The 576,716-nt window shown below is 36.9% G+C and overlaps 3 long non-coding RNA genes and 2 pseudogenes across 4 annotated transcripts, besides 3 other annotated features; 4 read left to right on the top strand and 1 right to left on the bottom strand.

Moving 5' to 3' along the window:
• Positions 4,197–4,758: an enhancer, noted in NCBI's record as "NANOG hESC enhancer chr2:209948524-209949085 (GRCh37/hg19 assembly coordinates)". NCBI's record gives its function as "activates a minimal SCP1, AML or CMV promoter by ChIP-STARR-seq in primed H9 embryonic stem cells {active_cell/tissue: H9 hESC(primed)}" and the evidence as "EXISTENCE:reporter gene assay evidence [ECO:0000049][PMID:30033119]".
• HSPA8P6 (heat shock protein family A (Hsp70) member 8 pseudogene 6) lies at positions 14,407–15,958 on the top strand (annotated as a pseudogene).
• Positions 99,174–99,675: an enhancer, noted in NCBI's record as "NANOG hESC enhancer chr2:209853607-209854108 (GRCh37/hg19 assembly coordinates)". NCBI's record gives its function as "activates a minimal SCP1, AML or CMV promoter by ChIP-STARR-seq in naive H9 embryonic stem cells {active_cell/tissue: H9 hESC(naive)}" and the evidence as "EXISTENCE:reporter gene assay evidence [ECO:0000049][PMID:30033119]".
• Positions 167,894–168,011, top strand: RNA5SP117 (RNA, 5S ribosomal pseudogene 117; annotated as a pseudogene).
• Positions 215,160–216,359: an enhancer, noted in NCBI's record as "CDK7 strongly-dependent group 2 enhancer chr2:209736923-209738122 (GRCh37/hg19 assembly coordinates)". NCBI's record gives its function as "activates an origin of replication core promoter dependent on BRD2, BRD4, P300/CBP, MED14 and CDK7 cofactors, with strong dependence on CDK7, by STARR-seq in HCT116 cells {active_cell/tissue: HCT116}" and the evidence as "EXISTENCE:reporter gene assay evidence [ECO:0000049][PMID:35650434]".
• LOC101927960 (uncharacterized) lies at positions 262,971–545,916 on the bottom strand. The gene is made up of 6 exons (NR_136588.1): positions 545,567–545,916; positions 516,391–516,545; positions 431,569–431,732; positions 268,903–269,006; positions 264,208–264,363; positions 262,971–263,159 (listed from the first exon to the last, which is right to left on the bottom strand). It is a non-coding gene; the product is annotated as an uncharacterized LOC101927960 (long non-coding RNA).
• LOC105373856 (uncharacterized) lies at positions 294,778–309,453 on the top strand. Of its 2 annotated transcripts, XR_007088062.1 has the most exons (4): positions 294,778–294,994; positions 297,695–297,748; positions 308,837–308,971; positions 309,057–309,453. It is a non-coding gene; the product is annotated as an uncharacterized LOC105373856 (long non-coding RNA). The 2 variants fall into 2 exon arrangements; XR_001739863.2 differs by lacking the exon at positions 294,778–294,994 and having other exon boundaries at positions 297,609–297,748.
• Positions 314,862–331,284, top strand: LOC105373857 (uncharacterized). The gene is made up of 4 exons (XR_007088063.1): positions 314,862–314,895; positions 319,660–319,719; positions 330,641–330,720; positions 331,066–331,284. It is a non-coding gene; the product is annotated as an uncharacterized LOC105373857 (long non-coding RNA).
• Positions 545,917–576,716: the final 30,800 nt, after the last annotated feature.

Genomic DNA, 576,716 nt, shown 5'->3' with positions numbered 1-576,716 from the left:
ATTTTTAACTTTAATCTGTAAATGAAAAAAATTAATCCTAGTGATTTGAAGTAAGTTTCCTATGGTTACACCACTAATAAGTGATGAAGCAGCATTGGGAATCAGAGAGTCTAATTCTAGAGCCAACACTTTTAAATACCAAACTCCATTGTCTCACCAAATACGATACATAAAAAGAGTCAAGAAGAGTTAGAGTTGCATTCTTCTCTATGATGATGAAGATTCACATGCTATGACATACTGACTTAAAGTAATCACGAAGAAATAACTTGGTACATTTTTTGACAAGCTATTAGGAAGTCACATGTCAATAAAATAAAAAGAAAAAAGCAGCCTAGCCAACATGGTGAAACCCCGTCTCTGCTAAAAATAACAACAAGAACAACAAAAATTAGCCAAGCTTGATGGCACACACCTGTAATCCCAGCTACTCAGGATGCTGAGGCAGGAGAATCACTTGAACCCAGGAGGTGGAGGTTGCAGTGAGCCAGGATCACGCCACTGCACTCCAGCCTGGGCAACAGATTGAGACTCTGTCTCAAAAAAAAAAAAAAAAAAAAAATTATGTCAATATTTACTTATAAAAATCAGATCAGAGATAGAGTGTTAACATTTTTGTTGATTCTTTTCTAGCTATCTTTGGATGTAGCAATCATATTGCTACTGAACATTTCTAATATAAAAGGTCTCATATATTAATATGTGCTGCAGTTTATGTCTAACCATATGTTCAATAGACATGTTAGTGTATGAAAAATTTCCACTATATACTAATGACCATGTGTCCAGAAAATATTATATATACATCTCTCTCTCTCTCTCTATTTATCCAACCCCATTTTTACATGACCTAGTTTGAATGGGTAGTTTTACACTCCATCACACACACAAGTTGGCCTGAAACAGTAAGCATCAAGGATTACCTGCTGCTGAATCCCTGTATATAACCCCAACTCTCTGCAGAATTGTCAAGTAGGAGAAATGTGTCTTTTGAAGTTCTAGTCTCTATTTACACTATCATTGCTTCTCCAATGGACATGACTGCTCCCTGACCCTCCACATCCTAGTAATTTTACCTTATTTTTGTTAATGCAGTATTTGTTTTGAGAAATAATTTAATAAATTATATATTTCTCAGAATATACTGAATTTTATTAGTGCTAAGTCATTTTGCCATTTGTGGGCTTCGCTAATATGTAACTTCCACTTCTGTGTCAGGAAATTCCCAATTATGTGTTTTGACAGTTTGAAAGTGTGCCACATTGCCATTTGCACTCAAGTATACCTTCTTCCTCTTCTAGGGTCCCCCATTTATCACAAGGGCTGGAAATTTGGGAACTATATTTTCCAGAATCCTTTCCTAAATGATTTTTCCCTATAGTCAAACAATGAGACATTACACAAAATTGGGAAAGTTGAAAGCAATCAGAAGCTCTTTTCCTCTTCCAGCAATGGCAGGTCAATAACGGGCTTCAGCAGAGATTGCTTTAGGAACATCATGTAAGAATTCCGCCGCAAATTACCTATCCCAATACTACAGGCAACTGTAACTCCTGACTAATGTCAGGTACATCCTGAGAGCCTCAGGGATGGAAGTAAATCTGAAAGCTGGAGGCAGTTCCCCCATGACTTTGTCATTTCATGCTGTTCTGTGGTTTTCTAAGTGCCTAAATTCCTGTCTTAAATAGTATTTTATCTGAAATGTCTAGAGTCAATCCTCTTTTGCTCACTATTCACTGACTGATAAAAAGGAATTTCTACTTTTTGCTATCAGTGTAGACAAATCCCACTTCTCTCTTAGGTCTTAGAGATAGGAGCTTAAGTACATGAATTAGCCTTGTCTAATGCTTCTTTCTGGGAGGCCACGATAAAGACTAGTTAGAATCCACTGGTGGAGTCTCAATGGTAGTGTTCAGAAGCAGAAGCTACAACCATTGATGTGATATCCAGGCTAAAAAATTACTGATTTTTTTCCTAAATAAAAAGTTTTGTGCTCCTTAAACATTTTAAAACTACCTTAATGTTGGCCAATTTTCCATGTCTGGTTATCTCCTATATTATCAACTGTACATATTTCCAATAGATATTATCTTTCCTTTCTTAAGAAAATCAGAGACAGTTCTGTTGCTTGCACACAAGTTTTGTTGCTGATACGAAGGGAGACAGATAAGTCATGTCATCGGATCTATTGCTAATTATGGAATTTCATATAGCAATCTTTAATGTGGAAGTATTATGTTCGAGAAAACTGAAATATGAAGGTGAGTGGGCTCTAAAAATGACCTCCTGAAATTACACCATATGCATGTGGGCTTACTACCTATCCTGTTTTATATAAGAAGTGGTCTCTGTTTTAAGATATTAAGGTCATAGCATCAGTGTCACTTTTTCCCCTAGAGAGGTAGAAACTGCAGGTCCTTAGAATTTGGCCTGGGGGTATTCTTGAGGAATAATTGATAAGTGTATTTTGGACAGCAATAATAAAACTTGCGCGATTGACTTATTTTAAAGGAAGTTTTCAAAGCGCTAGAAGATAGACAATGAACTATGTCATTTAAAAATTTCTCTAATTTCAACTCTGTGATATGTTTGCCTTTGTCTTAATTCAAAACCCATCTACTATTTAATAATAAAATAATTGTCAAAATGATTTTTTAAAATTTTGTAATTTATTGGCTATATTTTCACTTGTTACTAAAACATGCTATTTATTTTTTCTGATGCTCCTTTAAAGAAAATAAATCGAATCAATTTATTTTCCATACTTATTTTAAACTACACAGTTGGAAAAAAATGTTGCATTTCTTTCAAAAGTTTCAAACTCTTGTTCCCAAACTGAATTCTCTGTAACTCTAATATAATGCCTTAGAAAATTTTGTCCTACTTCAGAGCAGGACAGTAGAATCCTTAATAAAGCCTACATTGTGCTAACATGTATTTTCCTTTAACTTTGTTAGACTTTTATTTTTCCAATTATCAATGTAATCATTTATTTTATTTTTATTGAGTTTCTTCTCAGGTTTTAACATTTTTTAGTTGTATTTTATCTTAATATCAGATTCATTTAGTATGCAACCTCAAAATCAGACATTTTTAATATTTGGCTACATACACACCATTAAGAATCTAGTAAATTTCCAGGATATTCTGCTCATCACAAAATGCTCATTAGTTGAAGCATTCAAATAGACATTTAAATATCATTAAAGTAGATCAACCTAGTAAAACAAATATAGCTGGCTCTATAGACTCCAGCTTAAAACTCTTGCTCTAAAATAATATCCTAATTGCAGATGTTATGCCAAGTGAAATAAGCCAGTTACATAAGGACAAATATTCTATGATTCTTCTTACGTAAGATTCCCTGAATGGTCAAAATCTCAGAGATGAAAAGCAGAATGGTGGTTGTCAGGAACTGGGCAGGGAGTGGGGAAGGTGGGATAGAGAGTTAGTATTTAAGGGGTAACAGAGTTTCAGTTAGGGAAGATGATAAATTTCTGGAGATGGATGGTAATAATGATTGTACAATAATGTAAATGCATACAGTCTTAGAACTGTGTACTTAAAAACTAATAAAATGGTAAAATTTTTAAAAATTGCTGGCTCTTTCACTATATATTTTATATCTATTAGGAAAGTTTCCTCTAAATTTAACAGTTCCAAAGTAGTTCTGAAAAATAATTTTTAAATGTCATACATATTTAATTTTGTTAGGTTTCCAATTAGTAGAAAATCTATAGTATGTGGATTTATTAAAACTCATTAATTCAGTCATATTTAACCAACTTGTTCCAATGACGACCTGTATTTTTTTCACTTTTATGCTTTGTTAGTCAATTTATTTCACTTAGTTGCCTGTCAATTTGGATACCAGAATTTCTCATAAATACTTAATTGCCACCTGGAAGATAAACATTTTCTTTTCATCCTTTTAACTACATTGACATAATGTGAAAGTGCTCTAGATTTATTAATATCTTTAAACTTATTTCTCTCCCTGACCACGTGATTATTATTCACAGCTTTCATTTGCATATTCAAGCAGTGACAATACTTGATATTTTATAGGTTTGCTCCTTATAGACAATCAGTAGGCCATGCATTTCACCTTATTTGTATTAATTCAGGTTAAAATGAATCTAGTGTTACTTCACTTATTTATCTTTAGTAATTAATAAGTTTCATGCACGTCCGTGTGAAGAGACCAAACAGGCTTTGTGTGAGCAACATGGCTGTTTATTTCACCTGGGTGCAAGCGGGCTGAGTCCGAAAAGAGAGTCAGAGAAGGGAGATAGGGGTGGGGCCGTTTTATAAGATTTGGGCAGGTAAAGGAAAATTACAGTCAAAGGGGGTTTGTTCTCTGGTGGGCAGGAGTGGGGGTCGCAAGGTGCTCAGTGGGGGAGCTTTTTGAGCCAGGATGAGCCAGGAAAAAGACTTTCACAAGGTAATGTCATCACTTAAGGCAAGGACCGGCCATTTACACTTCTTTTTTGGTGGAATGTCATCAGTTAAGGCGGGGCAGGGCATTTTCACTTCTTTTGTGATTCTTCAGTTACTTCAGGCCATCTGGGCATATACGTGCAAGTCACAGGGGATGCGATGGCTTGGCTTGGGCTCAGAGGCCTGACATTCCTGCCTTCTTATATTAATAAGAAAAATAAACAAAATAGTGTTGAAGTGTGGGGGCGGCGAAAATTTTCGGGGGGTGGTATGGAGAGAGAGAATGGGTGATGTTTCTCAGGGCTGCTTTGAGCGGGATTAGGGGCGGCGTGGGAACCTAGAGTGGGAGAGATTAAGCTGAAGGAAGATTTTGTGGTAAGGGGTGATATTGTGGGGTTGTTAGAAGAAACATTTGTCGTGTAGAATTATTGGTGATGGCCTGGATACGGTTTTGTATAAATTGAAAAACTAAATGGAATAAGAGAAGCAGAAAAACAGGTATAAAAGGTCTAAGAATTGGGAGGACCCAGGACATCTGATTAGAGAGTGCCTAAGGAGATTCAGCATAGTCCTGCCAGCAAAGATTATTTATTTACTTCAAGAGTTAAGAGTGGCGGTTTGGGGATAGCACCAGGAGATATCAGCTGTGATGGCTTGTAGAAACAGTGTAAACTGGCAGTGTAAACAAGAGTAGGGCATGTTTGAGTAGTTGAGAACGGTGAATAGGAGTATGACTAGACAGAAGATACTAGGGTTGACAAGTTTTTTGGGGCACAGTCTAAGTCGGTCTGGTGTCTGGAATGAGACTGGGGCCTAATAAAAAGGAGCGTCTATACAGGAGCTTAAATGGGCTGTACCTTGTAGCATTCTGAGGACAGGCCTGAATTCTGAGAAGCGAAAGTGGTAAAAGTATTGTCCAGTCCTTTTTAAGTTGGTGGCTGAGCTTGGTGAGGTGTGTTTTTAAAAGACCATTAGTCTGTTTTACTTTTCCTGAAGACTGAGGACTGTAAGGTATATAAAGGTTTCCCTGAATACTAAGAGCCTGAAAAAATGCTTGGCTGATTTGACTAATAAAGGCTGGTCTGTTATCAGACTGTATAGAGGTGGGAAGGCTAAACTGAGGAATTATGTCTGACAGAAGGGAAGAAATGACTGTGGTGGCCTTCTCAGACCCTGTAGGAAAGGCCTCTACCCATCCATTGAAAGTGTCTACCCAGACTAAGAGATATTTTAGTTTTCTGACTCGAGGCATGTGAGTAAAGTCAATTTGCCAGTCCTGGGCAGGGACAAATCCTCGAGCTTGATGTGTAGAAAGGGAGGAGGCCTGAACAATCCATGAGGGGTAGTAGAATAGCAGATGGAACACTGAGAAATGATCTCCTCGAGGATAGATTTCCATGATGGAAAGGAAATGAGAGGTTCTAAGAGACGGGCTAGCAGCTTGTAACCTACATGGAAGAGGTTATGAAATGACGACAGAATAGAATGGGCCTGTGAGGCTGGAAGGAGATATTTTCCTTGGTCTAAGAACCATTTGCCTTGTGTGGGAAGAGATTGATAGGTGGAAGTTTCAGCAGGGGAGTAGGTGGGAGTGACTGATGTGAAGGAGAAAAAACTGGATGTGAGGGACAGAAGTTGGAGAGCTAGCTGCTTGTCTTGCCACCTTATCAGCATAAGCGTTGCCTAGAGCAATGGGATCTGACGCCTTTTGATGCCCCTTGCAGTGAATGACCCCAGCTTCCTTTGGAAGTAAAGCGGCCTTGAGTAGAGTTTTTATTAAAGAGGCATTAATGATGGAGGACCCTTGTGCAGTGAGAAAACCTCTTTCAGCCCATATGACCGCATGGTGGTGCAGAATATGAAAGGCCTATTTAGAATCAGTATAGATATTGATGTGTAGTCCTTTTGCAAGAGTGAGGGCTTGAGTTAAGGCAACTAGTTCGGCTTGCTGAGAGGTAGTGGAGGGGGGCAGAGTGGTAGCCTCAATGATAGATGTGGAAGATACTATAGCATAGCCTGCCTTTGCTGGTGAGTGGCAATTAGGCCTGGTGGAACTGCCATCAATAAACCAAGTGTGATCAGGGTGAGAAACAGAGAAGAAGGAAATGTGGGGAAATGGGGTGAACGTCAGGTGGTTCACAGAGATGCAGTCATGAGGGTCAGGTGTGGTATCCGGAATAATGTGGGAGGCCGGATTGAAGTCCGGGCCAGGAAAAATGGTAATTGTGGGAGACTCAACAAAGAGTGAGTATAGCTGAAGGAGCCGGGAAGCAGAAAGCATATGCGTCAGGTATGAGGAAGAAAATAGATTTTGGAAGTTATGAGAACTATAGAGAGTGAGTTGAGTACAGTTTGTGATTTTGAGGGCCTCTAAAAGTATTAAAGCAGTGGCAGCTGCTGCACGCAGACATGAGGGCTAGGCTAAAACAGTAAGGTTAAGTTGTTTGGACAGAAAGGCTACAGGGTGTGGTCCTGGCTCTTGTGTAAGAATTCTGACCATGCTAACCATGCCTAGGAAGGAAAGGAGTTGTTTTGTAGAAGGTGCTGGGGTTTGAGAGATCGGTCGGACATGATTGGCAGGGAAAGCACGTGTGTTTTTATGAGAATTATGCCGAGATAGGTAACAGATGAGGAAGAAATTTGGGCTTGACTGAAGTAATGGGGGCTGTCTGTGAAGCTTTGCGGCAGTACAGCCTAGGTAATTTGCTGAGCTTGATGGGTGTCAGGGTCAGTCCAAGTGAAAGCGAAGAGAGGCTGGGATTAAGGGTGCAAAGGAATAGTAAAGAAAGCATGTTTGAGATCCAGAACAGAATAATGGGTTGTAGAGGCAGGTATTGAGGATAGGAGAGTATATGGGTTTGGCACCACAGGGTGGATAGGCAAAACAATTTGGTTGATAAGGCGCAGATCCTGAACTAACTTGTAAGGCTTGTCTGGTTTTAGGACAGGTAAAACGGGGGAATTGTAAGGAGAGTTGATAGGCTTTAAAAGGCCATGCTGTAGCAGGCAAGTGATAACAGGCTTTAATCTTTTTAAAGCGTGCTGCGGGATGGGATATTGACGTTGAGTGGGGTAAGGGTGATTAGGTTTTAATGAGATGGTAAGGGGTGCATGATCAGTGGCCAAGGAGGGAGTAGAGGTGTCCTATACTTGTGGGTTAAGGTGGGGGGGATACAAGAGGAGTATGTGAAGGAGGCTTTGAACTGGGGGAAAAGGTGGCAATGAGGTGTGGCTGTAGCCCAGGAATAGTCAGGGAAGCAGATAATTTAGTTAAAGTGTCTCAGCCTAATAAGGGAACTGGGCAGGTGGGGATAACTAAAAAGGAGTGCTTAAAAGAGTATTGTCTAAGTTGGCGCCAGAGTTGGGGAGTTTTAAGAGGTTTAGAAGCCTGGCTGTCAATACCTACAACAGTTATGGAGGCAAGGGAAACAGGCCCTTGAAAATAAGGTAATGTGGAGTGGGTGGCCTCCGCATTGATTAAGAAGGGGATGGACTTACCCTCCACTGTGAGAGTTACCCAGAGCATCTGTGATGGTCCTATAGGCTTCCGAGGCGATTGGGCAGTGTCAGTCTTCAGCTGCTAAGCAGAGAAGATTTGGGAAGGAGTCAGTCAGAGAGCCTTGGGCCAGAGTCCCTGGGGCTCTGGGAGTGCCTGCCAGGTGAGCTGAACAGTCCAATTTTCAATGGGGTCCCACACAGATGGGACGCGGCTTAGGAGGAATCCCGGGCTGCGGGCATTCCTTGGCCTGGTGACCAGATTTCTGGCACTTGTAGCAAGCTTCTGGGGGTGGCAGGCCTGGAGGAACACCTGGCTGCTGCAGTTCAGGTGTTTGGAAGTTCTTGTGTGCTGGAGATATGGCTAGGGTTTGTCTCACAGTGGAGGCAAGGAATTGCAACTTTTTTCTATTATTGTACACCTTGAAGGCGAGGTTAATGAAGTCCTGTTGTGGAGTTTGAGGGCCGGAATTTAATTTTTGGAGTTTTATTTAATGTCAGGAGCAGATTGGGTAATAAAATCTATATTGAGAATAAGATGGCCTTTTGACTTTTTAGGGTCTAGGGCTGTAAAGCCTCTCAGGGTTGCTGCCAAACTAGCCATGAACTCGGCTGGGTTTTTTATATTTGATGAAAAAGAGTCTAAATGCTAACTGATTTGGGAGAGGTCAGATAAAGAAAAAGGAGTATTAACCTTGACTATGCCTTTAGCTCCAGCCACCTTTTTAAGAGGAAATTGCTGGGCAGGTGGGGGAGGGCTAGTCACAGAATGAAACTGTAAGCTGGACCAGGTGTGAGGAGGGGAGGTGATAAAAGGATTATAGGGTGGAGGAGCGGAGGCTGAAGAAGAATTGGGACCTAGCTCGACCTGGTGAGGAGGGGAGAGGTCAGATGGGTCTGTAGAAAAGGAAGATTAGAAAGACTCAGCGACGCTTGGGGTTGGTACTGAGGGGACAGGCGGGAGGGAAAGGAGGAAGATTTGGGATTAGTTGCATTGGGCACAGAGACTAGGAAGGGACTGATGTGTAAAAGGATGCCTAGACGTCAGGCACCTCAGACCGTTTGCCTATTTTACGACAAGAATTATTTGGATCTTGCAGGATGGAAAAATTGAAAGTGCCATTTTCTGGCTATTTGGAACTACTGTCGAGTTTGTATTGGGGTCAAGCAGCATTGCAGAAGAAAATAAGACATTTAGGTTTTAGGTCAGGTGTGAGTTGAAGAGGTTTTAAGTTTTTGAGAACACAGGCTAAGGGAGAAGAAGGAGGAATGGAGGGTGGAAGGTTGCCTATAGCAAAGGAGGCAAGTTTAAAGAAAAGGGAGAGTAGAGACACAGAGGGAAGGGGTTCGGGGGTTCTTACCCTCCAGAAAAGCAGGAAAGGGGTCAGGGTGCAGAGATACAAGGTCGGGGTGTGGAAATAAGGGATTGGGGTACAGGGATATAAGAGGTTGGGGCACGGAAATAAGGGATCGGGGCACAGAGATATAAGAGGTCAGGGCATGGAAATAAGGGATTGGGGCACAGAGATATAAGGGGTTGGGGTACTTGCCCTTCCCCCAGAAAAGCGGGATTTGCCACTAAGGGTGAAGGAGAAGGGGTTGGGGGTTTCTTTCCCCCCAGAAAGGCAGAGAAGGGGTAGAGACATGGAGAGAAGGGGTTGGGGTACTTGCTCCTTCCCCAGAAAAGCGGGACTTGCTGCTAAGGGTGAAGGACCAAGGCAGGCGTCCCTGCGTGGTCTGACACCTCTGAAACGTAGATGAATAATCAGAGAGGTGTCCCTGCAATGATTAAACACCAAGGGAAGGCTGCCTTCCCTAGTCCATGACCGGCGCCGGAGTTTTGGGTCCACTGATAAAACGTGTCTCCTTTGTCTCTACCAGAAAATGAAAGGAATTGAAATTAAGAGAAGGGAGAGATTGAAATGTGGCGCCAAGATTGAAAGGAGAAAGTGGTTGAGGGATAGTGAGGGAGGTTGGAGAAGAGAGTAAAAATTAGGCCGCTTACTGGATTTGACATTGGTGAGATGTTTCTTGGGCTGGCTGGTCTGAGGACCTGAGGTTGTAGGTGGATCTTTCTCACGGAGCAAAGAGAAGGAGGACAGGGGATTAATCTCCCAAGGGAGGTCCCCTGATCTGAGTCACGGCACCAAATTTCATGCACATCCGTGTGAAGAGACCACCAAACAGGCTTTGTGTGAGCAACATGGCTGTTTATTTCACCTGGGTGCAGGCGGGCTGAGTCCGAAAAGAGAGTCAGAGAAGGGAGATAGGGGTGGGGCCGTTTTATAAGATTTGGGCAGGTAAAGCAAAATTACAGTCAAAGGGGGTTTGTTCTCTGGTGGGCAGGAGTGGGGGTCGCAAGGTGCTCAGTGGGGGAGTTTTTGAGCCAGGATGAGCCAGGAAAAAGACTTTCACAAGGTAATGTCATCACTTAAGGCAAGGACCGGCCATTTACACTTCTTTTTTGGTGGAATGTCATCAGTTAAGGCGGGGCAGGGCATTTTCACTTCTTTTGTGATTCTTCAGTTACTTCAGGCCATCTGGGCATATACCTGCAAGTCAGAGGGGATGCGATGGCTTGGCTTGGGCTCAGAGACCTGACAATAAGTATAGTTTATATCTTTAAAATTAATTATTTTATTATTATTACAATCAACTAACATATGTAGATGGTTAGTACATCATGGCTAATATCACAATACTCTGCTATGTGAGCTCTTTCACCTATAACTTCACAATGATATCACCATTAAAAACAAGGTGGACTGAATGTGCAATTGTGTGTGTATGTGTGTGTGTGTCTTGTGTAGTGTGTATATGTATTTGACCCGAGATCACTATTGCTTTATGGATTTCATAAAACAAGTGCAAATGTTGTAATTTTTTGTTCTTAACAGTGACAATGTAAGGTACATACATTTTTTCCCCCAGGAATATTCCATTCTTGGCATATTTTTATGAATTTTTTTTTGTAATTTGCCTCTAAGCTTAGATAATAAATGACACAGAAATTTAGCCTCTTTATTTTGAATCCACATCTCATTCTTTACCTACACCTATAATACCAGTGAGCTCACCTAGTTATTCCATAATCAACATCAGTAAAATTTCAGTCTTTTACAGAATCACACTCACCTTCAAGTGAATACACCTTGCCCTTTATGAAGTTACTTATGATGCTTTGAAGAATATTTTGGGAATGTGAAACTTTATGCAACTTTTGATTAGAAAGGAAGCCTCTCATAGAAGCTAAGAATACAAACCAGGGAGTCAGACAGACTTGAGTACTAGTCCCAGCTGCACCCTCAGACAAGTCAATAACTTCTGTGGCCCTCGGTTTCCTCATTTAAGATATGGAGATATTCCCAAGTTATAATGTTCTTATGAGAATTAAATGACCTCATCCCTTTACATAGGTCCCACTGAACTTAGGATGCAATAAGCCTTGAATACATTGCAGCACCTCTTTCTCATGCATATGCTTGATGGCATGAAAACACTGGCACAGGCATTACCTGAATGCCTTCCTCTCTCAGACACCACATAAGAATTTTGTACTTGATAGATCCATTCCTGTGCTTTTGTGATTGAACAAGAGGAGAAAAAGAAAACAGAAGCTCATAAAGAAGGAGATGGAGTGAAGAGGGCTGATAAGATTCTGGGGGTGAGGGTGGTGTTGAGAGAAACCCAAGACAAACAGCTGTGAAGGGCAATAGGTTTGAAAGAAGGAAAAGGGGAGAGTACAACAGTACTAATGAGGACATGTGTACATTGTGTGGAGTTTATGAGATGTATTTATATATTATTTAAAAAAATACTTTGTTGCTCCAAGTCTTTGCTATTGTGAGTAGTGCCTCAATAAACATACGTGTGCATGTGTCTTTATAGCAGCATGATTTATATTCCTTTGGGTACATACCCAGTAGTGGGATGGCTGGGTCAAATGGTATTTCTAGTTCTAGATCCCTGAGGAATTGCCACACTGTCTTCCACAATGGTTGAAGTAGTTTACAGTCCCACCAACAGTGTAAAAGTGTTCCTATTTCTCCACATCCTCTCCAGCACCATATGTAACAAATGTGCACATTATGCACCTGTACCCTAGAACTTAAAGTATAATAAAAAAAATTGAAAAATACTTTTGTTGTATCCTTTGATCAACATCTCCCTATCTACTGCCCCCAACCCCCCACACAGCCAGAACCACCATTCTACTCCTTGCTTCTATGTATTCAACATTTTTTAGATTCCACATAAGTGATATCATGTGGTATTTGTATTTCTGTGCCTGGCTTGTTTCACTTAACACAGTGTCCTGTAGGTTCATCTGTGTTGTCACAAAGGAACAGATTTCCTTCTTTTGTTAAAGCTGAAAAGTACTCCATTGTGTATAGACACTATATTTTTCTTTCTCCATTCGTTCTTTGATGGACATGTAGACTGATTCCATATCTTGTCTGCTGGGAATAATGCTGCAAGAACATGGGACTGCAGATGAGATTTTTCTTGTTTGAAAAGCAGTATTATGATGCTCATATAATATTTTAAGAACACCAGAGCATAAAATTGAGAGAACTCTGAAAAAACAAAAAGGCTTTTTGAAAATGTTTCTCTTCCGAAAAGGATAAAATACAAAAATGGAGTGAGCAGTGAGCACATAAATTATTTTTGGACTAGGTTTCAGAGGCAAATGGAAAGTATAAGCCAAGATGCAGAAAGAAAAAAGGAAAATAAAATTATTTGAAATAGGTTAAAGAAATGTTTCACTTACATCATGGCTAGAGGTAGACAGGTGTTTTTCAGGCCTCAATTTTACATGATTTAAAGTACCATCTTTAAGAAAAAAGAATCAAAGTTAGGAAAAACAAACAAAACAGAATATTTACTGTGAATGAGAAAAAAGTCACAATAAACTAAAACATGAGAAATGTCATAATTATAAAATATCTTTATGGCCGGGTATGATGGCTCATGCCTGTAATCCCAGTACTTTGGGAGACAGAGGTGGGCAGATTGCATGAACTCAGGAGTTTAAGACCAACACAGGCAACATGGTGAAACCCCACCTCTACAAAAATTACAAATATTAGCCAAGCCTGGTGGTGCACCTGTAGTCCCAGCTCCTTGGGGGGCTGAGGCAGAAGGATCGTGCCACTGCACTCCAACCTGGGTGACAAAGTCTCAAAAAAATAAAATAAAGTTACAATATATTTTCCCATATATTTTGGCTTGATACTATTGATCACTGTTTTAAATGAAAGAAAATTGTATCATAATTTTTAAAGATAGAAGAAAAAGGTCTAGCATGGTAGATTAAATTTGTTTAATTGATATCTGTGATTCATAAAACCTGCAACTTCAGATATATAGATATTTGCTGTTCTAATTTTGCAAGTTTATGTTCTACAAATGAATGAGTTATGTTAAATTTTGTTTTGGGAAATTCCCATTAACAATGGGAAAAAGAGGAGATTTTATATATAATTATGTAGGCTTCATTATCAAGTATATTGCTAACAGGAAATGTCATTGTGCATGGGTATTGACCAAAACGAAAAAAATCCTACACTTAAATTATTTTCATATTTGATTAGAAGAACTGTCCACAGACAGCTTTGTGACTTCATTCATGTCAAATTGTGTTTCTCCTCTAGTGCTAACTTCTCCTTAGCTAGATACTATATATATGCGCCCATGGACACTCTAACACTACCAAACCGCAAAGTGTCTTGGGAGGAAGGAGAAGTGGTTCTCTTAAACAATTGTTGTTGTATGCTCAATTTTGTTTCTCCCTGATCAGGACCATGGAAGAGACTCCTACAAGTAAGAGGCCTTGAAATTTAGAGTTTTGATACCTTAGGGACATGTCCACTCCAGAATGTAAATCTTGAATTATAGAAGGCAATGAAAAACAACTATTATTTTTAGAAATGCAGTTCCTAAACTAGCTCTAAGGCACCCTGGACACCGCAGTAAACTCACAAGGGTGCTGCCAAATAGTTTAAATTTTCTTTGGCCCTAGAAATACAATGAAAAAATTCCCAAGATATTAAAATCATTATGAACTGAGGAAGTTAGAGATATTTCTTTTTCTGAGACAGTGTACAGGGGCTTGATTGGTAGCTGAAGACCCTGGTGTTGTTAGATGTGTTTTGGGTGAGCTTTGCAGTTTGCTGTTGCCATTTTGGAGGTTCATGCCTGTCCACACTTTCCACTTCAACTGGATGCTGTGTTACAGTGGATTAAAGTACATTAAAGGTGATCTCATCTGAAATGAATCATCTTCAGCTGGGCCAGTTGCTCATGACCAGATAACTGAGAAAAATAGGAAGATCATTGAGGATGTCAAGCACCTGTCCAGAGTTTGCAAAAATGTTCATTAGCATTGCTCATGGCTGTAATGGCTTATCTAGATTTTCATCTATATAAGTGCTGAGTAGGTGATCTCTTAGAATAATGAAATTATTATTTCACCTTGGGAAGACTATTTCCAATGTTATGGTCATAGGGCCTAATGACTCTAATGTCAGGTTACCAAAGATCCTGGAACCATTGCTGGTCTCAATGTAGTTAGAATTATCAATGAGCCAACTGCTGCTTCTATTGCTTATGGCACAGACAAAAAGTTTGGAGCTGAAAGACATGTGCTCATCTATGACTTAAGAGATGAAATTTTTGATGTGTCTGTCCTTACTCTTGAGGATGAAATCTTTGAGATCAAATCTACAGCTGGAGACACCCACTTAGGTGAAGAAGATTTTGACAACCAAATGATCAACCATTTTATTGCTGAGTTCAAATACAAGCATAAGGACAGTAGTGAGAACAACAGGGCTGTCTGACGCTTCTGTACTGCTTGTGATGGGCTAATTGCACTCTCCCTTCCAGCACCCAGGCCAGTAGTGAGATTAATTCTCTCTGTGAAGGAGCAGATATTTATACCTCCATTACCCATGCCCAATTTGAAGAACTGAATGCTGTCCTGTTCCGTGGCACCCAGGACCCCATAGAGATAGCCCTTCAGGACACCAAACTAGACAAGTTGCAGATCCATGTTATTGTCCTGGTAGGTGGTTCTATCTCTATCTCCTAGATCCAAAAGCTCCCTCAATAATTATTTAGTGGAAAATAACTGAGCAAGAGCATTGACCCTGATAAAGCTGTTGCTTATGGTGCAGCAGTCCAGGCAGCCATCCTATCTTAAGACAGATCTTAAACTGTTCAAGATTTGCTACTTTTGGATTCACTTCTCTTCTCTTTGGTAATGATGCTGCTGTGGAGTCATGACTGTTCCCATGAAATGCAACACACTTTTCTTACCAAGCAGACCCAGACCTTCACTACCTACCCTGACAACCAACCTGATGTCCTCATTCAAGTTTATGAAGGTGAGAGTGCCATAACCAAGGATAACAATTTGCTTGTTATCCAGGGCAAGTTTGAGCTCACAGGCATACTTCCTGCTCCCTTTGCTGTTCCTCAAATTAAAGTCACTTGTGATATTGATGTCAATAGCAGCCTCAATATCTCTGCTGTAGGTAAGAGTACAGAAAAAGAGAACAAAATTATCATCACTAATGACCAGGGGCATTTGAGCAAGGAAGACATTGAGAATATGGTCCAGGAAGCTGAGTACAAAGCTGAAGATGAGAAGCAGAAGAACAAGGTGGCATCAAAGAATTCACTTGACTCTTATGCATTCAACATGAAAGCAACTGAGAAACTTCAAGGCAAGATCAACAATAAGGATAAACAGAAGATACTTGACAAGTGTAATAAAATCATCAACTGACTTGACAAGAATCAGACTATAATGAAGGAAGAATTTGAACATCAGCAGAAAGAGCTAGTTTGCAGTCCATCATTATCAAGCTGTACCAGGGTGCAGGGACATACTAGGAGGAATTATCAAGCTATACTAGGGTACAGGGACATGCTGGGAGGAATGCCTGAGGGCTTCCCTGGTGGAAGAGCTCCTTTCTCTGGTAGTGCTTCCTTAAGGCCCATCATTGAAGAGGTTGATTAAGCCAACTCAAATATAGATGTAACATTGTTCCACACAGTAAAATGTTGAGGGACCCAAATTTGTAGCAAACTATGTGGCAGTTTTAAAGTTGAGCTGCTGGAGAAAATTAATGGGCATTCTGTATACTTGAACATGTGTGCAGGGAAAGGAGTAGAATACAGTGCACTTCATGACTAATGTATTACAAGTGGAAAATGCATTATCTAAAATAAAACTGTATTTGGCAATCTCCCCAAAAGACTTAGAAATTCGTATGCAATCAAGATATAAAATTACACATACCTTTGTAGCTGTACATAAAAGAAAGGCTAGAATAAGGATATCAGTAAGTAATTAGCAGTTGTGTTTGAATGGTGAGAATATGGGTAACATATAGCCACTTCTTTTTCATTTCTTATTTTTCCAAATTGTTAATCTGTTTTACCTTATAAAGAAACCAGAAAAAGAGGAAGAAAGGCAAGAAAAAATGCATAATTTTCAGAATTCTGGTGGTGGAGATAGTATTATTGTTGAACCCAAGCAAAGTTTGCAGAAACAGACAAGTATAAGAGGTCAGATTATAAATAAGAAAGCAGGAATTAAAGGAAGAAAGATTTGGAGAAGTTGGAAATCTTTCCAAATTGACTATTGAATTAAGGCCACTAAATCAGGGCTATTTGCCCCAAAGTATAATTCCTGTCTATTTAGAAACTGTATCAGGACCCGAATGGGCCAGTGCCTAAGCTGGAGTGTGGCTGCACTGTTTTGCAGAAGGATAAAATTATGTTAAGAAAGTGAGTATTTTGAGTATTGTGACAGAGGATACATGATTGAACCTTAAAGTCTGAACTACAGAGGACAAAGGTGACCAAAATGCAGGAATAAGTCAGTACAAAGAGATCTTGTCTTCTGGAAAATTATATATAAGCATATACTGGGATCTCTGACAAAATGCCAAAAAGACTTAATTTGGGGTCATAGACTGTAATTTTACAAATGACATCTAAAACTTGTTTCCTTCAGGATTTTGCTCTGATAATACCTTTAAAAAATCTTTTTAACTCATCAGTTAATTCCTTATCTTTCTTTTACATTGCATATGCTGTTTGATTTTTCTCTTAATTTATTGTTATCTGAATCCTCCATATAACTGTCCAAACCTTGCTTCCCCATCCCCACTTGAGCAGGAACTCCTGCCTAACACCTCTGTTACCCTATATTTGCAGCCCTGTCTTTCTTCAGTCCAGTCTTTCCAGAAATTAGGGTCTGCCTTTGAATGCGTATCTAGTGGCTGGACAATGACCACCTCCCAGCAGATGTCCCTGATCTTGCCTGCCTGCTTGAATTTGGTTCTGGCCTTCTCCTCAATCCCCACCTACTGCCCACCTGTTTACCTAACCTATTATTGTTCCTGTTGTGGCCCTTCTCAGTCATCCATCCTTCCCTGTAAAGACTTTCATGCTGACTGGTCCCAAATTGTCCCAAACCAAGTTCTGTCACACCCCTTAGCATGTGAGGGCTGCAGAGAAGCTACATTACAAATCCCAACTATAGCCTGAAATTTAAATAATGCAGCAGGCAGCATGATATAGTGAGTATAGCATGAAAAATCTCTACTTCATTTCAGGTCCCAACCTAGACATCTCCCCTTCCAAAGGGCCCCTATAACTTTCTCCATTGAGTTAGGTGCCTCACCTAAATATTCTTATGCTAGTTAGTGCTGATGTTGATCCTAGTTCCTTATCATATAATTGTGTAATCTATTTGTCTGTTTCTCCACTATAATCTAAAATCCCTGAGGGAGGAAATTATGTCTGCTCACTGTTTTATTCCTAGTATCTAGCAACATGCCTGACACATGTTAGACAGAATAAACAGACTCTCTCTCTTTCTCTCTCTTCCTTTATTTCTTTCTTCCTTTCTTCTTTTTCTTTGCATATTAATTGTGGGAATCAGGGGAAATTGTTCTATCTTCCTAAGCCTTAGTTATCTTAGTTATAACATCCACCGCATGATGTTTTTGCCATTATTAAGTGAGATCAACAATAAAAGTGGCATACCTAGAGTGTCACAGTAGGCATTTAATAATATTTAATACATTTAATTAATACTAAATACATTTAATAAATACTAAACAATACATTTAATCATATTAAATAATACTAAATAATACAGTTAATGCTGATAATACTAAATACTAATAATACCAAATAATAATACATTTAACAATAACAAATACATTATTTAATACTAAATGTATTCTTTATAAAAGAAATAAATACTAGTTTATTTTATTTCTTTCAAATACTAGTTTATTTCTCTCATTAAGAATGGTGATGACCCTCCTTGGTAGGAGGGGCAATAATGCCACATTAACTACAAACTTCAGATATATTATTTAATTTATACCTTAGGAAATTTTGAGGTTAGGCATTAGAATAATCCCATTTAAAAAACAAGTAAATCAAGGCTCTTAGGTTAGGCAAACTCTATGGCCTCAGAGTCAGCCATAGGATCTAGGACTCATACAAAGGAGGTTTCAATCTAGTGCCTACACTAACCATCCCTCCTCCTGCCCATTTCCATTCTCTCTTCTGTTGGACCTTTTCCACTGTTTGAAGTGCCCAAATACTGCCACATCCGGAAAGCAACTTCTATCATAGTAAATGTTAAGGAGGCTCTGACGAAAACTTTTACAGCATCAGAATCCTATCTTTGTGATTGATGATGTCGCTGCTTAATTATCTCATTTTCCCAAGTCCTTGATATTGTCAGGCTCTCTCTAAAGGAATCTGCCAAAAGGCTTGGCAAAAATCTTGAGAGCTATGCATTAACATAAAACTGAAAAAGCATATGAAATTTTAGAGCTTTCACTTTTAAATCTTTATATTACCAGCTTGACATATAAAAGTTATAATTGGACATATTCCTAATAACTTTCAGTAAGAACAAATAATTACATTTTGAAAGATCAACCACATAATTTTGAAAGGACCAACTTGTCATGGTGAAAATCACTTCTTTCATTCTCTTGAAGTTATTTTTAAATATTATATAAATGCACTTAGCTCTTCCTGGTAATACTTTTACTTCCTTCTATGGTAATTCATATATATTACTTAATTTTCCACATGACATTTTTATGAGAGTTGCAGACCTTATTCCCATATAAAAATAAAGCATTATTATGTGAAAAAAAAGATATAAGCAGATCAAAAGAAAAACTATGTTTTTAAACTCAGTTTCTGAGAAGATGTACTAGGCATACTTTCTTTTTTAAATTAAAAAATTTTATTTGTAGATATTTATGGGATGTATGTGCAATTTTGTTACATGTTTAGGTTACATGGTGGTCATGTCAGGGCTTTTAGAGTATCCATCGCCTGAATAATGTACATGTACCCATTAAATAATTTTTCATTATCCTGCTAAGTACAGCTAAAAACCCTAGATGTTATCCATAAAATAAATAGGTTCTGACAGGTGAAGAGAAGACAGACTGGCTAGGGACCTCAGAACTCAAAGAATAACATGGTGGTGAATTTCATGGATACCCCAGTGTAAGTACTGGAGAAGCTGGCAACAAGGAATTTCTAATCGACTCAGACAAAAAAAAAAAAAAGAAAAGAAAAGAAAAAAGGAAAAAGACAGCTGTGACTAGTCAAAAAACCACTAAGAGGGCAGCCTAGAAAGACAGGAAGCTTTTAGATGATTTTATTGATACATAGTGTTTTTACATATTATGGGGTACAAGTGATATTTTGTTACATGCATAGAATATGCCATGATCAAGGCAGGGCATTTAGTATTTCCATCACATCAAACATTTATCATTTCAATATATTGAGAATATTTCACATCCTCTCTTCTAGCTATTTTGAAATATATGATACACTGTTGTTAACTACAGTCACCCTACTTTACTATCAAATATTAGGGCTTCTTTTTTTTTTCTTTTTCTTTCTTTTTGTGGGGGCAGTGGACAGGGTTTTACTCCTGTCTCCCAGGCTGGAGTGCAGTGGTGTGCTCTTGGCTCACTACAAACTACAACCTAGACCTCCCAGGCTCAAGTGATCCTCCCTCCTCAGCCTCCTGAGTAACTCAGACTACAAGCATGCACCACCATGCCTGGCTACTTTTTGTATTTTTAGTAGAGATGGGGTTTCGCCATGTTGGCCAGGCTGGTCTCAAACTCCTGACCTCAAGTGATCCACCCACCCGGCCTCCCAAAGAGCTGGGATTACAGGCATGAGCCAACATGCCTGGCCTGGACTTATTTTTTTCTATCTCACTGTATGTGAGTACTCATTTGCCAACCTCTCTTCATCCTCCCCTTCACACCTGCATCCTTCCCAGCCTCTGGTATCCAGAGTAGAATGATAATTCTGCTCTCCATGTCCATGAGATCAGCTTCCTTAGATCCCACATATAAGTAAGTACACGGGCTAATTGTCTTTTTGTGTCTGGATTATTTCACTTAACACAATGACCTCCAGTTCCATCCATGTTGTTGCAAGTGACATGATTTTATTCTTGATGATTGCTCTACTCTGCCTAATACAACAGTATGAACTATGGCCCCACCCCCACCTCCACCAGCAAAGGCTGAGGGGAAAGAGGCTCCCCTTGCCAGTCTATAATGAAGTGTCTCAATCCCCTACCAAAGTGGGGCCACAGAAGATCAAGTAAGAAGCCAGGATTTTTGGTCCCACCAGGTGGTAAGCAGGCCTCCCCAGTCAGTGAACTTACAACACACCTGCCCTGCACTGTCAGAGGAGGCCTCGTCGGGGGTTAAGACTTCCTCTGACACTCAGCTTGGTAACAAGGCCACCCCCCTGCAGTGTCAGTGGAGACTACCATGAGAGAGCAATGATGAGCTGGCCCTCCCCATCCCAGCCAGGGTGGCATCCGCAAAAGCCTAGTGGAAAGCCTCAACTTCCAACCCCACCCAGCAGTGACAAAGAGACTCTTCTACCCCCAGGTGTCAATGAAGGCCAAGAGGAAAACCTGGGAGTCTACACTTACCTGGCAACAACGAGAAGGTGTCTCTCTTTTCCCCACAGGCATGCTATCAGGGGAGGCTTTGGCTGTGAACCTTAAGATATAAATAAGGTTCAGATAATTATAATCCCCTAAATGTCTAATTTTCAATAAATAACTCATACAAACAACCAGAAAAAAATATATTGAATTTTATCAAAATTAAAAATTATGCATCATCTCAAGAGGAGGAAAAGACAAGCAACAAACTGAAAATATTTACAAACCATGTGTCTTACAAAATACTCATCTATAGAGTATGTAAATAACTTTCAAGATTCAACATTAAACACCAAACCATATAATTGCAAAATGGGAAAAATGTAAAGAGACCCTTCACCAAAGAAGACACATAGATGGTAAATTGCCATATGAAAAGATGTTCATGACTAGCCATTAGGGAAATGCAAATGAAGACCACAATGAGATATCAGTATACATCTGTTAGAAAAGTGAAAACAAACACGTGGTGATACTAAATGCTGCCATGAATGTGGAGAAACTGGATACACATGCATTGCTGATGAGAATAAGACAATTTAGCCACTCTAGAAAATAGTTTGGTAGTTTCCTTAAAAACTAAACATAAACTTACCTTGCAACCCAGAAATTTCAGTTCTCAGCATTTATCCCTCCAGAATAAAAACTTAGGTCCACACAAAAACCCATGCATGATTGCTTATGGCAACTTTATTTGCAATAAACCCCAAACTGGAAATAACCAAAACATTCCTCATAGGTAAATGGTTACATAAAATGCGACAGAAACAAACATACCCTGAAATGTTTACTCAGGATATATAATACTCAGCAATATAAAGGAATGAACTCTTCATAGATACACCAAATTGGATGGATCTTATATTAGTTTGCTAGGGCTGCCATGACAGAATACCAATCTGTGTGACTTAAACAACAGAAATTTATTTTCTCCCAGTTTTGGAGGCTAGATGTCCAAGATCAAGGTGTGGGCAGGTTTGGATTGTTTCACAGCCTCTCTCCTTGGCTTACTAATAGCTGCCCTTTCACTGTATCCTCACAAGATCTCTCCTGAGTGCCTACTGATCCCTGGTATCTCTTTAGATGTCCAAAGTTCTTCTTTAATGATACTAGTCAGATTGGGTCAGTGCCCACCCTAATAGCCACATTTTAACTTAATCACTTCTTTAAAAGCCCTATCTCCAAATACAGTCACACTCTGAAGTACTGAGACTTAGGGCTTCAACATATGAGTTTTGAGGGAGCACAATTCAGCCCATAAAAGATCTCACAGTGGTAAGCCAAGTGAGTAAAACCAATTTTAAAGGTCACATACTGTATGAATCCATATAACATTCTGCAAATGACAAAATTATAGAGATAGAAAACAGAATAGTGTGTGCCAGTGATTATGGATGGTGGATGCAGGTAGATAGGACTATAAAGGATTAGAATAAGATCTTTCTGATGATAATTCTGTATCTTGATTTTGATAGTAGATACACAAATCTACTGGAATAGAATGACATAAAACTATACACATGCCTTGTACTGATACCAAATTCCTAGCTTTGATATTCTTTTATCAAATAATTGGTCTCAGTTATTGAATGATGTAAGCAATGGTGGAAACTGGCTTAAAAGTACACAGGACCTCTGTACAACCTTTGTAACTTCCTGTATAATTATTTAAAACAAACAACAAAGAAACCTCGGTCGGGCGTAGTGGCTCACGCCTATAATCCCAGCACTTTGGAAGGCTGAGGCAGGTGGATCACCTGAGGTCAGGAGTTCGAGACCAGGCTGCCCAACGTGGCAAAACCCCATCTCTACTGAAAATATGAAAAATTAGCCGGGCGTGGTGGTGGGTGCCTGTAATCCCAGCTACTCGGGAGGCTGAGGCAGGAGAATTGCTTTAACCTGGGAGGTGGCGGTTGCAGTGAGCAGAGATCACGCCACTGCACTCCAGCCACTGCACTCCAGCCTGGGCAACAGAGCGAGACTCCATCTCAAAAAAAAGAAACGTCAAGTCTAGTCTTCAACTATCAAAAGAAATCTTGAAGTTACTGCCTTTACAGATGTTACCGTATTAACTTTGGTTTTGCAAGTGCAAAGAATTCTGGTATTTTGGTTTTAAAAAAGATCTCAATTTTAATTGAATATGATTTGGAATGATATTAGTGACTGTTAACACATGGACCTATTAACACATGGACCTTTTTGTTATTTTTTGAAAACTTCATACAGATATTTTTATTTCTAGCAGGCAGATATCAAAGCCCTCAGTGACATTACTTGACTTACTTCCTCCCTTAGCAAAGGTGGACATTTAGCACAAGGTGGATATTCAAACATTTTGTTTGTGCTAACAGAAGGTGATGAGCGCGCCCAAGGTTAGCTCTACCTTGTGTCTGCCATTTGGGCAACACTTACGATATTTTGGCATTTATCTTTAGTAGTTTGGTCAATATTTTCAATTAACAAAATAAGAAAGTTTGGTGTTTAATATTTCTTAAAGAATACCACATATTATTCCACTTTTCAATCACCATTAGCATCATCTTCACCAACATCGTTAAATAAAAAAATTAATGAAACAATGCTAATAATAAAAGTTCCCAATTCAGTCATAATTGTATAGTTATTCAGGGAGGTAGCATTGATATTTTCAATTACACATATTTTATAATCAGCAAATCCTAGGGCTGAGTAAAGTATTATCTCGTGTCTCCAGTGCAGTTCCTTCTGTGATGTTTTTTAAACACATAGTTTTGTTTAAGAAATGTTGCCAGATTTAGTCATTTTTATATAATAATTTTATTTATAAAAATAAATAATTTCATAACAAAGCAGCATCTCAATAAAAATTCCCTTTGTACAGATGAGTGCAGCTTCACTCATCCTCTTAGTATATGTCTCTTTACAAAATCAGAATAGGATGCAACTTTGCAGGAAATAAGATTAGAAAATAACTTTGGGACTCTTATGGGATTTTGATTTATGAGTTTTTTATTCTGATTATTCTGATTTGACTCTGATTTATGAGTTTTTTATTCTGATTTGATTTATGAGTTTATTTTATTCTATTAGGTACATAGTGTGCTAAGTCTCTAACCGCTGTTTAATATCACTCCTGCAACAGTTGAATTTATTGAAAAAATTGATATGTTAGATCATGCTTTTCTTCTAAATACTTCAATTTCTTCTAGCAAAACTCAGATTAAAATGTATTGTGCCCTATATTATTTAGGGGCAAATTAAAGAACTGGATTTATTTTATTTTGGCTTTTGCATGTAAATGTAAATTTGCTGCTATATATATGGCTATATTTCAAATTTTACTGATTTGATATCTCACAAAATTCAATCTTCTGTAGTTGGAAAGCTGTTGATAGCTTTCGTAGATGTAATCTGACTTACAGCTTTGCCTTATAAAAGCTAAGAGGGAGGGAGTTAGCATTCAGAATTTCTAAGTGATGATATTACCATATATGTCTTACAAGTAAACTCAGCTTCTTCTGACCTGAATTTCTGGTTAACATTAAGATTTTCTCTGTATCTTGGTGCTTTAGAAACAGGCAGGCTGGAACCAATTAGGGAAGATAATTTAAACCCTATTGAAAATACAAATGAAGTGCTTCCAACTCTCAAATCCTTTCAGGAATGTTATCTGATCACAGTAGGTTTACGTTAGATGAATAAGCTTCAAAAATTGGTAATTTTGGATTTTTTTCTTACAAAAGCAGAAGCATAAACTATCTTATTATCATCCCCCTACTGTCTTTTAAACAGGATCTATTATGGAGAATCTGATGAATGCAGGGGAGAAAAGCTCCATAAATTTTGCACTACCTTTTTTTTTTTTTCCAGCAAAAAGCAGGAATGACGAGCCTGCAGTTGTAGAAGAAAGTAATAAAAACTCAAGCTCTAAAATTCCTGGAGCATGTCTGCATGGAAGTCAGGGCCATGTCCTCCTCGTGTGCCACATACTTCTATCTGCCAGTGATTTGAGACAACATAGTGTGTTGTCTCCCTTGGAGAAGCTCCATGAGCCTGCTCGAAAAAATGCATCTTTTCTTCTGTCTTGTAGTGGGAACATCTGTGTACTAGTGAGACTGCTGTGCCATATGTCCACCACCATCCTGGTTTAAACCTTTATTGACATTCTGACTTTTTTTTTTTTTTGAGACGGTGTCTCACTCTGTTACCCAGGCTGGAGTGCGGTGGCATGATCTCAGCTCACTGCAACCTCCTCCTCCTGGGTTCAAGTGCTTCTCCTGCCTCAGCCTCCAGAGTAGCTGGGATCACAGGTGTCCACCACCAAGCCCGGCTAATTTTTTTGTATTTTTAGTAGAGACAGGGTTTTGCCATGTTGGCCAGGCTGGTTTCAAACTCCTCACCTCAAGTGATCCACCTACCTCGGCCTCCCAAAGTACTGGGATTACAGGCGTGAGCCACCATGCCTGACCATGACATTCACATTTGCACTTCTTATAGTGGATCAAATAGTCTTTTGGGGAAATGTGAATGCAGGTATATTCTGGGCTGCATTGTTAAATGCAGTGTTCGTCAAAATAGCTTCAGCCAGGGTGGTTGAAGAATTAAAGAAAAGCAAGAATCAATAGTGTTTTCTTAAAAACTCTAAAATCTTAATTGTCTCTCTTCTACCAAAGGAAAGTTTGAAACTTTGACAAGTAACACACAGAAAATCAATTTTCCCATGTTTAAAGGTATAGCTAGTTTTAACTCTCTTCTGAAAACAATTGTTTTGGAATGATAGAATTGTATAATTGAACCCCAGTAATTTTAAGGATACTGTTAGCATGTTAAAATGTCAATAGAGTAATTTTTACTTCGTTCTATTTCCCCTAAACAATGTAACCAAGATGGTACAAAAATTTCTAAAACTGAGACAGAAAAATATGAAAGCCAAGAGCTTTAATAACTAGAAGATCAATGTTCAATTTATAATCACCACAATGAAAGTCACCTTACTTAGAACAGAAACCTTCCCAGGAAAGTGTAATACATGTTTTGCATAGCTGTCACACTTATTTTACTTGTATAGTCTTGAATAATGCAAAAACTACATATAACTCGATACATAACCCTAGGAAAAAATGTACGATAATGAGTAAGTTTCTGATTTCCATGATTTTTGCTTTCGTGTTCATTGACTTGACAGTCAAAATCAGTCACTTAAAGGGTGAATGGTATTTTGCCTTGACAGGAACTGCACTTCAATATAGCAGACTGTTTAATATAACTGTGGTATAGTCTGCATGATATATTATGCAGTTAAGGTATTTTATGTACTAACATACAGAAATTCAGAATATATTGTTTAATGAGAAAAACATGTTGCAAAACACTATATGTAAAAAAGGAACAATTAAGAATCTATTTTTTATTTGCTTATAAATGGTATGAAGAAATATTAGAAGATATATAAGAAACAAATAAATTTATAAATAGTGTAAAATATATAGAGGTGACTGGAACATGAAGGGGTTGAGTTGAGACTTATCAAATTATGGCTTTGTTTATAGTTTTGATCTTTAAAACATGTAAAAGTATTACTGACTTAGAAATTAAAGTATATTTAGAAATAGTTATTAGTTATTTAAAATTCCCTTTTGTCATCATTAATGCCCATCATTCTTGATTTGATGACAGAGTGGCTGTAGGCTATGAGAGAAAAAGAAGTCGAGCATGATTTCATGTCTTTGGCCTCAGACACTGAATGAAGTTGTTGAAACCATCCTTATAAACTTCATAAAATTTATCAAGAAGAAGGGAGTGGGAGAAATGAAAATAAACCAAGCCTGAAGCACATGCAGCAGTAATCACGGGGTCAGCTTGCTCTCTGACCTGCCTACTCATAGTTGTTTGGCACCTATTGCCCCAGAATCATGCAGACCCTGTTAAAAGATTATAGTTCCCTGGCCGGGTGCAGTGGCTCACACCTGTAATCCCAGCACTTTGGGAGGCCCAGGAGGGCAGATGACGAGGTCAGGAGTTCGAGACCAGCCTGCCCAACAAGTGAAACCCCACCTCTACTAAAAATACAAAAATTAGCTGGGCATGGTGGTGTGTGCCTGCAATCCCAGCTACTCAAGAGGCTGAGGCAGGAGAATCACTTGAACCCAGGAGTCAGAGGTTGCAGTGAGCTGAGATCGCACCACTGCACTCCAGCCTGGGAGACAGAGTGATACTCCGTCACCAAAAAAAAAAAAAAAAAATTATAGTTCCCTTTAACTACTCTATAAATGACAACTTTAACATTATAAAATGTTTTCCATTTTAACTATTCTTTGTGGTCCTGTATACCAGTAAAACTGCTGGCATAAACTGATCTGAAGAAACTCATGAGAAGCTGAATGCAGTTTCCTCATCCTGATGATCTCTTCCTTACCCTGACTAATCAATGACCCCAATTTTCCGGCTGTCACCCTGCACCATCCCCTTAAAATCCCTATCCCAGAGCTCTTTAGGGAGATAGATTTAAGAATCCCTCCCATCTCCTTGCTCAGCTGCCCTGTGATCATTAAACTCTTTCTCTGCTTCAAACCCTGCTGCCTTGGTATGTTGGTATGTTACTGCACAGCAGGCATATGAACCTGGTGGTCCTATAACATTGCCTTCAACCAGGACTGGAAAGTATTGTACAAGATAGTCATTGGCAAGCATCAGTAGGACCACAAAGGAAGAAAAAACCTGGAGTGAACTAGGTAAGACTTCCTAGAAAAGAAATAGTAGGATACAGATCAGAGTAAATTGATTCTCCAACTATCTTGTGCAATACTATAAGCTATAAGTGACAATCTTGTTGCTTCCATGCCACTCACCAAATCTCTTGTGAGACAATGAATTCTGCCGCTGTTTACCTTGGAGACTGCGGATTCTAAGCACAGCTTTGTCCCAACCAGGAGTCAGGACTGTAGCACTATTCCACCAACCTAAAATTACATTAATAAATTCTAAGTATACCTGACTATAATGTAAGCTCATAATGCAGCTAATCCTCCAGTATTGATAATAAAGATGATAATAAAAGGTAATGAATGGCTCAAAAGTCTTGTATGCTGACTTTGTAGTACCATGTATAATTTTGTTAAGCAAATTTGCTTCCCTAGCTATTTTTGAAAATTAATGTTTAAATTAACCAATGTTTGGGATGAAAACTGAATTAACTCAACTAAATTAAATTCTGCTATTAGGTCTATAATTGTAAAACTTGAGAATAAAGTATTTTGAATACCAAAAGTAGTAAAGTACAAAAGACAGAGAAAATCTTGTTATGGAAGAAATAATCCAGAAACAAGCTATTTATTATGTTTTTCTTATTTTGGTAAAATACGTGTCTTAGTTGAGCATCTGTGATCAGTATACAAGTATAAGAATGAAGACACAATTTTAATTAAGCATGGCAATATAATAAGGAAATGTTAAGAAGGCATTTCAAATTTGTTTCATTAAAAGTAGTTTATTGATTTTTTCAAAAAGAGAGAAAAAAACTATCACATCCAAAAGAGTGCCATCTGGGTGTCTCCTGTGGTGTACTAGTGTTCATAACTAATTGTATGACATTGTCCCATTGGGATGGGTTAAGAATATGCTTTATCAACAAAAGGAAAACTCGTAAGACCAGGGTCAGCATAAGAGATGTGAAGGCATATGTTCCCATCTTCTCTCATTACTCCACAGAGACCCATGTGAGAGCCAGGCCACTGCTAGGTCCCATTTCAGCTTGAGGGACCCCTCCCCACTGTGGGTTTTCATCTATAAGAAACATCCACAGGAAAGCACCCTTGTCAGTGAGAGAATTTATAACCTATTTGTTGCCAGGCTGTTTTGATTTGGAGTGCTAGCTTTTTAACTGAGCTGTCTAGCTCCCCTGCTCCTAGAGATACTGAGGATATCTCTCCACGAGTCCCTAGTCTTTTATACCACTTACAGCTTCTCTCGGTTCAGGCTACTCAGAGTAAGCTCCTTACATCACTTCTAGACAACTCTGCCTGTTGCACCACAGATATTTCTCAGGTATGTCTATATGTGGGTTAAATAAAATATTTTGTATTACAAAATGTAGGACATTTTCATAAATTTCTGTGATGGAAGATATGGAAATAGTTTCAGGCTGATAATATAACTTTAATTTTATTCATGACTGGGTTTATGACATTTCATATAAGCTTCTGAGGAAACAAACTAAGCTTCTGAGTGTAGGAGTGTTTTTTTTTTTTTTTTAATTATACTTTAAGTTTTAGGGTACATGTGCACATTGTGCAGGTTAGTTACATATGTATACATAAGACTTGGAACCAACCCAAATGTCCAACAATGATAGACTGGATTAAGAAAATGTGGCACATATACACCATGGAATACTATGCAGCCATAAAAAATGATGAGTTCATGTCCTTTGTAGGGACATGGATGAAATTGGAAACCATCATTCTCAGTAAACTATCGCAAGAACAAAAAACCAAACACCGCATATTCTCACTCATAGGTGGGAATTGAACAATGAGATCACATGGACACAGGAAGAGTGTAGGAGTGTTTTCTGTTATCAAATTTTTTAAATGATACTGTTCTTTGCAGCAATTGTAGATAGCTTTGCAACCGCACTTGGTTTGGAAGACTCCATAATGTCCCTCGTGTCTCCAAAAACCTTCTTTTAACTCTTGTCAATATAAAAATCAGTCATAAATAATTAAAATAGAACATTTGTCCCCATGAGCTAACTAAAAGAATAAAAACTGGGCCTCATTACAACTTTTTAAATAGATGAAGTATTTTAAGCCAGTTTTTCCCATTATTTGTTTCTAAAGCACAATAAATTGTTTCCACCTCAGAGACTTTGCACAAGCTATCCTGGATTTCCATGGGACATGGCTACTGAGGGCTATTGAGGATTCTCATGGGCTACTGAGAATTCTAGTTATCCACTGCCTGGGGGAGGAATGAGACTCGTCACTGAACAGAGGGGCTAGGTTGTCAATAAATATTGTTCTAGGGAAGAGGTACTAGTAATATATCAAATGGAACATTCCAAACATGAATTCCAAATATTAACATTCCAAATTTAAGGACATCTTGAGATAGTATGCTTGAGGCAGCTTCCCCTCATCATCAACCAGCTAACTTCTCTTCTTTCAGGTTCAAGGAAACATTGCCAGGCAGACTATCCATGACTACCCTATCAACACAATACCACAGATCAGAGTACTATTTATTTTCTTTATATCACTTAAGCACAATCATTGTTTGAGTACTTTCTGTAGATAAAAACCTGTTTTCCTAGCTGAATTTTAACTAAACTTCATTCATAGATGTTGTTATTAAAGTCCTTTTGGTATCTTTACTTTGTGGTGATCATTGAATCATTAGGGATACATGGAGATTCCAGTGTAACAAAAATGTTTTGCATTGCTTCTGACAAAATATAATACAAAGTAAAATTTTAAAGTGCTACTCAAGATGAATGCTCAGAAGGAAATATTGCAATACTGTGGATAGAGAAGAAAACAGACAAAGCTAGAAAATAAAACAACTTTTTTTTTTCAGTGAACCTATTAACAATCTACTAGAGAAGTGTTTATAAGATTTTAATTTGTGGACCACTATTAGATGATAGCTCCTTCTCCACATTATCCACCTGGCTGACTTTCCTTCAGGATGAAGCTCGGGCAGCACCTTCTCCTGGGAAACTCCTCCCAGCACCTTCTCCCAGTACACGTGCAGAAGAGAAAAGACAAAATTTAACTCTTAAAAGCAGCCATAGAGGAAAAACTATAAGAAAGAAATGGCAGACTTAAAGCTGACTTCCCAACATTATGGAAGACAGGATACAGTGGAACAGCATCCTCTGAGTTAAGAGAGAAAATAATTGGCAACCTAAAATAGATTGCTCAGAAAAAATGTATCTTTCAATAATTGGAATAAAATTTTCTATCATTGAGATAAGCTATCATGGAGAAAGTTTACCTTCAACATATCTATGCATTTACCTTGCATCTATACATTTACTATCATTCAGGAAACTTTTTTTTTTTTTGCCAAGTTAAAGAAGACAAAATCTTTATCCGGGTTATCCAGGTCAACTCCTAAAAGCAACAGCAGAAATACAAATGTAATTTTAATAATTGTTACCATTTACAGTATCTATCAATAGACTTCTTGTAATATGTAAATATATGTATTCATATAAGAAGGATTAATAAAAATTGCTTTTGAAGCACAATTATTGTTTATTTAAATATTTGCCCAATAGCTTTCATCCCAACATTTGAAAAATTTTATTGTAAATGGCCAAATTTAAATATTAATTGAATTAGTATTATAAGCTAATTTGCATTACGACAAAACTAGCCTATGTTTTTCTGGAATTCTGTGAGGTATAGGCTATTGTGTTAAACAAGGAGCAAAGAATGAAAGCTGGACAAGTAAGAGATCTGGGCCATGATGCAAGTTGTCAGTAGTGCCAAAGGACAAATTAGCTATCTTCTAATAAAAATTTTATATTTGGGGATTTATTGAACTGACAATCTGAAGTACCTACTTCATGCTTCAGCACAAGTTGCTTTGAAAAGTGGAAGATTTCAAGTGGCCACTGCAGCTGCTCTATCTCACTTTTCATGGTGGGACATGGCTACTGAGGGTTACTGAGGATTCTCAGTTATCCACTACCTGGGGGAGGATTGAGACTCATCACTGAACAGAAGGGCTAGGTTGTCAATAAATATTTTTCTAGGGAAGAGGTACTAGTAATATACCAAATGAACATTCCAAACATGAATTCCAAATATTAATATTCCAAATTTAAGGACATCTTGAGATAGTATACTTCCATTGTACAACTGCACACAATTTATATCTATATACAATTTCATATAAGTTTGGGGCTATAAGTATTTTTGGTTACACGGATGAATTTTATAGCAGTGAAGCCTGAGATTTTAGTGCACCCATCAACTGAGTAGCGTACATTGTACCTAATATGTAGGGGTTTTTTTAATCCCTCACTAACCTCCCATCCTCCCCTTTTCTGAATCTCCAATATCTGTATATCATTTTGTATGCTTTTGAGTAACCATAGCTTAGCTCCCACTCAGAAATGAAAACATAGGGTATTTGGTTTTCAATTCCTGAGTAACATCATTTAGAATAATGGCCTCTGGCTCCGACCAAGTTGCTGCAAAAGTCATTATTTCATTCTTTCTTATGGCTGTGTAGCCTTCCAAAATGCACCACATTTTCTTTATCCACTCATTGGTTGATGGGCACTTAGGTGAGTCCCCTATGTTTGCACTGTGAATTTTGCTGTGACAAACATACGTGTGCAGATGTCTTTTTGATATAACGACTTCTTTTCCTTTGGGCAGATAACCAGTAGTAGGTTTGGCTGGATCAGATGGTAGGTCTACTTTTAGTTCTTTGAGAAATCTCCATACTGTTTTCCATAGAGGTTGTAGTAGTTTACATTCCCACCAGCAGTGTAAAAGTGTTCCGTTTTCACCACATCCGTGCCAAAATCTATTGATTTTTGATTTTTTAATAATGGCCATTGTGGCTGGGGTAAGCTGATATCTCATTGTGGTTTTAATTGGTATTTCCCTGATGATTAGTAATGTTGAGTAATGAGCAATATTGATTAGCATTTGTTCATATGTTTACTGGACATTTTTATATCTTCTTTTGAGAAGTCTCTATTTCTGGAATTTGCTCACTTTTGATGGGATGATTTTTTTTTTCTTGCTGATTTGTTTGAGTTTCTTGTAGACTCTGGATATTAGTCCTTCTTCAGATGCATAGTTTACAAATATTTTCTTTCATTCTGTGGGTTGTTTGTTTACTCTAATGATTTTTTTTTTGCTATGCAGAAGCATTTTAGTTTAATTGGGTCCCATTTATTTATTTTTGTTTTCTTTGCATTTGCTTTTGGAGTCTTAGTCATAAATTCTTTGCCTAGGCCAATGTCCATAAGAGTTTTTCCTGAGTTTTTATCTAGATTATTTATGGCTTCAAATTTAAGTCTTTAATCTATCTGGAGTTGATTTTTGTGTATATGATAAGAGAGAGATCAGTTTCACTCTCCTACATGTGGCTATTGTTTACCCAGCACCATTTATTGAATAAGGCGTCCTTTCCAAAATATTTTTTGTATGCTTTGTCAAAGATCAGTTGGTTGTAAATATTTGGCTTTATTTCTGGGTTCTCTATTCTGTTCCAGTGGTCTATGTATCTATTTTTCTCCCAGGACCATGCTGTTTTGGTTACTTATTTAATTATAATATAATTTGAAGTTATGTAATGTGATGTCTCCAGGTCTGTTCTTTTTTGGTTAGAATTGCTTTAGCTAGTCAGGCTCTTTTTTGGATCCTTATGAATTTTAGGATTTTTTTCTAATTCTGTGAAAAATGATATTGGTATTTTGATAGGAACTGCATTGAATCTGTAAATTACTTTGGGCAGTATGACTATTTTCATAATATTGAATTTTCCAATCCATGAGTATGGGATGTATTTCCATTATTTGATGTGATGTCACCTATGATTTTTTTTTTTTTAGCAGTGCTTTGTAGTTCTCTTTGTAGATATCTTTAACCTCCTTGGTTCTTGGTTAAGTATATTCCTAGGTTTGTTTATTTTTTGTTGTTGTTGTGTTTTTTTGTTTGTTTTGCAGCGTTTGTAAAAGGGATTGAATTCTTGATTTGTTTCTCAGCTTGGTCATTGTAGGTATATAGCAGTACTACTGGTTTGTGTACATTGATTTTGCAACCTAAGATTTTACTGAATTCATTTATCAAATCTAGGAGTCTTTTAAAGGAGTCTTTAGAGTTTTCTAGGCATATTATTATATTAGTGGCAAACAGAAAGAGTATGACTCCTTCTTTTCCAATTTGAATGCCCATTATTTCTTTCTCTTGCCTGATTGTTCTGGCTAGGACTTCCAATACTATGTTGAATAGAAGTGGTGAAAGTGGGCATCCTTGTCTTGTTCTAGTTATCAGCAGAGATGCTTTCAACTTTCCCCCATTCAGTATGATGTTACCTGTGGGCTTGTCATAAATGGCTTTTCTTATTTTAAGGTATGTTACTTCTATGCCTTGTTTGTTGAGAGTTTTTATCATAAGGGATGCTAGATTTTATCAAACGCTTTTGCTGTATCTATTGAGATGATCATATGGATTTTGTTTTTAATTCTGTTTATGTGGTGAATCACATTTATTGCCTTGCATATGTTGAACCATCCCTGAATCCCTGGGATAAAATCCACTTCATCATGGTGAATTCTCTTTTTCATATGCTGTTGGATTCAGTTTGATAGTATTTTGTTGAAATTTTGCATCTATGTTCATCAGGGATATTGGCCTGTGGTTTTTTTTGTTGTTGTTATATCTTTTTCTGGTTTTGGTATCAGGGTGATACTAGCTTCACATCATGAGTTAGAGAGGATTCCTCCTTTCTCAATCTTTTGGAAATGTTTCAGTAGGATTGGTACCAATTCTTTAAAAGTCTGGCAGAATTTTGCTATAAATTCATCTGACCCTGAGCTTTTCTCTTTGCTCACAATTTTTGTTATTACTGATTCAATCTCATTACTTGTTATTGCTCTGTTCAGGATTTCTATTTCTTGAGCTAGGAGGGATGTATGTTTCCAGGAATTTATCCATTTCCTCTGGATTTTCTAGTTCATGTGCATCTATGTGTCCATAGTAGTCCTATGAACTTTTGTATTTCTGTAGTGTCAGTTGTAATGTATCCATTTCCATTTCTAGTTGAGTTTATTTGAATCTTCTCTCCTTTCTTGGTTAATCTAGCTAATGGTCTATTGACTTTGTTTATCTTCTTAAGTAACAAACTTTTCATTTCATTGATCTTTTGCAATTATTTTGTTTAAATTTCACTTAGTTCTGCTCTGATCTTCTTTTGCGAACTTTGGGTTCTGTTTGTTCTTGTTTTCTAGTTCCTTGGGTTGTGATGTAAGGTTATCCATTTTTGATCTTCCAGACTTTTTGATGTAGGCATTTAGTGCCATAAACCTTCTTCTTGCCATTGCTCTATCTCTATCCCAGAATTTTTGATAACTTATGTTACTATTACTCATTTTGAAAAATTTTAAATTTCCATCTTAATTTCATTGTTAACCCAAAAATCATCTAGGAGCAGATTCTTTTATTTCCACGTATTTGTACAATTTTGAGGTTCCTTTTGGAGTTGATTAGTCTTGAAGTTGACAAGTTTTATTCCTCTGCAGTCTGAGAAGATACTTGATATGATTTCAATTTTTAAAAATGTATTGAGACTGTTTTGCAGCCTATGTATGATGTATCTTGAAGAATGTTCTGTGTACTAATGAGAAGAATGTACATTCTGCAGCTTTTGGGTAGAATGTTCTGTAAAACTCTGTTAGGTCCATTTGTCAGAGTGCAGTTTAAGTCCAATGTTTCTTTGTTGACTTTCTGCCTCGGGCTGTCAGTGGAGTGTTGAAGTTCCCCCCTATTGTGTTGCTATCTATTCTTTTAGGTATAGTAGTAATTGTTTTATGAATCTGGAAGCCCCAGAGTTAGTTGCATTTACACTAAGAATTATAAAATTTTCTTGTTGCATTGATTTTTTTATCATTGTATAATGATTTTTCTTTAAAACATGTATCTCTTTAGAAAATTTTTCATGTATATTCTGAATTATTTTTAAAATTCCTTTATGTTGGTTTTCACCTTTCTCTTGTATGTCCCTGGGATATTTAATAATCAACATTTTCAATTTTTATCTGATATTTCAAAGATTTCATTTTGATTTAGATATATTGTTGGAGAGCTAGTTAGACCTTTGAGTTTGTTATAGAATCCTGTTTTGTTACATTGCCAGAATTATTTTTCCAGTTTCTTCTCATTTGGATAAACTATTTCTTCTCATTATTTTTGAATTTAATTTTGTTTTCACTTTTTAAAAATTTATTTTATTTCCTTTGAGGATGCGACTTTACGATTATATTTTATTGTAACCTAATTGGGCTCTGGGTGCTTTCAGGTGTGAAGACTCTGTATGAGTTCCTTGGTTGGAGAGAGTCTTTGTAGGATGGCTTTCTCAGATGCTGGTTGCAGTAGCAATGTGCTCAGTGTGTGAGCAGGTTCACTCTCCTCTGGGGTTGGAATGGCAGAGTTCTCTTGAAACTTATCTCATTCCGCATTGATGTGCACTTACTTTTTTCCCCAGTATTTTATTTATTGGGTTGAATAGTTCAGGCTTTAGGCCAATAGAGGAGGTGTCCATGGATAAAAACTTGCTATGGCTAAAGCAGGTGAAAAATGCAATACCCAATGGTGATCATAGGTCCCAACCTTGACAGAGGCAGCAAGAGGACCTCTCAGTGAAAATCATCAAGGTCTTTTTAGGGTGAAGGTAGGAAGCCATCTTAGCTCCCCTGCCAGGCCAGAAGAAAGTAATCCACCTCCCATTCTGACTCTGTGTTCCAACTATTCAGATCAGACAGGCATCTCTTGCCATTGACAAGAGTACTGATTTTCCATGTAGAGAGCGTTTGTGACTCTACCTTTTATTTAAGCCTGAACCTGGAGGGCACTTTTCCTTTGGGAATGCATTTAGTCTGAAGTGTTCCAGAGAGGCTATCTACAGATGCAATCATGCTGAGCTCCTGTGGGAGAAGCCCCAGTTGTGTGTGCAGTGGTGGGTGAGGGAGAGAAGAGGTCCCCTTCTTCAAGACCCTTCATAAGCACCAGGGCTGCCTCACTATTGGGGTAGACCTGCAGACTTGCCCCTACTCCAGTGGGGCTCCAGTGCTGAGTAGGGTTAAGGCCTCTCCCATGGCCTGGATTGCTAGGTTCCCTGGTAGCAGTGTATATTCTGCAGATAATTTATCCCTCCTCGCACTCTGTCTAGCTCATGGTATAGGCTGTAGCCCACTGCTTCTTCCATAGGGTCTGTGGTTTCTTTCAGTATTCCTGTTACATTCCTGTGTTGCTTCTTGGAACAAAGTTCACAGCATGAATCTCTACACACTATTTTGTCTTTCCAAGTGGGAGAGTCATGCTAACAATGCCTCTGATTGGTCATCTTGTTTGACTGTCTCGTTCAAGGAACTTCTAACAGACGAATTTCAGGCCAAAGGAGGGAGACCCCAGAAGGAAGATCTTAGATGGAAGGAAGAATTATAAACCCTGAAATTGCTCAATGAATAAGTTAATAAAGCAAAACCTTTATAAACTGATACAAGTAGTAATGGCTAATCTGTGGAGTTTTTAAAAAGCAGAAGTAAAAATATTGAGCAAAAATAATTTGAAGACATCATTTATCTGAAAGAATGGCAGACGGACCTGGCAAAGATTCCCAGGAGCTGGCGAGCTTGCCTGAGTCCACCGTCTCTGCAGTCTTGTGAGTTCCTCAGGCTGACATGACAGGGGTTCTATAGGCTGTAACAGAAAGCTTTTATGATTGGTGAATATACTTCCCAAAATATTCACTCTATTTTGGTATCCATAAAGCTAAGTAGGCCATTTTTTTCTTTTCAGTATCACCAGTAGTTATTATATAATTATTATATAATTGTTATTATATATTTTTTAAATAATGAGACTGATGATTATCTTTCTGTTACTGTTAGTAACACATTCCAGTATTGTCTAGTTTTTTAAAAATTTAGAATATTTTACTTTACCATTAGAGAAAAAAACACATTTTTTTCCTTTTCTCGATGAATTTTTTTTCTCTAATGGTAAAGTAAAATATTCTAAATTTTTAGAATATTTTAATGGTCATTACTTAAATTCTCAGGCTTGCATTTTCTCATTTTGTAAAGTATGAACCATTATATATATTGAAGATAAAATAAATGAGTTAATATTATTTAGAAAGGTGCCTGGCCGATAGCAAGCCTTATAAATATCAGCTACTATTATTTGATTTTTCTTTGGTTAAAAATGTTTCATTTTATTTATCCTTTAAACCTACTGCCCATGCTAAGTATTTGTAACATAAACCTTATTTTTCTTGCATACAATTTTAAAAAGCAATCTTAAAATTATTGCATGTGTTATTTTTAATCAACAGAACAATACATTTATCATAGTTTGATGAAATGTAGTTTATCATTTAATTTGTTTCTGTCAAAACATACCCATGGTAACAAAAACTTTTTTTCTTATTTATTACATAGTCTTTTCATGTTTCAATCAATTTACTGTGGCCTTCTCTAGAGAGAATGTTTCAATTAATGGCTTTAGAGAAGTTGTTTCCAACTATTGATTAGCAGTCAAACTTGTCTCAGCAATTTTTAGAATACCAGACTAGGTCTGGGATGCAATTGACTCAGAATCTGAAAAGTAAAGTCTTTCTCTTATGGTAATGGTGCTTGACAGCAACTTTCTTTTAGGAGAAACTAAAATAAATTGTGTGATTTTAGAGATGATACAATTATTTTTTTCTTTCCTTTCTGCTAAATCATCAGAACCCTAAAGTAGAGTGTGATAGTTCAATTTTTTCCATTACTTTTCCCTCAAGCTACCAGATGTATATCTGATTTACAACTTTATGCAGTGATTTTCAGAAAAATTTATTGTGTTTTCTTCGAGGATTCAAAGCTATAGTCAGCTTTAGTATCATCCATGCCAAACACTCATTCTCTTGTACAGAGAGGCTGCAACTTGCCCATGCTGATGAGCCCAGAGATGAACCCAGAAGCTCCATGTCCACACTCCATGCTGGAAGCTCCTTCCTTAGGGTTGCATTACCCTGAGTCAGCAGCAGGAAGCCAGAGAGCAGTAATGGTAATGATGTTAACTTAAATCTTGCTTAACACGTGCCAGGCATAGTTCTAAGCCCTAAACTCATTTAATCTTTACAATAACTATGAGGTTAGTACTATTGTTATCCTCATTGTAATACTGAGGGAAAGAGAGTTTAAATACTTTGCCCAAGGCCCCGCAGCTAGGAAATGGTGGAGCAGGGATTCCAACCCAGGCAATTTGTCTCTAGAGTCCATGCCCTATTGCATTTATAATAGAATCTAAAATTCTTGATAATCCTCAGAAGATCGAATTCACTCCTATCACTCACCATCATCATTCACCATCATCAAGATGTACTGGCCATTTTATTTCTCTAGGTTTGCTAAATGGCTCAGGGTCATTTCACTTATTGCTTCCTCCTCCTGGAAGGCTGGGATACTCTCTTTTTTATTCCTCAAATTAAACATATACTGGGAAAAAAAGGAGAGATAAAAGCATAACCCAAGTGTAGTTATTTCTGTATTTGTTGCTGAAAGAGAACTTCTGAGTGCTGTTTCTTCTGTAGACATGGAAACTGAAGCCCACACAAATAAAGGTCATTCAGTTAGTGTGAAAAAGCAGACAATAATCTATCTTTTGATTTTTAGACTAGTGCTCCTTTTGCCTGCATTCTAAACATGTCAAATTGTTTCTTGAATATAAGGAAAAATTTATTGGACAACATTTATAGTTTTCATTACACTTTAGCCTTCAGATATGCAGAACTCTTTACTTATTTTCTTCCCCCCTTTTCCTCCTTGCCATTCTCCTCCAGTTTTTTCTCCTCTTTTTCTCCTCCTTCTCATTTTCCTCTTATTTTTTGTTCCCAATGCTGCATTGCACACGGAATAATTGGAATTCTCATGCATTGCTGGTGAGAATGTGAAATGCAGGTGGAGCCACTTTGGAAAATAATTTGACAGTTCCATGAAAAGTTTAACACACACTTACTGTGACTTAGATCTTCCACTCTTGGCTACATATGCAAGAAAATTAAAAGCCCATGTCCATACCAATTTTCTCTAAGAACATCCATCACAGCTTTATTGGTAATAACTAAAAACTGGAAACAACCCAAAAGTCCACTAATATGTGAGTAAATAGACAAATAGATCCATGCAATGAATTATTACTCAGTAATAAAAGGGAACAAACTATTGGTACACAATAGTTACATGAAAATCTAAATGCATTTTAGAATAATTATGTTAAATGAACAAAGCTAGATGCGAAAAAGTACATAGTTTAGGATTCCATTTATATAAAATGCTAGACAACGTAAATGCATCTATAACTAATTTATAGTGGTAGAAAGCAAATCAATGTGTGCATGGGGGTAAGAATTCGGCAGAGACAGGCAAAAATAATATAAAAATCTTGAAACTCTTTGGATGGTGAGTTTTTAAAAATTATTTTGCTTATAATAATTGTTTTGATGGTGTACATATATGCCAAAACTTATTAAATTGTGTAATTAAAATATGAGCAGTTTATTGTATAGCAATTATATCTCAACAAAACTGTCTTTTTAGAAAACATGTAGAAAAAGTAAAAGTTTATTCCACCTGCCTGCCTTAGCTATTCTTTTATGTGTAAAGTAATTTTTATCTAAATAAATTAATATTTGATTAAACATTCCTTTCTCAAAGTGCCAGGGGGAAATGTAATCACCAGAGGAAAATGATCAGCAAATTTACCCTTTTATTATTTCAACATAGTTTTTACTGTGGTAGACTTGACTACATGGGAAACTCCTGTGATTTATATTAGAATCAGTCTCAATCAGAAAGCCAAAATTCTAAAGTACCTACTTCTTTCACTTCACCTCCCTTTATTCAAAATTGGCTATGAAATGCAAAGAAAGACCATACTAGAGCCTTCTGGACAGGAAGAATGAGAAGAGAAAAAAATCTAGTGTAGAGTCTGGCTGTCCACCTTTCCAAGGTCTTTAAAGGATGAGATGATCAGGGTAATGAGCTTCCAAGTAGGAGCTTCCCCTCAATCCACCTGCGCTACCACAAGAAAGAGATTATTTGAAGACAGTGCAGAAAACAAAAGCAGGAGAAGCTTCAGATCTCTCCCAAGTACCAGTGATTTCTGGCTCTGTCCCACCTCTATAGATTTTGTTGTTGATGTTGATTGGTTGGCTTTTTGTTTTACATAAGATATATGTAAAAAGGGAAATTACCTCATTTGTTATGCATATTAAAGTCTCCTCTCCTGGAAATGTGTTCCAATAAGCAGTACCCACATTTAAGGGATCTATATAGAGAATGCCTCTTCCTTGAGTTGGACATATGTTGGGTGGGGGGTTATTGGAGAAAATGAACTTCTGTGCATCATTTGTAAAAGTTAATTTAGCAAGAACAAATTATAATAGTGCTTATTTTAGTAGGGTATAGCACACCCCAGTGAAACACAGGTTATCAGCGCTAACACTGGGAGTTGGTGGTCTTTATTTAATGGTAATTAGTTCCATGATAATTTTTTTTTCTGTTTCAATAATAGTATTATTTTAACTTGAAAAAGGTAAAAAGCTGCTGAAATGAAATTTTTAAAGAGTGGCTCAGTCCCACTTAATGTGATTTGTGATTTACCACATCTATTACTCAGGATCTAGCCCTTACCTAAGCTTTTAGGGGGAATAGAAACAACATTTCCAACCAGTATGTGAAAAGCAAAAGCCATGTGCTTAGACACAGGAACCAATAGAACTGTCCCAAGTGGTATTTGAGGCAAAGTAGATCACAAGGATAGTATTTTAAAACCCTAAGGGGGATCTGCAAAATTTGCTATTATCATGTTGAAAGGTACTTCATGTTGCTGAAACAGATAAATTTTTTGGTATTTTCTTTCACCAAGTAAGTTTTAGTCGAATAACAAAATAGCTGTACAAATTTCAATATATTTTCAGTAAGTAATTATCAAGGGTTCATTTGGCACCTGCTGTGTGCAGGGCATTTAGCTAAGCATGAACCATACATAGAAAAGTATATATGTGTTATTCAAAGAGCTGATACTCCTCTTGAAAAATGTAAGACTGATATATTTGATGTAACTAAAGAATAATAAGGACAAGTATAATCAAGTGTGTAATGGTTTCCAAACTTCAGGGTGCTTATGAATAATCTAAGTTTCTTAGGCCCCAATACCAGATATTCTAATTCAATGAGGCTCTGGCCCACATATGATCATGATAATGTTTTGAAACCGTAATTTTGTACAATAAAATAAGTAAGATTCAGTGTCATAATTAACAATATGTTTTTAACATCTAAATAACAAACTAGGAGATACATAGAAGATCAGTGAGGCATGGAATTGTAACTCAAGAAAGTAAATTAAAATATGCTTTTCTGAACTACTAGTTTCCATGCTAATCTCTCACATACCCTTCAGCGAGGGACAATATTTAAGACCAAGCATGTTACAAATCCCTTCCCGGACATAGTCTTGCATATGATAATTGAGTAGGAGTGAGTCAGAATGTACTCTAAGCCTCATCAAAAAGTAGAATCAAACTTTACACAGCATTGGAAGAAATTTGAAAATGAATAGGAATGTGTATATATATATATATGTTTATTTTACATTGGACTATAGGCATTCATATCCTAAAACTGGATGATAATTCAGAACTAGGAGGCTGTTTGATTGAGGGTCTATGGAGAATGTGAAAAAGCACAATTTTTAGTCTCCATGTCTAGTGAATTAGTGTTTTATATCAAACTGATATACTTATTCGTAACTGTATATTGTATAACTGTATATTGAGTAATATGAAAGGAATATATGTGACCATTATAATAGCAAAAAAGTCCTGAACTTGTAAGACACAATGTAAAAAGAATAAAATATTCTATAACATTTTCTATCATTTTACTTTTACTTATGTGTATATGCTTACGTGTATGCAATGAGAGTTAAATATCTGTCATTAAGAAAATAATGGCAAATTAGCAATATATTAAATTCAAAAATTGAGCAAGGAAAACTTTACAAACACATAGGCAAATTTGATTGCATTTATTCAACAAATACCACATCCAATCAGAATATAAATTAGCTTCTAAAATTAATTATTTTCTGAGGTACCGTATACATTTAAAATACCAAAATTATCAAAAGAGTTCATACAAATTATAGTACAAAGATATTATGTTGGAAAATGATATATCATTATTATGTACATGTATATTATATTAGAATAGTAACTTGTTCAGTAATGTTACTAAAGTAAGAAAAATAGGTGTTCTGTATTGGTATGTACCAAGACATGTACACTTAGATAGGTATATACACAAGACATGTATATTATGAATCTGTGGACAATTGGGCTATTATTCCTGATGAAGAAAGATGGAATTTTTATAAAGCCATTTTGAAATGATAAGAATCTCATGGACAGATCAGTTACTTTTTTTCATGCTGTCTCTTTAAGAAAATTTAAAAAATGGTGACAGAAAGAGTTAAGAATTGAATGAAGAAAATGTATTTTCAAATATAAAGAATGCAACTATTGCAATTTACTACCAAGTCTTGAGTCAGATAGGGTATTTATGATGTTTATATTGAGTGAGAAACAAAAGTAATGATGATATTTACAATTGAGGATTATTTTTATTGCCATAAATTAACCAGTCCTATTGAATTATTACAAGATAAAGTTTTGTGTCTTGCAAACAAATTCAAGTGTTAGGTGATTGCTGCAAAAATAAAAAAAATATTGCATGCTTTCAAATCAACTGGTATGAATACATTTCTAGTTTAAAAGTTAACATAATAGGCCAGGCGGGATGGCTCACGCATGTAATCTCAGCACTTTGGGAGGCCAAGGCTGGCAAATCACCTGAGGTCAGGAATTTGAGACCAGCCTAAGCAACATGGAGAAACCCCGCCTCTACTAAAAATGCAAAATTAGCCGGGCGTGGTGGCGCATGCCTGTAATCCCAGCTGCTTGGGAGGCTGAGGCAAGAGAATCGCTTGAACCCGGGAAGCAGAGGTTGTGGTGAGCCGAGATGGCACCATTGCACTCCAGCCTGGGCAGCAAGAGTGAAATTCCATCTTAAAAAAAAAAAAAAAAGAAAAGTTAACATAATAACTTTGCCTTTTAACCATGATGAAATAACAAGGATCATAACCTCCTCCCATAAATAACTATAAAATTGGAAAAAAACACATGAAATAATTATTTTTAGACATTGGAAACATGCAAAACAGGCACATAAGCCCTGTGACAAGGAGAACCAAGGGAATCCACAATCACCCCCAGCTGTCTGGCTGGAGGCACATTCTAAATGACTCTGTAACCAAGGAAGTGTCAAGCGGTCTCACTGAACTGAGAACATGGAGATTAGGTACCGGGAGAACTGAGGTGAGAGGAAATTGTGTAAAAGACAAAAACAAAACCAGCTTCAGAATTTGCCATTTGTGTCTTTGCTGAGAACTGTGCTACACTTCCATAGGGTGAGACTCCTTGAGGCAGGACTACAGAGTTTTAACTGAATAATTTTCTAAGCTCACATAAAGTAGGGAGATAGTCAAACCTTGGCCAGCATTGTGGCAAGGTCTCAGTCATCATCCAAAGCATTTAGTAATCTCAGAAGTGTCATACTTCAGTGGTGGATTAAAACATCTTTAGAATAAAAGACACTCCAGAATTATAGGGGAGAAAACCATACTGTTTAGTATCAAAAACATGAAGTAGCAAAATATACACAAAGCCTACACACTGAAAACTAAAAAACATTGCTAAGGAACGTTTTTAACATTTAAACAAATGGAAAAGAATATCTTGTACATAGTTCAGAAGACTCAATAGTTTTTAAAGGGCATATTTCCCAAGATCCATAAATTCAATGGAATCTCAGTGAAAATCTAGCCGGCTTTTTCATAGTAATTGACAAGTTTAGTCCAAAATGTACATGGAAATGCAAAAATTCTACAAGAATATTTTGAAAAAAGAACAGATGGAGCACTTAAATGACCTGATTTCAATATTACCATAATGCTACAATATGAAGAAATTATGAGTATTGGCTTTAGACCATAGAGATGAGAATGGAACAGACTGGAGAGTCCAGATGTAGACCTAAATAATATGATCAATGATTTTTTGACAATGTACCTATACTTAATAGAATAATGGCCAGCAAAAGGAACCTATAAATGTTGCCTTATAAAAAAAAAAAGGTCTTCACCAAATTGATTACATTAAGGATATTGAGAGTGGTGGATTATCCTGGATTCTGAGTGGGCCCTAACTTAGCACTCACATAGGAAGAGGAGGCAATGTAACCACAGAGGCAGAGATTGGAGTGATGGAAATCACAAGTCAAAGAATGGTAGCCACCAGAAACTGGAAGAATGTTCTTCCTGAATCTTCTAGAGGGATCAGGCCCCATCAGCACCTTGATTTTGGACTGGAGATACTGAATTTTTAGCCTCCAGAACTGTGAAAGTATAATTTTTTATGCTTCTAAGCCACTGATTTTGTGATAATTTGTTATAGTACCCATAGAAAACTAAGGCACTGCCTAAGCAATTAAAAGGGAAAAAGTACTTTTTAAATAAATGATGCCTGAATGACAATTATTTATATCCTAGAACTATAAATTTTCTATAGAATGCACAGCACAGCACAATGCATGCTTATTAAATTAAAGAGAAATCAATGAGTGAAGAAATTTACATTGCTATGTGACTTGTTAAATTAACTTTCAAATGAATAAATTGCTTGTACTTTATTTTTTTTCAGGTAACTTACATAACAAGACGTGTGGCTGAACTAGTTTTTTTTTTTTTTTTTTTTTCATTTCTTACCCTCCAGTTGTATTAAGAGTTTGGAGATTTTCTGGTTTTCCAAAATCAAGAGTTGAAGTTTATGAATTACAATTACTTCCTCTCATGTTTTCTCTTTCTCAATAGAGTATAGATTATTAGTACCTGTCCATTTATCTACAAATATCCCTATGAAATAATGTGTGACATAGCAGAGGTAGAAATAAAATAATTTTCTTTCACAAATTTTATCCCTTGTTGTTATGACATTGTTATGATGCCAAAGTAACTGATGATTTAATTAAGGATCAAGCTCCTCTTTGCCCTGATAGGTTAGTCAAGTTGGTTAAGTCTAGGATTCCCACAATAGCCCTCACTCTAAAAATTATCTATGCTTGAGCAATAAAGTTCTTTTTTTAAGAAAAAAAGATTTTTCACAAATATTCACCAAAATAATTGTTAATTAGCAATGACAAATAATTATTGTCTGAAACCAGCACATCTTTTATGTATAAAATCAGAATAGAAATAGAAATAAAATGGTTAAAAGCAAGAGCTATTTCTTAAGAGTTCATTAGAAGAAATAATTCAATGTTCTTAACTCTGCCCAGTGATAGATCATCTTAAATACTGAATAAAAGTAGAAAATGGCCTTTCCTCTGAAAATTTGTTAATTACTTATTAAAAAATCCCATGAAGACTCCACATTCAAAACAGAGAAGTAATATCCTGAAGGGCTCTGAAAAAGGCATAAAGCTCTGTAGCTTTATGTGCAAAAAAAAGAGAAAAACACTTCAGAACTAATAAGCATCCGGAGGCAGCATTCAATAAAGTCTATTAGTAACCTAATCATTATTAGCAATGTAGCTGATGAGAACATGCTGATGTAAAATCTGAACTTCAAGAAGTTGCATTAAAATAAACTGACCTTTTTTATCTTATTGAAATTTTTAAAAAATTAGTACATATTTCTGTTCACAGGTCCTGATGAGCAATTTGAAATTGCTGTTATTCTTAGCCATAGATACAGTCAATTTTTGTTGCTCACAGTAGTTATATTCTACAAAGTTGGTAAGAAAAATGGATTATCACATACTGAAATATTGCTCCTAGGGGAAATACAGGGTTAGGTTCCTTCAAACCTCTGGTCACATTTTTGTCAAATGATCAATAAATACCTTATTTTGTGTGTTTATTTGATAAGACATCCTATCTGATAAATATTATTTGCTAATATTCAACTTACGGTTGACAGCCCTATAACTTGCGCTCGAATAAAGCTTGTCTAACACACATTTTTCTTCTGTCAGGTGCAATCATAAACTTCTTGCACCTGAGAACACGTGACAGCATTTCACCACTGTCCTCAGGGGCCATTTTAAACAGTAAAATCACCAATGAAAATCCCAGAATTTTTTTTTTTTAAAGTAGCGATAAATACACCATAGAAAGGACACTTGCTTATAGCATTAGAGCTGAAATGAGGGCAGAGCGTTGTCTTATCTGGCCTCAGCAGGAACGTGCACACATCAGACAACTCAAATCTTTTGCTGCTCTGTGCATGTCCATGACTAACCACAGCAACACTGTGAGTATTGGATTTGGGGTTACAAATAAATTTTGACTATTAGGTGAATTCACAAATACATGAATAAGAGACTTGACTCTGCTATGGTATGAAAAGAGGCTGAGACAGATGGAAAAGCCAGTTGCAGACAAAGCAGCAAGTGGGAGTTACTAGCTGCTCTAAAATGCCACAGTGAAGAGGAGGCTGTTTCACAGAGGCAGGACTGCTGAAGTATGGTTAAGTATTGAATGGCTGCCACAGCTGACCAATACACACACTATTTAAGAAGGTATGGGTGCCTCACTTTATTTTCTATTTCTATATTGAATAAAAAATTAGGATTCCTTTTTCCCAGAAAAGTGATTTCATGAAGGAAATAAGACTACCTTCCAAAGATTTGTCCCAATTAATAGATCCCATCTTGATCTAGTGTTTATATACTGAGATTGCAGGCTTAGTGTTTACAGGGAATTAATTTACAACTGTTGGACATGATTTGCGAATAATTTTAGTAGAGTGATGTCACTATGTAGAGTGGTGTCAAAATGTTTGTCAATATTAATCATGTATCAATATTAGGCTTAATAATAATTGATTTGGCTATGTTATACTCAATACTCTCCTCCACCAAAAAAAAAAAAATGCTCTCTGAAAATGTGAGCTTAAATTTAGTTTCTGAGATGTATGTTAACCCTTGTGCCCTGATATTGATATCAGAATCATAAAAATGATTTACTAATTGAAATGAATCACTTTTCTTGTGTCAGCAAAGAAGAATTTGTTGTTTGCTTTTTAAAAAATCACCAATAGTCACACTTATTTGCTAGTAAAACTATACATTCCTAGTAAGAAAACAGAGAAAAGCTTCTTGACATTTTGGCCTTGGCAATGATTTTTTGGATATGACACCAAAAGCAAGGCAGCAAAAGCAAAAATAAACAAGTGGGATTACATTAAACTAAATAGCTTCTACACAGCAAAGGAAATAATCAATAAATGAAAAGATGACCCTACAGAATGGGAGAAAATATTTGCAAACCGCACATCTGAGACAGGGTTACTATCCAAAACACATAAGAAACTCCTAAAACTCAAAATCAAAAAACAACCCAATTTAAAAATGGGCAAAAGATCTGGATAGACAGTTTTCCAAAGACATACAAATGGCCAACATGTTTATATAAAGGTGCTCACAATCACTAATTATCAGGGAAATGCACATGAAAACCACAATGAGATATTACCTTACCCCTGATAAAATGCCTATTTTCATTTTTTAAAAGAAGATATATTGGCTAGAGTATAGAGAAAAGGGAACCTTTGAATACTACTCATGGGAGTGTAAATTTGAATAGCCTCTATGGAAAACAGTATGGAGGTTCCTCATAAAACTAAAAGTAGAACCACCATATTCTACTTCTGTGTATTTATTTAAAATTTAAGTCAAAATGGATTATAGTCCTAAATGAAAATTCCGAAAACTACAAAATGCCTAATAGAAAACATAGAAGACAAGGCTATTTTAGTGACCTTGGGTTTTGTTGATGTGTTTTTAGGTATAACATCGAAATCACAACCTATGAAAGAAAAAGAAAAGTGACAAGGTGGACTTAATTGAAATTTAAAAGTTCTGCTTTGTGAAAGACACTGTTAAGAGAAAGAAAAGACAAGCCATTGTGTGGCAGAAATATTTAAATACACATTAGATAAAGAGTTGTAGTCAAAACATACAAAAACACTCTTAAAACTCAACAATAAGAAAACAACCAACCTAATTTAACAGTGTCAAAATGATCTTTACAGAACCTCACCAAAGATATAGAGAAGGCAAGTTTTCATACGAAAATATGATTATCATCATATGTTATTAAGAAATTGCAAAATAAAACAAGATACCACTACATAACTGTTAGAATGGCCAAAATCCAAAACAAAACAAAACATAAAAAGGCAATATCAACTGGTAAGAATGGATAAGAATAGAAACTCTCATTTGCTGCTGATGAGAATGCAAAATATCTACTTTGGAAATCAGTTTGGCAGTTTTTTATAAAACAATATATTCTCACTGAATAATCTAGCAATCATGCTCCTAGGCATTTACCCAATTGAGTTAAAAATTGATTTCACAAAACATTCTCATGCTATTTTTAAATTTTAAGTAAGTTTTATTAGTAATTAGAATTCCAAAGCAATCTACTCCTTATTCAATTTTTTTAAGATATACTATATTCAAATACTATATTTATATCTTTTCCTGTCTACCATTGACTGTTGTTGCACATATGGTATGTCAATGTTTTAGAGGTTTTTTTTTTAATTAAATTGCAATTATGGGCTGGCATTAGTCACATGATCCTGACAACAATTTTTAAACCCTTCTTCTTTCTTTCATACTTTGTATTGACTATACTCAAATTTCTCATGTAAAACCAGGTAAGAACAAGGCTAGCTGGCCATGGTGTAGGCAGCTAGTGAAGCATGGTTGATGTAGATATCTGCCCTCGTCTATTTCCTTGTTGTCATTATTACCAATTATTTTAATTTTATGTGACTCCAAAATCTTATAAAGGTGAAAAGATGCAATTTATTGAATGTATTGAAAAAGCAGCAAAGAAAACTGTAACTTTCTTTTGATAAGCACTGTTTGGATAATATTAAAGCAGGAATCCCAAGTAGTGATCATTTAGTGATTATTATTGTATAAAGGAATAAGGCAAGTAGTATACCTCAAGGCCTTGATGTGCATCCTGATCCTTGAGTACTTGATACCTCCCAAAACGAAAGTTACAGTGAAAAACTGTTAACTTTCTTCAATGCACTATTTGTTTTACAGTTCCAAAGCAGCGTTGTTGTTGTTTTTTCTACTGGAAAAAAAAGGAGAAGAAAAAAGGAAAGGAAATTGGATTAATTCCTACAGTATTAAAAAAAGCTTTATACACTGTAATACAGTGGACTCAAATTCAAAATGTTTTCTCTATGTTTTTAATAACTCAGTAGCCCAAATCTTTTTATTCATTCTCTCAATATTTAAAACTAAAACATTAGTATACATTGTCACTGCCTTTAATGATATCAAGTATGCCTTATAAAATAGAGAATAAATTCCAAATTCTTTGACTTAGCACCCTAAACCCTCCTCATCAGCTCTTCCGTATTTCTACAGTCTGACCTTCCATTATTTTCTTCATCCCCTGTAAACAAGCCAAATTAGATTCTTTATTTAAGGCCTATCCACACATATTAGCTGATTGTAGATGTCACCCTATAATGCAGTTGAAAAATTGAGGCCCAGCAAGGTTAGGCACATTGTCCAGAGTCTCATAATGAGTAAGTGGCAGAGACTCTGAGTTGGTCTTTGTGTCCTTTCCAGGGCTTCTGTCATCTCATCGTACTGCCCTCCAGAGGAGCAGTTACATTTCAGCTGTTTTCAGTGATGTTTTAGCCTAAGGAAATCATAAGAGGTTTAGGCACCCTGGGTGTAAATATAAAGAAAAAAATTCTGATGTATGGAGATCTGTAGGCACCTTCCACGTAATGTCAGGAAGGCAACCATTAATTTTCCCAGTAACCGTCCTAATTTTGCCCTCATCTGCTATTCCTCCTTTGGTTTTTGTTTTTTTCATTTGGGTTGGAAAATTCAGTTCAGTCAAGTGAACCACTATATGTCAACATTTTGTTTTCCCTAAATACAACCATCCGTATACTACTTTTTTTTCAAATATCCAAATAAATGGTTTACGGTGGAAAAATATTATTTTATCCCTTTGCCATTCTGCACCAAATTTTATAGGAGCAAGGTCAAAACATTGAAAGAGAAGTCTGTGAACAAGTTTAAGAGGAGCTTTTCCCTTCGAGTTTATTCTTCATTTTCATGAAGGGACATTGCAGATAGCACCAGATTTCTATCCCTTACTATAATAAATTATCATCACAAAGGGTAATGTAGGTTGCAGTATGATATTTTCCCTCTTTCCTCTTCAGAAGAAAGGCAAAATAATTCTCATTAATCATTATGTAACAATTTCACGTCAAAGATCTTTTTGCCAAGTCTAAAATGCGTGTGTGTGTGTGTGTGTGTGTGTGTGTGTGTATGTGCGCATTTATGGGATGTTGCTCTTTTGTCATGTACTGTAGTTCTGTATCTCTCAAGGGCCCTTCATTAGTTATCTGCAAAAATATGAAATAGCCAAATCTTAAGTCAGTGGAGTTTTCTCTATATTATGTCCTCAATCATGAAAGAGAAATCTATTCTGAGAATCAAAAATAGTCCTGTGTTTTCCACTAAAATCAGGGAGTGCGAATGAGGAATGTGGATGACAGTATTAATGACCAAACAGTCTTTCACTGAGACCTCTTTGGCAGCATCACCAGAACTCCAAGCACCTGACCATTTTCTTCCTTTCATCATCAGAACCTCCGGAAGTGGCTCAAGTGGCTTTTTGGGGTGGCAAATTTGGTCTTCCTCGTCACCACCTATGAGTATCCCTGCTTTTTGTCATTTCCAGCAATCACTGAATGGCTAAAGTGGTCTCTATTTTTCTTCCTCTTCTTGGCTGCAGACATTCCTGACCTTGCTTCAGAAACTTTCCTCCCATTGCTATTGCTCTTCTGCTCCTCTTCACCACTAACTGCATAAGAGTGGGTGAGAAATACCCTCCCCCATCATCTGCATTGCACTCTTCACACTGTAACTGAGTTGGCTCTGGGGTCTCAGTTTCTGTATGTTTTTCATGATGTTTCAAAGATAACTGACTCACCCAATTCACTATCACTTTGCCTTTATTATATTCCCCTTCCTCTCCCCTAGGAGCCAGTCATAAGATTTCCTAGTGGATCTGATACTAAGGTAAGGATCTAACAACTGATTTGAGTATCTATAAGCTGATGCTGCAATGAAAATCTTTACTCAGCTTCTTTTTTTTTGAGTTTTAAATAAAATTTATTGAGTTGCTTCTGTATATTTATACAAGAAAGGGTATACACACCATGATAAAATGTCATTATTCTTTGTAATTGTTTATTAGTTAAATATACTGCCCTTGCATCCATGGGAACAACGTGCATCACAAAAATGCCAGGCCATAGCAAAGGCAAACTAATTAAATTTATAGTCAACTTCAGATCACTAATGTATGGCAGAATGGTGCCTCTTGAGGTGGAAGATAAAACATATTAATCACCTTAAAATTCTTTCTCTTGGCCCTTAAGGAACATCAAGGTGACATTTAAGAAAATGACGAGTTAATGGGTGCAGCACACCAACATGGCACATGTATACATATGTAACAAACCTGCATATTGTGCACATGTACCCTAAAACTTAAAGTGTAATAATAATAAAATAAAATAAAAGAAATACAAGAACAAAAGTCACTAAGAGAAAAATCGATTTCCCATACCCAATTTCGTGTGCTCAAATGTTAAATGTTACCTCAAATTTCTGCCTTCCAATCAAGAAGGTTAAAAAAGCAAGAAGCAGAAAAATATGCATAACAGCATACTTTTATTAAAAAGAGAGTATGTATATTTTTATTGTATAGAAAATATATGGAAGGACATGAAGAAAACCAGTCAAAAAAAAAAAGGAAACAAAATTTGGATAGCTAATGTAGTGCTGACCCCCTAAGCCTGGCACAGACAATATGAAGCTGGAAGCTTTGTAAATATGCATAAAATCGACTCCAAAGTCCAGGCTGGTACCTACTGGAAGAGCAGTAAAAGAAGTATATTTGTACTGTGTTTTACTTTCTTATATTTAAAAGTCTGTATGTGAAGATATATTATTTCTTCTGTAACAGAGTCATTGCCCTAACCAGGAAAATCTGGATCTGTAAAGTTCAAAGTCAAGCTGTAGCAGCCTGCACCTTGAGGATTTCTTTCCATAAAGGCCCTCGGGATGGTAACTTTACTGAATTTTTCCAGGACTATGTATCTGTCTCCAGTGTAGACTAGCCAGTATGGCCAGCATTTTCCTCAAAATCTAAGCTCATTCCAACATAAAGTTAAATGTGTGCATCTGCTTTTTGGGCCACTTACTACAACCCTCCCCCAACTTGCCATCCCCTTATATAGCATGGGTGGGTAAAGATGAGTTAAGTTGACTGCTTACACAATCTCTAGGCAATTCTCAGCACAAATATCTTCAGTCATTCTGTCTTGTAGACTTACTATGTCCAGTGCAGCCCATCTCTCTTCTTAGCTGAGCCATCTCAAGCTATACATGCAAAAGACAACTTCAGTTGACTCATTTTAAGCCAACTCTGCAACTTATGGGAACCTTATACTCACTCTCCTAACCATGTTTATTTCTTGCTTTGTTCATCTTGTGGGTGGAGATGTAGATTACCCTGGTATTTCTGCATCTCAGGCTATCAACCCACTAATTCTGGCTTGTAGCTTGTCTTCTACTGGCTTAGTATTTTTTGGACTGCAAAACCAGTAACTATTTATGTATCTTGACTGAGTTCTTCCTCCTGTTGAAATGTCCTGACAGACACTTTTGACAAATGGGGTCAGTGTCCTGGATTCTGAAGTTGGAGTCACTGACAGGCTCTGGCCTCAGAAGGCTCTAGGTTCCATGCTCCTAAACTAGAAAGATATATCCAAGCATGATTAAATCGTCACTGTGGAGATCCTGCCCAAGTTGTTGGCTACTGAGGACAATAAAAAAAATATGATCCTGTATGCTACAATTCATATAAAAATGAATCAAAAGCTTTAGGTGATGTTTTATAGTATATATTAAGCTGTTATGACAGAGTCCTCAAAATACAGTGGCTCAAACAAGATAGAGGCCTATTCCTCTCACACATAATTGTCCAGAGTTGGTAAGTAACCCCAGTGGCTCTGCTCTAAGGACCCAGGTTCATTCTGTTATGTGGCTCTTAAATCTATTAAATCTTTCATAGTGATGTTCATGACAGCCTGATCAGAGATAACTCGCTATAATATCTGCATTCTAGTCCAACGAAAGAAAGAAAAGAGAATTGGAGCACAAGAAATTTTCTTTTTAAGGGATTTGACCTGAAAGATACTCCCATTACCTCTAATCATATCCCATAGCCTGAAGCTTAGTCGTATGAGTGACCTAAGCTGCAAAAGAGGCTGGAAATCTAGTCTCTGGCTAGGAAACCGTATATCCAACTAAAACCTGAGCAGAAGGTTCTAGAAATTCTAGAAATAAATTCTAAATTTACTTATTTAAAAAGAAGTAAATATAAGAATGGATACTGGGAGATATTAACCATGTATAACACAGATTATATATCTGAGCTATTTAAAAAGAGAAATGAATTAGTCCATCTAACCTGAGCATAATCTTGTATTATGGCAATCTGAGATTTTTGCAGTGGGTGGTAAAACTGAATACTTGAGATCAGAAAAAAAAACAGGTGCTTCTTAACTAAAAGTGGGGAGAATTTATGGCTACTATCATTTATCATGTTAGTTACCACACAATGAAAAAGCCAACTTTCAGAAGATTGATTAAATCTTGAATGTCTATACTTACTATACTAATGGCTATACTTCCTACTTCTTAATTCAATACCTCTGATAATGTTTTAAGTACGTAACAGTCAAATTTGGCAATAATACTATGAAATATAGGTAAGAAAAGGACATATGTTGAAGTCTTCGTGGAAAGTGTAGTTTTGAAACAGAGCAAGGGAAATGGTCCACTTATACACTTTACTTAAACACTTTTATTTGCCTTCCCCAACCCCACCACATACACAAATGTTCAAGATAACGAAGGTGGAAAACTTGGCTCTGAGCTTCCCGGAAGCTAACATTTTAATTATTGCATTTGTTGAATAACACATTTTTAAAAATTGATTGATTCAAATTAAATCAATACACTTATAGTTAAATTGAATGTTTATCAAAAAGAAACAAAAGTAAATAAATTATAAATCCATTTTTGTCTCTCTATATCAGCAGGTCCTTTACTGATTGGTAGGTGCCTTGCCCTCCTGAAATATCCTAGTTTTCACAGGAAAATATTAATATAAATATAATGGAATATTTTTGCTGAAAAAATGTGTTGGGAGAAAATAAGACATCTTAATCTACTGCAAGGTATTTATTATGAAGAACAAAGAACAAACAGAAAAGAAGGAATTTTTGACAGTAAATATGTGTTTGAGCTCTCCCTTCTGTCCGCTAGAAAGCCATGCTGAAGAATGGGTCTGATCATTTTCTCCAGCAGCTAATGATTTGTTGTGAAAACGTTGGTAGCACTTTCCTCATGATCAATCCCAGCACTTATGCTAAAAAATGGATTTTGGAATTCTTTCTGAAAGGAAGGTGCTAAGGCCAGAGCCAGTCCATCCTCCACAGGTGTGGATGAAGAATCAAAATTACAAAGCAATAACAAGGGGAGTAGAAGAACCAGAAGAACTGAATGGGAGGACCAGATAAAGGGGTCACCCATGAAAGGTTGTTGGCAGAGCTCCAGAGGCTGAAAGCTTTTTACTTGCTTCCCCCATGTTGGCTTGGCCAACCTAAGACATTTACGGGGCACGTACATATAGGACAGTGCTTCCCACAGTGTTCTCAAAAAGCATAAATCCCTCAAAATATACTGAGAAAGGGCTCAATGGCTAGAGTTGTTTGGAAACATTACATCTTATACATTTCCATGAGATAATTAAAATGAATGTCAGTACATTATAGACTTTGAAAAATCCTGCAGTAAACAAGTTGAGCTAGCACAGTGGATTAAAGGAAGATCTAGAAGATAAAAGGAAAGGCATATATGGAGTCAGATATAATCTGATACATTAAAAATATAACCCATACATTAAAATTGATTGTAAATACATCTTACTACAGCCTAAACAGGTTTTATGGATGGAAGCATCAATCAAAACTCTCTCAAGAGTAAACTAGACAAATCTAGAGAAAGAAACAAGAATTTTCTTCCTATACCTTTTGTATACCCAGAAGAGCTCATTACAAGCACTCCTAAGAAATGAAATAGGAGGCTGGAGCTCTTCCCTTGCAAGCAGACCTGTAAAATGGAATTAAGCACAGGCTTCGAAGGCAACAGAACCCAGAGCTCAAGCCCCACTTAATTAAACATTTAAAAGTTCTGTGACCTTGAGCAACAACAAAGTAACTTATTTTCTTTTGTTTTAAAGTCCATAGTTTATTCATATTTCCTTAGTTTTTACCTAATGTCCCTTTTCCATGCCGGGATCCCATCCAATTTAGTCTTCATATTCCCTAGGCTCCTCTTGACTGTGACAGTTTCTCAGATTTTCCAAGTTTTTGATGACCTTGAGAGTTTTGAGAAGTCCTGGTTAGATATTTTTGTCAGTCTCTGAAATAGGGTTTACCTAGGTTTTTATTCATGATTAGACCGGACTATGGTTTGGGGTAGGAACACTACAGATGTAAAATATCATTCTTATCACATGAAATCAAGGGTACAATCTATTAATATGACTTCTCTGTTGATGTTTACCTTGATAACCTGGCTGAGATAGTATTTGTCAGGTTTTTCCACTGTAAACTTATTCTTTTTTTTTTTAAACCTTCTTTCTACACTGTACTCTTTGAAAGGAAGTCACTATGCTCAGTCCATGTTTAATGTATTGAGAATTAAGTCCACTTCTTTGAGGGAAGAGAATCTATGTTCATGATTTTGAATTCTTCTGCATGGGAGATTTGCCTATTCTCTAATTTATTTATTTAATCATTTATTTATATAGCTATGGACTCATAGCTATTTATTTAAGTATGGACTCAGATATTTATATAACTATGGACTCATAGATATTTATTTATATAACTATGGGCTCATACATTTTATACTTTTGGTTTTAATCTAACACACTTTGTATACTTCGTTGCTCAAATTCTTCCAGCTTTGGCCCTTGGGAGCTCTTGAATGCTTTCATTTGGCTCCTGTGTCCCTTTGGCATACCCCCATTGATATTGATGTCTCTCTCTCTCTCTGTGTGTATGTGTATATGTGTGTGTGTGTATGTGTGTGTGTATGTGTATGTGTGTGTGTATGTGTATGTGTATGTGTTTTGTACTTATTTTCTGACACTATAGAGTGCTCCAGCCTCATTGTTTTATTCCTTCTGTGCCCTGGAATCAGCCATTTCTCAAAGGAGTCCTCGTTCGTTTCACTGGAGAATGACACTGGAAACATGTAGCCCCTTTGTTTTGGCCAATTTCTCCCATTTGAAATGGGTGTATTTACCAAATTCCAGTACCCCCATTGTAGCTAAGAAGTAGCTAACTTGCTTTTGATTTTACAGGCTCATAGGCAGAAGGGACTTTCCTTGCCTCAGATGAGACTTTGGACTTGGACTTTTGAGTTAATGCTGTAATGAGTTAAGACTTTGGGGAACTGTTGGAAGGGCATGATTGTGTTTTGAAATGTGAGGACATGGAATTTGGAAGGAGCCAGTGGCAGAATGATATGGTTTGTCAGTGTCTCCACCCAAATCTCATCTTGAATTGTAGTTCCCATAATCTCCACATGTCGTGGAAGGGATCTGGTGGGATGTAACTTAATCATAAGTTTGGTTACTCTCCTGCTATTCTTGTGATAGTGAGTGAGTTCTCATGAGATCTGATGGTTTTATAAGGACCTTTCCCCTATTTTCCTCATTTATGTATACAACTTCAATTTCCAAGTTGTAGCCTTATAAACTGAAATATCTTCACAATTATTTGCAGAATGTACTTAAGAAAACAAATTCTAATAAGATATTGAGTTAAAGTTTGCCAATACAGCAGCAATTTGCTGTGTGTGTGTGTGTGTATATATATATAGTGTGTGTTATAGACACATATCCTATTGATTCTCAGAGAGCTTTGACTAATACAGTGTTACACACTTATGAATATTCTCCTAATTTAGATACCATACTTTTCCTCTACCTTAGTTTACTTTTTATTGTTTCTCTCTTGGAACCATATTTTCTTCTAGCGTTCACTTCAAATTAAATCTTAATCCTATGTTGCCATGATTTTAACAATTGCCTGTTGAGTCCTTTTAAGACATCTAACTAGTATTTACTTATAGGTCTGACACAGTTAGATTTCCAAAAGTGATATTTCTTATTATAACTGTTGAAAAGGGTTTACATTTTCAGTGAATTAGTTAAACTTTTAGTTTTTAGCTATTTTGAAAAGTGGTTAAGTTGGAAAATGCCTAAATTGCAACATTACCTCCCCCAGTGGGATTGTTACCTGATGTTTCACTTCCTGATAAATGGCTTTATTTATCACAGAAATTCTCTGGACAGTAGAGATGTGACTTTAATCAATAAGTAATGGAGACTTCAGGAAAATAAGCTTAGCTTCTCATTATTTGGGTTTTATTATAGGAGTATCTTAAAACAAAGGTTGATCCTAGCCCAAAACACTTGACCCAGAGTTGCAAGTTCTTTTTTAATGAAGAAAGAGATGCATATTATATATGCTCACTTTCTGGTTGTATTTTGGTCTGTTTAATGCAGTTCTTCAGACATGGTTGAGAATGGGGTATTGCCTGACGTCGTTCTGCCAAACAAATACATGTGGTGAGTGATGATCTTAAAAAGATACAGAAAACAGGGCAGATGGGGAAAATGCCATCTTGCTTAATAAAGGACTTTAAAATATGGAAAGTTGTAACCTTGGAAACTGAAATATCTTTAATTTATTTGCAGAAAGTACTTAAGAAAATAAATTCTAAGAGTTTCTGGAGTTAAAGTTTGCCAAGACAGCAGCAATTTGCTGTGTCTCAATTTACTGTGGTCAGTCTGCATAAGCTCCATCTAGAAATTGTACCTTAATAAAATATATTATAAAAAATTAGATGTTGATTACACTGTTAATCTTCTTTGTTTTTTCATAACAGCCCCAGGAAGTAAAGGCCTTTATTTCCCTTCATATTTTGTACTTAATGCTCAAGACTTCCATCTACCATACCAAACCCATGCACACAGACACACATGTGCACACACATACACATTTAATTTGTTTCAGTCATCATGACTCAGCTATCTTAATTGTCTTTTCATTTGGGTTTTCTACACAGGTGCTGATTTTCCAACTCACTCACTGCTCCAAAACTCAGTTTAGGATATTTCATTTTCTAGCTCTAGGATGATTTCAGCGGAAGCACATTTAAAATCAGATCAAGGAAAAATTCCTTCTCAATCAATCTTAAAACTGCCTTAAAAATACATTAGGTTGATCATTGATTATTGATTATAAAGAATAAAGTTCACTTTTTGTCTACTGATAAGAAAAGCTAGCAGTCATATAGGAGCCTTTTCATAGGCAGGTCGTACAACTGTGTATGACATTTCTCATTCTCGATAGTACCTGTAACTTGTTTTGTTGAGGGATCCAGCTGAAAGTCCCTTATTCTTTCAAGATAAGAAAACAGGTTTGTGGCAGTTTAGTCATTTCCCCAGCTAAACAGAGCAAAAGCCAATTTTTTCCAACCACATTTTCTTTAAATATCTTATTCCTGTGTTCTTCTCCTATTACCCAGGAAAAGGAATAGGGTGATTGTTTTTCTCTAGGAAAATAATTAATGTCATTCTATGAATGGGGCTGCTTTTAGGTCTGCCCATCCCAGACATTAGCATGATGATTTTTGTTATCATTTGTACCGACCTTATCTTGACGTACTTCCTTCCTTTTCCTTTTCCCATTTTCTTCCTTACTATGTCCTATCCATCTGATTTTTCTTTCGTTTGCTTTCTTCCCTTTTTTCCTCCCTCCCTTCCTTCATCCCTTCTTGCCTTCCTCTCTCCTTCTCTTTCTCCCTCTCTCTCTCTCCCTTCCTCGTTTCTTTCCTTATTTTTTAGTATCCATAAATGGAGGGGTTAGTGTGTGTCTTCAAGATATACTGGAATGATTGCTTGAGAATAATTGAACTAATTTTATACAAAAATAATGCACCAAATACAACATAATTTATGTACTATATAAGTTAACTACATAAAGTCAATCCTCATTATTTGCAGATTTTCTAATTGCGAATTTGCCTACTTGTTAAAATTTATTTGTAATCCCCAAATGAATACTCGTGGCACTTAATGAACATGTGCAGAGCAGCAAAAAATTTCAGTCATCTGACGTACATATTCCCAGCTGAGATCCACCAGGAGATGCTCTGCCTTCTTCCAGCCCTCATACAAAGTTCTTTCCACAGTCTACTTACTGCTAAGTTTTTCACATTTTTGTTTTGTTTGTTAGCAGGTTTGCTGTAAAATGTCCTTGAAGCATAGTGCTAAATTGTTGTCTACTATTTTAAGCACAAGAAGTCTGTGATGTGCATTATGGAGAAAATATGTGTGTTAGATAAGCTTTGTTTGGGCATAAGTTAGAGTGCTGTTAGCCATGAGTTCAAGGGTAGTGAATCAATAACATATATTAAGTAAGGTGTCTTTAAACAGAAACACACATAAAACAAGGTTGTGAATTAACTGATTGACAAAAATATTGTGACCAGAGGCTTATAGGAACATAACCTTGTATTTTCCATAGGAACAATGGTTTGTATTCATTAATTCAGTGTTCAGAGTGACTGTGTCATGACCATGGCAAATGAGGATCAACTGTATCAAAATGCCTTCCCTTCTCAAAGGAGGTCTTCATTCATCTCCTGCTGCTAGATCCAGCCACTTACCTACTGCCTTTAAAGAGAATCACAGTATATTAACATAGACATAGGTTTTTCTTAATCTATTCCTTCAGTTTGGGGAGGCATTTTGATACTGTTTTCAAATGGGAAATACCACAAACATTATCATCATCATTATTATTATTGTTGGTAGTAGTAGTAGTAGTAGGCGACAATGTACAAGCAAGGTACCCATGACTGGTTTCTTCCATGGATTATTTTAAAGAAACTGTATGTAAGTTTCTTTATTATACAACTTTTTTTTTTGTGGCAATAGTTGACTTACAGAAGGCTTAACTAACTAATAATGGTTCACTTTTTTGAGTCTACTATATACAAAACATTATGAGTTCTTTACATTTATTAGATATGCAAAGATCAAAACAAGTCTATGTATTTGGCACTATTGTGATCATCTCATTTTTCAGAGAATGAAGGAATGTATGTCAGGAGCACCTGATTTCTTCCAGTTGAGGAGAACTTCTCTGAATGCACCCTTCACAAAAGAAAGCAGAGCCAAGATGTGCAGAATGACAGATTTCTGATAACATATTTAAATATAGATTTGATCATGCCTGAAGCCAATATTGGCCCTGGACTGCTCAATAGATTATTAACCTCTCTCTTTCTCTCTCCCTCATTCTCTCCTTCCTTTCCTTCTCTCACTCCCTTACCCTAACTTTTTTCCTCTCCCTTTTCTGCTCTGTCTTTTTTTATTCTTAAGTCAACTAAAGTTGGAGTTTTGGAACTCCCTTACTAGTAACCAAAGAATCTGATACCCTGGCTCTATCCTCAATGATTGTGATTTTGTTTGGTCTGGTGCAGACCTTGCATTGATATATTAACATATGCTCCTCTGGGGATTCTACATGCCGTCGAGAAGGTTGAAAAGTTGAGTACTGAGAAAAATTAGTCTCTTACACTCCATTCTTCATTTTATACATTTTTATTTATGCAGATAAAATTTGGATAACATCTGAATGGGCAAACAAATGTAGAAAATCAGACTGCAGCCAATAAAGATTAGCTGGTCTGGGCATGCATTTAATCTCATCAATAGTAAGGTCAGTTATCAGTTACAATTTTTAAACAGAGAAAGAAATCTAATTCATGTAGTCTGGCAAGCCTGCCATTTTGGTCTAACTTATTTCACCAGTCAAGAATCCTAATATGCATTGATCCATAGACAACCATAAAAAAAACTGAATTCATAGTCCTGGAATTACCTATTTCTTCTCTTCTATCTGTTTCAGAGGTATTGCAAAGATTTATTAGGTTACTCTTTTTTTTTTTTTTCAACTGCCAAGGACTTTATTTTTCCAAAATAACTGCTGTGCCATTACCACACCTTTTAAAATCAAGAATTTCTTAAGATCAAATAATACCCAATATATATTCAAATTTCTCTAAAATATCTTTTTATACATCATTTGTATGAATCAAGATCCTAACAAGATACACACATTTAATACTCTCTCAAGTCTCTTTTTATTTGTTAATAGTCTCTCCTCTCATTTTTTTTATTATACTTTAAGTTCTGGGTTGCTTGTGCAGATTGTGCAGTTTTGTGACATAGGTAAACACGTGCCCTGGTGGTTTGCTGCACCCATCAACCCATCAGCTACATTAGGTATTTCCCCTAATGTTATCCCTCCCCTAGCTCCCCACCCCCTGACAGGTCCCAGTGGGTGATGGTCCCCTCCCTGTATCCATGTGTCCTCATTGTTCAACTCCCACTTATGAGTGAGAATATGTGGTGTTCGGTTTTCTGATCTAGTGATAGTTTGCTGAGAATGATGGTTTCCAGCTTCATTCATGTCCCTGCAAAGGACATGAGCTCATCCTTTTTATGGCTACATAGTATTCCATGGTGTATATGTGCCAAATTTTCTTGATCCAGTCTATCATTGATGGACATTTGGGTTGCTTCCAAGTCTTTGCTATTGTAAATAGTGCCGCAATAAACATATGCATGCATGTATCTTTATCATAGAATGATTTATAATCCTTTGGGTATATGCCCAGTAATGGGATTGCTGGGTCAAATGGTATTTCCAGTTCTAGATCCTTGAGGAATTGCCACACTGTCTTCCACAATGGTTGAACTAATTTACACTCCCACCAACAGTGAAAAAGTGTTCTTCTTTTCTCACAACCTCTCTGCATCTGTTGCTCACTGCATCTCATTCTAACTGGCATGAGATGGTACCCCATTGTGGTTTTGATTTGCATTTCTCTAATGACCAGGGATGATGAGCATTTTTTCATATGTCTGTTGGCTGCATAAATGTCTGTTTTTGAGAAGAGTCTGTTCATATCCTTTGCCAATTTTTTGATGCAGTTTTTTTTTCTTGTAAATTTTTTTTGTAGATTCTGGATATTAGCCCTTTGTCAGATGGATAGATTGCAAAAATTTTCTCCCATTCTGTAGGTTGCCTGTTCACTCTGATGACAGTTTCTTTTGCTGTGCAGAAGCTCTTTAGTTTAATTAGGTCCCATTTGTCAATTTTGGCTTTTGTTGCCATTGCTTTTGGTGTTTTAGTCATGAAGTCTTTGCCCATGGCTATGTCCTGAATGGTATTGCCCAGGTTTTATTCTAGGATTTTTATGGTCCTAGGTCTTACATTTAAGTGTTTGATCCATCTTGAGTTGATTTTTGTAAAGGGTGTAAGGAAGGGGTCCAATTTCAGTTTGCTGCATTTGTCTAGCCAGTTTTCCCAATACAATTTATTAAATAGGGAATCTTTTCCCTATTGCTTGTGTGTGTCAGGTTTGTCAAAGATCAGATTGTTGTAGCCACTGTGTGGTGTTATTTCTGAGGCCTCCGTTCTGTTCCATTAGTCCATATATCTGTCTCGGTACCAGTGACATGCTGTTTCAGTTTCTGTAGCCTTGTAGTATAGTTTAAAGTCAGGTAGCGTGATGCCTCCAGCTTTGTTCTTCTAGACCAGATTGTCTTGGCTGTGCAGGCTCTTTTTTGGTTCCATATGAAGTTTAAAGTAGTTTTTCTAATTCTGTGAAGAAAGTCAGTGGTAGCTTGATTGGGATAGCATTGAATCTATAAGTTACTTTGAGCAGTATCGTCATTTTCATGATATTGATTCTTCCTATCCATGAGCATGGAATGTTTTTCCATTTGTTTGTGTCCTCTCTTATTTCCTTGAGCAGTGGTTTGTAGTTCTCCTTGAAGAGGTCCTTCACATCCCTTTTAAGTTGTATTCCTAGGTATTTTATTCTCTTAGTAGCAATTGTGAATGGGAGTTCACTCATGATTTGGCTCTCTGTCTGTTATTGGTGTAAAGAAATGCTTGTGATTTTTGCACATTAATTTTGTATCCTGAGACTTTGCTGAAGTTGCTTGTCACCTTAAGGAGGTTTTGGGCTGAGACCATGGGGTTTTCTAAATATAAAATCATGTCATCTGCAAACAGAGACAATTTGAGTTCCTCTCTTCCTATTTGAATACGCTTTATTGCTTTCTCTTGCCTGATTGCCCTGGCCAGAACTTCCAATACTGTGTTGAATAGGAGTGGTGAGAGAAGGCATCCTTCTCAAAGGGAATGCTTCCAGCTTTTCAAAGGGAATGCTTCCAGTTTTTGCCCACTCAGTATGATATTGGCTGTGGGTTTGCATAAATAGCTCTTATTATTTTGAGATATGTTCCATCAATACCTAATTTATTGAGAGTTTTTAGCATGAAGGGGTGTTGAATTTTATGGAAGGCCTTTTCTGCATCTATTGAGATAATCATATGGTTTTTGTCATTCGTTCTGTTTATGTGATGGATTACGTTTATTGATTTGCATATGTTGAACACCCTTGTATCCCAGGGATGAAGCCGACTTGATCCTCGTGGATAAGCTTTTTGATGTGCTGCTCAATTCGGTTTGCCAGTATTTTATTGAGGATTTTCGCATTGATGTTCTTCAGAGATATTGGCCTGAAATTTTCTTTTTTGTTGTGTCTCCGCCAGATTTTGGTATCAGGATGATGCTCACCTCATAAAATGAGTTAGGGGGATTCCTTCATTTTCCATTGTTTGGAATAGTTTCAGAAGGAATGATACCAGCTCTTCTTTGTACCTCTGGTAGAATTTGGATGTGAATCCATCTGGCCGTGGACTTTTTTTGGTTGGTAGGCTATTAATAACTGCCTCAATTTCAGAACTTGTTACTGGTCTATTCAGGGATTTGACTTCTTCCTGGCTTAGACTTAGGAGGGTGTATGTGTCCAGGAATTTATCCACTTCTTCTAGATTTTCTAGTTTATTTGCGTAGAGGTGTTTATAGTATTCTCTGATGGTAGTTTGTATTTCTGTGGGATCAGCGGTGATATCCCCTATATCATTTTTTATTGCATCTATTTGATTCTTCTCTCTTTTCTTTTTTATTATTCTGGCTAGCGATCTATCTATTTTGTTGATCCTTTTAAAAAACCAGCTCCTGGATTCATCGATTTTTTGACGGGTTTTTCTTGTCTCTATCTCCTTCAGTTCTGCTCTGAACTTAGTTATTTCATGTCTTCTGCTAGCTTTTGAATTTGTTTGCTTTTGCTTATCTAGTTCTTTTAATTGTGATGTTAGGGTGTTGATTTTAGATCTTTCCTGTTTTCGCTTATGGGCGTTTAGTGCATTATAAACATTGCTTTAAATGTGACCCAGAGATTCTGGTACATTGTGTCTTCATTCTCATTGGTTTCAAAGAGCATCTTTATTTCTGCATTCATTTCATTATTTACCCAGTAGTCGTTCAGGAGCAGATTGTTCAGTTTCCATGTAGTTGTGTGGTTTTGAGTGAATTTCTTAATCCTGAGTTCTAATTTGATTGCACTGTGGTCTGAGAGACTGTTTGTTATGATTTCCGTTCTTTCGCAGTTGCCGAGGGGTGTTTTACTTCCAATTATGTGGTCAATTTTAGAATAAGTGTGATGAGGTCCTGAGAAGAATGCATATTCTCTTGATTTAAGGTGGAGAGTTCTGTATAAGTCTATTAGGTCTGCTTGGTCCAGAGCTGAGTTCAAGTCCTGAATATCCTTGTTAATTATCTGTCTCGTTGATCTGTCTAATATTGACAGTGGGGTGTTAAAGTCTCCGACTATTATTGTGTGGGAGTCTAAGTCTCTTTGTAGGTCTCTAAGAACTTGCTTTATGAATCTGGTTGCTCCTGTATTGGGTGCATATATATTTAGGATAGTTAGCTCTTCTTGCTGCATTGTTATCTTTACCATTATGTAATGCCCTTCTTTGTCTCTTTTGATCCTTGTTGGTTTAAAGACTGTTTTATCAGAGATTAGGATTGCAACTCCTGTTTTGTTGTTGTTGTTGTTGTTGTTTTCCATTTGCTTGGTAAATATTTCTCCATCCCTTTATTTTGAGCCTATGTTTGTCTCTGCACAAGAGCTGGGTCTCCTGAATATAGCACACCGATGGGTTGTGACTCTTTATCAAATTTGCCAGTCTGTGTATTTTAATTGTGGCATTTAGCCCATTTACATTTAAGGCTAATATTGTTATGTGTCAATTTGATCCTGTCATTATGATGCTAGCTGATTGTTTTGCCAATTAGTTAATGCAGTTTCTTCATAGTGTCGATGTTCTTTACAATTTGGTATGTTTTGCAGTGGCTGGTACCGGTTGTTCCTTTCCATGATTAGTGCTTCTTTCAGGAGCTCTTGTAAGGCAGGTCTGGTGGTGACATAAATCCCTCAGCATTTGCTTGTCGGTAAAGGATTTTATTTCTCTTTCGCTTATGAAGCTTAGTTTGGCTGGATATGAAATTCTGGGTTGAAAATTCTTTCTTTATGAATGTCGAGTATTGACCGCCACTCTCTTCTGGCCCTTAGGGTTTCTGCTGAGAAATCTGCTGTTAGTCTGATGGGCTTCCCTTTGTGAGTTACCTGACCTTTCTCTCTGGCTGCCCTTGACATTTTTTCCCTCATTTCAACCTTGGTAAATCTGATGATTATGTGTTTTGGGGTTGCTTTTCTTGAAGAGTATCTTTACGGTGTTCTCTATATTTCCTGAATTTGAATGTTGGCCTGTCTTGCTAGGTTGGGGAAGTTCCCCTGGATAATATCCTGAAGAGTGTTTTCCAACTTGGTTGCATTCTCCCTGTCATTTTCAGGTACACCAATCAAAGGTGGATTTGTTCTTTTACATAGTCCCATACTTCTTGGAGGCTTTGTCTGTTCCTTTTTATTCTTTTTTCTCTAATCTTGTATTCTCTCTTTATTTCATTCAGTTGATCTTCAGTCACTGATATTCTTTCTTCTGCTTGATTAATTCAGCTATTGATACTTGTGTATTCTTAACGAAGTTCTCGTGCTGTGTTTTTCAGCTCCATCGGGTCATTTATCTTCTTCTCTACATTGGTTATTCTAGTTAGCAATTCGACTAACCTTTTTTCAGGGTTCTTAGGTTCCTTGCATAGGGTTAGAATGTGCTTCTTTAGTTCAGAGTTGTTTGTTATTACCCACTTTCTGAAGCCTACTTCTATCAGTTCGTCAAACTCATTCTCCGTCCAGTTTTGTTCCCTTGCTGGCAAGGAGTTGTGATCCTTTGAAGGAGAAGAGGCATTCTGGTTTTTGGAATTCTCAGCTGTTTTGCGCTGGTTTTTCCCCATCTTTACTTTTTATACCCTATAAAATCTGTAAAGATTTTAAGACTTTTAGAATGAATTCCATTTTACCTGCCTTTTTGTTATTGGCAATTTATATAGAAATTTGTTTACAGCTTATATGTTAAATATGGTATTTATCTATTTAATATTTTTGTTAGCTTCTGTAATCATAACTTTTATTAAAATACCATCAATTAAGAAAGACAAATTACTTTTTAAAAATACACTTAGTCAATGGTCAGAAAACAGAATTCCTTCACTACCTGATTGAAAGTTGAAATGACTTTTTGTGACAATAATAACTATACGGTCTTCTGAAACTTTGACAAAAAACATTAACTCTGTATGATGCTGTACTTACATTTTAATTTATTTGCTATTTCTTTTTTTAATTTTTGTAGGTATATAGTAGGTATGTATATTTATGAGATACATAAGATGTTCTGATTCAGGCATGCAATGTGAAATAATTATATCATGGAAAATGAGGTATCCATCCCCTCAAGAATTTATCCTTTGTGTTACAAACAATTCAATTACATACTTATTTTAAAATGTACAATTATTATTGACTATAGTAACCCTGATATGCTATTAAATTCTTACTCATTCTATTTTTTTTAACCAGTTCACATTTTGAAGTTTTAAATTACAAGTAAAACAAAACACTAATTCAATTCTAAAATACTCTTGAAAACAATTTTAAGTTGGTATTCTACTTAATAAAAATACATTAAGCATATAAGCTGTTTTACTGCCCAGTTCATATAAACACACATCACACATACATGTGGAAACATACCTGCATACACACACACTTAGTAATTTTTTGCACTATTTTATCCTAAACCACATTTTCTTTTCTTTTTTTTTTTGTTTTTGTTTGTTTGTTTTTTGAGATAGAGTCTTGCTCTATTGCCCAGGCTGAAGTGCAGTGGCATGATCTCGGCTCACTGCAACCTCCACCTCCTGGGATCAAGCGGTTCTCCTGCCTAAGCCTCCCTAGTAGCTGGGATTACAGGTGCGTGCCACCACACCTGGCTAATTTTTATATTTTTAGTAGAGACAGGGTTTTGCCATGTCAGGCTGTTCTCAAACTCCTGACCTCAGGTGATCCACCTGCCTCAGCCTCCCAGAGTGCTGGGATGGCAGGTGTGAGCCACCAGGCCTGGCCTAAACCACATTTTCAATTCACTTCAACATAAAACTTATAAAATTTAGAAGATTTTTTGAAATAAATTAATTGAAATATTTTATCAGTTAGTTATAGGCGAATGTTAAACCAAGTCAATAGCCAGTTGACTGCAATATTCAATTTCCCCTCACTCAGAATGTGACTGGAATACAATACCTGCTTTTCTCAGTTATTTTTGTCTGACTTGCCAAAAAGAAAAGACAGTAGAGAGTTTGTTTTAATGGAATGTAGAGCACAACCAGTGTAAAATAATCACATATTTTACTCTAAGAATTCTTTTCTAAAGTTTAGTTTTTGTTTTTAATATCAACATGCTGTTATAATACTTATAATTAAAATTCTATTTATTTTAATTTTTAAAGAAATGCATGCTCATTGCATGATCTAAATAGTATTACTATTTTCTATTTCTTTACTGTATTCAAACAAATAAACATATAAAAATGCAAGTTTACATACATAGCAATTATAAAACTGAAATAATAGAAAGTATTAAGATGTACACATAAACATTTATCATTTTTTCACTGTATTATAATCTAATATATATTAAATACTAAATACACATTAAATACTATTCAAAAGTACATAAAAATATGGTACTTCTTATAAATTATTTTAAAAGATAAAAAGTATAAAGGATATAAAAAGACATCCATGAAAAAGCATTTTGCTACATAGTAAGTGCTTTATTTAAAAAAATCACAAAGTTTAATTAGGAGTCAAAAAAATACTCCAACTTATTGGGGGACCCCACCCCCGATAATTCAATGTTATTTCACATAGGTTCTTTTCTATTTCCCTAAGTGTCGGCCAGTCTGAGAAATAAAGGGAAAGAGTATAAAAAAGAGAAATTTTAAAGCTGGGTGTCGGGGGAGACATCACATGCTGGCAGGTTCTGTGATGCCCCCGAGCAGTAAAACCAGCAAGTTTTTATTAGCAATTTTCAAAGGGGAGGGAGTGTACGAATAGGGTGTGGGTCACAGAGATCACATGCTTCGAGGGTGACAAAAGATAACAAGGCAGAAGGTCAGGTCGAAACTAGAATCACTAATGAACTTCCATGTCCCGCTTTACATGCATTGTCAGGGTTCAAGAGCAGAGAACCAGTCTGACTAGAATTCGCCAGGCTGGAATTTCCTAATCCTAGCAAGCCTAGAGGTGCTGCAGGAGACTAGGGCATGTTTCATCCCTATCTACATCTACATAAGGCAGACACTCCCAGGGTGGCCATTTTAAAGGCCCCACCCTGGGAATGCATTCTTTTCCCAGGGCTGTTAATTATTAATATTCCTTACTGGGGAAAGAATTCAGCGATATTTCTCTTACTTGTTTTTGGTAATAAGAGAAATATGGCTCTGTCCTGCCAGGCCCACAGGCAGCTAGACCTAATGGTTATCTCCCTTGTTCCCTGAACATCGCTGTTATCCTGTTCTTTTTTCAAGGTGCCCAGATTTCATATTGTTTAAACACACATGCTTACGAACAATTTGTGCAGTTAACGCAATCATCACAGGGTCCTGAGGCGACATACATCCTCAACTTACAAAGATGACGGGATTAAGAGATTAAAGTAAAGACAGGCATAGGAAATCACAAGAGTATTGATTGGGGAAGTGATAAATGTCCATGAAATCTTCACAATTTATGTTCAGAGATTGCAGTAAAGACAGGCATAAGAAATTATAAAAGTATTAATTTGGGGAACTAATAAATGTCCATGAAATCTTCACAATTTATGTTCTTCTGCCATGGCTTCAGCCGGTCCCTCTGTTTGGGGTCCCTGACTTCCCACAACACAACTAATTATAACATCTTTATTTTTGCTCAGAGCATAGTCATTTGACAGCCAGAAAATCAAAAGAAAGTAGAAAATTGCAGGATGGGAAGGTAATCAGATGTCTGTTCAGAACTTATAAACTCAGTTTATATAATTGTGGAAATGCTCCAGACTGTTCCTGCATTTTTGTTTCCTATGAGGAAAGCCACTTATTGTACAAAACTTGTAAATTCTACTCTAATCAGTGATGTGGTGATGAAGTCAAGGGTATTTTTAAAAGCAAAGAGTGGATCTATTATTTATTTAGATACCTCACAGAAGACCTATTAAGAGTTAGATTCTATACTTTTTTAAAAAAAACAAAAAATTATGTAAGAATCAGAGCAATTTCTTCCACTTGAGGACCATATATATATATGTATGACTTTGTATGACTTTGTGTGACAATAATAAATATATTGTCTTCTGAAGCTGTGACATACACATATGAGACATATATATATATATATATATATATATATATATATATATATATGCTTTTAATATGTGCCATGCAGAAAATATGCAATGAGTGTGTTTTTATCTAAATGGGTTTTAACCCATTTATTCCCAACATTTATGTACTAAACTAAGTTGACTTTGGGAAGGAGAGTGAGGTTTGCCAAACTACTAATAATGAATCAGAAGGGTAGCCTTGCTGACATTTTACAAAATGCTTTCACATAGGCAATCTCATTTGTTATAACATCTCTGTGGGGCAGATAGTGTAATCACAGTGGTTTTACAGGAAGCCGAGACTTAAAGAAGTTGACTGACTTACCCAAGGCTAATTAACTAGAGAGTAGTGAAATAGAAGCATGTAATCACACCTTGATGCAGCTTCACCATGCCAATCAAAGGTATTTTATTTGATGTTATAAATTGGATGCAATCTTGACAAAGTTTATAGGATATTATCCCTCCAGCCGTGGACTTAAAAAAAATTTCTAGGTACCATTATTCTAAACATCATGGTCTTTGGTTGACTTGATGCCGCCACTCTTCATTATGCTCAGTATCCCTATTCTTTCTATGTGACTTTGTCATATCATCCCATTCTGGGCAGGGCTAGTTTCCTACTCCTGAGCTCAGTGGTATGAGTTGTTTTGGTCAATCCGCTGTTAGCAGAGGTGACATTAGGAGTCTTGAAAAGTGCTTGTGTGATTTGGCTGGCTTGCTCTTTTGCTTATTCTGTTGTCAAGAGAAAGCTTCCCTTGGAAAGAGGATGAGAAACAAGTGGGGCAGAACTGTCCCAGCTAAGGTGCCCAGTCAAGCCACAGCTAGGGCAGAGCCTCCAGCTTACTGCAAACATGTGAGCAAACACATCTGACACCAGCAGAAACACATTATCTATAATCCAAAAGTATCATGTTTAAAGCAGTTGAGCTCAGAACAAATCACTAGAACTTCAGAAATATTTGAGGAATAAAATTGTATCGTTGTTTCCCATGAAGAGCTTGTGGTTGTATGTTATGTATATTAAATTAACTGGTAAACAATCCAGAAACATGGCAATATGATTCAACTACTAATTCCTTCATCTTGACCCAGTTGTATATTTTATTTGCCACCCCTTCCTTTCAAATTTTTAAGATATCAGAAGCTTCTCACAATGAATGATACAATATTCTGATTAAAAGATTGTTCAAACATGGAAAAATTAAACATGCATTTCATAATCCCCCAAAACTTTACTGAACTGAGTCAATGGGTATAGAGATATTTACTGATCATTCAGATATTGAGGGTGCACAAATGGGAAGAAGGATAAATTGCATTCCAGTGAGATTTAAAAAAAAAGCTCAATGACAGGGCGATCTTATCAGTTCAATTTCTGATAAAGAGAGCTCCCTGGAAAAGGGATATTTGTGTATGAAAGATCACAGTATGTACTGTGCTAACACAATCTAAAGTGACAGCTTATGGTCTCTAAAAATTATAATTTTTCAAGCTACTGCATGTGCTTGACATTTCAGACCCTAGTGCCTTTTATTATTAGGAAATGTCTCCAAAAAGAAATGAGCAAAATTTAGCAAAGAGTCAATTTAATGATCTCTCAGAGGGCAATTGAGTATTTGGTGTTGCTAGAACAGCAGCTGGAAGTAGCTCATACCATCTGCTGTAATTAATTTACAATTAAGATCCTGTAGCTGATCTTAATTCATAAGTTTTTAGATTCTTAAATACTAATATAAAGGGAAAAAAGCCTGAACAGATTGAAGCAGTTATATGGGCAAGGTTGAGAGGAAATGTGACTTGAGCTTTGCTCTGTAAAAGGAAGTGTCACCAGATCTAAGTATGTGTTTCTGCTGGGAGTCCTTGGACCTTTCATGGCACATACCTTTCTCTTTTTACATAAGTGTAGATATTCTCTCCCGACTGCCAACTTTGTATAACGTGACATCCATCACTTTCCTACTACATCACATTATTCCTGGGTATTTGACTGACATTGACAAAGACATTCTTTATAGGCCTAAAAAATAAATAAATATGATAGTAAAATTGCAGCAAGAAAAAACAAATAATTACAAAAACACACTTTATTCTTTGGTGTTTAGATCCTCAAATTAGTCTTCTAGAAAAAGGGTTTCTATATGCCTTTGTCCTACTGTAACAGACTATCACAGACTAGGTAATTTATATTATAAAGAACAAAATTTTATTTCCCACCATTCTAGAGGCTGGGAAGTCCAACATCAACATGCCAGCATCTAGTGAAATCCTTCTTGATGTGTTCTCACATAGTGGCAGGCAGAAGGGGAAGAGATAACCAACTCCCTGAGCCAAGCCACTTTATAATGGCACCTAATCACATTCAGAAGAGGGGCACCCTCATGGTCTATCACCTCTTAAGGGACCTACCTCTTAATATTATCATGTTGGCAACACCTGGATTTTGGAGGAAACACATTCAAACTATAGCATTATGCCTTTAAAAGAATTTTTTAAAACATGAAAAGTATTTTTAATTTGTTTTTAAATAAATTATTTTTTTCCAGGGGAACAAGTTATCTATAATCAGTATCTGTTGAAATATCTTGGGAATAGCATTGACTAATGCTTTGCATTTATTCTAATAGCTTTTTTTAAAAAAATTTCCCTCTCTAATGTTATGCTGTTTTAGAAAGAAAATATAGCTTTCTGACAAACAAAAAGGCCCACCAATTTTTATGCCATTGAAATAATTCAAATGCTGAAATATTTCCAAAAGTTATTTGTTCTTAACATGTAAGGAACTCTAATACATGAAAATGGAGATTTGACCTTTTTTAAAAAAATAGGCAACAAAAACATGGAGATGTTTATTTGAAGGTCTTCTCAGTAGCATATTGTATAGAAGAACAATGTGGATAATAAAAAATTAGAAAGAAGATATAGCAGAACACATAAGAAATATAATATTGCTTGAGGTAAAGCAAAATTATACAAAAGGAAAGTATTATTTTTGCCCTTCAAGGAATTACCCTAAAAAAACTAGGTTCAATAAAACAAGTTTTCCTGTTTTGTTCTTAACTGTTCATCCCCTAAAATCTCAATCCATTTTCATATTCTTAGACTCATTAGTTAGATTAAAATTGTGGTTACTCAACAAACCACAGCATTTCAGCCATGATTTATCAGTGCCCTGCCAAATAAATAAATAAATACCTATTGGTAAATATCAGTAGGTATTGTCTTACCTACTGGTAAAACCAAATCCCACATTACAAAGTCCTTTGATAAGGATTCTTGATTGCAATCCTTGATTGCAGGTATGCAAGTGGACAGTGATATCTAGTATCAATGGTACTTACTCTACTTTATAATGCAAATAAATTTGATTAAAATTCTATCCCATATGTAGTTGAAAAACTGAAATTCTGATATTTAAATTTCTCCCAGAATTTGCTTACAATCTTACATTTTTCCTGGTTTCACCATCCAATGCCTTATAAATTAATTCCATATAGTATTTTGTCTTTGCATTTTTTTACCATAACTATCAAAAATAAAAAATAAATATTCATTGCATAAGGTTTGTATGCATGTGTATATGCACGGAACAGGTTTTACACAAGACCTATGGAGATAAAAGATTTTGAATCCCTGTGTGATTCTACTTCAGAAACAAAATGACTGAGTAATTGTGTGAGTAGTTGCTGTTTTCTGAATGGTTCCAGAATCTAAAACATATTTTCAATTGATGAATTATGAAATGTGGTTTCCTCTGTGGAGTTGTGATGAAGAATCTGAAGATGTTGTAAACCAAAAGATAAAGCAATATTTTCCCTCTAACTGTTCTCTTTAACATGACCATCTTGTATTTGCTTCTCTCATTTATAAGGATTCTATTATGTCTTTACAATTTAGGCTGTGGCTCTTTACAATGAATTTTTGAGTTTCGTGAGAAGAATGTTCAGTCCAAAGTCATAAGGAAAGAATTATGGGCAATCAAATCAGTCAAAAACTGTCAGCTGGGGGTTCGGGTTATATACTATGAGAAAATATTGATTTTACAAGCATCAAAGGCCATATATCTATTCCAACCCAGTTACAGCTCTTGTATGAAAATGTATCTGTGGATTTAGGAGAAAGCATAGCGTAGTGTCTGTAGCCTGCAATTAAATTATGTAGGTCTTAATTAGCTATGAAATTGCAATATTGCAGTTGCAAAATGGAGGAAATAGTAGTTCATATATCATCACGTTGTGAAGATTAAAGGAAATAATGCATGGAAGTATTAAGAACAGATACATGATAAGTGCCAATAAACTATAGCAATTTTTACTTTTAAATATTTTAGTATGATTCAGGGAATGAAGACAAACCTACAAAATTAATATATATATTTGGTTTATTCTACTTGGGTATAATTATATTTACAAATGAGGAATTATAAAATGTGGTTTCTAAACTTACTTCCAAAACTCACAAGGTGCATGGCCTCAAGTGTGTAATTTACACCCCCACGCCCACACCAACATCAGTTTATTTACCTGTATGTTACAAGATGGTATCTCCACCGATCTGAAGTCTAAAATTACATAAATTAATTTTGTGCTCAGAATTCTTCTAAATACAGTCCCTGAGGTTATTTATAGTCTGTATTTGACACATTTAAATATAAATATATATATTCATACCGTTTTTTTCTGTGAAAAACAGCATATTTAATTACACAGTGCTGGAGTTATATATATAAGATATGCATCACATTACCTTCCTAAAACAACAAAAATACCTGAATATGAACAAAATGGACTCAAGGTTTTGGGATAAGGTAGTGTAGAATTCTGATAAGATATAGATAAGATAATGATTTAGTTTGCCCAAGAAAGTCCCAGTTTACGCCTGTTGCCTTAGTGTATTAGCATCCTATTAATACTCAAAAGTATCTAGTTTGAATAATAAAGTATATGGTCACCCTTCAAGAAAGAAATACAGTTCATGGTTCATACTTTCAAAAACATTACCAAATAAATGAAGAGAAAAAACAAAATATTATGTGACGCAGTTGGAATAACGGTTCTCAATGAAGAAGGTACTCTCCCAGGAGGTTTTTTTTGGAAATTTGTGGGTGTGTTGTGAATTATCACAATAATAATAAGACACATTGACTCTTAGTAAGCAGGAGTCAGTGTGATATTAGACACAGTGCAGTTTATAGGGCTGTCCCACACAAATAAGATTTCTCCCTGTTCCTTAGAACTTTCAAGTGCTCAACAGGATAAAATCCACTACCAATATAAAGTGGCTACACTTTGGTAAAAAGATAAAATTTCAAAGCTATCTTTATATGAAAACCAACTATGAACATAAACAGCAAATCAGGAAAGATTATAGCTGAGGAAAGGTTAAATAGATATTGTCTTCCAATTATTAAATTAAATACTCATGCTGCACATATTACATACCCAGGATATGTCTGTAGCAAGAGATCTGTAAGTTTAATTAAACTGGCCGGTGAAATTTTCATACTGATTTAAGAATTTTCACTTGCACTAGTATTATATTAGTTATGATTGGTGACTTGCAATGGTTAACCTGTATGTAGTAGTATTGACATGAAAAGTCTCCCAGAAAATAGATCCCCAAATCTGGCAATTCTGGAAAGTTTGCAAAACATGTCATGCTTTTTCATTGTCTCCACTTGGAAAACCTATCATTTGTTTTAGCAAGTTATCCTTTCTATAATTAAGGTAATGTTTCTTTGTTTCTTATATTCAAATAAGTCTCTTCTATAGCTAATTTTCCTAACATTAGTTTTTATTCTAGTATCCTCCTGTACTTATTCTCTTCATCTGTACTTCTTGTGTGGAATGGATTCTTATGTTCATAATTCCCTTAATTAACTGCTTGCACATTAATCATTTTGATGCAATCAACTATTTCATTATATCTATTTCATTCACGATATAAAAGGAAATGATTCATAATAAAATTACATACTTTTTAAATTTAAATTATCGAGCATGTTTATCTTACTTGTATATATATATTACATACCTTTTTTATTTAAATGACTGAGCATGTTGAACAAAGCAAAGTCCGGATGAAACCTTTGAGTTAATGAAAGTTGCCAGGTGCAGTGGCTCACGCCTGTAATCCCAGCACTTTGGGAGGCTGAGGCAGGTGGATCACCTGAGGTCAGGAGTTCGAGACCAGCCTGGCCAACAGGGTGAAACCCTGTCTCTACTAAAAATACAAAAATTTGCTGGGTGTGGTTGCACACGCCAGTAATCCCAGCTACTCAGGAGGCTGAGGCAGGAGAGTCTCTTGAACCCAGGAAGTGGAAGTTGCAGTGAGTCGAGATTGCTCCATAGCACTCCAGCCTTGGTGACAAGAGCGAAACTCCATCTAAAAACAAACAAACAAACAAACAAACAAACAGGAAAGTGAGATACAATCAACTCTGTTATTTACTGAGGCTTGAGCTGCCTCTCTCCCCATGTCAAAGCCAGAAGCTTTTGTTGTATAAAGACCCATTCAGTCTCTCAGCTGGAAAAGAAAGCTGAGTCAAAACCTCAAGTTAGATTTGATATCTGCCAGGTAGAGTCAACCCTCCGATCAACAACTCCCTCTTTAACCCTATTTCTTCTTTTTCATAGGTACATCTAAGTGCATCTCTAACAAAGTAGCAATTAAGCATATTCCCCTTCACAACCACTCACACAGAGATATTCCCATTTTTGCAGAATAGCTTTAAAGAACAAAAACTTAGAATATCAAAGAAATATTTACATAATTGTAAAGTAGGTTGTCATAGATAGTGAGAATATTTTGTCAGTGTGTTTTCTTGTCTATTTTGTGTGGTGGTGTGCAATACTCATTCTCTAATTCAAATCACAAGAGAAAACAACATGTTTACATGAACACAGTTTCTTCATCATTTAATTTCAGTGTTTGTTTTAGCATAATAAAATCTGCCATTACCAAATATAATTATCTACCATACCCACCAGAGTTGGCATTACAAAATTTGGCCTGGTTCCATAAATTGAATTCATTCTCAATTTTTAAAAACGCTACGGATAATGACCAAAAGAATATATAAGTCTATAAAGGCATTTTCCACAGGAAAGCATTTCTGAGTTATAAGAGAATCACTGGAAGAGTGTTAAGAGAATCACTGGAAGAATCACTGGAAGAATGTTTTAACATCCCAATAGGATTCGTTTGACTGAGGCTAAACTCACATTAGTTTTTAACTACTTTATTTAAAAAAAAAATGCATCATGAAATTTAAATTGAAGTTTCATGACTATTGATATGTGTTACATGTTCTAAAATTTGGCATGTCTATTCATGTCTGGCCATGAGAATAGTGAAAAACCCACCAAAACAGAAATCAAGATGATCTCTTACTTTTGGAGGTTTGTACCATGATCCTTGTAAAAGTCAGGGTGGGTCCATGACAGTCTAGGACCAATTTGTGCCTCCACGGGTGTGTGTTACCGCAACAATTTAGTTTTCTTCTCCATATATTTTGGTTTACAATGAATGTGAAATTTTACCTAACTAAACTATGGTAACTTAGGAGCCAATAAAAAAACTTACTGAAAAGGTAAGATGACTAAAAATTAAGATAATTTTTTTCTGAATGAAAAAATTCAGGAAAATCAACAAACTGTTAAACCAATAACTTTTTTCTCACTTTCTGCTTCATACCAGGAGCTGTTAGTTTATAGCTAAAAAGCTTGCAGGTGATTGTTTTTATGTAAGTCAAATACTAAATTGTGACTAGGGTCTTGAAAGCTTCTGCATAGCCACTCATGCAACTGAAAATCAAAGTTGTAATCGAAAGTTTCAAATCCAAGAAAATCCCAATGGAATCGTTTAAGATCTAACAGCCTGGATTAACACCTGCAGTACCACCATCTGTGAAAATTTCACCCAGAGTGATGAACTAGATCTGGGTGAAATTAATGGTTAAAACTTGTAGGCTTTGACCCTAATATTGACCAAGAGGAGAAAGACTGAAAGATTATATTTTCATGAAGTGTCTTAAATATTCCTGTTCTCCTAAGGTTTTTTCAGGTTCCATTCACCTCTCATGAAAGATTTCACTTGGCCATGAGTAAATACGTTTTGAGAAATAAACACCAATGCATTTCTCAAGGAAATCTGCAGGGTCTGTTTCTGCTGGTTCACAACAACCAATAACATGTTTTGATAAAAACTTGAATGCCAAAGTGCTGGAAACTTTGTTGTGGTTTGGTATTTCTGTTTTTCTTTAGAGTGGCCCCAACCCCCACTCCCTGTTAAAAAAAACCTTCTGTGCTTAATTAATTCAAAGTAGTACCTTGGAGGCTGTCTTACTTGCTAAGTAAATAAAGAAAATAAGAAAAACCTTTCAATCCTTGAGTTTCCTTGTTTATTTCATCACCTTCAAGTTCCATGGGGGAAATAGGTAATGCAATGGTCTGAATATTTGTGTCCCTACAAAATTTATATATGAAATCCTATCCTCAAGGTGATGGTATTAAAATGTGGGGCATTTAGGGAGGTGAGGTTGGGTCATGAGGACAAAGTCTTCAGGAATGGAATTTGTGCCCTTATAAAATGGGCTCAGAGAAGCTTGTTTGTTCCTTCCACCACATGAGAACATGGCTGTAAGGCGACACCTATGGACCAGTAAACAGGCCCAGATATCAAATCTGCTGGCACCTTGATCTTGGACTCTCTAGCCTCTGAATTATGATAAATAAATTTCTGTTGTTTATAAGCTACCCAAGTTATCATATTGTTTTATAGCAGTCTGAACAGACTAAGGCAAGCAGAGTTCTAGTATGGATAAAATTTTACAAATGAATGCTGCAATCCTAAAGTTATTGCACTATAAGCAAAATTTATAAATTACAAAGCAATTTGCTGATGAATTTAGAACAGGGATGGATTGGAAAAATTCTATTAATACTTCATAAAGTATTATTTGAACACAGAGTACCAGGAATGTCTATTAAATTATTTTGCTATTATTTTGTTACTTAGCGGTAGCAGATGATTTAAAGAAAGCAACAGTGGTAGTAGAAGTTTTAGTTTTTCAGTTTGTATTTTGAAACACAAACTTTAGCCACAGTAACTTTCAATGACAAAAAGAAAAAAATTAAAGTAGCATCTTTGTACTACCTACCTAGAGCCAGACCATGTGTTTTTGTATTTTTCATTCCATATTCTACAGATGAGAAAATTGAGGCTCAAATCCCTGTTTAAGTTTAAAGACATGTGTTTCCAAAGCCCTTGACTTTTTCACTACAGCCAGATGAGACAAATAACCAAATAACTTTATCACAGTAATAATTTCAGCCATTCAATGACAGACAGGACTACTAGAGGCAGGAAGATGGGAGGGGTGAATGGGTTGAAAAACTGTCTATTGTGTACTATGCTTACTACCTTGGTGACAGGATCATTCATACACCAAACCTCAGTGACATGCAATCTACCCACATAACAAACCTGCACACATACCTGTTGATTCTAAAATAAAAGTTGAAAAAAATATAATTGCAGCCATGAATTACTGAGTAAATAGGGCAATCATTTTTAGGAAAGGAAAATGTATCCATTACTATTGAACAGTTAGTTTGCCACAGGGGTTATAATGGGCAGCTTCGCATATAATAACTCACTATTATACAAATAAGAAAACTAAGCTGTGGAGAACTTAAATAATATGCCTGATATCACACGGCAGGGATTCAAACCTAGTTCTTTATAACTCCAAAAGCAATTCTGCACTTCCTACATCAAGTGAAAGCTCCAACAGCTTGAGTTAAAACAAGTATAATTTGTTTTAACTATGGTTAGCCACTGTTATTGAAGCTAACCTATTAACTTGGAAAATGTATACATTCTTTTATGCAAAAATCGCAAAATATATAACATGTAACTAACGATATGGATAAAGGACAGGAAAATGCTGGAGCACAGATTCAGTAATTTCTGGTGTCCCTCTCTCCCTCACTTATAAGCATGCCGAAAGAGTGTGGAGTCTAAGAATATTGGTCTACAGACTTTATTTCTGCAAAGATATAATTTAAAAAACTATTACTTCTATAGAAAATCCATTCTTCTTTCTGGTTTATTTTATCTTTCTTAGTTAATATTAAAATCAGATCAATTTTTAGTATGAAGGTCATATGTGCCTTATGTTGCCCTGTCTTCATTAGTTCTTCTGTGTAAATGACATATGAATGAGAGTGCCTTTAAACCTCAGAACTGTGCTTGAAGTGGTGATCTTGTTTTTTTATCACAAGCTCTAAAAATTGTGTAAACACTTTCCTATGGTTTCCAATTGTACTAAAGTGGAGAGCCTCAATTATGTTAAAATTGCCTTCCAGTTCACTTGATTTCAATTCATCTATTGACCATTATGGCTAGTGGTTGGAGATGCGTAGATGAAAAAGCATTGCCTTTCCAGCTGTCTTTCAAGAGGCTGGTGAGTAAAGGATGATTGCCATCTGACGTGATAAGAAATGAGATAGGAAGGTGTAGAGGAAATGAGGAAGGCACAGAAAACTGGAACCTACTAACACTTTCCAGGACAAAACTTGAACAGATGACCCAGATTCCTGAGTGTTGGGTTTTCTCATAGTTAGCATCTTAGCCATTACCTCTAGTAAATTTAGACACACAGATTGACTGAGTTTACTTACATAAATTTATCTGTCATTTCCATGATTGTTCCCTTTTTGGATAGCAAAGAAGAGAAGGAAGACTGTTTTCATTGGTTTGTATGATGATGACTCATGAATAGCTGACATCACTTTATGAATGAACAGTACTGGCATATTTGCATGACAACCTGTGTGTTTATGTGCAGTGCATATTGGTTTAAAATTAGTCTATATTTGTGGCTTTGTAGTGCTGCTGTTGCAGTCTTTCTGCTCCTTAAGTCAGCTAGGTCCAAGCTATTGTCTCACAACCAGGAAGAATTAGGCAGGTGTGCATGGGAGAATGAGTGGTGTAGAATTTATTAAGCAAAAGGGAAGCTCTCAACAAAGAGGGGAAGCAGGGTTGGGAGGTGTTTCCCCTACCCAAAGGCGGGAAAGCCCCCCATGTGACTGGGTCCAAGGCCCTTTATAGACTCAGAATGTGAAGTGCATGCTGATTGGTTTGTGAGTATGCACAAACATAGCAAAGCAAAGACAACACACAAAGCTGGGCATGATAGTGTAGAAAAACCATTTAGGAAAGGGTAGGTATTTGTAAAATAGGTGAAGGGTGGGAACCAATCAGAGAAAAGCACATCGAACAGGAAGACCAAGTTCTCAATCTTGTCCGAGGATTTAACTTGTAGCTTGGCTTTCAGGGTTTAAACTGTCTTTGGCTTGGAGGTTGGGTTTCACCAGGGACCTGCTCCTATCTGCCTAGGCATTTGGCTGCCTCCTGCCATTCTCATTTTCCCCCTCTGAAGAGGTACACCTAACTGCCATTAGAACAGGGACAAAGACAGATCTTAACTGTTTTCCTGCTGACAGGAGACACTGTTTTGGGACAACATCAGTCAGATCTCTCTCAGAGGCCTATCTAAGGGTCCCCAGTAAAACAGAGGCATTGTTTGAGGCTCTGGTTTCATGACTCTTTGGAGTTTGATGGCCTGAAGGTGAGAAAAGACAAACCAGGTTATTAGAAGACATGTATCAAAAGGAAACAAGGGGGTAAGCCAAGCATGGGGCTTGACTTTGGTTAGCTCCGTTGGTCTTATTTTCCCAAACAAAGAAACCTCTGGATTATGAGCACCCTACCTGGCAGGATTTGCAGGATAATTGGCCAGAATGAGAATATTGATCTAGATTTTTACATTACCCATCCCTTTTGTTTCTTCTGAACTACAGCCAGAGATCACTGGTTGGTTCACAGAAATAAGCAAGGTTAGTTTAAAAGGTAGGCAAAAACTTAAAAACAACTAATGAAACTAGAATTTAATTACAAGTATATGATAAGATTTGAAACATAATTTTTCTCCCTCCAGTCCTCATTTTTATCAAAACAATACCCTCAAATACCTATGAGTTGGGTAAATTCTTCTCATCTTGTGGTCTCAAGATAGCATGGGGCTGCTGGGCCTGTTAGAAAGTGACATTCCTTACTCACCACAGGTTAGGAACCCTGTACAGTGACTGTGTTGATAAGGTATGAAGCCAATTTTCCCAAGGGGTTTTTATTGGCTCTGCAAGTCAAGCTGGATTCCATAAAGGGAAGCACACTCTCATAGTCAAAGTCTTGGTAAAACAACCAGTTTCTTCAATTGTGTCCTGTTGCGAAAGAAAATAGATTCTTATGGCACTGATGCAAATAACCATATTGCCATAAGTTAAGAATACTCACAAATAGTTTCCAAATTCTGGAGAAGCCAGACAGAGAGAAACAAATATGCTCCAAATTTTATTCACAGGATTAAACCTTGTTAAAAGCTATAGATAGCTCAAAAAAGTTTCCTTGGCTCTGATAAACAAAAGAAAGATCAGCAGTGTTTTAAGCAAAAAATAAAAAATATTACTTCAGTATTCTGTTAGTTCAGTCCATTCAGTTAACTCATATTCTGCTTGATATTCATGAGCGTTTCAGCTCTTCAAGAGTACTATACATTTTTTCTTTGTTCCATTGTCACAATCTCCAAAGATATCAGAAATCTGTGTTTAAGAGCACCTGTCAAAGTCCTGTAGCTTATTATAAACCAACTTTTGGAAATAATCAAAGCAATACAACAATTGTCTATGAATGACAAAATATCAGGGTAGTTATAGTCAAAAAAATGATTGACAAAGAAGACTTTTACTCTTTTGCTGGTATGTCAGGCTTCTGGGTTCCCTTACCCCAAGCTCAGTTTTAAGCCAAGTAGTTTAAGGTGCGGAGAAAGTAACTTTTCCCAGTTTGGAGGATGCATCCAAGGAAAGGATTCTGTGCTATGGAGACACAATTACCCATCTGCAAAGAGAGGACAGAGGAGGAAAATGAGAAAGAAGGCTTTTTTTTGTTTGTTTTTTTAAAAGGAGTCTCAGTGATTCAAGAAGCTTTCAAGAGAGAAGTACAGACTGAAGATGATTGGTTACCCATTTAGAAAGTGGGGAACAAGGCACCCCTAGTTCTTTTCTCTTCCCAGCGAATACTCACAGTACATGAGGGACAGAAAGAAGAGGCATCCATGGGTGCCAGTGCAGCTTTCACCCATGTTAACAGGAGGCCTAGAGGGTGGGAATTATCTGCGTTTACCACATGCTGCCTTTCCTTCATGCTGTCAGTAACCTTTGAGTTCCTCAGACCTCATTTATGCCATGGATACTAGCATGACCTCTATCCATGAAATGAGGGATGCTAATTGGCAGGAATCACTTATGCTTACCCGCACCATGCCCCTTGACTTCTGTTGTTGTCTGCCTCTGGATCCCTCAATCCAGTTTTTCTTACTAGGGCTTCAACTCAAAGCTTGGAATTGAGTTTGGGGCAAGAAGGTTCCTCAGGAGGGCTCATGGGCTCATTAAGTTCCAGGTTGCCCTTGCCAGACTGCAGCCAGCAGCTGGCAGAGTCACTCCTCCACTGCTTCCTTATCATAAGTCAAATGCTAAGGTAAAGCTGTGGAGCTGGATCCTCCTCAAACAAGGGAGAGAAAAGGGCATCCCATGAATTGGGGTCCTGGCCTAGTAAAATGCCATTCAGAAAGAGAAAACCTCTCACATAGAAAAGCTCCCTGTATCTGTTAACTCCTGACATGGTGGAGAAAAGAAAAAAAAAAAAGCTTAAGTGCAGGGTGGGGAAGGTTCCTGGGAGGAAAAAAACTCTTGCTCTATGCAAATGGGTTCCTTCAACAAGGGAAAGTCTCTTAATTGCTGTACCCTCCTTGCCTCTAAGAACAGACAGAAATCACTTTGTTCTGAACTGCATATCTGGTGGCTGGGCCAAATGCTCAATCTACTTAGTAATATCTCTACAATTTGCAGCAACACGCTTAACGTTGTAAAAGAAGAAACTGGTGCCACGACAGCCTTGAAGAAGAAAAATGCCATAGAAAAGTCTGGATTGGAACAAGGCTGACATTCCCAACCCCTCAGAGCGATGTGGGTCAGGGGGTGTCGGGGTCCTCTCCAGCATCCTGCCCTCTGTAGCTGCATCATTCATTCTTAATTGGCTCACGAAAGGTTCAGTGTTTCATCTACCTTCAGAAAAATATCTGAGGACAAGAAGGCTCGGAAACAAATGTGAAAGAGGATTTGGGTCCACATTTACTCACCCTCCAGGTAGTCCCATACTGGCCACCAAAATGTCATGGTCTTTCTGCTCTTTAGCTCAGCTAGGTCCAAGTTCTTGTCTCACAACCAGGAGTAATTAGATGCACAGACATTGAAGAGTGAGTGGGGTGGAATCTATCAAGCGAAAGAAAACCTCTCAGCAAAGAGGGGACACAGTGGGGTGGTTCCCCTGTTCAAAGGTGGGAAAGTCCCCGATATGCCTGGATCCAGGGTTTTGTTTTTTTTTTTTTTGAGACGGAGTCTCACTTTGTCGCCCAGGCTGGAGTGCAGTGGCACGATCTCGGCTCACTGCAAGCTCCGCCTCCCAAGTTCACGCCATTCTCCTGTCTCAGCCTCCCAAGTAGCTGGAGATCTGGGGCCTTTTATGGACTCAGAATGTGGAGTGCATGCTGATTGGTTTGTGAGTATGCAGAAAAGGTTAAAGCAAAGAAACCACTCAAAGGTGGGCATGTCAGTATAAAAAACCAATTAGGAAAGGGTAGGTATGTATAAAAATAGGTGAAGGGTGGGGACCAATCAGAGGAAGGTGCACCAAAGGGAAAGACAAGTTCTCAATCGGTCTGAGGATTTAACCTGTAGCTTGGCTTTCAGGCTTTAAACTGTCTTTGGTTTGGAGGTGGGCTTTCACTGGGGACCTGCCCCTATCTGCCTAGGCATTTGGCTGCCTCCTGCTGCTCTTGCTGCTTTTTCATAAATTCTGTGAAGAGTCAAACATTTTAGTTCATCTAATTCCAATTATTAAATAACCATGTTATTTTGCTCCTGCATTACCAAGTGGAAATGGTTTTTCAGAAAACAAACCAGTATCCTAAATTTCTTACTGAAGCAATTATCTGGAAGGGCAGACTTAGGTAAAATTAAGTGACTAGAATAAATTAGGACAAACTGACCCCAAATTAGAATTTTAATTCTGATTTGCCCAGTTGCAGAGTTAAGCATCCTATATGCTAAAGACGGATACAGAAAGCATAGGTTTTGATAAAGTCAAGAATGGGGCCTAGTTAAATACATAAAATGTTGCTCAACTTCATTCATAATAATGTTAAATGACCCTAAAATGCCATTTCTGGCCTATCATATTGACAACATATGACACAGTGTAAACTCATGCATTTCTTTAAACAAAATATTTTCTATTACTCGTCACTGAAAGAAATCTAGAAACAAGGCTACTTGTTAAAATAGCTGACTCTGTAATAACTAGGTCAGAAATATACATGTTGATCCAGGAATATCTTGTTATAGCTAAAACCAAGAAGCATAGTGAAGATTGCTTTGGATAATATCAAAAGGGCTTGAGAGCCAACTTGAAGATGCTCCCATTGGACAATTTAAAAATAGAAAAGAATAATAACTACAACAGATTAAACACATCACATGTATTTAAACTCATGATTTACAAATGATACTGAATAAAGTACTAATTGGTCACTTTTTGAAGAAGCTAAGGAATTAACTCATTACCTTTGACTTCACTATTTTTCACAGTAGTGAATGTTCATCTTTCCTTTCCAATACACATAGTACTCAGGATATCTAAATAGTTAATGAAGCAAAGTTTTTTGTTTATTAATAAATTAGAAAGAAAAGATACAATTAGAAAAAAATTATTCTATCAAAACGTTAAAGAAAATAAACAACCTAGGAGACAACCTTCAATGACAGCAAAACAACCCTCAAGGATGGCTAAAGAATAATAGGTAAAAAATGATGAGAGAATTTATAATAAATGGGTCAGGCTGACTATGTTGGAACCAAGTAATAAATTGGTTCATTGTAAAAAAAAATAGAGTTATACCAGACATAACATAATAATACTGGATGGATGTATACAACATTGTCCATAAAATATTCATGGCCAAATAAATATACCAACACATGAGACTTGAATTTAATCAACTTTTTAGATGAGCACTTTCTAATAGAATTTTTTGTAATGATGGAAATGTTCTATATCAATGATGTCAATACAGTAGGCCATTAACCACATATATTATTGCACACTTGAAATATAGCTGATTAGTGAGAAATTGAATTTTTATTTTGATTTAATTCATTTGTGTTTAAATTTAAAAGTCACATGTTTAGTAGCTACTGCACAGGAGAGTGCAACTGGATCTAAATACAGTCAAAGGACAGAATGGCAAGGTAAATGACACCAGGGAAAATCAGTCAGCAAAATCCAGGCTATGAGAACTACTATAGGGTAAATAGTCAACTTTTTTCAACAAATTACCTAAAAAGGGGCAAAGGGCACAGGATGAGATTAGATACTAGCAAATGTATAGGAGATGCGGTAAGAAGAATAATAGTCCCCAAAGATATCTACATACTAATCCTCAGAACTCATGAATATGTTACATTGGCAAAAGAGCCTTTGTAGATATTAAACTACAGATCTTGAAATGAGAAGATCTGAAATGAGTATCCTGGATTATGCAGGTGAATTTAATGTAATTAAAAGTATCATTGTAAATGAAAGATGGAGGTAGGAGAGTCAGAGATGGAGACGTGATGAAGGAAGCAGAGGTGGAAGTGATGTGGTTGTTGAGATTGAAAGCAGCAGGGTGCTATAAGCCAAAAAATGCAGGCAGTTTCCAGAAGCTGGAAAAGCAAAAGAAATGAAATCTCCCCTCAAACTTCCAGAAGGGATGCAGCTCTGCCAATAGCTTGATTTTAGCCCAGTGAGACTCATTTCAGACTTCCAGTATTCAGAACTTAAGATAATACATTTGTGTTGTTTTAAGGCATTATGTTTGTGGTCATTTGTTACAGTAGCAATCAGAAATAATACAGGAGACACATGAATCAAATGCAATGTGTGGATTTCATTTGCATACTGATTTCAACAAAATGTGCTAAGGAATTTACAGAATAGTCAACAACTCCATCCTAAAGTAAATGACAGGAAAGGAATAGTTTGACAATTCACCTCAGTGTGCACAATTTTTTGAAACCAACCAATCAGCATCAGCCCCTTGCAAATTAGGAACAGGCTCACTCCAATAGCATGCCTATGAGTGTCAACCAACCCATGAGTGTCAGCCAACCCACGAGTCTCACCCAAGTAACATATTCCATAAATTATGTCAATCTACTTACCATTCTTAAAGTCTGCCAAACCATGCTTCCCATAACTCCACTCTTATCTGATATAATACTAGCAGTCTACCCTGCTAGGTGAAATGATCAGACAAGCATAATTATTCTTAACTGTAACAAGCAATAAATTCCTCCATTTCTTTTTATTTCAGGCATGGATGGGTGTTTACATCATTTTTTACAACAGTGGAGTTTGCACTATTGCTTTGAAAATCCTTGCTTGACAGCATTCCAGGCACACATTAGGAACAGACAGTCCACCCACCAGGCACATTTACTTCTTGTGCCAGAACTCCATCTGTATTTCGAAACTGCTGGTAAGTTAGCTGGTTTCAACAAAATTATGATCTTTGCCTAATTTATTTGAGTTCTCGTTACTGGATTTATTTTGTTTTCCTAGGATTTGTAATCAATTAGATATTTGTGTAAGACATTGCTTTAAGGTAATAGTGATGCAGGACAGGCAAGCCCCCAAACTGGGGCTTAGCCCAGGAGGGTTCTTGGCTTTGCCCAGGGAAGAATTCAAGGGCAAGGCAGTGTTGTTAAACAGCAACTTTCATTGATGCTGCAGTGCATGGCAGCAGCAGAGGTACTGCTCCTTGCAGAAAAAAGCTACCTCATAGGCAGCGTGCCCAGAGTAGCAGTTCAGAGGCAGTTCTGAACTCATATTTATACCCAATTATATCCACAATTATATGCACATTAAGGGTAAGTGTATGCAGAAATTTCTAGAAGGAGGGTGGTTAACTTCTGGGTTGTCAGGTCATTGCCATGGAAAGGGATGGAAACTTCCAGATGTTGCCATGGCAACGGTAAACTCACATGGCATACTCGTGGGCATGTCTTTTGGGGAGATGCTTTCACATTGGACCTCTTTTAGCTGGTACTCAATTTGGTCTGGTGTTCAAACCCTGCCTCTGGAGTCTAGCCTGCCTCCTACCTCAATAGGAACTAGCTCTTTCTATAATTAGACCTCTTTAGTAATGTACCACTGATAAGTAATTTTATCTAAATATTAATATATTAGCCTTTTTGTTTTGGAGATATAATATTTGTTAAATATCTTTAAAATTAACCTGATTATTATTCTGCTATTTGCTTTTCTTTTGCTGTTGCTCGTTTATATGGGCAAAGTCTTATTTCATGTTGTTTTTGTTTCTCCCGGATTGCTTATTTCCGTTGAGTATACAATGTAGTGATCCAGAGGGAATAGATAATGGCATAAAAACTCTTGGTCTCCAATCAAATCCACACTGGCCCTGTGGTTTAAGAATAGGAGGTCCATTAGATTGGTAACATTTTGTGGAAAATCTACTGGTCAAACTTTGCTTTGATCTCATACAAAACTTCATGAGGGCACTCCCCTGTTTTGCTGGTTTATGAAGGAACGTCACTCTGCTTAGTCTGCATTCCAAGATCCATAATTGTTGAGTTATTGATTTTATAGCCCCTTCCTAACCTTTGCTTGGTGAAGGAACCCACGACACTATTCATTAGCCCATCTATTGACTACCATAGTAACATGATTTTCTTATTCAGAAGGATTTATGTATCTCAGTCTCCACCTCCTCCAAGAAGAACTCTTGCTATGTAAACAAATTTGCACTAAAATTTAATTATTGAACTTTCTTTAGTACAGAACAAGACAAAATTGTCATAGAGTAACAATGATCATCATGGAAAACATTTTTTGACTTATAAAAATCAATAAATCAATACATTTAAGCAGGCCTTTATAAAAATGAGGCAATACAACATCTAACAGTCAATATCAGCTTCTTTAATTGGTGTGTTGAAGACTCAGACAAAATTTTAACTCCAAGAGAATTTCTTTCAAGTATTTTTTAATCTAGTAAAACCGATCCTCATTTTTTTCCCTTTCTCTTACCTGTGCTCTAAATGAGCTTCCTTCTCTTTAGCATTTTAAGAAAAATAAATAAATAAATAACATTCTAAAATTGTTAGACCAGAAACCTACAGGAATTCAGATATATAGAAATAGAGTTTAAAAACCTGGCGGGAAACAAATTAGGAGTTATAATTAAGAATTTTTCTAAACACAAGGAAGTTAGAAAGAAATGCGACACAGATCAATATTGAATGGATTTTGTTAAATGCTTGCGTATTGTCCTGAACTACAGATCTGTACCAACTGTTTTAAGTAATTGTAGCCCTTTAGACTGCAGAAATACTTAAAAGCAACAGAGTAGAAAAAATAAGGCTTGCATAACGTAGCTATGGAAAAGAAAAGACCAAAAAAAGATTTTAAAAGCCTTTATTTCAACGTTATATTAGCTATAATTAAAAATTAAAATAAGGATTAAAATAGAGTTCAGGAACTTTCAAACAGTATTCTGGGTACATCCAAAAGTGGAATTAAGGGAACCCATGTTCTCTCTTTCTTTCTTTCTTTTTTTGTAAATGTGATTAACCTTGAATTATTAAATTTAATAGGAAGAAATAAATTTATATGTGAAACTACCAATTTATAAAATGTTTACTGTGTTTCCAGGTATTTTCTGAGTGTGTTAAATATTAAACAAGCTAGAAATCAATATGATAATACCTCCCTAGATAAAAGTGACCACTGAACTGAAAACAAAACCAAAAAGTCTTTTAATAATTGGTAGCCTGGTCGGGCATGGCGGCTTATGCTGTAATCGCAGTACTTCGCGAGGCCAAAGCAGGAGGATTGCTTGAGGTCAGGAGTTCGATTCCAGCATGGGCAAAATGGTGAAATCCTGTCTCTAAAAAAATTATAAAAATTATCCAGGGATGGTGGCACAAGCCTGAGGTCCCAACTACTTGAGAGGTTGAAGTAGGAGGATGGCTACAGCCCAGGAGACAGAGGTTGCAGTGAGCTGAGATTCTGCCACTGCACTTCAGTCTGGGCAACACAGCAAGACTGTCTCAGGAAAAATAAATAAATAAATAAAAAGGATTGGCAGCGAAAATTGTCTTCTTTGGGTTCTCTCTTTGTCTAACTCTAGGTGTCAACTATGTAAATTAGGCTCATTCCACCTCCCTGCACATGGATTTTTTTCATTACATAGGGTGTGGATCATGGACACCCTCAAAACTGTGTCATGTCTGGCAGCAATCAGTTATCAACTTGATCGAGCCCATGAAGTGGTTCAAATTGACCCCATGTCAGTAATGTGTCTACTGTTAGCCTAATCATTGTAAATTAGAACAGAAAATATGATGGTAATATCTGTATCATATGATAAGAGATTGACAATTAAAGCTAAAGATTAGAGCAATTTGACAATTAAAGGAAAGATATTGGGAAAACCAACCCATATGTCTTCATGTAAACTCTTGGAGCCCTGTCCTTCCATTCATAACACAAGGATAATAATATCTGTTTATCTGTGTCACAGTTAGAGAAAATATATGTGAAACACGTGGAACATAATTTTACCTCAATAAGAGAGAGCCATATAAACTTTATTATTATCATTTTTTTGTTACTATAGTTACATGAGATTTCAAAACTCTATATTTCGTAGTTTGTGTTACTATTTTCCACACTAGAAACATAAACATGTGTTTATAGTAACACACACAGTTTTTAAACATAAACTCACAGCAACTTCGTGAGTATTAAAAAGTAAAATTAAATATTATATGGTGGAGATTTTAAAATGAAAAATTGCTTTCAAAATTTTTAATGGTATGTAAAGTTACTCTGAGGAGACATGGTCAGTAGCATAATAAATACTGCAACGCTGTCTTCCACAGTGGTTGAACTAAATTACATTCCCACCAACAGTGTAAAAGCATTCCTATTTCTCCACATCCTCTACAGCATCTGTTGTTTCCTGACTTTTTAATGATCGCCATTCTAACTGGTGTGAGATGGTATCTCATTGTGGTTTTGATTTGCATTTCTCTAATGACCAGTGATGATGAGCTGTTTTTCATATGTTTGTTGGCCACATAAATGTGTTCTTTTGAGAAGTGTCTGGTCATATCCTTTGCCCACTTTTTGATGGGGTTGTTTCTTTTTTTCTTTTACATTTGTTTAAGTTCTTTATAGATTCTGGATATTAGCCCTTTGTCAGATGGATAGATTGCAAAAATTTTCTCCCATTCTGTACATAGCCTGTTCACGCTGATGATAGTTTCTTTTGCTGTGCAGAAGCTCTTTAGTTTAATTAGATCCCATTTGTCAATTTTGGCTTTCGTTGCCATTGCTTTCGGTGTTTTAGTCATGAAGTCTTTGCCCATGCCTATGTCCTGAATGGTATTGCCCATGTTTTCTTCTAGGGTTTTTATGGTTTTAAGTCTTATGTTTAAGTCTTTAATCCATCTTGAGTTAATTTTTGTATAAAGTGTAAGGAAGGGGTCCAGTTTCAGTCTTCTGCATATGGCTAGCCAGTTTTCCCAGCACCATTTATTAAATAGGGAATCCTTTCCCCATTTCTTGTTTTTGTCAGGTGTGTCAAAGATCAGATGACTGTAGATGTGTGGCATTATTTCTGAGGCCTCTGTTCTGTTCCATTGGTCTATATATCTGTTTTGGTACCAGTACCATCCTGTTTTGGTCATTGTAGCCTTGTAGCATAGCTTGAAGTCAGGTAGTGTGATGCCTCCAGCTTTGCTCTTTTTGCTTAGGAGTTTGTTGACTATACGGGCTCTTTTTTGGTTCCGTATGAAATTTAAAGTAGTTTTTTTCTACTTCTGTGAAGAAAGTCAATGGTAGCTTGATGGGGATAGCATGGAATCTATAAATTACTTTGGGCAGTATTGCCATTTTCACAATATTGATTCTTTCTACCCATGAACATGGAATGTTTTTCCATTTGTGTGTGTCCTCTTTTATTTTGTTGAGCAGTGGTTTGTAGTTCTCCTTGAAGATGTCCTTCACATTCCTTGTAAGTTGTATTCCTAGGTATTTTATTCTCTTTGTAGCAATTGTGAATGGGAGTTCACTCATGATTTGGCTCTCCGTTTGTCTGTTATTGGTATATAGGAATGCTTGTGATTTTTGCACATTGATTTTGTATCCTGAGACTTTGGTGATTCCTCAAGGATCTAGAACCAGAAATACCATTTGGCCCAGCAATCTCATTACTGGGTATATACCCAAAGGATTATAAATCATTCTACTATGAAGACACATGCACACATATGTTTATTGCAGCATTGTTCACAATAGCAAAGACTTGGAACCAACCCAAATGCCCATCAATGATAGACTGGATAAAGAAAATGTGGCACATATACACCATGGAATACTATGCAGCCATAAAAAATGATGAGTTCATATCCTTCGCAGGGGCATAGATGAAGCAGGAAACCATCATTTTCAGCAAACTAACACAGGAACAGAAAACCAAACACTGCATGTTCTCACTCATAAGTGTGAGTTGAACAATAAGAACCCATGGACACAGGGAGGGGAACATCACATATTGGGGCATTTCAGGGAGTGGGAGCATAGGGGAGTGATAGCATTAGGAGAAATACCTAATGTAGATGATGGGTTAATAGGTGCAGCAAACCATCGTGGCACATGTATACCTATGTAACAAACCTGCACGTTCTGCACTTGTATCCCAGAACTTAAAGTATAATAATAATAGATAAATAAATACCCTTAAAAAAAAGAATACTGTAACGAAGTCAGAAAATTTCAAATTCTTTCTTTACATTTATCTGCTTTGATCTTGGGGAATTTATTTAACTTTCCACTCTTGAAGTTTTTATGAATTATAGTTCCTACTTACTTTGTGGGGTGGTTGAAAATATAAAAAGAGAAAATACATAAGAACTGAAAACTTGGAGATTCACAAAATGTCATCTAGTCCAATATGTGAAAAAGATATTAAAAAGAATATTTGTTGCTGAGCATGGTGGCTCACACCTGTAATTCCAGCACTTTGGGAGGCCAAAGCAGGCAGGTCACTTGAGGTTATGAGTTTGAAACCAGCCTGACCAACATGGTGAAAAACAACAACTAGCTGGGCATGGTGGCGGATGCCTGTAATCCCAGCTACTCAGGAGGCTGAGGCAGGAGAATTGCTTGAACTCAGGAGGCAGAGGTTGCAGTGAGCCAAGATCACGCCACTGCACTCCCACCTGGGTGACAAAGTGAGACTCTGTCTCCCCCCGCCCCCCCAAAAGAAAGAAAGAAAGAAAGGGAAAGAAAAAAAAGAATATTTGTAATGGACGTCTCAACAATGGATTGCATATTTCTCTCCACCAGCATAGTCTATAAAATAGTCTAAAAGTAGTCTATAAAATAGACTAAAAAAGAATGTATAAGGTGGTTTCTCTTGTTAACTCACTTGTTACAAGATGAGAGAACATTGATTTATGATATGGAGAGTAAAGTAGGCTTCTGAAATGATTCTTTGTACTCCCTCTCTATTCATCTCAATGTCTTTGTTATTGTTTTCTCTTCCTCCCATTCAACCTCCAATTACAAAATGGCTGTTTATGACCACTTTGGAAAATGATTATTTTTCTCATCTCCAGAGCCCCCGTAAGCAAGCTCACTAGTTTTAAGACGTAAGTCACAATTTTTATCAATTTATCTTTAACTGTAATCATAAATTGGCTCCTTAACTTTAGGTTCACAGGTTACCTGCCAAATATTTGAAGCATATCTTTAATGATGATGATGGTGGTGATAATGATGATAATGACAACGACGAATATTTAATGGATGGCAAATGTATACAAAATATACAATGTTACAAGCACTCTGTATGTATTATCTAATTCAACCCTGACATCTAGTGAGTAGTACATATTATTTTTTCCATTTCACAAGTGAAGAAATGTGATATTAGAAAAGTAAGATAATTTCCTAAAGTTATAAAGCTAGTAAGTTGTGGATCCACACTGTGAACAGATGTATTCAGCCTCTGGAACCTGAGCTTTTGGTCACTGTGCTACACTCAGATGTCCCATATGTTCATTGTTATTGTTATGTCTCCCTTGAGCAATTCTCTACATTTTATAGATTGTTGGACAATATTTACTAATTGTAATGTGTGTGTGTGTGTGTATGTGTCTATGTACAGGAGAGATATTTGTCTGTAATGTTTTCTTTCATTTTTCTGAATTAGGTTTCAGAATTAAGATAATACTAACCTTCTACAGAAAAGGGAAGAGTGTGCCATTCTCCTTCAATTTCTGAAAGAGTTTTTATAAGAATGGTATCTTTTTTTCATAATGATCTGGTAGAATACACCAGTGAAGCCATCTAATCCAGGACAATTCTTTGGGGGAAGGTGTTTCACTTAGAAAGCAGTTTTCTTAATTGAGACCAAGTTTTTCCACTTTTCTCTTTCTTCTTATGTTAATTTTGGTAAGCTATGTTTGTCCATTTTATCTATTTTTTCAAATTCAACATAAAAGTGTTTCTTATATGGGCTTATTACTTATTTATTGTTTGAAGACCTTTGGTGATGTGACTTTTTTCTTTCCTTATACTCATTCCTAAAAATGTTCGCAGTTTTTCCCCCTCTCTTTCCTGTATAGCTATAATCTTATCAATTTGTCTTTTTTGACTACTGATTTTTCCTATTGTCTCCTTTGACTGCTGATTTTTCCTATTGTTTGCCAATTTCTATTTCTTGATTTATATCATATTTATATATTTTTGTTCTTCTGTTTGCTTTGAGTTTATTTTGCTCTTTTATTTTCTTACATTGCAGCCACAGATCACTGTTAGGTTACTATCTGTTCTAATATAGGCATTTAGCGCTATAAATTTTCTTCTAAGCACTGCTTTAGCTACTCCTATGATTATTGATCTGCCATATTTTCATTATCATTTAGTTTAAAATATTTTCTGATTTATCTTCAGATTTCTTCTTTGACTCAATGATTACTTAGATTATTTGTCAGCATTTCTATTTCCTTAATCGTCCTGGAGCCAGATATGCCTTGTGCATCTTGGAAATAGCTTGGACCTCATAGAGGGCTCATGGTAAGTAGATAAATTAGGCCCTGGGAAAGCCTTTGAGTTCTAGTCTATGCTTACTACTGCATGAAAAATAGCCAGTCTGAGTCTTAATTATGGCTTCAGCAAGAATATTTCTAATGAACACTGTGTAAGTAAGATTCTCTTTTAATCTTATCTCCAATTTTCCAATTCTATCTATATGCACTCAACAGTGCAAGAAGACACTCTCCAAGAGAAAGTCAAGGCCATAAAAGAGCACATAAAATATCACAAGTAGCATGTGTTTTGGAGGCAGCTTCAATCGTAGCATTTCCTAAAGTAGAATTTTCTGTACTTGGCCCAAAGGATCAGTAATACATTCAGTTAATTACAAAGTAAGATGCATTAGACAACTAATATGAAAAAGAAGGAAAGTCACTATCTGTATCTATATATGTATATTTATGTAAGTAAATATGTGTATATATTTTACATATTTTAATGACATAATGTGTATCAAGATTGACTGTTCTACTATACTACTTATTTCTGATCTAGTCACAGGTACACTGTAGAGCCAAAGGGCCATTTCATCTTTTTCTTCATATTAGAGTCTTTCTAAAGGATAAGTGTTATGGACTGAATGTATTCTCCCAAAAATCAGATGCTGAAACTTAATCCCCGGTGTGATGGTATATGGATATAAGGCTCAGAGAGGTAATTAGGTCATAAGGTAGCACCCTCATAAATGGGATTAGTGCCCTTATAAGTTGAGATCAGAGAGTTAATTTGCTCTCTTCCTACCATGTGAGGATACAATGAGAAGTTGGCAGTCTGGAACCTGGAGGAGAGTCCTTATCAGAACCTAACCCTGCTGGCAACCTGATCTCAGAGTTCCGGTCTCCAGAAATGTGAGAAATAAATTTCTGTTGTTTATAAGCCACACAGTCCAAGGCATTTTGTTATAGCATCCCAACTAAGACAAGAAGAAATTGGACATTTACAGGAACCTTTTACAATACTTTGTTAGTAAAACTCCCTCAGTTGAAAATGAAAAAATCAGCCGGGCGTGGTGGCTCACGCCTGTAATCTCGGCACTTTGGGAGGCCGAGGTGGGCGGATCATGAGGTCAGGAGATCGAGACCATCCTGGCTAACACGGTGAAACCCCGTCTCTACTAAAAATACAAAAAAATTAGCCGGGCGTGGCGGCGTGCGCCTGTAGTTCAAGCTGCTGGGGAGGCTGAGCAGCAGAATGGCGTGAACCCAGGAGGAGGAGCTTGCAGTGGGCCGAGATCACGCCACTGCAGTCCAGCCTGGGTGAGAGAGCAAGACTCCGTCTCAAAAAAAAAAGAAAGAAAGAAAATGAAAAAATTCCCATGTAGCTTAAAATAAGAAGGTAATTGGTTGGCTTTTATAAGGGGAAAATCCAAAGGACTGAGCTAGCTTCAGAATTGGCTGAAACCTGAAGCCCAAATAAAATAAACAAGTATCTGGCTCTCTCCTTTCATCAGCTCTGCTGAACATATGGTGGCGTCGTTCTTAGGCAGGCTACCTCCTTAGGGAGGCAGAGGAGGCCCCAGCAGGCCTAGGCTCTTAAATAATTCACTTTTCATTTCCAGTGAAATTGAGTTCCTTCTCTAATAGTTTTGTCAGAAAATCCCAAATAAGATTTTGATTATCATATCTCTGGTTCTGTGAACACTTTATGGTGAGAACATACATGTAATGGGTTTCCCCCTAGCAAAAAAGAATTCATGTCAAAAGAATGAAGAATGAATTCTGGGCAGACAAAATAAACAGATGCCATCTAAAAATGCTTATCCTGTTTCCTTCAAAATTGTAATGCACAGCATGAAGGATTATTTCAATGACAAGGAGTCCAGCCTTATAGAAAGAGAGAAACAGCTACTGTGGCTGTCAGAATAATCAGTATTCCAGGGTTATTTTTCCTCGTAACTTCTGTTAACCTGTCTTCCTCGCTAGAATATAAATTTCGCCTACGTAAAGATTCTGAATATTAGTCCTCAGCCCAGTGAATAAGTTGACATTTTAATATTTAATTTTAATTAAATATTTAATACATGTCAATATTTGTTATCACTTGTAGATACAGACACTATCATATCATTCCAGAACTTAAGCTCCAAACATTTTGTGAAAATAATTATTCAGTTATTATTGTTGGGATTATTAACAGTGATAATCCATTAAATTTATTTTTACTTTACTGATTTCCAAATGGGTCCATATACTTGATCTCTTTTGGCCTCTTAGTAATCTTGTGTTTTTAAAGGGTCATGGGTAATGCACCTGCCAAAGGGTATATCATTACATGTCAGAATTGGTTCAAGGTTTACATCTTGATTTTCCCATATTTATTCCTCCTATCTGTGCTGATTCTTCTACATTATGTGTAGGATGTGGCAGCATGGGAGCCCAGGACATTTAAAAGTGAATAGGATTTGAAGCAGGGGGAAATGGGCAAAAGAGAAAAGCTAGTACAACAAAAGCAAATGTAATAAAGCCAACTCAATAACAACAATAAAACAAGCAATATAGCCGCAATAGCAATAAAAAAGAATTTTAGACAAAAGAAATGGGTTCACATTTCAATTTCACTGGGCCCTGGTACTTTCTGGACATGTGACCTTGGTAAGTTAACCTTGGAAATTTGGTTTCAAGCTCTGTTGCAGTCTGGTACAGCAAGAACATCTCACATTGTTCCGATCTAAAAATCCAATAGCCACAGACAGAAAGGGGAATAGAAAGATAAAAACAAATAAGATACCAGAGAATCAGCCTGGTCCAGATCACAGGTCATTTTGACTTACCTGTAACAATTTACAGAACCCATATGTAATTGACCAGCAATAAAGCCAAGATTCTTTAAACGTTAAATCTGTAAGAAAATTGTACACATAGCAGAAATGAAAATACAAGAGGCAGTTTCTTGCCTGTCAGGATATTCTCCTTAGCAGTTACTAAAATGTAAATAATCAATAAAAATTAGTGAAACAAACGATAGACCGGTTAGGACCTCCATAATGATAGTGTGAAAAGCTCAGTAAACTCTCTAGTGAAACAATTATTTGACTGGTGAAAATTATATTTAAACACACACACACACACCCAGACACACACACACACACACACACACACACACACACACAGCCATTTAAAGTTTCTGGATTTGCCCCAAAGGCATACGGCAAATGAAGAAACATTTATTCAAGAACATCTACTAAATCTCAGTGAAAACACAGTCAGTGACATTTGGGCTGTGATCTGCTCCCACATCCCTCTGCCAGCTTTATGGGATGGAAGCTCTGCTCCAGATGCTTTGTTCTCAGCAGGTACAGCCAAAAAAACAACAGCTCTTGCTAGCTCCTAATCTAGTGCTATGAATTTAGCCAGGAGGGAAGGTCATCACCATCTATTATCCTGCCTCAGTGCTATGTTGCAGAAGTCCTATCCCTGGCAGGTTTGACTGCATGAAGTAGGTCTCCCTTCCCTGACACTGAGCTCCCCTTTTCCCCAACTCCTGCTCACAGGGTTAGGGCTCCGTTTCAGGAATGAAAGACCAAGAATACTGGGGCCTGATTGTTTCCATCCTAGCTTGCTCATATGTTCAAAATCCTAATGGAAACCAAGTCTAAATAATTAAAGGAAGGCATGACATCAAGAACTCATCAACTATAATATAAGTAGATAGAAATTATTTTTTTAAGAATCATATAAAGATTCTGGAGTTTTTAAGTATAATAAAACAAACAGTAAATTTAGGTTGGCAGAACACAGTCAGCAGACTTGAAGACAGATCAATAGAGGTCAAACAATCTAAAAATATACATAAGAGAATGAAGAAAACAGAGTCTCAAAAAATGTAGGAAATCATTAAGCATACCCACATATATATAATGGGTATACCAGAATGAGAAGAGAGGGAGGAAGAGACTGAAACAATATTGAAAGAAATAATGATTGAAATTGTCCCAAATTTGCTGAAAAGCACACCTACACATCTAATCTACACATCTAAAAAGCTCAATGAACTCCCAGTTGGATGAACACAAAAGAAATACACCCAAGCATACCATAGCAAAAAATTTGAAACCAATGATAAAGAGAAAATCTTAAAGCAAAAAAAGAAAAATGACTCATAAGTCATCACAAGGGGATCACAATAAGATTAACAACTGACTTTTCAGCAGGAACAACTGAGGATGAAAACCAGGGAAATGACACATTCAAAGTCCTGAAAGAAAAATAGCTGTCAGCTGAGAATTGTATATGCAGTAAAGCCACTTTTCAAGAGTAAAGATGAAGAAAAGACAGTCCAGATAAATAAAACCTAATAGAATTTGTTCCTAGAGGACTGTCGTTAAAAATAAACACTAAAGAAATTCCCTTATACTGAAGGAAATGACACAAGAAAATAATGTGAATCCAAACAAAAAAAGACCAAAGAGCCCCAGTAATTATGTCAGTAATAATGAAATATTGTGTATCTATATAGTTCACTATTTTTCTAATCTTAATTAATTTAAAAAACAATTGCATGAAACAATGTCAAAAGATTTTATTGTCAGGCTATGAACTTTAGAAATATACTTAACAATAACACCACAAAGGAGAGAGGTGGTAATTATTTTGAAGTTAAAAAATAATACAGATGGTAATTATAATCTACAGGAAGAAATAAAGGAACCAAAATAATGGTACATAAAAAGGTTATTTTTAAAAAATTTATAGATTCATTTATGCTCTCTTTTAGTCTCTTAGTTTCTTTAAAAGACGTGAAACAATATAAAGTAATAATTATAATATTTAAAACATAAAAATGCATAAAACAATAATTATAACAATGTATTGTTGGGGTTGCAACACATAAAGATGTAATATGTAAACAAACAGCCCAAAAAGTTAGAGAAGGGCAATGGAACTACACAGGACTAAATTCTATATCTTAATAAAATTTAATTAATATACATTGGAAATAGATTCTGTAGAGTATATATGTCTATTGTAAGCCCTAAAACAACCACTAAAGAAATGATTTAAAAATATATATTCAAGAATCATTAAATAAATTAAATTGGTACCCTATGAAATATTTTAGTTAGAGAAAGAAGTAACATAGAAGGAAGAAAAATCCAAAATGGCCATTAGACATATAGAAAATAAAAGCAAGAGAGAAGATATAAATGCAACCATATCACTAAAAACATTACATGTGAACAGATTAAGCAATCCAATAAAAAGCTAGTCAGACTAAAGTAAAAAACAAGACCCAAGTATATGACATTTGGGGAAAACACACTTTATAATCAAAGATGCAAATAGGTTGAAAGTATAACAAAAAAAAAAAAAAAAAGAAAACAGATATACCATACAAGCAGCTGGAATGGCTTGTACTAGTATCAGACAAAATAGACTTTGAGCCAAAAATTGTTGTAAGAGATGGAGGGACATTTATAAAGAAAAAGGTTTAGTCCATCAGGAATATGTAAAAATTATAAACATATGTGTACCTAACAACCAAAAATATGTGAAGCAGAAACTTACAGAATTGATGGGAGAAACAGACATTTCAATAAAGCTGTGGACTTCAATAAAAAAATGGACAAATTTTGGCCACTATAAAGTGTGTTCAAGGGTGTCTGCTGGTTTTACCTGGCCAGCATTTCCCCCTTTCTAACTTTAATTAAATTATGCAAATTACACAACAATAAGGCCCTATACAATAAAAAGGTGAACATAGGGTCCAGCATCTTATCGTATCCCCACTTTTGTGGGGTAAGACTTCAGATTGGAGACACCCATGGGTGAAAATACAACTTGTAATACTGGGTAATTGGCTTAAAGCCTAATAATACATTTTATATTAAAATTTTATATTTAAATTAAAATTTTGTATCTAAATATGTTATAAATTTTTGTATAAAGCTAGGCTTTTAAGCCTAAATAGCCTAAATAGTTGTGTGGGCTTAAGGGGCACAAGGAACCCCAACAATGAATGAAAAATGCATACGTTTAACCATCATTTTTCTAAAGTAAGAGCTCATCTCTCAGACTCAAAGGTGTGCAGTTTAAGAATCACCAATGCAGTTTTATTTCTAGTAACATACTTCTCACAGAATGCTTCAATACCAAAACATTGTTTTTAATCAGCTAACTACACTTAGTAATCTTGTGTTGTGCCTAATACTAAAATATATTAATTTTAGTGTAACATGCAAGATTCCAAAATGTTTTTGTCTCCAGGTGAACAAGCTTCCATTTATCTGTGCTAAATTACATTTTAAAATTTCTTAGGCTACTCAAAAAAAATCTTTCAGTAACATTTTCACTTTCTTTCAACTTGTACTAAAATTGATAAATACCCCCAAATATCCCCTGCATCCTATTTAAACATTTCAGGCCCAGAGGCTTAACGTTAAATAAAACCAATCTCTATGGTAATTCTATCGGTTTCCTCTCACTGGGACATATTGCTAGTGTTGGCTGACAATCAGTTGCCATGTGTACCTGAGATAAAGCCTTCCCTGACCACCACAGTCTGAAAAGATCGTTTTCTTATCTGAACTCTTAAAAAACTTACAATTGGTGCCTCTCAATGGCAATTAATCATTTTCTGCTCTACTCCATGACATGTTTCCTACCAGCTGGTCTAATACTAACTCAAATTAAACCAAATTGGATAATATGTTACTATTTCTGTGGCATTCGTGTTCTACTAACAAAAACAAATGGACAAATTATGAAACGGCTTTTTTTAGTCTTTAACAGTTGATTGATTTTGTCTTACTCTAGAAAATTTACTTTTTTAATGGCATGGAATTTTTGTTTAGTAAATGAGGCTTGGGTCCTTCATACTTGGAAAGAGCTGTCCTTCAAGAGAGGAAATACAGCCATATGTAAAATCTGAAGAAAGGCAATGAGAAGTTTTTATTCTTTAATTAAAATGTGACTGAATCTTAAATGAATTTCACCAGTGTGCTCCATCCCTGTCATCCCTGACTTTTTTTTTCCCATTAAATTTGGCTTCAATCTCCTACTAGAAAATATGCTGAGATTAGCACTGGAATATCCAGTTTCAATTCATAGCTGGAATACCTCTTACCTCAGAAATGTTTTTCCTTCACCTATAAACATTAGTCCATCTCCAACCTCCTTATTTCAAAAGAATGCTATTTATTTAGTTATCACATAGAAAATATACAGGTCATTGCTTTGTAAACTGTTAAGTCTTTTTCATATGTAAAGTATTATTTAACTCGATTTTTATATTACCTGCTTGTCTAATATATTGGCACTGAAATTAATGCTGCATATTTTAGTGGCGAGAAATCTCGTGGACCAGGACTAAGAAAAACTGGTTATACACCAGGCAGTCATGAGTTACCCTTGGCCTCATACCCTCAAATCTCAAGATCTAAGGCAATGGAGAGAATTGAGTATTAAGTTCCCCCAGTTACTAGGTGCCGGGATAGCATTTCCAGCAATCTGTGCAGAGTTCATGCTTTGAACCATTCATGTTATACTGCTTCTTAGTACAGTCAGAATTCTGGAATGCTTCTTCAGCAGTTCTGCAGGGCCCATTTCCAAGCTGCTCATTAAAGCCTGTGTTAGCAAACTTCCTGCCTGGCGTTTGTTTTGTAAATTTCCAAAAATAGTGTAAAAACTGACAAATGTGTTAATTTATGTTTTGCCTTTCTTTGTCAATATGACAGTTATTACAAAGAAATGTTTATCTTTTAAAGCTCTGAAATAGATATCCTGCTATTGTTGTCCTAGTCCTGCCTTCCATGGAGCACATGTGTGCCCCACTGCATTCAGTGACGCCATATTGGTAGCTTGCAATAAGCCATGTTGGAAGTATTCACACTGGAAAAATGCTAGAAATCAGACTCCCTTATGATACGCCCATCCCTCAGAGCCAGTTGTTAATCATTTACCGCCACACCACTAGAATCCAGCAAATTTGGCTTTACATCCTAAAATTACAACCTTAGGTAAAGTTGTAATTTCCTCCTCTGTGAGATGGTGATAATAATACTATCCACCAAATAAGATAGTTCTGAGAACTAAATGAGATCATTATCATGTAGGTGTTCCTACCAGTTTTTGCCTCCAGCAGTTTCTGCATCTGATAAGCATACCCCAGTTGTGGTATCCCTCTGAGTGCTTCTTCATTTACAGACTTTTATGTGATGGTTTGCTTCTCAACCTCAATTTTCTGTTAGATCCAAAAAAGCCATTGATTTTCAGTTAGTCCAGCTTTTTCTTGTTATAAGGATGAGATTGATGAATTTCAAGCACTTTGCATATGAGAACATGGAAATTGATTTTTCTTTGTATCCTCGAGCATCAGTCTCACTTTGAAGTCTTAGCTTCTTGATTTGATTCAGAAAAATTCTAACCATTCAATTCCAAACTCAAGGCAAATTTACGCAAGTTCATGTCTTGCCTTAAAAAAAGTAATTTTATTGATTCTACTTTTCTTGCATATAAAGCATTACAGAAAAGTTAAAATGATATAGAAGGAAAACATCAGCCCCTGATTTTTATTGTTGTTGTTATTAATAGGATATACATGGATATATTTTGCCACAAAGATATTCGCATGGATTCTGGCTCAAAATTTCTTATCTAAAAATGCCTCAAGGTTTTTTTCTTGGTTTCTGTCCAGACATTCCTTTGTCTAACACTGATGTTACAGGCTGATAAGAGTTGCCTGTGGAGCCACTAGTTTTGTGATTTTTCAGAACAGGTTTCTCTAGAGGCCTCTCAGCTAGCGCCTACATGGTGCAATAAACCTAGACTAACCATTTGTTTCAGAGCTGGTATTTTATATAAGCTATACCAAAACATCCTGCTGTCTTTTCAGTGTGATAAGAATCTTTATGGAGGTAAAAGAAATTGAACGTATCAAATGCTATGGAGGATTGTTCACTCATCTTTTTTATTATTTTTTATTTTTAGACGGAGTCTTGCTCTGTCACCAGACTGGAGTGCAGTGGCGTGATCTTGGCTCACTGCAATCTCCAGCCTCCCAGGTTCAAGCCAGTCTCCTGCCTCAGCCTCCCGAATAGCTGGGATTACAGGCGCGTGCCACCACACCCAGCTAATTTTTGTACTTTTAGTAGAAACGGGGTTTCACCATGTTGGCCAGGGTGGTCTCGATCTCCTGACGTGGTGATCCGCCTGCCTCGGCCTCCCAAAGTGCTGTGATTACAGGCGTGAGCCACTGCACCCAGCCTGTTCACTCATTTTAAGAGAACAAGAGAAGAAAGTAAATTAAAAATCCACTTCCTTGTTAGTAATCCAGTTTCTGTCCATTCTTCTATGCAGGTAACAACTCAGTGAATCTTCTGTACTGCTGAGCCTCCATTCATGCATTCCATTATTTCAAATCTGAACATGCCCCAGGAACTGCCTGAGGAATATTCCTCACTCCCAGCCTTAGAATTTATGGCTTGACTCCAAATATTGCATGGTATGGTTTAAATTTTAGATCATATACTCAGAAACTTTTTACTAAATCAGCAATATGTTTTCTATTTGCTCCTTTGCGCTGTGAAATACACCTAGTAAAGAGCACAATCTTAACAAATCTTAAGAGGAAAAAAAGTCACAAATATTTAATAGTCACTTTATTATCTCTTGTTTTATGCATTTGGTAAGTTATTTTAAGAATGTTCCTGGGAATATACCAGATTTATTCACCTGTATTTCACAGCAAAGCTATGCATTTGGAATTGAGCCATTTTTCACCAGATTTTAGGAACAATGGTGGATCATTTAATTTGAACTGGCATTACTTGTATCGTGTCAAAAAATAGCATCATATTTTATCTTTAGTCTTTGACAAGAAAGTCTAAAAAAATTATTCGTTACCTCTCCTGACACTTTTAGTATTAAAAGGCAACTACCCCTGTTGTCACACTAAAATAAATGTTTATTAGCTTCTCTAAGGAAAGCTGGGTTTGGCTTAATAAATGATAGTACTTTCAACTACATATATTGCTTAACTATTCACTGCTAAGCTTATGATTCTTAACTTTTTTACAACTGTTATTTCTTCTCAATATGTATTTTTAACTGAGGAAGGCAAACAAACAGTAATAATTATTTTAATGGAAGCAGAGTTATGAGTAGATAAAATATATAAAATAAACAAGTATTACAATAAGTCATGCACTACTAATCATAATAATTTATCATATCACATCAAGTGATTATCATAATCACTTGCCAGGACTTCTGTAAGAGCTTCTTCTCATCCTCAAAGGTTCTCCCCAAATCTAGGATGCTCTTCTTAAAGGAAAATTAAATCAGGCCAATGCACAATTAGCTGTAAGAGTTCATTTAACATTAAATCTCTCCATTGCTGTATGTGATTGATAAATACTTGTTGAATTAGGAATTGAATGAATAAATGAATAACACAAGTCATAAAATGTCAATTTCTGCTTAAATTTTGTTCAGCCTGTATTATCAAGTTTCAGTTTTAACTCCTACTAAACAATGACCTTGTATCAGAGTATCAGTTTAATCAGGAATCTTAAGGCATATATCCTGAGTTAGAAAAATAATAGTTGTAGTTGCAGAGCTCATAAAATTATTAACAAAATCATAATATCACATTTGTTTAAAGTGTGAGTGAGATTAACCACAGTGCTGGGCAGAAACTCAAAAAAAATTCACTCTATTCTTCTAGAATGTCAACGCACTGCTTTTTATTGCACACAATATATGTGCTAATAAATGTAATAGTCCCCTAGCATTTAAAAAAATACTTATTTGATTGCAACAAATTCTTATTTCAGAAAAGCATACATTTAAAAATTTTAAAACTCCCTTTATTACATGACCTTCAACATTTAGAAATAAAGAATATATGTATTAATAGAATGACAAATCATAGAATTTTTAAGTTGGACATAACTTTTGAGATAACCTAGTTCTACTCCAAAGGGCCTCATGAAGGAAAAAATATTGCTCATTATGAAATATATAATTTGTGGTAAATCCTGTATTTGATCCCATATATTCATATACTTTGTTTTTCTTTAGGTTCCCATTCTGCTTTTTGAGCCTGGGAACACACACACACACACACACACACACACACACACACACACACACACTGTTAGAGAAGCGAGAACCAAGTTGGCAACATTTCTCAAATAATAATACTGATTATTACCTAGTCAAAACTTGGATAGGACTACCCTCTATATGTTCTCTTTACTTTGGGTTCTCTGAATAAAGCCAGAATTTTACTTCCATTTAGATATCATAAATACTTGGTATATTCAAGTCAGAGTTAAAGAATAGAAATGGACATGGATTCAATATATGCCTCAAGCACATAAATATTGTGCATACCCTACTTTGCTTATTAGTCAGCCATTGATGGTTATTTAGATTATTTTTTATTTTTATTCTTACAAACAATGAGTCTATGACAATTCACATAGCTGGTGCTCAAATGCAAGAGTGTATCTGGCTTATGTAATTAAGAGTAGAATTACACAGCCATAAAGTAGATACATCTTTAAACTTACTAGGTATTGGCAAGTTTTTTTTTTCCAAAGTGAAGAGTATATAAGAGCTCTAATGTTTGCTATTTGCCTTTTTTACTTAAAAATATCTCACGATCAGATTCTTACGTTAGTTATTTGTATTAGGACTTGTGTTCCATTTAGTCAAAACTCCACCTTTGAAGTCATTCACATATTTAAAAGCATATATTTTCTACTCTTTGCTGTGACAATTCAATTTTCAAAGAACATAACTATCTAGATCAATTACTATGTGTGAGTTTCAAAATGAGTCCCATGTCACCTAGGAAACCAGACTAGGATCACAAAGGAGAAATGATAGATCCAGGCTTTTAGCTGACATCTGTCTGATGACAAAGCCTGATTACCTTTCATTATACCACATTGATGGGGAAGATCTCAGCTACCTGTAAATAGGAGGTCCCTCTGCTGATCTCTGAAGTCCTCTCTCTATGCAACTGTCTCTTTTATGGTCCTCTGCACTATGAATCTGAGATGCCTTGGCACCCCAAAACTTCCAGTTCTGTTTCAACTCAGGGGGACCATAGGGCACAACCTAGTTGCCAATACCCTGTACTCTCTCTAGGCAGTGAGATGGAACATTCATAGGGCCCACCTCATTTGTTTCCCATCTGTATTAGTTTTTTGTTTGTTTGTTTATTTTTCACTAAAAGAAATACCTGAGGCTGGGTAATTTAGAAAGAAATGAGGTTTAATTGGCTCACAGTTCTGGAGGCTGTACTGGAAGCATGGTGCTGGCATTTGCCTCTGGTGGGGGCCTCAGAAAGCTTATATTCATTGTGGAAGGTGAAAGCAGGGCAAGCACCTCATATAACACGAGGTCCCAGACTCCTTTAAACAACCAGATCCCACATGAACTAACAACGAGAACTCACTTATCGCCAATGGGATGGTGCTAAGCCATTGATGAGAAATCTGCCCCCATGAGCCAATCACCTCCCGCCAGGCCCCACCTCCAACACTGGGAATCATATTTCAACATGAGATTTGTAGGGGACAAATATCCAAACAGTATCACCAAGTCTGAAGTTTCATCTTTTGTTGCCTGATGTCCAATGTCTTAAGGACCATTGTTGCATGCTTTCTGTCCATTCAGTTGGACAGAAAGTTGTTTCATGTTGGAGTGTAGATAACACTGTTAATACTCTTGGTCAGAAGTCCACAAAGCACTTCAAAGTACCAAGTACCAATATTTGAAAGGTCTCATGAAAGCCAATGTAGGATAGTTACAAAAAGAAGAACTCACAGACTGTTCTCAGAAAATTTAAATTTACATTCTGTATATATTAGTACATGTAATAGTGTTAATAACTGAACACTCAGACTCACCCTGGTTTAAATATATTGACTATTTTCCATTATAAAGTCCAAAGGTAGAGTAGGCTTCAGGGTGATTTGATCCAGTGACTCAGTGATGTCAGTAAGGAGGTGGGTTATGTTTTTACTTTTCCCCCCATTTCTCCAATCTGCTTCCCACAAAGTCAGCCTCATCCTATGGTTTCTTTTTCCCAGTCACATGATTGCTGCTGACAACTCCAAGGGCTATGTGCTTCACCATCCACATCCAGATAAACATATGTAGTATTTATCCCCAAACTGACTTTAGGTCCCATGCCCATGATTAAGTCAAACACTATGGCAGATGAGGTGGAATTACACCACTTCCTTTAAACTAATCTGGTTTCCTGCCAGAATGTGTAAATGAGAATAATCTAGTGAATGCTACACAAAGAGGGAGGAGTGGATCCCTAAAGGACATCTGGATGATATTAGGATATAGGAAAGAAAGACCAGTACTGAGGCTGGGTAGGCTTCCAAAAATTATTCACAGCATGTATGCAAATAACTATCATACAAGGCAAAGTGCAGTATTACACTAAGATCAGAAAAATGTGTAAAGAGTGAAATGTTATGTTATTATCTACAATGAGGCTGTTTGGTTTGACTTTCTTTAAAGCACTCATGCCTTTCATATTATTTGTGTGAATAGGATGTTAAGATCTAACAATGGCTGTAGCTACCTATGTATCAAGTACTCAGGTTTTGTGGTTCCCCTCAATACAATTTTGGTCCAAACATGAATGTAAATTTTAAAAATGAGTTTTATTATAACACCAATCTTCTTTCCAGCATAAAGATTACTTCATCTTAATGATATGAATTTTTAACAAGTTAACATGTTAGTTTGATTTCTTTGATCAGAGTTGCTCTCTTCCTTATAACCAGAGTTTTTAGCATACAGAGATATGAATCAGAAAAAGGGAAAAGAAGTATGTTGGTTATTTGGAAACAAGTAGATGACAATACAATAATTCCATGGCAATAACTCAGGAAACACCAATATTGGTAGAAGTATACGAGGATGGTATTTTCTGACCTTTGATCCTTTTGATGTTTACCAATAGGCTCAGAGCTAAGCAAATGAAGTACACATCCCCTAAGTGACTACACTGCACATTTCATAAGGTCTAAATGTAATGGGAAGAACTCACTTGACTCAGACTTTTGGAAAAAATGCATTTAAATAAAACAAAGAGTCGAAACACAAATTAGAAATGTAAGTAAAACTGGCCGGGTGCAATGGCTCACGCCTCTAAACCCAGCACTTTGGGAGGCTGAGGCGAGTGGATCACTTGAGGTCAGGAGTTCAAAACCAGACTGTCCAGCCTGGAGAAACCCTGTCTCTACTAAAGTACCAAAATTAGCCATGCGTGTTGGTGCATGCCTGTAATCCCAGCTACTCGGGAGGCTGAGACACAAAAATTACCTGAACCCAGTGGGTGGAGGTTGCAGTGAGCTGAGATTGTGCCACTGCACTCCGCCCTGGGCAACAGAGCAAGACTCCATCTCAAAAAAACAAAAAAAAAAAAAAACAAAAAAAAAAAGAAGAAGAGAAAGAAAGAGAGAAAGACAGAAAGGGGAGGGGAAGGGAGGGAAAGGGAGGGAAAGGGAGGGAAGGGGAGGGGAGGGGAGGGAAGGGAAGGGAAGGGAAGGGAAGAGAAGGAAAGGGAAAATGTAAGTAAAATTGTCTTGCAAGAGGATGGTTGGTTGGAACCCTAGGGAATTTTCGTTTGTGGAGGAGTCTCCTGAAAGAAATGCCATCCTCTAGAGCTCACTCTGAAGCCTCTCTCCTCACAGCTCTGTTACAAAGAGGGTTCCCGGATGACTTGCCTCTGCATGGGCTTTAAGTCTACAACAGAGTGGATATGCCTCCTTTGCTTCTATGTCTGCAGAAGACAAGAGGACAGAAAACTTTATGTTTAACAAACATGGGCAAGAAAACAAACCAATTATGCAAACAGAAGTAAAGAATATGAATAATTTTTGATCCAACAGAACACCACATTCACAAGTTTGGCTTTGGGAAATAGCAAGTCTCAATTAAATAATTCTTATTAATTCTTTCAATGTGTAACCAAAAGCAAGTCATATTGAAAGAAAAGTGGTGAAGTCTTTTCTGATATTAGACCTGGTAGCTAGAGGAAACTAAACACAACTCACAGAAATAAGAGATTCTGAGGAGACATCACCATTATGATCTGATTTATTTTTACAGGTTCTCAGATCTCATTTTATTTTGTTTTTATTATTGTATTAAACATTTCTCCATAGACAGTCTTTGCTCCCCCATCTGCCAAAGTTTTGATTCACAAGGACATTTCTGCTGCAGTTTGTATTTCCAAGACCCAAGGAAAGTTCTTGAAAACCTTAAAAGGACCAAAAGAATCTCTCTACAAGTTGAGATCTTTAGAATCATCTCTGAAGCATCAGGCTCTACTGTTGGAAATCAAAGAACCTCTGAATCTGCAGGGCTTCCCACAGCTTCAATCTTTTTTCTTTCTCTGCTGTAAAGTCCTCTGGGAAGAAGGTAGCCCCAGCATACACTTTTGCGTTGCTATAGGTTGTTCTAAGCATTTCTCCCTACCTGGTATCAGCTGTTCCACTGATGCACCTATACCATGATTCATTCTAGTTTTTCTGCAGGATGCTAAAAGGTGATGACAAGCAGATGATCTCAGAAGGCATTTATTTGCTCTTCAATTGACTTCTGAGTTGAAAACAACTGTTAGGTTAATTGGTATAAAACTAAATCAATGCATTGTATCCAGATTACTCCCCATAGTTTTGGCCTTTGTATCGGTAATTCAATTCAGTCTAGTTTTTTTTTTTTTTTAAAAACCTCATCACTGAGTTAAAGTAATTAAAATAAAGCATGATAGTACAAAATCCATCATATTTCTTATGTTTTGGGATGCTTGGTAGCTAATTTGAACACTTTATAAAATGTAATCAAAGTTTTCATGGTTGCATTCTTTTGACTGAGACTATATATTTTAAGAAATAAAAAAAATCTTCAAGAAATCAATTCATTGTTGCCCTTTTAATGAGCTCAATTGGTCATTTGGCTTTAAGAGATGCCAGAACTCTTATCAAATTCATACTAATGTAATCAGTAAATTTCTACTGAACAAGTGAGTTTTTTTAGGTTTGCAACTTTAAGAAACTTTTTTTCTATTTAACCAAAAATGTCAATGTATTTAAGTCTCATAAAAAAGAAGGAAGGTAATTTATTTACTTGTGCATATATTTTCTCTAATCCAAGCAAGTGTTTTCTATATGTGGCATTGGCAAACGGACTAATATCACCACAACCTGTAAATAATGAAAAATCTCTCCTATCTATTACACATCTATTTTCCAGCAATTTCCTTTTTTGAATTAAAAGGTTATTCAACCTAGATGACGAGTTGATAGGTGCAGCAAACCACCATGGCACAGGTATACCTATGTAACAAACCTGCACGTTCTGCACATGTATCCCAGAACTTAAAGTAAAATTTAAAAAAGAAAAAAAGAAAAAAGAATTATTCAAAATGTAAACGAAAAAGCAAATTCCTTAAATATTAGGTTTACCATGCTAATGAAAGAAATTAAAACTAAGAGTCATACCTAAAAAAGAAATTAAAACTGTAATAAAAAACTTTTTCAAAAAGAAAACACTTAGTCCAGAAGGCTTTACTGGGAATATTTTTCAAATAATTTAGTAAAAAAAACTAATTTTACACATATCCTTTCAAAGAAAAGAAAAAGTGACAGCAATTCTCAATATATTTTGTATGAGGTCAGGTCTTCTTTGATATCAACAATTAGAAATAATAGTACCTTTCTTAAATTATAGCCCATTTTTTCTCATAAATTTTGATGTAAAAGCCTAAACAAAATGTTGCTACAAAGAAACATAGTAAATTATGATGAAATAGGTTACTTTTTACTAGAAGAAAGCTATAAAATAGGAAATAATTTTCCAAGATTTCTCTTCTGAAACAAATATATAAGGTGATTTTGCATTTCTGATATTTATATGCTTTTAATTTTAGGGTGTTATTTTGCTTATTGATATCAGGAAAGGGTATATTTAGGACTTAGGAGAATTGCCAGACCTTTCAGGTATTTCCATGTTTAGTGACTATGAAAGTACAACTCCAGTAATTATGGTCTAACAGAAATACAGGGACCAGGAGACCACAACTTTAGGGATGACTCTCAAAGTTACTCAATGGAGTGAGCAACATAAACTAAAAGAAGTACTTTATTTGGTTGAGAGAATCTAAAATGGGTGGGAAAAAAGATAATCAATATCAATTATAGCCTCCAGATAAAGGACTATAGCACAGAATGAAGTGTATCCTAATAACTCCTCTGTCTTCTTACCATTATCATAATTGCTATTCTTTTTTTTTTTTTTTTTTTGAGTTGGAGTCCTTCTGTCGCCCAGGCTGGAGTGCAGTGGCATGATCTCGGTGCACTGCAAGCTCCACCTCCCGGGTTCACGCCATTTTCCTGCCTCAGCCTCCCAAGTAGCTGGGACTATAGGCGCCCACATTATTATTATTGCTATTCTTGTTACTATTATTATTTCTACTATCTTTTATTTTTCTTTTACAAATTGTGACTGGCTATCAGTGACAGGACAGCAAGTTTTAATGGATAAAGCAAGGCTTTGAGTGTGAAAAAATGGACTTTAGCAGATAGTGTTAATTCTATGTTCAAAACCATTTGTCACTTAAATACCATTGCCTTTCTAATATCAGTCCTTAAAATTTTTTTCTTGAGCATTCTCTAGCCACAAAAGTTTTCTTAGTCCATGACTGGGAAAGGCTGTAAGTTCTGGGTAGTGAATGCTCAAAGGAGAAGCCCTTAAACAATGATAAACCCAGTTGTTGAATAAATATCCCAGGTTTATAGGCTTAGATGGGGAATCTCTGTAGTAGATTCTATGTTGTGTCTCAGAGAAACCCAACAGGGTTGAACTCCTATTACTGACAGTAATATGCTGCCATTTAAAGCTCTTCTTTTGACACCATTTCCTTCCTTATCACTTACACAATTTCTTAGATTGATTCTTGTATTTGTATTATTATTTTTTAAAGACAGGGTTTCACACTGCTGCCCAGGCTGTAGTGTAGTGACAAGATCACAGCTCGCTGCGTCCTCAACCTCCCAGGCTCAGGTGAATGTCTCACCTCGGCCTCCTCAGTAGCTGGTACTGCAGGTGTGCATCATCATGCCCAGCTAATTTTTGGTATTTTTTGCAGAGACAGGGTTTTTGCCCTGTGGCCCAGGCTGGTCTTGAACTCCTGAGCTCAAGTGATCCACCTGCCTCAGCCTCCTAAAGTGATAGGATTATAAGCATGAGCCACTGTGCCTGGCCCCAGATTGATTCTTAAACTTTAAAAATCTGAACATAATCACTTTCCACATTAACTTCTGGGACTCAAATATCTGTTTCGGGAACTGCTTCTTGCATAACCCAATCTAAATTAAGACCCTTATCATTTTCTCATGTGATCAATTCAATCTCAGTTAAAATTAATTTTGATATATTTCTTCAGTTAGTAATTTTGTTTGACAACTAGTAACAGAGAACCTGCTAGATGAATGCTAGAACCTACATGTTCTTCATGTAATGATTTAAAAGAATATGAGACAAATAACACATGCGTAAAATGATAGCTTCATAGTTATCAGAAAACCAGGCTTCTTTTGTCCTTCTCAGTCTTTACCACTTCTGTATTCAAGATTGCCTAATGAGCAACTTTCTAGAGTTCTGATAATCATGACAATTTCTCAGTTAGAAAGCAGCAAAAGGAAAATGGGAAATGTAAATGGGAGCCTAGCTCTTTGTATCCTATTAAAGAGTGTTCACAGAAATCCCTCCCAACAAATTCAATACATATATTAGGTTGGTGCAGAAGTAATTGTGGTTTTTGCAATGACTTTTAATTGCAAAAAGTAAATTAGACAATTTTTAAAAACTTAGTCATATGAACAAACCTATCTGCAAGGTAGGCTGAGAAATAAATCATTTTAGCTGAACACATTGCCACCCTAAATAATATCATGTGTGATAATAAATGATATCAAGTGTGATAACTGCAGAAGATGTAGATAATAAATATTATGTAGGAAGTCATCTTTTTCTGCTATACTTTCCTCCTAAATATATCATAAGACAAATTTTTGGAGAAGAGACAAACTATTCTTCAAGAGAACATTTAAAACTTCTGGAGGTCTACATGAAGTCTTTAAAAAATTAAATTTACATACAGGTCCTTACACAAGAAACATCTCGGGGAAGCTGATACAATCATGAAAGAGATGAACCTTTAAATCATAGATTCTAATAATCATGGATCATGGGCCCTTAGACAATACCTCTGAAACAGTACCTAAGAACAGTTATTTCTATAAAGAAGGTAAGATTAAGTGGATTGCCAGCACAAGAACGGGGAGATGTGATGTTCTGGAAAATAAGCAGGAATGGAGATTACTTTGTTTGTAGTCATGTAAATTTATGATGCACCTGCGGCTATTCATTATGACATCAGTCATATAGGTCCCTACAAATATAAGGTAGCATGTTGTACCTGGAAAAAATATTCAATAACAAATGTAAATAAATAAATTATAAATACAGTTAAAATACATAAAACTACTGCAGGTACAGGCATCAGGTCCAAATGTGGACACTAATTATATACTAGAAATTTGTCTTTTTATTAGGGGAAAGAGCAATCACAAATACATTGCAAATATAATCACTAATGAGATAAGAATTTGTAAATTGGATAATGTGGGCTAATTTGACATAGTAGGCAGAGCCCGCGGGAGGTGAAATCTGGCGATTGGTGGGATAGCTAGCTTCTTAGGAAGGCAGGGAATGTGTTTCTAGAGGTAGTGTAGGACTAGTTCCTACTTTACTTCAAGATGATAACTCTCTCTGCATGGTTGGTGATGTTCCAAAGAAAGAAAACAAAGCTTTTGAATACTTTCTAATATTGATTAGTGATAAGTTTTCCCTTTAAACGTTTTAAATTAAAAAAAGCCCTTAATTTTAAGTAGATTAGCTCTTGACAGAGAAATTAGATTTACCCAAATAAACATGTTTGCAAGTTATAATGTATGTGAACATCCGCATAACTATCTCATAGCAAAACAACTATCTCATTATCATGCTGAAAGCAAACTCAAGGTATCTAAATTCTGATCCTTTCTCAGCAAACCAAATAATGTTAATATTTCAGGACATTGGAAAGTGCCATTAAGATCACTACAAAAGCCGTTAAACTGACAGAGAAGAAAATGTTAGCTATTGGAGGAAAAGGAAGGGAAGTCAATCACTGAAAGGGTATTAAGCCAGTTCACAAGGTACCGTATAATGTAAATAATTATTAGTAATAATCCCAGTTATAAGCTAATGCTATAATAATGAGGTTTCTAAATTTCATTTTCTCTTGAAGTAGGACTGCTTTTCAGCCTACCAAGTAATTCTACAAAATGAAATAGAAAAAAATTATCAAGCTCTTCACGAAAACTGTAACCTAGGAAGCGGCAAGAGACAGACACCATAAATTAAAGAAAGCCAATGTCCAAAAACTGTTTCCTAAATTGACTTCAATACTGATGGAAAGAGATACAAGAATAGTTTTAATATATGCTTCCTTCATCATAATCAGAAATTTATATTACAGTATTCTAAAAGTCATAATCCAAATAAAGATTTTCTATTTATTTTTATTACAAATAACACTCATATTAATTCTCCATTATTAAAGACAGGCTCCTAATTTATTGAAGGGATGATGTGCAAGTGAACAACAATCACTGAAGTATCTTTGTTAGTCACTCTGGCACTGTTATTGGAGTTATTAAAGTGGAACATCATATACACAGATTCAATAGAAGGGTGAGTTTCTGTATGGGATGGTAGGAGCTGGATCAATTTAGGCAAAGGGACCAGGATTAAAAATCTCCAGTTGGCCAATTCCAGATTCTATGGATTTTTGTCATATTACACAGAGCCTTTGAAAATAATCCTTGATAAATTAACCCAGGTATGTTATCAATTAATTTCATGGTTTTCATCAAGCACTAAGAGTTTCTCAGGATGGGATAGTTACCCGTAATCACACAGTTCCTGCAATAGAAATAATCCCTTTGCCATACTGTAGCACTGGTTCAAGTAGTTATCCTCTATTATCAGTGGTCAATGTCTTAACTCCTGTTGCTGAACCCTTTTTATTATTCAGTTTTATCTAAGTATCTGCTAGGACAAAAATATTTAACTTAATAATAATGGTTATTTTTCTAAGTCTTCATTGCTAGATCTTTTGCTTAATATGAAGGAGGAGATGATAGTAAACCATAGACACTACAGTCATATGATTACTTGATTTTGACTGAATGAAAGTACATTAACATGGTATGATTATACTCATAATGAGGATTACAGTTGGACTCCACTATTAATATCATGCCATATTATCCCCCTTGAACTACACTAAACTACCATTCCTTGAACATATCCTATGAATCTGATACACAGACAAGGATGTTAAATACATTTCTTCACTTACTGTATGAGACACTGTATGAGGTAAAATATCACCATCTCCATTATTAAACGTGAGTTACTTATGCAAAGTCCCTAAAAGAGTTTACCTCAAAGCCATTAATTTTACTGCCCCTTATATATTAGGAATGTTAATATTTTGCTTCTTATATGTGTTTCATATATTGTCCGAATTTGTTATTTATCTTTCTTTTTTGCATATAATAATTTTATCATAAAATACTTCACAAATTTATGTAAATGAATGTATCAATCTTTTCTCTAGTAATTTCTGACCTTGAATCACAGCAAAGAAAAATTTCCTCATACCAGGTTATGGAGGAATTCACTTATTTTATTCTTGGTACTTGAATAATTTTTTACATTCAAATATCTTACTTAGAATTTATCCTGTTGTAGGATATTAAAAAGACAACAGGTTTTATTTTCTTACATAGGTACATTTCATGTCTAAAAATATTGACTACATCATCTATTTTAATGGCTACTCGTTATTAAATTGAATCACATAAAATTGTCAATATTCAACCATTCAAGTTTGAAATAAATAGGCATTCTTGAAATGAATTACTATAATTTGCTTTTCAGTTAACTTAACCTGATGTTATAACAAATTATTCTGAAGGAGGTCTACGCAATGAGACAGGTACTTCACTGCATTGTTGATATGACAGCAATCAAATCCCAGCCCCGTCTTGGCTCACTTCTCTGCCTTAAAGCTATTTGTGTTATCAAAAGAAATTGAGACCTTTTACAATATGGCATATTTTGAATACTGTATTTTCTTGATTTCTATGCACGATCTTTTTCTGTTAGTTATCTAGCTCAGGTTTCTTTGCTGATTCTTCCTTAATTTTTCCAACTTTCCTATTTAGGAGTTTCCCAACATTCGCTATTTAATTATCTTTTTTTCTTCTATTATTATCTTCTCAGGGAATTCATCTTGTTCCATGAATTAAACACTGACTGTATACTTATACAATTTGTGGTTCAATTGCCAAATTGCTAAATGCCAAAATCATCAACCCAGATGCTAGCTAACATCTATAATTGGATGTTTAATAAGCATCTAAAATATAATTATCTCCAAACAAAATTCTTGATTTCATTTCCAACCCAAACTGCTCCCCTAACATCCAGTATTTTAATCTCAGCAAATAGCTCAATGGAGTTGGTCAGCCATCCACACAACCTCTACTCATCTATTCCAATGTTAAAACATATTAGACTTAACAATAAAAAGAATTCTAATTTATTTATCCTCATCTTCACTTCTACCCTAGCCTAATCTACCTCTATTTCTTGCCTACATTGTATAAGTAGTAAATTCATGTAGAATGTTGTTCCTGTGTCATAGTGGACACTAGTACTTAAAAAACAAAACACAACAAAAAATTTAGACCATGTTATTACCCTTCTTGAAACTTTTTAGTGTTCTCATAAATAAAACTCAAGTCCTTAATATGGTTTAGAAGGATCTTTTACATGTGTTCCTATCCTTCTCCAGCTCTGTTTTTATTTCTTTTTCCCTTGATCACTCTGTTGTAATGACATAGACCTTTTTTTCCCTCAGATATGGCACCAGCTGATGACTCTGCTTTTCAGGGCTGACGTAGTGTCCTCCACAATACCATTTATACCCTGGAGAAGTAGCCTGTCTATGAAATTGCTTCTACCATAACCAGGATTTACAGATCCAGGAATCAAGCAGGAAGGAAAGAATAGAAGTGGCTTCTTTCACTATTACTCCCAAAGATCCACTAACAAAATATTTCATTCCTATCCCTAAAATATTTTGATTTACTGTGTTAGAGGTATTAGTTCCCAAGGGACTAATTTCTTATAGGGTTGTGGAAAAGAGAAAATTCAGGAAATACATCTACATTTCTTCTCTGAGGCAACTGGAACTTTACAGAGAACAGTGATGTAACCGAAATCATTTTCCTTGCCTACTCCTCCTCTTATAACCTTTATTTTCTCAGATTTGGCACCTACTGGTGACTGCATTGCATGGCTTGTGTAATGTCCTCCAGGATACTATGTACACTCAAGAAACCAGTCTATGATTAGGGTTAGGGTCAGGGTTTTGGTTTTTAAACATCTGCTATGGTAAGTTTGGAACACTTGTGAAGCACCCAGGGAAGGACAACCATAGGACATTAATTCTTCAGATTTGAGTTGGAGAGAATGATCATGAACTCATCACTCTCTAGAAGGTAAGTGAAGTCATGAAAGTAGAAGATATTCATAAACAGTGTGCAGACTGAGACAGAAAAATGCTGATTATAGCCCTAAAGAACATCAATATTTTTAAGAGAAATACAGCACATGCTGAAAAATAAATTCAAAAGGAGTAGCCAGAGAGTTTGGCAGAGGACAAGAAAAAAGCAGTACTATAGATACTAAAAAAGGATATATATTCTAAGAAAATGAAGGTATCTATAAAGAAGTCATTTATGACCTAATTGAGATTAATTTTAGTGAAATGGTGGAAACGAACTTAAGTCAGTGGGTGGTCAGTACATTTCTTGATATGTAACAATATTAAAATGTATCCATTTACTTTTTAAAATTTAAAAGAAATCTCAAAACAAACCAGAATTAAATCTTATACTGACAATATCCAGAAAATTAGCAATTTCAGTGAAATAGCATAGAGTAGAATCATTCTAATGACTCTGATCCTAGATTTTTACTAAATGTCTACTGCTTTGAAAGTAGTAGACATTTAATAAAAATAAGTAATCAGCATTACCTATTTTAATCATTATGGCTCCCATGAAACATGTGTATTATTTTCAGCATTTTAGTCATTGAAGAAATCAACATTCAGGCCTGTTGTCTGTCTGACTGCAAAAAAAGGCTCATAATTTTTCTAATGTTAAAGTGGTAAATAGGAACCATCATTATCATATCAGTAAAAGGAAGGGTGTGCTTCAAATAGAAAACCTCTTCACCTGCCCACCAAAGGCAGGTTCTCTTTCATCTAGTATTTTACAGTTTACGTATTTACTTAGAAACAGTATTTTTCTATGAGGTATAGGAGAAGCTGTCTCATTCTGAAGAAGAGATTAATAGATTCTGTCATTTTCTCAGTGCTGGTTTTCAAAAATATTCATTTGAAGCTAAAACACAAACCGAATATTTGACTTCCTTAGCAAAAATTATATATATTGAATATTTTGTTTGTATTAAAGTCTTCTGATGCCTCAGATTTCTTCTAAAAACATTTTGGAATAGAAGATGACAGCTTTTGCTGAACTATTTTGCTAACCAATGCAGTTAATTCTGTAAAATGCCATGGAACAATACAAATGACTTTTTGCTTGCTTTTAAGTGCATGGGAATTTTGCTTTAACTCCTGCTTAAATTACATTTTAGTAGCATTATATTTCTGCTTTCATAAGGGCCATTTTCAGAATGAGCCGTTGGAAGGCTAATGCATGCAAGGCTGAAGAAATGATGTGCAGCTGTGCTCTGCCCTGGTCTGCTCTGACTCCACTCATTTACCAACAGATCTGAGGCTAATCTCCATGTTGACTTGAAGAGGAAACTTCTGATAGTGGCTCTAAGATTAAATTTACCAAGTAGGGTATATGGGAAAAGCAATGAATTTTGAAATGTAACATCTTCTTTGAAGCATGTTTCTACTTCTTATTCCACTAATTTTAGTCATTTCTAAGGATTTCAGAAGACCAAAGTGCTGACCAATATTCATGATACTGCTACCTACTGTCAACCCCTCTTCATGGGTTAGAGTTCCTAGATTTAGAGAGGCAAAGTAACTATGATACTAAGGAGAGTTTTGGTTTTCAGTAGCTATCACTGAATTTAATGTAATAAAATAAATTTTGTGTGAGTAAAATAGACCAGAAATGTATTCCCACCAGATTGAGCAGAACATTATTTCAAATAATAAAGTATTCTCCTTGTATTCCCTTTTAAGCACAGAAACATTCAGAGAAATTGCTATCTGTCTTGGGAATAATGTATTAGGGACTTTACCTGTGGTATTACATATAAACTCACATTTCAGGTGCTCATAAGTTTCTGATTTTTATTTCAGCAAGGATTCTCAAACCATAGTTTTTAGTATTTGTTCTCTTCCTTTGCTATGGTTTTCTTCAAACACTCTAATTATCCATATGTTGTCATTTTTTCTTGAAGTCTTTTAACTTCATTTCTTTATAATTTTAAGACTTTTATCTTTTTTATTGAAACGGACCCAATTGTCCCATAGAGCTGAGGTTTTTTGAATAAGCATAGCAATTGATCCTGCTAGTATTAAAACTTGGGAAAGTTACATTTGTCTTATCTGAGTTCCTTTCTCAAAAAAACCAAAAGTCAGGCCTCCCAGATAGTATTAAGGAGCTGAAACTTACCAGCTCACTGCATCTGGACAATGAGACCTCAGACCCCTCACCCATCATGATTGCCTAACTGATCACCTGCTTCTTGTTGATCAACTTCTCTTCCTCACTGCTCCCTAATTCCTGTTTTCCCATACATGGTTATATTTCTTCCTTGCTATATAAACCCTTAATCTTAGTAGGTTGAGGAGATAGATGTGCAACTGATGTCCCATCTCCTCAGCTGCAGCACCTGATTAAAGCCTTATTCCCTAGCAACACTGATTGTCTCTCAGTGACTGATTTTCTGTGCCGTGAGCAGCAGGACCTAGACTGAACCCCTGGTGTTTCAGTATCCGATTTTGGTTTTCTAACCAGAAACATGTTGCCAGGGGCTCTGCTGCTGCAGGCCAGGAGAGTTTTGGAAGCCCTCCTAGGCAGCTGCCCAACCCTTTCCTAGCGGGAGGTGGATCTCAGTTTCTCTCTCTCAGGCCCCAACTGCATTCCTGATTGCCTAGGAAGAACGATCTATGAAATCTGACACCTCCATCAGGATACATGAGTGTCCTTTGTGGAACCAGACAGTGGGATCTGCTCCTCTCAATTGGGAAATTTTTTAAGGAATTTCCATTTGAAATTTGAACAACCCCAACAGACTGAGAGAGGGAAGCACTCTGTTTCAGTTTAGACACCCTTGGGGCTTGTTAGTAATTGTTTTATGTGTGTCCAAACAAGTAATTGTCTTTTGTGGGTGTCAGACAGCAGGACTGGCTCCTCTGAATTTGAGAAATTCCTAAGAAATTTTCATTTGCAGGTTGATCAGCCCCACCTGATGGAGAGGGAAAGCACCTTGACTGTTTCAGTTTGGACACTCTTGGGGCTTGTCTGTGGCCACAGCAGTTGGATTGTGTTTTGTGGATTGTGTGTGTGTCAGTGTAGTCATGGGAGGTTGGGATTTGATGCCAGAGTGCAGTCCTCTTGAGTGCATTCTTCAGGGTTAGGCTGAATGTAACTGTGGGTTGATGGCTATGGTCATACGACCGTGAATGCACTGATCTTGTCTGATGTCAGAAAGTCTTTAAATTGTAATGCTGTTGAATGAGAAAGTTGGATGGAGTTCCATGTATCCAGACTTTTATGCTGCTGTTCTAAGCAGGGTTGGGCCTCCTGTGGTGCTATTTGGCCCTAGTGTTCTTTGAAGTCTAGGGAGGTTTGGCCTTTAAAAATCAAACTGCCATGGAAACTACTTTACCCAAAATTTTTGTTCATAGACTTCATTGAATTATCTATTGGGGCAAACAAACTGTAGCCATATGGACATGTTCATACACCAGTGACTTTTTATTGAGATCTCATGGCTAGAGTGAGAAGGTAAGGGCTATTTGATTTGTGTGTGTGTGTGTATATATGTTTAGGTGTGTTTATGTGTATGTACATTTATTTTGTTGTTTTTGTGTGTGTTTGTGTTTTTTTTCTTTTAATTTAACTTTCATTTTAAGCTCAGGTGTATATGTGCAGTTTTGTTACATAGAAAAACTTATGTCACGGGGGCTTGTTGCACAGATTATTTTATCACCCAGGTATTAAGCCAAGTACCAAATGGTTATTTTTCCTTATCCTCTCTGTCCTCCTACCATCCACTCTCCACCCTCTGATAGGCCCAGGTGTCTGTTGTTCCCCTCTATGTGTCCATGTGTTCTCATAATTTAGCTCCTACTTATAAGAGAACATGCAGTATTTTGTTTGCTCTTCATGCATTAGTTTGCTAAGGATAATGGCCTCCAGCCCCATCCATATCCCTGCAAAGAACATGATCTCATTCCTTTTTATGGCTGCATAGTATTCCATGGTATATCTGTACCACATTTTTTTTAATCCAGTCTCCCACTGATGGGCATACAGGTTGATTCCATGTCTTTGCTATTATGAATAGTGCTGCAATAAACATATGCATGCATGTGACATGTGGCTTTATGATAAAATGATTTATATTCTTTTGGGTATATACCCAGTAATGGGACTGCTGGGTGGAATTGCAGTTCTATCTTTAGGTCTTTAAGGAATTGCTACATTGTTTTTCACAATGGTTGAACTAATTATATGCCCACCAATGGCGTATAAGCATTTCGTTTTCTTAGCAACCTTGCCAGCATCTGTTATATTTTGACTTTTTATAATAGTCATTCTGACTAGCGTGAGATCATATCTCATTATGGTTTTAATTTGCATTTCTTTTATGATCAGCGATGTTGAGCTTTGTTCATATGCTTGTTGGCCACATATATGTCTTCTGTTTGTTTGTTTTATTTTTTTTTTTTTGAGATGGAGTCTGGCTCTGTGGCTCAGGCTGGAGTGCAGTGGCATGATCTCAGGTCACTGCAACCTCCGCCTCCCAGGTTCAAGCGATTGTCCTGCCTCAGCCTCCCAAGTAGCTGGGATTACAGGTGTGTGCCACCTTGCCCAGCTAATTTTTGTATTTTTAGTGGAGACGGGGTTCACCATGTTGACCAGGATGGTCTCAAACTCCTGACCCCAGGTGATCCACCCACTTTGGCCTCCCAAAGTGCTAGGATTACAGGCATGAACCACCGCGCCTGGCCATATGTTCTCTTTTGAGAAGTGTCTGTTCATATCCTTTGCTCACTTTTTCATGGAGTTGTTTTTCTGTTTTAAATTGGTTTAAGTTCCTTATAGATGCTGAATATTTGACCTTTATCCGATGCATAGTGTGCAAAAATTTTCTCCCATCCTGTAGGTTGTTTATTCTGTTGATAGTTTCTTTTGCTGTGCAGAAGCTCTTTAGTTTAATTAGGTCCCATTTGTCTATTTTTGCTTCTGTTGCAATTGCTGCATTTTTATCATGAAATCTTTGTCCATTCCCATGTCCTGAATGGTATTACCTACGTTGTCTTCTAGGGATTTTACAGTTTTGGGTTTTACATTTTCTTTAATCCGTCTCGAGTTGATTTGTATATGTGGTATAAGGAAAAGGACCAGTTTAAATCTTCTGCGTATGGCTAGACAGTTATCCCAGCATCATTTATTGAATAGGAAGTCCTTTCCCCATTGCTTGTTTTTGTCAACTTTGTTGAAGATCAGATAGTTGTAGGTATCCAGTCTTATTTCTGGGCTCTCTATTCTGTCCCATTGGTCTATGTGTCAGTTTTTGTACCAGTACCATGCTGTTTTGGTTACTGTAGCCCTGCCATATTAGTTTGAAGCTGAGTAGCTTGATGCCTCCAGATTTGTTCTTTTTGCTTAGAATTGCCTTGGCTGTTCAGGCGTTTTTTTTGTTTCCATATGAATTTTAAAATAGTGTTATCTATTTCTGTGAAGAATCTCATTAGTAATTTAACAGGAATAGCACTGAGTCTATAAATTGCTTTGGGCAGTATGGCCATTTTAACTATATTGATTCTTCCTACTCATGAGCAAGGAATGTTTTTCCATTTGTTTGTATCATCTCTGATTTGTTTGAGCAATGTTTTATAGTTCTCCTTGTAGAGATCTGTCACCTCCCTGGTTAGCTATATTCCTAGGTATTTTATTCTTTTTGTGGTGATTGTGAATGGAGTTGTGTTCCTGATATGGCTCTGGGCTTGACGGTTGTTCATTTATAGGAATGCTAGTGATTTTTGTACATTGATGTTGTATCTTGAAACTTTGCTGAAGTTTATCAGGTGAAGGAGCTTTTGGGCCAAGACTATGGGCTTTTCTAGATATAGGATCATGTCGTCCGTAAGCAGGGATAGTCTGACTTCTTCTCTTGCTTTTTGGATGTCCCTCATTTCTTTCTCTTACCTGATTGCTCCGGCAAAGGTTTCCAATACCGTGTTGAACTGGAGTGGTAAGAGAGAGCATCCTTGTCTTGCTCTAGTTTTCAGTGAGAGGGCTTTTAGCTTTTGCCCACTCAGTATGATGTTGGCTGTGGGTTTGTCACAGATGGCTCTTATTATTTTGAGGTATGCTCCTTCAATATCTAGGTTGTTGAGAGTTTTTAACATGAAGGGATGTTGAATTTTATCAAAAGCCTTGTCTGCATCTATTTAGATAATCAAGTGGTTTCTGTCTTTATTTCTGTTTATGTGATGAATCACATTTATTGATTTGCGTATGTTGAACCAAACTTGCATCCTAGGGATAAAGCCTACTTGATCGTGGCGCGTAAGCTTTTGGATGTGCCGCTGGATTCAGTATGCCAGCATTTTGCTGAGGATATTGGCCTGAAGATTTCTTTTTTTGTTGTTGTGTCTCTGCCAGGTTTTGGTATCAGGATAATGCTGGCCTCATAGAATGAGTTAGAGAGGAGTCCCTCTTCCTCAATTTTTTGGGATAGTTTCCACAGAAATGGTACCAGATCTTTGTACATCTGTTAGAATTCAGCTGTGAATCCATCTGGCTCTGGGACTTTTTTTGAATGGTAAGCTATTTATTACTAACTCAATTTCAGAGTTCATTATTGATCTTCTCAGGAATTCAGTTTCCTCCTGGCTCAGTCTTGGGTGAGTGTATGTGTCCAGGAATTTATCCTTTTCTTCCAGATTATCTAGTTTATGTGCATAAAGGTGTTCATAATATCCTCTGATAGTTATTTGTATTTCTGTAGGGTCAGTGATAATATCCACTTGGTAATTTCTAATTGTGTTTATTTGGGTATTCTCTCTTCTTTATTAGTCTAGCCAGTGGTCTATGTATTTTACTAATTTTTTCAAAGAAACAAATTCTGGATTCATTGATTTTTCGAATAGCATTTTGTGTCTCAGTCTCCTTCAGTTCAGCTCCAATTTTGATTATTTCTTTTGTTCTGCTAGCACTGGGTTTGTTTTCTTCTTGGTTATCTAGTTATTTTAGTTGGGATGTTAGATTGGTAATTTTCAGATCTTTCTAACTTTTTGATGTGAGCATTTATCGCTATAAATTTTCCTTCTAACCATGCCTTAGCTGTGTCTTGGAGATTTTGGTAGGTTGTATCTTTGTACTCATTAGTTTGAAAGAACTTCTTGATTTCTGCCTTAATTTCATTATTTACCCAAAAGTCATTCAGGAGCAGGTTATTAAATTTCTATATAATTATATGGTTTTCACTGAGTATCTTAGTCTTGATTTCTAATTTGATTATGCTGTGGTCTGAGATACTGGTTGTTATGATTTCAGTTCTTTTGCATTTGAGGAGTGTTTTGTGTGTCATTATGTGATCAGTTCTTGAGTATGTGCCATGTGGTGATGAGAAGAATGTATATTCTCTTGTTTTGGGGTGCAGAGTTATGCAGATGTCTATCAGGTCCATTTGGTGTAGTGTTGAGTTCAGGTCCTGAATATCTTTGTTAATTTTCTGTCTTAATGATTTGTCTAATACCGTCCATAGGTATTAAAGTCTCTTAAAGATTGTGTGGGAATCTATATGTCTTTGTAGGTCTCTAAGAACTTGCTTTATGAATTTGGGTGCTCCTGTATTGGGTGCATATATGTTGAGGATAGTTAGGTCCTCTTGTTAAAATTAAACTCTTTACTATTATGTAATCCCCTTCTTTGTCTTTTTGAAATCTTCGTTGGTTTAATGTCTATTTGGCTGAAATTAGGATTGCAACTCCTGCTGTTATCTGTTTTCCATTTGCTTGGTAGATATTTAAAAATTTTGAGCCTATGGTGTTATTGCATGTGAGATGGGTCTCATGAAGACAGCATGCCAATAGGTCTTGGTTTTTTATCCAGCATGCCACTCTGTGCCTTTCAATTGGGGAATTTAGCCCATTTACATTCAAGATGAGTATTGATATGTGTGGATTTGATCCTGTCATCATAATGTTAGCTGGCTATGCTGCAAACTTGTTTATGTGATTGCTTTATAACGTCACTGGTCTGTGTACTTCGGTGTGTTTTTATAGTGGCTGGCAATGGTCTTTCCTTTGCATATTTAGTGCTTCCTTTAGGAGCTCTTGTAAGGCAGGTCTGGTGGTAACAAATTCCCTCAGCATTTACTTGTCTGAAAAGGATCTTATTTCTCTTTTGCTTACGAAGCTTAATTTGGCCAGATATGAAATTGTTTGGAATTTCTGTTCTTTAAGAATGTTGCATATTGGCCCCCAGTCTCTTCTGGCTTGTAATATTTCTGCTGAGAGGTCTGCTGTCAGGCCGATAGGTTTCCTTTTGTAAGTGACCTAACCTTTCTCTCTAGCTGCCTTTAACATTTTTTCTTTCATTTTGACCTTGGAGAATCTGATGATTATTGTCTTTGGGATAATCTTCTTGTGAAGTATCTTACTGGGATTCTCTGCATTTCCCGAATTTGAATATTGGCCTAACCAGGTTGGGGAGGTTCTCATGGATATCCTGAAATATGTTTTCCAGGTTGCTTACACTCTCCCCATCTCTTTCAGGGACACCAATGAGTTGTAGATTTACATAATGCCATATTTCCCAAAAGTTCTGTTCATCCCTTTTTATCCTCTATTCTTGTCTGACTGTCTTGTTTCAAAAAGCCAGTATTCAAGAACTGAGATTATTTCTTCTGATTGGTCTGTTCTACTACTAATACTTGTGATTGCATTATAAAATCCTTGTGTGTTTTTCAGTTCTATCCAGTTGGTTACATTCTTTTCTATACTGGCTATTTTATCTTAGTTTCCTTGGTTTGGGTTTCAACATATTCCTGCCTCTCAATGTTCTGTGTTCCTATCCATATTCTGAATTCTATTTCTGTCATTTCAGCCATCTCAGCCCAGTTCAGAGCTCTTGATGTAGAGATGGTGCAGTCATTTGGAGGAAAGAAGGCACTCTAACTTTCTGAGTTGTCAGGGTTCTTACACTGGTTCTTTCTCATCTTTGTGGCCTTATATTCCTCCAATCTTTGAAGGTGCTGAACTTTGGAATTTTTTTGGTTTCTTTTATCCTATTTGATGACCTTGAGGGTTTGATGGTGGTATAAGGTGGATTCAGCTGACTGGCTTAATTTCTGGAAGATTTTAGAGCGGCTGACACTCAGCTCTCAACTTCTGAACTGTGTGCTGTATCTGCACATTTTTAATATATTGTGTCTACCAAATTAGCTTATTAAAAAAAGAGTGCTCATAATTAAGTCCAAAGTATTTTTCAATTTCACGTGGCTTAGTAAATTTTTAATAAACAAGCTGGCTTTAAAACTATTGATAAAATAAAAATAGAAATGTCTACAGAATTGTCATCATTAATTTTTGTCTGGATTTCATATTTGTCTCTGTTAGATATTTTGAGGTGTCAGGGTTTGGCACAGAAGGTTATAAAACTATAAACCTAGCCAAAACACAATGCTTTTTGTTTGTGCAAATCTGTTTTGATAAGTAAGACTAATTTAATGTTGTTGATTTAATGAAAACAGCTGAATCTTCTGAGTTATTAGTAAAAATACTCAAATAATTAAAGGTTCTTACTTAGTTGAACATCTTATATTCACAGAATATAAGATGGTTAACAAGAAAATGGTATGTAAATAATCTAGATAAACTGCTAAAATAAATAGAATGTAAATGGCTAAGTGCTGTAGGTGAACTTTTTCCATAATTTAAACTCTTAAAATCATTTTGGATGCTCATCGGCTGTCTGGGTCGTTTACAATTAAGAAAAGGTTATGATATAGAGAAACATGTTTCTAAAAATTGCAGAATAATTCTCATCTATAAAATGCTAATATCTGATAGGCAGCTCAGGATTTCTCCTTAGTTGTCACTAAAATTTAAGGTTACTATGAATAATTACTCTAGTTAGTATATAATTCTGTATACAAAATGTGCCAGAGATGTGTTCTTGTTGAGTAAAAGAATAATGTTGTCTAATTCAGAAGTTATCTAAAGATTAATTCAAATTATGGACTTAAAAAGGTTATTTATGAAATAAGATAGAAAGGAACCAGTAAATAGCAGAGAGAAATGTGAAGAAAGTTATGTGTATGAAGATGAATTTTTGGTAAGGAAGGTTATAAAGAAAAGACAATAATTTTGTATGAGAAGGAATCTTGTATGGCAAATTTTTGTCCTAAAGTAAAATGATTGGTAATTTAAAAAAAAATTAAGAAAAAAGAAAAGAAAATTTAGGACAAAACAGAATGTCCAAGCATGTCATAGGTGGCCTGAGTATATCATACGTAGTTTTCTCCTCTTTGTGTGTGTATCTTCATGCATATGAAAATAAAAGTTGAAAAAGTTTAAATAATAAAATATTCTTTAAAACCTGATAGAAAACTGGAAAAATCTGGCTAATTATCATTGCTCATAGTTAAAGCTCTTAGTCTTGATGAAGGTAAAATAAGAATTATAGTAAAAAACCAATTGACAGTTTGGCAGTTATTTTTTAACATAGTGAAGCATAAAGCTAGATTTAGCATGGAGTCAAATTTCACATATGTTATATAATATATATAAATATAAATATATTTAATATATATATTAAATATAGAAATAGACCCTTCTGATCATAAGGCTTAAAACTTGTGGTGGCTCACTCCTGTAATCCCAGCACTTTGGGAGACCAAGGCGGGCAGATCATGAGGTCAGGAGTGCGAGACCAGCCTGGTCAATATGGTGAAACCCTGTCTCTACTAAAAATACAAAAATTAGCAAGTCGTGGTGGCACACACCTGTAGTCCCAGCTATTTGGGAGGCTGAGGCAGAAGAATCGCTTGAACCTGGGAGGTGGAGGTTGCAGTAAGCCGAGATCGCACCACTGTACTCCAGCCTAGGCAACAGAGCAAGACACCATCTCAAAAAAATAAAATAAAATAAAATATTTGTTTTATCTGAGTTTCTTCCTCAAAAAACAACCTTCAGGCCTCTCAAAAAAAGCATCAATGAACTGAAACTCATCAGGTCACCACATCCAGACAATGACATCCTGGAGCCCTCATTTATCATGATTGCTTCTTTGCCTGTAGTAGTCTGTTTTCACACTGCTACAAAGATACTACTTGAGACTGGGTAATTTATAAAGGAAAGAGGTTTAATTGATTCAAAGTTTCACATGGCTGGGGAGGCCTCAGGATACTTATAATCATGGCAGAAGGTGAAGGGGAAACAGGCGTCTTCTTCACAAGTTGGCAGGAGACAGAGAACACAGGGGAAACTGCCACTTTTAAAGTATCAGATCTCATGTGAACTCCCTCACTATCATGAGAACAGTCTGGGTGAAACCTCCCCCATGATCCAGTCACTTCCTATTGGGTCCCTCCTCAACATGTGGGGATTACAATTCGAGATGATGGTTGGGTGGGGGCACAGAGCCAAACCATATCATTGCTCCTCCCTAGTTCCTATTTTCTTACACATTGTTACATTTCTTCCCTGTTACGTAAACCCCTAGTTTTAGTCCATTAGGGAGATGGATTTGAGACTGAGCTCCCATCTCCTTGGCTGCAGCACCAGATTAAAGCCTTCTTCCTCAGCAGTACTTGTCATCTCAATCACTGGCTTCCTGTGTGGTGAGCAGCAAGACCTAAACCAAACCCCTGGTGTTTAGTGAAAAGATTTTGGTTCCCTGACTGGGCACATGTTGCTCATGGCTTTGCTGTCATGGGCCATGTCTCAGAAGCCCTCGTAAGTAGCTGATCACCCATTTTGGCTGGAAGTGATTTTCTGTCTCTCTCTGGCTCTGCCATAGCCGACCCCAAATATGTTCCTGATTGCCAGGGAAGAACTGTCTTTGAAATTTGACATCTGTGTCTGGATAGGCGAGTGTCTTTGTGGGACCTGACAGCAGGATCTTAAAGGGAATTTCCATTTGCAGGTTGAGCAAGCCCAACTGACTGAGAGAAAGAAGCACCCTGACTCTTTCAGTATGGACACTGCTGGGGGCTTGTTTGGAGTTGTATGTGTGTCCAGGCAAGTGAGTGTCTTTTGTGGGTATCAGACAGCAGGATCAGCAACTCTTAATTTGGGAAATTCCTAAGGTATTTTCGTTTGCAGGTTGATCAAGCCCAACCAATGGAAAGAGGAAGCACCCCAATTGTTTTAGTTTGGACACTCTTGGGGCTTGTTTGTTGCTGCAACAGTTAGATTATGTTTTGATAATGGTATGTGTTTGATACAGTCATGGGAAATTAGAATTCAGAAAATTTGATATTTTTGTGTAATACTATTTGGCCCCGATATTGTTTGGAATCTGGAATTTGCTATTAAATGGTAAAGTGGAATGCAGGTGCATGTATCCAGGCTTTTGGGCTGCTGTTCTAGACAGGGTTGGGCTTGGTTAGTATGTGATGTTCTCCTTTGGTGGTTGGCCCCAGTGTTCTTTGGAGCCTGGGAAAGTTTAGCCTTTAAAAATCAAGCTGCCATGGAAACTGCTTTACCCAAAATTTTGGTTCACAGACTTCACTGGATTACCTACTGGGGCTAACAAAGTTCAGCCATGTGTACATGTTTATAGACCAAGGTAAAAGCTATTGAATTCCTATCTCATGGCTAGAATTCCAAGATAAAAGCTATTGGATCTTTGTGTGTCTATACATGTCTGGATGTATTTATGTATGTACATTTATTAAGTTATATGTTGTGGCTACCAAATTGGCTTATAGATAAAAGAGCACTCATTAATTAAGTAAATAAGTCCAAGCGATTTTCAAGTTCGTAAGACTTAAGTAAATCTTTAACAAACAAGCTGGCTTTTAAATCATTGATAAAATAAAAATAAAAATGTCTTCAGAATTGTCAGTATACATTTTTATCTGGATTTTCTATTTGTCCTTGCTACATATTTTGAGATATCAGGGTTTGGCACAGAAAGTTATAAAGCTACAAACCCAGCCCAAAAAATGATCTTTGTCCATTTTTTTTGATAAGTAAGACAAATTGAATGTATTCATTTAATAAAACTGGAATCTTCTGCATTATTGGCAAAAATACCCATGCATTTAACTTTGAGGTTCTTACTTGGTGAGAAATTCCTGATGTTCACTAGCTGTTTAAAAAATGGTTCACAAGGAAATCACCAACTTTAAATCATGGTGTCTAATATCTCAGTTTTCAGAAGTAATCTCAATAAACTGTTGAAAGAATTGAGTACATGTAAGTGTGATAAATGTTTTAGGTAAACTTTTATGTAATTTAAAATCTTAAAATTATTTTTGATGTTCATTGGATATCTGTGTCATTTCCGATTAAGAAACAGTTATGATATGGGGAAATATGTTTCCAAAAATTGTGGAATCATTCTCATCTATAAAATGATAATATCTGATAGTTCAGGATTTCTTGCTTCCTAGGTTTCACTAAAATTTAAGGTTTTTAAGTATAAAAATCGTAGCGAATATATAATTGTGTATATAAAATGTGCCAAAGAAGATGTGTTCTTATTGAGAAATAGATTAATTTTGTGTAATTCAGAAGTTGTCTAAAAGTTAATTTAAATTATGGGCTTGAAAAGGTTATTTATGAAACAAGGTAGTAAGGACCTAGTAAGCAGAGGAGAGTGATGTGAAGAAAGCTATGGATATGAAGATATATTTTTGGTTACAAGGTTATAAAGAAAAGATAATAAATTTGTATGAGAATGGATCTTCTATAGTAAATTTTTGACCTAAAGTAAAATGATGTTTTTGTTTGTTTGTTTGTTAGTTTGTTTAAAAAAGAAAATTTAGGACAAACCAGAAAGTCTAAGTATGTCATAGATGGTCTTATATAGTTTTTCCTGTTTCTTTGTATGTCAATCTTCATGCAACGCAGAGAATATGAAAAACTTTAGATAATAAAATTTTATTTAAAACATGATAGAAAATTGTAGACATTTGGCTATTTAACATTGTTCATAGTTAAAGCTCTTAGTCTTGATGAAAGTAAATTAAGAAATATTGTAATGAAATATATTGGCAGTTTGGGAATTCTTTTTTAATATAGTTAAGCATGAAGCCAGATTTAGCATGGAACTAAATTTCACATACATGCCTGTATTGCTTCACACACTATTTGCTATTTTGCATAGATAGTACTAGCACTAAAGTACTTGCTGGTCACGCCCCTAAGTGAATTTCTTAATTGTACAAAATACATAGTGGTATTGTGGACTTAAAGATGTTAAATTGTGTATCAGAAATAAAATATTCATCATATGGGTTTTTTTAGGCTCTGGGTAACACTGTACCTCCAAGGTAAATTGAATAGAGAAAAATTGATGGTTAGCATTCTGTTTATTTGTTTCTAATTCTAATTTTTATTTATTTGCTGTTTGTTCTCCTTTGGGTTTCACTTATATAATACCATTGGTTTTTTTTAGTTTCTAATGGAAGGCTTTTATTTGGTTCTACGATTTACTCTATCTAAAGTTCCTAAGCTATCTTTGTCAAGCCTCCAAAAATTGATATATGACACCAGCCATGTAAAACTCAATTGGTTTTGCTTACCTCTAATGATCTTGAGAGCTAAAAGAAATTTCAGGTTACTGGGGAAGAAAGACTTATTTTATAAGTTCTGAAGAGAAATAGTACATATTATATATTTTATTATTTGGAAAAAGTAGGTGAGAATAAAAATGTTTAAATGGTGCTTATTTGCAATTCAACCTTTATTTCTGAAATATTCTTTTTTAATTTTTAATTTTTTCCTGAACACTATCCTAATTTCTGAGTTTTCTAATTCTGACATTTTTTTTCAAGTATTGTGTCATTTTGTTACATTTCTTATTGTGTATCCAAATAGTGGATTACAGTTTCATCTGTTTAGAATAACATGTTTGTATAGTATTTGAGATTATCTTTTCTGTGTGTAAAATTATTTTGAGTTATTGGGAGAAGGTAGGTAGAGTTGGAATTTATAAAAGCTAACTTTAGAAAGCATCACCTTCTTGACTTTTGTGTAGTGTCAAAAATACACACATGTGCACATACATACACACCCCAGCTTGTTTTCTAATGTCTATTGACTCAGTTCTCTGTTTTACCTGGACCTCCTCTTTCCTTTATCTCTCTTGGCTCAGTATTGACCAGTTTGAATTCCATTCCCATCAGTGTCTCCTCATTTTTGGACCACATCATGAAAGGGAGCCTTGAGGGCCAGGCGCGGTGGCTCACGCCTGTAACCCCAGCACTTGGAGGCCGAGGCGGGTGGATCAGGAGATGGAAACCATCCTGGCCAACACAGTGAAACACTGTCTGTACTAAAAATACAAAAACAAAATTAGCCTGGTGTGGTGGCAGGTGCCTGTGGTCCCAGCTACTCAGGAGGCTGAGGTGGGAGAATAGTGTGAACCCAGAAGGTGGAGCTTGCAGTGAGCCGAGATCACGCCACTACACTCCAGCCTGGGCGACAGAGCGAGACTCCATCAAAAAAAGAAAAAAAAAAGAAAAAAGAAAGGGAGCCTTGGATGATCAGTTTTGGGGTTCATAAGATTCATACTGTTCTACTCTTTTTAAGTATAATTTCCTGCAGCACCTACTCTTGGAGTGGGTAGAACCCTTCCAGTTCTAGTTGTTGTTTTCAAATTGGCTTAGTATGCTCTCCCAGTGGGTATACATTGGCCATTTATTGTGTGTTTTACTGCCCTCAGGTTTATCAGACTCTCCACTGCTTCCCTCTGCTTTTTCTTGCTCAGACATTAACACCATGTACAATCATTTGGGTTTTTTTAGATTTATAGGGATGTTGCCTGTGGGGTTTTAGTTTTGCTACCCAATTGCTCTGGGTTTTTTTTTTTTTGTAGGAAAATCCATGAAGATTTAAAAGCTATCTTGCCATCATCATTGTCTTTCTATAATTGTTTCAACATTAAATTTTAATACATATATACACATATTTTCTGACATCACAGTAAATACTCCTATATTTGCCCCACAAACAAGATATAATCTTTTAGTAATTCTGCATCTTAAATGTCTGAGAATCTTTCCCTCCTTTGAATTCTAGTGTGATGTTTTTAAATACAATTATTATATAAAAATCACATTTCCCTAGGATTCTGCTCTCTCTACTGTCTATCAATATCCAAAACTGATGATAAAAAAATCTGATGTCAATAGAATTCTAAATTACTCTGTGTCAAACCTCCTCCTCTGTGATTCTTCTGAAACATCCATGTAGTAATCTAAGAATATTATTTATATCCCATCTGTCCCCAGCCATATTTCCAGAGAGGAACATCTCATATGGGTTGGAATAGCTTCCTTGGTTAGAATACAAAACAAATAAACATGAATGAGAGCACAGATTCAAGCTGCAAATAAAGTAATTTTGTTGTACTAAATTTTAAAGACAGATTAAATTATATCCAAATGTTGCCAACTACTATGAAAGTTTATGCCATAAGTAATACAATCATTTACAGTACACTAGAAATGTCAACTCAAATGAAGACACTATTGACACAATACATAGTCTTGATTTTTAGCACTTTCTGTGAACCTGATAATTTAGGGATGTTGTAGCACCTATAACCAGGTAAGCTTTGAAATGTGGTCAAGTTTATACATTTTTTAAGTAAATTTAAAAATATCCAGTAGAAATGCTTTGGGAAAGTTTTGAAACTCTAGCTTGAGAAAAATATACCAACTATAGTACAAACAAGAATTCAATAAGAAATGTGGCTGGGTCATCACTAATATCACTGATGGAAAGGCAAAAAAACAAAAAGTGTATTTATTATGGAATAAATCCATGTTGTTTTGTTTTGTTTATAAATACCACAATAACGAATTACAAAGTCATTGAGGACTTTAACATTTATCTCCTAAATTCTATGCAGGCCACACCTAGACTCAAACAAAAAATCTCAAAGCCTCCCACTTTTCCTCTTATTCACTTCCCTGCCCACCAATTGGTCTTACTCTTCTATGCTCTAATGATATCCATATGCCTCTAAACTCCTCGGACCTCATACCTTGAACTCCCTCTCTGTATTTATTCTCTGTTTTGCTCCTGATCAGCTATTATAAATAGTCTATCAGGCAAGACATAATTTTTTTTTAGATGAAAGGGGAGAGATATTATGGAGGTGTCTTTATTAGTGTTCTATGCCATCACGCAAGTGTATGAGGAAGACTAAACTGTCTTTTACGGGGTTTCTTTCCTATGGCACTGTGGTAGACATATGTCTATGTTAAATCTATTGCACCCTCATGGCAACTGTAAAGTGTTGGTAGAGGCTCCATTTTGCAGATGAGGAAACTGAGGCCAGGTGGAATTAGTTACTTGTCAAAGTGACAAAACCACATCTAGAATTTGGGCTTGACTTCTCAGTTCATATTCTTAACCATTATGCTTTGCTTCCTTTCTATTAAAAACAAAACAAAATAAATACACACCATCACACTTTCGAAACATGCTTCTCATCATAAGTACCTTTAATTGCCACAAAGTGTGTTCACTTGAAGGTGGATTCTCATTCTTATAAAAGCTAAACTTTATTTTGAATCAAAGGTCTAAAAAGAAAGTAGTTCATTAACTGGACACTACGGATTTGGGTAAACAGGATGTCAATTCAAAATAATAGAACAGCTTTGCCCGTGTAATTTATAAGGTGATTCTAAAGGCCAGTCACAAAAGATGTCACAAAAATATGCTAAGCAAAGGGATATTATTGGAATAATGAAATCTTACCATTAAAAAAAAATCACTTCCTATGCACTTTTAGAGTTCAAAGTCCAACTGGGGAAAAAAACAACAACATTAAACAACGATAGCATCTGGCACTTTGTCTCTGATCAGCTGGAAAACCTAACTAGCAAAAAAATGAGATTCCTAGAATTTACTTTAAATTGTGTTACTTAAATTTCTCTTCTGTCTATACACATCTGAAATTGTCTTCACTTTAGCACCCCTGAGTATAGAGATATCACACTTTCTTTTTTTGTGGAAAATGACTGCAAATAAATAGGCATTTGGATGGTGAACAGTTTTCATAAGCAGCACCATGAATTACAGAGAGTCTCAAAGTTGGGTTACTTTAAGGAATATAGGGAAAAATTCAATTTCAGAATTTGGTTATATGAGATATAAGCCCTGTCATCTACTTCATCTCACAAGGGATGTTTATAAAACTTCACAAATCAGTTACGACTGCTAAAATTCCCCTCAAACTAAATCCTAATCAGCCATCAGACTGACTGCTACAGCTCTCCAGGACCTGAAATTATGGTTGTTAAAGTCCCAGAGTAACAGAGATTAAGATGCAAGTGACTATTAGGACAGCAGCATCTGCAGAGCATTTTCTGGCCACATGTTGTTCTGCATGTTGTGGGAGTCAGACAATATTTTAGGTCAGGCCTGACTCAGCGACTGAGGCTTCTATTGAAATTCAACAGCTTCAACATTATAATAAGGTTATGCACCACCTTCCACTTACTCGTATTTCTCTCCCTATATCCTCATGAAATGAGATGGATTTCAAAAGCAGGGGATTAAGATGAGATGTCCTGAAGACTGCTACCAAATATCCACAAATTCAGTAATAATAGTAGACTGTCTTATATAGTTTATACACTTACTCATTTAGTACTTTGAATATCCTCATAAGGTAGATGGGTCAAAGAGTGGAGTTGGGGACCCAATCAGACTAAATTCAGATAATATGACTTTAGGTACTAAGCTACACTGACTCCCTGCAAAAAAAAAAAAAAAGTAAAATGATGAAAAAAACATACACAGCCTTACTGTTTGCCCAGAGCAGCTTTAGCAGGTCTAGTGGGGACTAGGAGCCCCTGAATCTCCTTTTAAAGACAGAGGCGTGTGATAAAAAGGGCCCTAATTTCTGATCTATGTTTCTCCCTCTAGATTAGAGCAGCAAATAGGTGAGCCTGAGAGTAGCATATACCCCCAGTGTGTACAAAGTTAAACTTCAATCAAGCATTTCTCTCAATGGAACACAATACAAATAGTTAAAAGATAAAGTAAAAAGACACATTCTTTCTGACAGACTAGAAATCTTTTCTCCATGGCAAGTTGAATATTTCAATTTGCTTTAGTAAAATTTCTAGTTCCTTTTAAAAGGGATTCAGCTGAAATAAACATCAATACTTATTTGTAAGAGCAACAGACTGTACCAAAGTTATAGCAACCACTGAGATGGAATATGTATACTAAAGGGAAAATACTTGCCTTAATTTACCTCCTATATATATGAAATCCAAGGTCTTGTGTACCCTCTGATGAATGGCTGCATGCTATTAATAAAACTTTTTGTCTGATCAGTCTGCTTCTTTTATACCCTATTGTGGCAACCAACAGGAGTTCTGTTAAATTGGTTTTAGTTTCTGTGATTAAGAGGTATTAGTGAAATCCATTTATATTCATCCAGGAAATCAGAAGTAGAGTATATTCTTTTGAAATTTTCAGTGTATATGCCACAGCATAGTTTATTCAAACATACAGAGAATTATTTCAACAAGTATACCTGCTTGATTGGAGACGAAACCTGTGACTTAAGACACTGCTTCTGTTTGGAAGAAGCATTATGAGAGAGAATAAGCCTGCTGAAAAGTTGACAAATGGGTTAAACATAAACATTGTCCCCTGATGCAAACACTACTGGCATAAATAACCAAGAGATTTGGTGTGTATCTGTATGCTGTGTGAGTGTTATTGTTTGGGATGTTAGCACTGGATCATTTTATGTAGAAAAATCCCATGGACTTGATAAAGTATATGTCTCTACATTGCAATTAATTGGGTATGCTTTCAGTAAAAAAGATTTGCAGGCTCAATGAAGGTGAGCTTAAAATTCTAGAGTCTATGCCACTGTTATCTATAAAGCTCACCCACTACCTGCCTTATTTAAGAAAAATTATTTGTTTTAAAGTATCTAAGTGACACAGTGATGAGTGATCCAACTTTACTTTGAGTATATTTAATGATAGACTATTTTTTAAAAAATTGGCAATCCAACAACTCAGAGAGAACAATCTAGGAGAAGAAAAAAATAAACTAAAAGTAAACAAAATGAAGTAAATATAAAGAGCAAAAGTCAATAAAATAGAAAACAAACAATAGAGAATAAGACAAAGATACTCAGTAAATGTTATATTTCTTAAGCCGTTATAATGAAGAGTAAATAGTAGCTATTGGACCTTCAATGCTGAGGAAATCTCTTCTTGTTAAGAAGTGACTGTTAGGAAAAATCTTAAAAATTGTTTTCAAATAATATAACAAATTTTGTTACGTAAATAGTTAAGTAGAGCAAGTATTAATTACCAGCCAATAGATAGGAATCACCCTGTAAACATTAGAAAATTATCTGAAAGGTTCAGAAAACAATATTGGAATCTGTGTCTTGATTAAAATCTCCCTGGAAGAAATGGGGCAAATATGGAAGACCCAGGGAGACCTATTACTGTCCGTTATCTAGGCTATCAGCATAAGGAACTGTCCAGACAACAAGTGCTGGCTGCTATGAAGAACTCCAAGTTTAGAACAAAATAACATTAGAGATACCTCAGTATGTTGGCAGTTGATAGGGGTTAGATCATAGAAAGGGAAATACTTAAAGGTCCAAAAGCTGAGAAAAAAAATATGCTATAGCAAAATTTTAATGCCTATTTTAGCTTAATATCTGTTATTCAAATGAAGATATTTGTGAGCCCATGTCTGAGCAGGTGAAGGCAGAGTTGCTCTGGATGAAGAGAGGCTGGGGCATCAGGGTCCTGTCTTCTCTGTGCCACTGTCCCTGCCAAGAGGTTCCAGGCAGCACAGTCTGAGAACTTCTGTTCTACAGAAAGGAGGAAATGATGAATGCAAAAGTACAGGTGGAAGTGTTACCTAGGTATAGAAAAGAAATACTTTTACAACTGAGAGGAGCAAAAGAAGAGAGAGGTGAGAATTGAAAATGCACTGAATACATTGCTTTTAAGTATTTTACATATGGTGGAATTTTAGTGTAACCATAGACCATGGGGGAGATATTTTTGGACAGGACACTATTTTAAGGGACATCACCTAAGATAACACTATGAAAGAAACTGCCTAAATTAGGAATATGTAGGATCTGCCATGTCAAATTAGCTCTGAGGTGTCCAGAAGAAGTTAATCACGCTATGTACTGTTTTATAAGCATCTATTTGGAATCAGGAAGATCTGAGTATAAATTGCTTAATAACTGTGTAACTGTGATTAATTTGCTCAAAGCTATTACTTGGCTCTGACCTAGTTAGAATAATATAGGACAGGAACCCAGCTTGCTAGAAGGGCAGAAATTATCAGTGTTTTAATCCCTTCAGGCAACTGTAACAAAATACCATGAACTGGATAGCTTGTAAACAACAGAGATTTATTTCTCACCATTCTGGAGGCTGGGAACTACAAGATCAAGGCACCAGAAGGTTTTGTGTCTGGTGCAGGCCCACTTACTATAGCTTTGTGAGTCTGAATGTTTAGTTGCATCTGGGAAGACTCTTCGGTGTTCATTGTTTGATTTCTTTGTCGCTGATGTCTTTACCTATCTATCATCTATCCACACAAACCTATACTTAAAATAAAAGCAAGTAAGAAATTTTACCTTGTTTCTACAGTTCTAGTTTTTATAAGTGGTTACAAAGCCACAGTTGATATTTATACATTTTTTCTTCCACAACATATTTCCTCTTTCTCTTATCTTTACCAGGTCCTTAGCAGGGTTGGAGTTACTTGTCTTCTAGAGTGACCCACACCTTTATTTGTTAGATCTGAATGGCTCTGTGTCTCTGTCTTTAGATGTTTGTGATCTGCCATTCACTTTTCCCATTGGACATGGAAGTACTAAAAGAGCCCTACAGAATCTTCTGTGTTTCAAACATAGTCTTCTCAGAGTCTCATATTTTAAAATCCTGATTGCAAGCATTACATCAGTAAGTGCCTAGTAAAGAAAAAAATATGGCTTCCAGCTTAGTACAGAGACATTCTTAAAAGAAATCGGTTAAACAGGTACAGAAGAACAGAAAAGCCAAGAGGTGACACTGAAGTAAACAGATGTTCCTTATACAATGCAGCTATCAGTCTTCAGGTTAGCAGACCAAAGGGGAGATGCTGGAGCATTTGAAGCTAGAAGCTTGGATAAGAGACCCTACAGAAAAACCTCCCTACCTCAGAGGAAGGGCTGTTCCCCAGCTTGGTGCTAATTCCTCAGGAGTTTAGAGAAAGGACCCCTGGAGTTGAGCCAGGATATCTGAGAGAAGGAGTTAACTGTCAGGGCTTGTGTCTCCTCCTAAAAGAACATACCTCTCCTAAAAGAACATACCTCTATGTTGGCTAGCTGTCAGTATTTTTGAAGGAGTACAACACAGCTGGTTTTGAGATTTCAGGGGGAAAAAAATGGAAACTTTCTGATAAAAAGCGTTGTTGTGGTGCTAATGACAGAACAGGAAGCAAAACAAGCAGAAACAAGTCCCTCCTCCCTACTCCACTCCTCCAATTTCCCTTTAGCATCTTCTATTGCCAGAGAGTAGCTAGAAAAGGAACAATATGTTTGCAGAGCTCCATCCTCAGCATCATAAAGCACAGAATAAAAGATTGACTTTGGATGGAAGAACCAATAACAAAACAGAGAGGTTGGGTGTGATCATGTGGCTTGCTTTGGCCAATGAAATGTGCACGGAAGTTTACAGTATGTCAGGTTTTTTTTGACGTTTCCTTTAGCTCTTTTGTACCTCTGCCATCCGAAATGGATTCTCCCGGGTTGTTCCTAAGCCAAGAAAAATCACACATCACATAGAGCAGAACAGAATGTATTTCAATTCTTGGAATCAAAATACAGGCATCAGCAATTTTTATTTTTTTTGAGATGGAGTCTCACTCTGTCATCTGTCACCAGGCTGGAGTGCAGCGGCATGATCTCGGCTCACTGCAACCTCCACCTCCTGGGTTCAAGCGATTCTCCTGCCTCAGACTCCCGAGTAGCTGGGATTACAGGCACCTGCCACCACATCCAGCTAATATATATATATATATAGTATTTTTAGTAGAGACAGGGTTTCACCATGTTGGCCAGGCTGGTGGCAAACTCCTGACATCAGATGATTCACCCACCTCGGCCCCCAAAGTGCTGGGATTACAGGCCTGGGCCACTGCGCTCGGCCTAGAGGTTAGAATTTTAATCAACTTGATAATTTTGACCAACTTGATAGTGTTTTGTGATAAGGAAGGGTACAGTACCCTGAAAATACAGTCTATAATCTGTGACTATGTTTTATGTTAAACGTTTTTAGAATCCTTTCTCAATAAACCTAAAAAAACTTACCTCATTTGTATGTTACTTAAAGTTTGTTTTAGAGTTTGCAGAGCTTTTTTTCCATCCATTTCTAATTTATTCTCATACCAGTGTTTTTAGAGTGAGAGGGCAAATATTATTACTTCTTTTTTACAGGTGTAGAAACTAAGTCTCTTAGACAAGAGAAGGTATCAAGAGAGATTAAGAAGTTTGTCAATGTTATATTTAAGAATGAGAAATCAAGCTTCCTGGTAGATGAATCTCTTCCTTTATTAAAAATATCAGTTGATGTTTATTTTTAAATTTAATTTCAGTCTCTTTTGCTTCACATGCTTGCTGAACTTGTCTCTCAGTCCAACAAGAACAAAATTAATTTCCCTTGTCATGTAAGAAAGTTCCCCTTCAAACCCACACTGGTTCTTGAAGATGCAATGTGCAATGGAAACATATCCAATCAGCAGGCAATGCACTGCTCTTAACTCTTCTGGAAGCAGAGGGATGTATTAGTCAGCTTGGCCTGCCGTTAAAAAAATACTGTAGACTGGTTGGCTTAAACTGCAGACATTTAATTTTGCACAGTTCCGGAAGCTGGGAATTCCAAGATCAAGGTGCTAGTTGATTCTCTTTCTGCTAGGAGCTCATTTCTTGGCTTGTATTTGGCTGCCTTCTCTCTGTGTCCTCACATGGCAGAGAGAGGACGTGAGTTTCTGATGTCTCTCCTTATAAGGACACTAATCCTATTGGATCTGTTTGTTTCAATTGCTCTACAAGTTTCCAAATTCTAAACAAGCACAGGTCAGAGACGGGCAGGGACTCTACTTGATCAGGAGGAGAGGGAAGTTTCATGAGGTGGCATTTTATTGTATACAGAACTGAGATTTAGGCCTGATATGAAAGGAAAGCCTTTGAAGAACTTGATGCATTTTATATTTTGTAGTTGGAGCCATGGTTTCACTTCTCTGTAAGATAAGCTTAGGTTTCCAAGTGGTTTCTTTGGGACAGGACATTTATTAACCTGCTCCACAGGAGCTGCTTTCCCATTATCAGCCACTCATCCACTTACATGAAATTGCACAAATCTTCTTCATCAGTATTAAATGTATTTCTAATTTTCACCTGTTTCTCATACTTGACAGTGTATAATGTTACCAACAAATCACCCAGAGCATTTTCAACTACTTAAAACATAATTTATAAGTATGAATTTTATCCTTCCACAGGTACCAGTGGATACTGGAACTGTTAGATAAATGAATCTTTGCTAGTCCATATTCATTTACCTATGCAGTTTACAGCTTGTATAACAAAGAATAATTTGTTAAGTTTATGGAAGAGGTATACTTCTGCTCTGCATCCACAAGAAATCATGGGTTGATTTAAACAGTTAGCTCAGGGCACTACGCAAAGCATTATAGAGATTTATGTCACAACAACAAAGGACCTTATGTGCCAGAGATCCTAACAATGGGATGGGGAAGAGAGACACATATTTGTTATGCATGAATAGAACTTTGTGCCATGTTTCCCACATATGTGAAGTGGAGATGATGATCATGAAGATGATGATAATACAAACAGTATGCTTGACTATCACTGAGTATCTTGTATGTGCCAGACATTGCTCTCAGTGTTTTACTTGTATTAAATTCATTTATATCTTACAACAACCTTATGAGGTAGTTACTATTACAATTAGCTCACTTTATAGATAAGACACAGAGAGATTAAGTAACTTAATACTCAAAATCACATACCTTGTAGGTACCATCATGGTTTTTGACCATACAAGTAACAGCTGGCTTGACCTCAGTTGGAAGGCTCCTTTGGATCAAGTTATTATCATTGCTTTACCATTCATATGGAATCATTCTACTGTTCCTCATGATGCATGGCCCTGAGATGCCATGGGAGTGTCTGGCCCATACAGAGCTGAAGAGAAATACCAGTAAGTGGAGAGTCTTAAAAGCAGTGCCAGGGGATTTTATTTAATTTGACAAGCAGTTGAGAGTCACCACGCAAAAGTGACACTATCAACATCATATTTAAAGGAGAAAGTGACTGCAATCATATAAAAAATAAAGGGAGTCCAGTGAAGAGGAGGCATTTGTTCAGGTGTTAAGGGATTAGAGCTGAGAAATGAAAAAAGAGGTAAATGCAACAGTACAATGCATAGTAATATCCGTATCGAAATATGAAAGATAAGGAAGCAAGAGGGAGAAAAGCCAAAGCTGCCTACAAGGTTATAAACTCTGTATGCAGGAAAATGTATGCTAGAGAAGGAAGACATTTTCATTTTAAAAACTTCCGAAATCTGAATTTCTTCACTATCACTTTTCTGATATATACGTGCGTTTTGTCCCTGACATGCCATTCACCAGTAATCTCTAAACAAGTAAAATATGATGAAACAGACTGCTCATAATGATGATTCTTAATTAGTGAGGAACCATCTGAATCATGACAAAATCAAATTATATCCTGCATAAAAGATATTAAGTATATCTTTTATATTTTATTTCTTCAAAATTGGTAATACAGATCTAGGCATTTTGGTTATTTTTAAAAAATAACTAAGAATATTTAATGAGTCAGAATATATCATTTTCCAGACATGCTAAATAATAAAAAATAGTTACTAAACAGTGTTAATATTTCCCAATTTATGGATCCAGATATTTGTGATCAAGCATACATACTTTTCTAACATAAGGAATACTATTCATTTAGTGGGTTATTTATATAAAATTGCATATTTTCCCTTTGAGAATGAATTAAACTTTCCTTAGTTCTCATTTCATATTTCAGGAAGGGTTGTTCTGGGAAGGAAGCCTGTGTTAGAGTAAGAGAAGTTTAGACTTATTCCCAACAGATGACACCGTTAATAGACGAACCACTGCAACTGGCGGTTCCCGTAGTAGAAATACTTCTGCTCTGACCTATTTCAAGCTGATAATATTTTAATAACCAGCTCATAAAATTCCCATAACTTTAATAATCCATCTTGTATGGCAGTACCGGTCAACTACAGCACATCAGTGTTACTTCTGATAACCTGCAGAACAACTGGAGTGGGCAGAGGCACAGAAGCAATAGAGGAATATTTGCCACAAGAAGAAACTATATTAGAACATAACTTGTAATACTACAAGTATATTCATTACTTCAGGAGTCTTTCGGCATTCCTTTACTCCCAGTAATAGAAATTTAGAGCAGAATGGAAAACAAAAAATAAAAAAAAAAAAACCCTCTCTGGGCATAAGGAGGTTCTTTGATGTGCAACATTGGAAGCTGACACAAAGTAGTTCTAAGGATTACAGTTTACAAAGAAGACTGAACCCTTGCTCTCTCCACACTCTTGATCCACCCTTGGGGCCAGTGAAGCTGAAAGCATATCAGAGGTGTCATGTGTATTGGAAATGTGGTTTTGGAGCCTCCTTTTAGGGAGGAAGTTAAAATGCACACAAACAAAAAGCCCAAGATCTAGAACATATTGTCTTCTCAAATACCCTTTGCCTATTAATTGTGTTCAGCCTCTCTTAGCTACTAGATCTGAGATAAAACAAGACTCTGGTTCCTTTTTTATCATTTCATTTAGTTTGATTTCATTTGGGCCTGTAAAGATGTTTGCACCTTTGGAATTAGTAAGGGAGCATTGAATTCAAACTTGTTTCTTCAGCAGAGCCAAATTAGAAATTCATTTATCTCTTTGGGATAAAATGATTCATATTCTCTAATAATTTTTGTTTACTTAATAATTATGTTTTGTTTTGTTTCATTTCAGTTCTTATTGAACACAGAGCACTTCCATCCCCTTTTCCACAGACCATGTAAATAGAAGCAAAGAAAGACATGTTCATCCTGGCCTTGAGTTACCCCTGTGCAGTGGCAAATAATCTGGAACCTTATTTGTAGCAAGCTGTGAGGACAAATGCTTCTAAATGTGACCAGGACATGGCCATGGTCCTAGGAGGCTCTGACTGAAGCAGAACTTTCTTAGGTTTCCTAATAACCATGCTCCTGTAGGGAAATCAGGCTTTTCTTTTTATTTGTTTTGTTTGATATAAACACTTTATTCTTCAAAGAGGTAGGGTGGAATGAGTGACCTCTGCTGCAAATAAGTCTAATGAAATTGGAAGAAAAGATATTTAGGGGATATATACTTTCATTTACTAGGCAGTGAGCATGTTCATTAATATTTAAGCTCAAAATACAAAAGTTGAGCACCTTTTGATTCCTATATTTAAATATTCAGAAAGCATCACCATTGTAATTTTATAACACTTCAAAACACTTCTGGAATCCTCTTTGTCTTGTTTTCTTTTACTTAATTTTCCAAATCAACAACTTGCCAATATCCTACTCATTGGCAGCTATAGCTAATTAGCTCAAAATAGCCCCTAATATAAAGTTTGGTGCTGTGATATTTGAGGTCGGAGGGAGTCAGCAAAGGGCTACAAAATCTGGCATGAGAAATGAAACAAATGTAGCAGCAACATTTTTTAAATTGTGTTGCAAGGGTCTCTGTCTTCTAAGGCAAAACCTCATATTATAATATTTACATAAATATTGACAATCATGGGAGGAAAAGACATGGATGGTGTAGCACACCCTTAGCAGGAAAATATATTGATTCCTTTTACCTGGGTATTGATATATAGTTCCAACCACAGTGCAATTTACAAAACTGAATGAAAATATGAAGGGCATAGAAGCTCTCTTTGAATAAAGGCAAACTAAATATTCCCATGGAGGTGGAAGAGATAGAGTTTACACTTTCAAAATTTCCCGTATACAGTTCACCCTTCTGATTGTAGTATACTTACTATTAAATAGCTGTGCTTTGAGTTGGAATTAGTTCTGTACATGATTGTTACTACTTATTAGGATGGTATAGTGAACATATTTTGTCTTGCCTACATAGCCCCAGCATCAATCTTTCCTTCTCCTTTCCTAATAATGCCCAGATTTTCCTGTGTGTTATCCCTACTGTTTGAGTGCTTGCATTCAGAAATTCAAAGTGAATCTTAATACACCTACACCAGTTAGCATAATCCTGTACCCTTTGTCTCAGTAATTAGCTCAAAGATAGACATGTTATCTATGCTAGTCCAATACTAGTGAAAACTAGGTCTTTTTTTCCATGGTTTGGGAAAGCATCCACTATTTCTGTTTGTAAACATGAATGAGGAAACAGGGAGCCCTGGAAACTATTGGCACTGGCATCGATGATATGTTGAGGAAAGGAGGTATCTTTATGAAGTTGACAATGGACAGGAAAAGTTAAAAGACAAAAAGAGAAACAAAAAACAGATTCTTAGTGAACCTGCTGTCTCTAGATCAAACCACCATGAAACCCATCTTAAGACTGCACATTCCAACTACATCAGGTAATAAATTACCTCACTGTGTAAAAGACACTGTGAGTCAGATTTACAGCTATCTGCACTGCAGTGAGTCCTCAGTAATCATAAGCTTTAATATTCTGAGATAAGAGACTAGGACTTCTTTTCTTATCCCCAGCCTTTATTGGGCCATGTAGAAGAACTTTCACAAGTAGTTCTTCAATATTTGAGCTTCTTGAATTGCATCATGCTGGTTTTTTTCTTTACCATTTTCAGAATACCTTTACTGCTTCAAAGTTTTATTCTCCAATCTAATCCACTCGTCTTTTTAAATTTTAAATCCCAGTTACTATCTAGCTTTTATCTGTGTTTCATTTTTCCATTATCTTTTCTACACTGTTTTCTTAATTGTTTCTAAAGCATGTTTTTATTTCTTTGCTCCCTCTCTTCGTTCTGTACTATTAAAAACATTAAAAAGCATATTCCCTTTCCAGTTAGAACATGAAGCTTTTTCCTAATAGCCAATTTGTTCCTGCAGTGTGGTACTTTGCATCTGAGGCAGAGTTCATTGAGAACATCAAATACAAATCAATCTATCAACTCCATAGCTCTTGTGATTTCCTTGCTTTCTTATTCATTGCTTCTTTAGATTCTGGCATTAGATTATAAACCAGCCTATAGAGGAAGTCTAGCTTGGTCTTCCACAGCTGAAACTCAATAAATGTCAAATAAGCTGCACTGTCTTTAGTTAAGACAGCCCTGGTAAAAAGCTGACTTTATGTCCAAGGACTCTTCCATCTAAAGAATGAGCTCACTTTGGAGCTCAATTAATTGCAAAGATAGAAGACATCTAAACTTTGGCTAAAGTCATTCCCCTCAGCTTTTTTAGGGACAAAGTGTCTTTCAAAGAGACCTATTAGAAGCAAATTATTACTATTATGTGTTAGTAAATTAGAACCATTTTGCATAGCAATTTGAAAACATCTGTTGAGATTAAAAATTAAAAATATATTTTTATTAAAAAATTTGGTCCTGAAATCCATCAAGCAAAAATAATTGCAAAATAATTGCAAAGCTATATTTCTTATGCATCAGTTTTATAGGAATGATGAAAGATTATTAAACATTTTTTCTTATTGCTTTTTCTCTCCTTAAGCATGTACTTTTGTTCCTTAGAGCTGAGCTGAAGACAGAGTCAAGTTAACTGTTACTACTTTACTCAGATACCCAGCATTTTGTTCCTGGGCCCATCTAGCCAAACCTTAGGATGTTCCTTTCTAGAAGACAAATAGATTTTGTTTAGGTCATCTTACGAGTCTCTCAGGCATACAGACACTCTGCTGTTAGCACTTAAGATTATTTTTGATTAGATATGTTACAGTGTGATAGACTGAATTGCATGTCCCACCGCCCCGCCACCCCCTCACTTATATGTTGAAGTCCTAACCCCCAGGACTTCAGAATGTCACTTTATTTAGAAATAAGGCCTTTAACTAAAATGAAGCCACTGGTAGAAGGGTCCTATTCCAATCTGACTAGTGTCCTTATAAGAAGAAAATATTAGGGCATACAGAGATAGATACATCAGGGATGCACCTACACAGAGAAAAAGGCCATGTGAAGACACAGCAAGAAGACAGCTATCTTTCAGCCAAAGAATGAAGCTTCAAAAGAAACCAAGCCTGCTGACATCTTGATCTCAGACTCCCAGATTTCAGAGCTGTGAGAAAATTAATTTCTGTTGTTTCAGCCACTCAGTCTCTGGTATTTTGTTATGGCTACCCTAGAAAACGAATACACAGAGAAACTCCAAATAACAGTTGATTGAACAAGGTTGAAATTTGATTTCTCTTTTACCTAAAAAAAAAAGTCCATAAGAGGACAGCCTAGACTGCTATGAAAGCTAAAAAAGTTGTCAGAGATCCAGTCTTCTTCTACACTATTGTGCCATCCTCCTGAGGGCATGGTTGTTTTCCTTATTACTGAAATGGATACCAGAGCACCAGATAGAAAATACAAGTCCCTGGAAGCAGGATAGAGAGAGGAAATACGAGCATTCCTTCATTTTAAGGAGACTTTCTGGACTTAATAGAACATTTCATCGAGTATCTCATTGACCAGAATATAATGCCAGGAGATTTAAGTTCAACAAGGATGATAAGACTTGTAGCATTTTTAAAGTAGCAATGTACTCAACTAAATATTGGGGTTATTTTTCAAAAGAATGAAAGACTGTGCTAGCTTGCTACTTGGAATTCTCTGCCATCTATTATCAAATGTGTATGAATCCCCAAATGATCTGTTTCTCAAAAGATTTTTCATCCCAGTGCAAATATATTTCTTGTTGGGTCGTTTCCCCCAGTGCCCCATATATACCCATATTTGCATAAACCACAGTGATGGGCAAAGTCTGTGGTTCAACTTGAGGTTTCAGCTACATGTGAGTACAAGGATTTTCTACTTTGTTGCACTATTTATAACAGCAAAATCCAACTGCCTGTCCCATAGCTAGCAAGTGACAAAGTAGAAGATATTGTGTTATTTTGAAGAAACACAATGTGAAAATCATGTTGAAGAATAGGAAACATGGAAAATATTCATGAGAACTTGCTAAGAGGAAAAACGTAAACTATAAAATCGTGTATACAGTAAAAACCCATTTTTATAAATAAATATGGAATAAATATATATTTTACATATATATAATTTTGTGTTTCCAATTCACTCATACAAGAATAGAAGTCCATATAAAGGAAGTATTAATAGCAGTTGGCTCTAAGCAGAGTCTCTGATGGTGACCACTAACATGGCTTCTCAACAGCAGTGTACTGGAGCAAGTCAGTTACTTTTCATTGTGAGTTCTTGTCCTCAGCATTGTGAGTGTTTTAGATTACTTCTCTACTCCCCATTGGTTGTCGTTGGCATGTCCCTGTCCTGTGCCAGCCCCAGATAGCCTTATACTGGTCTTTTTGCCACCTGGAATTGAGAATCAACAATGAGGAGAAAGATATCTTTCTCTTAATAAACTGAACCAAGTTAGCTCAGTGTTATTAATAAACATCAAATGACAATCTTCTATTTGGGGCCACTGGTTTGAATTTTTTATTAGCCTTTTTAAAATGTGTGTTAAATATATTTCTATATGCAAACACACATATACATATGTATGTATGTGTGTATATACCTTCCAACCAAAGGACTCCTTACTGATACAGTTGCCTTCCTCAAAGAATTTTATTCCCAAACTTTGTAACTACAGGTGTCTGCCATTTCCACTGAGCACACTATATCCCAGAGTATTATGCAACATAGTATGTCCTGAAAAAAAATAACCTAACTATATTTGATTATAATCATTTCTTTTTATTTACACATTAGTATGCCTATACAATGTAGTTGTGTCTAAGGGTCTTTTGAAATTATGATTACATTTGAAGTGTAAAACTATTGTCTATTATGTCAGCTTGTGCTATGCTGTATTGAACTGGAATTTGATTATGGGAAACTTATTTTTATCCCTATCCTTTGCTCTGAAAAATTGTACCAAATTAAAAAACAAATTAATAAATGTACAAATCCCTCACGGTGCTTATCTAAGATTTATTGCAGTATTTGAACTGAATCTATGATTCACTTGGTAAAACACTTTGTTGTTGTGCCTAATTACAGTAGGGCCAAGTTTTACAAGTAATCAACTAATCCAAACCTCTCTAGTAATTTGAGTAGGTGGAAAGTAGGTGCAATTTAGTCCTATTTCACAAAATATCTACCCCAAGTTTTAACACTCCAAAATGCTGTGAAAGAAATTGTTGAAAATGCAATGTGTTACAGAAGTTCAATATTTTGTAAGGGAAATAGAAAAGGAATCTAAGTTCATGAAGAAAAGCAGACAATGCAAAATTTCCAATTGCTGAAGAAAATCATGCTCATGTATTTTTTATACAGTCAATTTTCTTTTCAAATTGCCAAAGTATTTGTCTCATCTCCAATTTTTAGGAAAATGTCTATATTAATAAGAAGCCAGAAATTATTCCCTTTTAAATTATTTATACTTACAATGAAAAAATAGACATTAATGTAAAATGTGCTTGGATATTTGATTTTTCAAAATTACTTCAGAGTTTATCAACTATCTAATGTAAGAAGCCACTTCAAATTATAGTGACATAAAACAATAATTTGATTATATTAATGGGTTCTATGGGTCAGGAATAAGAATAGCACAAGGCAAGAAAAAATTGTCTTTGAGGCCTTAGCTGAGAAGACTCAAAGGCTGAACTAACTTGATGGGGGATGAGTGGATAAATATGGTAGAGTCTTCTCTCATATGTCAGGCTATAAATGGCAGCTACATCTTGGACCTCAGGTGGCTTTCATATAGAATATCTACATATAACCTTTTTTGTGGTCTCTCTGAGTAACTCATTTGGACTTCTTCGCAGCATACAACTGAAAGCAAGACTTCTCAAAAAGCAAACCCTGAGTGCGTGACATTTTTATGATTTATCCTCAGAAATCACACAGTGTCACTTTTCCCCTATGCTATTGGCTAAGGAAGTCACAAAAATCCTGCAAGGGGTATAGACCCAGCCCTGCATAAGAGGAGTGACAAATAGTCCTATTGTAAGAATAACATATTGGGTGGAATAGAGATTGGCATGGCCATCTTTTGAAACTACACTCTGCTGTAATCCTCCCCATAGGCACACAACACAACTTACAAATCTCCAATATGAAAATACACTTATTTTCTCCCCCAATGTCCCCAGTACTCAGCTCATCATGGGATTGACTTGAAGCTCAATATCCCATTACCTAAATTTCTTCTACGTTGGAAGATATTTCTTAAGTGTGATTTCTCAGGTACAGCACCTTGAGCACTGTTCCCTGATCTGAACACCTGTGAACACCTGTGAACACAAAGAATCTACCCGCTGACACACCCACCCACCCAAAATGCAATGAAATGATATGACTTGCTTGGAAAAACCACTATAGACACTATTGTCAAAAAAGGAAAAAATGGGAGGCAGATAGCAGCTACTGATCCACAGATATTTTGAAATCCAGCCAGGAAGATGTTTCCAGTTTCTTTACTGGAGATCTCTTATTGCAGATCCCCCAATTGCAGATCTCCCAATTCTCGACTCAGTCCTCTGGGATCTTGTCTCTAACTTTTAAATCATTCTTTCTTTGTCAAAATTATAACCAAGTAATCTTCTCAGCTAGCTCTTTGGCTTAAGTTTGGGGATGCAAAGGTTTCTTAATTTGGTAGTATCTTTATCACTATCAATCCAAGATAATATGATTCTTTTTTCAATATCATGATTTCTTATGTGCCAAGTTATAATCAACTCCATTACAAACCAAAAACAATAATTAATTTCTTCTAGTTAAATTCATCTTCAGCTTAAGTTCCCTGTGGGACATGAACTTAAGATTCCTGTAAGTCCTATTATTTAACAAAGAGGATCTGTAAGCCATACTTCATGATCCATTAAAATTATTAAAAGGTCTTTAGGTTATCTGAAAATTTTTAGGGGTACCACTTTAGACTTTTTGGAGATCTCAATATAAGATCCTAGAGATCCCCTCTGAATTTGGTATTTGGCCTGGGGCCTTTTTTTTTTAATTTGAAAATGTGTGTTCATCTGGTTAGGCCAAGAACAAAAAGTGGTTCTATTTTTATACCAAATTACTCCTGGCTCATTGATTTATGTATTTATGTACATTAGTATATTAGTACAACTCCTATGGAGAACAGTTTGAAGGTACTTCAAAAATAACTTTTGGCTCATTGATTTATGTATTCCTTTATTTATAATTTCAACTTTTATTCTAGATTCAGGGAGTTCATGTGCAGGTTTGATATATAGGTTTATCGTATGATGCTGAGATTTGGTTACAAATGATCCTGTCACGCAGATAATGAGCATAGAGCCAATAGGTAGTTTGCAGAATTTACCCCTCAATATCATTGATCATCAAAGAAATCCAGATCAAAACTACAATGAGATATCTTCTCACCCCAGTTATAATACCTTATATTCAAAAGACAGGCAATAACAAATACTGGAGAGGATGTGGATAAAAGGGAACACTTGTACACTGTTGATGGGAATGTAAATTAGTACAGCCACTATGGAGAACAGTTTGAAGGTTCTTCAAAAAACTAAAAATAGATCTGCTATACTTTCCTGCAATCCCACTGCTAGGTATATGCCCAAAAGAAAGGAAATGAATATATAGAAGAGATATCTACTCTTCCATGTTTGTTGCCGCACTGTTCACAATAGCTAAGATCTGGAAGCAACCTAAGTGTGCATCAACAGGTGAATAAATAAATAAAATGTGGTACATATACACAGTACAGTACTATTCAGCCATAAAAAGAATGAGATCCTGTTATTTGCAACAACATGGGTTGAACTGGAGATCATGATGTTAAGTGTAATAAGCCAGACACAAAAAGACAAACATCATATGTTCCCACTTATTTGTGAGATCTAAAAATCAAAACAATTGAACTCATGGACATAGAGAGTAGAAGGATGGTTGCCAGAGGCTGGGAAGGGTAGTTGGGCAGGGAGGTAAACTGGAGTTGGGGGTGGTTAATGGGTAGAAAAAAAATAGTTCGAATGAATAAATAATACCTACTATTTGATACCACAACAGGTATATATATTGACTATAGTCAATAATAACAATTGGGTATTTTAAAATAGCTAAAAGGCTATGACTAGATTGTTTGTAATGCAAAGGACAAATGCTTGAAAGCATAGATATCTCATCTTCCATGATGTGATTATTATGCATTGCATGAGGGGGTAAATATCTCATGTACTCTATTAATATATATAACTACTATGTCCACACAAAAATTAAGAATAAAAAATTACAATAAAAAATAATAAAAACACTTGTGCCTACAAAAATTATTCAAGACATAAGAGATATAAAAATCTAAGCAAAAGCTAAGGAAAGCAAAATCTAAGCAAAACAAGAATTGTTATAGAAACCAATTCAAATTCTTATGTTTCTTCTTTGAGCTACTGATTCTGCCCTCTTAGGAGCAGCATCCTGATATCAGAGATATGGATAAGAAATTCCAGATATCTTGTGAATTAGAAAAACCACATTGTGTATTGGATGAATATACTTTTTATGATTCTTTTTATATTTTAATGTTAGGTTGATATGTACAAAGCAAGCCTCTTTATATATTATATCTGTATTTTAGAGAAAGAAATAGAAGTAAAGACTACAGTTTAATGTTTACTTAGCTATTTGGAGAAAGCACAAGCACAGAAATAAAAAAGCAAGAAATTTGTCATTAAGAAATGTGGAAAAAATAAACACTATAATTATTCCAAGAACACCATGACAGAGAACATTTTAAAGTAAGTTTTGACACATATTAGTTGGGAGTTCTGGCAGTAATTAGCAGTAAGACCTAAAATAAGTAACCTCTCTAGTTTTTGTCTCAACAAAATGAGGGAGTTGAACCAAATAATTTGAAAAACGTTTTCAAATCTTAACACTCTACTACTTTACTTTACATTAAGGTGAAAGAAAAGAAAAATACAGAGAAAAAAATTCCAAGTGGCTTTATGAGTCTCTTTTTTAAAAAATAGAAAATATGGTTTTAAAAATAACATTTATTTATTAGACTTGCTGGTAATCTTTAATTATTTCTAACTTTAACAGACAAAAACTTGCTGGCCACTCTGTGATAGACAATGTTAACAAGGAACTAATGTTTCTCAGAGAAAATTACACATAACTTTTATTATCTTAACAAATGGCATGACAATTGCATTGCTTAGTCTTAAATATCAAGACAATCAATCAGCAGTCATGATAAAAATGCTGCTTTTAAAAAATATTTTCCTCCAAAGTTCTGGCATAGTAAATAATTAACTTCTAAAACGATTCACAAATAGCATCTTGATCTTATTTTTAATTTTTATCATGGAAGAATGTACCCAATCTATTTGTGCTGGATTGAAATAATCATAGTTAGTAATTCTTAACATAATAAGTCAAAAAAGAAGTCAAAATGTTCTACTTTGTAGTATTACAGTTTATTTTAAAAGTGGCCTCGCTATGAGGAAGAAAGAAGATGGGAATGGATAGTATTCTATGATAGCTTTTTCTTTCAAGAGGGTCTGAGCCCCTGGTCACTATGCCCTTCTCAGACCCTAATGCTGCATTTATCCATCTACTATCAGAATTGAACAGATGAGTACCAAGAAGTGACCAAGAGGATCATCTGGGTGCTAAATATATTCCTCCTTACCTTCGTTGTGTAATAGCATCCCTGCTTCCTTCTGAGAGGAACACTCTGCTTCTTGCCTGCTGGTTCACAGACACAAGCATCCTGAAGTGTCCAGGCAATAGCTGTAAACTGACAGTTCAATGAGACATTTGTAATCCCTGGTGTAAGATTTTAACATTTAGCAACCAAAACATCTAATTTTTTATCTAACCCTGAAGTCTAGCACTGTGAGCACAATAAGCACAAATCCCCCAAGTGAGTCTTTGGGAGAGGTGGTGGTGTCACTCTTGCTTTCAGCCTGTGTTCCTGGACCCACGCATTCTCCTACTGGGGAATCAGCACAACATAAAGTTATTTGATTCTAGGCACCAACCACTTTCTGGAGGATGGCCTATCCTCCCCAAGTAACATCCTTGAGGTGATGCTTCAACTGCGCCTTCAGAAACTGTTCCAGTGGAACACAATCCATACCTGGGTTGTGATTTATGGAATATGACCAGTGGATCCATGGTCATAGGCTCTTTGCCACAACTTTTTTTTTGCACAAATTTAAGGATTACAAGTACATCTTTGTTACACAGACAAATTGTGTAGTGGTGAAGTCTAGGGTTTAGTGTAACTATCATCCCATAATAGTGGATTTGTACCCATGAAGTAATTTCTCATCTCTCACCCACCTCCCACTCTTCCTAGCCTTCAGTGACTATCATTCCACACTCTATGTTCATGTGGACACACTATTTAGCTCTCACTTATAAGTGAGAATATGTGGTATTTGACTTTATATTTCTGAGTTGTTTCGCTTAAGATAATGGCCTCCAGTTCCATCCATGTTGCTACAAAATACATTAATTCATTCTTTTTTTATGGCTGCATAGTATTTCTGTGTGTGTGTGTGTGTGTGTGTGTGTGTGTGTGTGTGTAACATTTTCATTGTCCAGTCATCCACTGATGGACCCTTAGGTTGATTCCAAATCTTTGCTACTGTGAATAGTGCTATGATAAACACATGAGTACAGGTATCTTTTTTAATATAATGGTTTATTTTCCTCTGGGAAGATATCTAATAATGAGGTTACTGAATCAAATTTTAGTTCTATTTTTAATTATTTGAGAAATCTCCATACTTTTTTCCATAGAGGTTTTACAAATTTACATTCCCACCTACAGTATATAAGCATTCTCTTTTCTTCATATCCTTGCCAAAATCTGCTGTTTTTTGACTTTTTAATAATACCCTTCTGACTGGTATGGTTATATCTCATAGTGGTTTTAATTTGCATTTCTCTGATGATTAGTGATTTGAGCATTTTTCATATCTTTGTTGACCATTTGTATATCTTCTTTTGAAAAATGTTTTCATATGTTTTGCCCACTTTTCAATGTGGTTATTCCCACAACTCCTTGTGCACAGTTGGTACTTTTCTCTGATATCATGTTGTATGAGATCCTGTGACAATGGATCACATGCTCCTTATACTCTTGGACAGTGACACTAGCTGAAGCCCTAATTACAGGAAGGAAACTCATATCTGTATCATTTGTCTATTCTTGTCATAATAAATCACTGGCTGAATGTAGTCAAGTTGCCATCAAGTGGAAGGCAGTCTTTTCTAGAAAAGTGTGCCATATTGAAGGCTTAGCGTTGGTCTTTGTTGTTTGGCCTGTTGGTATTTCTCAGTGGCACTGGCTAGATAACCTTTGTAAGGAGGGAGGGCCTGTGGTTGAACCCATGCATGGTCTTCATCTCTGCCATCGTGGCCACTTCATTTATGTGCCCTTCATGCCAGCACTGGGATGGCAGAGGATGTCTTATATCAACTGTACAATCATTTTATCTACGTGTTTATTTCATGCCTCTTTATTGAAATGCTCTCTAGTGGGCATTTATATGGGATATCAAGGTATTTACACTTTGCATTCAGTCCCACATGTTCAGTCCACATGCCTCTGCCCCAAATTTTCCAATCTTTTTCTTTTGTTGCTATTGACCATTCAGCCAGACCACTTGCTGCTTCCTATGGTTCCTGAATATTCTAAATTTTGGGCACTTTTCTGCCAACAGAAAATGGAAAAATGGGTACATTGTCCAAAGTTTTCAGTGGGAGAAATTCATCTGTCACTGTCTTTTCAGGCCATTCCTTAGTGAGGCTGTAATACAGCTGCCTGTGTCCATTTTCAGTTTGCAGCCACATATCACACTGACCTATCTATGACCGACAAAGCTTGGATTATTTCCTCTTGCATCAGCTGCTCATGAATGATTCCCGATGTAGCGATAAGTGTGTGCTGAGAAAGGTGCTGATGTAACAGTGCAGGCAGTTCTTCATGTCACGTGGTATGTACTTCCAAAGCAGTATTCCCAAGTTGGAGTATTCTGTCTCAAGGAAGCAAAGAGACCTACCAGGTATTGTGCTTTCATTTGTAGGATAATGTATGGATTTTAAACACCAAAATAAATTACCACAAAATCAATAACTTAAAACAACATATGTTTATTATCTCACTCCCCATGGGTCAGGAGTCAGGCAATGTTTGCAGGGTCTTCCCCTCAGGGTCTTACAAGGCTGAAATCAATGAGTTAGCCTGCTGTGTCTTCGACTTCAGGTTCTATTTTAAAAGATGTGCTTTCAAGCCCTTTCAGATTGTTGGCACAATTTATTTCCCTGTGATTGTGTGACTGAGGTCCCCATTCTCTTGCTAGTTTGTGGCTGGGATGTGCTGTCAACTCCTAGAGGTCACTGTCAGGTCTTTACCACGTGACTGGCCCCCCATAGACAGCTGACAAATTTACCATGTGAATTTTGTTTTCATGTGTATATAAATATACGGATTTTTAATTTTAATATTTTAGAGATGAAATCTCACTATATTGCCCACGCTGGCCTTGAACTCCTAGGCTCTAGTCATCCTCCTGCCTCAGCCTCCCGAGTAGCTGGGACTACAGGTGCACCCACTGTGCCTGGCCATGATGTGAACTTTTTTATTTTTCAAGGCCAGCAGGACAGTCTTTCTATTTTAAATCTCTTCCCAGAAAGCTTGGACCCTCTTTCCAAGCGTTCACCTGATTAGGTTAGGTCCACCTGGGATACTTTCCCTTTTAATTAACTCAAAGCCAGTTAATTTGGTGCCTTAATCACACCTGCAAAATCACTTCATCATTGTCATATAACGTAACCTAGTCAGGAGAGTGACTACCCTATTAGTTCACACTCCAGAGGATGGAATTACATACAGCATGTGGCTCAGGGAATGAAACTGTGGGGCCATCATGGAAATCTTCCTGCCACAGTTATCAGATCACATTCATTTTTTATTATCCTAATTACCAGTCTCTGATGTGCATCTTAATCAGCCCCATGAAACTAACTGCTGATTATTTTACTTTTCATTCTCAGTGTCATATTTGAGCAATTGTAGGTAGTGTTGAGAAGTTCTAGGAAATGTTTTGTTGCCAGTGGTATTTTACATTGACACTTTGAGGTCACTAAAATTATCCATTTTGTTAAGCTCATTAAAGCAAAACTATTACCAGTGAGAGGGTGATATGAGTAAGCCAGTTATTTCAATAAGAGATAATGCAACAGATTTGTACCAAAACAATAGAGTGCTTTGAAAAATTAGAGCACAGGGTAAATACATTTTGATGAAGATCACAGGGTCTCTAAATGTCTGGAACCCACAGGCCCTGGGATAAGTAGTGGAGTGAATAACAATGCAAAGCATACATAGATTTAAAATAATGTTTTCTTTTGTCTAGAAAAAACAGTATCAGCATAAAATTTTAGTTATAATTTATTTTAAAATAATTCAGCATTGACAGTGTGGCATGTATATATGTAGATTAATTTTAATCTACATTCAAGGAAAAGTCAGTTAAATGTTAAGTATCCTAATTAAAAAAACCACACTCTCAGGCCAGTCAGGGAACAACTGAAAGTCCCTAATTAGAGATGTGTAGTATGGAGGCTGCTGTGGCTTACATGTCAAATATCTATATCTGAATTCATACTAAGGAATTCATTAATCCATATGAGTAATATTAAACAAGTTATTCATGAATTGAGTTATTTTCAAAACACGTGAATTGGTGAGACATGTTGCCCAGGTAACTTCATCCTTGTGTGAGTGAAGCATACAAACCAAGCAAGTCTGGCAGCCAGATTTTATACCCTACCTTTGGAACAGCACTTGCCATCCAGAACTCCCTTTTTTATTATTGTCATTCATTATTTAATAGAAGGCTACATTGTCCAATCTAACTAGGATGTTAAGTGATGCTACCAAAAGAATATTATGACCCCATTATTACTTCAGAGTAAACCAGGAAGGTACTAGTTAGAACGTATAAAAGCAAAGAGAGAGAGTTCAAGTTTACAGTGATATTAAGAGTATTATTTTGGGGCTGGGCATGGTGGCTCACGTCTGTAATCCCAGCACTTTGGGAGGCTGAGGTGGTCGGATCACTTGGGGCCAGGAGTTCGAGACCAGCCTGACCACCATAGGAAAACCATCTCTACTAAAATTACAAAAATTAGCCAGGCATGGTGGCATGCCTATAATCCCAGCTACTCGGGAGGCTAAGGCATGAGAATTGCTTGAACTGGGGAGGCCAAGGTTACAGTGATCCCAGATCACACCACTGGACTCCAGCCTGGGTGACAGAGAGAGACTCTGTCTCAAAAAAATAAAAAATTAAGAAGGAGTATTATTTTTTAGCCTTTTTCCTTATAATTTTTTAGTGTGTCACAGACTTTGATTTATGACTTACTTTTACAGTACCCTAACACTAGGCAGAAGGTATTGATTTCTCACCCTCCTCTTATCTTGGAAGCTTTGGATATACATTGAATACACTCCGACAATTATGAAAGATAAAATCGGTGTCGTGAAACACACATGATATAAACAGCAAGCCATCACTTATACTCATTGTATTTCTATTAGTGTCTAAATTGAAATGATTGAGCATGCCAGGTAAATACTGATGGACATTTAGGTTGTTTCTGGTTTTTTCCTTTTGCAAATAAAGCTGATATGTATAAACATGTGCTTTCCATTTGTGGGGATGGATTAGAAGGGCTGGATAATATGGTAGGTGTATGGTTATGTTAAAAAACAAAACGGCTGACAAACTGTTTTCCAAGGTGGTTGTACAATGTCACATTCTCATCAGACGTATATATGTGAGTTCCAGCTTCTCTTCATACTCACCAATAGTTGGTGTGGTCAATCATGTAAGTGCAATTATGCAGCATTAGTCCTTCTGTGACTGGCTTACTTCACTTAGCATAATATTTTCAATGTTTAGCAATGTCGTTGTGTATAATGGAATTTCCTTCTTTTTAAGGCTAAATAATATTCCATTATCTTTGTCATTTTGGGCTGCTACTGCAAAATTCCATATATTTCTGTAGTGTGTAAACAACAGAAACTTATTTCTCACATTTCCAGAGATTGGAAAGTCCAGGATCAAGTGACTGGCAAATCTGATGTCTGGAGCCTGATTTCTAGCTTATAGGTGGTACCTTCCAGCTATGTCCTCACTTGGTAAAACAGGTAAGGGATCTCTCTGGGGCCCTTTTTATAAGTGCACTAATCTCATTCGTGAAGGATCTGCCCCATGACCTAATCATCTCTAAAAGCCCCCAACTTTTAGTAAAATCACTTTGTGGGTTAGGATTGCAACAGATAAATTTTGGAGGGACATAAACATTAATTTCAGGAAAAGAAAGAAGGGATAAACATCTTAAAAAGAAATCAATCAAAGCCTCTGAAAGTAAAAACTAACTTAAGAAATTTCAAATACAACTAAAAGCCTTTATCATAGACCAGATCATTCAGAAAGAATTTTAGAGCTTGAAGACTGGTCTTTTGAAATACCACAGTTAGAAAAAAAATAAAGAAAAAAAATTAAATGAAAAACTCTTCAAGAAATATGGAATAATGTGAAGTGACCAAACTTATGAATTGTTGGCATTCCTGAAAAAGGAGAAAAAGTAAACAACCTGGAAAAAAAATATTTCAGGAAATAATTCAAGAAAATTTCCCTAATATTGCTTTATCTCTAGACATAGAGATACAATAAATCCAGAAAACACCTGTGAGATACTACCCAAAATGAACATCTCCAAAGCATATATTCACCAGACTGTCCAAGGTCAGCACAAAAGCAAAAATCTTAAAGGCAGCTAGAAAAAAAGGTCAGATCATATATAAAAGGAACCCTGCAAGACCATCCACAGACTTCTCAGCAGATACCTTACAAGCCAGGAGAGATTGGGGGCCCATTTTGAACAATCTTAATGGAAAGAAAGTCTAACAATTTCATAACCACCAAACTAAACCTTATAAGTGAAAGAGAAAGAAAATATTTTCCAAATAAACAAGAACAAAAGAACAATACCTGTTCTTTTGTTTACGTAGCCCACAGACACTATAAAGCAACCACACAATAGAAACTACAAAGCAACCAGCTAAAAGCTTCATGGTAGGATAAAAACTTGACTTATCTATAATAACCTTGATTGCAAATGGTCTAAATGCCCAAGACCTATCCATGGGCTGTCTTCAGAAGACCCATCTCGAATGTAACAACACCCATAGGCTCAAAGTAACAGTCACAGAATGGTCTATCGCACAAACAGAAAACAAAAAAGAGAAGGGGTCACTATTCTCAAATCAGATAAAACAGGTTTTAAACCAACAACAGTAAAAAAGGACAAAGAAGGGCATTATATAATGATAAAGAGTTCAATTCAACAAGAAGTCTTAACTATCCTTAATTTATACACACCCTATTTTGGAGCACCCAGATTCATAAAACCAGTACTTATAGACCTACCAGAAGACTTAAACAGCCATGCAATAATAGCAGGGGACTCAAGCACTCCACTGACAGTGTTAGACACTCCACCAATAGTGTTAGACACATTAATGAAATCCTGGACTTAAAGTTGACACTTGAAGGATTGAACCTAATAAACATCTACAGAATACTCCATCAATCAACCACAGAATACACATTCTTCTCATCTGCACATGGAACATACTCTAAGATTGACCACATGCTCAGCCATTAAAGTAGGTCTCAATGAATTCAAAGGTATAGAAATCATACCAACCATACTCTCAGATCACAGTAAAATAAAAATAGAAATCAATACCAATAATATATCCCAAAACCACATGATTACATAGAAATCAAACAACTTGGTTCTGAATGACTTTGGGTAAACAATGAAATTAAGGCAAAAATTAAAAAATTCTTTGAAATAAATGAAAACAGAGAAACACCATACCAAAATCTCTGGGATATGGCAGAAGCAGTACCAAGAGGAAAGTTTATGGCTCTAAATGCCTATATCAAAAAGTTAGGGATATCTCAAATTAATGAGCTAACATCCCACCTAGAGTAACTAGAAAAACAAGAATAAGCTCACCTCAATGCTAGGAGAAGAAATAGAAAAGAAATAACTAAAATAAGAGCAGAACTGAATGAAATTGAGACCCAAAATCCATACAACCAATGAACAAACCCAAAAGCTGTTTACTTGAAAAGATAAACAAGATTGATAGATTGCTAGCTGGAATAACAAAGAAAAAAAAAAAGAAATATCCAAATGAGCACAGTCAGAATTGACAAAGGTGACATTATATCCCATCTCACAAAAATATAAAAGATGCTTCAAAACAATTATGAGCACCTCTATGCACACACACTACAAAATCTAGAGGAAATAAATTCCTGGCAACACTCAACCTCCTGAGATTGAATTAGGAAGAAAATGAAACCCTGAACCGACCAATATCACATTCCAAAATTGAATCAGTATTAAAAATCCTACCAAACAAAAAAAGCCCTAGACCACATAGATTCACAGCTGAATTCTACCAGATGTGCAAAGAAAAACTGATTCCAATTCTACTAAAACTATCTCAAAAAATTGAGGAGGAGGGACTCCTTGCTGTCTCATTCTGTGAAGCTAGCTTGAGCCTGATACCAAAACCTGACAAAGACACAACTAAAAATGAAGACTACAGGTCAATATCCTGATGAACAGAAAACTAACAAAGAAATTCTGGACTTAAATTTGACACTTGAAGAATTGAACCTAATAAACATCTACAGAATACTCCATCAATCAACCACAGAATATACATTCTTCTCATCTGCACATGGAACATACTGCAAGATCGACCATATGTGCAGCCATCAAAGTAGGTCTCAATGAATTCCTCAGTAAAATGCTAGCAAACCAAATCAAGCAGCACATCAAAAAATTAATTCACCATGATCATGTAGGCTTTATTGGGATGCGGTGTTGGTTTAACATACGCAAATTTAAAAAGCTGATTCACCACATAAACAGAGTTAAAAACAATAACCATTGGATCATTGCAATAGATGCTGAAAAAGCTTTTGATTAAATCCAACATGACTTCATGATAAAAATCCTCAACAAACTAAGCACTGAAGAAAAATATGTCTAAATAATAAGAGCTATCTATGACAAACCCACAGCCAACATCATACTGAATGGGCGTAAGCTGGAAGAATTCCCCTTAACAAGAGAAACAAAACAAGGATGCCTGCTCTTACCACTCCTGTTCAATATAGAATTGGAAGTCTTAGCCAGATCAATCAGGAAAGAGAAAGAAATAAAAGGCATCCAAATAGAAAAAGAAGTCAAACTATCTCTCTTCACTGATGACATGATTCTCTACCTAGAAAACCCTAAAGACTCCACAAGAAGGTTGCTGTAATTTCAATAAAATTTCAGGATACAAAATCTGTTTACAAAACTGAATAGCCTTTCTATATACCAATAATGTTCAAGCTGAGAGCCAAATCGAGAATGCAATTCCACTTACAATAGCCACAAAAACAGAACAAAATACCTAGAAATAAATCTAACCAAAGAGAACTATAAAACATTGCTGAAGTAAATTTTAGATGACACAAACAATTGAAAAAATATTCCATACTCATGGATTGAAAGAATCAATATTGTTAAAATGACCATACTGTCAAAAACAAACTATAGATTCAAAACTATTCCTATCAAACTGCCAATGTCATTTTTTCACAGAACTAGAAAAAACTGTTGTGAAATTAATATGAAGGTAAAACGAGAGCCTGAGTTGCCAAAAGAATCCTAAACAAAAAGGACAAAGCCAGTGATATCACATTACCTGACTTCAAGCTATACTACAATGTTACAGTAACCAAAACAGCATGGTACTGGTATAAAACAGAAACATAGACCAATGGAACAGAATAGAGAACCCAAAAATAAAACTACACACCTACAGCCATCTGATCTTTGACAAGGTTGACAAAAATAAGTAATGCAGAAAGGACTCCCTATTCAATAATGGTGCTGGGATAGCTGGCTAGCCATATTTGGAAGAATGAAAGTATACCCATACCTTTCACCATATACAAAAATTAACTCAAGATGAATTAAAGATTTAAATGTAGGACTTCAAATGGTAAGAATCCTAGAAGAAAGCAGGAAATACCATTCTGGACATCAGCCTTGGGAAATAACTGGTGACTAAATCCTCGAAAGCACTTGCAACAAAAACGAAAACTGACCAGTGGGAACTAAATGAGCTAAAGAACTTCTGTACAGCAAGAGAAACTATCAACAAAGTTAAACAGACAACCTACAGAATGGGAGAAAATATTTACAAACTATGCATCTAACAAGGTCTAATATCCAGAATCTACAAGGAACTTCAATCAACAAGCAAAAAACAATTAACCACATTAAAAATGGGCAAAAGATATGAACAGACTCTTCTGAAAAGAAGACATACCAGCAGCCAACAATCAAACGAAAAACTACTCAACATCACTGATTATCAGGTAAATACAAATCAAAACCACAATGAAATACGATCTCACATATAGTCAGAATGGCTATTATTAAAAAGTCAAAGGATAACAGATGCTGGTGAGGCTGTAAAGAAAAGGGGATGCTTAAACACTGTCAGTAGGAATGTAAATTAGTTCAGCTACCATGGAAAGCAGTTTGGAGATTTTCCAAAGAATTTAAACCAGAGCTACCACTTGACACAGCAGTTCCATTACTGGGTATACATCCAAAAAAGAATAGATCATTATACCAAACATGCACATACACTTATATGTGCATTGAAGCACCATTCACAATACCAAAGACATAGAATCAATCTAGGTGCTCATCAATGGTGGATTGGATAAAGAAAATGTGGTACATGTACACCATGGAATACTACACAGCCATGAAAAAGAATGAAATCATGTCCTTTGCAGCAAAATGAATGCAGCTGGATGCCATTATCCTAACCAAATTAACACAGGAATGCAGAAACAGAAAACCAAATACTTTCCACTGACTTATTAGTGAGATGTAAGCATTGGATACACATGGACATAAAGATGGGAACAATAGACACTGGGAACTACTAGCGGGAGAAGGGAAGGGGAGTGGCATGGACTGAAAAACTACCTATTAGGTACTGTGCTCGTTACCTGGGTGCAATATACTCATGTAACAAACCTGCCCATGTATCTAAAATAAATGTTAAAAAATTAATAAATAAAATAAAATATAGTACCCCCCAACTCAATCATAGCACTTAATATCATAGGGCTTTGAGTGGCAAAAATGGGTTTTATAACCGCTAAACTTCAATACCATGATTGTTTTCCAATCTGTCTATTATAGGTTAGCACAAAAAAAAAATTTAATTAAGATTTTCCTACTTCATGAAAGGATTAATGTTTATTTCAAATTTCATGAAACCTATACTTAGAATCTATTCAGCAAAAAGCTTTGTGTATTATGAGCTCGATGTTGTGGTCAAAAACAAAAAGTACCATGGATAGCTAAAAGAATCTCTAGTGGCAAAAACATCTAAGTATGTCCTCAAATATCACTAATATCATTAAGAAACTTTGAAGATAGAGCCAACTTAAAGTCATGATCTTCATCTGATTATGAATTTGTGGAAGCTCATTTTCAGAATATTCTTTCTCCAGCCCTTCAGAGTCTCTGGTCCTGATGTTCTGTGTCCTGGGTTCCAGGATCTTCAATAGGGATTTTTCACTAATTTTTGCTCTTTTTAGAATTGTGCCAAGAGCTAATTTTTTTTTTTTACTTCTGTACATCAAAAGCTCACAGTTGAGTCTATGGTCATATCACCCTGAACATGTCTGATCTCATCTATCTCAAAACCTAAGTAGAGTTGGGCCTAGTTAGTACTTGGATAAGAGACTGCCTGGGAATACTAAGTGCTGTAGGCTTTTAAAAAAATCTAAACTCAGCTTTATTTTTATTTTTAAATAGCAGTCTTTTGGTTTAGAAATGGTGTACCAACTAGATAACTTATTTAAACTGATTTTTAAAAAATAATTATTTATCTCTGTATTGTGATTTTAGGTAACATATTTGCATTTAAAAGAGATTAGTGTGTATGCAATGAACTTAATAATTTTCAATTTTTTAGAAAGATTTTTTATCACTTTCAAATAAAATTATGTTTTCTCTATTATATAAAACATATAAAAATGAAAATGCTCCAGTGAGTAGAGGACGGTGATGACTCCCCTTTCTTACTCTCACCTTTGAGTCACTTTTGAAAAGCACTAAGATCTCCTTAATCCAATGAATTTTAGAAATAGGGTTACGGCAGCCTTGTGGAAGTACACACTGAGCATAAGCCCTAACTAGAAAGCAGAATATGATGAACATATACATAATTTATTTCATAAAGAGCCTGAACCTAAGTGATTACAAATATTTACTTCTTAGAATGATTGTGTTGTTTAAATCTTCAAAAAGTTTGTAAATTATAGAATTCATAGAGTTAAAATTTGGTTAAATTGCAGTAATAGAGTGCTTTATTCTTATATCTTGAAAAATTATAAAAATGTCTTCTTATTTTTGTCTTTCTACACTGCTTCTCATTGTCTATTACAATGCTGTAAATCTTATGAATAACTGATCAAACATTTAAAAACAACTTAATGTGGATTAATATTATGCCATTTATTACTTTGAGTGTAAAAGAAAGTGAAATATAAAAGGAGGTAGAAGATTTAATAAAATCAGGGTATTATTAGAAACTCCAAAATCTCCTCAGGTATTCACAGCAGAATATATGTTTTTTTGATTTGTTTGTTTTTGCTTTCGGCATCTATTGCTGAATATCATCCTTGGGTTAACCCAGCTGCCAGCTATTTTTCAGAAGGGAAAGAGAAATCAGGATGCATTAGAGAGGAGCATGGATGTTGCTCTGAGGCAACAGAGCTGGTGTGTGCATAAGCCCACATTATTATAAAAAGTACCGGATGTTAATAATTTCCACTAACCCTGCAAGAGTTCTCTAGTTTCTCTTCCATACTGATTCTCCAAAATTTTCTCACAGATAGCTGTTATCTTATGAGACCTGGTTCTGTTTTAATTTTGCATATATGGCTTCTAAAAAACTAGTCTGTAAGCTTGCTCTAAAATATGTCAGTCATCCTTATAAATGTAAGAATCCACAACTGATTAGAATTTTGGTAGTATGGAAAAATATGGAAAAATTCTTAATCTCAACAATTACTTTAAAAGTGATATGAAAACTCCCACTACATTAGAATGAAATCCTATACATGTAAGTAATATGGAAGGCCTGATGCAAACTACTGTATAATGCTTGAAAAAAAATCACAACATGAATACAATGTTATATAAGCTATGCCTACATTGTGTTTGTCAGTGGTTTATTACTAAAGAGGGTCTCAGAAATAAGAATTTTCACTGCCTTTGCAAGGAGACATTGAGAATTCTGTAGTATATTTTAAGCAATGGTACATGAGTTTAATAGGTAGTATTTCTAGTTATTTTTTTATGTATTTTAAAGTATGTTGAATCTATGAAAAATTGAAATGTATTTCTAACAGACAGGTAAGTTTAATTTTTTATAGCTGTTTAATAGTTCTGTGTTTATTAAGCCATTGAACAATGAGTTTGTTAATCACTGGAATTTTTCTTAATCACTTGATGTTGTGTGTTCTAGATATCTTCACCCATTTTATACAGTCCACATTTTATTCTTATGGGAAAAATTATTTTTCATAAAATGTTTACTTTATTTGCTAATAAAGAGTTGATGTCAAAAAGGTCAGTCTTTATGAATCTTCTGTTTAAATATTTGGTGTTAATTTTTAGTAGACTTACTTTTGAAAATTATATTAATGGCATTCCCAAGTGAAATTGAGTCAAAAGAAAATAGAGTTAATGATAGCAATTGGCTTAGGATACAGTACCTGAAAATATCTGTTAACTGACTGTAAATTATATGTATACATTATACGTATATGTATATTAACTGTATGTTAACATATGTCTTACAAAGGTTAGGCCTATAAGCATAGCACAGAGGGTCATTCCAATATTTTTCCAGCTGAGAGTTACATAGCAGTCAGGTACCATATATGGATTAAAATAAAAATAATTATTAAGAAAAAGACATATGCTAAGTGATAATATGGTAATGAAAAGCCAGTAGGCTTATTGTTGGAAGTGCCAACATTATTCCTCACTGGGACAAAAACTAACAACTCTTCTCACAGGCAAGTGCATGTAATCAATATTTGATGAAGATCACAATACAGCAGAAGAAAATACATGGAATAGATGATTATTTGAATTTAACATCTCTTTGCAGGAAGATGAAATAAGGACTTGGTGAACAGAGTTGTCATGGTGCAGCAGAATGATTGTAAACCAGTTGTTCTCTTTAATATTGATTGGATGGCAGAAACAATTGCTTAAAAATTACAAACCTTAAAACATTAAAGAAACCAGATTATTACGCTTACAAGTCCCTCCTCATAACACATACACACACACACACACACATCTTCCACACACATCTTCCACACACATGCCACATTTTGAAGTGGCTCTGAATATATTTTAGGTTGGTTGGAAGTTGAATATAAATTCATATTTCAGGTGCATTGAAGCCTGGTTTCAAATGCTTCAGTCTGAAAAGTGACTCATATCAGACCCTGAAAATTAGGGACTAGGAACATACTCTAGTAGCCTTTACATAGTTATGCTTGTACTTATTCAATTTTCATTTCTGCTATTCATTTCCATCTCTCCTTCCTTCAAATTTTTGTTTTAAACAACATAACAAGACCATATAATTGCAGCTTGGACCTTGAGAAAGACTTAATTAAATGGGCACATTCTCTAGACACCACTGTTGCAGTGGAGGAGGATTGAGTGCCTAGCCTTGCCTCATATATGTTTGCTCACATAACTATACTGATTTGAAGACCCTTCATGCAGCAGGCATGAGTTCCAGCTTCAGGTATTCCTCTTTCCACCCAATGACTATCCTTCTATTATAGCGAACTATTCATTCTGAAAACGTGTATAGGTGTTCACATGGTTGTCTCTTCTAATATTTTTAACTCCTTGATGTGGAGCTCATGTCCCAAACACATCTGTATCCTCTGAAGTAATTAGCAGATTGTGCCTGGTCACAGGCACAAAGTCCACCCAATGAAAGTGTGATGAATGATAGTGAATAAAAGTGGTGAATGAATTGTGAATGAATGAGGAAGGAAGAGAATAAGTGAGTTCAGCAGGAGAGTTACACTTAGAATATTTTTTTCTGCAGATACTGAGTTGATCTAATTAGGATCGTGGTGGAGGCATATGCCTTCTGAGCCCAGGAAGATAATTGGAATGTGTAAAATTGCTGGTAATAAACCAATAGGGAGAAGTGGGACCTGTGCCATGTACCACCTAAGGGCATTCTGATTCAAAAAATGTAACATATAAATTATCTGTATAACCTCTAAAAGGGAGCTGCTTTGTCATGTTAAGGATTAACCCTAATGATAGACATCCTGAGCAAAGGGATGGCTTGTGGGATTTACGTTTCTGGAAGGAAGCCTTTTAGGGTCCATCTGTGTTGTTTTGACTATGGAATGCTCATTACCGCTGCTTATCTAAAGTAGTAGGGCTTATTTTTGCATTTCACTTTTTTTCTTCATCTTGTGTAGAATGAGGAAGGGAAGAAAAACCAGGCCCACACTTCAAAACATTTTGTTATTGAAAATATCAAACATGTACAAAAGAGAAATGTATAAAAACTTCCAATGTCTCCATAACCCAACTTCAAAAGTTTTCAACACATAGCTACCTAGACCTCACTGAGATAGTTATATTTATAAATACATTGATATACACATGTATGTATATTTATATACAAACATAAGCCACAATGCTATTATATTATTACATATTTTGGTTGGCGTAAAAGTAATGGCAGTTTTTGCATTGTTTAAATTTGCCATTTGATATTGGAATACATTCTTAAATAAATGTAATTACGTGATACATCATTTTAATGCACATGCCTCACTTTATGTTTTTTTTGCTAATGACTTACTATTTGCACTTCATTTTATATTTATTTTAGACCATGAAAATGATGTTAGACAAAAAGCAAATTCAAGTGATTTTCTTATTCAAGTTCGAAATGAGTCGTAAAGGCAGCGGCGACAACTTGCGACATCAACAATACATTTGTCCCAGGAACTGCTAACGAACATACAGTGAAGTGGTGGGTTCAAGAAGTTTTGCAAAGGAGATGAAAGCCTTAAAGATGAGGAGCATAGTGGCCAGCCATCGGAAGTTGACAACGAGTAATTGAGAGCAATCATTGAAGCTGATCCTCTTACAAATAAAAGAGAAGTTGCCGAAGAACTCAACGTTGGCCAATCTATGATCCGTCTGCATTTAAAGCAAATTGGAAAGCTGAAAAAGCTCTATAAGTAGATGTCTCATGAGCTGAGCGAAAAAAAACAAAAAACAGAAAACAAAAAACTGTCATTTTGAAGTGTCATCTCTTATTCCACACAACAACAATGAATCATTTCTCAATCAGATTGTGACATATGATGAAAAGTGGATTTTATATGACAACCAGCAATGACTAGCTCAGTGATTGGACCTAGAAGAAGCTCCAAAGCACTTCCCAAAGCAAAACTTGCACCATAAAAAGGTCATGGTCACTGTTTAGTAGTCTGCTGCCAGTCTGATCCACTATAGCATTCTGAATCCTGGTGAAACTATTACGTCTGAGAAGTACGCTCAGCACATCAATAAGCTGCACTGAAAACTGCAACACCTGCAGCCAGCATTGGTCAACAGAAAGGGCCAAATTCTTCTCCATGACAACCCTCGACCACACGTTGCACAACCAACACTTCAAAAGTTAAAAGAATTGGGCTACAAAGTTTTTCCTCATCCTCCATGTTCACCTGACCTCTCACCAACTGACTACTACTTCTTCAAGCATCTCAACATCTTTTTGCATAAAAGCCTTCCACAACCAGCAAGATGCAGAAAATGCTTTCCAAGACTTCATCAAATTCCAAAGCATGGATTTTTATGCTACAGGAATAAACAAACTTATTTCTCATTGGCAAAAATGTGTTGATTTTATTGGTTCCTACATTTATTAATAAAGATATATTTGAGCCTAGTTATAATAATTTAAAATTCACGATCCAAAACTGCAATTACTTTTGCACTAAACTAAATTTAACAGTAATTTCTTAATATCATCAAATATCTAGTTTCTACTTGAATTTTCCTGATAGTTTTATAGATGCTTTCTGTAGTTTTTGAATTAGAATGCAAATAGGGTTCACACATTACATTTGTTTGAATTGCCTCTTAAATATGGTTTTCTCTGTAGATTTCCCCTCTAGCTTTTTGTCCTGATGTATTTGTTGAAGATATTAAGTAATTTGTTTGGAAAATTTTGTTTGAATGTTGCTTTTTGAATCCACATAGTGTCATTTAACATTTTTCTTTGCCATTTCATGTCCTGTAACCTGACAATTAAATTATAATTGATGAGACCAGGTGCAGTGGCTCATGCCTGTAATCCCAGCACTTTGGGAGGCCAAGGCAGATGAATCACACGAGGCCAGGAGTTGGAGACCAGCCTGGCCAAAATGGCGAAACTCCATTTCTACTAAAAATACAAAAATTAGCTGGACATGGTGTTGCACATCTGTAGTCCCAGCTACTCAGGAGGCTAAGGCAGGAGAATTGCTTGAAACCAGGAGGCAGAGGTTGCAGTGAGCCAAGATTGGGCCACTGCACTCCAACATGGGCAACAGAGGAAGACTAAAAATGTATATAATTGATGAGTTTCAGATTCAATTTTTTTTGGTTTTCTTTCTTCTTTTCAATTTCTTTTCTCTTGTATTTTTATTAACACATAATAATTGTACATATTTGTGGGATACAGAGTGATATTTTGATACCTATAAACAATGTATAATGATCAAATCAGGGGTAATTAGCATATTCATCACCTCAAACATTTATCATTGTGTTGGGAACATTCAAAATCCTCTCTTTTAGCGATTTGAAATATACAATAAATTATTTTTAACTATATTCACTCTCCAATGCTGTAGAACAGTAGAACTTATTCCTCCTATCTAGCTATAATTTTGTATCAGATGTGTTCAACTTCTGCAGATAGAACATGCCTGCCTCTGACTACCATTGCTATCACCAGCCATGTTCTAACAGCTCTCTCCACGATTCCAGACCTGGTGGCTGATGGCATTCTAGTAGTGAGGCAGGAGAATAGGATCTGGAGACAAGGAACCTAAAGATTTCCTACAACTAAATCAAATGGAAAAACCTCAGCTTTCTACACCCAAGTAAATAGCTTTCTAACTTCACTTCAGCAATGTCAGGAAACATCCTCTTCATTTGCATAGAGTGTACACAAGTCAATAACTTTGTAACTTCACTTCAGCTTCTTCAGTTACATAGGGTGAAAACCAAGTAACCAATGGAAAACCTCTAGAAAATTGTGTGAGCAGAGCTTTTGAGCTGCTTGCTTGAGCCTGCTCCCATTCTGTGGTGTGTACTTTCATTTCAATAAGTCTGTGCTTTTCTTTCATTGCTTTGATTGTGCATTTTGTTCAATTCTTTGTTCAAAACGCCAAGAATGTGGACACCCTCCACCTGTAACAGCAGGATTCTAATTGAGATGCAGCCAGGCTCAGCATTCTCATAATTGTCACCATAAAACTGTGAAATGAGTTGGGAGCAGGGTGAGATGAAAATCCAGTCTTGAATAGACCACTTTATCCTGGACAAGTAAGGGAGATAAAACAAGTAGTTTCATAACCAGCTCTGAAATCTGCTGTTCTACCCACTTCAGTTGGAGCAATTGAAGAAAATAAGAGGTGAATGGTCTCATTCCAGCTTTCCCCACAGCAACCAAGAATCCACCAAGCACCTTCAAATATCCTTACCACTTGCCTAGTTTCAAAAATCAGTGCCTTTTACTTTTAGTTTGTTGTTTTAATTTTTATTTTTTATTTCAACAAGTTTTTGGTAAACAGGTGGTGTTTGGTTACATGAATGAGTTCTCTAGTGGTGATTTCTGAGATTTTGGTGCACCTATCACTCAAGCAGTGTACACTGTACCCAGTGTGTAGTCTGTTATCCCTCTCCCACCTCTCATCCTTTCCCCAAAGCCCCCAAAGTTCATTATAGTATTCTTATGCCTTTGCATCCTCATAGCTTAGCTCCCACTTATGAGTGAGAACATAAGATATTGGGGTTTCCATTCCTGAGTTACTTCACTGAGAATGATAGTCTCCAATTCTATCCAGATTGCTGCAAGTGCCATTATTTCATTCCTTTTCATGGTTGAATAGTATGCCATGTGATTTGTGTGTGTGTGTGTGTGTGTGTGTGTGTACACACACAAGTATCTTTTTCACATAATGACATTTTTTCCTCTGGGTAGATGATGGGATTGCTGGATCAAATTGTAGATCTACTTTTAGTTCTTTAAGGAAACTTCACACTTTTTTCCATAGTGGTTGTACTAGTTAACATTCCCACAAGCAGTTTAAAAGTGTTCCTTTTGTACCACATCAATTCCAACATCTATTTTTTTTTTTTTATTTTTTGATTATGGCCATTCTTGCAGGATTAAGGTGGTATTGCATTGCAGTTTTAATTTCCATTTCCCTCTTAGTTAGTGATGATGAGCATTTTTCATATGTTTATGGGCCATTTGTGTATCTTCTTTTGAGAACTGTCTATTCATATCCTTAGCCCAATTTTGATGGGATTATTTGTTTTTTTCTTGCTAAAACTTATTTACATTCTGAACATTAGTCCTTTTTTGGATGCACAGTTTGCAAAGATTTTCTCCCACTCTGTAGGTTGTCTGTTTACTCTGCGGATTATTTCTTTTGCTATGCAGAAGCTTTTTAGTTTAATTAAGTCCCATCTATTTCTCTTTGTTTTTATTGCATTTGCTTTTAGGTTCTTGGTCATGAAGTCTTTGCCTATTCCAATGTTTAAGAGGGTTTTTCCAATGTTATCTTCTATAATTTTTATGGTTTCAGGTCTTAGATTTAAGTCATTGATCGATCTTGAATTGATTTTTGTATAAAGTGAGAGATGAGGATCCAATTTCATTCCTCTGCATGTGGCTTGACAATTATCCCAGCACCATTTGTTGAGTAGGATGTCCTTTCCCCACTTTATGCTTTTCTTTGCTTTGTCAAAGATCAGTTGGCTATAAGTATTTGGCTTTATTTCTGGGTTCTCTATTCTGTTTCATTGGTCTATGTGTCTATTTTTATACCAATACAATGCTGTTTTGGTGACTATAGCCTTATGGTATAGTTTGACATCAGGTAATGTGATGCCTCCCCGATTTGTTCTTTCTGCTTAGTCTCACTTTGGCTGTGCAGGCTCTTTTTTGATTCCATATAAATTTTTCAATTGTTTTTTCTAGCTCTGTGAAAGATGATGGCAGTACTTTGATGGGAATTGCATTAAATTTGTAGATTGCCTTGGGCAGTACAGCCATTTTCACAATATTGATTCTACTCATCCATGAGCATGGGATGTATTTCCATTAGTTTGTGTCATCTATAATTTCTTTCAAAAGTGTTTTGTGGTTTCCCTTGTAGAGGTCTTTCACCTTCTTGGTTAGGTATATTCCTAAGGTTTTATTGTTGTTGTTGTTTTGTTTTGTTTCACAGCTATTGTAAAAGTGGTCAAGTTCTTGATTTGATTCTCAGCTTGGTCACTGTTAGTGTATAGTGGTGCTATTAATTTGTGCATATTAAGTTGTTATTCTGAAACTTTGATGAATTTATATATCAGTTCTAAGGAGCTTTTTTGATGAAACTTTAGGGTTATCTAGGTATACAATCATATCATCAGCAAACAGCAACAGTTTGACTTTCTCTTTACTGATTTGGATGTCTTTTATTTCTTTCTCTTGTCTGATTTCTCTGGCCAGAACTTCCAGTACTATGTTTAACAGAAGTGGTGAAAGTGGGCATCCTTGTCTTGTTTCAGTTCTCAGGGAGAATGCTTTCAACTTTTCCGTGTTCAGTATAATGTTGTGCAGGGGTCTGTCCTGCAGACCCCAGCTTGCATGATGGATGAATAATGTACCCAGACACCGATATTCAGTGAAAGAGCAGCTAGGGGTCTGAGCCCCTCACAGTCACCAAGGAAGGTGCTGTAAAGAGTCAGCAGCCATGGCCATGAACTAGCTGGCCCTGCTGGCATTTATTCAGCATACATTAAATGACAAAGCCTTTGAGGCAACAAACCTGTGGGTCATTAACCTGGTCACCCCCACTCTGGAGAGGGCCATCTGGCCCGCGAATGATTAAAGGTTAGTCTTAAGACCACATGATTCACAAGCTATTTAGATAAACTACATTCCTTGGTATCTGCACCCTAAGCTCTCTGGCTCCTGAAAAGAGAATCTGGTGGCCTTCAGCCAAACTATCTGAAGCTATGCAAAACTCCCCGGCCTTCCAAGAAGGTTTGCTTTTTTCTATTCCTATAATTTCTTCTGCCATCCTGACTGAACCCCACAATGTTGGCTGTGGGTTTGTTATAGATGGCTTTTATTACTTAAGGTATGTCCCTTCTACACGAGTTTTGGTGAGGATTTTAATCTTAAAGGATGCTGGATTTTGTCGAATTTTTTTCGCATGTGTTGAGATGATCGTGTGATTTTTGTTTTTATTTCTGTTTATGTGGTATATCACATTTATTGAATTGTGTATGTTAAATCATCCCTGCATCCCTAGTATTCATCCCACTTGATCACAGTGGATTATCTTCTTAATATCCTGTTGGATTCAGTTAGCTACTATTTTGTTGAGGATTTTTGCATCTATGTTGACCAGGTATATTGGCCTGTAGTTTCCTTTTTTTGATGTCCTTTTCTGGTTTTGGTGTTAGGGTGATACTGGCTTCATAGAATGATTTAGGGAGGACTCCCTCTTTTGCTATCTTTTGGAATAGTGTAAATAGGATTGGTACCAATTTTATTTGAATGATAGAATTCAGCTGTGAATCTGTCTCGTTCCGGACTTTTTTGTTGTTGATAATTTTTTTATTACCATTTCATTCTTGCTGTTTGTTATCAGTCAGTTCAGAGTTTCTATTTCTTCCTGGTTTAATCTAGGAGGGTTGTATATTTCCAGGAATTTATCCATCTCCTCTACATTTTCTAGTTTGTGCACAGAAAGGTGTTCATGTTAGCTTTGAATGGTCTTTTGTATTTCTGTGATATCAGGTGTAATATCTTCCATTTCATTTATAATTGAACTTATTTGGGTCTTCTCTCTTCTTGGTTAATCTTGCTAATGATCTATCAATTGTGTTTATCTTTTCAAAGAGCAAGGTTTTGTTTCATTTATCTTTTGTATTTTTTTGTTTCAGTTTTATTTAGTTCTGCTCTGACATTTGTTATTTGTTTTCTTCTATTGGTTTGGGTTTGGTTTGTTCTGGTTTCTCTAGTTCCTTGAAGTGTGACCTTAGATTGTTTATTTGTGCCTTTTTAGACTTTTTGACGTAGGCATTCAATGCTCTGAACTTTCCTCTTAGTACCGCTTTTGCTGTATCCCAGAGGTTTTGATAGGTTGTGTCACTATTATTGTTCAGTTCAAAGAATTTTTAAATTTCCATCTTGATTTAATTGTTGACCCAGTGATCAATCAGTAGCAGGTAATTTAATTTCCATGTATTTGCGTGGTTTTGAGGGTTCTTCTTGGAGTTAATTTCCAGTTTTATTCCACTATGTTCTGAGAGAGTATTTGATATAATTTTGATTTTGTTAAATTTATTGAGACTTTTTTTGTGGCCTATCATCTGGTCTGTCTTGGAGAGTGTTCCATGTGCTGATGAAAAGAATGTATATTCCACAGTTGTTGGGTAGAATGTCCAGTAAATAGCTGTTATATCCATTTGTTCTAGGGTATAGTTTAAGTCCATCGTTTCTTTGTTGACTTTCTGTCTTGGTGACCTGTCTAGTGCTGTCAGTGGAGTATTGAAGTTTCCCATTATTATTATATTGCTGTCTATCTCATTTCTTAGGTCCAGTAGTAATTGTTTTATAAATTTGGGAGCTACAGTGTTAGGTGCTTATGTGTTTAGAATTGCAATATTATCCTGTTGGACTAGTTCTTTTATCCTTGTATAATGTCCCTCTTTGTTAACTGCTATTGCTTTAACATAAGAATAGCCACTCCTGCTCACTTTTGGTGTCCATTTGCATGGAATATCTTTTTCTACCCCTTTAAGTTTATGTGAGTCCTTATTTCTTAGGTTTATCTTAATATTTTATTAATATTAATATAATATTAATATAGGTTTATCCTTATATCTTAAGTTTATGTGAGTCCTTATATCTGAAGACAGTAGATACTTGGTTGGTGAATTCTTATCCCTTCTGCCATTCTGTATCTTTTAACTGGAGCATTTAGGCCATTTACATTCAACATTAGTATTGAAATGTGAGGTACTATTCCATAATTGTGCTGTTTGTTGCCTGTACATTTTTTTAATTATATTTTTGTTGTATAGGTCCTGTGAGATTTAAGCTTTAAAGAGGTTCTGTTTTGATGTGTTTCCAGGGTTTGTTTCAAGATTTAGAACTCCTTTAGCAGTTTTTGTAGTGCTGGTTTGGTAGTGGCAAATTATCTCAGCGTTTGTGTCTCTGAAAAAGAATAGACTGTATCTTTCCTTCATTTATGAAGCTTAGTTTCACTGGATACAAGATTTTGGGCTGATAATTGTTTTGTTTAAGGAGGCTAAAGATAAGACCTTAATACCTTCTACCTTTTAGGTGTTCTGCTGAGAAATCTGCTGCTAATTTGATAGGTTTTCGTTTATAGGTTGCCTGATGCTTTGCATCCCAGCTGTTAAGATTCTTTACTTCACCTTGTTTTTAAGTAACCTGAACACTATGTGCCTAGGTGATGGTCTTTTTGCGATAAATTTCCCAGGTGTTCTTTGAGCCTCTGTATTTAATGTCTAGATATTTAGCAAGGCCAGAAAAGTTTTAATCAATTATTTCTTCAAATATGTTTTCCAAACTTTCACTTGTGTCCATGTGAGGAGACCACCAAACAGGCTTTGTGTGAGCAACAAGGCTGTTTATTTCACCTGGGTGCAGGAGGGCTGAGTCCGAAAAGAGAGTCAGCAAAGGGAGATAGGGGTGGGGCCGTTTTATAAGATTTGGGTAGGTAAAGGAAAATTACAATCAAAGGGGGGTTGTTCTCTGGTGAGCAGTAGTGGGGGTCACAAGGTGCTCAGTGGGGAAGCTTTTTGAGCCAGGATGAGGCAGGAGAAGGAATTTCACAAGGTAATGTCATCAGTTAAGGCAAGGACCTGCCATGCCATTTTCACTTCTTTTGTGGTGGAATGTCATCAGTTAAGGCAGGAACAGGCCATTTAAATATCACTTATTTTGTGATTCTTCAGTTACTTCAGGCCATCTGGATGTATATGTGCAGGTCACAGGGGATATGATGGCTTAGCTTGGGCTCAGAGGCCTGACACAAACTTTTAGATTTCTCTTCTTCCTTGGGAACATCAACTATTCTTAGATTTGGTCGTTTAACATAATCCCAAACTTCTTGGAGGCTTTCTTCATTTTTTAAATTTTTTCTTTGTCTTTGTGGAATTTGGGTTAATTCAAACGCCTTGTCTTCGAGGTCTGAAGTTTTTTCTTTTACTTGTTCAGTTCTATTGTTGAGACTTTCCAGTATATTTTGCATTTCTCTAAGTGTGTCCTTCATTTTCACAATTTGTGATTTTTTTAAATTTATGCTATCTATTTCTCTGGAGATTTTTCCATTCATATCCTGTGTCTTTTTTTGGATTTCCTTATGTTGATATTTACCTTTCTCTGGTGCCTCCTTGAGTAGCTTAATAATCGACCTTCTGAATTCTTTTTCTAGCAATTCAGAGATTTCTTCTTGGTTTGGATCCGTTGCTGGTGAGCTAGTGTGATCTTTTGGGGATGTTAAAGAACCCTGTTTCATCATATTACCAGAATTGTTTTTCTAGTTCCTTCTCATTTGGGCAGACTATGTTAGAGGGAAGATCTGGGGCCCAAAGGCTGTTGTTCAGATTCTTTTGTCCCACAGAGTGTTTCCTTGATATGAAGCTCTCCCCCTTTTCCTAAGGATGGGGCTTCCTGAGAGCCAAACTGCAGTGACTGTTTTTTTTCCCCTGGGTCTAGCCACCCAGCACAGCTAGCGGGGTCCAAGCTGGTAGTAAGTAGTGTCTGCAAAAAGTCCTGTGATGTGATCCATCTTCTTGTCTCTCAGCCATGGATACCAACAACTCCAGTAGAGGTAGCAGGGGAGTGAAGTAGACTCTGTGAGGGTCCTTGGTTGTATATTTGTTAGGTGTGCTGGTTTTGTGTCGGTTGGCCTCCAGCCAGGAGGTGGCACTTTCAACACAGCATCCATTGCAGTAGTATAGGGAGGATACCAGCTTGCTCTAGGGTCACCTGGATAAGTATTTGGCTTTCTCAGGTGGTGGTCTGGGCCATAAAGCTCCCAAGAGATTATGTCCTTTGTCTTTGGCTACCAGGGCAGGTAGAGAATGACCATCAGGTGGAGGTAGGTTAGGTGTGTCTGAGCTCAGACTCTCCTTGGGTGGGGCATGCTGTGGCTGCTGTAGGGGATGGGGTGTATTTCTCAGGCCAATGGAGTTACATTTCTAGAGGCATTATGGCTGCATCATAAGGGTCACCAGGGAAGTGGGGGAAAGCTGGCAATGATAGGCCTCACCTAGCTCCCAAGCAGCCTGAAAGGCAAGTCTCACTCCCACAGCGCCCACCCCCAGTAGCACTGAGTTTATTTCTAGCTAGCCTGTGAGCAGGACTGAGAACTTGCCCCAGGCTACATGCCTCCCCACTGAGAAAGCAAGCAGGGCTTTCAGATTTCATGCATCCCCACCTGCATTCCTGCATCAGGAATAGCTTCCCTGGGGACCCATAGTGCCCCCAGGGCTCTTCCAACTGCTTCCTCTACCCCTATAGTTCCTTGGGCTCTCTAAAATTTATCTCAGCTCCAGGTAAGGTCACATCCTTCTCCCATGATCTGGACCTCCAGGTTTCCCAGTGAAGATGTGTGTTCAGAAACAGACATTCCCCTTCCCACACTTTGGGCACTCACAGTTTTTTGGCTGTCTCACAGAGTCTAACGTGGCAAACCACTTCCTTCAAAGGGTGTGTGGATTCTCTCAGCTTTCCTAGTATGTTCCTGTGGTAGTTCTTCGAGCAAAAGTTCACGATGTGAGTCTCCATATGCTGCTCTGTCTATCTAAGTGGGAGCTGCAAGTTAGTCCTGCCTCCCATCCACCATTTTTACCAAATATTGTTTTAGATTCAATTATTTTTAAATGAACCCTCTATTAGATGCTCATTTCTACTGCTTTGAACATGATTTATTCAACCTTTTAGTGGATACAACTTGGATATGTTAATTTGAATATATATAATATATTAAATACACACACACACACACACACACATCATGAATTCATATTGATGTTTCCAGTTTAGAATTTAGAACTTAGAACTACAAGATTTTTCTTAACTTCCTTGACTTTATATTTATACTCACTCATGATGAAAATCTAGGTTTCTAATGACATTAACATAATTGTTTATTTGCTTTATTTTAACTAAAAACAGCTAAAGAGTTCATGCAGCTCTTTTAGTCCCTAAAATATATCACTGTAAAACTATTACAACCCAATGGTTGTCACTTAGAAGCATACTGAAACAATTATTCTGGGTGTTATTAGCCACCAGTTTGTTATGCAGATAGGTTAATTTGTTTCATTTTGCTTTGCAAATTCAGGGAGTGGTTTTATTTTTTGTATTTTGATGTAATTTTGCTTAATAAATATGCAAAATGTTGGCATAGCTCGTTATAGGCTAAATTGTGTGCTGCCCAACCAAAAGATATTATGAAGTCCCTTTCATGTGCGTCCATGTGAAGAGACCACCAAACAGGCTTTGTGTGAGCAATAAAGCTTTTAATCACCTGGGTGCAGGCTGGCTGAGTCCAAAAAGAGAGCGAAGGGAGATAGGGGTGGGGCCGTTTTATAGGATTTGGGTAGGTAAAGGAAAAAGTGGGGTTGTGGTCTGATGGGCAGAAGTGGGGGTCACAAGTGTTCAGTAGGGGAGCTTTTGAGCCAGAATGAGCCAGGAGAAGAAATTTCACAAGATAATGTCATCAGTTAAGGCAGGAACAGGCCATTTTCACTTCTTTTGTGGTGGAATGTCATCAGTTAAGGCAAGAACCAGCCATCTGGATGTGTATGTGCAGGTCACAGGGGATATGATGGCTTAGCTTGGGCCCAGAGGCCTGACATTCCTGTCCTCTTATATTAATAAGAAAAATAAAATGAAATAGTGGTAAAGCATTGGGGCGGTGAAAATTTTTGGGGGTGGTATGGAGAGAGAATGGGCGATGTTTCTCAGGGCTGCTTCAAGCGGGATTAGGGGCGGCGTGGGAACCTAGAGTGGGACAGATTAAGCTGAAGGAAGATTCTGTGGTAAGGGGTGATATTGTGGGGTCGTTAGAAGAAGCATTTCTCATTTAGAATTATTGGTGATGGCCTGGATACAGTTTTGTATGAATTGAAAAACTAAACAAAATAAGAGAAGGAGAAAAACAGGTATTAAAGGACTAAGAATTGGGAGGACCTAGGACATCTAATTAGAGAGTGCCTAAGGAGGTTCAGCATAGCCTTGCCAGCAAAGATTATTGATTTAAGAGTTAAGAGTGGCGGTTTGGGATAGCACCAGGAGATATCAGCTGTGATGACTTGGAGAAACAGTGTAAACTGGCAGTGTAAACAAGAGCAGGGCATGTATGAGTAGTTGAGAACGGTGAATAGGAGTATGACTAGACAGAATATAGTAGGGATGACAAGTTTTTTGGGGCACAGTCCAAGTTGGTCTGGTGTCTGGAATGAGACTGGAGCCTAATAAAAAGCAGCGTCTATACGGGAGCTCAAATGGGCTATACCTTGTAGCATTCCGAGGACAGGCCTGAATTCTGAGACGGGAAAGTGGTAAAAGTATTGTCTAGTCCTCTTTAAGTTGGTGGCTGAGTTTGGTGAGGTGTGTTTTTAAAAGACCATTAGTCTGTTCTACTTTTCCTGAAGACTGAGGACTGTAAGGGATATAAAGGTTTCACTGAATACTAAGAGCCTGAAAAAATGCTTGGCTGATTTGACTAATAAAGGCTGGTCCGTTATCAGACTATATAGAGGTGGGAAGGCGAAACCAAGGAATTATGTCTGACAGAAGGGACGAAATGACCACGGTGGCCTTCTCAGACCTTGTGGGAAAGGCCTCTACCCATCCAGTGAAAGTGTCTACTTAGACTAAGAGATATTTTAGTTTTCCGACTTGGGGCATGTGAGTAAAGTCAATTTGCCAGTCCTGGGCAGGGACAAATCCTCGAGCTTGATGTGTAGAAAGGGAGGAGGCCTGAACAATCCATGAGGGGTAGTAGAATAGCAGATGGAACACTGAGAAGTGATCTCCTTGAGGATAGATTTCCATGATGGAAAGGAAATGAGAGGTTCTAAGAGATGGGCTAGCGGCTTGTAACCTACGTGGAAGAGGTTATGAAATGACGACAGAATAGAATGGGCCTGTGAGGCTGGAAGGAGATATTTTCCTTGGTCTAAGAACTATTTGCCTTGTGTGGGAAGAGATTGGTAGGTGGAAGTTTCAGCAGGGGAGTAGGTGGGAGTGACCGATGTGAAGGAGAAAAACGCATGAGGGACAGAAGTTGGAAAGCTAGCTGCTTGTCTAGCCACCTTATCAGCATAAGCGTTGTCTAGAGCAATGGGATCTGATGCTTTTTGATGGCCTTTGCAGTGAATGACTCCAGCTTCCTTTGGAAGTAAAGCAGCCTTGAGCAGAGTTTTTATTAAAGAGCATTAATGATGCAGGACCCTTACATAGTGAGGAAACCTCTTTCAGCCTATATAACAGCATGGTGGTGCAGAATATGAAAGGCATATTTAGAGTCACTATAAATATTGACACGTAGTCCTTTTGCAAGAGTGAGGGCTTGAGTTAAGGCAACTAGTTCGGCTTGCTGAGAGGTAGTGGAGGAGGGCAGAGCGGTAGCCTCAACAATAGATGTGGAAGATACTATAGCATAGCCTGCCTTTGCTGGTGTGTGGCGATTAGGCCTGGCGGAACTGCCATCAATAAACTACATGTGATCAGGGTGAGGAACAGGAAAGAAGGAAATAAGGGGAAATGGGGTGAATGTCAGGTGGATCAGAGAGATACAGTCATGAGGGTCAGGTGTGGTATCCAGAATAATGTGGGAGGCCAGATTGAAGTCCGGGCCAGGAACAATGGTAACTGTGGGAGACTCAACAAAGAGTGAGTACAGCTGAAGGAGCCAGGAGCAGAAACTATATGTGTCAGGTGTGAGGAAGAAAATAGATTTTGGAAGTTATGAGAATTGTAGAGAGTGAGTTGAGCATAGTTTGTGATTTTAAGGGCCTCTAAAAGTATTAGGGCTGCAGCAGCTGCTGCACGGAGACATGATGGCCAGCCTAAAACAGTAAGGTCAAGTTGTTTGGACAAAAAGGCTACAGGGTGTGGTCCTGGCTCTTGTGTAACAATTCTGACCAGCCTAACCATGCCTAGGAAGGAAAGGAGTTGTTGTTTTGTAGAAGGGATTGGGGTTTGGGAGATTAGCCAGACACGATCAGCAGGGAGAGCACATGTGTTTTTATGAGAATTATGCCGAGATAGGTAACAGATGAGGAAGAAATTTGGGCTTGACGGAAATAATAGGAGCTGTCTGTGATGCTTTGTGGCAGTACAGCCCAGGTAATTTGCTGAGCTTAATGGGTGTCAGGGTCAGTCCAAGTGAAAGCAAAGAGAGGCTGGGATGAAGGGTGCAAAGGAATAGTAAAGAAAGCATGTTTGAGATCTAGAACAGAATAATGGGTTGTAGAGGGAGGTATTGAGGATAGGAGAGTATATGGGTTTGGCACCATGGGAAAACAATTTGGTTGATAAGGCTCAGATCCTGAACTAACCTGTAAGGCTTGTCTGGTTTTAGGACAGGTAAAATGGGGGAATTGTAAGGAGAGTTTATAGGTTTTAGAAGCCTATGCTGTAGCAGGTGAGTGATAACAGGCTTTAATCCTTTCAAAGCGTGCTGTGGGATGGGATATTGGCATTGAGTGAGGTAAGAGTGAGTAGGTTTTAATGGGATGGTAAGGGGTGCATGATCGGTCACTAAGGAGGGAGTAGAGGTGTCTTATACTTGTGGGTTAAGGTGGGGAGATATAAGGGGAGGATGTGAAGGAGGCTTTGAACTGGGGGAAAAGGTGGTAATGAGGTGCAGCTGTAGCCTAGGAATAGTCAGGGAAGCAGATAATTTAGTTAAAGTGTCTCGGCCTAATAAGGGAACTGGGCAGGTGGGGATAACTAAAAAGGAGCGCTTAAAAGAGTATTGTCTAAGTTGGCACCAGAGTTGGGGAGTTTTAAGAGTTTTAGAAGCCTGACTGTCAATACCTATGACAGTGATGGAGGCAAGGGAAACAGGCCCTTGAAAAGAAGGTAATGTGGAGTGGGTAGCCTCCGTATTGATTAAGTAACTCTCACACCCTCCACTGTGAGAGTTACTTAAAGCTCAGCATCTGTGATGGTCTGCGGGGCTTCTGAGGTGATTGGGCAGTGTCAGTCTTCAGCTGCTAAGCCGAGAAGATCTGGGAAGGAGTCAGAGAGCCTTGGGCCGGAGTTCCAGGGACTCTGGGAGTGGCTGCCAGGTGAGTTGAACAGTACAATTTTCAGTGGGGTCCTGCACAGACGGGACGCAGCTTAGGAGGAATCCTGGGCTGTGGGCATTCCTTGGCCTGGTGGCCAGATTTCTGGCACTTGTAGGAAGCTCCTGGGGGAGGCGGTTCTGGAGGAATGCCTGGCTGCTGCGGTTCAGGTGTTGGGAAGTTCTTCTGTGCTGGAGATATGGCTGGGGTTTGTTTCACAGTGGAGGCAAGGAATTGCAACTCAGATACATTGTTATTTGGCTGCCTCTACTCTATTATTGTACACCTTGAAGGCGAGGTTAATTAAGTCCCGTTGTGGGGTTTGAGGGCTGGAATTTAATTTTTGGAGTTTTATTTAATGTGGGAGCAGATTGGGTAATGTATATTGAGAATAAGACGGGCTTTTGACCTTTTAGGGTCTAGGGCTGTAAACTGTCTCAGGGTTGCTGCCAAACGAGCCATGAACTGGGCTGGATTTTTATATTTGATGAAAAAGAGCCTAAATGCTATCTGATTTGGGATAAAGAAAAAGGAGTATTAACCTTGACTGTGCCTTTAGCTCTAGCCACCTTTTTAAGAGTAAATTGCTGGGCAGGTAGGGGAGGGCTATTCGGGGGAACGAAACTGTAAGCCGGACCGGGTGTGAGGAGCGGAGGTGATAAAAGGATTATAGGGTGGAGGAGCAGAGGCTGAGGAAGAATTGGGACCTAGCTCAGCCTGGCGAGGAGGGGAGAGGTCAGATGGGTCTGTAGAAAAGGAAGATTAGAAAGACTCAGTGACGCTTGGGGTTGGGACTGAGGGGACAGGCAGGAGGGAAAGAAGGAAGATTTGGGATGAGTCATATTGGGAACAGAGATGAGGGAGGGAACAATGTGTAAAAGAATGCCTGGATGTCAGGCACCTCAGACCGTTTGCCCATTTTATGAAAAATGGCAAACGAAAAATCGAAGGTGTTTCGTAGGATGGAAAAATCGAAAGTGCCATTTTCTGGCTATTTGGAACTACTGTCGAGTTTGTATTGGGGTCACACAGCATTGTAGAAGAAAATAAGGCACTTAAGTCTTAGATCAGGTGTGAGTTGAAGAAGTTTTAAGTCTTGAGAGCACAGACTAAGGGAGAAGAGGGAGGAATGGAGGGTGGAAGGTTGCCCATAGTGAAGGTGGCAAGCTGAGAGAAAAGAAAAAGTAGAGACACAGAGGGAAGGGGTTCAGGGGTTCTTACCCTCCAGAAAAGTGGGAAAGGGGTCGGAGCATGGAAATAAGGGGTTGGGGCACAGAGATAAGAGGTTGGGGCATGGAAATAAGGGATCAGGGCACAGAGATAAGGGGTCCAGGGATTCTTGCCTCCCAGAAAAGTGGTGAAGGGGTAGAGACACGGACAGAAGGAGTTGAGGGCTTCTTGCCCCCCCAGAAAAGCAGTACGTGCCACTAAGGGTGAAGGACCAAGGCAGGTGTCCTTGCGTGGTCAGACACCTCTGAAATGTGGGTGAATAATCAGACAGGTTTCCCTGCAATGACTTTTTTTTTCATTGTGACTTTTCTTTTTTCTTGTTTTTTTATTTTTTATTATACTTTAAGTTTTAGGGTACATGTGCACATTGTGCAGGTTAGTTACATATTTATACATGTGTCATGCTGGTGCACTGCACCCACTAACTCATCATCTAGCATTAGGTATATCTCCCAATGCTATCCCTCCCCCCTCCCCCCACCCCACAACACTCCCCAGTGTGATATTCCCCTTCCTGTGTCCATGTGTTCTCATTGTTCAATTCCCACCTATGAGTGAGAATATGTGGTGTTTGGTTTTTTGTTCTTGCGATAGTTTACTGAGAATGATGTTTTCCAATTTCATCCATGTCCCTACAAAGGACATGAACTCATCATTTTTTATGGCTGCATAGTATTCCATGGTGTATATGTGCCACATTTTCTTAATCCAGTCTATCATTGTTGGACATTTGGGTTGGTTCCAAGTCTGTGCTATTGTGAATAATGCCGCAATAAATATACGTGTGCATGTGTCTTTATAGCAGCATGATTTATAGTCCTTTGGGTATATACCCAGTAATGGGATGGCTGGGTCAAACGGTATTTCCAGTTCTAGATCCCTGAGGAATTGCCACACTGACTTCCACAATGGTTGAACTAGTTTACAGTCCCACCAACAGTGTAAAAGTGTTCCTATTTCTCCACATCCTCTCCAGCACCTGTTGTTTCCTGACTTTTTAATGATTGCCATTCTAACTGGTGTGAGATGGTATCTCATTGTGGTTTTGATTTGCATTTCTCTGATGGCCAGTGATGATGAGCATTTTTTCATGTGTTTTTTTAGCTGCATAAATGTCTTCTTTTGAGAAGTGTCTGTTCATGTCCTTCGCCCACTTTTTGATGGGGTTGTTTGTTTTATTCTTGTAAATTTCTTTGAGTTCATTGTAGATTCTGGATATTAGCCCTTTGTCAGATGAGTAGGTTGTGAAAATTTTCTCCCATTTTGTAGGTTGCCTGTTCACTCTGATGGTAGTTTCTTTTGCTGTGCAGAAGCTCTTTAGTTTAATTAGATTCCATTTGTCAATTTTGGCTTTTGTTGCCATTGCTTTTGGTGTTTTAGACATGAAGTCCTTGCCCATGCCTATCTCCTCAATGGTACTGCCTACGTTTTCTTCTAGGGTTTTTATGGTTTTAGGTCTAACGTTTAAGTCTTTAATCCATCTTGAATTGATTTTTGTATAAGGTGTAAGGAAGGGATCCAGTTTCAGCTTTCTACATATGGCTAGCCAGTTTTCCCAGCACCATTTATTAAATAGAGAAACCTTTCCCCATTGCTTGTTTTTCTCAGGTTTGTCAAAGATCAGATAGTTGTAGATATGCGGCATTATTTCTGAGGGCTCTGTTCTGTTCCATTGATCTATATCTCTGTTTTGGTACCAGTACCATGCTGTTTTGGTGACTGTAGCCTTGTAGTATAGTTTGAAGTCAGGTAGTGTGATGCCTCCAGCTTTGTTCTTTTGGCTTAGGATTGCCTTGGCGATGCGGGCTCTTCTTTGGTTCCCTATGAACTTTAAAGTAGTTTTTTCCAATTCTGTGAAGAAAGTCATTGGTAGCTTGATGGGGATGGCATTGAATCTGTAAATTACCTTGGGCAGTATGGCCATTTTCATGATATTGATTCTTCCTAGCCATGAGCATGGAATGTTCTTCCATTTGTTTGTATCCTCTTTTATTTCCTTGAGCAGTGGTTTGTAGTTCTCCTTGAAGAGGTCCTTCACATCCCTTGTAAGTTGGATTCCTAGGTATTTTATTCTCTTTGAAGCAATTGTGAATGGGAGTTCACTCATGATTTGACTCTCTGTTTGTCTGTTGTTGGTGTATAAGAATTCTTGTGATTTTTGTACATTGATTTTGTATCCTGAGACTTTGCTGAAGTTGCTTATCAGCTTAAGGAGATTTTGGGCTGAGACAATGGGGTTTTCTAGATATACAATCATGTCATCTGCAAACAGGGACAATTTGACTTCCTCTTTTCCTAATTGGATACCCTTTATTTCCTTCTCCTGCCTAATTGCCCTGGCCAGAACTTCCAACACTATGTTGAATAGGAGTGGTGAGAGAGGGCATCCCTGTCTTGTGCCAGTTTTCAAAGGGAATGCTTCCAGTTTTTGCCCATTCAGTATGATATTGGCTGTGGGTTTGTCATAGATAGCTCTTATTATTTTGAGATACATCCCATCAATACCTAATTTATTGAGAGTTTTTAGCATGAAGGGTTGTTGGATTTTGTCAAAGGCTTTTTCTGCATCTATTGAGATTATCATGTGGTTTTTGTCTTTGGCTCTGTTTATATGCTGGATTACATTTATTGATTTGCGTATATTGAACCAGCCTTGCATCCCAGGGATGAAGCCCACTTGATCATGGTGGATTAGCTTTTTGATGTGCTGCTGGATTTGGTTTGCCAGTATTTTATTGAGGATTTTTGCATCAATGTTCATCAAGGATATTGGTCTAAAATTCTCTTTTTTGGTTGTGTCTCTGCCCGGCTTTGGTATCAGAATGATGCTGGCCTCATAAAACGAGTTAGGGAGGATTCCCTCTTTTTCTATTGATTGGAATAGTTTCAGAAGGAATGGTACCAGTTCCTCCTTGTACCTCTGGTAGAATTCAGCTGTGAATCCATCTGGTCCTGGACTCTTTTTGGTTGGTAAGCTATTGATTATTGCCACAATTTCAGATCCTGTTATTGGTCTATTCAGAGATTCAACTTCTTCCTGGTTTAGTCTTGGGAGAGTGTATGTGTCGAGGAATGTATCCATTTCTTCTAGATTTTCTAGTTTATTTGTGTAGAGGTGTTTGTAGTATTCTCTGATGGTAGTTTGTATTTCTGTGGGATCGGTGGTGATATCCCCTTTATCATTTTTTATTGCGTCTATTTGATTCTTCTCTCTTTTTTTCTTTATTAGTCTTGCTAGTGGTCTATATATTTTGTTGATCCTTTCAAAAAACCAGCTCCTGGATTCATTGATTTTTTGAAGGGTTTTTTGTGTCTCTATTTCCTTCAGTTCTGCTCTGATCTTAGTTATTTCTTGCCTTCTGCTAGCTTTTGAATGTATTTGCTCTTGCTTTTCTAGTTCTTTTAATTGTGATGTTAGGGTGTCAATTTTGGATCTTTCCTGTATTTTGTTGTGGGCATTTAGTGCTATAAATTTCCCTCTACACAGTGCTTTGAATGTGTCCCAGAGATTCCAGTATGTTGTATCTTTGTTCTCATTGGTTTCAAAGAACATCTTTATTTCTGCCTTCATATCGTTATGTACCCAGTAGTCATTCAGGAGCAGGTTGTTCAGTTTCCATGCAGTTGAGCAGTTTTGAGTGAGATTCTTAATCCTGAGTTCTAGTTTGATTGCACTGTGGTCTGAGAGATAGTTTGTTATAATTTCTGTTCTTTTACATTTGCTGAGGAGAGCTTTACTTCCAAGTATGTGGTCAATTTTGGAATAGGTGTGGTGTGGCGCTGAAAAAGATGTATATTCTGTTGATTTGGGGTGGAGAGTTCTGTAGATGTCTATTAGGTCCGCTTGGTGCAGAGCTGAGTTCAATTCCTGGGTATCCTTGTTGACTTTCTGTCTCATTGATCTGTCTAATGTTGACAGTGGGGTGTTAAATTCTCCCATTATTAATGTGTGGGAGTCCAAATCTCTTTGTAGGTCACTCAGGACTTGCTTTATGAATCTGGGTGCTCCTGTATTGGGTGCATATATATTTAGGATAGTTAGCTCTTCTTGTTGAATTGATCCCTTTACCATTATGTATGGCCTTCTTTGTCTCGTTTGATCTTTGTTGGTTTAAAGTCTGTTTTATCAGAGACTAGGATTGCAACCCCTGCCTTTTTTTGTTTTCCATTTGCTTGGTAGATCTTCCTCCATCCTTTTATTTTGAGCCTATGTGTGTCTCTGCACGTCAGATGGGTTTCCTGAATACAGCACACTGATGGGTCTTGACTCTTTATCCAATTTGCCAGTCTGTGTCTTTTAATTGGAGCATTTAGTCCATTTACACTTAAAGTTAATATTGTTATGTGTGAATTTGATCCTGTCATTATGATGTTAGCTGGTGATTTTGCTCGTTAGTTGATGCAGTTTCTTCCTAGTCTTGATGGTCTTTACATTTTGGCATGATTTTGCAGCGGCTGGTAGTGGTTGTTCCTTTCCATATTTAGCGCTTCCTTCAGGAGCTCTTTTCGGGCAGGCCTGGTGGTTACAAAATCTCTCAGCATTTGCTTGTCTGTAAAGTATTTTATTTCTCCTTCACTTATGAAGCTTAGTTTGGCTGGATATGAAATTCTGGGTTGAAAATTCTTTTCTTTAAGAATGTTGAATATTGGCCCCCACTCTCTTCTGGCTTGTAGGGTTTCTGCCAAGAGATCTGCTGTTAGTCTGATGGGCTTCCCTTTGAGGGTAACCCGACCTTTCTCTCTGGCTGCCCTTAACATTTTTTCCTTCATTTCAACTTTGGTGAATCTGACAATTATGTGTCTTGGAGTTGCTCTTCTCGAGGAGTATCTTTGTGGTGTTCTCTGTATTTCCTGAATCTGAACGTTGGCCTGCCTTGCTAGATTAGGGAAGTTCTCCTGGATAATATCCTGCAGAGTGTTTTCCAACTTGGTTCCATTCTCCCCATCACTTTCAGGTACACCAATCAGACGTAGATTTGGTCTTTTCACATAGTCCCATATTTCTTGGAGGCTTTGCTCGTTTCTTTTTATTCTTTTTTCTCTAAACTTTCCTACTTCATTTCATTCATTTCATCTTCCATCACTGATACCCTTTCTTCCAGTTGATCGCATCAGCTCCTGAGGCTTCTGCATTCTTCACGTAGTTCTTGAGCCTTGGTTTTCAGCTCCATCAGCTCCTTTAAGCACTTGTCTGTATTGGTTATTCTAGTTATACATTCTTCTAAATTTTTTTCAAAGTTTTCAACTTCTTTGCCTTTGGTTTGAATGTCCTCCTGTAGCTCAGAGTAATTTGATCGTCTGAAGCCTTCTTTCAGCTCTTCAAAGTCATTCTCCATCCAGCTTTGTTCCGTTGCTGGTGAGAAACTGCGTTCCTTTGGAGGAGGAGAGGCGCTCTGTGTTTTAGAGTTTCCAGTTTTTCTGTTCTGTTTTTTCCCCATCTTTGTGGTTTTATCTACTTTTGGTCTTTTATGATGGTGATGTACAGATGGGTTTTTGGTGTGGATGTCCTTTCTGTTTATTAGTTTTCCTTCTAACAGACAGGACCCTCAGCTGCAGGTCTGTTGGAATACCCTGCCGTGTGAGGTGTCAGTGTGCCCTTGCTGGGGGGTGCCTCCCAGTTAGGCTGCTCGGGGGTCAGGGGTCAGGGACCCACTTGAGGAGGCAGTCTGCCAGTTCTCAGATCTCCAGCTGCGTGCTGGGAGAACCACTGCTCTCTTCAAAGCTGTGCCCACTGTCTGGCACTCCCTAGTGAGATGAACCCAGTACCTCAGATGGAAATGCAGAAATCACCATCTTCTGTGTCGCTCACGCTGGGAGGTGTAGACCGGAGCTGTTCCTATTCGGCCATCTTGGCTCCTCCCCTGCAATGATTAAATGCCAAGCGAAGGCTGCCTTCCTGAGTCCATGACTGGTGCTGGAGTTTTGGTTCCACGGATAAAACATGTCTCCTTTGTCTCTACCAGAAAATGAAAGGAATTGAAATTAAGAGAAGGGAGAGATTGAAGGGTGGTGCCAAGATTGAAAGGAGAAAGTGGTTGAGGGATAGTGAGAGAGGTTGGAGAAGAGAATAAGAAGAGGCCGTTTACCCGATTTAAAATTGGTGAGATGTTCCTTGGGCTGGTGGGTCTGAGGACCTGAGGTCGTAGGTGGATCTTTCTCACGGAGCAAAGAGCAGGAGGACAGGGCATTGATCCCCCAGGGAGGTCCCCCGATCCGAGTCATGGCACCAAATTTCATGCGCGTCTGTGTGAAGAGACCACCAAACAGGTTTTGTGTGAGCAATAAAGCTTTTAATCACCTGGGTGCAGGCTGGCTGAGTCTGAAAAGAGAGTCAGTGAAGGGAGATAGGGGTGGGGCCGTTTTATAGGATTTGGGTATGTAAAGGAAAAAGGGGGGTTGTGGTCTGGCGGGCAGGAGTAGGGGTCCCAAGGTGTTCAGTAGGGGAGCTTTTGAGCCAGGATGAGCCAGGAGAAGAAATTTCGCAAGATAATGTCATCAGTTAAGGTAGGAACAAGCCATTTTCACTTCTTTTGTGTTGGAATGTCATCAGTTAAGGCAGGAACCAGCCATCTGGATGTGTACGTGCAGGTCACAGGGGATATTATGGCTTAGCTTAGGCTCAGAGGCCTGACAGTCCCAACTCCTAGGACCTCAGAAATGACCTTATTTGGAAACAAGGTTGTTGAAAATATTAGTTAAGATGAGGTCATGCTGGAGTATTCTGGGCCCTTAATCTAATCTGACTGCTGTTTTTAGAAGAAGAGAAGAGACACAGGGAGATGATGGCTATGTGAATAGAGGCAGAAATTGCAGACAAACAACAAAAGTAGAATAGGAAAGGAAGGATTCTCCCCTACAGGTTTTAGAGGGAGGATGGTCCCAGCAACACCTTGATTTTGAAATTCTGGCATGCAGAACTATGAGACAATAAATTGCTGTAGTTCAAAGGCACTAATTTTTTATAGCAGCCCTAAGAAACTAATACAGTTCCAAATTAAAATCTATAAAATGTTATATCCACAGAAATCTGATTTTCATCCCTATATTCTCATTCCTGTCCCCTCCTCTTCTTAAAGATTACTATTTTAAAAATACCTTGGAATTTAATATTTTATTTTTATTATATAAGGAGATACATAAATATATATATAATTATTTAAGGAAATACATAAGTGCATTTACCTCTTCCGTTTATTACATAAAAGATGATATTACAATTTCTCTTTCTTTTTTTGTTGCTTAACAATATATCCTTGAGCTCATATTATCAGTCTATAAATACATTCTTTTACCTCTTATGCAACTGCATAATATTTCATTATATGTGTCATACCACAGTTCATTCAGTCAGCTCAGATAGACATTTGGATTGCTTTCATTCTTTTGTTATTACATGTAGTGTTATAATAAAACATTTTATGTATGGTTATTTTTTGTTTTGTTTTGTTTTTTTCCAATGCATTTGTGGGATAGAATTTGAGATGTGGGGTTGCTGTGTCAAATGGGAAGTAAGTGTGTAATTTTTCTAGGGATGATGGAAGCAGAGATTGAAGTGCTGAGAGGAAAAGGGTCATGAGCAAAGGAATGTAGTTGGCCTCTATAGAAGCTGGAAAAGGAAAATAAATCAATTCTCTCCAGGAGCCTTCAGATGAAATGCAGCCCTGCAGGCACCTTAACTTTAGCCTCTGACCTCCAGATTATAAGAGAATAAATTTCCATTGTGTTAATCAACTAAATTTGTGATAATATGTTGCAGTAGCAACATAGGAAACTAATATAGTTAGGCTGCTTAAAGCAGGACTAATTAACACAGTTTAAGAAAACAAAACCTGGGAAGTTCTTTTAAAATTAATCTTATGCTAAAAAAAGACCTGATTTTGTGAAAAATTAACAGGTGGAGAAGAATGCTGAGAAGAGAATGGATTCATCAGCAGGGTACTACTTTAATGGATTACATCTGTGCTGATGAAAGCAGTGGGACATTTCTAAGCTCAGGAGTCCCTAGGATTCACACTGCTCTCTGAGCACTTATTAGTAGAGAAGGAAGCAACCCCAAAGCTCCCCAGGCTACATACTTACATGTGCTTGTCTCTTGTCTTTCTCATTAATTGTTTTGATGGGCTTTGCAGTTTATGCATAAATAATATAAAGCCTTACCAAGTTGCTAGTATTTGAGGTCCAACAGCAATCTCTGAATTGCAGTTTTGGTTCTTTTAACTTAAGTATTTGCAGTTTTCTCCAGTTTATTGAAAATTTAAGTCATGAAAAGGTGGATTTAAAGCCTGTCTTTTCCATAAACAACTATATATCGTGGCCATATTGCTTGACTTCCCCAAATCTTAGTTTCCTTATCTGTAATATGGAGAGAAACAGCTATTGCATGCTTGATAGAAACTAGTTCAAAATGCATGTTCAACAATATAGGGGAATTCTTTTCCTTTCATTATTGAAGTCAATTGCCCTATTAACCTAGTAATTGAAGGCTGTACACCTTACTATAGTAAAGAGCTTTACAAATTTTTGTTTGGCATGCTGTAGTGTAAAAAGCACTGGTTATGAAAACATCTGTTTGACCCTGAGGAATTTCCTTAAGCTCTTTGAGTGTCAGTTCTCTCATCACTGATATATAGTATATTAGTCCATTTTCATACTGCTATGAAGAGATACCCAAGACTAGATAATTTATAAAGAAAAAGAGGTTTAATGGACTCACAGTTCCACATGGCTGGGGAGACCTCACAATCATGACAGAAGGCAAAGCAGGAACAAAGGCACATCTTACATGGTAGCAGGCAAGACGAGGGCACCACCCTTTATAAAACCATCATATCTTTTGAGACTCATTTAATATCACAAGAGCAGCATGGGAAAAAACCCACCCCCATGATTCAATTACCACCCACTGGGTCCCTCCCATGATATGTGGGGATTATAGGAGCTACAATTCAAGATGAAATTTGGGTGGGGACACAGCCAAACCATACCATGAAGATAATGAGAAATGTGAAAACACCATGAGTATGTTCTGGCATATCATAAGTGTTCAATAAATGTTATTTTGTCTTATTCTTATTTAAAATATTTTACTTGAAAATTATGGCAGGATATATAATTTTGAAAGGACAAATTTAAAACAAAATACCATGTTTGTCTTTACTTAATGAACAGCCACCACTATCTAACAAAATAAAAAAATTCTTAGAACTGAAAATTTCGGTTCTTTGAATTCTGATAATGGCTATGGCAGATAGATAGAATTTTTTGTTTTGCAGACCCACTTTAAATTCATTATTAAATTATTTTACAGTTTATAAAATACACTCACACGAAAATATTTTTAGGGTTTTAGCATTCACTTACAAAATGTAATCTATGCTAGCACTATGTATTTTTCCTCCCAGAAACATAATGAGCTGATCAGGGAAGGGAATGAAGAGAAATAAAGTCTGCCAAGGGCCTCCAGGAAAAGGAGGGTGAGCAGCTGAACTGGAACCTGGTCTGATCTGAAAAACAAATTTCTGGCCTGGCTTATTTCTTGTGGCAAGTTGTGCCTAATTCCATAAGATTCCCACACTGAAACCAATCTTTAATACTTGAGCCCAGACATCCAAACCTCATAAATACCTATTCTGAATGCCCCCCACCTGAGACTCTGCCTGGACTCTGTCATGGTGGTGGTCTCAGTGCAGTCGTAATAATCCCTCATTTGCTTGATCAGCAGTTTATTCTCTTCTTTTGGAGTAGGTGCAATCACATTCATAATGCAAATGTCTCTGAGTGAAGGATGGTGAGAAGTGAGCTCCTGACTAAAAGATTGCAGAGTGAAGGAGAGGTCGGTGGTGGAAGGAAGGTTAGGAAAGAGAAGGTTGTCAAAAGGAGGGGGAGAAAATGCATTTGACAAAAATTCTATCTTTAGATGTTTTTGAAACTTCATCTGTGGTATAGGAAATAGTAGATACTGCATGCTCCACCTTAAGCCAGCAGCTTCAAATTGTTTTATTACTTTATCATGAGTTAAATGATAGAAACAGAGACTACTGTTCCACAGTGAATCTCTAGGAAATTTATTATAGCAGAAATTCTGTTGAAAACAGGAACAGTTAGAGCAGTGGATTCTAACAGAAGTGAAAGAAGTAACTTTTTAAAATGCAATTAACAAAACATAAATGAATTAATAAAGAAAAGTATTTTTTTAAATGGCATTGGACTTCTGTACTGGTAAAATATTCCTAAGAGAATCATGGACCAAGAAGCCAAACACAAAATGTGGAGACACCAAGGAAGACTCAGCATTAAGTTAATGAAATTAATGAAGTGATCATGTGGTCATACATTTCTGTAAACATTTTTAACATGTTTTTTTTTTTTCTGCAATTGGTTAAAACCTTAGGTTGGTTGGTTGGAGTAGTCACAGGCTTTCTGACATTCAGTTAAAGGAAAAGGAGACGTGATTACATTTTGTTTGGATTAAGTGGAATATGCTTATGTGGTTTGTTCCTTCCACAACAGTGAAGTTAATGCTAGCAGTGTCAAAGCAGAAAAGGCTTCCAGGAAAATGCCTACACCATCTATGCCAACTCTCCTGGGGCATGAAGGTACAGGGCCCCAGGTCATCTTGCAATATGAGTGTGTCCTCTGGCACCCAGGCCTGGGAGTGTGTGGATGATTGAAAAGAAACAAAGTTGGAAATAAACAAGGATCAAGACAGAACTGCCATGTTAAAGACAGAATTAACTTTCTCTCTGGAAAATGAAAACATGGAATCATTGACATATTACAATAGCATAAAAAATATGCAACCAAAAGATGAAGAGTAAAAAGATGTTATAGATTGAGTTAGGAAGTTAATTAATAAGGATATATTATTTATTCAAATGTTATATTTGTGATATATGTCAGTTTTGAAATATTTAATTTTTATTGATTCATTTTATTATGAATAAGTGTTCATTTTGTATCTGATTCTGTGCTTCTGATTTTAGATCCTCTTTCATTAGGGAGTGTCCCTAGAGTGCATAAGCTTCTATAGCCATAAAACCTGGATCTATCCCTCAATCGAGTGCATTAATGTCCCTTTTGGGGCCCTGCATTGCCAGTTGATGTTAGGCAGGGTGCATGAGTTGGAGAAAAGACCCATTCTCTACATCCTAACATTTCCCAATACCACATTTTGCAGCACTAATGCACACTGGGCACATCAGTGGCACCTTTCCACAGACCTGTTGATGTTGCCACAGTATTTCACTGGTAGAGTTCCCTTGCTGTAGATGATAGATTTTTCAGTTTTGCAGAATCTCTAGTGTTCTAGGAATTCATTGTGAGAAAACAATGCATTCTTGTTCAAACATAAAAGGATTCTTAGAGAAAAAACAAGCTAGTCTATGCTGTCTGATTTTTCCATAACATACTAAACTACTAAAAACCACAAATCTATTTTGCAATATACTACCGTACAACTTTCCCTTTCTGTATTAGTCTTTTGGGATATTGTTGCATTTTCTTTACTAGAGGGCCAAGTTCTGCTATAATTGAGACTACTCTCTTTCTTAACCTACAAAGTCCTCTGAACCTTGAGGTCAGAGCACGGGAGTTTAAGAAATTGCCTGCTATTTTCTATATTCATTCCAAAATTTTAGCATATCAAGGGAGCAAACGTAGCTGACCTTGGATGAAACATTTAAGAAGTATGCATGCTAAGAGTATCCTTGCTTAATTGTTAGGCATATTTTCATAGACAATGATCGGGATAAATTAACATATATTAATCTTGTAAGAGATCATTTCTGAATGGTATTATGGGGCTTTGGAAGAGTTAGTTCATCTCACATGGTTTATCATTTCCTAATAAGAGAATAAAATACATTTATTAATATTCTGACACTTTGGAGACAAATTTCTGGTTCATACAATTAGTGCCCAGTAGCAAATGTGTGCTGGAATCAAGTTAGTTAGGGTTAATTTTGATTTCATAGAGTAGGATGGATATCTTTATTTGATCCTTCTTCAAAAAAAAGATAAAGGCAGGAACCAATTAGTGAAAAAAAAATAGCTCATGCCTCAACACCATCTTGATGATTCAAATACTAAAGTGTGCATAGCATCTGTTTGTGTCAAAGTGCCCATGTATGGTTATCTTTACAGTTGACAGGAGTTTTCATTTTACTAATAAGCTGTTTCTCAAAACAGATGCCATTAGTCTGGCTTTCTGAACTGTAAGTCAAAGGAAAAAACAAACCAAAAATAAGTTCAGCAGAGCACATTTATTTTCTATTTTATTTTAGTTTTCCTATGGTATAAACTTTCTCTTCAAGCTTGAATATCCTGCTGCAATTATTCGAATTTTTTTAAATGTCTGCGTTCTTTTATGCCAGTATCATGCAAGCAGCATATCTAATGAAGCCAGGGCTCCAGATTGCAGAGAAAACAAGGCTGGGTCCCTGTCTTTCATTAGTTAGTGTGGGTGAGTGAAACCTACAACCTTTCTGGTTTAAAACCCTATCAAATATCAGAATATGACCCAGGAAAATGTTAGACCCATCCATATGTTGTGGCAGTAACAAAGTTATACAGAAATGTGGTTTATTAGTCCATTTTCATGCTGCTGATAAAGACATACCCCAGACTGGGCAATTTACAAAAGAAAGAGGTTTAACTGGAATCACAGTTCCATGTGGCTGGGGAGGCCTCACAATCATGACAGAAGGCAAGTAGGAGCAAATCACATCTTACATGGATGGCAGCAGGCAGAGAGCTTGTGCAGAGAAATTCCTGTTTTTAAAACCAATGGATCTGATGAGACTGATTCGCTATCAGGAGAACAGCACAGGAAAGACCTGCCCCCATAATTCAATCATCTCCCACTAGATTCTTCCCACAACATGTAGGAATTGTGGGAGTTACAATTCAAGATGTGATTTGGGTGGGGACGCAGGAAAACCATATCATTTCACCCCGGCCCCTCCAAATCTCATGCCCTCACATTTCAAAACCAATCATGCCTTCCCAACAGTCCCTCAAAGTCTTAACTTAATTCAGCATTAATGCAAAAGTCCTCAGTCCAACATCTCATCTGAGAAAAGCCAAGTCTCTTCCACCTATGGGCCTGTAAAATCAAAAGCAAGTTAGTTTCTTCCCAGATACGGTGGAGGTACAGGCATTGGGTAAATACAGCCATTCCAAATGGGAGAAATTGGCCAGAATGAAGGGGCTACAGGCCTCATGCAAGTCTGAAATCCAGTGGGGCAGTCAAATCTTACATCCCCAAAATGATCTCCTTTGATTCCACGTCTCACATCCAGGTCATGCTGATGCAAGAGGTGGGTTTCCATGGTCTTGGGCAGCTCTGCCCCTGTGGCTTTGCAGGGTGCAGCCTCCCTCCTGGCTGCTTTCATGGGCTGGCATAAAGTGTGTGTGACTTTTCCAGGTACACGGTGAAAGCTGTCAGTGGATCTACCATTCTGGGGTCTGGAGAATGGTGGTCCTCTTCTCACAGCTCCACTAGGCAATGCCCCAGTAGGGGCTCTGTGTGGCAGCTCCGACCCCACATTTCCCTTCCTCACTGCCCTAGCAGAGGTTCTCCATGAGAGCCCTGCCCTTGAAGCAAATTTCTGCCTAGACATCCAGGCATTTCCATACATCCTCTGAAATCTAGGCAGAGAGTCCCAAACCCCAATTCTTGAATTCTGTGTACGGCAGGCTCAACACCACATGGAGGCTGCCAAGGCTTGAGGTTTGCACCCTCTGAAGCCATGGCCTGGGCTTTACATTGGCCCCTTTCAGCCATGGCTGGAGTGGCTGGGACGCAGGGCACCAAGTCCCTAGGCTGCACACAGCACAGGGACACTGGGCCCAGCCCACAAAACAACTTTTTCCTCCTAGGCCTCCAGGAGGCCTCCAGGCCTATGATGGGATGGGCTGCTGTGAAGACCTCTGACATGCCCTGGACACATTTTCCCCATTGTCTTGGGGATTAACATTTGGCTCCTTGTTACTTGTGAAAATTTGTGCAGCCAGCTTGAATTTCTCCTCAGAAAATAGGATTTTCTTTTCTATCACATTGTCCAGCTATAAATTTTATCAACTTTTATGCTCTGCTTCCCTTATAAAACTGAATGCCCTTAACAGCACCCAAGTCACCACTTGAATGCTTTGCTACTTCAAAATTTCTTCTGCTAGATACCCTAAATCATCTCCCTCAAGTTCAAAGTTCCACAAATCTCTAGGACAGCGGCAAAATGCCACCAGTCTCTTTGCTAAAACATAACAAGAGTCACTTTTGCTCCAGTTCCCAACAAGTTCCTCATTTCCATCTGAGGCCACCTTAGCCTGGACTTTATTGTTCATATTGCTATCAGCACTTTGGGCAAAGCAGTTCAACAAGTCTCTAGGAATTTCCAAACTTTTCCACATTTTCCTATCTTCTTCTGAGCCCTCTAAACTGTTTCAACCTCTGCCTGTTACCCAGTTCCAAAGTCGCTTCCACATTTACAGGTATCTTTTCAGCAGTGCCCCACTCTACTGGTACCAAATTACTGTATTAGTCCATTTTCACACTACTGATAAAGTCATACCCAAGACTGGGCAATTTATAAAAGAAAGAGGTAAAGGACTCACAGTTCCACATGGGTAGGGAGGCCTCACAATCCTGGTGGAAGGCAAGTAGGAACAAGTCACATCTTATGTGAATGGCGGCAGGCAAAGAGAGAGCTTGTGCGGAGAAACTCCAGTTTTTAAAACTGTCAGATCTCGTCAGACTCATTCACTATCGTGAGAACACCGCAGAAAAGACTTGCCCCAATAATTCAATCACCTCCCACCAGATTCCTCCCACAATGTGTGGGAACTGTGGGAGTTACAAATCAAGATAAGAGACTCTCATATGGAGACTTCCCCTTGCTTTTCATTGCATGTGGGGGCTTCGCACTTATGGTGCCAATGGAAGAAAGCAATGAGAGTGACGGATCTCTTAACTCTGTGAGAGATTTCATAGCAATATCTGCATTTTTATCAAATCTGTTAGGTCTGAAAGTGTTATAATCTAATGCCAGTGCAGCACCTGAAGGCTTACCAACTTTGCCTTTGAACTAAAACACCAAAATGGTATTTACTTAAAATATCAAAGAATATGCATTTATTAGACTTTTGTGATTTGTTACACTTTATATATATGTACAATTTATGGGTCTATAAGACATAGTTTAGCTCAGGCTAAAGTAGAAAAGTTCCTTCTTGGGGTCTTAATATTAACTGGTATCAAAACAGAGACCGTCTTGAGAAAAAAACAAAATAAATACTAGTTGGACTCCTGAAACAAACTGAATTGCCTTTTTATGTCCTGAGCAGCTCATAAGCTTGTCTCTAAAATAAATTCTTATTGATTTTCCATAAAGTAGTGGTGATCAAAGATACCTGTTCTGCTACTCAGTGGTTCAGAGTTTTCTTATCCATAAGGAATTTGAGTGTGTATGTGTGACTGTGGTGGTGGTGTGTGGAAAACGAGTAATTGATAACTACTGTTGAAGCCCTAAATAATTGTTTTTTAATTTTTTTTAACTTTTAAGTTTGGGGTACATATGCAGGTTTGTTATTTAGGTAAACTTGTATCATGGGGACATGTTGTACAGATTATTTCATCACCCAGGTATTCAGCCTAGAACCCATTAGTTATTTTTCCTGATTCTTTCCCTCCTCCCACCCTGCACCTTTCTATAGCCCCCAGTGTGTGTTGTTCCCCTCTATGTGTCCATGTGCTCTCATCTTTTAGCTCTCACTTGTGTTCTGAATGGTATTGCCTAGGTTGTCTTCCAGGGTTTTTATAATTTTGGGTTTTACATTTAAGTCTTTAATCTATCTTGAGTTAATTTTTATATATGGTATAAAGAAGGGGTCCAGTTTTAATCTTCTGCATATGGCTAGCCAATTATCCTAGCACCATTTACTGAATAGGGAATCCTTTTCCCATTGCTTGTTTCTGTCAGGTTTGTTGAAGATCAGATAGTTGTAGGTGGGTGGTCTTATTTTGGGGTTCTCTATTCTGTTCCATTGGCCTATGTGTCTATTTTTGTACCAGCACCATGCTGTACATGTAAACTGTAGCCCTGTAGTACAGTTTGAAGTTAAGTGGATGCCTCCAGTTTTGTTCTTTTTGCTTAGGATTGCCTTGGCTATTTGGGCTCTTTTTGGTTCCATATGAATTTTAAAATAGTATTTTCTCGTTCTGTGAAGAATGTTATTGGTGGTTTAAAAGGAATATCACTGAATCTATACGTTGCTTTGGGCAGTATGGCCATTTTAATAATATTGATTTTTCCTATCCATGAGCATGGAATGTTTTTCCATTTATTTGTATCATCTCTGATTTATTTGAGGAGTGGTTTGTAGTTTTTCTTGTAGTGGTATTTTACCTCCTGATAGCTGTATTCTTAGGTATTTTATTCTTTTTATGGCAATTGTGAATGCGAGTTTGTTCCTGATTTTGCCCTCAGCTTGACTGTTATTGATGTACAGGAATGCTAGTGATTTTTGCTCATTGATGTTGTATCCTGAGACTTTGTTGAAGTTGTTTATCAGCTTAAGAAGCTTTTGGAAGCCCTAAATAATTCTGTCACCATATTTTAAACATTAAGTAAGAAAATGGGAGTGATTGATCCAATTTTTGCAAGGGTATTACAGTACTCTAAAGTGCAAATGTTTGCTGCCAGCTGAAATTCCCGGTAAAGTAAATGTTTGTGTCATCTCACATTTTTTCCTTAACTATCCCCCACCTCCTTTTCCCCTCTCCCACCTCTAATGTCAACAAGAAAATACATCTCTAGCCTGAATTGTCTTGAAGCTTGGATAGTTATATTGTGTTGCAATGCCACAATTCATGAGCAGAACTTCCCTGTTTTATTTTTGAACTTTCATCTACACCCAAAAAAAGTAGTTGTAACATGAAACTGATAACAGAGACATTGAGTCTATGAGTTTATCTGGAACGGGAGAAATAGCCATCAGAGATGGAACACATTCAGAAAAAACAAACAAACAAACAAACAAAAACATGAGGTTAAATGTTTTCCTCTCCCTTTCCGAAACCTAAAAGGGGCATCTATTTCCAGTAAACATTGGGAATGGGGTAGCTATGTATCACTAGCTCAAGAACTGTTTTTATCCAACCAAACTCACAGAACATTTCCTTATTGAGAAGGTTGAAGAGGATGTCTCCACTCTGATCATTAAAAGTACACACAGGAGCTGCAAAATATACTGAGCTTGTGAGTTTTTCACTGAGGACCACTGAGACCAACAGAATGGAAGATCGAAGTGAGAAATTAGGAGTCTCAGTCTTGAGGGTTATAAGGGATATAAGGCAGGTCACTTGAACTTGGATTCAAGATAAGACCACATACAGAAAAGCAAATTGCTTTGATAGAAGAACATGGATCAGCACTTCCCTGTGTGTGACAGGGAGAGAGCCCAGTGATGTGACTCAGAAGGAAAAAGGTCTGTAATCAGTACTTCGGATGAACCTTATATCCTAAGTCCCACTCTTATAGAGTCAAAATGCACTTAAAAAGTTTGAGAACCCTTCTCAGTAAAGGAATTTTTATATTATCACAGATAAAACTTCTTTTTCCCCAAAAGCACCTTACAACCATTCTGTATAATTAGGATTTTATGAAATATTTTGGGAAATGCTGTTGTAGATAATTAAGAGTGTAATGTGAGGCCATGCTTGAACTAAGTGAAAATCTCTAAGAGTACTTAAATTTTTCATTTCCATTGCTACACACATCTCCCTTGTCCCAGATGTTCAGTACCACTCAGACATACCTCTAAGAAATGTGGAGTTCAAGGATCAAAATACGTTAATACTACTTTAAAAGAGACTCTGTTGACATGAATTCCATGTACAGTTTTATTTTGTGGTTAAGCTATTTCCAAGATGAGAGACTGGATGGGTAACACATTTTCATTTATTTGCCTAAAATTTCTTAAACAACTAAAATTATGTGCTATGTTTATGAACTAATTTGGCTACTGAAGATTTTTTTATTTTTTATTTTGCCAAGGGTCCTTAAAAGAAATCACTAACCTCTCTTTGAAGTATTCAGGACACTAAAGAGAATGAGTTTATAGTCATAATAAAAAATATCAAAATTGGAGAAATGTGGAGGGTGCATGCTATGAGATGAGAGAGAGATCATGGTAGACTGCAGCTGCTTTCTAACCATGAACTTAGGCAAGGTGCCTAATCCCTCTGTGCAATACCACAAATGTTATTTCTCACTCACTCTAAACTGTACCACTCAGAGAACCAGGCTAATGAAATCCCCATCACCTTTTAGTGATCTCATCAAGTGAAAGGGGCAAAAGAAGAGATAAAAAGAGTTTTTTAAATTTTTCTCTGTGTTAGTCTGGGAATGATACAAATAAGTTCTGTTCATATTTCATTATCCAGAATTGGTCATGTGCCCCTGCATGTGGTTCTGGAAGGTGGAAAAGCAGATAGAATGATTAGCGAGCTCCGTGTCTCTGCTACAGACACTTTCTCAGGTATCCAAATATTCTTCTATGAACATGCTTTGTAACTGCTGCATAGTGTTTCATTATATATGTATAACAGTTAAGGTAAATTTAAATTATTCATCTTTAAGCAACATAGTCTGGATAGACTCCCATGCCTTTTGTGAAGGTTTAACTATTTGATTATTAACTGAATGAAAGTTAAATCTTTCATGATAATTCGTATGTTTGTGTGTGTGTTTGTGGTAAAGGGACAGTATCCAAACATGTACTAAACAAAAAATGGTATGCCTCATGTTTGCTTACAACAGGAATAAGTATTTAGATGTGGTGTGGTGGCTCTTTTCCTTCTACAGAATCCAACTCAAAACATGTTTCCTCTAATACCTTGCCCATTTGAACATGTCAGTCTGTTCATCCTGTTCCCTGAACTAAATTGGTAATTAAGAAACTGAGAAACCTATGCAAACATCAGTTTTAGCATGTACTGTCTTCCAGCAACTTTTGTAGCAACCAGTAATTCAATTGAGCTTTGAAAGATCTTTGTATAACCTGTAAGTTAATTTTTGTTCATTTATAGCTGGACACATAACTAGAAAGAGAACTGTGTTTGGAAAATGAAGTGCACATAGAAGCTTAAAAGTTGTAATTTTTGAAGATTGTAGGTTTATATCTCATCCAAGTTGCATGTTGTACATCATATTTCTCATCCAAGTGTATCTCTGCCAGGGAGATGACTTCTTTTCTGTCAGAAATAGGGTGGAACAACCATCTTGCATTTAGGACTTCTTTTTATTTATTCTGAGGACAGTCTGAGTTCTTCCTTTTCATGTGGCCTCATTATCTAAAAGGTCAGTAAACATCTCTGTGAAATTCCCTTTCAGGATCCTAAAAAGTGCTTAAATTTTACCATGTTTAAGTGGAATTTTGGATCATTAGAAAATGTCATTCTCTCTGGTTAGCCAAAAATCAGAGAGGAAGAATTTGCAAAACATAAAATGTAAAAGAAAGATAGATTTAATAGTTGAATCGTAATTTCTTGTTACTGTACCTTGATGGCCTGGGAGGGTGACCAATATAACTTCTCAGGATTACTTCTAGTCTAGTCCAGCCAAAATAATAACTTTGTTAGCTGGACCTCATTTGCTGTCTGAGAAGAATTACTTAACAGCCTATAGTTCCAATCTCTCTGCTGACATTCCCCAGACTCATGGATCATCGTGCTAAAGGATATTTTCATCTTTGGTAGTCGATTTTCTCTTTTGATATCCATTGCCCTCTCCCTTCCTTCACTAGACACACCAACACTGTATATGGTGGAGCCTCACTTCCAGTAGTCCAGGTGCTAAACAAGAAAACCAGCGTGGTAAACTGAGAGGGAAATGAAATTCATGCTTTGAGTTTGTGGAAATACAAATGAAATTATGACCCAATTATCTTAGTCAGTTTACACTGCCATAACAAAAATGCCATAGTTTGGGTGACTAAAACGACAGAAATTTCTTTTCTTACAATTCTGGAACCTGAAAGTCAGGGTAATCCAGGTGCCAACATGTCCAGGTTCTGGTGAGGGATCCCTTCCTAAATTGCAGCCAGCCATTTTCTATTTCCTCGTGCCAAGGAGAAAGAGATAAAGCTTTCTGGTGTCTCTGTTATAAGGGCACCAATCCCATCATGAAGACCGCACCCTCATGACCTTACCTTAATCTAATTATTCCTGAAAGGCCATATGTTCAAATATCATCACATTGGGGGCTGGGGCTTCCAAATATGGACTTCGGGGGAATACAATTCAATCCATAATACCAATCATAGTTTTTTTTTTTTTTTTCCAAGTCAGGTGTTTTAAAATTAGGATGAAGCTCTCACGAGAAGAATGCACATATCTGTTAGGCTAGTCACACTGCAAAATAGTACAGCTGCCTCAAAAATGTCAGAAGTATCAGAAATATGTAAAGACATAGCTTGATGTACTTTCTGTGAAAGTGTGCCCTCATGGCCACAGGAATGCTCTCCAATTCCTGAGCTTGTTGGGCTACACTGAGCATCTGGGATTAACTCCTACCAAATCTCTATGGACTCCTTGATCGTAATATGCAGCAGGAAACAGTACACCTAGACACACAGTTGATATAGCCCCATGAAATTTCAATGGAGCAGTGTGTGTCCAATATTTCTCGCTGTGCTTGTGGGTTATGGGGCCCACAAACATCCTGTCAGATGTTGGTCTTCTCAGGCCAAGAAAGCTTGGATAATGCCTCTCACAGCCAGAGCTGAGGGAGGTCCAGAATCCTGGCTACCTTAGAGTTGGGAAGATGGGGCTGGGTAAGTATAAGATAAGCCTGATTTTTCCCTTTTCATAATATCCTTGTATACTTTAGTGTTAAGGTTATAACACTCAAGAAATAATTTAGTATGTGTTTCAATTCTCTATTGCTGCATAAAAGAAAATAAGCCAAAGTCCCTTTGTTTAAAATAACAGTAAAAGGAAGCCAAAGATAAAGTAGACATCCCTTTTCCTATTCCTCCCACGAAGTAAATTAAAATAAGAAGTCTCTGAAAGGTGAAAAGAAGGCAGACAAGCTCAAGAACGTGGGTTCCAAAGAACAACATGGTGAGGAGTTGGCTAAATTTTTAGTGTTTGGTTTTTGTTTTTGTTTTTTGCCTCATATATTTCACACTTAGAGCTGAAGAATCCAGCAACATGGAAACAACCAACAAGCACAGACAAAAATGCCCCAATCAAAGCCTGTTCTTTCTAGCCAAAGAATCAGGAAAACGGAAGCCTAGTATACAAAAATCTTTTACATAATTACTCTGCTACAGCAAAATACCACAGATAAAACTATGACCTCACCAACACCTATACCAGTAAAGGAGGCTGAGTGAGAAGCTCAGACTCTTACAAGTCTGTAACAAGGTACTCCAACATCCCTATATAGATGGTGTCCAAGAATGCCAAGTAGGGAGTTGGAACTTTCATCCCAACTGTCCAGTAACAACGTTCTGCCCACCCCACCATGGAATCAGTGGAGATCACATGGGGAAACTGGAATTCCCATCCTTACTCACCTGTAACAAGAAGCCTCATGTCTCCAGGGGGGTCAACAGAAGCTGAGTGGGAACCTGAATATCTTCCTCCATAGAACAGTAATAAGTGATGCTGCATCTCTTCCCCTGCCAGAGTCATGTCAGAGAAAGCCAACTAAACTAGAATATTATAATAACAATCAATCAGAAGTTTAAAACGTAATACAAACCTGTTCAAGTTTCTGTTAAAATTTATTTGGCATTCTAAGCCAACATAGAGATAATAGAGATCTTAGAAATTATATGAGACATATTTTAAAGAAACTATAGTAAACAACAACAAAAAGAAATGTTCCACGCAGCAATAATTAATATACTCAAAACAAATAAAAATTAGAAATCCTCAAAAAATAAATAGGAATAATCAGAAAACATGAAAGGCTTATACAATCTGAAAAGAAACCTAAGATCTGGAACAAGACAAGGATGTCCACCCTTGCCACCTCTATTCAACACAGTTTTAGAAGTCCTAGACAGATAAATTAGGCAAGATAAATAAATAAAAGTGATCCCAATTGGAAAGAAGGAAGTCAAATTATCCGTTTGCAGACCACATATTACATATAGAAAACCCTAAAGATTTCATCAAAATATGTTAGCACTAATAAACGGATTCAGTAAAGTTGCCGGATAAAAAATCAACAAAGATCAGTAGCATTTCTATACACTAATAGTAAACTATTTGAAAAAGAAATTAAGAAAACAATCCCAATTATAATAATTACCAAAAAGGGTATGTAGGAATAAATTTTACCTATGAGGTGAAAGATTTCTACACTGAAAACTATGAAATATTGACAAAAGAAATTGAAGAAAACACAAAGCTATCCCACGTTCATGGATGGGAATAATTAATATTGTTAAAATGTCCATACTACTGAAAGCAATCTACAGATTTAATGTAATCCCTATCAAAATACCAATGACATTCTATATGGAAACTGAAAAAACATCCTGAAATTTATATGGAACCACAGAATACCTCAAATAGCTAAGGCAATCTTGAGCAAAATGAACAAAACTGGATGCATCATATTGCCTAACCTCAAAATCTACTACAAAGCTATAATAACCAAAACAGCATGGTACTGTCATAAAAACAGACACGTAGGCCAATGGAAGAGAATGGAGAGCCCAGAATTAAATGCATGTATCCACAGCTGATTTTTGACAAAAGTGCCCAGAACAAACACTGGGGAAAGGACAGTCTCTCCAATAAATGGTGCTGAAAAAATTGGATATCCATGAGCAGAAAAATAAAACTACATCCATATCTCTAACCAAATTCAGAAATCAACTCAAAATGGATTAAAGCCTTAAATGTAAGAACCAAGGCTATGAAACTACTAGAAGAAAACATAGGTAAAATGCCTCATCACATTGGTCTAGTCAATGATTATTTTAGATAAGATTTCAAAAACACAGGCAACAAAAGCAAAAATAGACAAAGGAGATTACATCAAACTAAAAAGCTTCTTTACAGCAGAAGAAACAATTGAGTGAAGAGACAACCTACAGAAAAAGAGAAAATGTTTACAAACAATAAATGTGACAATAAGTTAATATTCAGAATGTCCAAGAAACTCAAACATCTAAATGGCAAAGAAGCAAACAGTCCAAATTAAAAATGGGCAAAAAACATTAAGAGACAGTCCAAATTAAAAATGGGCAAAAAACATTCAGAGACATTTCTCAAAAGAAGACATATGAGTACCAAACAGGTACATTGAAAAATGTTCAGAAGCATCAATCACCAAGGGAATGCAAACGAAAACACAATGCGTTATCATCTCACTTTACTTAGAATGGCTACTATGAAAAGAAAAAAGATAGCAAGTGTTGACAAGGATATAGAGGAAAGGGAACACTTACACAGTGTTGATGGGGATGTAAACTACTACAGCCACTAAGAAAAGCAGCATGGGTGTTCCTCAAAAAACTAAAAATATAACTATCATATAATTCAGCAATTCCAATACTGGCTATATATCCAAAGGAAATGCATGGTGGCTCATGCCTTTAATCCCAGCACTTTCAGAGGCCAGGATCAGAGAACTGCTTAAGGTCAGGAGTTCAAGGTCAGCCTGGGCAATGTAGTGAGACCTTATCTCTATTAAAAAAGAAAAGGAAAGAAAAATTCAGGTGTGGTGGTGCATGCCTGTAGTCATAGCTACTTGGGAGGCTGAGGTGGGAGGATCACTTGAGCTCAGGAGCTCGAGGCTGCAGTGAACTATGATCCAGCCGCCGCACTTCAGCTTAAGCAATGGCAAATTCCTGTCTAAAAAAAAAAATGAAATCAGTATGTTGAAAACTTATCTGCATTCCCAAGTTTATTGCAGCACTATTCACAATAGTCAAGATTTCAAGTAACCTAAGTGTCCATCAATAGACAAATGGATAAAGAAAATGTGGTATATATACACAGTGGAGTACTATTCAGCTATTAAAAAAATTGAAATCCTGTCATTTCCAACAACATGAATGGAACTAAAGGTCATTATGTTAAGTGAAATAAGCCAGACACAGAAAGACAAACTTTGCATGTTCCCACTTATTTATGGGAGCTAAAAATTACAATTGAACTCATAGAGATAGTAGAATGATGGTTATCAGAGGCTGGGAAGGGTAGTGGATAGGGGTGGGGAGTGGGATGTTCAATGGGTACAAAAATATAGCTAGATAGAATGAATAATATCTAGTATTTGATAGCATAACAGGGTTACTACAGTCATCAATAATTTATTGTACATTTAAAAACAACCAAAAGCATATAATGGAAATGTTTGTAACATTGAAATGATAAATGCTTGAGATGATGGATCCCCAATTTACTCTGATGTGATTATTACATATGGTATGTCTGTATCAAAATATCTCATGTACCCCACAAATATATATATATATATATATGTGCCCATAAAAATTAAAAATAAAAGAATTTTAAAGAATGGGGAACTTCTTCAACTTGACAAACAGCAACCAGAAAAAGCTATAACTAACACTTAGTGATGAAAGGCTGAATTGGAATGCTTGCCTCCTGCAATTGTTAAGGATGTCCACCCTCACCAGTCTTATTCAACAGGGCTAGATATTTTTGCCAGTGAAGTAAGACTTAAGAAAAGAAAACAAATGACATACATATTATACAGAAAAAATTAAACTGTCCATATTGAATGCACAGTTTCTACCAGGGAAACATACATGGGAGATAAATAAGTTATGATAACTCATAATTGGATTGAACTTGGATTGAACTTTCAATTTTGAGCTCTTGCCTCTTTCTATGTGAAAAATTCTCATCTATATTCAGTTTTTGCTTCTCCAAGATTTGTTTTATTCTTTTCTTCTTTACTTCCTATTTTTTAAATCTTGGAGTTTCTAAATCTCTTTTAAATGTTTGAAAATAAATCAGACATTTAATCTCATTGCTTGCCAGGATGCATTCTAATAGATTCAATTATTTTCCTATTTATTATTTTCATTTTGTATGAATCTATAGTTAATCTTAGTAATGGCTTATTTTTATTTCAGTGACTAAATTTTCACTGTCAAATTTTCTATTTTAGTATGTTTATATCTACTAGTACTTATTCAATTTCAGCCCACTGTCTTTTTTATTATTATTATTTCTTGCATACAGTAGTTGAGAACTCAGTTCTGGAGTCAGATTGCATAGGTTCAAATGTGGACTCTTTCACTTATTATATAAGGTTGGACAAATAACTTAAACTCCCCTTGTCTCAGTGTCATCGTTTGCAAAATGAGTGTTTTTCTCTTACTATTGTCATAAGAATTATTGAGTTGTTATATGTAAAGCTCTTGGAACAATGTCTGGCATATGATGGTCTACACATAAATGCTGAGAATATTACTCTATCTTAATAATGTTATTTTCTCATATGTCTCTTGTAGAATCTGAAAAATATTTAATTTTTCAGACATTCCTCAGATTTTATTTTCAGCCAAAGCAAATACATATTCAATACATTAATTTCTTTTTTATTATTATTACCAAGGCATTTATTTATTTATATGGTTTGTAATTTTCATTTGAAAGCTTATTTTGAGTAGGAAGTTTCTATTGAAATTTTCCCCTCTTCTTCCTTCTGTTCCTTCCATTTCATGTATATCACTATCCTAAAATCAGGTCGCATCCCAGAGCTTCTTTTTCTATATTACAAATATCGTAGCTCACAAAAATAATCAAACTTGAGTGACAATTTGCTATAGCTTTGTTCCTTCCTTTCCTGTCTTAGCTACATATTTCAAGTTAAGAAAATCAATTCTGTTGATCATGCTTTCCGCCACATTCCCCATCCCCATCGCCCCATGCACAGATCCAAAGATTTCCAGCTCCTGGAAGAAAATTCTTGGTTATAGATTCAGCTGTCATTCTATGCTTCTATCAGATGTTCAGAAGGAAATTTAGTATATCATGTTTTACTGCAGTTTGGCTTTTAAGAAAATTTATTCCTTCTATCAGAGGAATATAGGAGTAGAAGAACTATAGGCAAGGCCCTCCCCCAGTATCAGGCAAAGAATGTGGTACTCTGTCCTCATTCACCAGGTACCTCTCAGCAAAGAACTTCCCTAAATAAGTCAGAAACTGCACAGAAAACCAAAGTAGAATAACTGAATGCAGAAAAGCAGAGTAAGGAGAAAACATTTTCAAACTGTAAAGTAAACATTTTTTTAAAAGATTCTCTATGGAAGTCAAGCCATGGTAAAACAATTAATTACTATATCAATATAAGTGTAGCTTTTATTATTATTTTACCAAAATATTCTTTTCTATCCTGTTAAAAAGCTACTTATTGATAGCACATCATTGCTTGAAAATAGAAGCCACATATTCTGAATTTTAGTTCAGTTAATTCTGGCATTGAGACAACATCCACCTCTTGAAGTTAAGCAAAATGTTTCCTTAGCCATTTTGCAAACATATTTTAATCATGAATAAAATATGAATCATTAAAAGTAAATTATTTTGCATAATTTTTATCCTGTTTATACAAATCTAGAACCACCTGTTTTGCATTAAAGGTTTTTAACCCTATTAAAAAGAACAAAAATTAATTTTATTATCATAACCGCTAAAAGGCACACATAATCTTCCATTAAGACATGGAAGCAGCACGAGCAGTTCCATTTTTAGATGCTCTTCATCTCTAATTCTCAACAGCTCTGAACATTAGCTTAATACAGTAATTGACTTCCAGTGCACCTGGCCTGGCAGGCCTTGTTGAATGAGATCTGAAAGTGCTCAATTTTACAGGTCATTTAAAAAGTATTGTGGTCTTGCTGATTTCTTCTGGACACAAGCTGCAGCGGCTCCCTTTCCCTGCAGTCACTGCTTTGCTTAGAGAATGACTTCCTTGAGAACCCTGCAGGAAAGAGGCTGGCTTTAGAGCTATGGCTCCTGCAGATTCTGAGAGGGGTCTACGTATTCTTGGATTGCTCTGTAAAATATTCATATAATATATTATGAGCATCTTAAAAATGAGCCTACGGTATTCAGTGTAATGGTTTCTTGCCAGAGAAATGGCTTGGGTGAAAAAGAGATAAAGACTCTTAGTGCTGGGAAATAATGAGATTTACAATCCTTTCTATTGATTTCTGCTGATAAGGTATGTGATAGGTTTCTCAGCCATTCTATAAGGATTAAAAATTAATCTACTTTGATTATTGTCATTATCAATATGCTTCTTAATTAGTAACACTTTTCTCTGAAAGAATCTATATACTTTAAGATAAGAAGGGCACACAGCGAAGTGATTTTTTTTTCTAAATCAGTTTTGTAAAACCTGAAAAGTTTTATGATCTGACTTTTTGTCTTCTCCCAGAATTATAGGTCAGAAGCAAGAATTTAGAGACAAAAGCAGTTTTCTTTGTGTAATTCAACCATTTTATAGCCTTTTCTTGCCATCCACGTGGGCAAGGGCAAGAACAAGGATGAAACAAGCTCATGCTTAATTCCCCTACACCCAAAATGACACATTATTCTTACTCATATTCTATGTTGAAATGAGTCACAGAAACCCACATAGACTCAGATTGACTGACAATTTTATATAGGCATATGACACACGCAGGCGTTGTAAACAATAATATCCTTTGACATATTCACAGACACTTTTTGTTTACTCATTATTTTTTCTCTCTCATGAAATGAAGGAAAGAACATTTCAAACACTTAGTAATAGCTGGTCAGCTGAAGTGGCCAGTGAAACAATCAAACATTTGCAGTCTCAGCCATATGATCACTTAGCTTAAGTATGTCGTGCAGCCACCACTGGGAAGAGCAACCTGTTTCTATTCTCCTGTTCTCTTTTTAAGCGTAAAATTTACCTTTTCAATGTGCAGTCCTGTGAATATTAACAAATGCGTATAGTGTTGTAACCATTGCCACAATCAAGATTCAGATCACTTCCATCCCCATTTCCTCTGGACTCCCTGGCTCTCCTATGGTTTCTTGATTTCTTGGTCTTCATGCAAAACATAGATCTGGGGAGAAAACTAGTCTAAAATGAGAATGAATTTCTTTTTGTTCTTAAAGCACAATTTGGACTGCTGGTGCAGCCTTTTGGTCTCCAGTTTCCCTTCTGCTCTGTTCCCCTTTCCCTTAGTCTTATATAAATTATTCCCGTATGGATCTGGTTTGGTTGTACACTTTTTCCGTATAGCCTGAGTGTGCTTGTTGAAAATAGCAATCAACAGAGTGAAAATGGGAAGTGCCAAACAAAAGGAACCAGGATCCTGAAATTTTTCATTTTATCTCATTGATGATATTTGCTCAATGAGGAAGTAATACTAGAGAAGAGAGAACTCCTCCTAAGGAATAAGAAAAATCTCCATTCTGTGTGTGTTTTTTTTTCTTTTGAATAGTTTAACTCATCCTTCTTCTCTTTTAATCTCTAACATGTTTCCGTCTTCCTTTTCCCTTTTATCTCTTCTACTTTTCTTCCCAAATAAATACATATATAAATTTGCTGATAAAATATGTTTCCTCAAGTGGCAAGAGAAGAGCAACAAACAAATTAGAAGTCATAAGATTTGGGTAAAATTGAGAATTTTGGAAAGATTCTCATTGACAACCAACATATGTAATTAAATGACTCAATTTTAAAGCTATACCAAACATTTTACATTTATTAATTCTTAATCCTTATGGCCCAGAATTGGATTCAACAAAGTACATTCCAGTACCGAGAAGTAACTTTTAAAATTTAGTTCAAGCTCGTGTCTATTGACATGCATTAATGGTGATCCAATGAATAAGTTGTCACAATACTTGTAAAAATTTCCTTTTCTTTACACCTCATTCTCTTTTTTAAAAAAATTATACTTTAAGTTCTGGGATATACGTGCAGAACGTGCAGGTTTGTTACGTAGGTATACACATGCCATGGTGGTTTGCTGCACCCATCAACCCGTCATCTACATTAGGTATTTCTCCTAATGCACTCTCATTCTCTTACAGTTCTATGGTTGCCCCAGGTATCTCACCTGCTAAACCTCGCCTCCTCCACACTTTCTATTGAGTTTTTTTTGTTGTTGTTTTTCTGAGACATGGCCTCACTCTGTCACCCCGACTGGAGTGCAGTGGCGCCAACACAGCTCACTGCATCCTTGGCTCCCTGTTCTCAAACCATCCTCCCACTTCAGCCTCCCAAGTAGCTGGAACTACAGGTGCAAGCCACAATGCCCAGCTATTTTTTTTTCTTTTGTAGAGACTGGGTCTTGCCATGTCGCCCAGGCTGGTCTCAAACTTTTGGGCTCAAGGAATCCTCCCACCTCAGCCTCCCAAAGAGCTGAAATTACAGGGGGGAGCCACCATGCCTGGCCCATATTTTCTTAAAGGTCATAAACACAATAATTTATTCTCATTATTCTATTTCCTTCCACCTTTTCAGTTGTATCTCTTTACTTCATTTTCTTGAGGCAAACAATCCTTACCATAATGTCTAGGAATCATATTGAAAAGACAGAATTTCATTTAGAATAGGGTAAGAGAGAGAAGCTTAAGAAGCCCCACCCCCACCCCCAAAAACAGATCTTTGCACGGACAGAGAGGCTAGGGATAAATACGGTGTCCCTGTCACTAAAAAGTGCACGCCATGAAGGCAGAGCATGCTTTCAGTTTGTTTACTGCTGCATTTCCATTGCATATAACAGTGCCTAGCCCAAAATAGGTACTCAACAAATATTTGCTCAAAAAATCTATGAGCTTAATCATCCACTCTTTCTTGTACTCATTTAATTAATGTCTTTTGCTCCTGACAGCTATTCTATTATTTAGGTCATGTAGTTTCTTTGATTTCATAGGCTAATTTCGTGTTGTAATGTCTTATCCTTAATGATGTAGAAAGCATATCCTGAGAAGGAGCTTATATAATGACACTCGAATGAAAAAAGCAATCCACGATGCAAAGGTGGGAGGAAAGGAGGAATGAGACAAGGAAAGCACACATAAGAGCTATTAAGTAAGCTGGTTACAGCTTTGTAACAAGTGCATTTGGTTTCTCAGTGTCACAAGACATCTTCCCAGAGGTATGTGAACTATTAAGGAACAGAAAAACCCAGGAGCTTTGGGGAAAAGAGAGACAAATTCGTCCACTGGCTTTCTTCTACCCCTATCTCCCACTAGTTCAAATTAAATTTTCCACACTTTCTGGTTGAGTTACCTGGCTTCTACAAGGAGCTGTTGGAAAAGCAATAGTTCCATAAACCCCAGCCAGCCAATGCACAGTTATAGTGGTTGCTCTTTGCCAGTAGGACATTACATTGGTAGCAGGAGTGACAACCTGGCTCCAGATCTCTGGCAAAATGCAAACTGCTCCTCAGACCTCTCTAGCCGGAATACTGGGCAAGTGTGCAACTTAGTATGAGCATAAACTAAGTCTGCTACTACTAGCAATTCAAGTCTAGGAGAGGTTAAATGCCCTGCAAGGTGTAAATGGCTGAACTAAGACTTGAACCCTAGGAATCTTTATAACACAACTATCTTGTTCCATATAAAGTTTTCTTTTAATCTCTTCCTAGTTCTAGGTTTATAAACTTAAATCAAGAAGAAACTATATAAAAAATTTAAAAAGGAAAAAGTAGATTTGAAGTCCTATTAAATACACAAGTACACACACACACATGCATACACACACAATCACCTAGAGAGAACGGTGTTTTTGGAGCTCTGCTTTTTCTTGGAAAAAGTTTCATTAATCAGCAATGCATTTTTAGCCAAATAATTAAAAGTTAATCTGAGGAATCATGTTTAATTGTTTTATCTGTTTAATACAATACCATGCTTTATCAGTTCCAATGCTAAAAAGTACATATTTGGGAAAGGATGAAAGAAAAGACACCATCAACACTAAATCGGTTATTTACTAACTGAAATCGTGTGTGCAGATAATTGGCCCTTTGGAATAAATACAAATTTTCTCTGTTCATTATATTATAGGGGTTCTGAGGAACCAGAAGACATCCAGAGCTTATAGCTAACTTATTGTCCCTTAATTTCTGATTATAGTATTTACATAGTGGTAGGATCCAATTTAAGTATGAATCATAATGCCCCTGAGGATTGTGTGAAAGCATTCATAGCACTCTGCTACCATGAATGGGATCAGGGATGACACAATGTTTATTACATTTTCCCCAGGAAACTGCCAAGATAGGAATTAACATAAGACTTAAAAAGGGAGTGATAAAGACCCATTTTGAAATAACTACTTCAGGGTTCATTTCCTAAAGACCAAAGGTGTGTGCTGGGAAAGTAACTTATATTCATTTATGTGAGAGCAGTTTATAATAGATTAATAACTAATTGAGAACTAGAGTCTCTATATATGGCACAGGACTCCCATCAGCTGCCAAGAGGAAATGCTCCTTAACTTCTGCTGTGTTGGAACTATAATCTGGAGCTACTGTTTCATTTCTGATACTGGATTATGCTTATTCCAATAATCTGGCAGCATATGAGAGTGCCCCAACATTTTTCTCTCCCAGGCTCTTTCTTCTCACCATCCAAAAGACTTTGTCTTTATCTGCTAATTTTTTTTATATCCTTAGACTCTTTCCTTAGTTACCTCAATTCGTGATTGCATTTTCTAATGGCTTTTAATTTCAAAACTGCATTTTCCAGGTCTATAATTTATCTTTGGTTCTCCTTTATGTCTTCTATTTCGTTGCTAAGATTTTCTGTTTTGTATTTGTTTCTAGAATATATTGACAATGAGATACTTTTTATCATATTACATTAAAATTTTATCCAAAAATTCCATCATTCATGTTATCTCAGTCTTGGTTAGGCATCAAGTCTATCAAATGTCTTTCCTCATTCAAGCTGAGATTTTCCTTTCTCTCGCTATGTGAAGTTAATTTTGATTGTATCCTGAACATTATGCATGTTGCTTTACAAGACTCTGATTCTTACTTAGATATTATTATTTGTGACTGCTACACTGGGATAGTAATCAGATTCCACTCATAGACATGCATCTTCAGACACACTCCAGCTAGGAGGAGGAGATGCCTCTTTACTGCCAGTGTGAGATGGTAGATAGACTCAGTTCTCAGGTACAACTTCTAAACTACTAGTTAATGAGTTAAGAGGTCAGCAAAGAGATGGGGCTGCTTTGTTGCTTGGTTGGGATGACAGAAAAACTCAGCTCCCACTCACAGCCCTCGTGGACGGTGGTATGCTGAAAGAGCAAGCTGATTCATTTTTAAGGTGGAATGATAGACAGATTTATCTCTCAGGTACAGCTTCTGTAGATATCTATGGCTGAAAAATAGAGCTGCCTCATTACTGGAACAGAATGATGAATAGACTCAGCTCTCAGGCAATGCCCACCCTTGTAGGTGGAGTTGCTTCATTGCCTAGGCAGGAGAGAGTTAGGCTCTGCTCATACACATAGCCCTTACAGATGCCCAACAACCATTAGGTGAAGCTAGCCGTCATATCCAGGGTTGAATGGAGCACACACAACCTCTGAGACTTCCTCTAACCAGGAAATAGGGCTTTGCCCATGCAGCTCCAGTGTCCACTATTAATTAGAAATCTAAATAATATTTATAAATCATAATAATCATATTGTAAATAGGGTGATGGTGGAGGGCAGTTTTTTATGTGGTGTTCAGAAGTAAAGCCCATGTTGTCAAAATGTCTGTCCTACAGGGCCTCCTTCTCTCCCCTAGCCAAAGACAGCAGGCTTATCCTGTTTTGCTTTGTTTGTTCAGTTTTGTTTGTTTTCTGTATGTGTCTGTTGGTATTTTGAGGTTGCAACTTTCTCCTATGCCCAGACCACAGCAAGAAAAAAAGAAGACAAAAACAAACAAACAAAACCAAGGTACTAGCCACTAAGTAGCTCCTTTGGCCCCTGACATTTCTTGGCAGACTACCTTCTTATCTGCCCCTTTTAGAGTCTTCTACAGTTTGTTTCCTTTATCTTTTCCAGGATTTTAGACAGGAGGACTAAGATGGAAATGTGCTTACTCCAATTTTATAAAACCAGATGTCTCCACACTTACTTTCTAATAATTCAACCAAATAAATCTGATTTGAGATACTTTATGTACAGAACCACAGCCTTTTCCTGATTATAATTAATATGGTTTGGCTGTGTCCCCACTGAAATCTCATCTTGCACTGTAGTTCCCATAATCCCTACATGTCATGGAAGGAACCAGACGGGAGGTAATTGAATCATGGAGGCAGTTACCTTCATGCTGTTCTCATGAGAGTGAGTTCTCATGAGATCTGATGGTTTTATAAGGGATTTTCCCCCAATTTTTTCTGCACTTCTTGCTGCTGCCATGTGAAGAAGGATATGTTTGCTTCCCTTTCTGTCATGATTGTAAATTTCCTGAGGCCTCCCCAGCCATGCTCAACTGTGAGTCAATTAACCTTTTTCCCTTATAAATTACCCAGCCTCGGGTATGTCTTTATTAGCAGCATGAGAACAAACTAATACAATAATAACAATTTATATTTAAATATTCTAATTGAAAGCTTGACATCATGAAAATGACCTTTGTTATTATAAGGACAGGAACTTTTATATAACAACCATAAATATGGTATTTTCCCCGACAGTAGAAAATTGCACATGGCTTCTGACATAAAGATAAAATGCCGTTTTTAATAAGAATAAATACATGAGTCTGAAGCCTATTATTAAAAAATGTGTAAATGAAGGAAAAAGTGGAACCAGGAATTAAAGTTGCCCTATTAATTGGTGTAATGATCCAGGAACAGGAAAAAAAATAAGTTTGTCGTTTTTTGTGAACGTAATCTATTCATTGTTCTTCTTTGGTCTTTCTCCTGTTTGAAATTTATCAAAAAATTAAAAATAAGAAAAAACAAACATTTTTAATATTTTACTTTAATTTAGTAGTCACACCCAAAATAAGACATAGTATACGTTTGTTTTGTTTTGTTCAAGACAGAGTCTCACTCTGTTGCTCAGACTGAAGTGCAGTAGTGTGATTTCGGCTCACTGCAGCCTCTGCCTCCCAGGTTCAAATGATTCCTATGCCTCAGCCTCCCGAGTACTTTGACTACAGGCATGCACCACAATGCCTGGCTAATTTTTGTATTTTTACTAGAGACAGGGTTTTGCCATGTTGGCCAGGCTGGTCTCAAACTCCTGGCCTCAAGTGATCCGCCCACCTTGGCTTCCCAAAGTGCTGGGATTACAGGCATGAGCCACTATGCCCAGACTGTATATGTTCTTTAATTGCATAATTTTCTTTATATTCAATTTTATTGTTAAGAATGAGCAAACATGATTTTTTTGCTATGAGTAACAGAATTCTGAATTGGAAATGAAGCAAATAAATCCAAGCAATGTCTATTCTATATTGAAGTCAGTAAATCATATTCTTGGGGAAAAAAGAAGGTAAAACTAGTTTCACCATAAATTTGTTAGACAATGTCCTTACAAGCAATTGTAATGAGATTAATCATTATATTTTCTTTTTTTTTTGATAGAAAGGCTATATGTACATTTTTAGCTTAAAAGTGTGCATTAATTAACTTATTTTGGTTTAATATTGGGAAATTTATTATTATTATTATTTTTTAATTTTATTATTATACTTTAAGTTTTAGGGTACATGTGCACAACGTGCAGGTTTGTTACTTATGTATATATGTGCCATGTTGGTGTGCTGCACCCATTAACTCATCATTTAGCATTAGGTGTATCTCCTAATGCTATCGCTCCCCCCTCACCCCACCCCACAACAGTCCCCAGAGTGTGATGTTCCCCTTCCTGTGTCCATGTGTTCTCATTGTTCAATTCCCACCTATGAGTGAGAACATGAGGTGTTTGGTTTTTTGTCCTTGCGAGAGTTTGCTCAGAATGATGGTTTCTAGTTTCATCCATGTCCCTACAAAGGACATGAACTCATCAATTTTTATGGCTGCATAGTATTCCATGGTGTATATGTGCCACATTTTCTTAATCCAGTCTGTTGTTGTTGGACATTTAGGTTGGTTCCAAGTCTTTGCTATTGTGAATAGTGCTGCAATAAACATACGTGTGCATGTGTCTTTATAGCAGCATGATTTATAATCCTTTGGGTATATACCCAGTAATGGGATGGCTGGGTCAAATGGTATTTCTAGTTCTAGATCCTTGAGGAATCGCCACACCGTCTTCCACAATGGTTGAACTTGTTTACAGTCCCACCAACAGTGTAAAAGTGTTCCTATTTCTCCACATCCTCTCCAGCACCTGTTGTTTCCTGACTTTTTAATGATCGCCGTTCTAACTGGTGTGAAATGGTATCTCATTGTGGTTTTGATTTGCATTTCTCTGATGGCCAGTGATGATGAGCATTTTCTCATGTGTCTTTTGGCTGCATAAATGTCTTCTTTTGACAAGTGTCTGTTCAAATCCTTCACTCACTTTTTGATGGGGTTGTTTGTTTTTTTCTTGTAAATGTGTTTGAGTTCATTGTAGATTCTGGATATTAGCCCCTTGTCAGATGAGTAGGTTGCAAAAATTTTCTCCCATTCTGTAGGTTGCCTGTTCACTCTGATGGTAGTTTCTTTTGCTGTGCAGAAGTTCTTTAGTTTAATTAGATCCCATTTGTCAATTTTGTCTTTTGTTGCCATTGCTTTTGGTGTTTTAGACATGGAATTTGGGAAAATAATTTAGAAGTAAAAATAATATCTTTTAAACTCAGAGGGAGAAAAACGTGGCAGACCCTTAGTATTAAGGTTAAAAAAGCTATACATATTACTAAAATATATTAAGATATTTATTCAATTAAATATTATCTGTGTTTAGGGGCAGAGTGATATATTTGACAAAACTGAAGTTGAAATCATATTTTCTGATTTAAAGCACTTTTAAAGAATGGGGGTAAAGTAAAATAAAAAATAAGATGTAAATCCCAAATTATTGATTGTTACTGATTTGGATATTAGCTTGTTAATTGAACTTAATTGAACTTAATATTTTAAATAACCACCCAACAACAAAAATAATTGCTTATGTTTTTACATCTTATTATAAACTTTTCTGTGAAATTAAAATTTCAAATAACTATAATTATGCAATTTAGCTTCTACTTCCTGTGACAATTTTTTTTTATTATACTTTAAGTTTTAGGGTACATGTACACAACGTGCAGGTTAGTTACATATGTATACATGTGCCATGTTGGTGTGCTGCACCCACTAACTTGTCATTTAACATTAGGTATATCTCCTAATAATGGTTTCCAGCTTCATCCATGTTCCTACAAAGGACCTGAACTCATCTTTTTTATGGCTGCATAGTATTCCATGGTGTATATGTGCCACATTTTCTTAATCCAGTCTATCACTGTTGGACATTTGGGTTGGCTCCAAGTCTTTGTTATTGTGAATAGTGCCTCAATAAACACACGTGTGCATGTGTCTTTATAGCAGCATGATTTATATATAATCCTTTGGGTATATACCCAGTAATGGGATGGCTGGGTCAAATGGTATTTCTAGTTCTAGATCCTTGAGGAATCGCCACACCGTCTTCCACAATGGTTGAACTAGTTTACAGTCCCACCAACAGTGTCAAAGTGTTCCTGTTTCTCCACATCCTCTCCAGCACCTGTTGTTTCCTGACTTTTTAATGATTGCCATTCTAACTGGTGTGAGATGGTATCTCATTGTGGTTTTGATTTGCATTTCTCTGATGGCCAGTGATGATGAGCATTTTTTCATGTTGTCTTTTGGCTGCATAAATGTCTTCTTTTGAGAAGTGTCCTGTGAGAATATTTTTAATGGCTAAATGAATAAAGGTATAAAGTTGTTAAGAGGCCCAAATTTGTATGTTTGGCAACTTCCACCCACTAGTATATTGCCTTGTGCAAAGACTATAGTTATGTAAAAGGTAGTATTTTAGATGTTTATTCCACAGGGAACAAAAAAATAATGTTATCCTCCTAGAAAATAAATAAAGCCAACATGGTAGCATAGAAAATACTAGGAACTTTTTACATGGAAAATTGTTGTCTTTATTTTTACAATCTTCCTTAAAACACATTCAAATGGGATTGACCCCGTTAAATCTAAATTCTACTCAAATATCATTTAGCTTCTAAATGTGAACTACTGTTTACAACTATTGAATAGTTTGGCATTCTTTCAAGAACAGTCTATCTCTTATTTCTAAATCATAATAATAATATTGTAAAGAGGCAGAATATGTGTACCTTATTACAATTTATGTATACCTTATTACAATTTATGTCTACCTAATTTTGTTCAAATAAGTAATGTTATATTAATTTAATATAACCACTATTAAAACTCACTCTGTGTGGATTCAGGATAGTCACTTTGATACTATTGTGAAGTGAATGAGCTACACAATTGATAAATATTGATTATAATATGTTCAAACTATTTTTAAGAAGTAGGGCACCATAATATGGATATCATTGTAAAGTAATATAGGTAATTTTTAAGTGTATCTCTCTAAAATCAATCAAGAGACAGAAACCACAAAGTAATTTAAACATGGGAACTTTAATATAAGGAATTATTAAACTATGACAGAACATTAACTATGGAGATATAAAGAGAACTCCAAGGAATATAAAAATAGAAGGGACAACTCTCCAAGGATGAGTTTCAAACCTTAGTGGAGAAGATAATGGCTGCAGCCTATAGGGTGGCAGTTTTCTGGATTGCAGAGGCCAGAGCTGGTTCACAGTACTAGGCATCAGAAAACAACTCGTCCTGGTGCAGGTGACCTAATACTAGTGAACAGGTAGGTAGAGAGAACATGAACACTATTGTGAGATGTGCCATGTTTGTGTCAGGAGTGACATAACAAGGTAGTCGCTGGTCCCCAGGCAGGCCTCAGTTACTAAGAAACTGCCTTTGGCCAGGCGTGGTGGTTCACACCTGTAATCCCAGCACTTTGGGAGGCTGAGATGGGTGGATCATGAGGTCAGGAGATCGAGACCATGGTGAAACTCCGTCTCTACTAAAAATACAAAAAATTAGCTGGGTGCAGTGGCGGGCACCTGTAGTCCCAGCTACTCAGGAGGCTGAGGCAGGAGAATAGTGTGAACCTGGGAGGCGGAGCTTGCAGTGAGCCGAGATCGCGCCAGTGTACTCCAGCCTGGGCGACAGAGCGAGACTCCGTCAAAAAAAAAAAAAGGAAACTGCCTTTATCTGGAGCACCACCAGATGCCTCCATGCATATGCACTGCTAATAGACCATGCAACAGGAGCAAGAAATAACAAAATAGAGGTCACAGTAACTAAAAGAGAAGCAGTCTTCCTTCTGTTACGTCCCTCTACTGCCCACCTGATTGTGTTTACTCTAAAGGAGAAATACATGATGAGTCCAGTCCATTACCACTGATCAGGTACTGCTAAGTGAATTTCCAGCTGAGAGGCATTAAATTAGTACCTGGAAAAGAGAGAAATGCTGAAACAGAGTTTAAACATAAAAACTCCTGATAAAAGTTTTATTATTAATTAACTTCTTAAAAGTTTGTGTTTGGCTTCATCTCTAAATTAATTAAAACTCATTTCTTTTCACTGCGTTCTTTCAGGTCATATATATCAGAGGTCCCCTGATTTTATATATATGAAATACATATAAATATATATATTCAAAACAAAACATTCAGACTTGAGCACCTTACTTGTCAAAATTTTTGATGCCTAAATTAAAATCAGATTCAAGAGGGATACTGGATAAATGTCTTACACATTCATGATAGTGAAATGTAATATCTTCCAAACCCAGTGCTTTAATGTCAGTTGCCCAAGTGTATTAGTCCATTTTCATAATGCTATAAAGAACTGCCAGAGCCTGGGTAATTTATAAAGAAAAGAGGTTTAGTTGACTCAAAGTTCAGCATGGCTGGGAAGACCTCAGTTCCCATGGCTGGGAAGACCTCAGGAAAACAATCATGGCAGAAGGCAAAGGGGAAGCAAGGCACCTTCTTCACAAGGTGGCAGGAAGGAGAAGTGCCCAGCAAAAGGGGAAGAGCCCCTTATAAAACCATCAGATCTTGTGAGAACTCACTATCATGTGAACAGCATGGGGGATGCCACCCCCATGATCCAATTATCTCCATCTGGTCTCTCCCTTGACATGAGGGGATTATAAGGATTATGGGGATTATAAGTCAAGATGAGATTTGTGTGGGGACACAAAGCCGTATCATTCTGCCCCTGGCCCCTCCCCAATCTCATGTCCCTTTCACATTTCAAAACTAATCATGCCTTCTCAACAGTCACCCAAAGTCTTAATTCATTCCAGTATTAACTCAAAAGTATGAGTCCAAGATCTCATCTGAGACAAGGCAAGTCCCTTCCACCTGTAAGCCTATAAAATCAAAAGCAATTTAATTACTTCCTAGATACAATGAGGTTACAGGCATTGGGTAAATACAGCCATTCTAAATGGGAGAAACTGGCCAAAATGAAGGGGCTGCAGACCCCATGCAAATCTGAAATCCAGCACGGCAGTCAAATCTTAAAGCTCCAAAATTCTCTCCTTTGACTCCATGTCTCACATCTAGGTCACACTGATGTAAGAGGTAGGCTTTGATGGTCTTGGGCAGCTCCACCTCTGTGCCTTTGCAGGGTACAACCCCCTAATCCAGCTGCTTTCACAGGCTGGCATTCAGTGGCTTTTCCAGGCATAAAGTGCAAGCTGTTGGTGGATCTACCACTTTGGGGTCTGGATTGGTGGCCCTCTTCTCATGGCTCCACTAGGCAGTGCCCCAGTGGGGACTCTGTGTGGGGGCTCTGACCCCAAGCTTCCCTTCCACACTGTCCTAGCAGAGGTCCTCCATGAGGGCTCTGCTACTGCAGCACACCTCTGCCTGGACATTTAGGTGTTTCTATAGGTCCTCCGAAATCTAGTCAGAGGTTCCCAAACCTCAATTCTTGACTTCTGTGCACCCACAGCCCCAACACCACATGAAAGCTGCCAAGGCTTGGGGCTTGCACCCTCTGAAGCTCTTCACATTGGCTAAAAGGGGCCAATGTACAGCTCAGGCTCCCATGATCCAATTACCTCCACCTGGTCTCTCCCTTGACATGTAAGGGTTATATCACCAAGCAATGCTTTCATCAGACAGTCAGTAGTTCTACAAGATCTTTGGTGTTTCCTGACAGTGATATTACTCATATCACTGAAATAATAAAAGTTCATTGTGATTACATTTTCATGTATTTATAATATTTTTATTTGAAGTAAGAAAAATTGGGCACTAATAGGAAAATTAGGGAACTTGTATCTATCATCTCTATTTCTCATTTCTGGAGAATAATTCACTAGTTGCTTGGGTTTATCTGGAACAAACTCTTGGTTTTCAGAAGGGTCAGACCAAGTGACACAGGTCAAAGAATGATGTGATAGCCTAGTCCTAACCCAGTTAGCTAGCAGTCTAAATAAGTGAATAGAGGAAAAAAACATTAAAAATACATCCAATAAATGTAAAAATATCAATGAACTAAATACACATTAGACAGACAAATGTCTACATTCATTATTGATTTTTGTGATTCATGCAGGGCACCAAGTCATGAGACTGCCCAAGGCACTGGGCCTGTCCCATGAAACCATTTTTCCTCCTAGGCCTCTGGGCTTGTGATGGGAAGGTCTGCTGTGAAGTCCTCTGACATTCCCTGGAGACATTTTTTGCATTGTCTTGGTGATTAACATTTGGCTCCTTGTTACTTATGCAAATTTCTGTAGCTGCCTTGACTTTCTCCTCAGAAAATGGGTTTTTCTTTTCTACCACATCATCAAGCTGCAAATTTTCCAAACTTCTATGCTCTGCTTCCCATTTAAACATAAGTTTCAATTCCAAACCATCTCTTTATGAATGCATAAAAATGAATGCTTTTAAGAGCACCAAAGTCACATCTTGAACATTTTGCTGCTTAGAAATTTCTTCCACCAGGTACCCTAAATCATCTCTCTCAAGTTCAAAGTTTCACAGATCTCTAGGGCAGGGGCAAAATGCTGCTAGTCTCTTTGCTAAAGCATAGCAAGGAAAACCTTTATTCCAGTTCCCAACAAGTACCTCATCTCCATCTGAGACCAGTTCAGCCTAGATTTCATTGTCCACATCATTATCAGCATTTTGGTCAAAGCCATTCAACAAGTCTCTAGGAAGTTCCAAACTTTCCCATATCTTCCTGTCTTCCTCTGAGCCCCCCAAACCATTTCAACCTGTACCTGTTAGCCAGTCCCAAAGTCTCTTCCACATTTTCAGATATCTTTATAGCAGCACCCCAGTCTCTGCAGTACCAATTTACTGTATGTGTCCATTTTCATACTGCTATAAAGAACTGCCCAAGGCTGGGTAACTGGAAAGAGGTTTAATTGATGCACAATTCAGCATGGCTGAAAAGCCCTCAGGAAACTTACAATCATGGCAGAAGGTAAAGGGGAAGCAAGCAAATGTCTACATTCATTATTGATTTTTTAATTAAAGCTTATAAATTGCATGGATATACATAATTTTTAAAGGCTGTCTCATATGGACACTTAATCATGTAAAAAAGTTATTACCATAAGCAGCAGGGGTGTCTTCTAAATAAAATGTTTTTAATGAATTCTGTAATGCTTCCAATTTGCAAATACAGTTGTAATTATCCTAGGGTGAATTCTAATTTAGAAGTCTTTCCTGGAACTAAGACTCAAAATTAAGTCATTAAATAAAACTTCACACCTTATACTCACCATTTTGATACTAGAAATTAATGATTAAAAATTTAGTACACTTAATTCATTAGGTTGTAATAAAGCACCCCATCTAACAGTGCCAAGCCACTTACACGGTCTTGCAGTAGTCACATAATTTAGAGATCTATTTAGCAGTTGAGAGGTTTAAATATTTCAATTAATAACAAGTGTGGAAAGATAGTACAGGTTTGATTTTTATTTGGAGATGAAATATCAGAAACAATTAATGTAATTTCTGATGTGTCCACAAACTGACACCTCTTTTGCATCATAAATCACAAGTCAAAAATATGAGAAAACCAGGTTCTGGGGCCAAGATGGCTGACTAGAAGCAGCTAGTGTGTGCTGCTCTCGTGGAAAGAAGGAAAAGTAACAAGTAACACTAGCTCTTCAACTAGAACATCCAGGTGGACACATTGGGATTCATCAAGGAAACAATGTTACCCACAGAGAACAGAGAAGAGCAAGATAGGACGACTGCCTACCTGGAACTGGCATGGAGATAGAGGAGACCCCTATACTGTGGGGAAATGATGAGTGACTGAGTGATAGTCTGCAGGGACTCATACTTCTGCTACAGCCTTTGCATCCCTGGGCTCAGGACATTCCCTGTGATTTCCCAACACAGGAGCCTCCACACCCACATGAAGTGCTGTGGGGAGTCTGAGCAGACCAAGCCACACAGGCACAAGCAGAGTCGCAGGAGCCTTGGATTCTCCAGCACCCCAACACCAGTAGCTGCAGTTCTGGCAATGGGGGAGGCCAGGCTCCTTTGCAGACTCCCAGGAAAGGGCCTGAATCTACAAGGCTGAGCAATGAGGGACTGCAGGCCTCACCTCCACTGCAACTCGTAGGGCAGGATACAGCTCACTGGCCTGGGATGCTAATGAGGTCACCCCAACCCTGTTTGAGTTCTTGGGCTGGGAGCAGCTCTCCACTTCCCTGAGATGGAGGTCCCAGAGGAAGGGGCAGGCTGACATTTTTGCTGCTCTACAACCCTCGGCCCTGTTGCCCTTAGGCTTGGGAGGGTACACAGTGATTGGAGACTAACAAGGACCCCCAGCGATGTAACTCCACCTGACAGAAAAGCAGCCAGTTTTCCACGTGGGTCCCTGAACCCACTATTCCTCACAGGGCAGGGCCTCCTAACCCGGGACGCCAGCCATACTGGGCCTGGGCTCTTGAGCTGGTTAGCAGCTCTGAACTTTCCTGGGACAGAGCTCTCAGAGGGAAAGGTAGGCCACCATTTTTGCTGCTCTGCAGCCCTCACTCCTATTGCCCTCAGGTTCAGGAGGAAATGCAATAATAATTAGGAAGTAACATTGGCCCCCAGCACAGCACAGCAGTCTTACAGAAAAGCAGCCAGACTGTTTTACACACAGGTCCTATCTCCACTAATCTTCACTGGGCAGTGCCTCTCAACCTGGGCTCCCAGCACAAACACCCTAACCATGCCTGAACACTGCAGTTGGTGGTGGCTCTGCCTTTCTCTATGGAGGAAATCCCAGAGACAACCCACAGCTCTCTACCATTGCAACTGCTGTGGTACCATCCTTACTACCCCTTGAGCTGGGGAAAGCACAAAGGGCCTGGTTGCTATGCCAGGATATCTAGCATGCTGCAGCCACCATATGGAGAGGAATTCAGTCTCTATCCCCTGTGAGTCCCTACCCAGTCTTCAGCAGGTAGGAGCCTCAGCTTGGGACTACAGAACAGCTACCTCACCCACAGCTGACCGTTCCACTGCTAGTGGCTCCGTGTTTCCCTAGGGGAGGGGCACCCAGAAGCAACTAAAAGCCCCTCTGCTACTGCTGCTGCAGTGGTACTGCCCTTGCTGCCCTCGGACTGGGGAAGGAACAAAGACTCTAAGTGCTTTACCCAAAAGTTGTAGTTGCAGTTGCCCTAAGGAGAAGAAGAAGCCAGTCTGCCTCCTCCAAGAGCCTGCCCCATTTCCTTGGTACCGTGGATCCCCAGGATCAGGCCCACAACTCAGCCTCCCCATCCCAGGCTAATTGCACCCATTGGTAGTGGTTCTGCATTTCTCTGGAGTGGAGATCCAAGAAACAAGTGAAAGGCCCTCTGCCTCAGCTGCTGCCAAGGTAGCTTCTCCTCTTGCTTACAAGCTGGGGAAGGAAAATAAAGCCTAAAAAGCTGAGTTCACCCCAGGACAGTGGTGTACAGTTCGGGATTGCCAAGACAAGATCTGCAGCCAGCACTCGAGTGGGAGAGGAGCCCACACTTTCCAGGCCCTGAGAGAAAGCAGGCTGCAATTGTGAGGAAATACAGAGGAGTCACATGGCTGAGCAAGAGACTATGTACAGTTCATTATGCTTAAGAACCATCTACTAGATCACAGCCCAAACTTCAACATCAAAATATTTTGCTAATATACCCCCTTGTGAAACCAAGAAGAAGAACTCAGCAACAACTAAAGACTTTGCACAAAGTCTCAGCCTTCTGAAAACATCAAGAAAAGAAGTCACCTCACTGTACACTGCAGTTAAAGGACCATCAGCCCACACGATAAGAAAGAACCCACACAGAAACTCTGCAATTCAAAAAGCCACAGTGTTTTCTTTCCCCCAAATGACTACACTAATTCCCCAGAAAGGCTTCTTAACCAGGCTGAAATGGCTGAAATGACAAAAATATATTTCAGAATGTGGATAAGAATGAAGATCATCAAGATTCAGCAGAAAGTTGAAACCCAATCCAAGGAATCTAAAGATTACAATAAAATGATACAGGAACTAAAAGATAAAATGGTTGGTATAAGAAAGAACCAAACTGACCTGATAGAGCTGAAAAACACACAACAAGAATTTCATAATGCAATTGCTAGTATTAACAACAGAATAGACCAAGCTGAGGAAAGAATCTCAGCACTTGAAGACGGGTTCTCCAAACTAACACAGTCAGATAAAAATAAAAAAGAATAAAAAAGAATGAACAAAACCTCCAAGAAATACGGGATTATGTAAAGAGAACAAATCTATGTCTCATTTGAATCCTTGAAAGAGAGGGAGAGAAAGTAAGCAACTTGTAAAACATATTTAAGGATATCATCCACGAAAATTCTCCCAACCTAGAGGCCAACATTCAAATCAGAGAATGTTCAAATCTTGCGGAGAACCCCAGCAAGATACTACAAAAGAAAACCATCAGGCACAAAATCATCAGATTCTCCAAGGTCGAAATGTACTGGGGGAACCAGCCCCCAATATTTCAACATAGGTTCTTTTCTATTTTCCCTAAGTGTCAGCTGGTCTGAGAAATAAAGGGAAAGAGTACAAAAGAGATAAATTTTACAGCTAGGTGTCTAGGGGAGACATCACATGTCGGCAGGTTCCGTGATGCCCCTTGAGCCACAAAACCAGCAAGTTTTTATTATGGATTTCAAAAGGAGAGGGGTGTACTAATAGGGTGTGGGTCACAGAGATCACATGCTTCAAGGGCAATAAAATATCACAAGGCAGATGGGGGCAGAGTGAGATCACAGGATCAGGGCAAAATTAGAATTGCTGAGGAAGTCTCATGTCCCACCGGGCACACATTGTCATTGATAACATCTTTTCAGAAGATAGGGTTTGAGAGCAAACAACCAGTCTGACTAAAATTCACCAGGCTGGATATCCTAATCCTAGCAAGCCTGGGGGCGCTGCAGGAGACCAGGGCATGTTTCATCCCTATCTACAACTGCATAAAGCAGACATTCCCAGAGCGGCCATTTTAGAGGCCGCCCCCCGGGAATGCATTCTTTTCCCAGGGTTGTTAGTTATTAATATTCCTTACTGGGGAAAGAATTCAGCAATATTTCTCTTACCCGTTTTTGACAATAAGAGAAATATGACTTGGTCCTGCCTGGCTTCCAGGCAGTCAGACCTAATGGTTATCTCCCTTGTTCCCTGAAAGTCGTTGTTATCCTGTTCCTTTTCTAGATGCCCAGATTTCATACTGTTCAAACACACATGCTTTACAAACAATTTGTGCAGATAGCACAATCATCACAGGGTCCTGAGGGACATACATGTTCAGCTTACAAAGATGATGGGATTAAGATATTAAAGTACAGACAGGCATAGGAAATTATAAGAGTGTTGATTGGGGAAGTGATAAATGTCCATGAAATCTTCACAATTTATGTTCAGAGAGTGCAGTAAAGACAGGTGTAAGAAATTATAAAAGTATTAATTTGGGGAACTAATAAATGTCCATGAAATCTTCATAATTTTTTCTTCTGCCACAGCTTCATTAAGTCCCTCTGTTCCGGGTCCCTGACTTCCTGCAACAGAAATGAAAGAAAAAAAAAGTTAAAAGCAGCTAGAGAAAAGGGGCAGGTTACCTACAAAGGAAACCTCCTCAGGCTAACATTGGAAATTTCAGCAGAAACTCTACAAAACAGAAGACATTTAGGGCCTGTATTCAGCATTCTTAAAGAAAAGAATTTTCCACCAAGAATTTTATATCTAGCCAAACTAAGTTTCAGTAGTGAACGAGAAATAAAATCTCTTTTAGATATAAAAATACTAAGGGAATATGTTACCAATGTATCTGCATTGTAAGAGGTCCTGAAAATAATGCAAAAAATGGAAAGGAAAGATTATTAGCAGCCACTACAAAAACACACATAAGTACATAGACTATTGACACTATAAGGCAACGAAACAAACAAGTCTGCATAATAACCAGCTAACAATAGGATGACAGGAACAAGTCTGAACATATCAATGTTAACATTGAGCGTAAATAGGCTAAATGCCCCAATTAAAAGGCATAGAATGGCAAGCTAAATAAATATGCAAGAACCAAAGGTATGCTATATTCAAGAGACCCATCTCACATGCAATGACACCCATAGGCTCAAAGTAAAGGGAAGGAGAAAAATCAACCAAGCAAATAGAAAACAGAAAACAGCAGGGGTTGTATTCTAATTTAAGACAAGACAGACTTCAAATCAAAACAAAGAAAGAAAGACAAAGAAGGGCATTACATAATGGTAAAGAGTTCAATTCAATAAGAAGAGCTAACTGTCCTAAATATATATGCACCCAATACAGGAGCACCAAGATTTATAAAGCAAGTTCTTAGAGAACTACAAAGAGACTTCAATTTTCACACAATAATAGTGGAAGACTTCAAAACCCCACTGACAGTATTAGACAGATCATCGAGGAACAAAAATAACAAAGATATTCAGGACCTGAACTCTACACTTGACCAAATGGACCTATTAGACATCTACAGAACTCTCCACTCAAAACAATGAAATATACCTTCTTATCTGCACATGGAACATGATCTAAAAGTGACCACAAAATCACACATAAAACAATTCTCAGCAAAATCATAAAAAGAGGAAATCATACCAACCACACTCTTGTACCACAGCACACTCAAAATAGAAATCAATACGAAGTAACTTGCTCAAAACCATAGAACTACATGTAAATTAAACAACCTGTTCTTGAATGACCTTTGGGTAAACAATGAAATTGAAGCAGAAATCAAGAAATTCTTTGAAACTAATGAGAGCAAAGATAAAACATAACAGAATCTTTGGGACATAGCTAAAGCTATATTAAAAGGAAAGTTTATAGTGCTAAATACCCACATCAGAAAGTCAGAAAGATCTCAAATTAACAACCAAACATCACACCAAGAGGAACTAGTGAAACAAGAGGAAACCGACCTGAAAGCCAATGGAAGACAAGAAATAACCACAATCAGAGCTGAACTGAAGGAAATTGAGACATGAAATCTGTACAAAACATTAACAGATCCAAGAGTTGGTTTTTGAAAAGAATAAATAAGATAGCTGGACTAATAATGACATGGAGAAGATCCAAATAAACACAAACAGAAATGGCAGTACCACTGACCCCACAGAAATATAAAAAACCCTCAGAGACTGCTATAAACATCACTATGTGGCTGAGCATGGTGGCTCACCTGTAATCCCAGCAATTTGGGAGGTCAAGGTGGGTGGATCACCTGAGGTCAGGAGTTCAAGACCAGCCTGGCCAATGTGGGGAAACCCCGTCTCTACAAAAAATACAAAAAAATGAGCAGGGCTGAGGCAGGAGAATTACTTGAACCCAGGAGGCAGAGGTTGCAGTGAGCCGAGATTATTGCACCATGGCACTCCAGCCTGGGAGACAAGAGCTTCACTCCGTTTCAAAAAAAAAAGAAAAAGCTAGGAAACCTAGAAGAAATGGATAAATTCCTGGAAACACACAAGCTGCCAAGATTGAACCAGGAAGAAATTAAATCCCTGATCAGACCCAGAATGAGATCTGAAATTGAATCAGTAATAAAAGTCTACCAGTCAGAAAAAACCCAGACCAGATATATTCACAGCTGAATTCTACAGATATACAAAGAAAAGCCAGTACCATTCCTATAGAAACTATTTTTTTAAATTGAGGAGAAGGGGCTCCACCTTAACTCATTCTATGACACCAGTATCATCCTGATACAAACCTGGTAGAGACACAACAAAAAAAGAAAACTTAAGGCCAATATCTATGATTAACATGAATTTAAAAATCTTCAACAATACATTAATAAACCAAATTCAGCAGCACATCAAAAAGCTAATCCATGATAAAGTAGGCTTTATCACGGATTGGGATGCAAGTTTGGTTCAACATAAGCAAATCAATAAATGTGATTCATCACACAAACAGAACTAAAAACAAAAACCATGATTATCTCCACAGATTCAAAAAAGGCTTTCAATAAAATTCAGCATCCATTTATGTTAAAAACCCTCGACAAACTAGGCATTGAAGAAACATACTTCAAAATAATAAGAGCCATCCATGACTAACCCACAGCCAACATCATAGTGAATGCGCAAAAGCTGGAAGCACTCTCCTTGAAAACCAGAACAGGAAAAGCATGCTCTCTCTCACCACTCCTATTCAACATAGTATTGGAAACCCTGGCCAGAGCAATCAGGTGAGAGAAAGAAATAAAAGGCATTCAAATAGGAAGAGAGGAAGTCAAACTATCCCTGTTTGCAGACAATACGATTTTATACCTAGACAACCTCATAGTCTCTTCCCAAAAACTCCTAGGTCTGATAAACAACTTCACCAAAGTCTTAGGATACAAAATTAATGTAGAAAAATCAGTAGCATTCCTATATATCAATAACATCCAAGCTGAGAGCCAAATTAGTAGCCCAATCAAATTCACAATAGCCACAAAAAGAAAAAAATTACCTAAGAATATAGCTAACCAGAGAGGTAAAAGATCTCTACAGTAAGAATAACAAAACATGCTAAAAAAATCAGAGATGATACAAACAAAAAACATTCCATGCTCATGGACAGGAAGAATCAATACTGTTAAAGTTGCCATACTGCCTAAAGCAATTTAGAGATTCAATGTTATTCCTATCAAACTACCAATGACATTCTTCACAGAACTAGAAAAAAAATCTATTTAAAAATATATATGGAATCATAAAGGAGCTCAAATAGCTAAGGCAATCCTAACTAAGCAAAAAGAATAAAGCTGGAGGCATCATGTTACCCAACTTCTAACTACACTACAGGCTACAGTAACCAAAACAGCATGATATGGGTACAAAAACAGACCCACAGACCAATGTAACAAAATACAGCACCCAAAAATAATGCCACACACCTACAACTGTCTGATCTTTGACAAAGTCAACAAAAACAAGCAATAGAGAAATAATTCCCTATTCAATAAATGGTGTTGGAATAATTGGCTAGCCATATGCAGAAGATTGAAACTGGATCTCTTCTTTACATCATCTACAAAAATCAACTCAAGATGGATTAAATACTTAAATATACAATCTAAAACTATAAAAAGTCTGGAAGATAACCTAAGAAATACCATTATGGAGATAGGAATGGGCAAAGATACCCATGAAGATGCCAAAAGCCATTTCAACATAGCAAAAATTGACAAGTGGTACCTAATTTAATGGAGCTTCTGCAAAGCAAAAGAAACTATCAATAGAGTAAACAGGCAACCTACAGAAGGGGAGAATGTATTTCCAGGTATGCATCTGACAAAGTTCTAATATCCAGAATCTATACAGAACTTAAACAAATTTACAAGAAAAAAACAAATAACCTCATTAAAAATTGGACAAAGGACATGAACATACCCTTTTCAAAGGAAGACATACACATAGCCAACAAACATATGAAAAAATGTTTAACGTCACTTATCATTAGAGAATTGCAAATCAAAACCACAATGAGATACCATTTCACACCAGTTATAATGGGTATTATTAAAAAGTCAAAAAAACAGATGCTGGTGAAGTTGCAGAGAAAAGGGAATGCTTACACACTACTGGTGGGAATGTAAATTAGTTCAGCCATTGTGGAAAGCAGCATGGTGATTTTTCTTAGAATTCAAAGCATAGTTACCACTCGACTCAGCAATCTCATTATTGGGTATATACCCAAAGGAAAATAGATTATACCAAAAAGACACACACACTCGTATGTTCATTGTAGCACTATTCACAATAGCAAAGACATGGAATCAACCTAAATGCCCAGTAGTGGTAGACTAGATAAGTGGTACATATACATCATGGAATACTATGCAGTCATAAAAAAGAATGAGATTATGTCATTTGCAAGAACATGTATTGGGCTGGAGGGCATTATCTTCTTTTTTTTTTCTTTTTCTGAGACGGAGTCTTGCTCTGTCACCCAGGCTAGAGTGCAGTGGCACGATCTCAGCTCACTGCAAGCTCCACATCCCAGGTTCACGCCATTCTTCTGCCTCAGCCTCCTGAGTAGCTGGGACTACAGGCGCCCGCCACCACACCCGGCTAATTTTTTTATATTTTTTTAGTAGAGTTGGGGTTTTAACATGTTAGCCAGGGTGGTCTCCATCTCCTGACCTTGGGATCCGCCCGCCTTGGCCTCCCAAAGTGCTGAAGGGCGGTTATCTTAAGTCAGCTAACACAGAAACAGACAACCACATACCACATGTTCTCAGAAGTTGGAGCTCAACTTTGAAGCTAAACACATGAACACAAAGAAGGAAACAACAGATACCAGGGCCTACTTGAGGGAGGGAGTAGAAAGAGGAACAAAAAACTACCTATCAGATACTATACTTGTTACCTAGATGGCGGAAAAAATCTGGAAAAAACACCAACCCCTCATGAGATGTAATTTACCTGCATAACAAACCTGCACTTGTACCCATTAACCTAAAATAAAGGTTAAAAAAATGGGAAAACCGGCCGGGCGCGGTAGCTCACACCTGTAATCCCAGCACTTTGGGACGCCGAGGCAGGCGGATCAAGAGGTCAGGAGATCAAGACCATCCTGGCTAACACGGTGAAACCCCGTCTCTACTAAAAAATACAAAAAATTAGCCGGGCGTGGAGGCGGGCGCCTGTAGTCCCACAGGAGGCTGAGGCAGGAGAATGGCGTGAATCCGGGAGGCGGAGCTTGCAGTGAGCCAAGGCTGTGCCACTGCACTCCAGCCTGGGCGACAGAGCGAGACTCCCTCTCAAAAAATAAGAAAAAATAAAAAAAATTAAAAAATGGAAAAACATTAGAAAAATATATGCTGTCCTCCATTATAAAACCTAATTCATAGGTTTTATAAATTATCGTGTCATGACAATGAAGTATTGTAGAAAATTTTCCCTATTTCTTCTTAGGAGTTTTTAAACAACTAAAAGAAAATCAATGTTACTAACCATCACAGTTTAAAATTATTATACAATATATAAGATAAAGCAGGCAAAGCTAACTCTTTTTTTAAAAAAGACCCTTAAATGGTTTATTGGTTCTTGAAATTTAGCCTACCCTCATTTAACAGATATTTTTTCTTTGCTATCTAATACTTTTTGAATATTAAAATATTACTTAACATTTATGAAGCAATAATTTACTCATTGGATTTGCCTCAATTTTAACCACATATTAGTAAAGCTGACAATAAAACAAGTGTTGCTTTTTACCTGATTTTTAAAAATTTGCCCTTGTAATTTCATTACAAGAAGATCAGATTAACATAACGGAGGCAATAACTACTCTGGTCTGGGATACATTTGATTGTTTCAGTGGTAAGGAGTGTTCAAACATTATAGAACTGCACTTCTACATTTGTAGAGATTTTTCTGTCTCTAAATCTCAGGGATAAATTATTTTTCAAGTTTTTGAAGTTCTTATGACTCATCAATAGCAAGAGTGATTGTCCCCTAGGTAAAATATAAATTTTTAAAAGTACTTACTACATATAAAATAAGTAATTTAGATAATTTTATTTTTAACTTTTGTTACTTTGTCTATTGACTCAGCTATGAAAAATTAAAATTCACAGTAACTACTGAGGAATAATATAGTCTTGCTTTAAGGACAATTCTTATTTTGTAAGTCAGTCTCACATGATTATTGTTTTTGTTTTGTTTAAATTCTTTTCCTGCATTTGTTATTGTATTATAATAATTTGCCTTAACAATGAGACCATACTCATGTCTACATATTTTCACAGGTAGAAAATCTGTGTAAAATGTCTGTGTACTTTTTATCATGATGACTTATTTTTTTACAATCATTAATATTTAGCCTGTAATTGATCACAACTAAACTATACATAAGAATATATTTACTGTGGAGCATTCCCCTTCAAAAATAAATATCACGTGTTTCAATTTCTTGGTGGTGTAGCCCATTAAAGCATGTGATTCTTAATTCTTTATTGTATTCAACAATAGAGCATTTATGCTAGATAAGCTTTCTTTATGTCACAGACCATCTTGTGAGATTGTTACTTCACCCCATAGGACAATGTCATGCAAAAAAATGTTAAAACTATGTAAATAGTTATTAGTGAGAAAGATCAGCTGCAGTATTTTAAAGGGTTGAAGTGATATCTTTGCTTATAGGAAAACATTACAAATAATTTTGGATTTACAAATAAATTATTATGGTGCCACTTTCTCTGTACTAATCACAATACATAAACCATTTTCATCATTGAATCCTCATCATTGGTAGGCTTAACACTAAACACAATTAAAGACAAACATCTCACTAAGTATGGGTTAACATTGCTTGGTTCTTTTGGACTTCAATAATAACCTCTCTGTGCCAAACTGAAAAAAAAAGCCAAGTTATTTCTTATCTAACCTTAGTTATTGACATTGCCGGGACTCACCAGAAAAACTCTAGGATGAAAGTGCACTAAGGTGTTGGAATAGAATATAACTTGGAAACATGCTCTTTTAGGTGTGGAGCTGAGCAATTGTCATGATTAACCATATGCAAAAGCAGAACATCTGCAAAATCAGAGGCTTGAACTTTATAAATCCATGGGAGTCTGGTTTCCTTATTGTAGATTCCAGACCAGTCTTTAGAATTAAGATTGTGTGGTTTGGGATTCTGTTCTTGAATGTCCTAGCATCATTTTCCAGTGATTATAGTATGATATGGTCACTTATGAATTTAGTCAATTAAGTCATATGTATTTTCCAATATTGACCAAAGGAATAACTTGTACTTGACAGCTCTTCTAAGTCTCCATTTGTCTCATTGATCTCCATCCATATAATAAAAATAACGCAGTACAATTGCAGTTGAGTTTACTGTTATCAACAGCACTCTCCTTATGGTTTGTGCAGATCAAATAAGTTGTATTTACTAAGATTTAATTTATGTCTCTTCTCCAAATCTGCCACTCTCTGGTCTTGTCCTCACCCAATTTTATGGAAGAAGCATTCCCCAGGCATTAAGTGATGTCATTGAAAAAAACACAGCCACCAGCAGTACCCAGTACGTGTAATGCAGGCCATCACCTCGTGGGATTGCCCTGAGGCCCCAACTGCTCCTTCTCCTTTCTAATGCCATTGGTCATTATCAGGACTCCAGGTGATCCACATGATCCCATGTGATCATGGGCCACTTTTGCAACATGAAAGCAACAAATAAGAGCATGCAGACATGGTTTTTATTGTAATGCAGGTTAAAAGAACAGATTAAATTCATAGTTTCAGATAAAAATGAGTAAAAGGAAGAGAAAAGGCATAAGTGAAACACCTATCCCCACAAAAAAAGAGCAGAAATTTTATATACCTGATAAAATGGGAAATAAAAACCTCATTCTGTGTTTGCAATGAAAATAACTTGGCTGAAAAAGTACAGTGTGATCATTTGCAGCCTAATTTCAAGTTCATTCTACTGTTTTCATTTCAACCAGATTTCATAGTAAAATAATATAAAATTTCTCAGAATTGTTCAGTTTAAACTAATAAATGGTCAAAAAAGAACCATTATGAAAAGAAGCTGGACATCATTAAAATTGAATCCTTTAACATTTCATATTCATTCTGCTTTAAAAAGCAGAAGTTTTCTTTTTTCTTTTTTGTATATTTTTAATAGATTGTTGAAATATGTTTTCTGAGAGTATTCAAGAGCAAACAGAATCAGGAAAAAAAGGTTAGAGGTAACATAAACTTTAGAATTTAAGTATATTTACAGAAGTTAAGCATTAGGAAAGTCAAGAGTTGGTTAAGGGCCACTAATTTCTAGCATAGAGATTTAAGTCTGTCAAGAAAAGAAAATTTGTGAAGAGTGGTTTTAAAGGAAACAAATACGATTGAAGATCTTTAATAATCTAGAAAATGAGCCCAACTCTACCAGTGCTTAACTGTGAGAAAACAGAGCTTACATGCATTACTTTTCATTCAATGAACTCACTATCACAACTTTCCATTCCTAGTATGAAAAAGATAAATTAGTGAAGTGTTAAGATAAAATTTTAATATAGTTTATTTTTTATATGTAAATAAAGGAGACCTGCCATAGTCATAATCATTCATTCACACGTTTCCCAGATTGTCTGTCTTCTGCATTATTTAATATAAAAGAACTGAAGTATTAAACACTAAAATTGACACTGTATTACTGACATTCAGGTTTCTTACTTTTTTTTTTTTTGCATGTCAAGTCAAATTTCTGTCAAATTTTAAGTCAAATTTTCCAATGGTACCAATCTTCGCTGGGAAAGAAAATCCCATCTTCCAGAAATCACTGTCCTTCATTGGCTCATGTCCAGTGTCTTGAAAACCGTTGTTTCATATTTCTTTGCTAGTTTTATGGTTGCTTCAGGTAGAAGGAGTGAATATGGTTTCTATCACACCACTTGGCCAAAAGTAAAAGTCTATGCAAAAAGCTTTGTGTTTTACAAAGTGAAATAACAGAATAACAATAGGCTGAATGTAAAAACAGTGATTTAGTAAAATATCTTGTTGCACAGCAAGTTCTGAGAACTTTTAATCTTCTAACAATAAAAAAGCCAAACCCATTGTCGAAGGAAATTGATTGGCAATTGCTCACCCGAAATACTGATGATAGATACATCCATAACCTCTGAACTGAAAGACAGGTGCCTCCAACAGCATACATGATAGATAGACATTCAGTGAATTCCTGCTGGAGAGAAAGAAATAGACTGAGGTGTTAAAAAACTGCTTTATGCCAATTTCTCCATTTTGCTGAGAAAAGAAAAAGTTTAGATATATGGGTTACATCTGGAATGTCATTTTCATTTATTTTATTAAACACATATTTTTAGATATAGTTTTGAATTTTTTAATATAAAATTCATTATAAAACATACTTTAATATGCAAAATGCAAGGTAAAGATTAAGCAATTTCCTAAATTCTCAGAAACAAAAAACTGTCAATGTTTTATTTCCTTCTAACCTTTTTCAATGCATACTTTTTTTTATTTTTAGTAATTGGGCTTACAAATTATACTTAAATTTGTATGCTGTTTTTCCCCAGTTATCCATATAAGAATACTACGTGCTACTATAAATACTTTCAACTTCTATTGCTAATAGCCACATTTATTGTACTGAGTATATTCTCTTTTAGCATTTCTTTTCTTAGAAATTTAAATATCTTTGCATATGTTTCTTTTTTAAAGTTCTCATCTATTTAAATATTTTTTTCGGCTTGATTAATAGGAGTAAAATTAAAGTGGTGTGTTACTTCAGTAATACACTGCTATAAAGAACTACCTGAAACTAGGTTATTTATAAGAAAAGAGGTTTAATTAGTTCACAGTTCTGCAGGCTATGCAGAAAGCATGGCTGGGGAGGCTTCAGGAAACTTACAATCATGGTGGAAGCTGAAGGAAGCAGGCACATCTTACATGGCCAGACAAGGAGGAAGAGAGTGAAGGTGGAGGTGCTATACACTTTTAAACAAGCAGATCTTGTGAAAACTCATTCACTATTATGAGAACAGCAAAGGGGAAGTCTACCCCCATGATCCAGTCACCTCCCACCAGGGCCCTCCCCCAAGATTACAATTCAACATGAGATTTGGATGGAGACACAAATCTAAACTATATTATTCCACTTCTGGCCCCTCCAAAATCTCATGTCCTTCTCACATTTCAAAACACAATCATGCCTTCCCAAAAGTCCCTCAAATTCTTAACTCATTCCGACATTAACTCAAAAGTCCCAAGCCAAACTCTTATCTGAGACAAGGAAAGTCCCTTGCACCTATGAGTCTGTAAAACAAAAAACAAGTTAGTTACTTCCAAGATACAATGGAGGTATAGGCATTTAGTAAATACTCCCATTCCAAATGGGAGAAATCAGCCAAAACAAAGGGGCTACAGGTCCCATTCAAGTCCAAAACGCAGCAGGGCCATCATTAAATCTTAAAGCTCCAAAATAATCTCCTTTGACTCTAGGTCTCATATCTAGGCAACATTGATGCAAGGGGTGTGCTCCAAAGGCCTTGGCCATCTCTTCCCCTGTGGCTCTGCAGGGCATAGCCCCTACTACTGTTTTCACAGGCTGGTGTCGAGTACTTGCAGCTTTTCCAGGTGCATTGTGTAAGCTGTTGATAGATCTACCATTCTGGGGTCAGGAGGACGATGGCCCTCTTCTCATAATTCTACTAGGCAGTGCCCCAGTGGGGACTCTGTGGGGGCTCAAACCCCACATTTCCCCTCCACCTGCACTAGTAGAGGTTCTCCACAGGGCTCCACCCCTGCAACAGACTTCAGCCTGGACATCCTGGCATTTCCATACATCCTCTGACATCTAGGCAGAGGTTCCTAAACCTCCACTCTTGCCTTCTTTGCACCCATAGGCCCAACACCACATGGAAGCCACTAAGGCTTATGTCTTGTACCATCTGGAGCAGCAGCCTGAGACACATCTGGGGCCCTTTTAGCTATGGCTGGAGCTCGAGAGGCTAGGACACAGGGAACAGTATCTTGAGGTTGCACAGGGCAGCAGAGCCCTCAGTGTGGCCCATAAAACCATTCTTCCCACATAAGCCTTCAGACCTGTGATAGGAAGGGCGGCCACAAAGGTCTCTGACATGCCCTGAAGGTATTTTCCACATTGTCTCAGCTACTAACATTTGGCTTCTCTTTACTTATGCAAATTTCTGCAGCAGGCTTGAGTTTTTTCCCCAGGAAATGGGTTTTTCTTTCCTATCACATGGTCAGGCTGCAAATTTTCTAAACTTTTATGCTGTGCTTCCCTTTTAAATATAAGGTCCAGTTTCAGATCATCTCTTTGCTCAAGTGTATGACCATAAACTATTAGAAGCAGCCAGGTAACATCTTGAATACTTGGCTGCTTACAAATTTCTTCCATCAGAGACCCTAAATCATTACTCTTATGTTCAAAGTTTCACAGATTTCTAGGGCAGGGGCAAAATGCTGCCAGTCTCTGCTAAAGCATAGCAAGAGTGATATTTACTCTAGTTCCCAATAAGTTCCTCATGTTCATCTGAGACCACCTCAGCGTGGACTTCGCTATCCATAACAGTGTCAGCATTTTGATCACAACAATTTAACAATTCTCCAGGAAATTTCAAATTCTTTCTCATCTTCCTGTCTTCTTCTGAGTCCTCCAAACTGTTCCAACCTCTGCCCATTACCCAGTTCCAAAGTTGCTTCTACATTTTTAGGTACCTTTATAGCAATGCCCCACTTCCCAGTACCAATTTTCTGTATTAGTCCATTCTTTTACTGGTATAAATAACTACCTGAAATTGGGTAATTTATAACCAAAGAGGTTTAATTGACACATAGTTCTGCAGGCTGTACAGAAAGCATGGCTGGGGAAACCTCAGGAAACTTACAATCATGGCAGAAGGTGAAGGCGAAGCAGGTATGTCTTACACAGCTGGAGAAAAAGGAAGAGAGTGAAGGGAGAGGTGCTACACACTTTTAAACAACCACATCCCATAAAAACTCACTCACTGTCATGAGAACAGCAAAGGGAAGTCCACCCTGATGATCCAATCACCTCCCACCAGTCTCCTTCCCCAACACTGGGAATTACAATTCAACGTAAGATTTGGGCAGGGACAAAAATTCAAACCACATCAAGTAGGAAAAAATATAAGTCCTTTGAGGGCTTTTGGCATATTTTGTCAAAATGGTTTCTGGAGAGAAATCTATTATTTGGAATTTAAATATATTTTATTATAAGGTATGCTTTTTTCTGGTTACATTTTCATTGGATAAGTAATTTTGATCAACCATATTTTACTTCTTTTTTAAAATGATTACTTTAAAAATGATTCAGATCATAATGTAGTTAATGCTCAAAATTTCCAAATCTTCTTTTCCTAATGAAAAACTTCATTTTATTCTTACATATACATATTCATATCACCTTCTCAAATTTTTGTTTATAAGATTTTTATAACAAAAATTATAAATAATTAAAAAACTCAGTGAAATATTTTATGTGAGTAATATCATTTTGCCTCTAGGACATAGCAATAATTTCACCTGCCATCCTTAGAACTGCCATTCTTCATCACTTCTGTTAGTCTGTTTCCTCTTCTGTTTTAATTACACATCTTTATTGAGAGTATTACTTGATGTTTGATTGCTACATAGAAACAAATAATAGTTAAACAAAAGCCATATCATAGATATTTCATAAAAATTAATCATTTAAATGAATAAAACTATGGGGTTTAAAACATCAACCAAATTTTTAAAATTAAACACAGTGGCTGACACACATTATATTCTGTATTTTTTATATTATTTGACACTAACAAAGATTCTCTCCCTGATGAAACTTTAGTCAAGCTCCTCAGCCTACTCCTAAGCCCAACTGTGCATTTCCTTATGAAATCCAGTTTTGACAAGAACCCTGCTAAGTTAGTTTAGCAAAAACCCCACACCCTCAGTATCTAGTTACCCTCAATGTCTGATCGGGTTCCTCATTCTTCACCATCCCCCACGTGATGGTCGTCTGACTACCCTGGTTGTGATATGGTTTGGCTCTGTGGTCCCCACCCACATCTCACCTTGAATTGTAATAATCCCCATGTGTCATGGGAGGGACCCGGTGGGAGGTAATTGAATCATGGGGGTGGGCTTTTCCCATTATGTTCTCATGATAGTGAATAAGTTTCATGAGATCTGATGGTTTGATACATGGCAGTCCTCCTGCACATGCTATCTCTTGGCTGCCACCATGTAAGATGTGACTTTGCTACTCATTCACTTTCAGCCATGATTGTGAGACCTCCCCAGCCATGTGGAACTGTGAGTCAATTAAATCTCTTCCTTTTATAAATTATCCAGTCTCAGGTATGTCTTTATTAGCAGATTGAGAACAGACTAATACACCCTCGATGTCTGATCTTGTTTCTCATTCATAACCATCTCCCAGGTGATGGTTGTCTGATCACCCTGGTTGTGTTCAGCAAGAAGCTTGCTAAATCAGTTTAGCCAGAATCCCCCATACTCCTGATGCTTCCTCTTAGTAATTTTCTTTTCAATGACTTCCATCCTGCTCCCTGGCTATAAATTCCCACTTGATCGTGCTGTATTTGAAGTCGAGCCCAAGTGAGTTCCACTGCTGCAAAATCCCATTGCAGTGGTTTCTATATGTTGTGATGGTCTTGAATAAAATCTTCCTTACTCTGCTTTAACAATTGTGTCATTGAATTTTTTAACAATATTCCATGTTAATATTTTAATATGATGATGATTTTGAGAATTTAGATTAATTTCCAAAATTTATAGGCTTTGAAAAATGATATGACAAATTCTCATTATATTAAAAAAGTTAAATAACCAAATATAGTTCAGAATTTAAAGATTCAAGTTCTTATACTATGTATGAAGCAGAGTTCCTTTAGTCATCAAAAAATTAATCTCTCTTAATTTATGAATGAATGTTGTTTATCTCTCTGAGAAATTAATTATAACACAAAGTAGAATTCAAAAGTTAAACATATAAAAAATCAAGTGAAGAACTAGGTATGGGAAAACAGTTTGTAGACTATACAACCTTAAAATCAAAAGCTTATCTTTATCCTTTGTAGTTTTTCTTTAGTAGAAAAAAGAAAAATGTTTTAAAGTTATGTAATAAGTACCTCTGAAATTGTGTCTCCTAACAACTCAGAATCAAGAATTTAAGAGTACTGCTGCAAACATGGAAAAACTGAGCTCTCTTGCCTTGAATTGGGTCACTGAAATTACAAGTGTCATCAAGTGGTGAGATGGTTGAGGCAATTTCCATTCCACAACTCACAGAATGCTTTACTTTTTCAGCTTGATTCGTGATCTGATGTGAAAGCAAAATAAATAAAGATTGTACATTTTCTCTTACCTTGTATGTTTGAACATCTTTAAGGCATAATTGGAAAACATTTGCTTTGTACTAAAATGCATCTCCCTAAAATTCATATATTGAAGCCTTAACCCCCAATGTGATGGCATTTGGAGATGGGGACTTTGGGAGGTAATTAAGGTTAAATGAGATCATTAGAGTGTGATGTTCATGATGCGATTAGTGCCCTTATAAGTAGAGACACTAGACAGCATGCTCTCTGTCTCTCTCTTTCTCTGTCTCTCTCTCTTTCTCTGCCATGTGAGGACAAAATGAGGAGGTGGCCACCTAAAAGCTAACAGAGAGCCCTTTTCAGAACCTAACCATGTTGGCATCCTGATTGTGCACTTCTAGCTTCTGAAGTGTGAGGAAATATATTTCTATTGTTTTAACCCACCAGTCTATGGTATTTTGCTACTGTAGCTGGAACTAAGACATTGAAAAAAATGACTTGGCCCATATTAATTTCATCAGGTGGGTAGGTTGAATGAACAGTATTGGCTAAGGCTTACTTCCAGGTTCCCTCTGCTCTCTACCTTGAAACCTCTATGTACTTTTTCCCTCTCTGGCCTCCCTATGACATTCTCCAGTCAGTACTGAATTTCTTCTACTTCCCAACTTCCTCCACCTTAAAAAAAAAACAAAACTCTTTGATAATTTCTGAATTTGTCAAGATTTCAGTCAATTACAGATTTGATTGCTCTCTTTCTGCTAGAAAGCCATCTGCCTAAATTGCACAGTAGGTGAAGTAGGTGACAGATGGGACTAAGGAGAGACTGATAAATGAATAACCAAAAGACAAATGAGAGAAGTAGTGGAAGAAAAAAGAGGAGGAGGAAGAAAACGAAAAGGAGGAGGAGGAGTAAAGGAAGAGAAGGAAACTGAAAAGAATATGAAATAGTTTTAACTCTTAATCCCAAGAGCAAAAGAAGCCAAAAATTTGCTCGGTGAAGGTAAGGTTGAATGTCTGAGTCAAAGCTGCCCCGTGCATTCTCTATTCCCAGTTAACTCCTATGAAGAATGAATTCCTAAATTACATAAAGAAAAAAATACATGCACAGGAAATAGTAATTAGAGAAAGGACCACAGCTGATATCAGAACTCAAGCTTGGGGAAAAATCTGAGAAGGGGTTTTGGAGGTGTTTGTTCCTGCCAGCAAAATGGCATTACAAAGAGAAACAGTATGGCTAATGTATAGTAAGGGTAACTTGAGTTTGGGTGCTTCAGAGAGCTTCTATGTTTTCTTTCATGGACTACATTCGGAGTCAGTGTCAAATAATGGGCAGTTACGGAACCTCCTTGTCTCAATTGCTGTTCTCCAGCATCATTACTGAAAAGAAAGCCCTTGAAAGCAAAATTCCTAGAGTAGGAAGAGTCAGATTCTCACTCCCCCAGCACCTTGGGTAGGATGCAGAGCAACCCAGTACACCTTCTGCTTATAGTGCCTTTCTTGCCTGAGTATTGGACTCACCCTGGGCTTGGGAAGGGGCACAGAGAAAAAAGTAAACAATTTGTAACTAGGTAAATACCTTTGTTCTGAATGCATCAAAGTTCTGTAGGATGGTGTTTTGATTTTTCAGTATTACGTTGTTTTCTCATTCTACCAGGTTACTGATTCCCAGTGATTGCAGAATTTTTGCGAGGCCCAGTGTATATAACATTTACTCCTGCTAGTCTCATGTGCCGCTTCCTAAAGAAACGAGTCACAAATGTTTGTTGTATGCCATCTGTTCTATAGATAGGTAACACCACACATACATAATCTCTCAAAAAAGCACATTACTATATTATTTTAGATATGGCTTAATTCTACCCAGAGATTTTGGAATTTATTTATTATTCCATTCCTTTCTCTGATTTTCTTATTACCCTGAAAGAATGGAGTGGCAAGCTACTTTGCTCTTCTAATTTGTTACTTGGAGGTTTTTCTCATCAGAAAGATGAGGTTATCAGGAAACTTTACTCAGAAGCACTGAGCAACTTAGTAAACTACTGCTGAACTATAGCCACTGAGATTTAATTGCCCTGCTGTTAACATTGAGGCAGTTTCTTATAGTGGCCATAGCAGTGTGCAGAGATTATTTAGAATACACTAATATCTGTCTAGATTATTCATAGTACTACATTATCATTTAGAGATAAGAACATTCTATGTGCTCATCAAGTCATTTGGCCACCTGCATCCAGGCCTTTCTTTTTTTTTTTAATTTTATTATTATTCTACTTTAAGTTTTAGGGTACATGTGCACAATGTGCAGGTTTGTAACATATGTATACATGTGCCATGTTGGTGTGCTGCACACATTAACTCGTCATTTAGTATTAGGTATATCTCCTAATGCTATCCGTCCCCACTCCCCCCTCACTCCTCCTCCCACCCCACAACAGTCCCCGAAGTGTGATGTTCCCCTTCCTGTGTCCATCTGTTCTCATTGTTCAATTCCCACCTATGAGTGAGAACATGCGGTGTTTGGTTTTTTGTCCTTGCGATAGTTTGCTGAGAATGATGTTTTCCAGTTTCATCCATGTTCCTACAAAGGACATGAACTCATCTTTTATGGCTGCATAGTATTCCATGGTGTATATGTGCCACATTTTCTTAATCCAGTCTATCGTTGTTGGACATTTGGGTTGGTTCCAAGTCTTTGCTATTGTGAATAGTGCTGCAATAAACATAAGTGTGCATGTGTCTTTAGAGCAGCACGATTTATAATCCTTTGGGTATATACCCAGTAATGGGATGGCTGGGTTAAATGGTATTTCTAGTTCTAGATCCCTGAGGAATCACCACAATGACTTCCACAATGGTTGAACTAGTTTACAGTCCCACCAACAGTGTCAAAGTGTTCCTATTTCTCCACATCCTCTCCAGCACATGTTGTTTCCTGACTTTTTAGTGATTGCCATTCTAACTGGTGTGAGATGGTATCTCATTGTGGTTTTGATTTGCATTTCTCTGATGGCCAGTGATGATGAGCATTTTTTCATGTGTTTTTTGGCTGCATAAATGTCTTCTTTTGAGAAGTGTCTGTTCATATCCTTTGCCCACTTTTTGTTGGGGTTGTTTGCTTTTTCTTGTAAATGTGTTTGAGTTCATTGTAGATTCTGGATATTAGCCCTTTGTCAGATGAGTAGGTTGTGAAAATTTTCTCCCATTTTGTAGGTTGCCTGTTCACTCTGATGGTAGTTTCTTTTGCTGTGCAGAAGCTCTTTAGTTTAATTAGATCCCATTTGTCAATTTTGGCTGTTGTTGCCATTGCTTTTGGTGTTTTAGACATGAAGTCCTTGCCCATGCCTATCTCCTCAATGGTAATGCCTAGGTTTTCTTCTAGGGTTTTAGATCTAACATGTAAGTCTTTAATCCACCTTGAATTAATTTTTGTATAAGGTGTAAGGAAGGGATCCAGTTTCAGCTTTCTACATATGGATAGCCAATTTTCCCAGCACCATTTATTAAAAAGGGAATCCTTTCCCCATTTGCTTGTTTTTGTCAGGTTTGTCAAACATCAGATGGTTGTAGATATGTGGCATTATTTCTGAGGGCTCTGTTCTGTTCCATTGATCTATATCTCTGTTTTGGTACCAGTACCATGCTGTTTTGGTGACTGTAGCCTTGTAGTATAGTTTGAAGTCAGGTAGCGTGATGCCTCCAGCTTTGTTCTTTTGGCTTAGGATTGACTTGGCAATACGGGCTCTTTTTTGGTTCCATATGAACTTTAGAGTAGTTTTTTCCAATTCTGTGAAGGAAGTCATTGGTAGCTTGATGGGGATGGCATTGAATCTATAAATTACCTTGGGCAGTGTGGCCATTTTCATGATATTGATTCTTCCTACCCATGAGCATGGAATGTTCTTCCATTTGTTTGTGTCCTCTTTTATTTCATTGAGCAGTGGTTTATAGTTCTCCTTGAAGAGGTCCTTCACATCCCTTGTAAGTTGGATTCCTAGGTATTTTATTCTCTTTGAAGCAATTGTGAATGGGAGTTCACTCATCATTTGGCTCTCTGTTTGTCTGTTGTTGGTGTATAAGAATGCTTGTGATTTTTGTACATTGATTTTATATCCTGAGACTTTGCTGAAGTTGCTTATCAGCTTAAGGAGATTTTGGGCTGAGACAATGGGGTTTTCTAGATATACAATCATGTCATCTGCAAACAGGGACAATTTGACTTCCTCTTTTCCTAATTGAATACCCTTTATTTCCTTCTCCTGCCTGATTGCCCTGGCCAGAACTTCCAACACTATGTTGAATAGGAGTGGTGAGAGAGGGCATCCCTGTCTTGTGCCAGTTTTCAAAGGGAATGCTTCCAGTTTTTGCCCATTCAGTATGATATTGGCTGTGGGTTTGTCATAGATAGCTCTTATTATTTTGAGATACATCCCATCAATACCTAATTTATTGAGAGTTTTTAGCATGAAGGGTTGTTGAATTTTGTCAAAGGCTTTTTCTGCATCTATTGAGATTATCATGTGGTTTTTGTCTTTGGTTCTGTTTATATACTGGATTACATTTATTGATTTGAGCATGTTGAACCAGCCTTGCATCCCAGGGATGAAGCCACTTGATCATGGTGGATAAGCTTTTTGATGTGCTGCTGGATTTGGTTTGCCAGTATTTTATTGAGGATTTTTGCATCAATGTTCATCAAGGATATTGGTCTAAAATTCTCTTTTTTGGTTGCGTCTTTGCCAGGCTTTGGTAACAGAATGATGCTGGCCTCATAAAATGAGTTAGGAAGGATTCCGTCTTTTTCTATTGATTGGAATAGTTTCAGAAGGAATGGTACCAGCTCCTCCTTGTACCTCTGGTAGGATTCGGCTGTGAATCCATCTGGTCTTGGACTCTTTTTCGTTGGTAAGCTATTGATTCTTGCCACAATTTCAGAGCCTGTTATTGGTCTATTCAGAGATTCAGCTTCTCCTGGTTTAGTCTTGGGAGGGTGTATGTGTCGAGGAATTTATCCATTTCTTCTAGCTTTTCTAGTTTATTTGCATAGAGGTGTTTGTAGTATTCTCTGATGGTAGTTTGTATTTCTGTGGGATTGGTGGTGATATCCCCTTTATCATTTTTTATTGCGTCTATTTGATTCTTCTCTCTTTTCTTCTTATTAGTCTTGCTAGCAGTCTATTGATTTTGTTGATCTTTTCAAAAAACCAGCTCCTGGATTCATTAATTTTTTGAAGGGTTTTTTGTGTCTCTATTTCCTTCAGTTCTGCTCTGATCTTAGTTATTTCTTGCCTTCTGCTAGCTTTTGAATGTGTTTGCTCTTGCTTTTCTAGTTCTTTTACTTGTGATGTTAGGGTGTCAATTTTGGATCTTTCTGGCTTTCTCTTGTGGGCATTTAATGCTATAAATTTCCCTCTACACACTGCTTTGAATGTGTCCCAGAGATTCTGGTATGTTTTGTCTTTTTTCTCATTGGTTTCAAAGAACAACTTTATTTCTGCCTTAATTTCATTATGTACCCAGTAGTCATTCAGGAGCAGATTGTTCAGTTTCCATGTAGTTGAGTGGTTTTGAGTGAGTTTCTTAATCCTGAGTTCTAGTTTGATTGCACTGTGGTCTGAGAGACAGTTTGTTATAATTTCTGTTCTTTTACATTTGCTGAGGAGAGCTTTACTTCCAACTATGTGGTCAATTTTGGAATAGGTGTGGTGTGGTGCTGAAAAAAATGTATATTCTGTTGATTTGGGGTGGAGAGTTCTGTAGATGTCTATTAAGTCTGCTTGGTGCAGAGCTGAGATCAATTCCTGGGTATCCTCATTAACTTTCTGTCTTGTTGATCTGTGTAATGTTGACAGTGGGGTTTTAAAGTCTCCCATTATGATTGTGTGGGAGTCCAAGTCTCTTTGTAGGTCACTCAGGACTTGCTTTATGAATCTGGGTGCTCCTGTATTGGGTGCATATATATTTAGGATAGTTAGCTCTTCTTGTTGAATTGATCCCTTTACCATCATGTAATGGCCTTCTTTGTCTCTTTTGATCTTTGTTGGTTTAAAGTCTGTTTTATCAGAGACTAGGATTGCAACCCCTGTCTTTTTTTGTTTTCCATTGCTTGGTAGATCTTCCTCTATCCCTTTATTTTGAGCCTATGTGTGTCTCTGCAGGTGAGATGGGTTTCCTGAATACAGCACACTGATGGGTCTTGACTCTTTATCCAATTTGCCAGTCTGTGTCTTTTAATTGGAGCATTTAGTCCCTTTACATTTAAAGTTAATATTGTTATGTGTGAATTTGATCCTGTCATTATGATGTTAGCTGGTTATTTTGCTCATTAGTTGATGCAGTTTCTTCCTAGTCTCGATGGTCTTTACATTTTGGCATGATTTTGCAGCGGCTGGTACTGGTTGTGCCTTTCCATGTTTAGCACTTCTTTCAGGAGCTCTTTTAGGGCAGGCCTGGTGGTGACAAAATCTCTCAGCATTTGCTTGTCTGTGAAGTATTTTATTTCTCCTTCACTTATGAAGCTTAGTTTGGCTGGATATGAAATTCTGGGTTTAAAATTCTTTCCTTAAGAATGTTGAATATTGGCCCCCACTCTCTTCTGGCTTGTAGAGTTTCTGCCGAGAGATCCGCTGTTAGTCTGATGCGCTTCCCTTTGTGGGTAACCTGACCTTTCTCTCTGACTGCCCTTAACATTTTTTTCCTTCATTTCAACTTTGGTGAATCTGACAATTATATGTCTTGGAGTTGCTCTTCTCGAGGATTATCTTTGTGGCATTCTCTGTATTTCCTGAATCTGAATGTTGGCCTACCTTGCTAGATTGGGGAAGTTCTCCTGGATAATATCCTGCAGAGTGTTTTCCAACTTGGTTCCATTCTCCCCATCACTTTCTGGTACACCAATCAGATGTAGATTTGGTCTTTTCACATAGTCCCATGTTTCTTGGAGGCTTTGTTTGTTTCTTTTTATTCTTTTTTCTCTAAACTTCCCTTCGCCCTTCATTTCATTCATTTCATCTTCCATCACTGATACCCTTTCTTCCAGTTGATCGCATCGGCTCCTGAGGCTTCTGCATTCTTCACGTAGTTCTCGAGCCTTGGCTTTCAGCTCCATCAGCTCCTTTAAGGACTTCTCTGCATTGGTTATTCTAGTTATCCATTTTTCTAATTTTTTTCAAAGTTTTTAACTTCTTTGCCATTGGTTTGAATTTCCTCCTGTAGCTCAGAGTAGTTTGATCATCTGAAGTCTTCTTCTCTCAATTCGTCAAAGTCATTCTCCGTCCAGCTTTGTTCCATTGGTGGTGAGGAGCTGCGTTCCTTTGGAGGAGGAGAGGCGCTCTGCTTTTTAGAGTTTCCAGTTTTTCTGTTCTGTTTTTTCCCCATCTTTGTGGTTTTATCTACTTTTGGCCTTTGATGATGGTGACGTACAGAAGAGTTTTTGGTGTGGATGTCCTTTCTGTTTGTTAGTTTTCCTTCTAACAGACAGGACCCTCAGCTGCAGGTCTGTTGGAGTTTGCTAGAGGTCCACTCCAGACCCTGCTTGCCTGGGTATCAGCAGTGGTGGCTGCAGTACAGCGGTGGCTGTAGAACAGTGGCTCTTGGTGAACAGCAAATGCTACTGCCTGATTGTTCCTCTGGAAGTTTTGTCTCAGAGGAGTATCCGGCCGTGTGAGGTGTCAGTCTGCCCCTACTGGGGGGTGCCTCCCAGTTAGGCTGCTTTGGGGTCAGGGACCCACTTGAGGAGGCAGTCTGCCCATTCTCAGATCTCCAGCTGTGTGCTGGGAGAACCACTACTCTCTTCAAAGCTGCCAGATAGGGACACTTAAGTCTGCAGAGGTTACTGCTGTCTTTTTGTTTGTCTCTGCCCTGCCCCTAGAGGTGGAGCCTACAGAGGCAGGCAGGCCTCCTTGAGCTGTGGTGGGCTCCACGCAGTTCGAGCTTCCTGGCTGCTTTGTTTACCGAATCAAGCCTGGGCAATGGCAGGCGCCCCTCCCCCAGCCTCACTGCCACCTTGCAGTTTGATCTCAGACTGCTGTGCCATCAATCAGCAAGCCTCCGTGGGCGTAGGACCCTCTGAGCCACGTGCGGGATATAATCTCCTGGTGTGCCATTTTTTAATCCTGTTTGAAAAGCGCAGTATTAGGCTGGGAGTGACCCGATTTTCCAGGTGCCATCTGTCACCCCTTTCTTTGACTAGGAAAGGGAACTCCCTGACCCCTTGCCCTTCCTGAGTGAGGCAATGCCTCGCCCTGCTTCGGCTGGCGCATGGTGCGCTGCACCCCCTGTCCTGCACCCACTGTCTGGCACTCCCTAATGAGATGAACCCGGTACCTCAGATGGAAATGCAGAAATCACCCGTCTTCTGTGTCGCTCACGCTGGGAGCTGTAGACTGGAGCTGTTCCTATTCGGCCATCTTGGCTCCACCCCCGCATCCAGGCCTTTCTATCTTTTTTTTTTTTTTAACGATGTCTTCTTTAACAATATTCCTGATACTTATTTGGAATTCAACCCAATCTTACTGATTCATGACCCTTTTTTAAGAAAAGGCCCACTGTTGCAAACCACAAAATTACCAGTTAATTCTACAGTTAACTATCTCATTTTTTGTCATCCCTCATTTCATTGTCAACTTTTACACATACACTGTTATTTAGCTAAGTAAACTTCAGAGCTTTATCTTCCAAACTTTCCTGAGAAGGGTGGGAAGGTAAGTGACATAATTCTATTTCCACACCTTAAGAGGAGCACATCAAATACTCTCTGCTTTCTGCCTGGACTGTGATGGCCATCATCTGTAGCTGAAGTCACAACATCTTTTAATCATCACACATCCAGTTGTCACACTTCTTACCTTTTCATTTGTATTTTCACTGAAATTCATGTATTTCCCCCTTTGTGTGACACACCTGAATTTTTAACATCTTAAAAGCAAACTGGATAAAACTAATGAAATGCCAAAATAAAAATTAGGATGCAAAATATTTCATGAATTTCAATTTTTCCAAAAGGCCATTACTCAACCCCCATATATAGAGAGTGCTAATTTATTTAATCATAGGTTTGTGATACATTGCCATAGAAATAGTTGCTTAGAAACATGAATGATATGATGAAACATTTTGAGGCCCTTTACTGAAGTACTGTTGAACTATAACCACTGAGATTTAATCGCTGAGCTGTTAAGACATCTTCCAGTAGTGGCTGCAGCAACATTAGGAAATTATTGAGAATACACTAATATCTGCCTAGATTATTCACAGTACTACATTATCATCATTTAGAGGAAAGAGCATTCTATGTGCTCATCAAGAACCATTCAGCCACCTGGACCCAAGCCTTTCTACCTTTTTCTCTCTACTCTGTTTGTTGCTTTTTAATAATTTTTCATGTAACATTTATGTGAGTCCTAATTAGGGAAAAGAAGTCAGGCTGATGGGACCAGGAGAAAACAAAGAGATAAAGCAAATAATGTATAAATACGCTTTTCTTCATGGCTCAGGACATATAAACAAAAAGAGGAAGCAGATGAATTTCTTTATGGCCCAGGACTTATTGACCTCCTGAATAAATAACATACATAACTCATTAAACATTATGGCTCCCAAATTCCACTCTATAAAATCTCCGGCAAGCCTTTGTTTCCTTGCAGTCAGCTTCTCTCATGCTGATCTGTCTGTTACCTTCTTGCAACATATTTTCATACCTTCTCTAATAAATCTACCTTTCTTTACTTGCGACTGTCTTGGTAAATTCTTTTACTTCTGTGCCACTGGCCCAGGTAGTCATTGCTTCCCTGCAACAATTTACTCAAGATATAAATAAGCAAGTATTGTTGAATAGTAGGGGCCATGGGAACCTTGGGCCTCTGAAGGTTCACTGAAAAATCATCTTGCAAAAGACAGATTAATAGGAGGAAAGGTATACAAATTTATTCAGTGTGTATGCACAGGAGGCTTCAGAATGAAGACCCAAAGATACAGAGGAAACTGTCCATTTTTATGCTTAGGTTCAACAAAGTATGGGCAGCGTGTAAAAATATAATTGAACAAAAAGGTTATAATCTAATGCTAACAGGTTGAGTGGGGAAGCCCCACAAAGTTTGTCTGTCTAGATTCTTCTTGGCCTCTCTGAGCATTTATTCTTTCCCTCTGGGTATGAGCAGGACCATCTCTGGAATGGAGCTCTTATATCCTGCAGTCAAACAAGGTAGGTCAGATAATTTCTTTATGGCCAGTTTTTACTCAGAAATGTGGAGGGAAAGTTAGAGTAATAATTTTAGGTTTTATGACTAGCTTTGGGGAAAAGGGGTTCTAGTTTCTATGACCCCCTTCTTGGGGAAGAGGGATTCCAGTTTCTATGGCTAGCCTCAGGGGAGAATGAGACTGAGAGACAGGAGGGCAGAAGATCGGGGAGAAGTTTCTCCTTCTGAAGCCTGCATTTTGGGGAATTGTTTTCTGAGCCCCAGCAGAACAAAGGCAACAGCTGCCTAAATGTTCTTCCCTCAACCAGCGATGTTTAATAGGAATCTTCTATGTATAGTTCAGGAACCACCCTGTGTTCCAAAAAAAAAAGTCTCCAGATGCTCATAGAAACTTGTGTTTCCTTATGTTAATACTCACACTAGGACAGCAGCTATCATTTTTATTTCTAGCTTACATATGTAATTTACATATAAACTCACTAATTAGAAGAGTTACTTTGAATTAACATATCTAAAGACAGTGTGTGTGTGTTCAATAGCAATGGTTGGTCCGTATGTAACCATTTCAGTGGTAAAAACACCTCTTAGCTGTCAAAAGGCTTTCCCACCACTGATTCTCAAGGTTTCATTCACTGCTGCTTTGTAAGGAATTACAGTGCTGTCCAGCAAGGGTTACTGTGAGTTCTGGAAAAGTTCCTTCTGCATATTTTCCATCATCTCCTTTTCCAAATGGGGATTTCACACACTTAGACTGTTCCTTTGCCACAAGTATGTGGATACACATAAACTGACTTTCAGTTAGGGCGATGGCAGAGATTGTTGTCTTTTTTTTTTTTTTTTTTTTTGGTCTCTAATATACCCTGAGAACCAGAACAGTGCTTGACATATAGCAGTTGGTGCTCAATAAATATTTGTTAAATGAATTAATGAATGATGAAAAAGAGTACCTCACCAATAGAGTCAAGACTTCAAGGTGGATGAGGTACCTGGATGAGAATTTGGGGTAGCTTCCCTGATGGAAGAGATGCATGTTATGGAAGAAGCGTGTATTCTGAGTCACCTTCCCACCTTCCAACCTCACTTCTTTTTGCCGAGAGAATTCTGATTTTGCTTGGAGCAACAAAGTGCCTAGCTAAGCACACACTGCCCCAGCTTCTCCTGGAGCTGGAAGTCAGATAAAAAGAGAAATAAGTGGCCACTTCCTTCTACCTTCGAATGCTATCACGGGGAAAACTACACAGATTTCAACCTTGTATCTGTTTTGCTTCTGATTCAACATTGGTGGCTGCCTAAAACTATACTTCTTATACAGGAAAAATAAGTACTTATTTTACCAATAAAGTTGAAAGAATGTTTTTATTCATACATAAATATATTTCTAAAACATATCAGCATACTCTTATTTTCTACTCCTTCACTTTTAAACTTCTCTTGACATACTCTAATTTGGACCTTGACTTTAGGCATCATTAATACTGCACTTTTTTTTTTTTTAACTCAGGCTCACTCTACCAGAAAACAATTTGATTTTTACTCTTTTCTTATAATTTTCACCATGTGGGTTTTATTAACATCATTGTTTGGTCTTCCTGCTAATCTGCATCTTCCTGTTAATCTTCATGAGTGTGTTAGTCCTAATTAGGGGAAAGGAATCAGGCTGCTGGAACAAAGGAAAAGCAAAAGGAGAGAGCAGATAAGCTGCAAGTCAGCCTTTCCTCATGGTCCAGGACACATAGCCTTCCTGCTGAAATAAGTCACAATCTTCCTGCACCCAGCTATCATCAGACACCTGCAAGTTTGCTCACTGCAGCCTTGGCATTATCAGTACTTCATGTAGCACTCTTTAGTGTAAGCACTGTTTTATAAAATCCCTCGCAAGCCTTTGTTTCCTTGCGCAGTCAGCTCTTCTCATGCTTATTTGTTTGTTGCTTTCTGGCCATGTATTTTCATACTTCCTGTAATAAATCTGCCTTTCTTAGCCTACAGCTGTCTTGGTAAATTCTTCTTACACCCACACCACCGGCCCAGATAGTTGCCACTCACCTGCTGAAGCAGCCTTGTCTGGGGTGACACCTGATGTTCTTGGTTTCATGGCCACAGAGATAAGGAGATAGACACACACACACAAAGGGTGAGGTTTAGAGCAGAATTTTAACAGGTGAAAGAAAGAGAATAGCTCTCTGTTACAGAGAGGGGTCCCAGAAAAATGGGTTGCCGATCCACAGTGAAATGCAAGGGTTTTTATAGACAAGCTAGTGGGGAGACAGTATTTGATCTACATAGGGTGTAAAAAAGTGGTTAGGACCAGGTGTGCCATCTGCATAGGGCATGAATCTCTGGAAGCGCTCACACAAATCTTTTATTATAGAGGTGAGTCCTCTACCTGAGCTACTCCATGTTGCTTATTTTTTTCTTACTGTGCATGTGCTAACAAAAAAAAGGAAGGTGGAGCCCCCGTGGTGGACATGTCTGGCCCCAGGTAGCCCTTTCTGTCTGTGCAGCTGTGAGCATTCCCCTGTGCAAGCTTCCAGCTTCCTTATCTATGTTTGCAGCCCGATCTTCCAGGCTGCTATTTGTTAGAAAAGAAGTGATTACTTGGGCTGCTTTTTGTTAGAAGGGAAGTTCTGCCAGGGAATGTTTTGCCCTCACTATCTGCCTAAAATAAATTTTTTCTATCTCCTGTATCACTGCAGGAATGAGCCTCATCAATGTTGTTATTCTCTATGATACCATTTCACTTCCTCTATTTCTCACTTTACTATTGCCTCTTGAAATACACTAGCTAGGCTTCCAGTGTCAGCTACATGCTAATAACTTTTATTTTTAACTAAAATATAACAGATCATACCCATACAGAAAATTACATAAACCCTAAATTTAACAAGTTGTCAGAAAGTGAAAACTATGCAACTGCCACTCAGATCAAATAATTGAGTATTACAGCACTTCAGATTTTTATTCTTTTAATTCAAAATGTGTTCTATATTTCCTTTTGATTTCTGTTTTTGATCTATGAATTATTTAGAAGTTTTTTGTTTGTTTGATTTCCAAGTATTTGTGAGTTCACTAAGTATCCTATTGACATTGAATTTTATTTAATTCTGTGAAGTTAGTGAATATTCTGTGTATGGTTTCAATCTTTTTAAATTCCTTGAGACATTTTTATGGACCAGCATATGGTCCTTCTTGATGAATGCACCATGTACACTTGAAAAGAATTTCAAATACGCTGGTCTACAAATGCCAATTAAATCAAGGTGGTTAACAGTGTGAGTCATATCTTCAAATATAATTTTGATTTTTGATATAGTTGCTTGATCAATTGCTAAGATAGAGTTTTGAAACTTTCATACTATAATTAAAGATTTGCCAATTTATCGATTTAATTCCTCTGTTTGATAATTAATCCTCTGTTTAAGGAAATACACATTTAAAATATACGCTCCTGATGAAATGTCTCTTGTATCATTATGTAATGTCTCTCAGTATCTCTAGTAATACATTGGTTTGAAATCTATTTTATTTGACATTCATATAACCCTCCAGGTTTATTTTGCTTATTTTATTGTATATCTTTTTCTATTCATTTACTTTCAACCTATTTCTTTATATCTAAACTTTCTTTTGCAGAAAGCATAGAGCTGAGTCTTGCTTTTTATCCATTCTATTAATTTCTATCACCTAAAAGGTATTGTTGGATTTATGTCTACTATTTTATTATTTGTTTTTTCTTCTTCTTTTCGCTCCCTTTTCGGCCTTTATTTGGATTATTTAAACATTTTTAGTAGTCTACTTTATTTTGCCTATTCCACTTTTATCTATATTGGTTGCTGTAGTTACATATATATGTATTCTTTCATAGTTCACTTAGAGTTAATATTACATTGCTTCTTGTAAAACTTAGATACTTTGCATCTATATAAGTTTCTTATATTTCTGTTCCATTTACTGATGTTTTTTATGTTAAAGTAGTCTTACAATATGCATTTATATACATTGAAATTCACACTGGCCATATTATAATTTTTGTTTTAAATAGTCATACATTTTTAAAGATGATAGAATAAAAAATTTATTTTCTTTTTACCCAGATAATATCAATTTCTTATATTCCTCATTCATTTTCAAGGTCAAGTCTTCCCTTTGATATAATTCCCTGTAGGCTGACAAACTTCTTTTGGCTGTTCTGATACAATAGGACTGCTGGTGAAGAATTCTCATAGTTGTCTTTTATTGGAAAACATCTTTATTTTGCCGTCATTTCTGAAGGGTAACTTCACTAAATAAAGAATTCAAGGTTGGCTTTTTGTTTCTTTTAGACATCAAAGATGTTGCATTCTTATCTAGCTTCATTGGTTCCTGATGTGAAATCTGCTATCATTCAAATTACCGCTCTCTATATCAGAAACAAAGGCAAAATAAAGACATTTTTAGATAAAGTTAATATGTTAGAAAACTGTATTCAGCAACGTATTAACATATGTCATAATTCTATTGATCAAAATTGAATTTTTAGGTAACTGAAATCATTATGGCTAACTTAACCAAGAAATACTTTATTAGCGTTCTGCCATACAATCAAGCCACAAGGAGCTACCTCCTCTTCTGTGATGAAGAGGCTTTCATATCAGGAAGCCACTAAAGAAGAACCAGACATTTTCAATGGTGTAGCAAAAGTTATAGGTAAATAAATTTTTGAACCATGGCTTCCACTTTTATTTTTACTTCTTTTCTGCAACTGCATTTAATTAGGTGGAAGTAAACTATACAAAGGACCCCAACTAAAGGTGAGCTTCAGAAATGTAGCTTTAAGTTTTCTAGCCGCTACACTAAAAGAAAACTGATGGAATACAGTGATGCATAGTTCTCAACCTTTTCCTACACTAAAAGTTACCAAAGAGTAATAACAACTACACAACCATCCCATATACAAATGCAAACTTCTTACTGTCTATCAAAGAGGAAGAAATAAAGTCCCAACAATTTGTACATCAATTTCTGGATGATTGCTCTTCCTTTTCTAATTCAGTCATAATTACACATTGATAATGTGAAATATATGTGCTATGTTATAAAGATAAGCAGTACCAACACTAGCTATATGTTACATAAAACATCAGGGGAAAGAAAAATATAAAATAATTTAACAAATAATAATGTATAAAGTTTTATTAGATAGCATATACTAAGAATATAAATTAATTTTAATATAAACATTATAACAAGAAAAAATATGGGTAACTATCATAATTCTAGTTGTATTATGCTCTGTATATCGACTTCTCAATGTTCTTTAACTTTTATCATTGGCCAAAACAGTAACAGAAGATGCTCAAGGGGATACCTTGAATGTTACATGAATCTCTCTCTGACCTCATTTTGTGGCAGCTATATTTCCCCTTGATTTTTCAGGATTAAACAACTAATCCAACACGGTAACCCACCTCTTCTTTTCCTGTTCGCCTTTTAGCTGCAGACTGTGACAAATTCAAAATAACCAGATATTCTCAGTGGCCAATGCAACAGAAACACTGTTCCATCTCCTTTTGCAAGCATTCTTCCTTGGGCACTAAGATCTCCAACCAGCAGATCTCAATGTCCTGGGTTTAGAAACAAAAATCCTGTTAGAGTTCATTAAATTAAATATAGTGACATGTGCCAGTCCTACTTCTAACTCTTATTTTTAGACTTAAACATGGTTGTAAGATCACAAAGCTAAAACACGGCAGACTCAGGAGAGAAACAGGTACAATGCCCATTCCCATAGCTCTAGGTCATGGAGAATGCCAAAGGTAAAAGAGCTTTCAGAGGCTTAACCAGAAATCACACACTATCACTTAAGAAGATACATTTTAAACTCTCTTTCTTTCACTTTCAAGGATTTTCTTTTATGTAATATGGCATTATTAATGAAATAAATGACAGGAGTCACTTTGATTTCTGTGAGTGTACAGAGATTTTGCAATTAAAAACAAAAGGGATACACTGAAGACTATAATTTGATATGCAGTAATTATTTGGGGAATGGAGTAATAAGTGGGAGACAAATCCGAGCCTTTTTATCATTGTCATATGCTTTTTTTTTTTTTTTTTGAGACGGAGTCTCTCTGTCGCCCAGGCTGGAGTGCAGTGGCGAGATCTCAGCTCACTGCAAACTCCGCCTCCCGGGTTCACGCCGTTCTCCTGCCTCAGCCTTCTGAGTACCTGGGACTACAGGCGCCCGCCACCACGCCTGGCTAATTATTTGTAGTTTTAGTGGAGACAGGGTTTCACCGTGTTAGCTAGGATGGTCTCGATCTCCTGACCTCGTGATCCGCCCGCCTCCGCCTCCCAAAGTGCTGGGATTACAGGCGTGGGCCACCGCGCCTGGCTGTCATATGCTTATTAAAGTGAAAAATTATTTCTGAAACTTAACAAAATCTCCTTTATTAAAAATTACTTTTTCGTATTAGAAATTTAATTTTTATTGTTGATGTTAGTTTTTTCTTGACTGAGAAAATCTAAAGCGATACCAAAAGAAGACCCATCTAACCATAACTGAAAATCCACAATAAGTTAAATCAGCCAATTCTGGCATAAGAGTCTTGTTTTGTTTCTAGGAACATTCAGTTATTTTACATCTTTCAGAGATATTTATTAGTGATGAGTGTCATAGATTGTATTCATATATTATAATTGGGTAAATATCACAACGATCATTCAGAACAATGACAGAGTTAGAAAACAGCTTTCTAAGTCACAAAAATAAGTTAATAATTCTGAAGTAAATGTTTGGAATAATAGATTTGAAAATTAAACATCATACTTTTGTGTAATTAATGATCAAAGATCAATCATAATGAAATTTTAATATATTTTAAACTAAGCAGCAATAAAAATATGGCATAGACATATTTGTAAAATGCAGCTGAACAGTGAAACTCTAAAGAGTTTTGTTGTTGTTATTTTTACTTTTTAATGCATGTGTTAGAAAAGAAGAAAAAATGGAAAAGTTAATGATTCAAGCTTCCATCTCAAAATCTAGGAAAAGAACAGTAAATTAAACACAAAGAATATATTGGAGGGAGAAAATGTTTTTTAAAGTGAGCAGACACCAATAAAATATAAAGCACATATACATTAGAAAAAGTCCAAATGTACAATAGAGAAATGAACTAAGTCAAAATTTGGTTCTTTGGGAAAATTAATAAAATTAATAAGTGATAGCAAGACCAAAAAAATGAGAAAAACACAAATTACCAATATCAGAAATGAAGCTGTGGTTGGGGTGACCATCATTATAGACCCAACAGATATGAAAAAGTCTATAAGAGGATATTAAGAAAACCTTATATATTAATACATTTAATTATTTACATGAAAAAGATAATCTTAAAAAACAACACACCAAAACTGATAAAAACACATCAAAAATCTGAATATTATTAATCTATTAGAGGAATTAAATCTATACTTTTAAAACCTTCCCACAAGGAAATCTTCTGGCCCAGAGAGCTTCACAATCACAGATATATTTGTTCAAATACTTAAGGGAGAAATAATTTCACACAGTCTTACACAAATTCTTACAGAGAATAGAAAGAAGGGGAATACTTCCCACCTTGTTCTATGGGATTATCATAATTCTGATATTTCAAAATCTGAAAGCCTTCCTATGGATTTGGGAGGTAGAGTGATGAGTTACATAAATATGTGTAATTAAGAGGAGGGTTTTAAATAGCCTCATTTTACCAAAAATTGAGAGTCGATTGCTAGAGAAAACCAGTACATGTCCAGACTTCAAACCTCACTTTTGGCCTGGTGATTTTCCTTGTGGTTTGGAAGGATTCTAGTATAAAAGGAAATGACAGAAGAGTTTAATGGCATAGTGCTAGTGTAGGATGGTACTCGAGACGTCAAACATTGTCCTGTGAATTGATGACATTTATCTATTTTGAATATCCAGTTTATAATTACAGCTTCTGACACTGTATAGAGTTAAACCTGAATATTCATAAATGTGCTTTAAATAGCGTGTCCTATGTTACGGTTGTATGTGACTAATCCTATTAATTTCATAGCCTTATTTTGCTGATTGCAATGATTACTTGTAGAATCTATCATTTTAAACTCGGCAAAGCATCAATAATTTTATAATCCATCACAACCTATTTTTTATTATTCTATTTCCAACTGATTTTATATTTTAAGACATCTCTCATAGTATACATAACTTTCTAGTTATTACTTAACATACAAAAATATTGTCTCAGATAAACAGTTTGATGGCTGAATAATTGTAATTTGATTAGACAGTTTGTGGGGTCTAAGAAAATCTTGGTGAAAAGCTGTGGTTATAAACAGAAATTTATTTGTATAAAAACAATGCTCACATTAAATAATTTTGTCCATGGCATTTGAGAAGAAGGAATTAAGCATTGACCTATAATCCATTTCTATTTTAATTGCTGAGGGATCTCCTGGGAAACAAAAGAGGACAGAAGACCTAGTCTACTTTCTTTGTAAATGTGCTGACAATTGACATCATAGTAATTTGTCTAAAAGTATTAGTATCATTCACATAAATAGGATAATTAGAAGAGCCTGATAAAATATGTCTTAGTAGCATGTCCCAGCTTTAGGACCATTAAACTGAGATACTTCAGATAGCTTACTTTTATGACATTGTCTAAGATGCCATGCCTGTAAGTTGATATCAACTTATAGGAAACCATGCATTTTATAAAATACCGAAGGTAGACATACATAACCTAATTTACCAAGAACTTATCAGTTGTTTAATGTGACTACTTTTGTGTTTATAAAGTACCACAATATACTCTTACTTTGAGAAGGTATTTTGATACATTTCTATTGTTTTATTTCTTTTAAAATATGATATCAAAATTCCACTCAAAGCTATGATAAAGTAACCTGTGGTAAAGTAAATTGATATCAATTTATAGACATGGCATCTTAGAAAATGTCATAAAAGTAAGCTATCTGAAGTATGAAAAAGGTATGTTTCAAAATCTAAATGATCCCCACTGTATGAGATAAGAAACCTTGTACCTTACATTGAAACATCACTTATTGCAAGCCAGTGAGTGTGTGTTTGATAAAATAACATCTGGAGAGCTGCTAGAGACCAAGAATAATCCTATCAATATTATCACTTACTTTCTCATAGAATGAGAAGCCTAAGTCCATTGTCAGTAAATCATCAAACAACTTGAAACTTGTAGTATGTAAGGTGATGATTAACTGTTCACAGAGTTCTTTGGCTGAGCATCTGTGATTTAGTGACTATTTATAGCATGCTTTCTAGCAGAATACTGACATCTAGGGGCCTTAATTTACATTAACTGAAAGGGCTTAAGAGTGCTCACACTAATTAAAGTCATATCTATTCCAGCTAAGACTGTCTCAGGAAAGGTGCAAAAAGGAAGGAACTCTAGCTTACTACTAACCTGAAAATATTAATTTCATATTGATTGGTGAGGGTACATTCTGCAGACATAAAACTTTGCACAATTGTAAAGAGTCAGCATTCTTTATATTGAGAGCAGATAATGAAAAAAGCAGAGGCTAGTTGATTCAAAATGGTCAAAGGAATGTATTACATTGATGGAAAAGCAATGCGAGCTAGTAACTGGTGTCTTTGTCCCAAAGCACACATTTAGAATGTGCATTGTCTTATTTTTTTTAAAAGTGTTACTATGTAATTGATACTTGACATTGAAATAGAGGATAGTCAAGGTATAAATAGCTTGGAAACCAATGAAACACTGAACAATTAAGCTTCCACCAACACACAGACACTTTTACAAAGCTTCTTCCTGAATAGCTAGCAGCAGCTGTGAGAAGAGGCAACCATCAACCCACAACACTAACCAAGAAAAATAACACGGATTTAATCTATTGCATAAGCATGCCCAGGAGCAATGGAAACTTTATTAAAAGAAGTGCAATCTTGTGGAGACCTAATTCATGGAGACAATAATACCTTTTAAAAATACATTTATGCTTTTACAGCTTTGAGGAAACCATGCATTTTATAAAATACTGGAGATAGACATGTATAATCTAATTTACCAAGAACTTACCAGTTTTTAATGTGACTACTTTTGTGTTTATAAAATACCATAATATATTCTTACCTTGAGAAGATATTTTAATACATTTCTATTGTTTTCTTTCTTTTAAAATATGATATTAAAATGCCACTCAAAGCTATGATAAAGTAACTTGTGGTAAATCTTCCCTGGAAGACAATTAGAAGAAGAACAAAACAAAATAAAATTAAAAAACAGAAAAAATTATGTTTGAAGACAGGGGAGATTAGCCGATATAACCAGAATTTCAAATGGCAAAACCATGCAGGTGACTGAACAGCACAGAGCGGTAAGCCAACATTCTGAACTGGCTAACTTCCTTTGAGTATTTGCTGATTCTGGGTTGAGGTCAAGAGGCTGAGGATGTGGCAAATAACCCAGGTAAATAGTGCTACTAAGAAAAAAAATCAGTAGAAATTATGGAAGAGTCTTGAGCCCAAAATTTAAAAAACTGGAGACTTGAAAGACTAGGAGTGTGGAGTGTGATAAGTGAGAAACAGATATCAGAGAATCATTCTCTCTGCTAGTTTGACTGTGACAATACGACGAATTCTAAAGCTGTGCAAAAGGAACAGGTTAAAGATAGGCCAAGCAAAAATTTCACAGGATAAAGTTTTAAGCAGTCTCATAGTAACTGGGAGACAAGAGCAAGAATTCAGGAAACACAGGAAGATGGGAGAGGAGCCACTATGACTTCTCTAGCACCTGGAACCCCTGGAAGACTACACCTTGGAGCAGGGAAGGTTGGGGACAAATGACAAATGAACAAATTATTCTCAAAACTGTGACTCAAGATGAAGTCTAGTAGGCCCTTTATTAGATTAAGTGGGTTCACCTACATTCTATCTTCCTAGCAAAGAGGGACAGTAAATTATCCAGCAGCTCTAAATTACTTATTAAATATACAGGTTTTAACTCACAAGTATATCAAGGGATTTAAGAAATAATCAAACATCAGAAAATAGAGTAGAAAAAATATAATCCTAAGTTTATCTATCTCCAAAACTAAATCTGATACTTAGTGTAAATAAATTTCTAGAGCTACAATGAAGGGGACAAAATGTGCAGAAAACACTTCAAACCACTGTTAAAAAAAAAAAAAAAGCAGTAAAATAGCTAAACAGAAAACAAATGTCCCACATGAAAACCTGGGGTAAATTAAATAAATATTATTTATTTAATACAGTCAGAGTATTAAGTGATCTGAAGATACAGCACCATGCCATGAGGTCTGATGTTTCCAAGCCACTCTTAACCATAAATGCAGTGTTTCCCAGGTGGTTGACCTGAAATTAGTCATTGATCATATTCTTTTCAATATTGCAAAAACAGAAATTGAGGAGACATTTGTATCTCTTTACAGATGTTGATTAGCTTGAAAAATACAAAAGTGTGTCCAGCTAGAATAAAGATGAAAAAATATTAAGAATAAGACTTAGCTTGATCTGTTATCTACCAATATATTCTGAACGATTATTTATAACCACATCCATGGATTATTCAGTCCTTTAAATACACTAACGTGTTTTTTGTAGCTGTTCTGTGGAAATTATGCAAAAAAATACTATTGTATCATTTTAGAGTAAAAGTGTCAATAAATGGTGGGGAACACAGCATGTTGAGGGAAGAATACATAGGAAAAGTAGATGCTATAGTTAAATTTTTAATTAGGCATATTTTCATAAAACCATCTAATTAAATTTATTAATTCAATGAAAATTCCAGTAAGCCAAATAATGTTTTTAATTTTAACACTTCCTTATTTTAATCATTTTCTGATCTGACCGTACAATCAAATGTTTCCATTGGTGCCATCAATTTCAATTTCGAAAAAACCTTCTCCTATCTAGAAGTATACATTGTATCTGTCTCTAAAATTTATTTTCCTTTCCATTTTTCAGGCATAAAAATTCTTCCTTCAAGTTTTAAAAAATATAATTGTTAAATAAAATATAAAATTTTTAAATATTATGATTATATAAAATATAATTTATTTTCTCTCCTATTTGTTCAGTTTTCTCCTGTCATCTTTGTCTATTTCTTTTTTTCTTCTTCTTTTTTTTTTATTATACTTTAAGTTTTAGGGTACATGTACACATTGTGCAGGTTAGTTACATATGTATACATGTGCCATGCTGGTGTGCTGCACCCACTAACTCGTCATCTAGCATTAGGTATATCTCTCAATGCTATCCCTCCCCCCTCCCCCGACCCCGCCACAGTCCCCATAGTGTGATAGTCCCCTTCCTGTGTCCATGTGATCTCATCGTTCAATTCCCACCTATGAGTGAGAATATGCGGTGTTTGGTTTTTTGTTCTTGCGATAGTTTACTGAGAATGATGATTTCCAATTTCATCCATGTCCCTACAAAGGACATGAACTCATCATTTTTTATGGCTGCATAGTATTCCATGGTGTATATGTGCCACATTTTCTTAATCCAGTCTATCATTGTTGGACATTTGGATTGGTTCCAAGTCTTTGCTATTGTGAATAGTGCCGCAATAAACATACGTGTGCATGTGTCTTTATAGCAGCATGATTTATAGTCCTTTGGGTATATACCCAGTAATGGGATGGCTGGGTCAAATGGTATTTCTAGTTCTAGATCCCTGAGGAATCGCCACACTGACTTCCACAATGGTTGAACTAGTTTACAGTCCCACCAACAGTGTCAAAGTGTTCCTATTTCTCCACATCCTCTCCAGCACCTGTTGTTTCCTGACATTTTAATGATCGCCATTCTAACTGGTGTGAGATGGTATCTCATTGTGGTTTTGATTTGCATTTCTCTGATGGCCAGTGATGATGAGCATTTTTTCATGTGTTTATTGGCTGCATAAATGTCTTCTTTTGAGAAGTGTCTGTTCATATCCTTCGCTCACTTTTTGATGGGGTTGTTTGTTTTTTTCCTGTAAATTTGTTTGAGTTCATTGTAGATTCTGCATATTAGCACTTTGTCAGATGAGTAGGTTGTGAAAATTTTCTCCCATTTTGTAGGTTGCCTGTTCACTCTGATGGTAGTTTCTTTTGCTGTGCAGAAGCTCTTTAGTTTAATTAGATCCCATTTGTCACTTTTGGCTTTTGTTGCCATTGCTTTTGGTGTTTTGGACATGAAGTCCTTCCCTATGCCTATGTCCTGAATGGTAATGCCTAGGTTTTCTTCTAGGGTTTTTATGGTTTTAGGTCTAACGTTTAAGTCTTTAATCCATCTTGAATTGATTTTTGTATAAGGTGTAAGGAAGGGATCCAGTTTCAGCTTTCTACATATGGCTAGCCAGTTTTCCCAGCACCATTTATTAAATAGGGAATCCTTTCCCCATTTCTTGTTTTTGTCAGGTTTGTCAAAGATCAGATAGTTGTAGATATGTGGCGTTATTTCTGAGGCCTCTGTTCTGTTCCATTGATCTATGTCTCTGTTTTGGTACCAGTACCATGCTGTTTTGGTGACTGTAGCCTTGTAGTATAGTTTGAAGTCAGGTAGCATGATGCCTCCAGCTTTGTTCTTTTGGCTTAGGATTGCCTTGGCGATGCGGGCTCTTTTTTGGTTCCATATGAACTTTAAAGTAGTTTTTTCCAGTTCTGTGAAGAAAGTCATTGGTAGCTTGATGGGGATGGCATTGAATCTGTAAATTACCTTGGGCAGTATGGCCATTTTCACGATATTGATTCTTCCTACCCATGAGCATGGAATGTTCTTCCATTTGTTTGTATCCTCTTTTATTTCCTTGAGCAGTGGTTTGTAGTTCTCCTTGAAGAGGTCCTTCACATCCCTTGTAAGTTGGATTCCTAGGTATTTTATTCTCTTTGAAGCAATTGTGAATGGGAGTTCACTCATGATTTGGCTCTCTGTTTGTCTTTTGTTGGTGTATAAGAATGCTTGTGATTTTTGTACATTGATTTTGTATCCTGAGACTTTGCTGAAGTTGCTTATCAGCTTAAGGAGATTTTGGGCTGAGACAGTGGGGTTTTCTAGATATACAATCATGTCATCTGCAAACACGGACAATTTGACTTCCTCTTTTCCTAATTGAATACCCTTTATTTCCTTCTCCTGCCTAATTGCCCTGGCCAGAACTTCCAACACTATGTTGAATAGGAGTGGTGAGAGAGGGCATCCCTGTCTTGTGCCAGTTTTCAAAGGGAATGCTTCCAGTTTTTGCCCATTCAGTATAATATTGGCTGTGGGTTTGTCATAGATAACTCTTATTATTTTGAAATACGACCCATCAATACCTAATTTATTGAGAGTTTTTAGCATGAAGGGTTGTTGAATTTTGTCAAAGGCTTTTTCTGCATCTATTGAGATAATCATGTGGTTTCTGTCTTTGGCTCTGTTTATATGCTGGATTACATTTATTGATTTGCGTATATTGAACCAGCCTTGCATCCCAGGGATGAAGCCCACTTGATCATGGTGGATAAGCTTTTTGATGTGCTGCTGGATTCGTTTTGCCAGTATTTTATTGAGGATTTTTGCATCAATGTTCATCAAGGATATTGGTCTAAAATTCTCTTTTTTGGTTGTGTCTCTGCCCGGCTTTGGTATCAGAATGATGCTGGCCTCATAAAATGAGTTAGGGAGGATTCCCTTTTTTTCTATTGATTGGAATAGTTTCAGAAGGAATGGTACCAGTTCCTCTTTGTACCTCTGGTAGAATTCGGCTGTGAATCCATCTGGTCCTGGACTCTTTTTGGTTGGTAAACTATTGATTATTGCCACAATTTCAGCTCCCGTTATTGGTCTATTCAGAAATTCAACTTCTTCCTGGTTTAGTCTTGGGAGAGTGTATGTGTCGAGGAATTTATCCATTTCTTCTAGCTTTTCTAGTTTATTTGCGTAGAGGTGTTTGTAGTATTCTCTGATGGTAGTTTGTATTTCTGTGGGATCGGTGGTGATATCCCCTTTATCATTTTTTATTGTGTCTATTTGATTCTTCTCTCTTTTTTTCTTTATTAGTCTTGCTAGCAGTCTATGAATTTTGTTGATCCTTTCAAAAAACCAGCTCCTGGATTCATTAGTTTTTTGAAGGGTTTTTTGTGTCTCTATTTCCTTCAGTTCTGCTCTGATTTTAGTTATTTCTTACCTTCTGCTAGCTTTTGAATGTGTTTGCTCTTGCTTTTCTAGTTCTTTTAATTGTGATGTTAGGGTGTCAATTTTGGATCTTTCCTGCTTTCTCTTGTGGGCATTTAGTGCTATAAATTTCCCTCTACACACTGCTTTGAATGCGTCCCAGAGATTCTGGTATGTTGTGTCTTTGTTCTCGTTGGTTTCAAAGAACATCTTTATTTCTGCCTTCATTTCGTTATGTATCCAGTAGTCATTCAGGAGCAGGTTGTTCAGTTTCCATGTAGTTGAGCGGTTTTGAGTGTGATTCTTAATCCTGAGTTCTAGTTTGATTGCACTGTGGTCTGAGAGATAGTTTGTTATAATCTCTGTTCTTTTACATTTGCTGAGGAGAGCTTTACTTCCAAGTATGTGGTCAATTTTGGAATAGGTGTGGTGTGGCGCTGAAAAAAATGTATATTCTGTTGATTTGGGGTGGAGAGTTCTGTAGATGTCTATTAGGTCTGCTTGGTGCAGAGCTGAGTTCAATTCCTGGGTATCCTCGTTGACTTTCTGTCTCATTGATCTGTCTAATGTTGACAGTGGGGTGTTAAAATCTCCCATTATTAATGTGTGGGAGTCTAAGTCTCTTTGTAGGTCACTCAGGACTTGCTTTATGAATCTGGGTGCTCCTGTATTAGGTGCATATATATTTAGGATAGTTAGCTCCTCTTGTTGAATTGATCCCTTTACCATTATGTAATGGCCTTCTTTGTCTCTTTTGATCTTTGTTGGTTTAAAGTGTGTTTCATCAGAGACTAGGATTGCAACCCCTGTCTTTTTTTGTTTTCCATTTGCTTGGTAGATCTTCCTCCATCCTTTTATTTTGAGCCTATGTGTGTCTCTAACGTGAGATGGGTTTCCTGAATACAGCACACTGATGGGTCTTGACTCTTTATCCAATTTGCCAGTCTGTGTCTTTTAATTGGAGCATTTATTCCATATCCATTTAAAGTTAATATTGTTATGTGTGAATTTGATCCTGTCATTATGATGTTAGCTGGTGATTTTGCCGTTAGTTGATGCAGTTTCTTCCTAGTCTCAATGGTCTTTACATTTTGGCATGATTTTGCAGCGGCTGGTACCAGTTTTTCCTTTCCATGTTTAGCGCTTCCTTCAGGAGCGCTTTTAGGGCAGGCCTGGTGACAAAATCTCTCAGCATTTGCTTGTCTGTAAAGTGTTTTATTTCTCCTTCACTTATGAAGCTTAGTTTGGCTGGATATGAAATTCTGGGTTGAAAATTCTTTTCTTTAAGAATGTTGAATATTGGCCCCCACTCTCTTCTGGCTTGTAGGGTTTCTGCCGAGAGATCCGCTGTTAGTCTGATGGGCTTCCCTTTGAGGGTAACCCGACCTTTCTCTCTGGCTGCCCTTAACATTTTTTCCTTCATTTCAACTTTGGTGAATCTGACAATTATGTGTCTTGGAGTTGCTCTTCTCGAGGAGTATCTTTGTGGCATTCTCTGTATTTCCTGAATCTGAACGTTGGCCTGCCTTGCTAGATTGGGGAAGTTCTCCTGGATAATATCCTGAAGAGTGTTTTCCAACTTGGTTCCATTCTCCCCATCACTTTCAGGTACACCAATCAGATGTAGATTTGGTCTTTTCACATAGTCCCATATTTCTTGGAGGCTTTGCTCGTTTCTTTTTATTCTTTTTTCTCTAAACTTCCCTTCTCGCTTCATTTCATTCATTTCATCTTCCATCGCTGATACCCTTTCTTCCAGTTGATCGCATTGGCTCCTGAGGCTTCTGCATTCTTCACGTAGTTCTCGAGCCTTGGTTTTCAGCTCCATCAGCTCCTTTAAGCACTTCTCTGTATTGGTTATTCTAGTTATACATTCTTCTAAATTTTTTTCAAGTTTTTCAACTTCTTTGCCTTTGGTTTGAATGTCCTCCTGTAGCTCAGAGTAATTTGATTGTCTGAAGCCTTCTTTTCTCAGCTCGTCAAAGTCATTCTCTATCCATCTTTGTTCTGTTGCTGGTGAGGAACTGCGTTCCTTTGGAGGAGGAGAGGCGCTCTGCGTTTTAGAGTTTCCAGTTTTTCTGTTCTGTTTTTTCCCCATCTTTGTGGTTTTATCTACTTTTGGTCTTTGATGATGGTGATGTACAGATGGGTTTTTGGTGTGGATGTCCTTTCTGTTTGTTAGTTTTCCTGCTAACAGACAGGACCCTAAGCTGCAGGTCTGTTGGAATACCCTGCCGTGTGAGGTGTCAGTGTGCCCCTGCTGGGGGGTGCCTCCCAGTTAGGCTGCTCAGGGGTCAGGGGTCAGCGACCCACTTGAGGAGGCAGTCTGCCCATTCTCAGATCTCCAGCTGCGTGCTGGGAGAACCACTGCTCTCTTCAAAGCTGTCAGACAGGGACATTTAAGTCTGCAGAGGTTACTGCTGTCTTTTTGTTTGTCTGTGCCCTGCCCCCAGAGGTGGAGCCTACAGGGGCAGGCAGTCCTCCTTGAGCTGTGGTGGGCTCCACCCAGTTCGAGCTTCCTGGCTGCTGTGTTTACCTAAGCAAGCCTGGGCAATGGCGGGCGCCCCTCCCCCAGCCTTGCTGCTGCCTTGCAGTTTGATCTCAGACTGCTGTGCTAGCAATCAGCGAGACTCCGTGGGCACAGGACCCTCTGAGCTAGGTGCAGGACATAATCTCGTGGTGTGCCATTTTTTAAGCTGGTCCGAAAAGTGCAATATTCGGGTGGGAGTGACCCGATTTTCCAGGTGCGTCCGTCACCCCTTTCTTTGACTCAGAAAGGGAACTCCCTGACCCCTTGCACTTCCCAAGCGAGGCAATGCCTCGCCCTGCTTCGGCTCGCGCACGGTGTGTGCACCCACTGACCTGAGCCCACTGTCTGGCACTCCCTAGTGAGATGAACCCGGTACCTCAGATGGAAATGCAGAAATCACCCGTCTTCTGCGTCACTCACACTGGGAACTGTAGACTGGAGCTGTTCCTATTCGGCCATCTTGGCTCCTCCCCCTGGACTCCATCTTTGTCTATTTCTTTTGCTGAATTTTCTTCTCTTTTTACCTCAATTATATTTTATGATTTTTTGAGGCTACAATGTCAGAAATGCTTTTTGTAACAGTTACTCAACAAGTATTTTTTATGTAACAATTTCTAAGTCATACTGTTCTTTTAAGAATGGTAGTATAAGACCACTTAAGGTGTTTTACTTAAATTTCAAGTGCAGGATTATAGTTTGGAATTATAAAAAAATGTAACTGAAAAACTGATGAAAGAAATGATATCTTCTACTAATAACAGTCATAAAGGAAAATGTCAGTTTTCCTAATAAGAGTTAGTGGTGAGAATAAAGTCAGCGAATGTCATGTGGAAACGTATTTCAATAAACCGATTAAAAAGTTCACACTGAAATTTTTCCCTTTGGTGTTAATATGAATGAAGGAAGAAAGAAGAAAATATAAGCATGACTTCTGAAGTGCCTACTAGAAGATGTGTTTCATGTACATTATTTTGTTAATCCTTACAATAGCCCAGTGAGGTATTACATTTCCACTTTAGAGATGAATAAACAAGGCTCAGAGAGTTTGAGTAACTTTTGCATATTGCAGAGCTTCTAAGTGCTTGCCCAACCAATGAAAGTTCCAGGATTGGAAAAAAAATTGTAAAAGAAAAGTGAGATGATAAATAGAGTGGTAAATTGGAAGGGACTCCAGACTTGGTGTTTAGAAATGTGGATTTGTATCTTGGATCTCCCATTTACTAACTCTGTATTCTTGGGTTAGTCATTCAAACTCTTTTAATCTTGATTTTATTTTTTCTTTAGTTATATTGGAGTTTGAAGAGAACAGAAATAGCTCAACTTTCTTCACCAATGTTCAGAACAAACAAGGGGTAAGGCAGATGGAGAGGATGATGTTATCTTTATTAATAAAACTAAAATTGGAGAATATATCTTCAGTAGACTGGCTAGAAGACCTACCCCATCATGTAGACTTCAAGACAGTGCTCCACCAAGAAGGAGAGAGCAGATAGAGGCTAAATAGTCTCTGTTTTTATAAAATTCAGACAAATGGCTTCATTCACTAATCAGACAACTCATTGCATCTCCGGGGAAAGGTGTGAGGTGTATGGAGTATGGAAAGAGGTCAGGAGTTTTTAGAAGAAGTTCTACCTGAGAAGTCAAGAGGTATGATATTTTACAGGGAAGTTTAAGACATGAGTAGCATGTATGGAATCTATTGATTCCACTCCCAATGAAACACAAATATTTTTTAAGATACATATGGGTATTTTAACAATGTTATAATACATATATCAGAGAAAATTCTTGAGGCCCAAGTAAGATATAAGATAAAAGCACTTTGGAAACTGTAATGTTATTTACAAATGTAAGACACTATTATAATTTACATAAAATATCTTGTCAATTAAACCTCTCTTTCCTTTGACTTTCAGCTGCATCCTTCAAGAACATCCTCCAAGATGTTCTTTAATACAGGTTTTTGACTGAATTGTCAATTGTTTTAAGGAATTAACATTTACTAGGAAACTCTTGTGTGTCAATAACACTGGTTTGCATATGCTTTTAATTTAACATGCAGAAATGTCCTGATAATTTGCAAATAAATCTGTGGCTCAGAGGAGTTATGCAACATGCCCAAATTTACATAGCTAGTATAGGTGTTATCTGGAAAAGCCAGTGGGATGGGGAAATTGGTTGAAGATCATTATTACCCTCTGAATTTTCACTGTGCTGGCGACAGTTGACTAAAAATGTAGTGTTAAGAATAATCTTTAACCAACATTTCCTATCATAAAATTTTAAATTAATATCTATATATTAAAATGCATTTCTAAATGTTAAAATATATTTTAAATATCAAACCAAATGTTTGCTCTTTTCTGGTACAAAAGCTTGATTTTATTGTTTTGCCTCCTTAATGATTTTCAGTGTAACAAATATCCCAATGAGCAAAGGGTAATGCCATTTTTAGTCTTGATTCCTTAAGTTTATTGGCCAGAGAAAGCCATCAGCTGAAGACTGGATTAATTATAATTATTTCTCTTACTTGAGGATGTCTTGGATCATTTGAAATCTGCCAGTGACCCTTTGTGTCTCCACTGTACAGGTTTCCCTTGCCTTTGATTCTTCCATTTTCTCTACACATTATGTGACAATCATTCTAGGGGAAAAACAAATACATTAATGCCATCTTTTGTATCATTTGAATTTAATTATCATTAAAGGTCTCAGAAGGAAGCAGCCAATTTCAACAAATCATGTCAGACACATGTATAAAATTTCCAATGATAATGATGGTATTGAGCCACAGTGGTCACACTGGAGACCTTTCAGAGAATTTTGTGATGTGTAGAAAGATTTAATGTGTTTTACTAGTTTTTAGTTGAAGTCATATTTGCTAAAGGCACAAAAACAGTGAAAATTTAAGAAAGAGTTTATATCATCTTACAGGCTGAAAAAGCTCTGTCTAGGAACAATAAAATGCTAGTACCTGGGCTAGGTTAATTATCAAATTCAAGAATCTAAAATGATGATGTAGTATATATTATGTTAGAGCTCTAGTCAATCATTAACACCACAAATAGGTATCAGCTCTATGAAATCAAATATATAAGTAATTGAGTAGATTTTGTTCATTTTAATTTAAATTTCTGATGTTACTGTATATATAATGATTATCATATGTTTCTGGAGTGCCAGTAGGTGTTAAATCAAAATCTACAATGTATGCCTTAACAAATTGAAAGATGCATTTTTTTCAGTAAGGGATATTGGTAAAGACTGATAGTGGTTACAGGAGTACATAATATGGAAAAGTCGGAAGATAACCTAAAATAATTCAAAGCATCTACATTCATTAGACATTAATATAATCAAAGCACTGTGATAGGTAACATGAGATACCAAAATTGCATGATCTATCACAAAGTGGAACATCAATTTAAAGAGATGATTCAGATAAAGATTTCCATTTTATATTCATACTGTTTAATTGCCTTTGTGGCTTAGGGAACAAGTGAAAAAGATATAGCTAAAACCTCACGGGTCCCCAAAATAAATTTACATATTGTACATTTGCTGATTAATTCATATGACAACAAAAAATTTTAAATGTGCATAAACAAATTTTTGCAAAAATATTTAATCTCCAATTATCCACCCTCCATCTAATGGAAATTACATGTTTACCTCCATAATTTTATTTAAATGTATAAGAAATGCATTAAAAATAAAAGCAGATATTTTCATTTAAATTATAACTGTTCTCAGAGAATGTGTACTATAAAAATTCTTCTAAACAGAACTGGTTAGTTTTCTTTTAAACACATTTTTACATCACCAGCATACATGAAGAAACCCAGAATTTCAAGCAATAGCACACAACACTGTTCACATTATTTACCAACAAATATAATTATTGCTGATGGAAAAATACTAGAAAAAGCATATATATTATTAGCATGTGCTAATCACATAATGTAAAGTTGGCCAGCTTTTCAAATGCATAATACAGCATTAGAGCATTTATTCATTTCTAAATAAAGCTGAAATAGTACATTAGGCATTTTGAGTCATAAGGAACAGACAATGGCTAAGTAACCTGTTAGGCATTTATTATATAAACACAAAAACCCAAACATTTGGGCTTTGGAGGACTGAAACAATAGTTGGAACTGTTCCAGTTACTACGGAGGACTCTTGTGATCCAGAAGAAGTACCGGACACTGATATGCCATCCTATAGCAGCTAGTTTTTGCTTCTGCCCCCCATCTATTGATTTCACCATAATGACAACTGAGCTCTTTACTATTTTTAATCCCACTGTCTGTACCTCTAAAACAGTCTCTGATTCTCCTCCTCGCTCCTGAAATCGACATGTAACAAAAATGAGAGTATGAATGAATATCATTAGTCATTACCCCATAAGGAGCAGTTCTCAAGCCAAGTCACTTCATATCTAGCTACATAGAGAATGTTGGCTGTAGGGTTGGGTTAATGAATGTCTTGCATGAAAACCAAAGTATATGATAAAATTATAGGTGAATTATAAAGAAGAAGCTGCTGTGGTCACATTATTCAGATGGAAGCATAGTCCCCTAGGGTACTTCGTGTGTCATGAACTTATCTCCTGTAAAATCGTACAAAGGTTATATATTAGACAGATTGTAAAAATGACTAAAGAAAATGCAACTTTTTAATGGGGTTTCAGTCTCAAGCCATTATTCATATGTATTTAAGTAGGATCTTATTTAAACTATCCTCATAAGGGTTTGGGTTATTCTTCCTAGTTAGGTTTATAAGATTTCCCCTGCTAAAACATTCAGCCTTTGATCTATCATGGGTCATAAAAAAAAACTCTTGAAAATATGTAGTCAGCTTAACTCACTACTTCTCCTTAAAGGGTCATGTACCATTTTACCAAGGAGAGTTTATTTGTCTATCTATCTATCTATCACATATCAACTATATCTATATATAAGCATATATATACATTTAATATTACAGAAATCTAGATCATGTGTCATAGATATTTAAATAGTGGGAAAAAATCAAGTTTTTACAAAAGATGGGAAAATTCTAGAAGGCATGACCTAGGCACTTCATAGCACAAAAAAGCAATTGTTTGGATAATTCAATCAGTTGTCTTAACCTTTTTTTTAAATGTGAGATTCTTTATTTGTTTATGTTAAATCCTATTATTGAATTGAAAATTCATGTTTTACATCTAAGAAACCAAACATTTTTGTAAGCAACATTTTTCTCCCAGTTAAAAAATAATCCCTTTTTAAGGTATAATATATTGTAAAATTCTTTTTATTATTATTATTATTATACTTTAAGTTTTAGGGTACATGTGCACAATGTGCGGGTTAGTTACATATGTATACATGTGCCATGCTGGTGTGCTGCACCCATTAACTCATCATTTAGCATTAGGTATATCTCCTAATGCTATCCCTCCCCACTACCCCCAGCCCACAACAGTCCCCAGAGTGTGATGTTCCCCTTCCTGTGTCCATGTGTTCTCATTGTTCATTTCCCATCTATGAGTGAGAACATGCGGTGTTTGCTTTTTTGTCCTTGCAATAGTTTACTGAGAATGATGATTTCCAATTTCATCCATGTCCCTACAAAGGACATGAACCCATCATTTTTTATGGCTGCATAGTATTCCATGGTGTATATGTGCCACATTTTCTTAATCCAGTCTATCATTGTTAGACATTTGGGTTAGTTCCAAGTCTTTGCTATTGTGAATAGTGCTGCAATAAACATAAGTATGCATGTGTCCTTATTGCAGCATGATTTATAGTCCTTTGGGTATATACCCAGTAATGGGATGGCTGGGTCAAATGGTATTTCTAGTTCTAGATCCCTGAGGAATCGCCACACTGACTTCCACAATGGTTGAACTAGTTTACAGTCCCACCAACAGTGTCAAAGTGTTCCTATTTCTCCACATCCTCTCCAGCACCTGTCGTTTCCTGACTTTTTAATGATTGCCATTCTAACTGGTGTGAGATGGTATCACATTGTGGTTTTGATTTGCATTTCTCTGATGGCCAGTGATGATGAGCATTTTCTCATGTGTCTTTTGGCTGCATAAATGTCTTCTTTTGAGAAGTGTCTGTTCATATCCTTTGCCCACTTTTTGATGGGGCTGCTTTTTCCTTGTAAATGTGTTTGAGTTCATTGCAGATTCTGGATATTAGCCCTTTGTCAGATGAGTAGGTTGCGAAAATTTTCTCCCATTTTGTAGGTTGCCTGTTCACTCTGATGGTAGTTTCTTTTGCTGTGCAGAAGCTCTTTAGTTTAATTAGATCCCATTTGTCAATTTTGGCTTTTGTTGCCATTGCTTTTGGTGTTTTAGACATGAAGTCCTTGCCCATGCCTATGTCCTGAATGGTAATGCCTAGGTTTTCTTCTAGGGTTTTTATGGTTTTAGGTCTAACGTTTAAGTCTTTAATCCATCTTGAATTGATTTTTGTATAAGGTGTAAGGAAGGGATCCAGTTTCAGCTTTCTACATATGGCTAGCCAGTTTTCCCAGCACCATTTATTAAATAGGGAATCCTTTCCCCATTGCTTGTTTTTGTCAGGTTTGTCAAAGATCAGATAGCTGTAGATATGTAGAGTTATTTCTGAGGGCTCTGTTCTGTTCCATTGATCTATATCTCTGTTTTGGTACCAGTACCATGCTGTTTTGGTGACTGTAGCCTTGTAGCATAATTGGAAGTCAGGTAGCATGATGCCTCCAGCTTTGTTCTTTTGGCTTAGGATTGACTTGGCGATGTGGGCTCTTTTTTGGTTCCATATGAACTTTAAAGTAGTTTTTTCCAATTCTGTGAAGAAAGTCATTGGTAGCTCGATGGCGATGGCATTGAATCTATAAATTACCTTGGGCAGTATGGCCATTTTCACGATATTGATTCTTCCTACCCATGAGCATGGAATGTTCTTCCATTTGTTTGTATCCTCTTTTATTTCCTTGAGCAGTGGTTTGTAGTTCTCCTTGAAGAGGTCCTTCACATCCCTTGTAAGTTGGATTCCTAAGTATTTTATTCTCTTTGAAGCAATTGTGAATGGGAGTTCACTCATGATTTGGCTCTCTGTTTGTCTGTTATTGGTGCATAAGAATGCTTGTGATTTTTGTACATTGATTTTGTATCCTGAGACTTTGCTGAAGTTGCTTATCAGCTTAAGGAGATTTTGGGCTGAGACAGTGGGGTTTTCTAGATATACAATCATGTCGTCTGCAAACAGGGACAATTTGACTTCCTCTTTTCCTAATTGAATACCCTTTATTTCCTTCTCCTGCCTAATTGCCCTGGCCAGAACTTCCAACACTATGTTGAATAGGAGCGGTGAGAGAGGACATCCCTGTCTTGTGCCAGTTTTCAAAGGGAATGCTTTCAGTTTTTGCCCATTCAGTATGATATCGGCTGTGGGTTTGTCATAGATAGCTCTTATTATTTTGAGATACATCCCATCAATACCTGATTTATTGAGAGTTTTTAGCATGAAGGGTTGTTGAATTTTGTCAAAGGCCTTTTCTGCATCTATTGAGATAATCATGTGGTTTTTGTCTTTGGTTCTGTTTCTATGCTGTATTACATTTATTGATTTGCGTATATTGAACCAGCCTTGCATCCCAGGGATGAAGCCCACTTGATCATGGTGGATAAGCTTTTTGATGTGCTGCTGGATTCGGTTTGCCAGTATTTTATTGAGGATTTTTGCATTGATGTTCATCAAGGATATTGGTCTAAAATTCTCTTTTTTGGTTGTGTCTCTGCCAGGCTTTGGTCTCAGGATGATGCTGGCCTCAAAATGAATTAGGGAGGATTCCCTCTTTTTCTACTGATTGGAATAGTTTCAGAAGGAATGGTACCAGCTCCTCCTTGTATCTCTGGTAGAATTCGGCTGTGAATCCATCTGGTCCTGGACTCTTTTTGGTTGGTAAGCTATTGATTATTGCCACAATTTCAGAGCCTGTTATTGGTCTATTCAGAGATTCAACTTCTTCCTGGTTTAGTCTTGGGAGAGTGTATGTGTCGAGGAATTTATCCATTTCTTCTGGATTTTCTAGTTTATTTGCGTAGAGGTGTTTGTAGTATTCTCTGATGGTAGTTTGTATTTCTGTGGGATCAGTGTTGATATCCCCTTTATCATTTTTTATTGCACCTATTTGATTCTTCTCTCTCTTTTTCTTTATTAGTCTTGCTAGCGGTCTATCAATTTTGCTGATCCTTTCAAAAAACCAGCTCCTGGATTCATTAATTTTTTGAAGGGTTTTTTTTGTCTCTATTTCCTTCAGTTCTGCTCTGATTTTAGTTATTTCTTGCCTTCTGCTAGCTTTTGAATGTGTTTGCTCTTGCTTTTCTAGTTCTTTTAATTGTGATGTTAGGATGTCAATTTTGGATCTTTCCTGCTTTCTCTTGTGGACACTTAGTGCTATAAATTTCCCTCTACACACTGCTTTGGATGTGTCCCAGAGATTCTGGTATGTTGTGTTTTTGTTCTCGTTGGTTTCAAAGAACATCTTTATTTCTGCCTTCATTTCGTTATGTACCCAGTAGTCATTCAGGAGCAGGTTGTTCAGTTTCCACGTAGTTGAGCAGTTTGAGTGAGTTTCTTAATCCTGCATTCTAGTTTGATTGCACTGTAGTCTGAGAGACAGTTTGTTATCATTTCTGTTCTTTTACATTTGCTGAGGAGAGCTTTACTTCCAAGTATGTGGTCAATTTTGGAATAGGTGTGGTGTGGTGCTGAAAAAAATGTATATTCTGTTGATTTGGGGTGGAGAGTTCTGTAGATGACTATTAGGTCTGCTTGGTGCAGAGCTGAATTCAATTCCTGGATATCCTTGTTAACTTTCTGTCTCATTGATCTGTCTAATGTTGACAGTGGGGTGTTAAAGTCTCCCATTATTATTGTGTGGGAGTCTAAGTCTCTTTGTAGGACACTCAGGACTTGCTTTATGAATCTGGGTGCTCCTGTATTGGGTGCATATATATTTAGGATAGTTAGCTCTTCTTGTTGAATTGATCCCTTTATCATTATGTAATGGCCTTCTTTGTCTCTTTTGATCTTTGTTGGTTTAAAGTCTGTTTTATCAGAGACTAGGATTGCAACCCCTGCCTTTTTTTGTTTTCCATTTGCTTGGTAGATCTTCCTCCATCCTTTTATTTTGAGCCTGTGTGTGTCTCTGCACGTGAGAAGGGTTTCCTGAATACAGCACACTGATGGGTCTTGACTCTTTATCCAATTTGCCAGTCTGTGTCTTTTAATTGGAGCATTTATTCCATATCCATTTAAAGTTAATATTGTTATGTGTGAATTTGATCCTGTCATTATGATGTTAGCTGGTGATTTTGCTCATTAGTTGATGCAGTTTCTTCCTAGCATTGATGGTCTTTACATTTTGGCATGTTTTTGCAGTGGCTGGTACCGGTTTTTCCTTTCCATGTTTAGTGCTTCCTTCCTGAGCTCTTTTAGGGCAGGCCTGGTGGTTACAAAATATCTCAGCATTTGCTTCTCTGTAAAGAATTTTATTTCTCGTTCACTTATGAAGCTTAGTTTGACTGGATATGAAATTCTGGGTTAAAAATTCTTTTCTTTAAGAATGTTGAATATTGGCCCCCACTCTCTTCTGGCTTGTAGAGTTTCTGCCAAGAGATCTGCTGTTAGTCTGATGGGCTTCCCTTTTTGGGTTACCCGATCTTTCTCTCTGGCTGCCCTTAACATTTTTTCCTTCATTTCAACTTTGGTGAATCTGACAATTATGTGTCTTGGAGTTGCTCTTCTCGAGGAGTATCTTTGTGGCGTTCTCTGTATTTCCTGAATGTGAATGTTGGCCTGCCTTGCTAGATTGGGGAAGTTCTCCTGGATAATATCCTGCAGAGTGTTTTCCAACTTGGTTCCATTCTCCCTGTCACTTTCAGGTATGCCAATCAGACGTAAATTTGGTCTTTTCACATAGTCCCATATTTCTTGGAGGCTTTGTTCGTTTCTTTTTATTCTTTTTTCTCTAAACTTCCCTTCTCGCTTCATTTCATTCAGTTCATCTTCCATCACTGATACCGTTTCTTCCAGTTGATAGCATTGGCTCCTGAGGCTTCTGTATTCTTCACGTAGTTCTCGAGCCTTGGCTTTCAGCTCCATCAGCTCCTTTAAGCACTTCTCTGCATTGGTTATTCTAGTTATACATTCGTCTAAAGTTGTTTCATAGTTTTCAACTTCTTTGCCTTTGGTTTGAATTTCCTCCTGTAGGTCGGAGTAGTTTGATCGTCTGAAGCCTTCTTCTCTCTACTCGTCAAAGTCATTCTCCATCCAGCTTTGTTCCGTTGCTGGTGAGGAGCTGCATTCCTTTGGAGGAGGAGAGGTGCTCTGCTTTTTAGAGTTTCCAGTTTTTCTGTTCTGTTTTTTCCCCATCTTTGTGGTTTTATCTACTTTTGGTCTTTGATGATGGTGATGTACAGATGGGTTTTTGGTGTGGAAGTCCTTTCTGTTTGTTAGTTTTCCTTCTAACAGACAGGACCCTCAGCTGCAGGTCTGTTGGAGCTCGCTAGAGGTCCACTCCAGACCCTGTTTGCCTGGGTATCAGCAACGTTGTCTGTAGAACCGCGGATTTTCGTGAACTGCGAATGCTGCTATCTGATCACTCCTCTGGAAGTTTTGTCTCAGAGGAGTACCTGGCCGTGTGAGGTGTCAGTCTGCCCCTACTAGGGGGGTGCCTCCCAGTTAGGCTGCTCGGGGGTCAGGGGTCAGGGACCCACTTGAGGAGGCAGTCTGTCTGTTCTCAGATCTCCAGCTGCGTGCTGGGAGAACCACTGCTCTCTTCAAAGCTGTCAGACAGGGACATTTAGGTCCACAGAGCTTACTGCTGTCTTTTTGTTTGTCTGTGCCCTGCCCCTAGAGGTGGAGCCTACAGAGGCAGGCAGGTCTCCTTGAGCTGTGGTGGGCTCCACCCAGTTCGAGATTCCTGGCTGCTTTGTTTATCTAAGCAAGCCTGGGCAATGGCGGGCGCCCCTCCCCCAGCCTTGCTGCTGCCTTGTAGTTTGATCTCAGACTGCTGTGCCAGCAATCAGCAAGACTCCATGGGCGTAGGACCCTCCAAGCCACGTGCGGAATATAATTTCCTTGTGCGCCAGTTTCCTAAGCCCGTCGGAAAAGCGCAGTATTCGGGTGGGAGTGACCTGATTTTCCAGGTGCCGTCTGTCACCCCTTTCCTTGACCAGGAAAGGGAACTCCCTGACCCCTTGCGCTTCCCGAGTGAGGCAATGCCTCGCCCTTCTTTGGCTTGCACACGGTACGCTGCACCCACTATCCTTCGCCCACTGTCTGGCACTCCATAGTGAGATGAATCCGGTACCTCAGATGGAAATGCAGAAATCACCCGTCTTCTGCGTCGCTCATGCTGGGAGCTGTAGACCGGAGCTCTTCCTATTCAGCCATCTTGGCTCCTCCTCACATCGTAAAATTCTTTAAATTAAGTAAATTTTCATGTTCCTAGATAAACATTCTTGGTTAGCAAGTAACAAATGTCATGTTTCTATAAGAAAATATACCTTTATGAGTTGTTGCCTTCCATTGTATGATGTTTATTTCATGTCCATTGCCCTCACTAAACTGTAAGTTTTTGAGACTCTGAGTAATATCTTTAATCTCTATACTGCCAGTGCCTATATTTAATACATGCTACTTTCTTAATTTAGTTGTTATGAAAAATAAATGACTTCAATAATAAGCAGAATTACACACATTTAGATTATTAGATTTCATCTTTGCATTAAGTCAAAGACTACAGGTGACCTTTAAAAAAGCAATTGGTGGGTGAAGAGAAGTTGCTGAAAGTAACATGGACCTTCATGAAATTCTTCATGAAGGGAAGAATGAAGAGATAGTTGAGTTAGTGCAAGATTGACAAGAAGACTTTAATTGTTTGAGGATAATGAAAATGCAATCTGTGTTTATAGAGCAGAATGAGCAGGTAAAGCAGGAGAATTTGAAGAGTTGAGAAAAATAGGAGCTATCCTTTTCAGAAAAGATAAATCTAGCAGGAGGCAAAAGAGAAAGGATCAAGAGGAAAAGAGGACACAAGAAGGAATTCTTCCTTCTTTAAGATGAAATTGATGGTAATAAGAACATACTTTGAATAAATGAATTCAGTTACATCACTGAATACAATATTATGTTATTATTCTATCTTATTTCATTGATTAATAGGAAAAAGAATTAAAACATTATTTTAAAATCATTTATTGTCTCTGACAGCCACCAAATTCTTAGTTCATTTGTGTTTATACACACACACACACACACACACACACACACACACACACACACATATATATATTCTCTTTTCTGGAAAAACGTTACATAAATGGTGAGCTTTCATATGCAATTTTAAAAATCAGTGAACATGGCAGCTAATATAGTTAAAATTAGATATTATGAGCCTTTTCTGTAAGGTCATTTAAACATGAAGGCTTCTGTGTCAGCAGCTTACTCATGCTGTTACATAAATGAATAAGCTCGAAAACAGAAATAGCTTCCTTCATACACAATTTTAGTTTCCCTTTTTTCTTAATAGATCTTGGTTTAGACAAGACAACCAAGCAAATAAAAAGCATTTCAGCATAAATTATCCAGAAATATATTTATAAATACACAAAGATACATAAACACACAGACACACATACACACACATCATTACAATTTTGAAGATTCTGTTTTCCAAAAACAAGAAAGCCTCTGACACTAAGCAAATAGGCCATGGTTGATTCACTGTAGCAAAACTCTATATTCACTCAGTGGCTTTCACTGGGAAGCTAATGCAAAAAAGCTGTCTCTGAAATATTACAGTGAAAAGCCCATACCACGCTGAAGAGAAGCAGTAAAAACCCTACTCCAATGTTGGAGACAAAGCATCCCACCAAAACAGCATTTAGTCCTAATTACCTTTGAAACCTCTGAGCGGGTCCACCACAGCTACCAGGCTCAGATTTTTCAGAGATATTTTATCCAGCTCTTTTTTGTCACCTACACTTGCATTCAAAGCTAAATGCACAAATAGTAAGAATAACCCTGAGTTCCTACTCATACTGCATAGCCAGCCATTAGCATCACAAGGTCTGATGCAATTTCTGCCTCCTGAACTTAGACATGAAAACAGAAGACATACAGCAGGGCTCCTGCACAATGGTGCTATGAGCTGTCAGTGTGGGATGTGAACAAGAGTTACCAAGGGACTACCAAGGCATGCCCTTCCTTCTGCCACATGTCATAGAGACTCTTGGGAAGGATTCCTTTAGCAGAAGCCAGCTGTTGCCTTTTGGCATTGGGAGTGATGTTGTTGGAGGCGATAATGATTGTCAGACTGTATGGGGCTAAAAGCCAACATGTACTGATGTACATGAAGGGGCCCACATGATCTTCTGTACAAGGTTGGATGCTAGGACCAGTCTCTGTGCTGAAGAATCTGAAAGGACTTATATGTCCTGCAGCCAATATCAGACAAGCAATTAATTTTAGCTGGATCTAACTGTGAACAACTCTCTGCATTTACAGACATATGTTCAACAGCACTATAATCAATTTGTGAAATTAATAACTAAGCTGATAACTAAATCCAGGGGTTTGGCTCAGAGTTCTTAACACCCAAGAAAGCTTCCTATGCTAGAAGATGATACTTCTTATGGGTCTAGAGTGTCACTAACTACTTGCAAAGCCCTCAAGCATATTTATGCATAGTGAACTTGCTAAAATGTAGGAAACTTGTATCTTGTCATATTATTATTTATTCTGTCTATGGCAGTTAATGGAACTTCAGTTTAGAATGGAAATTATTGCTATTTGTTTTAAATCTTTTAAATAAAAAATAAAGACTGCCTTTTTATTTTTAAAGAGAAACCTTCTGGTCATATATGTAACATACATATGCAGCTATAATCATTATACAATTTCATCTAATTTGGTTACAAATGCAATTCAACTAAAGAGTGATATAAGTTATATGACTTTACTTTTTAAGAAAAAAATGGAACTAGAGCGGCTAATCATAGATTATGTAGACCTTATTAGTTGCATTCTGCTATATCTTATAACATTTTTATTTAACCCCAGAACTTGTTCATTTTATAATATTTAGGCAGAGATATTATTTGCTATATCTGTGGATAACTGTGAAATTATAATTAATTTGAGAGTTTTTATTATTATTCCATTCACTTTCTTATTTGATAGTGTTGACTAAAATGATGATGATAGTGATTCTATAATGTCTCCAGGACAATATAATGTTATAGCAGGGATTCAGAAAAATGAATTTTCTTAAATAGTTTATGCAAAATATGAATGATAATGATAAATAATAAATACCATCAATGGTATCCAGAATGGCAAGACAGGAAAGGCTTGATCCAGGGTGCAAGTGTCTTCAACTGGCACAAAATGATTTCTCTAATTTTGTTGGAGATACAGAATATGTAGCATTATAAGCTGAGAAACAAAGCCCAGTTATCTCACACAGGGGCTTTTACATCTGTCTGCTTTAAACAAGTATCTGTGAAATTTGTGAAATTTATACAAAGCGATCAGCCAATAACTCATGATATTCATTAAAACTGTACAGGATTCTACATAATGAAAAGCGATAATTTTTAAATAAAAACATTATTATTGTTTTGTACTTGCAAAATGATAAAGGAATCCTTTCATAGCCATAATAGAAATTACTAGGATGGCTAATTTTTTAAAAATTATAAAAGATTTATTTATTCCACTTAAATTTCCTTCTCTGCACATTATAATGCTTTATTTTTTTGAGACAGATCTGTATCTTCCTGAAATCTTGAGTGAAGAAAGTATGTAATATTTGTGAAGAATATTACTAGAAAGAAGTAAAGGGATGTTTTAATGCTCTATGCCATGCAAATATCACATCTTAAAGAACCTGTGACGCTCTCCTCGAGCACTCACGCTCTGGACAGGGTTTGGAGATAAACCCATTTATAATGGCATATTTGGTCAAAAGTAAAGTAAGAAGCAAATAAAATATTCTAATACAATGTCAGAACAAACATATGAATGCATAGAAAAGAAAGTATCAAATGAGTCGTGGGATAAAGAAAATTTCACAACAATATTACCTAAATGAGATCTTGAGAACTTACTTTCCAGATCTCTTCTAGGAAACTGGAGTCAATGAGCCAAAATTCAATCTCCTTAGTAATGTGCTTTCAAAAATAGCAAAACTGGCCTGCTATTACTAGGGCATTAGGTTCGCATACATGTTCTAGGAATGGCAATTTTTTGCACCAACTTATTCACTATTTTTGTCCCTATTATAGTCTGTAATTTCACACTCTTAAGACTCCAGTTTGCAGCTTATAGCAATGGGTAACAATAGAAAAACTCTGTCTTTTTTAATTGCAATTTTTCTCAGCACACTGAAGCCCATCTCCAGCCAAACAAGGACAATCTTTGTGTTAAGCTTTTACACTGACAGGAATATTAGAAGGCCTAAACCTTGACAGACTCCTATGACCCAATTTTTGAGCCTGATCTAACGATCTGCTTGTAGATATTTCTGATGACTAACTTTCCCAAATCATACACATTTAATTGCCTATTTCCAGGCTCTTCTTTTTCTGTGAAGTTTTTTTGTAATTTAAAATAATTTTAAATGGAAAAGTTACAGAGATTGACACAGAACGTTCTCTATACTTGTATTGGCTTCCTAGCCAAGATTAGTGCCTTTCAACAACAAAAACTTATTATTTTACAATATCTTAGGCTTCTGGAGGCCAGAAGTCTAAAATGGGTCCATAGGCCTGCGTTTCTTCTGGAGTTCTGTATTTCCTGGTTCAGGACTTCATCGTCCACCCGCAAAGCCAGCAACGTAGCATGTTCTCTCCTCTCTAGTGCCTGCTTCTGTCCCTACATCTTTTCTGCCTGACTCTGACCCTCCTACCTCCCTCTTACTAGGATCCTTGTGATTACATTGGGCCCACTGGATAATCCAGGATAATCTCCATCTATAGCTCAAAATCTTTAGCTAAATTACAATTGTAACTTTTTTCTTTTTTGCCATGAAAACGACATATTAACAGATTCTGAGAATTAGGATATGGACATTTTGAAGGGAGTCATTATTTTTCCCACCACAATCCTGTACCAAGATTCACTAATTTTTCACCTTTTGCCCTATTTTCTTTATAAGCCTCATTCTCACTCGATCTTGCCTCACCCTCTCTCTCTCGAGTGATATACATTAACAGCTATCAGATCATTTACCAAATTTACCTTATAATAATCCAGTGTGTTTCATAAGAACTAGGATATGGCCGGGTGTAGTGGCTCACACCTGTAATCCCAGCACTTTGGGAGGCCAAGGCAGGTGGATCACAAGGTCAGGAGATCGAGACCAGCCTAAGCCAACAGGTGAAACCCTGTCTGTACTAAAAATACAAAAATTAGCCAGGTGTGGTGGCATGTGCTTGTAATCCCAGCTACTTGAGAGGCTGAGGCAGGAGAATTTCTTGAACCTGGGAGGCAGCGGTTGCAGTGACCTGAGATCACACCACTGCGCTCTAGCCTGGGCAACAGAGCAAGACTCCATCTCAAAAAGAAAAGAAAAAAAAAAAAGAACTGGAATACATAACCACAGTACAATTAAAATATTCAGAAAATGTAACATTGACATAAGACTTTAATCTATAGTCCATATTCCAGTTTGTTCAATTATTCTCATAATGATTTGTTATGGAACTTGTCTCCTTCTGGCATAGGATTATGAATTGTATTTTGTTGTCTTGTCTCTTTAGTATCCTTTAATTGGGAATGAATTCTCAGCTAATCTTTGTCTCTTACACTATTGAGGAACAGAGATCATTTATTTAATGGACCATGCATCGCTTTGAATTTTTTCTGAGGTTTCTGAGGTTAGGCATCCATAGACAGAAAACTACAAAACTGATCTCTCCTCAAAGTGTCATATACAGAGGAACAAAACGTTTTCGTGCCCTTCATTCATGACATTATCACTGTTAGCAGAATTTTTAGCATATTATTTATACACAATCATATTCACAACTTTCAAATGTGAAATCTGATCAGTTTTGGCAAATGTATACAACTGTTTAAACCATCACCAGAATCAAGAAATAGAATGCCTCCAGCACCCTCCAAAATGGTCTCCTACCCCTTCTTCAGCAGACAATTACCTCCCCCATCCCTTGCCCCTGACAAACTTAAAACCATTCATTTGCTTTCTCTCACTATAGTTTGTCTTTTCTAGAATGTCACAGAAATGAAATCATGTAGTACATGAGCATTTGTTCCTGGCTTCTATCACTTAGCATAATGTTCTTGAGATCTATTCATATTTCTTCACCTAGTAGTGGTTTTGTTGTCATTGTTTTGCTGAGCAGTATCCTGTCTTATTGATATGCCACTATTTATTTATTCATTAGCCAGTTAAACATCAAATTTCTTACATATTTTGGTTATTTTAAATAAAGCTGCTATGAACATTCAAGTGCGAATCTTTGTGTGGCAATGTTTGCTCACTTCTGTAAGGCAAATACCTAACAGTGGAATTTCTGGTAAATGAATATTTGCCTTTATCAGAAAACGCCAAATGGCTTCCCGAACCAAATATAGCAGTTTGCATTTCTACTAACTAGGTATATGTGTATGAGAGTGCTAGTTGTTCTAATCTTCAGCAGCAATTGATATTGATAATGTCAACCTTCTTAAATTTTAACGAAGCAAATGAGTGCACAATGATATCTCATTGTGGTTTTCACTTTCATTTCCCTTATGATTAAAAATGTTGAACATCTTTTTATGTGATTATTTAATATCCATTCATCTATCTTCTCTGATTATATGATTGTTCAAATATATTACGTGTTATTTTAAATAGAGCTGTTTGTCTTTTTAAAATTAAGCTGAAAAAATTTTTTATTCAATCTGGATATACCTCCTGTATCAGACACATTTTGCAAATACTTTCATACTGACATATGCTAAAATATGTCAAATACTAAGGTCTGGGGTCTGTCTTAATTTTTTAATGGTATGTTTTGAAGAGCAAAGTCGTTCACTTTGATGAAGTCTGATTATCCAAATGTTTTCATTAAAGGTATTTGTATCTGTGTGCATGCCCATTTGCAATGGTTGATTTTGCGTGTCAACTGGGCTGGGCAGAATCCCCAGATATTTGGTCAAGCATTATCTGGGGTGGATCTGTGAAGGTGTTTGGGATCATATTCAAGGTTGACCTTTCTGATGTAGGTAGGCCTCATCCAGTCAGCTGAGACCTGAATTAAACAAAATGCCTGAATAAGAGGGAATTTCCTCCTGCGTGACTGCCTTGAGGTGGAACATCAGTGTTTTTGCTGCCATCAGACTCATACTGAAACGCTGGTCTTTCTGGATCCCAAGCCTCTAGGCCTTTGGACTGGAACTGCACCATCAGCATTTCTGTGTCTCCAGCTTGTCAACTGCAGATCTGGGGACTTGTCAGCCTTCATGATGACGTGAGCTAATTCCTTACTCTCTCTCTATATATATACATACATATATATATATATACACACACACACATCTATTCTATTGGAACCCTAGCAAATACACCATTTAAAAAAATGTTTCTTCCTAAAATTGTAAATAATGTTTCATACATGTTCTTCAGGAAGTTTTATAATTTTAGTTATTACACAAAAATCTAAAATCCATTTCAAGTCACTTTTCACATATGGTATGAGGTAAGAATCAAGGTTCATTTTCTTGCTTATGAATATCTCTAATAATTATAGCAGCATTTGTTAAAAGTCTATTCTTTTCCCATTCAATTACTTTGGAAAACTGTCAAATGTCACTTTCACATATATGGACTGATTTGTTTCTGGACTCTTGATTCTATTTACTAATCCATGAATCTATTCTTACACTACTCTTCTGATTACTATAGTTTCATAGCTAGTATTAAAATCATGTAGAGAAAGTCCTCCATTTTTTTCTCTCCAAATAGAAGAGAAAGCAACATTTTCCAACATATCATACGAGGTCAACATTACTCTGATTTTAAAAACCAAACAGGCTGGGCATGTTCGTGCACGCCTGTAAACCCAGCACTCTGGAAAGCCAAGCGGGTAGATCACCTGAGGTCAGGAGTTCATGACCAGCCTGACTAACACGGTGAAACCCTGTCTCTACAAAATACAAAAAAATTAGCTGGGCCTGGTGGCGCATGCCTGTAATCTAAGCTACTTGGGAGGCTGAGACAGGAGAATAGCTTGTACCTGGGAGGCGGAGGTTACAGTGAGCCGTTATTGCACCATTGCACTCCAGCCTGGGCAACAAGAGCGAAACTCCATCTCAAAACAAACAAACAAAAAAAGAATACAAAGAAATAATATTACAAACAAATAACCCACGTGATATAGACACAAAAATATTCAGTATTAACACATAAAATCCACCAATATATAAAATAAATAGTACATCTTAGCCAAGTGGAGTTTGTTTTCTGGTAAGTTCAAATGTATTGTGGTAATTCTAGGTACTTTGCATTTCCATATAAAACGTAGAATCAATTTCTTAATTTCAACAAAAAGTCTACCAGGATTTTGACTTGGATTACATTAAATACAGAGATCAAATTGAGGAAAATTGTCACCTTAACAATAATGAGCCTGCCAATCCATGAAGAAAGTGTATCTCTTCATTCATTATTCATTAACAACTACTTCTTTAACTTCTCCCAGCAATGCTTTAAACTTAAAAGTTGTGCATGTTTTAAAATTTTAACTTTAGATATTTCATATTTGATAATATTATAAATAATATCATATTTAAAATGTATTTGCACATTTTCTTTGCCTATGTAAAGTACAATGGAAGTACAAGAGGACAAACAACCCAATCATAAAAATGGGCAAATGATTTTAACAGTTAAAAGTAGTCACTAAAGGCCAGGCGTGGTGGCTCAAGCCTGTAATCCCAGGACTTTGGGAGGCTGAGGCGGGCAGATCATGGGGTCAGGAGATCAAGACCATCCTGGCTAACACAGTGAAACTCTGTCTCTACTAAAAATACAAAAAATTAGCTGGGCATGGTGGCAGGTGCCTGTAGTCCCAGCTACTCGGGAGGCTGAAGCAGGAGAATGGTGTAAACCCGGGAGGCAGAGCTTGCAGTGAGCCAAGGTCATGCCACTGCACTTCAGCCTGGGTAACAGATTGAGACTCCATCTCAAAAAAAAAAAAAAAATAAGTGGTCACTAAAGAAGATATCCAGTTGGTAAATATGCACATGAAAAGATGCTCAACATGATTAGTCAGTAGGAAAATGCAAATTAAAACCACAGTGTGATTCCACTTCTCACCCATTACTATGGGTAATGTTTGGGAAAAAACTGACAATACCAAGTGCCAATGATGACGCAGAATAACTAAGTGTTAGAAGGAATGCAAAATTGTACAACAGTCACCCTGGAGAATGGTTTGCCAGTTTCTTATATATTTCAACACATACCGTATGACCTATCAATCTCACGGCTAGGTATTTACTTAAGTAAAAGAAAAATTTACATTTATATAAAAATCAGTACATGATATCTGTGACAGCTCTATTAGTAATTGCCAAGAATGGCATGCATACAAGGGAATATTTTAGCAATGGGAATAGCGCGTATCTTCATTATGCTGGTATTACCTGAGTGTATACGTTTGTCAAATCTCATCAAAACGTACATTTAAAATTGGTGAGTTTTCTCATAACCACACCTCAATAAAACTCACTTTAAAAAATTCTCTAATCAGTTTAAAGATTGTATAGAAGGAGATTTTAAGAGGAGCTGAAAAAACAGTGGCTTGGTAAGCAAAATAGAATTATTAAAAGCCCCAAGTACTTTGATTTCCTAATGTTCAGTATTTAGTGTTGCCACATTGATAGGAGCTTCTAGAGCATTTATATTACTTTGACTCTCATTTTTTCTTACTATAATTTTCTAAAAAATAGAAAATCTGCCTCCTGGAGAGATAAAACAGAGGTCCAGTGCAAATAGGAATAATGCATAACTTCATACTGGGTTGATTCATGTCTTCTATGAAAGAAATTATTTTTTCAAGTTGCACGTAGTTTTATTTGGAAAGTCAGTACCTGTTGAATTATTTTTGTTACCCTTATTATCATGAAGTTTTGTGTTTTACTTCTCACAAGCATTTATTTCCTTTAAGCACAACACTGACTTTGACTGAAAGACAAAGGAAGTCATAGCACCTCAAAGCTTGGTAAGAACTGGTTCCTTTTAAAAATAAACATTTTAAGGACAGTAGCTGAAGAAGCAACTGTAAATGGTCCATTGAATGCCTTTCACTAGCCTGTATGTACCTTCAAAAGATTATTTTCAATTTTAATCATTTCCATAATTCAGTCATATAAAAACAATATTATCTTCAAATACTATTCATTGTAAAGATGACAAATTCAGGGAAAATATATTTAAGGAATAACATTTAAAAAACCATTGGTGAAAATTCTTGCTACAATTACATTTGTATTTGTGTTCTATGTCTATGTGATCAAATAGCATGTAACCATAGGACATAAATATAAATGCAATTATCTATTTACAGCATCTAACAAAAATATTTCCTACCCCTGAGTTTATTTTTATTTTATTATTATTATACTTTAAGTTTTAGGGTACATGTGCACAATGTGCAGGTTTGTTACATATGTATACATGTGCCATGTTGGTGTGCTACACCCATTAACTCCTCATTTAGAATTAGATATATCTCCTAATGCAATCCCTCCCCCCACCCCAACGCACAACAGTCTCCGGAGTGTGATGTTCCCCTTCCTGTGTCCATGTGTTCTCATTGTTCAATTCCCACCTATGAGTGAGAACATGAGGTGTTTGGTTTTTGTCCTTGCGATAGTTTGCTCAGAATGATGGTTTCCAGTTTCATCCATGTCCCTACAAAGGACACAAACTCTTCATTTTTTATGACTGCATAGTATTCCATGGTGTATATGTGCCACATTTTCTTAATCCAGTCTATCGTTGTTGGACATTTGGCTTGGTTCCAAGTCTTTGCTATTGTGAATAGTGCCACAATAAACATACATGGCATGTGTCTTTATAGCAGCATGATTTATACTCCTTTGGGTATATACCCAGTAATGGGATGGCTGGGTCTAATGGTATTTCTAGTTCTAGATCCCTGAGGAATCGCCACACTGACTTCCACAATGGTTGAACTAGTTCACAATCCCACCAACAGTGTCAAAGTGTTCCTATTTCTCCACATCCTCTCCAGCACCTGTTGTTTCCTGACTTTTTAATGATTGCCATTCTAACTGGTGTGAAATGGTATCTCATTGTGGTTTTGATTTGCATTTCTCTGATGGCCATTGATGGTGAGCATTTTTTCATGTGTCTTTTGGCTGCATAAACGTCTTCTTTTGTGACGTGTCTGTTCATGTCCTTCGCCCACTTTTTGATGGGGTTGTTTTTTTCTTGTAAATGTGTTTGAGTTCATTGCAGATTCTGGATATTAGCCCTTTGTCAGATGAGTAGGTTGTGAAAATTTTCTCCCATTTTGTAGGTTGCCTGTTCACTCTGATGGTAGTTTCTTTTGCTGTGCAGAAGCTCTTTAATTTAATTAGATCCCATTTGTCACTTTTGGCTTTTGTTGCCATTGCTTTTGGTGTTTTAGACATGAAGTCCTTGCCCATGCCTATGTCCTGAATGGTATTGCCTAGGTTTTCTTCTACGGTTTTTATAGTTTTAGGTCTAACATGTAAGTCTTTAATCCATCTTGAATTACTTTTTGTATAAGGTGTAAGGAAGGGATCCAGTTTCAGCTTTCTACATATGGATAGCCAGTTTTCCCAGCACCATTTATTAAATAGGGAATCCTTTCCCCATTGCTTGTTTTTGTCAGGTTTGTCAAAGATCAGATGGTTGTAGATATGCGGCATTATTTCTGAGGGCTCTGTTCTGTTCCACAGATCTATATCTCTGTTTTGGTACCAGTACCATGTTGTTTTGGTGACTGTAGCCTTGTAGTATAGTTTGAAGTCAGGTAGCGTGATGCCTCCAGCTTTGTTCTTTTGGCTTAGGATTGACTTGGTGATGCGGGCTCTTTTTTGGTTCCATATGAGCTTTAAAGTAGTTTTTTCCAATTCTGTGAAGAAAGTCATTGATAGCTTGATGGGGATGGCATTCAATCTGTAAATTACCTTGGGCAGTGTGGCCATTTTCATGATATTGATTCTTCCTACCCATGAGCATGGAATGTTCTTCCATTTGTCTGTATCCTCTTTTATTTCGTTGAGCAGTGGTTTGTAGTTCTCCTTGAAGAGGTCTTTCACATCCCTTGTAGGTTGGATTCCTAGGTATTTTATTCTCTTTGAAGCAATTGTGAATGGGAGTTCACTCATGATTTGGCTCTCTGTTTGTCTGTTATTGGTGTATAAGAATGCTTGTGAGTTTTGTACATTGATTTTGTATCCTGAGACTTTGCTGAAGTTGCTTATCAGCTTAAGGAGATTTTGAGCTGAGACAGTGGGGTTTTCTAGATATACAATCATGTCATCTGCAAACAGGGACAATTTGACTTCCTCTTTTCCTAATTGAATACTTTTTATTTCTTTCTCCTGCCTAATTGCCCTGGATAGAACTTCCAACACTATGTTGAATAGGAGTGGTGAGAGAGGACATCCCTGTCTTGTGCCAGTTTTCAAAGGGAATCCTTCCAATTTTTGCCCATTCAGTATGATATTGGCTGTGGGTTTGTTATAGATAGCTCTTATTATTTTGAGATACGTCCCATCAATACCTAATTTATTGAGAGTTTTTAGCATGAAGCGTTGTTGAATTTTGTCAAAGGCCTTTTCTGCATCTATTGAGATAATCATGTGGTTTTTGTCTTTGGTTCTGTTTCTGTGCTGGATTACATTTATTGATTTGCGTATGTTGAACCAGCCTTGCATCCCAGGGATGAAGCCCACTTGATCATGGTGGATAAGCTTTTTGATGTGCTGCTGGATTCGTTTTGCCAGTATTTTATTGAGGATTTTTGCATCAATGTTCATCAAGGATATTGGTCTAAAATTCTCTTTTTTGGTTGTGTCTCTGCCTGGCTTTGGTATCAGGATGATGCTGGCCTCATGAAATGAGTTAGGGAGGATTCCCTCTTTTTCTATTGATTGGAATAGTTTCAGAAGGAATAGTAGGTACCAGCTCATCCTTGTACCTCTGGTAGAATTCAGCTGTGAATCCATCTGGTTCTGGACTTTTTTTGGTTGGTAAGCTAGTGATTCTTGCCACAATTTCAGAGCCTGTTATTGGTCTATTCAGAGATTCAATTTCTCCTGATTTAGTCTTGGGAGGGTGTATGTGTCGAGGAATTTATCCATTTCTTTTAGATTTTCTAGTTTATTTGCGTAGAGGTGTTTGTAGTATTCTCTGATGGTAGTTTGTATTTCTATGGGATCAGTGGTGATATCCCCTTTATCATTTTTTATTGTGTCTATTTGATTCTTCTCTCTTTTCTTCTTTAATAGTCTTGCTAGCGGTCTATCGATTTTGTTGATCTTTTCAAAGAACCAGCTCCTGGATTCATTAATTTTTTGAAGGGTTTTTTGTGTCTCTATTTCCTTCAGTTCTGCTCTGATTTTAGTTATTTCTTGCCTTCTGCTAGCTTTTGAATGTGTTTGCTCTTGTTTTTCTAGTTATTTTAATTGTGACGTTAGGGTGTCAAATTTTGGATGTTTCCTGCTTTCTCTTGTGGGCATTTAGTGCTATAAATTTCCCTCTACACACTGCTTTGAATGCGTCCCAGAGATTCTGATATGTTGTGTCTTTGTTCTCGTTGGTTTCAAAGAACATCTTTATTTCTGCCTTCATTTCGTTATGTATCCAGTAGTCATTCAGGAGCAGGTTGTTCAGTTTCCATGTAGTTGAGTGGTTTGGAGTGAATTTCTTAGTCCTGAGTTCTAGTTTGATTGCACTGTGGTCTGAGAGACAGTTTGTTATAATTTCTGTTCTTTTACATTTGCTGAGGAGAGCTTTACTTCCAACTATGTGGTCAATTTTGGAATAGGTGTGGTGTGGTGCTGAAAAAAATGTATATTCTGTTGATTTGGGGTGGAGAGTTCTGTAGATGTCTATTAGGTCTGCTTGGTGCAGAGCTGAGTTCAATTCCTGGGTATCCTTGTTAACTTTCAGTCTCGTTGATCTGTCTAATGTTGACAGTGGGGTGTTAAAGTCTCCCATTATTATTATGTAGGAGTCTAAGTCTCTTTGTAGGTCACTAAGGACTTGCTTTATGAATCTGGGTGCTCCTGTATTGGGTGCATATATATTTAGGATAGTTATCTCTTCTTGTTGAATTGATCCCTTTACCATTATGTAGTGGCCTTCTTTGTCTCTTTTGATCTTTGTTGGTTTAAAGTCTGTTTTATCAGAGACCAGGATTGCAACCCCTGCCTTTTTTTGTTTTCCATTTGCTTGGTAGATCTTCCTCTATCCCTTTATTTTGAGCCTATGTGTGTCTCTGCATTTGAGATGGGTTTCCTGAATACAGCACACTGATGGGTCTTGACTCTTTATCCAATTTGCCAGTCTGTGTCTTTTAATTGGAGCACTTAGCCCATTTACATTTAAAGTTAATATTGTTATGTGTGAATTTGATCCTGTCATTATGATGTTAGCTGGTGATTTTGCTCATTAGTTGATGCAGTTTCTTCCTAGCATTGATGGTCTTTACTTTTTGGCATGTTTTTGCAGTGGCTGGTACCGGTTTTTCCTTTCCATGTTTAGTGCTTCCTTCAGGAGCTCTTTTAGGACAGGCCTGGTGGTGACAAAATCTCTCAGCATTTGCTTCTCTGTAAAGTATTTTATTTCTCGTTCACTTATGAAGCTTAGTTTGACTGGATGTGAAATTCTGGGTTGAAAATTCTTTTCTTTAAGAATGTTGAATATTGGCCCCCACTCTCTTCTGGCTTGTAGAGTTTCTGCCGAGAGATCTGCTGTTAGTCTGATGGGCTTCCCTTTGTGGGTAACCCGACCTTTCTCTCTGGCTGTCCTTAACATTTTTTCCTTCATTTCAACTTTGGTGAATCTGACAATTATGTGTCTTGGAGTTGCTCTTCTCGAGGAGTATCTTTGTGGCGTTCTCTGTATTTCCTGAATGTGAATGTTGGCCTGCCTTGCTAGATTGGGGAAGTTCTCCTGGATAATATCCTGCAGAGTGTTTTCCAACTTGGTTCCATTCTCCCCATCACTTTCAGGTATGCCAATCAGACGTAAATTTGGTCTTTTCACATAGTCCCATATTTCTTGGAGGCTTTGTTCATTTCTTTTTATTCTTTTTTCTCTAAACTTTCCTTCTCACTTCATTTCATTCATTTCATCTTCCATCACTGATACCCTTTCTTCCAGTTGATCACATTGGCTCCCGAGGCTTCTGCATTCTTCACGTATTTCTCGAGCCTTGGCTTTCAGCTCCGTCATCTCCTTTAAGGACTTCTCTGCATTGGTTATTCTAGTTATCCATTCGTCTAATTTTTTCTCACAGTTTTTAACTTCTTTGCCTTTGGTTTGAATTTCCTCCTGTAGCTCAGAGTAGTTTGATCGTCTGAAGCCTTCTTCTCTCAACTCGTCAAAGTCGTTCTCCGTGCAGCTTTGTTCCATTGCTGGTGAGGAGCTGCATTCCTTTGGAGGAGGAGAGACGCTCTGCTTTTTAGAGTTTCCAGCTTTTCTGCTCTGTTTTTTCCCCATCTTTGTGGTTTTATCTACTTTTGGCCTTTGATGATGGTGACGTACAGAAGGGTTTTTGGTGTGGATGTCCTTTCTGTTTGTTACTTTTCCTTCTAACAGACAGGACCCTCAGCTGCAGGTCTGTTGGAGTTTGCTAGAGGTCCACTCCGGACCCTGTTTTCCTGGGTATCAGCAGTGGTGGCTGCAGAACAGCGGTGGCTGTAGAACAGCAGATCTTGGTGAACCACAAATGCTGCTGCCTGATCGTTCCTCTGGAAGTTTTGTCCCAGAGGAGTGCCCGGCCGTGTGAGGTGTCAGTCTGCCCCTACTAGGGGGTGCCTCCCAGTTAGGCTGCTCGGGGGTCAAGGACCCACTTGAGGTGGCAGTCTGCCCGTTCCCAGATCTCCGGCTGCGTGCTGGGAGAACCACTACTCTCTTCAAAGCTGTCAGTCAGACAGGGTCATTTAATTCTGCAGAGGTTACTGCTGTCTTTTTGTTTGTCTGTGCCCTGCTCCCAGAGGTGGAGCCTATGGAGGCAGGCACACCTCCTTGAGCTGTGGTGGGCTCCACTCAGTTCGAGGTTCCTTACTGCTTTGTTTACCTAAGCAAGCCTGGGCAATGGCACACGCCCCTCCCCCAGCGTCTCTGCCACCTTGCAGTTTGATCTCAGACTGCTGTGCCAGCAATCAGCAAGACTCCATGGGTGTAGGACCCTCCGAGCCAGGTGCAGGATATAATCTCCTGGTGTGCCATTTTTTAAGCCCCTTGGAAAAGCGCAGTATTAGGGTGGGAGTGACCTGATTTTCCAGGTGCTGTCTGTCACTCCTTTCTTTGACTAGGAAAGGGAACTCCCTGACTCTTTGTACTTCCCAAGTGAGGCAATGCCTCGCCCTGCTTCGGCTCACACACAGTGCACTGCACCCACTGTCCTGCACCCACTCTCTGGCACTCCCTAGTGAGATGAACCGGGTACCTCAGATGGAAATGCAGAAATCACCCATCTTCTGTGTCTCTCATGCTGGGAGCTGTAGATGGGAGCTGTTCCTATTCGGCCATCTTGGCCCCACCCCTCTTACCCCTGAGTTTCAATCCACATCAAATTGTCTTCAGAGTGCATTATGATCAAAAAGAAAAATTCTAAATTATTATTCTTATCTTTATTTGTTGGTAATTCTTTTTATTAGATACACATTAGGAATCAGCAGGCAAAGAAAGAAGTACAAATTTGAAAAGCACAGAATAGTGTTTGGGAGCATAGTGATAATTAAGAAATCAGATCTAGTAAATACTATATATATCAAGTTAGGAAACATTCTTCCTTTGAATGGCTAACCAGAAAAGAGGAAAATGCTATTCATCACAATCTGGTAACTACAGCTGACCACAGAATTCTGCCAAAACTATTTTCCAATTAGATAGATAGACATAGATATAAATGACTTAGATCAGCTACATGTAGATGATTATACAGAGACAGGTTGAGACAGAAATATAGGAAGACATATACAAAAAATTTCTGAAAAATATTCTAACTTCAAGAGGAAATACTGTGAATTTAAAATAAAACAACTAGGTTTATTAGGCTTCATACTAAGCAATAAAAATAGAAATTAAAAACAAGTAATTATAACATAATTTTATCACTTTACTGGTATGGGAGATAAAACTTTTAATTTTAAAGATTTTAAATCTGGAGCCCATTTTTTAGTGAAATTAAAAGAAAAATCTGTAGAACCTATTCCAAAGGACTTGTCTTGGAATTAAAATAATCTTGAGAAGAGTTTAGGGAAAATTATATGATGTGGTAAAACAAAATACAACAGGAGCAATAAATGCAAATGCCTACAAGAGCCAGGTGATTAAAGGAGTGAAGTAAACAAGGCATACAAAATAATCCTAAGTGGCTGAAAGTGGTGCAAACAGGAGCTGGACTGTCTCACCTCAAGGGGGTGGTAGTCATTTAGTTACACAACCCCAGCTAATGTGTTGTGGAAATACAGGCTCAAAGTTTTTCAGTCTTTATTAGAAACTAGAAATTCAGATTTATGCATGAGACCTCTTAGCTTTTTAAATGTTAGCAATTGTTGCCTACCCAGAATCCATTTTACCTCTGTTCTTCTCAACAAAATAAAGATTTGAGCCCAAAAAGCATGTAGAATTCTCCTAGTTATAATTATTGGTCCATGCCTAGGCATATAACCTAAATTGCCTAATGCAGGTAGATAGAACATTAAATACATGTTTATGCCACTTAATTCTAGACCTGAAGTTTGCCCTTCTTCTTGCCTTTTATTTGTATGAGATAAAATACATCTCTTATGGTCCATACCAGTTTAAAATGGTCATTTAAAATCATTAAAAAGATACAGCCACATACATCTAAAAAAAGTCAGAAAACCAGAAATTAGTGTAGAAGTCATCCCAAAGGACTTAAGCCTTGAAATAAAGAATCCATTCCAAAGAATTTAAGTCTTGGAATAAAATACTTCATACTGAATTTTTTCAGGTTAAAAATTGATCCCATTACTTTACACTTCAAACTACTTAACCTGAAATGCTTTGGTTAAAGGAAAAATATATTCAGCATATTATTCGAAAATATAATTTAATTACTCTTTAAAAATAAGTTTTCCTGGCTGGGCACGGTGGTTCACGCCTATAATCCCAGCATTTTGGGAGGCTGAGTTGGGCGGATCATCAGGTCAGGAGTTCGAGACCAGCCTGACCAACATGGTGAAACCCCGTCTCTACTAAAAATACAAAAAAATAGCCTGGGATGGTCGCACATGCCTGTAATCCCAGCTACTCGGAGGCTGAGGCAGGAGAATCACTTGAACCCAAGAGGCAGAGGTTGCAGTGAGCCGAGATTGCGCCACTGTATTCCAGCCTGGGGGACAGAGCAAGACTCCGTCTCAGAAATACATAAATAAATTTTCCACTGTTTCCTAACTCTTCAGACACCGTGTGTGTGTGTGTGTGTGTGTGTGTGTGTGTGATCACTTTTCAGGCCAAACAAATGCTTACATAGCAAAAAATAATAGCCCAGCACCTCTAAGGGTCTGAAATATCGATTACATAACATAAATTTTCTGACACATGGTTATATGAATAATTACAATTATGTTTTTTAATCCCTTCATGAACCATATGTAACAGGTAAAAATATGCTTGAATTTCTAATGATAAATCGGAAAATTATTCCTCACAATTTCCAGTAATATTAAAGCTTGTTTAGTCCAAGTATTAGGAGATTCTGCATACATTCATGAAAATAATCAAGATTTCCCTTGAAAAGGAGAAAACGAATGAATATCCATCTGGCTAGCACAGGTTCGGTACCATCTACTCTAAATAGCAACTCATGCATCATCTGAATTGCTTGTGTGTGCTTTATAAATTGTTTATAAAAAAAATTTGCAGGCTTCAACTTCAATAAGTTACCATAATAGAAACCCTTAATTCAGTTTCTTACAAATTCTCCTAAAAGTAAAAAATAAAAATAAAACACAAAATGATAACTCTTAACAGTGAAAAAGAAACTTCTGAATGTACATAGACCTTTATTCCAGAATCTGGAAAGAACTGACATTAATTGCAACATAGCTGGAAGACGATGGAGAAAGAAAATCTATCCACGTTTCAGTGAACAGAGTAGTCTGGCTTCATATCATGGAACAGTCAATCTATAAAAGTAGAAAATATTCTATATCTCTTCTACTATTAAAAATTGTGTGTTGTTACTTTTACCACTGTAAAGCTCTTTCATAAAGCATCATAAAGTGTCCTCAATCTCTAGCCTGCTAAATCTGTCACCAGTTTTAATGAGAAATTGGAAATCAGGGAAAAAAGCACATGCAACAAAGTATCTATTCTGCTGCAGTACATTTTAAGAGGTATTATCTTCCATTACTAAACACTACAGGATGATGTAAGTTAGGAAAAATCCTCAGTGCAGTACCCACCCCTGCCAACACACCCCGGGCCTGCCAAAACCAGCTTCCTTCATATTTGTTGCAAAGTGCAGGAAAGGGAGCTCTGAGAATTTTAGGATTTCATATATTGTATTGACTAAGAATGACTGATGATCTGAAACTCAGGGCTTTTAGAAGTACAACTGTAAGAAAAAAAAAATACAGGCAGCCAGAGATTGGAAATTGCACTAATTGGAAAAGATGTAACATCATTCATGCAGACACAAAATGGAAGCAAGGATAATCCATCCATATTGTCAAAATAATGTATTTGCAGACCCAAGTTCTTTGAAACTAAGTTTAAAAATAAGTAATACGTGCCTATAAAAAAATCATAATAACAGAACAGCATCTGGAAGATATCCTGTGGAATCAAACAAGCTGAGATAAAAAAGGACAAAACTGAAATAAGAGAGGAGCAAGAGAAACTTGAAATGCAAGAGTAGAAATATAAAATAAAGTACCCAAAATAAATAAGCAGGAGACTTGGAGTACAAAATCAAATCAGTGACAGGAAGAACAAAAAACAGATTTCTAAGAAAATAAAAGCAATAAAAACCACTAGAGAAAAAATTAGCAGTATGAAGTGCATATGCAGATATTTTGAAAAGAAAAAATAGAATGAATAGAAGATTTAAATTTTTCAAATAATCTTCAGAGTCAAAGCAAGACCTGTATGTACAAGCTGAGTTGGTTCATAGATTTTAGCAGGAAAATATTGATGAAATAAACCCACACCTAGACAAAATTTTTGACAAAATATTTGAGCTACAAAGAATAAAAGCAAAAATAAGCAAAAAGTCAGCATTATAAAAAGAAATTAACTACAAAAATGCAAATATTATGATGCCCTTTAGTATTTTCTCTGCAATACTGGATGCCAAAATACAATGAGAAAATAGTTACAAAACTTTGAATTTAAAAAGTTGCAACTAAAGAATTTTATAATCAATATCAGTTGTAACAAAATATTGGATTATTCATAGGTTTACACAAGATAATATTTATTTTTTAAAAAGTAAAGTACTTGAAGATGGTGTTCAACGGTACAAATAGAGAACCTTAGCAGCACAGTAAGTATTATAAAATAAAAACAACATGGAGAGAACAACAACCATTGGATGACTGGAAAAATTGAATAATTATATGATTATATGAGGGTAGAAGAGACAAAAAGATGAGGAGAAAAGATGTATTTCATAGAACCCCTACTAGTTAACAAATTTGGAGTTCATATACAAGTCAAGCAAAGACCATAAGTTAATGTCTCAGGAAAATAAAATGTGGAATGACCCTAAGTTATGTAACCCCTTAAAGGGAGTTGATATTAAAATAAATAAATTATATTTGCAAGATACTTGGAGACCTTCCCAAACACGATGTGATATGTAAAATACTGCAGAACTGGCTCAAAATCACATGTGGAGTATACCTATCTACCTCTCTTCTATATGCGTTTCCTTGAAAATAAAGAAAAAATTATAGTGTTTCTGTACTTATATGCCATATAATTATATTTATAGCATAATTTTTATCAAATTTTATATTACATATTTATAGATATAACTATATAATTATATAACACATGAAGTAAAATATTAAATAATTCTAACAACCCAAATGTACTTCAACAGGTGAATAATGAAACAAATGATGATACATCCACACCACAGAATCCTACTCAGCAAGAAAAATAAACTATTACTGCCTGCACAAATTGGATAAACCTCAAGGGAGTTACTCTGAGTGGAAAAAGCCAATATCAAAAGGTTATATTGCTATATCATCCCACCTCTAATACAGTTTTGAAATGGAAAAATTAATGAGATGGAGAAACAAATTTGTGGTTTCCAGGTTTCGGGAATAAAGGAGCAAGGAAGTTGGCAGCATCTACAAAATGATAGCACAAAGGAGCCCTGTGATGGAAGTGACCTGTACTTTGAGTGCAGTGGTGAGTCTACACATGCGATGATATTACACAGAATGAAGTACACACACCGCACACACGAATGTATGTAAAACTGGCAAAATCTGAATAAGGTCAGTGGATTTTATCTGTGTCAGTTTTTAAATTGTGATATTTTACTACAGTTGTATAAAATATGACCATTGGGAGAAACTAGATGAAGCTTTCATGGGAGCTTACGTGGCTTTGCATTTTTTCTTATAACTGCATGGGAATCTATAATTACGTCAAAATAAGAAGCTTATAAAGCAAATGAACATTAAATATTTTAAAAACAGGAATGCTGGCTTGTATCATAGTGTAAGTACTTTATCAGAGATACTCCTAAATATTTTACTTCATGTATTTAATTAGAATAGATCTTTGCATTAAGAAAGCAAGATTCACTTTAATGCTGCTTCTGAAAGTTGCTTCGTAGAGAGAGAGAATGGAATGAAACACATGGTACAGTCCTGTTTCATAATAGATTTCAAGGTACATTCTTTAAAGGTTATGTTAAAAGTTGATTGTCTTAAATCTTTATTTTATAAAGAGACTTTAAAATTTAAGTGATCATGACTTTTGCATATTTTATGTATATTACGGGAACATTTAACTAAAAACTTATGAAAGAATAAGAGATGTTCTAAATCACCAAGGCAGTTTTACGTGCTTTAGATTTTGCATTAATAGAGACACTTTAACCAAAGAGCATTTCATGTTTGTCTTTCCCTCACCTCCAGTTCTTCAATTTAATATGTGGTTACCCTCTTTTCAAGAGTTACAGTACCATTTTAAATTCCCATTAGCGTTGTAAAATGATCCAGTTTTTCCATATCCCGGTCAGCATTTAGGGTTATCACTGTCGTTTTATTTTAGTCATTTTGATAGGTGTATTAGTGACATCTCATTGTGGTTTTAATTTTCATTCCTTTAATAACTAATGATATTGAGTTTCTTTCATGTGCTTATTTGCCAGATCCTTGGTGAAATGTCTCTTCAAGTCTTTTTCCCATTTTCTGGTTAAATTGTTTCCTTGTTTTATTGTTGATTTTTGAAAATTCTTCATATATTCTAGATACTAGTTCTGATATGACATTGTAGCAATATCTATAACATGTCTTCTGCCATGCTACAAAAAGCATGTTATTACTTATCTTTATTGGTTAGAAATGAGAGGCTACATCAAATGATATTTCTGGTTCTAGATCTTTGAGGAATAGGCACACTGTCTTCCACAATGGTTGAACTAATTTACACTCTCACCGACAGTGTAAAAGCATTCCTATTTCTCCACATCCTTTCCAGCATCTGTTGTTTCCTGATTTTTTAATGATTGCCATTCTAACTGGTGTGAGATGGTACCTTATTATGGTTTTGATTTGCATTTTTCTAATGACTAGTGATGATGAGCTTTTTTTCATATGTTTATTATACCCAAAGGATTATAAATCACTCTACTATAAAGACACATGCACACATATGTTTATTGCAGCACTATTCACAATAGCAAAGACTTGGAACCAACCCAAATGCCCATCAATGATAGACTGGATAAAGAAAATGTGGTACATATACACCGTGGAATACTGCACAGCCATAAAAAAGGATGAGTTCATGTCCTTTGCAGGGACATGAATGAAGCTGGAAACCATTATTTTCAGCAAACTAACACAGGAACAGAAAACCAAACACCACATGTTCTCATTCATAAGTGAGAGCTGAACAATGAGAACACATGGACACAGAGAGGGGAACATCACACATCAGGGCCTGACCATGGGTCGGGGGCTAGGGGAAGGATAGCATTAGGAGAAATACCTAATGTAGATGGCGGGTTGATGGGTGCAGCAACCCACCATGGCACGTGTATACCTATGTAACCAACCTGGATGTTCTGCACATGTATCCCATAACTTAAAGTATAATTAAAAAAAGCAAAAATAAAACAAGAAATGAGAGGCTAGAAAAGGAGGCTCCAAAACTTAGATAATGGCTTTCATTCATAATGCTCTTTAAATGGCTTTGGTTTGGCAAAATAAAATGTAACTTATTTTATTTTATTTTTGTCTTCTGATTGCTACCAGGCACTCTTCGGTGCTGAAGGACATAGCAGCAAACAAGTTAAATTTTTTGTTTTTATGAAACTTATGTTCTAGAGAGAGAAGATATCAAAACAAATCAACAAATAAGTGCATAATGTTAGATGGAGATGTGCTATAAATAAAAACAAAGTGAGATGATGTGAACACAGAGTGAAAGTGACACTGTTTTATAGAGGGTGGCCAGGAGTGATGTTTCTGATAAGGTGATAATTGAGTGGTCCTGAAGGAGTGAGAGAATGAGTCATGTGGGCTTGGGAAGGAAGGACAGGACCTTGTTGCCAGGACCTTCTCTGTGCTGCTATCCTGCTTGAATTTGAGAAACAGCAAGGAGGTAAGCACTCGTACTTGTTATAATTCAGGGGAGAGTGGATGGTATTCTCAACTAGGACAGTGGTAGAGATGGAGTGAGAGGTAGCTAGCTTCTAAATATACATGGAAGGTGGATGGGACTTGCTGGTAGTTTGAGTACGTGGCATAAGTGAAGTTAGCAAGATGGAGACTATTGATGGACCTTGACAAGGGCAACTTCATTGGAGTGGAGGAGAGAAATTGGGGCTGTGAGGATAAACAGCTCTTGTAAGAAATTTAGCTATAAATAAGATCTTTTTACAAATGTAAGTCAATTTTTATTGCCATTTATGCAATTATCTATGTTGTTTTTCTTTGATGTCCAGTGATTTTTTAGTATATGCCAAATTCCCCTATTAAACATGCTAGAATTTAATTATTTCTATTTTAAAACATTAATCTATTTACAGATTCTTGGCTAGAACTACAGTTTTAATGGTTGTTTTATAATGTATTTTAATATGTGGTAAAGCAAGTTTCTTATCCTTTTCTTGTTACAAAGTTTCCTTTTATATTCTTTTACCCACTTATTCTTCCAGATGAAGTTTAGAAACATCAAGAGTATTTTTAAAAAGAAATTATTTTAAAATTTTGATTAAAAAATATTTCCATCCCAAACTCATTTTTAGAAAAAAAAAATCTTTGAAATATTCTTTTTTTAAATTTTATTATTATTATACTTTAAGTTTTAGGGTACATGTGCACAATGTGCAGGTTAGCTACGTATGTATACATGTGCCATGCTGGTGTGCTGCACCCATTAACTCGTCATTTAGCATTAGGTGTATCTCCTAATGCTATACCTCCCCCTTCCCCCCACCCCACAACAGTCCTCAGAGTGTGATGTTCCCCTTCCTGTGTCCATGTGTTCTCATTGTTCAATTCCCACCTATGAATGAGAATATGCGGTGTTTGGTTTTTTGTTCTTGCGATAGTTTACTAAGAATGATGATTTCCAATTTTATCCATGTCCCTACAAAGGTCATGAACTCATCATTTTTTATGGCTGCATAGCATTCCATGGTGTATATGTGCCACATTTTCTTAATCCAGTCTATCATTGTTGGACATTTGGGTTGGTTCCAAGTCTTTGCTATTGTGAATAGTGCTGCAATAAACATACGTGTGCATGTGTCTTTATAGCAGCATGATTTATAGTCCTTTGGGTATATACCCAGTAATGGGATGGCTGGGTCAAATGGTATTTCTAGTTCTAGATCCCTGAGGAATCGCCACACTGACTTCCAAAATGGTTGAACTAGTTTACAGTACCACCAACAGTGTCAAAGTGTTCCTATTTCTCCACATCCTCTCCAGCACCTGTTGTTTCCTGACTTTTTAATGATTGCCATTCTAACTGGTGTGAGATGGTATCTCATTGTGGTTTTGATTTGCATTTCTCTGATGGCCAGTGATGGTGAGCATTTTTTCATGTGTTTTTTAGCTGCATTAATGTCTTCTTTTGAGAAGTGTCTGTTCATGTCCTTCGCCCACTTTTTGATGGGGTTGTTTGTTTTCTTCTTGTAAATTTGTTTGAGTTCATTGTAGATTCTGGATATTAGCCCTTTGTCAGATGAGTAGGTTGTGAAAATTTTCTCCCATTTTGTAGGTTGCCTGTTCACTCTGATGGTAGTTTCTTTTGCTGTGCAGAAGCTCTTTAGTTTAATTAGATCCCATTTGTCAATTTTGGCTTTTGTTGACATTGCTTTTGGTGTTTTGGACATGAAGTCCTTGCCCATGCCTATGTCCTGAATGGTAATGCTAGGTTTTCTTCTAGGGTTTTTATGGTTTTAGGTCTAAGGTTTAAGTGTTTAATCCATCTTGAATTAATTTTTGTATAAGGTGTAAGGAAGGGATCCAGTTTCAGCTTTCTACATATGGCTAGCCAGTTTTCCTAGCACCATTTATTAAATAGAGAATCCTTTCCCCATTGCTTGTTTTTCTCAGGTTTGTCAAAGATCAGATATTTGTAGATATGCGGAGTTATTTCTGAGGGCTCTGTTCTGTTCCATTGATCTATATCTCTGTTTTGGTACCAGTACCATGCTTTTTTGGTTACTGTAGCCTTGTAGTATAGTTTGAAGTCAGGTAGCGTGATGCCTCCAGCTTTGTTCTTTTGGCTTAGGATTGACTTGGTGATGTGGGCTCTTTTTTGGTTCCATTCCACTTCTGTGAAGAAAGTCATTGGTAGCTTGATGGGGATGGCATTGAATCTATAAATTACCTTGGGCAGTATGGCCATTTTCACGATGTTGATTCTTCCTACCCATGAGCATGGAATGTTCTTCCATTTGTTTCTATCCTTTTTATTTCCTTGAGCAGTCATTTGTAGTTCTCCTTCAAGAGGTCCTTCACGTCCCTTGTAAGTTGGATTCCTAAGTATTTTATTCTCTTTGAAGCAATTGTGAATGGGAGTTCACTCATGATTTGGCTCTCTGTCTGTTCTTGGTGTATAAGAATGCTTGTGATTTTTGTACATTGATTTTGTATCCTAAGGCTTTGCTGAAGTTGCTTATCGGCTTAAGGAGATTTTGGGCTGAGACAATGGGGTTTTCTAGATATACAATCATGTCATCTGCAAACAGGGACAATTTGACTTCCTCTTTTCCTAATTGAATACCCTTTATTTCCTTCTCCTGCCTAATTGCCCTGGCCAGAACTTCCAACACTATGTTGAATAGGAGTGGTGAGAGAGGACATCCCTGTCTTGTGCCAGTTTTCAAAGGGAATGCTTCCAGTTTTTACCCATTCAGTATAATATTGGCTGTGGGTTTGTCATAGATAGCTCTTATTATTTTGAGATACATCCCATCAATACCTAATTTATTGAGAGTTTTTAGCATGAAGCGTTGTTGAATTTTGTCAAAGGCCTTTTCTGCATCTATTGAGATAATCATGTGGTTTTTGTCTTTGGTTCTGTTTCTATGCCGCATTCCATTTATTGATTTGTGTATATTGAACCAGCCTTGCATCCAGGGATGAAGCCCACTTGATCATGGTGGATAAGCTTTTTGATGTGCTGCTGGATTTGGTTTGCCAGTATTTTTTTGAGTATTTTATTTGAACATTTTTGCATCAATGTTCATCAAGGATATTGATCTAAAATTCTCTTTTTTGGTTGTGTCTCTGCCAGGCTTTGGTCTCAGGATGATGCTGGTCTCATGAAATGAGTTAGGGAGGATTCCCTGTTTTTCTATTGATTGGAATAGTTTCAGAAGGAATGGTACCAGTTCTTCCTTGTACCTCTGGTAGAATTCGGCTGTGAATCCATCTGGTCCTGGACTCTTTTTGATTGGTAAGCTATTGATTATTGCCACAATTTCAGAGCCTGTTATTGGTCTATTCAGAGATTCAACTTCTTCCTGGTTTAGTCTTGGGAGGGTGTATGTGTCGAGGAATTTATCCATTTCTTCTAGATTTTCTAGTTTATTTGCGTAGAGGTGTTTGTAGTATTCTCTGATGGTAGTTTGTATTTCTGTGAGATCGGTGGTGATATCCCCAGCTGTGCACTCTGTATATGAAAAACCGTGAAAATGTACTTACTAAATGACCAAAGAGGTCTTAATGAGTAGAAATAGAAAGCACAAATTTGAATATAAGAATTGAATATTTTTATTTTAATAAAAAATAAAAATATTTTTAATAAATTTAAATAATTTTTAAAAAATTTAATAAAAAATAAAAATATTTTTAATAAATTTAAAAATTTAATAAAAAATAAAAATATTTTTAATAAATTTAAAAATTTAATAAAAAATAAAAATATTTTTAATAAATTTAAAATTTTAAAAAATTTTTAATAAATAATATTCAATTCTTATATTCAAATTTGTGCTTTCTATTTCTACTTATTATGACCTCTTTGGTCACTTAGTAAGTACACTTTCACAGTCTTTCATATACAGAGTGCACAGCTGTTTTAAATTTTTTGCTGTGTTTGTTTCTTTTGTTAATAGTATTTTAGAGTATATGTTCTAACTGGTAACTGCCTAAACTCAGAAAGGTTATTGATGTTTGCTACTGATTTTTAATCTGGCCAAATTATTGAATTCTTTTGTTTTAATATTCTTATAGGAGATTCTATTGGCTACCCTATGTGGACAACATTACCTGCAAACAGCAATATTTTTCTTTGTCCCTTGAAGTAGTTTTACCACTTAATTTTATTTTCTTCCTAATTACATTGCCTATAAATTATTGTTGTTGTCATATAAATCTGTTTTAGAAACATATAGTTTTCAATGTCCACATCTATACACTCGATTGATTTCATGGCTCAACTCTAATTCTTGAAAACTATATTTTTAAAGATTTTGGTTTTGATCCAGAAGTACCTCAGGTAAATATTTGACTTTTGACTATTTCTGTATATTTGTTGTTTTTTAAAGAAAAAGATAAATTTTGGAGATCTACATATCTGAGATTGACTGACGTTTTTATTTGCTCTCACAGATGAATGGCTACTAGGCTAATTATAAAATTCTTACTGTGGTTAATTCTACATTATATATGTATGCAGGATTATCAAATGTAGAGTTGTAATGTAACTAAAAATATTATGTTTCCCACGGGCATTTTTTTCTGTCTGGTAGGAATACTGGGGGAAATACAAATTAAAGAACCAGATCACTGATTTCTAGGAATAAGTCCCAGGAAGTGGTGTTCAAACTTTGCAGGCAGTTTTAAAATATATGAGCCCAAATGCATGGTGGTGCATGCCTGTAATCCCAGCTACTCAGGAAGCTGAGGCAGAAGAATTGCTTGAACCCGGGAGACGGGTGTTGCGGTGAGCCGAAATTGCACCATTGCACTCCAGTCTGAGCAACAAGAGCCAAACTCTGTCTCAAAAAAAAAAAAAAAAAAAGGCCCATTTTACAACATTTATCTCTCATTCATTTTGAGTTAATTTTTAAATTGCATATAAAATACCCATCCAGATTTATTTTTTCATTTGGATGTTCAGTTGTTCTTTTATTATTTGCTGAAAAGACTAACCGCTCTCCTTTGAATTGTCCTTGTCCTATGCATTTTATAGATTGTTTTGAATGGAATTTCCCTTCTATTTTTAAGTTGTTTTTTATTAATATGTAGAAAAGTATATATTTTGTATTAGACCATTTTGATGAACTTCCTTATTAGTCCTAAAATATTTTTACCTGTTTCTTTTAAATTTTTGAGGAAAATGGTAATGTGGTATTTAAATTATAGTAGTCTTTTTCTTTTCAATATTGACGCCTCCTATTTTATTCCTTCACTTATTGCGTTGGCTAGCTAAATCAAAATGGTGATTTCAGGAATCACTAACTTAGGGAATTTGATGAACTACTTCACATAGTTCACATTTACTGGTTTGTCCGATTCCTGTTGAATATAATTTATAAGGTTATTGAAGTGTTCTTCTAATCCTGGTTTGCTTAGAGTTTTAATTGGGGTTTTTTTCATTTATCTATTTATTGAATAATAAACTTATGTTGAACTTTTTAAGTTTTGAATAAACATAACTCATTCAAAATAATCTTTTAATATACTACTTAATTTAATGTTTAATATTTTATTTTTAGTTTTTACATCTATATTCATAGGTGATATAGATATTTGATTTTTGTATTGGTTATCCTAACTTCCTGAAATGTGTTGGGAAATTTTCCTCTATTTTTGCTTTTGCTGGTTTTATTTTTTCACCTAAATTTATTCTGTCTTGCACTATTTATTGAAGTGATTTTGCAGGAGGATCTCTAGGTCAGCATTTTTATTAGAAGCATTCATGTTGTTGTATATAACTGTGCTAAATTTGTTTTCATCACTGCATAAAATTTGATTGTGTGAATACACAGCAATTTGTAGACATCTTCTCCTCTTGATAGACATTCAGATTAATTTCAATTCGGAACTGTGATAGTTCAGAGCTATTTCTGTTCTGGGCTATTGCAAATAATGTTTCCATAACATTCTTTTGCATGTATTGTGGTTTACATACGCAAGAGTTCCTCCAAGGTACACACACATACTCTACAAGTGAAGTAGCTGGTTTGCAGAATATGCAAACCTTCCAGCTTTCCAGATAACTCCAAAATGTTTTCAAAACGACTCTACTAATTTATATTATCACCAGCAGATATGAGTTTCTGTTGTCAACATTCTTGTCCCAACTTATTTTGTTGAGACTTTCCTTTTTACCAATCTACTAGGTAAGTGGTAATATCTGATTTTAATTTTCTTAATAGGATTATCAGTGCTATTGAGAATTTTTTGGTATGTTTTGTTATCCTTATTTCTTAAAGGATCATAGATTTGCCATGCATTAGCTTTTCATCCCTGTAGAAAGGATAAAAAGAGCATAAATTTAGAAAATTGACAAGTTTGGTTTCAGATCCTGACACTGATTTTTATTAAAAAGAACGACTTACTGTTTTCTATGAGGTTATGAGAGCAAAATTATTCAGAGTGAAAAAAAAGACACAAAGGAGTACAATCTGTGTAGTCTCATTTACATTATGCTGTAGGAAAGCTGAATTTAGCTTTGGGGATTTTTTGGAGGATTAATGTGTATAATGTATATAATGACATCAAGCACAAAACCTGATCCATATTAGAAGCTGAATACATGTCCCTCTACCTCCTTTGCTTTCTTTTTCTTTGGTTGCTGTGTATGACAAATATCAGACACCTGTATAGTTAATATCTGACATCTGTGCAGTTAATATCTGTTATCTGTGTAGTTAATATCTATCACTGCTTGCTATCTGCGTGACACAAAAAAAAGTAGACTTAATTTACATGTGCTATTGTTTTATGTGGATTTTAAAAACTTTAGGTTGATTTTGAACAAGGAAACATCTTTGGAAACAGGATGTCTCTTATTACTAATTACATATCTGGAGAAATACGATTTCACATTAAATATATAGTCCTGATTTTTAAATAATTTATTTACATTGTGGTTCCTTGGGATTAATTATACAAAGCTGGGCCAACCCAGTCATTCAACTACTTTCTACTTATAATGAGACAAAAATTCCTATCAACTTTCCAATTTTTCTGATTTTTAGGGACAGGGTACTATGATTTATGAATATCCCTAGTCATGCCTATGTCAGTTAAACACACATACCCATATGACACAGAAAGCTTAGGTTGTTTGTTAGAGAACAAAATTAATAAATCCAAAAGCTGGAAATATCCTCTTGCTTGTTTTCATTTCTTATGCATAAATTACAAACAAAACCTAACACCTTTGGAATGTTATACCACTAATGGAAATATCTTTGGGGAACAAGAAACATCAAATCATATAAAGGTGCTTCTGAGAAACATCAAATCATATAAAGGTGCTTCTGAAAATCAGCATTCATTTTGAGATTTAAGGCACATTTTTTAAAGCTAAATAATACTTATAATTATTAAGTTAAGTTTGGTCAGATATATAAATCATGCTGTTTATTAAATTATAAATATAGAGAGCTTATTTTGAATTTCTCACTTCAGGAAATCATTTTCACTGTGTTATAAATAAGAACTCAGAAATTGGGGTGTGTCCACACACCTCTGTCATTACTAAAGGAAAACTGAAACTACATTCCCTATCTATTAAGAAAAATGTTGGTCTGATAGAGGAAAATAGTCCATGTTACTAAAACTAATTTCAAAATAACTCAAGGTCTTTACTGTTATTTCCTGGAGAAGACAGGACCCAGCAACACTAATTCAAGTACCCACTCTTCTCTACCTGTCCAATGCCCTACTTGATCTTCTCCATTCAGATTCTGTCTCCAGCTCTAAGACTCCTCAGTCCTCATTCCTCTACCTTCTTTGTTTTATGCACTTCTGTTCACACTTTCATGTACTTCCCTTCACACATTTGTGATCTTTTATTCCAAAAGTCAAAGAACATGTCTGGAAAGGCAGAATGATTTTGGAAGTATGAGAGGATAGGACAATCTAATCGAGTTATATTAAATTCTCATGCTAAGAATGTAATACAACACACTATACACATACACACACACACACACACACTCACAAGAAATCTGCCATTTATTGAGTACTTGCTGTTTGCCAGATGCTGTGGGGACCTGTTAGCATCTTCTGTGTCATCTCATCCTCATGGCAACCTTGTAAGGTAGGTGTATTAGTCTGTTTTCACACTGCTGATAAAGACATACCCTGAGACTGGGTAATTTATAAAGAAAAGAGGTCTAATTGACTCACAGTTCCACATGGCTGGGGAGGCCTCGCAATCATGGTGGAAGGCAAGGAGGGGCAAGTCACAGATTACCTGGTGGCAGGTAAGAGAGAACTTGGCAGGGAAACTCCTCTTTATAAAACCATCAGATCTCATGAGACTTATTCATTATCTGGAGAACAGCATGGGAAAGACCTGCCCCTATGATTCAATTACCTCCCACTGGGTTCCTCCCACAACATGTGGGAATTGTGGGAGCTACAATTCAAGATGAGATTTGGGTGGAGACACAGCCAAACCATAAGAATAGGTAATATTTCCATTTCATGGAGGAAGAAACACCCACAGAGATGTTTCTGAATTGCTGTGGAACAGAAAAAACTAGTTAGTACTCAAGCTGTGTGACTCTCAAGTCCATATTCTGAGCCACTCTGCTCTGCTTCTTTTCTAATGAAATGCTATGTAAATATGAACCTTTACATTTTGAAAGCATTCTCACCTTAGTACAAATAATTGTAAGAAAGGTAAGATACATTCCTTTAAAGGTTAATCTGATTCTTGAAAAGAGTCAAACCTTGTTGGAGCCAAGATTATGTAATTAGGTAGTCACCACACTGGGTGCTATAGTTTGGGGTAAGAAGGAAGATATGGATTCAAAATAATGAGACAGAATTTCCATGTATTTATAAAATTGAGTCAGTAAGTACTCTAAGTCATGGTGCAGTTGATCCCTTTCTTGGGAGTCATTAAAACAATAGTTCAAATCTAGATTCGAGAGTACACATATCAATAGCACATACAGTTGTTTTTTTATAGGTAATGAAAAATTATGACATTAAAGGTGATTATTCTTGCAATGTTCTTAGCAGAGTATTAAAGTACTAAGAATATAGTGAACACTCCACACATGCTATCTGCTGATATTAATGCTAATTATGACAAATTAATTCATCTGCAGTCATCAATTATGTGTGCTGTATTTGCTACTGAAAAATAATTGGAAGGCAACATTGACTATTTTTAACAAGAAAACTAACGGTAAAAATAAATTAAAATGAATAAAGTAAATGGCTGTAATGAACCCAAAATGTGAAAGCCAGTGAACTTCTCAAATTACAATTACAGGAGAAAATAATAGTGTAGAAACTAGAACTACTCAGTCATATATGAGCGTACAACTATGAATAGACCTAGAGCAACTTCTTTTTGTGTCTGAAAATGGAAGGAGGTTTATCTTCCAGACAGCAACTGGGTATCATTGGCTAAAAAACAAAACAAACAAACAAACAAACAACCTTTTTTCTAAAGTGATAGGTGATTAAGAAGGATAAAAGGATTAATAAATTTTAAAGGGGAGAGAAAATATTAAATAGATATGGTTATTAGAGTTGGATAGGTTAAATATAGATGAGCTAATAGGGTCTTAATGAATCCATATTTTCCCTTAATTGGAAAATTAACAATGTTGGCCAAATGAAATGGGTGATGTTTAGAAATAATCTTTCAGAATTGCTTCAGAAGTGTTAAATCACTGGGGAAAATTTTTCCTGAGATATGTGTACACACATAGACGCACACATACACACACACACACCCCTCTATGGCAGGCCTGGAAGGTATTTTCTTCTGCCCTTGGCTCATACTCTTTTGTGGTGATAGTGTCTAGGTCAGGCATTCTCACCCTTCAGGGTGCATTAGAATCCCCTAGAGAGTTAGATGAAACAGATTTCTGAAACTTACCCTCAGAGATCCTGATTCAGTGGGGCTGGGATAGGGCCTAAGAATTGCATTTCTAACTAGTTCCCTCATGATGGTGATGCCACTGGTCTTGGGATTAAGCATTGGAACCTACTGATTTGGAGTCCTAAATGCGTTGGCTCTGGTACATCAACACTTCTGCAGAATTTAACTGGGTTTGCTATCTTGCTCCAACAGTCTATAATAGCATAGTTTTGGAACATCCCATAACGTTTGTGCTGTAATTTAATATTCCTATTGTGTATGACAGACAAGTGAATTGGGGATATTTTTGCATTTATTTTACCTCTCAATTTGAGCACAAAGAAGTAAGATGGTGTCAGTCAAAACACTTCTACTTGTCAAATTATTTTTTAAGAGCTCACAAGTCTATAAAAGAAAAATAACAACCTTGGAAAGGTAAGCTTTTTGCTCAATAAATAAACATTGAGTTTTTCCACTATATTTTTATAGTGTATTTACATTTTGATTCTTTGGAGTTATCTCAATGACAGCTCAGGAGTGAAGACAGTATGAATGCCCCTTTGAAGCAAAATATTCGCTGTTATTAACAGAAGACAAGAGTTACCATATTAAAAACAGAGATTGGGATGCAAAGACTAAAGCAATGCATCTAACAAAATAGATGCATGTTACACAGAATAGCTTCTGGCTACCTAATCAGCATCCTCCTCTGTTTCAGCTTATTTCTTTTCTATACATATATATATATATAGAAATATATATATGTATATTTTATTATCCTTTAAGTTCTAGGGTACATGTGCACAACGTGCAGGTTTGTTACATATGTATACATCTGCCATGTTTGTGTGCTGCACACATTAATGCATCATTCATATTAGGTATACCTCCTAATGCTATCCCTCCCCCTCCCCCCACCCCATGACAGGCCCCGGTGTGTGATGTTCCCCTTCCTGTGTCCAAGTGTTCTCAGTGTTCAATTCCCACCTATGAGTGAGAACATGCGGTGTTTGGTTTTTTGTCCTTGCGATAGTTTGCTCAGAATGATGGTTTCCAGCTTCATCCATGTCCCTGCAAAGGACACTAACTCACCATTTTTTATGGCTGCATAGTATTCCATGGTACATATGTGCCACATTTTCTTAATCCAGCCCATCATTGATGGACATTTGGGTTGCTTCCAAGCGTTTGCTATTGTGAATAGGGCCTAAATAAACATACGTGTGCATGTGTCTTTATAGAAGCATGATTTATAATCCTTTGGGTATATACCCACTAATGGGTTGGCTGGGTCAAATGGTATTTCTAGTTCTAGATCCTTGAGGAATCGCCACACTGACTTCCACAATGGTTGAACTAGTTTACAGTCCCACCAACAGTATCAAAGTGTTCCTATTTCTCCACATCCTCTCCAGCACCTGTTGTTTCCTGACTTTTTAATGATCGCCATTCTAACTGGTGTGAGATGATATTTTATTGTGGTTTTGATTTGCACTTCTCTGATAGCCAGTGATGATGAGCATTTTTTCATGTGTCTGTTGGCTGCACAAATGTCCTCTTTTGAGAAGTGTCTGTTCATATACTTTGCCCACTTTTTGATGGGGTTGTTTTTTTCTTGTAAATTTGTTTGAGTTCTTTTTAGATTCTGGATATTAGCCCTTTGTCAGATGAGTAGATTGCAAAAATTTTCTCCCATTCTGTAGGTTGCCTGTTCACTCTGATGGTAGTTTCTTTTACTGTGCAGAAGCTCTTTAGTTTAATTAGATACCATTTGTCAGTTTTGGCTTTTGTTGCCATTGCTTTTGGTGTTTTAGACATGAAGTCCTTGCCCATGCCTATGTCCTGAACGGTGTTGCCTAGGTTTTCTTCTAGGATTTTTATGGTTTTAGGTCTAACATGTACGTCTTTAATTCATCTTGAATTAATTTTTGTATAAGGTGTAAGGAAGGGATCCAGTTTCAGCTTTCTACTTATGGCTAGCCAGTTTTCCCAGCACCATTTATTTATTAAATAGAGAATGCTTTCCCCATTTCTTGTTTTTGTCAGGTTTGTCAAAGATTAGATAGTTGTAGATGTGTGGTATTATTTCTGAGGGCTCTGTTCTGTTCCATTGGTCTATATCTGTGTTGTGGCACCAGTACCATGCTGTTTTGTTTACTGTAGCCTTGTAGTATAGTTTGAAGTCAGGTAGTGTGATGCCTCCAGCTTTGTTCTTTTGGCTTAGCATTGACTTGGCGATGTGGGCTCTTTTTTGGTTTCATATGAACTTTAAAGTAGTTGTTTCCAATTCTGTGAAGAAAGTCATTGGTAGCTTGATGGGGATGGCATTGAATCTATAAATTACCTTGGGCAGTATGGCCATTTTCATGATATTGATTCTTCCTATCCATGAGCATGGAATGTTCTTCCATTTGTTTGTGTCCTCTTTTATTTCATTAAGCAGTGGTTTGTAGTTCTGCTTGAAGAGGTCCTTCACATGCCTTGTAAGTAAGTTGGTAGTTTATTCTCTTAGGTATTTTATTCTCTTTGAAGCAATGGTGAATGGGAGTTCACTCATGATTTGGCTCTCTGTTTGTCTGTTATTGGTGTATAAGAATGCTTGTGATTTTTGCACATTGATTTTGTATCCTGAGGCTTTGCTGAAGTTGCTTATCAGCTTAAGGAGATCTAGGGCTGACATGATGGGGTTTTCTAAATATACAATCATCAAGTCATCTGCAAACAGGGACAATTTTACTTCCTCTTTTCCTAATTGAATACCCTTTATTTCTTTCTCCTGCCTGATTGCCCTGGCCAGAACTTCCAACACTATGTTGAATTGGAGTGGTGAAAGAGGGCATCCCTGTCTTGTGCCAGTTTTCAAAGGGAGTGCTTCCCGTTTTTGCCCATTCAGTATGATATTGGCCATGGGTTTGTAATAAATAGTTCTTATTATTTTTTGATATGTCCCATCAATACCTAATTTATTGAGAGTTTTTAGCATGAAGGGCTGTTGAATTTTGTGGAAGGCCTTTTCTGCATCTATTGAGATAATCATGTGGTTTTTGTCTTTGGTTCTGTTTCTGTGCTGGATTACATTTATTGATTTGTGTATGTTGAACCAGCCTTGCATCCCAGGGATGAAGCCCACTTGATCATGGTGGATAAGCTTTTTGATGTGCTGCTGGATTCGGTTTGCCAGTATTTTATTGAGGATTTTTGCATTGATGTTCATCAGGGATATTGGTTTAAAATTCTCTTTTTTGGTTGTGTATCTGCCAGACTTTGATGCTGGCCTCATAAAATTAGTTAGGGAGGATTCCCTCTTTTTCTATTGATTAGAATAGTTTCAGAAGGAATGGTACCAGCTCCTCCTTGTACCTCTGGTAGAATTCGGCTGTGAATCCATCTGGTCCTGGACTTTTTTTGGTTGGTAAGCTATTAATTATCGCCTCAATTTCAGAGCCTGTTATTGGTCTATTAAGAGATTCAACTTCTTCCTGGTTTAGTCTTGGGAGAGTGTATGTGTCCAGGAATTTATCCATTTCTTCTGGATTTTCTAGTTTATTTGCATAGAGGTGTTTATAGTATTCTCTGATGGTAGTTTGTATTTCTGTAGGATCAGTGGTGATATCCCCTTTATCATTTTTTTATTGCATCTATTTGATCCTTCTCTCTTTTCTTCTTTATTAGTCTTGCTAGCAGTCTATCAATTTTGTTGATCTTTTCAAAAAACTAGCTCCTGGATTCATTGATTTTTTGAAGGGTTTTTTGTGTCTCTATCTATCTCCTTCAGTTCTGCTCTGATCTGTTATTTCTTGCCTTCTGCTAGCTTTTGAATGTGTTTGCTCTTGCTTCTGTAGTTCTTTTAATTGTGATGTTAGGGTGTCAACTTTAGATCTTTCCTGCTTTCTCTTGTGGGCATTTAGTGCTATAAATTTCCCTCTACACACTGCTTTGAATGTGTCCCAGAGATTCTGGTATGTTTTGTCTTTTTTCTCGTTGGTTTCAAAGAACAACTTCATTTCTGCCTTCATTTCGTTGTGTACCCAGTAGTCATTCAGGAGCAGGTTGTTCAGTTGCCATGTAGTTGAGAGGTTTTGAGTGAGTTTCTTAATCCCGAGTTCTAGTTTGATTGCACTGTTGTCTGAGAGACTGTTGTAATTTCTGTTCTACATTTGCTGAGGAGTGCTTTATTTCCAACTATGTGGTCAGTTTTGGAATAGGTGCGGTGTGGTGCTGAGAAGAATGTATATTCTGTTGATTTGGGGTGGAGAGTTCTGTAGATGACTATTAGGTCTGCTTGGTGCAGAGCTGAATTCAATTCCTGGATATCCTTGTTAACTTTCTGTCTCATTGATCTGTCTAATGTTGACAGTGGGGTGTTAAAGTCTCCCATTATTATTGTGTGGGAGTCTAAGTCTCTTTGTAGGTCTCTAAGGACTTGCTTTATGAATCTGGGTGCTCCTGTATTGGGTGCATATATATTTAGGATAGTTAGTTCTTCTTGTTGAATTGATCCCTTTACCATTATGTAATGGCCTTCTTTGTCTCTTTTGATCTTTGTTGGTTGAAAGTCTGTTATATCACAGACTAGTATTGCAACCCCTGCCTTTTTTTGCTTTCCATTTGCTTGGTAGATCTTCATCCATCCCTTTATTTTGAGCCTATGTGTGTCTCTGCACATGAGATGGGTCTCCTGAATATAGCACACTGATGGGTCTTGACTCTTTATCCAATTTGCCAGTCTGTGTCTTTTAATTGGAGTATTTAGCCCATTTACATTTAAGATTAATATTGTTATGTGTGAATTTGATCCTGTCATTATGATGTTAGCTGGTTATTTTGCTCGTTAGTTGATGCAGTTTCTTCCTAGCATCGATGGTCTTTACAATTTGGCATGTTTTTGCAGGGGCTGGTACTGGTTGTGCCTTTCCATGTTTAGTGCTTCCTTCAGTAGCTCTTGTAGGGCAGGTCTAGTGGTGACAAAATCTCTCAGCATTTGCTTGTCTGTAAAGGATTTTATTTCTCCTTCACTTATGAAGCTTACGTTGGCTGGATATGAAATTCTGGGTTGAAAATTCTTTTCTTTAAGAATGTTGAATATTGGCCCCCACTCTCTTCTGGCTTGTAGAGTTTCTGCTGAGAGATCCATTGTTAGTCTGATGGGCTTCCCTTTGTGGGTAACCCGACCTTTCTCTCTGGCTGCCCTTAACATTTTTTCCTTCATTTCAACTTTGGTGAATCTGACAATTATGTGTCTTGGAGTTGCTCTTCTCGAGGAGTATCTTTGTGGCATTCTCTTCTCTGTATTTCCTGAATTTGAATTTTGGCCTGCCTTGCTAGGTTGGGGAAGTTCTCCTGGATAATATCCTACAGAGTGTTTTCCAACTTGGTTCCATTCTCCCCATGACTTTCAGGTATGGCAATCAGACGTAGATTTGGTCTTTTCACATAGTCCCATATTTCTTGGAAGCTTTGTTCATTTCTTTTTACTCTTTTTTCTCTAAACTTCTCTTCTCACTTCATTTCATTCATTTGATCTTCAATCACTGATACCCTCTCTGTCTTCTAGTTGATCAAATCGGCTACTGAAGTTTGTGCATTCATCACGTGGTTCTCGTGCCATGGTTTTCAGCTCCATCCGTTCATTTAAGGACTTCTCTACACTGCTTATTCTAGTTAGCCATTCGTCTAATCTTTTTTCAAGGTTTTTAGCTTCTTTGCAAAGGGTTCGTACTTCCTCCTTTAGCTCAGAGAACTTTGATCATCTGAAGCCTTCTTCTCTCAACTCGTCAAAGTCATTCTCCATCCAGCTTTGTTCCATTGCTGGCAAGGAGCTGTGTTCCTTTGGAGGGGAAGAGGTGCTCTGATTTTTAGAATTTTCAGCTTTTCTGCTCTGTTTTTTCCCCATCTTTGAGGTTTTATCTACCTTTGGACGTCGATGATGGTGATGTACAGATGGGGTTTTGGTGTGGATGTCCTTTCTGTTTGTTAGTTTTCCTACTAACAGTCAGGACCCTCAGCTGCAGGTCTGTTGGAGTATGCTGGAAGTCCACTCCAGTCGCTGTTTGCCTGGGTATCAGCAGCAGAGGCCATTCCTTCTGAAACTATTCCAAACAATAGAAGAGGAGGGAATCCTCCCTAACTCATTTTATGAAGCCAGCATCATCCTGATACCAAAGTCTGGCAGAAACACAACCAAAAAAGAGAATTTTAGACCAATATCCCTGATGAACATCAATGCAAAAATCCTCAATAAAATACTGGCAAACCGAATCCAGCAGCACATCAAAAATCTTATCCACCATGATCAAGTGGGCTTCATCCCTGGCATACAAGTCTGGTTCAACATACACAAATCAATAAACGTAATCCAGCACAGAAACAGAACCAAAGACAAAAACCACATGATTATCTCAATAGATGCAGAAAAGGCCTTCCACAAAATTCAACAGCCCTTCATGCTAAAAACTCTCAATAAATTAGGTATTGATGGGACATATCAAAAAATAACAAGAGCTATTTATTACAAACCCACGGCCAATATCATACTGAATGGGCAAAAACTGGAAGCATTCCCTTTGAAAACTGGCACAAGACAGGGATGTCCTCTCGCACCACTCCAGTTCAACATAGTGTTGGAAGTTCTGGCCAGGGCAATCAGGCAGGAGAAAGAAATAAAGGGTATTCAATTAGGAAAAGAGGAAGTAAAATTGTCCCTGTTTGCAGATGACATGATGATTGTATATTTAGAAAACCCCATTGTGTCAGCCCTAGATCTCCTTAAGCTGATAAGCAACTTCAGCAAAGCCTCAGGATACAAAATCAATGTGCAAAAATCACAAGCATTCTTATACACCAATAACAGACAAACAGAGAGCCAAATCATGAGTGAACTCCCATTCACAATTGCTTCAAAGAGAATAAAATACCTAGGAATCCAACTTACAAGGCATGTGAAGGACCTCTTCAAGCAGAACTACAAACCACTGCTTAATGAAATAAAAAAGGACACAAACAAATGGAAGAACATTCCATGCTCATGGATAGGAAGAATCAATATTGTGAAAATGGCCATACTGCCCAAGGTAATTTATAGATTCAATGCCATCCCCATCAAGCTACCAATGACTTTCTTCACAGAATTGGAAAAAACTACTTTAAAGTTCATATGGAACCAAAAAAGAGCCCGCATCACCAAGTCAATGCTAAGCCAAAAGAACAAAGCTGGAGGCATCACACTACCTGACTTCAAACTATACTACAAGGCTACAGTAACCAAAACAGCATGGTACTGGTGCCACAACACAGATATAGACCAATGGAACAGAACAGAGCCCTCAGAAATAATACCACACATCTACAACTATCTGATCTTTGACAAACCTGACAAAAACAAGAAATGGGGAAAGCATTCCCTATTTAATAAATGATGCTGGGAAACTGGCTAGCCATATGTAGAAAGCTGAAACTGGATCCCTTCCTTACACCTTATACAAAAATTAATTCAAGATGGATTAAAGACTTAAATGTTAGAACTAAAACCATAAAAATCCTAGAAGAAAATCTAGGCAATACCATTCAGGACATAGGCATGGGCAAGGACTTCATGTCTAAAACACCAAAAGCAATGGCAACAAAAGCCAAAACTGACAAATGGTATCTAATTAAACTAAAGAGCTTCTGCACAGTAAAAGAAACTACCATCAGAGTGAACAGGCAACCTACAGAATGGGAGAAAATTTTTGCAATCTACTCATCTGACAAAGGGCTAATATCCAGAATCTAAAAAGAACTCAAATTTACAAGAAAAAAAACAACCCCATCAAAAAGTGGGCAAAGTATATGAAGAGATACTTCTCAAAAGAAGACATTTATGGGGAGTGGGTGCAGTGGCTCATGCCCGTAATCCCAGCACTTTGGGAGGCTGAGGCGGGTGGATCACGAGGTCAGGAGATCGAGACCATCCTGGCTAACATGGTGAAACCCCGTCTCTAATAAAAAATACAAAAAAATCAGCTGGGTGTGGTAGCAGGTACCTGTAGTCCCACCTGCTTGGGAGGCTGAGGTGGGAGAATGGCGTGAACCCAGGAAGTGGAAATTGCAGTGAGTCAAGATCACACCACTGCACTCCAGCCTGGGCGACAGAGCGAGACTGTCTCAAAAAACAAAAAAAAACATTTATGCAGCCAACAGACACATGAAAAAATGCTCATCATCACTGGCCATCAGAGAAATGCAAATAAAAACCACAATGAGATACCATCTCACACCAGTTAGAACGGCAATCATTAAAAAGTCAGGAAACAACAGGTGCTGGAGAGGATGTGGAGAAATAGGAACACTTTTACACTGTTAGTGGGACCGTAAACTAGTTCAACCATTGTGGAAGACAGTGTGGCAATTCCTCAAGGATCTAGAACTAGAAATACCATTTGACCCAGCCATCCCATTACTGGGTATATACCCAAAGGATTATAAATCATGCTGCTATAAAGACACATGCACACGTATGTTTATTGCGGCACTATTCACAATAGCAAAGACTTGAAACCAAGCCAAATGTCCAACAATGATAGATTGGATCAAGAAAATGTGGCACATATACACCATGGAATACTATGCAGCCATAAAAAATGATGAGTTCATGTCCTTTGTAGGGACATGGATGAAGCTGGAAACCATCAATTTCAGCAACCTATCGCAAGGAAAAAAAACCAAACACCGCATGTTCTCACTCATAGATGGGAATTGAACAATGAGAACACATGGGCACAGGAAGGGGAACATCACACTCTGGGGCCTGTTGTGGGGTGAGGGGAGGGTGGAGGGATAGCATTAGGAGATATACCTAAGGTAAATGACGAGTTAATGGGTGCAGCTCACCAACATGGCACATGTATATGTATGTAACAAACCTGAATGTTGTGCACATGTACCCTAGAACTTAAAGTATAATAAAAAAAATAAAGAAAAGCAAGTGAAATACTAGGTGGTATGGAAGCATCAAATATCAAAGCCAATCTCTTTTATCAGAAAAAGAGAAAAATGTCTGACATCACAGTCATCACTGGCCCTTGATGCTTCTGCCACTGGACGCATGTCTGCTGCTATCACCAGCGCATTATAATTACTCATTTGCCTCGCCACCCAGGAAGAAGCCAACTTCAGGACATTAAGCTACCATAAGAAAAGAAACAGGAGGATTCTCTTCTTTTGGATCGTATGGTACAGGTAGGACATTTCCTCTGTATCAGTCAAAATTTGATCAGAAAAAGAGACCTCATTCTAAGTGTTTCACCAGGAAGAGATTTAATAAAAAGAACTAGGGGCTTATGAAACAACTGAAAGAGCTTCTAGCATGCAGATTTTTGCTAGTGTTCAAATACTCTGGATGTAACTAATGCTGCTTTAGTCAAACATGTTAGAAGGATATTTATTACCAATGACAACATTTGCCTGTCAGCACCTAAGTAGGTGATTTGTATGAGAATTCCCAGCTACTGCTGCAAATCTTCATGTTGGGCAAATGCTTTGAGTTCACTTGCCAATGCTGAATGCTTCCTGTCCACTTTCCAGATGCCGTGTGAATGCCTAATGAGTGGGATCTGAACACAACTCTGCTAATAAGGAAGTCTCCAAAATGTAGTTCCTAGCTGTCCAGTTCCTGTGATTCTTGAACAGTTGTTGAAGAGGATGAGTATATTGTTGAATGCCAACACATAGTTCTGTTTTCCTTCACAGAGACAATATACATGGGGAATCATCCCCAAATAGAAAGATGAGTTGCATGCTGAACCAAAAGATTACAGCAGTGTACATAACAATGTAACACTCAAAAGTTCTTTATATAATATGTGTTTCTAAACAGATGAAAGCATCCAATAAAAATTGATTTTTAAACCACCAGTAAATCTCTCTAAGTCATTTTCAAACATGATCTTACGGTCTATGTACCATGACTTTATATATGTAATGTTTTCTTCTAATATGATTGCTATGTGCTAGTGTAATTAGGGAAAAACAATAGCAAAACTAGGTGATAGATAGATAGGTAGATAGAGATGATTGATAGATACATAGAGGGTCTCTCCTCTTCTATCCACTACATACAAAAAATCGCCCTTGGATCTTTGACTAGATCATCAAATGGTCTTCTATATTCACTATATTTTACCAGAAAGAAGCTATTCATTTCATGGTTTTTTTTTTAAATCCAGTATAGTTGTATTATTTTAAACTCACTTTAGAGTGTATTCGAGTTCACCTTTCTGTGCAAGAAAGACCACTCAAGACAACCACAGCTTTTCATTGATCCATTCAGAAAACACAGCCAATCTGAGGAATCCAAATTGCCTTAATCTTACTTCACTGTAAGCAACTTGTGAGGTTTGAAAGCCACCTTAATCATCCTTCTTTCACCAACATAGATCCGAGCATATAGTAGGCACTTGATATTTGGTGAATGAATGAGTGATAGAAGACTAGCTATAACCAGGACTTTATCCTTGATTGATCTGATTTTATCATGTGATATAATTTCAGCTATGAAAACATGTGACAAGTGACATAAATCCAGATTTTTTAAAATATTAATGTCATTTCAAATGTTTGTTTCAGTAACTTTCTATTATATGTTAATTTTTCTTAATTTTTAAACAATGTAAATCATTCCTTTTATCTCTATTCTTTGCAAATGTTCTGCTACTTTGGCAATCACCCTATATGATGAATTGCCAGAACTCAGACTCAAATTACTTCTCAAACTATCTAGTATTTAATCTGAACATCCAAGAAGACATTTATTACTTTGGAGTGAGTCATTTTCAAGATGAAACTCTTTGGTTTCTTACCAGCTTCTATGACATAAGCAAGTCATTATCAATTTAATAAAATGTAAAATAAAACTAAAAATTAAAAGAATATTTTTCTTTAATTCCTCCAAAGTCAGTTTTATAATACAGATGACTGATGGTCTGACTCTTTTGCTTAACAATTATCAATTGTTACATGATATTAACTTTTAAGAAGTAATTTTATTTCCAAACTGGCTAACATTTAGTAAGACTTAACAAGTACCAGCTAGCCTTAACATGAAAAATCAAAACTATATATTCCATAGATCCTTTGGTTGAACTGGTTAACTACAATATTATTTTATAAATTTCCCAGCAATAGAACTTGAAAAGTGATGAAAACAACCAAGTAGTAATTAGCAAATGAAGCCAATTTGAAAAAGCCCCAAATAAATGGGCACCAAAATCTATCTAATAAATTGCTGAGATATAATGATACACATTATACCAAGTTTAAATTCAAGTGACATTTTTTTGGTTAGGTAAATTTAAATTTAATTTAACTCTGATGTTGAACCCTTGCGGTTTTTCTCCTTTAAAATATCTACTTCCTATTCCTTCTAGATATGAATGTGTATTATTTAAATATAATTTAAATAATAAATTTTAAAAATTTAATAAAATTAAATATCAATAACTTCTATCTTTGCAATTTTTGCAGTTTAAATTGTAAGAGAAATGCTACCACCCAAAAATAAAGAAGCCACTATAAAAAGCCATTTATATTATAAAAATATATATAACTTAAACACCTTTTATTAAACATTCCTTTCACTTGTGTTTTTCTAATATTAAAAACTATAAATTATTCTTATTTTTTGAATGATTATATTAAGCGTTATTGAGGTATAACTGATAAACAAAAAAACCCACACATATTAAATTTATACCTTTTCATGAGTTTGGACACACATGCAAACAACCATGATGCCATCACTACAATCAAGGTACCAAACATATTCATCACCTCCAAAAATTTCCTTATGTTCTTCGTGGGATTTGGCAGGGGGTTGTTTGACATAACACTTAATATGAGATCTATCCTCTTAAGGTAATTTAAAGTACATAATACCATAGTTAATTACAGGTATTGTTAACTATAGGTACCTAACTATAGGTACTATCTTGTATATAGGTACCAGGTGGCAGTCTTTAATGGCAGTGCCAGCCAGTCCAATTAAGCAAGAAAAAGATATAAAAGACATGCAAAGCAGAAAGAAGTAAAATTGTCTTTTTGCAGATGATATAATTTTATATCTAGGAAACTCTAAAGATGCCACATACAAAAAAACCCTGATAAAACAAAAACTAATAAATCAATTTAGCAAAATTGCAGTATACAACATCAACATATAAATATCAGTTGAACATATAAATATCAAGGAAGTATTTGAAAAAAATAAGAAAACAATATCATTAACAATAGCATCAGAAGAATCAAATGCTAAGGAATAAATCAAGTATTTATTTAAATATTTAAAACTGTTACTAAAATATTTAAACCAATAAAACCAAGGAGGTCAAAGACTTGTATACTAACAATCATAAAACACTGATGAAGTTAAACAAGAAACAAATAAATGGAAAGAGATCTTGTGTTCATGGAGTGGAAGAATTAACGTTTCTAAAATGCCCATACTACATGAAGTGATCTACAGATTCGATGAAATCCCTATCAAAATTCCAAAGGCATTTCCTCACAAATAGAAAATACAATTCTACAATTCATATGGAAACACAAAAGACTCCAAATCACCAGAGCAATCTTGAGAAAGAAGAACAAAGCTAGAGGGATCATATTCCCTGGTTTCAAAATATATTACAAAGCCACAGTAATCAAAACAATATGGTACTGGCATAAAAACAGACACATAGACCAATCTAACAAAGTAGAGAGCCCAGAAATAAAACCGTGCATATTCAGTCAACTGATCTTTAGCAAGGATGTTAAGAACACACAGTGGGAAAAGACAGCCTCTTCAATAAATGGTGTTAGAAAAACTGAATATCCTCATGAAAAAGAATGGAATTAGACTCCTAATTTACACCATATACAAAAGTTGCTCGAAATGGATTAAAGACTTAAACATAAGACCTGAAACTGTAAACTCCAAAAGAAACACAGGGGAAAATCTTTTGGGCAATGGTCTTGTCAATTATTTCATGAATTTGACGCAAGCAGCAAAATAAAAAAATAGATGGAACTACGTCAAATTAAAATGCTCTGCACAGCAATGAAAAAAATCAAAGTAAAGAGGCAACCTATGGAACAAGAGAAAATATTTGCAAACCATCTATCTCATAAGGGATTAATACCCAAAATGTATTAGAATTTGTCCTACAACTGAATAGCAAAAAAACAAACTGATGAAAAATGGGCAAAGGATTTCAACAGCACTTGTAAATAAAAAGGTCTTTCATTTTTCCAAAGACATACAAATAGCCAACAGGTATATGAAAAGCTGCTCAGCATCACCAGTCATCAGGGAAATGCTGACCAAAACCATAATGAGATATTACCTCATACCTGTTAGAATAACTAGTGTTAAAAAAATAAAAAAAAAAAGCCTAGGCACAGTGGGTCACACATCTAATTCCAGTACTTTCTGAGGCCAAGGTGGGGAAATCACTGAGCCCAGGAGTTCAAAATTAGCCTGGGCAACATAGCAAATCCCAGCCTCTATTTTTATAAAATAAATAAACATTAAAAAAAGTGTTATCCAGGACGTGAAGAAATTGGAACTCTTGCACATTGTTGGTGGCAATGAAAAATGGTGAAGCCAAATGGAAAACAACATGTAGTTTCTTCCAAAAAGTAAAAGTAGAACTACCATATGATCCAGCTATTACACTTAAGAGTATGTATTCAAAAGAGTTAGAATCAGGGTCTCAAAGAAATATCTGCATTTCCACATTTGTTGCAGCATTATTCACAACAGCCATAATGTGAAAACAAACCAAATGATTATCAACCGATGAATAAGAAAAATGTGGTATATTCATACAGTGAAATATTATTTAGCTTTTAAAAAAATAAAAATATTACCTTTTGTGACAACCTCGAATACAGTATGCTAAGTTAAATAAGCCAGTCACAGAAGGACAAATACTGTATGATTCCATTAATATAAATAGTCAAACTCATAGAAGTAGAGCATAGAATGGTGGTTGCGAGAGGATTAGGAGGAGGTGGAAATGGGGAATCGCTGTTGAATGAAACACAGTTCCATTGCAGTTATACCTTTCTTTCCTGAAACTCTTGATCATCTGGATGTTATCATAAATGTATTCAATTATAAAGCCAGTCTACTTAAAACTTATGCATTAACATATTTGCAAAAGAAATGTTTCTTCTGTGATTCGTGTGAGGAATTATCATAATCTACCTGCATACGACTTGAAGCTGTTTAGAGAAGTGTAATGTTATATGTGGTTAATATAAATGCGTAACACTTAAGTAATAATTTACCAATATTGGAATGAATTTTATGCTTTGGATTATCTGTGTCAATGTCTAATGTATTCTCTGGTTCCTAGAGAATATACCAATGTTTAAAATTGTTGTCTTTTGAAGGAGGAGCCAAGATGGCCGAATAGGAACAGCTCCAGTCTACAGCTCCCAGCGTGAGCGATGCAGAAGACGGGTGATTTCTGCATTTCCATCTGAGGTACCGGGTTCATCTCACTAGGGAGTGCCAGACAGTGGGCGCAGGACAGTGGGTGCAGCGCACCGTGTGCGAGCCGAAGCAGGGCGAGGCATTGCCTCACTCAGGAAGCACAAGGGATCAGGGAGTTCCCTTTCCTGGTCAAGGAAAGGGCTGAGAGACAGCACCTGGAAAATCGGGCCACTCCCACCCGAATTCTGCGCTTTTCTGACGGGCTTAGGAAACCCGGCACAACAGGAGACTATATCCCACACCTGGCTTGGAGGGTCCTACGCTCACAGAATCTCACTGATTGCTAGCACAGCAGTCTGAGATCAAACTGCAAGGCCACAGTGAGGCTGGGGGAGGGGCGCCCGCCATTGCCCAGCCTCGCTTAGGTAAACAAAGCAGCCTGGAAGCTCCAACTGGGTGGAGCCCACCGCAGCTCAAGGAGGCCTGCCTGCCTCTGTAGGCTCCACCTCTGGGGGCAGGGCACAGACAAACAAAAAGACAGCAGTAACCTCTGCAGACTTAAATGTCCCTGTGTGACAGCTTTGAGGACAGCAGTGGTTCTCCCAGCACGCAGCTGGAGATCTGAGAACAGGCAGACTGCCTCCTCAAGTGGGTCCCTGACCCCCGACCCCCGAGCAGCCTAACTGTGAGGCACCCCCCAGTAGGGGCAGACTGAAACCTCACACGGCCGGGTACTCCTCTGGGACAAAACTTCCAGAGGAACAATCAGACAGCAGCATTCGCCGATCACGAAAATCCGCGGTTCTGCAGACACCGCTGCTGATACCCAGGAAAACAGGGTCTGGAGTGGACCTCTAGCAAACTCCAACAGACCTGCAGCTGAGGGTCCTGTCTGTTAGAAGGAAAACTAACAAACAGAAAGGACATCCACACCAAAAACCCATCTGTACATCACCATCATCAAAGACCAAAAGTAGATAAAACCACAAAGATGGGGAAAAAACAGAACAGAAAAACTGGAAACTCTAAAAAGCACAGCACCTCTCCTCCTCCAAAGGAACGCAGTTCCTCACCAGCAACGGAACAAAGCTGGACAGAGAATGACTTTGACAAGTTGAGAGAAGAAGGCTTCAGACGATCAAACTACTCTGAGCTACAGGAGGAAATTCAAACCAAAGGCAAAGAAGTTGAAAACCTTGAAAAAAATTTAGATGAATGTATAACTAGAATAACCAATACAGAGAAGTCCTTAAAGGAGCTGATGGAACTGAAAGTCAAGGCTCGAGAAATACGTGAAGAATGCAGAAGCCTCAGGAGCTGATACAATCAACTGAAAGAAAGGGTATCAGTGATGGAAGATGAAATGAATGAAATGAAGCCAGAAGGGAAGTTTAGAGAAAAAAGAATAAAAAGAAATGAGCAAAGCCTCCAAAAATATGGGACTATGTGAAAAGACCAAATCTGCATCTGATTGGTGTACCTGAAAGTGACAGGGAGAATGGAACCAAGTTGGAAAACACTCTGCAGGATATTATCCAGGAGAACTTCCCCAATCTAGCAAGGCAGGCCAACATTCACATTCAGGAAATACAGAGAATGCCACAAAGATACTCCTCGAGAAGAGCAACTCCAAGACACATAATTGTCAGATTCACCAAAGTTGAAATGAAGTAAAAAATGTTAAGGGCAGAAAGAGAGAATGGTCGAGTTACACTCAAAGGGAAGCCCATCAGACTAACAGCAGATGTCTCAGCAGAAACTCTACAAGACAGAAGAGAGTGGGGGCCAATATTCAACATTCTTAAAGAAAAGAATTTTCAACCCAGAATTTCATATCCAGCCAAACTAAGCTTCATAAGTGAAGGAGAAATAAAATACAGACAAGCAAATGCTGAGAGATTTTGTCACCACCAGGCCTGCCCTAAAAGAGCTCCTGAAGGAAGCGCTAAACATGGAAAGGCACAACCAGTACCAGCCGCTGCAAAATCATGCCAAAATGTAAAGACCATCAAGACTAGGAAGAAACTGCATCAACTAACGAGCAAAATAACCTGCTAACATCATAATGACAGGATCAAATTCACACATAACAATATTAACTGTAAATGTAAAGGGACTAAATGCTCCAATTAAAAGACACAGACTGGCAAATTGGATAAAGAGTCAAGACCCATCAGTGTGCTGTATTCAGGAAACCCATCTCATGTGCAGAGACAAACATAGGCTCAAAATAAAAGGATGGAGGAAGATCTGCCAAGCTAATGGAAAACAAAAAAAGGCAGGGGTTGCAATCCTAGTCTCTGATAAAACAGACCTTAAACCAACAAAGATCAAAAGAGACAAAGAAGGCCATTACATAATGGTAAAGGTACCAGTTCAACAAGAAGAGCTAACTATCCTAAATATATATGCACCCAATACAGGAGCACCCAGATTCATAAAGCAAGTCCTGAGTGACCTACAAAAAGACTTAGAATCCCACACAATAATAATGGGAGACTTTAACACCCCACTGTCAACATTAGACAGATCAACGAGACAGAAAGTTAACAAGGATACTCAGGAATTGAACTCAGCTCTGCACCAAGCAGACCTAATAGACATCTACAGAACTCTCCACCCCAAATCAACAGAATATACATTTTTTTCAGCACCACACCACACCTATTCCAAAATTGACCACATAGTTGGAAGTAAAGCTCTCCTCGGCAAATGTAAAAGAACAGAAATTATAACACTGTCTCTCAGACCACAGTGCAATCAAACTAGAACTCAGGATTAAGAAACTCACTCAAAACCGCTCAACTACATGGAAACTGAACAACCTGCTCCTGAATGACTACTGGGTACGTAACAAAATGAAGGCAGAAATAAAGATGTTCTTTGAAACCAATGAGAACAAACACACAACGTACCAGAATCTCTGGGACACATTCAAAGCAGTGTGTAGAGAGAAATTTATAGCACTGAACGCCCACAAGAGAAAGCAAGAAAGATCCAAAATTGACACCCTAACATCACAATTCAAAGAACTACAGAAGCAAGAGCAAACACATTCAAAAGCTAGCAGAAGGCAAGAAATAACTAAAATCAGAGCAGAACTGAAGGAAATAGAGACACAAAAAACCCTTCAAAAAATTAGTGAATCCAGGAGCTGATTTTTTGAAAGGATCAGCAAAACTGATAGACCGCTAGCAAGACTAATAAAGAAAAAAAGAGAGAAGAATCAAATAGTCGCAATAAAAAATGATAAAGGGGATATCACCACCGATCCCACAGAAATACAAACTACCATCAGAGAGTACTACAAACAACTCTATGCAAAAAAACTAGAAAATCTAGAAGAAATGGAAAAATTCCTCGACACATACACTCTCCCAAGACTAAACCAGGAAGAAGTTGAATCTCTGAATAGACCAATAACAGGCTCTGAAATTGTGGCAATAATCAATAGCTTACCAACCAAAAAGAGTCCAGGACCAGATGGATTCACAGCCGAATTCTACCAGAGGTACAAGGAGCAACTGGTACCATTCCTTCTGAAACTATTCCAAACAATAGAAAAAGAGTGAATCCTCCCTAACTCATTTTATGAGGCCAGCATCATCCTGATACCAAAGCCGGGCAGACACACAACCAAAAAAGAGAATTTTAGACCAATATCCTTGATGAACATTGATGCAAAAATCCTCAATAAAATACTGGCAAACCAAATCCAGCAGCACATCAAAAAGCTTATCCACCATGATCAAGTGGGCTTCATCCCTATGATGCAAGGCTGGTTCAATATATGCAAATCAATAAATGTAATCCAGCATGGAAACAGAACCAAAGACAAAAACCACATGATTATCTCAATAGATGCAGAAAAGGCCTTTGACAAAATTCAACAACACTTTATGCTAAAAATTCTCAATAAATTAGGTATTGATGGGACATATCTCAAAATAATAAGAGCTATCTATGACAAACCCACAGCCAATATCATACTGAATGGGCAAAAACTGGAAGCATTCCCTTTGAAAACTGGCACAAGACAGGGATGCCCTCTCTCACCACTCCTATTCAACATAGTGTTGGAAGTTCTGGCCAGGGCAATCAGGCAGGAGAAGGAAATAAACGGTATTAAATTAGGAAAAGAGGAAGTCAAATTGTCCGTGTTTGCAGATGACATGACTGTATATCTAGAAAACCCCATTGTCTCAGCCCAAAATCTCCTTAAGCTGATAAGCAACTTCAGCAAAGTCTCAGGATACAAAATCAATGTACAAAAATCACAAGCATTCTTATACACCAATAACAGACAAACAGAGAGCCAAATCATGAGTGAACTCCCATTCACAATTGCTTCAAAGAGAATAAAATACTTAGGAATCCAACTTACAAGGGACGTGAAGGACCCCTTCAAGGAGAACTACAAACCACTGCTCAATGAAATAAAAGAGGATACAAACAAATGGAAGAACATTCCATGCTCATGGGTAGGAAGAATCAACATCGTGAAAATGGCCATACTGCCCAAGGTAATTTATAGATTCAATGCCATCCCCATCAAGCTACCAATGACTTTCTTCACAGAATTGGAAAAAACTACTTTAAAGTTCATATGGAACCAAAAAAGAGCCCACAACGCCAAGTCAATCCTAAGCCAAAAGAACAAAGCTGGAGGCATCACGCTACCTGACTTCAAACTATACTACAAGGCTACAGTAACCAAAACAGCATGGTACTGGTACCAAAACAGATATATATAGATCAATGGAACAGAACAGAGCCCTCAGAAATAACGCCACATATCTACAACTATTTGATCTTTGACAAACCTGAGAAAAACAAGCAATGGGGAAAGGATTCCCTATTTAATAAATGGTGCTGGGAAAACTGGCTAGCCATATGTAGAAAGCTGAAACTGGATCCCTTCCTTACACCTTATACAACAATTAATTCAAGATGGATTAAAGACTTAAACGTTAGACCTAAAACCATAAAAACCCTAGAAGAAAACCTAGGCATTACCATTCAGGACATAGGCATGGGCAAGGACTTCATGTCTAAAACACCAAAAGCAATGGCAACAAAAGCCAAAATTGACAAATGGGATCTAATTAAACTAAAGAGCTTCTGCACAGCAAAAGAAACTACCATCAGAGTGAACAGGCAACCTACAAAATGGGAGAAAATATTCGCAACCTACTCATCTGACAAAGGGCTAATATCCAGAGTCTACAATGAACTCAATGAAATTTACAAGAAAAAAACAAACAACCCCATCAAAAAGTGGGCAAAGAATATGAACAGACACTTCTCAAAGGAAGACCTTTATGCAGCCAAAAGACACATGAAAAAATGCTCATCATCACTGGCCATCAGAGAAATGCAAATCAAAACCACAATGAGATACCATCTCACACCAGTTAGAATGGCAATCATTAAAAAGTCAGGAAACAACAGGTGCTGGAGAGGATGTGGAGAAATAGGAACACTTTTACACTGTTGGTGGGACTGTAAACTAGTTCAACCATTGTGGAAGTCAGTGTGGCGATTCCTCAGGGATCTAGAACTAGAAATACCATTTGACCCAGCCATCCCATTACTGGGTATATACCCAAAGGACTATAAATCATGCTGCTATAAAGACACATGCACACGTATGTTTATTGTGGCACTATACACAATAGCAAAGGCTTGGAACCATGCCAAATGTCCAACAATGATAGACTGGATTAAGAAAATGTGGCACATATACACCATGGAATACTATGCAGCCATAAAAAATGATGAGTTCATGTCCTTTGTAGGGACATGGATGAAACTGGAAATCATCATTCTCAGTAAACTATTGCAAGGACAAAAAACCAAACACCGCATGTTCTCACTCATAGATGGGAATTGAACAATGAGAACCCATGGACACAGGAAGGGGAACATCACACTCTGGGGACTGTTGTGGGGGGGGGAAGGGGGAGGGATAGCATTAAGGGATATACCTAATGCTAAATGACGAGTTAATGGGTGCAGCACACCAGCATGGCACATGTATACATATGTAACTAACCTGCACATTGTGCACATGTACCCTAAAACTTAAAGTATAATAATAATAAAAAATAATAATAAATAAAAACATAAAACTGTCGTCTTTTTACACAAAATCTCTTTCCTTGATCTGCCATATTAAACTTGTTTTCTAATATTATCCAACAAATAATTCCTGTAAAGAAACATAACAGTACTATCATAGATGTTGAATACTATTATTTTTATTGGAGTATGATTGACATACAGTAAGCTTCATATATTGAATGCTTACAATTTAAGAAGTTTTGACATATGTATATATTTGTGATACAGTCAACACAATCAATATCTAACACTCCAAATCTCCCCTCAGTCCCCTTTATGATCCACGCCCCCACCATTCCTGCTGCCAATCCCTAGGCTTTCCATTGATTTACTTTCCTTCACTATAGATTAGCCTTTACTTTCTGGAATGTTATATAAATGGAAAATACAATATACATTCTTTTTTTGTATAAGTTTTTTCACTCAGCGTTCAGCTAACTCAGTTATTTTGAGATCCAGACCTGTTGTTGTTTGTATCAAAATTTTATTTGTTTTTATTGTTGAGTAACATTTTATTTATGTATATACCATAATTTGTTTATCTTTTCATCTGTTTGGGGTAATTGGGAGTTTTGACTAAATCAAATAAGGTTGATATGAACATATATATACACAAGTATTTGAATGGATATATGCTTTTGTTTCTCTCATCTAAAATCCTAGGGGTGAAATGGCTCATATAGTGAGGATAGGTTTCACTTTTTAAGAAACTGTCAAACTGTTTTTCAGCTGTATCACAAACATTCTCACCAGCATGTATGAGAGTTCCAGTCACTCTATCATCTCACCTACAGCAGGTCTTCTTAGTCTTTTTTAAATTTTAGCCACTCTAATAGATGTGTAGTGATATCTCGTTATGGTTTTAATCTGCATTCCCCTAATGACTAATGATAAGCATCTTCTTGTGTGCTTATTTACCATTCATATAATCTTAATTGATGAAGTATCTGTTCATATGTTTAGCCCATTTTTAATTGGATTGTTTTCTTATTATAAATTCTCAGAGGTCATCATATAGATGGATATAAGCCCATTGTATAATAAATGATCTGTAAACATTTTCTCCCAAGTTGTGAAATGTCTCTTCATTCTCTTAACTGTGTCTTTGATGAAGTACAATTCATTAGTATTTTTCTATTATGATCCATGATATTGGTTTTGCATTTAAGAAATCTTTGCCTAACTCAGTGTTTCTCAAATTTTATTTTTGCCTAAAAGAATCTAAGATCATTTTTTCATGATTACTTCCTCTTCATGAAATTTTACTACCACAGATATACACAAACCATTCAATAACTACATTTTTTTTCATCCTCCAAGAACCGATAATTACCCACTTAGGGGCAATATTGACCCTGTTGAGAATTTAAGGTCTAACCCAGGTTCACAAAATTTTTCTCTTATGTGTTCTTCTAAAAGTTTATATTTTACATTTTCATTAAGGTCTATAAATCATTTTGAGTTCCTTTTTGTAGATTTTGAGGTGTGGGTTGGAGTTTCATTTTTATGTTTATGAATATCTAATTATTCCACACCATTTGTTGAAAAGACTGTCTTTTTTGTTTTCACTGAATTATTGCCTTCGCACATTTCTTAAATATCAGGTGACCATATATGTGGAAATCTATTTCTTGACTCTCTATTGTGTGACATTGATCTATTTTTCTCTCCTATGCCAATACAACATTATCCTGATTATATTTAAAGTAACTCTGAAGACAGGTAGTATAAGTCCACCAATTGTGTTCTTCTTTTTGAAAGTTGCTGTAGTGTGTATATTTCCTTGGCATTACCATATGAATTTTTAATTGCTTTATTTATTTAAAAAGTTCTTCTGGGATTTTTATTGGTATTACATTATATATATAGATATAGTTGGAGAGAACTGATGTCTTAATAATATTACTAACTTCTGATCCATAAACATGGTATACCTCTGATTATGTATGTCTCTCATTTCAACGATTTTTGATAGTTTTCAGTGTGTTAGTATTAAACATATTTTGTCACATATATCATTAAATATTTTATGTTTACTGATGCTGTTGTAAATGGTATTGTAATTTTCATTTCTAATTCCAAACGCTTTGTTCTAATACATAATTATAAAATTCATTTTTGAGAATGAGATCACATCTTTTGCAGGAACACAGATGGAACTGGAAACCATTGTCTTTAGGAAACTAATTCAGGACCAGAAAACCAAATACTGCATGTTCTCACCTATAAGTGGGAGCTAAGTAATGAGAATACAGGGACAAAAAGAGAGGAGCAACAGACATTGGAGCCTACTTGAGGTGTGAAGGGTGAGAAAAAGGAAAAAATTCAGAAAAAAAGAAAACTGTTAGGTAATATGCTTAGTACCCAGGTGACAAAATTACCTGTAAACCAAACCTCCAAGTCACAAGTTTACTATATAACAAACCTGCACATATACTCCTGAACCTAAAATAAAAGTTAAAATATTTTTAAAAATAAAAATAAAATTAGTTTTTGTACTTGATTTTATATCCCACAGGCTTGTTAAAATTCCTTATAAGTTCTAGGAGCTTTCTTGTAGCTTCCATAGGATTCTACATAAATGATCGTGTCCCCTTTGAACACAGTTTTATTCACATTCTTTTTTTCACGTGTCTTATTGCACTGGGTATAACCACCTATAGAGTGTTAAATAGGCATGGGTGGGAGTAGATAGCCTTGTCTTGTTTCTGATCTTAGGGGGAAAGCATTTAATCTTTCACGATTAAATATGATGTTAGCTTTAAATTTTCTACAGATACCTCTATAGGTTGTGGAAGTTCTCTATTTGCTGAGTTATTGTTTCGGGTTTCATTACTGAGAGAGGGTGAGATGGGTTTTATTGGTGAGAGAGGAGGGAGAGTTGCTCCCCGCTCCATCCTTCCCCACCAATAAAACTCAAACAGATATGGTATTTGGATAAATAGTATATCTGCATCTATTGAGATACCGTATTCTCTTTTTAGGCTTTTTTTAGTCTATTAATATGATAAATTATATTGATTAATTTTCAAATGCTAAAACAACCTGTGTTCCAGGGTCAGATGTCATTTGGTCATAATGTATTGTACTTATATATTACTGGGTTCATTTTGTCAAAAATTAAAAAACTAATTTTGCATCTATAACATAATAGATACTAGCCTTTAGTTTTCCTATCTTGTAATATATTTGTTTGATTTCTCTATCAGAGTAATGCTACTCTCAAAGTGAATTGGGGGGTAGTTCTTCCTTGTCAGTTTTCTCAAAGCATTTGTATAGAATTGGTATTATTTCTTCCTTAAATGTTAGGTACAATAGACTAGCGAAGCTTTCAGGGCCTAAAAGTTTCTTTGTGGAAATGTTTTTAATTAAACTTTTCATTCCTATAATAGATACAAGACTACTCAGGCTATCTATTTTTTCTTAAGTTTTATTAGTTTGTGTGTATCAAGGAATTTGCTGAATTCATCAAAATTTTCCACTTTATTGACATAATGTTGTTTTTTAATATTCTCTATTATCATTTTAATATCTATAGAAGCCATAATAACAATCTCTCTCATTACTGGATTCGTAATGTGTGTATTTTTTCTTTCTTTCTGATTTGTTAGAGATCATTCCATTTCTATCTTTTTTACACAACAGTTTGTTATATTATTAACTTTTTCTATTGCTTGCATGTTTTCCATTACTTTAATTATCTTTATTATTCCCTCTCTTCTATTTGGACTTTATTTGCTTTTCTTTGTTTCTTTTTTAAGGTGTACATTGAGGTTATTTGTTGTCTCAAAACTTTTCTCTTTTTCTAATGCAAGTATTTGAATTTTCCTCTAAGTATTGTATTAGCTGCAAACCACAAAATTTTGATATGTTATATTTTCATTTTCATTTAATTCAAAATAACCTCTATTTCCCTTTTGATTTATTCTTTCATTGATAGTTATTTAGAAGTGTATTACTTAGTCCAAATATTTGTGCATTTTTCCACAATTTCTTTTTCATAAAATTTTATGGAAGGAGAAATTTAGGAGTGGTACCTAAAGAGGAAAATAAGGAGGCAATGCACATTATCTACTAAAATTGTGTAAGCAGTCAGTAAAACTATGTTCCAAAGTGGCATTTAAAAATTAATTTTATAGTTCTAGGTATAGAGGAGGGATGGGAGCTACCTGCAATACATCAAGTCATTCTGAGTATTGCAAGTGTGTTTCAGGAATTCATGTGCTCAAATAGCAATAAGAGACTTTGCTGGAAGCCAATGAATATCATATAAATCTGATACAATACAATCAAATTTAACTGTTTCACAACAAAAGATATAAAGTTGAGAGTTGCAATTAATTTGAGTGGTTCTATTTCTAGGCCTGATCAGAGTCATAAGTAGTCTAAATGGATTCTCATTGGTGATTTTTCAACATAAGGTCTTTATTTACACACATTTATTTGATAGGAACCAAACAGCCAACACTCTGCTTATATTAGAAAAGCCATGATCTTTTCTCTTAAAGTGATTACAGTCCAGTGAGTGGAAAAACAAATTTTGTGTAAATTGCCACAATGAAAAGTGTTGATATGAGTATAGGTAATGAAAGAATGGGGAGAAGACAAAGCATTATGTCTGTACAGGGCAGTCAGGGAGAGCATTGCAAAGGGAAAAGTGTTTGAACTACCCTTAAGGAAGGAGATATTTGACAAGATTAGAGTGGAAGATTAGTCCAAGGTGAATAATTTTGTAATCTATAGCAGTTTCTGTCAATACATTAAAACTAGGAAAGTATACCATTCAAGAACTACTTGGACATTTAAATTTTCAGTCTTATTAAGGTTGGTACAAATCTAAATAATAATAGTATTGTCTGTTGTATTTTAGTCTTATTTAATACTATTGTGCTATTACTCTTGTAAGTGAGCATTGCTTTGTCTTAAGAAAACCAGATTCACTAGCAAAATCAGATGTATGGAGAATGAGTAATGGTGAGGGACTCTAAAGACTTAAGATCATAATATAATACTTATGTGATTAAAAGTGATTATATAAATGGAATTCTGTGTATATCAAAAAAGTTTAAACTTTAAACTCTTTAGGAGTAAGAATTCAAATATCATATTTAATGTTCCAAAAAATCACCTCACAAACTCTATTTATAACATCTATTATTACTATTATTATTACAAGTATTTAGAATTCAGTGTTGAAACCAGTCTGCGATAGCAAGTTAGATGTGTGCTTTCAATTTGCACAGTTACTAGGTTATCGTATTTATCAGTTGTTATTCATTATTTGTTTAACAAGGTACAAAACAATATATTTTCAGGTATAGAGCACTTAAGATATAGACACTTAAACTGACATGTGGATTCCACATTATCATAAAATAAATTCTGAGAAATCACCTGCTTAGGTTTCAAAACAAGGTGATTATTTTGCAACTGAAAACAATAAAGAGTACTTATGGATTCAGTTAAAGAAAATGATCAGTGTTGGAATAAGAAATTATGTATGAGTCATTAACTAAAATCAATTGTCTTTCCCTTGGATTCTGTTGGGTATGCATGTCATTATTCAGATTCAAGAGAAGTACTCTTTCTAAAGTTGTTTCTAAGATCAAAATAATATGAACCAGAGGAAAATTAAATATCTAGGAAATACAAGTGAATGAACCAATTTAGAACCAACAAATGCTGATTTAAATGTTAGCCACTAACCTAGCCCTGAGTTTTAGTCTTGAAGATGGGTAAAATGGAGACTTTTACTGGATCAGTGACCATCCACTTGCCTTGTGACATCTATGAAAGGAATTCAAAATCCAAATAAGGAGTAATAAACAATCTATTTTCCTTGCTAAATTAGTTCATTTTCACACTACTATAAAGAACTACCTGAAATTGGGTAATTTATAAAGAAAAGAGGTTTAATTGACTCACAGTTCCAGATGGCTTGGGAGGCCTAGGAAACTTACAATCATGGTGAAAGCTAATGGGGAAGCAAGGCACTTCTTACAGGGTGGGAGGAGAGAGAGAGTTGGGGGGGGAAGCGTCACACTTCTAAATCATCAGATCTCATGAGAACTCACTCACTATCACAAGAACAGCATAAGAGAAATCTGCTCCCATGATCCAGTCACCTCCCACTAGGTCTCTCCCCTGACACATGTTGATTACAATTCGACATGAGATTTGGATGTCGACACAGGGCCAAACCATATCACTTGTCTTTGAGCAAACAAATTTGATCCTTTAACACTAAATAAATTATGAAAAGAAAACACAAAAACAAAACACGCGTTCTAAGAAATGCAGGAAAGACAAAGCATTAAAAACAATAAGGGAAAATTTTTCTCTCTGACAACACTGACACCAAAAAAAATAACCTATTTAAAATTCGTATTACTTCAAAGAAATGCTATGGCACTGTAACAATGGTCATTCAACAGCTTTATACCATGGTGAATACAACCCAGCTCCTTTTCTACCACATCTACTTTAGGTTTACCAAAGAAGATGAATGAAAATTAAAAGCAAAACAGAAAACTTTCAAAGTTAAAATTAACTTTAAAGTTTTTTTCCAGAGGGTGGATTCGAGTCTTTTAGCAAGACTTAGCTATGTAGAAATAACAAGAAAGTACATAAAGATAAATTCTGTGTGTGTTAATTTGAGAAAGAAATAAGAATCCACCAGAATTGTGAAAGACACCCCAACTTGGTGAGGAGAATGTGGGCAAACAGCCCCTGCGATAGCAAACAGCTGATAAAAGTGATTGAAGCCCCAGTACATGGGAGAAGCAGAGAGTCTCCTCCAAATAATAGCACTTTGTTTCTCCCAAGTCCTGGAGCTAACCTGGAGAGAAGCATGGAGGCACTGAGAGGAAAAAACACTGGGGAAAGCTTCAGGCATCTTCGCAGACCTTGGACTGAGAGGAGGACACTATTTATAATCCAGGTGAATACAAAGTCAGCCATTCTTTGTCAACCCAACAGCATAGCCACACAAGCATTTTAATCTTGATCCAAAGACTGGAGAGCTTGCTCTGGATTGGGGCATGGGCCTCTACAGCTAGAACTGTGGCAAATGTATCAGCAGTAGGCATTACAATTGTGCTCCTATGGTTTTCCTGCATAATGAGACTTGTAGCCAGGTCCAGCTTGGCAAGCTGAAACCAGTCTGTGTGTGTCACTGCTGAGTGCCCTAGCCTGCACCCCTGAGATTATGGTGCCACAGGGGCCTCACTACTCCATCCCCAGGCAGAAATCCAGGCATTCAGAAGCACCTACTTGCCTGGAACAGCAGCCAGAATCACCCCACCCTTCAAGGACATAGACAATGGTGAAGCAAGGCTTTTTCTGGTCCATTCTCAGGCAAAAATCTGGGTATTTAGAGCACCCACTAGCCTGGTTCAGCAGACTGAGCCTCTTCATCCTTTTTATGCAGAGATTATTGTGAAATAGGGACCACTCTGATCCATGCTGAGGCAGATCTCCTGGCATTCAGAGTGCCCACTTACCTGGTTCAGAAGCCTGAACCATCCCACTCTTTCTGTGCAGAGATTGTGGTGCAGCAGGACCCTCTCAACTCCGTATGTCATACTTAAGAGCATTTCGTGGCTGTTCATTGAATTCTTTCTTGGCACTGGTGTTTGTGCCTGCTATCTGGGGACCTCCAGGTGAGCCTGCCCAGTCTAGCCCCACCCATCTTGGATCTCCTTCCCTGTGTGGCAGGGCATAGAGCTGAGACCTCTGAGAACTCCATGGATCAGCCCATTGCCTGAGGCAAAGGATAGCTTCTCCCAGTAAACAAAGATTAAGTAATATTTCCAGCTCTGTTAGCTGCCAGCAGCTCTTACCCATAAGTGCTATCTACTGGCTTATAGGTTAAACTGCATAGCCCAATAAAAAACCTGCCAACAGAAGTGCACAGGACTATAGAGGTAAAGCCAAAAGATCCTACTCAGCATTCTCTACAGTCACATCCATCAGGAGGGGGAGAAAAGGAAAGAAAAATTCTTAAAAACCCAAATAATATTGTAGACAAAGAAAGAAAAACATATCCTACCTGCACAAAAATAATAATGAAAATTAGAAGTGCCAACATATCCAGATAAGAAGGAACTAGTGAAAGATTTCTGGAATCATGAAAAATCTGCATGTAGTGACACCACCAAAGGATCACACTAGCACCCCAGTAATGCTCCCTAACGGTAATGGAAACTCTGAAATGACAGATGAATAATTCAAAGAATAGATTGTGGGGTAGCTCAATGAAATCCAAGACAAAGTTGAAAATCAACACAAAGAAATTTCTAATAAGCAATCTAGGAAGTGAAGACACATCTTTAAAAAAATCAATCAGAGCTTCTTGAATTAAAAAACTCACTTAAAAAATTTCAAAATACAATTTGAAGCTTCATCAATACACAGGAACATGCAAAAGAAAGGATTTCAGAGCTTAAGACAATCTTTCAAACTAACCCAGCCAGACAAATATAAAGAAAAAAGAATTTTAAAAAATGAACAAAGTATTTGAGAAATATGAAATTATGTAAAGTGACCAAACCTACAAATTATCGGAATTCCTGGGAGAGAAGGAGAAAAAGTAAACAATTTGAAAAGCATATGGGAGGGAATTATTCAAGATTTTCCTAATATTGCAGTAGAGGTAAACTTTCAGATACAATAAATCCAGAAAACATCTGCAAGATACTATGCAAAACGAACATCACCAAAGGATATAGTCATCAGACTGCCCAAGGTCAATGCTAAAGAAAAAGTCTTAAAGTAAGCTAAAGAAAAGGGCCAGATCATGAACAAAGAGAACCCTTTCAGGCTAACTGCAGAATTCTCAGCAGAAATCCCATGATCCAGGAAAGATTGGAGGCATATTTTTGGCATTCTTAAAGAAAAGAAATTCCAACTAAAAATCTTATATCCTGACAAATTAAACTTTATAAGCAAAGGAGAAATAAAAACTTTTTTAGACAAGCAAGTGCTAAGGGAATTTGTTACCTCTAGACTAGCTTTATAAGTTACTAGAACTTAAGGGAGTTCTAAACATGGAAACAAAAGAATGATACCTGCTACCACAAAAACACACTTAACTACATAGCCCATGGACCCTATAAAGCAACCACACAATGGAGACTACAAAGCAGCCAGCTAACAACTGTACAACAGGATCAAAACCTTATGTAACAATATTAACCTTGAATGTAGATGGTCTAAATGCCCCCACTTAAAAGGCACAGAGTGGCAAGTTGGATAAAAGAACGCAATCCATTGATCTGCTGTCTTCAAGAGACACATCTCATAGGTAATGACACACAGGCTCAAAGTAAAGGGTTAAAGAAAGATATATCATGCAAATGGAAAACAAAAAGGGTCAAGGGTAGCTATTCTTAGATAACACAAAAATTAAACCAACAATGTAAAAAAAAGAACAAAAAGGGGCATTACATAAAGCATTCATAGACAAAAAAGGGCATTACATAAAGTGTTCATATCAACACGAAGACTTAAATATCCTAAATTTACAGGTGCTCAACATTGGCACACCCAGATTCATAAAATAACTACTTCGAGACCAGAAAAAGACTTAGACAGCCAGACATTAATAGTAAGGAGCTTAATTGACAGTGCTAGACAGATCATCAAGGCAGAAAACCAACAAAGAAATCCTGGAATTGAATTCAACGTTTGACCAACTGGACCTAATAAACATCTACATGCTACTCCACCCATCAACCACAGAATACACATTGTTTTCTTCAGCACACAAAAAATACTCCAACATAGATCACATGATTTGCTATAAAACAAGTCTTAATAAGTTTTAAAGGCTCCGAATCATACCAACCATACTCTTGGACCATACTAGAATAAAAATGGAAATCAGTACCAAGAAGATCTCCAAAACCATCCAATTACATGGAAGTTAAACAACTTTCTTCTGGATGACTTTTGGATAAACAACAAAATTAAGGCAGAAATTTTAAAAACATTCAAAATAAATGAAAACAGAGACAAAACAAACCAAAATCTCTTGGATATAGCAAAGCAGTGTAAAAGACAGGTTTTTAGTGCAAATTCATGCCTTAAGAAGTTAAAAGGATCTCAAAAAATGATTTAACATCACACATAAAGGAAGAAAAAAAAATGAATTAATCCCAAACCCAACAAAAAAAGAAACAACTAAAATCAGACCAGAAGTGAGCAAAATTGAGCCCCCAAAATCCATACAAAGAATGAAGGAAAACAAAAATTTGTTTTTTGAAAGGATAAACAAGATCAATAGACCACTAGCAAGATTAGCAAAGAATAAAAGAGAGAAAATCTAATTAAGCACCATCATAAACACCAAAGGTAACATTACATCCGATCCCACAGAAATATAAAAAATTCACAGAGACTGCTATAAGTATCTGTATGCACACAGCCTAGAAAGTCTAGAAGAAATGGATGAATTCCTGAAAATAGACTACCTCCCAAGATTGAACAAGGAAGAAGCTGAAATCCTGAACAGACCAATACTAACATCCAAGATTGAATCAGTAATTTAAAAAACAACAAACTGAAAAAGGCACCAGACCAGATAGATTCATAGGCAAATTCCACCAAACATACAAAGAAGAAGTGAAATTAATCCTAATGAAACTATTCCCAAAATTGAGGAGAGGCAACTACTCCCTAAATCATTCTATAAAGCCAGCATTACCTTGATAAAAAACTTGGCAGAGACACAACGATAAAAAATTCAGGCCAATATTCCTGAAAAATATAGATGCAAAAATCCTTAACAAAATGCTGGAAAAACAAATCCAGCAGCACATTAAAAGTTAATTCACCACAATCAAGTAAGCTTCATTCTTGGAATGCAACATTGGGTCAACAATTAATACATGTGATTCACCACACAGAATTAAAAACAAAAATCATATGATCATCTCAATAGAAGAGAAAAAAGCCTTCAATACAATCTAACATCTTTCCCGTTAAAAACCCTCAACAAACTAGACATCAAAGGAATATGCCACAAAATAATAAGAGCCATCTATGACAAACCCACAGCCAATGTCACACTAAATGGATAAAAACTGGAAGCATTCCACTTGAGAAAAGAAACAAGACAAGGATACTCACCTTCACCGTTCCTATTCAACATAGTACTGGAAGTCCTAGCCAGAGTAATATGGCAAAATAAATAAATAAAAAATATTCATATAGAAAAAGAAGTCAGTCTATCTCTCTTCACTGATAATATGATTCTATAACTAAAAACTCTAAAGCCTCTACCAAAAAGCTCCTGAAACTGACAAAAAGCCTCAGTAAATTTACAGGATAGAAAATCAATGTGCAAATGATTAGCATTTCTATACACTGATAACATTCTAGATAAGAGCCATATGAAGAAGGCAATACCATTTACAATAGCCACAAAAATATACATATATACAAACGAATACATGTAACCAAGGAGGTGAAAGATCTCTACAAGGAGAACTACAAAATACTGCTATAAGAAATCAAAGATGATACAAATATTAGAAGAATTAATATCATTAAAATGGCCATATTGCACAAAGCAATCTACAGATTCAATGCTATTTCTATCAAACTATCGATATCACCTTTTACAGAATTAGAAAATACTATTCTAAAATTCATATGGAACCAAAAAAGAGCCCAAATACCTAACACAATACTGAGCAAGAAGAAAAAAGCTGGAGGTTATCACATTACTCAACTTCAAAATATACAATGAAGCTGCAGTAAATACAACAACATGGTACTGGTACAAAACCATACACATAGACCAATGAAACAGAATAGAGAACCCAGAAATAAAGTTGCATACCTACAGCCATCTGATCTTTGACAAAATCTACAAAAATAAGCAAAGGGGAAAAGACTCCCTATTCAATAAATGGTGCTGGGACAGCTGGCTAGCCATTTACAGAAGAAAGAAATTGGATCCAGACATTTCACCATATACAAAAATTCACTCGAGATCAATTGAGATCTTAAATGTAAAACCTCAAACTATAAGAATCTTAGAAGAAAATCTAGAAAACACCATTCTGGACATTGGCCTTGGGAAAGAATTATGCTCAAAAGCAACAATAACAAAAATTGGCCAGTGGGACCTAGTTAAACTAAAGAGCTTCTGCACAGCAAAAGAAACTATCAACAGAGTAAACAGACATCCTAAAGAATGAGAGTAAATATTTGCAAACAATGCATCCAACAAAGGTCTAATATCCAGAATCTATCAGGAAATTAAACAATTCAATGAGCACAAACAGGTAACCCTTTAAAAAATGGGCAAAGAACGTGAATGCACACTTCTAAAAAGAAGACATACAAGCAGCCAACAAAAATATGAAAAAATGTTATCATCACTAATTATCAGAGAAATACAAGGCAAAACCACAATAAGATACCATCTCGTAACAGTCACAATGGGTACTATTAAAAAATCAAAATCAGCAGATGCTGGCAAGGCTGTGGAAAAAAGGGAAAACTTATACACTGTTGGTGAGAATGTAAATTAGTTCAGCCACTGTAGAAAGCACTATGGAGATTTCTTAGAGAACTCAAAATGGAGGTACCATTTGACCCAGCAATTCCCTTAATGGGTATATAGCCAAAGGAAAATAGATAAGTGTACCAAAAAGATACATGCACTCATATGTTCATCACCACGCTATTCACAATAGCAAAGTCATGTGATATGGTTTGGCTGTGCCCTCACCGAACCTCATCTTGAATTGTAGCTCCCATAATTCCCATGTGTTGTGGGAAGGACCCAGTGGGAGATAATTGAATCACAGGGGTGGTTTTTCCCATACTGTTCTCGTGGTAGTGAATAAGTTTCACAAGATCTGATGATTTTATAAGAGGTTTCCCTTTTTATTTGGCTTTCATTCTCTCTTGTCTACCACCACGTAAGATGTGGCTTTCACCTTCCGTCATGATTGTGAGGCCTCCCTAACCACATGGAACTGTGAATCCATTAAACCTGTTTTTCTTTATAAATTACCCAATCTCAGATATGTCCTTATTAGCAGCATGATAACGGACTAATACAGTATGGAATCAACCTACGTGCCCATAAATGGTAGACTGGATAAACAAAATCTGGTACATATACACTATGGAACACTTTGCAGCCATAAAAAATATGAAATTATGTCTTTTGCAGCAACATGGGTAGATCTGGAGGATATTATCCTAAGTAAATTAATGCAGGAACAGAAAACCAAATATTGTATGTTCTTACTTATAAATGATAGCTAAATATTAGGTACTCATGAACATTAAAGTGGCAACAACAGACACTGGGAACTACTAGATGGCAGAGGTAAAGAGGAGGGCAAAGGCTTAAAACTAACTATCGAGTACTAAGCTTACTACCTGGGTGACAGGATCATTCATACCCCAAAATTCAGCATCACACAGTATTCCCATATAACCAACCTCCACATGTACTCCTTAATCTAAAATAGAAGTTGAAATTATTAAAAAATAAAATAAAATAGATGCGTTTCCCATATGTTTGTGCGAGGTTGATAATGACCTATTTACTTAAAATATAAACGGACAACATATTTTCTTCAAACGGAAATACTTGATTAAAGAATCCAAATACCTAGGATAACCTTTTCTTTCCACTGGGGAATAAAAAAGAAAATCACATCTTTCCCTTCCTGTCTCTGAGTAAAATCCCTTGTAGAAATAAAAACCAGAATACATGCCACATACAGAAGCATGTAAGAAAGGTTCATCATTCCACCTAAGAATAACATAAGTCCAGTTGTCACTGGAGCCAGTGTCCAGGCTGGTGATGAGGTTAATTCCCTTTTGTCAGACTATTACTTGCACCCACCCATCCCCACCATCACCCCACTATGCTGCACTCCACCCACTTCCTCCTTCTCTTCAGCAATCTGGTGAACCATCAACATATCCTCAAGATTATCCAGTCTTTGGATAATCGTAAGAGATTTTTCTCAATTTTCTGCAGTCCTGGAAGCAGATCACATTGTGTGAAGGTGACACCATTGACCAGCCAAGATGGCTGACTAGATGCAGCCAAAAAGAACATCTGCTACCAAGAGACCAGACCATCAAGGGGCTCAGCAAACTCCCAGCAGATCTCTGTAATAAAGGCCTTGAGAATAAAGAGAGGAAGGACACTGATCCTGGGCTGAATGGGACAGGGTCAGGAGGACACTAGGAATGCTGCATGGGGCTGCTAAGCACCAGGACTCATTCCTGGCCTCCAGGGCTCCTGGGGAAGGGGTAATTTAATAGGCAAGGAGTGACCAACTCTCACCATGGACCTCTAAACTCCTAGCTGCAGGAAACCCCACGACGCCCAAGGACATGTGAACTGATAGGGAGAGCTGCTTGGAGAGGAGGCAGCCTCTCCAGAGCCCAGAGTGTTTGGCACAGGAATGGCAGAAGTGGAGCACTGCCAGGGATGCCTGCTCTCCAAGGCTTACCATGATCTTCTAGGTGGATTTGGTCTTTGTTGACTGTTGGACCTGGACAGAGCAAGGCAGTTTTGCCCATGGAACATGGCCAGTCTGATCTGAGCACCCACCTGCCTGCTGTCCTCTCCCGCGGTCCCTGCCTGGCCATGCCACTTGCAGCATAGCTTTGTATGCCCAACCAAGGTGCTTCCTACTGGCTGCCATCATAGCTCCTTTGCCTATTGTCACAGACAATAGACCCTGCCTATTGTCACAGAGCTTCAGTAAACTGGCCTTTGCCAACATACAACCATCTTCAACTTCCTCCCATCACTCCACTGGCACACATGCATGTATGGACCTCACTGCCCTGTTTCCACAGCCACATGCATAAACAGAACTCACCACCACCACCCTGCCCCTGCCACCACCAGGACACATGTGTGTGAACATTGCCATCATGTTGTTACTGGTGCAAGTGTGTGCATGCAGACACCTGGCCTCACTGGCACAAGTGCATACACCCAGACCCAGCCACCACAAGTCTACATGGACAGCACCATTATCACTACCACTAGTGTGAGGTCACATGTTCCCTGCCACCCATCTGTCACCAGCATACATGGGCACACACAACCCTGTTGCTGCTTTGGCAAGGGCAGACCCCACTGCCACCACTGTAATGAAGCATTTTTGCTGGCACTATGCATCATCAGAGTGTTGTCGCCAGCAGACCAGAAACACCTAGGCCCCTCCAGTGAAGCAGGTGCTTAATTTTGAGAGGCCAGACAACAAAGCTGTGAGCCTCATACCAGACCCCCAGGGTTGGAGCCTACAGCTCAGGAGTGCCAAGCTAATCCTGGGCTTCTTGAAGTCATCTGGATTTGAAGACAGTTGGCTAAACCCAACTTACATAACAGTCAAACTCTCAAGGGCATCAAGGAAAATAAAAGCAAAAAAAAAAAAAATCCATTGAAAAGGCAGCAGCTTCAAAGATTAAAGAAACATCAGCCCACCAGATGAGAAAGAAACAGTGCAAGAATTCTGACAACTCAAAAATCAAGAGTGTCTTTTTTCCTCCAAATGATCACTCTAGCTCCCAGCAATGGTTCTTAACCAGGCTGAAATGGCTGAAATGACAGACATAAAATTCAGAATCTCAATAGCAATGAAGATCATCAAGATTCAGAAGAATGTTGAAGACCAATCCAAGGAATTTAAGAAATCCAATAAAATGATATGAGCTGGAAGATAAAAATCACCATTTTAAGAAAGAACCATACTGATCCGATAAAGCTGAAAAACTTACTACAAGAATTTGTTAATACAATCTGAAGTATTAACAGCAGAATCGACCAAGCTGAGAACAGACTCTGAGCTCAAAGACCACTCAGAAGATAACAAAGAAAAGAGAATTAAAAAGAATAAACAAAACCTATAAGAAATATGAGATTATGTAAAGACTCCAAACCTACAACTCAATGGTGTCTCTGAAAGAGAGGGAGAGAGCACAAGCAACTCAGAAAACATATTTGAGAATATTGTCCAGGGAAATTTTCCCAACCTTGCTAGAAAGGTAGACATTCAAACCTGGGAAACACAGAGAACCCCTGTGAGATGCTATATAAGACAACCATTCCCAAGACACTTAGCTATCAGATTCTCCAAAGTCAACATGAAAGAGAAAATATTAAAGGCAGCTAGAGAGAAGGGGCAGGTCATCTACAAAAAGAACCCCATTAGGCTAACAGCAGAAATTTTTAAAAAGCAGAGGTTGCTATTCTAATTTCAGATAAAACAGATTTTAAATCAACAATAATAAAAAAGGACAAAGAAGGGTAATACATAATGATACAGGGTTTAATTCAACAAGAAGACTTAACTCTCCTAAAAATATCTGCACCCAACATTGGAGCACCCAAATTCATAAGTTCTTAAATACCTACCTACAAAGAGACTTAGATACCTAAACAATAATAGTGGGAGACTTCAAGACTCCATTGACAGAATTACTCAAATATTTTAAGGTAAAAAACTAACAAAGATATTCAAGACCTCAACTTGACACTTGACCAAACAGACCTAACAGACAGCTACAGAACGCTTCATCCAATAACAACAGAATATGCAGTCTTCTCATCTGACCATGGCACGTACTCTAAAATTGACCACATGCTTGGCTGAAAAATAATTCTACACAAATTCAAAAGACTTGAAATCATACCAACCATACACTGGGACAATAGCAAAATAAAAATAAAAATAAATACCAAGATATCTCAAAACCATACAATTAAACAACCTTCTGAATAACTTTTTGGTAAATGATAAAATTAAGGCAGAAATCAAGAAATTCCTTTACACTAAAGAAAACAAAGATACAACATACCAGAATCTGTGGGACATAGCTAAAGTAGTGTTAGAGAAAAGTTTACAGCATCAAATGCCCATATCAAGTTAGAAAGATCTCAAATTAACAACCTAACATCGTACCTGTTTTCTAGAGGAACTAGAAAAACAAGAGCAAACCAACCCCAAAGCTAGAAGAATACAAGAAATAACCAAGATCAGAGCTGACTAAATGATATTGTGATGTAAAAAATGATACTAAAGATCAACAAAACCAAAGTTTTCTTTGAAAGAATAAATAAGATTGATAGATGCCTAGCTAGACTAATAAAGAAAAAATGAGAGTAGATCCAAATAAATCCAATCAGAAATGACAAAGAAGACATTACCACTGACTCCACAATAATACAAAAAAGCCTTCAGATACTGTTATGAACACCTCTATGCACACAAACTAAAAAAGCTAAAAAAAAATTTAAAAAATGGATGAATTCCTGGAAACATACAACCACCCAAGATTGAATCAGGAAGAAGCTGAAACCTTGAACAGACCGATAACAAGTTCCAAAATTGAATCAGTAATAAAAATCCCTGGATCAGAAGGGTTCACACCCAAATTCTCTAAGATGCATAAAGAACTGGTCCCATTCCTACTGAAACGACTGCAAAAAATATTGAGGAAGATGGACTCCCCACTAACTCATTCCATGAGGCCAGCATTACCCTGATTCCAAAATCTGGCAGGCAGAAACACACACACACACACACACACACACACACACACACACACACACACACAACTTCTAACTAACTAATATCTCTGATAAGCATAGATGCAAAAATCATCAACAAAATATCAGCAAACTGAATCCAGTAGCACATCAAAAAGCTAATCCACCATGATCAATTAGGCTTTATTCCTAGACACAAGGTTGTTTTAATACACATAAATCAACAAATATGATTCATCACATAAACAAAACTAAAAACAAAAACCACATGCATATCTCAATAGATGAAGAAAGGGATTTTGATAAAACTCAACATCGCTTCAGGTTAAAAATCCTCAACAATTTAGACATTGAAGGAATATACATCAAAATATTGAGTCATCTATGACAAACCCACAGCCAACATCACACTGAATGGGCAAAAGCTGGAAGTTTCCCCATGAGACCCAGAACAAGACAAGGATGCCCACTCTCACCATTCCTATTCAACATAGTACTGGAAGTCCTAGCCAGAGCAATCAGACAAGAGAAGGAAATAAAAGACACCTAAACAGGAACAGAGGATGTCAAACTGTCTCTCTTCACAGATGATATAATTTTATACCTAGAAAACCTCATAGTCTCTGCCCAAAAGCTCCTATATCTGATGAACAACTTCAGAAAAGTACAGGATACAAAATTAATACACAAAAATCGTAGCATTTCTATTCATCAACAACATCCAAGCTGAGTGCTAGATCAAGAATGCAATCCCATTCACAATAGATACAAAAATAAAATATCTAGGAATACAGCTAAAATGATCTCCACCGTGAGAATTACAAAGCACTGCAGAAAGAGAACAGAGATGACACAAATGCTCATGGACAGGGAGAATCAATATTATTAAAATGCCCATACTGCCCAAAGCAACGGACAGATTCAATGCTATTCCTGTCAAACTACTAATCATCATTTTTTCACAGAATTAGAGAAAACTATTCTAAATTTCATATAGACCTAAAAAAAGGCCAAATAGCTGAAGCAATCCTAAGCAGAAAGAACAAAACCAGAAGCATCATACTACCTAACTTTAAACTATACTATGAGGCAAAAGTAACAAAAACAGAATTACTGGTACATAGACAGACCCATATACATTGGTTAGAAGCAGGTTAGAGAACCCGGAAATAAAGCTGCACACCTATAACTTTAACAAAGTCTACAAAAATAAGCAATGGGGAAAGGACTCCCCATTCAATAAATGGTGCTAGGATAAATGGGTAGCTACATGCAAAAAGATTAAGACTAGACTCCTGCCTTTCGCCATATCCAAAAATCAACTCAGAATAGATTAAAGACATAAATATAAAACCTAAAGCTTTAGAAATCTTAGAAGAAAACCTAAGAAATACCATTTTGGACATAGGCCCTGGCAAAGATTTCACGACAAAGACAACAAAAGCAATCGCAACAAAAACAAAAACTGAAAAATGGGACTTAATTAAAGAGCTTCTGCACAGCAAAACAATCAACAAAGTAAAGAGACAACCAACAGAATGAGAGAAAATATTTGCAAACTATGCGTCCTATGAAAGTCTAATACCCAGAATCTAGAAACAACTTAAACATATTAAGGAGTAGAAAACAACCCCATTTAAACACAGGCAAAGGACATGAACAGGCACTTCTCAAAAGAAGACATACATGTGGCCAAAAGCATATGAAAAAAATGCTCAACATCACTAATCATTAGAGAAATGTAAATCAAAACCACAATGAGATATCACCTCACACCAGTCAGAATGGCTATTATTAAAAAGTCAGACTATAACAGATGCTGACGAGATTGAAGAGAAAAGGGAATGCTTATATACTACCAGTGGAAATGTAGATTAATTTAACTGCCACGGAAAGCAGTTTGAAGATTTCTCTAAGAACTTAAAACAGAACTACCATTTGATCCCTCAGTTCCATTACTGGGTTTATTACCTAAAAGAATATAAATCGTTCTACCATAAAGACACATGTATTCGTATGTTCATTTTAGCACTATTCACAATAGCAAAGACATGGAATTAACATGAATGTCCACCAATGGTGGACTGAATAAAGAAAATATGGTACATATACACTGTGGACTACTAAACAGCCACAGAAAGGAAGGAAATTATGTCATTTGCAGCAATATGGATGGAACTGGATGCCATTATTCTAAGAAAATTAATACAGGAACAGAAAACAAATACCATATGCTCTCACTTATAAGTGGGAGTTAAACACTGAGTACATATGGACACAAGGAGGCAAACAATAGACACTGAGGCCTACTTGAGACTGGAGGGTAGGAGAAGGGTGAGGGTCGAAAAACTAACTATCGGGTACCATGCTTATTACCTGGGTGATGAAATAATTTTTACACTAAACCGCACAATACACAATTTACCCATGTAACTGTATCCCCTGAATCCAAAATAAGAGTTGGAAAGATGGATAGATAGGTAGATAGATAGATAGATAGATAGATAGATAGATAGATAATAGATAACAAGAATAACATAAGTCAAGGATTATGCAACATTCTACTTCTGTTATAGAACCTCCAATTCAGGCTTGTGTGCTGAATGCACAGTTGATGCCAAACATGGACACACAAGTGCTTGGAGGTAGAGAAAGGCTTATTCAGTTTGGCCAAAGCAAGAAATCAAGAGAATAAGATCTCTCAAATCTATCTTAACAACAACAACAACAAAAAGATGTGGGTTTTTTTTTTTTTAATTTAGGGTTAGCGAGTAAGGAAGGAGGAGTTTCAGGGAACCAAGGGAAAGAGCCTGTGTTTCTTCAGTCTCAGATAACACCTTGAACAAGCAGACTTCTGGGTGTCAACAGGTGGTCTCAATAACTTAAAGGCATTCATTCCTTCTGCAAAATTTTTTCATGACCTTCAAATTAACTTCTCCTGTTTGACATAGAAACAGTACCTCAGCAGTTTGTAATATTGTGGGAACAAGGGATGTTGGCTTTTCCACAAGCAAGCAAGTGCCTAATCAGAATTTTCATTAATTCAGCCACTAAAAATGCTAGTGTGCTGAAATCTCAAGGAACCCAGTTACACTTTTAACCCCCAAATAATTACAACTTAGAAAATACTGATCTAGCTTTTATACAAGCCGTATCTATAGAGAACTAGATGTTTTAAAGTTGAAAACAATTCCCATCTGAATCGTAGGAAAAGAAAGCAGACAACTTTTTTTGTTGGAAAGAATATAACAGAAAAAAAAATAGATGATACCTACACAAATTGTCTTATCAAGGTTGTGAAAGAAGCCTTTATAATTGCTCAAGTTTATCTTCTCTGCTTCCCCATTCCTTCCCCTGACTACTTTTCCTTAAAATGGAAGGGTGCTCTCAGCTAGTTATATAAACCAGCATCTGGTCCTGCACGCTATTCAATTGAGAAAACTTCACCAAACCACGTGGCACTAAACGGCAACGTTAAGCAGACAGAACTCTCTTCCCACTCCATTTCTTCAGCAGCCTCTGGGGATCCAATTAATAAAAACCACTTTCAGGAAGGCTATGACTGAATATGCTTATTAGAAGGAGAAAGAGGAGTAGGTGAGAAGAAAATGGTTTGTAACTGAAATGTGGTGATAAGATTTCTATTCTGTTCACATTTTCTATATGAGGACTGATCAAGCTGAATCAGCAGCCTAGGTGCATAAAATCACCCCATACTGAAGGAGGAATTTCTGAGGAGAGGTGGGAGTGTAGACTGGAGTTAAAAAGAGAAGAAAATCTGCTCATTCGAGAAAGTGGTCTCTGCTGATTGTCTTTCCCTTTTCTGGACTCAGAAGTAAACTGTTTACTTTGCCTTTTATTTGGTGCTGGTACTATCCTAACAAGAAAACAGTAATCAAACGTCAACATGATTCCATGTATTTGGGGTAGAAAAAAAAGTGGCAGTAAGGTTACTGTGTGAACAGTATATCCACTTATGGGCCCCAAAGCAATCATTTTATTTAAAAATAGAAAAGTTACCTGAAAAAAATTTTATCTTCTTTACAAGTGTAGGAGAGTGAAATAAAATTTGAGCAGCTTGAGTTTGATTCATATATATCTGAGTTTGCTGAGTCAGTTGGTAAAGGATGCTAGACAATGATGCATTTGTAGGGAGGCCTGAGGAGTTTTCTTAGAATCCATATGGTAGAAAGTAGCTTGTCCAAGAAGAAGACTATGTTATTTGTCAGAGGGGAGACTCAGTTATAAAAGTCATGCCTGGCTATGGCTCTAGGAGTTGTCTCATGTGAACCCAGGGACCTATGTCTAAATGCAGTGGAGAGCCAAGATGCTGTGAATGAGAAGGAAACAGATGTTCATTAAAAACTCTCTTAGATATTGTATTGCTGGCAGCCATGCTGGAGTTAGCCCACTGACAGAATGTAACCCACCAGTCCAATGGAATGAGGGCCAGCATGATGAAACCATGGAGGTGCCTGGTTCCAATGGCTGAGAAACGCAGAAAACCAGGGTCCCCACAAGGATTCTCAGAAATGACTGGTAGAGGAATACTATGCAGCCATAAAAAATGATGAGTTCATGTCCTTTGTAGGGACATGGATGAAACTGGAAACCATCATTCTCAGCAAACTATCGCAAGGACAAAAAACCAAACACCGCATGTTCTCATTCATAGGTGGGAATTGAACAATGAGAACACATGGACACAGGAAGGGGAACATCACACACCGGGGACTGTTGTGGGATGGGGGGAAGGGGGAGGGATAGCATTAGGCGATATACCTAATGCTAAATGACGAGTTAATGGGTGCAGCACACCAACATGGCACATGTATACATATGTAACTAACCTGCACGTTGTGCACATGTACCCTAAAACTTAAAGTATAATAATAATAAAATTTAAAAAAAAAGAAATGACTAGTAGAGGTGGGAAACTTTAAGGAGGGTCAGTTCTTAGCAGGATGAATTGAATTATTATTTAAATTCATTTATTATAATAGGCCAAAGGGCAGAGTATCTGTGTATAGGTGCAGGTGCATAGATGTGATGGTGAGAGCCTATGGAAGTTATCTTCCACTTGCTTCCATTTCCTCAGGAAGATAGAAAATTAATTCATCATCTGAGATGGAATTGCAGGGCTGGCAGAATGAGAACAGAGGAGAAAGTGTAAAATAATCACTTCGAGTAGAAGGAGACTGAGTAGATAAGGATATTACAGTCTGATTCCTGGGTACTAAAGACTCACTTGAAGTTAGTAATCAGGAATAAGAAGTGAACTTAACAGCAGCTTTCAAGTCTCTTTCCACCAACCCTAAACTCCTCTGTACCCCTGCTGATGGAAAGTAGAAGAGAAAAGTGGTAGTCCTGAGAAGCACATGGAATTCTGGAATTTCTCTTCATGCCTAACAAGATTCCATAGAAGGGAATTCTATTTGCAGGCATTGACTCAGTGTCTCAAAAATATCATGGCCAGAGTCTGCAATTCTTTTGATTGGTCTCAGTATGGTTGTTATTCCTACAGCCCTTACATCCAAGTTCTAGGTATAAGGAAGGAAAAAGCAAAGGGAATAAAATGCCCATCCTACAATAAAAGTAAAAGGAAGTAATTAATGGAAAAAATGGCATGAGAATCCCCAGATGCAGTAAGTGGACTGAAGGGAATGTGTGAGCAACCTTGGGGAAAGCCTTTCAAACACCATGAATTAGAAGAGTTTCACCAAGGGCAGGAAAGTCTCCTAGCACTCGCCGTCTTATTAGTACCTGCCTCTAAGAGGTAAGAGAAAATAATGACACAGAGCTAATGGTCTCCAACAATAGAGAGTTACTGTGATTATCAGGATAGATAAAGAAATAACCAACTATAAGGACAGTTAGACTGGGAAGAAAGGCATAAGAGAGAAACTGTGATGTTCTCCCTCTGCCTCCTTTCAATGTGGATTACTAATGCTGTGGACACAGGACATAAGTTAGGTCTAGATTTTCTCTCATGCACCAGGGAGCAAAGGTGAAGATGACTTCCAGGAAGCTGGTGAAGTGTGTGATAAAGGGAGAATAAACACTGAATGCTTATTGTTTTTTTTCATGAAGTAAAGGTCCACACAAAATTCAGAGCCAATTGAAAATCTGCTATCAACCTCATGAGAATAGGACAGATTCTAGAGCAGAAAAAATAAACCCTGTTAAGTAGCTTTAAACGAAATTATGGAAGAAAACATAGAAGAAGCCAAACCTGTCAAATATGATTGTGTGCAACCCCAGCTGAATATAGAGGAGGAAATGATAGAAATACAACACAAAAAGACAAATGCAGAATACACTCTAAAAGAACCAATACACTATGCATTAAGGAGGGAAAGTTGCCATAAATGGCATCATTTGGAGAAAATTAGACAGAATATTAAAGCTAGGAAAAAATAGATCACAGATAATTAGATAACAGATTGAGATGAGAGGTGAGAATGTAGACACAATGAAAGAAAAGCAAATACAGGTATTTTAAAAGGATTGAGTCAAAAGGTAAAACTTAACTACTTACTGCATACAAGTGCTGCATTTAAAGACTTAGAAAGATGAAACTTTAAAAAAAGTACAAAATATGCCAGGTACACACTAATGAAAATAAAGCCCAAATCATCATGAGAATGTCAGGTAAGTTTGAACTCAACTTTAACAAAAAGTATTTAATAAGAAAAGTTAAATGAGTGAAAAACAAAGTAATTGAAGATGATAAAAAAAGAGCAATTCACAATCACAATGTACCAGTCAGAGATACTAGTGGATAAAAGAAAAAAGTGTCATAGTAATGTCAAAATAAATCTCAGAAATAGTAGGAGACTATGTCTCCTTTATTAATCTGTGGCAGATAAAGTAGGAAAAGATTTATATAAAGGATGTAGAAAACCTGAATAATATGATTTTTCTGGCTAATATAACCTACACACAAAGAATGGATCCTTTGAAGGATCCATGCAGCATTTAGAAAAAATGATTATATACTAGGTCAAAGGAGAAAAAAAGTAATTGAATTCAAAAGGCAGAATTATGACAAATTGCATTCTCATATACCAATGCAATAATATGATCAGAATATTTTAAGAAACACTAGAAACAAGTTGGAGTTTGAAAATAATCTCTGAAAATTTGGTTAAATAATAAAGAAAACAATGTTCAGAATGCCTAGAACATACACTTAAAACTAATTGATGATCTTAAGCCCTTGATTGATATATGAGTGAAAATATATGAACTAACTATTCATCTCAAAATCTTAAGAATAAAATAAATCTATGGAAAGTGAAGGCAAACTATTAAGGATATATAAAAATAAATAATTCTGAAATAAAAAAGAACTGGAACTGACATGTAAAGCCAATATCTTGTTTCTGAAAAAAAAGAAAGAAAAAAAAATGTATGAGCTTCAGCCAGCCTCAGGAAGTAAAAAGAGTGAAAGCACAAATATACAAAATCAAAAATGAGAAAAGGGAAATAAGCACATACATCAAGAATATTAAAACAATTAATAAAAGTAACTTGCAAATTGCAATGCAAATTAATATCACCATTTGGATAATGGAAATGATTTCTAAGAATCAATACTGGTAGAAATCAAGAAAATGACTAGAGTTGGCTAAACTTTCCCTACCAAAAACAAAAAAATCTAAAGCTACAAATTATTTCAAAGGTAAACTTTTCCAAAGCTTTCTAAACTTTTCCAAACCTTCATAGTGTGGGAACAAGTTACACTCATACTTTTAAACATTTTAGGTAGTAGAAAGAAAAGGAAACGTTCCAATATTTTACTAAGCCAGAATAACACAGACACCCAAGTCAGAAGACAGCACAAACATAAAACCCTGGAAGTCAATCATATGTATGAATGTGGATATAACAAATATGCATAAAATATTGAGAGATGGCCCTCCATAATATATTAAAATTAGAATATAGAATATAAAATCATAAAAGTAAATTAATTCCAGGAATACATATATGGTTCATTTATTAAGAAATTTTTAAATTTAACATAATTGTGAATTGTTTGCCTACCTAGGAAGTTAAATATAATAACATGAAAAGATTAGAAATAATAAAATATTTCATATCTCTTAATTACAAAAATAATGCATAAATATTAATAGTTTTCTTTAACACAAGTTGTGTTACAGTTGCTGAAGAAAATATTCCATTAAATTTCTATAGCAACATAACATAAAAATTCTTGGTAATAAAACCTTTAAAAAGTACAAAATATACACAAAGTTTGATGAAGGTAATTGATATGGTTTGGCTGTGTTCCCACCCAAATCTCATCTTGAATCGTAGGTCCCATAATCCCCACATGTCATGGGAAGGACCCAGTGGGAGGTAATTGAATCATGGGGGCAGTTACCTCCATGCTGCTGTTCTTGTGATCGTGAGTGAGTCCTCGTGAGATCTGATTGTTTCATAAGGGGCTTTTCCCTTTTGCTCAGCACCTCTCTTTGCTGTCGCCATGTGAAGAGGGGTGTGTTTGCTTCCCCTTCCACAATGATTGTAAATTTCCTGAGGCCTCCCCAGCCATGCTGATCTGTGAGTCAATTAAACCTCTTTCCTTTATAAATTACCCAGTCTTGGGTATGTCTTTATTAGCAGTGTGAGAATGGACTAATACAATAATTAAACAAATATTTTAGTAAATAAAAGGATATATGTTTTTCTTGAATAGAAAAACAATATTTTTATGCAGCATATAGTCAAACTGATCTGTAACATTATTTTATTTCCATTAACTATAATAATGAGTTTGACCCTGTCAGGGGTGCTTTTTTGTTCAAAGAAAAATAAAAATCTCACCATCAACAATCAATTTGATTTGAACAATCAAATGAGAATATTTAGTAAAATTCTGATTAGGAAGTGTAAAGAAGTAGAAAATTGATAAGAAGGGAAAAGAGACTCCAAATATTAAAATTCATTGTGAGGTCTCAATGAGTAAAGTCATACTTCATTTTATTGTGCTTCACCTTATTTCATTTTTTTTTACAAATTGAAGGTTTTTGGGAACTGTGCATCAAGGAAGTCTATTATCAAACTAAAACTCTTTTGTGCAGTAAAGGAAACAACTAACATAATGAAAAAGCAACCTATGGTATGAAAGAAAATCTTTGCAAACCATCTATTTGTTAAGAAATAAATATTTAAAATATATAAGGAACTCCTATAACTCAATGGTAAGGGGTGGGTGAAAACCTAATAGCCTGATTTTAAAATGGGCTGAAGACTGGGAGAGATATTTTTCCAAAAAAAGTGCAAATTGACAACATGCTTATGAAAAATTGCTCAATATGACTAGTTACCAGAGGAATGCAGATAAAAATTACAATGAGACATCCAAAATAAGTGAAAACAGGATCTTGAAGACACATTAGCACTCCCATATTCAATGCTGCAGTATTTGTAACAGCCAAGATGTGGAAACAACCTAAATGTCTATCAAATGATGAGTAGATAAAGAAAATTTGGTATATACATAAAATGGAATATTATCCAGCCATAAAAACAAGGAAATTCTACCATTTGTAATATGAATGAACTTTGAGGACATCATTACTAAGTGAATATAAGCCAGTCACAGAAAGAAAAATATTGCATGATTTCACTTGTCAGCTATCTAAAATGGATAAATTCATAGAATCCAAGAGCAGAATAGTGTTTATCAGGGGCTGGGGATAGGGGAAAATGGAATATTATAAATAAACATGCATAAAGTTTTACTTAAGATGAATAAGCTCTAGAGATCTGCTTGTACCTATAGTCAGCAATAGTGTATGGTACACTTTAAAAATTTATGACAGAATATCTCATGTCAAGTATTCCTACCATAATAAAAATACAGGCACACCTCATTTTATTGTGCTTTGCTTTATTGCCTTTCACAGATGCTGTGCTTTTTCCAACTTGAAGGTTAATGGCAGTGCTGGATCAAGCAAGCCTATACTGCCATTTGTGCAACAACATGTGCTCACTTTGCGTCTCTGTGTCACATTTTGGTAATTGCAATATTTAAAACATTTTCATCATTATTATATCTGTTACGGTGATATGTTATCAGTGATCTTAGATGTTACTATTATAATTGTTTTGAGGGTGCCATGAACTGTGCCCATATAAGATTGCAAACCTAGTTAAGTGTTGTGTTTGGTCAGACTATTGTACCAACTAGCCATTCCCCATTGCTCTCTCTCTCTCTTTAGGCCTCTCTATTCCCTGAGAAAAACAATATTGAAATCAGGCTAATTAATAACCCTACAATGGCCTCTAAGTGTTCAAGTGAAAGTAAGAATCCCACATCTCTCAGTTTAAGTCAGGAGCTAAAAATTATTAAACTTAATGAGAAAGGCATGTCAAAAGCCAAAATAGGCCGAAAGCTAGGCCTCTTTCACCAAACAGTTATCTAAGTCATGAATGCAAAGTAAAAACTTTTTTTTTTCACTAGTGAAACAGCCTTATTGCTGATATGGAGAAAGTTTTAGTGGTCTGGATAGGAGATCAAACCAGCCGCAACATTCCCTTAAGCCAAAGCCTAATGCAGAGCAAACCCCTAACTCTCTTCAATTCTATGAAAGCTTTGAGAGGTAAGGAAGCTGCAGAAGGTAAGTTTGAAGCTAGCAGAAGCTGGTTCATGAGGTTTAAGGAAAGAAGCTGTCTCCAAAGCATAAAGTGCAAGGTGAAGCAGCAAGTGCTGATGGAGAAACTGCAAGTTATCCAGAAGATCTAAGATAATGGATGAAGGTGGCTACATAACAGATTTTCAATGAAGATAAAACAGTCTGATGTTGGAAGAAGATGCAATCTAGGACTTTCATAGCTAGGGAGAAGAAATCAACGCCTAGCTTCAATGCTTCAAACAACAGGCTTACTCTCTTGTTAGGGACTAATGCAGTAGCTGACTAGAAGTTCAAGTCAATGCACGTTTACCATTACAAAAATGGTAGGGCCAGCCAGTCATGGTCTCATGCCTGTAATCCCAGCACTTTGGGAGGCTGGGGTGGGTGGATCACTTGAGGTAAGGAGTTAGAGACCAGCCTGGCCAACATAGTGAAATCCCATCTCTACTAAAAATACAAAAAAAAATAGCTGGGCATGGTGGTGTGCGCCTGTAGTCCCAGGTACTTGGGAGGCTGAGGAAGGACAGTTGCTTGAACCTGGGAGGTAGAGGCTGCAGTGAGCCAAGATCACGCCACTGCACTCCAGCCTGGGCAACAGTGCGAGATTCCATCTCAAAAAGAAAAAAAAGAAAATGGTAGGGCCATTAAGAATGATGCTAACTCTATTCTGCCTGTGCTTTATAAATGAGACAACAAAGCCTGGATGACAGCACATCTGTTTACATCACGGTTTAGTGAATGATTTAAGCCCACTCTTGAGATCTACTCCTCAGGAAAAAAAAAAGAAGAAGAAGAAGAAGAATAAAAAGAAAAGATTCCTTACAAAATGCTGCTGCTTATTGACAATGCACCTGGCCACCCAAGAGTTCCGATAGAGATGCACAGGAAGATGAATGCTGTTTTCATGCCTGCTAATACAACAGTGATTCTGCAGCCTATGGATCAAGGAGTAATTTTAACTTTCAAGTCTTGTTACTTAAGAAATACGTTTTGTAAAGCTATAGTTGCCATAGACAGTGATTCTTACAATGGATCTGGGCATAGTAAATTTAAGAACTTTTAGAAAGAATTCACTATTCTAAATATTATTAACAACTGTAGTTCATGGGAGGAGGTCAAAATAGCAATATTAACAGGAATTTGGAAGAAGTTTATTCCAACTCTCATAGATGACTTTGAGGGGTTCATGATGTCAGTGGAGGAAGTAACTGCAGATGTGGTGGAAATAGCAAAAGAACTAGAATTAAAAGTAGAGCCTAAAGATGACTGAATTGCTGCAACCTCATGATTGAACTTGAATGGATGAGTTACTTCTTATGAATGAGCAAAGAAAGTGGTTTCTTGAGATGGAATCTACTCCTTGTGAAGATGCTTTGAATATTGCTGAAATGACAACAAAGTATTTAGAATATTACTTAAGTTTGGTTGATAAGGAAGCAGCAGAGTTTGAAAGGATTGACTCCAATTTTGAAAGAAATTCTGCTGAGGATAAAATTATATAAAACAGCATTGCATGTTACAGAGAAATCTTTCATAAAAGGAAGAGGCTGTCAATGTGGCAAACTTCACTGCTGTCTTCTTTTTAAAAATTGCCGCCCTAAGCTTCAGCAACCACCACCCGGATTAGTCAGCAGCCATCAACATCAAGGCAAGACTCTCCACCAGCAAAAAGATCAGGACTTGCTGAGGGCTCAGAGGATTATTAGCATTAAAATAAAGTATATACATTATTTTTAGATATAATACCTTTACACACATAATAGGCTTTAGTATGGTGTAAAGTTTGGTATAGTTACATGCACTGGAAAACCAAAAATTTTATGTGACTCACTTGATTGTGATATTTGCTTTATTGCCGTGGTCTAGAACAAAACCTGCAATATCTCCAAGTTATGCCTGTACATACATACATACATACATACATAAATGCAGTTCAAAGTATTAGAAAATGCACCTGAGTAAAAGTTGGGTGTTTTATCCTTGCTCTACCTTGAGTAAGTTATGAAATCTTTCCCAAGGTCTCCATTGAGACATTTTCTCAGGGGTTTATTTTCCCAATCTGCAATTAGTATATAGATGTACAAAGCTTTACGACATCAAAACAACACACATGAAAAGCTTTATTTTATTTTACATTACTTCAAGATGTAGACTTCATAATAGAAAGAAAATATTTGAAGAAAGATTCATGTGTTATTTTTAGCAAATGAAGTTGTGGTTCTCATTCTGTTTAAAACTGCTTTCCAAGGTCGTTTTCTGCATAGATGAATTATTCTTCTTCAGGGAAAGTATGTTCAATAACTTGTTACTTAGCATCTGCCTCCTCACTTCCAATATTGACAGCACATTTGTATTCTTTTCTATACCATTTGGTAGAGAGAACAGTGTCTCCTTTTCGTGCACTTAATTTCAAATTGTTAATATTACAAACAAATTTCAGTTGTTAGTATTACAAAACAAAGCCTTGAAGTAACAACAGAATACTTTATATATGAGATTGAATATACTTTCACCTCTTGCTCAAACTTAACACTAAATAATATTATCCACAAATGAAATATTTTAGCAGCTTAAAGGATGTTTTATGAATATAAATTATGTTCTTCCACTGTTAACATGGATACTGGTTACTTTGGCCAAATAAACAACTTGATTTTGTATAATTATCCTATATTTAGAGCTTATATTCATATCTCCCAAAATACAGAGGAGTTGATCAGATTTTACAGACATGCATACAGCTTTGTTCTGCATCAACTGGAGCATAATTTCAAGAAGCAAACTCTGCCAACAGCATTATGAGAGGTATAGACACTGTATTTTATATAAAAATCAGCCAAAAAGGGAACTTAAGTGTCAGGGGATCTCTAATGTTGTGGGAAAGAGAAATTAAGACAATCCAAATGTGCATATCTCTGTGCTTCATTTCCTTCATCAGTAAAAGTGGATACAAATGTTAAATAACCACTACTAGTGCATCCTATGCAACAGGCATGGTTCTCAGTGTTTTACTGCATTATTCCATCTAATTCTCCAGCAACCCAGGAGGGTTTAGTAACTTCCCTAAGATCACAGCATCATCTCTCACTGCTACCTCCTCTGGGCAGCATCATGTCTGCATCTATCCTTTTGTCCACACAGGTCACATCTTATTGATTCTATTTCTGTTAAAATAAAAAGCCTCTTTGCATAAAGTTATTCTCATTGCTACATCCATGCACCTGGAATCATAATCACCCTAGCATAAGACCCTGAGATGTCAGAAGGGTATCTCAGTCACAAACCCACATAAGAACAATAAGGCCAGATAAGTGTACAATCCTCAAAGCAGTGCCAAGAATTTTATTTTATTTGACAGGGAGAAGGAGATTGCAACAGAATACCGGAGGAGAACAAGTAGGGAAGCTACTTTTACTATAATTTTATAGATAAATTATTTCAGGTGTGAAGGGATTATTGTAGTGAGATAAGGAAGAAAGTTTAATCCAAGAGATATTACAGATAAAGAGTCATGACATACTGGCAGACTGGAAGCAAAAGTAAAAGTAAAAGAAAAATCAAAGTTAAGTGCAAGTTCCTGAGTCTAGGGCCCTGGAAAAGCAATTTTGGAGAAGAGAGACAATTTGAGAAGACAAACTTTGGTGTTGACAGGCTTCATTTTCTATATAGTCTGTGTTCACTTTCTACAAACAAGAATATTTGATTAATCAAATATCTCATTCCCCAACTACACTAAATACCAAAACAAATATAACACTGTTATCAGAGATAAATCCTAGAGGCTACCAGGTTTCTTATAAGCTATATATAGTGCTCTAAAATAAGAAATTATTTCAACTTTGTAAAAATTTAAATATATAATTGAGGTGTGTGTGTGTGTGTGTGTGTGTGTGCCTGTGTATATGAGAGATGCAGAGAGAGAGAGAGAGGAAGAAAGAAGAAAAATAGAAATAAAATTAGTTAATCTTGCAATAGTATTGGTTAGAAGAAATACTTTTATTTCAGAGAAGACTTCCCATGGGAGAATATAGATTTTAGGACAGAAGATTGGGCTTCATTCCTAATAGTGATTAGATAAGTAAACCTTACTTACTTTATTAAATAAATAGAAAGAATAATTCAAATTAATTATTCACTTGCTTCTTGATCCAATGATAATCTGCCAAAAGTGAAACATAAGGATTTCTCTTAATTAAATTGAAAATAAATAAAAACATTTGTTTAGCTTGACTTTTGTGAAAACTTCGAGTATATTGGCCTAACATAATTAATTTATTCTCCCTTCTGGTAAGCCAAATGTTATAATCATAAACTAATTGAGAAAAATTTTATCTAATTAAGGCACAACATTTATAATTTTTGAAATAACTAATGCTTGTTGATGTTCATTCATTGTTTTGGAAAAATTATATCTCCTGTTTAGGCTCACCATCAAACATGAAAATGTTTATAAAAACATAAAGAATATCACTAAAACATTTATTCAAGCAAGTCAAAAAATAAAATAAATTTTTGTATTGAAAAAATATGTAACATACTTAATCATCCTTCTCTTTTACTTATTTTACTACTTTAGTAATAATGTACTTTAAAAATGTGAGCTGAAAGGAATTACAGGTGCAAAAGTACTTGTCTCTGTTAAAATGTAAAGAGCAACTCTAGGTAATATACGTTGATTTATTCTGTGCTTAAGTCAAGGTAGCAGCTGTTTCCAATTCAGGAGGCAAATGAACAACAAAGACCTTGTGGGCTCATCCACTCTTTAGTCTTTGGCTCCCTGCAGAATAATTGAATTGAGTTTGGCACAGAAGCATCTGCAACATATTTGCCACAAGAAAGAAGTTTGGAACATCAACTGTATCAATGTAAAAGTATATTTTGTGGTGGCTTTCCAATCAGTTTGAAATTTTTACAGAAACAAATGGGGGTTAGGGGGAAGCTCACATAATTGTAGACATAAGCTTACTTCTGCTTTCCCACAGTGTCAGCTGGCACTTTAGGGAAATTTCTTTGATAGTGGCTCACAGAGGGAACTGAGAGCTGGTCCTCTTCCCATTTCCCCAGACTTTCTTGGTATTAGTTAGGAACAAAGTACAACAGAGATTCCACTTGAACTGAAATTGTAGTTGGGAGGACACAAAAGCTTAATTTAGAAGGAAATATTAACATTCACAAGAAAAAAAAATCTATGTCTGGAAAAAGATAAAATACTGTAATTAGAGTGTCTGTTCAGAATCCTCTTTAGCTGTGAGCTGTGTTTGGGTTGCCTAAGTTACTGGGTCTAGGTTCAAACAGGCATTCAGGCCCTTTCTGACATTTCTCTTTAAATTTGAATTCTTTGGGGTATGTTTTATGCCTTGAAAAATGGAATAGAAGTATTTACACTTATTTCTTCAGCAAAGGAAGATTTTAAAGAGCAGCGTTCTTTTTGGAAGAGAATTATTTCATTTGTTCAATTAATTTTATTTGTTCAATTAAATTTTATTTGTTCAATTTTATTTGTTCAATTAAAGAGCCCTGTTTTTTCCCCCATTCATGAGAAATACAACACATTTCTGTTCTTTTTCTTCTCCATACGTCATGGAGATGGGAGCATAGAAAACGACACCTACTCTGGTTGAGTCTCTCTCTAGTACTAGCAAATAATCTGGGAACTTCTTTGTAGACAAGTATGAAGAAGGATGGAGTGGGTGGAATGGAATTTCACCCACAGGGCTCCTCTAGAGACAGAACCTCCTTAAGGTCTCTAATAACCATCTTTCTGCAGTACAGTTAGCTAACATTTCTGAAATCTGTTTGGACTCTATTTCTTTTGCTTCAATTCAACACTTTTATTTCAAAGCTACAGACAAACCTAATGACCTCTATACAGAAGTGATTTATTCGTTACATTCCATTGATTTAGCGCTAAGCTTGTGGGGATTTCTTTAAACTTTTATTATAAATATATTTGTTACTTTCCTTTTTTTTGTATTTAATTTTCAAAAAAATACTCTGGTAATTGTGCTAGTAATGATTGTTCTCATTAATTCTGGCCCCTGTGTTGTCTTGTTGCCTTTTAAATTCTGTTCCAAATGCCTTTTAAGTGGTATATACCACTCTGCCCTTCACTTGGATGTATAACTAATAAACTAATAAGATGCACAGAAGAACTAATGCTAAACTATTTGCTGCAAGTTCTGAAGTAAAAGGAATCAGCAAAAGGATAGAAAATTGACTTTTAAAATGAAATCAAAATAGTATCATTTATTATTATGTCATGAAAATAAAGGAATGTGTCTTCTGTTGAAAAAAATTAAAAACCTCATGCTATAATATTTACATTAGAATTTTCATCCATAATGGGGGGGAAAAGGCCTATTGAGTGTACTCCCCATCCTTTCAAGAAGGTGATAGATATTTTTGTTTGTTTAACTTGGATATGTGAGATGTAGTTAGTCATAATATAGTGTAAGAAAACTATGTTTCAGCAGAAAACTATGCATTGTCTATAGCTCACCTTTCTCTTTTATCTGGCTATGAGTCTATGGGTGCTATTTTGCAACTCTTGTAAGCTGTCAATAACTGATAGCAATAGAAAATAATTATTGTCTATAGACATGCAAATTTCACCTTCAGGTAGAGGTCCAACTGACTTCCTAATCTAGTTTTGCCTGCCTTTGCACATTCATGTCAACATTCCTTTACTCTAAATAGTAAGTTTCTGCTCTTTGGATTTTTTCTTTGAACTGATTGTAACACCTCAGTGGTTTCCTCATTAATAAGTTAAATACAATCTTTAACTTGTGTTTGTTTTTATATCTGTAGAGTCATGATTTTACTCTCTTTTGAAAATTGTCTTTTAACAATGGTGAAACAGTAAGTAAATCACACAAAGGGCATAGGAGCTTTCTTTGATGAAATTCAAGCAATGGCATTTTGGACTGGAATTCTATATAAAGAAAGAAATTCAAGCTCAAACAGCCTCATTTAAATGTGCACCCCTTCTATACATATTTTTTTATTTGATAGCATTTACTACATTCTCCCTTATGTTGGAGTTTTGTGCATACTTGACTACTGCTCTCAACCAGATTTGTATGGTGGACATTTCTTAGTTGCTAACCCAGCCTGAGTTAATCCTCCCTTCCTCTTCTTTGATAGCATCCAGATTTTTCTTTAAAAGCACACCCTCCCTCATTGTGGAACAACCATGATATCTAGCTGGGATTGTTCTTACTCAAGAACTTCAGATGTGAGCCCTAATTGGTCTAGACAAGTAATACATTCCCATCACCTTTGCCAGAGTCATTGGTTTACAGATGGACATATGAACCAAAGTTCCTCCATAAAGGTGAAACTCAAGTCTCTATTCAAGCACTTCTGGGAGCTATTGGCAGAAACAGAAGCTGATCCTGGAAAGAAGGCAACCTTACGATGAATCTGACACGACAAATGGTGAAGTGAAGAGAAAACAAAAAACAAAACCAAAAACAGTTCACAGGTTGTTGGCTTTGCTGAACCACTGTGTCAAACCACCCTGAAGCATACATGTCCTATAGGCTTTGCAATCACATGAGAGAACAAATTTTCTTATTTTTTAATCCAGTTTGAGTCGGTTTTCATTTACTTGCATCAAAATATTTCCTGTATGATACATATTGTAGGTTTTCTGAGATTCGAACCTCTAACACGCTATTTTCTTAATACCTCCCAGAGCAAAAAGTACACACTCAAAGATGTTTTTAAATTGTATCACACTTAAAAAAAAAACTTTCACTCTTTCCAATTTTTACACTCCATTCCATTCCAGTTTATTTATTTTTATTTTTTTTAAAGCCCCTTTATCTCTGGCTTCTATCTTGTTTCTCATTTCCTCCAATACTTATTCCCTTAATTGTGACTAAAGTATCTGTTTATTCCTCTACCTCTTACTTCAGGTATTTCATTTTGTACTATTAGCAAAAAATATTTATATTGTTTCTAACTGGATTATGAAGCCTTCTTAACTACCAAAGCTCTTCCATAGTGAGATAAGACAGAAGAGACGGCCCATGAAATACAACCTAACTGGTATAATCTTTTCATCAGCTTTATGGCTGCTCTGTGTGCCCTCAACTTTCTTCTTCAATTATAAATTGTCCTACTAGATATTAATAAATCATTAGAATAAGTTGAGCTTTGTCTTCATCAATTGCTATTTTAGAAGAAAAGAACAATCTCAAACACCTATCTAAAATGAAGTTGCACAATTGCACAATTAGGTAAGTAGAATGACAGTTTTGAGGGCACATTAAAAATATCTGTTGGTTCAACCTCGTTAATTGTCAAAGAAATGGAGATTAAGCAAAACATATTAATTTCCTCTCCCTTTCTATCAGAAAACATTTTTAAAGTGACAATAAATGCCAAAGAGGGTTTGGTGAAATATACATCTTATCCATTTACCAGTGGGAGAATAATACTGAAAAGTACTTTGGCAATGTGTATGAGGAGTCTTTATGCCTGTAGACAGTGCTTTGATTAAATGAACTGAGAAAGACTTCTTTATGCATATAAATATGCATTTCAGTGATATTTATAATGGTGAAATTTGGGAGCAGTCTAAATGCTCAGTAGTAAGTGATTAGTTATGACATATCTTCACAGTGAAACAGTATATGTTGCAAAGAAATGGTGTTTATAGAGAATTTTTTAAAACATAAGTGCTTACGTTTTATAAATGACGAACACATAATGAAAATTAGAAAGATTAATAAAATGCAAGAATATTTTAAGAGATGTGTGAACAGCAATCCTGAAAGGACTATTCTTTAAAAGTTATGTTAACCACGCTTGTCTTTAGGTGATGGGAATATAGATAAAATTTCTCTTTTCTCTTTTTTGTAGGCAGAAAAGGCTTTTTTAAAAAAAATGTGCATTTAGAGACGAGCATGGCTTCTCCAACGATCCTTCTTTGCTCTTATCTAAATAACTTCATCTATTTAACTGTTCATTATAGGGTTTTGGTTCCCCTCTTAGCCTTGTGTACATGTGATACAAACAACTGAATGCAACATTTCCTGCCTGAGGTAAAAAGCACACAAACAAACAAACAGAAAAACAACAAAAATCTGGTGAAACCAAAAAATGCGTATCTGTTGATTTAGATATTTATTTTATCAAGTTGAAATACTTGCATTGCTTTTAATAGCAAAAACATGAAAAAATACTTAAATGTCCTTGAACGGGAAAATGGTTTAATATGTTGTATGAGATGCTGACTATACAAACAGACAATTTCCAGACCATACATGACAATAGAACTCTGAGCTACAACGTCTGCAGCAACCATTCAGGAAGACAAATGCCAACCTCTCCAAAAATCAACTGAGAATGGTCAGAACTTGGTAAATGGTTGCCACCTTCCCTATGTTTTGTTTCTTCTTCCACCTCAGTACGAAAGAGGGAAAGTAAAATATGCTCCCCAAACCAGCCATATCACACTTCCAGTTAACTGTTTCCAGTTTCTCCATGCCTACAATTTCCAGAGCATACAGGATTTCTTCCCTTTTGTTCACTATAAAGTTTTCTCACTTCCCTGCTTGCCCTTGAGTTATTGCCAGATGCGAGATGGTGGCTGACTCCGTTGCTATAGCAAGCTCTGAATAAATAGTGTCTGTTTATTCTAATATGAGTGGTCTTTGTTTATTCCCATATATGGTATCTTCACTTAATGGAATGTTTTATAGCCTTTAGAAGGAATCAAAAGACCTATATGATATATTTTAAGAAAAAAAGCAGGTTACATGCAATAGGAACTCCTCTATACTTTGGAATATAAATTAGATCAATATGTAGTAAAATTGAAGAAGTGCCTACCTTATGACACAGTTAGTTCACTCAGATATAAGCTTTAGAGATTTTTCTTGCATATGAACACTATGTATAAAATATCAATAGCCTCATTTTTATAAAGGAAAAAATTAAGAAATAATTCAAATGATCACCATCAAATGATTAGATCAACAAATTGTGTAATATTCACATGGTGAGGTTCTATGATACTTAAAGAATCAATAAGCAAAAGCTGTATGTATTAATAGTAATGGATCTCTAAACCAAAATGTAGAATAAACAAAGAAACTTAGAAAAATATGTGTAGGATGATATAATTTACATGTAGATCAAACCAGACAAAATTAAAATATGCATAATTTTGTTGTGCTGTTAAATAGTAAAGATATAAGGAAAAGCAAAAGAACATTTCAACTACAATTTAAAAGTATTGGAGGAGAAGTATAATTGAGGAGGGCATACAATTTGAAGAGTACTTATAATATACCATTTCTTAAACAGGTGATTTGAGTTTTTTCATCATTCTTCAACTCTTACATTTATGCATTATCTATACTACTGTATGCTTGACATATGTCATGATAAAATATTTTTAAAAGAAAGTTGCATATTCTAAAATCTATATGGAAAGGCATAGAACCTAGAACAGCTAAAACAGTTTTGAAAAAGAAGAATAAAATGGGAGAAATAACTCTACCTGCTGTCAAGACATATTATTATTAAAATAACAGTAATTATGACAGTGTGGGATTGGCCATCTATAGACAAAAAATTAACTCCCACCTACATACCAAATCTTTTACAAATACTAACTCAAATGGATCATAAACTTTGATGTAAAACATAAAATTATAAAACTGTTAGAAAAAAATTATAGAGAAGATCTTTTAGATCTAATGCTAGGCAATCAGTCCTTAGACTTGAAACCAAAATTGTGAGTCTCAAAAGAAAAAAATTGATAAATTGGACCTCATCAAAATTAAAAGCTTTTGCTTTGAGAAAACCTCAGTGAAAAGAATGAAAAGACAAGGCAGACTCAGAAAAAATATTTGAAAACCACGTATCTGACAAAGGACTGATATTTAGAACACAAAAAGAACTCTCGGAATTCAACGGGAAAAAAAATCTAATTAGTAAAAGACAAAGACATGAAGAGACATTTCACCAAAGAGAATATGCAGATGGCAAAAAAGCACAGGAAAGAATTTTATTATTAGCCATTAGAAAAATGCAAATTAAAATCACAAGGAGCTATTACTACACACCTAGAATGGCTGAATGCTAATAACACCAAATGCTGGACAGGATGCAGAGAAACTGAATCTCTCATACACTGCTAGTAGGAATGTAAAATGGCATATTTTTTGAAACTTTTGAAAAACTTAAAAGTAGTATGTTAGTATCTTATAAAGTTAAATAGACTTACAATATGACCTAGCAATCCCACTGCTATATGGTTCATTCAGAAATAAAAACATAGTCCATACGAAGATTCCTATGTAAGGGTTCATAGTAGCCTTATTTACAAAAGCCAAAATCTTGAAGCAACTCAAATACTGATCAATCATGAATGCATAAACAAATTATGGTATAATTATGATATAGAATACTACTTAGCAATAAAAAGGAATAAAATATTAATGCATATAACAACATAAGTGAGTCTCAAAAACATACAAAGTGAAAAAAATCAAACACAAAAGACTACATAATATTTAATTTAATATATATAGAACATCTATAAAGGCAAAACTATAGTGACAGAAAGCAGATTGGTGGTTGCCTGGGTTGGGAATCACGAGAGGAGATTCATTGCAGAAGGGCAGAGAAAACTTGCTAGGGTGATAGAACTGTTCTATATGTTTGTGGTAGTAGTTTTTACATGATTGCATACGTTATAGGCTGAATTGTGTCCCTGTATTAGTATGTTCTCATATTGCTATAAGGAACTACCTGAGACTGGGTAATTTATGAAGAAAAAAGTTTTAATTCACTCAAAGTTTCACAGGCTGTGCAGGAATCATGGCTGGGATGGCCTCAGGAAACTTACAATCATGGTGAAAAGTGAAGGGGAAGCAAGCACATCTTTACATGGCAGAGCAAGAGACAGAGAGTGAACAATGAAGTGCTACACACATTTAAACAACCAGATCTCGTGAGAACTCACTCACTATCATGAGAACGGCAAGGGGGAAGTCGACCACCATCATCCAATCACTTCCTATCAGGCCCCTCCTCCAACATTCAGGATTACAATTTAACATGAGATTTGGGTGGGGACATGGAGCCAAACCATATCAGTCCCCATTAAAATTTATATGTTGAAGTTCTAACCCCCAGTACCTTAAAATGTGACCATATTTAGAGAAACGGTCTTGAAAGTGGTAACTAAGGTTATTAGGAGGAACTAAGGTAATTAAGTTAAAATTATTTCATTAGGGTGGACTTTAATCCAAAATGATTAGTGTCCTTATAAGAAGAGGAAACTTAGACATAGACATAGACAGAGGGAAGACAGTGTGAAGACACAAGGAGAAAAAGGTCATCTAAAAAACCAAGAAGAGGAGATCCTTCCCCCACAACCTTCAGAAAACCAACCTGCTTATCCTTGGTCTTAAACTTCTAACCTCCAGAACTCTAAGACAATAGATTTCTGTTGTTTAAGCTTCCTAGCCTGTGGTAATTTGTTATGGCAACCCTAGCAAACTAATTCTGCATGCAATTATGAAACTGTGCCCTTATGGTTGGCAAATTTAACTATATGTGAGTTATACCCAATAAAGCTTGTGGGGGAGGGGGGCATAAAACAGTCCCACTATCATTAAAAATAATAATAATAATCGTTTTATTCCTGAAGGCTTTGTTATTACTCATTTGACTCAACTTCTCACTTCCAACTGCCTTGAAAGCAGTGATTACTGTTTTTCTACCTCTCAGGGAGTAGAAAAGTAAGACCCTTTTCTACTGAATAGCTAAGAAAGACCCTTCTGTCCTGCAGGTTCAAAGTACTGTCAATTTAACAAATCAAATAGTGATTTATCCCAGGGTACCTGTACACATTTATCTTATTGTGATAACAGAGGTAGTTTGCTCTCTAAAACTGAAAAAGTAAGAATATATAATAGGCAAGTTTCTTAGGATAAGCTTTTTCAAAACTGGAAGATGAAAAATGAATAATTTTTCAATACATACCAGGCAATGTCATTTTAAATTAAATTTTTGCCCTTGTGCCTACCTTTCAGTGAAAACAAACAAACAAAGCTTTATTTGTGAGAGGCAAGGCAATATACCAGGAAGGCTCTCAGGAGATTTCTCAAAACAGCATGTCAAATGCACAAAACAAAATAGTACAGAGCAACTGTTCTATGGGAGTTTGTGGTCTTATTTGATTTTCTTTGAAATTTACTTATAATTATGATCTTTCTTTTAGAAAGTAGAATCATGTCATTTTTTATGTCATGATGAACAGAGTAGAAAACAGATAATTAATTTCAATAAATATTCCCTAGCATATTTTCTGCGTGAAAACAATAAGATGGTACAAATTTGAAGATAATGTATGATCTTTGTGGCTGGGAGTTCCAATTAAGTGTAATCATATGCAATTGCCATTGTCGGCTCAAGAAGATTTAACAATTATTGTTGCAGACAGGGTGGGGGATGATAGTAACCCAGGTGATTTTACTTGATTTTATTCTGCTATCCTTTTGAAAGGACTGATGATCTTCCAGGACACCTACAATATCCAGCTCCTCTGAAATTCAAGAAAACACATCACTGCAGTGATCAGGAAAAGGGACAATACTTTGTGTGAGTCAGGATGAAAAATTACTTAAACAGATGCCTAAAGCTATGCTATAGATATTGATGAAGAATGACCAGGAAACTAGAGGAAATCTAGAAATCTTGATCTGAACATTACAGAACTGGAGGCCAGGGCAGCTGACATTGGTCTATAAGGTTAGTGGGTTAGAGAAAAGGAAGACTGTACAGACAAATGAGAGAAAGATCTGGAAGCAAAATGTTCCAAGTCAGGATTTTTTAAACCCAATTTATGGATTTATCTATGGCAGAAAGTTCCAAGGCATTTCATACAATTCAAAATCAAAAGTGACAAATGTTTTTCTCTCTGCATCATTTTATTTTCTGCTTGCACATAGAAGTGTAAGCAAAGAGGAATCAATAAAGTGATTTTTTTTAGGCAAGACATGACCTTGAGAAAAGTTGTCACATGCCAGCCTGATTGTTGGAGTACATTTTAGACATGGCAGATAGATCAGAACCTCAGAGCCAAAAGGATGTGGAGATCTCAGAAAACCAGAAGCCAAATCTCATCCCACAATCCAGTGTTTGAGGCAACAAATCACCATATGCCTTTTACCTCATCTATAGTTCCGAAAATGTGTCATCTTCACCTGAGGTGAGAATTAATAAGGAACATAGCAAGATTACTCTTTGGAGAATGCTATTATTATACCAGTGGGTCTTAAAATGTTCTGAAGGAATTGTCAGGTTTGGGGAGAGTTTTTTGGTACTTACTGCACAGTTTTTTGGTACTTACTGGATATTGCTCTCACATAGCAGTATTCATACAATAATTTTGGAAGGCTTCAGAACTTCAAAACAGTTTGTGAACTTTGTTTTCTATCATTTGGGTCTTTATTAAAGAAAAGTAAGATACTGCTCTTTATAAGTTTGTTTGTATTCCGATCTTTAGACCATAGTGCTATTAGAGTATGAGAGGGTAAGGGAAAATTAGATAAATGAGGGAAAGAGGGACAAATTTTGGGGGGTAAAGCATAGAAGAGTTGTCCTACATTTTCACATGATGGAAGTCTTCCCGTTTTTCCTTATTCTGCATTTCTTCTCATTTTGAACAGTGACATTTTTAAAAATCTTGGCCAGGTGTGGTGGCTCACATCTGTAATCCCAGCACTTTGGGAAGCCGAGACGGGCAGATCATAAGGTCAGGAGATCAAGACCATCCTGGCTAACATGGTGAAACCCCGTCTCTACTAAAAATACAAAAAAAAAACAACAAAATTAGCCGGGCATAGTGGTGGGCGCCTGTAGTCACAGCTACTTGGGAGGCTGAGGCAGGAGAATGGTGTGAACCGGGGAGGCAGAGTTTGCAGTGAGCCGAGATCGCACCACTGCACTCTAGCCTGGGGGACAGAGCGAGACTCCGTCAAAAAAAATAATAATAATAAACTTTATTTCTTTTCTGAATTAACCTATTGAAGATAAAATTTGTTTCCTTTAAAAACTGCCTCTAGTGAGAAAATACAAATTAACCTTTCAGTGGTTTGGAACAATTGACTCCCCATTTGAAAAATAAATCAGATGTCAGCCTGACTCAAAAAAAGAAATTGCTTCTTCACCTGAGAAGAGAGATCTGTAAAGTTTGGATCTGCCTAAATATGTTGACAAGTGGGTTTCATCTTAGGAAAAAGCATGTGTAAGTAGTGTTATCCAAGACTGCAAATGCATATAAAAGAAAAACAAGTGCAGAAATAAAAATCTACTTGGAATATTTTCCCCTCCACTCAAAGTGGAGAGCAAATTACATTAACAGCTATTTATTGAAATACCTTCTGTTCTCCCTGACAGTTAATAAAACTGTCACAGGGACAAATAAAACTAACCACAGGGAGAAAATTAGAAAAGTTTAATAACGTGAAAATATAACAATACCATGGGTTACAATAATACATGTATTCGTCTCTTAGGGGCTGCCATAAACTGGGTATCTTAAACAACAAAAATTCATTGTCCCATCTTAAACAACAAAAATTCATTGTCCCACATTCTGTAGGCTACAAGTCCAACATCAGTGTGTCTGCAGGGTTAGCTCCTTCTGAAAGTGATGAAAGAATCTTCCCCGTGTCTCTCTCCTAGCTTCTGGTGGTTTCCTGGTAATCTTTGGCATTCTTTGGTTTGTGGATGGATCACCCCGATTTCTGCCTTTATCTCTACATGAGGTTCTCCTTATGTAATTGTCTATGTCTGTGTCCAAATTTCTTTTTTTATAAGGACATCAGTCATATTGGATTAGCATCCACCCCAGTGAACTCATCCTAACTTGATTATCTGCAAGACTCTATTTCTAAATGAGGTCACAGTCACAGGTACCAGAGGTTAGGACTTCAATATGTTTGCAGAGGACATAATTTAACCCATAACAAATATTGTTGCTTATTTGTAGTAAACACTCACTCTATGAGCTAATTTGCTAACTAGATTAAAATACAACTATTCCAATGACATCCTTCACAGAACTAGAAAAAAATTTTTTTTAATTCATATGAAACCAAAAAAGAGCCTGAATAGCCAAGTCAATCCTAAGCAAAAAGAACAAAGCTGGAGGCATCATGTTACCTGACTTCAAACTATACTATAGGGCTACAGTAACCAAAACAGCATCGTACTGGTACAAAAGCAGACACACAGACCAATGGAGCAGAATAGAGAGCCCAGAGATAATGGTGCATAACTACAACCATCTGATCATCAACAAAGCTGACAAAAACAAGCAATAGGGAAAGGACTCCTGTGATGGTTAATATTGAGTGTCAACTTGATTGGATTGAAGGATGCCAAATATTGTTCCTGGGTGTGTCTGTGAGGGTGTTGCCAAAGGAGATTAACATTTGAGTCAGTGGACTGGCAAAGGCAGACCCACCCTCAATCTGGGTGGGCACAGTCTAATCAGCCACCAGCACAGCTAGAATAAAAGCGAGCAGAAGAACATGGAGACTAGACTGGCTAATTCTTCTGGCTTCCAGCTTTCTCCCATCCTGGATGCTTCTTGCCCTCGAACACCAGACTCCAAGTCCTTCAACTTTTGGACTCTTGGACTTACACCAGTGATTTGCCAGGGGTTCTTAGGTTTTGGCCACAGACTGAAGCCTGCACTATCGGCTTCCCTACTTTTGAGGTTTTGGGACTAGGACTGGCTTCCTGGATCCTCAGCTTACAGATGGCCTATTATGGGGCTTCACCTTGTGGTCATGTGAGTCAATTCTCCTAATAAAATCCCCTTCATATATACATCTATCCTATTAGTTCTATCTGTCTAGAGAACCCTGACCAATACAACCCCCTATTCAATAAATGTTACTGGAATAACTAGCTAAACTTATGCAGAAGATTGAAACTGGACCCCTTCCTTACACCATATATAAAAATCAACTCCAGATGGATTCTAGACTTAAATGGAAATCCTAAAATTATAAAAACCTTGGAAGATAACCTAAGAAATATCATTCTGGACATAGGAATGGGCAAAGATTTCATGAGGAAGACACAAGCAATTAAAATAAAAGCAAAAATTGACAAATGGGATCTAATTAAATTAAAGAGCTTCTGCACAGCAAAAAGAAACGAAAACTATCAACAGAATAAACAGAAACCTAAAGAATGGGAGAAAATTTTTGCAAAATATGCATCTGATAAAGGTCTACTATCCAGAATCTATAAGGAACTTAAACAAATTAACAAGCAAAAAACAAACAACCCCATTAAACAATGGGCAAAGGACATGAACAGACACTTTTCAAAAGAAGACATACACACAGCCAACCAGCGTATGAACAAAATACTCAACATTACTAATCATTAGAGAAATGCAAATCAAAACCACAATGAGATACCACCTCACACCAATTAGAATGACTATTAATAAAAAGTCAAAAAAATAACAGATGCTGGTGAGGTTGTGGGGAATGCTTATTTACTGCTTGTGGGAGTATAAATTAATTCAGCCATTGCAGAAAGCAGTGTGACAAATCCTAAAATAATAAAAACAGAATTACCATTTGACCCGGCAATCCCCTTATTGAGTATATACCCAAAGGAATATAAGTCATTCTGCTATAAAGACACAGGCACGTGTATGTTCATTGCAGCACCATTCCCAGTAGCAAAGTCATGGGATCAACCTAAATGCCCATCAACTGTAGACTGATAAAGAAAATGTGGTGCCTATACACCATGAAATACTTTGTGGTCATAAAACAGAATGATATCATGTCCTTTGCAGCAACATGGTTAGAGCTGGAGGCCATTATCCTAAGCACACTAACACAGGAACAAAAAAACCAATATCGCATGTTCTTACTTGTAAGTGGGAGCTAAATGATGAGAACACATGGACACATAAAGAGGAACAACAGACAGTGGGGCCTATAGGAGGGTGAGAGGAGGGAGAGGATCTGAAAAAGTACCTATCGGGTACTATGCTTAGTACCTGGGGGACAAAATAATCTGTACACCAAACCTCCATGACATAAGTTTACCTACATAATAAAGCAGCACATGTACTCCTGAACCTTAAAGGAAAGTTAAAAGAGAAAAAAAAAAGATGACTATCTTTCAGCAGACTTCACATGGTCAAGGAGAGAGTCTGGGGTAATAAGGTTTGACAATAGAAAAGCCCCTCAGCATTTGGATGCTGAGGTCCATGTCTGTTTCTTTGGGCTACCTTACAGACATGCAAGACAACAGTTATTCTCTTCAGGAAGCAGCATCAAAGAGGATTCTGAACTCTTAGAAACCACAAGCCCAACACAGCAGAGAGACATGCGATGGAGCCTCATGTGTTCAACAGCATAGAAGGAAACCAATAAAATTTGGAAAATGGTTGAGTTTATTTGTTATCTGTACTGCGTAATAAAAGCTGCTAGAAAAGGCACAAAAACATGTATTATTGGGGGGTTTTATCTATCTTTTTAGATTTTTTTGTTTTAGAAAAAGACTTTGTTCTTCATTTGTCTTAGTTCTTTCTCCAGGAAGGCAATACTGAACATGTCACAAAATACAGATGAGCAAAAAAGAGACTTCTTTTCTGAAGACTGTCAGTAGGCCTCTCTTGATGTCTTCCTGACAGGTGATACAGACTTTCGTCATCATCCTCCAAGAGGAAACTATTATCAGGTTTTGTCTGTGGCAGTGGTTCTCAAAGTGTGGTCCACAGACCATCAGCATCAGCATCACCTGGGAATTTTTCAGAAGTGCAAATTCACTGTTCCCATCCCCAGACCTCCCAAACCAGACACTTGGAGGGTGAGTTCAGGCCATCTGTGCTTTAGTAAGCCCTCAAAGAAGTTCTGAAGTTCCCTCAAGTTTAAGAATCACTGATCTCCACTAAAGTAAAATATTGCTTTCCAAAACAATTTAAACAAAAACTATCAGACTTCTTCATAATCAGTGTTTATGGTTCGCTTTAAGTAGTATGTTTAATATTAAAGGCAATAGTGCTCCCTTGAATATTTGTTAATCAAATTTTAGAATTATTTTTAGAAAGCTATACATGTCATGATGTTTTAGTGATGCATGTTCAAACTTACTCTGAGAAGAGAATTATTCTTATAAAAGCAGCCATTGCCAAAAAGATTTCAGACACAGCAGTTTTGTCCCTCTCATTCAGATTAGAAAAGCCTTCTTGTAGGAGCTCTGAAAACTTTGTTTACTTTGAGTATCTTGCTTTAGACAGTTTTTAAAACACAAATGTCATCTTAGACCTGCTGAATCAGAATCTGTGTCGCTAGAGACTCAAGTATTTTCAAAAACATGCACAGATGAAGCAAGGCATACCTTGTTATGAACTATAGAACAGACTTTACAAATTCTATTCTTCCCTTCCTCTGAAGAGTGATTATTTTTAAAATGAAAACCATCTGGCCTGCTAAAGTCACTTGAGAGGGTAATTAACTATCTTTAAATAAATAAATCCCTTTAGCTACTTCTTTTGAAGAATACCGCATGGAGAAAAAGGCAAGCCTAGCTGAAGGCAGTGGGAAGGAGCCTAATATAGAGGAAAAGATGCAGTATCCAAAGGGCTTAGCCACATTTTGCAGTAACAGTTTTTATTTATTGAGTACCTACCATATGCCAGAGATTTAACTTACATTATTTTAATATATATTACCTCTAATACTTTCAACAACCTTAAAAGATAGTTACTGTTAGTTGTATTTTATAGTCTAGAAAACTTAGACACTATAAAGGAAAGTGACTTGACCAAGGGCTCAAGGGTGGAAAATTGAATTTGAAGTCAGATCTCTCTAGAGTTCTTCTATTCTTTCTGTAGTGCAGTCATTCAAGGAAGTGTCAGACATAGAGGCTTTGTTTCAAAGAAATAGGCTGACAAAACCTAACAGCAGGATATCCAGAGGCAAGTATGCAGCTAGGATTAGTGGCATAGGCTAGAAGGTAGCAGAAATCAGATCCCACTAAAACATCCCACAATGGGAGAATGGTGAAAAATAGATTATTTTTGAAAGTTAACATTTGTTGAAGTTTTATGGTATGCTAGGCTCTATTCCACTTTCCTTGTTTGAACTGATCCTTGTAAAAAAAAATTGTGAAGTAAACATTATTATTCTCTCAGTTTTACAGAGAAGTTAAGCAATTTGCCTAAGGTCACTGGGGTTTGACTTAGACCTAGTCTAGTCTCAGAGAATGAGCTCTTACTCATTATGGAAACTACTATGTGTTATTACGATGATATTACCATACAGTCCATAAAATGATAAACATGTAGACTATATCATCACAAATTTGTATAACAAATATGATATACAATTTGAAAATATTGAATAATTAACTTGTTCAGTTCCATGATATAAGTAAAAAATTCTTATATACTTTCTGTATTATGGTTAAGGGGTAGTTTTTTTAGGGGTTATAGTTGCTATTTCTTGCTGTGTAACAAACCAACTGAAATTTAGTGGCTTAAAACAACAAACACATATCATTTCACAGTTCCTGTGGATTTTGAATCTTGACGTGGTTTGGGCTGTGAAGAAGCTGTTGGTGGATGCTGCAGTCTCCAGTCTGAGGAGGGTCTGATTGCAAGCTCAAAACATGGCAGCTGCTTTCTCCAGAGCAAAAGGTTCGGAGAGAAAGAGAGAGAAGGAAAGGAAGAGGAAAGCCACAGGGTTTTTGGTGATGTAATGAGAGAAGTGATATCCTATCACTTTTGCCATAGTCTGTTTGCCAGAAGTGAGTCCCCAGGTCCAGCCCACACTCACTGGCAGAGGATCACCCAGGCAGAGGCTGAATACCAGGAGGTGGGATCACTGTGGCTGCCTACCATGGTGCAGATGTGTTTTATTATTACTATACTGTTATGAACACCTTTCTTCAAGCTATTTTGGGGCACATTTCCCAAAATTAAATACTTTATGCACAGCTTTTGAAGAGCTTCAAAGCTCTTAAAAACGAATGTAGTAGGCCCTTTGTATCTGCAAGTTCCACATTTCTGGTTTTGGCATCTGTGGATTCAACTAACTATGGATCAAAAATATTTTAAAAAATAAAAATACAAAAATAAAAATTATAAAATTAAAAATACAGTATAACAATTATTTACATAGCATCCACATTGTATCAGGTATTATAAGTAATCTAGAGATGATTTAAAGTATATGGGAGGATGTGTATGTTATATGCAAATACATCAGTTTACATGAGAGACTTGCATCCATGGATGTTGGTATCCACAGGGTTCCTGGAACCAATCACTCGCAGATATTGAGAGGTAACTTTATAGCTACATATAGTCGAAAGACACTTTACATATGTTATCCAACTTGGTGCTTCAAAGTCTTTTTTTGCTTCAAGTCTCAAACTGTTTTTTTGTAAATGTCATAATGCTTCTCTTATTATGGAAACACATATAAAAAGAAGGAAAATAATTGTGGAAGTCAGTGTGGCGATTCCTCAGGGATCTAGAACTAGAAATACCATTTGACCCAGCAATCCCATTACTGGGTATATACCCAAAGGACTATAAATCATGCTGCTATAAAGACACATGCACATGTATGTTTATTGTGGCACTATTCACAATAGCAAAGACTTGGAACCAACCCAAATGTCCAACAATGATAGACTGGATTAAGAAAATGTGGCACATACACACCATGGAATACTATGCAGCCATAAAAAATGAAGAGTTCATGTCCTTTGTAGGGACATGGATGAAACTGGAAACCATCATTCTCAGCAAACTATCGCAAGGACAAAAAACCAAACACCACATGTTCTCACTCACAGGTGGGAATTGAACAATGAGAACACATGGACACAGGAAGGGGAACATCACACTTCAGGGACTGTTGTGGGGTGGGGGGAGGGGGGAGGGATAGCATTAAGAGATATACCTAATGCTAAATGACGAGTTAATGGGTGCAGCACACCAGCATGGCACATGTATACATATGTAACTAACCTGCACGTTGTGCACATGTACCCTAAAACTTAAAGTATAATAATAATAAAATTTAAAAAAAGAAAGTAGTATAGCAGTGTGTTATGCATTTAATTTATAAAGAGTTTTTTAGGTTTTGTGATGCTTGTGGTATTATGATTCCTTTTCTCTTTCTAAATAAATGTTTACTTATATACTTACTTTAAAAAAAAAAAAAAGATTTTACAGATTGGCCACAGCACTGAGCCCAGGACCTAATGCAATAGCACAAATAAATTAAAGATGAAAGGAGGCTTAATGGAATAGGTGGGAAAGGGAGCCAGTTTGAAAGTACAGACATATTTATGAATTCCTATAAGCCTGGTGGATAGTCTAATGAAAATACAGAACTGAAGGCCAGATGAGAGGTTAGGATTGGAGAGCTTTTTCTTACCTTTTATTTTTTATTACAATAGTAACATGCATTCATTGCAAAATATTCAAACTTGTAAATGCCTAAAAACATAAAAATCTTATGGTCACAAAACCAACAGATGTATGCTATTAATATTTTATAAGGTACTTCATAGAAATACATATTTGTGCATACAAAAAAAATTGGTATGCAAAGACTGTGACTCTGTCTTCTAAAGGATGTCACATGATTAAGTGGTGAGTGTGGGTGGGTTAATCCCTTTAATCTCAGAGACTGGTGAGGGTGGGAGTGGGAAAAGAGGAAAATGTCTCTGCCTCTGCCAGTTCTCCTGTCCCACTAAAGGATAGGCCCTGGGCTGAAGGAAATGTTGTTCAGCAGAGCGTTTTAGAGTCTTTGCATGGGCAAAGGTAGTTCCTGGACCTGAGAAAAGGCTAGGGAGTTAAACTGCTTTGTATCATAAAGCAAGAGGAATTGCTATTGACCATGGAGCCAAAGAAGAGTTCTTCAAAATAGAGAAGCAGAGGAGACTGGGAGAAGCCTAAAGGACTTTCAAAGACACATATACCTAATATCCATCTTTTGCTTTATTCTGTGATAGTCTCTTTCCTCTAATTTTCAATAGAAAATATGTGTAATTATATATTTGTGATTGAAAGGGGCTTTCTTCTATATCTTGGGTGACCTGGTACAGAACAGGGATACAATAAAGAAGTCAAAGAACTAAGGCTTTGAGCATTTAAATAAAATAGCCAAGACTACAGAGCTAGTACTTTGAAAAAATGGATTCAAAAGCAGGAAATCTCTCCCCAAAGACTCTTTTTCAGCAACAATATTGCTTTTCCTAATTCTATAGTACTACTCAATAAATAGGAGATTATTTTTTAACATTCTTTTTATTTATTTATTTATTTATTTTAATTCTGGGATACATGTGCAGGACTTGCAGGTTTGTTACATAGGTAAACGTGTGCCATGTTGGTTTGCTGCATCTAACATCCCATCACCTAGGTATTAAGCCCCGCATGCATTAGTTATTTATCCTGATGCTCTCCCTTCTCCTGCCCCTTGTTACTCTTTAAATATAATTTTGTGTCCTGGATTTTCACTTTACAATACATTCTGAATATGTTTAAATGACAACCAATGTGAATTTGTATTACTAGTTATGAAGCCCAACTGTAAACTAAAATCATCTGGTTTACATGTGACGCTTTTTTTTTTAATTTGACGTCCAAGCCACACCTACAAATTCTGATTTAATTAATTTGAATTAATCACTGGTCCACACAGAGATTTAAATCTGGATGAGTTTAAACAGAACATTCAGAGAAGGTAAAACTATAGAGAGAATATATCACACTAAAGAGTTTGGAAATACTCACATTGAGAAAGTGGTCAAATAAATGAAAAAATATATATTTAAAAAGAAAAAAATGCATTACTCTTTTTGTAAGAGATGTAAGAGATTCAGAAATAATTGCAAAGTCAATAATGTCAAGAATTCTCAGGAGTTTTACACAAATTAAGATAAAAACAAAGGCCATGGATTCAGCAAAAAGGGGGTTACACACTGGTGGTGTAAATTAATTCAACCATTGTTGAAGACAGTGTGGTGATTCCTCAAGGATCTAGAACCAGAAATACCATTTGACCCAGCAATCCCATTACTGGATATATACCCAAAGGATGATAAATCATTCTACTGTAAAGACACATGCACACATATGTTTATTGCAGCACTGTTCACAATAGCAAAGACTTAGAACCAACTCAAATGCCCATCACTGATAGACTGGATAAAGAAAATGTGGCACATATACACCATGGAGTGCCATGCAGCCATAAAAAAGGATGAGTTCATGTCCTTTGCAGGGACATGGATAAAGCTGGAAACCATCATTCTCATCAAACTAACACAGGAATAGAAAACCAAAACACCACACGTTCTCATTTGTAAGTGGCAGTTGAACAATGAGAACACATGGACACAGGGAGGGGAACTTCACACACCAGGGCCTGTCAGGGGGTGGGGGGCTAGGGGAAGGATAGCATTAGGATAAATACCTGATGTAGACGACGGGTTGGTGGGTGCAGCAAACCACCATGGCATGTGTATACCTATGTAACGAACCTGCATGTTCTGCACATGTATTCCAGAACTTAAAGTATTAAAAAAAAAAAACTTTGTAAAATACAAAAAGGAAAAATGAGGGGTGACAGATAATCTTAGAATAATAGCAATGTGGTGGGCAGGCTGACATACCAGCTGGGGGTAGGTGGGACCCACACTGCAAGAAGTTAAGTAAAAAGACAAATGAATAAGGAATGGAGGTAATAAGAAAATGAGAATAACTCCCCAAAAATTAATTAGTAATTATAGAGGAGGGAAAGTAGTAACTTCGCTACAAAGAATCTAGAAGGCATCACCAAGTGATCAAAGTTAACCTCACTTTGGAGGTGAGGATAATGGAACAACCTGACATGTGCCTCCTGATGTGATGCATAGAGAAAGACACATTATGTGATATGTCCTCTGAAAATGCTTGAGCTGAATCCAACCATGAGGAAATACCAGACAAGCCAGGGTTGACCAACATAATCCAAAATTACTTGACAAAACTGTCAAGCTCAAGAAAAAAAAAAAGGCTAAAGAACTGTTCCAGTTTAAAATAAACTCAAAAGGGATTATACCTAAATGTAACTCATGATTGAGACTGGGCCAGAATTCCAAAGATGTCCCCCCCAGATTCCCTTTATAATATTCAATCAAACACTAAATTATGTCTGCTAAGAAGGTTCTTCCATGATGACAGATTTGTACAGGGATGTACCATAGAGGAGTGTAGAGTGTTCACAGAGGCCATTGTGAGCCCAGTGGCATAGAAGATGCTATTCAGTCAAAAGTAATACAGGAAAGCAAAAGGACAGATGATGAACACTAAGAGAAGAAAAAAAGGTTGCTTTTGTATTCTAGTGTAGGAGAGGACTCTTAGACCTCTTCAATCTTTTCTAGAGAAGTAGAACCATTTTCAGTTTTGAGACTTGACTGAGGAAGTGTTGAAAAGAAAGCCCTGTATAGGGGACACCAAGAAAATCCTTGTACACTAATAGCAAACATGAGAGCTCCCTAAGGACTCCTGGACCTACTTACAAGAAGCATCAAATGTCAGTGTTTCTAGAGTTGGGAAGGGGATTTACAGACTGGAGTTGTCCCAAAATTGTCATGGTCCAAATGCTATCAACCCATTTAATGTTTTATTTGTTTTCTGTTACCTAAGAATTAAGTCTCTCAATATAGGTTTCAGCTTCCAGTTTAATTAGACCCATTTAACACCAGCTCACTCAACTAGATAACAATCAACCTGAACACTTTGCTGAATGTGTCAAGGCCACATTACTTTCAATCTTAATGAAAATTTTTTCCTTGTATTTTATAGGTTTTATTACTTAATAACACCTGTCTCAACCAAAGAAACAAAATACTGAACAAAATAATTAGTAAGTAGTGTGAAGAAGTGTTCTCAAACTTTGGTTCACAGAGCACCAAGATTCCCAAGACTCCTTCAGAAAGTTCATGAGGCCAAAAATATTTTTATTACAATACTAAGGTGTTATTTTTGTTCTGCTGTGTCAACATCTGCACTGCTGGTGCAAAAGCAATGATGAGTAAAATTGTGGTGCTTTGGCATGAGTCAAGGCAGTACATAAAGAAAAAGAAGAAGGGAAAGAGAAAGAAGAGGCAGCCACTATACTTACAGAATATCTTGGATAAAGTTGTGAAAATTATCAATTTTATTAAATTTCAATCCTTTTGTCTCCGTATTTGTAATAATTTGTGTGATAAAATGGGAAATAGGCATGATGTTCTTCCACTGCATATTGGAAGACAGTGGTCACTGTGGTAGGCAGAATTGCAGTGATGTTCCCCCAAGATTCTCCTTCTTGTAATATTCCATCAAACACTAATGAAGATATGACTGTGAAGAGAGTTTATAGACAATAACTCTACCTGGCATTAAAAAAGGGAGATTGTCCCACGTTATTCAGCTGATTCCAATGTAATCACATGAGCCCTTAAAAGGGAGACAGAAGAGCCAGTCAGAGGTGAGGCAGAAGCGAGGTCAGAGATCGGAGGCATGAGGAGGACTCAACCTGCTGTTATTGGATTTGAAGACAAAGAGAATCACAAGACAAAAAATGTAGGAAGTAACTGAGAATTACTCCCAGCCCCAGCTAGCAAATCTCATTCCTACAGCTAGCTGCATGTCACTGAATTCTGCCAACAATCTGGGTGAATCTGGAAGTGGATTCTCCCCTGGAGCCTCCAGATAAGAGCCGAAGACATCAAAATTCTAGCCTGATGGGATCTATGGCAGAGTAGTCAGCCAAGCCCACTGGATTTCTGATCACAAAATTGTAAGATAATAAATGGGTATTACTTTAAGCTGCTAAATTTGTGGTAATTGTTACAGTAGCAATAGGAAACTAACACTGTTGTCCTGATAAAAAGCATCTGTGGGATTGAGTTGTTAGCTGAAATGGCTGATTTTTCCTGGAACACTTCTTTTCCAAAGAATAAATGACTTACCAACTATGAGTATTAGAATTTTTATATTTGGTAGTTGTTTTCTTAAAAATGAATGAAATTACACTATTGCTTCCAAGAAAACAAATGACAATATCTGTTGCCAATAAAAAATTATAGCTTTAAAGCAAAAAATAAGAAATTTGGAAAAATTTCATCTACCATCATAAGTTTGATAACTTCCCAGTCCTGAAAGACTTTTGTATGAGATTGGTGTTAATATTTTTAAAATGTATTTTTGGTATTATAATGAAGTTTGACATTTAGAAGATCTTTATAACTCAGAAAACCAATATTTTCCAAATGACCAATACCTAATGTTTCAAAATCTTGCATGGCTAAAAGATCCAATCAAAGCGCAAGATAAATCAATATACTTTAATGTAACAGAGTTCAGTAATATGGTTTCTGAATTTACAATGAAACTAATCTTTAGAAACTACCACTTGCCAAAATATAGTGTAGTAACAAAGAAGAATACCAAAAATTATCTGAAAAGCTATTGAAATACAACTCCTTTTTCCAACTATAAATATCTGTGCAAAGTGAGATTTTCTTCATATTCTTTAATAAAACAATATGTCACAAAAGATTAAATGTAGACGCAACTAGATGAATTCAGCTGTCTTCTATTAGTTCATTAAGACGTTAGAAAGACGAGGGGCAAGATGGCCAATTGGAAGCAGCTGCAGTTCACTGCACTCACAGAGAGGGAACAAAAACAGGCAAGTGAATTCAACACCTTCAACTGAGATATCCAGGTTCTCACATTGGAACTAAATAGGCAAGCAACTTGGATCACTGAGACAGAAACTTAACAAAGATATTCAGGACCTGAACTCAGCTCTGAATCAACTGGACCTGATAGATATGTATAGAACTCTCCAGCCAAAACCAACAGAATATACATTCTTCTCATTGCCACACAATACTTACTCTAAAATTGACTACATAATAGGAAGACACTCCTCAGCAAATGCAAAAGAACTAAAATAATAACAAACAGTTTCTCAGACCACAGTGCAATAAAATTAGAACTCAAGATTAAGAAATCCACTCAAAACCACACAACTACACGGAAACTGAAGAACCTGCTCCTGAATGACTCTTGGGTAAATAATGAAATTAAGGCAGAAATCAAGAAGTTCTCTGAAACTAATGAGAACAAAGAGAAAACATACCCAAATCTCTAGGATGCAGCTAAAACAGTGTTAAGAGGGCACTAAATGCCCACATCAAAAAGCTAGAAAGATCTCAAGTTAATAACCTAACATCCCAACCAAAAGAACTAGAGAACCAAGAGCAAACAAACCCCAAAGCTAGCAGAAGATAAGAAATAACCAAGATCAGAGCCGAACTGAAGGAGATAGAAACATGAGGAACCCTTCAAAAAAAATCAATGAATCTGGGATCTGATTTATTAAAAATAATAATAAAATAGACCATAAGCAAGACTAATAAAGAAGATAGAAGAATTAAACACAATCGGAAATGATAACAGGGATATCACCACTGACCCCACAGAAATACAAACAAGCATCAGAGAATACTATAAACACTTCTATGCACATAAACTAGAAAATCTAGAAGAAATGGATAATTTCCTGGACAAATACACCCTTTCAAGACTGAAACAGTAGGAAATTGAATCTCTGAATCGACCAATAATGTGTTCTGAAATTGAGGGAGTAATACCAATAGCCTACCAACCAAAAAAAAAAAAAAACAAATCCCAAGACCAGATGGATTTACAGCTTAATTCTACCAGAGGTACAAAGAGGAGCTGGTACCATTTCTACTGAACCCATTTCCAAAATATTAAAAAGGAGGGACTCCTCCCTAATTCATTCTATGAGGCCAACATCATCCTGATACCAAAACCTGGCAGAGATACACCAAAAAAATAACACTCCAGGCCAATATCCTTGATGAACTTCAATGTAAAAATCCTTAATAAAATACTGGCAAACTGAACTCAGCAGCATACCACAAAGCTTACCCACCATGATCAAGTTGGCTTCATCCCCGGGATTGCAAGGTTGCAAACTTACAAATCAATAAATGTGATTCATATGCAAATCAATAAATGTGATTCATCACATAAACAGAATTAAAGACCAAAAACCACATGATTATCTCAATAGACACAGAAAAGACCTTCCATAAAATTCAATGTCCCTTGGTGTTAAAAACACTCAAAAACTAGGTATTGAAGGAACATACCTCAAAATCATAAGAGCCATATATGACCAACCCACAGCCACTATCATACTGAATGGGCAAAAGCTGGAAGCATTCCCCTTGAAAACTGGCACAAAACAAGGATGCCCTCTCTCACCACTCCTATTCAACATAGTATTGGAAGTCCTGGCCAGGGGAAGGAATAAAGGGTATTCAAATTGGAAGAGAAGAAGTCAAATTGTCTTTGTTTGCAGGTGACATGATCCTATATCTAGGAAACCCCATCATCTCAGCCCAAAAACTTCTTAAGCTGATAAGTAACTTCAGCAAAATCTCAGGATATAAAATCAATGTGCAAAAATCACTAGCATAATTTATAGGTACCATGTTATTCCCATTAAAGTACCACTGACATTCTTCACAGAATTATAAAAAAATCTATTTTAAAATTCATACAGAACCAAAAAAGAGCCCAGATAGCCAAGTCAATCCTCAGCAAAAAGAACAAAGCTGGAAGCATCACACTACCTGACTTCAAACTATACTGCAGGGCTGCAGTAACCAAAACAGCATGGTACTGGTACAACAACAGGCATATAAACCAATGCAACAGAATAGAGAACTCAGAAATAAGACTGGACACCTATAGCCATCTGATCTTTGGCAAGCCTCACAAAAGCAAATAATGGCAGAAGGATTTCCCATTTAATAAATGATGCTGGGAGAACTGGCCAGCCACATGCAGATAATTGGAACGGAACCCTTTCCTTACATCATACACAAAAATTAAGATGGATTAAAGACTTAAAGGTAAATCCCAAAACCATAAAAACCCTAAACGAAAATCTAGGCAGTACCATTCAGTATATAGGCATGGGCAAAGATTTCAGGATGAAAACATCAAAAGCTATTGCAATAAAAGCAATAGTGGACAAATGGGATCTAATTAAACTAAAGAGCTTCTGCACAGCAAAGAAAACAATCACCAGAGTGAACAGACCACCTACAGAATGGGAGAAAATTTTTGCAACCTGACAAAGGTTTAATAACCTTAATCTACAAGGAACTTAATCAAATTTACAAGAAAAAAAACAGCTTCATTAAAACATGGGCAAAGGACATGAACAGACACTTCTCAAATGAAGACATACATGCAGCCAATGAATGTATGAAAGAAGCTCAACATCACTGACCATTAGAGAAATGCAAATCAAAACCGTGATGAGATATCTTCTCACTCCAGTCAGAATGGCTACTATTAAAATGTCAAAAAACAACAGATGCTGGTGAGGTTGTGGAGAAAAAGGAACACTTTTACACTGTTTGTGGGAGTATAAATTAGTTCAACCATTGTGGAAGAGTATGGCAATTTCTCAAAGGAACCTAGAGGCAGAAATACCATTTGACCCAGCAATCCCATTACTAGGTATATACCCAAAGGAATATTAATAATTCTATTATAAAAATATGTGTATGCTCATTGCAGCACTAATTACAATTGCAAAGTCACAGAATCAACTTAAATTCCCATCAGTAGTAGACTGGATAAAGAAAAATGGTATATATACACCATGGAATACTATGCAGCCATAAAAAGGAATGAGATCATGCCCTTTGCAGGGACATGGATGGAGTTGTCTATCCTCAGCCAACCAATGCAGGAACAGAAAACCAAACACCATATGTTCTCACTTATGAGTAGGAACTGATTGATGAGAACACATGGACACATGGGCAGGGAACAGCACATACTGGGTACTTGTAGGGGTGGGTAGGGGAAGGGAGAACATTAGGAAGAATCACTAATGGATGCTAGACTTAATAGCTGGATGATGGAATGATGTGTTCACTAAACACCATGGCACATGTTTACCTATGTAACAAACCTGGACATCCTACACATTACCCCCAATCTTAAAATAAAAGTTGGGGGAAAAAAGTAAAAAAAAAAAAAAGAGACATTAGAAATTTGCAAACAGTAAATCAATTTCCCTCTTCTCCCTAATTTATTTTATTTGGAAAATAATTTGTTTACTTAATATTAACATGTAATTAGCTTACCATGTTATTTAAATAAAATAATAATTTTTAACTTCTCAGTTTCCATTTCAAATACAGTAAACAGTGAAAGAGGTACATAAGCAAAAGCTCTTTGGCATCCTCATTAATGTTTAAAAGTATAAAGCCATCCTGAAACTGAAAAAGACATGTTGATTTTATAGGTGTGGTTACATGACTCAACTTTGAGGAGACGTTCTGAGAAATTTTTAATCTAAATTGACATAGTTGTTTCTGAAGCTGTCTTCTTCCATTAACTGGCTAGTAACAAAAAGGTGGCTCTATTCATGGGGTTTCTTGAATTATGAGTTGTAAAAATATATAATTACATCCTGAATTTATGCTTGAAAATCTGCAGCTTTTGAAATTCATCAAATTTGACCGGAATCTAGTATGCCAATAGTAATTGAATTGAAACATATTATAATTTTTGTCTTTCAGATTTTCTTAAAAGAAGCTATTTAACATTGGTTAAAATGTCATTTCTAAATTTCTAGTCAGGGGCAGTTCCAAGATGGCCAAATAGGAACAGCTCCAGTCCACAGCTCCCAGCGTGAGAAATGCAGAAGATGGGTGATTTCTACATTTCCAACTGAGGTACCGGGTTCATCTCACTGGGACTTGTCAGACAGTGGGGGCAGGACAGTGGGTGCAGCCCACCAAGTGTGAGCCTAAGCAGGGTGAGGCATCGCCTCACCCGGGAAGTCCAAGGGGTCAGGGAATTCCCTTTCCCAGCCAAGGGAAGCATTGACGACGGCACCTGAAAAATCAGGTCACTCCCACCCTAATACTGCGCTTTTCCAATGGTCTCAGTAAAAGACACACCAGGAGATTATATCCCATGCCTAGCTCGGAGGGTCCCACGCCCACAGAGCCTCACTCATTGCTAGCACAGCAGTCTGAGATTCAACTGCAAGGCGGCAGCGAGGCTGGGGGAGGGGCGCCCACCATTGCCGAGGCTTGAGTGGGTAAACAAAGCGGCCAAAAAAGTCGAACTGGGTGGACACCACTGCAGCTCAAGGAGGCCTGCCTGCCTCTGTAGACTCCACCTCTGGGGGCAGGGCATAGCTGAACAAAAGGCAGCAGAAACCTCTGCAGACTTAAATGTCCCTGTCTGACAGCTTTGAAGAGAGTAGTGGTTCTCACAGCACGGAGTTTGAGATCTGAGAACGGACAGACTACCTCCTCAAATGGGTCCCTGACCCCTGAGTAGCCTAACTGGGAGGCACCCTCCAGTAGGGGAAGACTGACACCTCACATGGCCGGGTACCCCTCTGAGATGAAGCTTCCAGAGGAACCATCAAGCAGCAACATTTGTTGTTCAGCAATATTCGCTGTACTGCAGCCTCTGCTGCTGATACCCAGGCAAACAGGGTCTGGAGTGGACCTCCAGCAAACTCCAACAGACCTGCAGCTGAGGGTCCTGATGTTAGTAGGAAAACTAACAAACAGAAAGGACAACCACACCAAAACCCCATCTGTACATCACCATCATCAAAGAACAAAGGTAGATAAAACCACAAAGATGGGGACAAAATGGAACAGAAAAGCTGAAAATTCTAAAAATCAGAACGCCATTCTCCCTCCAAAGGAACACAGCTCCTCACCAACAACAGAACACCAAAAACAGAGCAAAGCTGGATGGAGAATGACTTTGATGAGTTGAGAGAAGAAGGCTTCAGATGATCAAACTTCTCTGAGCTAAAGAAAGAAGTTCGAACCCATCTCAAAGAAGCTAAAAATTGAAAAAAGATTAGATGAATGGCTAACTAGAATAACCAGTGTAGAGAAGCCCTTAAATGACCTTATGGAGCTGAAAACCAGACACGAGAACTATGTGACAAATGCACAAGCTTCAGTAGCCAATTCGATCAAGTGGAAGAAAGAGCATCAGTGATGGAAGATCAAATGAACGAAACAAAGCGAGAAGAGAAGTTTAGAGAAAAAAGAGTAAAAAGAAATGAATAAATCCTCCAAGAAATATGGGACTATGTGAAAAGACCAAATCTACATCTGATTGGTGTACCTGAAAGTGACGGGGAAAATGGAACCAAGTTAGAAAACAATCTGCAGGATATTATCCAGGAGAACTTCCCCAACCTAGCAAGGCAGGCCAACATTCACATTCAGGAAATACAGAGAACGCCACAGAGATACTCCTCAAGAAGAGCAACTCCAAGACACATAATTCTCAGATTCACCAAAGTTGAAATGAAGGAAAAAATGTTAAGGGCAGCCAGAGAGAAAGGTCGCATTACCCACAAAGGGAAGCCCATCAGACTAACAGCTGATCTCTCGGCAGAAACTCCACAAGCCAGAAGAGTGGGGGCCGATATTCAACATGCTTAAAGAAAGAATTTTCAACCTAGAATTTCATATCTAGCCAAAGTAAGCTTCATAAGTGAAGGAGAAATAAAATCCTTTACAGACAAGCAAATGCTGAGAGATTTTGTCACCACCAGGCCTGCCCTACAAGAGCTACTGAAGGAAGCACTAAACATGGAAAGGAACAACCGGTACCAGCCACTGCAAAAACATGCCAAATTGTAAAGACCATCGATGCTAGGAAGAAACTGCATCAACTAACAAGCAAAATAACCAGCTAACATCATAATGAATCAAATTCACACATAAAAATATTAACCTTAAATGTAAATGGGCTAAATGTTCCAATTAAAACACACAGACTGGCAAATTGGATAAAGATTCAAGACCCATCAGTGGGCTGAATTCAGGAGACCCATCTCACATGCAGAGACACACATAGGCTCAAAATAAAGGGATGGGTGAAGATCTACCAAGCAAATGGAAAACAAAAAAAGGCAGGGGTTGCAATCCTAGTCTCTGATAAAACAGGCTTTAAACCAACAAAGATCAAAAGAGACAAAGAAGGCCATTACATAATGGTAAAGGGATCAATTCAACAAGAAGAGATAACTATCCTAAATATATATGCACCCAATACAGTTGCACCCAGATTCATAAAGCAAGTCCTTAGAGACCTACAAAGAGACTTAGACTCCCACACAATCATAATGGGAGACTTTAACACCCCACTGTCAACATTAGACAGATCAACGAAACAGAAAGTTAACAAGGATATCTAGGAATTGAACTCAGCTCTGCACCAAGCGGACCTAATAGACATCTACAGAACTCTCCACCCCAAATCAACAGAATATACATTCTTCTCAGAACCACATCGGACTTATTCCAAAATTGACCACATAGTTGGAAGTAAAGCACTACTCAGCAAGTGTAAAAGAAAAGAAATTATAACAAACTGTCTCTCAGACCACAGTGCAATCAAACTAGAATTCAAGATTAAGAAACTCACTCAAAACCGCTCAACTACATGGAAACTGAACAACCTGCTCCTGAATGACTATGGAGTACATAATGAAATGAAAGCAGAAATAAAGATGTAATTTGAAACAAATGAGAACAAAGACACAACACACCAGAATCTCTGGAACACATTTAAAGCAGTGTGTAGAGGGAAATTTATAGCACTAAATGCCCACAAGAGAAAGCAGGAAAGATCTAAAATTGACACCCTAACATCACAATTAAAAGAACTAGTGAAGCAAAAGCAAACACATTCAAAAGCTAGCAGAAGGCAAGGAATGACTAAGATCAGAGCAGAACTGAAAGAGATAGAGACACCAAAAAATGCTTCAAAAAATCACTGAATCCAGGAGCTGGTTTTTTGAAAAGATCAACAAAATTGATAGACCACTAGCAAGGCTAATAAAGAAGAAAACAGAGAAGACTCGAAAGACGCAATAAAAGATGATAAAGGGGATATCATCACCGATCCCACAGAAATACAAACCACCATCAGAGAATACTGTAAATACCTCCATGCAAATAAACTAGAAAATCTAGAAGAAATGGATAAATTCCTGGACACATACACCCTCCCAAGACTAAACCAGGAAGAAGTTGAATCCCTGAATAGACCAATAACAGGCTCTGAAATTGTGGCAATAATTAATAGCCACATATTAATTAAATAATTAAAAAGTCCTGGACCAGATGGATTCACAGCCGAATTCTACCAGAGGTACAAGGAGGAGCTGGTACCATTCCTTCTGAAACTATTCCAATCAACAGAAAAAGAGGGAATCCTCCCTAACTCATTTTATGAGGCCAGCATCATCCTGATACCAAAGCCTGGCAGAAACACAACAAAAAAAGAGAATTTTAGACCAATATCCCTGATGAACATCAATGTAAAAATCCTCAATAAAATACTGGCAAACCGAATCCAGCAGCACATCAAAAAGCTTATCCACCATGATCAAGTGGGCTTCATCCGTAGGATTCAAGGCTGGTTCAACATACACAAATCAATAAACGTAACCCAGCATATAAACAGAACCAAAGACAAAAACCACATGATTATCTCAATAGATGCAGAAAAGGCCTTTGACAAAATTCAACAACTTTCATGCTAAAAACTCTCAATAAATTATGTATTGATGGGATGTATCTTAAAATAATAAGAGCTATTTATGACAAACCCACAGCCAATATCATACTGAATGGGCAAATACTGGAAGCATTCCCTTTGAAAACTGGCACAAGACAGGGATGCCCTCTCTCGCCACTCCTATTCAACATAGTGTTGGAAGTTCTGGCCAGGGCAATCAGGCAGGAGAAAGAAATAAAGGGCATCCAATTAGGAAAAGAGGAAGTCAAATTGTCCCTGTTTGCAGATGACTTGATGATTGTATATTTAGAAAAACCCATCATCTCAGCCCAAAATCTCCTTAAGCTGATAAGCAACTTCAGCAGAGTCTCAGGATACAAAATCAATATGCAAAAATCACATGCATTCTTATACACCAATAACAGACAAACAGAGAGCCAAATCATGAGTTAACTCCCATTCATAATTGCTTCAAAGAGAATAAAATACCTAGGAATACAACTTACAAGGCATGTGAAGGACCTCTTCAAGGAGAACTACAAACCACTGCTTATTGAAATAAAAGAGGACACAAACAAATGGAAGAACATTCCATGCTCATGGATAGGAAGAATCAATATTGTTAAAATGGCCATATTGCCTTAGGTAATTTATAGATTTGTGCCATCCCCATCAAGCTACCAATGACTTTCTTCACAGAATTGGAAAAAAACTATTTTAAAGTTCATATAGAACCAAAAAAGAGCCCGCATCACCAAGTTAATCCTAAGCCAAAAGAACAAAGCTGGTGGCATCATGCTACCTGACTTCAAACTATACTACAAGGCTACAGTAACCAAAACAGCATGGTACTGGTACCGATGCAGAGATATAGACCAATGGAACAGAACAGAGCCCTCAGAAATAATACCACACATCTACAACTATCTGATCTTTGACAAACCTGACAAAAACAAGAAATGGGGAAAGGATTCCCAATTTAATAAATGGTGCTGGGAAAACTGCCTAGCCATATGTAGAAAGCTGAAACTGGATCCCTTCCTTACACCTTGTACAAAAATTAATTCAAGGTGGATTAAAGACTTACATGTTAGACCTAAAACCATAAAAACCCTAGAAGAAAACCTAGGCAATACCATTCAGGACATAGGCATGGGCAAGGACTTCATGTCTAAAACACCAAAAGCAATGGCAACAAAAGCCAAAATTGACAAATGGGATCTAATTAAACTAAAGAGCTTCTGCACAGAAGACACTACCATCAGAGTGAACAGGCAGCCTACAAAATGGGACAAAATTTTTGCAATCTACTCATCTGACAAAGGGCTAATATCCAGAATCTACAACGAACTCAAACAAATTTACAACAAAAAAACAAACAACCCCATCAAAAAGTGGGTGAAGGATATGAACAGACACTTCTCAAAAGAAGACATTTATGCAGCCAACAGACACATGAAAAAATGCTCATCATTACTGGCCATCAGAGAAAAGCAAATCAAAACCACAGTGAGATATCGTCTCACACCAGTTAGAATGGCAATCATTAAAAAGTCAGGAAACAACAGGTGCTGGAGAGGATGTGGAGAAATAGCAACACTTTTACACTGTTGGTGGGACTGTAAACTAGTTCAACCATTGTGGAAGACAGTGTGGTGATTCCTCAAGGATCTAGAACTAGAAATACCATTTGACTCAGCCATCCCATCACTGGGTATATACCCAAAGGATTATAAATCATGCTGCTATAAAGACACATGCACACATATGTTTACTGTGGCACTATTCACAATAGCAAAGACTTGGAACCAACCCAAATGTCCATCAATGATAGACTGGATCAAGAAAATGTGGCACATATACACCATGGAATACTATGCAGCCATAAAAAAGGATGTGTTCATGTCCTTTGTAGGGACATGGATGAAGCTGGAAACCATCATTCTCAGCAAACTATCACAAGGACAAAAAACAAACACCTCATGTTCTCACTCATAGGTGGGAATTGAACAATGAGAACACTTGGACACAGGAAGGGGAACATCACACACCGGGGCGTGTCATGGGGTGGGGGGAGGGGGAGGGATAGCATTAGGAGATATACCTAATGTAAATGATGAGTTAATGGGTGCATCACACTAACATGACACATGTATACATATGTAACTAACCTGCACATTGTGCACATGTACCCTAGAACTTAAAGTATAATGAAGAAAAAAGAAAAAAAAAATTCTAGTCATTAGAAAGTATCATAATGTAATTAATTGTCTCAGTGAACTCACTTCCTCAGAGAGAAGATAATGGGGATGAGTAGCTATTAGCAATAGCAAAGCAAAGTGATGGTAAGAATTTTGTTTTTTGAAAAAACTATTCCATAATATTTATAAGGTTTATAGGCACCAGCTTCACAGTGCAACTCACTAGTATAGAAAACTCCTATCAATATATATTAGTCACCCATAAGCTCAAAATAAAGGGATGGAGAAAAATCTACCGAGCAAACAGAAAAAGAAAAAAAAAAAGTAGCAGAGGTTGCCATTCTGTTTGCAGACAAAACAGATTTTAAACTAACCATGATTTAAAAAAAAAAGGCAAAGAAGACCATTATGTAATGGTAAAGGGTTCAATTCAACAAGAAGACTGAACTATCCTAAATATATATGTACTCAACACAAGAGCACCCAGGTTCATAAAACAACTTCTTAGAGACCTACAAAGAGACTTAGATAACTGTTACACAATAATAGTTGGGGACGTCAACACCCCCACTGATAGTATTAGACAGAACATTGAGGCAGAAAACTTACAAAGATATTAGGGACCTGTACTCAACACTTGACCAAATGCACCTATTAGACATCTACTGAAATCTTCACTCAACAAAAAAAGAATATGCATTCTCATCTTCACACACATGGCACACACTCTAAAACTGACCACACAATCAGCCATAAAACAATTCTCAGAAAATTCAAAAAAAAATCCAAATTCATACCACACACTCTTGGAACAGAGCAATAAGAATAAAACTCAATAGTAGTGACATCACTCAAAACCATTCAATTACATGGAAATTAAACAAGCTGAATTTACGCTTGAAATGACTTTTGGGGAAACAACGAAATTAATGTAGAAATCAATATATTATTTGAAATGAATGAGAACAAAGATATAGCATACCAGAATCTCTGGGACACGGCTAAAGCCATGTTAAGAGGAAAGTTTATAGCACTAAACACACACCTCAAAAACTCAGAGAGATCTCAGATTAACCTAACAAATCTAGAGGAACTAGCAAAACAAGAGCAAATTAACCCTAAAGTTAGCAAAAGACAAGAAATAACCAAAATCACAGCTGAACTGAATGATACTGAAACATGAAAATGATACAAAATGATGAATTCAAGAGTTGGTTCTCTGAAAGAATAAATAAGATTGATAGACTGCTAACTAGACTAATAAACAAAAAAGAGAAGATCAAAATAAGCATAATTAGAAATTACAATGGGGACATTACCACCAGTCCCACAGAAATAGAAAAAAACCCTCGAGACTGCTGTGAACACCTGTATACACACAAACTAGAAAACTTGGAAAAAAATGAATTCCTGAAAATATACAACTCCTAAGATTGAATCAGAAAGAAGTCAAAACCCTGAACAGTCCAATAATGAGCTCCAAATTTCAATTGGTAATAAAAACCCTACCAACCAGAAAAAGTCCAGGACCAGATAGACTCATAGCCAAATTCTACCATATTTATAAAGAAGAGCTAGTACCATTCCCTCTGAAACTATTTCACAAATTTGAAGGGGAGGGACTCCTCCCAAAGTCATTCTGTGAGGCCAGCATCATTTCGATACCAAAACCTGTCAGAGACACAATAAAAGCAGAAAACTTCAGGCAATATCCTTGATGAACACAGATGGAAAAATCCGCAACAAAATACCAACAAACTGAATCCAGCAGCACATCAAAAACTTAATCCACCACAATCAAGTAGGCTTTATTCCTGGAATGCAAGGTTGTTTCAACATATGCAAACCAACAAATATGATTCATCACATAAACAAAACTAAAGACAAAAACCGCAAGATTATCTTAATAGATGCAGAAAAGGTTTTTGATAAAATACAATATCCTTTCATGTTTAAAACCTTCAATAAACTAGGTACAGAATGAACATAATTCAAAATAATAAGAGCCAACAATGAAAAACTTAAAACCAAAATTATATTGAATGGGCAATCCCCTTTAAAACCTGCACAAGACAAAGATGCCCTCTCTCACCCCTCATATGCAATGTAATATTGGAAGTTCTGGACAGAACAATTAAGAAAGAGAAAGAAATAAAAGGCATCCAAATAGGAAGAGAGGAAGTCAGACTATCCTTGTTTGCAGACAACATGATTGTTTGCAGACAACATGATTCTTTAGCTAGAAAACGTCACAGTCTCTACCCAAAAGCTCCTTGAGCTGATAAACAACTTCAGCAAAGTTTCAGGATACAAAATCAACATATAAAAATCAGTAGCATTCCCTACACCAACAATATTGAAGCCGGAAGCCAAATCAGGAATGCAATTCACTTCACAATTGCTACTAAAAGAATAAAATAGCTAGGAATACAACTAATCAGGGAAGTGAAAGATCTCTGTAATGAAAATTGCAAAACTGCTGAAAGAAATCAGAGATGACCCAAACAAATGGAAAAACATTTCAGACTCAGGAATAGAAAAAAATAATATGGTTAAAATTGCCATACTTCCCAAAGCAATTTACAGATTCAATACTATTTCTATGAAACTACCAATGACATTCATCACAGAATTAGAAAAAAAAAGTTCTAAAATTCATATGGAAACAAAAAAGAGCCCGAACGGCTAAAACAGTCCTAAGCAAAAAGAACGAAGTCAGAGGCATCACGTTATCCAACTTCGAACTATACAACAAGGCTACAATAACCCGAGCAGCACGATGGTGATACAATAACAAACACATAGACCAATGGAACATAATAGAGAGCCCAGAAATAAAGCCACACATTCAAAACCATCTGATCTTTGACAAAGTCAACAAAAGCTAGCAATGAGGAAAGGACCCCCTATTCGATAAATGGTGCCGGGATAACTGGCTACCCATATGCAGAAAATTGGAATCAGACCTCTACCTTTCACAATATGCAAAAATCAACTCAAGATGGATTAACAACTTAAATGGAAAATTTAAAACTATAAAAACTTAGGAAATGCTATTCTAGACATAGGCCCTGGCAAAGATTTCATGATGAAGATGACAAAAGCAATTGCAACAAAAAAAAAACTGACAAATGGGACCTAATTAAATTAAAGAGCTTCTGCACAGCAAAAGAGACAACCAACAGAGTAAACAGATAACCCACAGAATGGGAGAAAATATACATCTGACAAAGGTCTAATATCCCAGAATCTATCAGAAACTTAAATTTACAAGCAAAAAACCACCCCTTTTAAAAGTGGGCAAAGGACTCAGACACTTCTCCAAAAAAGACATACATACAGCCAACAAGCATATGAAAAAAAGCTCAACATCACTGTTCATTAGAGAAGTGTAAATTAAACAACGCGATACCATCTCACATCAGTCAGAATGGCTATTAATAAAAGGTCAAAAAATAACAGATGCTAGCGAGGTTGCAGAGAAAAGGGAACACTTAGACACTGCTCATGGAAATGTAAGTTAGTTCACCCACTGTGGAAAGCAGTGTGGCGATTTCTCAAAGAACTTAAAACAGAATTACCATTTGACTCAGCAATCAGATTATTGGGTATATACCCAAAAGAATGCAAATTGTTCTATCATAAAGACACATGCATGCCTATGTTCATTATTGAGAAAGACACGTGCATGCATATGTTCATTCACAATATCAAAGACATGGAATTGATCTAAAAGGCCACCAACTGTAGACTGGACAAAAAATGTGGTACGTATGCACCATGAAATACCATGCAGCCATAAAAAAGAACGAGATTATGTCCTTTGCAGCAACATGGATGGAGCTGGAGACTATTATCCTAAGCGAACTAACACAGGAATAGAAAACCAAATACCACATGTTCTCATTTATAAGTGGGAGCTAAACGTTGAGTATACATGGGCACAAAGAAGGGAACAATAGACATCAGGGCCTACTTGAGGGTGGAGGCGGGGAGGATGGTGAGGATAGAAAAACTACCTACTAGGTACCATGCAACATGGTGCAACCGTGTCTCTACAAAAAAAAATACAAAAATGCAAAAATTAGATGGGCGTGGTGGTGCTCACCTGTAGTCCCAGCTACTCAGAAGGCTGAGATGAGAGGATTGCTAAAGCCTGGGAGGCAGAGGTTGCAGTGAGCCAAAATCATGCCACTGCATTCCAGCCTTGGCAATAGAGTGAGACTCTGTCTCAAAAAAAAATTTTTAAGGACATGTAATTTACTTAACATACCTGTACATGTACCCCTGAATCTAAAATAAAAGTTAAAAAAATAGTTGTCATTGTAAGTTTTTAAAAATACAAAAAATCTTCACTAATAGAAGGAATTAAGATTGAAGCAGGGGGCTAAGGATTTTTTAAGGCTCTTTATTTTTCTAATCATGAAATTCTATAAATTAGAATGGAAGTATAAAAGACCTGATTTACCAAGATAAGTGTATCTATCTTTTTAAGAAATAAGGAGGTATGGAATAGAATTGAGAGGAACCTAACACTTTTGAAGATATTACCATGCAATGTACTGAATGTTTGGTAGTCAGGCTAAAAGGGTATTATCAGAGGTTAACTGGACATGACTAAGAATAAATACATTTCTTTTCCTCTCATATTATTGTACCAAGGTAAGTGTTTCTCGATGGTGGACCACCACTGTCTCTGGCAGTCTTTTAAGATTTATTTTCATTTTGTCATCACTTGGTGCACAAAAATTTCCTGCTTCAGTTGAAATAGCTCACCAGTTCTCACCACTGAGCTTTTTATTCTGTAGCAACCATTGATAGAAGTATGCCGTGTGCCTGGTAGAGCATACCAACACCAGTTGGCGTCATTCTGTTCATTATTCTATAAATGGTTTCTTTATCCAAGTCCTAAACTATTATCTTTTTATGTTTTCTTAATCCTCCTAAAGTTATTCAAACCACCACATTTTAACTTTAGTACAGTCTTTTTTATCAAATAGTTAAAGGACATAAATCTATTTTATACATGAAAATTATCCTTATTTGGTTTAATTTCACTTCTCAAGATCACCCAAGTCAGCATAATAAAAGAATTTGGGGGCTAGTTCTTTTTGGAAAATAGGTGGAAAACCAGGCCAAGGCGCAACTGGACTTTTTAAGAATAAGCTGGTAAACAAAATCTTTGCACACATTTATTTCCTCTCTCTGATTTTTTGGAACGCTCCCAACCCATTGTCCCAGTGCTAGATTGAACAATGTCCACAAGTTCTTTTTCCAAAGTTAATAGCATTTCCTGTGACCTGCAGGAGTTAGGAAAATAAACAGCAGCAATAGCAGCATCTCATAAGCAGCTAAAATTCATTGTAACATCAACAAAGAGAAAAGCAAAGGCAATGAGTGATCTCAGATAATAAAAATTAATTGATTTTTAGAGGGACTAAATCAAGATTGGGGACAAAATAGAATGGTGCAGTTGTAGGTCTTAGAAGCTGGCTGGCTAGAATCCCAGGAAGTAGGAGAGCTCATTCGTGTTCACATATCCAGGTATTCTGTTCTTCCCAGGCACATCACGAGATGTGCACTCCTCTAAATGTGGTCTTCAGACTGGTCCTGGTCTATGAACTGTTATTAATTTGTGACTCTATAAGGAATCTAGACTAGAATATAAATCAACAACAGTACTAAGCACAGAGTTAATTTCAACTGACATTTTCTTCCTCAGGAAGACTTTGATGAAGGAAGTCATGTTGTTATTTACCTTCTCATTTAAGCAACAAGGATTTATTTTCTCATTTAAGCATCAAGCTATTTTGAGCAGCACTGCACTAGACAACATCTCTCAAACTCCTTAGATGTTGTTGGGAGCATGTGACTAGATCTGCTTAATGTAATGTTGTTGCAAGTAGGTAGCTAGTCCGACATAGTCAGTGCCAGGGAAAGGCAGTCTCCCAATAGATAGAAAAACCTGAAACTGGTGATCAGCGTACCAATAAGATCTCAGGAGCTGGGTGAGTGGGCTCAAGCATGTGCATTAAGAGGCAAAATGGCAGAGTTTAACTTGTATATGACTTTATAGGAACACTCGACTGGTAAGGGAAGGATGCCTCAAGTGATCATGTGCACAGTTTCAGTAAATACACTTCGCATGTGGCCCCTCCCAAGTGCTAGCAGGCCACTGTGCATGTGGACAGCCTACCCCATAGGAAGAATCAGGGGAGAAGTAATGCAACCTCAGAAGCATGCCAATGTATAAGACCCCAAGTCAAAGGTCAAACTGTGCACTTGATCTCTCAAGTTGCCTGCAGGGCTCTCTTCCAAGTATACTTCACTTCCTTTTGTTCCTGCTTTAAAGCTTTTTAATAAATTTTCACTCCCACTCTAAAACTTGCCTCATTCTGTCACTCTAGCTTATGCCTCTGGGTCAAATTTTTTCTTCTGAGGAGGCAAGAATTGAGTATTGCTGCAGACCTGTGCAGATTTGCCACCACTAACATACTTTGATACTGCGTGACTCAGATACATACTGCTGCTAACGATGTAAGCAGAAGTAATGTGGATCAACTCCCAGCCAGAATATTTGTAGTGGACACTCTGTCATAGCACCCAGATCTTCCTCCTTAGGACTGAAGCACTCATTCCTCTAGCTGTTGTCAATGTTGATAGCTTACAGATCACAGCTGAATCTCCCCTTCCAGTGATTGCTTTTGTTTGAAGAGAGTGGCCCCTCGCCACATGGGTTATATGTACTTCTTGGAAATAGCTCACATTCAATGATCTATTCATGTATGGGTCCTAGCTCCTTGCCCTAAATTTTGTACAACATGAGGAGATCATCTCAACTCCAGAGTTTCCTGTAGTTTGACTGAAGCTTTCTTTTTTACTTTGTCTCAGCTTAACTTCTCTCTCTGTCCAGTCATGCTTCCTTCATTTCTCCATAGATTTTTGATTCCAAGAGACTTGATTCCAAAAAACTTCCTAAGCACAAATCTTAGAGCATCTTCCCAAGGAACCCATTCTGCCACAATGGTAAAAAGCAGATATTACCTCTTCTAGCTGTTTCTCTTCTCTGGGCTCACAGTCTTATGTAGAAGATTCACTGGAGATCTAGGAAGATGGAGGAGTCACATGACAAATCCTGGGCTGCAAAAGATTCCTTGGAGCCTGAGCTTACCCATCAGCCAATATTGAACCAGGATACCTTTGCTCTGTTTATTTGTTAAGCATCTGAGATTTATGATCATTTGCTGAAATAGTTAATCTACACAAACTAACAGAACATATATTACAGATTAGTAACTAAATATTAAGTAGACATTTTTATCCTATTCCAAAGCTGGGGTGTTTTTCCTCCGTTCTTTCTCACAGTCACTTGGGATTGCTGTGCTTAGTTTGTCAAGTGATCTCACCTCTTCATCATTACTTTTAGCTTTTCACGTGTGATAATGGTAATTCTTGAAGATGCTATCCAAATTTTATTTGGAAAATTATGAGCAGGTAAAAAGACCCCTCTTTCTGTGGAAATTCTAAGTTACTAAATAAATTTTTAATTGAACAGCTGATATACTGATCAGGTGCAAAAGTGATATTTACAGTCCCAACCTTAGATTTGAAAGTAGCTATAAACTGATTATAGTCTAGATTGATGAGACAAATTGAAATACAATGAAACTGCACTAATATTCCAAACTAATGTTTTTGGGGGAGAAAATGGTGGCTTAAATAAATGACTCTGCCATGAAGAAGGAACCAAAGATACAGTACATTGCAAATTACAAAAGGCAAATAAGAATAGACTACAATTTAAAAAAAAAAAAAAAAGCCATATGCTTTAGACCCAAAGTACAGAGCTATGCACTGTGAATATGTGCATTTAGTTGACTCATTAAAATAAGGTGTTAAGATACACTCAGGAGTAAATAAACTTTACAAGAACTGTGAACAGTCTGAAATTTACAATTTTATGAATATTCATAGAAGTCATGAGACTCCTGGGTCAGAGGCAAATAACAGCTTATTACAGCAACAGCAGAAGCCAAATTATCAGCATTTTTGCACGGATTTCTTGATCCACTTTCCACATAGCAAAGTGAAGAGGGGCAGATGGCATGTGCATGCACAATAGATTGTATTACAGGAAAGGAACCCAGAGCTTAGGGAACCCAAATTATTTATAACGGGCGGTTAGCATGCACATCCTTGGTTCCACAAGGTGATACTAATGTTATTTTCCAAGACTGTAATGAAATCTTCCTCTGGTTCTTGGGGGAGACACTATCTTCATAATCTGAGGCTGTTTATTATACAAACATCCTTGAAACAACAGTCTAGGACAAAAGGCAGTTAGCCCTCCCACTGACAAGCTATACAGAACCATGAGAGATCCTGAAAGAATTGTCTCTCAAAAGTCCTTAAAGAGAGACTTTTCTATGTTTTCACGTCACACAACAATGTAAAAATATAAAACTCATGTTTTATGTAATTGGTGCTTTTACATACTTACATAAAACACAGAAAAGTATAAAGAAGATAAACAACAGTGTTTTACTTTTCATACCATTTTTAACATCAGCTAGACTCATCTTTTAATTTTATGTCTTGAGTCTTTGGAGGACAGAATATATTCCTGGAGCTATGAAGATTTGCAGGGTTTTCCAAACATGCTAAATTTTCCTTTGTTTTATGCCAATTCTGTCTCCCTTGGAATTTTACTCTCATCTCCCAGCTACAGGGAGAGCATTTGCCCTTCTGTTTTTCTCCCTTTGTTACTGATTGGTTCGACCAAGTCTTTGTGTTTTGTTCCCTGGGGGGAGGCTCTCATCTGTCATGATGAACACCCAATTAGTCCCTAGTTATTGTCTTCCTGCTATTAATTTTCCCCCTAATGCAACCCTGAAGTCACAGTAATTGTTTAATGGACCAAAAAACATCTGATGATAACACAAGACCTCTGGACTTCTAGATTGCTGTGCATATCTATGAAGATTCTTTCATTTGGCTTCTGCTGTGGAGCTGACACTAGGAGATAAATAGGCTGACCTAATTGAGGCCACTAATGACCTATTCTTCCCTTTTAAAAGAATATTTTGTCCAATTTCTTACATATACGTAGTACAGCATTGGAGAGGTTCATTTTTCTAGCATTTTGTTTTATGATAGCATTGAGTGTCCTGGGAATTATTAAAAGCTTCATCATTGATACACAGACATGTCACCCACCTGGCCTCTGCAGGCATGTGAATTGGAGACCCACTATTTAAAGATAGTAATGAGAAAGAGATAGAAAATTACTAACCTATAATTTTTCATTTACTGATCATGGTAGATATGAAACAAAATCCTGGTTAATAGCAGATATTCCTCTTAGGAAGATTTAGAGTAGAAACTTAATGGATGAAAAGATTGTAGGGCATGAGAAAAAATATATTTCACTGGATTAGTTAAATAAAACTGATTATCTGGTATCATTATATTATGAATTAGGAAAGATAACAAAATAGGATGAGTTATTATTCTTTCATTTTAATAGTTTGTAACCTACGAGGAGAGATAAGATGTGAAGTTACACAGCAAATAAGACAAAAAATAGACAGCAACAATAAAGCATATATCATAAAGAATAACAGAAAGTGACAAGTTACCAAATGGCATAGATTTAAAAGTGTTTTTTGTGTTCACAAGAGGTGGTGGGTGCTTCAGGCTGGGGATTACCAGAGAAAGCCCTGTCTCAACTATGCATGAGAGCTGGTTGTCTCTCAGTGTTGAGAATGTATCCCAAGTGAGAAGATAGTGAAAGCGAGAAAAAACACAGTGATTATCTTCATTTTATACTTCTTTCCTGGATACCTGGAACATTTAAATGAGCCTGAATATATTTGGGAGTTACTGCCAATTTTAGCCGAGAAATAGAGAAAGTAATTATGTGAAAACTAGACATTATTCAAGCAGTCTCAATAATATTAGAATGTATGTCATACTATATAAATGCAAACTCAATCACATAATAAAGAATACATTTAGACATCCAATGTTTAATGCTGAAATTAATATAGGAAAGATTAAGCACAGCACTGGAGAAATAGGAAACCAGAGATTATTAATGGTAATAATCATGGAGTTAAACATCCAAGACAAACTAACTTTGAAGCAAGAGGCGTGTTACTTAGGTTTATTAGTGAGACTCTACAACAGTGTTCTTAATTTTTTTTTTTAGAAAGATGTATGTGATAATCTAAAGAAAGCTTTTGTTTCTTCTCCCTTTTTCAGTATTTCCAAGTTCAGGCACACAACATTTTCATTTAATTTCAGGTGTTCATGTGTCCCCTGAAGCTCAAGCACATATTCAAATATAAGGAACCCTACTTATAAAGAACTGTAAGGCTGCCACAGAGTAGCATTGACTATTATATGTCAGCAGTCCTGAGTCCTGCTTTACAAAGTCAGAGATGGGGCATGGGAATAGGTACTTAACACCTTGGTCCTAAACAAGGTACTAAACACCAGATTCCACTTATAAAGGAATTTATTGTTAAGCCATTTACAGACTTGTTCTCTATTCTAAAGAAAATAAATGCTTGTCAGGGAGCACCATTAAAAAATGCCACGTTTGGTTATGCCTTCATTTCTTATGCTCAAAATTTGCCTATTGTACTTTGCATTAATTTCTATAGTCATTTAAATCTTCAGTTACCATTGAAGAGAATACCTTGAGATAAGCAGCAGTTGACCTTTACATTTTTACTACTGATATGAGTGCTACACTCATATCAAGACATTCTATTTGAATAATCTTGATTTCAGTGCTGGCCAAACCCAAACTGATTCTTTACATTGTTAACAACATCTCTACTTGGCATGTGTTCTGGAGCCAATAGGGTCTCTGCATCCTGTTAATAATTCTCTTTGTGATCCCCTTTCTATGTTAAGGCCACATGATTTTCAGACCATAGCAATATGAAAAGATCTCAATGTACTTCGTCATAGGAGATCTTGAAAACAGGTTTCTGTGATTGATTTGTCCGTGGTCACGTGGATAGCAATAGCAGCCTGTTAAACCTTGTCTTCAGTCTAGGGAATCTGTATGTTTTCTCCCTTAATATACAGCTTAAGTTGATGGCATTGTGACTTTGCTGTCCCCACCTGCCCTCTTTTTCAGATCTGCCTCTCTTTCAGGATGTTCTTTATCTTTAGGTGTCCTGAGATTTCATGCCGCCATACAGTACTCTAAATAAAGAACAACCATGGGGGAAAACCCATGTACTACTCATAATAAAGAACCATGGGCAGGGGGGAACTCACCCCACTATAGAATAAGACTTTCTTTTTTTTTTGTTTGTTTGGTTGTTTTTTTTGAGACAGAGTCTCACTCTGTTGCCCATGCTGGAGTGCAATGGTGCAATCTCGGCTCGCTGAAACCTCTACCTTCTGGATTCAAGCAATTTTCCTGCCTCAGCTTCCCAAGCAGCTGGAGTTACAGGCACCTGCCACCATGCCTAAGTTTTGTATTTTTAGTACAGACAGGGTTTCACTATGTTGGACAGGCTGGTCTCGAACTCCTGACCTCAAGTTATGCGCCCATCACAGCCTCCCAAAATGCTGGAATTACAGTCATGAGTCACCATGCCCAGCTAGTAGAACAAAACTAACTTTCTGTACTAGCTTGAACACTTACTAGCTGCACATCCCTAGGAATCTGTCCTAAACACACGATACCATACCTGCAGTATAGGGATTATAATAACTACTCTGAGAGGCTTACATGATTGTTGTAAGGTCAAAGTGATAACGAAAATGGCAAAGTATTATACAAATTTAAGGGCTTTCTATGGTTATTTACAACAACAACAATAATAATGAAAGCATTTATACTAAAATATTTGAGTCACAAATTCTGGAACAAGACTAACAGGGCCTCTTCCTCTGATTTTGGTTACGGTACTGATGCTAATAAACTCTGCATCTTAAAATCATTTAGTTTGCCATCTGTATATTTATTCAACAGACATGTAAGTACCTACACAGTGTCAGACACTGGGCTAAACACTCACAATACAGAGATGAATCTCCAAATTCCCTACTTTGAAGAAGTTCTTGGCCTAGGGAGGAAGACACATTGTTAGCAGAAATTATAATGCAATGGGACAGAAGTCTATACAGTTACACCTGCACAGAGAATGGCAAGGATGCTCCAGCCTTGTTTTCATTCCACCAAGCACAGCAACTCTATCTCTACTGTTCTTTAAGGCTGGAGCTGGTTTCTGTGGCATCAGTTGTTCAAGTTGTGTATTCCCAATGTGGAAACAACAAAGTAAAATTTCATCCACCAAAAAAAAAAAAATAGGCATAGTTCAAAGTAGTAGAGCTGGGCATTTGTAGAGCTATCCATTGGCTTTTCCAGGCCAACATTCCTTTTCCATTATTTTGGTAACAGACTCCCCCTTTTTGTGGGCATTGTAAGCAGTCAGAATGGGCTAACCCTGTCCTCCCACCATGGGTGTGGGTACAACCCAATCCAGACCAAATAGAACAGACTCTCGCTTTGTGTTTTCTGCCAGACCTATCAGAGTGGGATCTCTATTATCCCTGAAGTTGCTAAACAATTAATGTGTGGGCCTAGAGCTAAAGGTGGTCTCCTTTGCCTCTGTGGAGGGAGCCTGCTTGAGAATGACATAAACACAGATGTGGCAGAGTTGGAAGCTGAAAGATGAAGACATATAGCCTTAATAGCATTGAACCCTAAGATCCAGTCATTCCTGAATTGCTGCATCCTTTGAACTTTTCACTTATATATGTTAATAAATTTCTTTCTTTGCTTAAGCTGATGTAAATCAGGCTTTGGCTACTTGCAAACGAGAGGGTTGCCAATACATTCTTAATAGTAGCTACGAACCTTCTATTACATTTTTTCCCCATTAGACTAGAAAGGAAGCTGAAATGGTCTTGTTCAGCAGTGTATCTTTGATAAAACAGAAATTACCAATCCAATGGAAAAGTCATTACTAGTTTTACAATATGGCTTTCTTCCTTAATTTAGCCATTTTCTTCTCCTTCATTTTATCTACCTAATATATGTACCTAAACGTGTTATTGATTATGCAGGCAGCACACGGAGAATCCTGCTCTAGTCAATGTTGACAAGATTGAATCTGCCTCCAGCACACAGTCCACATATTCAACGTGATTTTTTATTTTACGTCTTTGACTTGGTGGCTTGGAAGAAGGTATGATTTTGTGCTGCTGGGTGTACAGGCACGGATTTGGAAAGTTGAAGACTGAATTGGAAGAGAATTTGGCTTCTACAGAGTTAAGTAGAAATAGTCTGTTTTGGCCAGACACGGTGGCTCACACCTGTAATCCCACCACTTCGGGAGGCCGAGGTGGGCAGATCATTTGAGGTCAGGAGTTTGAGACCAGCCTGACCAACATGGTGAAACCCTGTCTCTACTAAAATACAAAAATTAGCTGGGCATGGTGGCAGGAGCCTGTAATCTCAGCTACTTGAGAGGCTGAGGCAGGAGAATCATTTGAAGCCAGGAGGCGGAGGTTGCAGTGAGCCAAGATCGCGCCAATGCACTCCAGCCTGGGTGACAGAGTGAGACTCCCTCTCTAAAAACAATAAAATAAAAATAAAAATAAAAACAGTCTGTTTTAAATGCCATGGCTTCTTTAGCATCAAAACTGCTTTATGTTGATGATTACTCTTAAATGCAAATACTGTCTGCACTGGGGGAAAGTAAATATATTGAGATAAATATCCTGGTGTGTTTTAAAGATGAAATATTATAAAAGGAAATCTCCTGTCCCTCTAGAATGGTATTGAAAGGAGGTTTAATAATTTTGCTTTGAAGACACAATTAAGTGTTAGAAAAAAATAGAAATTTTTTGAACAGTAAAGTCAATGAATTTAAAAATAAATATATAAACATTATTGTCCAAGGCCATAAGCCAAACTTATTTAAGACTGACAAGGCAAAAGTACCTGAGTACCATAGCAAATAAGGTAGGATGAAGGAGATACAAAGGAGAAAATCATTGTTGTTACTGTCTTGCCATCACAGAGATTTTGAAAAGTGGAGTGCCATGATTTGAACGTGTCCTTTTCAAAATTCAAGTTTCCAATATGGTGATATTAAGAGGTAGAACATTTAAGAGGTGATTAGACCACAAGGGCTCCTTCCTCATTAATGGGATTAAGGCCCTTATAAAACAGACTTCACACAGCATTTAGTTAGCTTGCTCTTTTGCTCTTTGGCTGTGTAAAAACACAGCATTTATCTCTTTTGCCTTCTCTTTGTGAGGATACAGCAAAAAGGCTCTCACTGGACACTGAATGCCAGCATCTTGAACTTGAACTTCCCAGCCTCCAGAACTACGAGCAAATTCCTGTTGTGTATAAATTACCCCATCCATAGTATTATGTTATAACAGCATAAATGAATGAAGACATCCAATTACGTAAAATAAAAAGAAATCCTTAGCTGGGACACAACCATTCTTGCTATCTTGGCATAGAGTATTATAGTTGTCTTCATAATAAATGAATATAAACGAGTGAGACAGGCAGTGATAAGAGTCATGCATCAGCTCACAGGCAGACTTGGAAATGTCCATGACCATTGCATTTCCAGTGGAAGATGGGAGCCAAAACCAAATCTCACCAGATATGCAATTACAGATTTACAATCTGTATTTGCATATGTTCTAAATACAATGAAAATTTAAAATAATGAGTATCAGAGCTCTAAGAATTAAGGACTTGAAAACATAATTTCACAGAAAAAAATGGAGTACATTGTTATTAAGTCTTACTATGCTTAAGAGCTGACTGACTGATGAGATTGGGAAAGTCTGGAGGAATAAAAGCACAGACTTCTAATAAAATGTCATAAGGAGGCTGCTCGCAATGCTCTTGGTAATGTTACAAAAGTATACAAGGGACATGTTGTAAGTACATCGATTAATACCCTTAACTTCAACTTCTCCACTAATCGTAACCTTATAGGTAGTCAGAAGCACTCATAGCAGCCCACAATGCCATGTCCTCAGGAATTAACTTTCTGCTTGAGGATTAGCACATGGTAACTTACAATATTTACTTCTGTCATAAGATTCCCTTCTGACCTTGTGATAAGATATGTCTAAATGCTGCGAACCTGTCATATTATCTGTTCTTAGTTTTTCCTAGCAGCTGATTGATAGCCCATCATGTCCTTCAATGTTTAATATCTATAAGATTATTACACATTTTCTTGTATACAGGAAGGTAGAGAATAAGAAATATATACCAAGAAATAAAATAGTGTTCTAAGTGGGGAGAAATGTTGTCAATTTTGCCATTTATTACTATTTTGTAACAAGATTTTTATCAAAGTAATAAGAGATATTTGAGGTTATTTGAAAAGAATTATTAAAACAGCCTAATAAAACTATGACACCAGTGTTAGACACTTGATGTAACAGACACTTTTTTCAATATTGTAGTAAATAGAATCAAAGATGTTCTCAGAACATGGTATTTTTATTAACTAAGGAGAGCTGGGTAAGACCCTAAGCTATTTCTAAGGTACAGTGTGCATACCTGGCTCAATGAGAAATGGGGAAAATATAGACAGGAGGTAGTGAGGCTTTCTAGACTCACTGGAATTTGAATTCTGAGTGCTTAATTGTTAGTGGAGAGCCAATTTTAGAGACTCCTAAACCATAACCTACTCCTCAGATTCCTTATGGAATTTATCAACAGAAAACAGGAATAAGAAATAAGTATAATTAGCATGTTTTACTATTTTTGGGAAAAGATGAGGATCACACAGTATACACATCATGGTGTTGTGAGACCCTTTGTCCTGGGGACCAACCAACCTCTTTCTCAACTGATTCCAGGCTGAAAACTGACAAAAATATTGTAATTTTTAAAATAAGAGCAACTGCCCTCACCCATCTGTTCATCTATTCTGATTTTCTTTTGATTACATAAGTTAAGCAGTACCCTTATTGGCTTCCCATCTGTTTCTTCTATGGAGGCTGTGTTCTATTAACCATTTCCACATTTCTCTGAAGGTCAAGCTTCCTTGTGTGCCACACTGATCTTACTGGTTATTACAATGATGCATACACCCCAAATTAGGGCAGTTGAGAGCCACTACCCCTCCTGTCCTGGTGTGGGGTCTCATTGTACCCATTGTCAGTAATAAGCCAAGCTCTGTGTATTTTCTCATATCATCAGTCCTGACCTGAAAAGCCACCACTGATGTTGCTGATGCTTCTCTTGCCAGTGCTTTCTTGATGGCTTTGGTTAATGGTATGTCTTCTGGGTCTTTCTGTGTAATATAACACTGGAGTGTGTCTTTGGTTCTCATGTAATATATCCACTTCAGCATGCTCCCTTACCTGACCCTTTTATTCTTTCCATCACTTTCTGCTATAGCAATTGAAGCAATTGCAACACCACTCTGAAGGAGTCCTCACTTTATGCAGCCTTCCAGGAACCACCCTAGCAGTAAGGTGGAACCATCTACTGAGATATTTGCAAGATATTCAATATTACATCCTGGGAAAATGCCTTCAAGCCCATAAAGTCTCCCTTTATCAGTCTTTTCTTTTCTTTTTTTTCTTATTTTTCATTTTTTAAATTTTATTATTATTATACTTTAAGTTTTAGGGTACATGTGCACAATGTGCAGGTTAGTTACATATGTACACATGTGCCATGCTTGTGTGCTGCACCCATTAACTCGCCATTTAGCATTCGGTATATCTCCTAAAGCTATCCCTCCCCCCTCTCCCCACCTCACAACAGGCCCCAGAGTGTGATGTTCCCCTTCCTGTGTCCATGTGTTCTCATTGTTCAATTCCCACCTATGAGTGAGAATATGTGGTGTTTGGTTTTTTGTTCTTGCAATAGTTTACTAAGAATGATGATTTCCAATTTCATCCATGTCCCTACAAAGGACATGAACTCATCATTTTTTATGGCTGCATAGTATTCCATGGTGTATATGTGCCACATTTTCTTAATCCAGTCTATCATTGTTGGACATTTGTCATGGTTCCAAGTCTTTGCTATTGTGAATAGTGCCACAATAAACATACGTGTGCATGTGTCTTTATAGCAGCATGATTTATAGTCCTTTGAGTATATACCCAGTAATGGGATGGCTGGGTCAAATGGTATTTCTAGTTCTAGATCCCTGAGGAATTGCCATACTGACTTCCACAAGGGTTGAACTAGTTTACAGTCCCACCAACAGTGTCAAAGTGTTCCTATTTCTCCACATCCTCTCCAGCACCTGTTGTTTCCTGACTTTTTAATGATTGCCATTCTAACTGGTGTGAGATGGTATCTCATTGTGGTTTTGATTTGCATTTCTCTGATGGCCAGTGATGGTGAGCATTTTTTCACGTGTTTTTTGGCTGCATAAATGTCTTCTTTTTAGAAGTGTCTGTTCATGTCCTTCGCCCACTTTCTGATGGGGTTGTTTATTTTTTTCTTGTAAATGTGTTTGAGTTCAGTAGATTCTGGATATTAGCCCTTTGTCAGATGAGTAGGTTGTGAAAATTTTCTCCCATTTTGTAGGTTGCCTGTTCACTCTGATGGTAGTTTCTTTTGCTGTGCAGAAGCTCTTTAGTTTAATTAGATCCCATTTGTCAATTTTGGCTTTTGTTGCCATTGCTTTTGGTGTTTTAGACATGAAGTCCTTGCCCATGCCTATGTCCTGAATGGTAATGCCTAGGTTTTCTTCTAGGGATTTTATGGTTTTAGGTCTAATGTTTAAGTCTTTAATCCATCTTGAATTAATTTTTGTATAAGGTGTAAGGAAGGGATCCAGTTTCAGCTTTCTACATATGCCTAGCCAGTTTTCCCAGCACCATTTATTAAATAGGGAATCCTTTCCCCATTGCTTGTTTTTCTCAGGTTTGTCAAAGATCAGATAGTTATAGATATGTGGTGTTATTTCTGAGGGTTCTGTTCTATTCCATTGATCTATATCTCTGTTTTGGTACCAGTACCATGCTGTTTTGGTGACTGTAGCCTTGTAGCATAGTTTGAAGTCAGGTAGCTTGATGCCTCCAGCTTTGTTCTTTTGGCTTAGGATTGACTTGGCGATGCAGGCTCTTTTTTGGTTCCACATGAACTTTAAAGTAGTTTTTTCCAATTCTGTGAAGAAAGTCATTGGTAGCTTGATGGGGATGGCATTGAATCTATAAATTACCTTGGGCAGTATGGCCATTTTCATGATATTGATTCTTCCTACCAGTGAGCATGGAATGTTCTTCCATTTGTTTGTATCCTCTTTTATTTCACTGAGCAGTGGTTTGTAGTTCTCCTTGAAGAGGTCCTTCACATCCCTTGTAAGTTGTATTCCTAGGTATTTTATTCTCTTTGAAGCAATTGTGAATGGGAGTTCACTCATGATTTGGCTCTCTGTCTGTTATCCTTTATCAGTCCTATGTTTCAGCTTCCTTAATTAATCAACAAAAATATCCAATCCTACAGGTACTCCCTTAGCTTGTGCTAGTATATACTGGCTAACATTTATTTGTTAGTTCATTTGTATTTTCATTCCTCTCTTCCTTTATGGGGGCAGCTAAGTCTGGGCAGATCCTGAAGGGGCCTCCTAATGCTTTACAATGAAAAGGCCACACAAGGGAAATGCTAGCTCTTAATAGGAAAGGTCAACCACATCAGTAGGTTCTCATACCACACCTTACAGAAAATTACAAATATAGAGAAAGAAGAAGGAAGCATCACTGTAGAGTCCACAAATAGTAAAGGGATAATAAAGGAATATTATAAACAAATTTATGCTAATACATTTAACAACTGGAAGAAAATGAACAAGGTCTTTGATAGACACAAGTTATGTTTTTTTAAAAAAGGAAAATATAAATAGCTCTTTGTCTTTAGGAAATTGAATTCATAACCAAAATTTTCACACAAGGAGAACTCCAAACCAAGATGATTTTACTAGTGAATTCTATCAAAAATTTAGGGAATAAATAATCAATTCTATACAAATACTCCTTATGAAAGTAGTGAAATTACATTTATCAATCTGTTTAATGAGGCCACTATAACCTAGTGGCACAATAAACCTCAGGAATGCAATCTTACTCAATCAACCATCAGCAAATTAAACCCAGTAATATATAAAAAGAATAATACGTCATTACCACGTAGCGTTTATCCCTGCAATGCAAGGTTAGTTTAACATTTGAAATAAAATAAATGCAACTCACCATGATAAGAAATTTTTCAAAAATCATCTCAAGAAATGTGGAAAAGGCACTTGAAACAATCCAACTTATTCACGAAAAAATTCTCAGCAAACTAGGGATAGAAAAATCTTCCTCATTCCAATAAGTATCATCTACAAAGACCTATTGCTAACATCATTATTATTCATAATGGTGAATTAATGAATGCTTCCCCCTAAGAGTACAAGACAAGAATATTCTTTCTGCCCATTTCTATACAATATTTTATCAGTCAGTGAAATATGATTTTTAAAAAAAGAACAAAAAAGAAAAAGAAGAAAAGATATAAGATTTGAAAAGGATACAGTAAAAACAGTATATTTGTAGACAATATGGTCATGCAACATTGTCCTGTGCATACAAAATCCTAAGACACATACTAAAACCAAAATTGACTTAACAAAGTTGTAGGAAACAAGATTAATATACAAAAAGTATCTTCCCATATACTACTAGAAACAATTATAAAATAAAATTAAAATAAAAACATTTTCATTAACAAGCACAAATATATAATAAATTTAAAGAAAATATGAAAGATATTGTTGAGAGAAAGTATGGATATAATTAAATAGAGTGCTATGCCATGTTCTTAGATTTGAAGACTTCATATTGTTAAGATAATAATTCTCCCCAAATTGATCTATACATGCATCGCCGTCTTATGCAGCCAACAAACATGAAAAAAAGCTCATCATCTTTGGTCATTAGAGAAATGCAAATCAAAACCACAATGAGATATCATCTTATGCCAGTTAGAATGGTAATCATTAAAAAGTCAGGAAATAACAGATGCTGGAGAGGATGTGGAGAAATAGGAACACTTTTACACTGTTGGGAGTGTAAATTAGTTCAACCATTGTGGAAGACAGTGTGGTGATTCCTCAAGGATCTAGAACCAGAAATACCATTTGACCTAGCAATCCCATTACTGGGTATATACCCAAATGATTATAAATCATTCTACTATAAAGACACATACACACGTATGTTTATTGTGGCACTGTTCACAATAGCAAAGACTTGGAACCAACATAAATGCCCATCAATGGTAGACTGGATAAAGAAAATGTGGCACATATACACCATTGAATACTATGCAGCCATAAAAAAGGATGAGTTCATGTCCTTTGCAGGGACATATATAAAGCTGGAAACCATCATTCTCAGCAAACTAACACAAGGACAGAAAACCAAACACCTCATGTTCTCACTCATAAGTGGGAGTTTAACAATGAAAACACATGGACACAGGGAGGGGAACATCACACACTGGGGCCTGTCGGGGAATGGAGAGCTATGGGAGGGATAGCATTAGGAGAAATACCTAATGTAGATAATGGGTTGACGGGTGCAGCAAACCACCATGGCACGTGTGTACCTATGTAACAAACCTGCATGTTCTGCACATGTACCCCAGTACTTAAAGTATAATTAAAAAAAAGAAAAAGAGAGAAAATCCCAACAGATTTTTTAATAGAAGTTGAAAAGCTGATTATAAATTTTATGTTGAAATTGAAATGACCTCGAATAGCCAAAACTATCTTTAAGAGGGAACAAAGTTGGAATACTTATGTTTCCAGAGATTCAGACTTACCATAAGGTTAAATCAGTGAGGTATCAATATAAAGATAGACAGACAGATCGATGGAACCAATAGACACAGTCATATTTGATCAAAATATTTTCAGCAATGTACAACATATTTTCAACAATATTACCATGAAATACAACAGCAAAGAAAGTATTTTTAACGAATGGTATTGGGATAACTTTATATTCTTATTTTTAAAATAATAAAAAGTAATTGAACCTCCCATGATACACAAAAATTAATTTGATGTGTATTAAAAACATTAAACATAAGGAAATCTATAAATCATACAGAAGAAAACATAAGAGAATGTCTTTGTAACCTTGAAGTGGGCAGATTTTTCAGGCCACAAAAAGCATAGCCATAAATAAAAATAAATAAAGTAGACTTCACCAAAATTAAGAACTTTAACAACTCTGCTTATAAAGTGAATAAAAATATTAAACATACATTTCACAAAAGAAGATAGTCAGATTGGCTATTAGCACATAAACAGTTGCTTAATAAACTTAGTCTTCTAAATTATAATGCAAAATAAAACCACAGTGAGATACCACTACATACCCACTAGAATTGATTATACTAAAAAGACTGAAAATACCAAATGGTGAGTCTTTAGAGTGAACAGACCTCATATATCACTTGTAAGAATACCAGTGGCAATTCACTTTTGAAAACTACTTGAGTTTCTTGTAAAAGAAAACATACACTTATGTTGAAAATGAATTATACAAAGATATTCATTGCCACTGCACTCACCATAGCCAAAACTGGAAACAATCTAAAATATCCAACAACAGGAAAATAAATAAATTGTGATATATTCACCTATACCACATATATTGTTAGAATACTTCTCAGCAATAAAAAGAAATGTATTACTAAAATAAACATATGGTTGAATCTCTAAAACATTATGTTAACCTAAAAAAGGACCCAAAATAATGCATACTATATGACTTCATTATCTGACATTTTAGAATACACAAAACTGATCCATGGTAATAGAAATCAGAGAGATGATTCCTGAGGGTGGAAGGAGGAGATTAACTAGAAAAAGGCATGGGGGAACTTTCTATGACGGTGGAAACGTTCTATATCTTGGTCGTTGTTTTAGATGAGTGTATGCATTTGTAAAATCCATCAATCAGTACACTTATATTTTGCGCATTTTATGCTATGTACATTAAATGTCAACAAAATTGAGAAAAAGATGATTTTTCTTTATGCTGATATAATCCAGAATCTTTAACCTCATTATGTTCATCTAAAATATGTCTGAGATATGAAGGTGAGCATAAATTTGTAATTTCAAACATAATTCTTGTGTTTATTTTGGATTTAAAGAGTCATAGTGTCTTTAAAATGCCATGGTCTCTATTTTAATAGTCTATTATAAAGAACTGATAAAATTCACCTTGGGTCACTCTGGTTTTGGCATCACCCTCAGCATCTCACTCAGCACTAGATATGACTGCTTCTGATTTATGACTATCAAATTGGTTTCCTTTCTAGTATTTGAAATTTGTATTTTTAAAATTACTTATTTAATGATAGCTGCTGCATTAATGGAACCCACTTCCTGCGTACCAATTCTCTCACACACTTACACACAACAAATATGTCTTCTCTGTTGCATCACTATTTGCCAAATTAGCAGATGAATCAACTTTAAAAATGAAAATGTTCCTTTTAGCCAAAAATGTAAGTTTCTTCCCCAAATGGAAAATACAATGTAGTTTTCCCTGATGACTGAAGAGCTGATTGTGTAGGAAAAATATAAACAGTAATGTGCTGAACCCATGTCCATTGTCACGCCCTCACTTGAGACAGTGTAAAGCCTTATGTGGCATTGTGCCCTACACTGCCCTCTAAGGGGATCTCTGGCATACACTCCTAGAATCATTCCTGCTGCCTTGGTGTCCTTATCCTATTGTCTTATCCATTCTGTGTCTGCAAGGTCTGTGCCTTTTCCATTCCTTTGGGAGGTACTCACAAACAATGAATACATCTAATTCCATTTGGATTTCTTTTCTAATGTCTGCTGGCCCAGTGGTCCACAACTTGTTATTCAAAATGCATGACGTACAAAAATCTACTTAAAATGAGAAGCACTTGTGCATCTATTACCAAACCAACCTCAGATTTGTTTAGTTCCTTTCACACTGCATTTATCTTTTTAAATGAAGGATTTTTAAAATATATTTTGTACAAGAAACGAAAAGTAGAATTTCACATGAATTCCAATTGAAGGATTGAGTCCCAAAATCATTGGAGATCACCTCTAAAAAATACCAGGTATACCACTAAACTCTTGAATATAATTTATAGGAAGCCAAATATTACATTTTATTATAGTCAATGTCTACACTATTTGTAGAAGTGATCTAATAATAAGCATCTATGTCAAAGCCTGACAGTTTAAGAGAGATGCTTTGGGGGAATAAAAGTACTATCTTCCTTGGATCAATTGAAACTCTTTGCCACTCCAAATTTTTCTGAAAACAGAGCTTTTCAGTTTAAAAAAAAAAAAATGACTCACCTCATTCACTATAGGTCTGTTGAGACTGAATTTGTTATTTCCGTACTTGAAAGACTCAAATCAAGTGCCTCTGATATTTTCCTGCAATTAGGAGAGCTTCATGGCATCTTTGGAGATGGTTTACTTGCTGTTGGCATCCATTTAATTAAATCCTAATAGCATAGCTAGCAAAAGAAACAAAAATAACATGTGTTAGCTTTAAATATCTGGGGAAAGTGACAAAGACAAAGAAATGCTTTATTAATAAAAGATTAATTATTTTTAATTATAAATATGTATTTTCTAATTTGCCTTTATTTTCTATGAGAAAAGAGTAACGACAGACTGCTGTAATTACTTTCAAAGTAAAATAATAATTAGTATTTTGGCATGAACTTCATCTTTGAAGATTATCTTTTCAAATACTATATTACATCTCTTTAAATGCATTTTTTCTTCTGAAAGATTTAGTCACCCAGGTGGGGTATTATTGATATGGAATACTCAGAAGCCAGTGAATAAGCTGGTATCCTAGAAAAGTTTTCCTAACGAGCTTATAAGCACATGTAGCACGCAGGCATTTTAATCATAATAATTTTTTAACTTTTCTTAATCGTGAAATATATCCAGAAAGAGATACATAAATGGATAAATGGATGAATTGGTGGATAGATGAACTGACGGATGGAGGGATGGAGGGATGGAGGGATGCAAGAATGGAAGGACATAATGGATGGCTGGATCGATAGATTCACACAATAACAATCATTAACATAATTCCCTGCCATCCTTACCTAAGTTAAGAAACAGGACATCACCAATACTTAGAAGTCACCCCCAACTTCACATCTCTCCTAGGTCACATCCCATTTCCTATCCTACGCAAGTAACCACTATCCTAACTTCTACTAATTCCTTTGCTTTTCTTGATAGTTTTACCATCACTAAATTCATCACTAAACAACACAGTTTAATTCTTCCTGATTTTGAAATTTGTTTATAAATTCTGACTACACGTTTTCCTTTGTAACTTGCTACCTTTGACCAACATTTGTTCGTGAGATTAATCTATGTTAATGTGCAGCTGTAGTTTTATTTCCATTGCCATATAGTATTCTATTGTATGAATGTACCACAAATTATTTATCTGGTGTATAGTTGATAGATAAGTTGGTTGTTTTCAGCTTGGGACTATTATAAACACTTCAATATATTTTTCTTGGTGCACTTGTACAGAACTTTCTCTAGGATTAAAATTGGTTATAGATTATACACATTTTCAACTTTTCTGGAGAAAGCAAACTCTTTCACGTTGTGGTTGTACCAAGTTCATTCATACCAACACTGTGTGAGAGGTACCTTTGCCGCACATCCCCACCAACACACGGTATTATCAGAATTTACAATTTTTCTATAACTGGTACATGATTTTAATTTACATTTTTCTAATCATTAGTAAAATGAGCAACCTTCTCTTATGTTTATGAGCCATTTGGATTTTCTCTTTCTTGAAAGATTCACTCAAATCTTTGCTTATTCTTATGATAGGTTGCCTGTCTTTTTCTTATCATTTTGTATTGAGTGTATTCTGGATATTAGTTACCTTGCACATCTGCTCTTAGATTTGTTTTTTATTTAAACCATTATGTTTAATTGAAAATAATAACTGTATACATTTATGGAGCACAATGTGATGTTTTGATATTTGTATACATTGTAGAAAAATTATATCAAGTAATTAACATATTCATCACCTCTCATATTTACCATTTTTTTGTAGTGGGAATATTTCAAGTCTGTTCTTACAGCACTTTTGAAATATGCAATACCATAGGTACCATTTTTAATGTTATCTTTTTTAAAAATGTGTTTTTTAACTCTCTGTTGCTGGTACATAAAAATATACCATATGCAACAAATTTTTATAAGTGGATTTTGTACCCAGTTGCTTTGTAAAACTGTCTTATAGAATCCAATATTCTATTTTCACATTCTTTTGTATTTTGTTTTAGGTACAAAATCATGTTAAATATTTTGTATTTTGTTTTATGTACAAAAATCATGTTATCTGGAAATAATGATGGGCTTGTACCTTTCTAATTCTTACACTTTTTATTTCTTTTTTAAAAATCTTAATGTATGGCCAAGATTGCTCGCACGAGATTGAACAGAAGTGGAAAGTCGAGGTAGCTGACTTCCTTGTCTTGTCCTGATTTCAGAGAAAAAGCTTTCAATGTTTTACATTAACACACTGAATTTTGATTTTTTTAGATTCTTTTCATCATATTAATGAATTTCCTTCTATTTCTAGTTTGCTAAGAGTTTTCATCATAAATGAATATTAGTTTTGTCAAAAACTTTTTACATCTTGCAAAATGATCATGTGGTTTACTCCACTTATTGGTACCTATGGAAATTGCATGGTTTATACAATCTATAAATCTATACAACAATCTATACAATCTATACAAGCCTACTTTTTGTTTTTAGAATAAACTTTACTTCATGAAGTCATGTGATTTTTTTATTCAGTGCTGAATCCAGTTCTTTATTCTAGGGTTTTTGAATCTCTATTCTTGGATGATATTGAATTATAGCATTACTTTCTCATTCTTATTTTCAGGTTTTGGTATCAAGGTTTTGCAGGCTAATAAATATATTAGGGAGTATTTCCTCTTCTTCTATTCTCTGGAAGATATTGTGTAAGATTAAAATGGGTATTTCTTCAATGTTTGGAGAATTCTTGACCTCTATTTGGAGAGAAGTGAAACTATTCTAAGTGTGTGGGCTTTATCTAGCATCTAGCAGATTTCTGGCAAGCTCATGAATGTATTTAAAATGGCAGTTTAAAAAATATTTTTATTAAGCATGTTTTGATGTTATGTAACAGGAACCTTTCATAACCTTTAGTGTGCCAAATTGCTAATGACAAAAATCCCTAAAATTAGTTTAAAATATGTTTTGAATAATTTTGAGACCTCCAACTGGAACATCAATAGGTAGATGGAAGCTGTTAGATAACATGGACTATGCCCCCATTGACGTAGAAGTAATTCTTGTGGAGCAACTGGACGAAGCCACAGAGTAACCAGGTTTTTCTGGATTAATAGTACATGCAGAGAACAGACGATGGTTATTAACTGTCTTCATAGGTAAGGAATTAGCTAAGGGTCTAATGAAGAGTTTGGAGAAGAAATGAACTTAGAGTATAATTTTAAAAAGATGGGAGGAACTGGTCTCCATCTGCAGCTACAAAAAAAAGAAAAAAAAAGAAAAGAAATGATGACAGGTATTCAAAGGCAGCCATAGACTGTAACATGACATTTCATTACAAAAGAAATAATAGCATTCACATATACTTTTATAGTACTTACTATTATGTAGAAAGTTCCAAGTTATTCAGATATGTAAATTTCTTTATTGCTGACAATGCTATAAGATAGGGTTAATAAAGTAAATAAGATAAACTAGTTACGTAGCAGCACGGAGATTTGCAACTGTCATGTCCGTCTCTAGAAGCCACTTCATTCATTGATCTTTTACACTGACTCTAAATGTTATAGTAAACAAACCATTTTGATAATTATGTTTTTGAAGACTATAACAGACTTCCTTCACCAAAGGAACTTTTGATTTCATGAAATACACATTTCTTATTATGATAAAGAACATCCATCAACAGGATGCAAAATGAAGCCCACATATTTGGAACAAATTCTTCCCATCCTTAATGAGGGTCAAACATGAGCCCACACTGAACTAAGATGGCTACCCTAGGCATTCTCTCTTCATCATTGGAAAAGGTGAGGAGGCTCAAGCACTCAGAATTTCAACTATATCAACAGAATTCAATTCACAACCAAGACGCTTGTTATAAGCTCAACCCTTCCCAGGAAGCAAACACAACCATCCTTTGGTTCTACTTTCAAAGCATGTTTAAAATCTGACTATTTCTCACCACTTCTATGCCACCATAATGGTCTAAGCCACCATCACTTTGTCCCTGAATTATTGCAATTGCCTTCTAACTGCTCTCCCTGGTTCTGCTCGTGCCTTCCCATTCAGTCTATTATGAATATGACCAACAGAGTGATCCCTTTCAAATATAAGTCGAATCTTATTCACTCTCTGCTCAAAATTTTTCAAAGGCTCCATATTTCACTCGGAATAAACACCAAGGTCTTTACGGTAGACTGCAAAGCTGTCACTCCCTGTTCTCTCTCTGGCCCTTTCTCATACAACTCTCCACCTTGCTTTGCTCTGCTCCAGCCCCAATGTCCCTCTTGCTGTTCCTCCAACAAACTAGGCACTCCTGCTATAGGGCCATTGCAAGAACTGCTCTCCCCACTGGGCATGCATCTCCCTGCGATGCCCTCATGACTAGTTCTCTGACCTCTGAAATGTTTGCTCAGATGTCTCCTCAATGAAGCCCTCCTTGACCACCCCATTTAAATCTGCAATGGACTTCCTCATTCTGTCCCCCAGCACTCCCGAACACACTGTTTGCTGTGCACTTTCTTTTTTCTAATCATCTTAACATGCTATGTAATACACCCATAAATTCTGTTAGTTATTTATTGCTTGTCTCCTTCTACTAGAAAATAATATCCTCAAGCACAGTAATCCTCCTTGTGCCCCAGGTATGTAGATCAGTGCCCCACCCATGGTAGACACTCTAAATATTGGTTCACAATGGACTGACTGATTTATTGAATAAAGTAGCTACTACTGAATATTTTTGTATTTTCCTACTGAATATTTTTGTATTTTCATATATTCATAGTCCTTATGAAGGACTATGAGTTTTAATAATACAAGGACAATATTTTAAGTTCTCTTTTGAGTTTTAATAATACAAGGACAATATGTTAACTTCTGAGTTTTAAAAATACAAGGAAAATATTTTAACTTCTCTTTTGACCTTTGCTATTAAGGAATTTGTAATCACGGTGATTTAATTCTGATACAGATAAATAAGGCACACGTTTTCAGTGAAATTATTTAAGAAGGACTGCAAGGCAATGTTTGAAAAAATTTTAGACATTAGATATTAACTGTGGTAGAACTTGGGAAGGAAATATTCACAAAGAATAAAATATTAGTCATGGAGCTATCTCATATCCTTGACAGAATAGGTAGGTTAATTTGAGACCCATTAAAATGATACAAAGCTTTTCAAACACATTTTTGTAAGGAACAATTGTTTTCTATTAATGTGATTTTCATCTTGATGAGTGACCAGTTAGTCTGTTAAAATGACAGGAAATCTGAGAAACATCAACAAGCCTAATATATTTGATTTTTGCCCTATTCCATTTTAAAAGACAGCTCATAAAACCACTCTGCATATTCATATTGATGCCTGATTTTAAATTTTCCCTGTGATAAAATAAAAAAATAAAATATTTATATCATGAAGATGTTGTTTAACTTTAAATAGCTAAAACTCCTCATTTTGTGGAGAGGGAAACCAGAGAGTTTATGTGAGCTACCTAGAGTCATACAGCAAATTAACAGCAGAAGTCCCACCCAAGTGTATTAAAATCTATTTTAAAATATTCTCTTCCACCACATCCTTGGTACAATAATACTAATGTTTTATATGATTAAATTTTTGTGCTTTATTTAGATGCTAAGTTAACTTTAACCTAAGTTCTGTATTTTTATTTCCCTTCTTTAAAAAGGAGGCTTCTATTTTTGAGAAGCTTGCTTTATGTAATTATTTAACTTATTAAATTTAACATATGAGAGAATCACAGATAAAAACAAGTTAATTAATTGGCATACATTTTCCCTAGGCCTCAAAAATATTTTAACATTCTCACTGACGCCTGTATCATGGAGATGACTCTTCTAAGAACATAAATGCCAATAATTCAAAGAAGTAGAGTGTTGTATAACAATTTGACTTCCACTGAAATTCTTGCTTTCTCACATTTTTATTTCTCTTGGACCTAACTAACTTTATTAAGGATAAAGCCTGTTATAATTAGTTTGTTTGTTTATAGCAAAAAAAAAAAAAAATCCAAAATCTACAATTATTAATCTTGTTCCCTGGATTGAGATTAGATTTTATCTTAATTCTGTAAAATGATATGAAATCAGAGAGTTGATTTTTGTTACATTTTGATACTTTGGTAAAAATAGCTCAGTAAGTATGAAACAGAATGAAAACTCATATACTTATCTTTTAAAAATTGCTCTCAGCTGGGCACAGTAGCTCAAGCCTATAATCCCAGCACTTTGAGAGGCCGAGGCAGGCAGATCACTTGAGGTCAGGAGTTTGGGACCAGCCCGGCCAACATGGTGAAACCCCGTCAGTACTAAAAAAAAAAATACAAAAATTAGCTGGGCTTGGTGGCAGGTTCCTGTAATCCCAGCTACCTGGGAGGCTGAGAAAGGAGAATCGCTTGAACCAAGGAGGGCAGTGAGTTGAGATGGAGCCCCTGCACTCCAGCCTGGGTGACAGAGCGAGTCTCAAAAAAAAAAAAATTGTTCTCCCCTTACCCTACTCTGTCTTAATGTCAGAACTTCTTTTTTAAATTTTTATTGATACATAATATGTGTACATATTTATGGGATACATGTGATATTTTGTTACATGCATAGAATATGCAGTGATCAACTCAGGGTATTTAAGGATATTCACCACCCATCACATAGGACATTTATCATTTCTACCTTTTGGGACCATTCCAAGTCCTCTCTTCTAGCTATTTTGAAATACATAATACACAATGTTGTTAGCTATAATCACCCTACTCTGCTATCAAACGTTAAACTTTTTCCATTTTATCTAACTGTATGTTCACGCCCATCAGCTAGACTCTCTTCATTCTTCCCTCTCCACACACACACCCTTCCCAGCCTCAAAACTATCATTCTATTCTCTACCTCCATGAGATAGACTTTTTTTTTTTTTTTTTTTTTTTTAGTTTCCACATATGAGTGAGAACATGTGATATTTGTCATTCCATGTCTGGCTTATATCACTTAACATAACCACCTGCAGTTCCATTCATGTTGCTGCAAATGTGATGCCAGGACTTTTTTTGGTGAATGTATTTTCATCACAGCTGCAATTTGTGTTTTCAAAGATTAGAGATCCATATTATCCAGTGCCCTCATTCTGACATGTATTTTTCAATGCCTTGCAAATAGAAACTTTATTTTTTATTTATTTATTTTTAAGCAAAGTTTAAAAATAAATGCTTTGTTGCCCAGGCTGGAGCGCAGTGACAGGATCGCAGCTCACTGCAGCCTTGAACTCCTGGGCTCATGGTATCCTCCTGCCTCAGCCTCCCTAGTAGCTGGGACTACAGGCACAGATACTACCCAGTTAAATTCTTTAAATTTTTATAGAGATGGGGTTTCACTTTGTTGCCCAGGCTGGTCTTGAACTCCTGGGCTCAAGTGATCCACCTGCCTTCGAAACTTGATTTTTATTTTCATTATCTTTGTCAGTAGATTGATGTGAAGAGCAGATGTTTTATATATTTTTGGATACTATACACTTTATAATGTCTATATAAATAAACTCCAACATGTCTATGTAAATAAACTCCAACATGAGTTAGACAGAAGGAAAAAGTTTAATGTTTGATAGCAGAGTAGGGTGAGTATAGCTAACAACAATGTATTGTGTGTTCCAAAATAGACAGAAGAGGCAAATTGGAATGGTCCCAACAGATACAAATGACAAATGTCCTAGGTGATGGGTGATGGGTATCCTTTAAGTGTTTTTCTGCTAGATGCATGAATGCCACAAACAATACTATCAAAAAAGTAGTACTCTATGTATATGTGCAGGTGGTTCATATAGTCTATACTGAAGAGTTTTATCCATTGGTGATAATAGAAATATTATTTTTGTATCATCAAATTAATATTCATGCTAATGATAACACTACATTTATATATGATTAACAACCTAAGCACTTTTCTGTAATCATTGTCTGAGAATTGCTACCTCCTCTTAATAAAATGATCCCACTCACAGAATTATATAGCACAGATTTTGATTTAGTATAAGCTTTAAATGGGATTTGTTGTCCATTTTTGGTGCTTATGGCTAAGCAAAATTCTAAAATCTTGTTGTATGCCATAGCAGTGTTAATACAGAAGTTGAAATTCTGTAATATACCTCTAATTGACACCTCTTTGAATCTGGGTTGGCTTGCAACTGCTTCAGCCAACCTAAAATGGCAAATAATAATAATAATGCTTTGTGACTTTTGCAGATAGATGATAAAAGGCCGCAAAGCCTCCACTTTGTTCTCTGGAACACTTGCTCTTGGACTGCCATGTAAGCCTTGAAACGACAATGCTGAAGATGTCACATGTAGGTCTTTGGTTTGACTGTCCCAGCTGAGCCCAGTCTTTCATCTGTCCTGCCAAGTTTCCACACCCTCCAAGCCAGTACATTTGCCAGTTGAATATTAACATGTGACAACTGTTGATGCCATGTGGAACAGAATAATCACCCAAGCAAGACTGCCCAAATTCCTACCCACAAAACAGTGAGCTATAGTAAAACAGATGTTGTTTAAAGCTACCGTGTTTGAGATGGTTTGTTATCAAGCTAGCGATTAAGTAGAGAAAGAGTACTAGAATGGAATTTGACACCTGGAAGTGGGACACTGCCATAACACAAAATTAAAACAACATGGCATTGACTATGTGACCACCAGCCGTCAGAAGTTAGAAAGCTCTTGAGAAGACTGATAGTAAGAGCTTAAAGGCAGTGAGGAATTTGTCTGAAAAAAAAAAGGCTGAAAAAAAAAAGATGACCCATGTTACATAATGACAAAAGGCTTAGAAAAACTATAACCTGCAGAGTGTGGACAATATAAAATATATCTGATGAACTTATGGATCTAGTTGAGGAATTTCCCAGGCAGAATGTCAAACATGCCAAATGGTGTAGCTTCTAACTGGTGGGTGTCCCCTGTTTTCTTCTTGAGTGCAGCTCCTAGAAAATAACAACATATGACAACTATGTATAAGAAGTTACTTAAAAAAAGAAAAGAAGAAGAAAAACTATTTAGTTTGCTTTCAATCGGAATTTATAGGAAATAGATAGAAACCAGGATGTTTTGGGTTCTAAAATAACGAAACTGTTTTTCATCCACAGTCTCTCCAGGAAATAAAATGTTCAAAATAAAGAGTGGCCTCAGGTCAAAAAGGCCACTAACACCATAAGAGTGTGGCAAATTGTGTTCTAACAACTGATAAACATCAGGAACTATTTTATGACTTGAACTTATTTGATAAGCATTGAAGCTATTTCAGAGAAAAATAAATAATAAATTTTCTAACAATAATGTTTTATCTTGAAACATTCTCAAGGCATCCTGGGGAAAAGAAATTTAATCTTGTGTTTTTGATGATCAAAGACAAAGAAAGAAAGAAAATGGTGGTGTAAAATCTTTGTTTGAGTTTACTGTATCTTTGAGAGAAGAAGGATTACACCAAATAAATGTTGAAATAAAATGGAATATAAGTATTCAAATTACATATAATCAAGAGTAGCTAAAATGTGCTCCCTAGCTTAGATGAAGGAGCAAGGCTGATAAGTTAGAATAAGATAAAACAACAGATAACAGTTACATTCTGTTCTGTCCTTTTCTGAAGACTGTTTTACTTAACCTAAGTCAAACAGTTCAAATGCCTTCAGGGATTAGAAAGGCAATAGAAATCGTGAAATCAATAGGTGAAATGTGTGAAATTAATAGGGAGAAATATTACTTGTGGCTAACTGAAGAATGCATATCCCAATTTAAAATTCTAATTGAAAATTCTTAACTATGTAAGTCATTTTTATCTAAATATGAGAGTTGCTAATTGGTCATCTGTGTGTTAAAGAATTCACCATAATCAAGAAAGATGCCTCAGTCACACAGGCAAGCTTGTGAAGGAGAAAGTGGATATAGAATCCTTATGATTGTTTGTTTAAATCATTAAGCAAAGGAGTTTCTCTTGGACCAAATATGAGCATAGACTTCAAATTTAGAGAGAAACTTGTTATTTTCTAGGAGCTGTACTCAAGAAAAAAACAGGGGACACCCACCAGTCAGAAGCTACACCACTATTTTATTTTAGTTCTTATTAGGACTTGCTAGGCCTGCAATTTATGTCTGAGAAAGAATGGAATCGAAAGCAGTGGATATTCTTTGGGTAACTCCTTTCTGCCCAGTTATTGCACTTCTCCACCCTGTCTTCCTCCAATCTTGCAGCTCTTGCTTTCTGCAAAGAAAGCTAATGTGGCTTTCTTTTTCTAAGTCTTATTTCCTTTCTGTGATATGCAGGAGAAGAGGGAAATTGTTACTTCATGCTGTGTTCTTACCTAACTTTCATTTTACTAACCAAAAAATTGGGTGAGTACCCCACAAGATTACAAAAAGACTCATTTCAGCAGAGAGATTCACTCTTGGGAGGCTCCAGATAAGAACTACTGGTCCTATGGATGTAGATATCCCCTCCATGGAGGTAAAGGCTAAGCCATAGACATGCCTGAGACATCCATAGAGGGTGTGGGATGAGCAATGGGAGTAGAGGGAGTTTATAAACAAATAAAGGAAGTTCCTGGTGATCTAATAATGACAAATTGATTTAAAAAGTAATATTTAAATGACAACTCAGCTGAAAAGAAACACTGAGAAGAAGCTATACAGTCTGATAATCATTAAAAGTTTCAATAGCATAGTAAGTCAAGAAATCAGTTGCAAATGGTTAAGAAAGCTCCATGTCACCTTAATATGAGCCTTCTTGCTGTCTGCTCATTGTACTCCTTCATAACTACAAAAACAAGTTAAATAATGTAGACTATGATTAGAGACTCCCCAGAAATGATAATTTTCAGCATTTCGGGTCCAGAAGGATAATTTGGCAAACGCTATTGATTGGTCTAACACATCTACAGGCCCTTACCCAGTCCTCAGAATAAATTCCCATTCCAAATGTAGGATGACAGCAGAGTTCCGCTCCTCAACCCAAACACAGAAGAACTCAAAGAGGAAATGTTTTTCCCCTTAAATAAATGGCACCTTTGATGTTTTCCAGCAACTTCTGTGGTTGGAACTATTTTTCAAATAGTTGGATGACAGCAGCTCTTTATGAAACTTAAGGTATGACAATCAGGTTTATTTTGGGAAAATCTATGGGCAATTTACTAACATGTTCAGAATAAAACCTGAACTTTTGGGTACTTGGGTTCTTAAATAGTTTATTTTTTGAACAAAGTGCTAATATTGCAAAGGCAAAGAAAAAAATGTCAAAAGGAGAACTATATTTTTTAGATCAGCTTCTGTTTCTAAAACGTCATTCAAGTAGTTTATTTAACAAGATGCAGGCTGTAGAAAGTTGGAGAGTATTTACTCTGAACATGCAATTATTTCTTCCCTATAACATTTGTACCCCTAGGGAGGTGCTTTCAGCCTTGCTGACTAAAAGAACTTTCCCTTAGCCAAGAAAACTAGAATTTTGATGAGTATTTTTTGAATGCTGCTAAATTGTTTACAGTGCTGGAGATGTAAATAGCTTACCTCTTACCTCTCGGAGACATGGCATTACTCTCTGACACAAACTAAGTAGTGGGCTTCATTTTCTATTTCATTTCATTTTCTAGTTTTGTTTCTATTTGGTCATGGAAAAAAATAAATTAGGTTCTTTTACTTTTCCTTTCATTATGAAAAACTTCATACATATATGAAAGTAGAGAGAAAAACATAATGAATAGCTTCAACAATATTCATCTCCTGGGCACTTCTGTTTCAGATATACCCCTATTCAGTATGCCATTGTGTGGATGCAGCATAGTTTATGGAATCAATTCACTGTTAATGGACTACTGGGCGGCTTCCTCTTTTGCTAGAAGGCAATAAATAGTGTTCCAATGAATACTTTTATACATATAATTTTTTTCATATGTCTTCTGTGGGTTAGATGCCTAGACTTAGGATTTCTTTGTCAAAAGTAAAAGTACTTGCCCTTTTGATAATGTGTAATAGATTATTTGCCAATATGACTGCAACTATTCTTCTCACTATATTTATATGTCCTTGCTTTGTAACTTTCCAACTCCTCCCATCAACAAATACAGTCCATTTCCCCACTTGTTGAATTAGCCCTGGCCTTGTGACTTGTTTTGGTTAATAGAATATGGCGAAAGTGATCATGTACAATTCTGATACCAGGCCAATTGGAGGTCATTGGGAGGTCATTGAATCATGGGTGCCAGTGTTTCTCATGCTATTTTTATGATGATGAGTAAATCTCATGAGATCTGATGGTTTTAAAAATGGGAGTTTCCCTGCACAAGCTCTCTCCTCTTGTCTGCCACCATGTGAGATGCTTTTACCTTCTGCCATGATTGTGAGGCCTCCCCAGCCACGTGGAACTGTAAGTCCATTAAAACCTCTTCTTCTCAGTCTTGGGTATGTCTTTGTCAGCAGCGTGAAAACAGACTAATACACCAAGTTACCCAGGAAAGACATAAACATGGAAATAATGTGTGCAAGGAAGTACAGTCTATCATACATGTGTCCTCTTTTGCTAAGAGGTAATGGCCACAGAGAGGCTGAGCCATGAGCAAATCCATAAATTGGAAATCTGTGTCATCTGCTCCAGAGAAGTCTGGCACATATACATTCCTATCTCTCTGTGCCCTCCTCCATCTTACCTCTTATCCTAGCAAGTGGGAGCCATCTGTTTATCCACCCACCACCTGAAGAGCAGGTGAACAAGCACTGCTCTGCTCATCTAGACATCTCCAGCCTTTAGTCCATTAGCCCAGTACCTGAGATACAATAGATGTCCAATAAATATTTGTTGAACTGAAATAAACTGAAAGGAAATTGTTAGCATCATTAAAACTACCCATCTTAATGAGAGTTATTAATATAGAAAGATATTAACACAACTTTCAGACCTTGCTAAAAAATGAGTAACAATTGAAATATACCTAAGACATTCTTATTAATGTGTCATTTACACAGTAATGCTAAACAAGGCCAGATAGCTTAATACAGTGTAAGGAAGATTCTAGTTATTTTATAATTGTTATTTCACACTGAAAATGCCCTGACATTGACATCATATAAGAGAGGGCAAGGAATATGCAGGGAGAAAAATAGATTATTCAGCAGGATTAATACTTAACTATCTTGGCTTTATGAACACAAGGATGTGGAGCATTTTCTAAACCACTTTTCCCAAACCCACTCTCCCAGTCTATTTACAAGTGGGGAAAGAAGGACCCAATAAGTTTCTCAGTCTATGAATTTATATATGTCTGTCCCATGTTCTTGTCATTAATTGCACCTAGGTGCTTTACTGTTTTGCAAAATGATATGCAAGGTTCTAATAACTCAGTCCTAATAGCCATGGCATATTGTAGTCCTATACACTTTAACCCAAAGTGATTAAGCTTTTGCATGGTGTAGAGAAATGGGGCACAGGTACCTGGCTTGAATGTCTTGCTCCTCCACTCAGCCATGTGATCTTGGGCTTATTACCTATCTTCTCAAACTCTAGCTTCCTCATCTAGAAAAATGGGAATTGTGAGATGCTGAATATGAAACTGTATGTGCTATCCAGCACAGCACCTAGTAAAAACTAGGTATTCAATAACTAGATAACTTGTCCTGTCCTCTCTGAAAATGATTACCCTATTAACCTGGGGATTCACCGTGAAACACATTTTACTGTGGCAAAGGTGTTGGAAAATTTAGCTCAGCAGGTTGTAGGGGGAAAATCACAGGCTTAGAAGATTGACCCTGGTTTGAAACTGGGCAGGCTGCTTCACTTTTTTGAGCCTCTGTTTCCACATTGGTAAAATAAGGATATTGAGAGAAATAAAATCATTTAGCACAGTGTCTGGCACATAGTAAGTGCCTAATAAATGTTAGGTTAATTTCTTTTCTTCATTTAAAATTATTGTTCTTGAAATTTATAGCTGACTATATTTGCTTGATAGGATACTTAAAAACTAAAAACTAACTGATTTAGTTGGTTTTTCCTGTGCTGTCATCACTGTCTGATAAAATTTTAAAAAGTAGCTTAAAGCAGAAATTCTTGGTTCCCTGAACCCTGATAATACTTCATACCATATTGATAGGATTTCATGCAATGCATTTCTACTTTGTATTCATTAGTAAATTATTTCACAGCTCAGGAAATACTCTCGTAATACAATAACCTCAAGATTTAATATCCACTTACAAAATCTCACTTATACTAGCTCTGTTATTTTTTGCCAGAAACAAGATGGGTTAATCAGGAAAATAAAAAGAAGGAAGTTAGCCTAAGGCGTTCTCCAGGAGGACAGTGAGCATTTGAACTGAAACCTGGTCTGATCTGAGAAACCAGATTCTGGGTTATTTTGTCTTCTAGCCATAGAGACTATTGCCAGTCAGTATGGTGCAATATGAAGCAACTGCTGAAATCTAATGGAAATCTCCTTTTTGAGATCAGGGAATAAACACTGGAGCAATGACTGTGCATTCAGCAGGAGGAAATGAAATTTTTTAGGAAAATAGGTGTGACTGGACACAGATGAGCTGGTGATTACTTAGGATTCATCCTGAAAAATTCACTTCATTACATAAGACACTGTCAAATTCTGTACCACTGACCTGTCTTAGGAATCACCAAGGTCAAGGGGAAGAAGCAGCAAGTTGAGGACTAGATGAAAAGTATAAGTAGATAAGGCCCTGTCTTCTCTTCAAGGTGTGAAGTATATGCCTTTTGCCTGACGTGTGTGTGCTGGCTCCATAAAGGATCTAAGCCTAAAATGATGATTAATTGAGAGAAAATGATTTAGTCATCATAAAATCAAATAATAATGGCAATAATACACAATTTTAAAGAACATACACAGCTTAATACGTTTGTAGTTTATTTAATTTGTTTAAATCCTAGTTACATTTCTCTTTTCTTTCACAAATGATCAATGTGTCAAATTAGTCTTTGAATCATGTGTCAAATGTGTCAAAACACTAAGACTGTGTATTTGCATGCCCTAGGACTCAAAAAAAATAGATAAATTAGTGTATCCATTTTTAATTGTTTTGATATTGAAATCTATATGGTCTTTTTTAAGATCAGCAAGTCTTAAGTTACCAGAATTTACTAAGGTAAATGTTTAAGCATATTATCAACCAGAAACGGACAGTGAAAAATCTAAATTGTTGTAGGGCTATTTGTTGTCATCCTTCCCATCAGCTGTTCTACCTTCCTCTCTGAATTAATTGGCTGACTGTGGTATTACAATAGTGTAATGAGTGCTACCATTGATGACCTTGCATTCATTTCTTCCTTTCTACTCATAGGACTCAAAATCTGTTGAAGAATTCAATCATCCTCCATGTGGCCTGTATTAGTGAGGGTTCTCTAGGGGAACAGAACCAATAGGAGATATCTTCAGAGAGAGAGAGAGAGAGAGAGAGATTAATTTTCAGGAATTTGCTCATGTGATTGTGGGGGCTGGCCAGTCTGAAATATGTAGGGCAAATTGGCAAGCTGGAAATTCAGGTAAGAGTTGATGCAGTATTGAGTCGGAAATCTGCAAGGCAAGCCAGCAAGATGGAAGCCCAGGCAATATTTTATGTTGTAGTTTTGAGGTAGAATTGTTTCTTCTTAGGTATATTCGTTAGGGTTCTCCAAAGAGAGGGAACCAGTGGGATGAACAGATGATTGATGATAGATAAATAGATGATAGATAGAGATAGATAATAGATAGCTTAGATAAATAGATGATAGATAGACAGACAGACAGACAGACAGATAGATAGATGATAGATAACAGATACAGATACATAAGAATTTATTAGGGGAATTGTCTCACATGATTATGGAGCTGAGAAGTCTCACAACAGGTCATCAGCAAGCTGGAGACCCTGGCATGATTGTAGCATGGCTCAGCCCAAGTACACAAGCCTCAGTAACCCTCAGAATCAGGGAAGCCAATGGCACAATTGTCAGCCTAAAGCCAAAAGCCTGAGAACCAAACACAGGAGGGATGGGTGCTGGTGTAAACCCTGAAGTTTCAAGGCCAGAGAGTCTATGTTCTTATGTCCAGGGACAGAAGACAAATCTGTACCAGAAAAGAATTTTCTCTCTGCTTTTATGTTCCATTTGAGCCTTCAGCCAATTGGATGGTGCCTGCATTCATTGAGGGTAGATCTTCCCCCACTTAATCTACTCAACTTCACATGCCAATCTCCTCTGGAAACACCTCCACATCCAGACCCCAAAATAATGCTTTACCAGTTCTCCAGGTATTCCTTAATCCAATTAACGTGACATCTACAATTAACCATCACATTGAGGAAACTGCAGTCTTTGCTCTAAGGCCTGCAACTGATTGGCTAAGGCCCATCTGCATTGTGGAGGGTCATCTGCTTTACACAAACTCTATTGGCTCTAAATGTGAATCACATCTAAAAACTGTCTTTGCAGCAAACCTTAACTGGTGCTTGACCAAACAACTGGGTACCATAGCCTAGTCAAGTTTACACATAAAATTAATACTCACATGGCCCATGAAGCTGATCTCATCATCAGCTCAAGGTTGTAAACTGATTATTCTAACCCAGGCATAGTTATCCCATCTCTTTCCTCAGTGGTTGCTTTAGAAGCCAGGTATAAGCCAAACAGAACATGTCATTCCTCTGCTGGCTCTTGTTTGTTCAGGAATAGTTATGTAAGTGAGCATATGCCCCCACTTAGGGGTGCTAAGGTTTGAATGTTTGCTTCCTCCATAACTCATGTTGAAATTTAATTGCTATTTTAACAGTATTGGGATGTAAGACTGAGATGGAAGAACTCCTTTGACCCTTTCACAGCACTCCTCATGAAGGGGGTGGCTTGATTACTCAGTCACTGCATACTTAAACCCCTTATGGAAGAGGGAGCACGTAGGTGAGCCGGGGCAAGTGCTTTTGGGCTCCAGCCGCACGGCAGTGTCTAGAGATGTTACAATGCTCTTTTAGCTTTGCCTTCTTCAGACAGCTAACTGTTACCCAGCTCAGTGAAGAGTCAGGGTGACAGCCTTTTACATCCTGCCCTCTTGGTACCCAGGTCCTTGACCAGCATCCAGGAAGAATAGGTCACACAGACTTGAAGAATGGTGAATACAGGGATTTTATTGAGTGATAGAGGTGGCTCTCAGGAGGCGGTGGATGGGGAGCTGGAGTGGGAAGATGATCTTCCCCTGGAGTTTGACCACCCTGTGGCTGATCTCCCCTCGACCTTCAGATGCTCCTTCTCTTCTCTCCTTCTGTGCTGTGCTGCTCTGCCACTCTGCCAGTGGAGCTTGGGGTTTATATGGTCACATGATAGGGGTGTAGTGGGCCAGGGAGGTCTTGGAAAAGGCAACATTTTGGTGCGAAAACAGGAATACCTGTTCCCATTTAGGGCCACGGGTTTCCAGGCTTGAGGGTGGGGCCTTTGCCAGGGAACCACCTTCTTCTACCCAGTATTTACCTTCCTCCTGGTCCATATCAGGACCTTTAAGAGGTGTTTAGATCATGAGGGCTCTATCTCATTCATAGACTAATGCCATCATCATGAAATTGGATTTTTATTATGAAAGTGAGTTTGTTATCATGGGAGTGGGTTTGCCCCCTCTTGCTCTCTCTCTTTATGCCCTGCCACTATGTGATGCCTGCCTCGTATTATGATGCAGCAAGAAGGCCCTCACCTAATGCCAGCCTCTTAATCTTGGACTGCCCAGCCTCCAGAACTGTGAGCTAATAAATTTCTGTTCATTATAAATTACCCAGTCTGTGGTATTACATTATAGCAGCACAAACCAAACAGGCTGAAAGGAACATCTTTCCTTCCACAATTAGTGGAGAAGTTTTCTGTTTCTAATGCTTGGTTTGAACAAGCGGAGCATTTTTGCCTCAGTTGTTGCTATTAGTCATCTTGAAATTTCACGGGAAGTTAGCCTAATAATAAACGTAACATCGGCAGAATGTCAGAGATATGGATCCAATATTTTATTTGAATCATGTCTGAAATCCACCCATACCTGACTTTCTATTATATAAGATAAACATCTTTATTGTTAAAGCTAATTTGCGTTGAAGTCTCTCTCACATGCAGTCAAAAGCAACTTAACAGGTAAAAGGAAAGACTTTCAGTTCTAGGGGACGCCCTCTTGACCTTAAGCCAGTAATTTTATTGAAACCCCCGCCACAGTGAGTAGGTCAATATTAGGTACATTAACAGGTATTTAATATGGTTAATGAGATCCAAATCTAAATCTTGAACATTTGAGGAAGTAGACTTTCTTTTTATTTCCCAATAAATATTAATGACAATGTACCCAGTTCCAATCTCTATTGTCAATCATCTTGGTGTGCCACAAAAGAATCTGCCTAGGTTAGCCATGAGAATGCTCTTGCATTCTCAGGAACACACCTGAGAGACAGCCTCAGGTGTTCACTTTGAGATTCATTTGTGGCAACATCTTGGGAGGCCAACATCTTGCCTCCCAAGGACAGCTTCCCATCAATGACTGAGTTCCTAAGAGATATAAAACTCTTTTGTTAGTTAACTTTAGTTTAAAAACTTCCAAAAAACTTAGTTGAGCCTTCTTTCACTTGCACAGCTGCTAGGACACCTTTACTCACCCCCACTCTGTTTGCAGTACTGGGGTTTAATGGCTTTTTGGACACTCCCAGCTGACTCACTATTTGCTTTCACACAGGCACTTTTCACTTTTCACCTCTCCTTGCATGTTTAATCTTATCTTGGTGTCAGCTTCTAAGAACATCTGGACTCTGCCTGAACAAAGTCAGGAAATAGAGAGAGGAAAAAAACTGGAACTGATTACATTGTTCAAATACTGAATTGGCCTGGCATGGTGGCTAACACCTATAATCCCAGCACTTTGGGAGGCTGAGGCAGGCAGATCATGAGGTCAGGAGTTCAAGGCCAGCCTGGCCAAGATGGTGAAACCCCATCTTTACTAAAAATACAAAAATTAGCCAAGCATGGTGGCAGGTGCCTGTAATCCCAGCTACTCAGGAGGCTGAGGCAGGAGAATCGCTTGAATGCAGGAGGCAAAGGTTGCAGTGAGCCGAGATCGCACCACTGCACTCTAGCCTGGGTGACAGAGCGAGACTCCTTCTCAAAAAAAAAAAATAAATAAAATTAAAATAAATTAAAAAAAAAACTGAATAAATACTTGGCTAAAGTCCTATCTCCCCCAGGACTGTTGAATTACATGAGACAGTAAGTTCAATCGAAAGCTAATTTGAGTTTTCAGTATCTTGCAACAGGAAGTGTTCTAAATGATACTTATGTCTCTAAACAACACTAGATCTAGTATATTTCAGAGTGAGTTTTCACTGTATGTGAGATCAACATCCTGATGACAACTAGATTTTTAGTTTTACAGGTCATGAAAGCCCAGAAACAACCACTTTTTGTTTTGTTTTGTTTTTCAGATGGAGTCTTGTTCATATATATGTATGCACACATATATACACATATATATGTATGCACACATATATACACATATATATGTATGCACACAGATATACACATATATATGTATGCACACAGATATACACATATATATGTATGCACACAGATATACACATATATATGTATGCACACAGATATACACATATATATGTATGCACACAGATATACACATATATATGTATGCACACATATATACACATATATATGTATGCACACATATATACACATATATATGTATGCACACATATATACACATATATATGTATGCACACATATATACACATATATATGTATGCACACATATATACACATATATATGTATGCACACATATATACACATATGTATACACACATATATACACATATATATGTATACACACATATATACACATATATATGTATACACATATATATGTATACACACATATATGTATACACATATATATGTATACACACATATATACACATATATATGTATACACATATATATGTATACACACATGTATACACATATATATGTATACACACATATATATATACACACCATATATATATGTTTGTAAAATTCAATGTTGATAGTTTCTTTTGCTGTGCAAAAGCTATTTTGTTTAATTAGGTCCCACTTATCATATACACACATATATATGGTATATACACATATATTTATATATGTATATATGTATATACATATATATTTATATATGTATATACATATATATTTATATATGTATATATGTATATACATATATATGTGTATATATACGTATATATGTATATACACGTATATACATATATATTTCCATAATTTGACTCAAATAATTAGTAGAGAACTTGAAATAATTCAGAGAAAAAAAACTAGCAAATTATATGAGAGTCCAGATCCCACAGATCGAGAGAATTTGCACCATACTAAGTATTTTCTTTTCATATATGACAAAATATTAATAAGTATATAGAATGTCTATCTCTAAAAAAAGTGCTTAAAACATATTGCTAATCATTTTCTAACATCCTCCATACAAGTCTTCAATATCATATTTCAGAACCTTTGCATTCTTTTCCTTGTTTCTGATATCTAACTATTCAGCAGGAGTCTCCATTCTTATGAAGAAATGCCCAGAGACCTTTATTAGGTCATCTTAATTTAAATTAACTGGTAAGAGGCAAGCTCTCAAATCTTGTCATTATCTCTGTTGGAAAGCCACTGAAGAAAATTTATTTTGCAATCTATGAACCAAGCTTATTTCCAAATCCCAGCTGTAATTTTCACTGGCTCATGGGAAATTCATTCAAGAAGACAGAGCTATATTTCTATTTATTTGTTCATTTTCCAGTTAATTAACGCACTTGATCATCAATCCGCAAGTACAGTACTAGCTGTATTTCCACTGTGTGCCTTCCACAGAGTTAAATGAGACGGCCCATATCTTCCCTTTTATAATAATATAGCAGCTCTCATTAACTTCTCTTTTATTTTTAATTCTGGTAAAATATACATAAGATAAAATGTATCATCTTAACCATTTTTAAGTGTACAGTTCAGTCATGTTAAGTACATTCTTTCATATTGCTGTGCAGCCAATCTCCAGAATTCATTTCATCTTGCAAAACTCAAACTCGATACCTATTAAACAACTCTCTATTCCCTCCTCCCTGCAGTCCCTGGCTACCACCATTCTACTTTTTAATCTCAATTATTTTGACTGCTCTAGGTACTTTGTAGAAGGAGAATCATACATTATTGCCCTTTTTGTGACTGGCTTATTTCACTTAGCAATGTCCTCAAGATTCATATATGCTGTTACTTGTGTCAGAATTTCCTTCCTTTTTAAGGTTAAGATTTCATTGTATGTGCATATGCTTTATTTTGTTTATCCATTCATCCTTGAGTTGCTTTCACTTTTGTCTATTGTGAATAATGCTGCTCTGAACATGGTGCATAAATATCTTATTAGCTTCTTAGCTGATATTATGAATAGCTGTTTATGTCCTGTCTCACATGTTGTGATTTCCTTTGACATCTTGTTTAGTGTGTATTTCCAGGTTTTAACCCAGCACCTGTTCAATAAACATTTGTTGAAAAAATAAACATCAATTGTTATTGTAGGCAATGGGAACTAGGATATAAAAGAGAAGTTCATTTGCCTTCAAATAGTTCAGTCTCCAAGAACACACAATGCAAGAAGTACATTATTACACGTGTGAGAGTGTAACTACAAACAGGATGTATAAAGGGGCACCTAACAATCAAGGAAATAATCAGAAATGGTGAACAGAGGCTGACCAGGTAAAGGAAAGGAACATAAGCGTTCTAAGAAGAGGAGACAGCAGGAACAAGTGAGGGGAATCAAGACATAACTGAAACATCCATAGAAATATATATAGTTCACTATGTCAGGATGGTGGATTGAGGAATTTACAGTGAGGGATGAAGGTAGAGAGATATGTAGAAGGCAGGTCATAAAAGTTTTAGCAGGCAATGTTGAGGAGCTTGGACCTTGTTCTTAGGACCTTGTTCTTAGGGGAGCCAGTGAGAAACTTTTAGTTGGATATCCACATGAGAATGTTGTCTGGTATCCACAGTGCCAGGCTGCTCAAGTGACTGATGGTTGTGAATGCTGGCAAGAAAGAAGAGAGGCTAATCTGGCAGAAGGACAACTACCATAAGTCAAGGCCAGGAAATATACAGAGACCCAGGCTACATGGCAGGGAAGGTCCAGGGTCTGATAGTTCAGCTCTATTCAACACTGGGACTACCTCAAGGTCAAGACTATTTCTTAGGAACACTTCAGAAAGCAAAGAAAGATCCCAGTTTGTTCAGAATGAGGCAGGGACTCAGGCTCAAAAGAAGATAAACTCCTATCAACCAATCAACATCATTTTCAACAGACATAGAAAGAACTCTTCTAAAATTCATATGGAACCAAAAAAACAGCCCAAATAGCCAATGCAATCCTAAGCAAAAAGAACAAAGCCAGAGGTATAACATTGCCAACTTCAAATTATACTGTGAGGCTACAGGAATTAAGACAGCATGGTACTGGTACAAAAACAGATATGTAGGTCAGTGCAATAGAATAAAGAACCCAAAAATAAAGCCACAGACCTACAGTAATCTAATCTTAAACTTAGTCAACAAAAATAAACGATGGAAACATGACTCTATTTAATAAACGGTGCTAGAATAACTGGCCAGCCATATGTAGAAGAATAAAACTGGACCCTTACATTTCAACATATACAAAAATTAACTGCAGCTGGATTAAAGATTTAAATGTAAGAACTCAAACTGTAAAAATACTAGAAGAAAATCTAGGAAATACTCTTCTCAACAACAGTCTTGGCAAAGAATTATGGCTAAGTCCTCAAACGCCAGCAACAAAAACAAAAATTGAAAAGTGGGACCTAATTAAACAAAACAGCTTTTGCACAGCAAAAGAAACTATCAATAGAGTAAAGAGGCAACCTAAGGAATTGGAGAAAATATTCACAAACTATGCACTCAACAAAGGTCTAATATCCAGAATCTATAAGAAACAAATGAACAAGCAAAAATCAAACAACCTCACTTTTAAAATGTGCAAAAGAACAGACACTTTCCAAAAGAAGATATACAAGTGGCCAAGAAACATGAAAAAAATGCTAATCATTGCTAATCATTAGAGAAATGCAAGTCAAAACTACAATGAGATACCATCTCACACCAGACTATTATTAAAAGGTCAAAAAAATTACAGATGTTGATGAGGCTGCAGACAAAAGGAAATGCTATACGCCACTGATGGGAATGTAAATTAGGCCAACCTCTGTGGAAAGCAGTTTGGAGATTTCTCAAAGAACTTAAAGCACAACTACCATTCAACCCAGCAATCCCATTACTGGGTCTATATACCCAAAAGAAAATGAATTATTCTACCAAAAAGATAGATGCACTGATATGTTCATTGTAGCAGTATTCACAATAGCAAAGACATGAAATCAACCTAGATGCCCATCATTGGCAGATTGGATAAAGAAAATGTTGTACATATACAGCATGGAATACTACACAGCCATAGAAAAGAACAAACTCATGTTGTCTGCAGCAATGTGGATGGTGCTGGAAGCCATTATCCTAATGAATTAATGCAGAAACATAAAATCAAATACTGTAGGTTCTCACTTACAAGTGGGAGCTAAACATTGAGAACACATAGACATAAATATAAGAGTAATGGACACTGGGGACTTCTGGAGGTGGCAGGGGGGTGTGGGTGAGGTCTGAGGTACTATCTATTGAGTACTGTGCTCACTGCCTGTGTGACGGGATTATCCATATCCCAAACCTGAGCATCATGTAGTGTGCCCATGTGACAGACCTGCACATAAACCCCCAAATCTAAAATATAAGTTCAAATTCTTTTTAAAAAAGATTAAATTACTGCTGTTATTGGAACTGAAAGGAGTACAATGTGGATAGGGGTGATTTTTCACAGAAACAAAATAGAACTCATTCACCAGAACATGGTCAGAACTGAACTCCTATCAAAGCTAGGAAATTTAGGAAACCCTGAATCAGGGTTATGTAAATCCTCTCTAAATGTATTAGTGAGTTTCTGCTAGGTAACAAAGCATCTCAAAAGTTAGTGTCTTAAAACAACAACCATTTATTTAATTCTGAAGGTCAACAGCATGTGTTCTCCTGCTGGTCTCACTATGTTCACTCCTGAGTGTGTGTCAGTTGCCAGTCTGAAAGCTATGCCTCTCAGGTTTGGTTGGCTTTTGGTAGGACCATGTGCCTCTCATCATCCAAAAGGCTAGCTCATGCCTATTCTAATGGCAGCTCAGAATTTCAAGAGAGCCAGAAGAAGCATAAAGAGTCTCTTGACACCCAGGCTCAGAACTCACACAATTTGTTACCACCTTACAATGTCTAAAGAACTTAAACAAATAGACTAGTCAAAAGACTGGTCCAAATTCAAGGCATCAAGAAACAGACAACACCCTCTTGATAGAAGATGCTGCAAAGTTTTATTGCAAGGGCATGAAAGCAGGAAAGAGAATTTGTGGCCATTAAAAAAATCTTCCGCATTAACTAAGATAAGAATTAATCCCAGATGTGCAAAGGAGAGTAGTTTTTAGGTGAGTATAGATGAAGACCAGAGAATCCGATGGTCTAGTCCAGACAATCCTTGCCTGCATCTTGGGCTAGACTAATCCAGAAATGCAGTAAGTAGCCAGCCATACAGTACTAACCGAAGGGGCATTTAGAGTCCTGTCTAGACCTAAGAATAGTCTTCTTGGGCAACATTAAAGAAGATTTATGGGCTATAAATAGAGAGGACTTTTTAATTATCACCCTAAAAAAAGAGCCTGGAAGAAATGTGATACAGAAAGAAAAAGTTTGAAGTAGGGGAAAGAAGAACAGGGATGTGGGAAAAATGTTATTCTAACCTTGATCCTCAAAGTGTAGTCTACCAGAACAGAAGCATCACAATACCTGGAAGTATATTAGAAATGCAGAAGCTCAGGCCCACCCCAGACCTCTTGAGACGGAATCTGTATTATAAACTGATCCCCAGATAATTCATATGTATATTAAAGTTTGAAATGCACAGATCTTATGGGATAGCTGACTAGATATTTTCAGTATCCACAATGTACCAAAAGGGCTCTGAGATTTTATTTAGTGTGAGTACGTGCATTAGAGAGAGGACAGAGAGAGATGGAAATGTGGTTATAAAGCTACCAAAAGGAAAGCCAGCTGAATAGCAATGCCAAATCCCTCATTTTACTTAGCAATTTGCACTGATTCTTGATCAGACCACATATTAGTTTACATATTGATTCAAATATTTGGTAGAGTAAAAAGGGCACTGGTTTTGAAGTTAAAAGATTGTATATAAGACCATTCTTGCATTGCTATAAAGAAATACCTGAGGCTGGGTAATTCATAAGGAAACATGATTTCATTGGCTCACAGTTCTGCAGCCTGGGAGCATGGTTGTGGCATCTGCTTAGCTTCTAGAGAGGCCTTGGGAGGCATACAATCATGGTGGAAGGTGAAGGGGAAGCTGGAATTTCACATGGTGAGAGGGAGCAAGAGAAAGAGGGGGTGTGTGGAAGGTGCCACATACTTTTAAACAACCAGATCTCATGAGAACTCACTATCTTGAAGACAGAATCAAGGGGATGGTGCCAAACCATTCATGAGAAATCCACCTCCACCATCCAGTGACCTCCTATCAGGCCCCACCTCCAACACTAGGGATTACATTTCAACATGTGATTTAGGGGGACAAATAACTAAACTATGTCAAAGACCTTATTCCAAATTCCAATTATATTGCTTACCAATTAGATTTTAATTTTCAAAGTCTTCACTTACACATTGAGCTTTATCCATCAGGGTTCACTGCAAAGAAATAGGAACCCCCTCTATGCTCTCAAATATAACTGGACTTGTGGGAAATATAATGATTGGCTCTTCACACCTTTAACATGATCTCCTCATTAGCAGATCATATAGGTTGCAACCTTGTGCTTTTCTCCAGGGATTCCTGGATCCATGGTGCTGACCCTTAACCAAACCTAAAAACAATACACAAACAAATGATTAACATTGCTCTGTGCTAGAGTCCAAAATACACCAGAAGGAAGCCTGTGCAAACTTGTCAGGATTATTTATAGGAAATATTTGATTTGGTGGTTTACATCTGATTTTGATTATATTATCTGAGATTCTCTTATTCAGCATGATGAGACAGGTTTTAGCTATTGACCAATGGGGTATTAAAATTCTTCTTCAGATGAAACTGGCTTCTTCGAAATTAAGGTCACTCACATGTACCTTGGTGCATTACGATCCAAAGGCCAAGTTTATCCTGTGCAACTTGGCCCTCTCATATTTACTTACGCATTCTTTCTCTTGCTTCACTATACCGTTCACCATTGTTAAAGGCTTGCATCACTATATTCTGTAGAGGCTTATAAGTCTTCAATAATTTGAACAGCTGTGATGAACACCATTATCATAACCTCTCCACAAATTATGCTTAGCTCTTGAGCTTGGCCATATGAGTTGCACTGTCCAATGAATGGTACGAAGATAAAAGTAACAATGTACCAGTTCTGAAACAAGAGTTTAAGAGCCCTTGCATATTTCTGCCTGTCCTTTTGTACTTCTGCCACTGTCTTGAGAAGAATTCCTCTTCAGGTTGCTAGCTGCTGCCTCTTCCACAGAGACCCAAGGTTGAACATACATGGAGTGGAATTGCCCAAGCCAAGCCTAGCTGGATCAACAGCTTGAAGCAGAACCACATTGCCAAATCCAGCCTAGGTCAGTCAACTCCTGACAATTTGGAGATCTACAAGAATAGGTGACTGTTGTTTTAAGCCCATGAATCTGTGGGCAGGATGGCTTGTTGTGCAGCATTTGTGAAGCAATGGCTAATTAGTACAAGTTTGATTAAAGAAATTAAATGTTTACAAATTTGTTGGAAGAGCTGAGAAGTCTCTGAGCACTAAGGAATGTTCAAAGAAGATGCAAGCCAAAGATTAGGAAGCTGATGAATATCTAGATGTCAGAAAGCTTCAGGAAATTTCTCTATAGCTCAAAATCAGTCACTGATAGGAAAATAAGGAGATTTATTGCTAAATAAAATTCAGTTCTGCTAAAGCTCACGAATGTTGGAGGAAAAACAGCTGCTGCCTCTCTTCCAACTTCCACATCTTCTTTAACTGCAACTAATTGTCAAACCCTCCCGACAAGAGTTGGGAAAATGTAGTTCGTGGACTTCTAGTCCCTACACAATAGACACTAGAAGGTTAGGGGAATAAATGTGGAGTGTGTGCCTTTTAATGAAGAAGTGCTGTAATTATCTTCTCTACGCTGTTCTTGTAAGAATTTAATGGACTATATATACATACATATATAAACTGTTTATAATTATGTAAATATAATAGAAGGTAAAAACAAAATGGCACCTATCTTTAAATAGAACCTATCTTAAAACTGATATTCTCATTTTGCTAAATATTGCTTTTAGTTTGGAAAGACCGGTTTTGGAGTCTTTGTTTGAGAGTAAAATCCCTGGACAAATAAGGACATAAGAACTAGAATAAAAAGAGAGTTAAATTGCTTGATTTGAGTGAAATAAAGCATATTTGTAATTTGATCCATATGAACTCAAAAAGAAGAAAGTTTTGCTTGTTTTTGTTTGCTTCAGAGTTTGGAGAAAAGAAATACGTAAGAAATGTTCAGTGAGTGGTGGGTGGAGAGAAAGAGAACAAGAGAGAGAGAGGCTGAGTCCCGGTAGCCAGGCCCTTAAAAAGGAAACAACTAACTTTCTGGGAAGAAACTGAATGATGAAATTCAGAATGTCTGATATTGTTTTTGTTTCTTTTCTGTGCTTAAGTTCCTCCATTATCTACAAACTTTCAGCAAAAGATTTTTACACAATAGTCTTGTGTATGTGCTACTTTAAGGCATAAAGGTGAAGAGGCACTTGAAGAGCAAAACAAAGTGGGACTGCAGCCCTGAGAGGTAGGTGACAGGCAGCAATCACCAACTGAGTTAGGAAGACGTATTTAAGACAAGTAATAGAAAACTACCAAGAAAAAGTAAGTGCTATCCTTAGAATCCTAAAGAGAGAGAGAGAGGAGTTTGAGCTTTCCATTTTTGCGTGACATGAAGCCTGAGTTATTTCATTTGGACATAAAAGAAAAGGAAGGCCCCAGGATACTGGAAGACTTGGGGATTATTAGACTACATAAGCTACTAGTCCATTTATGAATAATTAAAGAGAATAGATTTCAACAGATCAGAAGTGCTTGAGGATGAGCAGACTGTGTTTTATCCTTTATTTCCTATTATCAAATTACATAGAAAAGAAATAGGCAATAATTAATATTCAAGTAATATTTATCTTATTAACAATTTAGGCATAAAAAGTGCCCCAAATATCAGAAAATATTTTAAATTTGTCCCATATAGTATCCAGGAGTAACATTAGAGATCTTGTCTCTTATAGATATTACCTTAAAAATAAAAAAAAAAGCCCTAATTGCCTTAGAAACAGCTTAAACTGGGAATTGTGGATCTTATAAGATTTCAGATCTTCAAGAACTGAAAAATGTATTTTTGTATAGGGAACAAGGGGAAGAAAGAAGGGCATTTTTAGCCTTCATTAAAAATCTAGGAAATATAGCCAGAGGGATGTGCTATAAGAATAATGACACATTGTGTTGTGACCCTAGATCTTTAGATAATAGACTATAAAAGTCACAACTCATTCAACCCAAAGTGAAAAAGAATAATTCTTCACCCCAGTTTTGAATTTAAAAAATGTCTCGCTTGCTCTTTCCTGAACCAAGGGTAATTTCTTGGAAGCAGATAAAGCAGTTGGGTGATAGCCAGTTTTTCTCTGGCTTCCACTCATTGATATTAAAATTATATTTGGGTTTTGAGTGCACCTTGGGGTTCAAGAAATACTGGTTAGAAATAAAAGGACGAGAAGCCAGAGTGTTCTCAAAATGGATAATAGGCATTCAAGGTAGAAAGGATCTTTCTGGAGAGATCTTTGTCCCATTTATAGTCTTACTTCAATTCATCTTTGTACTTTTTAATAGCTCAATTCCAAATAAGTTTCTTAATGTCATTTCTTTTTTGCAGAGGAAATGAAACTTTCTCTGTTAAAAAACAAAGAAAAGGAAAATGCCCTGTTCAGTCTTCATCTAAGAGTTCCCACACACTGATTTCTCATCTTAGACATCCTCATTGTCTTCTACTTGTAGTTGTGTTATTATTGCCCCTTAAAGGCATGAAGCTCTATTTTATCTTTCTTCTTTGCCAGTGTCCAATATGCAGTAAGAACTCAAACAAATTCTGTTGCTCAAGATAAGGGACTTTGTTCTATTGTATCATGACTTTCTGTCTTTTCTTACTCTCATCCTTCTGCCTACTAAAATGTCAAAATTTTCTAAGTCCAGCATCTTGATCTTCTCTATTTCTCTTAATATATCTTAAGGTACCTCTGTACTAAAGAAGATGCCTTTCTATTTTAGGACCATAGTTTTATCAAAATATGCTAAAGAGAAGTATATGGAACAGTTTTTTCATCGTTGACCTCAATGTTTTGAGCAATTATGAGAGAAGGCAAAAAAAAAAAAAAGGTTATCAAAAAAGAAGCCAGACACTCAGATTTTAGGAGGAAAAAATACTGAATGTCAGCATTTTTTTCAAATATTGTTTTATTTAGCTGTCTATTGTGCACCTATCTCAGCCAACTTGACAGTTTGTAATACGAAGTACTTCAGGGCAAATATCAGTGGCTTCTGGTGATTAGAAGAAAGAGGAATCTATGCATCTCCTTTCTCAGTAATCTCTTTGGCATATTATACTGAAAGGAAGTGTTAGAGCAAAGTCTGACACACTTACAGACATTTATTAGCAAACGGACACAAAACAACTATGTAACCTGTTCTCTTCTCCTCAGGCACTAAAAAATCTCTATCCATATGCACTCCAACAAGCCCACTGCATGAGATCCTCATTCTAAAGCTTATACAATAATAACCTAACAGGCCATCCAACTTCTTTTGTGTCAGGCAACAGGCAAAATGCAGGGTACACAATATCAAATGAATCTCTAGATCTATAACACTACACCATAGGTGCTATGCACCTAGGTTTAATGAACTCTTATACCTACACCACAGAAGATGATGGTGCCTATACAATTGTTTTCGCCAATCATGTATCTTGGACTTCACTCATTTAGCCAATGGAAAATTATTTCTAGCATTCCTATGCTAACCAGTGACTCCTGTAGAGAAGATTACTGTAATATTTAAAGAATATATGAAATCATAACTGGAATAAGAATTACTGATTAAAGTCTTTCAAATCCTACTAGTATACTATAGTATATGCTATAATATGTGATGTTATATATTAAAGTTAATATACTAAACAATTTATATCACACAATTTAAATGAGGTATTATGAAGTAAATTACCACATAAGCAATATAATAGTCTTGAATCTTAATCTGCCTTTGATCACCTTGAGATAGTAGCTATATTTTTTATTTGTTTCGTATTCTCTCTGTTGAAGCACTGTTATTCATATATGGATTACAAACTATTTCTGTCTCAAAACACTTTTTTGGTAGTGGACATACAACAAAGTAACAAGACATGACGAATAAGGATGTAACAATTGGGCTGAGAAAGAACCAGAGCCTCTCAAGGGCCTACAACAAAAGTTCTCTTAACAGTAATTTTAGTTCAATTAACAAGCTTTTCTTGGCAGTGAATATGGTCAACCTTCTCTTGACTCTCTTATATTACTTTATTTTTATGTTTTCATATTGCTTTATTATATCTGTTTTTTTGCATTTACTGTTTTAAGTAACTTTTGGAAAAGAGGAATTAATTATTTTAAAAATTGATTTTCTGTGAAGTGTCCTATAGGCAGAAACTGTGTATCTGGTTTCCCTGATGAAAACTTTGAGCTATTTCACGTGTTGTTATTAATACTCAGAATGTCCTTCTCTATGCTGACAAATTGTGTACTTGTCATCTTTCGGTATACATCCTCTGTGATCTCTTTCCAAATTAATACTTCTCAAATGTTTTCTTTTCCTACTCTTGAATCCCAAAGCCAAACTTCTATCTCCTATATTCATTTAGCTGTCTTCCTCAATAAATAATAAATGCCTCAAGGAAGGTGCGTATTTATTATTTTTTGTTTTAATTTTACTATAGCAACAATATATACAAAAATGATACTGAAAGACATTATCTAAAAGTAATTCGTATTATTTTCTGGCTTTTTAAACAAAGGGTTTGAAATTCATGTTCATATTTATGAAAGGTTCACACTATGCATACTTATTGAGTGATGTAATAATAACTCATATTATTTTATATTTTATCTTAAAAATAAGGCAATTAGTTTGGCATTACCACCTTTGGAGAAGATAAAGCTTAAAAAGGATAAATAGTTTTCCCCATGTCACAAAGATAGTAAGTGATGGGTCCTTCATTCTAACTCAGGGCTATTTTACTCCAATGCTCATACGCTTATAATGGACACTACATAGAAACAGAGTTTAATACCTGGACAAGTATAATTTGTTTCTTACATGACAGAAATTCAAAAGCACCAAATATAGTTCAAAGAAAACTTACAAAGGACAAAATTAAATATACTGGAGACAAAGAGTTAAGACATGATCAAGAATAACAAAAATGGAGGTAAAAAGCCCATGATCCTGCTATCTAAACAGTTATGTAACCATCAGTAAGATACCTAATCTTTGTGTTTCAATAATTTCACCTGTTCAATAAGGTAGCTGAACTAGATGAACTCTAAAACTCAAAACTTTTTATAACTCTGAAAGTCCACAGACTTTTTAAGAACCCAGCTCAAGTACAGAAAATGAAAATATTTCCTCAATGATTATTGTCAGTAACCATATAGATTTAGCAAAATTATAATCAAGCTATCTTGGGATTTTTGTATTTATTTGTGTGATGGCAAACCTTGATGTTATTATCCAACTTATATTTATGATTTTTATGGTTTATTTCCTTACTCTGCACTCCTGCTGCGGGACAAACAAAATAAAGCTGAAGTTAAAAACACATAAATATTTGTCTTTGGTAACAATGATTTTCAAAAATAAGATAATGTTCCTTGGAATTGCTGTGACTTGATAAGTTATCAAAAATATCCTCTTGCAATGCTTTATCACACTCACTTAGGCTTTGAAATCTTAAAATAAATTTACACATACATAAATATTATATCAGAAAAGATTTAAAACAACTCTATTTCTCTTTCTGTGGAGTAAGTGATTCATATTCTGAAAAAAGACATTTTATTCAGATTTAAAGAAAAAATACATGTTATTTTAAAGTTTAAAACCACTACAACAACTAAAATAATATCTTATGCTATAAATAATTATAGCTACAATCACAATAAATTGGTTTTATAAAAAGTAAACCCAAGTTTTAGTCAGTAAGATCTCCAAAAATAATGTGTCTATCTTTTAAGTGGATTATTATTTTAAATCTTTAACTCTACCTGATATTCCTGGTTAAATAATTATTTCCCAATGAACAAGGATGTGTCAATAATATTTTTAAAATAATACCTACTTTCTTCTTGAATTTAAGAAAATTTATGTAGAGTTTTTAGTTTATTTCAAAAAACATATATTTAATGACCTGAGATGTATATTGTCGAAATGATAACACCATTTAAAGTGGAACTGAATAATACCTGAATTCAACATACAGGTGACATTTTATGCCTCATTAATATCATTGAGGACTGGTTTTTAACAAAGATCTAGACGATGGCATTCTGAGTATGCTCATTACATTTTCACAACCATAACAAACTAGAAATAGGGTAAGAGAAGGCAAGCAGTACATTTTGAAGATATGACCAAGAAGTAAAAATGATATTCTTCAATTAAAGAAACACACAGATAAGTCTTGTTTTAAGGAGCTAAAGGTAATAGCAAGAACTGCGTATGTTAGCAAAATGTCTTTAAGATTATTGAAACTTTTTATATAGACATATATTGCCACTGATTCTTTCCCTTTCTCCTTCCTCCCTCTGATTAAAAAAAAATCAGTCTCAACTAAAACATTAAAAGCTAAAGAAAAATATCAAGACTAGAAAACTGATATCATCAAAATAAGTGCTCAAATCCCCTTTTTGATGGGTGGTAAAAGTAGTATGAATGTTGAAGAACACTTTGACCAATGTTATCAATTAGAATTTGGGTTTTATTTTTAATGAAGCTAGTTTAATGCATACCATAAAACACCATCTCCGGCGAATGTTTTCAATCGAGTTTTCTTCTGTTAAGCCACTCAAACCAAGTGACCTATCATGAACATATTTTTTTAAGCCATTTCTGTTTCAGGTTTGAAACTTTCAGAAGTTCTTTTATTTAATTTATGCTTGGTGTAAATTCTACAATAGATATCTGGAGTCTGATTCACAGATGACTGCTGAAGAGAGTGGAGGAGCTCTGGAAGAGAAAGGGGTAGAAAAGGTATCCCCAAATTTTATCTACCCACATCTCTCACTGACCCCCTGAACCACATACATGCAGGGTAAAGTCAATTCAATTTCACTAAAGGAAATGTTTTAAAAACAATATTGTAGTTGCTTGTCAAAAAAAATTCAGTTCAATTCAATCAAGATAATTACTTAAAGAATCTATATTCATCAGAGAAAAATAACAGAAATCAGGAATTCTACAATGTAGCATTCATAATATTCAGAACACAGTCTAAAGTGGGGATGGTTAATGGGTACAAAAAGAATAGAAAGAATGAATAAGACCTCGTATTTGACAGCACAACAGAGTGACTACAGTCAACAATAATTTAATTGTACATTTTACAATAATTAAAAGAATACAATTGGATTGTTTGTAACACAAAAGATAAATACTTGAGGGGATGGATATCCCATTTACCATGATGTGATTATTACACATTGCATGCCAATATCAAAGTATCTCATGTACCACATAAAAATATACACATACTATGTACCTACAAAAATTAAAAATTAGAAAAGATTATATTTAAATAAAGATACAAAAGGCCTGTACATTAAGAACTACAAAATATTGCAAAGGGTAATTAAGACTTAAATAAATGGAGAGATACACCATGTTCATTGACTAAAGACTCACTATTAAGATGGCTTTTCTCTCCCATAATTTTTTCATAGATACAATGCAATCATAATCCTAGCAGGATTTTTTTATTTTTATTTTTTAAAACTTTAATTTTTTAATTTTTAAATGAATTGATAAAATATTGCTAAAATGTCTATGAAAAAGCAAAAATGCTAGAGTAGCCAAAACAATTCTGAAAAAAAAAAAAGAATGAGTTTCAAGGACTTACTCTGCCTCACATCAAGGCTTATCTTATCTTCAAAGATCTAGAGGTAGAAATACCATTTGACCCAGCAATCCCATTACTGGGTATATACCCAAAGGAATATAAATCACTCTATTATAAAGATATGTGCACACATATGTTCATTGCAGCACTATTCACAATAGCAAAGACATGGAATCAACCCAAATGCCCATCAATGATAGACTGGATATAGAAAATTTGGTACCTATACACCATGGAATACTATGCAGCCATAAAAAGAAATGAGATCATGTCCTTTGCAGGAACATGGATGAAGCTGGAAGCTATAATCCTCAGCAAACAAACGCAGGAACAGAAAAACAAAACCCACATGTTCTCACTTATATGTGGGAGCTGCATGATGAGAACACATGGATACATGGCAGTGAAAAACACATGCTGGGGCCTGTAAGGAGGGTCGGGGGAGGGAGAGTATCAGAAAGACTAGCTAACAGATGCTGGGCTTAATACCTAGGTGATGGGTTGATCTGTGCAGCAAACCACCACAGCACACGTTTACCTATGTAACAAGTCTGTACATCCTGCACATGTGCCCCAGAACTTAAAAGTTGATGATAAAAAGAATCATGATATATCCATATTGTGGAATATCTAACCACAAGACAAATAAAATATTAATATAATCAACACTATGAATAAACCTCAAATAAAAGCTAAGTCAAAAAAACATAAAATATTACATAATGCATGAATCTAAATTTATATGAAATCATAGCAGACACAAACAGTAGGTGACAGAAAGCAGATCAACAGTTGCCTGAGGCCCAGTGCTGGTGGACAGGATCAACTACAAAGGAGCGGAAGGAGGGTTTCTAAAGAGACAGAAATGTTCTGTATATTGTATATAATGCAAAGCATAGACAAATAATTTCAGAAGAGAAATAAAACTATTAAAAAAGCAAATGAAAATGTTAGAAATGAAAAGTACAATTTTCAAATTGAAAAGTGAACTCATCTGAAGGCATATCAAAAGACTAAATACAGCAGAAAAAAAGTGAAATTAAAGAGGGGTCAACAGAAATTACACACAAAATTTCTTTTAAATAAATGAAAAAAATGAAAGTGTCAAGATTTGGAGGACAGTATCAAATGGTGTAACAGATGAACAATTGGAGGCACAGAAGGAGAAGAGACAAAGAATGGGAAAAAATTAATATTTTTAAACACAATAGCCAAGAATTTGCCAAGATACAAAAGACATCAACCAACAGACTAGAAGATAGGCAAAACCAAAGCAGAATATATATATATATATATATATATATATATATATATATATATAAAATTTTAATACATATTCAATATATATTTCAACTAAACATACATATATATTTAAAAGGCTATTATCTAATTTAAAATAAATGTAATAACACTATATTGTGGGGTTTATTACATGTAAGTAAATTATTTATTACATTTTATTAAACATAAGTAAATATATGACAAGAACACAAAGATCAGGAAGGGAGGAAATGAAATCATAAAGGTGTAAAGTTCTGACATTGTGAAGCACCTTAAATATTAGTTGAAAATACATGATAAGTTAAAGAACTATATTTTATTGTCATAACCACAAAAAATAATTCAAGATTTAGGATCCATCTTTCATAATGTATACTTTGGAAATATGACAAATCCCAGGCAAAACAAACCCAAATCCAAATATCAATTAACATTCTAAATCAGCCTTGGTTCACTGAATTTTATTAAAGCATATGAAAAAAATCTAATTACTTTTTAAAAATTGACCATCTGCCAGGTACTAACTGAATGTCTAAATGCATTCTTTCATTTAATTTCCATGATTTCATAATGGAAAAAAAAACTGAAGTACTGAAGTCACATAGCTAATTACTTGGGGATCCAGAATTCAGACGTAGGTAGTTTAATCTCAGCCCATGTGCTTTTAGTCACTGGTATGCAGCTTCCTAAGTCTATGTAACATTTTATTCCAAGAGAGAAAACTGGGTTAGCACAAGCATATTGCCTGGGCAAAACCATATTGTATTGGATAACTTTCATTATTTGTCTAATCAGGAACTAACCAAAGTTTGTTTACCATTTTAAAACTTGTATTTGAGTATATAACCCATATATCAATGAGCCCCTTCAGCCTGGGGGAAAATGTAATCATATTAGCCATGATAAACAGTATTTCTGCTTTTTGTTCCTGCTCATTATTTCAAGCCCTCTAGCTCTTTCTAAGGCATGTTTTGGTATCTCCAGGGCATTTTTTACATGTGTTCACAGATGTGACATTTGTCCCTTTATCCCTCCCCTAATGGGGATCCCCTTGACTATGTGTGCAGCAGAGGATCCTGCTGTCTAGGGTGCTGTGTGAGCCATCTCACTGCGGCCACTGCTCCTGGCACTTGCTGATGGCTATAGCCCAGATGGCCATATCAAGGGCACAGTCCTTTAACATTCCTAAAGCCATGTGGGGGCCTGCTGTTCCTGGAACTGTCTATCTCTGCTGTATACTGGAAAGCTGGATGCCTGTTTCCCCCAAGGTCTAGAGGGTCCCTCTATTTAAGCTCAACTGAGCACTGGAGTCAGGCCCTGTTATCCCAGCTCATAGTGCACTTTGCCTACAGTCTAACAGTAGTGATTCTACGTATTATGGTATTAGTATATCACAAGCACAATAGACCTAGTTCCCACAGGCCCCTTGGTAGTGCTGAGGTATGTTATTGCCAGCACACATGCACACACACACACACACACACACACCAGGTTATAGAACCTTGATGTGGGCCGACCTCCTGGGCCCAGGAGCTGTTTGTAGGTAAAATAAATGCAAATGCAATCAATGCAAACAAAAAAAAAAAAGAAGGAATGGAGTCTTTGGAAAAAGCAGTTGTTTCACGAAAATGCATTTCCTCACAGAAGAATCAAAAAGCATTTGACATGTTTGATCTGTAGATAAGAATATTTGGCTAGCTCTTTAAATGCCTTGTTTGTCTACCTCTGCTAGAATCAAGTTTTATAAAATTCATTTTAGCTTTAATATAATTAGAATGATGTCTTTATAGTGCTCCTGTTTAACAACAACATTAATTCAGTGACCAATTAGTGAAAAAAAATAGCTTGGACTATGTTCTCCACTCCATTTCAGCTACTGAAATATTGAACTGAGGAGAGCAAACTCTTGTATCAGAATTCCCATCAATTGTCTTTCCAGCTGCCAGTGGGTATCATTAACTAAAATGCTTATCTAGGATGTAAATTTAAAAATTCATTTAAGTTCAGCTGAACACTTCCATTTTCATTTATTTCTACAATAATAGGCCCTCTGTTCAATATTGGGTAGTCTTTAGTAAAAATTGAACAATAAGGAAAGTGACTTGGTTTTTTCATGACAGTATCACATAAGTGAAGTCAGAATTCTAGGTTGGAGAGAAAAGAAGCCTAAGTAAACTGTGTCTTTCATTAGGGTAATCCTAAATTAGGGCTAGCATTAGACCATATATCAAAGAAAACACACTTAGAACCCTGCAAAGGGAAAAAAAATCCCAGGTGCTATGATAGTCATCAGACAATAAAGTCAGAAATTATTTTCTGGGCTAATTAGCATTGCATGAAGGGTCACAGCAATGGAAGAATGCAGTAAGAGTGCCTGATTTCTTTACTCCATAAGAGGTGCCAATTAGGGATTTCCTTAAACCAAGTTCAGTTAGGCTAAGAGGGTTACAAGGTCATGCCAACTCAACATTTGATGCCTTGATAACTTGGAACATTAACTGTGCCAATGGAATCAAAGAATGTGCTGTGACTTGTGACACTTTATGGTTTGTTTCATTAATCAGAGTTTAGTTCCAGAAAAAGTAGAAATCCTCTTTCTAGAATTGAAATGCTAACTGGCATTGAAGGAGAGAATGTCTTAAAACACCAGCAAGGCTGCTTGGAGATAAACTAGGCACTGTTAGTGGGACACGGCAGGAGCAAGACTAGCCTCACCAGCTGCATGGGAGCTGGGTGAGGCCTATTGCTAGCAGGTTTCCCCCAGTTCCCTGGTGACAGAGACAGCCATAATCTCCTCTGGAACATAACCCCATTGGCCCAAAAACCATCCCACCGCCCATCCTCCACAGTAGCTGCGGCAAGCCCTGCCCAGGGAGAGTCTGAGCTCAGACCTGCCTAATCTGCCCCTCCCTGATACCTGGTATTTCTCTACCTGCCCTGGTAGCCAATCACAAAAGACATAAACTGTTGGGAGCTTTATGGCCCCACCTATCGGCTGAGAAACCTGAATACTTACCCTGGCCAACTTAGGGCAAGCTTATATCCCCTTCTACTGTCATACCTTGCACTCTCTTAAAAATGTCACCTCAGGACATTACAAACTCAGGACATTACAGCAACTCATAACACAATAATCCTGCTCCAAGGAAGGAGAAAACAACAGCTAATTCCACTGCCTGCAACATCCTGGCTAACCAGAGGTCCTGAATCTATCTACATGACAACTTCACTGCTAGCATAACCAGCATTCAAGAAAGCCAGCACACTAAAAATATCTACAACCAAGGACAGGAATCTCAGTCTACTTCACTCCCCTGCCACCTCTACCAGAGCAGGTGCTAATATCCATACCTGGGAGACCTGAAGACGGATCACATCACAGGATGTGATGCAGACATGGGTGATGTCTTTGCAGACATTGCCCAGCACCAACCTAGAGCATGGTACCCCTGCTGGGTGTCTAGACCCAGAATAGCAATAGTAATCACTGCACTCCAGCTCTCACAAAGCCCCCTCCCTAGGGGAAGGGGGAGCACATCACATCAAGGGATCACCCCATGGGATAATAAAATCTGAACAGCAGATTTCCTAATGAAATGGTCTACCCAAACGAGAAGGAATCAGAAATGTAATTCTGGTAATAAAACAAAACAAGTTTCTATGACTCCACTAAAAGATCACACTAGCTCCCCAGCAATGGATCCAAACCAAGAAGAATGGCTCTCAATGGATCCAAACCAAGAAGAAATCTCTGAATTGCCAGATAAATAATTCAGAAGGTTGATTATTGAGCTGCTCAAGGAGAAACCACACAAAGGTGAAAAGGAGAAACCATAGAAAGGTGAAAACCAACTTTGAAAAAAAAATTTTAAATACAAGATATGGATGAAAAATGCTCCAGAGAAATAGATATTATACAGAAAAAACAACCATAACTTCTGGAAATAAAAGACACACTTAGAAAAATTAAAAATGCACTGCAAAATGTCAACAATTGACTAGAACAAGTAGAAGAAAGAACTTCAGAACCTGAAGACAAGGCTTTTGAATTAACCCAATCAGACCAAGACAAAGAAAAAAGAATCAGAAAAATGAACAAAGCAGGGCTGGGCGTTGCAGCTCATGCCTGTAATCCCAGCACTTTGGGAGGCCAAGGCAGGTGGATCACCTGAGGTCATGAGTTTGAGACCAGCCTAGCGAACATGGTGAAATCCCCCTCTCAACTAAAACTTCAAAAAAAATAGCTGGGTGTGGTGGTGCATGCCTGTAGTCCCAGCTATTCCAGAGGCTGAGGCAGAAGAATCACTTGAACCTGGGAGGCAGAGGTTGTAGTGAGCTGAGATCACACCACTGCACTCCAGCCTGGCCAACAGAGCAAGACTCCATCTCAACAACAACAAAAAAGAGCAAAGCCTCCAAGAAAATTTGGGGTTAAGAGGCCAAACCTAAGAATAATTGCTATTCCTGAGAAAGAAGAGAAATCTAAAAGTTTAGAAAACTTATTTGAGGAAATACTCGAGGAAAGCTTCTTTAGCCTTGCTAGAGATCTAGACATCCAAATACAAAAAGCTCAAAGAACACCTGGGACATTTATCACAAAAAAAGATCATCACACAGGCATGTAATCATCAGGTTGTCTAAAGGTAAGATGAAGGAAAGAATCTTAAGAGCTGTGAGGCAAAAGCATCAGGTAACCTATAAAGGAAAACCTAGCAGATTAACAGCAGATTTCTCAGCAGAAATCCTACAAGCTAGAAGGGATTGGGGTCCTATCTTTAGCCTCCTCAAACAAAATAATTGCCAGTCAAGAATTTGTATCCAGCAAAACTAAGCTTCAGAAATGAATGAAAAATACTTTCACACAAACATGCTGAGAGAATTTGCCACTACCAAACCAGCACTTTAAGAACTGCTAAAAGGAGTTCTAAATCTTGAAACAAAACCTCAAAATACACCAAAATAGAACCTCCTTAAAGCATAAACCCCATAGGGCCTATAAAAAAAACAACACACTGGAAAAAAACCAAGGTATTCAGGCAGCTACTAGCACGATGAATAAAACAATACCTCACATCTCCATACTACCATTGAATGTAAATGGCCTAAATGCTCCACTTAAAAGATACAGAATAGCAGAATGTATAAAAATCCACCGAACAGGTATCTTATGTCTTAAAGAGACTTACTTTGCAGTGGGAAATTAAGAAAATCACAGAATAATAGCATAAGTAATAATAGTAAGAGAAATAACAATAGCTCATAGAATACATTACTGTATTAACCAAGGCTGAAAAGAATTTAAGTAGCCCCCTCTAAGTTAAACTTAGAAGAGAATATTAACTGCCTGTCCCAAGAAACATTAACCATATCTATCCTCCACATATTTTGTAGGCTCTGTAAACTCCTGTTTCTTTCTTCCCTGCATAGCTGCAAGGTCACAAGACAGATAAGCATAAGCTGCAAACCAAGTTCTCACAGAGATGTAAGACATGTTGCCAAAGTGTCACAGCAGCCTTTTGTTCTCGCTTCTGTAAGCCTGCTTCATATAGTTCCCACCTCAAAATGGTTAAAAGGGACTCATTTTCTTTGTTCTGGGCTCAACCTTTAGGACACATGTCTGCTGGGCCAGTGTACACCTTAAAATAAACACCCTCCTGCACTCTGTCTAGTCTCTCTGGTTCCTTATATCCCCCTTCAACCTAATGCATAAGGACTCACATAAACTTAAGGTAAAGGGGTAGAAAAGATATTCCATGCAAATGGAAACCAAATGTGAACAGGAATAGCTATTCTATCAGACAAAACAGATTTTAAAGCAGCAACAGTACATTAATCCATTTTCACACTGCTAATAAAGACACACCCAAGCTGGGTAATCTATAAAGAAAAAGAGATTTAATGGACTCACAGTTCCACATGACTGGGGAGGCCTCACAATCATGGCAGAAGGTGAAAGGCACTTCTTTCATGGCAATGGCAAGAGAGAAGGAGAGCCAAGTGAAAGGAGAAACCTCTTATAAAAACATCAGATCTTGTGAAACTTATTCACTACCATGAGAACAGTATGGGGGAAACCGCCCCCACGATTCAATTATCTCCCACCAGGTCCCTCCCACAACATGTGGGAACTATGGGAGCTACAATTCAAGATGAGATTTAGGTGAGGACACAGAGCCAAACCATATCAAACTGTTAAAAAAGACAAAGAGGGACATTATATAATGATAAAAGGATCAGTCCAATAGGAAAATATCACAAACCTAAATATATATGCACCTAATACTGGACCTCCCACATTTATAAAACAATTCTTATTAAACCTAAGGAATTAGATAGATGGCAACACAATAATAGTGGGGAATTTCAATACTCTACTGACAATACTAGACAGGTCCTCAAGACAGAAAGTCCTGGCAGGGCGCGGTAGCTCATGCCTGTAATCCCAGCACTTTGGGAGGCTGAGGCAGGCATATCACAAGGTCAGAGTTCAAGACTAGCCTGGTCAACATAGTGAAACCCCATCTCTACTAAAAATACAAAAATTAGCCGGACATGGTGGCATGCGCCTGTAGTCCCAGCTACTCGGGAAACTGAGGCTGGAGAGTCGCTTGAACCCGGGAGGAAGAGGTTGCAGTTAGCTGAGATTGTGCCACTGCACTCCAGCCTGGGCAACAGAGCAAGAATCCATCTCTTAAAAAAAACAAAAAGAAAAAAGAAAAAAAGTCAACAAAGAAACAATGGACTTAAACTATACCCTAGAGCAAATGGACATAACAGATATTTACAGGACATTCTACCCAACAACTGTAGAATATACATTATTTTTATCAGCACATGGAACACTCTCCAAGACAGACCATATGATAGGCCACAAAAAAAGTCTCAATAAATTTAAGAAAATCAAAATTATATCAAGTACCCTCTCAGAATACAGTGGAATAAAACTGGAAATTAACTCCAAAAGGAACCCTCAAAACTTTACAAATACATGGAAATTAAGTAATCTGATCCTGAGTGATCACTGGATCAACAATGAAATCAAGATGGAAATTTAAAAATTTCTTGAATTGAACAATAATAGTGACACAACTTATCAAAACCTCTGGGATACAACAAAAGCAGTGCTAAGAAAAAAGTTCATAGCATTAAATGCCTACATCAAAAGTCTGAAAGAGCACAAACAATCTAAGGTCACAACTCAAGGAACTAGAGAAACAAGAACAAACAAAACCAAACCCAGCAGAAGAGAAATAACAAAGATCAGAGGAGAACTAAATGAAATTGAAACAAACAAACAAAAAATATGAATGATAAATGTAACAAAAGCTAGTTATTTGAAAAGATAAAATTGATAGACAATTAGTGATATTAAACAAGAAAAGAAGAGAGAAGATCCAAATAAGCTCAATTAGAAATGAAACTGGAGATATTACAACCAATACCACTGAAATACAAAAGATCATTCAAGGCTACTATGAACACCTTTCCACACACAAACTAAAAAATCTGGAGGAGATGGATGAATTCCTGGAAATATATAACCCAACTAGATTAAATCAGAAAGAAATAAAAACTCTAAACAGACCAATAACAAGTAGCAAGATTGAAACAGTAATTTTTTAAAATGCCAACCAAAAAAAGTCCAGGATCAGATGGATTCACAGCTGAATTCTGACAAGCATTCAAAGAAGAATTAGTACAATGTTACTGAAACTATTCCAAAAGAGAAAGAAAGAGGGACTCCTCCCTAAATCATTCTATGAAGTCAGTATCACCCTAATACCAAAAACAGGAAAGGGCATTTAAAAAAAAAAAAAAGAAAGAAAGAAAGAAAACTGGCTGGGCGCAGTGGCTCACACCTGTAATCTCAGCACTTTGGGAGGTGGAGGCGGGCGGATCACGAGGTCAGGAGATTGAGACCATCCTGGCTAACATGGTGAAACCCCATCTCTACTAAAAATACAAAAAATTAACCGGGCACAGTGGCGGGCACCTGTAGTCCCAGCTACTCGGGAGGCTGAGGCAGGAGAATGGCGTGAACCCAGGAGGCGGAGCTTGCAGTGAGCCGAGATTGAGCCACTGCACCCCAGCCTGGGTGACAGAGTGAGACGCCGTCTCAAAAAAAAAAGAAAGAAAAAAAACTAACGACCAATATCCCTGATAAACATAGATGAAAAATCCTCAACAAACCTCAACAAAATACTAGCTAACCGAATCTGACAGTATATTAAAAAGATGATAATCCACCATGATCAAGTAGGTTTCATACCAGGGATTCAGGGATGGTTTAACATACTCAAGTCAATGAATGAAATATATCACATAAACAGAATTAAAAACAAAAATTACACGATCATCTCAATAGATGCAAAAAAGCATTTGACAAAATCCAGCATCCATTTTTGATTAAAACCCTCAGCAAAATTGGCATAGAAGGGACATACTCAAGGTACTAAAAGCCATCTATGACAAACCCACAGCCAACATTATACTAAACGAAAAGTTGAAAGCATTCTCCCTGAGAACTGGAACAAGCAAATATCCCCATTTTCACCACTGCCATTCAACATTGTACTGGAAGTTCTAGCCAGAGCAATCAACAAGAGAAGGAAATAAATGGTATCTAAATTGGTAAAGAAGAAGTCAAACTGTCACTTTTCACCAATGACATAATTGTATACCTAGAAAACCCTAAAGACTCAGCCATAAAGCTCCTAGATATGACAAATGAATTTAGTAAAGTGTCAGGATACAAAATCAACGTACACAAATCAGTAGCACTGCTATACACCAACAATGACCAAGCTACAATAAAATCAAGTACTCAACCTCTTTTACAACAGCTGCAAAAAATAGTAAAAAAATACTTAGGAATATACCTAAACAAGGAGGTGAAATATCTCTACAAGGAAAACTACAAAACACTGCTGAAAGAAATTACAGATGACACAAACAAATGGAAACACATCCCATGCTCATTGATGGATAGAATCAATATTGTGAAAATGACCATACTGCCAAAAGCAATCTACAAATTCAATGCAATTCCCATCAAAATACCATCATCACTCTTCACAGAACTTCAATTCCAAAATTTATACGGAACCAAAAAAGACCTCACATAGCCAAAGCAAGACTAAGCAAAAAGAACAAATCTGGAGGCATCACATTACCCGACTTCAAACTATACTACAAGGCTACAGTAACCAAAACAGCATGGTACTAGTATAAAAGTAGGCACGTAGACCAAGGAACATAATAGATAACCCAGAAATAAAGCCAAATACTTATAGCCAACTGATCTTTGACAAAGCAAACAAAAACATGAAGTGGGGAAAGGATACCCTATTAAACAAATGGTGCTGGGATAATTTGCAAGGCACATGTGGAAGAATGAAGCTGGATCCTCATATCTCACTTTAAACAAAAGTCAACTCAAGATAGATCAAACACTTAAATCTAAGACCTGAAACCATAAAAATTCTAGAAGATAACACTGGAAAAACTCTTCCAGATATTATCTTAGACCAAGAGTTTATAACCAAAATCCCAAAAGCAAATGCAACAAAAACGAAGATAAATAGATGGGACCTAACTAAACTAAAATGCTTCCACACAGCAAAAGAAATAATCAGCAGAGTAAACAGACATCCCACAGAGTGGGAGAAAATATTCACAAACTATGCATCCAACAAAGGACTAATATCCAGAATCCATAAGGAACTCAAACAAATCAGCAAGAAAAAAAAAACAAATAATCCCATCAAAAAGTGGGCTAAGGACATGAATAGATAATTCTCAAAAGAAGATACACAAATGGCCAACAAACATATGAAAAAATGCTCAACATCACTAAGGCTCAGGGAAATGCAAATTAAAACCACAATGAGATACTACCCTATTCCTCCAAGAATGGCCATAAATTAAAAAAAAAAAAAAAAAAAAAAAAAAAAAAACAGATGTTGGTGTGGATGTGATAAAAAGGGAACACTTTTACATTGTTGGTAAGAATGCAAACTAGTTCAACCACTAGGGAAAACAGTGTGGAGATTCCTTAAAGAACTAAAAGTAGAACTACCATTTGATCCAGCAATGCCACTACTGGGTATCTACCCAGAAGAAAAGAAGTCATTATATGAAAAAGACACTTACACATGCATGTTTATAGCAGCACAATTCGCAATTGCAAAAATAGGGAACCAGCCTAAATGCCCATCAACCAACAATAAAGAAAATGTGGTGTATATATACCATGGAATACTACTCAGCCATAAAAAGAAATGAAATAATGGCATTCACAGCAACCTGGATGAAGCTGGAGACCATTATTCTAAGTGAGGTATCTCAGGAATAGAAAAATCAAACATCTTATATTCTCACTTATAAGTGAGCACTAAGCTATGAGGACACAAAGGCATAAGAATGATATAATGAACTTTGGGGACTTGGGGGAAGGACAGGAAGGGGTAAGGAATAAAACACTACACATTGGGTACAGTGTACACTTCTCAAGTGATGGGTGTGCTGATATCTCAGAAATCACCACTAAAGAATTTTTCATGCAACCAAACACCACCTGTTCCCCCAAAAACTATTGAAAAATAAATAAATACATAAATATTTTAAAAGACAGAGTTTCTATTAAAAAATAAAATAAAATTTATCCAATTCAATGTTAGAACAGGGACTGTCTTCATGAAATGGCAAAAAAAAATCTATAATTAAGAATGACAGCTTGATAGATGAAATACTGCCCATGGTCAGGATCCATCACCCCATGTTCTCTGCCTCCCTCTCCCTATGATCAAGTCCTTTAATTGCAGAGAATTTGAATAGGAAACATTAAATATATCTAGGATGAACCAAATTTAGCTATTTCAAATACCTTAAAAGGTGACTTTCAGACTTTATCCATCTGTAGTGAAATCTGAATACTTCAGATTTTTGGGAAAATTGTCTAAGATTGCACCTCTAATTAGTTGCTACATTATTTAATTTGGTGTTTTAGGGTTTTGCATTAAAAAAAGAAAGCAATGGCTTGCAGTTTTGCTTTCATGAGTAAGACAATTATATCATACCCCTCTCCTCTCCTATAATTCCCCTTCAAAGAAACCTAGGTCTTCTTTATTTTGTATTTCTGAAAGCCTCAAAAATAGACAAATAGTTTAACATTAATAGTAACATCACACAGTTTCCTTTTATTTCAATGTGAAATAGCATGTTGTCTTAATGGTTGGTAGAACTTCATACCTACAGAGTCTTAGACATAAGAAGAAAACTTTAACTAAATATTAAAGTATCTTATTGGCAATTCCAATTTAAAAATGTTTTAATTTTTAATTATAATTTATGTCTGTATATACACTTGTGCACCACAGAAATTTTGGAAAATTTGTCATATGACAAACTAGCAATTGCTTGCAATCTCACTATCCAGCTCACCATCCAGAAATAACCACTATTGACATTTTGGTACATATCCTACCCTATTTTTCTTCATTTTATTTATTTTCTCTGTATAGAACAAGTTTCATCCTCTGTGTTGAGGTTACTATAATAACATTTAAAGTAATAAGAATAGCTATATTATGTTGCAGAAACAAAACCCCCAAATCCTAGTGATTGAGGATATTGAATCTTTACTTCTCTAGCATGCTAGAGGAACCATAGAAAACAGCAAGGGGTTGCCTCCTCCGAAAGGCTCTCCAGGAACACAGGCTGGAGAAAGCTTCATCACCCTTAGCTGTGTTGTCTGAACATGTGGCCACAGCAGTTGTCATTGTAGGAGAAGGAAGAATTGCTGTCATGCATAAGCTTTTCACTGCCTCAGTCTGGAAGTGAAATATTGTTTCTGCTCTTGTATATAGTCACATGGCCCCTGGGAGGCTGTTGGGAAAACCCATGTGGAAAAGCACATGGAATACTTGGGGAGCAGCACTATTTTTTGCCACAGACATTTTTCACATCAGTGAACATTCCTCAAATATATGATGTCTATTGTTAGGGAATGTGACGTTGTTTGTCCAATGTAAGTTTAAATTTACAATGTAACAGCTATCATTCCTATCTGTAAGCAAAACCAAAAATAACCAACCAGGAATGACTCAGTGCCTCTTGTGAATGACAAACTAGTGGATATTTATTTAAGTCAATCAAGTATTTCATGATAATACAAGAATTTGGGGAGAAAGGGGCTTGGTTTTTGCTTGATGTGTAACAAATTACCAAAAACTTAATAGCGTAAAACAACACACATTTATTACATCACAGTTTCCTTGGGTTGGGAGTCTTGGTACACTTAACTAGATTCTGTGCTTCTCAGTCTCACTAACAGCAATCACGGTGTTAGCTGAGGCTGTGTTCTCATCTGGGATCTACTGGGACAGATCCACTTCCAGTCTGCTGACAGATAGAACTGAGGTCCCTGTGTTATTGCTGGATGGTGTCCAGGGACCATCTCAACTCCTGGTGGGCACCAGCAGTTCCTTGCCATGTGGGTCTCTCTAAAGGCCCTCAGAACACGGAAGCTCACTTCTCCAGAGCCAGCAAGTGGTGTCTCTAGTCAGTCTGCTAAGAGGAAGCCTTATATAATGTAACCTAATCCTGGGAGTGACATCCCATCACCTTTGCTGTATTCTGTTGGTTAAAAGGAGGTCAGAAAAAAAAAAAAAGAAAAAAAAGCAAACAAATCAGAGGTCCTGCCCACACTCCAGCAGCAGAAAGGATTATACAAATATATGACTCACTAGGGGTCACCTTAATGTATGTCCACTACAAGAAGCTATAGATACATTCATATAACCAAAAAAAAAAAAAATATGCATCATACTCCCTTGGAAAGTCAAGGAAATGCCAACCTGAATGGATACATAGACATGGTAACTCTTTACTCTTTTGGAGAAACATCACAGGTTATGTTTCCTCTAATACTGTACCCATCTGAATGTGTGTACAGCCTCTCTCCTGCTCTAAATTGCAAGCAGCAACTTGGAAGCTTAACTGTAAATTAATTGTACCAGATGGCAGGTGCTGTCTGCCAGCTGCTGTTGTAGTAAAACTAAATACCCAATTTCAGTCTGAGAAATTTCAGTCTGAGAAATTATTTAATTGTTTCTATGTTAAATATGGTTCATTTATAGTTTGAGACATTTCCCAAACCCCAACCTCACCAAAAAAAAAAAAAAAAAAAAAAAAAACACTAAGAATTGAGAAATCTAGCGCACATAGAAGCCTAAAAGTTGTAACTTTTAAGAGGATAAAAAGTCTTACTTTATCGTATGTATCCAAACATGTTATTGATCTCTCAAAGGAGATATAAGCTCTCTTTGTTAGGGAAACTGTTGAAGAGGACATCCTATGTTGAGAAATCACTTGGTTTCATCAGAAAACCATCTGTTCTATCTATGACCATTGTAGCCTCGTTATCTGAAAGGTCAATAAGCATTTTTATGACCCTATCAACACAGTGTAGAAAAGCCTTCTTTCAGATTCCGAAATGTAGCTTTAATTATACCATGTTTAAATGCAATTTTGGATAATCAGAAGTATTCATTCATTTTTTAGGATCTTAAAATAATTTGAAAATTAAAGAGAAGGACTTGGAGAAATAATCTTCAAATTATATGAAAGGGAAATTAATATTTGAATCTTCTGTCAAATTACTGGGCTATGACAGCTTGTATACAGTATTGCCTAAGGCTGTGGGAGTAGCTATATAACTGTTCAGAATTGCTTCTAATCCACACCTTCACAGAATTGAAAAGACTTCATTGATGTTTTGATAAGGAATATTACAAGCCAAAAAACAAGTTTTCCGCTGTCTTGCATCTATAGTATGACTTTGTTTTTGCTTTAATGTTCTTAACTTTTTACTTTGAAAAAATTTCACACTCACATGTAAGTTGTAAAAATAGTATAAAGAATTCCTGCATACCCTTCATAAAGATTCCTCAAATATTAGCATCTTATATAACCATAGTATAATTATCAAATGAGAAAACTAATATTAATGCAATAATAATAGCTAATCTAACACAAAGACTTCATTCAAAGTTTTTCATTTGTCCCACTAATGCCCTCTTCTGTTCCAGGATCTAATCCAGATCCACCTTTACACTATGTGTCATGTCTCCTGTCCCTCCTCCAATATGAAACAAGTCCTCAGTTTTTCTTTGTCTTTCATGACTTTCACACTTACGAATGATACTGGCCAGTTATTTTATAGAATATCCCTCAATATGAACTTGCCTGCCATTTCATTATTATTACATTTAGGTTATTCATTTTGGGTAAAGTCTCGCAAATGTGATGTTACATCTTTCTTGGTGCACTGTCAGTAGATAATGTTCTATTATTGGTGATGGTGACTTTGATCACTCATTTAAGGTTTTGTATTAGTTTTCAAAGGCTGATATAACAAAGTACCCCAGAGTGAGTGGCCTAAACAATAGAAATGTATTATCTTAGAGCTCTGGAAGCTAGATGTCCAAGATCAAGGTGTTGGCAGGGTTGGCTCCTTCTGAGGGCTATCAAAAAGAACCTGTCCCATGCCTCTCCCCTAAGTTCCAATGGTTTGCTGGCTATCTTTAGTGCTCCTTGGCCTATGGAAGCATCACTCCAATCTTGCCTTCATTTTCTCATGCATTCTCCCTGTACATGCCTGCATCCATGTCTAAACTTCCCTGTTTTTTAAGGACACCAATCAGATTAGATTAGGGGCCCATCCTACTCCAGTATGACTTCATCTCAACTAATTACATCTGCAATGACTCTATTTTCAAATAAGGTCACATTGTGAGATTCTGGGAGTTAAAAATTTAATGTATGAATTTAAGAAGGGGGAACACAATTCAACCTATTCCAGGTGGAGTCTGTCTGGTTTCTCCATCATAAAATTACTACGTTTACCTTTGTAATTAATACATATGTTACAGGGAGAAAAATTGGGACTACATGGTCTCGATATTCTGTGTTCTGTCACATTTTCAGCCACTAATTTTAGCATCCATTGATGACTCTTGCTGAAGCAATTATTAATGTGGTATTTGCCAAATGAAAATTTCCTCTTCCCACTATTCTTTTATACTTATTATTTGGGATGTTACTATAAAGAAAAGCTTTCTCTTCTCTCCCTTGACTTTTGAAAATTATTTATATCACTCTTGACTCGGATTCACATTTTATTCAATGGGTTATAATCCATTATTATCACTATTTATTTTGTTGCTGATTTGGCCATTGAGATTGACTTCAAGTTGGCTCCTATATCCTTTAACACAGGGGTCCCAACCTCCATGCCATGTACTGGTACCCACCCGTGGTCTCTTAGGAACTGGGCTGCACGCAGGCAGGAGGCTAGTGGCTAGCAAGCGGGCGAAGCTTCATCTGTATTTACAACTGCTCCCCATTGCTCGCATTACTACCTATGCTCCACCTCCTGTCAGATCAGTGACGGCATTAGATTCTCATAGGAGCACAAATCCTGTTGTAAACTGCATACACAAGGGATCTAGGTTGTGACCTCCTTAAGAGAATCTAATGCCTGATGATCTATTACTATCTTCCCTCACCCCCAGATGGGACCATCTAGTTGCAGGAAAAAAAGCTCAGGGCTCCCACTGATTCTACATTATAATGAGTTGTATAATTATTTCATTATATATTACAATGTAATAATAATAGAAATAAAGTGCACAATGAATGTAATGCACTTGAATCATCCCAAAACCTACACACACACCTTGTCCATGGAAAAATTCTCTTCCACAAAACTGGTCCCTGGTGCGAAAAAGTTTGGGGATCTCCACTTTAACATGTCTCCACCATTTTTTAGCACTTTTTTATTTTTTGGCACCAGAATATGTTCCAGATCAATCTTGTTCTTTCCTTATTCAAGCCCTAAAATCCACCATTTGTCCAAGGAGTTCTGGTTCCTTTCATTAGAGAGTGGTATTTAGAACCAAGAGCTGGGTGGTAACTGCTCATTTGTACTCGGGCTTTATCGCGTTAAGTCCTGCTCAGCCCATAGGCTAGGATATATATAAATGCATATACACAGATACCCAGATACATTCCTGTATCTATCTGCTTTAACATTTATCTTTATATCCAACTGTTTGAAAAGCCATCAGAGCACACTGATACCTCAACTTCAAATCCAACACCACAGAGTTTATTTTAGATCTACCCTGCTTCCTTAATTTGTAACCCTTTTTCTGACAGTGAGAAACCCGAGTGAAAGGCAGCTCCGCTGAAACCTGGGAGAAATTTTCCCTTAAGTCAATCCTGTGCTCTTAATGCAATCTGTTGTGGTACTTCGCAAAGGTTTTTATTTCAAGACATATATAGCAAATGACAAAATTCAATATTATGCTGGTATAAACTGGTGGTGATTTAGGGGAATATTTAGATGGTTTGATGCAAATGTATTCTATTTCTTTACATTATATAATTATAAGAAAAAAGACTATTAGGGAAGATGTATAATATTAAATATGTTTAAAACATTCAAGCAAATACTTCAAAAACTTTAGTAACTTTGAGCTTGATTCTGCAAACACAAGTTTGGGGTTTTAAATGGCTATACACAGTCCATTATTTAGAATATTCTCTTCACATTCCAAATACTGTCTATAGATGAGAAATATTGTTTTGTAAGACAGAGACAAAAATAAAACTCTTTCAACCTTCAATTCAACATTAAGAAGTTACAACTGAATTTTTTAAATCTAATAGTTCTTCTTTTCATCCACTGACAAATATGGTGAAAATTATTGTGATAATGTGAATGGACATAGAATTCAAACTTTTTTAAAATCGGGTATTTTAAAATATGAGGAAGCTGTAACTTGCAAAATGTGTACTCATTGTCAGACTAGCCACTCCAGAACTCAGTTGGTTTAACATCTCCAGAATGAGGCAGAAGACTAAAGAGTCTTGGAGGGCAAAGAAAAGTATCAAATACAATATTCTTAATGAATAAGAGGTAATTTTTCTTCCCAGGGACTCTCTAACTTATTCCACTTCTCCATATTGAAAAGAATCATCTAATAGTGATTATAGATGGATTTACCCTTTTCCTTCTACTGAAGGCTATCCTCAATGAGGCCAGTGTGGATTATGGCAATCTACATGGTGTTTCTTGCCTTGACAAGTGTGGGATACACCATCTCTTGCTGGTTTCCCTAAACCCTGACCATTTATTTCTTGATATTCTTTTTTTTTTTTTTTTGAGACAGAGTCTTGCTCTGTCGCTCAGGCTGGAGTGCAGTGGCACAATCTTGGCTCACTGCAAGCTCCCCCTCCTGAGTTCATGCCATTCTCCTGCCTCAGCCTCCTGAGTAGCTGGGATTACAGGTGCCCGCCAGGGCGCCCAGCTAATTTTTTGTATTTTTTAGTAGAGATGGGGTTTCACCATGGTCTCGATCTCCTGACCTCGTGATCCACCCGCCTCGGCCTCCCGAAGTGCTGGGATTACAGGCGTGAGCCACCACGCCCGGCCGATATTCTCTTTATTTTTTAAAATAATTTTTATTTTTAATTTTTGTGGATACACAGTAGGTGTTTATATTGATGGGGTGCATGAGATATGAGATGTTTTATATAGGCATGCAATGTGTAATAATCACATAATGGAAAATGAGACATCCATCCCCTCAAGCATTTATCTTTGTGTTACAAACAATCCAATTATACTCTTAGTTATTTTAAAATGTAGTTAAACTATTATTGGCTGTAGTCAGCCTGTTGTGCTATCAAATAGTAGGCCTTATTCATTCAATTTTTTGTACCCATTAACCATCCCCACATCCTTCACCCCAACACCCACCTTCCTCCCACTACCCTTCCCAGCCTCTGGTAATCATCCTTCTACTCTCTATGTCCATGAGTTCAAGTGTTCTGATTTTTAGATCCCACAAATAAGTGAGGACATGTGATGTTTGTCTTTCTGTTTCTGGCTTATTTCACTTAACACAATGACTTCCAGTTCCATCTATGTTGTTGCAAATGATAGCATCTCATTCTTTTTCATGGCTGAATAGTAACTCCATTGTGTATAGTACATTTTCTTTATTCATTTATCTGTTTGTGGACTCAGGTTGCTTCCAAATCTTGACTATTGTGAACATTGCTACAACAAATATGAAAGTGCAAATATTTCTTTGATACATGGATTTATTTTCTTTTGGGTATATACCCAGGCGTGAAATTGCTGGATTATATAGTAGCTCCATTTTTAGTTTTTTGAGGAAACTCCAAACTGTTCTCCATAGTGGTTTTACTAGTTTATATTCCCACCAACAGTGCATGAGGATTCTTTTTTTCTTCCCATTCTCACCAGCATTAGTTATTGCCTCTCTTTTGGAAAAAGAAGCCATTTTAATTGAGATGAGATGATATCTCATTGTAGTTTTTGATCTGCATTTCTCTGATGATCAGTGATGTTGAGTACTTCGCAATATGTTTGTTTACCATTTGCATGTCTTCTTTTGAGGAATGTCTACTCAAATCTTTTGCCCATTTTTTGATCAGATTATTATATTTTTTTCTATAGAGTTGTTTGAGCTCCTCATATATTCTGATTATTAATCCCATTCAAATGGGTAGTTTGCAAATATTTTCTCCCATTCTGTGGGTTGTCTCTTCACTTTGATTGTTTTCTTTGTTGTGTGGAAGCTTTTTAACTTGATGTGATCCCATTTGTTCATTTTTTGCTTTGGTTGCCTGTACTTATGGAGTATTACTCAAAAAATCTTTGCCCAGGTCAATGTCCTGAAGATTTTTCCCAAAGTTTTCTTGTAGTAGCTTCATAGCTCAGGGTCTTAGATTTAATTCTTTAATTTTCATTTGATTTTTGTATATTGTTAGAAGTGGGCAGTCTTCTTCTATTCTTCTGCATATAGATATTGTTTTTCCAGAACCATTTATTGAAGAGAATTTATTAAACTACAATTACTCTGAGTGTGCCATCTATCATAATGTATTGAAGGTTCAGGAGAAATATTGGTCTGGTGAGCCTCTAGAGAGGGTTTCCACACGTGTGATGTCACTAAAGCTGCAGCCTGTGTGGCTGAAGTATAGGACCACAAGGGTATGATTGGACTCCCTAGCAGGATTAGAGACATATACAAAACTCTGGACCCACAATAATTCATCTCCATGATGAAAAGGACTATCTATTAGATGATATAGGGCCAGTCATCTATACTAATAAAAGACATAAAACACATTCTACTCTACAAATGTAAGGAAGTATCATCTGCTAAGATTTTTCCCAGTAAAGCAATATGCAGGTAAGTAGTTTATAGTTTGTTTGTAGGAATCAGAATCCAAATAAGGTACACATTTCAAATCATTTTGTTTCTTAATTTTCTTTTAATCTATAACTTACTCTTTTTTTTTCATTGAAATTAGTTTGTTGAAGAAACTGGGTTACTTCTACAGTTTCCCAGAGTCTGAATCTTGATGATTAGACACTGCATAAGACAGTCCCATATCATGTGTTTCCCACAAATCAGTAGCTAGATCTAGAGGAGTAATCATATTCAGGGTTGAACTTTGGCAAAAATATTTCACAGGTTATGTTGAGCACAACCATAAGGCATAAAATATCTGGTTGTTTCTCATTTTGCATGTTAACCTCTGCTGATAATCCTTGATTACATTCATTACTTCATTAAGGTTTCCAAAATGGTGATGCTCTGAATCTATTGCTCCTTCTTCAGTTGTTAGCTGGAAATTCTATATAGAGAAATGTTCTCACATCAACTATTTGATTGCCCTGGTGTATGGATTTATAAATGAAAGGCAAGAGAAACGCTCAATTATTTCCCTTTATTTACCATTTTTGAAAATAATATATCATCTCTCTAGTATCTTCCAAATGTGACCAATGATTTTAGTATAATAAAAAACTCATGGTATTAGTCTTAGTGATGCTCAATCTATTTCATCTTTTGCCAGTGGAAGTCTCTTAATAATGGCTTCTGAGTCCTCTGATCGTTTCCTCAGTTTTGTTTAGCAAGACATTCAAGGCTCATTTTATATACTAGCCATTTCTCCAAACACCCCTGATTTCTTTCATAGGTGATGAAAGAACTCATGCAATAGGAGTGTGATATGTTTTGGCTCTGTGTTCCCACCCAAATCTCATCTCAAATTGTAATTCCCATGTCTTGAGAGAGAGACCTGATGGGAGGTGATTGGATCATGGGGGCAGTTTCCCCCATGCTGTTCTCATGACAGTGAGTGAGTTCTCAAGAGACCTGATGGTTTAAAAGTGTTTGGCAGTCCCCACCACCAACCCCACCACCTCCTGCCACCATGTAGAAAAGGTCCTTGCTTCCCCTTTATCTTCTACCATGACTGTAAGTTTCCTGGGGCTTCCCCAGCCATGCAGAACTGTGAGTCAATTAAACCTTTTTTCTTCATAAATTACCTAGTCTTGGATAGTTCTTTATAGCAGTGTGAAAATAGACAAAATACAGAAAATTGGTACCAGGAGTAAGATACTGATATAAAGATAACCTGAAAAATGTGAAGTAAATTTAGAACAAGGTAATGGGAAGAAGTTAGAATAGTTTGAAGGGCCAGAAGAAGACATAAAGATGTGGGAAAGTTTGGCACTTCCTAGAGACTTAATAAATGATTGTGACCAAATGTTGATAGTGATATGGACAATCAGGCCAGGCTGAGGTAGTCTCAAATGGAGATGAGGAACTTACTAAAAACTGGAGCAAAGGTCACTCTTGTTATGCTTTAGCAAAGAGACTGGTGGCATTTTGCCCCTGCCCTACAGATCTGTGGAACTTTGAACTTGAGAGAGATAATTTAGGGTATCTGGCAGAAGATATTTCTAAGCAGCAAAGCTTTCAAGATGTGACCTGGCTCTTTCTGAAAGCACACAGTCATATGTGTTCACAAAGAGATGATTCGAAATTGCAACTTATGTTTACAAGGGAAGCAGAGTGTACACATTTGGAAAATTTGCAGCTGTACCATGTGGTAGAAAAGATAAACCCATTTTCTGGAAAGAAATTCAAGCCTGCTACAGAAATTTGCCTAAGTAATAAGAAGCAGAATGTTAACAGCCAAGATAATGGAAAAAAATGTTTCCAGGACATTTCAGGGATCTTCACAGAAGCTCCTCCCTAACAGGCCCAGAGGCCTATGAGGGAAAAATTGTTTCATGGGCCAGGCTCAAGGCCCCCTGCTCTGTGCAGCCTTGGGATATGGCACCCTGCATTCCAGCCACTCCAGCTCCAACTGTGGCTAAAAGGATCTCATGTACAGCACAGGCCATTGTTTTAAAGGGTGAAAATCCCAAGTCTTGGCAGCTTCCAGGTTGCGCTGGGGCTGTGGGTGCACAGAAAACAAGATTTGAGGTTTGAGAGCCTCTGCCTAGATTTCAGAAGATGTACAAAAATGCCTGCATGTCCAGGCAAAAGTCACTGTAGAGGCCAAGCCCTCATGGAGAATGCCTGCTAGGGCAATGCAGAAGGGAAATGTGGGGTTGGACCCTCCACACAAAGTCCCTGCTGGGACACTCCCTAGTGAAACTATGAGAGGAAGGGCACAGTTGTCCAGACCCTGGAATGGTAGATCAATTGACAGCTTGCACCGTGCATCTGGAAAAGCCACAGGCATTCAATATCAGCCTGTGAAAGGAGGTTTGGGGGCTGTAACCTGCAGAGCCACAGAGGCAGAACTGCCCAACACCTTGGGAACCCATCTTTTGCATCAGTGTCCCCTGGATGTGAGACATGGAGTCAAAGGAAATTATTTGGGAACTTTAAGATTTAATGAGTGCCTTGCCTGGTTTCGGACTTGCATGGGGCCTCTGACCACTTTGTTTTGGCCAATTTCTCCAGTTTGGAATGGGAACATTTACCCAATACCTGTATCCCATTGTATCTTGCAAGTAATTAACTTGTCTTTTATTTTACAGGCTTATAGGTGAAAAGGGCTTGCCTTGTCTCAGGTGAGACTTTGGACTTAGACTTTTGAGTTAATGCTGGAATGAGTTAAGACTTTGAGGGACTGTTGGAAGGCATGATTGGTTTTGAAATGTAAAAAGGATATGAGATTTGGGAGGGGCTAGGGGTGGAATGATATGTTTTGGCTCTGTGTCCTCACCCAAATCTCATGTTGAATTGTAATCCCCATGTGGCAAGGAAGGGACATGGTGGGAGGTGATTGGATCATGGGTGCAGCTTCCCTCATGCTGTTCTCATGACAGTGGGTGAGTTCTTGTGAAATCTGATGGTTTAAAAGTATTTGGCAGTTCCCCCTGACCCTCTCTTGCCACCATGTGAAGAAGGTCCTTGCTTCCCCAACCTTCCATGATTTAAGTTTCCTGAGGCCTCCCTGGCCATGCAGAACTGTGAATCAATTAAATCTTTTTTCTTCATAAATTACCCAGTCTCAGGTAGTTCTTTATAGCAGTGTGAAAACTGAATAATACAGAGTGATCTCTGCTACTCTGTTGGCCATTGTTTTGGGGCCTTTTCATTAGATGAATTACCTCTAATTTATCCACTTAGAGGTAAGTGGATGTTTGACTTTTGCTTTGTTTAGTTCAGTTTTTAAGATGAAATGTATTCTGAGTTCATACTAATACTTACAATTCAAATTCAGGACTACAGGGTTTAGTTAAATGCTGATATTATACCTGGATAGCTGATATGTTTTGGCTGTGTCCCCACCCAAATCTCATCTTGAATTATAACTCCCATAATTTCCACATGTTGTGAGAGAGACACACTGAGAGATAACTGAATCATGAGGGTGGTTTCCCCCATACTGTTCTCATGGTAGCGAATAAGTGTCATGAGATCTTATTATTTTATAAGGGATTTACCCTTTCACTTGGGTCTCATTCTCTCTTATCTGCCACCATGTAAGGCATGCCTTTCACCTTCCATCATGATTGTGAGGCCACATGGAACTGTGAGTCCATTAAACCCCTTTTTCTTTATAAATTACCCAGTCTCAGTTATGTCTTTATCAGCAGCATGAAAATAGACTAATACAACAGTCTTTCTCCCAAACTGAAATTTATAGTTCTCCTAATTATTCATGTGGTTTATCCTACAGTTTATATACAATGGCCTCAGAATAACGAAATCAAAACTATGCTAAATAGTGTGATTATAGAAAACAGTTTCTGATGTTTTACAGTTCTTTGTCCCTGAGATGAACAATCAAATTATCATGTTTTAAGCAACTTGAAGTAATTAGTCCATATGGTTTTACCATTAACTCAACATTAAAATTATAATTTAAAAAAATAGTGATAAAAGTCAAGGTATAATTTTGTAACTGCGTAATTGAATTACAGTAAATCCTCACAACGTTGACAATAGGTTCTTGGAAATTGCAACTTTAAGCAAAATGACATATAACACAACCAATTTTACAATAGGCTAATTGATATAAACAAAAGTTCCTATGGCATACTTCTGGTCACAAAAAACATCATCAAACTTCTAAATGAAGACCTAAAACACTTTTAATATTAAGCACTGCAATAAATGTGAGCTATACATTCATTGAAGATCAATAAAAACAAGTTAGATAATTATTTACTCAATTTTTGTTGACCCAGTAGTGATGGCAGTTGTAGTGGTAGTGGGTTTCTTAAATCAAAGAATAAATGTTTGCCAAGTGAAAATTGTAAGGAGCACCTCCTATCACCACACAGCACAAAAACAATCACAAATATGGAGGGATTGATGAGCACTTTCATACCACATCATTTATTGTCATGTATTTGTGTGATTACTCTAGACTTTATGAATTTTTATTTTACAATCATTTATATTCATTCATTCATTGATTTCCCAACCCACTTCATCCAGTTCAGGGTCTTAGGTGGCCAAACCTATCCCAACACCTTAGGGTGCAAGATAGGAACCCACCCTGGACAGGATTCCATCCCATTGCAGAGCACTCACACACACCCATACTCATTCAGTCTGGACCATTTAGACAGGCTAGTTAACTGAATGGTCACATCTTTGGAATGTGGGAAGTAACAAGAGTACCTGGAGAAAACCCACGCATATGTGAATAGAACATGAAAACTCCACATAGACAGTGGCCTCAGCAGAGAAACAATTTTTCTCATTGATATTAAAACAAACTGATGTTGAAGGAAACAATGTTATTCAAGGACCTTCTATAGAGTGATATAATTTAAAATTTTTAAATATCACTTTATAATTCAAAATAATGATACAATTAAAATTATACTTTATTAAAATAACCATAAAATACAAAAGTATAATTTTATTTTAGAATTACTTCCTTTCATTTTGTCTTGCCTAAAACTAATACTCCTTTTTCCAAACTCCCAGATTTTATAAGAAGTAGACTCTGTTCATGTATTCAATCAGCTCTACCATCAGGATGAACCCAAAAATAGTTCAGCTAAGTAGGATGCAGAAAATAATAATTTTAACAAACTTGAATCAGTTGTTCATGTTCACATTCCTAAAACTCAGCCTTTCTTCTATTTAAGATATTTAAATGGGATTTAATTTATATGCTGAGGCAAATTATAAGAACATACACTAATAATGAAGGGTACCTAGTGTCTCAAACATCCCAGTAAAGAATCTATTCTGAATGGTATGAGATATCTCCCTATATCCCCCAGAGAGCAGAATTTGTTCAATAAAGTCTACATTAGGAGGTTGGAGTACTGTTCAGCAATTTAAATTTTCTGACTTCACCAGAATAATAGAATCAAATGACTGACAATTATTCAAATTATGTTAGCCACAAGGTATTTTCATTTTCAAGCCTTCAGTGGAAACTGGTAGAAATTCATCCTTCTATAGATAGAACCAAGCATTTCTGTCTTTTTATTCAGTTAATTGGGCTTTTGTTGTCAAGACAGAAACCTAAATAATTTGGCTTTCATCATCTTTAGAACAGTAAAATTCAGCTATTGAGAGTGATTATGCTTTGAGAAAAAGTTAGGGATGAGGCAAATTATTTCTGAGGAAAATATACTCAAGAGGAATTTTGCCAAAGACAGGATTCTACATCTCCATCTCCTACAAACACATTATTCAAAACTTTGGGCAATTTATTTTATCATTTTCAGTAACTGTAAAATGGGGAGAAGCATTTTGTTGGCAACCTTAATACATTTTTGAGATGCAAAATTGAGATCAAGAGACTGAGTTTAATAATACCTGTCAGTGTCTCAGTGTTACTGAGATGCAGAATTCTCAATTCCTATTCCTGTCTAACTTGGGGGAAAGAATTCAGCCAAGAGACAATTAGTAATGTAAGCAAAAGAGTCATTAAGAAGATAAGAGTAGGCTCCTAGAGAGGAGCAGGTTGACTAGGCTGGGAGCAGCAGCAGTAGCAGTAGCAGTGTTTATTTACAAGGGCAGTATACTCTGAAAGATGAGACAGAGTAGGCTGTTGAAAGAGAATGAGTCAGCAGCCCTGAGAGTTCTGCACTGGGCTTTTATGATGTCTGATTTTTTCCTTGAAGTTCCTACCTCTGTCCTAAGTACCCACCTTTTTTCTTTGTCTGGTTTTCCCACTCCTGCCCTAAATCCCTGCTGCCTTCGTCCTTGCCTAGTTCCCACCCAGGCTTTGTGGGACTCTTTCTCGCTTATAAGGGGGTGTGCATACATGGGCACAGTGTTGGATATGAATTCTACCTCATGGCTGCCTTGCTCATTACCCCCACCCACAGGAAGTTTGAACAGCAGTCAAACCTGTACTTACTGCACCTGCATATCTCTTAAGAATTTCTCCTTTGCCCTCTTTCCATCCTTAGCATCATGGAGCTATCTACATTCTGACAGGTTAATTGCAGAGCAAGTGACTACTGGGCATCTTAAAGGGCATTCCTTTCTGCATAGGTATTTTCCCTCCTCCCTGTTCATACGTAGCAAGAATGTTTTGGGTGGTCTCTGGGGTGAGAGATTTTCCAGACCTCCTTTTTGTCAGGTGCTCCCCAACCCTGCTCATGTCTAGCTATCTGCCTACTCTTAACATCAGGATTATGGACAATTAGATTGTCTCTTAATTCTGTCACATGGTTGTGTCAAAGACAAACAAAGCCAAACACTAGTTAAAGTGGGAAGGGCAGATTTTAACTGGTAATATACCATTGCATAGGGAAGAAGTCTAGGTGTGAACTAAACTCAACTTTGATTTGTACAGAGATGTTTTAAAGAGAGAATGAGGGACTAGAGAAGGTAGTAAACAGGAGCTCAGTAAACTTGGAGAATTGACAAAATTGCAAGGGCTGGTCAGTGTAAATGCTGATGAGCCCAGCTATGTCTATTAAGTGGCAATTATGGAAGTTAGGGTTCTGTCCTCCCACAGAGACTGGGAGACAGAGGCTTTATCCTTCCTGATGATTACATTTTAAAGGAATAGCTAGCAAGTCTTTCAGAAAGACAATCATGAGTTGTAGGAGATACATAAACATCTCAAAGGGACAAAGGAAAGATTTGCAGTTGTAAGCCCTTTTGGGTAAATGCTCTAAGAAAAGATGGTCAGAGAGCCATCTTCAGCTGTCAGCTAGAACAAAGAGCAAACTCTTTTGGTAGCCTTAAGCTTCCTCAGGGAGTCATTTTAAGGAAGGATAGGATAAATCATTCTTGAGATGTAGACTTGAGCCACTAGAAACAATGTTAGTTTTTTAAGTCTTGCAATGTGGTGGCAGGGGAGTGTATGAAATCATTTGTGCTGAGACTCTATGGTTCTTATAGAGAAAAATATAACAAATAAATGTGTACAAAATAAAAGGATTAATATTGTGAATATATAAAAAGTTCCCACAAGGTAATAAAAAAAGTCAAAAGTCTAAGAAAAAAATGGGCAAAAGGAATGAACAGAAAATTCATAAAAGAAGAAATTGAGAAGAGGAAAGTCCCCTCAAAAGAGTTCAGAATTGTACACATGGAGTAAAATAACCTTTTTTATCTATTATATTGGCAAAAATGGAAAAAACAAAAACATCCAGAGCAGGTAAATGAGAGAAGGAATGGATACTATTGTGTGTTCATTGTTGGTAGCAATTTCAAATGTTCTATTTCAGGATATATTTTCTCAACTTGAAATATGTATGTAAGTTTTAACACAGCAGTTTCAATTCTGGGAATTCATCTAGAAATAAAAATACTGTGATGGAAATAGAATGAGTATTGAACAACGACTGTCATTGCAAACCCTTTAGAATAATTTAAATGTCCAAAACTAAAGAAAGCATTCAATAAAATAAAAGAATAAAACAATGCTACAGTTATTAGCCTGGAAGGACTGTTAAAGTTAAAATGTTAAGTTATAGAATATTTGCAGCATGAATCCATTTTTATTTTTAAAATTCTCAGTACTGTCCAGCCGCAGTGGCTCATGCCTATAATCCCAACACTTTGGAGGCTGAGGTGGATGGGTCACCTGAGGTCGGGAGTTTGAGACCAGCCTGACCAACATGGAGAAACCCGTCTCTACTAAAAATACAAAATTAGCTGGGCATGGTGGCACATGCCTGTAATCCCAGCTACTTGGGAGGCTGAGGCAGGAGAATGACTTGAACCCAGGAGGCAGGGTTGTGGTGAGCTGAGATCACGCCATTGCACTCCATCCTGGGCAACAAGAGCAAAACTCCGTCTCAAAAATAAAAATAAAAATAAAATAAAATTGTCAGTGCTGTAACATGAATATATGATGATATGTGTGACTATGATAAGGAAATAGTAGCAATGTAAATAGTTGGGGGGGGGGTTTATGTTCACTTGATTTTTGATACTTTATGTTTTATTAATTATGCAACAAGCATATATTAGTTTAGTAATTCAAATGGCTAATTTTTTAAATATAAATGGTATTTCAGAAATTGTAAAAATAAAACTTAAAATTAAATAAAAAGCTAAAGGTAAATAGTGCAAAATTTTATACTTGTAAGATAAATGACTTTATAAATATCATACTAAAAATGTGAATTTTCTTCCCCCTCTAACTATTTTTATTTTTTCTCTTTGACTTATCACTCTCTGTTTATCTAAAGGCATACATTTCTTCTTTTTTTAATTTGTATATTTATTTCAATAAAGAAGGGTAGGCGGTTTGCCATGTAAAACTTGGTTTATAGTTTTTAAACATGAAAAGCATATGTTGTGTTTTCTCTGATTTTATAAAGTTTGTATTTTAGGGATATAGCTACAGCTTTTATTTTAGTAGGATAAGTAGCATTGCCGGTGGTTATTTTGAATAAATATTTAAAATAAGAAAAGAATAGCATGTAGATCACCTTCCAGAAACAGGCTGGACCTTCCACCACCCCACACAAAATTGATTCAACGGATCTACAATCAGTTGACTTTAAACAAAAAAGATCATCTTTGATATCTAGGTGGGCTTTATTTAATCAGTTGAAGCCCTTAAGAACAAAAACTGAGGCTTCCTGAAGCAGAAATTCTGCCTCAAAATTGATGACACCACACACACACACCAGGAGTGCGTGAAGAGATTTATTACTCACATAATGAGGATTTCTAGAAAGAACGAGGCAGACCACCAAGCAGGTCTTACTGGGGATATAGCTGAGAGGGACCTCTGCACAAGGATCTCTGCACAGGAAAGATGGGGCCATTCAGGATGCTAGTTTGTTTTAGCAGGTGCTCTGAATGCCTGAAGATCTGCCTGAGGTTGGAGTGTAGAGGGCCTCCTTGCACCACAATCTATGCCCAGGAAGGGTACGGTGGCTCAGGCTACCCCAGAAAAGTGGGTGCCCTGAATGCCTGCATTTCTGCCTGGGGGTGGAGCAAAGTGGGCCCCATTGCACCATGATCTCAGGGGAACAAGCTGGGGCACCCAACAATAGCACACATAGACCAATTCCAGGTCACCAAGATGGCCTTGAGTGCAAGTCTCATTGCCCAGGAGAAACTGCAGCTGTACCAGCTCTCTTCCTGCCTCGGGCCTGTGACCAGGAAAAGCATAATTCTAGAGCCTACTGCTGAGGCACTTTTCACAATTCTGGCTATGGAGGCCCTTACCCCACTCCAGAGCAAGCATTCCAATCTCCAACCCAAGACAAAAATACCTGCCCACCCATGCTGCCAATTCAAAGAACAACTGTATTTTTATGCACCTGGATTAAAAATGGCATCCTGCTCTTGGTCCTGGGCCTGGGAAAATGTCTGCAGCTTTCCCAGTGTCTTTCTCTCTTAGCACCTCCAAGCCTCTCCCCACGTTAGCTCCAGGGCTTGGTAAAAACAAAGTGCTCTTCCTTGGCCTAGCTTGCTTGGATCCCCAGTGGAAAGGTGAGTTGCAGAGGGAGGCCATTTACCTCTCTCATGTACTGGGGCTTCTTCACTCACTTTTCTCAGCCAGATGCCGTCACAGGGGCTGTTTACCTGTGTTCTCCCCTCCAGGATCTAGGATGCCCTTCATAATTGCAGTGGATTCCTGTTTCCCTACTTGAATTAATAACTTGTAGAGTTGATCTTTACGCATTATCTTGCTATTTCCAAGTGGCAAAGACATGCTACAAAAGCCTCTAGTTTGCCATCTTGGGGGAAAAAGAAAAGAAAAAAAAACCCGATGGCATTTTGGCAACTGTTAATAGAAAACTGAAATTTAAATTTAAAACTAAATGTAAATATTGCAAAATTTTATCATTGTAAGATGAAGGACTTTATAAATATCATACCAAAAATGTGATTTTTCTTCAACTTCTAAATATTCTGTTTTCACTTTTTCCCCGTTAGCTAATTACCACCTTTGTTCATTTAAAGGTATGTATTTCTTTTCTTTTTTCATTTTTATTTCTATTTCACTAACAAAGGAGGGTGGGGATTTTTGCCTTGAGAAACTTCGCTTATAATTTTTAAACATAAAAAAGATATGCTGCGTTTCATTCAGTAGGATAAGCAGCATTACCAGTGATTATTTTCAGAATGAATTTTTAAGAAGCAAACATGTCATGTAGGTCACCTTACGGAAGCAGGCTGGACCCCCTCCCACTCACCCAAAATTGGTTCAGATGTCAAAATTAATGACACCACACACCCACCAGGAGGGTATGAAAAGACTGATTACTCACATAGTGAGAATTTCTGGGAAGAACAGTGCAGACCATCAAGCAGGTCTGAAAATGACGTGAGGGAGCAAGGAGTGACAACTGGCTTTGGCTTTTATTGTGGTCAAGGGGTAGGGCTATAAATGAGGGTTCCTAGGCATGGATGACAGCTTATGTGATTTGAACGTCCAACCTGCACCAAAGAAGAAAGCATCTGGGCGTTCTTATGAGCTTGCCCACATCTGAGGCAAAAGAGGAAGAGAGACGGGTGGGCTTGAAAGTTGTTAGTAATCAAACATCAAAATGGAGTCAGACTTCTTATTACAGACATAAAATCCAGTTGCCCACGGACATGAGATTTAGAAAGCAGACTGAAGTGGCACCAGTGGAACACGTTTTCTTCTGACCTAATGGTTTTAGCGGTTGTAGTAATTGAAAAATGAAAAATATATGCTTTTTATAATATATAAAAATACATAAATATAAATATCTGTATATATAAATACATAGTTATATATACATATAGAATAATTATACATATGTATACAGAGATTACTAAACAATGTGTTTTGTTAGGTATCCCATTTAGATACATTGGCATTTCTTGGAGCCTAAAAAGATGTGCTAATGATAAAAAAAAAATTGATTTGTTTAATTGAAATAAGCATAAGGTTAGATGGTTCTGCTCTTTAACGTTACATAGTACTAGCTTAGAAGATGACAGAAACAAATGAAAAGACCTGAAGGATATCTGTTATGTTTTATGTGTCAGTTTGGCTAGGCTGCTTGTTACACAGTGATTTCATCAAACACTAATCTCTCGGTGTTGCTATGAAGATATTTTGTAGATGTAGTTAACACCTACAAACAGTTGACTTTAAGTAAAGAAGATTGTCCTTTTTTACCATAATGTGAGTGGGTTGCATCTTATCAGTTAAAGGCCTTGAGAACAAAAACAGAGGTTTCTGCCTCAACACTGCAACATCAACTCCTGCCCGAGTTTCCAGCCTGCCAGCCTGCCCTACAGATTTCAGATTTCCAGTTCCCTACAATCCTGTGAGACAATCCTTAAAATACTTCTCTTCATAGGTAGGTAGGTAGGTAGGTAGATAGATGATAAATACATACACATATAATACATAGATCCTAGATATGCATCACTATCCATCTATCCATCCATATATCCTATCGGATCTCTTTCTCTGGAAAGCCCTGACTGATATATCATTATCATAATCTGGCTTCTTCTCAGGTCTACTCCCAGAAAGTTATTTCTTAACAGTCTATGTCTATTCTGCTTAGCATCTAATTTGGAAAAAAAAGAATTAACAACATACTGTCATTTAAGTTATTTTTGTCCCATTTCTGGGAGCCATAACACTTATCCAACGTACTCACAACCGTCCTCTTTTCTCTTATCCAAGAAAAGAAAAGTCAACTAATAAAACATATATATTTTGGGGGGTTTCTGATTTCAAATTTTATTTCAATTTTTAATTCTATAATTAAAATATAGATATTATAGGTAGAGCATCCCAAATCAAAAAAATCTGAAATGCTTTACAATCTGAAACTTTTTGAGTGTCAACAGGACTTAAAAGAAATGTTCATTGGAGCATTTCAGATTTCATATTTTCAGATTTGGAATGCTCAATGCAAATATTCCAAAATCCAACATCCACTTCTAGTCCCAAGCATTCTGGGTAAGGGATGCTCAAGCTGTAATAAACATAATCATACCCAGAGAATTATGTGATAAACATCTATGTTTTCATCAAGTGGTCTTAACAAATGTTAACATTTTGCCGTACTCTTTTCAGATATTTTCATTTTCGTTTTTATACATCATAGATAGAGCTGAAACCGGCCACGTTCACTCCCCTAATTCCACTGTGAAGCTCTTCCTCAGAGAAAACCACTATAACAAGTCGATGTTATTTATTTGCATATTTTAAACATGTATTACATAGCTATTGATCCATAAAAACTCCATTATCTTTGTTTTGCATGTTTTTAAAATGATAATATACATTATGTTTTATGGAAGCCAGAATGCCAAAATGGCCTTGTGACCCCTGACCTTGCGCAATCCTCTCTTGAGTAAGGACAGGGGCTGTGAATATGATAGGATACCATTTCCACGATTATGTTACATTATATGGGAAGATAAAGGGATTTAGCAGACACAATTAATGTTCCTAATCAGTTAACTTTGAGTAAATAAAAAGGGAAATTATCCTGGGTGGCCTTTCAGAACTTCTCCCTTCTGTTGTCCTTGAAGAAGCAATATGCCATGAGTTCCACAGAAAGCTGCAAGGAAATGAATTCTGCCAACAATTATGTCAGCTTGAATGAGGACCCTGAGGTTCAGATGAGACTCCAGACCCACCTGATATTCTGCACACAGCCTGTAAGACCTGAGCAGAGGGCCCGACTAAACCATGCCCGGATTCCCGAGCTCATGGAAATTGTGAGACAATAAATATGGTATGCAGCAATATTGTATCAGTTTCCTAGTGCTACTATAACTAAGTACCACACACTGGGTGGCTTAACCAACATTAATATATTGTCTCACAGTTGCTTGATATCAAGGTGCCAGCAGGGCCATGCTCCCTCTGAAACCTCTAGGCAAATCCTTCCTTGCTTCCTCCCGCTTCTGGTGGTTTGTCCCCAGTCTTTGGTCTCTTCTCGGCTCCAATTCTTCATCTTCATGTAATATTCTCCCTGTGTCTCTGTCTTCACATGGCCGTCTTCTTATAAGGACACCAACCATATTGGATGTGGGGCCCACCCTATGCCAGTCTGACTTCATCTTAGCTAACTACATGTGCGGCAACCCTATTTTTAAATGAAGTCACATTCTGAGGTACTGGAGATTAGGATTTCAACTTCTCTTTTCTGAGGGAGAAGGAGGGGGACACAGTCCAGTTTATAGTAAATATAAAATCAATACATGTGTTATTGCATTATTTGCATTTTTTTAGTCAACATGTGTTTTGGAGACTCAGCAATGAAGACACATGTAGTTCTCTTCCATTTATACAGAATTCCCTTAAAGGAATACCCAGGTTGAAGCATTAGAGAGACAACAAGAAATATCATGCACTGTTGGTGTGTAGCCATTTCAAAAGCAATTTAGCAATTCCATACAGTTGAGGTGGCTGTTTGGATATATAGTTTGTATCCTTAATCTTTGGCCTGCTTGATCTAACACTGTTAATACATCTGATTATGCTCTCCGATTATGATTACAATTTTGTCAATCTCTCTTTTTAATTCAGTTGGTTTTCATTTTAGAGTCTTCAAGGAAATGTTGATGGGTACATTAAAATTTATTCCCTTTTCTTGGTGGCTTTACCTTATATTTTTAACTAATGTTCTTTTTATTCCTATTAATTTTTTTAACCTCGAAATTTATTTTGTCAGTTATTTATATGAAACTTAGTTTTCTTTTGGATAGTATTGTCCTGGCATATTTTCTTCTTGTTCTATTCTATTAATTTGTTTTTAATTACATTTTCATAGTATCTTTTCAAAATAAAATATTAGATGCATACAATAATATATTTATGCCAGTTATAAATAAAGCACAATAATGTAGTTTACATCTAGGGACCCAGCAACCAAACCAAAAATTGGAACACCACTAAAACATGCATCAATCCATGAGTTTCTTCACTATTCCAGATCCCTGCTAACCCCAGAAGTAATCATATTAGTGATGTTATTGATAAATCATATGACTTATTAGATTATATATACACATTATATATTAGGAATATTTGATATATACTATGTAACATATTGGCCTGTATATTACAAAAACTGTATGTATAAACTATTATATATGTATAACTAAATACTTATATTTCAAATATATCATGTTTAGTTTTGCTTGCTTTTTTGCTTTATAAAAATCAACAAACGGCCGGGCGCGGTGGCTCACGCCTGTAATCCCAGCACTTTGGGAGGCCGAGGCGGGTGGATCATGAGGTCAGGAGATCGAGACCATCCTGGCTAACAAGGTGAAACCCCGTCTCTACTAAAAATACAAAAAATTAGCCGGGCGCGGTGGCGGGCGCCTGTAGTCCCAGCTACTGGGGAGGCTGAGGCAGGAGAATGGCGTTGAACCCGGGAAGCGGAGCTTGCAGTGAGCCGAGATTGCGCCACTGCAGTCCGCAGTCCAGCCTGGGCGACAGAGCGAGACTCCGTCTCAAAAAAAAAAAAAAAAAAAAAAAAAAAAATCAACAAACATGTTTCTAATGTTTGTTTTTGGTGTTAAATACAGCTGTAATTCAAACATTTTAGTCTGTGTTTCATAATATTGCAGTTCATGAACACATGACTTTATTCACCATTCTTTTATCAATATTTTTGTTTCCACTTTAATTATAAACCAGGCTGTTACGGCTATTCCTTCCTTCCTTCCTTCCTTCCTTAATTGCCAAGCTCATTTGATATAATATTATGGCTATTCTTACAATGCACAAGAAGTTTCTAGAATGTACACTCAGAAATGAAATTGCTGAGTCATAGGCCATGTGACTATTCAAACTTACATGATTAATGCCAACAACAAATTTTTACGCCTATCAAAAGCATATAAGCATTTTCATTGGCTCACAACTTCTCCATCACTTGGCCTTGTCATTTCCTAATTGTAGTCAACTAGATAGGTAGAAAAAATGTCATTACATTTTTATTCTCTGATTATTAATGATAATTGGCAGCTTTTCTTATATTTATTAACCATTTGTTAAAATCTTCTGTGAAATGCTTATTCATGTCTTTCTATATTTTTCTATTAGATTACTTATTTTTTTCTTAAGAAATTTTTGGAATTCTACGTTTACATATTCTTTATAAGACACTATTATATATTTTGCAAGTTTCTTTTTAAAGTTTGTGGCTCATCTTATTTTTCACTTTTTTTAACTTAAAGGTATTTGGTTTAGTTTTAAAAATTCTTTCCTGTCTTAGAATAATAAAGATTATCTCTTATTTCATTCTAAAATATTAATATTTTGTTATCACATGTGTTATTATATCTGGAATTGATTTTTGTACATGGTGTGAAATTCAATGTTATTAATTTCTATATAATCAATTATGCTAGCAACTTTTATTGAATATTTCCTCCTTTCTCCACTGGACTACAATGGCAGCTCTGTTACCTATCCAAGTTGCATATAAGTCTGAGTCTCTTTCTAAGTTCTTTGTCTTTTTCACTTGGTCTATTTGTCTATTTCTGTGCCACTATCTTAATCATTATGACTTTAAAATGGGGCTTGATATTTGATAAGGCAAGTCTTCTCCATCTTACTCTTTTAATTCTCGAGTATATTATTGGCCCTACGCTCTTTTAAATACATTTTAGAATCAGCTTTTTAATTTTCACACACATAGAGAATTTGCTTGATTGTATAAAACCCACAGATTTAGGGGAAATTAGCATCCTTACAATATTGAGTTTTCCTATTCGTGAATATAGTACATTATCTCTTTCAACTCAGTAATGCCAATTTTTTTAAATTTCCTTATACTCTTCTACATACATACTATACACAGTGTTCATTAAAATTATCCCTATATAGCATATATAATTATGTCTATATAGAGAGTTTCCTTAATAAATTTTGAATTTATAAATTACATGTTCAACCTGATTGTTGCTGGCAGGAATTCTGGGGGCCATCTTAAAATTCTGCCTCCACAAGTTCTCTGTTCTCACCCCATTCATAGCTTTTCTAAACAGATCTATGCACAACTGATAACTAAAGAGAGCAAATGCAAACATTTTCAGACCATAAAGTGAACTTTTTTAAAAAAAATAACCATTGAAGTTTAGCTATAATGAAATAATCACTCACTAGATCACAATGTCTGTAGCTTTCTTAACTATTTGATCAGTCTTTGCTATTCCTCTGCTAAGCCACTTACTCTTCCCAGAAGAGTAGCTTCTGTTCTTGCACAACAATGAAAGTCTTCTATTCTGAATTTCAATTAAGTAAATATTATAAAATACGTGACATTAGGCCAATGCCTCTGTCTTTAAAATAATAACAATATTTACTCATCTCTTTGGCAAGCATGCATATTGTGATCATGAATAAAGTATGAAAGAGTAAAGTGGGAATTAATTGATCTTTACCCTGTTTATGTAACTGCAGATATATCTGTTTTACATCAAAAATAGAATCATAAGTAAAATACAAAAGGAGAAAAATTGATTTGATTGTCACAGATACTAAAAAGCAAATGGATAATATTCTATCAGGATTCAAGAACAGTGTTAGCCACTCAATTTTTAGAAGTTCTTCATCCCCTCTAATTCTCAATAGCTAGTAAGTGTCAGCATTAGATCTTAATTGGCAATCAGGACTTTAGTCCAGCAGGCACTGTTGAATTTAATCTGCAAGTGCTGACCTAATTTCCCAGACGTTTGGCAAGTATCATTGTCTTGCTGCTTTCTAGCATACATGGGCTATAACGAATGCCCCTTTAATTGCTGTCCTACAGCTTTGACTAACAGATTGCTCCTGCAAGAGCCCTGCAGGAGAAAAGCCAGCTTGAGAACTTAAGCTTCTACAATTTATAATAAAAGCTTATTATTCCACCATTAATCACAAGTGATTTCTGGTTTTGAATCTAAAATAGAACAGACATGTCCATTTATTCTGTGGTTGCCATGCAGAATTGCAGTACAAATTATCCCGCATATCCTGCTCATGTGGTATCATCGAAGTCCTAATACTCATTACAAAGTTCTTTTGCCAGAGAAATTGTGAGAGTCAAAGACAATATCTTCTTGCCAGTTGTAGAAACTAATGACGTTTACACTCCATTCTTTTCTGCTGGGAAAGCAATGTGATGTAATTCTTTTTCTCCATATCCTTGCTACTCACAGTGTGTTATGTTATGGTCAGGGGACTCAGCCTCATTGGCATCAACATGGGTCCCAATCCAGATGTACTGAATCTGCATTGTAACAAGATCCCAGGTACTTCTCATGCACATATGAGATTGAAAAGCATTGCTCAATGGACCTCAGGAGGCTATTAACCATCTCTGATTATAATTACAATTACTGCTGTAAAATAATTATAACTATTAGATGTAATTGTTAATAATATGGCACTTTTTCTGAGGATCTATATCCTTTAAGATAAGGGCACACAGAGAGGGTGATTTCTTTAATGGCTCAAACCTGGAGATTTTCAAGCGCTATTCAGCTTTGTTCTCTTTTCCCAGGGTTGGAGATAAGGAGCACTCCATCACCCAAGGCACATAAAGGAGTGAATTTTCTGTAGATTCTACTATAGTCATCTTTCTCCATATAATATTTTGCCTTGGTGTTGACCCTACAGCATCAGAGTAGATTCCTATAACACCAAGGTTTCATGGACATTTGCAGAGACTGCTTGGGGAAGAAAAGCAATCTTGAGCCAGTTTAGCCGGGCTGGGTCTAGAGAGTCTAGAAAGGATTGAGCGACTCACAGATCTTCCTGCCTTAGAAGGGGTGGATGTCACAGAGCCCGATGCCTGAATGCATACATGTTAACTAACATTCCCTTCCCAGAATCTGTAGTCCCTCCCCATCTCATTTTTCACTGCCTGCCTAGCAAAGGACCATTTTAAATTCACTATAGTATCAGATGTTTCTAGGCTTGACTGCTTTCACTGAAGTACATAAAATAAACCAATACGTAAAACAAAGTCTACTCTTTCCTAGCTCATTAGGGCCTTCCCACTTCAGGATAAGATCCCTTCTGTTACTTCCCTCCATCTCCCATGAAACCTACTCTGAATTTGCACATTCACATTAATGAATACATGTATAATAAATATCAGTGCCCTAAGCCAGTGGTTCTCAAACTTTAGCATCAGAGTCCCCTATATGGCTTCTTAACACACAGATTACTGGGCCTCATCCACAGAAATTCTCATTCAGCAATGGGGCTACAAATTTTGTACTTCCAGAAAGTTTCCTGGTGATGCTGATACTGCCGGTCCTGGCACCACACTCCAAGAATCAGTGTTATCAAAATGAAATTCCAGGCATTGGGAATAGAATTAGAAGTTATAGACTGGCCAGGTGCTGCATAAATGTCATTTCTGTACATTAGGTTCACCTGGGCCTACTCATGCCCACTAGGTTAGCCAAGGTTCGCCAAGCCCAGGATTTACATAGCTAAAGCAGTGATGTGCAGAAATATCCTTCCTACAGCTAGTTTCCTCAACCAGGCATCCCTTTGTCCAGCCACTTCATGCAAAGACAATAAGTCACTTATACAAACACATTTCACAGATATGGAACCTAACAACCATTCTACTAAGTGTTTATGTTTGAAAGTGACATACAGATAATATGGCTTTCTGCTTCGGATTTTTAATGGGGAAGGCTGGCATACTAATGGCAGAAAATGGTTAGAGTTGAAATTGCACCACTGGTATATTGTCTGCTTGGTCTCTGACACCCACACATTAAGCAACTATCAAAGAAAAGTGGAGGTTTTTTTCCTTTACTAAAATGGGTAAGAAAACCATTTCTCCCTTTAGCAAAGAGAATGAAGAGGGATGATCTATTTTGCCATCTAAGATACGTATTTTGAACTATTATATATCCATTAAGTATGTGTTGTTTTCTGTAATAACATAAGAAATTACTGCACTTACTATTGAGTAAAAATATACAAAGTTAAATGTTTTATATGAGCATGATAAGTGCAATATTTTCTGCATTCACTCAAAATAAACTCATTTAACAATTATTTACTGAGTCTGGTATGTGCCAGGAAATGTGCACAGTTCAGAGACTACAGAGGTACTATGGTAATATTTTCTCATTTCTCAGTACTAGGATATTTCTTTTGCCAGAAATGCAGGAATGCCTGAATTCACCCCTGCAAATTTTTCCTCCTTTACTAGGAAATCTAAGCAGTATGTTATTAATGGCAGTACAAATGCTTCAGAGACTGACTCTCAGTTAAAATTGCATTAGAATGTATGGGTTTATCCTAAAAGCATAAGCTAACTTCATTACTTTATCAACCATAGTCCTAGCAGGAAGCTAGTATAAATACAAAAGGTTGAACTATGTTGAATTAAGGGACTATCTACATAGGTATGGACAAAGTTAAGGAAACAAGGGAAAGTGAAACACCCAGGGACTAGCAACCATAGGAAGCTCCTGCCACACATAGGCCTGATAGGCCAAGGGAAAGAATGGGTATTACCAGAATTTAATGAGAACTAGAACTTTTTAAAAAGAGACTGTCTGACTGCAGTTGGAGGAAATTCAGCCAGTGCCCAAACTATGGCCAATCTGGCCAAATTGTCTTTGTTCCTACGAAGGCTGGAAGCAACCTCCTATCAGTGCTTCCCATTGACTAAACCCAACCAGAAGCCCAAGTGGTAGGATTTGTAGATTTGGCCTCCTGAAGCCTGTAGCAGGGCTGAGAATAGAAAATTTACACACTCAAGTCATCCTTCCTCCCCAGCTGTAAATTATGGGAATGGAAATGGAGTTCACGTGGTATTTCCATAAATACCCATGAGGACAGAGAGAGAAAGATACCCTGGCCTCCAAAACACGGGGGCCAACTCCCTTTAACAATTCTGCTGCAATAAATGGGAGATATGTCACAACCAAATGGGCATCCTTCCCTGAGGAATCAGGTGCTGTCTAAAACAGGAATGCACCATGCAGATGTGTAACACAGAGACCATGCTCACTGTAAACCAAGGCTAATCGGTGGCTCGACTCCAACTAGAAATCCCTTCTCTTTTGCTGGAGAGTATGTGAGCATAGGGCTACTGGCATGATTAAGGTGAATTTGCTCCTTTTTGGGGGGATAAATGTAATTAGTAAGTGGGGCTTATTTATGTAAAATATATCAGTCTTTTAAAATCCAGGAAAAAAGTATGGCTATTTTTTTAAAAGCACATAGGTCAACATATGTGGTTTTTAAATTCTGCCTCAAAATATTCCTGTCCTAAGCTTCTTTGGGAAATAAAACAAGAATCTGAGTTATAAAGTAGTTTTTTAAATGGTTTATGCAATATGATCACAAATTAGGCAAACATCTGCAGCAAGGATTCAGTGAACCAATTTTCAAAAATAAAATATTTTGAAAACAGCAGAACTAAGCTGGTCTGTAAACAGAATAACCAGGGGAAAATGTTCTTTTTCACAATGGGTTTTGATACACCGAAAGCTATCGGTTATGTATCACAACCAGTAAATGTAGCAATCAAGTATTGATGCAGCAGATCTGTCTGGCTCCAAAAGCTCCCATCACACACTGTGGCCAGGGCCTCTCCCGCCAGAAAGCTGGGCAAGTGCACGCTCCAGGGTGCTTTGCATGAGCGCAGCCTTGCCCAGAGTTGTTAAATGAACCTCCAAAGTCAGACAACAAGTATGTGGCAGACGTGGGACTGGGACCTCAGGTTTTTAACTACATATCTGCTATGACTAAAACTGAAAATTTTCTTGTGCCTTTCTTATCATCTGTTGTATAAATTTAAGGACTGTGCAAAAAGAAATGTAGAAAATAAGTTCAGGTCATAAAAATATTACGGACATACATACTTACAAAGCAAACAGGGTTTCAAAGTGTGTTTCTTCTCTTTTAAGGTTATTTAAACAGTGATTATTTTCACCCAAATAGGATTAATTAAACTATGGAATCATATTCATTTGCTCTTACCTGTTTTATACTCTGGGGTTCCTACTAATTTTTATTTTGAAAGGAGTTTGATTGCTAAAACAAGAATTTAGAGAGAAATGGAAGAGATAATGGCACAATCAAATCTGTTATTTACAATCTGGAATCATGTGTGTAAATGATTAGTAGTTTGAAATAAATACAAAACACCCTATGATTATGCAACTGTAGGGGGTATCCCAGGAATCTGAAAATACCAAGAATTTACAGCTAATTTATTCTTTTTAACTTTCTATTACAGCATTTACCTAGCAAGTGGTATTCAGTTAAAGTGTGAATCATGATGCACCTGCGGACAGTTGTCTAAATGCCCAGAGTTCTCTGCTACACATGGGATTTTACAAGCATTCAGGTTACTGCCAAGAGAGGAACCAACAAAAACCTCAAAACCTAATAAGCAAGACTCATAAACACTTCAATGTTCTTTTCCCTAAGACCAAAGACCTGTTTGGGGAGTGCTGTTTGCTGATTAATATTATTATGAGCTGTCAAGAGCTCTTCTCACCAGACTAATAATACCTCAGGTCCAGCATCTCTTTGTAAACTGCCAGGAAAAAGGGCTCCTCAAATTCTTCTGTCAGAGAGCCACCCTCTGGAGCTCTGATTTCATTTCTGACACTGATTTATGCTTAATCTAGGCTGAGATTCTGCATTCTACTTGATGAAGACGCTGGCAATTATCTGTGCAAAAGGCAATAATTGTGAGAATTTTATCTTTGTGCAGTTTCTCACATCCCTGACTGTGCAAAGAGAATCCTACAGTTCTTCCCTGGTTCTGACATTTGTAATGCAGAATATGGGAAAGAGGAAGAAAGAGATAGAACTGTGGAGTGCAGAGAGCCGAGAGAGGGAGGAAAAAGGCTAAATGTCATGGCTGAGCTCCCAAGCATGGGGGAAGAGAATTAACAGAAAGTATTCTGAAAGAGAGGCATCTTTCACAGCAGCCTCAGGAGGTGAGAGGCTATGATGAGGAAAAGGGATTTCAGGAGGGACTGCTGAAGATGGGACACCTTTAATATTCTTTTTGTTTTGTTTTAACTTTTACTTTAAATTCAGGGGTACATGTGCCCCGGAACATGTGCAGGTTTGTTACAAAAGTCAACTTGCACCATGAGGGGTTTGTTGCACAGATTATTTCATCCCAGGTATTAAGTCTAGCACCCATTCGTTATTTTTCCTGATCCTCTTCCTCCTCCCATCCTCTACCCTCCAAAAGGCCCCATTGTGTGTTGTTCTCCTCTATGTGTCTATGTGTTCTCAATATTTAGCTCCCACTTATAAGTGAGGACAGGCAGTATTTGTTTTTTTTCCTGTGTTACTTTGCTAAGGATAATGGCCTCCAGTTCAATCCATGTCCCTCCAAAGAGTATTATCTCATTTTTTCTTTTTTTTTTTTTCTGAGATGGGGTTTCACTTCTTTTTGCCCAGGGTGGAATGCAGTGGCGCGATCTCAGCTCACTGCAACCTCCGCCTCCTGGGTTCAAGTGATTTTCCTGCCTCACCTCCCAAGTAGCTGGGATTACAGGTGCCCGCCACCACACCCAGCTAATTTTGTGTTTTTAGTAGAGACTGGGTTTCACCATGTTGGCCAGGCTGGTCTCAAACTCCTGACATCAGGTGATCTGCCTGCCTCAGCCTCCCAAAGTGCTGGGATCACAGGTGTGAGCCACCAAGCCTGGACGATCTCATTCTTTTTATGGCTGTATAGTATTCCATGGTATATATGTACCACATTTTCTTTATTCAGTCTATCATTGATGGGCATTCAGGTTGATTCCACGTCTTTGCTATTGTGAACAGTGCTGCAAAGAACATATGTGTGCATGTGTCTTTATAATAGAATGACTTATATTCTTTTGGGTATATACCCAGTAATGGGATTGCTGGGTCAAATGATAGTTCTGTCTTTAGGTCTTTGAGGAATCACCATACTGCCACAATGGTTGAACTAATTTACACTCCCACAAATAGTATATCAGCATTCCTTTTTCTCCACAACCTCACCTTTTTTTTTTTTTTTTTTTTAGACAGAGTCTCGCTCTGTCACTCATGCTGCAGTGCAGTGGTGCAATCTCAGCTCACTGCAACCTCCGCCTCCTGGGTTCAAGTGATTCTCCTGTTACAGCCTCCCAAGTATCTGGGACTACAGGCATGCACAACCATGCCTGGCTAATTTTCGTATTTTTAATAGATATGGGGTTTCATCAAGTTGGCCAAGCTGGTTTCGAACTCCTGAGCTCAAGCAATCTACCCACCTCGGCCTCCTGAAGTGCTGGGATTACAGGTGTGAGCTACCGCGCCTGGCCTGGACTTTTTAGTAATAGCCATTTTGACTGGTGTTAGACATGGTGGAGGAAGGGGATTAAAACTGGAACCCTTCCTTAGACCACATACAAAAATAAAGTCAAGATGGATTAAAGACTTAAATGTAAAACCCAAAACTATAAAAATCCTGGAAGACAACCTAGGCAATACCATTTAAGACATTGGCACAGGCAAAGATTTCATGAGAAAGACACCAAAAGCAATTGCAACAAAAGCAAAAATTAACAAATGGTATCTAATTAAAGTTAAGAGTTTCTGTACACAGCAAAGAAACTATCCACAGAGTAAACTGACAACCTACAGAATGGGAGAAAAATTTTGTAAACTATGCATCCAACAAAGGTCTAATATCCAGCATCTATAAGGAACTTAAACAAATTTACAAGAAAAAAAAAAACATAAAAAAGTGGGCAAAGGACAGGAACACTTTTCAAAAGATGATATACATGCAGCCAATAATCATATTTTTAAAAAGCTCAACATCACTGGTCATTAGAGCAATGCAAACCTTTAATGTTCTTCAAGAGATGTGAGTAACGATGCATTTCCTTAAATGCAACACTGAAGCCAGGGCATAATTCTGATCAAAGATGATTTACTTTCTCATTGTGCAGAATATAAGGTGATGATCACTGTGCTTATACTAAACACTTCATTAGATTGTGTCTATGGAATGGCAAGCAGCAGACCTTAATCTTCTTATTAATTTATTCCCAGTACAGCTGCAAAGATGGCAGGTAAAAAAGTGGGAAAGAAAAGAAGGAAGAAAGGAAGGAAGGAAGTTTTCCCAGCACCATTTACTAAACAGACTGTCTTTTCCCCACTGTATGTTTTTGACAACTTTGTCAAAAATGAGTTCACTGTAGGTGTGTGGATTTACCTCTGGGGTCTCTATTCTGTTCCACTGATCTATGTGTCTGTTTTTATTCCAGTACCATGCTGTTTTGATTACTATAGCTCTGTAGTATAATTTGAAGTCAGGTAACGTAATTCCTCCAGTTTTGTTCTTTTTGCTTATGATAGCTTTGGCTATTCTGGGTCTTTTGTGGTTCTATATAAGTTTTAGGATTTTTTTTCTATTTATGCAAAGAATGCTATCGGTATTTTGATAGGGATTGCATTGAATCTGTAGACCGCTTTGGGTAGTATGAACATTTTAACAATATCCTTCCAATCCATGAACATAGAATATCTTTCCATTTTGTGGTGTTCTCTTCAATCTCTTTCATTAGTGTTTTATAGTTTTAATTGTAAACATCTGTCACTTCTTTGGTTAATTCCTAGGTATTTAATTTTATTTGTGGCATTGTAAATGCAATTAATTTTTATTTCTTTTTCATTTTGTTCACTGTTGGCATATAGAAATGCTACTGATTTTTGTATGTTGAGTTTGTTATCTTCAAATTTACTGAATTCGTTTATCAGTTCTAATAATTTTTTGTAGAGTGTTTAGGTTTTTCCAAATATAAGATCATATCATCTGCAAACAAGGATAATTTGACTTCTTCCTTTTGTATCTGGATTCCCTTTATTTCTTTCTCTTGTCAGATTGCTCTAGCTAGGACTTCCAGTACTGTGTTGAATAACAGTGGTGAAATTGGGTATCCTTGTCATGTTCCAGATCTTAGAAGAAATTTTTTTAATTTTTCCCCATTCAGTATGATACTAGCTGTGGGTCTGTCATATATAGCTTGTATTATGTTGCAGTATGGTTCCTTCTGTGTCCAGTGTTTTGAGGTTTTCACCATGAAAGGATGTTGAATTTTATCAAATGCTTTTTCAGCATCAATTGATGAAACCAATCATATGGTTTCTGTGATCATATGGTTTTTGTCCTTCTTTCTATTAATATAATGTATCACATTGATTGATTTGCATATACTGAACCATCTTTGCATCCCTGGGATAAATCCCACTTGGTAATAATAAATTATCTTTTTAATGTATTATTGAATTCAGTTTGCTAATATTTTATTGAGGATTTTTGCATCAATATTCATCAGATATATTGGCCTGCAGTTTTCTTTTTTGGATGTGTCATCATCTGGTTTTGGTATCAGGGTAATACTGGCCTCATAGAATGAGTTTGAAAGTATTCCCTCCTCCTATATTTTTCAGAATAGTTTGAGTAGAATTGGTATTAGTTCTTCTTTGAATGTTTGGTAGAATTCAGTAGTGAAGCCATCAGGTCCTGAGCTTTACTTTACTGGGGCACATTTTATTACAGCTTTGGTGTCATGCTTGTCATTGTTTTTTTCAGGTTTTGGATTTCTTCATGTTTCAATCTTGGTAGATTGTGTAAGTCTAGGAATTTGTCCATTTCTTCTAGATTTTCCAATTTATTGGCATATAGTTGCTCATAGTAGCCACTAATGATCTTTGAGTTTCTGCAGTATCAGTTGTATTGTCTCATTTTTCATCTCTGATTTTATTTACTTGGGTCTTCTCTCTTTTTTTCTTAGTCTAGAGAAAGTTTCTCTATTTTGTTTATCTTTTTTTAAAAAAACAACTTTTTATTTTGTTGATCTTTTGTATTGTTTTTATCATTTCAGTTCCATTTATTTCTACTGTGATCTTTGTTATTTCTTTTCTTCTGCTAATTTTGGGTTTGGTTTGCTCTTGCTATTCTAATTCTTTAAGATGCATCATTAGGTTGTTTATTTGAAGTTTTTCTCTTTTTTTGATGTAGGCACTAATAGCTATAAACTTCCCTCTTAGTGGTGCTTTTGCTGTATCCTGTAGGTTTGGGTATGTTGTGTTTTCATTTCATTTCTTTGAAGAAAATTTTTAATTTCCTCTTCAATTTCTTCATTGACCCATGAGTCACTTAGGAGTATATTCTTTAATTTCCATGTGTTTGTAGATTTTGCCCGTTATTGATTTCTAGTTTTATTCCAGATGCTTTATATTATTTCAATTTTTTGAATGTTTTAAGACTTCTTTTGTGATCTAACACATGGTCTATCCTTGAGAATCATCCATGTGCTAAGGGAAAGAATACGTATTCTGCAGCTGTTGGATGAAGTGTTCTGTAAATATCTATTGGGTCCATTTGGTCTATAGTGCAGATTAAGTCTGTTGTTTCTCTGTTGGTTTTCCATCTGAATGCTCTGTCTAATGATGGAAACGGGGTATTGAAGTCTCCAGCTCTTATTGTTTGGGCTCTATCTATCCCTTTAACTCTAATATGTTTTATACATCTGGGTGCTCCAGTGTTAAGCACATATATATTTACAATTGTTATATCCTCTTGCAGAATTGACCCCTTTATCACTATATAATGACCTTGTTTGTCTCTTTTCATAGTTTTTGTCCTGAAATCTATTTTGTCTGATAAAAATATAGCTACTCCTGTTTTTTTTTCATTCCCATTTGCATGGGATATCTTTTTCCATCTCTTTACTTTCAGTCTATGTGTGTCTTTATAGGTGAACTGTGTTTCTTGCAGGCAACAAACAGACATTAGGTCTTGTTTTCTTATGCATTTTGCCAGTCTGTCTTTTAATTGGAGAGTTTAGTCCACTTACATTCAATGTTATTATTGATAAGTAAGAACTTACTCCAGCCATTTTATTATTTGTTTTCTGGTTGTTTTGTAATCTTCTCTTTCTTCTTTCCTTCCTTCCTATCTTCATTTTAATGAAGGTGATTTTGTCTGGTGGTATGTTTTCATTTCTTGCTTTTTATTTATTGTATATTTGTTATTTTTTTATTTGAGGTTACCATGAGGCTTGCATATAATATCTTATAAGCCATTATTTTAAACTGATAACAACTTAATACAGATTGCATAAACAAGAAAGCAGAGGAAAAACTAATAAAAACTCTACACTTTAAATTCGTCCTGTCACTTTTTAACTTTTTGTTGTTTCTATTTTTGTACTACGTCTTGAAAAGTTGTTGTAGATATTATTTTTTATTGGTTTATCTTTTAGCCTTTCTACTTAAGATATGAGTGGTTTACACAGCACAATTACAGTGTTATAATATTCTGTGTTTTTCTGTGTACTTACTATTACCAGTGAGTTTTGTACTTTCAGATGATTTCTTATTGCTCGTAAATGTCCTTTTCTTTCTAATTGAAGAATTCTCTTCAGCATTTCTTGCAGGACAGGTGTCGATGAAATCCATCAGCTTTTGTTTGTCTGAGAAAGTCTATTTCTCCTTCGTGTTTGAAATAAAATTTTGCCGTATATGCTACTGCAGCATAAAAGTATTTTCCTTCAGCACTTTAAATACGTCATGCACTCTTTCCTGGACTGTGAAGTTTCCACTGAGAAGTCTACTGCCAGATGTATTAGAGCTCCATTTTATGTTGTTTCTTTTCTCTTGCTGCTTTTAGAAGTGGGTGACACAAAACACTTCCTTGACTACTCTGGTTGATATGTTACTAGGTCACATGCCCCCCCAAGACTACTGGCTCCAAGCTCAGCAGAGCACAAGTTCTTGCCCAGGAATTGCAGTCCTTGTGGCTCAGGCTACCTTTCAAGTTTATTTAGAATCCTAGAGCACTTTGGACTGCAGTGGTGAGACTTGCCAGAACTCAGCTTCCAACCACTGGGATGGGCAATTTCCCTCTGGCTAGGTTTAGTTTAAATGCTCCCTCTGTGGGCAATGGCTGAGTTCAGCCTGGTGTTGCTTTCCACTGTGACAGGGCAACACTGAGTTCCAACACCAAGTCCCACAATCACTTCACTCTACCTCCCCCAAGCACACAGATTCTCTCTTCATACCAGCTGGTTGCTCTCAGGGAATTGGGGAGGGGGTGGTATAGGCAATTCAAAACTGTCTTTCCTCTCCTCTCAGTGCCTCTTTCAGGGATATGAAATTAAAACCAGGTACTGTGATCACTCACCTGATTTTTTATTCTTATGATGGTGCTTTTCTATAAGGATAGTTGTTTAATTTGGTGTTTCTACAAGGAGAATGATTGGTGGAGGTTTCTATTTGGCTATCTTGCTCTGCTCTGCCTCCCTTCCAAAAGTTAATTTTTAAAGTTTAGAAGTTGACATAAATGTTGATGTTATTTTAAAATTTATTATACCATAAGACACACTTATATTTACACTTTATTGAAATTAGCAGACTATCATCTCTGAAAAATATAATTTTTATAAGTGTGCTATTGTTTTTTGCCATCTTCACTATATATGTGCATGTATATGTGTATACACAGGAAATATGTGACTGTCGTGCATTTTCCAAAGATCAGCATTATAGTTGCTAATAGTTTTGCTTTTCTGGTATTCACTGGGCAAATGTAGTTTTGCCTGGAAAATGCCCAGGTCCTAGGCTAGGTGCTGCTTTTGCTGCCCAGGAGCAAATTCTCCCTCCCTACTCTCTTCATTTATCATAATTTAAATATGCATGAGCCCAATTTTTACAAAATGAAGGTGAAGTACAATGTTTAAAATTGTTTAACTTCTTTATTTTTATTCACTTTTTTTTTTCAGACATAATCTCACTCTGTTGCCCAGGCTGGAGTGCAGTGGCACAATCTAGGCTCACTGCAACCTCCCGGGGTTCAAAGGATCCTCCCACCTCCACCTCCTAAGTAGCTAGGACTACAGGTGCACACCACCAAGCCTGGATAATTTTTGTATTTTTTGTAGAGACTGGGTTCCACCATATCGCCCAGGCTGTCCTCAAACTCCTGGGCTTAGCAATCTGCCTGACTTGGCCTCCCAAACTGCTGGCATTACAGGCCAACTGTGCCTGGGCTGCTTCCTTATTTAAAAAAAATAAAAATAGCAATGTGTCCTAAATATCTTCCATGTTAGTATATAGAATTGTCTAATTCTGGTGAATGACTAAGTAGAATAGTTAACCAGTTCCCTATTGTTGACTATTTTGCTTCTTTATATTTTCTTGTTATTACAAATAATGCTACAGTGAACATCTTTGCACCTATATTGTTTGCAAAGATTCCCATATAATAAATTATTGGTGTTGGGATACCAAGATCAGTTGGGATACTTTCAGTCACAACTAAACATGTTACACACAAAACAATATTAATTACTTACCTCTCTTTATAAGAAATTTGAAGGTGGTTCTAGATTATTTCAGTGCCTCAACTGGATCAGAATCCTGGATATGTGTCTCTGCAATTCTCTTGTCCTTCTCATGGTGTCAAGCTGGCTGTAGCAGGTATCTTATCCATACACAGCAGCCTCCCAATCTGGAAGCAAGTAGGAGATGAGAGTGACAAAATGAGCTCTTTTTGTTGTGACATATGCTTTTTACCAGTAAAGAAGTCCCCAGCAGACACTCTCTTATCTCTCTTTGGGCAGAACTGGGTCTTGTGTCTAATTCTACCTATAGAGAAGCTGGAAGAGATATGAGAGGCAGTTACAAGATTAGAGTTGAGAGTATTGGGAGTGACCAACCAGCAGCTCAAGCTTACTGCCTGTGGTTGTGCAGTATACAATTCTAGGGGCACTGTTCATACCATGAGTATCATAAATTTCTGGTAAAGGCCATAAAATATCTTGAAGAAGGACCATTTTTCTTGTCCACATAAAGTTCTCACATTGTTAGAGTACGCAGTTAACTATACATGAACAGGAGGGGGAGCCTCTGAGAAAAAGGGAGATCTGGAAAATCTCACACCCCAGAGACCACCCAAAACATGCGCGGAAGATAGGAGCAGAGAGGAAGGGAAATACCTATGCAAGAAGGAGCGCCCCTGAAGATACCCAGTATTGCTCACTCTGCAGTTAACGTGTCAGAAGGTAGCTAGCTGCGTGCTGCTAAGGAGGGAAAGAAGGCAAAGGAGAAATTCCTAAGTGATACACAGGCCAGGCGCAGTGAGTATGGATGTGACCACTATACAACCTTCCTGGGGTGGTGGGAATGCACAACACAGACGTTAAGTAGAATTCACACCTAACACCAGGCCGGCACATCAACTGACAGTAAGGGAGAATCCCACTACCCTGGAGCGGGAACCAGGTAGGGAAAAGCAGGGATGCAAGGCAGAAGCAGAAGAACTAGACAAAGAGAAAAGTAGGAGACTTAAGACAGAGGTGGGAACTTCAAGAAAGAGTCCATTATAATGAAATCCTCAACACAGAACTCGTGGGTCTGCTGGCATTCTCTTTCAGCAGCCCGCTCTACCTCGTCTTTCAGAGTGTACTGTCCCTTTAAATGAACACCGCTACGGCTGGGAGGCTCTTTCCCTGCAGTGTCAGCCGCTCCTCTTCTGCAGTACACTCATTTTTTTTCCACAATAAACTCTTTGCTTCCTATTTCTCTTCAACAAAGCCCTCTGCTATCTCTGAACTGTCTCTTGGCTGAAATCTTTCTCTCAAAACGACTAAGAACCCAGGATTACCAAACTTCTCAGTAACAATATGAGTTAGCAGTGGTCTCAGAGCAGCCTCTGCCACAAACTTTATGGATAATTCCAGACTGCCATCCTAAAATCTGAAAACCCTACCCACTACCACCAACAGCATATGAGACTATGAGCTGTCTTCTCCATACAGTTGTCAGCATTGTTATCAATCTGTGAAACAAAATTTTAAATTACATACTTTTATTATTCACGAGGCACATATGTTCTTACATTAATTGGCTATGGGTGTTTCTTCTATGGTTTGCCAATTTATATATTCTGATCCTCTACTCTTTGGGTTTCTATTTCAGCATTCCAGGGGACATCATTTATCCTGATTCCTGTCTCCAGCCTCTTTGTTCAAGGTTACATGACAATTATTTATTTATTTAAACTTCAAGTTGCTTTGAAAGGTAAACTGTTAAGTTTCTGAGAATAGTAAACTATTTGGCCATTTGTGGAATGAAATAGAGTTCCTAGAAAAGAGGTGAAGTTAGGAGGAGAAAATAAATATGCGGGGGAGGAAGCTTGAATATGTCCAACCTCCCCGCCGCCCCCATTCATCACCCCACAGTATCTGTCCCTCCTGAGCTAAGCAGAAATTGCTACTAACAGCAGCCAGATATGGGTGGAGCCTCCGGTTCAGGTGGAGCTCGACAGACAGTAGATGCAAGAAGTTCTCCCCTCTGGACTTGGTGAATCCTAGAGACAAGCATGGGAAAACCCAGAAAAGAAGACCAAAAGGCCAGGAATGCTGAGAAGAGCTTGTGTAGGCTTGATGCATGGACAAAGTGGTGGGGAAAGTTGGTTTCATCCTACATCACATGCCTGCTCTCCACAGTACCCGCAGAAGTGAGAAGAACAGATAAGTTGAAACTTTCCTTCTCCAGCTGACTCCAACAGGGAAAACCAAAGCCTTTTATCCAGCCCTCTATGCTTCTTCTGCCCTCTGGAACTCAAGTCTTTCACCAGCAAAGTATCTTAATTAGATCCGTTTCTCCCAACGTTTGTCTTCCTTGCTTTGCCTGAAACCTGCCATGTCCTTAATAATAATATATACCCTGCAGCTCTCACAAAGGAAGCCTGCTTTCCTCTCACACCTCAGCTCCTGTGAGCTGGAATGGGAAATCTTTCTGAAGGCTCAGTGATGCTTCTGGATCATTTTTCTTTCCTTCTTCCTCAAACATCCAGCTCAATTCAAGCACATGCACCAGACTATGCTATTCCCTACCCCTCTTTTTGTCAACTACTGATTTTGTCTATTTTGGTTTTTGCCCTTGTCTCAATGGCTTCTTTTTTACCATCCTCCTGTTGTTATTCTTATGCCTTGAGCATCCCCATGGAGGTTGTACAGAATCTCAAGCCTCTACCTATTGTTTTTAAGCTTAATCATCCATTTGCGGTCATACCTAGACCTCATCTTCACAAATAACTACACTTCCTCTCAAATCTTGATGTGGGCATCCCGTGAATGAGACATCAGCCCCTCTGTCTTGACAGCACTACTCTTACAAAGTTATTGAAGGAAAGTTAGAGGCTCAACAAATGTTTCACAGGACAAACACCCTGACTTTTCTCTTTTTTTTTTTTTTTTTTTTTGAGGTGGAGTCTCGCTCTCTTTGCTTACGCTGGATTGCAATGGCATGATCTCGGCTCACCTCAACCTCCGCCTCCCAGGTTCAAGCAATTCTCCTGCCTCAGCCTTCTGAGTAGCTGGGATTATAGGCATGCGCCACCACGCCCAGCTAATTTTGTATTTTTAGTAGAGATGGGGTTTCTCCATGTTGGTCAGGCTGGTCTCAAACTCCTGACCTCAGGTGATCTGCCCGCCTCGGCCTCCCAAAGTGCTGGGATTACAGGCATGAGCCACCACGCCAGGCAGGCCCTTGACTTCTTTTAAATGTAATTTATTAGCACTTTTTTAAAAGAGCTGTTTTGCACTTCAAGAATTTATAACCCCACATTCCACCTCCCCTCTCCTGATGAGAATCACTAGATTTCCTATACTTCTTTTCCGAACACAAGCCAGTTCTCAGAGAATATCAAGGTTATAATGGCACATATGGGAAAGTCAGGTGTGGTGGTTATGATCTGCAGGTGATGAGCATGCCCCTGCTTTGTTGCTGCAAAGAAGTTCTTTAAAGTCCTATTCTGAAATTTTGAAATTCTTCAAATTTTTAATATTATTTTCTCTAGTGACCACTATTTCTGCAATTTTTAACTCCATTTTTACGCAAAGCCCTAGCACTAAAGCCACTCTTTTGTTTTTGTTTATGCATTCTTCCTTACCCAGCTGAGATTTTACGGTTTGTTGCTATACTCTCTTCTTCACATTCACTCCTAACTTTCTCTCTCTTCTCTATCATATTTGGACTTTAAAAATCCACCCTGGTGAAATCTCAGTAGCTGTGTGGTTCACCATAGCTGTACCCAAGCAACTGAACATGGCTGGAGAAAAAGATTTTCTCGTCTTTTAGTGCATGACCACAAACCTCAAACAGACACGTAGCACTGATTTAGCAAGCCTAGTATATAATCCAAATGAGCTGAGTTTCTTTCTGAGATGATAATTTGAAAGTTTCTATCTCACCCTTCCTTTTTGTCTTACTCTTACTGATGCCTTGCTTCTAATTTCACTGAAAAAAATAGTACTTACCAGACAACAACTACATCATCTTCCCAAACCAAATTCAGCAACCTTCTTATACATATTCCTGCCTTCCTTTTGGTTATAATGGAAGAAAGACCCCTCATAAATTGGGGGAATAAATGCCAGGTGGGTGGCTTCAGGAACTCTCTTAGTGCTGACAGTGATTTCAGCTGTCTGCAGCACTAAAGGGGTGATTCCTGTAAGTATACTAGAAGAACCTGGAGGACAACTTTCAACTCCGTATCCCTTATAGATTATCAAAGGCTCAATTAGGAAAGAATTTAAAATGTAGGGGGGATTGCCTGGAGAATTTGCACCTGTGCATGTATTCATCCAGCTACATGAAAATCTATTCCTGAGTTAACCAGACCTGTGCAAAGTTTTGTGGCTAGCTGCACAATTACATCTATCCACTTTCATAAAAACGAGTTTTGGTGCTTTACTACCAACATAAACCGAGTGATGTGACAAGAACATCTTCATAAAATTTTCTGCTATATTTACTCAAAGGAGGAGTGAGGAGGCAGCATTTACTTCCTGAAATTGTTTTAATGTGTTCTTTCATTTCTTCCATTATTTTTTCATTTCCACTGCATGATTGCTTTCAGTACAAATGGTATAAAATCTCTTATTTTGAAAAGGAAAACCTTTCTTTGTCCACCCATTCCCCCACCAAATACTCCTTCATTTTTCTGCTCTATGTAAAGCAAAAATCTTTAAAACAATTTTTTCTACTTGCTGTTTCTATTTCCTCTCCATCTGTTCTCTTAAACTCACCCCAATCAAAATTGTATCCACGTACTTCCAATGCAAGTGTTCTTGTCAATGTCACCAGTGACTATAACCTCCACTTGACCAATACAATGGTCAATTCTGAAGGAAATCAAAACATTTTACCCCAACATATATTTCTGTGACATATATTGAAATGGCTGCCACAGGGCCAGCAGACTCAGGTGGGGGAAATTTGCATCTATAGTGAATCCCTCTTAGGGCAGCCAGGCCTTCCTCTTCTAGGCCATTTCTGGATCTAGAAAAGATTAACTGAGAATCTGGAAAGAAGCATTTACCATCTATTCTCTCTGAGGACTACTACCTATGAGGCTTCATCTATATAACAAGGCCACCTATGCTAGCCAAGCCTCTTCCTTTCTCCCTCCCATGAAATGTCTTGCCATTGAAACCTGTTTGGGCCATGCTCTAATTCCCCATTCTTTCCAGAACCTTGAGATTCTATATGAGCTTCTTCACCTCCCCACAGAAGTGGGTCTTCATTCTGAAGTCTCCTGTGCATACAAATAAATTTGTATGCCTTTTCTCCTGTTAATCTATCTGCCTCATATCAACAATTTTCAAATAACTTTGAGGGGGCCCAAGTGTCTTAGTTCTTAGTTTTCAACTTGCTCTATGGTTGCCCACTTCCTCCAAATTTTAAGTTGCCACAGGATCTCAGTCATAGGGCCTCTTCCCTTAACTATCCACATGCACTAATTTCCTTTGGCCCCATACTTTAAAGAGAATGTACTTATTGATGATTTCCAAGTATATATCTCTAGCTTTGATCTCCCTCCTGACCTTCAAACTTAGGTAATCATCTGTCTCCATCAAATGTCCACTTAGACGTCTAATCGGCATTTCAAACTTACTATCTCAAACCTTTAAGAAGTTTCTTCCTTCCCAATTTTCCCCCATCTCCCCATCAATGGCATCTCTGTCTTCCAGAGGCTCAAGCCAAAATCTTTAGGTCATCCCCGACACTTCTCTTTCTCATCTATGCCACACCCAATTTCTTGGCTCTATATACAAAGAATATTCAGAATCCAACCACCTTGCCTGCTACCTCTTTGATCTAAGCCAACATGTCCTCTTGTCCGATTATTTTTCTAGAACCATAACTGATCTGCCTGTTTGCACTTACTCCCTTAAGTATAATCTCAACACAGCAGCCAAGGTGATCCTTTTAGATTATAAGTTAGATCATATCATTTCCTTATCTAACCCTTCCAAATGGCTTTTTATGTAATTCAGAACAAAGTCTTTCACTCTCCTTCTCTACATCCTCACTGGTCTTATTACTGTTCAAAGTACACACCAGGCATGCTCTTACCTCAAGGCCTTTGTACTTGCTTTTTCCTTGGACTGGAAAGATTTTTGCCTTAAAAACCACATAACTTAATCCCTCGTGTTTTTCAGCATGGGTTGAAAACCTGTTATATCATCAGAGAAACCTTTGCTAACTACCAGTTTCTTATCTACCCATCCTCCTCTCTCCCATTTCTCTGCCTTTCTTTTTTTTTTATTTATTTATTTATTTATTTATTTATTTATTTATTTATTTATGACAGAGTATTGTTCTGTTGCCCAGGCTGCAGTGCAGTGGTGCAATCGCGGCTCACTGCAACCTCCGCCTCCTGGGTTCAAGCAATTCTCCCGCCTCAGCCTCCCTAGTAGCTGGAATTACCAGCACGCGTCACTAAGTTTGGCTAATTTTTGTATTTTTAGTAGAGACAGGGTTTCACCATGTTGGCCAGGCTGGTCTTGAACTCCTGACCTCAAGTGATCCACCCACCCTCGCCTCCCAAAGTGCTGGGATTACAGGCGTGAGCCACCGCGTCCAGTCCCTTTCTTTTTTCTTCATAGGCTTATCACCATTTGACACACACAAACTTTTTTAATCTGCTGCTTTGTGATAGAATATAAACTTCATGAGAGCAGAAACTCCTTGCTTTTGTTCACTGTCATATCCCTAACATGCAAAACAGTGCTTGACATATAGTAGTCACTTAAATATATTTTTGGAATGAATGAATCACATAGTATCCCTTTATAAGCATCCAAGAGAGAAATTTTTCTGTGTATACACATTAGCATCACTCTTTCCATTGGCTTCTAGCATTGGAAAGTCAAATTTGGGGTCTCCCTTCAATCTCAATCCCAATTTCATCCCTCCTTTTTATTTTCTTTTATGTCATGACTTTTCTATTAACTTTTTAATTAACTTTCTTTTTACTTTATAATTTTGTAATATTAATTTTTGTTACCTCCCTTTATTCCATCCATTAGGTTTATAAAAGATCAGCAAGCATGTAACATGTTTTATGGTTAATGAATGAGAGAACCATTAAAATCTGTCCATTTTTATTTTGTGATATGCAGAAATTCCAAGAGAACTCTTCAAATCACTCATAAGATCCCTTTAAAAACCTTCCAAAAAATTTTTAAAATAATGAAATTAGAGTTAACTTATGTAATTTGGTTTATTTCTGCAAATATCATGGAAAGACCACTTTTAGGGCAGTGTATCTAAACCCTACAGAAATATCAAATTCCATAAATGATCATTTTTCATTAGCTGGAATAATTGCTAATGGTCTCCTATTAGTATTTTCTGTTAATATATTTTAATAATAATGTCAGAGATAAGAGAAAGGTTTTTTCATGAAGAGACACATACACATTTACATTCCAATATTTAAAAAATTATTTCTAATTAGGCTTTACTTATTATCTGGTATGTTTTGTTTTTATTTCTTGCAGGATAGAGGGTTTTTGGTGGTCGGAGGAGAACATATTTGCAAATATGTTGTTTTGTTATTTTTGAGTGAAAAGAACATTGTATTCATCAAACAACTGGTTATTGACTTGATTCAATATTCCTGCCACATTTCAATCAGTTGATAAATAAACTTCTTTGTAAGTCCTTGAAAATTAGACTTTAATGTGAAATGTATTGAAAATGTGGCTGAAGAACAAACAGTCAAAAGAAGAATTATTCTAGAAGTGGAAGGTAAGTGATCATATAAAACAAGCAAAACAAAAGAGGAAATAAAGAATAATTTTTAAAAAATAAGAATTATTCATCAAACAAGCTCCATGAATGATCACGGACCACACTGTAGTATAAAATTATACTCCTGAGTGTATATGTATGTATATGTGTACACAAAGCAAAATACAATAAATAAATTAGATACATGTTGTATTAGTCAGCTCAGGCTGCCAAAACAAAATACCACAGACTGGGTGCCTTAAGCAATGGAAACTTATTTTCTCACAGTTCTGGAGGCTGAAATTTCAAGATCAGGTTGCCAGCCTGGTTGGGTGCTGGTGAGGGCTCTCTCCCTGGCTGCAGATGGCTGCCTTCTGTCTGTGTCTTCACACAGTGGAGAGAGAGCAAGAATTAGTACCAAGGTAACGGGGCACTGCTGTAAAGATACCCAAAAATGTGGAAGCAACTTTGGAACTAGGCAACAGAAAGAGGTTGGAACCGTTTGGAAGGCTCAGAAGAAGATAGAAAAATGTGGGAAAGTTTGGGACTTCCTAGAGACTTGGAGGGCTCAGGAAACAGTAAGATGTAGGAAAGTTTGGAATTTCCTAGAGACATGTTGAATGGCTTTGACCAAAATGCTGAGAGTGATATGCACAATGAGGTCCAGGCTGAGGTGGTCTCAGATGGAGATGAGAAACTTGTTGGGAACTGGAGTAAATGTCACTCTTGCTATGCTTTAGCAAAGAGACTGATTGCATTTTGCCCCTGTCCTAGAGATCTGTAGGACTTTGAACATGAGAGATGATTTAGGGTATCTGGCAGAATAAATTTCTAAGCAACCAAGCATTCAAGAGGAAGCAGAGCATAAAGTTTGGAAAATTTGCAGCCTGATGATGTGATAGAAAAAAAAAAAAAAAAAAAAAAAAAAACATTTTCTGGGGAGAAATTCAAGTCAACTGCAGAAATTTGCATAAATACTGAGGAGCCAAATGTTAATACCAAGACAAGGGGGACAATGTCTCCAGGGCATGTCAGAGACATTCACAGCTGCCCCTCCCATCACAGGCCCAGAGGCCTAAGAGGGAAAAGTTGTTTCCTGGGCCGGGCCTAGGGGCTTCCTGCTCTATGCAGTCTCAGGACATGGTGCCCTGCATCCTAGCTGCTTCAGCACCAGCCATGGTTAAAAGGGGCCAAGATACATTTCAGGCCATGGCTTCAGAGGGTGCAAGCCATAAGCCTTGGCATCTCCCATGTGGTGTTGAGCCTATGGGTATACAGAAGTCACAAACTGAGGTTTGGGAACCTCTACCTAGATTTCAGAGGATGTATAAAAATGCCTGGATGTCTAGGCAGAAGTTTGCTGCAGGGGCAGAGCCCTCATGGAGAACCTCTGCTAGGGCAGTGTGGAAGGAAAATGTGAAGTTCGAACCCCCACACAGAGTCCCCACTAGGGCACTGCCTAGTAGAGATATGAGAAGAGGGCCACCATCCTCCAGAACACAGAATGGTAGATCCACCAACAGCTTGCACTATGTGCCTGGAAAAGCCACAGGCACCAAACAACAGCCCATGAAAGCAGCTAGGAGGGGACCTGTACCCTGCAAAGCCACAGGGGTGGAGCTGCCCAAGGCCATGGGAACCCACCTCTTGCATCAGCATAACCTGGATGCTGGAGACATGTAGTCAAAGGAGATCATTTTGGAATATTAAGGTTTAATGAATGCCCTATTGGATTTTGGACTTGCATAGGTCCTGTAGCCCCTTTGTTTTGGCCAATTTCTCCCATTTGGAATGAGTGTATTTACCCAATGTCTGTGTTCTCATTGTATCTAAGACGTAACTAACTTGCTTTTGATTTTACAGGCTCATAGGCAGAAGGTACTTGCTTTGTCTCAGCTGAGACTTTGGACTTGGACTTTCGGGTTTATGCCAGAATGAGTTAAGTCTTTGGAGGACTGTTGAAAAGGCATAAATGTGTTTTGAAATGTGAGGACACGAGACTTGGGAGGGGCCAGGGGTGGAATGATATGGTTTGGCTGTGTCCCCACCCAAAATCTCATCTTGAATTATAACCCCTATAATCCCCATAATCTCCACAGCTCAAGGGCAGGTCCAGGTGGAGGTAATTAGATCATGGAAGCAGTTTCCCCCATGCTGTCCTCATGATAGTGAGTCTCATGAGATCTGATGGTTTCCTAAGCATCTGGCATTTCCCCTGCTTGCACTCACTGTGTCCTGCTGCCCTGTGAAGGTGCCTGATTCCCCTTTCCCTTCTGCCATGATTGTAAGTTTCCTTAGGCCTCCCCAGCCATTTGGAACTGTGAGTCAATTAAACCTCTTTCCTTTATAAATTACCCAGTTTCAGGTATTTCTCCATAGCAGTGTGAGAATGGACTAATACAGTAAATATAAACCAATTCTTTTAAGTGAATATAAAGTAAATATAAACCAATACTTATAAGGGCACTAATTCCATTATGGGGGCCCCACACTTATCATCATTTCATCTAACTTTAATAACTGCCCAAAGGCCCCATCTCCAAATACCATCACATTGGGGGTTAGGGTTTCAACATACGAATTTGGGGGTACACATTTAGTTCACAACACATGTTAACTGTGAATTTCTTATTTTATAAATAAAATGTCAAAATTTAACATGTTTATTTCAAAGGTCTTTTAGAACTGTGTTACACTGAGTTTCACTTTGTGATAGCCAGAATTTTAAGAAGGCCCCCATGATGGTTAATACTGAGTGTCAACTTGATTGGATTGAAGGATGCAAAATATTATTCCTGGGTGTGTCTGTGAGGGTATTGCCAAAGGAGATTAACATTTAAGTCAGTGGACTGGGAGAGGTAGACCCACCCTCAATCTGGGTGGGCACATTCTAATCAGCTGCCAGCATGGCTAGAATGAAAGCAGGCAGAAGAACGTGGAAGGACAAGACTGACTGTGTCTTCCGGCCTACATCTTTCTCCTACATCCAGGAAGCTGGATGTTTCCTGCCTTCAACATCAGACTCCAAGTTCTTCAGCTTTTGGACTCTTGGACCTACACCAATGGTTTGCCAAGTGCTCTTGGGTCTTTGGCTACAGACTAAAGGCTGCACTGTCAGTTTCCCTACTTCTGAGGTTTTGGGACTCCGACTGGCTTCCTTGCTCCTCAGCTTGCAGATGGCCTATTGTGGGACTTCACCTTGTAGTTGTGTGAGTCAATGCTCTTCAATAAACTCCCCTTCATATATACATCTATCCTATTTGTCCTGTTCCTCTAGAAAACCCTGACTAATTCAGCCCCCAAGATTCCCACCTACTGTTGTCCTCACCCAGTATAATCCCCTCCCTTTGAGTGTAGGTAGAACCTCTGAACATGGGATTTCACTCCCATGACTAGGTTAGTAATCAGTTGATTTTCAAGTAATAAAAGGCAGATTATCCTGGGTGGGTATGATCTAATCAGAAAAGCCTTTCAAAGAAGGTGAAGTGTCAGAAAGATGCTCTCCTTCTGACCTCTAAAAAGACGTAAACTTCACTGAGTTTTAAAGCTGCAAGGAAATATATACTTTCACATGAACATGGAAGAGGGCTCAGTCTCCAGATAAGAATCCAGGCCCTCCTGCAACACCTTGATTGCAGCCTTGTGAGATGCCCTGAGGCAGAGAACCCAGTGAAGCCATAACTGGATTCCTGATTCTCAGAAACTACGAGATAATGAATGTGTATTTTTTTGTGTGGTTTGGTTTTTGAGATGGAGTCTCGCTCTGTCGCCCAGTCTGGAGTGCAGTGGCACAATCTCAGCTCACTGCAAGCTCCGCCTCCCAGGTTCATGCCATTCTCCTGCCTCAGCCTCCTGAGTAGTTGGCACTACAGTCACCTGACACCATGCCCAGCTAATTTTTTTGTATTTTTAGTAGAGATGGGGTTTACCATGTTAGCGAGGATGGTCTCAATCTCCTGACCTCGTGATCTGCCTGCCTCGGCCTCCCAAAGTGTTGGGATTACAGGCGTAAGCCTCTGCGCCCGGCCATGAATGTGTATTGTTTTAATTCCCTAGATATGTGATAATTTGCTATGAAACAATAGAAATATAATACCTGTGTTGAATTTGAATGTTAATTTGATAAGTGCAGCAGCCTAAAGATGAAGTTAAAATTTTTAACAGGTTATGGTTAGATAAGGGAAAAATAATTAGTATTGTGATAAAAAGTAATTTAAAGTTTAGATCAGCTATTGAATGGCATTCTATATATTTTCTGACTGTTGATTAGGCAAAATAAAAATCATTGGCATATTTCCATTTTAAATTTTTAAATAATTTTTAAATGCTCACAGCAGGTAAAATATTTTAAAAGCCAATTAATAAATCACAATGTCTCTAATGAATTAGTATACCAATAAACTCATTTCTAAATGAATTCAAATTTATCATAGATTTTATTGAATATTGAGAAACAATAAAATAATTATAATAATTTTGTAAAATAGGGTGTCAGGGTAGATACATTTTTCCAGAACTAAAAAAAAAAAAAGAAAAGAAAAAAATAGCTATTTTTGCTAGTAGGAATTCTCTTTTGGTGGACTCTATATTCGGATTCTTACCTGGTGGAGGGTCAACCCAAAATGGCAGGCTTGCCAGACTGAATGAATTACAATCCTAGCTCTGATTTAAAGATTATAACTTTTAACAGGTCTCTCTTCCAACAGAGTTAGTTTTAGAATTAGGTAATTATGCATAATTCCGTGCACGTGACAGACATTACACCATATAAAAGCTTTTACTCTCTAGAGGGCTAGAGTCAGTTAGGATCAACAAGGAAGTTAAATTTGACAGGCTTCCTAGATTCCAGCTGTGAGCTAATCACAGGTATTTTTAAGGGTCCAGCTCTCACATTTGTTAAAATAGTTCTAAGAAATGTCTCCTGCTGAATACATTCATTTTAAGACAGGCTAAGAACCAACGACACACAAAGAAAATTCTAGAGAAGAGACTAGTTATAAAATAGAACTATGACTCTGACTTTCCCATTTTACATTTCCCTTCTTACCTTTGCTCCTTTCCTATCTTCATCGTGGATATTTCTGGTTTGCATGTGAAAATAGTTCTTTATCATTCATTCCCAAGTATATACAGGTACGTGTGTTCCGCAACACTTCATATACTTGTGATTATTTAATTAATCACTTGTAAATATTTACTTATCATCCATCTTCTCCAGGACTCAGCCAGGTCTGCATCTGTAGTATCTGCCACAGTTTCTCCAGTGCCAAGCACAACACCCAGCACAGAGGAGATACTGTATAAAGACTGGTTTATGGACTAGTCTTTTTTGTTTGTTTGTTTTGTTTTAGAGGCAGAGTTTTTGCTCTTGTTGCCCAGGCTGGAGTGCAATGGCGCGATCTCAGCTCACCGCAACTCCGCCTCCCGGGTTCAAGCGATTCTCCTGCCTCAGCCTCCTGAATAGCTGGGGTTACAGGCACGCGCCACCACGCCCGGCTAATTTTGCATTTTTAGTAGAGACGGCGTTTCTCCATGTTGGCCAGGCTGGCCTCAAACTCCCGACCTCAGGTGATCCCCCTGCCTTGGCCTCCCAAAGTGTAGACTAGTCTTTAAGTACTGCTTTTATAAGGTTTGGTTTTCCATTCAGCCTTTCCTCTGATTTCATCTCCATAAAAAATATCGGTTTGGGCGCAGTGGCTCACGCCTGTAATCCCAGCACTTTGAGAGGCCGAGGCGGGCGGAGCACGAGGTCAGGAGATGGAGACCATCCTGGCTAACACGGTGAAACCCTTTCTCTACTAAAAATACAAAAATTAGCCGGGCGAGGTGGCGGGCGCCTGTAGTCCCAGCTACTCCGGAGGCTGAGGCAGGAGAACGGCTTAAACCCGGGAGGCGGAGCTTGCAGTGAGCCGAGATTGCGCCACTGCTCTCCAGCCTGGGCGACAGAGCGAGACTCCGTCTCAAAAAAAAAAAAAAAAAAAAGAAAGAAAGAAAGAAAGAAAGAAAAATATCAGCAAATAAGAAGCATAACAGTGATTTCCACTGGAACTCAAATTTTTCTAGGAGAGTAGTTCTTAACTAGGACCATTTTCTTTAAAATACTAATTCCCAGGTCCTATTAATCAAAATATCTTTGAGAGAGGTGGAGATTGGGATATAAGCAACAGAATGTTTTAAGCCCCAGATGATTTAGCTAGCATTGAGGACTACAGCTCTAAGCTGTGTTTCCCAAACTTTAACGTGCCTAGAATCACCTGGGGTGACGATTAAAAAGTCACATTTCCTAGTCTCATTGTTTAGCGCTAGATTAGATAAATATTTCGGTTCTCCTCTTCCTCCACACCTTTGCCATGTAAGTATGCGGCACCTTTCCACTGTAAATGGGGCATACTCCCCCACTCCCTGATTTCTTTTGAGCCACATGACCTGGCCTGCTTTGGCTCATAGGATGTTACCAGATGCGGCAGAGGCACAGGCTTGAAAAGCACTTGTGTGATCAAGTCTGCACGCTGGCACCTCTGCTATTACTGAAACTGCCTTTGCAAAAAATTATAACAGTGGGAAAATTATGACAGTGAAAGAGATCTGATCTAACCAATCTTCATCTTGCCTTTAAACTCCAAACTGCCCTTGGTCATTCCTGGGCTTGGGCCAAGCTAACTGTAAGAGAAATTTAATTTATAGTTTAAATGATAACAGCTCTACCCCAAAATTAAACCACCTTTGTAAAACTAATGAAAGATCACCAGTTTAGGAGAATGAGAGGAGCCGGAATTCTGCTAAGATGTAGACGCAAATGATTACCAGGCATTACCCCAGATGTCACAAGATTCGCAACTTACTCCCAATTACTCCTGCAGATAACATCACTATTGTAGAACCCAAGATTGGCCTTTTGAAATGTCTTTTCAAGTTTTTGCATTTCTGATGACTGACTAGCCCCATTCAGGCCCAAGACTTGACTCAACTAGTTCTGTGGCCCCCATCCAGAAGTGGACTCAGTTCACAAGGACCGTTCTCCACGCCCCTGTGATTGCATTCCCTAACATCAGCAACACCCATTTCTTTGCTTGCCAAACTATCCCTGAAAAACCCTGGCCTCTTAATTTCCAGAGAGATTGATTTGAGTAATAAACTCCAGTCCCCCGTTCAGCCAGCTGTGTGAATTAAACTCTTTCTCTATTGCAATTATCCTGTCTTGATAAATCAGCTCTATCCAGGAAGCAGGCAAGATGAACCCATTGGGCAGTTATATTATCATAAGAACAACATGCCTGGTTTAGCAAGCAGGCCTCAGGAGAAGAATGGGACACTGGAGCAGAGCCAAGTTAGTCCAGCCAAACCCAACCTTAATCAGCCACATCTCCTCCACCCCCAACCCCAGTGGGTGATAAAGCCCAGCCAAATCATCAGAGCTGCCAGCCAGTTAGCTTAGATCAGATGGTCCCTGTCAACCTGCAGATATGTAAGCAAAATGCTGCCTGAAATTTATTGTTCATTTGTAATGTAAGTAATAGATAATCAATATAATCTACACAAGAAACTCTGATTTGGTGACTACTTTCGACTGGTTTCCTTTGTTTACGATTGATAGAAAGCTAACCCAAACTCCCTTAAAAATAAAAGAAAATGTTCCGAATTACAAAATGAATAAAAAAGGGAGTCAACACAGCTCCAGGAATGACAGATTCCAAGTATTTAGATGGTACTGTAGGTAATTTGACTCTCCAACAGAGATGCAGCTGGAGGCTGTCATCCTAAGTGAATTAACACAAACAGAAAACCAAATACCACATGTTCTCACTTATAAGTGGGAGCTAAACATTGGGTGCTTGTGGACACAAAGATGAAAACAATAGAAACTGAGGACTACTATGGGGGGAGGAAAGAAGGAAAACAAGGGTTGAAAAGCTAACTATTTGAGTACTATGCTCAGTATCTGGGTGATGGGATAAATCATAACCCAAACTTCAGCATCATGCAATATACTCAGGTAACAAGTCAGCACAGATACCCCCTGAATCTAAAATAAAGGTTGAAATTATTAAAAAGAAAAAGAAAGAAAGAAAGAAAGAGGAACGAAGAAAGAAAGAATCTCTCTGCACCTCTCTGTGTTGGCTTTCTTCTTATGGAGGATCTCTATAAGTGACGAAAAAGATGGCCACCAGGAGCTCCAGGTTTGAATTCTACCAAATATGCCATGCTAGGGAAAAGAAAATACTACTTTCAAGAGAGCTTTAAGAGAAGTCCAAATGCTATAATTTTCATTGGTTCTGAATCACCTAACAATTTCAGAACCGATTATTACAACTCTGATTAACCAGGCTAGTGTATTATGCCCATTCCTTAAGCTGGTGTGGCATTATTCAAAACAAGCCACATGGACTGAGTGTAGGAGGGCTGGTTCTGAAAAAAAAAAAAAAAAAATCTAGGTGCTGTTACCGAAAGGAGAAACAAATGCTGAGCAGTCAAAGTTAAGGGGTCCACAGCAGTAAGTCTTGAAGTCTTGGTTGGGGATAGCACACCAGGTGGTTCTACTTTGTGGAACTCCAGGAGCGTATTTTTAAAGATCATTATATAATGGATAGGATACTCCTACTTTTAGGAATACTCAGAAGAGGCATAATGTAGCCAGTTTAAAACAAAATCACAAACTGTTTTATATGCCAAATTCATTAAGAAATCCTGGGAGTAATGATTAAAGATTTTATGATTTTATGGGATTTTATGATTCAGGTGTTGGGATGCTCTAAATTCTTATTTCTTGGTCATGTCTTAGGCTTTAGAGAGTTTATGTTTGTTTGTTGTTTTGTTTTTGTTTTGTCTTATTTTTTATTTGTTCTTGATTAGTTTTCGTGGACAGAGAGAGGATGGTGAGCCTCTTTATTATCCTGACCACTAACATGTAGTTTTGCTACATTTGGTAGGGCAGCTTGTTTCTCTCTCCTTGACTCAGAATAACCACAAGTTGAAAATCAAGCACTAATGCCATTCAGAATGGAATTTCTATTGAAAGACCCATGGGTTGAAATCCTGGAGTCACAAGCCTAACATACTAGTTCATTTCTTCATTCACTGGAGAGACTAGTTCTTCTGTTTCAATAAAAGGGTAAAACAAAAAAGAAGCAAAGAATAAACAACTCTCAGGTTAGATTAAATTCAATTAATAAATGGCTTCTCCACAGCAAACCCACGTTGCCCAGCAACAGCATTCACTTCCCTCCAGTTCTATTTTCTTCATTTCAAACCTAGACACCAACCTAACTTTCTTCCTATCAAATGTCACTCAATCAAACCTTCTCTTGAATTGTACTTTTAAGTAAATGATGTCTCATTTAAGATTAAATAAAACAGAAAATTTTGAAACAATTTTTACGATGCTTTTTAAAACAAAAAATAAATGAGACAATATAAATATCAGTGATTCACCTAAAATTATTATTCTCTAGAGCAATGACACAATGTTTCATCAAAAGTCCTTTTAACAGTTGAGTGGAACTAAACAGTGCTATATTCATTGTCATAACTGATAGGCAGCTGGGGCTATGGGACAGGTACAAGCTGCCAGATTCATGATTTATCTCTACTGTTGCATATTATTGATCAAAAGAGAATCATGGAGTCGACTCAGGTTTGAGGGAAAGGGATTACACAAGGCTCAATTAACAGGAGTCAATACATAGTCATTTTCAAAAATATGGAACAGTAGACATATAGCAGATACTATTCCATAGCAATTCTGAAACCTAAATGGACATATGTCACTAATTCCTCTAATGGACCCCTGTTCTGCTGCCTAAGAGTGGTTTTTCATGGTTCTTTGCTTGACCCTTGGCTCCTGGCTTTGAACTCTGAGTTATTCTTCCTTTTCCATAAAAGATGGCCCACACTTCCAACTAAGTAACTGTCTGTCTACATTTCTTCCTGACAGTTGAGGTTCCAGAGGCCTCTGTTACTTTGCACCCATTAAGGTGATTGCTTGTGTTATAAAGTTCTAAGGATTCTGACAAATGGATAGTGTTATTTGTCCACCATTAAAATACCATACAGAATAGTTTCACCATCTCAACAAATCTCCTATGCCTCACCTATTTAATCCCGCCTACTCCACACACCCCTGGCAACCATGGATTTGCTTATTTTGTCTCCATAATTTTGTCTTTTCTAGAATGCCATATATATGGAATCCTTTTCAAACTGTTTTTTTACTTAGCAATATGTACTTTTTTACTTAGCAACATGCACTTAATATGCATTTAAGTATTTATCATAATTTTACATGACTTGATAGCTCATTCATTTTTGGAATGACTAGTATTCCATTATAGGATATACCACAGTTTGGTTATCCACTCATCTACTGAATGAGATCTTGATTGATTCCAGTTTTTGGTGATTATCATAAAGCTTCTATAAACATCCACATGCAGGTTTTTGTGTGAATGTAGGTTTTTCAGATCATTAGGGTAAATAGCTAGGAGCACAATTGATAAATCATATGGCAACACAAAGTTTAGCTTTGTAAAAACTGCCAACTCTCTTGCAAAGCAGCTATAACGTTTTGCACTCCCACCAGCAATGAAAGACAGTTCCCATTGCTCTGCATCCTCACATGCAATTGATATTATCATGTTTCTTAGATTTTAGCCATTCTAATAGGTGTAGAATTGTATATCATTGTGGTTTTAATTTTTATTTCCCTATTAACAAGTAATGTTGAACATCTTTTCATATGCTTACTTGCCATCTATATATCTTCTTCAGAGAGGTGTCTTTTCAGAACATTTTCCTATTTAAAAAATTGGGTTTTTTATTTTTATGTTGTCAAGTTTAAGAGTTTGTTGTACATTTCGGATACAAGTCCTTCAGCAGATATGAGTTTTAGAAGTATTTTTTTTCCTGTCTGAGTTAAAAGACAACTACATGAATGTCAGCAAAAATGATGAAATAGGAAGCCCTGGAGTCCTCTTTCCCCCATGAACACACCATGGAATGTGTGTTCAATAATGAAACACAGATTTCTTTGGTGAAAAATCCAGAAACTGGTTGAGTGGCTCCCATGCCCTAAACAAGTGTGAAACCAGCCACATTGAATCCAGTAGGGAAATTTGAGATAGCTGCTCACCATAATTCCTATGCTCTCCTGAGCAAAATATGATCAGGAAAAAAACTCCCAAAATCCCTGCTTCACTCTGAGAAGGGAAAGAGACCATACATCAAACACTGCAACTTCCCTGCATAGTCTTCAGAAGACTGGCTTTGGCTTGTGTTTCTTGGAGTGCTGACAGGAACTGACATACTCTAGCTGCCTGGTGACTGGTGATATCAGAGATAGTAGTTTGAGAGGACAATCACCATAGCCTATATCCTCAGGCACATAGAGCAAGCAAACAAAAAGGTACACCTCCCAGCTTTCCGCTGAAGGGAGAAAGAGTTGGATCACACATCCATTGCTCCAACTTTTCCAGCAGGTGCACAAAGGGCTTACTTCTGTATTACCTATTTTGGAGTACTGATGTATCCAGCATACTCTAGCCACCTAGGGTCCAGTGAGATTAGAGATGGTGGCTCAAGCTAGCAGTAATAATATTCCCTCCCCATGGCTCAGCACATAGTAAGTGGATTAAAAATCTCAGCTCTCAACTTTTTCCCGGAGAGAGAAGGAGATGGTCTACGTACCCAACATCCCAAATTTTCCAGGAGCTGTCTGAGGAACTGACTTCAGTCTCACTTGGCTGGACACACTGATGGGACCCAACATACCTTTGACTCCTGGGAGATGCTAAGAACAAAGAGCAAGTTGAACTAACATGAAGATACAAACATCCCCAGGATCTCTGGTTGGGTTGATTGGTGACTTCTCCTATACAAGTCCAGTTCATAAAGACTGGGAGAAGTCATAAAGAGTATGTATTAGAGATATATCTAATGTGCAGATAACAACACAAAGTGTCAAAGAAAATGAAGAAATAGAAAAATATTTCCCCAAAAAAGGAACAAAATAAATCTTCTGAAACCAACCCCAATGAAATGGAAATATACAATTCATCATATAGAGAATTCAAAACAATGGCCATAAAGGTGCTCAAAGAGATCATGAGAGCAATGCATGAACAAAGTAAAAATCTTAATAAAGAGAAAATAGTTTTAAATATCAAAAATCTTGGAACTAAAGTATACAATAACTTAATAAAAAAATTTACTAGAGGGGGTTCAACAGCAGACTAGAACGAGCAGAAGAAAAAAATCAGTGAGACTGAAGACAGCTTATTGGAAATTATCCAGTCAGAGAAGCAAAAAGAAAAAAAGGATTTGAAAGTATAAATAAATCTCAATGGGCTTATGGGACACCATTAGTGGATCAATATTTGCATTTAGGGACACCCAGAAGTAAAAGGTATGGGGGAAAGATTATGTTTAAATAAATAACAGCTGAAAATTCCCCAAATGTGCGGGAGGTGGGGAATGTACATCCAGATCCAGGAGGCCCAATATATCTTATATAAGAAGAAGCCAAAGAAATCCACACCAAGACACATTATATCAAATTGTCGAAAGTCAGACAAAGAGAGAATTCTGAAACCAGCAAATAAAAAATGATTTGTCACATATAAGGAAATATCAGTAAGACTATTAGTGGATTTCTTGCAAAACTTTGCAAGCCAGAAAAGAGTGAAATGATATTTTTCAAATGCTGAAAGAAAAAACTGCCAACCAACTGTCCTTCAAAATGAAAGAGATACTTTCCCAAACAAAATCTGGGGGAGGTCATCACCACTAGACATAAATGGATAAAGAAAAGATGATCTGGATGGCTGGGTATGGTGGCTCATGCCTGTAATCCTAGCACTTTGGGAGGCCAAGGCAGGCAGATCATGAGGTCAGGAGTTCAAGACCAGCCTGGCCAATGTGGTGAAACCCTGTCTCTACTAAAAAATACAAAAATTAGCTGGGTGTGGTGGTGGGCACCTGTAATCCCAGCTACTCGGGAGGCTGAGACAGGAGAATTGCTTGTACCTGGGAGGTGGAGGTTGCGCTGAGCTGAGATCTCACCACTGCACTCCAGCCTGGGCAACAGAGCAAGACTTCGTCTTTAAAAAAAAAAAAAAAAAACATGATCTGGGCTGGGCACGGTGGCTCACACCTGTAATCCCAGCACTTTGAGAGGCCAAGACATGTGGATCACGAGGTCAGGAGATCAAGACCATCTCCTGGCCAACATGGTGAAACCCTGTCTCTACTAAAAATACAAAAATTAGTTGGGTGTGGTGGTGGGTGCCTGTAATTCCAGCTACTCGGGAGGCTGAGCCAGGAGAATCACTTGAACCCGGGAGGTGGAGAATGCAGTGAGCCGAGATTGCGCTACTGTACTCCAGCCTGGTGACAGAGCAAGACTGTATCTAGGAAAGAAGAAAGGAAAGAAAGAGAGGAGAGGAGAGGAGGAAAGGCAGAAAAAGAAAGAAAGAAGGAAAGAAAGAAAGAAAGAGAGAGAGAGGGAGGGAGGGAGGGAAGGAAGGAAGGAAGGAAAGAATCTGTACATACAATGAAATATTACTCAGCCTTAAAAAATAGAGAAATCCTGCATTATGTGACAACATGGTTGGACCTAGAGGACATTATGCTAAGGGAAATAAGCCATTTACAGAAAGATAAATACTGTATGATCTCACATATGTGAAACCTAAAATAGTTAAACTTGTAGAAGCAGAGAGTAGAATGGTGGTTGCCAGTGGCTGGCGGGGAGGGAAAATTGGAAGTTGCTATTTAAAGATATAAGGTTTCATTTATGCATAATGAATGAGTTTTAGAGATTTGCTGTACAATATTATACATATAGTTAACATTACTGTATTGTACATTTAAAATTTGTTAAATATAAAAATATGTTAAATTTAAAACACAACAGAAGAAGGCAATTATAAACACTAGTTTATAAGCCTAAATGTTAAAGATATAGCGGGTATAAAATTAGTAGCACAAGTGAGGAGGAAATTGAGCTATATTTGAGCAAACATTTTATATATTATTGAAATAAAGTTGATGTTAAACTGAGCTAGATTGTTTTAAGTTGGGATTTTAATTATAACCACCATAGCAATCACCTAGAAAATAACTAAAAATATATATAGTAAAAGAAACAAGGGGACTCAATGAAATATAAATCCTCTGTATAATACCAAAAAAGGCAAAAATAGAGAAACATTGGAACAACGAAGATATAAGACATATAGAAAACAAATAGCACAATGGCAGACATGAATCCTGCCTACTGCATGTATGATGGTGGTCCCATAAGATTATAATATATTTTTACTGTGCCATTTCTATGTTTATGTTTAGATAGACAAATACCTATCATTGTGTTATAATTGCCTACAGTATTCAGTAGAGGAACAGGCTGTACAGGTTTATAGCCTAGGAGCAATAGGCTATACCATACAACCTAGGTGTGCAGTACACTATACCATCTAGTTTTGTGTGAGTATGCTCTATGATATTCACACAAGGACGATTGCCTAACAATGCATTTCTCAGAATATATTGTTGTCAGTTGATGCATAACTGCATGTTACCTTGTGTTGAAAGACAGTATGGTATAGTGTTTAACAGCACATTTTATGAATTTAGACTGGTTTGTATTCTTCTGGCTGTGTGTTATAGAGAAGGATTACTGACCTCTCTGTTCCTCATTTTTTCTAATCAGTAAGACAAAAATAATGATGATACCTATTTCATGGGGTTGTTGGTGAATTTAGAAAGTTAAATTTGAAAACTTTGAACAGAGACTGACATACAGTATGCCCTTAATAAAAGTTTTCTACTCCTAGTTACCTATTATTAAGCCCTGAATTAGGGTTCTCCAGAGAAATACACACACACACACACACACACACACACACACACACACACTCCACACATCTGAAGAGACTTATTATAAGGAATTATAAGGAATTATGGAGGTTAAGTCCCAAGATCTACAGGGTGAGTTAATAAGTAGGAAATGCAGGAAAGCCAGTGATGTAGCTCCAGTCTGAAGGTTAGGAGGCTTGAAATTGAGGAAGCGCCAATGTTTCAGTTCATCTGAAGGAAGGAAGAATTATCTCTTACTCTGTGGAAAGGTCAGCTTCTTTGCGCTATTCGAGACTTCAGTTGATTGGATGAGACCCACTCACATTAGAGAGGACAATCAGCTTTACTCCAATCTCTCTGATTAAAATATTAATCTCACCCAAAACACCCTCACAGAAACACCTAGAATAATGTTTGACCAAATATATGGGCACCCCATAGCCAGTCAAGTTGAAATATACAATTAACCATCACAAGACCTTGGACTGACCTTTACTTTGAGCAAAAATAGAACTACTCCTCCATTTATCAGAGAGACTTCTCCCCAGTCACTCTGCTGAGGTTTCTTTCCTGTTAGTAGACAACTTTTTTATAGGATCTCTTCGGTTTCTGCACAGCTTACAAGCAGAGGCACTGACATTTTGTTCTAGGATATCTTTTCAAAGATTCTGCATGGCAAACAGCCTTGGAAGATAAGATAATGTCTCCATCTGGACCACAGGGCTGATATGCCTACTGTTTGTTATAAAAGATTTGAGCTGGGCCAGGCTCAATGGTGCACGCCTGTAATCCCAGCACTTTGGGAGGCTGAGGTGGGTGGATCACCTGGGGCTGGGAGTTCGAGACCAGACTGACTTACATGGTAAGACCCCATCTTTACTAAATACAAAAAAAAAAAAAATTAGCCGAGTGTGGTGGCACATGCCTGTGATCCCAGCTACTCGGGAGGCTGAGGCAGGAGAATCTCTTGAATCCGAGAGGCAGAGGTTGCAGTGAGCCAAGATCACCCCATTGCACTCCAGCTTGGGCAACAAGAGTGAAACTCCATCTCAAAGAAAAAAAAAAGATGTGAGCTTAGGCTCAGGGTTCTCCTCCTGTGATGCAACCTCCTGGTATGCAGGCTTTCATCTGGGCTCATACACATCACCCCTCTGGGGCTTGGGGCTTGGGGCTTGGGGCTTGGAGGCAAGGGGAACTGATGCAAATATTTTGATATCATAATAATAAAGTCCTTTGTCTCTGCCTCAAGAGGCTCCTGTTTATGATAGCAGCCATGAAACTGGCAGGCCACCTTGTCAGCTTGCAAGTAGGATAAAATCTCATCTTTCACAGTTTTTTAAATTCTCTTTTTAAAAATTTACATTCTCACTCTTTTTTCCCAGCCTCTACAACCATGGAATATGACTACCCACATTAGTGAATCACCCCTTCTGAAGTAGATTTTCCTTTTCTTAATCTATGTACTTTTACAGGCACCATCTTATCCCTCTGGGGTCACTGATGATCTACGTCTACAAACTTAGTGTTATGTAGGTTCTGAGCCAATTCCAGACTTGAATAGAAGGATGTAGCAGCTTCAGGCCATTATATAAACATTTATTTAAATGATATTTTAACCATTTAAATATTCAGAGGAAAAGAACTTTGCTCCTTTTAGAAACGACTAACCCTTCCAAAAACTAGCTAGATATTATAAAAAAGATGTTTTTATCATACATGAAAGATAAAAAGGAATAAAAATATAATTATTTACTTTGTAAGTATAAATCATAAGTGCTGAATAAGAGAAAATCATCATGAGGACACTGGTATATTGCAATGATGACCCCAACTCTTCATACCCACTATCTTTCATATTCACTCCAGTTGCCATATGACTTTGTAGTTCCTCTTGCCAAATAGGCTAAACATACTCCTTGAGTGCGTTCTGTCCTTATGCCTTTCTATGACCTTGTCTATTCATGATTATAAATATTGGGTCAATAAATCATTAGTCTAGATTTGAACTATTTATGTTACTCAAAAACACAAAGATTCCGAAGCCCTTGTCTTCAAGAATCTATGTTACACAGTGTGAAACTTTCCCTGGGCTCTTAGAATGATTCATTTCCCTTTCTTTTTTTTCTTCCCTGAAGGAAACAAAGCACAGAGAACTTTGACTCAAATTTTGAATCATATAGTGAATTGATTAATGAGAAATCATTGCCTTTGGCATAGAAACTCACTGGTCACGTAGGTATCAAACACTTAAGAGGTAAAATGGATATCAATGTCTTGGGATATGCAGCCTGGCTTACTTTCCTAGATAAGAAGTAATACCTGCATCTCTGTTTTGTAAGGAAGTATAAATGATAAAAGAAAATCAAATGTATCCAAAAAAGTAATTTCTAAAAATCCACTGATGGGGATAATAGCATTGTTGATTTCAAAATTGGCCCGTAAGTATTTCCTCTCTGCTCTATCCAAACTCCAGTGTAAATGAATAACCTTGACCAACCCCTTTTATAAAAAGCTTATGATGTTTACTAGTAGAAAGTCCCAATCTATAAAATGTCTCTTAGACACCTAGATTGTTTCATGTACATAAACCTACAATTTTTTGGATTCGTGGAGTCTGTCTGGCTGGAGAATGTGGTAGCCATGTAAGCTGTGTGATTAGTGAAGTATAGAATGGAGGTGCTCCAAAGCAGAATATCTCTTTCTGGGAACAATGTTTCTGTATACATTTCTCAAGGGTTCTAAAATCAAAACAGGTAAAGCAGAAAAAAGAGGACACTGGGGACACTGAGTCTTATGGTTTCAGGATCCTCTAGGAAATGAACATTTCATCAATGCCCAACCAGTTAATTATTATAAAATGTGATATTGGGTAAGCTGACATTTCATATGACTTTTCTTTGACAATTAACATGTCATATTGACATGCAAAACAATTTAAGAAATACAAAATAATGAAATATAAGTTTCAGCACTACTCAAAGTATCATGTAAACATGTCTCAAGGTCCACCAGGAAAAAGGTACACTTTTCCTGTCTCTTTGGGGGATGCAGCCAGTTAAAACTTTCCTTTTCCAATTTTATAAATTTTGATTGCACATAACATGAAAATAATTAGTGACAAAAACAGCAACATAAATCAAGGAAAAACATTCTACATCACATTTGGTAGTGGTCTAACAGAAATTGTGTTTGATCAACACAAAATTAACTAACAAGGTTTTTAAATTATCATCATTGTAAAGCATGTAATTAATGTCAGTGAGTAATTGCAATTTTATCTAATGTAAACAACATGTAAGATAGTGAGGTACTTTATGAGTAACAGAGGTCAATGGTAGAGAGAAAGATTTATATTTAAAGTCTTTGAGATGATAAAAACATAAGAGTAAATTAAATCCCAAAAAGGTCCAGCATTTTGGTATTTTAATTACTGGTAAATACTTATGTTTGTAAAAAGCAGCGGTGTCTTAGTTTTTCAAAATATATTTTGTTTGGGAGAAAAACTAAAGGTAATACAAAAAAACTCCCTCTAGATTGGTAATCAAGAGACCTGGAGATTTTACTCCTGCCTTAGCTGCACACAAAATGTATGTTCTTAGATGGGTTTTTGCCTTAAATTGGGTTCCCCCAGAATCAAACCCTGAGAAAAGTATTTGCAGGCAAATTGTTTATTAGAGGGGATCCCAGGAAGCACTTCTAGGGGCGTGGGGAAGTGTGATAGGGAAGGGAAGGAAGACAACAGAGGGGGCGTTATTAAGCAGGTTACTCCCCTGTGCAAATGGGGTCAATCCTGCTGAGGAATTTTGGTAGACTGTGTAGAACACACCTTGGAGTTTATTCTACCAGGCAGGCAAAGAAGCTGGGGTATGTATTCACCAGCTTCTGTCTTTGCTTAAGTCCTGCTCCTGGGGTGAGTTTACTCCCCAGCGCTCCCAGCAGTCAGAAAAAGCCTGCAAGCAAACAATCGCAGGTGCCTCCAGCTGGAAGCCATGTGATTACTGTACACAGGAAAGGGTACTCCAGAGGAGACATAGGCAGGCAACTGACAGCCTCTGCTACAGGTTTTTTACTTCTGTGGTCAGTTTCCTCACCTGTAATGTAGTAGTGGTATTGCTGAGTGTACCTACTTTTCAGTTAATGTGAGGATAAATATGATGCATGTAAAAGATGTTTATAAAGTTTTGACTTGAAATTCACATTAAATAGCACATGCAATATTAATAAAAAACAGCTAGATAATTCCTAGATCTCTTTCATGTTTGCATTATATGATTCATTGCTTTTCCCATAAACTCCAGACAGCTAGGACTGGTATAACCTGAAGAATAATACAAACTAAATTGAAAAGGTATGTATATGATTCTTACTGATAGGGTTTTAAATTTTATATTAGTAATCCATCTTTTACATGTGACATCTGGAAACATTTAACTGCTACATCCTGGTCAAATGGAAGCTATCTATATGTTTGTGATTTATTCCCATCATTTTAAACAAAAAAAAATTTTTTTAATCTGTATCAAAGAGATTGGTATCTTGAGTTGCCTTTCTGTTGCTTATGTGACATTTAATAATTGTCTGGAAATACATTATTTATTCCTAATCAGAACACTTTCATCTCTACCACAGATATTTGCAGTCTCCCTGAATTTTGACACATAGTTTTTTGGTAAGTAATCTACCTTATAATATACCTATGGTGTCAGCAACTGACGGGTTTTAGGATTCTGAATCTCTAGGCAAACACGCTGAAAATTAGGGTTTAGTCATGGCAGTTTTAGCTTCTTTTCTATCAAAATAGACTATTTTTATTTATTTAAACAAACAAGAAGACAAAATATATATTACTGTTGCATGTATTTGTTTTTACCTCTAACTTTAAGTAGAAATGATGGCTCCTTTGCCATTTTCCTATTACATTTTTATTTTTTACTTGATTCTTTCTTGAAGTGCTTTGGATTTTTTTGTATATTCAGAAATATATAAAATTAATTATAAGAATTACTTGTCTTTAGTATGAGTTGCCAATATTCACTTTCTGCTTCATCATCGATCATGCAGTACAGATTACTTTTGTAATAGAGAAAATTAGCCTTTACTTTGAGTCGTTCTGGCCTTTATATCAGTTAGAAAGACCTTTTTTACTTTGAATAATAAAAAAATTCCCCACATGCTTTAACTTTTTAAATAATTATTTGATCAATTTTGACTTTATTCTAGTATAACATATGACACAGGAATCCTATATTTGCATTGTTACCCAGAGTCATAGTTTTAAAGTTTGTTCCTTTTTATCTGATGGTTGAATACACAATTATTCATGTAAAAGTAACACAGTAAAAGGGATGCTGTTTTCACAGCCTTCATGTCTCCCATCTTTGCTTCAACAGTGTTATGATTATGAAACCTATGCAATTAATCATTAGTATTAACACAGCCATCTTTTACCATTTTCTAGTCATTCATTTTCACTGAATACTAAGGTGAAATGAACTAAAACATTCAAAACCATTGCTTCAGCAGTAGTATTATAATGCCGGCACTCTTAATTATTCTCAGGCAGATGCAACTCTAATTCTAAAAGTACACAGGAAAGTGTTTCAAATGAACTATAAGTGCAATAAAACAAAACTCTGGGATTCTGTTAAATATAAGTAATTCCTCCACATCAGAGAGAAATGAGTTTCCCACATTTCTTTGAAGTTGACACATCTCGGGCAAATCTAATGATTGAATAAAGATACTTCTTACACTGCCCAAAGTATCTGTGTGTTGGGAATTTCTTGCTTCCTACCAAGCTTGCTTTGTTTCTACTTCCCTCTGTGTTACTTCCCAGTTCTTATATCTAGATAGCAACTCTACCAATGCCTCTGAACATTGTTTTTGTGATATACAATCTCCATATTAAATGTAGGATTTGAAGTTCTGAGATGACTCACACATCTTTAATTCCACATTGAGATGGGCTTCACCATTTCTCCCCAACCCTATAAAAGAAGCTTTTCTGGGGAATTTAAACTTTAGCCTAGATGATAACAGATAAAATCCGGAAATAGTCCTACCAAACCAGAGAGAGAAAAGGGAGAGGCAGAGACGGTCTCGGCCACCATTTTGTCTTCCAGTCAGAAATAGAGTCAGAGTTTTTGACTGAGCTCCTTCTCATATTGGTTCCACAGTCTCTAAAACACTCATCTTTTTCCAAGTTTTCTTCTGAACAATCACCTCTACTTGAATTGAACTAGTGAGTTTGTATTAAATTTAGTCTTTCTCTTCAAAAAATTAATGAATGGAAAAATAAACATAAAGAAATAAACTGTCACTACATGTGGGCATTGTAAGAAACTGCCCATGGAGATGTATTGCAATATCTTGGTGAGACAGTTTTCATAAAAGAATAGTCATAGAAATACAGCCAAATTTCTAATACAACATGTTTTTGAAAATCTGATCATCAGTGTGATGGCTAATATTAGGTGTCAACTTGATTGGATTGAAGGATGCCTAGATAGCTGGTATTGTTTCTAGGTATGTCTGTGAGGGTGTTGCCAGAGGAGATCAACATTTGAGTCAGTGGACTGGGAGAGGAAGACTCACCCTCAATGTGAGTGTGCACCATCCAACTGGCTGCCAGCTCAGCTACAACAAAGTAGGCAGAAGAAAGTGAGATGAGCTGGCTTGCTGAGTCTTCTGGCTTTCTTCTTTGTCCCGTGCTGGATGCTTCCTGCCCTTGGTCATCAGACTCCAGGTTCTTCAGCTTCTGGACTCTTGGACTTACACCAGTGGTTTTCCAGGGGCTCTCAGGCCTTCAGCCACAGACTGAAGGCTATACTATCAGCTTCCCTGCTTTTGAGGCTTCTGAACTCTGACTGAGCCACTATTGGCTTCCTTCTTCCTCAGCTTGCAGACAGCATATCATGGGACTTCACCTTGTAATCATGTGAGTCAGCTCTCCTCAAGAAACTCCCCTTCATATATACATATGCCCTATTAGTTTTATCCCTCTGGAGAACTCTGACTAATAATCCAGAAATAATTAATAGTGTTAAACATTTACATGGAGGAATAAGCTGTCCAAAATGTTTTCCATTAGTTTTCCATTAATTGCAGAGTTAACAGACTGGAAAATTTACCTCTGCTTCTTACGTGAGGTCATTGAATGTAGTAAGTTGGTGCAAAGGTAATTGCAGTTTTTGTAGTTAAAAGTAAGGCAAAAACCACAGTTACTTTTGCATCAACCTAATATTTAGGAATAGTGTTGAAACTATGCCCCAAAGAGTTAAACACACCAACGACTAACAGAAATTCTTGAGTTTGCAGGATGATAGATAAGAAAAGAAAGAACTTGCAAAACCACTGAAACTGTGTCTGCTTGCAAGATAACACAACTAGCTAAAATTGGTTGCAATCAATATGGCCAACTAGATTCTGCACAGAACCAGCTTGCTGATGTCACAACCCGAATTTGCACTGCATGTTTCATACTAACTCCTCCCCAAATTTGCACATGTTATCCATGAGGTAGTGTGAAGAGATAACTGAGCATGCCCAAGGATTTTCCAGACCTCCCTTTCCTTCCACCAATCACCTATTAATCCCAGATTCCACCACCTAAATCTTGTCTAATCAAATTACTGCCTTAAAGACAGCACAGGGAATAAATTTGAGCTGGATTCCTGTCTCCTTGTTGGCCAGATTTCAATAGAAGGCTTTATTTTTCCCAAAAATCCTGGTGTCATAGTATTGGCTTCTAGCGCGTGTGGCAGCAAGCTGGTTAGGCTCTGTAACAGTGTAGGGATAGAAGTTTGTTCCTAGCTGATAAGAAAACATTACCTCAACTACTTACATTTTCTTTGACACAGAATGTTGATGAGTTTCATAAGAAATGACTCTCGCATGGGGAAGGATGAATTCTTCTGTTACTAAGGAGATTGAAACCAAATCTCAGAGATCACATCCAGATCTCAGCTGGCAAAGAACATTTAGAAACACACCCAACCCAACACTTCACAAGCATAGCTTTAAAAATTTTGAGAATCACATCCTCCAGAGCAGATTTTCAATGTGAATTTTACTGTGGACCAGCAATGTTTCTACATCAGACCTCAAGAATGAGGAAAAGATGGAAGGAGAAAAACTGAGAAGAGTCACAACATCTATTTCTAAAAGGGAGTTGCAAAAGGAAGCACAACAAAAAATATGACTTTAAGACACATGCACATGTATGTTTATTGCCACATTTATTCGTAATAGCAAAGACATGGAATCAACCTAAATGCCCATCGATGGTAGACTGAATAAAGAAAATGTGGCACATATACACCTTGGAATACGATGCAGCCAATTAAAAAAAATGAGATTATGTCTTTTGCAGATACATGGATGGATTTGGTGGCCATTATCCTCAGCTAACACAGGAACAGAAAACCAAATACTGCATGTTCTACAAATGGGAGATAAATGATGAGAACACATGGACACATACAGGGGAACAACACGACTGGGACCTATCAGAGGGTAGAAGGTGAGAGAAGGGAGAAAATCGGAAAAAATTACTAAGGGTATGAGGCTTAATACCTGGGTGATGAAATAATCTGTACAAACCCCCATGACACAAGTTTACCTATGTAGCAAACCTGCACATGCACCCCTGAACTTAAAATAAAAGGTTTTTAAAAAGGAACAATGCAATGCTAGAACTAAGGAAATCCAAATAAAGTATGGACTTCAGTTAATTAGGAAAAAGTAAAAGAAGCTACAAGACCTAAAAAAAGGGCTGACTACAAATGTGTGTTAAAATACATGGTCTGTGAAAGTCTTGAAGAACCTCCAACCTCCCATGTAAACATCTCTAAAATCAAAATTTGTGCTATCTGGCTTCACATCTCAAATGATCCCTTGGATTTTAGTTCCTGGTATTTATTCTGTTCCCAGTCTAGACAATGTACCTTCAATACTTCTCTCTTGGAATGTTTGTGGACTCCTCCTAGCCCCCAACATTATGGGAAGAGGCCCACTTCCCTGTCACTGGGTTTTCTTCCAGACATACCTACACGTGGCTCAGCTCCCATCAAAAAGGAGAGAGATCAGGCAATTAACCCCACTTAACAAAGGATAAATAGGTTTGTAAAAGGTAAGTAATTTTCCCACTGAGGTTCTTTTTTTTTTTTTTTTTGAGACGGAGTCTCGCTCTGTCACCCAGGCTGGAGCGCAGTGATGCAGTCTCGGTTCACTGCAAGCTCCACCTCCCGGGTTCACGCCATTCTCCTGCCTCAGCTTCCCGAGTAGCTGGGACTACAGGTGACCGCCACCACACCCGGCAAATTCTGTTTTTGTCTTTTTAGTAGAGATGGGGTTTCACCATGTTAGTTAGGATGGTCTCGATCTCCTGACCTCGTGATTCGCCTGCCTCGGCCTCCCAAAATGCTGGGATTACAGGCGTGAGCCACCGCGCCCGGCCAATGTTCTCATTTTTTTTACCTGTAATTGGAAAGATTTTGAAATGGTTGATATTAAAAAATGAGAAAAATTGAATTCAAATAGAACGTGCCTTCTCAACTACAGCAATATTGCCCCCCAAGGAAGTAAGATCAGTTCTTTTGGTGGAGACAGGGCAGCAAATCTTGCTGGGTTTGTAACTTACCCAGCAAAATATTATTCTTTAGTATTCAATTATCTCATTAGGTAAAAGGTAAATTTAAATTAAATTTTTTCTTTATATGGGGCTGATAATTTAAAAAAAAAAACAGGCTGAGAAACACTGATACCAGATAACAATTTCCTAAATACAATATTTAATTTGTGTACAATATAGTTAACTAGATACCAATACTTACAAATGATATTGACTTTAAATCCTGTATCATTAAGGATTACCTGGCTGAAGAATTTGTCTTAATACTCTTTTTCATGATTATATAATTTTGCTGGTCTTCTTCTATAATCTTTGGTGTTCTTTGATAATCTGAACAGTTGATCATTGCAGTTTCTATTAGGGAATTTATTAATGACAGAAAAATCTCAGTTTTTGCTTATGACACTGCTTTAAGTTCTAATTTGCATAATACGAATGACATTTTTCTTTGTGCATTCCTGAAGCTTATTCTCTCTCTCTCTCTCACTCGCTCACTCACTCTTGCTCTCACTCTCTCACTCTCTCGCTCTTTCCCTCTCTGCCCCTTCTGACTGCTGGCTTTGTTTTTTGAAACATATACTTTGGTATATGTGGCAGTTTTCAGCTTTAATTCAGTTTTCAAAATCCTCTTCCATTAGGCAGAGCTGTAGATGCCATAATAGCCTCTCTGTCAGATTGTTAGACCAGCTTTCCCTACTGTTGCTGATTCATTCCTGACCATTTTACACTTACTGCTTTGTAGGCTACACCTACTGTTGAATTGGTTTTGAATTTTAAACTTTTAGATTTAAAATTTTTAATAAACAGTTTTTTTTGGAAGTGACTTCTGAAAGGGACAAAAAAACCCCAGCTGTTCTTAAACCTGAAATAAGTTTCGCCCAAACTCACTAAAATCACTTTAAAGTGGCTTTAAAGTGGGGATGAATTTGGAGGTCTAGATGTGGCTGATTTTACTGACATTTTAAGCAAAGAACCATTTTTCTAACTCTCTGATTTAAATGTGTCATCCATCTCTTTGTATCATAGCAATTTTATTTAAAGTTCATGAAATAAATATTTCACAAAGATATTGTGCATTTTTCTATTTCTTGAGAAAGTGGGAACACAGTAAGCAAAACACACAAAAAGATGTTTAAATTGTAACCTTTGATTTGGGGAAAACAATTTTTAAAAACTCAATTCTGAGAAGACATATTTTCATTAAGTATAAAGAGTAAGAGGACTACAGAAACAATTTAGTCCCATAAGTCTTATCATTGTTTTTGCAACTTCACCCAAAAGAAACAATTAGATTTATTAGATGTAATATTAATTGTACCAACTAAGTTTTATAACACCTTCTAATTCATTTCTAATAAGGATGGTTTTGTACCTACTATACCATATTTTGTATTTTAGGGACCATTTTTTTTTCCTTTTCAACTTTTATTTTAGAATCAGGGGTACATGTGCAGGTTTGTTGCAAAAGTATTTCTCACGATGCTGAGGTTTGGGTTATGGCTGAACTTGTCACCCAGGTAGTGAGCATAGTACCCAATAGGTAATTTTTCAACCCTTGCCCTCCTTCCTCTCTCCCTCCTCTTTTTTTTTTTTTTTTTTTTTTTTTGAGACAGAGTCTTGCTCTGTCGCCCAGGCTGGAGTGCTGTGGCACGATCTTGGCTCACTGCAACCTCTGCCTCCTGGGTTCATGCCATTCTCCTGCCTCAACCTCCTGAGTAGCTGGGACTGCAGGCGCCCGCCACCACACCCAGCTAATTTTTTGTATTTTTTAGTAGAGACGAGGTTCACCTTGTTAGCCAGGATGGTCTCGATCTCCTGACTTCGTGATCCACCCGCCTCAGCCTCCCAAAGTGCTGGGATTACAGGCCTGAGCCACCGCGCCCGGCCTCCTCTCTCTCTCCTTTAGTAGACCCCAGTATCTATTGTTTCCATCTTTATGTCCATGTGGACCTAATGTTTAGCTCCCACTTACATGCGAGAACATATGGTATTTGGTTTTTTGTTCCTGCATTAATTTGTTTAGGATAATTGCCTCCAGCTGCATCCATGATGCTGCAAAGGACATGATTTCATTCATTTTTATGGATACATACTATTCCACAGTGATATGGTTTGGCTGTGTCCCTACCAAAATCTCATCGTGAATTGTAGTTTGCATAATTCCCACGTGTTGTGAGAGGGACCCAGTGGGAGGTAATTAAATCATGGGGGTAGATTTTTCCCTTGCTGTTCTCATGATAGTGTATAAGTCTCATGAGATCTGATGGTTTTATAAAGGGTAGTTCCCCTGCACACAGTCTCTTGCCGGCTGCCGTGTAAGACAAATACCTTTGCTCTTCCTTTGCCTTCTGCCATGACTGTAAGCCCTCCCCAGCCATGCTTAGCAGTGAGTCAATTAAACCTCTTTCCTTTACAAATTAGCTGGTGTTGGTTATGTCTATATTAGCAGCATAAGAATAGACTAATACAGTACATTGGTACCAGTAAAGTGGGGTGCTGCTATAACGATAACTGAAATTATGGAAGCAACTTTGGAACTGGGGAACAGAAGTTGGAACAGTTTAGAGGACTCAGAAGAAGATACGAAAATGTGGTAAAGTTTAGAACTTCCTAAAGACTTGTTGAATGAATTGACCAAAATGCTGATAGTGACATGGACAATAAGATCCAGGCTGAGGTGGTCTCAGATGGAGATGAGGAACTTGTTGGGAACTGGAGAAAGGTCACTCTTGCTATGCAAATAGACTGGCAGCATTTTTCCCCTGCCCTAGAGATCTGTGGAACTTTGAACTTGAGAGAGAGAATGTGAAATTGGAACTTACGTTTAAAAGGGAAGCAGAGCATAAAAGTTTGGAAAATTTGCAGCCTGACAATGTTATGGAAAAGAAAAACCCATTTTATGGGGAGAAATTCAAGCCAGCTGCATAAAATTTGTATAAATAACAAGGTGCCAAATGCTAATCACCCAGACAATGGGGAAAACATCTCCAGGGCATGTCAGAGAACTTTGAGGCAGCCCCTGCAATCACTGGCCTGCCTGCCCATAGTCCTAGGAGGAAAAAATGCTTTCATGGGCTTGGCCCAGGGCCCCCCTGCTGTGCAAAGCCTATGGCCTTGGTGCTCTGCATCCCAGCCACTCCAGCTGTAGCTAAAAGGGGCCAAGGTACAGCTCCAGCCATGGCTTCAGAGGGTGCAAGCCCCAGCCTTTTGCAGCTTCCACATGGTGTTGGGCCTGCAGGTGCACAGAAGTCAAAAACTGAAGTTTTGGAACCTCTGCCTAGATTTCAAAGGATGTATGGAAACACCTGGATGTCTAGGCAGATGTGTGCTGTGGAGGTGGAGCCCTCGTGGAGAATCTCTGCTAGGGCAGTATGGAAGGGAAATGTGGGGTCAGAGCCCCCACACAGAATCCCCACTGGGGACTGCCTAGTGGACCTGTGAGAAGAGGGCCACCATCTTCCACACCCCAGAATGATAGATCCACCAACGGCTTGCACAGTGCACCTGGAAAAGGTGCAGAAACTCAACACCAACCCATGAAAGTAGCTGGGAAGGAGGCCTTACCCTGCAAAGCCACAGGGGTGGAGCTGCCCAAGACCATGGGAACCCACCTCTTGCATCAGTGTGACCTGTATGTGAGACCTGGAGTTAAAGGAGATTATTTTGGAGCTTTAAAATTTGACTGCCCCGCTGGATTTCAGACTTGCATGGGCTCTGTAGCCCCCTTTGTTTTGGCCAATTTCTCCCATTGGGAATGGCTGTATTTACCCAAAGCCTGTACCCCCACTGTAGGTAGGAAGTAATTAACTTGCTTTTGATTTTACAGGCTCATAGACAGAAGGGACTTGCCTTGTCTCACATGAGACTTTGGACTGTGGACTTTTGAATTAATGCTGAAGTGAGTTAAGACTTTGGAGGACTGTTGGGAAGGTATGCTTTGTTTTGAAGTATGAGGACATGAGATTTAGGAGGGGCCAGGAGTGAAATGCTGTGGTTTGGCTTTGTCCCCACCCAAATCTCATCTTGAATTGTAGCTCCCATAATCCCCGTGTGTCATGGGAGGGACCTGTCATGAGGTAATTAAATCATGGGTGTGGGTTTTTCCCATGCTGTTCTTGTGATAGTGAATAATTCTCACAAGATCTGATGGTTTTATAAAGGGTAGTTCCCCTACACATGCTCTCTTGCCTGCCACCATGTAAGATGTGCCTTTGCTCCTTCTTTGTCTTCTGTCATGACTGTGAGGCATTCTCAGCCATGCTTAACTGTGAGTCAATTAAATCTCTTTCCTTTACAAGTTACCCAGTCTCAGCCATGTCTTTATTAGCAGTGTGAGAACAAACTAATACACACAGTGTATATGTACTGCTTGTCCTTTATTCAATCCACCATTGATGGGCCCTTGTGTTTATTCCATGGTTTTGCTATTGTGAATAGGGATGCATGTGTTCTTTTGGTAGAATGATTTATTTTCCACTGGGTGTATACCTAGTGATGAGATTGCAGGGTCAAGTGTTAGTTCAACTTTTAGTTCTTTAAGAAATCTCCAAACCACTCTCTATAGTGGATGGGCTAATTTACATTCTCACCAACAGTATATAAGTGAGGGGCAACAAATTTAAACATAACTCTTTCTATAGGGTATTTATAATTTTTGGAAGAAAATAATCCAGACTAGCATGAAATAAATAAAAGGAAGATAACTTGATTCAAAAAAGAATTTGGATGCCTAAATGCAGTAAATAAATAACAAATAGCAACTGCAAATGGGGAACAAAGGTGGTATAAAAATGAAAGCAAGTATCAAAATAATTTTTGGTCATAATTTAGAATACAAGCATACCTTGGAGATATTGCAGATTTGATTCCAGACCACCAAAATAAAGTGAATATTGCAACAAGTGAGTCACATGAATTTTCTGGTTTCCCAGTGCATATAAAAGTTACATTTACACTATACTGTAATCTATTAGGTATACAATACTATGTATAAAAAATGTACATGCCTTATTTTAAAAATACTTCATTGCTAAAAAATGCTAACAATTATCTGAGCCCTCAATGATTCATAATCTTTTTGCTGGTGGAGGGTCTTGCCTCAATGTTAATGGTTGCTGATCAATTGGGTATAGTTGCTAAAGACTGGGGAGGCTGTGGCAATTTCTTAAAATCAGACAACAATGAAATCTGCTGCATGCATTGAATCTTCCTTTCACAAAAGATTTCTCTGGAGCAGGCAATGTTGTTTGATAGAATTTTACTCACTCACAGTAGAATCTCTTTCAAAATTAGAATCAACCCTTTCAAACCTTGCCATTGTTTTGACAACTAAGTTTATGTAATATTCTAAATCTTTTGCTGTCACTTTAACAACGTTCACAACATCTTTACCAGCAGTTAGTTTCTCAAGAAATCACTTTCTTTGCTGATCCACAAGAAGTAACTCCTTATACGTTCAAGTTTTTTATCATGAGATTGCTGCAATTCAGTCACGTATTTAGGCTCCCCTTCTAATATTAGTTCTCTTGCTATTTTCATTCCATCTGCAATTACATCCTCCACTGAAGTCTTGAACCCCTCAAGGTCATCCATGAGGGTAGGAATAAATTTCTTCCAAACTCCTGTTAATGTTGATATTTGACCTCCTCCTATGAATCATTAAAGTTCTTAATACATCTAGAATGGTGAGTCCTTTCTAGAAGGTTTTGAATTTACCCAGATCTATCAAAATAATCTCCGTTTATGGCATCTATAGCCTTACTATATATATATATATATATATATATATATATATATCTGAATATAAGATATATATATATATATATATATCTGAATATAAGATATATATATATATATATATATCTGAATATAAGATATATACATATATATATATATATCTGAATTAAGACTTGAAAGTCAAAAATTACTCCTTGATTCTTGGGCTACAGAATGGATGTAGCAGGCATGAAAACAACATTCATCTTCTTGTACGTCTCCATCAGATGTACTCTTGAGTGACTAGGTGCATTGTCAATGAGCAGTAATATTTAAAAAGACATCTTTTGGGCAGGAGGTTTCAACGGTGGGCTGAAAATATTCAGTAAACCATACGGCCAAAAGACGTAGTGTCATCCAGGCTTTGTTGCTCCATTTATAGAGCACAGACAGAGTAGATTCAGCATAATTCTTTAGGGTCCTAGGATATTTGGAATAGCAAATGTCCACTGGCTTCAACTTAAAGTCACCAGCTATGTTAGCCCCTATCAAGAGACTCAGCCTGTTTTTTGAAGCTTTGAAATCACTCATTAATTTCTCTGTATCTGTGAAATCCTCGATGGCATCTTCTTACAACACAAGACTGTTTCATCTACACTGAAAATTTGTTATTTAATGTAGCCACCTTCATCAATGATCTTAGCTAGTTCTTCCAGATAATTTGCTGCAGCTTCTCCATCAGCACTTGCTGCTTCACCTTTCACTTTTATGTTATGGATGTGGCTTCTTTCCTTTAACCTCACGAACCAACCTCCCTGCTGGCTTCAAACTTTTTTTCGGCAGCTTCTTCACCGCTCTTAGCCTTCGTTGAATTAAAGAGAGTTAGGGCCTCGTTCTGGATTAGGCTTTGGCTTAAGCGAATACTGTGGCTGGTTTTATCTTTTATCCAGACCACTAAAACTTTCCCAATATCAGCAATAAAACTGTTTCACTTTCTTATCATTTGGGTGTTCACTGGAGTAGCAATTTAATTTCCTTTAAGAACTTTTCTTTTGCATTTACAACTTGGCTAACTGGTACAAGAGGCCTAGCTTTCATCCTGTCTTGACTTTCAACATGCTTTTTTCACTAAGCTTACTTGTTTCTAGCTTTTGATTTAAAGTGAGAGATGTGCAACCCTTCCTTTTACTTGAACACTTTAGAGGCCATTGTAGGGTTATTGATTGACCTATTGTCAATATTGTCATGCCTCAGGAAAGGGGGAGGCCAGAGAAGAAGAAGAGAGATAGGAGAATGGCTAGTCAGTGGAGCAGTGAGAACATGCATATTTGTTGATTAAGTTGACTGTCTTCTAAGCATGCAGTTCATAGCACCCCAAAACAATTACAATGGTAACATCAAAGATAACTGATTGCAAATTATTATGAAAGATGTAATAATGATGAAAAAGTTTGAAATATTGGGAGAATTACCAAAATATGACAAGAGACATGAATTGAGCACATACTGTTGGAAAAATGGTGCTGATAGACTTGCTCAATGCAGGATTACCACAAATCTTCGATTTGTAAGAAAATCACAATATATGTGAAGCATAATAAAGTGAAGAGCAATAAAATGAGGTGTGCCTGTACTCATGACCTTTCACTCTCTAATTCACATAACACCAAGGGAACTATTTATTTGGAAATTTCATTGTTAATTTAATTCATATAGAAACTTGAGTCACACAACTAGAAAAAAATATAAATACCTGACATTCTAAATATTTTCATTTGTTTTTTAGCAATGATATTCTTAGACTTTCACACCAATGCCATGAAAACTACCCTAAAATATATGCTTGAGACAATAAACCCAAAAATATATTTCCTCAAATTCTTATTTTAAGGAAAAAAATTAGTTTTCTTCTGCTTTAGTAGGTAGATGGCATGTTCTAAAACATTAAATCTGAAACTTTTTCGTTTCAGATTTTACACTCTGATTTTACCTTTTACACTCTTAAAAATCAGGAACCCAAAGGAATGTTTACGCTGTCAGTTATATCCATCAATACTCACCAGATTTGAAATTAATACTGTGGCATCTAGAAATATTTACTTATAAATCATTATACAATAAAATAGTATTTATTTATAAATCTATACAATAAAAATAGTATATATTATGTACAATATACATAATACAAACATTGTATTAAAATGACTATATTTTTAAAAGAAAACTAGTTGTCTTACATTTTGGAAAAAGCTATTTCATGTTGTGCTTAACAAAAGACAGTTGGATTCTTATAACTTTGGTATCCAATTTGTTGTGATGTGTTGTTTTTGGTGGAAGTACATGAAGAAAATCTGGCCTCGTCCAGATATATAGTTGGTTAAAAGAGAACCTTGTAAACTGTGTGAAAGTGCCTTAGGGACACCCTAGTGGTCCTAGGAACACCCTAAGAACAGCCTGAGGCAGGCCAGCTGAAATGGAGGAATTACCCTAGTTATACAAAATAAAAGAATGTTTTCTACACCTGTAGTTCTGAGTCACCGTTAAAAATTCTTGTTAGCAGGACAAATTGTGTTTCTAACAGCAAAACTGAAGGACTTGTATTTGCTCACTTTGTGGTGTTAGTTGGGGGCAAATTTTGCATAATTCCTTCCCTTTGCATAAAGTGTCTGCTTGAAAGAGTGAAATGACTGACTGCAACATGTGCTTTCAAGTTTCACTAACTTTCACAGAAATGGAAAGCAGTGTGTTGCATCTGTGTAAAGAGATATTGAAGAGGAGAAAAGTGCACAGAAACAAAATAACCCATGGGAAAAAAAATGTAACCTATAAATGGAGTTACGGAACAATTTCGCTTGTTAGGGAAAGTGCATTTAGCAACATGATAAAATATTGCAGTAGATTTATACTAAAACTTAGATATTTTCAGTCTTCATAATATCACAATTTCCTCTTTGTAATGTGATTTCTGCTGAGAGTGATATAATGAACAGAATCATCCCTAAGAGTTCTATACCTAGTTCAGAGGAAGAAAAAAATCAAAATCTTGACATATGCTTAGAAAAAGGAGCATTAAAAGCCTTCATCCATGTGCACTATTTTCCTGAGAGGCTTTCCACTTTTTTCCTACTTTAAAATCTCTTCCTTCCTCGATTTAGCAAACATTTTCTAATAAATATCTACTTCATTTTAAAATGTGAGGCTTTTGAGAGATGAAAGATACATTTAGACTTCCTTCATTTTTATAATAAAATAGTACTTAAAAGAGTAACATCAAAATCAATATGGTTTATTGATAATACATACAGAACACTTTTATTAACATGTACACACAAGCATACATGCAAACACCTCTACCTCGATCTTATTAATCCATCTACAAAATACTATTATATTCAAATTGACAACAGTCAAAGACAAAGGGAAACCAAGCTTATCCTCACTCCCTTGAACCTAATATCGAACATTATCCCTTGGCTTCAAAATGGAATTTTGATGGCCCCATGTTCTATGAAGTGGTGTCAGAGGGTTTGTCAGTAAATTTTCAAAAGGAAATTGTTTTTTCTACATATTGATATCAAAAGAAGAGATTCATTGCTTCAACAGAAAAAGTATTCGTTATACGTGCTAATAACATGACATTCATACTCTAAAGCTTATTGATGGCAGCAGTAGCCAGTCTGGAGTGGCTGCTGCCATCATACCAGCTGCAGCAGGGAGGCACAGCCAGGGCTGCACACTCTGTGGAGCCGGTGACAAGTGGGAGGCCTGCCCCTTATGAGTTGCTGGGGCGGGAGTTCCCCGGGTGTAGCCACAGCTGCCTAAGTCATGGCTGCAGACCCGGGTCTCCTGTTCCGTGGCATCCCTGAACTCTTGGGGCCTGGGAAGGCCCTCCCTGCCCTCACCGGCTCAGAAATGTCATGCCACTGCACTCCAGCCTGGGTGACAGAGCGAGACTCTGTCTCAAATAAAAAAAAGAAAGAAAGAAAGAAAAGAAAAGAAATGCCTGCTCCCACTGCCTTGCTTTTCCCTGATGTCAGCACCTGCTCAGACCTTGGAGCAAAGTTGGGACTGAGCCCAAGTGCTGTCACAGACCGGCAGGGTATGCACACACTCAGGGCAGTGCTGACACACCAGCCCTCTGTCACCTCAGCTCCCTCCAGACTTTGGCCGTGGAAGAGCATGGGCGGGAAGCCAAGGGGGATGGAGGGCAACTCAGCACTGGCCTGCAGGTGCTCCTTGGCACAAACAGCCTGGGTGCCATGAATGGCAGCCAGAGGCAGACAGACTCCTGGGCAGAAAAGGGCAGGTCTCCGGTGAGGCCCCACCTTTAGGCCAGGCACCATCAACCTCGTGATGCCTTTTCTGGCCTGCCCACAGTTGCCCATGAACCAATCAGCATGCACTTCCTCCCATAAAAGTCCTGGACTCAGCCAGAGCTCAGCAGATGTGGGGATGAACAGCTGCAGAAAAGAGGTACCCACTCCAGGGCCTTCTCTCTGCTGAGAGCAGCAGATGTCAGGATGACTAGCTTCAAAGAGGAGCTACCCACTCCAGAGCCTCCTCTCTGCTGAGAGCTGCAGACATTGGAATGACCAGCTACAGAGAGGAGCTACTCTCTCTGCTGGGAGGTGAACTTATGATGGGACACTCTGGCTGAGGAAAGGAGCTGACCCCTGTGGGTTTCCACTGAGCTGTTCTAATGCCACTGCACTCCAGCCTGGGCGACAGACCGAGACTCCATCTCAAAAAAAAAAAAAAAAAAAAAACCACAAGTTTTTTTATTGTACACTTTCAAATCACTTTTACTTTTCTAAAGTAAAATTCTGTATGTCATAAATCTCACAATGTATTACTGTTTGCTTTAAACAGTGAAATATCTTTTAAAGGAATCTCATATGTACATTTTTTTTTTGAGACAGTCTCGCTCTGTTGCCCGGGCTGGAGTGCAGTGGTGCTGTCTCAGCTCACGGCAACCTCTGCCTCCTGGGATCAAGTGATTTTGTGCCTCAGCCTCCTGAGTAACTGGAACTACAGGCATGTGCCACCATGCCTGGCTAATTTTTTTGTATTTTTATAGAGACAGGGTTTCAACATGTTGCCCAGGCTGGTCTTGAACTCTTGAGCTCAAGAAATCCACACACCTCAGCCTCCCAATGTAATAGGATTACAGGTGTGAGCTACCGTGCCAGGCCTTGTATGTACAATTTTAACAAATGTATGCTACTGTGTAGCCTATACCTTTATGATGAAATAAAACATTTCCATGTCCTCAGAAAATTCTCTCATATCAGTTTCAATCTCCCCTCTCCCAGAATTTGGTTCTAGATTTGTTTTAATTTTTTCTGTGGTTTATATTAGTGTATGTACCACCTGAGGTGGTTTCTCCTGTGGATACCTAAGATAAAGGCCACTCCAACTCTTTCTAAGCATATGACCATGGCTTTTCTCTGGCTGAAAGGAAAAGCTATTTTCATTCAAAATCAAATTTTAATTAAGAACTAAACCATTCTCAGCAGATGTGTTGGATTTGGGTGCAAATTGAGTGTGACTTACTGCCTTTCAAAAAATTTTACTAAACCTGCTTCCTTAATCATTTCCAGCTGATAATTACATGGATTATTGAATAAGGGATGCGTGTATCTTAAGGTTAAAAGCATCTTATGTAAGATACACAAAACTCCCACTGACAGTGCTAATAATGGGTGCTTCAATGACTAATATTACAATATTGTAGCGCTAACCATACAAATGCTAATATAACTCTATATTAACTATAACTAACTCTTTAACAACAGCAGAATATACATTCTCTTCAAGTGGATGTGGAATATGAGCAAAGATATACCATATAATAATGTTCCATAAAACAAGTTTCAATAAATTTAAAACAATGGAAGTAGTTCAAAATATGTTCACCGATCACAATAAAATTAAATTGGAAACAAACAACAGAAACATATCTGAAAAGTCCCCCAAGTATTTGGAAATTAAACAGTACACTTTTAAAAGATATATTTAGGGGATACAAGTCCGGGTCTTTTACATGCATATATTACATAGTAGTGAAGACTGGGCTTTTATCATACCCGTGACCTGCATAGTGAACATTGTTGAACAGTACACTTTTGTCCAAGAGAAATCACAAGGGAAATTAGAAAATATTTTGAAAGCAATAAAAATGAAATATGATGTATCAAAATATCTGCAATGCTAATAAGCAGTGCTTTAAAACTTTGTAATTTTAAATGCTTATCTTTAAAAAATTTATTTTTATAATTATTGTGGATATAATAGTTGTACATATTTACAGGGGCATGTGATATTTTGATATAAGTATACAATATGTAATGATCAAATCAGGGCAACTGGGATATCCATGACCTCAAGCATTTATCATTTCTTTTTGTTAGGAACATTACAATTCCACTGTGTTAGTTATTTTGAAATATACAATAAATTATTGTTAAATATAGTCACCCTATTGTGATACCAAACCCTAGATCTTATTCCTTCAATCTAACTATATTTTTGTACCCATTAACCAACTTCTCTAATTAAACTCATAAAGATAGAAAGAAGAATAATGATTACCAAAGGCTGGCAAAGGTAGTGGTGAAGGGGTAGATGCTTAATTTAAATGCTTAATTTTGAAAAAGAGAAAGTTCTAAAATGAATGATTTAAGTTTCCACTTTATAAAGCTATAAAAATAAGAGCAAATAAGCACAAAATAGAAAGAATAAAATAACAAAGATAAGAATAGAAATCAATGAAATGAAAAATGGTCAAACAATAAGAAAATCAAGGAAATTAAAAGCTGATTCTTTGAAAGGGTTGAAAATTTTCATAAACCTTTAGTTGGACTGAATAAAAAATAAAAAATTAGCAATATAAAGAATGAAAAAAAGAACATAACTACAGACATTAAAAAGATAATTAGGGGCAGTGTGTGTTGGCTCATGCCTGTAATCCCAGCAACTTTGGGAGGCTGAGGCCTGTGGATCACCTGAGGCCAGAAGTTCGAGGCCAGCCTGGCCAACATAGTGAAACCCTGTCTCTACTAAAAATACAACAATTAGCCAGGCATGGTGGTGCATGTCTGTAGTCTCAGCTACTTGAAGGCTGAGGCAGGAGAATCACTTGAACCCGGGAGGTAGAGGTTGCAGTGAACTGAGATTGTGCCAATGCACTCCAGTCTGAGTGAAAGAGAGAGACTCCATCTCAAACAAACAAAAAAAATAAGATAACTAAGAAAATATTGTGAATAACATTACACTAGTAAATTTGCCATCTTAGATTAAGAAACACTTTGACAGACACAAATAATCAAAACTGAATCAAAAAGAAGTAAAAAAGCCAAATAAACCCATATCAAATTTTTAAATAACTGACTTCAAAATTTAAAGCATTTTCACTAAGAGAACTCTATATACAGAGGCTAAACATGGAAGGAAGAAACACCAAACCTACACAAATTACATCAAAAGCAGAGAAAAAAGACAGACTTCCTAACTCGTTTTATGAGACCAATATTGCCATGATACCAAAACTAGACAAAGATATCACAAGAGATGAATGGATAAAGAAAATATTTTATATATATATATATATGTATATATATACACACACACACACAATGGAATACTATTCAGCCACAAAACTCCTGTCATTTGTAGCAATATGGATGGAACTGGAGGACATTGTTAAGTGAAATCAGCCAGGAATAGAAAGTTAAACACCACATGTTCTGTTATATATGGAAGCCAAAAAAAGTTAATCTTGTAGAAGCAAAAAGTAGAACAGAGGCTACTAGAGGCAAGGAAGAGTAGCAGAAAGGCAGGGACGGTCAGAGATTTGCTGAAGGACACAAAATTACAGCTAGATAGGAGGAATAAGTTCTAGTGTTCCACAGCACTGTAGGATGACTATAGTTAACAATAGTATGTATTTTCAAATAGCTAGAAGAAGGATATTGAATATTTCCAACACAAAGAAATAATAAATGTTTGAGATGACAGATACGTTAATTACCCCAATCTGATCACTGTACATTATATGTATTGCAACATCCCTATGTACCCTATAAGTGTGTACAAATATGTGTCAAAAAATGTTTTTAAAAAGAAATGAAAGTTGGATGAAAAAATAAAATAAGCAATTCAAAAAAAGACTTTATAAGAAGACAAGACTCTAATCCTCAAGAATTTAGATGCAAACATCCTTAAGAGCAAGATATAAAAATGATAATATACCAGGGGCTGGCAAGATGGCCAAATAGGAACAGCTCTGGTCTGCAACTCCCAGCGAGATCAGTGCAGAAGGCAGGTAATTTCTGCATTTCCAACTGAGGTACCTGGCTCATCTCATTGGGACTGGTTAGACAGGGGGTGCAGCCCAAAGAAGGTGAGCCAAAGCAGGGTGGGGCATCGCCTCACCCGGGAAGCACAAGGGGTCAGGGAACTCCCTCCCCTAGCCAAAGGAAGCCATGAGAAACTGTGCCGTGAGGAACGGTGCATTCCAGCCCAGAAACTATGCTTTTCCCATGGTCTTTGCAACCCGCAGACCAGGAGATTCCCTCAGGTGCCTACACCAGCAGGGTTTCAAGCACAAAAACTGGGTGGCTATTTGGGCAGACACCAAGCTAGCTGCAGGAGTTTTTTTTTTCATACTCCAGTGGTGCTTGGAATACCAACAAGACAGAACCATTCGCTCCCCTGGAAAGGGGGCTGAAGCCAAGGAGCCAAGTGGTCTAGCTCAGCAGATGCCTCCCCCACAAAGCCCAATAAGCTAAGATCCACTGGCTTGAAATTCTCAATGCCAGCACAGCAGTCTGAAGTCAACTTGGGACACTCGAGCGTGGTCGGGGGAGGGGCATTTGCCATTACTGAGGCTTGAGTAGGCGGTTTTACCCTCACAGTGTAAACAAAGCCACCAGGAAGTTCAAACTGGGCAGAGCCCACCACAGCTCAGCAAAGCCACTGTAGCCAGACTGCCTCTCTAGATTCCTCCTCTCTGGGCAGGGCACCTCTGAAAGAAAGGCAGCAGCCCCCGTCAGGGGGTTATAGATAAAATTCCCATCTCCCTGGGACAGAGCACCTGAAGGAAGGTACAGCTGTGGGCAAAGCTTCAGCAAACTTAAATGTTCCTGCCTGCCAGCTCTGAAGAGAGCAGCATATCTCCTAGCACAGCGCTCAAGCTCTGCTAAGGGACAGACTGCCTCTTCAAGTGGGTCCCTGACCTCCATGCCTCCTGACTGGGAGACACTCCCTAGCAGGGGTCAACAGACACTTCATACAGGAGAGCTCCAGCTGGCATCTGGCAGGTGCCCTCTGGGACAAAGCTTCCAGAGGAAGGAACAAGCAGCAATCTTTGCTGTTCTGCAGCCTCGGCTGGTGATACCCAGGCAAACAGGGTCTGAAGTGGACCTCCAGCCAACTTCAGCAGACCTGCAGCAGAGGGGCCTGACTGTTAGAAGGAAAACTAACAAACAGAAAGGAATAACATCAACATCAACAAAAAAGAAGTCCACACAAAAAGCCCATCCAAAGGTCACCAACATCAAAGAACAAAGGTAGATAAATCCACAAAGATGAGGAAAAACCAGCGCAAAAAGGCTAAAAATTCCTAAAACCAGAACAACTCTTCTCCTGCAAAGGATCACCAGAAGGGAACAAAACTGGATGGAGAATGAGTTTGACGAATTGAAAGAAGGCTTCAGAAGGTAGGTAATAACAAACTCCTCCGAGCTAAAGAAGCAAGTTCTAACCCAATGCAAGGAAGATAAGAACCTTGAAAAAAGTGAGACGAATTGCTAACTAGAATAACCAGTTTAGAGAAAAACATAAATGACCTGATGGAGCTGAAAAACACAGCACGAGAACTTCGTGAAGCATACACAAGTATCAATAGCTGAATTGATCAAGAAGAAGAAAGGATATAAGTGATTGAAGATCAAATGAATGAAATGAAGCAAGAAGAGAAGTTTAGAGAAAAAAGAGTAAAAAGAAATGAACAAAGCCTCCAAGAAATATGGGACTATGTGAAAAGACCAAACATAGGTTTGATTGGTGTACCTGAAAGTGACAGGGAGAATGGAACCAAGTTGGAAAACACTCTTCAGGATATAATCCAGGAGAAGTTCCCCAACCTAGAAACACAGGCCAACATTCAAACTCAGCAAATACAGAGAACACCTTTAAGATATTCCTAAGAAGAGCAACCCCAGGACACATACTCATCAGATTTGCCAAGGTTAAAATGAAGCAAAAAATGTTAAGGGCAGCCAGAGAGAAAGATCAGGTTACCCACAAATGGAAACCCATCAGACCAACGGTGGATCTCTCTGCAGAAACCCTACAAACCAGAAGAGAGTGGGGGCCAATATTCAACATTCTTAAAGAAAAGAATTTCCAACCCAGAATTTCATATCCAGCCAAACTAAGCTTCATAAGCGAAGGAGAAATAAAATCCTTTACAGACAAGCAAATGCTGAGAGATTTTGTCACCTCCAGGCCTGCCTTACAAGAGCTCCTGAAGGAAGCACTAAATACGGAAAGGGAAAACCAGTACCAGCTACTGAAATAACACACCAAATTGTAAAGACCACCAACACTATGAAAAAACTGCATCAACTCACAGGCAAAATAACCAGCTGGCATCATAACGACAGGATCAAATTCACACATAACAATATTAACCTTAAATGTAAAAGACACAGACTCGCCAATTGGATAAAGAGCCAAGACCCATTGGTGTGCTGTATTCAGGAGACCCATCACACATGCAAAGACACACATAGGCTCAAAATAAAGGAATGGAGAAATATTCACCAAGCAAATGGAAAGTAAAAAAAGAAAAAAAAAAGCAGGGGTTGCAATCCTAGTATCTGATCAAACAGACTTTAAACCAACAAAGATCAAAAAAGACAAAGAAAGGCATGGCATAATGGTAAAGGGATCAATGCAACAAGAAGAGCTGACTATGCTAAATATATATGTGCCCAATACAGGAGCACCCAGATTCATAAAGCAAGTTCTTAGAGACCTACAAAGAAACTTAGACTCCCACACAATAATAGTGGGAGACTTTAACACCCCACTGTCAATATTACACAAATCAATGAGACAGAAAATTAACAAGGATATTCAGGATTTGAACTCAGCTATGGATCAAGCAGACCTAATAGACATCTACAGAACTCTCCACCCCAAATCAACAGAATACACATTCTTCTCAACACTACATTACACTTATTCTAAAATTGACCACATGATTGGAAGTAAATCACTCCTCAGCAAATGGAAAAGAACTGAAATAATAACAGTATCTCAGAACACAGTGCAATCAAATTAAAACTCAGGATTAAGAAACTCACTCAAAACTGCACAACTATGTGGAAACTGAACATCCTGCACCTGAATGACTACTGGGTAAATAACAAAATTAAGACAGAATTAAATAAGTTCTTTGAAGCCAGTGAGAATAAAGACACAACGTACCAGAATCTCTGGGACACAGCTAAAGCAGTGTTTAGAGGGAAATTTATAGCGCTAAATGCCCACAAGAGAATGCAGAAAAGATCTAAAATTGACATCCTAACATCACAATTAAAAGAACTAGAGAAGCAAAAGCAAACAAATTCAAAAGCTAGCAGAAGACAAGAAATAGCTAAGATCAGAGCAGAACTGAAGGAGATAGACACACACAAAAAACCCTTCAAGAAATGAATGAATCCAGGAGGTGGTTTTTGAAAAGATTAACAAAAGAGATAGACCACAAGCCAGACTAATAAAGAAGAAAAGAGCAAAGAGTCAAATAGACACAATAAAAAATGATAAAGTGGATGTCACCACCGATCCCACAGAAATACAAACTACCATCAGAGGATGCTAAAAACATCACTATGCAAATAAACTAGAAAATCTAGAAGAAATGGATAAATTCCTGTACACATATGCCCTCCCAAGACTAAACCAGGACGAGGTTGAATCCCTTAATGGACCAATAACAAGTTGTGAAATTGAGGCAGTAGTAAATAGCCTACCAACCAAAAAAAGCCCAGGACCAGATGGATTCACAGCCAAATTCTCCCAGAGGTACAAAGAGGAGCTGGTACCATTCTTTCTGAAACTATTCCAAACAATAGAAAAAGAGGAACTCCTCCCAAACTCATTTTATGAGGCCAGCATCACCCTGATACCAAAACCTGGCAGAGACCCAACAAAAAAAGACAATTTCAGGCCAATATCCCTGATGAACACCGACATGAAAATCCTCAATAAAATACTGGCAAACCAAATCCAGCAGCATATCAAAAAGCTTATCCACCACGATCATGTTGGCTTCATCCCTGGGATGCAAGGCTGGTTCAACATATGCAAATCAACAAATGTAATTCATAACATAAATAGAACCAATGAAAAAAACCATATGATTGTCTCAATAAATGCAGAAAAGGCCTTTGACAAAATTCAATAGCCCTTCATGCTAAAAACTCTCAATAAACTAGGTATTGATGGAACGTATCTCAAAATAGCAAGAGCTATTTATGACAAACCCACAGCCAGTATCATACTGAATGGGCAGAACCTGGAAGCATTCCTTTTGAAAACCGGCACAAAACAAGAATGCCATCTCTCATCATTCCTATTCAACATAGTACTGGAAGTTCTGGCCAGGGCAATCAGGCAAGAGAAAGAAATAAAGGGTATTCAAATAGGAAGAGAGGAAGTCAAATTGTCTCTGTTTGCAGATAACATGATTGTATATTTAGAAACCCCATCGTCTCAGCCCAAAAACTCCTTAAGCTGATAAGCAACTTTAGCAAAGGCTCAGGATACAAAATCAATGCGCAAAAATCACAAGCATTACTATACATCAATAATAGACAAACGGAGAGCCAAATCATGAGTGAACTCCCATTCACAGTTGCTATAAAGAGAATAAAATACCTAGGAATAAAACTTACAAGGGATGTGAAGAAACTCTTCAAAGAGAACTACAAACCACTGCTCAACAAAATAAGAGAGGACACAAACAAATGGAAAAACATCCCATGTTCATAGATAGGGAGAACCAATATCATGAAAATGGCCATACTGCCCAAAGTAATTTATAGATTCAGTGCTATCCCCATCAAGCTACCACTGACTTTCTTCACAGAGTTAGAAAAAAACTACTTTAAATCTCATATGGAACCAAAAAAGAGCACGTATAGACAAGACAATCCTAAGTGAAAAGAACAAAGCTGGAGGCATCACACTACCTGACTTCAAAATATACTACAAAGCTACAGCAACCAAAACAGCATGGTACTGGTACCAAAACAGATATATAGACCAATGGAACAGAACAGAGGTATCAGAAGTGGTGCCACATATCTACAATCATCTGATCTTTGATAAACTTGACAAAAACAAACAATGGGGAAAGGATTCCCTATTTAATGAAAGTTTTTGGGAAAACTGGCTAGCCATATGCAGAAAACTGAAACTGGACCTCTTCCTTCCACCTTATACAAAAATTAACTCAAGATGGAAGAATGACTTAAACAGCCAACCTAAAACCATAAAAACCCTAGAAGAAAACCTAGGCAATACCATTCAGGACATAGGCATGGGTAAAGACTTCATGACTAAAACATCAAAAGCAAAGGCAACAAAAGCCAAACTTGACAAACGGGATCTGATTAAATAAAGAGCTTCTGCACAGCAAAAGAAACTATCATCAGAGTGAACAGGCAACCTACAGAATGGGAGAAAACTTTTGCAATCTATCCATCTGACAAAGGGCTAATATCCAGAATCTGCAAAGAACTTAAACAAATTTACAAGAAAAAAAAAACCATCAAAAAGTGGGCAAAGGATATGAACAGACACTTCTCAAAAGAAGACATTTATGTGGCCAAGAAACATATGAAAAAAAAGTTCATCATCACTGGTTATTAGAGAAATGCAAATCAAAACCACAATGAGATACCATCTCATGCCAGTTAGAATGGGAATCATTAAAAAGTCAGGAAACAACAGATGATGGAGAGGATATGGAAAAATAAGAAAGCTTTTACACTGTTGGTGGGAGTGTAAATTAGTTCAACCATTGTAGAAGACAGTGTGGCAATTCCTCAAGGATCTAGAATCAGAAATACAATTTGACCCAGCAATCCCATTACTAGGTATATACTCAAAGCATTGTAAATCATTCTACTATAAAGACATATGCACACGTATGTTTATTGTGGCACTGTTTACAATAGCAAAGACTTGGAACCAACCCAAATGCCCATCAATGATAGACTGGATAAAGAAAATTTGGCACATATACACCACGGAATACTATGCAGCCATTAAAAAAGGATGAGTTCGGCCAGGCGTGGTGGCTCATGCCTGTAATCCCAGCACTTTGGGAGGCCAAGGTGGGTGGATCACAAGGTCAGGAGATCGAGACCATCCTGGCTAACACGGTGAAACCCCGTCTCTACTAAAAAAAGTACAAAAAATTAGCTGGGCGTGGTGGCGGGTGCCTGTAGTCCCAGCTACCTGGGAGGCTGAGGCAGGAGAATGGCGTGAACCTGGGAGGTGGAGCTTGCAGTGAGCCAAGATTGCGCCACTGCACTCCAGCTTGGGCAACAGGGGGAGACTCCATCTCAAAAAAAAAAAAAAAGGATGAGTCCATGTCCTTTGCAGGGACATGGATGAAGCTGGAAACCATCATTCTCGGCAAACTAACACTGGAACAGAAAACCAAACACCACATGTTCTCACTCATAAGTGAGAGTTGAACAATGAGAACACATAGACACAGGCAGAGGAACATCACACAGTGGGGCCTGTCAGGGAGTGGGGGCCCAGGGGAGGGATAGCATTAGGACAAATACTTAATGTAGATGACAGATTGGTGGGTGCTGCAAACCACCAGGGCACATGTATACCTATGTAACAAACCTACACATTTGGTACATGTATCCCAGGACTTAAAGTATAATAAAAAAATCATAACAATAATAATAAAAATGATAATATACCATGACCAAAAAAAGTTTTCTTAGTGATTTAACATCATGGAACCAATTAATATAGTTCACCAATTCACCATTTTGTTGAATAAAATATATGTCTATATATGATCTGCATCTCAATAGATGCAGAAAAAAGTATATTTGACAAAATGTAATATCTATTCCTGATAAAAACTCTCAGCAAACTAGAAGAAAATTTTCTAATTCTGACAAAGGAAATCTATAAAAAACCCACAGCTCACACCATGTTCAATGGTGAAGGAATGATTGCTTTCTCTCTAAGATTGAGAAAAAGGCAAAGATGTCTACTCTCACCACATCTACTCAACATTGTTCTTGAAGTCCTAGCTATGGCAATGAGGCAAGAAAAGGGAAGAAAATACATACATATTAGAAAGAACAAAGCCAAACAGCTGACATGACTCTGTAGAAAGACTCCTTTATTTGTTAATGATATCTCAATAAAGCTGGAAAAAAATTATGTAAAAATTATAACTCTCAGTGTGTATAGTAAGGTTGCAGGATACTAGGTTAATATTCCAAAATCAAAATATTTCTACAAACTAGCAATAAACACTTGGAAATTCAAATTTTTAAATGTCACTTACAATAGCATCAAAAAGCATGTAATTGGCCAGGTGCAGTGGCTCACACCTGTAATCCTAGCACTTTGGGAGGCTGAGGTGAGTGGATCACCTGAGATCAGGAGTTTGAGACCAGCCTGGTCAACATGGTAAAACCCCATCTCTACCAAAAATACAAAAAATTAGCCAGGCGTGGTGGCAGGCAGCTGTAATCCCTGCTACTCAGGAGGCTGAGGCAGGAGAATAACTCGAATCTGGGAGGCAGAGGTTGCAGTGAGCCAAGATTGCACCACTGCATTTCAGCCTGGGTGGCAGAGTGAGACTCTGTCAAAAAAAAAAAAAAAATGTCATACTTAGGGATTAATTTCACAAAATGTATGTGAGATCCATGCACAGAAAACTACAAAATATTGCTGAGTGAAATCAAAGAAGATGTAAATACATGGAGAGATATAATACACTGGTGGAGCAGAAGACTTAATATTGTTAAGACACCAGTTTTACCCAAATTAATCTATAGATTTAATACTATTCCAATCAAAATCTTAGCAGTCTTTCTTGCAGAGGTTGAAAGTTGATCCTAAAACTTATAGAGAAATGCAAAGGACTAAGAATAGCCAAAGTAATTTTGAAAAAAGACAAAACTGGAGGAAAAAAACTCTTGCCTGGTTTTTAAAATGTATTATAAAGCTTAAAATAAAACTTATTTTTGGCATAAAGGTAGATATATAGATTCATGGAACAGAATAGAGAGTACATAAATAAACCCACAACAACATAGTCAATTAATTTTAGACAATGCCGCCCAGGTAATTTCAATGGACAAAAGAATAGTCTTTTTCAGTAAATAGTGCTGTAACAACTGAATATCTACATAGGAAAAAATAAGCACTGAACAATTCCTCATATATATGTATATATATATATACAAATTTATACATATACACATATGTGTATATATACAAATATAAACTCAAAATGAATCATAATTCTTAACATAAACCCTAACATTCTTAGAAGAAAGCATAAGAGAAAATCCTTGACCTTGAGATGGAAAAAGATCTTAGGCCATAAAAACAATTAATCAAAAAAAATTGACAAATTGTACTTCATCAAAATTTTGAAGTTCAGCTCTTAAAAAGGCATCATTTAGAAAATAAGAAGACTAGTACAGAGAAAATACAAAACCACAAAACGTATTTCTAAAAATGAATTGTATCCAGAAATATTAAGAATTTATACAACTCAACAATTAAAGGACAAATAACCTAATAAGATGCAAAAATAAATATATCTTTTGTATATCTTCATAGAAGAAGATATATGAATGGCCAATAAGCACAAAAAAGGATAAAATCATTAGTCATCATAGAAATTCTAATTAAAACTACATTGATAGATCACTATGTTGCAACTCAAACCAACATCTCTTGATTTTGAAAATGCCAAGGTAGCCATTTCCACTGTAGAAAGTAGGGCAACAGTCTTAGCCACAAGTTCCCCTTCAGGAAGATATTGAACATGGGGAGGGAAGGCAGCTTTGAGGTTGTAGCTGGCTATCAGCAGCAGCTTCTCAGCTGGATACAGAGCCATGTCTTCAATGTACTCCTCATGCTACCTCATATCCATTAAGAGGCCCTCCTTCCACTGGTCCTAGAGATGGATACCATCTGTGTCATCACCAGTGACCAGAACATGCCCATCCACCAGCAGAGAGTTGTTGATGGGGGCACTGGAGACACAAATGCAGAACTTCTTGAAGCATCTTTCTCCCAGTGGGGACTTCCCATTCCTTATCCCTCACCTCTACACACATACACATAACTGGCTCCCCTTACCCATAAGAAAAAGAAAAAAAAATTAAAATCACATGTTAATTTAATAGACAATCAATTGTTGACAAAGATGTGGAACAACTTAATTTTCATGTATTGCTAATGTGAGTGTAATATAACACAACCAACACTACTAAGTAGTTCTTTATATAGTTAAACATACACTTAGTTAAACATACCACCTAGCAATTCCACTCCTAAGTGTTCACTCAAGAGAAATAAAAACACACGTTCACACAAAGACTTGCTCGTAAGTGTTTTTAGTGGCATTAGTTATAATGACTGAAAGCTGGAAACAACCCATGTCAGTCAACAGGAAATTAATTTTGAAAAAATTATTGTATATCCATGCAACAGAATGGAATACTATACAACAATAAATGTAATATGGTGTGGATCCATATCCCTGCCCAAATCTCATGTTGAATTTTAATCCCCAATGCTGAAGGTAGGGCCTGGTGGGAGGTGATTGGATCAAGGGGGCAGAGTTCTCATGAATGGTTTAGCACCATCCCCTTGGTACTGTCCCCACCATCACGAGTGAGTTCCCATGAGATCTGGTTGTTTAAAAGTGTGTGGCACCTCCTCCTTTTCTCCCTCTTGCTGCTCTGGCCATGTGATGTGCTGGCTCCCCCTTTGCCTTCCACCATGATTGTAAGTTTGCTAAGGCCTCCCGCAAGCTGAGCAAATGCCAGCATCATGCTTCCTGATAGCCTGCAGAACCATGAGCCAATTAAATCTCTTTTCTTTATAAATTACCCAGCTCAGGTAATTTTTATAGCAATGCAAGAATGGCCTAATATAGAAAATTGGTACTGGGAGTGGGGCATTGCTATAACGACACCTGAAAATGTAGAAGCAACTTTGAAACTGGGTAATGGGCAGACATTGGAAGAGTTTGAAGGGATCAGAAGAAGACAGGAAGATGAAGGAAAAGTTGAAACTTCTTAGAGACTTGTTGAATAGTTGTGAGACAAATGTTGAGAATGATAGAGACAGATAGCCAGACTGATGAGGTCTCAGGTGGAGATAAGGAACTCATTGGGCACAGCAGCAAAGGTCATGTGTGTTATGCCTTAGTAAATAACGTGGCTGCATGTGTCCCTGCCCTACAAATCTGTAGGACTTTGAACTTGAGAGTGATGTTTTCGGGTATCTGGCAGAAGAAATTTCTAAGCAGCAAAGTGCTCAAGAAGCAGCCTGGTTGTTTCTAACAACCTATGCACATATGTATGAACAAAGAAATGACCTAAAGTTGGAATTTATATTTAAAGGGGAAGCAAAACATAAAAGTTTGAAAAATTTGCAGCCTGGCCATGTGATAAAAAAGAAAAGTTCATTTTCAGGGTAGGAATTCAAGCAGGCTGCAGAAATTCACATAAGTAAAAAGATGCCAAGTGCTAATATTTAAATCAATGGAGAAAAGGCCTAAAAGACATTACAGAGACCTTTGTGGCAGCCCCTCCCATCACAGGCTTGGAGGCCTAGGAGGGAAGAATGGTTTCATTGGCGAGGCCCATGGCCTGCTGCCCTGCAGAGCCTTGAAACACTGCTTCCTGTATCTATGCCACTCCAGCACCAGCCATGGCTCAAAAGGACTTAGGTACAGCTCAGGCAGCTGCTCTGGAGGGTGCAAGCCATGAGCCTTGGCAGCTTTCCCATGACATTAGACCTGCAGGTGCACAGAGTACAAGAGTTATGGCTTAGGAGCCTCCACCTAGATTTCAGAGGATGTATGGAAAAGCCTGGAGGTCCAGGCAGAAGCCTACTGTAGGGGTGGACTTGCCCAAGGCCTTGGGAGCCCACCCCTCACCTCAGAGTGCCCTGGATGTGGGACATGGAGTCAAAGAAGATTATTTTGAAGCTTTAAGATTTGATGATCACCCTACTGGGTTTCAAACTTGCTTGTGGCCTGTAGGCCCTTTCTTTTGGCCAATTTCTCCCTTTTGGAACAAGAATATTTAATGCCTATACCTTCCTGTATCTTGGAAGTAACTAACTTGTTTTTAATTTTACAGGCCCATGTGCAGAAGGGACTAGCTTTGTCTCACATGAGACTTTGGACTTTTGAGTTAATGCTGGAAGGAGTTAAGACTTTGGGGATTATTGGGAAGGCATAATTGGATTTTCAGATGTGAGAAGGACATGAGATTTGGGAGGGGCCAGAAGCAGAATAATATGGTTTGAATCTGTGTCTTTTACCAAAGCTCATGTTGAATGAGGTGGGGCCTGGTGGGAGGTGATTTGATCATGGGGGCAGGGTTCTCATTAATGGGTTAGCACCATCCCCTCAGTGCTGTTCTCATGATTGTAAGTGAGTAGGTTATCATGAGATCTGGTTGCTTAAAAGTGTATAGCACCTCCCCATTCTCTCACTCTTGCTGCTGTGGCCACGTAATGTGCTGGGTCCTCCTTCGCCTTCCACCACTATTGTAAGTTTCCTGAGGCCTCCCCAGAACGCAGGCAGATGTCACATCATGCTTTCTGTACAGTCTGTGGAACCATGGGCCAATTAAACCTCTTTTCTTTATAAATTACCCAGTCTCAGGCATTTCTTTATAGCAATGTGAGAACATCCTAATACAAAATGGAACAAAGTACTGATACCTTAACAATGTGGATGATTTTCAAATACTTTATGCTGAACAAAAGAAATAAGCATGACATAGAATTATATTCATGTGATGAACTCAATGATTACCCAGTTGCAGTGAGGAGGGAGTATTGACTGTAAATAAGCTTTTGGGGATGATAAATCTTAATAATTGTGACCATGGTACATAGGAATATGCTTTCATCAAAACTCACTGTACTTGAAAATAGGTACATTTTTACTGTACGTTAGCATTTTTTAATGGAATCACTAGGAAACCTAGCATGAAAATGTGAATTTTCAGATTTCTTCTCAGTTTTGTTTACAATAGTATAAAGACAAACCATTTTAAGTTAAATTATGTTAGAATCACAATGGAATCATTTGGAGACAGTAACAAGTTAATCACAAAGAAAATAGATTGCATTGGTTCAGCAGTGGCTTAGGAGGGAGGTTTACATCACCCAGTCCTTTCTCCTCCTGTTAGCATTTCTCCCAACTATGTCACAGGTAGAGGCATTTGATTATAGAGGCAAAGTTCATGTTTAAAGTGGTATTGATAAGTTATGCAACAAAATGGCACATATAGTTTATCTTTTTTGTCTTCCTATTTAGACATAGTTTTTCATATTTACACAAATTCAGTACACAGTGAATTTTAGCTTATGTTTCATAATTTACATTACTGAATGTATATGTTATATTTCATGCATAATTGCCTTTTGGAAACTTACATACTATTTATTTCTTTTGAACATCATGGCTTTTTATTGTGATCCCTATGTTCATTACATGCTCCTCATTTCTTATGCTATTCTATTAGAATAAAGAATAAAGGAGGCAGCATTTAATTGAAAGAACTATTTATTAAATACATTTAGATGCATCAATATAAAATTCATACTTGGATATCTATATATGGATTGCTACATGATAACATTAGAAATCTAGGAAAAATAAATAATAAATGAGGGAAAGTAAGGTGAAGTTAATTAAATTTGTATTCATTTTCCTGCTTGGGCAATGGTTAGGATTGATGTGCAATACTTGTCTCAGCATTCTGAATGACAAAATAAAATGAATTTTGATATATCCAAGCTTTCAAACATTTTCACTATTTGGAACTGTTCCACAATTGCTCATTTTGCTTTCAAACACTATTTTCATAATTATAAAATTATGCATGTTGATAGTACGGTGTCAATCTTGCTTCAGTGACTTGCATAAAATAATTATTAATAAATATTTGCCAGTGGAAGATAGAAAATTATCTTGTTTATCTCTCCCATTGATTTTCTAGTATTCTGTCTGATATTAATATAAGAGGTTTCTTCTAACAGACTGATAAAAATTTAAGGCTATTTCTCCTGGATTTCCTAACTGAGAAGGCAGATTTGTGTGCATGTGCAAATTTCTCTAACTGTTTCTTACCATCTATCTGCTAGCCTGGCTTTAAGTTTCTTTAAAAAATTTATAGAGAATCTCAAACATATAATCTTCATTAACATCGTTAGAATAGTCTTTAGATTCTCTATAGAATTCCCAAATTTATTGTTGCAAACTTGAGACTATCCTAAAATATGTATATATAAAAAGTTATATTGATGAGCATGCATGTGCTAAGACCACCAGCAACTATGACAACGAATAATATATCAAATTTGATGACATTTCTGCTATTTGGTAGCAAACAAAGATTAGCAATTAAAAAAACTACTTACAACCCAGCGAGTGGGAGCTCAATTTTAAGGAGAGAGGTTTAGGTCTGAGAAGGTCCCATGAAAAATGTAATGGGTTGTGCAGTGGGAGTGATAGTCCTTGGTGGAATTGGTGAGGAATGTGAGGAGATGAACTTCAAGTTTAGAACACTAAGAAGACATCACAGAACTGAGAAGTTCATGAGATTATAGAAGTTGTAAATGAGAAGAACTTCAAATACTATGAGATCTTCTAGAATAAGAATTCTGAGTTATACACCCCTTTATTTGCTGTACCTATTACAGAACCTGGCACATAAACAGCATAACTTTTAGTTGAATGATTACTATGTGAATGAAGTAGGAATCCTTCCTCATCACCAACCCATAATTGGGTTAAAAGAGAGGGTAGGATTTGTTCACAAGAGAGGCATATGAAGCTCACCTCTCCAGTCATATCTTTTATCTTTCTTGCTCATTATCTTCATATAATACTGATTTTCATTATGTTTTTAGAATATCCAAAGCTCGTTTATGCAGAAGAATTTTCCACTTACTGTGCCATCTGCCTCAAATATATTTCCATAGCTAGTTTTTTTTTCCATTTTTTGTGTCTCAACTCAGAAGCAACATCCTCAGGAAGAAGCCTTCCCTGAATTATGGTATCTTAAGCAT

This window comes from Homo sapiens, chromosome 2, assembly GCF_000001405.40.
Source record: "Homo sapiens chromosome 2, GRCh38.p14 Primary Assembly".
Taxonomy (NCBI): domain Eukaryota; kingdom Metazoa; phylum Chordata; class Mammalia; order Primates; family Hominidae; genus Homo; species Homo sapiens.
This window is presented reverse-complemented; position numbering and strand designations above follow the sequence as displayed.